At 41.8% G+C, this 444,351-nt stretch overlaps 34 protein-coding genes and 1 long non-coding RNA gene across 65 annotated transcripts; 15 read left to right on the top strand and 20 right to left on the bottom strand.

The window, feature by feature from the left end:
* The first annotated feature begins 8,419 nt into the window (after window positions 1–8,419).
* pitpnc1b (phosphatidylinositol transfer protein cytoplasmic 1b) lies at window positions 8,420–28,794 on the top strand. The gene is made up of 10 exons (XM_075465695.1): window positions 8,420–9,034; window positions 12,938–13,086; window positions 15,520–15,608; window positions 15,857–15,864; window positions 16,012–16,083; window positions 23,270–23,362; window positions 24,942–25,097; window positions 25,804–25,867; window positions 26,022–26,108; window positions 27,543–28,794. The coding sequence occupies exons 1-10, from the start codon at window positions 8,987–8,989 to the stop codon at window positions 27,695–27,697; spliced, it is 921 nt and encodes a 306-aa protein (XP_075321810.1). The 5' UTR covers window positions 8,420–8,986; the 3' UTR covers window positions 27,698–28,794.
* A 26,425-nt stretch (window positions 28,795–55,219) lies between these two features.
* On the bottom strand, window positions 55,220–68,291 carry LOC142380131 (uncharacterized). 3 transcript variants are annotated; one of them, XM_075465691.1, is made up of 16 exons: window positions 67,994–68,291; window positions 66,914–67,074; window positions 63,562–63,615; window positions 62,614–62,669; window positions 62,197–62,263; window positions 61,340–61,465; window positions 61,035–61,222; window positions 60,773–60,913; window positions 60,159–60,324; window positions 59,884–60,055; window positions 59,602–59,746; window positions 58,889–59,488; window positions 58,668–58,766; window positions 58,373–58,510; window positions 58,232–58,286; window positions 55,220–58,142 (listed from the first exon to the last, which is right to left on the bottom strand). In XM_075465691.1, exons 2-16 carry the CDS (start codon window positions 66,966–66,968, stop codon window positions 57,715–57,717), a joined length of 2,490 nt encoding a protein of 829 aa, XP_075321806.1. In that variant the 5' UTR covers window positions 66,969–67,074; window positions 67,994–68,291; the 3' UTR covers window positions 55,220–57,714. The 3 variants fall into 3 exon arrangements, with proteins under 3 accessions (XP_075321806.1, XP_075321809.1, XP_075321808.1); XM_075465694.1 differs by having other exon boundaries at window positions 58,668–58,730; XM_075465693.1 differs by having other exon boundaries at window positions 61,035–61,201.
* A 5,834-nt stretch (window positions 68,292–74,125) lies between these two features.
* Window positions 74,126–80,814, bottom strand: LOC142380129 (uncharacterized). Of its 4 annotated transcripts, none has more exons than XM_075465688.1 (3): window positions 80,764–80,814; window positions 77,332–79,818; window positions 74,126–75,115 (listed from the first exon to the last, which is right to left on the bottom strand). In XM_075465688.1, exons 2-3 carry the CDS (start codon window positions 79,795–79,797, stop codon window positions 74,771–74,773), a joined length of 2,811 nt encoding a protein of 936 aa, XP_075321803.1. In that variant the 5' UTR covers window positions 79,798–79,818; window positions 80,764–80,814; the 3' UTR covers window positions 74,126–74,770. The 4 variants fall into 4 exon arrangements, with proteins under 4 accessions (XP_075321803.1, XP_075321802.1, XP_075321804.1 ...); XM_075465687.1 differs by lacking the exon at window positions 80,764–80,814 and adding an exon at window positions 80,509–80,729; XM_075465689.1 differs by lacking the exon at window positions 80,764–80,814 and adding an exon at window positions 80,513–80,729.
* Window positions 80,815–80,996: 182 nt separating this feature from the next.
* Window positions 80,997–89,132, bottom strand: ntd5 (ntl-dependent gene 5). Its single transcript, XM_075465686.1, has 8 exons — window positions 89,054–89,132; window positions 87,717–87,851; window positions 87,131–87,322; window positions 83,451–83,574; window positions 82,942–83,018; window positions 82,105–82,287; window positions 81,676–81,873; window positions 80,997–81,587 (listed from the first exon to the last, which is right to left on the bottom strand). Exons 1-8 carry the CDS (start codon window positions 89,118–89,120, stop codon window positions 81,505–81,507), a joined length of 1,059 nt encoding a protein of 352 aa, XP_075321801.1. The 5' UTR covers window positions 89,121–89,132; the 3' UTR covers window positions 80,997–81,504.
* Window positions 86,802–89,127, top strand: LOC142380128 (uncharacterized). Its single transcript, XR_012769814.1, has 3 exons — window positions 86,802–87,384; window positions 87,999–88,056; window positions 89,014–89,127. It is a non-coding gene; the product is annotated as an uncharacterized LOC142380128 (long non-coding RNA).
* Window positions 89,133–89,868: 736 nt separating the features above from the next.
* Window positions 89,869–98,511, bottom strand: dbpb (D site albumin promoter binding protein b). The gene is made up of 5 exons (XM_075465685.1): window positions 97,839–98,511; window positions 97,333–97,621; window positions 96,174–96,635; window positions 93,174–93,421; window positions 89,869–92,189 (listed from the first exon to the last, which is right to left on the bottom strand). The coding sequence occupies exons 2-5, from the start codon at window positions 97,520–97,522 to the stop codon at window positions 91,974–91,976; spliced, it is 1,116 nt and encodes a 371-aa protein (XP_075321800.1). The 5' UTR covers window positions 97,523–97,621; window positions 97,839–98,511; the 3' UTR covers window positions 89,869–91,973.
* A 1,525-nt stretch (window positions 98,512–100,036) lies between these two features.
* On the bottom strand, window positions 100,037–109,556 carry LOC142380125 (uncharacterized). 5 transcript variants are annotated; one of them, XM_075465683.1, is made up of 4 exons: window positions 109,137–109,552; window positions 108,624–108,751; window positions 103,968–106,428; window positions 100,037–103,679 (listed from the first exon to the last, which is right to left on the bottom strand). In XM_075465683.1, exons 3-4 carry the CDS (start codon window positions 105,994–105,996, stop codon window positions 101,314–101,316), a joined length of 4,395 nt encoding a protein of 1,464 aa, XP_075321798.1. In that variant the 5' UTR covers window positions 105,997–106,428; window positions 108,624–108,751; window positions 109,137–109,552; the 3' UTR covers window positions 100,037–101,313. The 5 variants fall into 5 exon arrangements, with proteins under 5 accessions (XP_075321798.1, XP_075321799.1, XP_075321795.1 ...); XM_075465684.1 differs by having other exon boundaries at window positions 105,780–106,428; window positions 109,137–109,550; XM_075465680.1 differs by having other exon boundaries at window positions 100,037–106,428; window positions 109,137–109,556.
* Window positions 109,557–114,877: 5,321 nt separating this feature from the next.
* Window positions 114,878–126,297, bottom strand: shisa7a (shisa family member 7a). 3 transcript variants are annotated; one of them, XM_075465678.1, is made up of 7 exons: window positions 125,399–126,297; window positions 124,648–124,682; window positions 121,100–123,406; window positions 120,337–120,491; window positions 119,791–119,856; window positions 119,320–119,505; window positions 114,878–119,125 (listed from the first exon to the last, which is right to left on the bottom strand). In XM_075465678.1, the coding sequence occupies exons 3-7, from the start codon at window positions 121,864–121,866 to the stop codon at window positions 118,125–118,127; spliced, it is 2,175 nt and encodes a 724-aa protein (XP_075321793.1). In that variant the 5' UTR covers window positions 121,867–123,406; window positions 124,648–124,682; window positions 125,399–126,297; the 3' UTR covers window positions 114,878–118,124. The 3 variants fall into 3 exon arrangements, with proteins under 3 accessions (XP_075321793.1, XP_075321791.1, XP_075321792.1); XM_075465676.1 differs by lacking the exon at window positions 124,648–124,682 and having other exon boundaries at window positions 121,100–123,409; XM_075465677.1 differs by lacking the exon at window positions 124,648–124,682.
* Window positions 126,298–127,278: 981 nt separating this feature from the next.
* On the bottom strand, window positions 127,279–132,111 carry ube2s (ubiquitin-conjugating enzyme E2S). Its single transcript, XM_075466691.1, has 4 exons — window positions 131,920–132,111; window positions 130,127–130,274; window positions 128,944–129,134; window positions 127,279–128,848 (listed from the first exon to the last, which is right to left on the bottom strand). The coding sequence occupies exons 1-4, from the start codon at window positions 131,920–131,922 to the stop codon at window positions 128,483–128,485; spliced, it is 708 nt and encodes a 235-aa protein (XP_075322806.1). The 5' UTR covers window positions 131,923–132,111; the 3' UTR covers window positions 127,279–128,482.
* Window positions 132,112–133,922: 1,811 nt separating this feature from the next.
* josd2 (Josephin domain containing 2) lies at window positions 133,923–139,879 on the top strand. Its single transcript, XM_075465675.1, has 5 exons — window positions 133,923–134,210; window positions 134,439–134,567; window positions 135,919–136,044; window positions 137,044–137,238; window positions 137,509–139,879. Exons 2-5 carry the CDS (start codon window positions 134,446–134,448, stop codon window positions 137,618–137,620), a joined length of 555 nt encoding a protein of 184 aa, XP_075321790.1. The 5' UTR covers window positions 133,923–134,210; window positions 134,439–134,445; the 3' UTR covers window positions 137,621–139,879.
* Window positions 139,880–139,961: 82 nt separating this feature from the next.
* Window positions 139,962–166,179, bottom strand: ttyh1 (tweety family member 1). Of its 3 annotated transcripts, none has more exons than XM_075465672.1 (15): window positions 165,562–166,178; window positions 161,377–161,541; window positions 159,735–159,964; window positions 155,197–155,308; window positions 152,991–153,328; window positions 149,763–149,858; window positions 149,583–149,655; window positions 148,169–148,244; window positions 147,933–147,988; window positions 147,585–147,677; window positions 147,392–147,484; window positions 147,156–147,295; window positions 143,343–143,501; window positions 141,735–141,813; window positions 139,962–141,050 (listed from the first exon to the last, which is right to left on the bottom strand). In XM_075465672.1, exons 2-15 carry the CDS (start codon window positions 161,509–161,511, stop codon window positions 140,967–140,969), a joined length of 1,764 nt encoding a protein of 587 aa, XP_075321787.1. In that variant the 5' UTR covers window positions 161,512–161,541; window positions 165,562–166,178; the 3' UTR covers window positions 139,962–140,966. The 3 variants fall into 3 exon arrangements, with proteins under 3 accessions (XP_075321787.1, XP_075321788.1, XP_075321789.1); XM_075465674.1 differs by having other exon boundaries at window positions 140,967–141,050; window positions 143,441–143,501; window positions 165,562–166,176; XM_075465673.1 differs by lacking the exon at window positions 141,735–141,813 and having other exon boundaries at window positions 143,441–143,501; window positions 165,562–166,179.
* An 869-nt stretch (window positions 166,180–167,048) lies between these two features.
* leng9 (leukocyte receptor cluster (LRC) member 9) lies at window positions 167,049–174,385 on the bottom strand. 2 transcript variants are annotated; one of them, XM_075465667.1, is made up of 8 exons: window positions 174,347–174,385; window positions 173,894–174,113; window positions 171,047–171,140; window positions 170,478–170,614; window positions 170,023–170,349; window positions 169,679–169,931; window positions 169,160–169,283; window positions 167,049–169,054 (listed from the first exon to the last, which is right to left on the bottom strand). In XM_075465667.1, the coding sequence occupies exons 1-8, from the start codon at window positions 174,383–174,385 to the stop codon at window positions 168,413–168,415; spliced, it is 1,836 nt and encodes a 611-aa protein (XP_075321782.1). In that variant the 3' UTR covers window positions 167,049–168,412. The 2 variants fall into 2 exon arrangements, with proteins under 2 accessions (XP_075321782.1, XP_075321783.1); XM_075465668.1 differs by having other exon boundaries at window positions 169,679–169,928.
* Window positions 174,386–174,579: 194 nt separating this feature from the next.
* Window positions 174,580–182,119, top strand: flcn (folliculin). 2 transcript variants are annotated; one of them, XM_075465671.1, is made up of 12 exons: window positions 174,580–174,832; window positions 174,999–175,211; window positions 175,312–175,458; window positions 175,549–175,770; window positions 175,895–176,061; window positions 176,174–176,265; window positions 179,284–179,447; window positions 179,669–179,782; window positions 180,077–180,200; window positions 180,311–180,436; window positions 181,261–181,363; window positions 181,468–182,119. In XM_075465671.1, the coding sequence occupies exons 2-12, from the start codon at window positions 174,999–175,001 to the stop codon at window positions 181,673–181,675; spliced, it is 1,680 nt and encodes a 559-aa protein (XP_075321786.1). In that variant the 5' UTR covers window positions 174,580–174,832; the 3' UTR covers window positions 181,676–182,119. The 2 variants fall into 2 exon arrangements, with proteins under 2 accessions (XP_075321786.1, XP_075321784.1); XM_075465669.1 differs by having other exon boundaries at window positions 174,584–174,832; window positions 179,281–179,447.
* A 1,525-nt stretch (window positions 182,120–183,644) lies between these two features.
* Window positions 183,645–187,343, top strand: LOC142380784 (uncharacterized). The gene is made up of 5 exons (XM_075466690.1): window positions 183,645–184,173; window positions 184,557–184,663; window positions 185,070–185,141; window positions 185,437–185,583; window positions 185,770–187,343. Exons 1-5 carry the CDS (start codon window positions 184,161–184,163, stop codon window positions 186,121–186,123), a joined length of 693 nt encoding a protein of 230 aa, XP_075322805.1. The 5' UTR covers window positions 183,645–184,160; the 3' UTR covers window positions 186,124–187,343.
* A 556-nt stretch (window positions 187,344–187,899) lies between these two features.
* On the top strand, window positions 187,900–194,572 carry grwd1 (glutamate-rich WD repeat containing 1). Its single transcript, XM_075465665.1, has 7 exons — window positions 187,900–188,155; window positions 188,249–188,366; window positions 191,542–191,710; window positions 191,800–192,010; window positions 192,579–192,724; window positions 193,393–193,584; window positions 194,032–194,572. Exons 1-7 carry the CDS (start codon window positions 187,936–187,938, stop codon window positions 194,338–194,340), a joined length of 1,365 nt encoding a protein of 454 aa, XP_075321780.1. The 5' UTR covers window positions 187,900–187,935; the 3' UTR covers window positions 194,341–194,572.
* Window positions 194,354–197,781, bottom strand: cdc42ep5 (CDC42 effector protein (Rho GTPase binding) 5). The gene is made up of 2 exons (XM_075465666.1): window positions 197,631–197,781; window positions 194,354–196,901 (listed from the first exon to the last, which is right to left on the bottom strand). Exon 2 carries the CDS (start codon window positions 196,886–196,888, stop codon window positions 195,947–195,949), a length of 942 nt encoding a protein of 313 aa, XP_075321781.1. The 5' UTR covers window positions 196,889–196,901; window positions 197,631–197,781; the 3' UTR covers window positions 194,354–195,946.
* A 5,750-nt stretch (window positions 197,782–203,531) lies between these two features.
* Window positions 203,532–213,426, top strand: leng8 (leukocyte receptor cluster (LRC) member 8). 2 transcript variants are annotated; one of them, XM_075465661.1, is made up of 15 exons: window positions 203,533–203,890; window positions 204,540–204,672; window positions 205,235–205,366; window positions 205,857–205,934; window positions 206,093–206,519; window positions 206,739–206,904; window positions 206,987–207,157; window positions 207,264–207,512; window positions 207,595–207,753; window positions 207,891–208,185; window positions 208,456–208,557; window positions 208,661–208,729; window positions 208,821–208,950; window positions 209,038–209,245; window positions 209,329–213,426. In XM_075465661.1, the coding sequence occupies exons 1-15, from the start codon at window positions 203,850–203,852 to the stop codon at window positions 209,489–209,491; spliced, it is 2,523 nt and encodes an 840-aa protein (XP_075321776.1). In that variant the 5' UTR covers window positions 203,533–203,849; the 3' UTR covers window positions 209,492–213,426. The 2 variants fall into 2 exon arrangements, with proteins under 2 accessions (XP_075321777.1, XP_075321776.1); XM_075465662.1 differs by lacking the exon at window positions 205,857–205,934 and having other exon boundaries at window positions 203,532–203,890.
* Window positions 213,427–214,962: 1,536 nt separating this feature from the next.
* On the bottom strand, window positions 214,963–229,291 carry rbfox1l (RNA binding fox-1 homolog 1, like). The gene is made up of 12 exons (XM_075465663.1): window positions 228,551–229,291; window positions 222,983–223,219; window positions 219,351–219,524; window positions 219,216–219,269; window positions 219,026–219,118; window positions 218,869–218,938; window positions 218,725–218,784; window positions 218,489–218,627; window positions 217,409–217,448; window positions 217,247–217,314; window positions 216,035–216,116; window positions 214,963–215,955 (listed from the first exon to the last, which is right to left on the bottom strand). The coding sequence occupies exons 1-12, from the start codon at window positions 228,635–228,637 to the stop codon at window positions 215,911–215,913; spliced, it is 1,149 nt and encodes a 382-aa protein (XP_075321778.1). The 5' UTR covers window positions 228,638–229,291; the 3' UTR covers window positions 214,963–215,910.
* Window positions 229,292–229,365: 74 nt separating this feature from the next.
* On the top strand, window positions 229,366–231,840 carry rps9 (ribosomal protein S9). Its single transcript, XM_075465664.1, has 5 exons — window positions 229,366–229,465; window positions 230,375–230,486; window positions 230,592–230,714; window positions 230,898–231,084; window positions 231,583–231,840. Exons 2-5 carry the CDS (start codon window positions 230,390–230,392, stop codon window positions 231,758–231,760), a joined length of 585 nt encoding a protein of 194 aa, XP_075321779.1. The 5' UTR covers window positions 229,366–229,465; window positions 230,375–230,389; the 3' UTR covers window positions 231,761–231,840.
* Window positions 231,841–232,084: 244 nt separating this feature from the next.
* Window positions 232,085–239,836, top strand: mboat7 (membrane bound O-acyltransferase domain containing 7). Its single transcript, XM_075465660.1, has 9 exons — window positions 232,085–232,211; window positions 234,122–234,232; window positions 234,632–234,761; window positions 235,149–235,275; window positions 235,353–235,509; window positions 235,926–236,121; window positions 236,320–236,472; window positions 236,618–236,794; window positions 237,891–239,836. Exons 2-9 carry the CDS (start codon window positions 234,157–234,159, stop codon window positions 238,300–238,302), a joined length of 1,428 nt encoding a protein of 475 aa, XP_075321775.1. The 5' UTR covers window positions 232,085–232,211; window positions 234,122–234,156; the 3' UTR covers window positions 238,303–239,836.
* Window positions 239,837–240,486: 650 nt separating this feature from the next.
* On the top strand, window positions 240,487–247,142 carry tmc4 (transmembrane channel-like 4). The gene is made up of 16 exons (XM_075465659.1): window positions 240,487–240,535; window positions 240,690–240,885; window positions 241,326–241,474; window positions 241,630–241,802; window positions 242,477–242,551; window positions 242,764–242,903; window positions 243,084–243,231; window positions 243,348–243,506; window positions 243,591–243,748; window positions 244,960–245,086; window positions 245,507–245,604; window positions 245,729–245,912; window positions 246,016–246,146; window positions 246,335–246,490; window positions 246,639–246,717; window positions 246,845–247,142. Exons 1-16 carry the CDS (start codon window positions 240,487–240,489, stop codon window positions 246,932–246,934), a joined length of 2,112 nt encoding a protein of 703 aa, XP_075321774.1. The 3' UTR covers window positions 246,935–247,142.
* A 603-nt stretch (window positions 247,143–247,745) lies between these two features.
* Window positions 247,746–252,209, top strand: leng1 (leukocyte receptor cluster (LRC) member 1). 2 transcript variants are annotated; one of them, XM_075466688.1, is made up of 5 exons: window positions 247,746–247,811; window positions 248,134–248,329; window positions 249,885–250,079; window positions 250,605–250,894; window positions 251,061–252,209. In XM_075466688.1, the coding sequence occupies exons 2-5, from the start codon at window positions 248,198–248,200 to the stop codon at window positions 251,278–251,280; spliced, it is 837 nt and encodes a 278-aa protein (XP_075322803.1). In that variant the 5' UTR covers window positions 247,746–247,811; window positions 248,134–248,197; the 3' UTR covers window positions 251,281–252,209. The 2 variants fall into 2 exon arrangements, with proteins under 2 accessions (XP_075322803.1, XP_075322804.1); XM_075466689.1 differs by lacking the exon at window positions 247,746–247,811 and having other exon boundaries at window positions 247,818–248,329; window positions 251,061–251,321; window positions 251,437–252,209.
* Window positions 252,210–252,616: 407 nt separating this feature from the next.
* Window positions 252,617–271,849, top strand: lmtk3 (lemur tyrosine kinase 3). Its single transcript, XM_075465657.1, has 16 exons — window positions 252,617–253,106; window positions 255,399–255,547; window positions 255,929–256,076; window positions 256,957–257,030; window positions 257,245–257,363; window positions 258,102–258,189; window positions 258,957–259,105; window positions 259,219–259,303; window positions 259,396–259,517; window positions 260,019–260,168; window positions 260,280–266,529; window positions 266,616–266,779; window positions 267,865–267,998; window positions 268,980–269,308; window positions 269,393–269,477; window positions 270,428–271,849. Exons 1-16 carry the CDS (start codon window positions 253,016–253,018, stop codon window positions 270,556–270,558), a joined length of 8,268 nt encoding a protein of 2,755 aa, XP_075321772.1. The 5' UTR covers window positions 252,617–253,015; the 3' UTR covers window positions 270,559–271,849.
* Window positions 271,850–272,028: 179 nt separating this feature from the next.
* Window positions 272,029–277,480, top strand: prpf31 (PRP31 pre-mRNA processing factor 31 homolog (yeast)). Its single transcript, XM_075465653.1, has 14 exons — window positions 272,029–272,206; window positions 273,339–273,554; window positions 273,654–273,714; window positions 273,870–273,953; window positions 274,054–274,151; window positions 274,460–274,566; window positions 274,751–274,920; window positions 275,008–275,165; window positions 275,253–275,342; window positions 275,533–275,660; window positions 275,997–276,069; window positions 276,813–276,941; window positions 277,032–277,130; window positions 277,220–277,480. The coding sequence occupies exons 2-14, from the start codon at window positions 273,339–273,341 to the stop codon at window positions 277,328–277,330; spliced, it is 1,524 nt and encodes a 507-aa protein (XP_075321768.1). The 5' UTR covers window positions 272,029–272,206; the 3' UTR covers window positions 277,331–277,480.
* A 706-nt stretch (window positions 277,481–278,186) lies between these two features.
* On the bottom strand, window positions 278,187–286,983 carry cnot3a (CCR4-NOT transcription complex, subunit 3a). Of its 7 annotated transcripts, none has more exons than XM_075465648.1 (18): window positions 286,647–286,983; window positions 285,948–286,018; window positions 285,695–285,762; window positions 285,524–285,598; window positions 285,331–285,420; window positions 284,614–284,742; window positions 284,321–284,416; window positions 283,986–284,205; window positions 283,756–283,889; window positions 283,496–283,552; window positions 282,442–283,363; window positions 282,246–282,351; window positions 281,999–282,140; window positions 280,965–281,130; window positions 280,450–280,651; window positions 279,574–279,706; window positions 279,372–279,497; window positions 278,187–279,260 (listed from the first exon to the last, which is right to left on the bottom strand). In XM_075465648.1, exons 2-18 carry the CDS (start codon window positions 285,970–285,972, stop codon window positions 279,162–279,164), a joined length of 2,790 nt encoding a protein of 929 aa, XP_075321763.1. In that variant the 5' UTR covers window positions 285,973–286,018; window positions 286,647–286,983; the 3' UTR covers window positions 278,187–279,161. The 7 variants fall into 7 exon arrangements, with proteins under 7 accessions (XP_075321763.1, XP_075321764.1, XP_075321765.1 ...); XM_075465649.1 differs by having other exon boundaries at window positions 280,450–280,648; XM_075465650.1 differs by having other exon boundaries at window positions 280,974–281,130.
* A 388-nt stretch (window positions 286,984–287,371) lies between these two features.
* Window positions 287,372–292,486, bottom strand: tfpt (TCF3 (E2A) fusion partner). Of its 2 annotated transcripts, none has more exons than XM_075465655.1 (7): window positions 292,273–292,486; window positions 291,965–292,084; window positions 290,140–290,262; window positions 289,768–289,838; window positions 289,601–289,670; window positions 287,768–287,920; window positions 287,372–287,668 (listed from the first exon to the last, which is right to left on the bottom strand). In XM_075465655.1, exons 2-7 carry the CDS (start codon window positions 292,064–292,066, stop codon window positions 287,594–287,596), a joined length of 594 nt encoding a protein of 197 aa, XP_075321770.1. In that variant the 5' UTR covers window positions 292,067–292,084; window positions 292,273–292,486; the 3' UTR covers window positions 287,372–287,593. The 2 variants fall into 2 exon arrangements, with proteins under 2 accessions (XP_075321770.1, XP_075321769.1); XM_075465654.1 differs by having other exon boundaries at window positions 291,965–292,066.
* ndufa3 (NADH:ubiquinone oxidoreductase subunit A3) lies at window positions 292,480–294,837 on the top strand. The gene is made up of 4 exons (XM_075465656.1): window positions 292,480–292,557; window positions 292,831–292,905; window positions 294,438–294,515; window positions 294,640–294,837. Exons 1-4 carry the CDS (start codon window positions 292,515–292,517, stop codon window positions 294,729–294,731), a joined length of 288 nt encoding a protein of 95 aa, XP_075321771.1. The 5' UTR covers window positions 292,480–292,514; the 3' UTR covers window positions 294,732–294,837.
* Window positions 294,838–295,888: 1,051 nt separating this feature from the next.
* On the bottom strand, window positions 295,889–308,046 carry LOC142380105 (BAR/IMD domain-containing adapter protein 2). Its single transcript, XM_075465644.1, has 15 exons — window positions 307,871–308,046; window positions 306,286–306,430; window positions 306,127–306,202; window positions 305,965–306,051; window positions 305,280–305,341; window positions 304,972–305,043; window positions 304,028–304,165; window positions 303,359–303,511; window positions 301,763–301,939; window positions 300,741–301,389; window positions 299,953–300,160; window positions 299,775–299,837; window positions 299,190–299,358; window positions 299,002–299,042; window positions 295,889–298,140 (listed from the first exon to the last, which is right to left on the bottom strand). The coding sequence occupies exons 2-15, from the start codon at window positions 306,331–306,333 to the stop codon at window positions 298,068–298,070; spliced, it is 2,016 nt and encodes a 671-aa protein (XP_075321759.1). The 5' UTR covers window positions 306,334–306,430; window positions 307,871–308,046; the 3' UTR covers window positions 295,889–298,067.
* Window positions 308,047–312,365: 4,319 nt separating this feature from the next.
* LOC142380782 (neuronal pentraxin-2) lies at window positions 312,366–320,360 on the top strand. The gene is made up of 6 exons (XM_075466687.1): window positions 312,366–312,552; window positions 314,916–315,871; window positions 316,724–317,216; window positions 317,499–317,752; window positions 318,834–319,013; window positions 319,267–320,360. The coding sequence occupies exons 2-6, from the start codon at window positions 315,182–315,184 to the stop codon at window positions 319,474–319,476; spliced, it is 1,827 nt and encodes a 608-aa protein (XP_075322802.1). The 5' UTR covers window positions 312,366–312,552; window positions 314,916–315,181; the 3' UTR covers window positions 319,477–320,360.
* Window positions 320,361–321,169: 809 nt separating this feature from the next.
* Window positions 321,170–332,341, bottom strand: cyth2 (cytohesin 2). 2 transcript variants are annotated; one of them, XM_075465643.1, is made up of 12 exons: window positions 332,156–332,341; window positions 329,692–329,842; window positions 328,767–328,833; window positions 328,566–328,684; window positions 328,406–328,486; window positions 328,056–328,168; window positions 327,067–327,215; window positions 326,869–326,980; window positions 326,126–326,202; window positions 324,928–324,999; window positions 324,658–324,812; window positions 321,170–323,860 (listed from the first exon to the last, which is right to left on the bottom strand). In XM_075465643.1, exons 1-12 carry the CDS (start codon window positions 332,220–332,222, stop codon window positions 323,773–323,775), a joined length of 1,251 nt encoding a protein of 416 aa, XP_075321758.1. In that variant the 5' UTR covers window positions 332,223–332,341; the 3' UTR covers window positions 321,170–323,772. The 2 variants fall into 2 exon arrangements, 1 of the variants encoding a protein (XP_075321758.1); XR_012769813.1 differs by lacking the exons at window positions 321,170–323,860; window positions 324,658–324,812; window positions 324,928–324,999 and adding an exon at window positions 326,355–326,756 and having other exon boundaries at window positions 326,120–326,202.
* A 2,583-nt stretch (window positions 332,342–334,924) lies between these two features.
* sphk2 (sphingosine kinase 2) lies at window positions 334,925–346,947 on the bottom strand. 2 transcript variants are annotated; one of them, XM_075465642.1, is made up of 8 exons: window positions 346,809–346,947; window positions 343,654–345,161; window positions 340,848–340,997; window positions 340,660–340,754; window positions 340,435–340,550; window positions 339,111–339,314; window positions 337,431–339,030; window positions 334,925–337,255 (listed from the first exon to the last, which is right to left on the bottom strand). In XM_075465642.1, exons 2-8 carry the CDS (start codon window positions 344,108–344,110, stop codon window positions 337,193–337,195), a joined length of 2,685 nt encoding a protein of 894 aa, XP_075321757.1. In that variant the 5' UTR covers window positions 344,111–345,161; window positions 346,809–346,947; the 3' UTR covers window positions 334,925–337,192. The 2 variants fall into 2 exon arrangements, with proteins under 2 accessions (XP_075321757.1, XP_075321756.1); XM_075465641.1 differs by having other exon boundaries at window positions 343,654–345,135.
* A 33,507-nt stretch (window positions 346,948–380,454) lies between these two features.
* rpl18 (ribosomal protein L18) lies at window positions 380,455–385,365 on the bottom strand. Its single transcript, XM_075465639.1, has 7 exons — window positions 385,288–385,365; window positions 384,563–384,649; window positions 384,291–384,398; window positions 382,918–383,016; window positions 382,705–382,828; window positions 381,857–381,926; window positions 380,455–380,586 (listed from the first exon to the last, which is right to left on the bottom strand). Exons 1-7 carry the CDS (start codon window positions 385,288–385,290, stop codon window positions 380,511–380,513), a joined length of 567 nt encoding a protein of 188 aa, XP_075321754.1. The 5' UTR covers window positions 385,291–385,365; the 3' UTR covers window positions 380,455–380,510.
* Window positions 385,366–386,499: 1,134 nt separating this feature from the next.
* On the bottom strand, window positions 386,500–388,369 carry LOC142380781 (mpv17-like protein). Its single transcript, XM_075466686.1, has 4 exons — window positions 388,036–388,369; window positions 387,085–387,155; window positions 386,922–386,951; window positions 386,500–386,826 (listed from the first exon to the last, which is right to left on the bottom strand). Exons 1-4 carry the CDS (start codon window positions 388,367–388,369, stop codon window positions 386,707–386,709), a joined length of 555 nt encoding a protein of 184 aa, XP_075322801.1. The 3' UTR covers window positions 386,500–386,706.
* A 6,287-nt stretch (window positions 388,370–394,656) lies between these two features.
* Window positions 394,657–423,161, bottom strand: myh14 (myosin, heavy chain 14, non-muscle). 5 transcript variants are annotated; one of them, XM_075465634.1, is made up of 46 exons: window positions 422,921–423,161; window positions 419,834–420,020; window positions 418,089–418,295; window positions 416,654–416,810; window positions 415,650–415,677; window positions 414,535–414,649; window positions 413,655–413,702; window positions 413,333–413,344; window positions 412,248–412,340; window positions 412,067–412,130; window positions 411,710–411,808; window positions 411,481–411,624; window positions 411,167–411,381; window positions 410,914–411,066; window positions 410,494–410,667; window positions 410,159–410,332; window positions 409,911–410,025; window positions 409,520–409,588; window positions 408,025–408,230; window positions 407,811–407,932; window positions 407,586–407,655; window positions 407,332–407,492; window positions 406,365–406,473; window positions 406,001–406,132; window positions 405,690–405,896; window positions 405,441–405,578; window positions 405,155–405,278; window positions 404,414–404,585; window positions 404,101–404,313; window positions 403,838–403,982; window positions 403,554–403,760; window positions 403,289–403,393; window positions 402,978–403,130; window positions 402,522–402,770; window positions 402,317–402,430; window positions 402,137–402,235; window positions 401,840–402,052; window positions 401,588–401,749; window positions 401,372–401,500; window positions 401,163–401,251; window positions 400,952–401,075; window positions 400,653–400,861; window positions 400,058–400,166; window positions 399,441–399,613; window positions 399,196–399,219; window positions 394,657–398,296 (listed from the first exon to the last, which is right to left on the bottom strand). In XM_075465634.1, exons 2-46 carry the CDS (start codon window positions 420,005–420,007, stop codon window positions 398,107–398,109), a joined length of 6,189 nt encoding a protein of 2,062 aa, XP_075321749.1. In that variant the 5' UTR covers window positions 420,008–420,020; window positions 422,921–423,161; the 3' UTR covers window positions 394,657–398,106. The 5 variants fall into 5 exon arrangements, with proteins under 5 accessions (XP_075321749.1, XP_075321751.1, XP_075321750.1 ...); XM_075465636.1 differs by lacking the exon at window positions 399,196–399,219; XM_075465635.1 differs by lacking the exon at window positions 413,333–413,344.
* A 1,445-nt stretch (window positions 423,162–424,606) lies between these two features.
* Window positions 424,607–441,693, bottom strand: kcnj14 (potassium inwardly rectifying channel subfamily J member 14). Its single transcript, XM_075465633.1, has 5 exons — window positions 441,560–441,693; window positions 431,950–432,067; window positions 428,598–431,812; window positions 427,312–427,629; window positions 424,607–427,127 (listed from the first exon to the last, which is right to left on the bottom strand). Exons 3-5 carry the CDS (start codon window positions 429,657–429,659, stop codon window positions 426,897–426,899), a joined length of 1,611 nt encoding a protein of 536 aa, XP_075321748.1. The 5' UTR covers window positions 429,660–431,812; window positions 431,950–432,067; window positions 441,560–441,693; the 3' UTR covers window positions 424,607–426,896.
* Between the last annotated feature and the right edge of the window lie 2,658 nt (window positions 441,694–444,351).

The raw sequence follows: 444,351 nt of genomic DNA, 5'->3' as shown, positions 1-444,351 counted from the left end.
CTAGTAGCTACTTAACTGATTACTTTTTAATGACAATAATCCTGTAATCTTTTTAGTTACCAATCAAAGGAACATTATTGGATATCAAAAATATCTAATGCCAAAGAATAGTGTTGACTAGATCTTGGGACCAAATCTTGTTACTTCATTGGTTCCTCAGACTCATAGTAAAACCTCCATTATTTTGTGTGATTTTGTCTAGTTTATCCTTATGTTCAGCTCATTTAAAGAGATTTTAGTCGTACATTTGGACATATTAGGTTTCCACTCAACAGCTATGATATGTGAAAGTATTGTCAGCTGAATGTAATTAAAGTATCATAGGACAGCAGAAGAAACTCTCGCACAGTGTTTTGACTTGGAAAAAATGTCAACATTTTGATACGAGACCTTTATGAGGCAAAAATATTCTTAAATCAGAGGAATGCATCAGAAGCTATTTTAAATAGATAGTGGCTGTAAATATCCAACCAAACCGAAAGACATAAATGTTACACATTATTCAAAGGTGTTGCAAATACCTAAATGACTTTGGGCAAAAAAGAAAAATCCTAAACCGTGACTATTTTATATTAAGGATGAGCCAATAGCAGTGATTATAAGTCTAGTTATAAATCTGGATTATCTAGATTTGTCTAGTTTTTCTGAAGGGAAGACTATATTAACTTCCACTTCACAAAACCCTGTTAAAAACAATCCCTTTGAAATTAGAGCTGTCACTATATCATATTTTTACTACACAGCTATACAGGTTCACATCTTCCCAATATCCAGAAATCTAAAATAAAAAAAAAGCTTTTTAAATTCATTTTTAACTTATTGCGTGTTGATTAATAAAATACAAAATGCAAAAAAGTGGAGTGAGAATCTGTAACCATAATGGTGCGAAAAGAACAATTATACTTAGTGGAAAGTGAAAGGGCAACTAAATGAACTGTTAAAAGATCCACAAGGCCTAACATCTGGCATCGATACAAAGTAAGCTGAAATGAAAAGAATCCCAATAATAATTATCAATAATAATGCAAAGCTATTTGTTTTTTCTTTTTTTGTTTTTTCTTTAAATTATCATACTCTTTCTGATAAAAGATGTACAATGTTGCTTTGCATTGTAAGTAGTTGTTGAGAAATAGCTATTTCTCCTGCAGGACCCTCCACCATTAAGCCGGGCTTTCAACCATCTCAAGAGACGTTGTGCATCTGCATTTGCAGAACAGCCAAAAAGAATACGCTCTCACCACAGCTAGATTTTCTGAAAAAGAGCCAAGAATAGGTGGAGATGTCTAGTTCCTATTTAACCACTTGAACATATTTCTCCACCCCAGCTATAAAGACATAATAGTTCACATTAAAGGGTTAGTCGATTAATTAAGTGTTTCCTGCCAACTATCTTTGCTATTTATTCTGTCTTTTTTAGGGTGTGTTCCAGACTTTACGAACTGAAGATTAGCTGCAGATAAAAAATATTTTTTTTATATTTTTGAGGTGATTTTCTTGTTTGTTGTTTTTTTCAGACACTGTATCATATGTAGTTTTTGATTTTCAGCATTTTCACAGCAGAACTTACTGTGATGTATTCTTACTGTGCGGCACTGATGCTTTTACTCACATATAAGTAGGACTTCTTTGCATTTGTTTTCTCCTTGGAAGAGCCAACATTTTGGCTTGTAATTTAGGTGCTTAACAATTTTGTTTTCATTTAAATGAAAACTTTCATCAACAAAACAAATTGCAGCCAAATTAGCCGACAGAATAAGTTTGACAAAGTCTGCTACCTCAACCGAAACAAATATACCTGAAGGCAGGGAGTAGCACATGGGTGTGGCAAAAAATAACTGTCGCTCAAAGTCTCGTGCTTCGAAAATCATAATACAAGTTTTACAGTACAACTGTACATTTACAGTATATTAAAGGTCATTTGCACATATTACATTAGAAAAACTGCATTTGAGAACCTTAACAACACAGCCTCATTACTGAACTGCTTAAAAAAAAAAAATCAAAGTCCAGTTTTTTATTGATCATAGTTAATAGATCAACACTGAGAACAACAGATCCTTGATAAGTTTCATTTTAGCAAAGTCCAGATGGTTCGTGAGTGCTTTTGTCATGTCCCACTCACTAAAGCCCCGTACACACACGTCGCTGCTATTTACTCGCTCAGCGAGTGAAGTCAATAGAATGTCTATGTGTTCACGCGAGGCGAGTAGGCGAGGAGAGTACAAGCGATGCGATGTGGGCGGATTCCAAGATGAACATATTTCAACTTCGAGCGACGCGAGTAAAGCGAATAAAAGCGAGTAGCCAATTAAAATGCAGAATACAGATTATTGACAGGTGACATTCCCCCAGTGTTCTCCAAACAGTGGCCACCCAACTTCTACACACCAAGTCAGCAAAAGCACCCAAGCGAGTGGCGAGTAGGCGAGTGAGCGAGTAGCGAGTAAATAGCAGCGACGTGTGTGTATGGGGCTTAAGAGCAAAGACACATACAAGGTGTGAGAGAAAGCTTGTAAAAAGAAATCTGGAGTCTCAGAGGAGTGGTGTTTGACTGGCTGTAAACCTGAAACTAAACTCGGCATGTTTTCACATGCCAAGTGGAAGTTCTTACTGCTGCACGAAGGCTGGTCCACTGTACAGATATGAAAATATTTCACACGTTGTTTATTTATTCTTTTCTTCTTCTTTTTTTTTTTTACATTTCTAGTTCTGCCTTTTTCAATCACTGCGATTGTCAAGATTTTCCATCTGGCATGGATGTCAATAAACAAACAGATCTAGGGCCTCAAGGAATTTCTACACAAATCTATATTCAACAACCATTTGAGAACCCACTAAATCGTATTTATTTTGTATAGTGTGGGCTTACAATTTTGATTACTTTCTGAGCCTGGCTGGACCATGTGGTATTAACAGGAAAGACATGCAGTTTTGACATGGAGCAATGGGGATGTATGTAGTGGAAGGCTGGTTAGATGAGACGCAGACAGAGAGTTGATAGGGTTTGGTGAAGGAGTGTGACGGGGCCACAGTCACCTGATGTGCCAGATGGTTTGTTACGCGGAACCATCTGGGAAACTGAATTTGGAAACTGTTTGTAAAAGGGCAGGTGCTTTCAAAAATATTTGGCAAGTGATTGGATGAACCATCTGTCAGTCACAATCTATCACTGACTAGCTTTAACCCAACAGATCAACAGAGTGGAACCAGTTTGGAAAATCAAACTTTTTCTGAAACCAGTTTGGAAAATCTTTCCCACTGAGAAAAACCTTCGGTGTTTTTTGTTCTTCTTTCAAAGAAGAAAAATGATCCAGTTGTGGTATTACTGATGTAATATCAGCATCTATGCAAGCCTTTTTAAAAGGAGCTATTTTTGACTAGCATTACACCTAAATGTTTGGGATGTTTATTGGTTGTTACCGCTGGCTGGCAAGTTAGATTCTCTTTTGAGTTTGACCTTGCAAATCTCACAGTAAGGGCATCACAGTACCGACAGGTCTTTAAAGGAGCTAAAGGTGACTCTTAAAGTTCCTGTAAATTCTTCAGCCATGCATTTACTTTGCATTTAGTCACTGAGTCTGTCTCTTTCTATTCGTCTCCCGCCCTCACATGCATTACAAAAGTGATAGAGAGTGGCAATTGCATTTTCTTTCAGTGTGTTATGTGGAATGTGAAAAACGTGCAGGCCCACACTGAAAACAGTCTTAATCCATTCCTCTGCCCTTCCCCTATCCATAGACTTGTCTCCAATACCCCCCCTCCACTCCATTCCTGGAATAAATTATTACATTTCTTTTCAGTCCGCAGATTTTTTTTTATTCGTCTCTGTAGTGCAACTCAACCTCTGTCCCTGTGGAGTGCCTTGATGAATATGTTGGGCTCACAGTCTCTGATCATCCCAACTCTGAACGCCTTCAGATACACACTAGCCTCTGGCTGCTTTCAGGGCTCATGAGAACTTTCTCTCCTCCTCTCACCCTCAGACTCACAAATACACAAAGGAATAATGCAAACTACGGAATAGATCTAGATATTTTATCCTTTTCTTTGCACACACAAACTCTTCAGAGGCAAAAACACATTTATACTCTCCTCTGTGGAAATGAGCTGGAAAAGTTGCGACTTGTTCAGATTAATGATGACATTTAAGAACACTGAACAGTTTCAAACAACATCTATAATTCATCCGGGAACATAAATTCGACAATGGATGTAATGTGTGGAATTCATTCTATACTGCTTAACTCATGAATATGGCGAAAAGCTGGAAATAAATTATTCTTTTTTATAATTGGAATCTCAGGAGATGACATATGTGATGACATATGTTCATATGGGTGCAGTATCTATGTGTGTGTGTCCTTGGAGGAATTAATGATGGCAGTTGTAGCATCTCTTGTGCAAAGTTATGAAATAGGGGGCTGTGTTGATTGGCATGTCCTGGAACGCTGTCTGGAGCCCCTAACGATGTTGGATAAGCCCTCATTCCTCTCACTGGTGTGCACGTGTATTTCAAGATTGGGATTCGATAAAGATAAGTGAACGCTCTGTTTCATCCAGGTCATAAGGGGATTCACTTCGAGCTTCTAACACTGCAGAAAGCGCACATACACACAAAATCCACATCCCCCTGGCAGGCGGTCCTCCAGTGGTATCAATTAAGGAGTTGGGCCAATCAATGTCTTAGCACTAGCCTGATACTCAACTACAAGGAGATTAAAACTAAGCTTACATCTTAACACATTGGAGCCAACAACACAAACATAGAAAGACCCCCCACTTAAAGGTCATAAAACACACATTACACATCACAACACAGAGAGATGTTAGTACAGCAACAAGCCAGTTCTTTTTTCTGCTGTGCAGTTGCATCTGATGGCATTTGTGCTTTGAGACACTTTCTGAACAAAGGACAATAATGGCATGTGTACTTTCTCTCACTGTTATTTGGCTCCTTTTATCTGCGAGGCCAAAGTCTGACCTAAATACTTTAGGTTTTTGATGATTGGACCAAAACGGAGATCAGAGGCATCCAGCAGGCTTGTTGTGATAGTGGAGAGAAAAGGAGGGAGGCAGAGGATCCGGACCAACTCACAAAGAGATTTTGGTACTTACCACACTTCCTAAATGTACAACATGGGGCTCATAAACCAGTCCAACTTTATCCTCCCAGACTGCTGAATTCCTCATCTTAAATCTTACTCTACAGCTTCAGTGCCTCAGCACTGTGCCTTCCACCTAACCATTGCTTATCCAGGGCTGGGCTGAAGGAGCCATCATTCACACTCTCGGTTGGGGGTGGGACACCAAAGAACCTTAGACCATGTCTTTAAACCACACCTTTAGACTGAGGTGCTGTTTACACATACCCGGGTATTTTGATAAACGAAGACCTTTCCCTTCGTTTGTGCCTTTCGTTTATACACAAACGGAGTTTTTTCCTCCGAAAACGAGGCATAAAAAAAACTCCGGCAAAAGTGGAGATTTTTTAAAAACTCCGTTTAGCGTTTGTGTGTAAACTGGTTGAAAGAGACAAAAACGGAGTTTTGGGCAATTGAGAATGAGGAGTTGTCGTCATAGTACAGAGCCCCGCCCCTATCCGCCATGTTGGCAGGATGCTAGCGTGAAAACGCCATTCTCTCGTTTACAGTGTACGCGTGTGTTTTTAAATCAGTAAGTTTAAACAGTCCGGAATTGCAAGAACATGCCTGGAAATCACTGCTGTGTGAAGAACTGTTCCAGTACCTCACATAATACGTTTGGGAAACATAGGAACAACGAAATACATTTTTTCGAAGTTCTTCCTGTCAGCGGTTCTCTATTAGGCTTCTGATTGGCTTGTGTGGAATTCTCATTGTTCTAACACTGCCACCGTCAGGCTTGGCGTAATTTAACAGCTCTTGATAGCGTATTTATGCTGATCAATGTAGACGTGTTTTTTTTTTTAAACGGGGCTGTGTGCACCTAGTTATTTTTGCAAACGAAGGTTAGAAAATATGCGTTTATCAAAATAGAAAAAGGTATGTGTAAACAGCACCTGAGTAGCCAGTAATGCAGCTGTGGCAGCCAGACCACCAGTTAATGATCTGTTTGTTCCTTTTTTTCTGCTTAAAACAGGACTGCTTACCACTGCTGTTGCACTAAAATATGGCCACACACACATAGAAACACAATAAGAGCAGGAGACATAGAGGTCAAAGAACACCTCAACTGGTTTTAAGAGTCCCATCTATTTTTCATTGAATGATCTAAGGGGATGTGAAAGGTATAATCCCCATGATGAAGTCCTCTCCAGATTAATCAGCACCTGCGCCCTCATCCTGAAGGACAGGAAATAAAGACTGTGGGAGAAGGATGTCATGACATTCTCATGACTTCTGGCCTAGTTACATCCTGGGCCTTGTTGACTGGTTCATATGAATATTGTTGATAGTTAGAATGAGCGTGTTTATGATAAACGGCGAAAGCTAGGCGCCTCCAGAGAGGGCCACGTACACTTGTTATGATAAAACGGTATAAAAGGGTGTCACAAGATGAGCTCGTCGGACATTTTGTACATTCTGTATGCACATTTGCTGTGACAGTTTGTTCAATAAACTCCCCAATGAACGGCTGACCAACGTGGGATTCGACTCTAATTTCTCCACAACAAGACAAGCAACTCTGACCAAAGGAACAGCTTTAAGATGTCTCACTCAGTTTTACTCATCAACTCATTAAAGAGTTCCACTCAAATAAAACAGATTATGCAGTCACATAATACAACCCTGATTCCAAATAAGTTGGGAAATAAGAATCTCGTAGAAAATACCCAAATAAAACAATATCTTATTCACACTAGAACAAAGAAACATATCAAATGTTAAAAGAGAGGCATTTTACTTTTTCATCAAAAATATTAGCTTATCTTGAACTTGATGGCAGCAACATGCCTCAGAGGGCAGAGTTGGGGAACCCCAGTGGCCTGAGAGTTCAACTAAAAAAAAAGGAGAAATTTCTGGAGGATCATTGACAGTAGCAGTGTCCTAAATTTTCATCCATCTGGGCTTATTTTACGCAATTTTCAACAAGCATTAGCATGGCATTAACACAGCTTGGAGTTGATCGCTAAATGAGATGAACTCCAAGCTACACCACATGGTGGTGAAATGGAGCATCTTCAGATCAGTCAGGTGTACACGATCCTTACTGTGACCGTGTTATTCAGCCAAGTTGAAAAATCCCGGAGCCTTTTCTTCACGCTCAAGCTGTCAGTCTGATCTCATTTGAAATGAGCACAATATTGTCAGATCTCCACCGGTCTCCACCTTTGTAACTTCCTCAAACTGTGATTGTTGTTTTTCAAAGAAATCAAAAGAGAAAAGTTTAGTCTACAGTAAAGATCTATTTTCATTGACTCATTCCTCACCATGTCCCCCCATCATTCAATAACTGCAACTAAATAATCAAAGCAATCAATGATTTGATCAAATGCTGAATCCACATCCAAGTCGTCACCAATCATCCTTAATGTGTGTTGCGCGTGTGCTGTCAGAGCCCCGTGAGTCTGGGGAAAATCGAGACAGAGACAAGCAAAGCACACCTCAGCTCTCTGAAGTGTCTTCCCTTCTCCAAACACTGATCTGATAAGACAGGAGCAAACCCCACCAGGAATTAGTTTTCACTGCTTTTTCAGTGCAGAGCTGATAACAGCAAAGACACGTGAAGAGACCTACTTTGGTCCTGTCTCCAGACGCACTAAGAAAAGCAAACAAAATCCGCCAGAGGAAGAGTCCAGGACCCGTTGTTGGTCGTGGTTACCATGGCACTAACCCAGAAACTTCACTCAAACATCTGCTTAACATATTTGATCAAGAGGCAAAAACATAAAGTTGGCAGTGGCTGAGTGGCCTATGACACAAGGATGGACAAAAGCAAGATATTATGACCGCTTCGATTCCACTACTCATTGACTGAAGGTGGATTTAATTAAACCCAGCTGAAGGTCATGAGTTAAGACAAAGTGAGTGAGTCTGGAGCTGTGTTTCATGGAAGCTCTTCTGGTTCTGGTAATATTTAATCCAGTTGCCAACTCTGACTACTCTTGTGAGACGGCCATTCATACACTTGGAGTGGAGTGGAGTGGAGTGAGCTGAGGAAAGGAGGGGCCTGTTTTAAGGAATCCGCTTAAAAATCTGAACATCATCGTAAGGAATCTGCATGACTTTCATGTCGCCAGACACGAGACGACAAGCATTTTTGTTGACAGTAGTCTGTTTGACTGAGAGGCAAGAACAGATACAGATCTGAGAGGGAGGAGTGGGAGGGGGTGACACAGGTGGAGAGGCAGTTCAGTACAGTGGGCGGAGAGTTTGTGTAGGAGGGTGAGAAATAAGAGAAAAGGAGGGAACCAGCAAAGGAATTTGTGAGGAACTGAAAACAGTGGATGATGATTTAGGAGAATGGGAGGAGCACTGAGTAGAAAGCAAGGTTTCATATGAGGAGGACTTAAATAAGAGAGGGGCAGAAGGAAAGAAGGAGCAGGTAGAGTAGGTTAGAGGTAGGTTTTATTTTTGCCTCAGCCAGTTTCCTCACGCAGTTGAGAGAAAGCAAACAGAAAGCAAGAGAGGAAAAACAGCGAACAGAAAGCGCAGTTGAAGGCAGGAGCAGAAAAAGAAGAAGCAGCAAGAGAAGTAGGAAGGGAGCAGTTAAAACGTGGTAGAGATTAATTGAGGAACAGAAACAAAAAGCAGAGCAGGGACAAGGCTTTGAGGAGTGAGAGAAATAAGAAAACAGCAAACACTCATTGACAGAAAGAACTGGACCTAACTCCACGGACCACTGACATCAGCAAAACAAGGGGAAGAGCGTCAGAAAAGAGGTCATTGTGGTCAGTGTGGTGCGTGCCTGAGCAAGTCTACTATGCAAGTGAGACAGCTGAGATAAACAGACTCAAGCCCAGTTTCACCGTTCACTTTCAAAAGACGGCTCTCCCTGTTGCAGCAGCATGTTGATGAAAGAGTACCGCATATGTATGCCACTGACTATGGAAGAGGTAAGTGAGTCTGTCTTTCCCACACTCACACACACACACACTACCCTGCTTCAACTTTAAATTGACGGACAAAAGAAAGGGTTTATTTGAAACGTGAGTACGTCTTTTCAGCTTGCATTCTTGGAAGTTTTAATATGCTTACAAGAAAAGCGCCAACAGAGCACACACAGCTCCTGCAGCTGCTCTGTGGGAGCGTTGGCACATTGGGTAGTGAGGTTTCTGAGGTTTCCTCGGCAGCGATGAACTCAGGCATTCTGACAGAGCCAGCACACAACACCTGGCCAGCAGCCTCACACAGTATGCTATTTTGTGTATAGTATGTCTGTGTGTCTGCTTCTCTGCCTCTCTCATTTGTGCAGGACACAAACTAGTCAGACTTGTTACAACCTGAGCTCAAACAAAGGAATTCAGCCTGCAGCGTTATACACAAACAGATTCCACTAAGAGAGAAGGGGAGTTATTCCCTGAAGTGTCCTTCAAAAGGAATGTCCTCATCCCTTCCTGTACACACCTCCCTACCCCCCTCACCTCTACCTGTTACCACAACAATAACAGGGACAAATTGCAGTCCAGAATGGGATTTACAGTATCAGTACAGGGTGCACAGAAACTTGAGCTTGCAGCAAATCCTTTGGCTAGAATGTAATGTAAGTGCAGATGCAGCTTACTTGAGGAGGTATCAAATCGAGATGGCTATCTCATTCAAAGCCATTTACAACATCCCAAGCCATGCTCCACTTTTAAGGTGAATTGTGTTTATTCTCAAGTGTAAAATATATCCAGTAACACTTCTGTAACACAATACAGCACTAGTGTTTGGATAGATATTTCTTATAGTATTCTGCTCTGAGAAAAGCTGACAGTAGCTGAGGTGACAGACTGCGTCAGCAGGGTTGATGGTTCATTTTCCTTCTCCTCCTGGCTTTGGCTGAACATGTCCCAGAGCAAGACTCTGATCCGCAGATACTGTGTCTGTTAGAGGAGGACAGATGTAGATCACTCTGGACAGATACAGCTGTGCTTAACTTATCTACCAACCTGTATATCACAATAATGTCCACTGCCTTTAAATGTACTCAACCCCTCTGTGAGATTTAATGATTTATGGTTTTATAAAGGTGACTCTCCCTGTGTACATACTGTCTTTCAAAAGCTCTTTTTTTTTTAATCAGGGTCTTCACAGTATATTTGTTTCAGAATCCCTGTTCCATGGTATAATTGTTACAATCATTGTTCTTATTAGTTAAAGGAATGACCATGACTGGTTATTGTGATTAAGCAAAAGCTTTAATATAGATTAAACTTCTCTAATGGAAGTGTGCAAGAATAAAAGTTATGAGACAGATTTAAGTCAGCCAAGAGCAGAGCTGGCTCAAACTCTAAGTGGCCATTAAATTAGAATTACTTTAATTCAACATTGCAGGATAAAAACTATGAAAACATGGGTGTTTTCATTACTTCAATTACTTGTTGTGGCCTCTGTGTATCGTCACTCTACAAGGAATTATATTAAAATGTCTGATCCGAGGTGGTTATTTAGTGAAATGGGTACTGTGAATTCAAATTAAGTACATTATCAAACACGAACATTTAATCTGTTTTTTAATCATAAATCATTTCGATAATGAACTTATCTTTTTTTTTTTGCAGTCACACTGACTCTATCAGCAGAGTCTCCATGATACAATGAGCTATATTTACACATCTCCACAATTTATGACGAACATATTGTTGTAAACCGATCCTTAAAAAAACTGTAGGAGGAAATACGTGCCAAAAGGTGTCAATTTATGACTCACAACAGCCCTTCAGAGAGCAAGATAATGATTTAAGGACAGAAAGGTATTTTGAAGTGCCAGCTAAGATCAATTTCATAAAGCAAAACAGATTCACAAGCCGGTGTCTGTTAGTCTTACGACGGCATAAAAGCACACGACACTATGATTAATTAAGTCCCATAAATACACAATAAGTAAATATTGAATGTTGACATTCCACAGTAATTGCAACAAGAAGGAGGAGTGTCACATGATGTCATCAGTGAAGGATGGCCTACGGCTGTCTGCCCTATTTCTTTCGTTCTCTTTCTTTCTTTCTTTCTCTCTCTTTCTTTCTTTCTCTTTCATTCATTATTTCTTTCTCCCCACCTTTCCCTGTTTCTGCTTTTAACTGAAATTATACTTTGATAACTCATACATACAGGGCAGCAAAATTCATTGCATTAGAATGGAATAGCATAGCACTTTATATTTTGTTGTATAATTCAACAGTTAACTTTAAGAATAAAGTTAAACAACTGATTTATACTCAGAGCAAACATAAAACTGAACCCATAACAAGATTAGAGAGGACCAAATGAGAACTAAAGCAAAGATGAAGGGTTTTTGTATGAAGTACGTAGCTTGCTTAGAATGCAGCACTGATGCTGTCAGACTGAGCTCCAGATGCCCAAAGGCCTTGTCCTCTTTAGACCCACTAAAAGAAAATACTCCCGTCTCAGCATCAGGCACAAACTGGGGCTACAACAGAGATCAAAATCCCATCATCCTCATTAAGACACCACGCATTCACCCTCACTGACCAAATTATATTTTCCCAAATTCTGAAATGGTCACGTCAGGGAAATCATTATACACAGCATGTGACTATTTGAAAAATAAAGAGCAAAAGCGTATGCCCAAGCAGCCCTGACCAAATGTCTATAAAGTCAAATAAAACTCAACAACTATGGTTAAACCTCCTGCCAGGCGTTTTTTGTGTTTTGTTTTTCCCTTCTGACAGACTTACTTTGCTGGTTACTTCCTGAAATTGGCTGACAGTCATTACTGTTTTCTCAATTCCTCATTATTTTTTCTTTCTGTCTTATCATCCAAAAATCACAAAAAAAATGCCTCAAGGGGCTTTACAGTCAGCGCAGCATGTTAGTTTATTTACCTTTATGAATAAGGAAACTCTGTCCTGACAAGTCACTAAATGATCAAATGTGCTTTAGTAGCACAAGTTGAACAGTTCTGACAGCATGGGGCCTATAGGGATGTCCAGCTGTGTCTGGTCAATGGCAGCAGACCCTTGGGGTCGTGTTGATTACAAGACAGGGGTGTCTGTAGACCAGTGCTTTTCCTGATGTTGGATCAGACTGGGATCAGAAAAGTTTGTGGGGTTGCGATGTGAAAGGGCAAAGTGTCCTGCTGGTTGAGGCGGCTGCTGTCAGAGAGGGCTTTTACTATGGGAAGCAGGGTGTGCTTGCTCAGCAACAAAGCTTAGATGGGTGATAAGTGTCAAAGTAACATCTACATGAATGTCAGGACCCAAGATTTCCAAGCACAACAATGCATTGTAATGAGATGACAAGTCATTCCGTTCACCTTGATGTGAAGCAAATGCAGATACTTATCTGCAACGAAACTGTAATAACAAAAGCTGCCAAACAAAGTCAAGTATAAAGTATTTGTGGGAGGTTAAATTTACCCACAAAACTGCATCCCTGCTGCAAAACTTTAAAGGATATTTAATAGAGCAACAGATCCTTTCAGTGGCGTTTTATTTGAACTTATTTCTATGATTATTATAAGACTTTATTCCATGATAACATTTGTATTTCCATTTTCATTAATCTTTCCGAAAAACATATAATTTCTTCCAAAAAGTTTGTTTTAGATACCAGCAATAAAGATGCTCAGTTGAAATTTTGTTCCTTTATATATGACCAGCACCAACACAGACCTAAGACAGTAAAGTCCTCAGAATGTATCACTGGGATTGGATCAGACTGAATCACATCTCGTGGATTAGGACAAAGATTTTTTGCTTTCTGCATCATGTTTCCTTACCAGTTTTTCTCTCTCCCTATCTCTTCACATCATTCCCGCCCTCACCACCATAAACATCATCCCCGGGCTCCAGTACAGGATTGGGCAGCTCTACATGATCAGTAAGCACAGCTGCGAGCAGAGTGGTGGGGGAGAAGGGGTGGAGGTGATTAGGAATGAGGCAGAAACTCACCCTCAGCACGGCCGCGGACAGCTGACCGAGAAGCGAATCTACCTCAGCAGGTATGGGTTCAGCATCTCAAGGACCGTTTTACTGTACCAATAACCCTGATTATTTACAACCCCAGTCTTATCCTTAGGTTGTCAGTTCTGTCATTACGGTAACTGATGCTGTTCGATCTTCAGTCTCTTGCCTCACAGTAAAAGTTAACGTCATGTAAACCCAAGCCACTTACAAGCAATAAATCATCGTTTCAGCACAGTAAACCCACAGTGCAGTGTAACATGTCTACATTCGAAGTCCAAGAACCCTTTGTCTGAAACATGCTGAGGCTTTTACTGTGAGGTTACAGCGGAAGATCTTATTGTTCTATCAGCTCATTATCCAGTAAACCTTTAAGTGTTCTAATTGTGTAAGTGCAGGCCTCCAGCTGGGAGAATGCGTCCACGTCATCCTGCTGGTGGTAATTGCAGGATGTGTGGGAGGTTTTAGCCTCTCATTATTTTCCTTTGCACTGTTGAAAATGTATCTATCAGCAGTCAAAGGCTATATAAACCTTGTATACAAAACAGAGAAATGATCAAAAACAGTTATTAACATTAACTTGAAACATTCAAATAATGGAAACTTTTTACTTTACCTCCCGATTTATGAACATATAAACTCTCGTTGACGGTTTTACTACAACAAACTGCAGTATAATGCAGCTGCAAGCGAAAGTAAGACCACATTGAAAGATTTACTCAAGGAATGGTTTTGTGAAATAAACTTTCATTCAGTTTTAATCTTCAGATCATGTTGTATTTTCTTTGTCAATAAAAAAGAGATTTAAAAACACACGTAAACACAGCACCTTGTTTTGGCAGTGTTTCATGAGCAGCTGCCATAAAGAAAGCAAAAGTAAGTCCATGACATAATCAACAATGAAACAACTGTTTTTAATAGTTTTAATTTTAGTTTAACAATGAGCTTTAAAAATGGTGGTAGGGGAAGTTTATCATTCCCCAGTCTCTGAAGTCAGAATGTATTCTGAGACAGACCTTTTTTAGATTGGATCAGTAGGCGAGGTGCAAGAGGGAGGCTCTGCTCTGCTGTGATTGGTTGTTTCAGTTGAGGACTGTAATTAGCTGTTTCACTGTCAGGCAAGTGATAACAGTCAAGACACCTCTACACAAATAACAATAAATTTGCAGCTACATAAGCTAGGTAAACTTTGCTGAAGCGATTGGGTTGTTCATTGCTTGTTTCCTAAAGAGCTACCAAGTAACATCATGAAATATTTACAATCAGGGTGAGAGATGGTTATGGATGGGCTTAATGGACACCAAAGCGGGCGTGGGGTGTGCATTTATCACAATGAGCTTCCTCATTTTAGTCAAACAGCCTAAATGTTTAGAGTAGAAAGTCAAAGGCATTGCTCAGGTTGTCACAGTCATGGCTTCATACATCGTGCATTAGTTTGTTAGTCTTGACATCAGAATATTCTTCTCACTGATCCAATGCAGCATGAACCTTCACCTATCCTATCCTCAAATCATGTTTCCATTTCAGTCTTAAAGCACATGTACAGCTGATTCCCTCATAGCACAATGACAAAGACACCATCTGATGATGACATGTAATCATTGAGCCTCCAATGGGACCTTCATGAATAGAGAAAGTATGACCTACATGTAAGCATGATAGTGGCTTTAAAGATGCCGTGGGCTCTTATACAATTACTGGCCACATAATAAATAAGCACATTTCCTAAAGTATTAAACAGTTCTATGTATCTAAACTAAATCTATTCTTATGATTTATCAACTATGTGTGCTACATTTTGCTTTGGCTTGCAACTGCAGTATATTGTAGCATGTTAAAAATCAGTCAGTGTTTTATACACTGCTTACCATACCCAACATGGGGAAATTTGAATGAACCCACTGAAGGGATTTTTTTTCAATTTGCTACAGTCTGTACTCGTAAATGAACTGTGAATATATTAAAAGAGCAGTTTAAAAAACAACTAGCATTTTCTTCTTTAATTTCCTAACCCTGTAATAATGCCACTCATTACCCTAACAAATCACAGGTCTTATTCCAATCACCACTATAAACCCAAGGTCTAATCCTTGAATAAACTGTTAAAGAGGTAAAGACACTGCTCTCACTGAGGAGGATTCTTCTAATCTCTGTGTACTTGTGGGGCATTTGGTCCTCATTAATAAAAGTATGCAGGAAGACACGCACACAGGTAAAGTGACACAATGTATTCAACCTCAATCATATTCTGACTCAGACGCTACAGTAACAATTCATATTCACAGGTGTAATTGAGAATGAGTCATACAAATGAACACTGTGGTGAAAGTAGCCTACAGGTATCCCAGCTATAAATGGCAGAAAACACACACACTTAGGATCTCTTTGTCTCCTTCCATAATCTCTCTGCTGCTCCTCCACACCGTCACTCTGTGACTGTGATTCTTATTTTTTTTCTCTTTTGCTCTCAGTAAACTGCCGTCTTGGGCAAAAGCTTTTGTCCCTCGATTCTTCTACGTGACAGAAAAGGCCTGGAACTTCTATCCATACACCATTACAGGTGGGTGCACTTTTTTTTTCTTCCTCTGTTTGTGCAAAGCATAAGCTTACTTACGCTTCATTGCATATACAAAGCTTTTTCACTTGCAACAGCTGGTTTTTCAAGTGCCATCAAATATTTATCACTGTGTACATATGTATCACACTGGTGGTAAAGTGAATGTGTGTGTGGCTTTGATTTCATGCTCATGCATATGAGTAACTAATGATGTTTCCCTCTATCCATATTGAATGTCCCTGGTGCTGCAGAGTACTCAGTAAGTATTCTCACACATCATTTACTGTACAAGAACGCAACAGAGCTCGTCTCTTTCCAGTGTCAGTGAATCTAATCTGCAGCCTGCTTTCGCTCTCTGTACTTCTGCCCTTTTTTTTCTCTGTTTTTACCCCTTGTCACCCTGTAGGTATCATTCCTCCCCAAGTTCAGCATCCGTATTGACACAAGATTCGAGAACAACAATGGCCTTAACAACAATGTAAGTATGGGCCTGACTGAGAAGAAGCATGAGGTGAGAAAGATGGAATGGTTAGAAGGAGGAGGAGGAGAAGGACAGGGGAAAGACAGGAATTGCAATTTTCTCCGTAGCACCATGAAAGCGTTCATCAAGTTGATGTGCCCATTACAAGGAAAACAAGCAAAGCACAAAATGCACTATTGGCAGATCTATTAACCAGACGTGCAGCGTGCTTATCATGGCTGCCATGCAGCATAATGTCCAAAGCCAAAACACGTAAACCCACTCAGACAGAGACTCACAAACAGGAGCAACTCTGTGCGTCTACACTGTGTAAGGAGGGAAGTCAAGAAACAAGACCCAACATGTCAGAATTCTGGAAGCGCTGCTTGTTGAGAGAAACACTATGAATCTTGTTTCATGTCAGAAAGTTACAAGTTATGTAAATTTATTTCAGACTATTGTGAACACAGCAGTGACTATGTTCACATGCACAGCAATATTCCAATATCCATCCAATTAAGACCATACTCTGAATAAAACTTTGCCTTTTAAACAGCATTGTCTAATAACATTAAACAGAATAAGGTCATAACCAGAGTAAGCAATAATATAATCAGGCTAAATAGATTATCCTGATCCTTGTCACAATGAGTGAACACCTGAAACATCCCACTGGAGTTTTCAATTCATTTTTCCAGTTTTCATCTGGCGACACTCTGTTTACAACGCAAAACCAGGTCGAGCTATTATGAGCGATCTGGGGGGTATTACTAGAAGCTGGCTTAGCGGAAAGCCTGGCTTATTTCGCTACTTGTGGCTAAAGTTAGCGAGAGTTCCGTTCCATAAAGGTGGCTTATTTGAACTCCCGCTGAGTAACCATGGTAGTTTATGCTGCTGAACTGAGTAGCCCCTGACTGCAGACCGCAGATCGGGGCGGAGATCAACGTTGAGGGGGCGGAACGTTGAGGGGGCGGAGCTCAACGTTGAGGGGGCGGAGCTCAATGACTCCTTTGCGGGTGCCATCTGGTGGCGGTGCTCAACGTTGATGCTCAACATAGAACAACACATTGAACCGCAGAAGAAGACTGTGTGGAGGAGAATAAGTAGATTTGTTTTTTAATGTGCTATTTTGCAATATTTGTGACAGACAAGGAAGAAAGTAACATTTTTTTCATTTTAAAATATGCTATGCTCTCTGTGACGATACACTGTGTTCTTAGTTATTAGCTTAGTTATTATCTTACACCACGGAGACGACTTAGAAACTCAGCGCTAACTTTCAACAGCATGTGGTAACTTCTGGTTTTCAAAAATAAACGAGAACTGTCAATTTTTTATTTAAAAAAAGAGAGATGTGTGTCTCATAAAATAATTCATAGTACTATGCCCCTACACTCGTTTTTTTAAAAATAAACAACACCAAAGCTTTGAAGCATGCTTCAAACTCACTGGAAAAATTGTCTAAAAAAAAAAAAAGAAACCATTTGAGCCCTTCTACTGTGCAAAAACTATTTTTCTTGAATAAAAACACGTGAAGCAACACAAGCACCCTCTTTATTACACCAAGCACACTCCCAAAGAAAATATGAATGACAAACCAAAATTTTTCACATTGTTTTTAAATTATTGTGTTATTATATACAGAAGAGATGTATCATATTTGCTTTATTTGGTGCAACAATCGCTACTGCCAGTATATGTAACCCAAGGGAATTGAATGAAGCTTCGGGTAGTGAACCACTTTGAGACAATGGTTCAAAATGATTCAATTTCCATCACCAGCTGCAGGTTTTTGTCCCAAACAGGCAACAGTAGGACAGTCTTGACTCAGATAATCAGCTGATCTCAGTCTGCAGATAGTTGATTGGTCAAACTCTGTGCTTATATATATATAATTATCTATCTAATATATATAATTGTTTCATATATATAATTATATATCTAATATGTATTATTATAATTGTTTTATATACAGTTATAATTCATTCCTTATTTTAGGCAACTCGGTGCTGCTTGCTGTTTGTGAATGTGCTGCATGGTCTCCGCCACCAGATGGCACCCGCAAAGGAGTCATTGAGCTCCGCCCCCTCAACGTTGAGCCCCGCCCCCTCAACGTTGATCTCCGCCCCGATCTGCGGTCTGCAGTCAGGGGTACTTGGAGTTGAACTAGCCTGGTCGCGGGCAGGCTAAAGTTGAAGCTTAGCTTAGCTGCAACTCAAAAAATGTCCGACCGGCTGAAACAGACTCCGGAAAGAAATGTTCACCAAGAATTCTGCGCTCCCGCAACTCATGTCTTGTCTAAAAAACGAAGCAAAAACTGTGGTTATCATATCACCACTTTCACTGTCTCGAAAAATCAATCAGTCGGTGCCAGTGCAACTAAAGAAACGCAACTATACACACGTATTGAGCATGAAATTAAATGAGAGAACATGGTATTCATTAAAACTGATCAATACCTAACAAACACCCGATCTACACCCACGTAGGACCAGACTCAGAAAAATGGGGGACAGGTAATAATGTTAATGATACAAATTATTGTATCTTATATTGTATCTTATTATACAATTAAGCTCCTTTCAAAACAGTCAAGGACTGTACAAACAAGATATTAGATAAAAAACACAGGAAGCAATCACTGTAGGTAAGCAAAGTTAAACGGATGGGTTTTGAGTTTAGACTTGAACAGAGGGTGAGTGTTTGTAGAGCACAATTCGTACAAAAGGCATTTCAAAGTGCTTTACAGCTACATAAAATCACAAGATGGCAATAAAATCATTAATTAATTAATTTAAAAGTGAAGAGTGCAGATAAAAAACTTTCAGGTGTCATATAAATAGAACCGTTTTCAGTCTGGATTTAAACATTGTCACATTGTCCAGGCCCCTGCTGGACCCGTGGAGGCTGACTATGTAAACCGAACATTTTTCCATATCCTAAATGTACAGGTACACTTGGGGATAATTGTCCATAGACTCTGAACTGGATTTCTCATTTTGAAAAATAACATATCAACCCTTTTGAGTAATGCTGAGCAATGTTACATTTATGCCCTGTGAAACCTCATCATTGACTCCTATCCTCCGTGCATACAGATGATCTGTGATGGAGGTCATTTCATTTCCAACATTGAGGCTAAATGGCCAGGATCAGTTCATGATTCTAGGATCTTACGAGCATCCTCACTGGCACAGAGGTTTGCACAAGGCGCAAGAATTTTACTTACCCGAAGGAGTGTACTTTTGAAGTAAGGTGTAGCATAGGCAGAATTTTGGTAATCTAATGAGAGGTCAGGTGTAGAGGTCATCTTAAGGAATTTAAAGTGCTCGTCATACTTTATTATAGATAGCCATATAAGGCACATATTGCATCCAATTGCCAAGTCTTAACACATGTATATCCATCCAACATTTATCTTATTCTGAAGGAGAGTTCAACGGTGTCCTGCTTGGGGACAGAGGCTATGCATGCTGGCCGTACCTCCTCACGCCATATCCTGATCCAGGAACAAGGACATGCACATGCACATGCTAAAACAAGGGCACGGATAGAAATGACCTTTGGCCAAATTAAATACAGGTTCATTGCTTAAACTTCTCAGGCACCATGGCTGACTTCTGACAGAGCCATCTTAAATTAATAGTATACTTCATATTTTATACATTTTGTCTTGTGGACAACTTTTCAGGCTGAAGTCTTTTCTTCGTTGAGTCCCCCAAAAGGAGCATTAAACATCTGCAGCTCATCCAGAACGCTGCTGCTGGAGTTTTAACCCGGACTAAGAGATCTGAACACATCACAGCAGCTTTAAAATCTTTACTCTGGCTTCCAGTCAGTCACAGAATAGATTTTAAAAGCCTGCTGATGGTTTACAATCTGTGACATGTTCAGAGAATATAAACCCAGCAGAGCTCTCAGATCCAAGGACTCAGGTCAGCTGGTCCAGTCCAGAGTCCAGACTAAACATGGAGAAGCAGCATTTAGCTGTTATGCTGCAAACAAGTGGAACAAACTGCCAGTGGAGATTAAACTTTCACCAAATGGAGACATTTTTAAATCCAGGTTAAAAACATTTCTGTTCTCATGTGTCTATGCATGAAATCTGCACGCTATCTTTTAATTTATCTAGACTGTTGCTTGTTTTTAAATTAATTTAAATGATTTTATTTGTTTCTCTTTAATGCTCGCTAAATGGACAGAGATGATTTATAACTTTCCACACGTTAGGTCATGGCACCCCACTGTGAATATAAATGTAAAAAACACATTTCTAACACGTCGCATGAACCGTACAATAATGACAAGTTTGAGTTCAAGTTGAGTTGAATTGTTTAATTATTATTACATGTTTCTCAAGCTGTGGAGAGAAAACAGAATAAAATACAGTTCACAACACCAAATTCTCCTTTATCTGAATTTATACCAACATCCCTCTCCAGTTTCATGATCTCTGGCTTGATCTTTTTTATTTTCAGTTTCTTCCATATCTCTCTTTATTGGACAAACACATTTCTTCAAAGGCTACTTACCACTCTGAAATATTTTCCTGTACTTTACCTTCACTTGCTGACAGGTACGCTTTTGGCTGTTAAGATTGATCCTGTTGAGATGTAACAGTGAAAAATGAATATGTGGGTCTCACAAGATATTATAGTCACAAAGTATGATGATGCGTGTCGATTATTGGGTTATTAATAAAGTGAGCAGGGCCAGTATATTTGTGCTGTACATCACATACAGAGACAATTCAGCAACTTTATGTAAACAAATTATAACACAAAGAGGAGAGCATAAATACATGAGGACAGTAAAATAAATGTCTAACAATTGACAATGGTATGAAACTTTCATAATCATAACTTACGCATTTAGTCTGTCTGCAGTTGTTTGCCATGACGTTTCTTCGCTTTATTGATCGCAGCTGTATTACCATTTCTGGTGATGACACTTTTAAAATCCTCATACAGCTCCATAAGCATTATTTGTTCAGCTGCCGAAAAAATAACAGCGCTTCTCGCTCTCATTTTCACACAGATCTCGGTTTTTCCACCATCCACTCGTCCGGGCTTCTTACGTTGCTCGTGCACTCGCACTAAGCTAGGCTATCGCTTGGATTAGCTTCAACGAGATGCAGCTGGAATGGCTTCGGGGAACGACTATAGGCTTAATTGGGAGATGGCGCTAGTTCAAGCGACGCTTACCGGCTATAGCCTGGCTTACTTTAGCTACTTTCTAGGAATACCCCCCTGGGCATGTTTTTTAAGAGCACAGCAGATTGTTTTGGGCTTGTTTTTGTAGATCGGATTGTTTGTTTATCACACGATCTGGCAAAACTAGTTCTGGTGGATTTCAGGGCAGAATAGGAGGGCTGTGGTAAAAGAAAGATGCACTTGAGAGATTTTTTTAAGGGATATGGATATATTTAAGAATTTGGATGATCACAAACTTTATAAATGTTTAGGGGGCATTAATGTAGGCTTGTGTTATTAATCGGACTAGGCTCTATAAAATGTAAACGGTGATATGAATGGAATATCCTACCCGCAGCTAATGTAACCATAATTGGAATTTTGTCTTATTTCCATTCGGTCAGAAGTCAGAATATTGCTGTGCAAGTACACATACCTGTCAACATTACCATTATTTATTTACACATTCAGGAGCTACAGAGAACACTGGTGTTCAGTTAGAGTAAGGTTTCTGGCTGCCTGAAAAATGGAAGTAAATTATTTCCATTTATCAGGCATTTTATCTTTGATTCCATCTCCTGTGTGTAATATCTCGTTTTTAGTCGTCATAGCTGAATTTCCACCAGAGGAACCATATTCAGGGAATTGGGACCTTTAAGTACTGGATTTCCTGAAATAAAGGCAACAGCCGTTTTTTTACTTCAATGGCATAAGGTACCAGGCCTATAGAGAGGCAGGTCTTAATTTCATATTCTTATTGGCATAAGTCTAACTCCGATAATTTTCTACAGTGCAGTATTTCAAAGGCCTCAAAACAAAATCTGGAACTGTGCACATACTATAAACACTTGCACCTCGTATCCACAAGTCTGTATGTTCATATGGGAGTAAAACCCCATTAAAGTCCATCATCCCTGTGAGAATCTCTAATCTCAGATGTGTGTGTCAAACTCCATCACTGATTACTTTCCCATCTAGAACCTGATGAGAGTTCAGGAATTTTGGGCGTGAAGCTTACAGCAGAGATTTCTCATTGTTTTGCGTACTATTTGTTTAATTATTGTGTTCATTCTGAATGAGATTGCTTTCTCATTATCCAGTGTTGACTGATTGACCCATTTCGTAAACCAGTAAATCCTGATCACAAGCAGCACAGCTCGAGTTCTTTTCCGCACTCGCTATTCATAGTCGCCTGTGTTTTCACTGATATGGCTGAATTGTTGTACGGTTTGCTTCGTAGTGGAGCAGTCATGCACAAATATGACCAGTAAAAAAAGCAACCATCACTTTGTCATTGGTCACATTTACATTTTGTTTGTTTTACTTAAATACAAATTTTCAAAGCCATGATGACAACAAAGTATTTTTACAGTGAAAACACACAGAGAGAATGCAGAAGAGACCGTGAGAGTGTCATGCTCTGAGCGCAGCGTTAAAGGCAACACAATATCCTCAGCCAAAGCAACACATTCCATAAAGGGGAGCAGGGCCTGGGGTAGACACAGACCAACATCCGCACCGCGGGAGCTTATCAGGCTATTATCTTACCCCAGGATTTTCTTATTTGTTAGTTTTGAACTGTGAAATGATCAACATCAGCGGGGCTTTAGAACAAATTCGGTACAAGGCCAGGTGAAAGTGCAATCTCTTCTCTCGCTTTCCCTAGGTTCACTCTATCCTCTCCCAAGGAAGAATGAATTCTGCTTTCATAGCACCTCTTTTTCTTTGTCTTTTAATATCCCCGATATGTCCTTGTTTTTTCCGTCATCCCCTACCCTGCTTACTATCTATCTGTTCTCTCGTCTGTTTGCTCCAGAGTGATTTCCTTCAAGGGCCTCAGGGTGGAATATAGCGTGGGGTGCTATGGTGTGTGACCTCCGTTTTCTACACAGTTACTTATCTACTCTTATCCTGCTCTCCGCTGAGTGAGCAATGTATGTGTGTAAGAGTATGAGTGAGAGTGTGTATGTGCATCATTATACTGTATGACCTCCCCATCTGTTTGGATGTAGGTGTTTGGAGACACACCAACTCCAGAAGGGAATGTGAGTTTCCTGGATATCCTGAGTGACCCCATACCTGAAAAACACTACAAAGAATCAGAGGTACGTTCTGCACTCTTTAAAACAGACAAAATAAACAAATGAATAGATAAATAAATGAATGAATGAAGAAATAAATAAATAAAGATGAAGGAAAAACTATGTTATTAGAGTAAAGGAATACTAGAGAGTGTGCTTATGACTTGTTTGGAAGTATGCTGACCTACATTATGCACATTCACTGACCCGAAACTGCCCTGGAGCGCCTGGGAGCTGAGATACTACACCTCAGAACCCACCTTGTGGGCTTTGGATGTCGTCTTTATGGCCTCTTCTGCGTGACAACAAAATAATGTGTATGGCTGTACATGTGCAGGGCTCACACGGAGATTTGTTTTTATGACAGTCGTGTTACATCCCTCAACTGTAGGGGAAGCCAAAGAGAAAAACATTTTGGAAAAAAATTCTCTTGTGTTATTTTAAAGGAACTTTTCAGCGTTTTGGGAAATGTGATTGAAATTTCTGTGACATGCTTCAGTCAATACACCATGAATATACGCTACAACAACCCATGCCCTCACATCTGTGCACAAAGCAGTGTGTTTTAAGGGGCGCAGTGAGTCACTAAATTTTGCTCCGCCCCATATTTCTATGGGTTATCCCTTATTTGAGATCAGTAGTATAGCTCTGTGCAACCATACAAACATAAATTTAGGCACACATTACGCTCAATAGCCCTCTAAGAAAGTTCTTACCATCTGAAGAGCACACAATACGTAGCCTGAGAACTCACAGAAGCACACATCAATCTGATAGACTAGTTTTGAGTTGGTAGTCACTTCAGAGACCTACATATTTGGGCTATAATGCTTGCTACCACTTACACTTACACAAATTGTCTTTTAATTCAGCTACATACATAGGATTAACATTGCAAGTTCTGGTTTTATGAGGAGTTTTTGTCAACAAATATGGCACAGTAACGGTTACAGCTTTTACTTTGCTATAAAAGCACCTAAACTATATCCACTACTTCCTGTCTTTATGCTAAGCTAGGCTAATAGGTCCATACTGAGCACACAGACATTAAACACTTACACTGAGTATTTCCCGAAAAATCAGACTATTCCTTGACAGATAAGGTCTTGTAATGCACATATGTGAACCCTGAGATGATGAAGAGGGTTAGGGTTGAAAAAAGACATTGTTGCATGCCTCCCATCACAGATTTCACCCTTCTTTACTGCCTGCATGTCCTCAACAACAAAGATCAATTTACAGACCGTTGTACACATAAGCAAGTCAAGAACAACTCAGCACAGACTGTACAAGCATACATGCATGCACATACACACAAAACAATCTCAAATGTACCGGTGGTTTCTATAAAGTGACAAGATGAGGACATAAAATCACAAACATGAGCTTCCTTTGGTCTCAGATGCATAATGTGTGTTATCACACTTTCCTCTTAAGGACTGTGTTGAGCAAAAACCTGCTTACACCTCCACACAAACATCGTGACACTCTCACATATACACATGCTTGTAGCACACTTACAGACACCCATAGGTTTTTTTCTGGAAGCACCTCCCAGGGTCACAGTCTGCTTCTAACCCCCACCCCCCTTTGCTCTGTGCAGGATCTGAGTCGCTGGCGATCAAGTAAAACAGACCGTGGGCCTCTGCAGAAAGACTGGAGAGACCAACACAAGCCCATTATGTGCTCCTATAAGAGGGTGAAGTGCAGCTTTGAGGTGTACGGCTTCCAGACCAGGACTGAGGAGTTCATACACCGAGTGAGATGTGGCTTTCTTTCCCTTTGTGGGTTTTTTGTGTTGAACTGGGCTGAGAGAAAGTGACAATCCTCCTCATTCATGATTGTTGTTTTTGTTTGTTTGTTTGTTTTCTTTTTTTCATTTGAGTCTGCCATGTGAGGAATATTGACACGAATAAATCACCACAACAATTTCCTGATTTTAGCATAATTACCAAAAGCATCGCCATGAGGGCTGTCAGTCTCAAATGACCTCTGCACGGCGTTTCGTGTAATTCAACATTAGCTCTGATTTATTAGTGAAATTGCTGTGTTGCTTTGTACCATAACAGTGAGAGGGCATCTACTGCTCCAGTTCTAACACAGCATAATTTCTCACAATGGAGGTTGGTGGAACAAGCTAAACTCTTTCAACACATTCATCCTCCACAGTGAGCCAAGCTAATGGAGCATGAACAAAACCCCAAAGTTTCTGTTTGTTCTTGTTCATGGGCGTTTGGTTTGTGGCTCTCATTTTGACAAAGCCTCACACACGTCATACCGCTGAGAGAAGTTCCCACACATCCCATGATCTTAGATTAATTAAACAAATGATTGCCATGATTTTGACACTGATGCGCTACATAATAAAGCTAAATCTTACATTTCACACATGGCTACACACAACAGCTGTGTCATTTTAATTACATTTTCTTGATGGCATGTTCTTGTTTCCTTTATCATTTCAGAACATCAGAGACATTCTTCTTGTTGGCCACAGACAGGCAGTAGCCTGGATTGACGAGTGGCACGGTGGGTCAAAAATACAGAGACAATGCCGCATCTCAGCATTCACGGGATAAAATACTTTTAGAACTATGGCTTTACTTTCTGTGAAATTAAATCCATATTTTTGTCCCTGTTTTAATGCAGTGTGCACGTGTACGTGCCTGTGCTTTCCCCACAGGGCTGAATTTGGAAGAGGTGAGGGAGTATGAGCATACAATGCAAGAGAAGACCAACAGCAAAGTCAAATCCAGCCAGAGCAACACAGGTGAGGTTGCAGCTCGTGACCTGCACTGTACTGAAATGCCACAGAGAATTGGAGAGAAGGGAGGGAAAGCACAGCTGCATGTGAGAGCAGTGGAGGCAGGGAGAGAAAGACATAGAAACCAATGATTGTAACAAGGAGTAGATGGAAAAAAGCTGTAGGTCTGAAATGTATATTTGTGCTCTGAGGTAATTATCCTTACATCTCAGTTCACCATAATGAGCAAGAGAAGAAGGCAGAGAGGAAAAAGTACACAATTCAAATTCAGTGCACACAATTTTTGAACCATGAGGAATTTAGAAGAAACAGGTATTTTGTGTTTACGTTATGTTGCCTGGCCCTGTCAGTACACTACAAAAGAGCATGAATTAATAGCTGTGTAATTCTGACATGCCTGAAGAGAGCAGCTTGCTCCACTAGTGCTTTCGCTGTGCCCTACAAGTACCCAGATGGCTGGAGTACATCTGTGGGAGAAAAAATGGAGAGGAAAGAGCAGTCGGGAGGCATTTCACAACACAAGGAGCAGCGAGGAGGGAGAGACAGAGGGTGTATGCCCAGAAAAGATGACAGAAAAACAGATGTACTGTGTCTTCGTGTGTGTGTGTGTGTGTGTGTGAGATGGAGGGGTAGGATGGTTCATGAAGTGATAATGCCACTGCGTCGCTCTGATAAACAGTGTAATGCAGCCACCTGCTGCACTCTCCCCATCATGAGCCCTCTAAACATAAATAACCAGCCATTGCAGCACTTAGCTGTAAATGTTAGTACTGGTGGGGGTATGTGTTTGGGCATATATGTGATGTGCATGTGGTTTTGTGTCTATTGTGTGTGCGTGTGTGGTCACCCTGCCCCCTGCTGGTTTGTGTGGTGAACCTCAGCAGGATGTGAACGATATCAAAGGTAGAATTCCCAGTACGGGCTGTACCATCTTGTGCCTGTGCTCTCTCTCTTTCTCTCCTTCTGTGTGTGATGATGAGAGACATCAAGCTGCAACAAATCTGCAGTCATTGCTCAACCTGCTGCAGCTCACTCCACTGCCTTGACCCCCTACAGGCCAAAAAATGCTACAGCGTTCAGCTCTGCACTGCACAGACGGAGCAATACCGTGGTTTTCATTTTGTTCATCTGCTTTAATAAAAGTAAATGGATGTCATTTACTCGAGAGAATCTAATAAGAAGTAGGGTGCGTGCGCTGAATACGAATAGGGGATTAAACTAATGGGAGTTGAAGTGTTTGACACAGTTCTTAAGTATACTTAATACATTGGAAACTCAAACAGGACTCTCCCTTTTTTCTTTCTTTCTTTGTTGAAGTTCTTTTTTTCTTTAGATTAAAAAGTTTGATCATTTGCTCACTTTGAGTTTGCTTTATAGGCAGGGCATGAAATATACTTGTTTTGCCAAAGCATAAAGAAAATATCTGCCTGTCCATCACAGGTCCACCAGGTGCCTCCCGCCCTGCGTTCTCTCGCTCCATCTCTGTGACAGATGAGCGCTCCCTGAAGAAGATGGGAGTGACTAACGCCATGTCTGACACCCCAGACGCATCTTTGCCACACGTTCCTGTTCGCCTCAACTCAAACCCTGAGTGATGCCTCACACACTTTGTACAATGCAAACACAAAACCCGAACACAGTGTCAAAAACCATCTGAGTCATGTGATGTTTTTTTTGGAAAATATGAACACACACACGTGTGCAAATAGCAATTTGGTTGTAGAAGGCAAAGTTTGACATTTTGGGGGACAAAAATCCTTTTGCTCTCAGACCCAGTTAGATAAGAAGATTTATGCCTATCAAAGAAAGACTTAATCCACTTAAAAACACAGTAAAAGTATAAAAAAAACGACAATATGCCATTTTTAGGGGTATCGTATAGGGACTACTCTGGCAGGGACTTCACCAGGTAAATCACTGAGGAAAAATGTTGTGAGCTTGGTAGATGAATCCATTTGAACAATTGTAGAGAACCAAACTAGCCGCTTCCCTTATTTTCTGTCTTTGTATGAGGGCAAACTATCTGGCTGCTGGCTACAGCTTGTGTTCACTGTACAGAGAGTGGCATTGATGCCTTCATCCAAATGTGCCAGAGAACCCAAAATGTTGAGCTATCCCTTTAATCCCATCAAAACCTTGCAGTGTCTTCAACAGCCTCCAAACATGGTGCATGTCAGCACATTCTCTCAGTTCTTCAGCCTGAGTGGAGCACACCAACCACCAGCAGGGCTCTATGATTGTTTCCAAGCCCCCAACCTGCAGTCTACAGACAGATGCATAAGGAGTTTAATAGAGTAGATCTAATGAGAGCGCAGGGGAGAAGGGGGGAGGCGGCCCATGCAATGGATCGGCTCCCCTCTCCAACTCAGCCAATAGGTCAGACCAGGTGTATTGACAGAGGGCACTGAGGCGTTGTATTGGCTCCTTGAGCGCTTAGCTGAGAACTGTGAGCAGGTCAAACCAAGGCTAAACTTCAATTATGTGCCAATGATGCCACTATTTATAACACTGTTGGCTTGATTCTTTTATAGACTGGGTTGTCATCATCAGGGGTCACTAATGGCAATGATGAAAACTTGTTTAATGTATATAATTGGGAAATCTTACTGTTGCTTTTTTTGGAATCACATTTACACTGTATAGTCTTTTATAGTGGATTTGTATCAATAAATAGACCTTTTTACAATGAGAATTCACTTGTGCTATGATTTCTGCCCAGAAAAGCAAAAAAAAAAATTGACTGGTTGCTCACATTATCAGCTATGTTGGATCTGTATTGACCTGTAAAGACAGACCAGCTGCTGGCAACACAGCACTCACACATAATCTGCTCAGCAATTTCACACTTGTGTGCCATGTGGAACCTGCTCCAGCAGCAGAGGACGTGATTGTTTGTCGCATTTTTTCACTATAAGACAACAGAGAATTAGGAATGTTTAACAGATGCGGGGTTGGGAGTTGGGCGTTTGAGCATGTCTATCATTGCGATGTCACTTGATTGTTAAAGACTTCAAGACAAAAGCCCTGGCTTGTCACAAAGATACTTGAAAGTTCCTCTGATTGAGAGACATGACAGCCTGCTTTGAATGGCACCCTAAATGGCTCACATTATGGGGCTCATTATGACGTCTTTTATCCATAGAAATCAAGAGCCGGCATGACAGTTTGTTTTCTAGCTTCTCAGCAAAGGGCTGCAGACACGCACACATAAACATGCACAAAAACATAACTACATAGACGCCAAAGTCTTTCTTTTAATGTTTCATTTTAAAGTGGCAGCAGGAGGCTGATATGAAAGAGTGCTCACCACAGCCATAGGGGTTCACAAGTGCTGCAGAAGGAGCACCAACCACTGGCTGCACCACATTAACCTTACCTCTTTCCATCTTACTCCTTTGTTTCTCCCATTAAATTATCCCTCTCATTATTGCCACCTCCACCACTCTCCTCCAAACCCTCTCATGTCTCTCTTTCCTCCTCCATTATTCTCCCACTCTCATTCTGGAAATCTTCCTTGATCTCCTTTTCTTCCGTTCATCTGTATCTGTGTGTCCTCATCTGCGTTCCCCAAGAGGGCCTCTAAAGAAGATGTACTGTGTTCATTATATGGAAATGTTCCCAAAGGTACATTATCATAGATCTTGACCCTGTAGAGTTGAATCACCCTGCTATTCCCACGTCGCCAATCAGACCCCACAAATAGCATGACAGAGGAAAGACGGGACGTTCTCCAGAGCTCCAGCCAACTACACTTTACTGTACACTCGCTTTCAGGCCAAACTCAAGCTGGACATCAATGGGCACACAAAGGAGAAGGAGGACAATGAAGAGATTAAGGAAAAGGGTAGATTAAGGGATAAAAGCAAAAAACCAGCAATGCATTTATTTCAGGTAGTGAAACAAGTTCCACAAGCTGGAGTCTGAAAAAAAACACAAAGTGTGTGCGTGTGTGTGTGTCTGTACATAATTTCTCATCCACCTTAATGGTATTTTGCTTAACCACACTGATGAATGAGCTTCTTTTCCAGATCAATACTTGCTCTCCATTCACTAGACAGACAGTAATGCAACTGCCTCATTTGTTTGACAATGTGGTGTGTTTGTGTGTGTGTTTTTCAAACTGGTCCCCATTTCCTGGCTGTGCAGTAACTTACTCTGCCATTAAATGAGAGGGACCATTAAGCCATGAGGTTCAGCATGTCACAAACTTAATCTCTCCGTCCTGATGCCAACATTGATTTGATAAAGGTTGACTGCGGTTGTATGCAAGCAAGGGTTGTTAAGCAAATTAAAGGGCGACTTAGTCAACATAAATGTGATAATGTTATAGGAATATGTACCTGACATTGTGAGAGTATCTGTATTTGAAATGGTATGTTTGTGTTTGTGTTTCTGTGTGTGAATTCCCACGGGCATAAGTCTCACATAAGACTAAACGGTGAGGCCAAGATGCTTGTGTTCACTCATTACAGTGTCAGCAATACAGTTTTTAGCCCACTCAACCACATAAACGACTTCAAATCCTCTGTGTATTAATCCTCACCACTGGGAACCCAATTTGTAACCTCTGCCCAGTAATACGTTAACTGGACTTTATCTGGGGACAGGCAGAGTGTAAAATTCATACAGTATCTGAGAGAACTAATTGAACCAATTAAGAAAGTGAATATGGATTACTGTGGGACTGTGAACACACACATTCCCTCATGAATAGAGTTGGAGGCCGCTGCTTTCATGCGATAATGATTGTCATTGCAAATGGATGGCGGTGCAGGGTCTCAGTGTGCCGCTCAACACCACTCCCAGAGTCGGCCGGCTTTGCATTTACGCTGATGCGTTTTCATGTCTTTTTCAACTGATCCCAGGGCTGCAGTTCCGGGCAGTAATTAATAGCAACCGGGTAAAGGAAAAGTCAAGGATAAGTGTTAAAACTGTTCCTCGCCTTGTACATACTCTCACAATGCACACAAACACAAAGGCGGCACTCATTTTTCACACAAACACACATTTGCTTGGGGAAACAAAGAACAAACAAGTACAAACAGGAAGATATGCAAAAACTTGCACAAAAATAAGAGCCTCAGGTACTTCATGCTTTAAATATCTTAATCAGCAAGCCCAAATAATAATTGCTCCACCATGACTATTAATTACATAACAGCCATTGCAGTCAGCATGCCCATATGTTTGCTAATGAGCGAGGATGGATTAGAATAGTGAGTAGAATACATTAGAATACAACGTTTTTTATTGATCTACAAAGGTAGAAATACGTTCCCCTCCAGGACGTACAAACACGCAACAGCGTATTTTCCTGTGAGCTCCAAAGAACGACAATGATTAAATGGAAGGAGACAGTTAATATTCTGTAAGCACGATGGAAAATCTTATAGTAAAGAGGCTTCATTAGACAAGATTACTGTAAAGCAGAAGAAACTTCAGAGTCTGCAAGGCCGAAGCAACAAATTACTGTGAAACAAAAGATGCCCCATAGGCCGTAGGTGCTGTCTCTGGGACATATTCTGTGGAAAATGCATGGTTGAGGCATTAGTAACATTAGTGACAATAGTAAGCAGAGTTTTTGTGTAAATATACTGCTTGTACCATATTTCTGAGCATTTCTGGCACCTGCATCAGAAACTTTTTCGTTGGTTATCGACACTCATTGCAGTTCATATTGTATTTCAAACAATGGGTAAAGAGTAAGTGAATAACATATGTTTACCGTTCCTAACCTGCAAGCCCGGTCTTATAAAAAGGCTTATTTGTTCCACGCCAGGTTATTTCACACTATTTACTGCGAGAGGATGACACTCCTCCCTGTACTTTCACCCAAACCATTTGATGACACACTAAAATCTTAAAATGCAGATGGGAAACATGTCCAATGTGTCCTGCTTTTTATACGCATTGACATGAGATCATCTTCAACCTGGAGTTTCCAGTTATTTCTTTTGTTTGTTCGTTTGTTTGTTTGTTTTTAGCTTTGGGAATACATTAGCTATCAGATGCTATTTTTCAAAAATAAGATTAAGATCTGATTTATTGGTCATACACACGAAATTTGTCCTCCCATCCAAGTTGGCACCTGTTGACACACACATGCACAGGGTCACACACTTAGAGACAGATGCCAACTTGGAGCAGTGGGCAGCCAGGACAGCGCCCAGGGTGCATGGGCCTTGCTCAAGGGCACCGTACAAGGGCGTGGACTGACACCCCTCCAACTGTCAGTTCCACCAATATTATTTGAGTGGTGTGAGTGGGAATTGAACCCGCCAACTACTGAGCCACGGCCGCCCGTCACTGGAGATACCCGGGACCTCATACATGCAAAGCATGCGCTCTACCACTGAGCTACATCCCCTAACTTAATCTTTAACCTTGAATATTTAAGTGTAAAGCACTTTGGCTTACCCAACGTTTGAGACATGCTATTCAAATAAAGTTGAGATGATAATTGTGATTCCAACATCAGGCAACATCCAGCAAAAATCCTCACTTTAACAAATCAGTAGTTTTTCCTCAGACCATGCATTTTAACTGAATATAACCAAGTTCTTTTAAATGCCTCAAATAAATCAAGTGTTTACAGTTCCAATGAGTCATTTTGTTTGGGTGACTTGCTGATAAATGAAAAAAAGGCAAATTGCACATCATTGACATGATGGTGCTCACAGATGGGCCATAGAGGTTCAAATTATAGGAGGCACCAAGTTTAATACTCAGTGACCCTACAAAGGCAATTCAACACAAAGAAGAAAAAGCACAAAGTATCGGCAAATAAATTCCCCCCAATTCATTTCATAGCTGGCTCATTTTAAGGTTTTATTCTACTTTATTTTGCATTGAGAATTAGATGAAATAGGTTTACAACCAGCCAATGAGCATGCTTTATCATTTAGCAAGTTGCTCCTGATTGGCAGTGCTCTGGGAAACTGACAGAAGCATGGCAGCAGATGACAGTACAGTGATGTAGCGGGCAATAAGCAAGTTGAAGCAGAAGTATCCTTTCAATTTCCCATGCCCTCCTGTCCTCCTTGTCCCTATTAGTACCAGATTTAGCCTACTAGTGTTGCACTTTTGCAGGGTGAGTCTAAATTTGTTGTTTACTGTACACTCTGGCTTGTGAACTGAGATTTCTTCGCATTGAGGGTGAAGCTTTATCACCTGTTCTTGGCCTGTAGGGCTAAGGGGCACACTGGCGGTTTTGTTTCTCTTTAAAAGGATAGCCAGGCATTTCTCTCAAAGACTGTTCATACACTACGTTTGAATTACTCAATATCTATTTTATCCCTCCTTCCCCCTGCTGTTTTGTTTTGATTGTCAGGAATTGTATGTCTTTATGTATTATTTGAAGGAGTAATTGGAGTAAAAAACTCCAAACCTCAAAAAAGTTAAAAAGTCTTCGACAATATGGTAATAACCACCAAAGTCTTAATTTCACATAAATTCCTACGTGCTTTTTATTCTCCTGCTGCTCACATAAGATCTATTACAACTTTCTATAGCTCTAGGCCAAGTTTTTCTCTTCTCTCCCTCCATCTTTATCTCATTCTCATTTCCAGCTTTTACCACCTCAACCCCTGAGTTGCTCTGTGTTTTATTTCCAAATCAAAGTAATAAAATGGATCATCACTGGGGTAATTTTGTGGCAAGTGAACAGGAAGCTGTCATTACCGTGTCATGCAGAGGGGATGATGACCAAAATGAAAAACGTGAGGAGGAGGAGAGCAGAGAGGCAAATAAAAGTGACTCGACTGCCTGGTTTTCCTTTGTTTCAGGATCCAGCAAAATCCACAGCTACTGCCGCAAGGAAAAACCTGCTATTGAGTACTCTTACACCAATCTGTGTTCTGTGGATTTCAGCAGTTCATTTGTCATGGAGTGTTGACATTTTTGCTCTATATTGCATTTTTCCCTGTTTGACTGTGCAACAGTGCTGCAGAATTTTTACATCTACCAAAAAGCTCCCATTTTTACATTTTGGGGTGATGTTGCTAAACCCAACTCTGATTTTTATCAGACTCAAAAATAACTCCCTAGGATAAAATGCGTCTATACTTTTTGTTGAATAATCAAAAAGACGACTGTTGCGGCACATTTAGGAAGTGACAAAGTCCACATTTGGAGGTCAGGGGAAGGGGAGATATAAACCCGATTATCATGTTTAACTCCCATCATGAGTGAAATGTTCATTTATGACTTGTTCACTGTTTCCTTGTGCTTTCCGTAGCTGTTTCACACTTCACAAACTACTTTGCATTACAAAATGACAGGTTAAGGTAGGTTAGGCATACAACATACACACATCAATACAAGTACAACCAACAAGCAATTCTGTTGTTTGGGTTGGATCAACAGCATCTACTGGAGCTGATTTAACTTGTTTACCAGGACTGGGTTGAACTAATTTTACATTAGTTGTTGAACTAACCAGTGATGGGTTTACTCATACCCGTCTTTTTGTTTTAATTAGATCTGTTTGCATTCATTCCACAAGACTGACATAAGTAAGATAACAAGATTCTACAGTATTTTGTTTCAGTGAAGATTTTGTTGACTGAAGACACATGAAATGAAACCATCAAACTGTGTGGAAATGTGTTCAGTTTTTTTTTAATGTTCATTCAAGAAGTGTTCTTTTATTTGTTGGTGTCCGTACATTACTTATAAAGTTGTGAATAAATTTAATATTTTTTTTTCTGTGAGTTATTTCACATATAATTAGACATAAACTCAAGTTATGATCAAAGGAAAATACAGAGGATAAAAAGATGTTATATGAGGAAAATGAGTCAGAGTCAGGGTTCCTGTTATGGATAATACTGTGCCAATCCATGCATGTTGTTGTGTAAATATTTGTCACAGAAAGTGCAACCCATTACCTCAGGTTGTTGAAGAAAATTCAGATAACTTCAAGAGAAAATTGCATTCATCCTCAAGAGACTACAAATGTCATGACCATCTAGCCAGTTTATCCAATAGTTGCTGAAATATCTTGGCAGGTGCTTTGCAGACCAAATCATTCTGTGGACACCCTGAGGGCAACAACCCACTGGAGAACCCATGTACGGCTACACTTTTTCAGGAGCTTTTTTCTTTTTTTGCTGTTTGCACTACCAATGGGATCACAGACACATGACATATAAAGTGACATGTTAGTCAGCACACGCGAGCAGTGTCACATCTGTTCGACAAACGACAAAACAAGATGGAAGAAGCAGTGATGAAGAAGTCCAGGCTAAATAAACCCTGGATCTCTGTGTTTTATTCCATTTCAAAAGTTTCTATGAAACGTTCTTTACTCTAATAACATATTACTGATGAATACAGAGTTCTTTTTTAAATTGTAGCTGCTGGTGCTGCATTAAAGGAAAATGTCGGAAAATTTCAATTTTCCTATTTTCCCTGACACCTGTCCCCCAAAATCGATTTCTCACACTGTTTGACATTATTCAACCCATAACCTTGCGCTCCCATATTTTTTCACTTCTGGCCATGGGCGCAGCCATGTTCAGCCACATCCGGGCATATTTTACGTCAGAAATCCAATTCTACTTGTGCAGCGGAAATAAAATTCTACTTGTGTCGCGGGAGTGTGCTCTAACAAAGTGTAGAGTGTAACTTGGAGATACACAATGATTGAATACTACCTGTATATAGTAGAATTAGAAATTATTTTTATTTCAACATGTATGTTCACATATATCTGTAGTGATAGTCTACAACTGCCTCGTCGGCGTGAAGGAAACCCTTGTAGGTCCCGTCTTCATATTTATCCCTGATCGCCCACACCGCACAGGAGGGAATCACTCTTCGGAAGCGCTTCCCAAGTCTCCCATGGAGAAAGTAGGTCACCTGCCGGTAGGCCTGGAAACGGTACACAAGGTTGGGTATGGGGTCCGGAAACGCCTCACGGCTCGTGGATACAACCGGTGAGTCGTTAGCATTTGGCGGCGGTGTCGCGGCTGCTGCGACAGCCACTTGTCCGTCCTTATTTTTAGCCTTATCCGACCATCTCGGCTGATGGCTATAAGCTAACATAACTTGGATCGAGAGGCTGATCATGATCTGACTCGGACTCAGGCGAAACTTCGCATTCTATCTCCGGGTCCGAGTCAGACCAAGACAGTTCGTAAGTGTCTTCCATTGCTGTAGAAAAAATGTTTGCATTTCTGACGTCATGTTGAGTGAACATGGCGGCGCTAGGGAGGGAGAGCCAGAGCGGTATAACTTGAATTTCAAACATTCGCGAATGTTACTCTCTCGGGCTGACAAATGTAAACAAGGTGAGAAATCGATTTTGGGGAACATGTACCAGGGAAAATAGTAAATTTGAAACTTTCCGGCGTTTTCCTTTAATGTGTTTAACTCATCTTAATGAGCTATCATATTACTCATGGTTTCTCTTGTGCTGGTGGAATATCAACCCTGAAGAAGGGGCTAAAAAAGACCCTAAAAAGTTCTAAGACCTACATTTGTCCGCAGTTCCTGAAATGTCAGTTGGAAACAGGATGTACTTCATCCAACACCAAGACCAAAAAATAAGCTAATTTAAGTACATTAAATGTAATTAAAATGTATGCGCTTTGTTCAAAGTACGTTTTAATTCTTTGGCCAAGCTACTTGCTTAATTATGAAATTATGCTATAAGTTCAATAGTTTTGTGAATGAAATATACTTGTTTTCTGCCTCAAAGAAAAGTGTTCAAATTGAAACATTTTCCCAAAAATATATTTAACATTCAAGCATATCATTCATACATAATATGAACTAATCTTTTCGTGTGATACAGTAATAGTAAATTCATTATATTAATGTAGTACGTACTAGAATTTACCTCAGTGTGTTTGATTGTATTTAAAATAATTAATCTTTTTAGCATATTTTCATCACAATTTGTGTTTATTAAATTAAAATACACTCACTCACTCAACACAACTTGTAAAGCAATTAAAGATATGCTTCTTGCAAGAATATCATGTAATACTACAAACTAAATATCAATGTATTTTTTAAACTACATGGAAAAGCATACTGTAAATAACCATAACTATCTCCTATCATTCATTAATGCTTTCATTGTTTCGTTTTTAGTGCAATACTTATTCATTTAAAGGTCCAACTGAATACTTACCACTCGTCTTCCTTTTAAAGGAAATACAATGGTGGCCATGATAGGCTGCTATGTCCCCTCTTGGTTGCTGTAGTAACATGGCAGTGCAACATGTTGGAGAACTAGAAGATGGACTAGTGGTGTCTGTGGATATCAGTGGCATTTTCTAATGAAAACACAGGTTTCTAATTTATGTACTCAACTAATTCAAACTTACAAATATCGCTGAATTTCTGCCTGAAGATCCCCATAAATGTTACACTCCAGAGCTTTAACACTGTTTTTACAAATATCATCATCACATGTAAATTGCAGGTAAGAAACTTTTTTTTTTTTGCTATCTGAAAGTGTACGGTAGTTGACAATCAAATGACAATTTCTACAACCATACTGACAAAATGAGCTCTCAGAAATGCATTTTGCAACCATCAAAGCAGCACAAGAGCGTTACTTTGGTATGTTTTTTATTTTTTAAGTGAAATATTTTAAGAATCTCATGTTAAGATGAACTAATTGTGCTTTCTATTGGATTAACTGATATTACCCACTGATATTTGTGGATTCCTCGAAGTCATCAGGCTGGAATGAAGCCTGAGTGCACCTGTGGGCTTCTGTTACTGTGGGTCGCTGCATTGTGCTGCCGTGTCTACCTGCATCAGAGGCCTATTATAGAGACATCAGAGGAGTAACAGAGGCCGACAGAGACAAACAGGTCACCCTTACCTGGGCTGCTGGATAAACGATTCCCCCCTCACTACTCTACCTAGTTTATTTTCTCTTCACTCCACCTCCACTTGCCCCACCATCAACCCCCCTCCTCTCTTTTCTACTTGTCTGCCATCTGACTTTCTAAGTCGTTCCACCCTATGCTCTCTGTCTCCCACACCCTCCATCATCTCAACCTCATCTCTGACACCCTCCGTCCTACCCCCTCTACACTACAGAATTAATATAAAAAGGGCTGCTGTAGGTGTGTGTGTGGATAGTAGTTGGATGAGAGGAGGACTGCGTTACGATGACCTTACTCGCAAATCATTGCCTCGTGTACAGCAAGTATGTCCTTGTTGCAACACCATAATAGCTCTGAGCCCCAGACCTCAACGCAGCATAAACAAACACACAAACCTCCACCGACTGTTTTTTCTTTCACTCTCTCTATTCTTTATATTAATTCTGTATGCTTGGCTTTTACCTGGAAATAAAACTGATATTTCATTCTTGTAATAAAGTGTTTCAGCTGATTATATATGATTATGTGATTGTGGCTTTTTTGTATCTGACACCTTGAGTCAGGTGAACTAAGGAGGAACAATGTGCCTGTAGCCTGTTCCTCTTTAACTGTCATAGAAAGGGACAAATGATGTCAGACTCTGTTGCCACAGCTTCAAAGATGCACATGTCCTTTACAAAAGCCCTCGAGCTTTGGCATTTACCTTTAACATGAGACAGGTGCTGTCATGCATTCAGCCGTGTCACCAGCAAGTCCTTGCATACTTATGCATGTAATCTCGTCCGCTGATGTACGATCACATGCATGCAGTGTGCGTGAATGCATAGGTGTTTGCATGTTTGAGAGTGTGTGGGTCTGCGCTACAGCGGTATAAATCACTGGGGCTGAGGAGGGGGCTGGTGGTGTTCTCTCCATCTGTCTCTGTCTGCAGGGGTGAGGAATTTTACACTGATGATAGGGAGAATGGAGGGAGGTGGGGAAAAGTGAGCCATGCTTGGGTTGTGTGGGATGGACAGAAAAATAAATGCTGTGGTATTGAAGGGCAGTGTGTGCATCGTGTGAGCATGTGGGGAGACTTTGGGGAAGAGGATGCGTCAAAGCCCTCCGTTCACATAATCCACATTTCTGCAGGGCCTGTTCCTCCCTACTGAAGATCTGCTTTTGTAGAACAGACTCTCACTCAGATATCTAGTACTAAGAAATAATGCTCAATGAATGATGCCTCTGCATGCAGTCATTCGACTCCTGCAGGTTGAGTACTCAATAACTACTCATTAATGCAGCTGTCAGTTAAAATCTTGACATTTCTTTGCTTTTAAATTCCATCATCAATATGTATACATCAGCCTCATTGCTGGAGTAAATTCCTTGTTCCATCAACATGCAACAAAATCCTTAAGCTGAGGAATTGGCTGTCCACTGGCTACCCTTCACCATCAATCCTGCTCACCTCCTCTGAACAAGATGAACCCCGGCAGAACAACTCTGAACAAATGTATCCCCTATTTTCTAATCAGACTGACACAGTGTGGAGGGAAATTTCCTTGTGGAGGGATTCAAGATACGATATCATTGAGTTTGATTCCCTCAACCTGTAAAGTGTCCAGTCTAGTTGTGCAGCTATAATACCAGCAGAAATAATAACCTTGCGTTGTTGAACAGCTTCTCCAACACAAGGAACTGAGAGCTTAGTGGAAAAACAATTCAAGAGTTGGGGCAGGTTCTGAGCCCCATTTTATGACTGCTGTTGCATCCCTCATCCGTCCTATAAATGTGGATTACAGAGTTTAGAGAAAACTGAATGGCAGAGACGGGAGAGACTGTTGGCTTATGTGGAGGTCCCATTGAGGGAGAGGGGGCCACGCTTGGTTGATTTGGTTGTTGAGGTAGAAGGAGCAGAATCTCTCCTGACAGGCAACCAGTCGCTTGCCACTTTCAAGATTTGGTTCTGGGTTTTGAGATTAGCTCAAGCATGGAAATCTCTCCTTGGAAGCATTCTGGGGGGCTTAAAGAGGCAGCCACGGAGCAGGAACTGTGGAACGGACAGAGCAATGCCAGGATGTTTCCTACACAAAATCAGATTTGGCAGCTGAATAGTTCATAGCGACACATTCACATGACTGTTGTGGCACACTATGTAACCTTGTGCTTTGAAAGAGTGGCATAATCAAAACATTACGTAATCAATGTCATTCACGAGGATGCCAGCTCACTTAACTTTGCAGGAAAAGCGTTAATAGCAGGGAATAGTTGCCCAGGCGTTGTTTAAATAAAGAAAAATCCGCCAACAGAGATCCACATATCTTGCTAAAGTTCAGTTTGTTTAATTTGAACAAAAGATTCAAGTTAAAAAACAAGAATTTCTCTCAATCCATCAATTTAATCAAGTGAAGTCATTCTTTAGGCATTGTGATATGAATACCAATGTGCTGCCTGAAAAACAGTCGAAGGAGAACAAACAACTTGCCATCAGCATCGAGGGCAGAATGAATGCCCTTGTCAAGCTGTGCTCCTCGACAGGGATATTTAAAGTAACTGCCTTGGTGGCTAATAAAACAACAAACAGAGGAACATGATGAGCTGTTTAAACTTTGCACGGCGCCCCTCCAAAAAAACTAAACAGGCCCGTTGACAAGGCTACACGTGTATGCATCTGAGTTCCCATGAAAAGGTTAACAAAAGGCTATTTTCATCTGCACATTTAGAGATTTCTGGTAACAGTAAAGAAGCTGACAGGGCCAATCACTCTGCATCAGCTCTGTTAAAATTCAAAGTTTGAAAAAAGCATTTCCTGGGTTCCAAATTAGTATCCGCCCCTGAGGGCAGGACAAGTTGTCAACACTTTTAAACATTTTACATTATTTTCAAAGAAACCGCAAATCTCTAAAATATAATGTGTAGCCTATAGGTGATATATTGTACAAGACAGAATATATAGAAACATTTAAACATTCCATTTGGTTTCATGAGGATGGCTCATTGGGTTTTTTTGTCACTTTTCAGGGATCATCATCATGGAAACTGATTATAGTAGAGGCAATGGCAGACTGAAGCAAGAAACACATTTTAATACACTGACAATTCTGTGTGATATCAGGCAACTGCCTGGCAGTTATCAGGAAGTAATCCAGCACAATATCCCGTGCTAAACTACAACATGAATTTTTCACACTTTGTTTTTGTGGAGAGATTTTACCTTCCGAGAAAGCCAAGTTAGCTGTTCCTAGTTTTCATGCAGCTGACTTATAGTCAATACACAAACATACTAGTGTCTAACAAAATCTTTGCAAGAAAGCAAATGTAGGTATTCCACAAAATGTGAAACTATAGTATTTGAATTGTAGAAGAAAACAGCCTCACAGCTGCGGCTGACAGTAACATGCTCTTAACATCTAAATTTAACAGCTATCTGAAAGGTGTGATGCTCATTAGTGTCAAATCTTTATTATTTATCTGTTACGTCAGATAAAGTAGCAGATACACAACTGCTGATTATTAGAGCATCTCAAGTACATGTGTTATAAGGTACAACATGTTTGATCAGATAGAAACCCCATGTGTTTCAAGGTTACGCTAATCTGTAAGTGTCCATCATTGTATCAAGAGCATATGGAATAAGGATGCAGGGGGTAGCTAATCCCTACAGCGTATGACCTTGAGGAATGGGAGCCTTTGTGTCCTCATTAATATGGATGAAGGGTGGCCATAGGCTGAACACACCTACAAACTCCCCCAGAGTCTCAACAAACTAACAGAGGTAACATGCCTGCACAGGCACACATGCAACATTCAACCACTCTAGAGCAAGTAACCAGACATGCACAAACCTCCAGCATCTATTTTTCATTATTACAATGCTATCAGCTGGAGGCAAGGTTGTGTTGCACTGCAGCTGCACAGAGGCTGCGTGTGTGAGGTGGGCTGTCATTGACACTTGGCCTCAAACATGAGTATTTGCTAAAGCACACCGGAAAGACCCAGCGGGGAGCAGGAGTGGAGCGCTGAATGTTGCAGTCTAGTAAACGTCTTGCGCTGGAACTCAGCTGTGTCCTTTTGAGGTACAAACACACACTGGCTAAGACACACAAGACTGCTTGTGGCGAAGGCTTTATTTTATCTGTTTCGACTGAAATCTTGCTTCAACAAGATAACAACTCTCAGGAGGATAAATCTACAGTTCGGGTGCAGGTAGCTGGATCAGTGTATGTCAGTTCTGCCTTTTGTAATTACATATCTTGCTCTGTGAAAAAAAAAGGTATTAGTAATTTGCTGGTGTGACATATTCAGGAATGTTTATTTTAGGTCCGGCCATGTAGATAAGATGTCAAGTTTTAATTAAAGAATTAAAAAAAAGAAATAGGTGTGATTTACCATAACAGTTTGAAGTGTTGCATACGCACTAAACGCACATTAATGCTTCATACATCCTTCATGATGTCGGATGCCTTTATAGTTTTAGCTTTGATAAATGGCTCAGAGTTTGCTTGTTTGATAAATTCACACACAGATGTGACACGTCAACGCTGTCAAAACAATAGCTGCAGCCCCTGTTGGTGCATGACATTTAACAAACAGGACAACACAGTAAATTAAAGAGGACAAGACACTAAACAATCTAATCCTCAGTCAAAATACAGTAGGACCAATTCCTGGAAACTTACAGCAAAAATAGCACCAGCATCACCGTCTTAAAACATTATTTTACATCAGTTTCTAATGAGCAGCTGGAGGAGATACTGAGAAATGAGGGGAGCTGCGTTACTTGTTAAGTGTCACACCTTTTCAGATTTACAGCGTCAAGCACGCACACACACGCACACACACTAACACACACGTTTGTGGAAAAAACTGCCTCTGAATGCTCTCTGAAGTGATTTTTGATTTGACTTATCAGAGACGTCTGATGATTGTTTCATCATAGAGATGAAAAACAGCGTTATCAATATTTGATTACAATTTGGACCAAGCTGACACTTGTGACCACATTTCTAAATTTAACATCTTTGTTATGCAGAGTAATGTGACAAGAGGAACCTTAACAATGAAATGATGGTAAAATCACTTTTGAAGAACTAGAGCAGATAAAAGTGATCATTTGTGTAGGAATCAGTTTAATATTTCTACCTGTCAGAGTTTCTAAAATAATACAAAAATGTCCCAACTGTTTGTTTCTTGGGAAACAAAACTCACCTTCTGTTTGCTCTGTTTACGTCAAACTTGCTTTGTATCTGTTCATTAAAGAAAGAGGTCATTAACCGATAAGGTATGTCGGCCGAGTCTTACTCCAGAACACATCATAGCTATGTTTGTCCACAGCACTAAAACAAAGTAATGTCAAAATGAGAAAAATGTGAGATCTTATTTTGTCTATTGTTTTGTGTAAAGCGGAGATCATGTGAAAGCCTTTTTAAATCTGACGTTTTTTTTTCTTTTTTACCTAAACCTAATAAATATTCAGAATGGGCACAAACTGAGGTCTGTTGTGTGACACCACCGGCCACCTCCTCCTCTCATTTAAATAGTTTTGGAAGTTGTTTAAAGTGGCAAATGTGAATTTAATGGCGTGAATGACTGTTTGAAATAATGTAAAAGCAAAGGTATATTACATATTGCAAAGGAAAATGTAGGTATGTAACGATTTTGGGGCCTTAAAACTGCAGCCATTTTATAATTTTTGAGCCTATATTCTGAAACTCCTAGGTTTTGCATCATTACTATATATAGTTACTGTGCATCATTGCTGTATTCCATCTTCTGGAGTGAGACTGCATTGGTTGTATTTATTTGTGACCCAGTTTGTCTCTAAGGGTTTGCATAAATAAAAATCGTATCAGCTCACAGCTGTATGGTATGTGTCAACATTTTCACAAGATTTTACAGGCATTCGAATACTTCATTTAGTAAATGATAATGGTCAACATTCATATAGCAGCTTTTGTCCTTGTTTTTACTAATTTACTCGTTTTCATTAACACATACAACTCTTCTCTTTATGTACAGTATACATATATTATGGCTGGGCGAGTTAACTCATTATTATCGCATTAACTCGTTGATTATTCAACGCCGATAAATATTTTATCGCACATTAACGCAGGTTTTTGTGCCTTTTAATGGATAGGAAAGTTCAGAGAGACAGGAAGTATGGGGCAGAGAGAGGGGGAACAACGCGCAACACAGGGCCGTCCGATGTGGGACTCAAACCGGGGCCAGCTACAGCGAGGACTATAGCCTCTTGTACATGGGGTGCCTGCTCAAACCACTACGCCATTTATTTTATTGTTGTAAAAGTCTGTTGCTCACAGGCTTTTATTTTGTAAAAGTATGTTGCTGTCTGCTGCGGAACCGGAAAAGAAAGTAATTTGCGGATCCACCAAACATGGAGAAGGGTATGGAACTTTTACTCGGCTATTTTCATTTTAAAGTTCTTCCAGACGGCGGAGTCGACAGAACCAAAGTCATCTGTAAACACTGCCAAGTTGAATTGTCTTATCACCGTAGTAGTTCCAGTCTAAAATATCACTTAAAGGCAAAACACACAACTGATACCAACAAGTCATTCAACGAAACAGACAGGGCTTCTACATAAAAACTACATTAAAATGCTGATGTTTAAAGTGTGTTTGCACAACAAATGTCATGGCACTTTCATTTATATGGCAGCACATTTAAAATAAAACTAAATGCTAAAAGCTATGCACTACTTTTGAATTAATTTTTGGATTTTGCATACAAATGCGATTAATCGTGATTAATCAGGGAAATTATGTGATTAATTAGATTAAAAATTTTAATTGTTGCCCAGCCCTATTATATATATATGTATATATATATATAAACATACATATATGTGTGGGGGGATTTTTCTCTACAATCACTCACACAGGGAGCTTATCAGAAGCAAAGTTGGACTCAGTGTCTTGTTTAAGGATACTCAAACTTCTGCTTGGAGGACAACCACTCTACCCACTGAGCTACAGCCATGTTCACAACAGAGCAAGTTTTTGCCAAAAATTGCCTTGTTAGATCTTTTTGGTCCAGTAGGCTGTGAAGCAGGGCCTCCGTAAATTCAGCTTGCAGCAGCGAATTCCACGGTTGCTCAAACAGACTGAAATCTGAGGAGTTTGGTGGCTGGGTCAATATCTTGTTTCTGTGTGCCATTGGCAATGGCCTCAGAATATTTGCAATGATAGTTAAAATGGTTTCCCCTCTTCCCTGACCAGCCATCGCATTGATATGATTCATTATCCGTTAAATCCCACCACTGGGCAGCGATTGCCTAGTTGTAGCTAAGCAACAGGTCTGTGAAGCTTTGTCTCTCCACGCGTGAGTGAGGGCCTTCAATAGGAGCATTAACACATCATTTTTCAAAAACAAATATACAATAAATGAAGTAAAAGTAATTAATACTAGCAAGTGTGAACATTTTTTGGATGTCTGCAGTTGTAGCCTCACAGTTAAAGGAGAATGTCATTGACTGCACAACTACTGCTTCAAAAAATCTGGGATCCCGATCAAAGTGAATACAACACATCAAACTGTGAATTGTTATGCCTTAAAAGAGCTGTGACAGGACCAGCAAGAAGTGGGGAAAGTTGTGTAATGCTGAAAAAAAAACAAAGAAAAAAACAAACAATTAATATTTTAAAAAACTAATCAGGTTAATTGGCAACTTTCTTATCAAAGAAAATGGCGTCCATCACCACAAGCACATTTTATGGAAAGAAGAAAAGTACGTTAAAAAGAATGCATTAAGAATGTTGTTTTTTTTTGTCTTATATGTGCCTCTTATGAAGACTTTAAATCATTTTTTAAATAATTTAACAATATTTTACAGCAATCTATCATTGTTTAAAAATGTCCTGCATTTGTGGTTATATCCTCCATTTTGTTCTGTATTTCTTTTCTAAATAAGATGGAAAGGATTCACTGACAGAGAGAATTTTGCTGCAAATTATTGATGGAAACTCAGATATTGAGTTGCAATGTTTGAGGCTCAGGGCTCAGAGAGCTGTGAGGATGAAATTCAGGCAGGGCAAGCAGAGGCTGAAGAGTCAGATAAAGCAGAACCATCAACATCCAGTTGCCATCCATTGTGAAGCAAAACTACAATATAAATATTGACTTTTTACACATATAGATTATTACTGACATAGTATGTGTCACATTATTAATTTAATTATTCATGTCACTAAAAATAATTGGTTCTGAAATCATGGTAAAAAATTGTATCACAAAAACTTTTTTCTCAAATGACAATGAAGCAAATTAACTTTATTCATCTATTGCATTTTTTAAGATTCAATCCTCAGCTGGGTGATCCTCCCATTATTCAGAACAATGATGCCATTAAAAGCCAAAATTGGACCTCAATGAATTAATCCAAACAGCACTTCGATGACTCTGTGTTCGTAGAAACGGATCTGTGCACAAATCAACATGAAGTCCTTTGTCTGGAGCAACTCTAAACACCACACCTGAAGAGTTGAGGGCATTTTCTGGGAATTCTATTTACATGGCTTCTGCTACATGAGGTTATCTAGGTTGGGTTATGTCCAGGTTATCCAAACATTCAGACGTACTGGGCCTCGAACACCAGAGTTCAAATTGTGGCAGAATCCATGACCAAAAATTGGTTCTACAAAGTAAGAAATTCCACTTAGTTTGTCAATGACCTTGATGTGTCAGATGAGGACAAAAGCAAAGATCTCCTGTGGATCGTCAGGCTGCTTCCTAGGCAAAGTGAGGCAACGATGTCTAAGTCTGCCTAGAACCGGAAAATTGTCCATTGACGAGCAAATGGTTCCATTTACTGGTTGCCACCCTGTTCACCAGTGTGTAAAGGGCAAACCACACCCGACTGGACCGAAGGTGTTTGTCTTGGCCACACCAATTGGTATGGTCTTAGATTTTATGGTCCACCAAGGCAAGACCACCTTCAGAGTCACAGAGGGACGGGGCATTGGAGAACAAGCTGTCCTTTATTTGGCCAAATCCGTTCCCAGCTGAACCCACCTGTTCTTTACAGTTTTTTTACGACTGTCAACCTCCTGGACACCCTGATGGCAAAGGGACTGACAGGAACTCGAACCCTCATAAACAACAGAATTCTAAAGGAGTCTGTCTCTCACTAGAGATTGGTGTATTTCAAAGAAGGGGAATTGCTTTCTGAAATATCATACTCCATAAATGTGATGGCACACCCCGGTCCCAAGTGAGCTGGCTGTCACACCTGAGGTTCAGAATGAGTCTCATCTCACCTCATCTCTGGCACCTGTGTAGGATGCTACTTAAAGCATTCTGTTCACCGAGTATGTGACTGTATGAGTCACCCAAGACTGCACTGTGCATAGCCCTGGTGACCCCTTTTATTTCAGTTATATGCCCTGTTGGAGCCATGTCCCCCTTTTGTGTTGTTTTAAGTTTTTATATCCTTTTTTGTTATAGTCAAAAAAGACATAGTTCTTATGTTGACATAGATATTTTCTTTGGGATATCTAAACCACCATGACAATTTACTGATTGTCATGGTGGTTTAGTTTCACATGTATGGCATTCTGATGTCCACTGACGCATGAAATCTTTTAAATAATTTTTTTTTTCTCTGGTAGTAATTATATGACTATTTCAATCCACATTTTGCACGTATTTGAAAAGATGAACTCCATAGTTAAAGAATCACAGTTCAGACGTGTCAGGCCCCAAACTGTTGAGCAACTAAAATCATATCGAGCAAGAATGACAAAAGATTTTACTTTTAAAAGAACAGCAGCTGTTCTCCTCACTTCCCAAACACTTTTGCAGTGTCACTGAAAATAAAGGTGATGTCACACAAATGTAAACAACCGAACCCCTGTCCCAACTTTTTTGAAAAATGTTGCTCGTATAACTTGAGCGTTTATATTTCAAGTTGTTTGACATTCTTTGTCTATGTCCAATTCTCTAATAAAAATAAAGTTTGAAAAATTATTTACCATCCACTTTCCTATGTTTTACAGATTTTTTAATTGGGTTGTGTTTGCGGTTAAACATTATACTTGAAAACAGTAACTTCGAACATCCACTGTGTGGGAGTCTCAACAAATGTCAGAACATTGAATAACGACAGATGATAACAATTAAATGGGTCCTCACAGTATTTCACATGCAGATAATTGTTGGGAGTTTTCTTTAATTAGAATATCGGCATTTTGTGACATAAACTACTTGTGTAAATTGACACGTTAGATTTTGAATAACGCGCCAGTCATACTGGTTCTTTTTTGCCTTATTTGTTTATTATTGAGATCTTGTAAATGGAAATGTGTTAAACAAGAGTTTTTATTTTTCAGATGAGATGTCAAAATATTCACACGAAAATGCATGCAATGTATCAGTCTGTGTTCAGTCCAAGATAACAGGCAATGCACACTACTAAGATTTAAAAGATATTTTTAAGATAGAAATACTTGAGAAGCCTCTAAGTTACTTTTTTGTGTGCTGGTAATAGGCGATGCTTGAGCTGCACAGAGGAGCCATCTCAAGCTGATAATGTGAAAAACTGCAGCAGCAAATGATGCAAATGAGGCACACAATCTTCAGAGGTTCTTAGTGTTCCTCATCAGATCCTAAGCGGAGTTGGGAAAAACGCAGACTTTTTGGGAGTAACCCTCCACTGTGTATTGAAATTAAAGAGCGCTCATTGTAGACTTAACTTTTTTTGGATCTATATTTATGAGCAACATAGTTTTTATGAAGCTTTTATGAGGTCTCAAGGTGTTGGAACAGCAGCTACAAACTTCAAACATTTTGTAAGGTAACACTGAGCCCAAATAGCTCACATAGGAAAAGTATAAAGTTGGATAAGCTTTCATCCCACAGGGTATAGAGAGGCTGCGCTCAGGCCTGCCAAGAAAATCTCTTGCTGTTACTGAGGTTTCTGGTTTTGTGGTGAGAGTTAGTTTAAGCACCAGTACATCAAAAACATATCTAGCCACCTGTGTTGTGACTGCACACAGCCTAATAATGCCACATTGAGTTAGGCTTGAAAATGAGACTTTTCTCCCTGCATCTTTTTCTTTTTCAACTAAAAAGAGGCTAAATATCTGTGGTATAGAAAGACTGCTCAGTCAAGCCTTGTTTTGGTGCTAATTAGTCCAATTAGCCTTCCCCTTCTCACACAGCTCTAAACAAAGGCGAGCAGCAGCTCTGCTCAGCTTAACCAGCCATGCAGTTTGATGTGTGGTAGTGCTGAAAAGCTGGCGAAGCCTCTAGTTACAGACACAGACGCAGGCTACTTTAAACAGTTTCAGGGCATCCTTCCTTCAGAGGATAAAGCTGCATGCTGCCTTGTCTTTTGAAACATTTTGTGTATGTCCCTTTAGCAAGACTGTGACACAGAAACATGGTTTTATGCATTAAGTGTCAGATTGCAGTGTGGAAGTAAGATTCCCACAGCCATGGTTTCATAATAAGCATTGCTTCAGGACATGTTCCATATTGGTCCCTGCATTGTGTGATAACAGATTTTGCAAATAGGTGTAAGTGAACTAGTTAGATACAGCTGAGCAGAGAACTGCAAGGAAATTGGTTTTTGGGAGCATATAGTTGATTCTTCAACAACAGACTCTTTACAGCAGTGGGTTATCATCAGGAAACTTCTCACAGTCTGTCCTCTTTTATGAATAATACAATACATTAGCATTTACAAACATTTTGAATATGCAGAGATATTGATACCTTACTGCGGACACACCAGAACTGTATACTAATGGTAGACTGAACAAAACATTTCAATTTTATAAATATTTCTACCTCAGGGTTGGGCAACTGTAATAATTCACCAGTTTTTTCAACAGAAAACCAGATTTCTGTGGTGGTGTCATCAAATCCTCATGTTTTGTGTCCGATGAGGGAATGGTTAATGCCGCTCTTCTTATTTTTTTCTCTAGATTTGTAAAAGCTGAGACTAAACAAGACATGAAACATAGTATTACAATCTCTATACCAGCTGCTAAGATGAAGGTGGTAAAACCTGCATCCAAGAACCCTTTGCTGTTTATTGTTTTGTTCCGTCTTAATCATTGGAACATTGAGTTTGAATATGGTAATATCCCCATTTTCTGCATAATGCCTTTTTTTTATGTATTCTTCCCATCTGCAGCTGTTCCCAGAAACGCTGTTCGTTGAAAACAGAGCAGGCAGCAGAGCCTACTGGTTGTTGTCTCAATAGAGTTTTGCTTGCTATGGCCAGGCCGACTGCTTGCTAACTTCAATTCATGCTTTTTATTTAGCAAATGCCCTGCTTGTCTCAATGAAATCTGCAACAGACAATTTGGCCAAAAGCTACAAGATAGTGAGTGAATCTACATTATGGACAGAAATGTGGATCCAATTAAATGAACATACGTAAATGAACATCAAAATAAATTAACAACATCACCAATGTCTATCAACCCGCATGGAGTAAACAGAAAGGAGAGAAATACAGGGTATTTGGGGCCATCAGCTTTTGTTAGAAAAAAAGAGTAAAAATCATCAACTGTAATAAGAAGGGGACATAGCCTCTGTGACATCCACTGCTGTTTGTGGACAGCCATCTGAAGAAAGGGAGGAAGCAAGTGCTAGCTTGCCAGTCTTTTTTACAAGGCCATGTATGGTCATTGTTTCCCCTTCACTGATCAAAGCACCAAGAAAATAAATTTATCAACTTTTCATATTCAATCTAAATGTTCTACTTAATGTTAAAATCAAGTGAATTAAAGTTAAACTACTGTCAAGAAAATAAAAATGTACTTACGAATAAAAGACTTGATATCAGAGTCCCTGGAGGGTCCCTTAACTGAGCCCAAGTAGCTGAAGAACAACCTATAAATAAAGTGAACTGAGCATGCAAACGAACAGCAAAGCATTGCCAACATTACGGACAAATAAGACAAAGAAACCATCATGAATCAAAACAATGCAACTCTTGTTCTTTGGTGAATTATCCCGGCCTGTCGACCTCTAGTGGTTTGACAGTCACTCCCAGAGAAAAAGAGGACAGTAAACTTTTTTCAAAGCAAACTTTTAAATGTGGCATAGCTAGAAAAGTACAAGTGTACTGCTGGCACAAAATTAGGTGCTGTTTGCATGCTGATTTAATGTTGTAGTTTACTGGGACACAAGAGAGAACTGAGCTCCCTTTAATTAGTTAATTCATGAACCAATTCCAGCAGTTTTTCTGCTGTGGCAAGTCATAAACATGGCAATGTTTGAAATCACTCACTACTCACTATATACAGGGCTGCATTGTGAGTTTGCCATTTTATAGAGCTGTCCGAATGTATAGTGAGACTTTATACAACATATAGTGTACTCTAATCAAGCAAATGTAAACCATAATGCAATGTGCCAAAAGACAAAAGCTGATGACCAAGCAGACCTGCAGCAGCTCATATGAAGGGGAGTCATTTTTTGTTTATATTTTGAAGATGTTTCATGATTTTTATTGTTATTTGATGTTAGGGTTGTTAGTTTCTTTATATTGATATTTATTAATATTTCTATGATATACTACAGAAAAACACATATTAAGTGACGTGAAAATAATGCATTTGATTCAATTAGATGAATATGAACAGAGCAGAAAATCCCAACACTAACAGCTCAAGGCATTTAGCATTGATCTACTGGAAGGTGGTGCACAGAGTACATCATACAAATACATACCAGCATTGACAGGGAGCAGGGGGTGTTGCAACAAGATCAGTATATCATTGCTGAAAAATGACTCAATTGTTGTCCAAAAACATTGTTATTATGACGATAAGACCACTCTATATTACTTTACACCTAACTCCTTAAACATGTAGAACAATAAGTGGGTGAGTGTTACTGAAGTCAGCTGATGTCTGCTATGAAAAAGGTCTTCTGAGGCCCACCCTCTCTGGAGGGGGAAACCAGTTATCACTCTCCACTAACTTTGTCTTGAGAGAGTCTTCTGTCCGGGCAAAGAGTAAAGCTCTTCCTCCAGCATAGCTATGCCGTTGCCACAAAACCCATGAAGGGTTTCTCTCCTGTCCTTTAGAACTGATTTATAAAACACAAATTGGATTTTCCTGCAGTCGTAATTTAGCCTATGAAACTTTGAAGCATCTTTTACTTTACTTCTTTGGTTCACCTAACTAAAGACAAAACTAAAAATAAGTGGTACTATCTGTATTTTAACCAGCTAAGCCTTCAGAGCATTTTGTAGATGAAAAGCATTTGACTATTAGACCAGTGTTCACAAGAAACATGAGCCTAATCTAAGTGAGTAATTGATGGTGTACAGTATGATGCTATGGACAGAGATCAGGGCTTTAGGCTCTTGCAGGTCCCATATAAGTCTTTATGAGCACATAGCACTCATGGTTCGGTTATTCAGATTATTTGTGTGATTTCATACCTTACATATTGATCGATGTGGTAGCACATGCTTGCTTTCCACCTCATACTGTACACAGGATCCCTTCTCACTGATGGCTAACCAACACACAGACTAAAGTAGCTATGGAGAAATTAAAATCCCCTACCTTCTCTCACATAGTTTATAATTGCAGAGCTAACCTCTCAGAGGAGCGCCACAGAAATCGAACCATAGCGACCCTCTGCCAGTGATCAAAGCCTACCCAACCCCGACCCTAGAGACGAGAGAAATGAGAGAGGGAGAGGGAAAGAGAGAATCCACACATACCATATCACATCTCAGCCAGAGCTACCTGCTTTACATATGAAGCACACCCTTTAATTCCCATGAAATCATGGAGGAAGCAGTTATTGCAGCAAAGAGAAGAGGAGGAAGTGATGTGGAACGGCTTGAGGGGCCATGACAGAGAATCCTTCATTACGTACTGGTCACAGCTTTAGCATATTACCTCTGTGAAAACACACACTCTCACCCCTGGGTGTAAAAGTCAACGAGAGAAGATTGTCTCATCTTATGTCTTCTCTTTGTGCCTTTTCTGTAGACAAACATGGTGTTGTCAGACTTATCAACATATGCAGCTTCAGCTTGTTGTACAGACCAAAGTCAGTTGGGTAAAGATCTTTCTGGGAAGTTAAAGGGGACATTATGATACTCATTCCAGCTCTGTATTATTAATCTATGACTCAGTTATAGAAGTTGCATGATTCACAGTTAACAAAAAAAAAAGGACTTATTTATCTTTTATTGGCCCTTTACATACGAGCTCAATTTATCCAATATTGAAACATGCCGTTTTACTCCCTGTTTCCTCAAGAGCCCCTCCCTAAAAGCACACCTTCTTCTGATTGGCTGGCTTTGAGGAAGCCTTTGCTTCAAGCCTAAATCTGACCAGGAATATGAGAATAGGCAGCATGAAACATCCACTAAAACAAAGATTTCTGTAGGAACTCTCTGTTTAGTAAATATTGCACTCTTTACCTGCTCATTTTATAACATCACAGTGAATTTAGTCCTTTATTCACAAAGCATTTTTTGTCCATTTGTCCCCTGTGATACGCAAGTCAGTATTTTTTAAGATCTGCACATCTGTGTACTATATTTTCAAGAAAAAGCGCAAAAGAGTGACGGACAGAGGGAAAGTGATGGTATAAGATAATATTTTAAGAAGTTTGACTATTTCTTTCTGTGCTTTGTTAGTTTTGGACTCAACCTGTCCAATATCTGTAATATTTCCCACTAACCTGGCCCAAATCTACTCAACCCTTTGTTGTATGTTACACCTGTTGGGGTAAAAAGATGACTCAGGACATCACATCTTGGTCTTTGATCAGTGAATCAATTAATGAACTCACCTGCTTTTATAGAGGTAGCTCACTTAAAGCATCATGATCTTAACCACTGAAGAGTATTATCAGGCTATTAAGTCTGACGAGTGGAAAGAAAAGGCTCTCTTAAGATGTCTTCTTCCACAGAAGGGCAATGTGTTGTTTGGCAAGACATCACAGGAGAAGCATCCTGACTCATCTATCAGATCCATGTAAATCCATTCGCTTCTCTATTCATTTGTAGATGCAATTCACAGAACAGTTTGCAGGAATAGAAGCAAAAATATTACAGAAAATATCTGCATCACAAGAACAGCCACCATAATCAGTTATTACATATTCAAATAATTTTATTATCATGCGCCTTCTTCTCAAGAAGCATGTGCTATTTCTATAAGTGGATTAATCCAACACGTTAGTACAAAGCAAGTATCCATGGATGCATTGTCTTTAAATCTTAGACATACACAAAGCTACTTACTTTGCATCGCCACCAGGTTGGTACATCTGCTTCATCTGCTTATTTTGAACTGGTTGGAGTGTGAAGGAGGACCCTCATTGTTTTGGATTTTTTTTCCTCTCCCTTCACTGTGTTATGGACCTTTTTAGTGTGTGTAAAAGGGCTGCAAATCTACTAAGCTCAAAATCCAAACCAAAGGAAGTCATTGTTTCTGAAATGCCTTGTTGGCAGTTCAGGTTAATTTTCTTGTTGTACTTGTCCTGCACCAATCAATTGACATGTGAGAGTCCCTTTGGAAGGGCAGAAGCCTTGAAGAGACAGGAGTTACGTATTGCTGCGCATTATCTGAATAAGAAACACTAAAATATAGAGGTCTTTGTAAGGAGACCCCCAAATACAATTATGAATATGCTCTTTTTTTATGAATATATAAATAAATATCAAATTTACAATCAAATACACGCAGAACTAGCATCATTCCAAATTAATCTAGTTTGCATGTTCGGTTGCTAAACTAAGATTGTTACAATGCAAAAATACTTGATTTCTGCTCAAATATGGAATCATCAGGTCTATTAAAAAGAGTATATTAGGGGGGTTTTTTGTATCTTTATAATACATGATCTCATTTGCCCTCTAGGTCAACAAACCTAAACTAACTTCCCATTTCCAAAAATAGTTCTTTCATTATTGGTATGTCAAGGGTTTTTGTCTTTCTACATAACATAATTAGAATTAAACTGATTGTTGCCAGGCAGATTGCCCACTGATGGTCAGTTTTATCTATAGCCAAATCAGTGCTCCCATTGATCTATAGTACTCTCTCTCGTGTTTGTGTGGTTTTCATGGATATTTAAAAAGCACATTGGTACCAATGAATATTTATCTTACTTTGTGATCATCCATATTTGATAAGACATAATTTGGGACAGTTGAAATAAATAAGTGATCAGTAGCTCCTTTCTTGTTCATTTGTTAAACCTCTCAGCAAACCAGATCATAGCAAAGAGCTGTTTGCTCACATCACACAGATAGAATGAACAGTGGAAACACACTGAAAATCTATTAAGACTTTAATTTTCTTGTTGCTTTTAGATGCATTTTGGACAAAAAAAATTGTGTCTTTTGCATGAATAAGTTACATAATAAATAAAAGCAAACACATTTTATTTTGTCTCATTTTTCACCATGAGGCATTGATAGCAGCAAGTGGCCAACTGAATCATAGTTACCTTAAACACTCCAGTGACTGAAGTTGTCGTTTCACGCTCAGTTTAAAACATAAGTGTTCAACCAGTTAAACTGTCTCAGGGGTGTTCAGGAAACTCTGCTCCAGTATTTGGAAATTAAATAAGGAACAATAAAAACACAAGTATCAGCCCTAAAGCAGTGGAAGTCACAGGAGGTAGCATCTTACTCTCCTGCCTATACATTTAATTTTTTTTTTTCTTGTAGCAAGCGATGCTTATTGATTGCTATGATTATCATAGCCATCCATCCACATTTACCTGCATATTTTTTTAAGTGTTTATCACAAAGCTGTAGTTCTGTGCTGGATGTTTTTCCAATTCACAGATGATCTTCATTATTTGTTATTAGTTTATCCTAAGGAGAGGAAACAAAACTTCTGAAACACTGTAATGTCTGCATATAAACAACTTGACATGGACATAAGTAGTACAATGTTAGATCTTAGATTTTTGTGGCCTTTACACAATCACATCTAACAAAACACTTCTCAGTCACTGAAAAGGGCCAAATTGATGGCGTGGTACAAATTTACAGTTGGTTCCAATATCATATCTATATATCTTATATATATAATATGTTATACAAATGTTCAAAATATTATGTGGGTCAATCAGAGCTCTCCAAAATAATTGATAAGAAATGCAGCCAATTAAGGTCTGAGTATAACTTTGTGTAGATAGGATCTTCTATCTGAATTACATTTATGAGGTTAATGGCAGCTGTCCTTTACCAGATTTTGATAAATTAATATAATTTCGTTCAGTGGGGCTGAGAATGGGCATAAGTCACTAAAAGCATTTTATACAAACAAATAATATATACATTTCTGCATGACCAACAAATCATGCAGAATATAAAAAGGATTATCACTGTCACCGTTAACTGACTGACAGACACTAGTCACACGACATGTTTCATTCATTCTATTATTCTGTGCTAATTCTACAATGCTCTCACGCTGGACATTATTGGTCTTTTTGTACTCTGAAAAGTCTAATGACAAATTTGTGGAATTAATTCACACTAAGTGAACAGGTGTGGCCTTGGTGTTGGGTTATAAATTGTGTTAAAACTGGCTGCGGTAGAAGCAGGATAAGCAACCCAGCACGGGCCAGACACTGCTGGGGGTTAATCAGGGAACAAAATGACCACCTGTTTATGCAAAGTGATGAGGAAACTCTCACTCGGCTGATTGGTGCATTTACGTAGGAACTATTTTTGGTTGCGGTTTCCTGATTGCTCTCCTGGAAAATGGGGACTTGAGCTAGGTAATATGGTTGTTTTGATGATTATACTTAGTAACTTCACCACAGTTACTGCCTGCTGGCAGTGAAAGGACGATTGAATGTCTGCTCTGAAATCTGGACACAGAAATCCAATGTCGTTTTTCTCTGTCTGCCATACATATCCGCTCACAGATCAACCTTGCAAACAGGCACCTTTAACTGTAAGCAAACAAATAATTACAAGTGCATTTGGCATTAATGCTGCTGAATATACATGGAAGCATTTGTGTGTTGACACATACAGATAAAAGCAGACTTGTGTGCCCAGTCACACATCAGACATACTGAAAGCACACATACATACATACATAAGCACATTCACACAGGCACATACACACTTTTTGTTTGTGGCTTCTGCCAGCTTTCTCCCTCTGCATGCCGACTGTGTGTCTGGCACTGGGGTGAAGGTCTGGAGCCACACACAAGCTGTGTGCTCTCTATGGCTTTTACACACTCTGAATGGGCTTTATGAATGGCTGGGGCTCAATGACTGAGTCAATATCAGGGGCCACACTCAACCCAATCCGACAACAGGATTTTGGAGATAAGTCAGAAACAACATGCTCCCAGTGTAGCCAGGAAGCATGTTTCACTTAACATGTCACCAGGTTTTCTCTTGTTTTTCACTGCAAACATTGCGCTGGGGAGTGTGTCAATCCATAGATGTGTTGCTTGTTTGCCATTTCTGGCTGGCCAAAGTACTTTTAAACAGCACTCTGCCGGCTGTATGTAAACAAAGAATGCATGGTTGCGTGTGTGTTTACTCTCATTTTCCCATCAAACTGTATATGACCTGATGGCTGCAACAGATCCAGCTCTCGACATTGCGTAGAGCCAGTGACTGACAGCCTATCAGTGACGGAGGATGGAGTCCTCTGTGCATAACCTTGTGCCCTCAGCAGAATGTACACAGCTTGCCCTATTCATGACCATCAAAAATAAAAAAAACAATGCTCAGCTACTGTACATACAATAAGGTTACAAACATGAATGAACAGACCTCTCCTAACTCCTCACCACTTCTCTATCAATAGATCCAGCACTCGATTCACATTCAGATCTGAATCCAGGCTGAAATCTGGCTCAACAAAGGGAGCTTTTGGAGGGGTAAGAGGGCGGAGGCCAGACGAAAGGGTTTCAAGCCAGTCGGCGGCATCAAACAGCGTTGGAGCCCGTCGTTTCCGTGACTTCCCATTGGATGGCAGAGGCGACGTACAGATGGGAGGAGGGGGAGGAGGAGGAACAGGGATGACCTGGCTTGGGTTTATTACAGCAGGAGATGGAGGAAGCTCCAGTAAGAGAGAAGAGCAAAGAGGCGAAGGCAGGAAGTTGTCATACTTGTTGTGCTGCTGGGAAGGCTGGGATTGTTCAGTTTGAGGCGAAGGAGAAGGATCGGGGGATGAGTGGGCAGGGGATTTATGATCAAAGACATTAACAGAGCCTGGAAGAAGGGCAGTAAAAGGGATTAGACACAGGAAGAAATACGAGTGTCATTTAAGTTTTATTCTTCATTAATTGTGGGAAACGCACCATCACAATTAATAGGCTCATCTAGAATGTCATCAATGGACTGTCGAGGGTCCATCTGTTGCCAAGAGAGAGAAAAAAAACTTCATTCTTACTGAGAAAAACAACCTCTCGGTGATCTCCTGTTTATCTACAGACTCCAACCTGTGCTCTCTGGATAGCTTCCTGTAGTTCTTCCTCCAAGCTGCGAACGCAAGGCAGGGTTTGAACAGGACTTGCTGTAATCTGCACTGGCAGCTCAACGTCATGGCAAATTACATCACATGGCTGGCAGCAAAACACCTGATTAGAAAGCAGAGGTAAATTAGTTGACAGGTGGCAATGAAAGCATGCTCACATACATGAGAAATTATCTGTAACAGAGGGCACTTGAGTGTGCCTCAGAAAAGAACGATGTATATGCATTTAAAGGTGTGTGTATTCTGGTGTGCATGTTTACCTGAGTAAACAGCACCTCTGTTTGTGCATTGGTTTCTGGCTTCCCTCTAGAGCATCCAGGATCCTGTTGCAGGAACGGATGAAGGGATCCGTCACAAGACTGGTTGATATGAAGTTGGTAGAAGCTCATTAATGAGGGTAAATCTACATAGCAGTCACCCCAAGAAATTAACTGTTTTCTAAGTCTTATGAGACCAAAAACTTAAGCCTGTCTGTCCTCACCTCTTTGCCTGTGTGCATGGAGCGTTCCCTTGGCCTGCTCCTTATCCTCTCCCTCATCTCTAGCTCCACACTCAGCTCTCGCTGTTGTTGCTGCTGCTGCTGACTCTCAGTTCTCCAGGGAGTCTCACACTGCAAGGGTGAGGAGGACGACATGGGAAGACTTGGACTTGGAGTTCCTGAGGCAGTGTTGGCAGGAGCCAAGAAGACTGTGCTGGTGAGACCACACTGTTCACCTGCCAAACTGACTGACACAGGATTTGTAAATCCATTAGGAACAGCGTTCAGAGTTCCAGTTGGAACTCTGTTTGGAGTGTCACAGAGAATCTCTTTAGGAATCCCCCCATCTTGGACGTACAGCTGTTGGTTCGGGCTGCTGCTGGGTGAATCTGGTCCAGAGCTGGGGCTTGAGCCAGGGCTCTGGCTGGGTGGCATGGGGGGGCAGGGAGTGAGGGGCTCCACACTCGTGCCCAGCTGGCAGAGGGGAGCAGGGGTGAGGCACGCATGGGGGAGCTGGAAGGGGCGAAGACGCTGCAACAAAGCAGGCTTGGTGCCAGAGACGGGGAGGCCACGTTTACGCAACTGCTGCCTCAACTCCGACACCTGACGGAGGAAAAATGGTGGGGACAGAGAGCATCATCATTTTTTTGTAATAATCAATCAATTTTCAAACATTGTCAGAGTAACTCTTGTCTGATGGGCATGTTTTGTCTTACTGTTAAATCAACAAGGTTTGCAGGGAGAATCTCAGGTTTGGATGCAGGGTTTGTGTCAGTGGGAGTGTGGTTTGTTGTGGCAGGAACAGGCTGGAGATTCAGTGGCATGGCTCCAGAAGACTTTATAAGATCATTGTGATCTCCACTAAAGGAGAGACGGGAACATTTGCTCAGCCGAAACATCAGAGGATTTTTTATTTTTTTTATTAAAACAAAGCTCTGCGTAGGTTTGATCCAACTGACTAAGCTGACACTTGGTCAGCACTGTATCTGCGTGCATACCTGGGTACAACAGTGAGCTGCTGTTGTGTTTGTAGTTGTTGTTGTTGCTGCTGTTGTTGTTGTTGTTGGTTCTGCAGGATTTGAAGCTGGAGAAAAACCTGCTGCTGTTTCAGTAGATGAGAATAGGCTGGGTCCAAAGACTGGCAAGGGCTCTTCTGTTTGGCTCCTCCCACTGGATGTAGATATGTTTTCACATGAGACAATGCACCACAGGAGAATACTTTGATTTCTTACGTTTCCTTTTTAGATAGAAAGCTAGAGCTGCATATCAGTACCTCCAGTCCCAGACCCTCCCCTTTGGTCTGGAGGAATGTACTGGTGATACTTGAGTTTCCTCATTTTGGGTTTGGTATCCCGCGGTTTCCGTGGGCGAGAAAGATGGTTGAAGTGTAGAGAAGGGGGCATAGATGAGGAGCAGGTGGGGCTGGGAGGCCGAGCTGTCTGTAAACACACATATTGCCTATACTTTCTTAAACTGCCAAGGCATTTCACATTGACAGTGTTTGCCTCATGTTAAGGTTACATATTTAAAAGAAAATGTAAATGCTCCACAAATCCCCCAATGACAGAGTGCACTGTCTGGTACTGACATGTACCCGTGCAGCTTGTGTAAGAATAATTTAACCTACATGGCAAATACTGAGCTCCCCTAGATGTACATTTGACAGTAATGAATGCAGAGCAGCTTACAGCAGAGCCGTGTTATTGAAAAAAAAAAACAGGTGTGATCGTCCTGTTAGATTAAAGACCTCTACAAGGCTTTTTTTATGCCTTACGTGGTATACCTCCTGAGACTGCCACCAAAGCAAGCACATTCACTCAGTTTGTAATTTTTGATTTTATCTTAAGGAGCAAAAAAAAAAGACCAAAAAAAAATCCCTCTAGTTACCTTTGGCAGTAGGGGAGTGGTCTGAGAAGTCAGAATCATCCCATTTGGTCTCCCAGTTGTTGCCATGGAGTTTGACTCACCCAGCGTTACACTTACAGGCTGTCTTATGCCTGCGGTTGCTGGGAGCAACGTTAACCCAGACTGAAAGCAGAATATCAGAATATCAGACTGACACATGAAGCTACTTCTAAACTTATATTCAGTTAATACTGTTTTTACCAGATCATATTTGTTCAAAGTAATATGTTCAACTTTTTCTCACCTGTGAATGACTGGGACTACAATTAAGTGCCGGACCCACGGTTAAGCAGTCACTCAGTGACTGGTCACCTGGGAGTCCTGGCAAAGAGGAAATGGCTGGTGTCTGGTAAGCGCCATGTTGCTCAATGGTTGAGGAAGAGGAGGAGGAGATGTCATCTTCGAAGACATCTGCAGGGAAAGAGGCTAGACCTGAGAAAATGAATGGTTAAAGAAGGCTAGATTAAAAGACGAACAAATGAGAGTGGGTGGAGAAATAATAAATTGCGTGCAGCTCTGTCAATGTGTGTCAGCTGCATGTTGACTCACAGCTCTCGAGGGGCAACGCATGTTCATGCTGTTGCTCTTCAGGTGCAGGTGGACGATGGATCCTCTCAGTGAGGTCCTGTGCCTGCCGAGCCTTCCTCTGCCTCTGGGCTCCACACACAGTCCTCTCTACGGGTGGAAGACAAAGGGAGGGATGGTGCAGATGAAAGGAGGGGACAGATGGGAAAACAGCAGAGAGAGATGAGATCGGAGAAAGAGAAGCAACAGGATTTCAGAGCATATGTGATGTGAGCGTGCACAGCAGTTTTGCCACCGGCGATCAGTCCCAACTCAAGCCAGAAGAGGCATCAGAAAATAGTAAACACTTCTGCCCACAGGGGAATGTATTCCCTAGGATATGTACACACACGCACGGACAACATTTTAAAATGTCAGAAAATTAGCTATTTTGAAAACCCAGTTGAAAAACATCACTTTAGAATTAAAAGGATAGTTAGAGCATGTGAGAAGGAGGAAGATGAGAGATAAAGAGAGAAAAAGACATAAGAGATAGTCAGATGTCAGTATTGGCAGAAAATTATGACTGATCCCTGGATTGGTGGGTTTATCATGTGCTGTCAGTCACTGATATGGTTGCTGTCTGCTCATAATGCAGCGTTGGAGTGTGCAACAAGGTCACATTTTGATTTAACTGACAGCCAATGAAACACAGAGTCCTTGTTGCAAAATGTACACAGTTAATTTCTTTGCACAGTTACTGTACAGCAGGGTAGTACAGATATGATATACCACAGACAGAGAATGCAAGAGGACGGGAAGAGCATTATTGTGCAGTATGCTGGGAGCAAACAGGGTAAAGCAAGAAGGAGACAGCAACATCACTGTCAGCGTGGTATCACCTTGTGCAGTTTCAGTGTTCAGACCACCAGGGGGCAACTTCTGAGCGGCACCATCGTCAGTTAGACGCTGAATCAGGAAACAGCAGGTCAAACCAATACTCAGGTCCCAATGATAACAGTGCAGTTAATTGAGTTAAATGTTTGCATAAAGTCCAACTTTGTTGTTGCAAAATTCAGGTTAATTCCCCCATGGAATCATGGCATTGTCTTTGAAGAAGCTATCAAATGCTGTACTACAAAAAGTCTGGATTGAAACTACTGTAAATTATGTATTTTTTAAATAATTTCTCAAAACTGATCTTACAAACTTTTGTAATTCGGTCTTAATTTGTTCTCACAAATGCAATCCAAAACAAAAATGTATGTAGATACGAATACATGTCATTGGGTATTATTGACTGATAGTGTGCCACTCACCTGGGCTTCACCCTGCTCTTTCTCTGTTTTTTGAGAGGGACAGATAGATTTCAACCCTATGTAGACACACAGATTTCACAGATTTCACATCAAAGTACATCAAAGGAGGGATTGTTTTTAGAGAAAAGTAACTTATGCATCAACTAAAAAATACTTCCAGCTTTCAACTTTTCCCTACAAATTTTCTGCATGAAGCATCACAGGGATGTTTTAGTGCAGGTTTTCCAAATGTCTGAAGGCCTGAAGTCCACCATATAGCAGACGGAGACTGGTGTTTGTATTTCTAAGCACTGAAAAAGAAATGTCAGTGAATTTCATGCATTTACAGATCTTCAGAAAATGGATGTTGTGGAAACTTTAAAGATGTTCCAGAAAAAAAGTGTTTTTATCTGTATCTTTAACAAGTTTTTTTTCTTTTTATTCTTGTTTGTATCTTTAAATTCAGACTAAACTCAAGTAAACTAAGTCAATAAATAAACACAGAATACAAGTTTGCAACGCTACAGTTACAGATACAAATGTTAATGCAGAAATTTACAAAGTTATGATTACATAGGAAAACCTTTTCAACTATATTCCAGAAAACTGTTGCCTCTTTATAATTTTCCTTGTTAATTAAATGCATGAGAATCTAATTTCTTTTAGTGGTGCATATCTAGATCTGACCACTGCTGCACATGCACGCTTGTGCAGATGTATTATTTTGCACAGGAAGCATCATTTACCAAAATTTCCACCATTCTATTCTATCATTTCTAGTTTTATTCATGTTATAAACTTAATTACAGCAGGTCAATGTATTAAAATATACTAAAACACTTAGCAATCAATAATCCATCATCTTCCAGTAAAAAAAAAAAGTAACTTGAGAATCTTTAATATGAAATACAACATGCAGCCATAGTGTAAATGGATCAATCATAAGGTTAATGATAAACAAAAACTAACCTGAGTCTGCATTGATTTCACTCAGCCTTCGGTTCTGAATCCTCAACTGAAGCACTGAAAGTCAAAACAACATGTATGAGCTGTGTATCCAAATGAAGAAGAAGGTGAAGAAAACGAATAAGAAGAGGAAACAGAGGATGAAGTAAAAGAAATTGAGAACATTGCTGATCCCGCAATGATTTGGACTGATTTCACTGAATGAAAAAGAACAGAAAAATATGTGGAGACAGATATTAAGCTGAACTGAAAAAAGGTAGACTTCAAGTAATGTTAGACGGCACACTTACTGTTAAATGATATGGCCTTGAAACTCATATTACCCAGCACTTTGCATAGCTTGTAGATTATATATCTCTTTGAACGCATGCCCTCATCTACACACCACATAAATTCACATACACATTAGGATTCAGTACACACATAAACAGGTGAAGCAGGGTTGGGCCCGTGATACATTTCGGTTAGTACTGAGACCTGAGAGACCTGAGGAGGGGAGGGGAGGGCAGGACTGCAAGAGGGGTTGAGGGCAGTAACTATTTATCTCTCAGTATGTCTATTTCTGTTGGTCCCATCCCCCCTTTCAGCTGTCCCGCTCTCTCCAGAAGCCTCTCATACATCCTCTCGTGCTCACGTCATGCTCATTTATGCTGCTAACTGCGCTCTTCCTGCTTTCCTGCCTCTCTGACAACTCAGAACAAAAGTTTACAAATCGGGGCTTAAAGCTGATTTTCCCACTGAGCTGTGGCAGTGATTGTCCGCCAGGTTTCAGCCATGTATTCTGTATTTACACTTGAGGTCCCACATAAAACTTGAACTCCACTTTTGAACTAATTAGTTTTCACATAGTCACATATTATTGTTGCTCAAGGACCGTGTTATACATAACAGTAAAAAAAATATATTTTTAAAAAAAAAGCAGTTTAGTTGTAGTTTAGTTTAATTTCTTAGGCTTAAAATACTCTTTGGGGGGGAGGTTCCAGTGGAGCAACTCACAACTTGTGATGGTGGTCCATCAAACATGTTCTTTTAAGGGATTATAATACGAGCTGTGATTTTACCATTTGCATTACATATTCACACTTATATTAAAGCATTTGCAATGTAAACAGCTCATGCTTAAGGTCAACAAATGATGGCTCTAGCTCAGCCCATGATGTCAAACAGAGCAGCTGCCTAAAGAATCACGTTTTCCAGCAGCTGCTTGTATACCAAGGGAACTGTCTGTGTGTCATTTCCTCGCCTTTCTATTTTGCAGTCGTTTACGACAGCTGCCTGGGAATTCAGCAGCCGCTACAACTTGTAGGGAAACTAGCATTACATTATGCAGTGACAGAAAGGTTGTTGTTCGTCACAGTGCTGGATGTGTTCGGAGTATTAGTACAATGTCGTGGCAGACTGGGTTTTAGAATCTAATCACATCTGTGAGAGGTTAACATCAGACCTATTATTGATTATATTTAGGTGCAATTTTAGTTTTCAGTCATACATTTGCCACTTTAAAGGACCCATACTTTGTTTTCTACTACAGAGAGTCAGCACATTTACATGCGCAGGTAAGTCAAGCGACAGTTATGGTTTGACCCGGCCACCGTCCTTGTCCCAGTAAAGGTGCACTGGAGGGCAATCGAGTTATCGACTTCAGTATGTCAAATGCTCCGACACCGTGGACTATGTGAGAAATTTTCAAGATATCCTGCTGCGTTTAAATTTCCCTGTGGGACATCATTGTACCTACAAGTATAAGAGAACCCACTGCTCAGATGTACAAATATACAGTTAAGCTTTACTGTCTTTACAAAAAGATGCATAAAGATGGAACTTGTGAGCATGTGAGTGTAGGTGAGGACATACAATGAAGTGTTTTGATGCCCATTCATGTTATCTGTGTGCGTCAGTCAGCTTTTGAAAGTTTGATTTTGCTCACTTTCAGTCGGACTAACATGTCTACATGCTTTTTAAAAGTCCAGTTTTTGTCAGGCTGGCACAATGACTGATTTCTCCTTGTGTCACGTGAACCAGCTTAGTATCACCTCAACAGGGGTGAGATTGGGTTATCATCACAGCGCCATATGAAGTAGACCAGGCCGTAAACCTCCCTGTGTGTATAAAGGCTGTCGGTTTATTGTTAGACTGAGAAGTGTTTGACATCTTTTCAAAGTGAGTCTGACAACTGTGCTCTACAGAGCTCGCCCCAGTCAGCTGAGGAAAAGAAAAAGAAAAAGAACATGCTTGCTGTTGGTTTATAAACTACACTGATTCAGGTGGGACATCCATGTGTTTTTGCAGTCCCAAAGTTTTTCAATCTGTGTGCATATTTGCAAATTAGGAATAATTTTTTCCTCATGGAACAAGGTCGACATGTTGCTTTACACCCGCAGGTAAAGACTCTCTTTGACCAATCAGTGGTCTGCAGTGTTTTCATGACACCCATCCAAGTGAGCTGAGCCAAAACTGTTTAGCATTGGCTCAGCTCATTTGGAACACATCTGAGGTAGTATTTAGTGTTGAGTCGAGTCATGGAAAAAGCAACATTTAATAATGCTTGCCTTTGAGCGAGCTTGGGGCACATCAAATAGAGATGCTTAAAGAAACAAGAGCTACAACAGCGCGATTCAGGAAGAAGTTTTTAATTCCAAAGAATGAAAGCCTGCTATTAGAGACTCCCAAAATAAAGCTAAGCCTGTACATTAGCATTCATTTCAATAGCCATTTAAAAAATAATCTGGCAATCACCTATCACTTCTTTAGCGCTAAGACTGATAGGATCCTATGTAACGCCCTATTTCTTACAAAAACACTCCGGCTTATTTTACATCTGTGTACCACTGTACCTGTTGAACAACTTAGTGGCAATTGTTGGGTTATTTTCGTATGCTGCCAGGCCAAAGTAATTCTGAAATGTGATCAAGGCAGTTCAACTGCTTGTTTTTCATCTTTTTTTTTTTTTTTTAAATACAACTTTTATTCCAGTGGTTTGACTGTTTCTCATGAATATTTGATGTTCTAAAACCATATTTTTGCGTCCTTTGAATGAAAAAGAAATTTCCTTCCGTCAAAAATTTCTACACGCACAACTAACAAACTCTTGTCTTGGTTGAACAAGTTTTAGATAGTAACAAGCAGTAATCTTCATTCTCAGGGTCAGCTGTCTTTACAACTTTTCAAGACATCTTTGCCTGCCTAAATCCTTTCTCTGCTGATCGCATGGCAGACAGTATGACTGGCCTCCAGATAATAACCTTGACAAACACACCTTCGCATAATGTTGCAAACCATCCCTGAGATATAAAGCCACTGTGTATAATTTCTTTGGTGCTTTAACTGGCATGATTGATGTCTGCTTGATCCTCACCTGAGCGGAACTTGTTCCGGATGAAAAGTGACCTCTCAGAGGCCAGCAGAGTCATGGTGGAGAGGAGGCTTCGGCGGAGAGAGGAAGTGGAGCAGAGAGAAAGAGGAAATTCCTGGCGTTGCCCTACCAGGAGGAATGGACCCCTCTCCTTCTGTCTCTCGCTGTTGGGAATGCATTAGAGAAGTGGAAGCAGGGGAGACAGAGAGACAGATGCTTGTTAATCCACTGATAGACAAAAACCTATATTGATAGAGACGCACACAGCACCGCAGAGATAGACTGTGGGGGAAATAGAGACGTCTCAGACCTAAAGGCAGACCAAACTCTATAGTGAGCAGCTCTGGCAACAGAAGGCCTCTCTGTGGACAGCCTGTCATAATCACACAGAGTCACAGAGGCCCACCCACAGACAGAGACCGAGCTAACCACACAGAATTAAACAGACAAGAGACCAAGCAAGGAGTCAGAGGAAGGAGAGGGGAGTCGAGGTTGCGTGAGTGACGGAGGCAGAAACTCCAGCAGATAACTCAGGCGTCAGGGCTAGAGGACACTGATTGTGATGGACAAACATGAACTCGCAACAACTATAGCATCGCACAACACATTTACACAGTGACAGCAGGACCAAAAATGCGTTGAGCGTTAAAAGAAGAGGGGCTGACTCTCAAATAGAGAGAGCTGGGAATCTACATAAGCTGCATTAGTGCACACACACAACCTATTTACAATATTGATCTGAAGTGGCCAGCAGCAGAACACCCAGAGGAAGACTGTTTGAGGCGAATGCACAAACACACACACGAACAAAACTACACGCGTGCCTTGGAAAATCTGAGGTTATGCATACTAATTCATCAAAGTGTTCTTCCTATTCCCAATTTGATGAACACCCACTTGACTTGTTTATTACATAAAGAGTCCAAAATGAGGCCATTCATTCATTAGTGCAATCAAATAACAAGAAGTTGATTGAGATTTCATGTCTGACACTGGTATTGTTTAACTACAGGGCACTGAGGCACAAGAAGACACTGAAAAAACTGAGAGAATAAAAGCAGGAGAATGAAAGAGAATACTTACAGGAAAAGGGAGAATTGAGTCCCTCGGGGGAAATTGGAGTGGATTTAAGATTAAATTGAGAGAGATGCGAGAGTGAGGAAGAGAGGGAAAGAGAAAACTTCGTAATGTGTTTAATGACGATTTCTTTCTTTCATGTTCTCATGTCCTTTTTTTTTCCTTTCCCCACTTTTTCACACTTCTCCGTTTCTCAGATTTGTGTCCTAAAGGTTTCAGCGCATGGAGGAAAAGGATCTGTGGTTCCTTCGTCCCCTTCCGATAGAAACCTCTCTCTGCCTCTGCCTTGCCCCCTCTGCCCCTCTCCCTGTCCGCCCCAAAGCATCCTGGATCCTTGGTGCCAACTGTGAGGAACTGTCAAACTTCACCCCTCCCCCTCGTTGTGAACTACTCTTCCACCCCCCTCCCCTCTCTCATAGCCAGCCACCCTCCCTGACACCTGCTGGCTGGTTGACTGGGACGAGACAGTAAGCGTTCATGTGTCTCTTTGTACTTGACTTTCACAAAAGTGGAACCTCTGATGAAGTCAGCGCGGTTCCTTAATGTGAGGAGCTGAACTGACACATAATGTGACGGATAGAGAAGTGAAAGCAGAATAAGGAGACAGTTTATTGCACAGCCATGAGAGAAGCCCAGGAGTGTTTTGGACTCACATCAAATCATGTACTGCAGCAGGACTGCAGGCTCATATGATCCTGTCAAGTTACCTTTGGGTCACCCTCTTAAAGTGATTTAGTAGTGCGTGTACGTGTGTGTGCAACACCACAAAAAGTCACAGGTCAGTAAGTCACTGTCGGTCAGCATACTTTACAGTGTGTATCAGCACCAAGCAAAATCACCACTTTTTCCTGGCTGTTCAAGCTCACCTGAGCAAACATGTAGGGGAGTGTTTGCCCGCTCTTTGCACGTGGGGACGAGTGGCTTTGGGCTGCCGAGGGGGGAACGTGGGGGAAGTGAGGTTGTAACTGGAGCACCTGTTCTGTTGGTTTGACAGACAGGCCGGCGTGTGCTGGTTCAGCAGGTCATAGAGAAGAGAGGGGAGGTGGAGAGGGTGATGCAGGGAAGACAGAGAAAAGTTGGAGAGGAGGGGAGGACAGGAAGAGAACTGATAGGGACAGACAGAAAGAAGGAGGTTGCAGCCATTTTATCTGATGTGGAAAGAATGACGCTGTCGTAGGGATCCACTAATCAGGGCACATGGGGCAGAGATAGCACTGCATGGACCAATTAAGGTTGCCATGGAACAAAATGGATCAACTAATGGGCCACAAAATGAATGGGAACCTAAATTTAATAGATGGTCATAGACAGACTGCTTTTTCAGGTACCTTCCACCAACTCTGTCTGTGTGGTTATAAAACCTCCCCTTTGACAGCCTTTCCTCTCATTCACTGTAAGTGCATTTCTCACACACAAAACACACATAAGCCCTGACTGCACTGACAGCATGGCACATTATTGTTGGAAAGGTGATGTAATTGCTTTTTCCTCCGGTTACCCACCACAGCAACAACCTCTCCCCTGCAGCCGGGACTCCCTTTCTGATTAACACCTGTTACCCTCCTTCTGACTCTGCCTCCCTCCTCATATTTCAAACACACACTAATGCACATACAGACTCCGTAGCGATAATCCTGCACTGAGTCTGATGAGACAGGAGACTTGCACATGGTTAACCTTTCTCATCTGAAATGTCTTATTTTTTTCGTGTGATTCTTGACTCAGTCATCTTTTCATACAGTTTATGGATGGACCTTGTAAATACAGTCATTTAATTCAGTCTTTCAGTTCTAAGCTTTTAGTATTAATACATAAAAAATCTGGTCTTATCAGGTCTTGAATTAGGTGAATAAAACCTCAGATGACAAACAACACATGATAAGTTGACACCGTGTCATTAGATATTTAACAAAAAGGAAATGCAGAAGCAGTTTGTAAAATTACACCATATGATTCATCATGTTTTCCTAGGAGGGTAAGTAGCAGCCAGGTGCTGCTGGTCAGATCCATTTAATCCATTTAGCACCTCAGTAAAAGCAGCAGATGTGTCAGTTTGCTGGTCAAAGGCATTCAGGTGTGTGTTAACATAAAGCCAAGGAGGAAAGACATCAGCAAGGATCTTAGAGAAAAAAATGTTGCTGCCCATCAATCTGGAAAGAGGTTATAAGGCCATTTGCAAATTTGTAGTCTATCATTCTACAGAGAGAAAGATTATTTACAAATAGAAAATATTCAAGACAGTTGTCAATCTTTCCAGGAGCAGAACGTCCACACAAGTTCACTCCAAGCTCAGCACCTGCAATGCTCTTAAAAAGCCCTAGAGCTACATCTCAGACTCTACAGGCCTCAGTTAGCATGTTAAATGTTAAAGTTCATGACAGTACAATTAGAAAGACTAAACAAGTATGGTTTGTTTGGAAGGTTTGGAGGAGAAAGCCTCTTCTCTCTTAAAAGAACAGGCTGCAGTAAAGTTACATCTGAACAAAGCCAGCCCAAAGTGGAGATGTTTGGTCATCACAGTAGCACATTGGGAGAGAACCAAACACAGCATATCAGCACAAACACCTCATACCAATTTATGACCAACTGGTGGTGGAGGGCTGATGATTTGGGCTTATTCACAATGCAGTTACTGAGTCCACCATGAAATCTTCTGATCTTCTTCCAATGTGAGGCCATCTGTACGACAGCTAAAACTCAGCTTAGACTGGATCATGGAACAGGACAATGATCCTAAACACAGCAGCAGATCTACAGCATAATGTCTAAAAAAGAAAGTTCTCGAGGTGTTGCACTGGTCCAGTCAAAGTCCAGAAAACAACTCAACTGAAATGCTGTGGTGGGACCTTCCGAGAGCTGTGCATAAACCAATGCCGCAAACATCAATGAAATAAAGTAATGATGTAAAGAAGAGAGGGCCAGAATTACTCCACAATGATGTGGGAGACTGATAACGTCATACTGGAAACAATTAATTCAAGTTATTCCAGCTATAAGTGGTTCTACAAGCTGTTAGATAATTGTGTGTACTTTGTGGTTCATATACTGCTTCTACATTTTGTCTTAGTTTTGTTGAATAAATATGTAATTTATTGTTGTTCATCTGAGGTTGTATTTTTAAACCTCGTAAGAACCTTTTTGGCAATGACTATTTCCTGATACATCAAGCCTTAATATTAAAAGAGGGTATATTTTCTATTTCACTTTGAGGATGAATATATGAATTCATATTCATGAAAAAGCCTCCTTCTGTCTTCATTGTATCTGCAGAGTTGGAGTGCAGAGCCAGCTCTTCAAAGGCTCTCTGTCTTCTGCTTTTCGCCCTGGTGTAAGTATCCTTCCACCATTTGAGAGAGCTGAGACAGCATAGAGAATGAGCCAAACACATGCAGCTCATCGTAAGTATGAGCCTGCCCTCACATGGCTGAACTGTGCAATAACAGCCAGGTATATTAGACAAAAAAAAAAAACATTCATGGTTCGTTTAGCCATCCATCATGTTGGCTCTCAATAGTAATAATGGGACTTCTGATATAACAGAGTTCATATATAACAAACATTTCAAAGGCCCAAATGTATCAAAGAGAATAAACAGCTGAAACATACAAGTCGAACACCCTTCCTTACATCTGCTGCCTCTTTCTGGTCATTCATCATTGGATCTATTCTCGTCCCCCTCTCCACCCTCCTCTACCTTTATCACTTCAATCACTTGGCAGTGTGCCTTGTGCCACTCAGAAGGCCCACTACCCGTTCCACTTCATGCAACACAAGCACAGTCTTACACACATACACAGACAAATTTCAAACACACACCCCACGGACTTCTGTCCGCGTTCTGTCCATCATCCATCTGTCCGTCAGTAACTGCACTTTGAAGCTCCGTGCTATCTGGATAGTTACCAACCTGCACAGACAAGGAGGCATACGTACTGCACTACACATCCCCAGCTGGACTGCTGATCTCGCACACTCAGTCAGCTGAATATTCATCATCATCATGCACTGAGGACCTTGTAGGATCAGCGAAGCAGCAGTGGTGTCAATTAAGGGGGTGAAATCGGTTTTGTGTTGGTTTGTTCTCTTTCTTCCTGACAGAACAGGACTGATTTAATAGCTGAACCCTCAGAGTGACCTAAGCAGTATGGACGCAGCACTTCAATGAGCATCCGCAACAAGAAAGTCAGAAACTGTTACGAAGAGGCCTCACCACCAGCATGGTTTGAAAACCAGTTCCTGCATTTACTTTGAGTACAAAGACAACATGACAAATGTTCAAATTTGAAAATGTACTTTTTTTCATTTTATTTCAAGAAATGCATTCTGATTTTTAATTTGATGCCAGTAAAATACAAACTACAAACGAGGAGTTAGAAATAATAATGATACTACAATGATAAAAACACCCGGTGAAGCATGTCACTTGGGTATAAAAAGAGCATTGCTGGAAGTTTGAGTCTTTGAGAAGTAAATGTGGAAACAGGTTTTCAACTCTGAATCATTTTGTGTGCGGAGAGTTCAACAGTTTAAGTATGTTAAATTGTATGTATCCATGTAATCGCAAAGAATTTTAGGGGATTTCATCTTCTTTGGTACAATAAATCACTCAACAACCTCGAGCACTCAAAGGACTAGGCTGTATATATGATCAAGCAGCCATGGCCTTTGGGCCCTCGGGCTCCACCATCATAAACAGAATATGAACACAGTTCATCACTGCTTCCACAAATGCAAGTTAAAACTTAAAATGCAAAGAAAAATAAAATAATAATAATAATATCCAGAGTTGACACTAGTTGCTCATTTATGATGAAGGTGAAGTGGAAAACTGTTCTTCCCTAAAAAGAAGAGGCACCATCCAGCTTGTTATCAGGTAAAAAGCAGCGTCCATGGTGGTATGGGGGTGCATCAGTTCACATGGACATGATTAAATGTTTAAGTTTCCAGTAAAACTGGACAATATTTACAGGTTTTAGGGCAGCACATAGTGCTGAGGTGCCCGCCTGCCTGCGGAAAACAGTGGCCCCTTTGTCAAATGTGTCATATTGTTGAGCCACTGAAAACATATATATTTTTCTGCTTTTAAAACCAAAGAATTTGGTTTCCTTATTTTCAAATGTTTACAGAGTGCTTTTAAAAGTATTGTAAAAAAAAAAAATATAGAATAAATGTTGCAACACATAAAAGTGTTACGTAATTATCCTTATTATCAATGAATCCATATGCATTGTTTACTTTGCCCTTTGCTCCATAAAGACTGTATGTGAACTGGATCACATTCATGCACATAGCACCAGCGACTTTATACAAGTACAACTGCTCTTGCTCTTTTGCAATATTAACAAATCCTTGTATAAAATTGCATAATTTACTACAGTCATATTTTACTGTTTGTTGTTGTGCGTGCTGAATAGTAACAATTGCTTTTCCGGTTTCATAGCAGCAAATACTGCATTCTCCCCAACACCATCTTCATCCTCAGACAAACTGCTCGGTAAACCTTTGTTCCTCACACTGTACGCCTCTGTCTCCTTTCACTGTGAGTTTACCAAACTAAAACACAGTGGAGCTCAGCAGGCCAGAGCTTCTTTATTTGTGCACTGGTCGGTGAAGGAATACGGAGAAGGATATTAAAGATGACCCAGGCAGGTCTATTGAGCAATAAAGTATTTAAAAACTTATCTTGAGCTTAGCTCTGTTAGGCTCTGTGGGTTAAATGGAGCAGAAAATTGAAAGAGTGCAAAAAAACAGAGGGCTGCATTACTAACTCAATTACTCCCTGGAGGCAGTCCAAGTGGCCAGCTTGCACACCCAACCAGTTACACTTATCTTAATCTTCTTGATCACGAAGAGTCGTGTAAAGTCTTCCTTTGGTGATTAATCTAGAGGAGAAAATTGAGTCTTAGGATCAGCTTGAATAAAGAGAAATATGGACCCTCGCTGCAATGTTCATTACCAAAAAGAATTGTACGTGATTGCAATCTTTTTAAGAGTAAGTCATGTTAAATGAATACTTATATCTTTAAAGCAGCTTTATGAAAAAGACATCAAAGCGGAAGAAAAATCATATAGACAATCGGACAACGATTGAAGTGTAGCTGTCAAATTTTTATTCCAATAAGTTAACATAATTCACCCTTAAAAAAAACTCGGAATATAGTGTTTATGTTGGAATAACTCAAAAACATTTGGTCAAACTCTTACAAGATACGAATTAAATACATAAAATCAACAGCTGCAGCTAAATTAAAAGAAAGCATCTTCAATCACAATGTAAAAAAACTGAATTTTGAATTCAAATAAAATAAGTGCAAATGCCTCACAGTGTCTCTGACGATAGGAAAGATTCAATCTTTCATAAGTGATAGTGCAGAAGTGCAGCTCTTACAAATAGTACTCTTTATATATACAATAAGAGCTGTGATTTGTTTAGACTAAATAAGCTTCATTCTTTTCGGAGCACTTAAGTGTTTAATCACAGATTGCATGTGAACGCAACCACTCAGGGGCAGGTTAACATTTTAATTAACATTTTGAACTCGCCTGAGCTTTCCCTTCAGTCTATGCATCTTTTTTTTCATCGAATTCAAAATTTTATCTGACTTTGGAACCTTCCTTTTGTCCCATTAAATGGAATTTATATACATTCATATCAATACTTTGCCATTAAAAACTGGAATAAATATTGCAAGTGCTCCCTTCTTTGAATGTTAATTAAAGTTATAGCCTAGCTAGAGTTAGATATGATCAGCCTGCCCACACTCCTTCCTTTAGTTTAGAGTGTCAAGCCTCCATCTCGGACTCGGAGTTATCCAAAGTTGACACGGTGGAGCTGTACCATTCGGCGCTCTCTTCTTCCTCCTTCACTCCTGCTCCTTCAGCACCTCCCCCTCTGTCTCTTCTCTCGTTAAGCATTTCCATGGCCACCTGGTGATAGGGGTGTTTGCGTTTGGTGTGTCGGCGCAGAGTGTTGCGCTCGGCAAAGCGCGTGTGGCAAAGTTGGCACTGGTAGGGCTTCTCTCCGGTGTGCACCCTTTGATGGCGCTGGAGCTCACCCGCCTCCCTGAAGCGCTTGGCGCATATGGGGCACACAAAGTTCCTCTGGCCTGTGTGGATGTGCTTGTGTCTCTGTTGAAATAAATCATAAACATTCATTTCAAAATGGCTTTCAGGTAATATTCTTCTGTGACTTTTTGTAAATATGTAAAACGGGTTGCCGTCACTGTTCCTTAGTCAGCATTAGGCTACCCAGCTTTTCTGTTTGCCTCCACTACAAGAAGTTTTGTTGCGTTTAGCAAAAAAGCTCAAACAGCCCACTGTCAACCATCTGCCCAACACCAAGCAGGGTCAATACTTGGCTTCATTGTCAAGTGGCCAGAAAAATAACTCCATGTGTAAATAAGCAACAGGTTGCTAACAAGCTTTTTATTTAGCTGTTAATTAAATAATATTTTGACTGTAATGCCATGTTAGACCCACTGAAAATCATAGAAAATCATCTAATCTCGTTAAAAAGTTATAAAACAGTCAGCTATAAACAGTCAGAGTATAACAGTTCAATTAAAAGCCAAAATTCCAAGAAAAAGTTCAGAGGAAAACTTCCGCGTATTGTGGACAAAAACTGTGGACCTAATCAAAATATACTTCGCAATCAGATTTAGCAAAACGGCGCGTTTCTGATTTTTGCACGCAATCACGTCTTATCAGAAGCATCGTGACCTCGAAGAGACACAACTGTGACTGGAGAAGAAAATAGCTTGAATTGGAAGAGGGGAGGACTGTTGTATATCAGGTAAAACAACTCATTGCCCAGATGCAAGTTACATCTATTTAAAATGGTATTAGTGGTAAAACCTACAACAACAGATCATGTTGTAGTTCCTCCTCAATAACACGAGCAGCGTCTGTTTGTGCTGTGATGAGATTCGTCTCACCTGCCGGGAAACATCTGCTTTGTTTTATTCCCTCATCAGTCTGTGACTTTAATCTCAGAAACGTTGAGTTATCACTTGCAAACTTGTGGCTATATCATCTCAGAAAATGTTTTTTTCATAAATCTGAGTTGTTCTTTATGGGAATTTTTCCCACTTAGTTTCATAGACTAGAATCGATTAACAGATCAACTTTATTGTCTCTATTTGTACCACAAAGAATGAAATTAGTCTTTTTCATGCAGCAACATCTGCCAGATCTCACAGAAAAATACGAAGTCACGAAACAGAGAACTTTGCATTTTTTCCAATTAACACAAATTCTGTATTTTTGTGTCTTTTCTTTTTTTGTGCCACCCAGCGTTGCGTTTGAAGCGATGTACTTTGGTGGAAAGTCTGTTTGTTACACTTTTTGAGTGTTTAGCCAAATAAAAGGGGTGGGACTGAGCAGCCAGTAATCCGGTTTCAACACAAACTGGGATGCTTTCCTAAGCTTGAAAAAAAACAAAAAACATTTGCATTTCACTTTAATGGTCGACTTGTCTGACCTTCTTCAATATTTTCGCTAAATATCCTAAACTAACCGTGTCATTTTGATAGGTAGAAATGCAACGAAACAGCGGCTGAATCCTAAAATGGTTGTTCTCCGAAAGTAAATTAACATTTCTTTTAAAACTTCAGTGGCTGGGATGGGTTTCGCCATGTAAGAGTCATTTTGTGGCACTTCCTGAAATATGGGAAATCATGTCTGTGGACACACATTCTGTTTTCTAGTCAATCGGTTCTCAGAGAACTTTTTATGACTATTGAGAGTGAGTTGGCAACACAAAAGTGTGTAAAAGTATTCATTAACGCACATAAAGAAGCCGTCAAAGATAAAAACATGTCTTGAAAATTTCAAGAGAAAATAGTAAATCCATCTCAAGTAAAAAGAGTGAAAGAATAAATAAGTGCTAAGAACTAGAAACAAGCAGATTCGATCAACCATGTTCATCACTTCAGCTGATTTATAGCAAACCGGATGAATGAGTGGTCCTGAATAAACTTCAGTAGAGTTGACAGAAAACTGTTAACTTTAGTAATTCTTCAAGAAAACCAAATAAATCGTTTTAGCTTTCAGGTTCTGAGTCTGGCTTGTAAATGGAAATGTGAAGATTTCAGTTCTGAAATTGATTTCCTGTTTTCTGGATTGATGATCAAACTAATCGTGAACAACATCGGCACACTAATCGACGATGAAAACGATCCTGAGCTGCATGTCTCGCTCAGAGCTTATTTCTGCTGCTCCAAGTAGCCAAAGCCAATCATTTACTGGCACTGTTATAGCACTTTACGCCATCTGCATTAGCGGCTCCTGTTAATGCTTTTGTAGATCTACTAATGAAACAACGGCCACAATGAGCATGCGCTCACCTGCAGATGGCTGGAGCGTTTGAAGGCTTTGCCGCACTGCTGGCAGACATGAGGCTTCTTCTGTGAATGAGTGATGGCATGGCGCTCAAGGTCAGAGAGGTAAAAGAAGATCCGCGGGCACAGCTGGCAGCACAGCACCCTGCGGGCGCCCAGAGCCGTAGGAGACTCTGCAGGTGACAGAGGGTCCAGGGGGTCAAGGGAGTCAAGTTTGCCTGAGGGGAGGATGGGTCCCATGGGAGGGGAGGGTGGAGCAGCCATGCTGGAGAAGTAAAGATGGTCATCTAGAGGTAAATGTTCAGAGTGGAGGTCTGAGGAGTCACATTTAGTGTCTGAAGCTGGTGACTGCGCCTCTGCCTCTGAAGTGGGCTGAGCTAAAGGGTCATATGCCGCAGACTGGGGTTGCGGAGAGGATGCTGCAAAAGTTAATGGCTTGTTGTTTTCACTTGAGGCTTCTTCAGCAGATATGGCTTCACTTCCAGGGTTTGATTCAGAGTAGCTGATCTGAGTTTGAATAAGGGGAGCCGTGCTGCGGTGGTCATCCTGCGGAGCAATGGTGGACGAAGGGACAGCGAGAGAGGTGAGAACGGGGCCAGAGGTCATGTTATTCACGCCTGACAGGATGACAGGAGGGTTGTTGGGGCTCAGTCTGATGACAGGGTGAGACAGCATGGGGAGAGTTGATCCCAAAGCGCTGACCTGACCAGAAGATAAAGAAAGGGAGACTGGAGCTGAGGCTGCTGTAATCTGGGACAACTGACCCGTCGAGGGGTCGAGGAAAGCGATAGGGGTGGAGGTAGAAGTGGAATCACCGGGTGAAGTGGGTACAGAAGAGAGGAGGAGAAACATAGGAGTGGAAGCACCGGGTGAAGAAAGGGGAAGCGAGAGGCCAACTGGAGCTGAGGAGAGTTGAGAGGAAGAGGAAGGAGACAGGAGGAGAAGGGGAGCATTGGCTGTAGGACTTGCAAGGATCTGAAGGGGTTGGGTTTGAAGTGACATCCCAGAGGAAGAGGACAAAACTGTATCAGCCTCCTCAACAGCTCGAGCGTTCGACTCTGCTGCTCCTGAAGAATCTGAGTTTGTCATCAAACTTGTAAAGATTTCTGGAGCTTTTGTCTCATCAATGCCTTGCGATGACAAATCAGTGGCATGGGCTGTTGAGGGGTAAAGATAATCAGAAGGTGCTTTTAGTGCATTATCTAAACTTAGGCTGAGGCTAACATCTGCCAGTGTGGCCAAATGTGCTGACCCCGTGTCTTCTATCTCCGCTGCATTGGCCTGATCTGAGAGTCCACCCTGTGACGTGGAAGCATTGACTTGTGGCACTTTGAGTCCATCTGGACTGAGGGTGTACGGGATTCCCTGGTCGTCAATGAGAAGAAGGTTTTCAGTGTCACAGTCAACTGAGGAAAGGGATGTGAGGACGGAGGTAGAAAAGAAAGAGGGAGACAGGAGAGATTCCTCAGGCAAATTTGTACCACTTAGATATAGCTGAGAGTCCTCGTCGTCGTCCTCTTCTACCATGTCCCTGTCTCCGTCTCCCTCATATTCGTCCACCTCCATGATCAGCGGGCCCTCACAGCCAAAATCATCCAATAGCCGTCCACACCTCCTCTCTCGACTTTCTCTTTTCTTTGGCAAACTCAGGTCCAGCGGCTCTGTCTGCTCCTCCATTTCCCCCTCATCAAATGTTTCGAAAGACTTCAATTTTATTTCTTGCAAAATTAAAGGAACATCCTGCTCAATTTCTCTCTCTGTAGATTCCTCTTTAATCCCCCGATGGCTCAGTACTTTAACTGAGTTTGTGCTGGAGATGAAACTCGTCTCTGACCCATCCATGTGAAGGATTTTAACATCCAAAACTTCCCTGTCTTTGCTCCTTTGTTCCCCCTTCTCTGATTCTGTCTCATGGAATGATTCTGCTTTAGTTTCTTCAGTCTTTTTACATGTGACTTCCATGATCTGTCCTTCATTTTTAACGGCTGATATATGGATTTGACTTCTGTTTCTTTCTGTGATCACTGCTCCTGCAGAGACTAAAACAGGTCCTTTAAAACGTGAGCGAACACAGTCTTTGGTCAGGCTGATGGCAGAGTTTGTGATTGGCCTCTTGCACCGTGGGGGAACAACAATTTTGATTCTTATTGGCTGCCTGCGCAGACCAGGCACTCCAGTCTTTACTGTAATTGGCTGTCTGAACCCACCAATCTTACTTGTTTCCTGAGAGGCTGGCTTAGAAGTCCCGCCCTCCTCTGGCTTTTTCCCATTGATTGATTGAGCATCTTGCCTGATGGTCACTACTGCTTTGACAGGGCAGGACTTGAGGCTACCTGGTTTAGTGCTGGATGAAATTTTATCCTTTGGGTCCAAAAACTCCTCTGTCACTGGCCCTGATCCCTCTCCACACTGGCTGCCATTTTGAACTTCCAGGCTGCCACTGGTCAGGACTGAGGCCAACTGAGAATCCATTTTGGGGCATACCTGTTTTTACTTCCATTAATAGAAATAAAGATAAAATAATAGATTAGAAAATCAGAGTAGCCTAATTATATTAAAAGAGAATACAATTAGATATATGAAGACTGATTAGTTATGAAGGGAATTAAATAAATACTAGCTTGGTTGGGGAAACTAAATGGTTATAATTGGGGTCAAGCCAATACTCCTCAGATATTGAGATCAACAGTCTTTCAATTAGCAAACCGTTCACCCTCGGGTCGCAATGGTGGGCGACATAATCTCCCTTCCTCAGCATCAGATCGCCCTGATAATTCTGCTGCTTATCTTGCGTTATCCTGAATTATAGCTCAGTGAATTCCTAACCGAGCCGATCATTCACAGACACGCGCCGGATCACTGAAGGGGTCCGAGTGATGCGCGAGAAATAACATTTTCCGCGTCCTTCTTCTACTATACGTGTGCAACACATATACTGAAACCTCTCCTTTTAAATTCGCACCATAATATCCCTCACACTCCTTTTGGTTCACAAGAGCAAACCTTTTCTAAAATATCTCTGGGAATAAATGGAGGAGAGCTGTCTGTGGAGGACGCCATTACGCACAGTTCTAGGTCCGAGATGCCAGTAATATTATGATGCGTGTGCGCCCTGACAGCTCTCGGACCTGGGACAACGTCGTCACTAACGTTCAGTAGGAACAGAGAAATATGTATATTTACACACGGTCGCGGCTTGCAGCGGATCCTTCCCTCAGCAGCGGAGCTTCCTCGGACCTACAGCCAGCCATTTTAGAGCTGAGGGTCCGAGACGCCGAGAGCGCAGCTTCAATACAAACTTTCCCGGCGCGCCGTCGTTTTATCTCAGAGCTGCTGTCAGAGCCGGCTCAAGACGCACCGGACACGCTTTCGATACATTTAAAACTGTATTTTAAACTATACTCCACCCATACACTCGCTGCATTGGGACTGGCTTACCAGAGCAGAGGATATTTCCGGAGGACCAAATATGACTGTGCAGTGTACAGGGTGATGCTGCGAATGCTGAGGGAGGGAGGGGTCAAAGGGAGTTGCTATGGTGTCGCAGCCTACCGGGTCCGACCAGTAGCCATGTTCAGCCTATGAGTACAGTTGAACCTGCAGCCTGCAAAGGGAGGCTGTGGAATCACACAGGAGGATCTCTTGTGCCATTAAAGAGCCAGGGAAAAAAATCGTTTTCACATTATTTTATTTCAAATCACTCACATTGTAAAACTTACAAGCCTCAGGACTTGATGCGTCAAGCTCAGCAGTGGAAAGAAAAGATCACACACTGAAATATCACAGGGTGAAGTCAAGAATTAGGCTCCATCACAGACATAATGGGTATAGCACATACTAAAGCATGGTACATACATCATCATGAAGGCCTACAGTATGCATTGCCTCTAGAGTATGCACTGGCTGAAGTTGGAGGGGTTGGCATATTATAATTCTGTCTGGGTGCTGACAGTATGCAGGATAAAGAGACAAAAGCCAAAAGCAGAGTTTAAATCCACAACCCAGACAGCTTAGGATGCTGATTCACAAGAGCTGTGAAAATACATCAGAGTCTAACAGACCATAATCATAGCATAGATGGATATGGCGAAGCCTCAAAGCGGTCATAGTGGTGAAGTGTTCACATCGTGACACAGTGTCATGAGTGTTGTGGTGGCTTGAGGTCAGACGTGCAGGTCATCACTCCACATCTCCAGGCTCACACACATCAATTTCTGAGACCAGCCGATGAGGGAAGAGTTTAAACTGCAACCATGTGGGCTCTGAAAACACAAGGAGATGCTGCGTCAATATTAAACAGGTATAACAGAGGTGAGAAACACATGGCCTGAATGGGCTGTTCAGGTTTACCAAGGTAGCAGGCTGGTGTCTGCAGCTTTCCATCAAAGCAGTTCTGAGCTGCGGTGAAGCTGCATTGCTTCCGAGGATGTTTGCAGAAGAATGTCACATTTTCCCCGTGGGGGACCATGGCATCTGTAACATCAAACGGCCAGCGCTTCACTCCACCAATCACCACACGGCTTCGCTCAGCAGGGATGACACAGCGAGCTGCCAGAATGTTCAGCAAGGTATGAAATATTAGCAAAAACAGCAAAAAACAAATTCCTATAATGATTCATAGTGCTGCACATGCATAAATACAGGTGTAAAAGACTAATACTGTATATCAGCATTTTTGCTTAGGACTGAAATGAGAAGTTTCTTTGTATTAAATGAAATCCTCCAGTTCATCCAGTCCTTCTTTTTTTTTCCTTTGAGACCATTTGAGTCGTTCTTCACCTCTACAATTTGGCGGCAATGCGCTCCAGTTGCCAGTTGACAGACAGGTGATCATCTGAGGTCCATCCATCAGAAAGTTCTTTTTGCATAGATAGTGGATGTCAAAGCCAACTTCATACTCAGACTTCTGAACGGCAACCACATAGCCCTGCTCCACCTCTTTAGGAGGCTGGCAGAACACTTCTGAATGAGGGAGAGGAGGAGATTATCAGTCAACTTATTTTTACTTGACCTCTGACGTTTAAAATCTACAAGAGTAGTTGATGCCAAAAAGGATGGAGGCACTCTGCTGCTCAGTTATTAAGACATTCATTGTGTACTGACAACCTGACCAGAACATGTTTTTAAAGCTTGAAACTGCAGCAATGCGTGCGGTTTTAAAAAATACCTATTTTTCTTTTCTTGAATATATATTTTGTCTTTTTATTTTATAGAAAAATGCAACCTCAGTCGTATTCCCGCTAGAAAGATTTGAGAAGCATCCTAACTGTTTCCCAATTCTAATGAACAGGCCATGTAATTCCAGATTTAACCACAGGAGGGCAGAAAAGCACCGCAAAACAGAGCAGCCGCTTTCGAAAGCTACGCATTTAAAGGGGGTTCGTGTGTTTCTGTCTGTCTCATCTGCAAACAAGAATTCATGCCGATGGGAAAACAGACCATGTCCAGACCAACACTTATTTGCAGTCTCTCACTTCACTTACTCACATATGATTCACTATTCAATCTTTTCCTGCTAACCTTCAAAAATGTGTCAACTCTTGCTGAGAGTGAAGAGGATGTAACACATGCTTGTTCGCACACTTAGCGGTCAGTGCAAGATACGTGTGCACTTACTTTTACAAATGGGGTGCGGATACTGCCATGTCTGATTATCCTGACAGAAATTTTCACTGCTCCCAACAATATCAGCTCTGCAGAAGAAAAGGGAAAAGTGATGGACACAGATGGTGACATGTGCAGTAGCCTACTGGCAACCAAGAAGCGTGATGGAGGGGAGGTGGGGTGATTTTAAAAAAAATGTGTAAACTACTCCTTTTGTGTAAACTCCTCCTGTCTCTCTTTCAGAGAGCTTGTGTTCGCGTCCCTGGCTGACATATCCACTCAGGCTCATCTTTTCCTGTGAGATGAGTCAGTGTGTAAAGGGGAGTCAATACGAGATTAGACTGTAATGACCTAGTTAGATCAGTGGAGGGATCACCAACTGCAGATCAAAATGAATTCCCTGCCATTCATCACCCATCTCACCAGCCTTCCCTTCACTCATTTCCCCTTCTTTGCACTCCACCTCTCACCTCCTCCATTTCTTTTTCTGTAGCATTTCAGCTTCTCAGAGCCCCACTCACCCAGACAGGCAGCTGTAGCGGATTGACGTCCCTACGGAAGCGTCACCGTGGATGGTGAAGGTGTTGATCACCTCCTCTGGCAGAGGACAAGTTGTGGCAGCAGTGCTTTCAGGTGGCTGAGTCGCTGAGGGTCAAGGAAGAGCAGAAGCAGTCAAAAGATTTTAAACTGATGTGGAGGAGCCTTTATTCAAGCAAAAGAAGCAACACCATGTGATAAAAGAGGGAATGTAGTGGGATAAAAAGTATGCCGTTCCCTTCTGAATTGCTGTGTATTAACCAGCATGAAATGAACCTTCTCAGCTTAAGTATCTCAAATGGAGAGGTACCCATCCCTTTTTCAGAAATGAGCATCTCGTGATTGCATTTATTATTTAAAAAAACTTGTTTTTAATTGCCAGTATTCAAAAGCCAGCATTTAAACAGCCATTCTCTGACTACATTGTAGCCTAATCTTGTTGCAGCACTGGGAGTTACATTTACACCAGTATTTTAATTTGGAATTACCCATTTTTAATTTAATTTCTTGAAAATATCATACATTGTCATAGATTAACCTACCCAACGGTACTGTACACAACATTTAAAACTACAATCTAGCTTTCAAGCTTTATAAGATGCTACTTTAATTGGAATGCATCAGGATTAAAAATCTTTTTGTAAAACGACATGTGACTACACTGCTGAATCTGAGGGACGTATTGAATACTTTTCTCTATTTGAAGTAGATTTTGCTCATGATTGTTGTGTATACTTTACTTTGGACATACTTTCTGTGTCAAAATGGAGTATTTTCACATGACAATTGTGCTAATTTTAGTAAAATATCTAAACAACCAGTTTATCTCATAAAACCTTATGCACAATAAAACACCCAAAGCAGGAACATGCTTACCGCAGACAAATGCAACAATAGTAATTACTGCAACAACAGCAGCTAAATCTAAAACACTGGACACAGTTTGACTTCCTGTATCATCTTCAGATTGTGTGTTCAGTTTTACTACGAGAGGAGTACTTTCAAATATTCTATTCTTCTATGTTGATAAAGGATATGAATGCATCCTTTACAACAGCCCTGTATTTATGCTATTGTGGGAGTTGTGTCTTCCTGGAGAATTGCATCTCATACAATCAGTCAGTTTGTGTGTTATGGCCATTGTGATCCCACAGCTGTAAATGCCTAAAATATACCTGTAATAATCCTAATTACACAGAGGACCCAGAAAACACATTAAATCCAGCTTGCTTTGATGTGATTACAGGTAATGTCTGCAATCAAGTGACTAAAAAGGAAGAATGGAGAATAGTGAGCGGACATGAAAGCAGTGAAACATGAGGGAAAAAGACGTGTCCATCATGTTACCTTGTTTGCCTTGTTTAAACCAGGGTTTCTGTGACTCTCAGAGGCATTTCACCTGATGTCTTGTTCTATTTCAGTAGAAATATCCCTTCTTAGGTAATAAATCAAAGTTCGACCAGCAGGTGAAACACCGCCTCACACCTCTCCGAGCTCACAGTTATAACCGCGATTGTATAACACCTGGCACTGTTCATTCCTGGGACTTTGAGTGCCTCACGCTTGTGGAAATATAAATATCGAGAGTGGTGCTTGGAGAGAGGCTAGAGTGACCCGAGCTGCATCAAGCGCATGGTTTCGAAGCTGAGCATGGCTTTGAAAAGTAGAGACAGCGCTTGCCTGAGGACTATCTTAGGTATCTGAAACCGAGAAACATTAATATAAGAATGTAAAGGCACCTATGGGAGAGCTATGAGTCTGGCTGCAGATGAGAGCCTGATGCGAGTTCTGTTTTTACAAACCGCCCCTCTTCTGCCTTGTACTGCTGCCACCCACACAGTCGTTGGCACCATACTGCAATAAAGCAGGTGTATCAAATTCATCTCTTAAAAACTACAAAACAGTGAATATGAAAGAACAACAGCGCTGAAAACACACCAATCTGACTAAGACTAAAGACGTAAAGGTCCACGTGGCTCCATGAAACACTGTTTTTTTTTCTGTTTTTCTCACAGAAACGTTTCCACACAACTCAAACTAAACACCCTAAAGCTGCACGCTTGTCCTTGGCTCCCATTGCAGAGAGAGACCTTATCAGAGGCCTTAGATGGAGAAGGATGAGAGGAAAAGAGGATGAGAAGAGAGAGCAGAGGAGAGGAGAACAGGGAGCAGAAAGGCCTGGAGCAACATGAGCAAGAGAGCTCTCTGACTCTCCTGACTGTGATCTGTCGCCCACACACTCACACAAACACACACACATACACACTCAAACTGTGTGACACATGTGCAATCCACCCCCCAACACATATACATCCAATCTATCTATCTATCTATAAAAAAATTCTCCACCTTTTGGTAAACACATACAGTGCACATGTCGCTCAATGCCACTCTGACAGGGATCTGCTGCCCACAGCCTCAACAGGCATGAACCAGCTCGACTCACACGCTCACACACATGCAAAAGACGCGCAATACAAACGCTCTCACACATTCAAAACCCACCTACCTTCTGCCTGTCTCTCAGAGGGAGGATACTCTCAGAGAGCTGAGAATTGTATCCTTATGTCACATCTTTGAATAGAAAAAAAAAAATTCTGAGACGGAGACCAGCTGGGTTGAGGATTTCTAAGAGTATGTTAAGGTGTGTGATTAATGCTGCAGGCCTCAGACACTAAAAGCTGAATTAAGTAATCCGTAGGTAGCGCACATTTTCAGGTGCTGCGTGTCAATAAGAAAAATCTATGTTCTAAAAAGTGTGAATCTCGGGGATCACTGAAATACTTTGCTTACAAAATCTACATCAATCAATGGCTTGTAAACTGGCATTCTTTAAGAATTGATCTCAGCTTGTAATGCATTTGCTCAAATGTGTTAATGGCAGCATATTCATTTGTGTGGGGTGTTCACACATGTGTTACAGATCACTTAACCATTCAGACCTGATGCAGCATCTGTCTTCCTATGGTTATCGGGCACCTCTGGTCTTAATGGGTGAAGAAAATACAGTCGCCTCGTGCGGTTACATGTATTCAGCTTGATTTGACTTTTCGTCTGTAATCAGTCTTTCTGTTTCATTGTATGGCTTTTGAAGTGTGCGGTAGGTCTATTCTGACCACCCAGAAACAGCAAAGCAAAAACAGCCTTCATTCAAATTTTGTGCACTGGAGGGTGGCACACAGTGCCAACACCACAGAACACAGCTGAACGCATGCACATGATGTTAGAAACACAGCGGGGATGCATTTAGTTTGCATGCATTCAATCTATGAGCACACACATGTGTACTTAGACTTCAATGCCTGTTTAAACTTATCAACAGTTCAGCAGCAAATTCTTCAGACGGCCATTCTGAACTCTCTGGTTGCCATGGTGATGGGGAGAATAGGTTGCAGTTGTGCAACGTCCAAGTCAACGCAATTACTAGGAGTTTCATTCCTGTATATCTCTCTCTGCCCCTCTGAGTCTTGCTCATGCTCGGCCCTTGGCCAGGATTGAGCTACGCACGTACTTTAAACACTGTCCACCTCTGCTGTGTAAGACAAACAGCTTGGACTTAAAGAAACACACCCCATTTTATTCCCTCATGTGTAATCTACCTGTGGTGTGAATCTCTTCCCATAAAGCAACCTGACATAAAAAGACAGAGAATACTGAAGCCCACCTGTGCAGATGGGATCATCCCCACTCCATTGCCGGTCACCCTGACAACGACGAACAGTGGCATCCAAGCCATTGGGGAATGCGAAGCCTGGCTTGCAGCGTACTTCAAGCAGGGCAGAAAAGGAATGAGTGGGAGAAAGGAGGCGAGCTTCTGAGTTATCGCTGAGGGGAAGAGGCCAGGGACAAGTACGACCTGAGGAGAAAAGAGATGATCCAGAGGGAGGAGACGGAACAGAAAACAAGACTGCGTTGTGTGTGAGTGTTCCCTGTGTAAGACAAATGAAATGGTTACTACTAAACCACTTTAAAAGAGCACTAATGAGGTTGTAGAAGTCGATTGTTTGCAATCACGGTGCCCCATTTTACAGATATCAAACATAATGAAAAGCTTGTGCTCAACAGTGAAATTGCATTTTGAGGACAGATTTAGTGAGTTCAGGGTTTTTATTTTATTTTCCAAGAGAAGACTCACATGTGCAGATCTGTGTTGGCACAGCTGCAGATATGCACACACACACTTTTAATGACTGAGCCCACATTGCCTTTCACAGTGACAACTGAGGGCACACAGAAGTACAAATAATTACCTGGAGCCACACAGCTGAGACCACACTGGCCGTCACACAGACACTGCCGTTTGCTGCCACAGTCGCTGTCAGATTTGCACGGCCGAGGACACATCTTCCTCGTCTCCTCTCCAAGAAGTCTCTCCGGACATGACCCTGTTGTGATACCCACACACCGTCACATCCCCACAGTAATTGTTTGTTTACCTCGATTCTATCTACGGCCCCTTGTAAAGATTCCGCAAACTCTAAGGGTCATAAAAAAATTCAGTTTGCCAATTCTGCTTTGTTTTCTGTTTCAAGGAAGGCAAATTCAGCGTGGGTGGCCGGGCAAACATTTGCCACCCAGGTTGCCAGATGAGTAAGTATTTGGATGGCTGGCTTTGTTATTCTTTGCTATTCAGCTATCAATCTTGCTTTATTTTTTCTTAGAAAAGTGGGACTATCTATTAACCGTTTTCTCAGCAGAAAAAACTTGATCTAAACTATGATTTGTGTTTGAGCTGACTCAGTCTGCAGGAGTTCTCTGATAGTGCCCAACCTCATTACCCTCTTTTTATCCGTACGTATTCCATCACGTATCATTGAAACAAATCCTCCAATTGCTGGGCGCATGCTAACATCAGCCCACCCTCAATGTCCAAAACATTTGAGAAGAAGAGGGAAGGAAAGGGGGTGAGGGGGGACGAGTACGTCTCCCTCTTTTCAAAAACTGTTCGGCGCACGTGTGACCACAAACATACATGTGATACTTGAACACACATAATTACCCCAATACAATTTGGAGACATAGTGTACAGTACATACAGGCAGCACCTGCGATGTTAAATAATCACTGATCAATATAAACCACGGACCGGTATAATGGAAAACCTTTGGCTTAAAGGTAAATGATGATATTACACCAATATTCCATTTACAAAGTATACTAAAGGCCTATATACATGGATGAAATGTGAGCTTTTGATGTAAAGCACTTTAGTAATAGTAGCAATAAACTTACAAAGAAATTATTCACTTTTTTGACATCCTGACATTTGCACAGAGTACAGGCAATCATGGTATTTATTAATCCAGCATTAAGATCAAAAACTAAGGTAGACAATAATGCATATCCCCAGCCTGAGATTCTGGTAATGATCAAGTCAAACTAAATGCAAATATCCAAACGCAAGATGCTTCATGACTTTTATGTCCAAGAACAACAAAGCATGCAGAGGAAAGTCCAGCCAGTCTAACTGCGTATTGCACTAGGACATTGTTCATTATTTATTCCTACGATGCAGTGACAGTCGAGCAATGTTTATTTTGCATACAGGGGTCAATGCTGTCCCAGCTGTGAGTGACGGAGGGCTTACCTGAAGGCTGCGGGGACACCGTTCCAGTCAGAGCCCACAGGGACAGCAGCAGCAGTGCACAGTCCATCCTAGAAGCCAGGCCTGAGACGGTATGAGTGAGGGACACGCGGAAACAGCATTTTTAAGGAGGGGGGAACAAAGGGTGGGAGAGGGGAGAGATCCAGGGAGGGGGAGACATTCAGAGAGGGTACAGCCCAGGAGCACACATCTGGTTCGTATTGAGAATTGAGTAAAATTCCTCTCAGAAGGACCTTTCACCCATTTCTGTTGAGACAGAGGATAAAGGGGATGACATTAGATGACTGTTGCAGCAGCTCACAATAAAACACACAGGAAATGCTATTCAAGGAGGAAATTGATGGATTTTACCTGACATGTTGAATGGAAGTCTTGTTTTCCTTCAGCCTGGTCTGGCTTGTTACTTCGACTGAAGAATGGGGCCAGAATGCAGCATTTTTAATCTCTCAACTCAACTCACAACTACATTCAACTACTATCTGTTTGTAATCATATTAGTGAGCACATCAGCCCATTGTGTAAAATACTCCTTAAATGGCCGCGCAGAGCATCTTTGGGTTTGTTGGGCAAGAATGCATATTTGAACCAAAAGCTTTGGAATGTGTACAATGTGAACAAACATGGAGAAAATCAAAACAAGTCGCCCTGGAACACCCCACTGCATTTCAGAGCCTGATTATCAAGCTGAAATTTGACCCCTGTGGCTCATTGTCCCCCTCAATATTGGCTTTAATTCAAGATCAAGCTTAAGCGGAATATGCGAAGTTGTGATGAAACAGGCGAGGAAAACAGAGCAGTAGTGAATGAAAACAATCTTTTATTGGTGTTTCTGGGAAATTTCAACTACATCCAAATAACCAGCACTGACTGGCAGGCTGGGCACCGTGGACACTATTGATGCAGCAGGGCAGTTGATCAGTTTAGAGTCACTACAAGATTTATCAACCACATCTGTGAAGTTATCAGAGACTAAGTCCTGTTGGGAGAGCAAACAATCACTGAATGATGTGATAAAGGCTGAAAGAAATCAACAAGGAGTATATCAGCGGTGTGCAGAGTCCACACACACAGCCGGGGAATTCAGGAGGTCGTCGTGAAAGGTAAAATAAGTCTGCATGAAGATCATGTTCAAGTTACCGAGCCACGTTTGTGAAATCCACGGATAAAGATGGTGCAAGTAGTATCCAAAGCAGAAGTGAGTGATGCTGGACGTCTGTGGGTGAGGGTTTCTTTTTTCCATTTGAATAGTCTTTCTGAGGAACACGGAAGATGTTTCAAGGTGCAACAAATCATGTTCATCCAAAGAAAGAAAAACATTCAATAATATAGAACACCAACAATAAGAGGGATAATCATCATAATCATAACAATAACAATAGCTGTAATGGTAACTATTCATCATGGTCATTAAAGGGATTAAAACCACACTCTATTACTAGCCTTCCCTCCCCTAGGAACATTACATAGTGTACCATGCCCCTGTGTAGATGTTGTGGGTACACAGAGAAATTTATAGATACTGTAAAAAGTAGGTAAACCGTGAGGAAGGAGCAGTGTGGAAAAAAAGCACTGAATAGCAACAAGCTTTGAGTATAAGCATAGGAAATTTTGGCTTTTATTTCTCCCAGAAATCTGAGAAATTGACACCATTCCACTCAATGGGGGTACTCGACCCATCTCCTGAAATACATCAAATACATAAAACAGTACAGGCCTGTCCAATATACACAACATATCTCCCCCAATCGTAATGCTAATTAAACTGTGTTCATTTAATACAGTCAAGAAACAATGTGCGTCTTACTGAGAGGATAGATTACTATGTCAGAGTATGTTACAACACTGCGATTTAAATCGATCTACCCTTGAGGTACATGAGAGGACAAAATGTTATGGGAAGAGCACAAAACTGTGATGTAACTCGCAGCAAGTGGGAGCAGACAGAAATGGAGACATGGGTATAGGAACACAGCAGCAATTCAAAGGGGGGGCAAAGGAGCACAACTCGGGGCTCCACTAAAGGCATTCACGTGCACAAAACACCAGAGTAGACTGAAAGCCCTCCACTGGGGCAGAGAAAAGCCGATCCGTGCACGGACAGAAAGATTTACCTGTCGATTGGAGGTTAAACCCGAGCTACAATGAGCAAATATTGTTGGGAAACTAAAGACAATAAAAGGGATGAAGTTTTTCTGTTAAAAGAAGAACAAGACCTGGCCAAGGAAAACGTTGGACAGTGCTGAACTGTGTACATGGTGTCTCCTCATGTCTCTCATTCTGTCTCTCTTGAGCATACCCAGTGACAGATACATGACAGGAAAAAAAGTAAGTGCTCGAGTAAAATCCAAAAAAAATGTTGAACAATACGATTTTAAGATAATTTTGCTCTCTATATTACATTTGTTACATGCATCCTCAACCCTGCTGTTGCATCGTGACAATGCCCGTCAGTGGCGGACATCCTCCGAGACGTCTCCCGACTCATCTAAAATAAAAGGATATTTACCATAGCTTGTCCCCAAATCTGTTTCCCAAACATGTAGAAAATATACAAAATTATTCTCCAGATTTGCTCTCCCTCTAAATTTTTCTGAAGTATTATAAAAATATACAATTCTCCAATAACAAAACTCTTAAAAGTCACATCTTTCTTCTGTTAAATTATTCTCTCCATCGATCACTTTTAAGAGCTGACACCTTGACAAAACAAGACACCTGAGCTTCAATACACAAACCTTCTCCTTGTCTTATACATTCATCATCATAATCACCACCTTCCTCCTCCTCCTCATCATCATCATCTCGACCCCATTCTGTCCATCAAGCCACCCCAGAAAATCAAGAGTCTTAAATTGAATCCAGCTTATATTTCTCCTCTTCCTGATTTTCCTCCACGCTGTCATCACTGGTCTCCGAGGCGGTTCTCGTATTTACTAAGGATGTTGCGACACCGCCCCAGTTCCTTCCGCATCTCGGCCACTTCCTGACGGAGGGCGGCATTTTCTCTCTCCAGGTAGGCGGCACGCACAGTTATTTGGTTCTCCTTGAGACGGCGAGCGTCTCGGGAACGCTTTGCTGCCTCGTTATTTTTATGCCTCCTGGTCCAGTACTTCTCATCCTGTAAGGGCACAAACCAAAGCAGCATAGTTTGATTATTTCAACATCTGCTTGTGGGCCATGCATTTTTTATCGGACACAACTGAAATAAAGTGAATACTTGAGGAAAAGAATCAATGAATGCTCAGAAGAGTGTGGTACTGTTATGCAGCCAAACTCCCACCCCGTTACTGGGAATGTGGGTGTTTGGCTGTGAATGAGCGTAGGACATGTTTCTTTTTTTCTATCTTTTCTTTATTCTATTTATTCTTTTTTTTGCTTGTTTGTTTGTTTGTTTTTTACGTCCCTGGTGCTCAGAGTTTGGTCAGGACTGAGTTACTGTGTGAGAGCAAAGAAAGTTTGCAAACAAGTTGCCTGTACAACATCCCACTGTTGGTAAAAATCAAATCAAGCTCAGAGGTCTTACTTTTTATTCCCTCCCACGAACTACCAATCCACATCGCGCAAACTTAATACTCTTAAATCATTTAATTCAGCTGAAATTAACTCTCAATACTCTTCTTTTGTAGCTGTTGGTTTTGTTGATACCCTCCTTGCTTCATATATGGCTTGATTTTTGTTGTGGATACTGCAGTGTTGTTGTGTTTTGTCTCCAAACTCAAGAATAGAATAGAAGTAGAGAGCTCTGTGTGAGCCTATTTCTGATTAACTGGTTTTCATGGTCAGTTATTTCTGCTCTGCGTTACACATTTGTTCTCTCTTTAGTTTGCTTTTACTCGTTTGAAATCAGTTTATTTGTCTCTTAACAACCTAAAATGTGCTGAAAATGTGTGGTATTTTTTATTTCAACGTCCATAATCAAATACATGTGTCTTTTAGTTTGTTGATCAGACACTAATTTGAGCTAAAAAAAAAAATGTGATTGCCATTTTTTTCAGGACAAATCATTCAGTGAACTGATAATGACCTACGTATTTGCATAGTTCTCAGTTAATAAAAAGCAAGAAGTTACAAGAACTTTTTTAATTTTCCTCATTTGCCTCACCTTCAAGTCATCGGGCACCAGGATCTTGCGGGCCTTCTTGATCATTGGCTGCGGCTTCAGCTCCTCTTCACTAAAGGAGTGCCTTCTGGGGTCAAAGCTCTGCTGGTTTGAGGCCATATCTGAGGAATCCATATCAAACATTCCAACTGCATCTGGTCCGCTGCCCGTCGGCGTCAGTAGAGGCGGACAGGAGGACGAAGAAGACGAACAGGGGGACTCACAGGAGTCGTTCATACTCGTCTGACTCCCTGGAATTTAAGGAGAGAAACATGCTGTTAACTACAATACAATAAGGCTGAAGTTATCATTGTTGTCAAATGTAGAGAGATGAAAACAATCCAGAGGGACATAAGAAATGCAGTATCTCATGTTGGCCACCAGATGGAAGCAAAGAGCTACTCTCTTACTGCAAGAAACACCTGAAGCTGATTTCAAAGAATAAGGGACATGTTTTTAGTCTGCTTTCATGGACATGGCCAAGTTTTCATGGCAAGCCTAATGATTAAAGAATACTCCATCAACAAATACATTATTATGTGATTATATTAGAAAAATGTTTTCAGCATTTATGTTTACATAAAAAAAGAGTTGTTGCATTAGTGAATAATCAAATTCTCAAAGCACATCTGAGTTGTTGTTTTTTTACATTAAATACTGAATAAAAGATTAAATCAGTGACATATAACCTATATGCACCTGATGTTAAATAAAACCATAACCATAGTTTTGGTGTGACTGGAAACCTCCTCCATAAGCCAGCTGTGCGAACCAGAACCAGAACACCAACCCCACATCGATCTGCTCAATCAATAAATGACACATGCAACTTCTTATCAAATAAACTACTCAGAAATCCTCGTGGATCAAAGCCAAAATCCAGAACGAATGTCACGAGAAAAATCTAAACGTGGGAATGTTATGTAACATTTCCCCCCTCCCCTCAAAACCAGTTTCTTTACATGGGGCCACTAAAAGGCTATACATCACACCGCCCCCTTTAAGGCCCAATGCACCTTAATTAACTGACTCGTGATTCTTTTGAGAGCTCAGACGTACCCCGTGGCTTCACTATCACCATTCACATTCAGCTTGTTAAAAATATGGGCAGAAATTAAATTAATTACAAAATTAGAAGTAATGTGACCGTATGAACCTGAACCTGAAGCTCCTCTCTATTCATATATGAATGTAAATACATCAACACAGACTAAAATATATATGTAAATGGTAAGTTGCACTGAGCTGGTATTTTATGCAAACTTGCAACACAATAAAAAGTTAAATATTGGGATTTAATAGATAGAAACCCAACAATTAGGTTATTATAGATCTATTCCCACCGTCTAACCTTGTTATACGTGGACCACTGATATATAAGAAGCTGCATATAATCACTGGGTAGGCGATATTTTCATGGTAGGTGCACAGTGCAGACCCTTGATGTTCCCGTTTTATAATCCCAGCGCCTTCATACGGCAGTAAAACAATCATAACATTGCGCAATCAGCAGGTCTAAACATCCCTGAACCCTCGTGTTTTTACTGAAGGCAAGCATGTGTCATGCTGCCATGCCATACAAAACAGCAGGAACTAGTTAGTGCAACCACCTGGTTCAGAGTTCTGTTGGAATGCAAACCTGGACAGTGTTTTCCAGCTTTTTGCGAAGCTTTGGAACAGACGTTTCATTCACGTGTCCTGACATTTAAATAAGAGGGGGCTTTTACTGTTGAAGACACCGTTCAATATGTGGCCACGCGCTTCTCCAGAATTGTACAACAGCATTCCACGAAGGCCTGAGGCTGTTGCAAAGGTCTGTTCAAAATTCATGAAGCAGCTGCTTGTCGGGCACCTTCATGACACTGCAAATGAGGATGCAGCCACTCCAGTTTCAAGCTTTGGGAGGGATTATGTGAAATATTCACACAACTTCTTCTAAGACACAGAGGTTAGGGTTAGGTCCATAGACTCTTTATCAATTTTTAGAAACGTCTTAAGAGAGGTTTTGTGCATTTTCATTAAAAAGTCTTGAGTTAATACCTCATAAAGCTTGTAACTCTGCTCCTGATAACCAGTTTAATAAATGGTAGTCATTAGTAATCAAACTTTCAGTTTGAAGTCCAGCAGCACTGGGGGGGAAACTCTTCCTGTTGCTGTCCGTCCCTCCCCTGTGAGCTCCTCCTACATGTCTACTGGCCCTGCCCCTAGTTCTCTCACTCCAGTGCTCCCAGCCTCTGCACGTGTAGCGACGCGTGCACATGGCTGTGGCGTGTGAAGTGGGGAGAGATTTAAAGACACGCAACCGCAAACACTCCACACACTGCTCTCCCTGTGTCTTTCTCTCTCTTCGTAGTGTTTTGACCCTGCTGCCCACAAATCATTGGCTGGGAGTGAATGCTGATTGTACTGTACACTGCAGTACATAGATCACATGCCAAGCGAAAACAAACCTCCTCGTCACTGCTATAAAGTTGACTCATCAGAAAGCTGTGGACTTTTTTTTTTTGTTTACTGCTCCTCAACCTTTCATGTCCTCCCCAATCCAACTTTTTACCCAGCACCATGCTACAAGAAATGGAAAAAGGGCTTTTCATGGTTAGGAAGCCAACTTTAAACTCTGTGTTGTGTTGATTTTCTCTTTGAAGCCATGTGACTCTATCTCATGCCTTTAGTTTGACCTTAGACCACAGGTTTGTGCTTTGTCATCGTGGCATTTGTTTTAAACTTAAAGGAGAGTTGAAGTGCTGAATCAAAGGGCCATGGGAACATTACAGACGCACCACATAACCTTGATCTCATCGCAACCATTATTGAATAGTCTCATATCAGAGGCAGGGGACATCATGTCTCTTTCAGCCAGTCAACTCTGCAAAGCTTGCAGAACCCTCTTCCATGACTGGACAAACTTTAAGGACAAACTTTAACAATGAACTGTGTTTGTACATTTTCTCTCTCTGGCACACTTGACCACCTATTCCCTCACAAACATGTCTCCTAACTCACCATGCAGACAGTCGCTTCCTCCTGCGAGACTCTGCGGCTGAGCCACCTCTAGACCGATGAGAGATGGCGAAGAGGAGGACGAGGGTGACGAGGACGCAGATCCAGGTGGAGATGAGGGCGGTAGACACTGGGAACTCTGGTTGGGCACAGCTGACTGGGAGCTTTGTGAGGGGATCTGGGCCGAACTGGAGCTATTGTTGTTGTGCATGCTGCCCATTCCATTTTCGGTCAGAAACTCCTCCAAGTCCATGTACTGAAGCTGGAAGAGCCCCCCATCTGCAGGCACGGTGCGATCCCACAAAAGAGGCCCCAGGAACTGGTTGTAGCTTCCTCCTCCATTTCCACCTCCTCCTCCTCCTCCACCTCCTCCTCCTCCACAGCCATTACTGTTATTATTGCTGACTCCATTCCTCATGGGGCACACTCCCAAAGAGTCCTCATCAAGGTCCAGCCTGTCTTTGTCTACCAGACAAAAGAAAGTACATGATGACGGTGAACAACACTGTTTTTTGGACTTTAGCAGCTGTCAACACACATGACAGTTCTACCAGCAAAAGGTTTTTCTTGAGATGTCTCAGCCTGGCTTTGCAAACTTGTGCCAAAACTACATGGAGGGGAAGGATGATCCCTAGGATGCACTCCTGCAAAATCTCCCTCTCTTTCTCTCCCTTTCAGAATGACAAATACACCCTCACAGATGGACCAGATGGTAGCTGAATTGCAGCATTAGGCAAGCACCAAAACACAAGTGGATGTGATAACATAAAGCCCCTGAACAAATCTCACAGCAGAGGTATGGAGCTGTGTTTGGAAGAGAAAGCAACCAGGAATGCATGTCTGCATTTAGCAGTTAAACCAAAACACGTTCACACTCACTGTAATCTGGATCCTAATTTGAATTTGCAGCAGGGATTATAATCCAATAGAGTAGTCATCAGGGTCACGGTGGAGTCATCTTAAGCATGTGTGGCAGCACATAAGACTTTGGTGCAAGGTTTGGGGCCTCATAATGTGTCAAATTGCATGTTTATAACATTACAGCTACTCATTAGAATACCTAGAGATTTCTTTAAGTTTATCCAGTTTCTCATTTTCACTTGACAGCATTTAAACAACACTTTTACAAGGCATTCATTCTTCAAATGAGATGGTTTTTCACCTTTTGTGTCGCATGGGTTTTTCAAACGATGGTCTCCTTTCATGGGGTGCTGCAGGAGGGACTTCAGACCAGCCATGGCGTTAATGTGCCCCCCTGTGAGGGAGCCTGCAGGCTGAGTACAACTTCCAAACTGTGGACTTGCACCGGCTGGGAGGTCTGGGTTCGGAAGCTGGGAGAGCTGTCTGGACATCCTGGACCAGATGGGGTCGCACAGACGCACCTGGAGCACTTTTAGGGGGTGAGGCAATCCAACCGGAGTACCTACCAATAGGACAAGTATGCTGGGTGACTGTGTGTGTGTGTGTGTGTGTGTGTGTGTGTGTGTGTGTGTGTGTGTGTGTGTGTGTGTGTGTGTGTGTGTTTGTGGGTGCAGGAGGGATGGGGGTGAGGGGCAGAAAGAAATAGGTTGTTTTGAGATGTATCCATGCAGAATAAAGCAACTTTTGTATTGTAATAACACAAATAATTATTACATGAGCTAATAAAATAACACGTCCAACTCTTACCTCTCACTTGTAGTTATGTGGAGATTCTTATTTATTTGCAGAAATATTTTCCTCGAAGTATTCCATTGCGATTGAATATTGTTGAAAACTGTTCGGCAGATCAAGCTGTTATTCTCGGCGCACGAGTGTGGGAGGGACAGTTAGACCATATGAGCAGGAGTACTGTCCATAATAAAAATGCAAAGGCGAGAAAAACACAACGGAAGCCGCGCACTGCACGCACTTGTAAATGTCACAACTTGAACTTGCAGAGAAGTATCCCGAGTTAGCCGTACGGGGCTCAAAAACAAGGTCCCAGAAATGCTTTCTTCGTAAAAACAAAACAACCGTGGAGAAACAGTGTGTTCCGAAAAACAACGATAGCAGTGGCTGGGTTGGTCAGATGACAAGTTGTATTGCTGCTTCTCTCCTCAGCCGTCGCGCTCTGCTGTCCGTCAGGAGGGGGAGGAGGGCTCGTTTCCTCTTTCTGTCTGTACTTTTTTTTGCATCCGGTGGATGCAGTCACGGGCGCACGGGCTTGGATCTGTGTATGGGCCGCGCGACGTCCACGTCCTACCGTTCTCTCCCTCTCGCGCTCAGCTGGAACGGACACGGGCAGTTCACGTGACGTCACACCTCTCAGAACAGGCGAGCTGGGCGGAGCCGGCTTTGGCAGATCTCTCAATCCTCGCTCATTATTAATGAGGTACACCTACCCTCGTGCACACCTCGAGGATAGCAGGCTGTTTGTTTTGTATGACAGGTACAGTTGCTGTGACTTTGTTTTATTTGTCTATACCGCAGCAAAACACAGGTAAATCACCATCAACTTCAGTGTGGCGAAAGAAGCAAAGGTGTGTTTTACAGACCGTGACCAATCTTCATTTATTACAAATAAACAGCCTTATTATTCTGGGGATTAATTACTCAAAACTTTGATTATCTCCATTAGAGTTAATGTTTTGGCCGACTATAGAGATCAGCCACTGCTTCACAACTTTTCCAGCTTCCTTTTAATCCAGGGAAAACGTGAGTCTGTCGTTTTTTCAGGCGAGGGGAACGCTTGAGCACGTTGCCTCCCGGCGTACAATAGCTGTTCCAGCTCACGTGGAGGAGGCACGCGGAGACCAGGCCCCGTCCGCTCGCGGCTCTGGCGCTGATTGGCTGTAGAAAATAGTTACTCCGCCCACGACGGGCAAGTATTGGGCAGAAATAGGTCGAGCAAATCCGCCCGCTCGGATTCCCCCCGTGCATGCCACTGCCGCGTGAGACTAGTTCGAAATGCAAAAAAGCGCGAGGGCTGTCCTGTCTACTGTACAGTTTTGTGCAAAGCACAAGCAAAACAAAGCGTGCCGTAGGAATTCACCTCTGTTCGTCTCCCGAGTTGGACTGACAGATGTTGACTTCCACAGATCACAGACGAGTGATCACACAAAAGCACAAGTGAGCGATATGAACTGAAAGTGATTACTCACAGCTGTATTCATTTAGCACTGTACAATTTGAATTAAAGCTGTTAAAACTACAGCATTCCCAACAATATGACCTCTTGTTACTCCAATTTAAGCAGCTGTCTCTGAATCATTGTAATGTCTGAAAGCCAGAATGATACTTGCATTCAATTAAATAATAACTTAATTTCACCACTCGCGTCTTTTTTCTTTTTTTTGCAGACAATTCGAGAAAAAAAAAGTAATGAAAAGACGCATATCTTTGTTCTTCAAATGAGGGGTCATTCAACTATCATGATTAATGTGCGATGCTCAATGATGTTGTTTACTTCGAGGCTTTAATCCTGTAGTAAACAGCAGACAGCCACATGTCAGTCATCCAGCACTTGGCCTCATCAGTCCACACGCTACCACAGTTGAATCCATGTGACTGCCACACACGTCCCCACCAGGCCAAGAACACTATAATGAGTTTCTTACTGCCATCTAGTGGAGCTAGAAGTGAGACAGTGACGATACTATAAAAAAACACTGATCATTGAAAATCATCAACTCTCCTGGAGTTATCAGGCCAATCTAACCTGTAATTTATTATAAGTATATGAACTACATCCTGATATCTATATGGCTAAATAAAACTGTAAAACTTCAATGCTGACTTTGGTAATAGTTATGGGTCACTCACTGGTGGTGGGAAAACTGCCAGTTTTGTACACTTTTATAAATGTTGCTGCCGGTCAACTGAATCAGAAACGAAAGGAAAGCCAATTATTACACTTAAGGTTTATTCATTACTGAAATATAATCAACTACTGACTTCTCAGTAAATAATGTAATAGAAATCTACTAAAACTATAATTTTCTTTAGAAGAAAAAAAAACAAAGAAAAACAACAAGGCTTGACAGGGGTATGAACATTTCATGTGTGACTAAAGTGACAGGATGTACTTTAAACGTGTTTTCTTTAGAAGAAAAAAAAAACAAAAACAAGGCGTGACAGTAAGAATATGATTGCAACTCAGCAAAAAGTTAAACGTATAAGGGGTAAGTGTAAGATTGGCATGAAGACTGATTGGGTTACACACATAAATACATGGAATATTACATTTGTTTCTATCATGATAGGTCCTTGTCTTTAACACACTGTGAAGTACTGTAGAAATAATCACTGCTAAAAAGAGCATACAAATAACGTGAGATAAACATGTTACAGTCAACTCGTTTAACCTGTTTTCAATCTCTTGGTATAAAAGCTAGGAATATCTCAAATAATTGGAAGTAAAGTGAACATCATTAGCAAGGCTTCTTGTAAGATTCTTCATTTTGGCAGGAGAGGGATCCTTGTTATGTTAATTACCAACAACTTTGACATATCTATGAGTGATTAAATCACGAGGGATTATAGAGCCATTTTCAAATCAAGTTTACACTACAAACTTCTGGGGATATACTGAATAAACCATCACATACTGTAGGAGTGATTTCACAACCTCAGCAAAAAACTTGACCAGAGAACATACATGCACTGACGACAAAAGGTCTTTGTCCCCATGTCCCTACTCCTAGTAAATGCACTTTACATAAAAAAAGAAAAGAAAAAATCCTCGGAGCCTCTAAGTGAACAACATCAAGACAAAATACACAGCAGAGACATTTATCATACAGCAAGAGGTGTAGCAGGGATTTTAGTTATGGGGAAAAGAGATACATTAGCAGGTCATTTCACCTAAACTTGTCTAGTTAACTGCACAGTGTCAGCCAAGCATATAGTGTCAATGCACTTAAGGGGTTAATTAATGATCCTATGGAAACAGTCAAGTCTTTGAAAACACCTTCCAATATAATCTGGAAGAATCTCAGGTGATATCTTATAGGTTGTTCTACAGTAGTTGGTAACACACTCGTTCTAATAGTCAGCAGAGTAGATGCAACAGAGACATGAGGCAGATGCCTTTTCAAGTCCTTTTTCCTCTCACTTTCCTATTTTAGAACTGAAAAAAAAAAAAATCCCTCTTGTATGCCACTCTTCTCAGACAGCAGGATGCTCAGTATCTGTATGGTCCCTGTAGGAATGGCATCTCCTCATGACCCTCGTGGGTCTGTCTGTCTGCCGGTCTGTTCGAAAGCCTCAGCCTCTTGGCATCTCCTCTCTGCAGTCCTTTAGCCCTGCGGCGGCAGGACACTTTGTGCCTGTGAAGAAGTGTAGCATTCCAAAAGCGAGAGGAGCAGTGTCGGCAGGAGAAAGTCCCTCTGGCGCGATGGGAGGCCCGATGGATGAAGGCTGCCAAAGCCCTGTGAGACTGCTTCCCACACACACTGCACCTTAGTCGCTCCTGAGTGCTCAAGGCGGTTCGTGGGTGTTTTACTGCCATGTGGATCAGCAGTCCCGCTTTACGGGAAAACACAGAATTAGGGCATATGGGACATCCAAAACGTTTCACAGGAACTTTGAGAGATGACAGGATCTGCACCTTCATTCCGCCAGTGTTGACAAGCTTATACCCACCACCACCTGATCCTCCTCCTCGCCTAATTGTCAAACGGAGAGAGCCTTGTTTTTTATTCAACTGCCCTCTTACTGTACACCTTATCTTTTTCTTCCTTCTCACTCCATCAAATCTGACTAAATCTTGGGATTCCCATTTATTTTCCCTCCAATCTCTCCTGTCGGACTTTTTTTTTTTCTTCTTCTGTCGTCTCATGTCATCGTGGGACAACTGGGTGTTGCAGTCAAGGTGTTGCTGGGACTGGGTGTCAGACTGATGATGAGGATGATGGTGGGAGTGATGATGATGGTGATGCAGATGGTGATGTTCAGTGGAGGGCAGTTCGGTGAGGGGCTGGAACGGGGCTGTGGTGTGAAGCGTGCGGCTACGGGATCCTGCTGGATAAATATGCTCTCCTTTCACCCCGGCGGGGGAATGCGGGTGGTGCGGGGGCATGATTGTAGAGTTGGGAGGCAGAGGCTGAGAGTAAGATGGAGCACCGGAGGCAGAAGATTGGGCTGCTGCAGCATCATAAAAGAGTGGGGAGTAGCCAGCTGGTGGTTGCGGGGGTGCCTGTTGGTGGCTATGCGTGACAACACTAAGACCCTGCCCTCCATGGGCTTCAGTGGAAGGAGCCATCTGAAGCAGGGCATTGGTGGCAGCCTCGCTCTCGGATGCTGACTGATTAACATCACTCCCACCTCTGTTGTCTCCAGACCCACTGCTGCCCTCTTGCGGGTTAGATGGTTCAGCGCGGGTAATCCCGTGCTGAGACTGCCTGTGTCGAGTGAGGCTATTAGAGTAAGCAAATGCTTTCCCGCATACCTCACAGGAGAGCTTTTCTCCTCCGCTTTCATGCACCGTTTGGTGATGGGCAGTCAGGTGAAAGTGATGACGGAAGGACTTCCAACATATAGCACAGGTGTAGAGTCGAGGCGGTGGTGGGGGTTGGGGTTGGGGTGGAGGCTGTGGCTGAGGGTTGGTGTCTTGAGGCTTGATGTCTTGAGAGTAGGGGTAGTAAGAAGAGGTGCTTGGTGCTTGGTTCTGGTTCCTGTCTTGCGGCACGCTACATTGAGGATTTGTGTTAAAGCTGTTAAGGTTCTCTGAAGCTGGTGTTGTGGGCACCTCTTCGAGCTCGCCTTTCTGGTGGAGTTTGCTGTGTCTCCTGAGACTTTGGGAGTAGCCAAACTCTTTTCCACAGATGGTGCATTTGTAATTCTTTGCTCCAGAGTGGACTGTTTGATGCTTGCTGAGGTGAAAAGCCTCTCTAAAATACTTTCCGCAAATTGTGCAGTGATGGGGCTTTTCTCCAGTGTGGATGCGGTCGTGCCTGCGTAGGGTCTCGCGGCGTGCAAATCCCTTACCACAGACACTGCAAAGGTGGGTGCGTGGTAACCCGCTGGGACCCATTCTGGGGGTGTATTGCCGACGCTTTGGGGGCTGTCCACAAGCTGAAGGATCTTTCTTAGCTCTTGGTTTGCGAGGACGTTTTGGTTTGGAAGTAGGATTCTGTGGGTTGCTGCTCAAAGCCTCCTGGCTCCCACCACCTCTGAAATTCTTATCCAAACCAGACGTGGATGAAGGTGAGCCCAGAGGTCCTAAACCAAGACCACCTAGCAGGCCTCCTATGATGTCTCCCCTATCATCCCCTCTATTTCCACTGTTACTAGCTGCTGTTATAGCAGAGATTGCATTATTGACAGAGCTAGTGACATCATCCTCTGAGTCATCCAGTAGAGAAGAGAGGGGCAGGTGGGGCTGTTGCTGCGGATGATGGTGCTGGTTGTGGCTCTGTGAGTGTGGATGCAGTGTTGGGGCCAAGGGTGCCTTTCTCAGAGCTGGGCCCGCCATCCCACTTCCACAGGGGGAGGCACCAGAGTAGCATGGAGATGGATTACCTTGAGAACGGTGGTCATCATGGTAGCCTGTGTAACGATTCCGAGAGTAGTCAGTGGGGTATTTACCATCTGTTCTGTCCCTGTCATTTGAATTCCCTCCCCTTCCAGACTGAAACAGACCATCACATCCTAAACCTGATTTTGGTTCTCCTTCCCCCACAATGATTACACCATCCTCTTCCTCAGTTTTCCCATAAATAACCCCTCTATTGCTCTGATAAGTTCCCCCTCCTCCATTACCTCCTCCACCCCCTCCCCCGACTCTGTCCTCACCATCAGTTCCTGTTTTGCTGCCCCGTTGTTTAGGTCCCCTACCTGGCTTGCCGCAGGTGCCTGAGGCAGCATGGTTGAGAAGAGAGGTGCTCTCACGGAAGGCACGACCACAGGCGGGACATCGAAATGGCTTTTCCTCATGTATCTTCTCATGGCGTGTCAGTGACTCTCTACGATTAAAAGCCCGAGAGCAGGTGGAGCAGCCATATGGGCGGGCTGACGAGTGTATAACACCATGTTGCAGGAGGTGCCCTTTTTTCTTAAAGCCTTTGCCACAATCGGGGCAGTGAAAAATTTTGTCTGGGCTAGGACAAGAATTGGATGTGGGTTGAGGAGTTTCTTGGGTCGAATGGGGGAGGCTTGGGTCGGTCTCTGCTTTAATGTGAATAGGGTTTGGGCCTGTGGTAGCACTATTGCTAGTACCTGCTGTGGTTGGCTCATGCATGCGCAAATGCCTGCGAAGGCTTGAAAGTTGAGGGAAGCTTTTGCGACACTCTCCACAGCTATAAAGGGGCTCTGTATCAGACTCTGCGGCATTGGGTTGCATTGAGTTCTGGTTATCAGATTTAGAAAGCTGAGAATCATTAGTAACCAGTACTGAGGCAGCAGTGGAAGAGGGAGCAGAGGAGGAGGAGGAAGAAACTACTGATGAGGATGAAGATGATGAAGCAAGAAGGGATGACGGGTCTCCGCCCATATTTGATAAACCAACCCCACTGCCAATTAAAGCCGGGGGATGACCATGACTAAGCCCTCCATTACTACTGGTGTTAGGATTACCACTGTGGCTATTGTGGCCATGGCTGCTACTGCTATTACTACTGTTCTCAGATTTTCTTTGTGGCAAATAGCCTGCCATGGCTTTCTTCCTCCTACTACTACTGCTACTACTACTACTACTACCACCACCACTGTTTTCCCCCTTACCATCTTCCTTAGATAGGGATAAATGCAGTGGTAAGGGGAGGGGCAAACCTGCTTCTTGCTGCATCAGAGAAGCTATTTGATTTGATGAGAGTACAGGGATGCCCTGGAAGTCAAACCCACCCAGTGATGAGGGCTGGGAGCCTGGGTGGAGAGGGTGATGAGGATGGGAATGAGAGTGAGGATGGGAAAGGGAGTGAGGTGGGAGCTGTTGCTGCTGGGGAGGTTGCTGTGAAGTCTGCTGTGGTTGGGGAGTGGAGTGGCCATGTGAGTGAGAAGAATGCAAAGCAGGAGGCGGTGCAAGGCTAGTACTAGGCTCCCCACCTGTTTGACTTAAACCAATCCCTAAGTGGTTATGGGTTCCCTGTTGAACAAGGAACTGTTCTAAACTAGCGTTAGCAGGCACCCCGGAAAGAAAATATTGATTAGCGGCTAACATGCAACTAAACTGTTGGTGAAGGCTCCGTGCATCAGGCTGGGCCCCAACCAACTGGTGTCCCAATGAGCTGACTGCACTGCTAGAAGGATTGTTAGAGGTGGACACAGAGGTTGAAGGGGAAGGAGAGGAAGAGGAGGGGCCAGGTGATGCCTGAGGAACAGAGAGGCCGGGATGCAGAGGAGGAGGGGGTGGAGGTGCTGATGTTACTAATCCTCCTAATCCCCCAGCACTCCCACTACTGCTACTTCCCCCAGCAAAGTGCTCAAAGCGGCCTACACCTGGGTGTAACTGCTCCTGTGCTAGTGCTGCCTCAGACGGGTGGAAAGAGCGCAGGAACTGTGGGTAGCCGGAAGAATGGCTTGAGCTGCTGCTGCTCATCTTGCTGGACTTTGAACGAGAGCTCTGAGATGAGGAAGGCTGTTGTTGTAAAGGTGGGGGAGGAGGGGCACTCATCTTGGCAAAAATGGAGGCAGAATCAGAAAAGGCGTTACCTCTTGACCCCTGCAGGGGTCCCAAGCCAAGTCCAGACAGAAGAGCTCCAGATGACTCAGCCTGCTGCTGCTGCTGCTGCTGGAGTTGATGCTGGTGAAGTTGCACTTGCTGCTGATGTTGTAGCTGTCGATCTAAGCCAAGGCCTTTGAACTGGTGGGCCTGGTGCCCACTTAACATCTCTATAATGTCCAGATTGTATTTTCCAAATTGGAACATTTCCCACTCACTTGCACATGGGGGTGCAGGTGCCAAACCTCCAGCGCTAGGAGCGGCAATAATGATCCCACCACTCACTGGTGAAAGACAAACTTTACCCTAAGGGTGAGGCTATGCTACTACTTTCTTACTTAAAAGACAGCTTAAAGTTCATGTCTCCAGACTGTTTATCTCTGATGCTGCCACTCCCTGTGGATCATCCACTCCCCACACTCTACTTCCAAAATGAGTGGGGTAGCTGAGGTGATAAAACTGATGATCAATAGGTAAAACTGTCTTTTTAGCAGGTAGATTTCAAAATTGCTTAAAATAGGTTCTACTGAGAAGCTGTTCAAATGACGACTTCTTGTCTCCTTTGAGAATTACTGCGTTGACATTTTCCTTCACCTAAGAAAGATTCCTCATCCGTGTTCAGCCAAGAAGTACCTACAGCTGAAAACACAAAATTAAAAAAAGGAGGAAAGTCATAGAAGTTCTCTATAGACTACAATTTAGCATTAAAATAAAAATCCCTGTCCTAAGTCCCTAACTAATCAGCCATCAATCTATGCCAAGATGTCCAATTGAGGCTAATCTGTGAAACCTAAACCTGTGTAAGAAAATACAGAATTTTTTCAACAGATGATAGCATCATAGATAGATCGCTCCAAACTGTACACAGCAACAATACCACAATACCGTACACAATACTAATTTTGTACCGTAAACATGTGCATGTGAGCTGGTATGACAATAAAGAATCCTTGAACTATTATATCATACAAGTCAACAATGAGATTTGGTTCAATTTAGTGGCCTTTTCCCTCAGCATATTTAGAATATTCATTTAATACCTCTGATTATATCAAACTTATTACTGTCAGTTAGCCTTTTAGTTTTAGTGAGAAATTCGATCAATATACAATAAAAACTTCCAGTTACAATTTAGAGAAGGTGAAAGATATTCAGTCAACAATTTGCAGATGTTTACATTATTTCCCAGCCACTGCAATAGACAAAGAAAACATTTAGCATTTTACCTTTTGTAATGACTTACCATGACGCAGCACTGCTGGGGAGCAGAAATACTAGAATTGCTGCATAAATGCCAATTGGTTTTTTTTGTTTGTTTGTTTTGTTTTTTTTTTTTTAAATCAGACTCGCATCTACTACAGAGGACTTTTTTTTTTCTATGCATTTAATGCAACTTGTAGGCGTCTGTGTGAAGAGGCAGATTTTGCATATTCAACAAAGCTTTGGAGATAGTGACCCATTTTATTACCTAACTGTATACTAAACTACCACAATCCTTTGATGCTTTAATAATGTATGTGTTCTGTGATGTATCTTACACTGTATAAACATTTATTATATACAGTATGGCTGCTATTGATGGCTGATACAAAGGTGAGGGGCAGTTTCATGTTTAAAAAAGAAACAGCATATGTCTGTAACTAATAATTTGGATTTCAGCCACACTACTTTAGACTGGTTGATTTATTGCTACATTTCCAAAATAAACTTGATAGATCAAGATGGATTTTGATGCGAGTGAAGCTTTTGTCCTTTTTACAGATATTCCAGTTGTTTTTAGGATTTTCACTGACAAAACTTTGGATATAATAAACCTTTCTGGTGACTGAAGACCAATGCTGATAAATAGTCATTCCATCAGATCATCTTAACCTCATTTAAAGATATTAATCAATATTTTTAACCATTTAAAGTCCTTTTTATTCTAACTCTATATTCAAGATATATTCCTTTTGAAATTGAAACTTTGTACTAGTTCTTAATGTTGAGTAACACAGAGAACAGTTATAACTGTTGTCAAATACAAGTTAAACAGCATTAATGCTCATTTTCACTTTAATTCAAGCACATTTTCAGAAGCAAGCGCACTACAACTACACTTACCCTTTACATTTATGTTTTAGACCAAAGTCCAATTCCTCCCTTTGGCTCTAGCCCTCTGTTTTGCAGAGATAAGGTGCCTCTTTTCTTTCAGGGATCAGGGAGTGGTGGTCATCTAGCGATCCAAATGGCTACCGATGCCAGGGTTGAAGGGCTAGATGACCACCACTCCCTGATCCCCAAAATAAAAGCAGCACCTTATCCCTGCAACATGGAGGGACAAGGATGAGTGGCGGAGCCAAGGGGAGGAATAGGGATTGGGCCTTAGTGTGTTTATAATGACATAGCTCAAATGGCAGTTTCATGTTTAGTTTGAATTTCAGTCCATATAAATGTACACATGTAGGAAGTGTTTTTAGTTAGATAGTCCAAATTATAGTTTATTTTGTATAATAATACCTTTTCCCATTTCTGTTAATCTCATCTAAATTTCACTTTCATATGTTTTTTACACTGTCTGCTCAGATAGAAAGCTGATTTTCTTTGAACTGTAACTATCCAGATAAAAGGTCAGTCAACTTGATCTGTATTTGGTTCAACACAACGACCGAAACGACGGGGATGATCTATTATTACCCATTAAATACATTTGCATACATTTTAAAAAAAAAAATGAATAACCAATGTTGATGTTCAAACATTTCCCTCGATTGAAAATGAAAATTACGTCACTTTTGAAGAGGTTACAAGTGCATTGCATGTGGTAAACTTACTTTAAATGTCGTTATGCTCACCTTTTAATATCTTACCGTTTCCTCTAATTGATGCAATGAATCGTTAAGGCAGAGAGCTCCCCTGGCAGATGAGGAAGATAATCTATCGCACATTTGACTGCCTCTCATTATCATGTAAACCTGCAAACCTGTAAAGAATGGCAGAAATGCTAAACATTAACACAAGCATCACACTGGCCGCACAATGTAAACATTAGCTGTACTTTTCAGGCACTAGTAATAACGGATGCACTTAAGGTGGCATCCTCTAACAGTATTGGCTAACATTTGGAGAAAAAAAAGAAAAAACATTGGACGCGGTTGCATACAAAACTTCACGGTTTAGCATCTTATTTTACACTGGCTCGGCGTGTTTGGCTATTTGGTGCCACACGCAATTGAGAAAAGCCACAATGTTGCTAACGTTAGCCTTCCTTTCTCACCACAATGTTAAAAGCACGCCGACTAACGTTAACATTATGATGCTAACGCTAGCATATACATCTGCGTAACCTATATTCGGCAAATGTTTACCTACGCATCCAGTTGCAGAGCACAGTTGCAGATGGATGAGGCCTGTCACGCCTTCTTCTAACTGACTAGCTAGCTATCGTCCGCTTCCATTTCTGCGTGCCGTTTTCCAGTCGTTAGCCAGAGCCATTTTCACTGATGCTGAGCTGGGTGAGCGCGTACACAGTTCCCTCGTGAAATATACGCCAGCGGACTCCGCAGCAGCCTCCTTGACATTTGATTGCGACCGGTTGCACCGACCTGGAGCTTTAACTTAATATTTCGACGGCCGAGAAAAATTTGGACGGTCGGTGGTAATATTTTTGGGTAAAAGTGAGTGACGTGTGCTCCCCTAACATTGGTCCTTTCCGGCCCTTGTAATATTTCCGGGTAGCAGCAGCAGCGGGGCTCACGGTCGGCTGTTTAGGGCTCACAGTGGATTCACTGGTTTCACGCTGCGGAGAGCCGCTTTTCCTAATGTTAATATGCAGGTAATTTGTGTCGACTCCACCACCACACCCTAAAGTTAAGCAGTGCATTGCGCCTTTATGATTATCGCACATGTTATCAGTCTTGGTTTAAAAACTTAACCCCGGGCTATATGTAATGCGTGCTGCCTTGAAGGCCTGTAAAAACAAGATGTATAATTGATCAGTGTCATCGATGTCTGCATGGATTACCACCATTATAGTTTATATTTTGTGTTATATATCAATCCTACATGCTCGGAGAGACAACCCCGGTCATGATGCACATACCTCAGATGTTAATGGTTTTAAAGAAGTCATTTGGAGTTAATACATGCCAATAAAACATTAATAAAAGATTTGCTGTCTGTATAAACATCCAGTTTGTGGATATTTTATAAGCGCTATCATCCGACGTCCAACAGAGTAAGAGCTTTTTAAAAACTGATCGTGATGCAAATCTTTTATTAAATCCCATATTAACTGAAAATAGTACAAAAACAAAATGTTTGGATGTTGAAATTTAATACATGTTTTTTTTTTTTTTTTTAATGGATGCTTATTTTGAATTAGATGCCAGCACGTTTATCACTGTGCTGCATCAAATCTTCTTTTAGCAACACCCAGTGTTACAGTTTATCAGAGCATTGCACAGTCTGACCTTGGGGGTGAACTTGCTGGAAAGTATAAGCTTAAAATTTTCCACTTGGGAATAATATTTTTCTATGTAAAAACGATGTACTCCAAATAGTTTGGAAATGATATTTTAACCCTTCCCAAATTGATGGGCAGCTACAATTGCTTCTCTAAGATCATTGCTGACCTCTTTCCCCCTTTTTGTTGTGTTCACACACAGCTGAATGCTCCGGATCAGCAAACTGCCAAAACGTCTGCTTTTACGAAGGTGCTCACACTTTCTGATGATCAGTTAATCAAGTGGATCTATTTAGCAGTACCTACCTATTGCTTACCCTCTTTGTTCCTGTGGAAGCAGTAATTACTGATCATTATTATGATTAGATATGTAAAACCATAGATGTGACAAAGGGTGTTTTTTCTGTTTCACATGACAACATTTATGAAGCCAAATAAATACTTAACAAATACATTTCAAGGTAGAGTTGTTTTTATTTTCTTCCGCATCACCTCTTTCCTACAATCCCAACAACAAATATACCAAACTGAACAGTTTAAAGCCCCAATATCACTACTTAATCAAGGGCATTAAAGTTTTAATAGTGTTTAGTGACTGTAAGTTGTGTTGTGCGAAAGTAGAAAGACACTCAGGAGCTCAACATCAGACTAAATATTCAAGATGTGAATATCTGTAGGCCCAACCCTCTCTTATTTGTAATAATGCTCAAATAGATCATGAACCATACTGTGAAAGAACAAAAAAAGGACATTACCAACAACCATCTATAGCCGCTTTCGGACTGTAGGAACCTTTGGCAGTTCTAATAACCTTTTAATCCGCGGGGCCGTTTTCTCCCGTGTTCGGACATACAGGAACTCGGGGCTTTCTCCCTTAGTTCCTATAACTATTTAGCTCCTTCTCCGAGGTCGGGTCTTTTCATAGTTCTATAGAACTAATCTTATGGAGGTGTTTGGTGGTCGGTAGCTACGCCCCATGTCATGCTATCACGGCTGAAATGTTTCCTCATAGATGCAGACACAACCGGCGGGTGTTTAATAAGTTAAACTTACACTGGTCTCATTTGTCTGCAGCGCTCTGCTCTCCTTTCTTCCTTCATGAAATGAAAAAGTATCTCCTGACTCTCTCTGTGAGCTTTTCCAGCCTCGATATTAGACGCCTGATGTGATTGTCCATGATTAATATCACCATCATGCAGACCATAAACACGGTGGCCTCCCCGCTCTCCATATTAGCTTCTTGGTGGTGTTTTTTCTACTCTCCTTACTTTTACCGTTTTGTTTTGTGTTTGAATGTAGCACTAAACGGCTAACGGCTAACACGTCACTGAAGCAGACGGCTGCGCGCGGCGCATCAGTCCCTATCAGGTCCCGACTCATGTGCGAATGTAGACTGAAACAGTTCCGCTGGGGAAGGATAGTTATCAGAACGAAATTCGAGGAAGGTAGTTCTGATAACTACTTTCTTAGAACGGTCTGTCTCTTGTGACAAGAGTCCACATTAATGCTTATAAGAATTCGACTAGCAGAAACATCTCAAACATCCACTGTTCGGTGGAATAAGTCTTTTTGATTGAACTGCTGCTGCAAAAAAAAAACCCTACAAGGAGAATAAAACCGCTCAAGTTTAAAAAGCTGTTATCAACATAAATGGCTTATTTAACAGTTCTTCTCCATAGAAAACAGCAAAGAAAAAGGAAAATAAGTTCTTAGACTAGAGTTAAGTGATCCCCAGTTTTGACACATGTTGAACATCACTGACGATGATCTCTGTAGTTCACTCAGCCAGTCAGCAGTCACAGCTTTAAGTTCTTTGTAATTCTGAACAAAGCCTGAGTGCTCAGTTCATCTTGGAATCACTGAACCTCCTGGTGGCGAAATGTACAAACTGCAGCGACTCCAATGTCTGAGCAGCAGGTAGTGCCTAAACCAAACATAATATTTTCTGTGTCCTTTGTGTACCTCCTCTAAAAATATTTCCTGTATCAGCCCGATGGCCGCCGGCTCCTGCTCTTTCATTTCAGCCTTCATGCGTCTCAGTGCAATAAATGTATTCACGGGAGGTTTTAAATATGAGCTACACAACTCTAACCTCACTGCAGGGATCCTGTATGCCTGTGATATAACTCTATGTTCAGATGATCGAGAGTGGATTTCATTTAAAAGCACCACTGTCCACTCCCAGTAGCACTCTATAGCCTTACTGCAGCTTATACAATATCTCACAGCCCAGAGATATGGGATTTTTGTACAGACTCACTTTGTGTGTGTTTTTAACCTACTGAAGACTAAAGAGCTTTTTGTTAATATAGCTGCAGTTTATGGTCTGACCTCTTATACAATGTTAATTTGCCTCTTAGTTGATTCTTAATAGAACTAATTGTTTGTGACCAAACCTCTTGTCTCAGAGCTGTCGTTGTCTGCATATGTGAGACATTTGTCAGTCTCAGTCTGAGTCTTGGCCTAAATATAGAGCATAATCGCCCCGCGTCAGGCCATGTCTTGGCTGTAAAGTGTTTTACATCTTTTTTTTTCTCCACACATTTGGTACTAGATTTTACTTTTACTCTCCCAGATTTATCTGAGCCATATGCAACGTTGCAGATTAAGATTTTTCACATGAAACACTTGATGAAATTTTAGTAAAATGGTTACCTGTGAATGTATCTCTAATGATAATCCAATTAATCTATGTGATATATAATATAATAGAAAGTATTTATGACACGAAACCTCTAGTGTGTGGTATTAAAAGCACTTGTTAATTTATTAAGTTGTCTTGTTAACAATGAAATACTTTCAATTTTCACCGGCAGACTAACTTGTAATGAATAAATTCTACTCATCGGTTTAGAATCAGAACACTTTTACGACTGTCTTGTTGTCTTTTTTAGTTCAAAAGGAGTCTAAATTTAAATAGATTACATAGCAAAATGGTTTAACTAAATAAATGTCAGTATATGTTCTGAGCCTCTAATATGCACTGAAGTCAGTCAGAGGTTATAAATATATTGTATCAGGGATACAGGGATATTTATCAGGGACTTGAAGGGGTTTACTGGTATTATTATATCATATTGTACTGGGTTAGATAAATAATTATTTTTGGTATAATTGTAAGGTAGTTCAGTTGCTGCATTACCACTTTTGAAGGGTAATGTGATTGTTGCTAATGGCTTACATTTGCCAAACTGCAACTTTAGGCAAAAAAAAGCAGTGATTCTTACGTTTACTTGACTTGTATTTTATAGCAGATGTAGCAGAAATCAAATATATTTCATGCTATGTCTTGACAGCTTCGTTTCATTTGTTGATATTCATCCATTGTTGAATTTCAGACCTGCTGTGTACTTTGAAAATAGTTGATCAGGTAAAGCTTTTACACTTTGTAATGTCTCCATTCCTTCTTACAACATCTAAAAGACATTCTGGCATCGAGAATACCAAAAGATTAAGTGTTCGGTTGTATTCTTCCTTACCGACGCATCTTAACCTGTGCAACAGTACAGGGTCAGTGCTGCATTTTTTGGTTCAATATTTCTCCTCAGTTCTCCACACATTTTCTTTCGGGGACGGGTCAGGACTGCAGGGAGGCCAGTCCAGTACCTGTACCCTCTTCTTCCTCAACCACATTTTAAAGTGTGTAAAATGCGGTTTCATCTTGTCAGAAAATACATGGACATCCCTAGAAAAGAAGGCCTTGAAGGCAGTACATGTGGCTCTAAATTATCTGTGTACTTTTCTGGATGAATGCTGCCATCACATAAGTGGGAATGAGCTTTACCAAGAGCACTGATACAACCACACAACATCACAGAGCCTGGGTTTTGGACCTGGACTGATCACGGTCGGGATGGTACTTTTCAACTTTGGTCCAAATCCAAAGGTGTCCATTACTTCGGAAATGAACATAGTAAATACTGATTTGTCTGACCACAGTACGTGTTTCTGCTGTATGATAATCCATCCCAGATGCCTCCTAACCCAGAGAAGTCGATGCTGTTTCTGTGTAAGGTTAAGATGAGGCCTAATTTTTGCACAGTAAAGTTTTGTGTTGTATTTGTGAATGTAACTCCACCAAGACTTTTGTACCAAATCATGATGAAAATCACCTGTTTGAAATAACATTTGTTGTTGCTGTTTTATCTCGTTACTCATTAGTGTGTTGCAGCTTTTTTCAGAATGAGCTGCAGGCCTGAAATGAAAAATGAATTATTTAAGTAATCATAATTAATTACAAAATAAATTAAGTAAAAAAAGAGAAAAATATCTATATCTATCCATATCTAAACAGTCTACAGTGAAATAATAATCAAAATAAATGTAATAATGCATCTTTTTGTGTGTTTTTCATTAGCATTTGCTGTACTGTCCCAACCTTTTGAGTGTTAAGATGAATGGGAACTCAGTTTTGAGAAAATATGACTGAATGACCAAAACCGTCCTTTAGTTAGAAATAATCATTGTGGCAAATATTTCAACTTTCAAGGTTGTGGGTGTCCAAACAAATTAGAAAATACTGCCCGTCAGAAAGAAGAAACTCATTGATTAAAGTCCTAATTTTTACCTAAAATGTGATGAAAGTAAAAAGTAAAAGTCCATATGTTACAAAACTCACACACGCCAATAATAAATGACAAAACATTTTTCCCACCAACTTTATTATACAAATGTTTGTAATTCACTGCCGTATCCAAGGGGATCAATGCATTAAACAATAACAAAAGGGTTGTATTGAAATTTTCAGGCATGAAAATAAATCCATTAATTGTCATTAATGGACATGGTCCCTATCCATTTAAGGTGGCCATTAAGCATCCTCCCTCTAAATGAATTCATAATGGTAAAAACACACACCATATTCATTCATTTCCCTCTGAAAAAAAAAAGCTTTTCAGCTTTCACCTTCCTTGTGTATTAGTTTTCCATTGTGAAAAAAAAAAAAAGAAAAAGAAAAGCTGTAGCCATCTAGGAGGTTATGGCAATAAAAAGACAACAAAATGTTATGAATTTGGCACTGTACAATTCATTAATTACTAACACATAATTTTTTTAATCTTCAAATTAATGTCGAAGAGATCACTCAAAATATTCTGATTGTACTAGCTATACAAAATACAATACTTGCACAAATTAGATTAACCATTTATAAAATTGTGATAATGAGTTTCGATGGATATGGCTTGTGAGTTATTACAGACTTTGCTACAGACCTTTTGTGGCTCTATTAAAAAAATCTAGTACAACTGTATGTCATCTGTCCTATTTCCCTGAAAAAGACACTTCACTCAAAGCTTTCGGGTTTCCACTAGACCTCAGTTTTTCTCCCACCTGTGTAACAAACATTCATCCGAACATACATACATTATGGCATCATGGGTTTAGCGTGTAGAACCCATGACAAGTTAGTAGGTCAGGCTGCTGCAGAAGAGACAAAAGACTGTCTGTAGCCCATCCCAAACTCACCCATCCCTCACCGGCTGTCGACACATACATTTTGAAGGCTGCAGATTTTTTCAATACATGTTTTTTGTACCAGAGCGAAAACCTAAGTAATCATTTGAGATCGAGATGTCATAAGGCTGATGTCTAGGCACACTACATACAGCTGGAAACTTGGCCATATAAGCATGGATGACCTTAAGATCCAGGCATGCTGTCAATGCCTCTCAATGAAATGGAGCTGGCATGCATTAAGATTTGGAATGTTTTAAAAACTTTATGACCAGATGTATGAAAAACAAACTAGTCATGAGAATGCTAGTAATCTAAAAACAATAAACACTTAAATCCCACCAAGTAAAAGAACATCACATCATAAGATAATTGTTAATAATAACCATAACAGTTATAATAATCATTAATAATAACACTCCATCATATTTATAACAACTACATTTAGTACTGTGTATAGGAAGATTGTCCAAATGTAATCTGTGTCTCTGTTCTTCAGCTTTTCATCTCTGTAATCCTCCAACACACGACTGAACAAAAACCAAACAGTTCCTTCCTTGATCTGTGTAAATATCTCTGATTTTCACTTGATAGAAAAAAAATGAAAAAACAAAAGAACAAAAAAAAAACAAATCCTCTCTCAATGCAATACCCTCCATTGATCAGTCACACTTTCAGATCGTACAGAATGTAAACCTTGAGGACACGACACATAAGCATGTCCGCATCTGGTGCAAATATCAGGGGCTTGATTTGTGCAAAGTTTTGTCTCTGTGTTTCTCTTTGAACTGTGCTTAAATTGCTCTTGTTTTTTGTACACATTAATACTTAATACGTCATGACAATATCAACACAAAATCAATAGAAAGAGATAGAATTTTATATGGACCACAGATATCACATACTACAGTATATAGGATAGGATAGCCCTTAGTATTGATAAGCGTCGTTATTGATGAAGATTTTTTGTTTATATTTTGAATGCTTTTTTAAATTTTTTTTATTTATTTATACTGGCTGAAGTGCGTTATGTTACAGCAAAGTCTTTGTCCTGAAGATGGGAAGGGCTTCCTCACCATCAGAGTCTCTTGCGGCATCCGGAGCCGCGCAGGGGAAGGCCTCATGTCGCCCTCGCTCCTGAGGTTTTTGGCTTGTTCTGAAGCCAATCCTTTGACTGTACAAATCACTGACTTGTATAATTTGCCACCTGGTGATAATAATTAAGTGGTGATTGTCAGACCAGCTTCCTCTGTGGTGTTTTCTTTGTATCTCCATAAATGGCTTTGAAAGTACAGTTGTGTAAGTGCAACCTCTGCGTCATGCTCCATTCCTTTGTGCTCTGTAGAGAAACCTTTGCTCTTCATATACAACCTCTTTCTAGGTAAACTGAACACATCCTCTTCTTCCATCTTTTGATTTTGTAAGTTTGTGTCAACATTTTTGACTAATATCGCATCTGATGGCTCTAAAATATTTGATAGCCCACAATTTTTACAGCGAGGCCCTGATTTGTAAATGGGAACCTTTGGGAAATCTCACCCCTAACGTGGTCTAATATCAGTTTACACTCCTGTAGTGTAACAGTGATCAAAGTGTGAGGTCCTCAGGTGAATTTAATCTAAGGTCACATGGAAAACTAGGCAACCCAGGCATCAGATTGTTAATGTGGGTACGTCCGCAGTTTAAATCAGGCGTGGAGTCCTGCCAACAGTGTCAGGCTGCAGCGTCTCAGTCTGAAAAAAAATCCCAGCTCGTCCACTCAGTTACAGAGAAAGCAACAAGCGGGGCTCAGTCTCCCTGTGTCAGAACGAGGTTTTTTTTCAGCAGAATGTAAGATCTCAGAAATCCTTAAACACAGGCACACAGGTCTTTGAGACTCATCGTGTCCATGGGGCTTTTCATCCATCCAATCCAGCCTAATAGATTACTGCCAGCGAGAGCTGGGCAGATCGACTGTCCAGGTAGTTGCTCATTTTCCTGGACTTCTGTGATGAAATATTCCACATGGTCCTCCGCTTCGTCAAGCCTTTTTTATATTGTCTGGTTTCCTATCTAATATGGCTCCTGAGTACTTTTTGAAAAACACATATAAAACTAACTCATGAACAACTGCTCTGTGGGTTTTCTTTTCATGTGTCCAGTCAGTCTTTCGAGTAATGGCACTGTTGTATATGGCAATATGGCAAATTCTGTTACAAAATATGGCTGATGTAGGCTATCTCAAAAGTGGAAGAGTTGTTCCCCACATAGATTTTTACTTTTATAAGTAGTTATATTCAAGCTAATTTGATTACAAGAGAACACCAATTTGAATAGCCTAAACACATTATACTGTTACTATACTTCTAGTTTTATATTTTGTTATTATATCTAATAGATAAATGCAAAAAGGCGATCTATTCCCATACATCTGATGACCATACTCTAGGCACAAACCTCACACTGTCACCTCATTTTTACTCCCTGTCCTGATCCCCTGACTGCCTCCTGCACTTCCCCCTGACCCCCCACCGCCACCTCCTGGTATGAAATGTAGTTGCTCAATGGTGTTCTGCCTTTTTGCCGCAAAAGCCATCCTCCTCGCGCTGTGACCCCCTAGTGTTCCCGTTCCCATGACTACCCCCGCCCCAGGCATCTCCCCAGCCCAACCCATACCCCCACTCATGTGCCCCGTCATGGTCGGGTTTCTCTCTTGCTCTCGTCCAGATGTGGGATGAGAGTTCATCTTGATCATGTGATGCCGGTCAAGGGAGGGTGTAGCGCAGACGTTCTGCTGGGATTGGGCCTTCTGCTGGCGAGGCAGCGTGGGGACACCCCCTCCTGTGTGGGCATATGGATCTACGACACCCATCCCTCCAACCCCCATCCTGTCCTCCAAATGGTCCGGGGACATGAGCAGCCGTTCCTGCCTGTCCTGTCTCTCCTGCCTGTCCTGCCTGTCCTGCCTGTCCTGCCTGTCCTGTCTCTCCTGCCTGTCCTGCCTGTCCTGCCTGTCCTGCCTGTCCTGTGTCTTCCTGGTGAGGGTTTGCGTGTTGGAATTCTTGTTGGAGGCAGCCATGGCTTTGTAGTACTGGTGTTGTTGGTTCTTGGACAGCCGTGACAGTGTCCCAGTGTTGGCCGGGAGGTCACCCATGTTCAGCAGCTGATCAGTGGACTTAACCTTTCTCGGCGGCTTGGACAGAGTGTCATAGTTGGGATTATACTGCAGCTCCGGGGGATCCAGAGGGTAAGGATTGGGAGTGGGAGAGGCAGGCATGCCAGAGGGTGGAGGCGGGATCCAAGAACGGACTGCGTGCCTGGGAAGGGTTCCTCTCCCACTGAGGGTGTAGTCTCCACCCCAGTGGAGATGATGCTGAGAGGACTGGAGTGCCGGCTGGGCTGTGTGAGGTCGGCGTTTGGTGGTGCAGTAACCAGACGAGTACTCATCAAGACCTTTCTCTGGAAGCCAAACAATATTTCTCTGAATTGTTTATCACCACAATAAAAAAAAACATGAGCACATAATAATGCATTCTGCGTTTTGTGGCAAAGCGTCAAGAGTGTCACCATGCTTACGAAACAGCGGCAGAAACTGCACTGGAAGAGGAGTGAGAAGGTGTTTCTTTTTTTTTTTTTTAAATCGCAGCACTTACCGAGGCGTTTGAGTGAGGAGTATCTGTTGAGCTCAGGCTTGGTGGCGCTCTCATAGGAGGGTGGCAGCTGGGCCAGGTTGTGTAAGGAGTGGTGGAAGGCGGGCTGGGATTTGGTGTTGTTGTGCTTACTGGAGAGCAGGGTGCCTCCAGCTGCCAGCTGAGCATTGTTCATGCGAGGGGTGCGTTCTACAGAGACCACAGGAGGAAAACGACTGTGTGTTAAATGAGATTTGCTCCTCTGGATATATCGCACCGCACGTGGCAGGGTGTGAATCTGCTAACATTCAAAGAGGCAGGATTCAACTTGCTTTTCAACACTAACACAAGCAACCGGAGCTATGATAATCATCATCATTGTTGACATGAATAAGTCTCCTTTTTAGCTCAAAATATAAGTGAATGAAGTAAATGAAGAATTACAGCGATTACATGTAATTTACATGGAAGCTCTGATTTCAGCAGCTGCCTTACCGATGGTTGCGGTGTGTTTCGGGCTGGAGCCTGATGAGTGGATGAAATTGTGTTGCAGATTGCCCACTGTAAGTCAAAGGAAAATAAGGTAATCAGCTCACAAAATGGATGTCAGGCAGTTTGAAGCTGAATGATGTTCTAACAAAAAAAGACTGAGGCATGCACATGTATATACCATCTTTAATTTATCTCAACGTAATTATCTGCAAATTCATGTGCATTTTACTACTTTTTGATAAAAGTGGCAAATTAATATTAACACACAGGGAAGTCAGACAAATCTTTTTTTGGTGATCAGAGCCAATAAAGAAGAATAACAGAGTCTAATTTTTTAGCCCACCACCACTGGGGATTTTTTTTATCTTATTCAGTACTGCATGTAGTCTCAAAGATATTTCAGTGGTGAAACCGGAAAAAAAAAACTTGTATACATAGGCATACATATATAGATGTGACAAGCACAATGGGCGTCTGCATACAAAAGATGCTATTACTAAAGCTCTGATCGTGCTATTCACTAACACTGAATAGACCATAGAGTCTCACATCTGTTGTCCTTGCTGGGCAGTCCTGGAGCGTAAAGATTTTTGGGAGCCCTCCCTAGTGTTCCCTGTCCATCCCCTACGGCCAGAGCCACGCTGTTGTTTCTCTCATCCTGCTGGACTGGGCTCGACTGGTGCCGCAGCATGTCAACCAGGGCTCTAATTTTGCAACAGTCACAAGCAAAAAGGAAACATGGGGTGAAATTGACAATAAGCCATTAGCTGAACATCATGAACTCCACATCATAATACCACATCAAATTCATCCTGAGGGAACTCTAAACCCAAACCGTGGGGAACATTTTTAGTCATTTTGATATAATTCATGTGTTATCTGAATATATGAGAATGCCAGTTTTATGGAAAAAAATCAAGTTTTGCACTCTCTTTTATGATCACCTTTCAATGCACGCATATTAGTATGTGCACAATAGACTGACCAACATTTAATATGGATCTACAGCTATCATCCTCCTCTACAAAGATAGAAAAGTGTAACCTGCATAACCAAAGCGCATATTCTAATTGCAGAGATTGTGGGCCATAAGAGATAAGAAGGCACTGAGGGAATTAACGCAACCATGAATCCTGCAGCAGCCACTTAATGAAGATCAAATATGTTTCAGCTGATGACTAATAACACTATTCTAAGCCCAGAAATAAGTCCTGAAAATACGTCCTGATTACACTATTCATACGCAGAATCATGCAACAAATCCAGCAGACAGAAGTGATGAAAGAAAAAAAAAGCAGGGGGTGAGCCTCACCTGGGCATATTCAGATCCCTTTGGTTAGCTTCCTGCTGCACCTTGTTGAAGACCACCTTGATGCCCACAGCAACAGCTACCATGAAAACAATCACACCACCGATGACAAAGCCTGTGTTATGGCTCTGCTGCTTCAGTGGATCAAAGTCTGGGTCAGGGCCTAACTCCTCTGATATGATCATGGCTTCTGTCTGTGGCTTGGCCCAGTCTGGAGAGTCATAGTTTTTACAGCTCTCCTGATCCAGTTGCCTTCTACGCTCTGGACAGCAGAAGCGGTAGTGGCAGGTTCCACAGCAGAAGACAAAGGTGTCCTTGGAGCAGTTGAAAGCGCTGTCAAAGTGTCCCATTACGTCATAATAACCCCGACATACATCCATCCACACGTCCATCATGCGCGGTGGAATGGGCGCTACCTGGGCTGCACCTAGAGGCGGTGCGAGGGCCTCTGATGAGGTTACATTCTTGGGGAACATTACCTGGGGCAGCGGTCTCGGAGGGGTCTCAAGAACTCCCTCTGAGGTTTCTGGAAGCTCCTCTGGGGTTTTGGGTCTGCCTTGGAGAGCAGCTGGCCTGACATTGGCCTTGATGGCAAGGAGCAGGAGAGAGGGGCTGGAGTCAGTTTCAGGCTGCTCAGTAAACGGTCTCCCTGAGCGGTCAGTGAGCTGAGAAGGGAGGGGTGGATAGGTCTCCACAGCAGTGGTAACTGGGATAGTGAGGAGGGAGAGCAGGGAGACAGCGAGGACTCGGAGATTGGTGGTGGGCGTCATTTTTACATGACTAAGACATCTATTTTCTGTTGTTGAGTCAATGCCGTTACAACGCTGTATCCGCTTTTGCAGTTTAACCTACTAAAATGCCGTGTGAAGGACTCATGTAGCATGTACGACCTACTGGATACTGATGATGTATCAGTTGTTTCAGTCAGTGATACTTTAGTATCGTGTGATAATGATAGAGAGGACGGGAAGAATAAAAGACGGACCAAATTATCAAAATATTTGTGTGTGTCTCAATAATTGGTGATAACAGTATTAAAACGGTTTCAGTAGCTTTTTTAAAAAGGAACTTTGGAAACAGAACGGTTTCATCTAATGGCCTTGGATTAAATGAGAAGTAACGCTTAAAGGTACAACAAAGGAACAGATATCAAATGCAGTTCTGGATTAAATTACTTTTTGTATCCACAAAGTCCAATAAAATTTAGTAGCTAGTTTGTTCAGTAAAATATGGCCTTCCTGTGCATTCCTGTGTTGATCGTGGCACTTCACGTTTTAGTATACTTTCTGTCGGGTTGACTACTTCAGTCTGGCTTTGCGTACATTCAGAATGGGCACTTATTTATCCTGAAACCAATTGTTCTCTGGAGAAATCTTCAATTTATATATATCAGTATATCAATTTGGTGCTTTTTTGTCTTTCAAATAATCAGTTGGAATTGAGTGATTCCACCACTGGTCAGTACAGTCCATTCATGCTAATTTCCTTTGAATAGGCCATAATCTTTATCACTGCTCTAGGCACTGATTACATATATTGATACATTATTCATCTAAATGTTTTCCATGTCTGGATTATTTTGTTGCAGTACTCGCCTGGCATGGGCCGTTCCTGTGACTGGGCTGTGAGTGATAATGAGGCAGGCTCTGCTTATGTGCTAGAAGGCTGTAACAACAGAAAATTAGGGGTAAGCATGAACCAGAAAAATGACTCCCAGCCTGTAAAATGTACTGCAAAACGTGGCAAATGCCATGGTTTTTAGTCAGCTTTTAGGCACAAAATATTGCCCATGTCACTCATCTGTATCCCTAATTAGATATAAGATGAATGGCACATTGCTTCTGCATGTGACATGTCTCTTTTAGTAAAAATTATTCCTGATTCGTCTCCGGGGTTCAAAGAATATCAGTTTTGTTGAGAAATATGTAAATGTGTGAAGTTATTGTGTTGGAGGTGTTGGCAATAATAGACACAGGCAGATCCGTCTCCCACAGAAATTATAATTATATGTAATTATCAAAACGTCCCTATCTGTAGCAGAGAATGTAGGCACAGATGGGGGAGACAGAATGCTGAAATCACCAAGGGTTCCACTTGTTTCAGTTACATGCTCCTCTAACCTTCTGAGGAGAGTTCATTGGAGGAAAAATGAGAAACACAAAGCCGCAGTTCTTCTGCTGACTACTATTCCAGAAGAGATCTCCAACAGAATTTCTCTTCTTGTCTTCTGTAAGAGTTTGTGGTCGATTTCCAGAACCGTCTTCGGGTTTATGTGTCGGCAATCGAATCTGGAATGCGTCGGCCAAATGTCTGCTGAAACACAAACCACAGACATTAGATTAGATGAAACTGTGCAACCTTTTCTCCTCATTCATTGACCGTTGTGTGTGCTCTTTTTGGGTGCACATGTGGACATCAATTGCACTATGTGCACAGTGGGAAGCCAAGTTTGTGTTTGTGTGCTTCTTTGCAGAATGAACACTCTACTGAAAAGCCAATGATAGAGAGAAAGAGAGCAGCGGGATAAATGCAGGGTAGGGATTTAAATGAGCAAAGAGACTGTGGCGAGCGGGAAGAGCCAGAGGTATAGATGCAGAGACGACCGTGAGTGGGAGGGCGGTGTGTGGGTGGCACAGAATCAAGTACATTTCTCCCAGCACTTACCAATACAACACAGCACATCACACAAACAGCACCACCAAACAGATCTGCAAATGCAGTCCATGCCACACACAAGATGAGAGGGGTGCTAATCAAGACTGTATATCAGCTGCAGTTAGAAGCGTTAAAAGAAGAGCGCATGAAAGTCTAGAAAAGGCTTTGTGTGAGCGTGTGCATGTGACAGACTACAGTCGGCATTCGGTAAACCTCCTTGTAGCAACTCTGCCTCTTTCCTTTAGTCCTCCAGCTCCCTCCTTCTCCTTTTTTCTCCCTCGTTCTGCTTTTCTCTCTTTCTCAGATTCTGTGCGTGGGTTGAGGCAGCTAACTCTCTCAGAATAGCACTGCAGCTCTGTCTGTGTGTGAGTGAAAGAGGCAGTGAAAGAGAAGGGAGGCAGAATCCAATCTACACCCATTAGCCAAACCAGATTTCAAAGTCACATCTGCACATCTCCTGCTCAACAAGATGACACTGATGCCTTGCTCAATCATCTGCCAACGCTGTTAAATTCCATTATCATGTCAACTGCACTATGACTCCTTTTACCTGTCCAAATATTCAAAGAATTGTGCATTTGAAGCCTAACAATAGAGATTTCAAACCTAAAATGGCCATTCAAATGATATAAGACCAGCTCTTCTGTTGCCAAAAGCCTCGGGTCTTGCAATGTGCTATTTTCCAGCGAAGGGACACAACATACAATAGCCTTCTTCTGTGGTTTTGAAGCAATGCAGTTGTTGAGCCTGGATGGGAACCAAGTGATAAAGGGCGCAGATTCACAACTGTGAAGATGCAGCTCAGGGTTGTATGGCCACGGGGGGGGGGGGGGGGGCACATACCAATTTCAATATGTTCCAGTGATCGTATGAAAGCAAAGGAACCAGTGACTTACATTGCAGCATGCATGGTGCCAAGCCGTGTGCACGCCTGGGCAAGCAAAAAAAATAAATCAACAGGTGTTTGTAGGAAATGGAACAAAATGGCCACTTTTTCTTCATACATTCGCTGTTTGAACACAAAATGCGGTGTGAATCTATGGTGAATCTTGAATGGGTTCACAGTGGATGTAAATGACAGTTAATTACAGCGGAAGGCGCGGAGCAGCGGCTGCTCCAGTCTTATCAGTGAATAAATGCTGCGCAATGCCTTTGCATCAGCCGAATGATGTGGACACCCTCTCCTCAGACTACACTCCATCCCTCTTTAGGTTAATAAGTTGCAACTTGCGACGAACAGGCGTGCGGGTTACGGACATGGCTTGCATGTATCAGTAGGCTAAAAGTGCGTGGGTGTATCCGTGCCAGTGTGTGTGCGTGTGCGTGTAGTCCGACTGGATGTGTCGGTGTGTGTGTGTCTTTTATCAGTGGTTTTAATGTGTTCAGAATGTCGCATTGTGTCGGCAATTATCGATTAAAGTGACGGAAAACACATCTGCCCAGAATAAAGCCCGAGTGTGTGGAGATTACTGTGGCGCATCTCTCATCCAAATGTTTTGTTTGAACAGCTGATGCGTTTTCACGGATGCCAAACTCAAATTTTCATGCATACAGAAACACGCCGATAAAGTATCCATCGGTATCAATCTGCTTGTAATTCGGTAAGTGATGTTGCATTAATAAAAGGTGCATTTTGTCGTGTCTTACCTGTGCGTTGATGGGGTCTGATGCTGGAGAGCCTGCGCACTGTGTATCTCAGCGGCTCTCAGATGGTAGCCTGTTATTGTAGCAGATGATGATGAGGACAGATTGAACTCTTGCTGGATCTGCCACCTGTTTTAAATGTCCGTGTTTTTCAGAAGTGACGCTGATCTCGGTCCCTCTTGTTCCATCTCCATCAGGCTTCTGATAATCCAACAGCAGGGGACAAAAAAAAAAAAGTGGAAAAAAACGCAAGCGGGAGTCAAAAGAGGGATGGTGAACAACGAGATGTTCTGAGATTTTCTGATACATGTGTCAATTCATCTATAAACTGCATCGGAATCTCTCCGTCTGGTGCACAAGCACAAGTTAGTGTTAGGCTACTATCCCAGAAAGGACGCAAGATGCGCAAAAATGTCAGACGTGATGTCCCAAAATTTAACTTCCTCAATCTAGAGCTCACTGAAGCTGTTTCTCTTAATCATTTCCAAGCTATATAGGTTTCACCGCCTAACTGCGACTGGCCTCACGGAGTTCCGCCAGCGGGGGAGCGATGTGATTGGTCCGTCAGACTGGTGCCGAGCTTAACTCCGGTCCTCTCTGTGCTGCAGGTCATTAGGCCCATTCAACTGGTGGCGTTCGTCCTCACTCCTCCATTAAACCACCCTTTTTAATTGAGTGACCCCAAATATATATATTTCACGGGAGCTGATAAAATAATTTCTTAAAAAGTCCGTAAGGGATTATCTCACTGTTCTTTAAAATATATAGGCCTATATTTTTTTAAAAAAGCCGAGTGGGACAATGACTATACAAAAACGCGAGAAAAGTTGCAAAATTCAATCGGCTGGTGTTCAGCGGAAGACCTCCGAGATCCAAAGAGTGTGTGCGTTATTTTTCTTTGTGTGCGCGCGCGAGGGAGAGAAAGAGAGACGGAGAGACACGGTTGCCACAGCAACTGTGTCATTATGTTGGTGGCAATTATGAAAGCGATGAAAACGGGGAAGGGGAGAGGACTGGCGCAAAAGCTTTAACACTGGAGCGTGAACGAAACTGTCAATTAGACTCAGACCTACACTGACAATTCAGATCTCTTTTAGTGTAGGACGAGAAGGGGGCAGCGGGAAAGACACGAAACCCTAAGGAAAGACTGGCTGAGAGCTGATGCGAGATTTGTGAGATGAAGTTGGCGCTCGTTTCTGGCTTCATTCCACCCGTCACTACCTCGTCACGATCCCCGGATCAACAGCACATAAATTAACCTGGGTTTTGGTTCGGCATTGCATTTGAATGAACTGGGCTCCTATTAATTGGGGTCACTGGTTACACATCGGACCAACAGGATGAATCACGTGACACAGAAAGAAAAACCCTGCCAACAGAACCGCAATAGATGTTCAAATAATCCCAGAAAAACCCGAGTCAAAGGACGGGCTTTTAGCATTGATGGGGCTGTTTGTAGAGGAGGTGGATACCAGGTGGAGAAGGAGGCAAGCACTTCCAAAATGGAGCTTGGGGAAGTTGTGCAGGGTTATGTTGAGCCCCAGGTGTCTAGGAAGGGCCTGATAATTACCTGCATGGCAGGCTGCTATTTCTACACAGGTGGGTGGGATGCTGCATGTCTGCAGCAGAGGCCAGTGGAGCCCTTCATTAGATGGTCCAATGACGCTCTGCCGGGTGCACTTTCACTCACTGGTTTGCTGGGGTGGATGCAATTAGTCCTCTCCTCATAATGGTTATTCCATCAGAACAGGAGACCACTATAAACAAAGTGAAGTGCTATCTTATATCACCCTCACATACATCCCAAGCATTACGGTGTGTGATCATACAAGCAAGCAACATCAGACAAAGCAGCGAATAGGACTCGTTTTTTCATTTCACTTCTTGTATCTCAATGTTTTATTAATTTAAATAATTAAAAACGACACAAAATATCCAGTCTGCACTGTAACAGGAGTTTCAGACGCACCCTTTCCATCCAAATTGAAACAGCGTTTCCATGGGAAATGTGGGCCCCCTCCCTCCCCTCTGCATCGAGCATAAAGAGAAAAACCTGCCCAATAAACCCCAATAGTGCAGAGACGGCTCTATCAAACATGGATGCCTTCTCCAGTGCCCACATAGCTGAGCGGGGAGCCGGGTATCTGAGCACATACTGCTGTGTAGGGAGACAGGTGTAGAGGAAGTGGCTCACGCCACAGTTTGTGGAATATAGAGAACAGACGATCGATTTGGTTTTTTTTCTCCGTTTGTTTTGTTTTTACAAAAGTTGTCTGACAACCTACCCTGTTCCCTCACAGCTGCTGTTCTAAGTCTTCACACACAACCACAAGACAGCTGAATACAGACATTTCAATCAAAAGCCTTTGAAAATACTAGACAGTGAAACCATTGTAGAAAAAGAAAAAAAGAAAAATAACACTTTTTCTATACTCCTTTGCTAACCTTTTCCATACCGTCATTGCTTTTGGGTCATAATATGAAAAATACAGTTTACAAAAGGTTTTACTGCTGCAGAATAGTAGCAATATTTATCTCCAAATCACGACCCCAAGCATGCTTAATCTTCTTCAAGAATTTCATTTTAGCTCAATTTGAAAACCTGATTTTCTTATTAACGTCCTTGTTCAAACTCATGGACAAGGCAGGCTGTGCAGTACACGGTACCATCACAGCAGCATTTACCAAGAAGCACTTTTTAAAAAGAACTAATATCAAGTCTGAGACAACAGGACTTGTAGAGGCTATATTTTTGCACAGTGAAAGCCATCGTCTGTTATTTCAGAATAGGCCAAAAGGAAAAATACAAGTCATGGCATGATATTTGCAGGAAAACTGTATTCTTTTCTTGTCAAAGAGGAGCGGATCTTTGCCACCGTGTCTTCAGGTATGGAAATAATTAACAAACCTGTAATGCAAACAGGATGAGCCAAAGCGGTGGCAAAACAAAGGGTACCAAATGGACAATCTGGACTCGAGAGTAGAAAGAGTCAGAAAAAGGGAACAAAAATTCAATATTCATATTTACACTCACACGGACAGACAGACGCACACACTCGCACACTCACTGAGAATTTTGTTGAGGCATTAAAGTCGCCTCAATGCCCGCTTTTTATCTGCTTTCTTTTTCCCTGCTACATTATTAATGTTACTACTGTTACTATTGCTGCTAGTGGTACTGGCTCCATTGGCTCCGTTACCCAGAGCTGCCGGTACAATTGCTGCGCTGGGTCCCGCTCTCTTTGTAGGGTCGCCTGCGTGCTTCTTTGGCTGTGGGCCGTCGTTAGGGTCCTGAGGTACCCCGGAGGTACCACCAGGCCCACCCATAGCGTGTATTTCTGTTAGAAGACGGGCACGTGACTCATATTCAGCATAGTCCTCCAACAGTAGGCGCCCGGCCTCTTCATTCAGAGCCGATTCTGGATTTGGATGGATGAGAAGACACTTGATGGTCTGTCGGGCGGAAAAGAAAAAAGTGAAAGATTAGAAACTTAATAATGGAGAAACTAATCATTGTAGTCAGAACAAAAATCAAGAGTCAATCTTACAAGTAAGACGTGTCTGAGGCCGAGTTCTGCCTTCCAGTCCCTCTTCAACACGTTGACACAGATCTCTCCCTTGTGACTCACGTTGGGGTGAAAAATCTTGGTCAGGAAATACCCCTTGGGTGGAACAGCAGGGAAGTCCTTCCCGAGGACCAGACGCATTCGGAAAATGCCACCAGCAAATGGAGTTCCCTCTGTCAAAGTATAAAGAATTCATCACATGAACAGTGCTGTGGGGGTTGAGCTGCAGCTGAGTCAACTCAGAAAAACAAAAAATAATATTACACCCGGGTCAGCGACAGAGCGTTTGCACACAGGCTCAAACCTAAACACAACAACATACTTAAACATAATGACTGCATTATGGGCTTTTATATGGAAACTAGGTGCAATGTGAAGGAGTTAAAAACATGGACAAGTCTCTGGCTCTTCAAAGCCTACTTAAAGCTAAAAAGGTCTGAGGCAACGAGCGCACGGTGACAAAATAACATGGATACCACTGACTGTGGTTAAAGTGGGTTTATGTGCGTAACATGACGCAGTAAATCCATAAATAAAGCCAACAAACAACTGTATACATTTTAAGTGGCACAGGAAAATATATTTTCTACTTTGTATAACTTTTAATCTAAAACTAGTCCGAAAGAGCTGTTGTCCTCATGAGTGAACGATGCAAAACATGGATCAGCTGGTGTCACATTTTAACATCTAAGCTTGGACAATTAACAACCAACTACCTAAACACGGGGAGCTTAGACAGCACAATGGAGAGAATTACAAGTAAGAGCTGCAATTATCTTGAGCTGGGAAAAGCTTGGTCATAAAATGGAATTTCTATCCACTGTCAATTATTACATCATCAAGTAATTTCACTAAATTAGCAGCTGTGAGACAGCTGCTGTAGTTCCAACTGTGATGCAGAGGCATCACTAACAGCTTTTAATAGAATACACACCAAACAATAAGCTGCAGGTTAGATACACTGTCTAAAGTTAGTCTGGCTTTATATTTCTAAAAAAAAAAAAAAAAAAAAATAGAGCCGGAGTGTAACAAATCAGAGAATCTGTCCGATATCAGGAAAGTGCTGCATGAGATTCCAAACAATTAAATGAATAATTTATGTTGAGGTGACAAGCCTCATCATAGCCAGTGTCATCTTGACATGACGCCACACTACAATCCTTACCTGGTCCTTCAATGGATGTGTGAAGTTCAGTTATGTCTTCCTCACTTGGATAAATCTTAATACCCTCAGGTGGGTCTGCGGCCAAAGCTGAAACCTCTTTGTAGACCAAGCGAAGAACATGAGGGGGCAAATTCTCCACATTGGAGTTCTATAGAGACAAAACAGTGGTTCAGTACTATGTTAGTTATCTACAAGCACAGGCCCACTACACTACTGTTCCTGATGGCAATAATTTATTGACAAATAACAGTCTTTGTTCAAGTGTAATGCTCTTGTGATGAAAAGTACCGTAATTGCAGACAGCTACATGTAGAGCAATATTCTAATATTTTGATTGTTTTTTTAAAACTAATTGGCAGCAGAATCGGCTGAGTTCTGGCAGAAGGTCACCCAAAGTGAGCTGACTCTGGCTTGTTGAAGGATGCTGGCTTATGGTGTTTAGATTCTAGCCAGTTTGGCCAAGAACTGGCAAATATAGGTCCATAAATACTGTTAAAGGAACATATGTACCTGAAATTAGGGAACAACTACTCAAAACTAATTTAATTAGCCTTTTCATTCATATTTTCTACTTGCACTTACTTGATGTCCCTGATCATGTGCTATTAACATTAATTTGGATTTCAAATGTAGTTTGCTTCAAGTGACTTAGCTGTGTGTTCATGACTGTGCTTGTATGTATGCCTCAATACATCTTTAAAAAAAAAAAAAGTTATAAAGACACTTTTGTTATCATTGTTAATATCACCATCATCATTATTATTTTCATTATCATTTATTATTGGCACAGCATACAGCCTCAGGACATTTCTGGTGCATCCTTAATACTGTACCTTGGCTGAATTTCCTCATGGCATGTCAGATTTTGCCCATCACGGAGACATATCTGGGACCTGACCATTGCTATTCCGAGAGAATATCAGCTAATGCCAAGACAGTAAAGTATCCACTTTATAAAAACAATGCTTTGATCTTTCGTTAGCCATATACATGACTTTAATGCTTAAGGTATTGTGAAAACGGAAAGCTTCCCCTTATACATCTCAATTCTAAATTGTCCTAAAATAGAAGCCAACCGTGTGCTTGTTCTTCGTGATGTCGCACTGTTTGACACGATAGCGTTTCTAATAATGAAAAACAGACATTAAATCAGTCTACATCTAGGCTTGAAGAAAAACTGCCATGAGCATCTTTCAGACTTCTCTCTTGCTGATGCACCATCTCACACAAACACAAGGGTTTTGTATGCTTGGCCGTGGTATCAGTTATTGCTCCTCATTATTATCGTACTAATATAACTACTATGAATTAATTGGGCTGTTTTGGGTTAACTACAAAGTTTTACCTATAATGCCGCAGTCCTTAAAATATTTCAAGTATCCTGGTAGGAGAAAATAAACTTTTACTGGGACTATTCAAGGCAAGGCTAGGCATGAAAGTCCGACAATACTCCTTTGAAACCATCTATAAGGTCCGTAAATGACCATCAAACCGATAGATAATGTTAACTTTACGTTACGATTAGCATTACAAACCTAGCTTCAATTAGTTAATGTCAAAGCTGCTTGGTGGTTTTGAAAAAATGTGCTATAGTGTTAATGATAACTGAATTATTGAAATACAGATTGTGACTTTTAACGAACACCAAAAACTCCACTAAAGAGAAACAACCTTGATTTTTTTTTTTAAAGAAGAAAAGAAAAAAACTCGGCAGCTTTCGACGGCTAAACATCGGGTCGAGCTAGCAGCTACTCTCGTTAGCTGTTAGCAATAAGCTCGGTCATCTGTCTTACCATCTTCGGAATGGAGATCTGCTAGGGCGACGGGTATCTGGCAGGTGTCAGATATAAGAAGCCTCTTCTGTTAATGCTTGAAAAAATGATCATATATGAGAACTTAACCCGGTCTCAGTGGTTACTGCTCTTTTCTTCTTTACATTGACACAGGAACAAAAATACGATCCTCAGTTTAACCTAGTATCACAGACCAATGGGAATCTTAGTGACATGATACGTCACAAGGTTTTAACCAATCACCATACAGCCTTTTCATTGCGTCACAGTCAGAGGCCCTACCGGCCACACACAATCAAATATTTGACTGATACTAATCAGCCATTGGTCCGTTTAAAAAACTCACATCCCAAATCAATACTGAAAGGATACATCCGTTGTATGAAACATAGTTAAGAAGCACAAGCAAAACTTCAAAGGATTTTTTTTACCTATATAGAGAAGAAAAGTAGAAAAACTGATTGAATTGTTGAGGGTGAATGATACATAGAAAACTCGACTAAAATTGCGTTGTTCTAATGGAAATGATCAGAAGTAGACTGCTCAAAACAGGAAAATGCAGGAACAAAAATGGAAAACAAAACCATGCTTCACCCAGACAAAGACAACGTTTCACATAAAATTGAAACAGTCTGTCTATCCAGAGGTTTTCTTAACAAAATGGCTTGTGTATGGGGTGTTGAATATTCTTGAATTTAATTGAATAATACTTTGATCATCCTAAAAAGAGGGTTACCACTTTGCCCCAAATAAATTCATATATTGTTACTGAATATCATATAACATAAAGAACTCCCTTCTTGAGCCTCGGCTGCACCAGCGTCACAGTTTAACTGGCTGGCTTCATGACCTGGACTCGCGCTTTTCTTTATTTGATTTAGTTTAACATGGTGTTCCTCTGTTTGCATTTCGAGAAGGAGTGAAGAACAGCAAATGTCACAGCTATAAATCAGTAAGATTTATTTAAACGTGCTTTGTTAATCTTGTAAACAACAAGTTTTGTCACGACTAAACACTTTAGACCCAATCCAACCAAGCTACAAGTGCTCGTTCAGAAGAGTATTTCAGTGCACAAAAATCAAATAATCACAAGATTATTACCTCTTGTAATAGGTTACCTCATCCACGGGTATGTGGTGTGAACATTTCTGTCTCCAGATCTGAATTCTAAAGTGTGAAGGTTACAGTTTGTGTCTGACATCTATTCAAAAACTCCTAAAATGCAAAATCCACTAAAAGGAGGCACCAAACAATCAAAAAGAAATACAGAATGATATGCATAACAACTAAAGCGGAGACACAAAGCAAAGAGATGCCAGGCACATACTTTTAAGATGTGCATGTTTTGACTGATCCTGCCTATCTCTGCATTTTTTGACTTGGGATATTTGTCTTGTAATTTTATGATTCATCAGTGCATTCTCATTTCATAATTACACTTGCGGAAACTGCTAAGTATTTGTGTGTTGTACTCTGATGATGCTGCTGCCGGGATGCTTTTGCAACAACAAAAAAATCTTTGATCTCAATTGTATTTTTTTTGCTAGTTAAATAATGGTTTAAAAACATAGAAATTCCAAATAACCATGAAATGCATGAATTTTAAATGACTGATGACTCAAAAAATAATCTGCAAGATACATAGTTTGAGACACAAATCGTATCTTATTGGTTTATACTTGTTTTGTGTCTCTCTCAGAACTAGTGCGTGTGCGTGCATGTGTGGGAGAGGGATGGGGGGGGGGGTCATTTGTTTCATAATGTACCAATAAATACACCAGTCGACCATTAAATCTCTCTGTCATGAAACGTGAAAGCATATGGGAGCATGATGTGATACAGCAGCATCACAGCTGTTATAACAAAAGCTGACTTTTTGACAATTTATGAGGGTGTAATTTGACAAGCCGCTTGAATGAGTCAATTTCGGTTAGGTTAGGATCAACTAATGTGTGCCAATATTATTGTTAATACCCGGACTCAGCGTTAGGGGGCGCTGCAACACTGCCTCATGGTTACATTGGAAACGTTTGAGCTCTTCGCGTGAAACCCAGAAGATAAGTTGCCGTAACGTGTATTTTCTACCGTTTTTTATTCGGGACCTTCCAGCACAGCTGATAAAAGTGAAGGCTCTTTTGTACTGTTGTGGGTGAATGCATAAAACAATACGGGGGCGTGCCGGCCGCTCAAGAACAACAACATCACAACAAAAACAACGGCTCTGCTTCCGGTTTCTGGATGTAGCTGTCAGACTCCAGCATCATTTTATCTGGGAATTGCTTTATCAGCAGGTCAGTGGCTTCACGTCGATATTGAGGATCAATAATAGGTCGCTTTGCCGCTGTTTTCCAAGCCGTCCTCGGTCAGATAATACAGAGTATAATCAGTAGGTTGTCAGTTACCCTCCGTTACGGGTAAGCAGATGCTAACTAGCATCGATGGACAGCAGGCTGCCAGTTAGCTGGAGCGTGGCCGGGGTTTGTTAACGTTACTTTTGCTTTGTATTTGTGTGTTTAAAGTGTTATTATGAGCGAAGGAGAGGTGTTTCATGAGAAGCAACGGTTGGAGCTGTGCGCCATTCATGCTCTCAACAACGTGCTCCAGGAGCGGGTGTTTACCAAGGAGACGGCCGATGACATCTGTAAACGGTAGGGTAACGTCTAAGTGTGTGTGTGTGTGTGTGTGTGTGTGTGTGTGTGTGTGTGTGTGTGTGTGTGTGTGTGTGTGTGCTCACAGAAACAGAGAGGTTTAATGCTCTAATATCAAACAGCAGCCAACCCAGTGTTTCCACAGCCTGTAAACTGGCGCCCAAAGAAAAAAAACAAAGCAGAGGTTTGTGGAAGTATTGGGTTGAAATGTTTATTTAGTCCTGACAAACATACAGGCCATGGTTAAAAAGTTTGTTTTGGTTCATTACATCTATCTCCATGTTTGTCATGAAGTGATCTATGCTTTTAGTAGTGTACAGTACATCTGATAGATGTGACACCCTCAATCTGATGAAGGCTTTGGTTGGGTACACACACATTAAGCCTGATTTGCTTTGGTTCAGAGACGTGTTGCAGATTATATCCTTCGCTCTCTGCCTGTGTTTCCTGCTGGAATTTTTGTTGTGAACCATTGACTGAAGTCCAAATGCCAAAGAATGATCATAACAGGGCGTACGGACCATTATAAGACTTAGCGACAGTGAGTGAAACAAAGAAGGAACTGGAAAGAAAAAGTACTTTCCTAACATAAATATAAATAGGTTGTGATGTTTTTTTGTAGAAAGAGTGTGCAAGTAATTTGTGGAGAAATGCATGCCAGTGCAAAGACTTGTTGAAACCAAAGCGTAGCGACACGTTTCTCTGAAGTAGGACGGAAAGACCCTTTACTGCACACAAAAGGTGCGCTCTGGATGTAACAAAGCAAGGTCATCATCATAGAAAGGGATGTGCTATAGCTAAATAACGGTTTTTATCTTGTTTTCTGAGTGCAGCAGGTAATCGGCACTTACCCAACTGGAGACCCTGAAGGCTCCTGTAATCAGTTTTGGGTGAAGGCAAATTGATCTGAAGCATGGAGAAAAATCGTCTGTCACAGATGATGTGTGAAAGAAATGCTAAAACTGCCCACTCAACTCTTTCACATGCAGTGCTAAAAGCCTTTCAGACACGTAAGCCTCACCTTAAAAGAAAACAGCAGTAGGGCTGTTTTGGTACAGATAAAGCCACTGTTTACATTGTCAGCCATTAACCTCACTGAAAAGGAGGGAAGATGAGTCATAACTTGGTTTATTTAGAGGGGCAGTGATGACCAGAAAGCCTGATCAAATCACCAGGGTTGTGGGTGTTTATGCCCAAATTGCGGAGATATTTATATCCATGAGAGAAAAGTAGAGATGACCATTCTAAACATCTCTGGAATGAAGACGCCTTCACATCACTGGTAACATTAAAAACTGAGCTGTGCTGAATGTGTAGCAGACTCCATTTCAAATACTTTGTCTCTTTGCAGGCTGGCTCCGCAGTGTGTGGTGAACCCCCATCGGTCAATGTTAGGCACAGGAAACTATGATGTTAATGTCATAATGGCGGCATTACAGAGCAGGGAGCTCGCTGCAGTGTGGTGGGACAAACGGAGGTGAGTAGACACACTGAACCCTGTGTAATGAGACACTCTTAGGCCAGGAATATAATTGCTTTTTAATCACATATTCACTTAAGCCACTTTCTCTGCTGTTGGCATAATTGTTCAAATACTTTCCTGAATACTACACCTGTTACCTGAAGGTTCCACTAGGGGGCACATCAGATGACTGAGACTGGATGAAAAACACCCCATCTGCACCATCCTCAATCTGTTTCCCCAACATTTTCCATCCGTGCACAGACGTTTTCAAAATGATACTGATCTCCTGCCAGCTGTTCTGAAAGGCACATTTGTCACTGTGCAGCGACAAAGACACATCGTCACGGTGCGGGTTATTGCAGACTTTTTCGACAACTTTCCTATCTGGTCAGATTTGACGCTGCGCTGCCCTTACTGATCACTCGCATATTGCAGCTTGTGAGTGTGAAGCGTGCATTTTTGAGAATGTGCACAATCAACACTCCATGAGGCCATGAGCCATGATTAACAGGCATATCTGTAATAAAAAGCAAGTATATTCCTGGCTTTATTCCAGGAAATTCAAGCCTCTCTGCACAAACTTCTGTTAATGACATGTGAAGGTTTATTTTTTTGGTTAAAGGTGTGCATTTCTCCTTTCGTCGTGTGAAAAAAGATATGTTCGTTTTGAGATTGATGATTAAAGCTGCAGCAGCACAAAGACAAGAAATCCTGTGAAACTCTTAGGGAGACCTGTTTCTGCACAAGCAATAGTCCATTACATAGACCATCATGCAGGGCAAACCCAAAGTATGTTGTAAATGAGAGATGTTTCTTTTCCAACCACTCCTACCATCTCCAGCTACATGTTTATGAATGTGAGGATTTTAGCTTGGTTTATGAAGCACAAGCTGCTTTGCTGGGTGGGGGTCACTCTTCAGGAAAAGTCTTCTGAAATGTACTGAACTAAGAATATCCGAAGAGATGGAGGCTTTCGTTAACAATGTCTTTCTGCCCTCTTTAAAACTACAGGACAGTTCAGAGCCTTTGCATGTCAAAGGTCCAGGGCTTTATTCTTAATGTCCCATCACGAGTGTCTTTGGGAATCGTGTCCCTCCCACTTCGCCGGCGGCACTGGCTGGCAGTTCGGCAAGTTAACGGACAGTACTACAACCTGGACTCCAAACTGAAGAGTCCCGCCTGCATCGGGGGAGAGGCAGAGCTACGGTGAGACTGTGCAGCTGCACAGGGATCCCAGGCTTTTTGGAGCAGACATGTAATCCCCATGTGTGGGCCTGCTCTGAATCAGATCAAATCTTGGCACTAGTGTGCCGCTTGAACTCTGGCTCAATGCAGTGAGTGAGTCATCCCCATATGAGCGGTCACATGGGGGTTACTTCACTCGCTTGTTTGTGTTTGGACACAGCAGTCTAGTAACATGCCCACTGTCTGAGTGTGTGTTCTTTTTTTAATCGTCCGTCTTTGTTTCTCTCGCAGCGCGTTTCTCAGTGAACAGCTTTCTCAGGACGTGGCAGAGATGCTCCTGGTTGTCCAACGGGAAGTGGAGGAGGACGGCTCGTGGCTGAGCTCTGAAAACCCCAACAAGTGATATCTTTGCGTAGCAGGGAGACAAAAAAACAAAACCAACAACCCTCCGCTGGGAAAACTACAGACATTTTTTTTTAAACACCTCGTTAAAGAAATTTCTTCAGGGAATGCACTAAAAATACATTTAATATCTACACAGACACACAAAGGAAATTCCAAAGAGAAGCAGAGGCAGAAGTTTACTCCTGAAATGAAGAACTTTTTGATTGTAACAGTTGTTAAAGCTTTCGCTCCGGTATGACCTCTGCAACTGCTCTGTCCACCCTTCTCTTGGTACTTTTGTTTTAACACTGCGAAGGAGCATTTATGCAGACAAAAGTTTTGAGTTTATGGCAGATGTAAGCTAGTATAAGGACACTTAAGTCGTGACGAATGGCAGAACAGTTCAAAATTATTCACAGAAAGTGGTTGTACATGAAAGAACAGCCACTTTATCAGTGAATTTGTCGCTTAAGACGCCATAGTCTCAGCCTTTGGATCATGTACTGTATGTACAATGGTAATATCGAGGTGTGTGGGTTAAGCAGCTTCCCCCTCTTCGTCTTTGTTGTTAACCTTCTATGCACTGCAGAGTGAGATCTGGAAGCACTAATTGTCTTTGTGTGTGCTCATACAGACACAGATACCATAATGCCATCACCTGGGGTCTGTACTGCAAAGCAGGATTTGCGAGGCAACTTTTTGTCACAAATGTGGTTAATTTCCGACTAAAATACATCGCTATGGTAACCAATGTTGGAGAGCTAACCTGCTCCAGAGCGGATTTTGTTATCAGTGAGGTCAACGCGTGTTTCATCACCACCTAAAGTCCAGTGAATTCTCTTAGAAAATGAAGGAAAAACTCGTTGGTGCGAGTGACTGAGCCCCTTTTCTCTCCAGACTGAACCCTTTGGGTTTTCCCAACAAATATCGATACAACATTAGAAATGCACGGCTCTCTCGGCCCTATCAAACCCCAGAACCGCCTCTCTCGCTCAGCCTTGCATTTAATGTCTTCTCCACCTAACCTGTGCTAGCTTCTCTTTTGTTTGGCTCCTCACGGGAGGACAGGCAAAAAAAGCCTGTCTGACCTCGCCGTTCTGAATCTGTGGGCGAGGCTGTGCAGGCTGAAAGCAGAAATCCTCAGTCATAGGATGAGGACGATTTTTGGTGGAGGGAGACTTTGAAATATGATGTTGACATTAAATCGGTTAAATAAAAATCAGGTGCTCGTTGAAAGATTTTCGTTGCAGTTTGTTGAACTTGAGCAGCAGTTTCACTCCCTCTCCACCAAATAGCTTCACGATATGTCCGTACGGGTTGTTAAACCTTTGAAAGTTTTGAGTCAAAACACTAAATGGTTTCCTATACATATTTTCTATTTAGATTTTCTTGACTTTATGTTTTTTACAGTTAACTTTTGCTACTTTGAATGTTTTTTTTCCTCCCTGGATTACGCTCGAAAGATCGAGGCTACTATTACAAGCCAGGATATCGAATATATTTCTTGTTAAGGATTGTGGTTTGTTGTTCTTGTGGGAAATTTGCAGTTTTACATCCATGTTATGGATTAGTCACCTGGTGCCAACGCCGCCCCTCTTACTGTACACAAACATGCGCGTATCCTGAGTCAGAAACCCCGGGTGGACGGGGTTGATGACCAGCACTGCGACACTTCTTGCAGTGATCTCGGATGTTTGCGTTTGTGAAGCCAGATAACCAAAATATATTTTAAACCTGCTTCTGAGTACAGGCCCCAGCTGAGTCAACAAACTCTACACCATGTTTTCGTCCATTTATTTGATTTTTACTTGACAAACATTGAAATGTGTTTTTTTACCGTTCGGTTACTTTTGAACTCTGTAGTACATCACAATGAACATCCTGCGTCTTTTCATAATTTGTTCTTGAGTGATGTAGTTTTAGCAGGAATTAAGCTGTCAGAAACCAACGGTCATTGTGATGGAGTACCCAGTGAATCCAGGTTTCAGGGCTGTTGTTTATGACAGTGGCTGCATCAAAGCCACAAAGACCATTTTCACGTAAAAGGAAAATCTGCAGGAATGTACTCGGTCCTTGACACAATGCAAAAACACTGGTTCTGTGACTGTATGCAGTCTTAATGTTTGTATCTTTGTCTCGCCTGTTTAAACTATGCATATCGAGAAGATTAGGAGCACCGTCTCTGATCCGCACTAGTGACTGACTTACACCCGAAGCTGTAGCTCAGAGGTTCATGTTGATGCTTTTATTTATATTAAACATTGACCTTTTGTTTTAAGTATGAACTTTTTTTGCTTTCATTGCTTTCTGTGTGTGTTATATTGACATCAAACAGACGTGCAGAAACAACGAAGCCCAGTGTGAGGTTACTGAAGTTATTTTTATTTATATTAGACTCTCGAGTGTAAAAGGATGCCATTCAAAAGGAGCATTGATAACCATACAAACTCAATTCAAGGGTTAACAAGGTCAGTCGGCGAGGAAGGGGGATTCAATGAAATCTCAAATCGTACTATATATACACAAAACACCTTGGATAGATCTCAGAAACCCAATGCTATACATAGTTTTTATTGCTTGTTACGGTAGAGCTACTGCAGCACCAGTAGCAAGGATCATATTGCTATGTACCTGCTGTCATTGCATGGGAATTGTGGTTCTCCACTCTCAAGACTCGAGTGGCAGTTGTAGTTCTCCATTCACTCATTGAAACAGGGTCTTGGTGGCCCTCCGGTATTTCTTTTTAAGAGCAAAGGTTCATGATTATTGAGATATTATAGACAGTGAGATATACAGAGTACCATAAGGTCATACAAGGAAAATACAGAATTGCCACCTATAAAAAGTAATAAAAAAAAATATATATACCAAGTGAAGGAACTGCATAACCACAGAAAAGAATGTGCCATGTTGCTACGTGCCAGTGTTTTTTGTTTTTCTTTCCTACACAATATTCATATAAAAACTTGAAAATAAACCAGTGGTACAGATACATGTAAGAATATAAAACTACAACGTAGTATAGCGTCAATACCATTCTGACTTGCCTCACCACTGTTCACAGTTTACACAGAGATTTGGACAAACGAGGGGAAAGAAATAAGACCAACACTTGGTTCATAGCTTTGCACCAACAACCAGCAATATCACAGCTGGTCGTATTAACAGTCCACTCAGGACTGTTTCTTTTAAGTGCTTTTAATAATAATATTCAGTGGTACTGACGTTACACACTTTGAATTCACACCTAGCATTCATTTTTATTTAGATTAGTTTCTTTTTCATCTCATTAAAGTGTCCATTCATATGAAAACTAAACATTTTTTTTTCTATACATTTTCTAACAAAAGAAAAAAAACAAAAAATCAACGTGAATACAGGTTCCTCGAATGGGGGGGGTTGGGGTGTGATTGACTTCCCCCATAACCAGTCAGCATGCTGGGAGAGTACTGTACTTCCATAAAAACACGAAGGGATTCAACAGGAGACGGGACAAGATGGTCCGAAGTTGTAGAGAGAGAGAAGAAAGAGAAGAAGAACATTAGTTAATTGAGCTTGTGGAGATAAACGCATCAGAAGTAGTTGTTGCATATTTATTTTCGCCATCCAACCGATGGGCATTGACACGATTATTCACACTTTAAACATTCGAACAACTGGTAAAGTAATTGTATTGTAATATTAGTCCTTTATTCCTCCCTCAGAAGCAACTGCATTTAGTCCGTGTAAATGCATTTCTCTAGCTGTCATTTTAAGTGATAATATGAGCAATCGCAAAACCATATACCAATATGTAAACAATGCAGGTGTGAGTCGTACAAAGCAATAACAAACAAAATTTGTTTTTGAGTTACGGTGCAATCCCTGTTCCCCAAAAAGTTGGGATAGAATGCAATCATTTACAGTTATTTACAAATACCTTAAATTTAAGAGAGAGATTAGACACCCCACCCCCCCCAACAAGCAACACATCTTGTGTGAAGTGCTGGAACAAAGATGAACAAAAGGCCAAGCCACAGCGAGGTTGAGGGCTCGCCACCACGTTAGTCGGTTAATCGAAGCGAGCGTGAGCACTAACGGCAGTGACAGAACGGCCCAGATCGCGATGGTGTCACAAGTACAGAGGAACTCACAGAGGGGGGTGGGGACTGCCTGTCAGTCAAGGGTAGGCTCTCATAGCCAGGGTTGCCATTGGAGGAAACGTTTGGAGTCCTGTATAGAGATAGAAACACAGAAGAGACAGGGAGAGGAGGAGCAGAGGATTAGGAAGAGAGGGAAACAGGGGTGAGACACATTGAAAAAGACAAAAGGAACAGGGGCCGTGGGGTGACAGGACCCAAAGACGGGTAAAAAGGGAAGAAGGAGAAAGAGCGATTAGAAATAAGTGCGGAAAACCACAGCGCTCAGAAGAACTAGAAGATATTAATACTACTGGTACTCAAGCAAGGCTCCATGAGCACCAGCAGCAGACACACAGTCCACTCCTGACTGATGCCTGACTGGATTGATAAAATAATGTGCATAATGCAATTATATGCATTTAGGACTGATTCACCAGTCGCATTTTATCTTTAATGTTGTTTCCCTAATGAACTTGTTTATCAGCTTTGTAAAACCCAGAAAGCTTTTAAAACAGATTCAATCTCGAGTGGACTGTATTTTTCAGTGTGAACTGACTTTCTGAGACTTGTCAAGATCCTTGTATTTCTGTGTTAGTATTATCTATGGGAGCAGCCAACGTGAGCATCTTGCATTAGCATAGGAAGTGAAATAGTCCACATTAGGCAGCAGAAACTATGGGTGGATTCTTCAGAGGGGAGAAGAGTGAAAGAGGGGGAACCAAACGGGAAGCAGGAAGGATCATGAAGAGACAAGCAGCAGGACAGCTCCAGAGAGATAACCTGAGAGATTTGGACACCACGGTGAGGAGACAGATGAGCGGGATGCAGGACAGGAGGGGTGCATGTCTGGAGGAGGGGGGGGGGTTACCTATTGTCAACCTGAGCCTCACATCGCCGGAGTTTTTACGAGCGCAGCCTGGTCAATGACAACCTCCCCCCAGCACAGCAGTAGCATACTGCTGTTTAGGAGACAGGACGCCATTTGAGACCAGATCTGTGAAACGTCCGAGCGGCCTACATCGTCTGTCCTGAAACACCCGACAGACGGATAGACAGACACACAGACAGACAGACAGACCTCTGGAGTTGTGTCTGTTTCTCTGCCTACACTATAGTCCATATTGACCTGTCTGTGTGTCTGTCTGTAATGCATGTGCTTAACCTGGCAGCTCTGTTGATGTGGACTCATCCTATGTGCGTATATATGTGGAGAAAAGTGCGTAAAGCTATCACTCAAACTACCTACTCTGCCACCTCTCGTGTAATAATGGGTGCGCACTTCATCCAACATCTCATTGTATGTGTCATCAGTATAACTGTGTGATAGTTTTGTGGTTTAAAGGGACAACATGTGATTTCAAACTGCATGTTTACAGCAAAATCATCTCACCAGCGTTCAGTCTGTCTCTGTGTTCTGTATTCTGTGCTGTCGTGTTATTTTCTGGGAACTAATCTGAGAGGTTAAGCCTAATGCTGCCTATGGGTCCAAATATAGACACAGAAACACAAGCTTGATGGTAATAAAACTATATCTCAGAGCAACTTCCTCCTCTTGAAACATCTGGGATGTTCTGTCTGTCTGTCTGTCTGTCTGTGTGTCTGAGTGTCTGTGTTACTCACGGGAGGGGCGGCGCGCTAGAAAAGGGGGGTGTCCACCCGGCCCCCGGGTAATTATAGAAGGGTCCTCGCTGAGACCCCGAGGACGCCTGTCTACGTGCCTGATGGGAGGTGAAGGGGTCCTCACTCTCGCTGTCCGAGTCGTCGTACTCCTCTGAGTCACTGTCGCCGTCCATGAAAGAGACAAAAAAAGGGACACATTTTATTTATCATTATGGTTGCATATTAAATACAATACCGCAGAAAAGTCTAGGGCCACCCTTCATTTCTTTATTTTTTCATTTCAAGGAGCCAGACTGTCTCGTAATCTTCTAAAGTCATGTTGAGCAGTAGTTCTCCAGATTTTCTGATAGTGTGTCAAAGATTTTCATTTAACATTGGCTTATTTTCAATCCAGTCGTTCCTGACTATTTTCAAATGTATTTTTTTGTTTGTTAAGCCAATCAATTCTAACCCAAGAATCATTCAAGCATAAAAAAAGCACCTAACTCAAGAGCTGAACCAGAATTGTGTCTACAGATAACAAACAACTTAGCAAATGAACTAATTAAAATTGTATCTTTAGGCACTTTGTTACTAGCAGCCTGTAACAAGCCTGTTATTTGTCCCATTTATTTAGTTGCCTCTATAAAAAATGTCAGCAATAACATGGTTTCACAGACAGAAAATAGAATTTTTGCAACAACAAATCGATTCCCAAAGAGCTATTAGCTGAAAACTTGGCATATCTCAGCATGGTGTGCAGTGTGTCCTTAAAAAATCTGAGGAAACTGGACGAAAGAAGTGTCAGGCCTAAAAATCTGTCTTCCGCAGATGTACAGAACAGTATCTGAATGTAAAAAAAATCCAGCAAAGATCTGAAACAGAACCTGAGAGATGCATCTGGACCTTCAGTGGATCCATCTACTGTTCACTGAAGCCTCATTAGAAATGGTCTCCATGGAAGGGTGGCTGTCAGGAAACCATTTTTACAGAAGGGAAACAGGGAGAAAAGGCACAAGAAGTGGACTGAAAATCAGTGGCAACAGGTCTTATGGAGGGATGAATCCTCCAGAGCCCAGACCTCAACATTATTGAAGCAGTGTGGAATTATCTTGATGGAGAACGGAACAAAAGGCAGCCAACATCCAAAGAAGAGCTTTGGGATGTGCTTCAAGAAGCCTGGAGAACTATTCCTGAAGACTGCTTAAAGAAATGAGAAGAAAGCTTGTCTAAGAGGGTCCAAGCTGTGTTTCAGTGTCGTTAGATTGTACAAACTGTGTTTCTGCCTTTTATACTGTATTTACATGAATGTATTTGCTTGTTTCAATGTATCGCTGCCGCTATGTCCCGTTTGTCTGGCAATGTATAAAGAAATAAGGCGCTGCTCAAAACTTTTGCACGGAACTGTAGTTCATGTATTTTTCTTATGATCAGACATCTTACAAGCATGAATAGATAATGAAACAACAGGCAACAGGGCACGGGCATGTATATCCCTCTGGCTATGTGTGCGCGCACAGCAAATACTGACCTCAAGCTAAATAAGACAAGGATGCGATTATGACCTTTTAATTGAGTTGTATAATAGGATATCATATTCCTTTTTACACGTTACAAGACACAGTCTGATTGATGACTGACGGCGACATTACGGCCTCTGTGCCACTGAAAATGTCTGCATGAGGAATGTTCATAAAACCCAAGCCAAAAAGCCAATCGTAATAAACTGACCTGGAAACTGGAAAGTATGCGAGGCATTTGTTGTAAACAGCACTTTGTGTCACAAGATGCTGTGAAAACCTCCAAAAGGATGTAATGGTGTGATAAATGTGCATACACATCAACATAAAGTGACTAAGAATACTCATAGCTTAATTTGACTGTTGCTTATTCTGAATACTAATTTATTTGGGTAAAGGTGATCAGAAAATGCTGTTTAGATGGCAGGGTCTTAGAGTAAAGTCTTGGCTAATGACACAAAAATAACATGTAGATAGTCTGTAGTCTGCTCCTTTTCTGTAACATTTATTATTTTGTCTCATTTGTATTGTTTTGCATCAATGTGTTATCATTCTTGGCCTTCTCTGTGTTATTTGGAGTATCTTTGTGGTCATTTGGAATCGCTTAATGGTTGCTTTTGTCTAACTAAGTCAATCTTTGTATCTTTAAGGCTCTTTTGTGTCTTATTTTGGTCATTTCAAGTCTCAATTTGACTGTTTTGGACGTTTCTTTGGGATTGTTTTCTTCCACATTTTTTGTCTCATGGTGTTTCTGTTGACATGTCATAATTTGCATGCTTACGTCTCCTTGCGGTTATTAACATTAAGTTTTGGTCATTTTGTTTCTGGGTGCAGCCTTTCTGTCTATCAGGATATGCATTTTACTTAACATGTGATAAGATGCCGCTCTCCTAGGGCTCTTGGGTAAATTCAGTTACTTATCGCATATGTCTTGGTCACCATTTATAGCCGCTTTCGGACAGACCGTTCTAAGAAAGTAGTTATCAGAACTACCCTCCTCGAATTTCGTTCTGATAACTATCCTTCCCCAGCGGAACTGTTTCAGTCTGCATTCGCACACGAGTCGGGACCTGATAGGAACTGATGCGCCGCGCGCAGCAGTCTGCTTCAGTGACGTGTTAGCCGTTAGCCGTTTAGCGCTACATTCAAACACAAAACAAAACGGTAAAAGTAAGGAGAGTAGAAAAAACACCACCAAGAAGCTAATATGGAGAGCGGGGAGGCCACTGTGTTTATGGTCTGCATGATGGTGATATTAATAATGGACAATTACATCAGGCGTCTAATATCGAGGCTGGAAAAGCTCACAGAGAGAGTCAGGAGACTATTCTTTTTCATTTCATGAAGGAAGAAAGGAGAGCAGAGCGCTGCAGACAAATGAGACCAGTGTAAGTTTAACTTATTAAACACCCACCGGTTGTGTCTGTGTCTGAGGAAACATTTCAGCCGTGGGGCGTAGCTACCGACCACCACACACCTCCGTTAGATTCGTTCTATAAGAACTATGAAAAGACCCGACCTCGGAGAAGGAGCTAAATAGTTATAGGAACTCAGGGAGAAAGCCCCGAGTTCTTGTATGTCCGAACACGGGAGAAAACGGCCCCGCGGATTAAAAGGTTATTAGAACTGCCAAAGGTTCCTACAGTCCGAAAGCGGCTATGATGATTTGGACACAAAGTTCAAAGATATTATGCACAGCCGCCAAAGGCCACCACTTACAACAACTCAAATACAGGACCGTATCTTACAGTCGGCTGATAACACCTTGAATAAGCCTCTTTGAAGTTGTTTTGAATATGAAGCTACTATTTCCCTTCATCTATCATAACTTTGCTTCTATATAAAAGAATACTGAAACTCCCAAGATAAATCCATCTGAAGTGCCATAAAGAGAGCCAAACCTCAAGCTTTTATTGGAGGCACGGCTCCCTGGAAAACACTCCAGCTTTCATTGGGCAATAAATGCCTGCTAGCATTGTATTGCATATTGAAAGGCCTGCATGTATAAATCATAATGTGCTGGGAGGGGGCAGCTGCACATTCTTTGTGAATGGTGAAACAGAGACATAAACATCTCTCCAAATACTGGAGACATGTATTACCCTCAATCAAAGATCAGACTACACTGCATGCCAGAATTTCTACTTTGACAGTGTTTATGGATAGGAAATATTACGGCCTTTGTTCTACTTTCCCTATAAATTATTTATTGCAGCAGAGAGAGCAAAACCTTCACCACGCACATTTCTTTTGTGTACATCTCTGGGGTGCAACAGAGGCATCTGAATGCACACACAGGCCCACTGTTTCTCACCTGGGGAAGCTCCTCCAGGCACCAGGCAGGGAGCAGAGAATAGCAGTGAAGGCCAAAGCAGAGAGGAAAGAGTAAAGGGAGAGGTAGAGCAATCCCTCCATCCCATCATAACACAAGCCTTTTATGGAGTCAATGTAGTCCTAAAACAAAATGACAGAAAAACAAAGACATGAATCTACAGGAAAGTATCGACGCATTGGCTTTAGAATGAGTTTTTACTCCTCATTCATAGTTGCCTTGTTGAGGCCCCGGCAGTTGAGCAGTGCCACCAGCTGATGAAAGTTGCCCTCTGTGGAGTTGAGTATCTGTTGAACCTCCCTGAGTGATTTCTGCAAGCAACACAAAACTGCCAAATGTGAGAAAATCCCTGACAAGACGGTTCACTTGTAGCATAAAGTGTTATTTCTTGTGCACAAATTATTCACATACCTCAGCTTTGGGGAACTGCGGGATGGCATTTCTATCCAGACTGGAAAGGTGTGTGTGAATATTTGAGAGGGCCCTCTGCGACTGGGTCATCAGCTAAATCCAACAAGTCAGCGGAATCAGTGGAATCGAGAGTTGTTATTTTGCATTGCTGCTCAAACATACCATTTTTATCATTCTGAATGTTCAGCTGTTTGTGTGTTTGAACGTGAGGAGAACTGTGCATCCCATCCTTCCTGCCCTTCAGAAAGTCTGACATTTGACCCTTTCACAAGAGCTAAGTGTGTGAGCTACATGCCTTCAGTCTAGTGTGCTGATGTGTGAGCTTGTGACTGACAGAGATCACATTACCTGCTGGAATGGACTGTTCATGCGCCTGCTGCAGGTCAGATAATAGTCCAGCACATCTGAATGACGGGCAAAACAGCAGTACACAAAAGATCAGTGCACAATAGAAAAAAAACATTCATCTGTCATTCTGTATCAGATTCTGCAAACAAAAGCGCATTTGGGTAAATCAAGTGCACGGTAGACATGGAAAACAACTAGCTCTTCCAGAAATTGCTGCTTGGACATTGATGCGCTACCTGAGCTGGTCCCCGTGTTGAACTGGGTGGAGTTGAGGACGAATGTGTTTGGATCAGAGCAGAAGTCGCTGAGAGCCTGGCAACGCAGCAAGAGTGACAGGGAGGGAAATAGAGGGAGAGACAGACGGATGGGGCCAGAAAGGGAGGGAAAGAGAAAATGATCACAGGGGAAAATGCTAGTAGACTCGCTGACCGACTGACACACTTACTTTGCAGATATCTGACTGCAGTGTAAAATATGGTGGCGGGTATCGATCTGCCTGCATCACATGCTGTTCTGGAACTGATTTTCCGTTAGATCATCAACTCTTTTAACAACTCTTTGCTCATCATGTCTGTATAAAACTGTGCCCAGTGGCCTACTTTTAAAGAGGATGCAATTCAGTTCAGAGATGGAGCACCCTTGATCGCTCAGCTGGAAATTGCCCCACCAGAAGAGGGAGCGAGAGCCACACAGAGAGCCTGGCGACTTGATTGGGAAAGCAATGACCCATGGCAGGATGGAGTGGGCCAGCCCACAGCTGGCCCATTGTTTCCCTGTCAATGACCAGGGACAGAGCAGCTCTGTGTGGACCCACATGCTTTGGGACATCTCCCGCCAGCCCCACATAACACAGAGACTCTTAAACTTATCAGAAGCCCCTTCTCACACAGATCAAAGCCTCCTTCCCCTCAGAGAGAATGACTTCACTTCATAACTAAATATATTGTCTTCTGTTGGTGATATAAACGTTGCCTTTATCCCCGATAAATGTCACAGTGTTAAAGGTTTCTCGATTGGGTTGCCAATTAGGAATGACGCACTGATGTCTTGTCATAGCGTTGCATAGCAATGTCAAAGCCCACCTGGACCTAAGCTCAACATTACACTCACACCTCTTTGCATGTTTTGTGTAAATGCAAAAGTGGCCGAGGCACAGCACTGCTTCGAGCCTGCTCTGTTGACAGCAAGCTGATTGTGTGCCCACTCTTTCAGTCTCTCCTTCTCTAAAAGTGATCTCAAGATGCACTCTCCCGCTCTTCCTCTCCCCTCCTCACTCTTGCTGAAAGGCATTCTCTTCTCTGTCTTTACTTTTCAAACGCCCACAAACTTGCGAGCACACTTGCGTGTGAAACACGCACTCCAGCGCACAAACACGCTTTGTTCACAAACATGCACACGCTCATTGAATCTTTAATCTCTGCCCCATTTTCCTGCCTATTTGATCTTCTGCCATAACCGCAGAGTTCCCTAGGAGGCAGGTCTTTTCACGGTTTAGCACAATGGGAACAGAAATCCCGCACTAACATGCACAGACTTCACACAGGCCTGCCATCAGGGGTCGGCCTTCTAAAGCCGTCTTCTCTCCCATTCACTTCCTATTCCTGGAGCCCTGGCACTGCTCACCACAGCGGTTTCTCTGGTTCTACTCACCACCACAGAGGCTGTCTCCAAGCCCAGGGAGCCCCAGCTCAAGAAGAGAGCCAGCCATGCCAGCATGGTCATCCTGTAGGGGGGGAGGACAGCACAAACTGCTCAGCCAAGAGGACACTCTGACCATCAGTCCAGTGTTGTGTGGTTTGTGTCTGGAGATACGAGAGTGTGTTTACTCACAGGATGAGCAGCCAGCGGGCTTGCTTAGCCAGTCCCAGCAGGATGAACAGACACACTATAAGGTCAAGCAGCAGCAGCAACACATACGAGAGCCACCTGTAAAACACAAATGCACCACATAAAGCGGATGCAGGGAAATTCTTGACCAAAAATTGAAAATAAAAACCTCTCTTTTTTTTGGTTTACTCATATGGTTTTGCACGAACACACACAAAGACAATTATATAAGCCATTTTCACACATGGTATTCAGTGTCAAACAAGCAACCACTGTGAGGCTGCCCCGATGGTTTTCAGTTAGAGCGATCGCTAATGCTGCCGAGTTTTTGTTGGGATTTTCTGTACAAGGCACTTAGAAAGGAAGGCTTCACCAGTCTGTATGTGATAGGACTAACTGAATTTGAATGTTTAGTTGATGAAATAACGAATCAACTAACCCTTCCAGATTTTTTTTTTTATTTCCCTGCCTTGAAATCCCCATTTAGGAAGAATCTGTTGGCATTGTCAGAAAGGTGGAGGTTGTTTTTTAATGAAGGTGGGGGTGTGCGTATGTTATTGGTGTGGATTTTCAGAATGAACATAAAATAGAATTAAAATGAAAAAATACACGCTCCATAATAGTGCAAATTATGGCTGATATGTTGTGTTGGAATGCATTCATTTTCACAGGTGTGCCTGATAAAGAGGCCGGTGTGTAGAGACCACACAGAGATGAAAAACTTTGATGTAGAAATACCTATTTAATGAGGTCAATGAATTCATGAAAACACATTAACATATTTCAATATCTTATGTAATGAAGTGACATCTCCACATGTGGATGTGGTTGAGAGACGTCTCTGCACATGCTACATCGAAGGGTGTCAGTGTCCAACCGAGTAACTTCAAGGAGAAGCAGTTATTGGAGACTGTAAATCTGTTATAAAACAACAGTTGGGCAATCCCGTTTCTAATGTAAAAGCCCACAATTATGGAACATGAATGAAAACAACAAGAAACTCTTACACAAATTTAGCTTGGTTTGGACAAACACTGAGATATTCTGCTGCTGTATAAACGGCACACAATCAGGTGTTGGTTTATACTTTTTTCTCACATTTCGTTTGTTTGTCTTTCACTGTTGTTGCTGCCTCTTTCATAATGCTGCTCTGTGTACGGCTTTACCATTGTTTGATTTTGTTTATCCTCTCCTTCTTTTGTTTTCCTTAGAAGCCTAACCAAGGACAAGGTCTTGTTGTTGTCCTGTTGTTCATGTAAAACAAACTATGAATCAAATCAAAATGTAATCATTTGTTTGACTGTAGTCACCTGAGCCTCTGAGCAACTAAGTGAAAAAAGCTTCAGAAAGTCATTCCCTCCATTTCACCGTATCATTACCCAACAGCTTACCCTTGTGCAAGACGTGAACAAACCACTGAACGCACCATCTATCTGTGCGGGCACAAACAGCTGCATCTGGGTGTCTTTTTCAGACATAAGAATAAAGGCATTTCAACTGTAAAAGTGCTTTGGTTTTGCAAATTTCTTTTGTCTTTTTGTCCCCTCAATTAAAGCAATTATTCTTGGGAAAATATACACTTGAGAAATGTCAAACTGTGGGTTTCTACTTATTGTGAAAACAGTAATCAGTAATCTTTAGGGGTTTAGATTTCAAACCACTGGAAATGACTCATTGGTGAGACTTAGAAAGTATTGCATTTAGCACATTTAGCACATTTAGCTCCAATGACCAAACTTAAAAAAAAAAAAAAAAAAGACATTTAAAATTGCTCCTAGGAAAGTATTTGGTTTAGAGTTTGAATCTGCAACGTGTCATAAACTGAAAAGAAGTTTTTGAATGAATTATTTGGTCTGAGCTGGACATGAGTTAAAAGCTGCAGGAGCAAAGAAGGACTCTTTTTCATTTAAATTATCTTAGATGCACAGAGAGGCAAAGTAAGTAGGGTTTTCACCAGAAAGCTATTAAATCTGAAAGCCAAATCCATAAAATAATTCAGAAGAACTGTCTCTATCTTTGTTAAGTACATGTGTGCAGATTATACCTCCTTTCTTTGTAGATTCTTCCACTTCATCCGGGATTAAATTACTTATTATGCGAAGTTCCCTGATATAAAACTGCTGAGACGTGTAAAAAGATTATTAGGATTCTGCAGATGTGAGATATTTGTATCTTATTTATAAGCTAATATAGACACAGTAGGACTCAGGAGGAGCTTCAACCTTATTCAGCCTCATGCAGTTAAAAGACAAGGATGATGTCCGTTTACGAGAACACTGTTATTACTTAATGGACAGTATTTATCATTACAAGTATATGCTTGTGGTATTTATTCATCAATTATAACGAGTCCATTGTGGAACGCACAACATAAAAGTATACCATGAACCTACTAAGAGGGAAATCATCTTATAATCAAAGAAATATATACTTCAACAAGCTCATCTTAATAAACGTGCAACATTTATGAGAGGCTTGCCAGGATATTTGTCTCTGCCTCTCTTACAGCAATACGAGACCAGGGTGCGCAAATGTGAGGATCTACAAAACAACCAAAAGGGTTTTGTCAACTCAGCTCTTATTCATTTGAGAAAAAGTCTGTAGATAGATGAAGCGGCACAAAATATTCAGACATTACTAGCACCTGTTTTTGACAAAGCCTAATTCCGTATCATGAAAAAGAGATTTCTAAGAGAGAGTTTTATAAGCAACGCTAATAAAAGTCAAACTGAAAGCAATTAAAGAACACAAACAGCTTCCGACAATGTTTACACAAACTGAGAGGAAGCTGCCAGTGTTGACTTTTATTGGTGAAGCAGCAGACTGAAGTTTGAGGAGCATTTATTCTTGTAAACTGAATCATTAAACTCTGTCAAATCTGATATTAATCAGGGTGATATCATCGTAGTAGATTATTCTAGATTTTCGGGAAAGGACTACATAGTTTAGTAGCAGTGATGTGGACAGTTGGAATTAGCTTGAAATACCTGCTCTAGAGCAACTCTAGAAAATGTTGCGTCAATAATGAATTATTCATTTAAAACTGGAAACTGTATTATTCATGTAGGCTGTTTTGAATTGTGTGCTGCTGGTAGACTGAGTTGACATTTCTGCATCCTCAGCTACAACACTGTCAGTCCTCTTTCTAATAAGCATCAATTCCATCCTTCTTTTTAATTATTTTTGGGAGACTACTCAGAGACAAGCCCGTATTTGAATGTTCCGCGTTACCTGTAGTCCTCGTTGACCATCAGCGTGTTGGCAGCCCAGCCAGGTGAGAATGGGTTGGGCAATAAGCTGCTGGAAGGCACCACTGTAGGAGCCACGGAGGGCGGAACAGGTGTTAGAGGAGTGATGGATGCCCCACTGACACTGCTGTCATTCCCCAGCCCTGCGTCTGCGCTGGACCGAGCCATGGAGATGGAGGAGAGAAGGTTTATGACGTTCTCAGATAACCTCCGGCAGTTGCGTGTCGACACCAGGAAAGGTTTACTGCCGGAAAACAGCTCCTCCATAGAGGTTAGAGGGCCGGAGACGGAGAGCTGCAGTCCAGTAATTGTGTCTGAAATCTGGAGGGGGAGGAAGGGAGAACGTGAGGGGAGTTAAGTGGGACAAAAACCACAAAACAGACTCAATGACGCTCAGAACGCTTTTAAAATCACAGCTGGCCAGAGTGGTTGAGATGTGGAGATATAGAGTGGATGCTAATGCTTGGTCCGCGTAATCTATAACACAGCCAAGAGGTCAGTGATCATATCCTGCATGTAACAAACTTAGAAAACTGGAAGTCTGCACTTAGAAGACAGTTCAAATTACTTAAAATGACAAATTACAGGAAATAAAAAATCAAGATAGTGATTTTAGTGGGACGCTGGGCTGCCAGAAGAGGCCTGGAAGCCTTCAGAAGGGATGAAAACACCATTTTTCAAAAAGATATTCCTTGATTTGGTGTTTAGATGTTGGCAGTGGGAGTCTCTTTCTAAAATGTCAGAAAGTTATTTATGTCATTTTGATAACAATCAAAAACCATTTGGTGACCCATCGCACCGTATGGATGGAGGACATTGTCCATTCTGAAAGAGACCTCACCGAACAGAACAGAAATGTGATCATCCGAAACAGCTTTGTATGGATATGCAGTCGGACTTTCCCCTAACAGATCTATCGAATCCCCTCACTGTTGGTGCAAAGGTCTCTTTTATCATTTCTGTAACGTCTGTGTCATGAGTCACTAGTTAATCTGATACAATAAGTCAAAGTCAGAAAAGTAAGTTTTAAGCTTTAATGTCCATCCAGTTTCAGCTTATTATTCAGGACAGTTGTGCAATGATATTAAATACCTGTTTAGATTAATTCAAAGATTATATATGTAACATTCAATTTAATTTCAATTTATCCTTGTATCTTACATGAGTGCAAATACACAGGACTAGATACATGCACAATATTTAACATCATTTTTATCCGTATTCATACATACTCAAGTAAAGTAGAACGAAATTTAGGTCTTGCTCATTTAGTGATTTCAATTTGATTTAAATTAATGTCAGTTAGATGGAAATAACATAGAGATTTCACATTTGAATGAGGATATTATTAAAAACTGATTCATTCTACTTTTTAAAAAGCACAAAATGTCAACTGTATGGTAAAATCTTAATGTAACATAAACAAACCTTTGGATAATTATTACTGAATAATAGTGCAACTCAATTTCCTGTCCCACTTGGCAACAGTGACAAAAACGCAATAAAATCCTATTGCTGGTTGTTTTGTTTTCATTTAAATATCTTGTGTTTTATATTTCTGTTTGTACAATATTAAAAAAACTGACCAAAAGTATATATATATATCCCTAGAGGCTAATTACACATCTACTGAAAGTGATCATATGCTCAGCATAAAATTGACAGATACTTTACTGTTAAAGCAATATTCACATTCATAAGTTCACTTTCATCAAAACAAACGTAAACTTTAATGTTACTTGTAACTTTATAAATACGGGCCGCGATTTTTCAGCAAAATGTCTGTGTATCTAATTTACCGGCACAGTTTAATGAGATCCGGATTAAAAATCGTTCTTGAATTTAAGTTATTAAGACGCGAACTTCTGCAATGGGATTTAAACAGAGCTGAAGGGGTTTACTTGTTACTCCGCTGTCACTCATAAGTGTCATTCACACAGTTTTCCTGACCTGCATCCTCAGCAGAACAGAGAGGAGGGCGGACATTTATCTGTCTGACACATAAACCACCGCTCAACCACAGGGAAATCAATAAAGCAGAAGTTGGCATCTGATTTTCTTCCTCTCTGGGTAAACCACATGTACGTGCGAACACATCCTCCCTCTCTGTAACTCCCACACGCATATGAACAGCATGAATCAGGGCAGATCCTCTGCATGACATTTTACTTGCAGAGAGCAGCACTCACCAGCAGATCGATGGAAGCTAGCGTATAATTGGCTGTGAGAAGAGACGAGGTCAACTGATACATCCCATCATTAGCCTCGCTGTTGCCATAGAAACCGATGCCAATGGCAACACTGCAAAGGGGGGGGGGGGGGGGGGGGAGAAGCATGAGAACATTGTGAGGGCGAACATTTGACAGCAGGAGAGAAAAAGAGGGATAGAAGAACAGATAACAGAGGCATAAATGTAATGTTTAATTCAGTGTGTATGTACATTTTAAATGAATGTGACAGAAGGAGATAGAGCAGGCCAGGATGTGATGTGTGTGCCCTGGGTGAGCATACCAACAGCGGACCGCAGGAGAAGGAATCAAGAGATGATAGGGAAAAAGAATCTTAGCGTACGAGTTAAGCTCCAGGGAGAAAAATATTCGAAACCTTAAACATCGCGACACGTTCGCACACTTTTCTGTTATTCAAATATTCAGATTAAGGCACAGGCCAGATGTTCATCAAATCCCCTCAAACCAAAGAGGAATGGTATGACCCAATCTCCCACAAAGTATGTGACCCAGATTAGAAAGCAGGGGGGAAAGGAGGAATGTGTGCCTGTGTCTGTATGTGCTTTGCATTTAAAACTGACAAATGTGAACGTCGAAAGGCAGCTGGGTTTAAAAATGATCCACATATGATCGAAGGCTCAGATTAAACATTTTCAAGAGGTTAACTGCAACGTAATTTTCTTATTCACAGAGCTCTCAGATACTGAGACTAAAAAAAGAAGACAACCCTGACTAACATTACATTGCAGTCCATGAGGGGGAGACACGAACCACTTCATCAACCTTCACTCTGTATGTGATTACATCATTATAAGAACTGAAATCAAATCTGCAGTACATTATGCTCAATGTAAGCGCAATACGGTTTCAGTGCATATAAAAGTGCAGGAAATAGACAGGAGCATAATAATAAGAAACACAGCTGAAGCAGTAAAGTGCACTTTAAATTTCCTAATAGCACACAGCTGACTGTAGCTTTAGATGGAAAACATCTGATGGGCAGCAGAGCATCAGACAGACATCAAGCAGCGTTTTTGTGTGATGCACAGCGACCACAATGTGTGGACTTCACTAAATAATCACCATTGCTGCGGGGAACACCGGTGTGTAAATGACTACTGTACTGATGATCCCCCTCGCACACACACACACTGATGTGGAGGCATTAAAATCCACTCACACCACCCTGCTGTTAGCTGCGGTTGGGAAACAGCAACACAACCTGACTAAAGGGGAGGCAAAAAGCCACATGATGAGGATGGAGGTGATGGAGTTGACAGCTTATGATTCACAGCATCGCTGCTGTTTGTACTTTTACAACTAAGTTCCTTTTGAAGCTCTCAGAGAGGATACATGACGCTTTTAAGATTTTTAACTATGCTTCAGTCGTTTATTTAGCTTGTTGTTCAAGTATAAGATTTGTAAAATTACCAAACCTGAAGTTCATGTCAAAGGGAGGGGAAAAGAAGACACTTAATTTTATGACGCTCCTTTCTCACCTCATCATGTTACACAGCTGCATAGTACCTACCTAGTCACTAGCAAAGCACACACTCAAACTAAACTAAGTGGACTGAGGAGCTTCCTTGCTGTCCACCATAATTTCCTCACTAGAGCTGCATTTTCTAAAACTAAAATTTCTTAGTCATAAGCAAAGCTAGCTTGATGTTCTGTCCTGATGCACACCTGCCATCTGACAGACTTGATGACCTCATTATAGCTCATTATGTCTGTGAAAATCTCCACACAGCAACAGGACAGTGTTTACAGCCTATGATCTACTTGATGATGGAATTATTTGTAAGAAGAACCCCGGGATACTGATCAGAAGGAGCTGATTTAGCTAATGGCTCAATAATGACTCACTGACTTGATATTTCAAGAGACAGTTTGACGCTTTATGAATTAAAGCCTATCGGAGCCAGCTCCTGGCTCCCATCAGTGTTGATACACTTTGAGGCACTTCCACACACACTTTTCAAAAAGTGCGGCAGCATCCATCTTTTATATGCAAACTATGTGCTAACTTCAGCTTTGATCTGTATGTAGCCAGAGTTATGTTAAAATGCTGAGAAACAATCAGCAATTGTGAAAAACCAATAAGAGAGTTGAAGCTAATACACAAAGTGTGATTTACTGTGTCTTCATGTCACTCCTTTGCGTAAGTGCAACATCTGCTCAGTTGGCTGTTAGCTGTTAGCATTGCATTGCAGCACATATGTGGAAAATACACAGATGTATTGTATCTGGACCAGATCTGCTGTCTGACTCAGCCTATCAACACCACCCATCAGAGCAGTGCATGCTCTCTTTGACTCTTTCTGGCAGATCCAGTTCAGCACTGGACTTATAACGGGGGTAACCTACGTAACCATAGACCGTATGTAACTGAATGGACGACTCTTCTTTCTGCATCCAGCCAAAATTGCCACAGATGTTGGCCTAACTGGAGACAGAAAGAACCATAACAGGACAGGTGGACATGCAAAGTGATTCTTGAAAGATGATTGGACTGAAGTGTGTTTTCTTTGAAGAACATCAACTCTTTCTTTTAAACTTTGAAACTGCTGTCAGGAGAACCACACTGTCAGAGAAAGGGAATTTAGCTAATTAGACAGTCAGCAGGGTTACATGCAAAGTTCCAGTTCCTGTCCATGTGAGAAAATGTGCAAGACATTTTGCTGCTTCAAACTTTCTCTGTGGGAGATCATTGTTCATTTACTACAGAGACGTTGTCTTTAAGTTACTTGGATGGTGATTTTGTTTGCAGTTATAAAAATCAGGAATTTATTGGAGCAAAGCGGCCGTCTGTAAATAATTTAAGCAACCGTGAGTTCATTTTCCACGTTCATTTTCTTCTAGTGCCATGGAGATGTTCTTAGTCACTTTGTAGTAGTAAGTCAGAGCCTTGAGGACATTGGTGGTATTATCGCATTTCTACTGCGATGACTTCACGTCAGAAGCCAGATGGCTTCAACCATCATTAATGCTATCCACGTTTGTAACCAACGATGCCTTATTTTAGCTGGGCCACTTGACCCATCTGATCAGACTTGGGTTTTCAGGAGCGGGCCTTGAAGAGGTCAAAGGTGAAGTGTTTCAGATAGGGATGTGGGACGTGTTGCAGTGTACAGTATTAGAAAAACTAAAACAAAATAATACATTAATAAAACCTTTTCATAGTAGACTCGCAGACTAGCTCTTTAATTTGAGTGATCATAGCTTATGCTTCTTCATATTGGTACTCCACTACATTTCAGAGGGAATTATCAGACTTTTCTCAGCTTTTGTTTGACAGTTATAGCTACCATTTACCTTTCAGTTTAAGATTTCTGCAAAAGGTACAAGATGGAAGTTTGAAAAATCATGTATTTTAAGATTAAGCCTTTTTAGGGGATGTTAACAGTGACAGGTAAATTGTGTCTAGTTAGGTAACACTTCATGTGTGTTTGTGGGCTGTTAGCATTTTCTATAAAAAAAATTATTTCTCCTCTAAACTTCACTCATGATGCTTTCATGTGAACGTGTGAAGTAACAAAGATTGAAAATTCTCAAGGACAAGTACCCCATAATTCAATGTCTTTCAGCACATAGAACTAAAGTTAATGTACTCGATTACTTCAAACCACTGAACTGTATATAACCAAACTATATGTAAATTCCTCTTCCTCCAGTGGTGCATAAATATAGATGGTTTAATGTGTGTTGTTACATGTGGTGGAAGAAGTGAGGACACTTTTTTTTTACTTATGTAAAGAGACAAAATGTAAAAACATACTAATAAAAGTAGAGGTTTTGCATCTACATTTTACCTCAGTGAAGTACCCAATCGTTAATATCCATATTTACTAAGATATGATTAAAACATAGGCCTGTGAAAGCATTAGAATAAAACTGATGCATCTGTAGTGTTTTACCTTTGTAGCTGGTTAACATGGTAACCAATCTGAGGGTAGGGCCCCTCCAACAATAAACAATAATTCTGCCAGAGGAATGAAAAAGACGTTATGTAATGTAACGTACGATTGATGTTTTTTCATCAAATCTTTGCTTTATGCTAAACATTAACAAGGGACCCAAACCAGACAGCTGATTTGGAGATGTGATGCCAAACAGTTAAAATCAGGCAGGTTTAATATCTAATGAATGTATCCCTTACTGTTCATATGGTGATCATGCTTCATATGTAAATTTATAATCTGAGCACTGAATAGAAACGTGAGGAAGTGGAGTAAGAAGTACATTTCCCTCTGAAATGGATTGGGTGAAGAAGTAAAAATAGATGGACAAATGGAGAATTTTAGTACAAAGTCACAGGGGCCATATTATATTTAGGCTTTATGTTACACTGATGATCATTCAGGACTTAAACTCAGGACTTTTACTTGCAAAATATAATTTTTCCTTAAGCCTATCATCTAAACACTTCTTCCACCACTGCTAAGAAAACAACACGTTTATGTTGCCATTGAATATAATGATGTTCAATTCCTCCTCACCAGCAAAGCGTGACAGCGGCAACTGCCACCCATGTGACGCAGCAGATCCCCCGCCCCTTCTTCCCACTGTAACCGTGACCCGTGCTGCCATCTTCATCCTCCTCATCCTCCTCTGATCCCTCGCTCCGGTCACCACGGTGACAGCAGCAGTAGTGTATGAGGAAGGAAAGAACCACCAAGAGGGAGAGAACAAGAGCGATGGCTGATACACTGGACAAAACCAGCAGAGTCTGAAAAGGGAAGAGGGAGAAGAAATCAGCAGATGAGTCAGTCAGTGTACGAAATGGCACTTTAATTCCATTTTTACAAGCAAAGAGGAGCAACTTCAGCTGGTGAAATGCCAAGTAATCCTGTTAAATTCCATAGACTGTCCCGCCCCCATTAACACCAGGGGATGGTGATTATAAGAGTGTGAACATGTAAATTCTGCCTTTCAAAGAAAAAAAAAATACTGATACATATTGCATGCACATGCTTTGTGAAAATAAAAATAACCGAAGACGAAAAGGGACTAAATCTAAGTTGGTTGACTTGATGTTAGTCTTAATCATCCATAACATCACAGGTTTTGACCCATGAAACCGTGATGTTTGACACTAAGCCGTATCTGACATTGCTTTTGATCAGGCTCCGTATCATAGAGTCAACATTGCTGAAATGCATTTTTCTCAGACACATTTCCACAGTATTATCCTACGTCCATCTGCCCGTCTGTCACTCCCCACTCCTCCACCTTCCCACTATCTCACCTCCTGTTCTCTGAATCCCCTCCCCATCGCTCCACTCTACCCTTCCCCGTTTCCCCACGTTCTCCCACTCTCTTTCTATCCCCCACTCTCCCATCTCTTTCTTTCTATCCACACCACTGAATCTCTATTAATAATCTGTGACCTACTTAAATACATTCACTGCCACTCTCTCCGGCTCCCGCTCTCACTCGGTTCGCCTTCCCTCTCTCTGCCCAGTTTTCTGTTCAGCAACCTCTTCGCATTACTCATTGCCTCTCTCATTCCCTCTCTCCATGCACTTTCGTTCTCTTTTTTCTTTCTGTTCTGCAGGATAATTTGCGCTCTCCCGCCCCACCTCCTCTTTGTACCGCAGAGAAGTCACAAACACTGTGAGACATGGTTAGCTGGAGCGTTTGTACGAAAGCTTGTTGGAAAAGAGGGTTGAAACGTTGCCTCTTACTGCAGAAACAGCCCCATGCAGACAAAAGCAACTGTGGAAACCTGCATTCTCATTCCAAAATGTCAAAAATAGCTTCACTTTCCACTGTTAAGAGGAACAGTACAGCATGTAAGGCAAGGTCAAGAAATTAAAAACAACTACAAAAGAGCTGAGAGGTAGTTGCAGGGGTCTAGTGAAATCTTCCTACCAATAACTATAGCAATAAATAGGCATGAGAAAGTGTTTTAAAGGCCTGTCAATGCAATTGTCATGGCTCTGCGGGTTCCTGTTATATTAATGGATTTAAGGAGGAGTTTATAGAATTATGTGGCCCATCACATTACTTAACTGTAGAAAACTATACCTGTACATATGCGGAGCAAAAGCACCATAGTTATTATGCAGCGTGGCACCTCAGGCTGTTTAGCGGCAGTATGTCAGTGTGGTGTGAGGGCTGGTGGCAGGAGTCCGTTACCTGCTGGTACTCCCAGCTGTCCGGGACAAAGATGTTGTCCCTCATCTGCATGCTGAGGTCCAGCCGGGGCAGGGCGTGACACACTCTCACCCATATTGAAGGGGTATAGCTGGGTACCGTTGTCATGGCAGCCATTTTCTACTGCCAGTGGTCCCCTCCTCCACCCTGTGGGAGGAAAGACAGTGAGAGGTCAGAGGAACCAGGATGTGAAGTAAGAACATGGGGAGAAGAAAAGGGGCACGAAGGGGTGAAGGTTTTCCTGAGCACATGGCTGAGCCGAAAAGACAGCGAGGTCACCGACTTCGCAGACTACATGTTCGATCAGCGATCAAGGGTTGGGAATCGAAACTCAGCTCTAAATAAGAATAATAAATAAATAACCCATTGAAAAAGAAAGAGTTTTGATTCTTCTTATCAATTCCTGAGTGCACCCATAGGCAGGCTGTAAAAAAAAATTATCACGGTTCTTGATACCCACACATGATAAGCTGGCATTTTACAAATGAAGGACAGCTCTCTGTCAAGGCCTGTGTACATAATTAACTTTATGTGTGAGGACCATAACGGACATTGTGAGTTTGAATGTACTGTCGCCTTTCCGGAAAGGTTCTTTCCGGGTACTGTGGCTTCCTCCCACCATCCAAAGACATGCATGTTAGGCTGGTTGGTGATTCTAAATTGACACAGTGTGAGTGTGCATGGTTGTTTGTCTCTGTGTTGGTCTTGTGATTGACTGGAAATCTGTTCAGAGTGTACACTGCCTCTCGCCCAGTGGTATCTGGGAGGGCTCCAACCCCCTGTGACACTGAACTGGGTAAAGTGGATTTATAAAATGGATAAATGTTCAGTAGAAAGATATCTTTCTTTTTCTAAACATTAAACTTCTTTCTTTTTACCATTCTGAAATTAAAACTAGAAATCAACCAAAATCGGAATTGAAATTATTGAAATGATTCCCAGGCCTAATGATCACTTGTGCCAAGTAGTTATAGAGGTCTAATGAGGAGTGTGAGTCAGAGCAGACATCTAAGGCACAGTGGAGGCCCGAATCTGATGATGAGTTTTATTGCAGTTAAATAAACTATGGAGTTTGCCAACATCGTGGCAGCAGAATTAACACGGACTGGATGAACAACAGCAACGCGTCACAAATGTCAAATACAAAAGAAGAATACCCACTCGTGGTGTCATGTGATGTGTTTGGGTAAGCTGATTTATCAGCTATCAGCAAAAATATCCATTCCATAGTAAGTTAAGGCTTTCAGACATTATCATTATCAGATTTTCTTTGCTTCATATCATATTGCCTTCAGTAAATTCAGTGGTTTTGATGCTTTTAAATCGGTAAAAAAAAAAAAAAAAGAATTGAAGATTAAAGCACTGTTGGTATTTGTTGAGAGCTGCAGAGTTAAACACACAGAGATTACATTACAACAAATCAATGCCTCTCTCTTCACCTTACAAAGATAAATATATGAATGAGAGGATCGTAAAGTGGACACGCAGCACGGGGTCTTTGAAGGGTCCTCCTGGGAGGCTGCATACAGAAGATGTGTGTACAAGGTGTTATAAAAGATAAAAGGGTTGACTGTCATCATTCGCTGTTCATCATTCGGCGTGTCTTAGAAAAGCCAGTCGGGGGAAAGAAAGTCGGGTAAATACAGAAGGCAAATCCCGTTTGCCAAAAAACACACTGGAAGCCTCATTACCCACACAAAGTAGAAGCCGGACAGAGAGCAAGACAGAGGCTGGTAGGCTTCTGATACCGGCTGCACAGATTAAGAAACCATCAGAGCTTTACTGTTCAGAGGGAAGCATATTAAGACAGCTCAAAAGAGGAGAGAACAGATACAACCATTCACAGCAACATGAAATATAAAGGGTTTTAGAGCTCAGCTCAGTGCTGATATCACAGACAGATACAGCTCTGCAAACATAATTCACACATTCTGAATTAAGGGTCTGTGTTGGATTTTAAGGTCTTTAAAGGCAACAGTGATTCATTCAATAAATGAAACTTCCAAACAGCCCAGTGTTCTACTTTAGAGATGCTTGCTTCTGTCACTATTGATTCCTCGCACCGTTCAATACCATGCGTGATAAAAGTTTTGATTTTGCCACATGTCATATTCAATGGCAAACAATCTCACCATTCAGATTTAGGGTCGGTTGTGGTCGAGAATAAGTCATCAGCTCAGCCCACAGGCCAGACAGGGCCGCTCTAAGCCCATTACAATAAGCCTGTTCACCTTAATGGTTCCAACAGCCCAACTGTCACAAATCAAATCACTGCCAATGCTCCATTTCCCTCATTAAAACTGCACTGGACATGGTGTTTTCCACACTGTGAGAGCAACATTCATCCACCACACCTCAGCAGTGTAAACAACATGTGAGTTCTCTGATGTTCTTTTAGCTGACGGTCATTTATCTTGAATGGATTCGTTGGACGAGATCTTTCAGGGGAGCTGTGAAGCAGGTCTATGAGGGACATTTATCACATTTGGAGGGTAAAAGCTTTTCAAAAGGCGTCATAAACAATTAAGAGAATAAGTCTGCAATCAAAGGAGAATCGCTCTACTTGTTGAGGTTAAACCCACCAGTAAAGTGGGTCAGCAAAGAAAAGCATGTCCCGTAATGGATGACAGCGCAGTGCTTTTTCAGTGAGGGGTAAACTAGATGTGACCGAAGCAGAATACTCTGCATAAAATCCATTTTCAAAATAATTGATAGGAAATCATGAAAAATATTGATCCTTCTCGTGGGAGCAACGTCTTACTCTGGCGTCACTTCTTGCACAACATCAGTGCGGTGAAGATATGAAACCTAAGAAATGCCCAGTGATGACAGTTGTGGGGTCAAAGTTCAGGTAAGATTCTCCTCCAACCCAGAAAGTGGAGGCAACCTAATGAGGTGGTGGTGGAAATGAGGTGTGGGGGGGTTGGCAATCCTGGAGCAGCAGTTACTCAGCAGTTGTCACAGATAGGAAGCCTCAAGGTGACGTGATATGTCCTGCCAGCCTCTTTTTATGCCTGCTGCCATTGCATAACTGTAGGCAAATAAATGTGATTCTGAGATGAGTCGGTGCAGAGAAGAGAAAAAGAAAAAGAAGAGAGACGAGGAGATGGAACGAGCCCGAACCAACTCTCACCTAAGCATAATCTCAGAGAATGTAAATCTGCCATGTTATGTGTGCATGAAGCTCACACACAGCTGAGGATGAAACCACTTGCACGATATGAGACTCCATGATGTCTGGATGTAAAGAAAAGAGCCATTTTGTGAGGCAGCTAATGGGAACAAGGCTGAAGCATATTCTGTCAGCAGGATTTAGGATCATCTGTAGCGCATGAAAATCATCTCCACCTTTTCATTTTATGAGACGACAGCTCTGAATCACACTATATAAATAATCTAGTGCATTTGCTGCTGAAGTGATGCACGTTTCCAGTTTGCCTCATAAAATCTGTAATGATTACTGCCCGAGTTGTTGTCCAGCAGCTTAACAACAACCTCCTTATTGACCATAATTTATGTGACAGCATTACATCTTCACGGCATCAGTCAGGAGAAATAAATCAGCATCTTTGTAAAGCAGGACAAGTTTTCTTTGTCTACCATGTAAAAGCATTGTAAATCAAAGGGTTCTTCTCATTTAAAATTCAGTTTTCCCCTTGCATTCATCTGCAAAATGAATACACCGCTCCAGTCAAGTGCGCGCAGCTGACCGGAGGTAAGAGCTCATAGACAAGTGCTCAGCATGACATGAAGTTGAGGGGCAAAGAATGCGTCCACACTGACCGACCCAAGCTGAATGACCTGAATGAAACATTCAATCGTCTTTCAGATTAAACAATCATTTTGAAAACTGTAGATGGTGGGAAAAATAATCTCTGGATATAGTCAAACCATTACAGCATCAGCTGATTATATGCATCTTCTAAAAATGTTCACTGGAGTCGACTTCCATTAGGAGCGATGATTGAAAAGATAACTATGACTCCGTTTTGGCAGCACAGTATAATGATTCCATTAAGTACATAAACAGATAAAATAAATGGAATCAAATCAAGATGCACAATGGATTTGTGAAATTCACATTTATCGTGCATCATATTTCACTCAACTGACAATCAGAGCCACATCCGCTATTAAGTCCTAACAAGATAGGGATCAGTCTCTTACCTCTGTCGGCTGTGTTGGGAGAATTCTCTCTCCTTCCGTCTCTTCTCTTTGCCGGTGTCCGTGAAATATTTGCCCGCTCAGATAGGTATACTGCCAGCCGTCAGCACTTGATGCTTTTGAAAAATCATCCTGCAAAGAAGGCTCTGATGCATGCCAAAAATATGTCGAAATAAGGAGGAAAATGTAAGCCGGCAACTCTAGTAGTTAGTGAAATATTAAATGGTCAATAATTGTGTGGTTGTCTGGTGACAGTGGAGAGGTGCTTGTGTTGATGGATGGGAGCGGAGCTCTCAGCGAGCGCGAGTTGGTGAGAGAGAGAGGGAGGGATTAAGATTGAGGAGAAACCCCTGAGGGATTCTTTATCGTTGCATTGTAGCCCTCCGTAGCTTAACGCCCAAGCGACTTCACAACCCGGCAGTGACACGATATTGCCCAAAGATAATTAATCTGTTAACGCGGATTAGCAGGGTCTAACCCGTGGCTAAATTGATTCCAGAGGCACACTTCTGCCGCCGATCTCCCCACAAACATCTACGTGCGCCCATCAACCCAACCCATCTCTGCCCAGACTACCAGGCGGAACCCTGACCAGATTACTAAGGCAAAGAGTGAAAATGCAGAAGTGCCCCCCAAACTAAGTGCACTTAACGATCAGGAGGAGAGATTTTAAAAATCCACTCACATGTTGGATGCAAAACAGGGAACTCCTGCCAATAAGAGAGTTGAGAGGTGGAGATGCACTGAAAACTAAGTAAGAGAGGCAAAAAAGCGTACAGACATGAATTTGGGGAGGGGGAGATGCAGAGAAAGGCAACATGAAATACTGAGGAGGGGGGAAAATGGGTTCCCAGGGAGTGATGCTGAGAGAAAGAGTAGGGAGGGAGAGAGATGGAGTGAACAATGAATAGAAAGGGGCAAAACAGCGCGCAGCGGGTTTATGGGCAAAAGCAGTTTTCAGTGGAAGCCACAGGACAGCATCAACACTGATTCAGTGGCATGAAGGTGGCGAGAAACATGCAACAACGTGACAGAAGTGACGACTGCACCATGATGGAGATGCTTTCTGAGTGACTGGACCGAGAAACGCAAATTGGGGACATAGTGGAGAAACAAAGCAAGGAAGAGTAAAAAGAGTACAGTGTTTGTCTTTCTATTGGAGAAAGGGGGGCAGAGGCAAGCGAGAAGAGAGGGAGGGGGCGGCGTAGGTTTTTCTGTGTCACTGAAAGAGAGTGGGGGAAGGGAGATAATGCGAGCGAGGGAGCACACAGTGGAGAACCAGGGAGCATACTCACTGACTCATATAGGCTGCGCTTAGAGTATATGTGTGTATGTATCTGGGAGGAAAATGGGGAAGAAGACAGAAAATCACATTATGCATGCAAGGGTTCAGCTCAGGGAGCGTTTATACAGCCTCCGTGTGTCTCTGTTCGAGCACAGCAACAGCAGCATCCATCACGGCACTGATAAAATATCACCACTCACAAGACTTAAAATACGCAATTCAATATTTAATCTCCAAGGCAAACCAGTGGTTCTAATCATTTGGAGAAGAAAAACCAAGTGATAATTCATGTGGAGCATACAATATTCATATAAAACAGATTGTATGAATCGCGGAGCCACAAGCTACAGAGAGCTACGGCTTTACAGCAAAGACGAATCAAAACAAAACAAGCGAACAAAACAAAAGCGTTTGCCCTCATCAACAATTCATGTATCCCAAGTCTTTGTAGCATGTGTATATGGAGCATCTGTGTTGTGGTAAAAGAGCAAAAGGTAAAAATGCCAGCACACTGAAGTTGACCCAAATCATCTGGATTGGTTCATCAAATGCAGAGACAGCAGAGGAAAAGACAAACATGTATTCTGACTTAAGACAGGCTCTGCATGTAAAATGAGCTTCGTGACTCAAAAGGGATCAAAAAGACAAGTTACATCATTCTTTGAGGTACATGTGACAATTACAGACAGGCAAGTGCGATACTGCAGCAGGCGATGTTTATTTGGTTTTGTTTTTGGCCAAAAAAAACGTGTTAAATTTCATAAAGAACAGTCACTTAATTCAGCTGTTAAATGATATGAAAGTAGTGAAGATTCGTGTTCTCATTTAAAAAAATGTGAACCTCTGTGTGTTAAAGACGTTACACGTCTCGCCACGAAAGTCTTCCTCCATTCTAAGTGGCTGCTGTGCATTTCCTAATCACTAATCTATTGTGGAGTCATTAACATTTTGAGAGTTGCTGCGGTTGCACGTGTGTCACTGACCCACCCGATCAAGCCTGCCATGACCTGGGCGACTGAGAATCAACATGGACACTGAAAAATGTCAACCGACCACTCATTTCAGCTCTAATTCTAATGCTTGTTTCAAGTGTTTTCATGAAACAACGACATGAAGATACTGAAGTAAAGTTGTGTTGAAAACATACGGACTTTAATGACGCCTCTGTTGCATCAGCTGTCTTTGTTATTACGTGTGGGCTATGTGCATTACATCTTGAAATATCTATACAAATGTACTGTAGGTCCTTAAATATATCAGTCAAGGAATACACAATAACAATCATATCATCAGTAATAAGGGACAATTAAAAGTATTCGGTATAATTGAAAAGCTGCCCTGAATTAAGTCTCATTTGAAACATTTTCCTCTAAAAACCTCATATCAGAGTAACTTGATAATCAAATAAATTAAAAACACAGGCCTCGAATTTACAAGATAACCATACAGCCGATTGCACCCAAAAATATGCTGTATACACACAGTACTATACATGTTTTGTAAATACTGTATATACTAACACGCACGTACGGTAGAGCGTAGCGTTTACGTGTCACGTGACCAGCTTCATCATCGAAGAGTCACTGTGCGCAGGGTCTCATAAAAGCCATCTACTCTTGAGCCGCCCATGGCACAAAGGTGCAAAGTATTAACTGGCAGACGGCCAAAATTCAACCCTTTCCCCACTTTCAGGTCCCCCACCCCTTCAAAAATCCTTCCCCCGTCTGCGCCCTCTACCTTGGCCAGAGTGAGGTGGTACCGTGGGTTGTAGGAGTGCCTGTGGAGCCAGCCCTCTTTCCTGTAGGCCTCTTGCAGGCCGCTGTTGAGCTGCTGGAGGCGAAGCTGAGGCTGGGGGTGCAGGTACAGCACTTTCCCACTGAAATGCTTCAGCTTCACAGGAAAGGACAGGGCCACGGGCGGGTTGCGATCCAAATGGGCGAACTGGCAGAGGATCTCTCCAGCGGCCGCCACGTCAGCTGGGCTGCGCAGCACCAGGAGGCACAGGGTGACGTGAAGCTTGGAAGAAGTCTCCCAGTGAGGCGCGGAGGAGGGTAGAAGGGCGGTGAGCTCCTCCTGCAGCTGCTGGAAACAGGAGAGGATAGCAGGAGTGTTGGCCCTGAAGGTGATGAAGTGCGTTGGGTTTCTCTTAGGGGGGCGTCCACCACACTTCTCTTCCATCTGCTCCAGAGGTTCTGATGGATTCTGGCTCATCTGTAAAGCCCCGACATAACTCTGTGCATGAACGTCGGAATAACTGTGGAAAACATGTACTGTAACAGCAAGCACATATATCAGGGTGATGTGTGTCATACACACCTGAGGGTCTTGGTTTCCGTCCCAGCTCTGTTCCGATTCAGCCGAGGCGTCCTGCTCACCTTCCTCCTTTACAGACAGTTCCTCTTCTTGATGTGACGACCTTTGCTCTGTTGAAGCCTGAGGTCTGAAGTAGAAACAGGCAAGTATAATTTATAAGGACTGAAAACCAAGTTGTCCCAATGGAAAAAAAGAAGATGATCAACTTCTCGTTACATGCGTGATGTGTCACAAAAATTGTCTTTTTATACTTAATATTATTTTTTGGCGGGGTTGTGTGACTCAAAACCATATTTGACCATTATAGGAGCAGGCCGGGAGCCTTTATTCCTTTCTTTCTCATTGTGATTCTGCTGTCCTCGAGACACTAAAACAGCCTCTGTGTTAAATCACTACAACCCCTCTACATGTTCTGCCACAGCTCAAGACCCTCAGACTTCTCTCTATCATTTTTTTATCGGAATTTTTCACATATTAAGCTTGGTGCAAGTTAAAGATCAAAGATGAACATAAACACCAGACCCATCTGCAGCCTCCTCTGCAACACGTGCTCCCGGAGACTTCTGAGAAGCCTTTCCTCCGCACTCTGGAGCTGAATTTGCGGAGTCACAGCTGGGAGTCGTCTCATTCAGCTTGTCTTCCTCCAGATGTGTGTTCTCGCTGTGAGCACAGTGCTCTGTTTCACACACATCCTCCCCACCAACAGCAGCTGGCCGCTCTTCTGCTGTTTTAACGTGGTCTGGCTGCTGCTCTTGGTTTTGTGTGTTTATTTCTTCTAAAAGAAACGGTTACATTCACTCAATGCGATTCCGTACAAATATATTACATGGACAGCGCAGTGAGTCAGAAATGAAGTCTTCTCTTACCCTTTACTTCCTCCTCCCTTCCAAAGGGGGGAGCCAGAGATTGACCGGTGGAGCCAAAAACCCTGTCAGTCCTGCTGTGGCGGTCCCAGACGCGGTGTCCTCTGTAGCAGAAGTACTGGATCCTGTGTCTGGGCAGGGCCAACTCAACTGAGTAATCACAGTCACGAGGGTTGATTTCCCAGTTGAAGTCACAGAAGGGGCGCTCCAGCACACCAAGGAAGCGATCCACATAGCCCACGACAAATTCTGATGCATCAACTGATGAGTCCCACAGGATGCGAGAGATCACGTCATCCGCCGTGCGCATACGAGGCTTTTTGTTCACCTCTGCCGGGGGAAAAGAGCTTAAACATTCTGATGCTAGGGATCAAAATTTAAAAACAAAGTTTCTTGGTCTCTTAAGATAATTTTGTCATTATTCGATGGTATCATAAGCTAAATGAGTGAGGAATCACCTCTTTCTTCATCATATTTTGGCTTTGCCGCTTTGTTTGCACTGCCTTTTTTCTTCTTGTGCTTTTCCATCTTCCCTCCTTCCTGTTTGTCATCCGTCTCAGAAGGTACAGCCCCTGAATCATCCAGTGATGGGTCACTGAGAAATGAGAGCAGTGGAAAAAAATCATGCACATAAAACATGACTAATGAGATTAAACTGTTGAGTCTAATAACCCGGACATATTTGACGTAGCTAAATCTTTATGTAGTGGTGGGATATGAATCGGATTTAGTCAAAAACTAAATATCAACCTGACTGTGTGGCAACACGAGCAGAGAAAGACATTACAAATTAAGAGAAATATACATTGACTTAAGTATGTACAATATTTGTTCCAAAATCTGAACAGAAAACATTTCTAAGGGATTATTTGAATCCTTAATGCAGCTTAGAAACACTGATTAAACAGTGGTTTGCGACCCCTTTTCAGGCGGAGCTAAACAACAAGGAGGTCATTTTAGGGTTATCTAAGTTGACCGTGAGTATCTTTCTGGTGACTGTGGTGAAAAAAAAGTGGGGTTAGCAAACCTGTGAGATAAACGACATCTGTGGCCAAAGTGACACTTTGACATCATAAAAAACTGGCACACTTTGGCTCTGTCCTCGTTCAGCTTTTCAGACTCTGCGAATAACAGAACGACAGCAAGTGACACAGGGCAGGATGCGTTATAAACAGACTGAACAAACTGATCAGGAAAGCAGGGTCTGTTGTTGGCTCTAAGCGTGTCACCCTGGAGGAGGTGGTGGAAGACAGGATGCTCTAAGGAACGATACAGGAGATCGTTCCTCCCAACCGCAATCAGACTTTACGACTCATCTACCTCTGTCAGAGCCACTATTAGAGAACTGGACTAAATCTACCCGTCTCCTTTTGCACTCTGTATATCAACACTCCACTCCTAATACTGGAACATTTACTTCATATCATATGTGATATGTGTTAATATAAACCATATTGATACCATATTTATACAATATTCTAATCTTTTGCACATTCTACTCACAGTATATCACTTGTCCCATTCTGTATTTTTATTTTTTCTACCTCTATATTTTATTCTAATGTATTTTATTGTATTCAAATATACCGGACTGCTTTGAAGACCTAATTTCCCTTCTGGGATGAATAAAGTCATCTATCTATCTATCTAAAAGCCCAATGAAAGTTTGTAAAGAAAGTCATGCCACCCGTTAATAAGGGCATTCAAATTGTCAGGCAGTCTGTGCAATGAACTGAGTTACAGCTGTTCACTCTGACTAACAGCAGCTTCATCACTCAACAGCTGATGAAATGTGTTGTGTCCGTCTCTCACAAACATGCTGCAATTAGTCCACACCATCTCTTCAGTCTGATAATAGCTCTGAGACAGAGAGAGAACGTAACTAAAGGGAAGTGTGCCAAAAGTACACATGTGTCAGGAGGTATGATTCCTAGTCAGCTGCCCTTATCAAACTTTTCCCTGTTTGCCTTCTCTTTAAGTATTAGAAAGTTAATCTGGGACGCATTTCCACAGAGTATGAGCCACATAACAGGTGGCAGTGACTCAACACAGGAGACTCAAATGTAGGGAAGAGGTTAGGGTGTGGTTGCCAAGACGCTCACAGACACTCACTCACCACGCATTAAGAAACAGGGAGACTAAATGTAACTCATGGCCCAATAACTTAAATTATTAGCTGTAATGTCGGTCTATCGCAGTGAGATCACAAGTTCTGGGGGAAAACTGGAAAAATTTGTGTTCTTTGGAAAGTTTTCTTCTCAATTAGAATCCAGTGATACAAGTGGGAGTAGAAGCAGACAGTAAATCTGTTTCTTCTCAGTTGGCCAGTTTTAACTCTTGACTCATTTAGTAAATAATCCAAACCCTGCTCTGGAAGAGAATTCCAGCAGGATGTGAAGAAATGTGGCTACCGTCCATTACATCCCTCATTCCACTCCGCTTTGCAATGTAAGGGACTCGAGCCCCGTGATTTACCAGAGCTCATAGTTAGAATAGGACTAATAAGTCTTTAACATCTGGCTGTGTTCCAGCTGCTTTTAAACATGCTGTAGTGCAGCATGTCACTGAAAAAAAATATATATGTTCTCTCTAACTATAAGCTAATTTCAAAATGACCAGTTCTGTCTGAAAGAAAGTCTTTTTTTTTTTAAATCAACTTCAGATATTCTTAGGTAGCCACAGCATCTGTGAAAAGTTCCACTTTTGATCTAAATCTTGTGCCAGTACGGAAGCAGCTCTTCTTCTTTTAATGATCTTTGAACTACTGATTGAGGAAACACTGCTGTTTTAGTGCTTTTGGACCTGTCTCCAGCCTTTGATACAGCAGATCATAATATTCTGCTATCAAGATTTGGACAGAGTGTCGGTATCAAAGACTCAGCTGTTGACTTGGCACAAATCAAACCTGACTGAGAGGAATTTTTCTGTTCATTGTTCTTCTTCTAGTGGCCCCTCTCTTCTGTGGAGTATCCCAAGGGTCCCTTTTGGGTCCAATACTTTTCAGTTTGTATACATTTCCAGTGGGATCTATCTTCCACGAGTCAGTCTGCCGTAAACATGATTTTTTTTTAACAATTCTTTAAAGTTCGATAAGCCGATCAGTGCTGTTGTTAATGTAAATGTAAATGTAAATGTATTTTATTTATACAGCCCTTTACAGACAATCGTTACGATGTACCAAAGTGCTTTACAGCAGGTAATATAAGTAAAAACAAATAAAAGCAATAAAAGAACAGTGAAAGCAATAAAAAACAGCTTTTTCCAGTGCCAAGGTGAACCCTAACCTCTCGCTCTGAAACCTGGTTTCATGCTTATGTCACCTGTCGATTTGACTATTCCACTGTGCATTGGTCATCACAGCTCAGTCTTCTCTGTGTGGTTTACAGATTGTTCAGAAAACAGCAGCTCGTCTTTAAAGTGGTTTGAAAAAGCACAAACACATATCTCTGGTCTTGGCACCCCTTGACTGGCTCACTGCTTGTTTTTGGATTGATTTTAAGATTTTATTGCTCACTTTTAAAGTTTTAAACGGTGGGTTTACACCACCGTATTTAACAGTTACTGTTGACAGGCCAGTTTCTCTTAGATGTTGTATTTTATTGTGCTTACGTCTCCTTTAAATTGCTATCTATTGAGCTTTTATTGTCTTTATAGTTTATTGTCTCTTACCAGCACTTTGGTCAACTTTTGTTGTTTTTGAATGTGCTATATAAATAAACTTCACCTGACTTGATATGCAGACTGAAGTCCATTACTCAGAAAGCAAACTGATTTCATTGATGCAACTCACCACAGTATATACTTACATATCTGTTTCCAATTAACTTTGACGCCTATATAAGTCCCAGTAAGGGTAATACTGAGAGTGATTTACCTCCTGAGGCTTTCAACGTGTCTTTACCAGAGCTGGAGTCAGTTGGAGCCCCTGCATGTGGATCCATTGTGTCAGGCAGGCTGGTGGGTGTCAAGAGGGTCCCATCTCCATCTCTCTGGTCCTCTGCTGAGCTTAAGGGAGCTCCTGGTCCGTCTGAAGCCATGCTCAGATCTGGAAGGCACTTTGTGTCACCGTAGTGTTTTATTTGAATTGGTTTGACCTGTCAGGATGAGAGATGATCATTTAAAAATCTCTGGAAAACCCAGGTCTGTAACACGGAAATAGCTAGTTAGCGATCCACAATGTTATAAACCGGTCGTAATTCGAGTCTCTAAGGGATAACACTGGTCATGTTATGGTATCATCTAAAAAAAAATACCCACATACTTTAAAGTCAACGGAAACCTATTCTAAAGCAATCTAAATTCTTAAAGATAAGGAAAAATAACGCACCCAACTTTCTAGAACCTTTGAACTCTTGCTTGTTATCATGAAATGGATTGTGGGTAGTGTAGTTGGGAATAGTGTTTCGTCGAGATATGCCCTTGGAAAGCCCGATATTAGCAAGAGGAAGAAAAAATTCAGAACATGTTTATTTGCTGAAATTTTCATTGGTTTAAAACCCGATATATTTTTGACTAAAAGGTTAAAATTTTAAGAAAATAATCACGGCTGTCCGCGGTGCGTCATTTGCGCTCCAGCGCGTGACTCTACGTCATGTGACACTTCTGTTATTGTTAGCTAGCAGCTGCTTAGCAAGGAAGGACAAGGTGTTGAAACCCTTTACTTACTCATTTAGAAAGATGTTTTTTTGTTAAACGGAAAATTGGGTTTAGCTTTACACCACTTTGCTTGTTATGTTTTTAATCTCTACGAGTGATGAATGTCCTGTGAAGTAGCATTGAGCCCCAGTCATCTGAACTTGGCTTTGCGCTGAAGGTAAGACTCACTGACTCTGCCAGATGTAATGGCCATGTCTAAAGCGTATGTAAGCTTGTAATGCCACACGTTGGTCGGAAACAAAAGTGACCCACTGATTCTTATTTATATCTAAATCACTCACAACCAGTGTGATTTACATGTGAAAATGTGTTATCTTTCTTAGATGAATGCCCTTGTTGCTCTCTGTCACTTCTGCGAACTCCATGGCCCTCGTACACTATTCTGCACGGAGGCGGTGCACCCTCCATCCCCAGACCCTTCATCCCAGGCAGGGGCCCCGGTGCCGGGGGACCGGGACAGAGACGGTGACCGGGAAGGCGAGGGACTGACCATGAGGGCCAACAGCTCGGCTACACAGAGAGGAGAGATGTGCGAGGTGAGTGGACAAGTTGAGGAGCAAATATCACGCGATCATGCTGTCAGCGTTTCTTTTTGCAGATAATGTCATATTGTCATCCATCTCAATATGTTCACAGGGATGCCGGTCTCTTCCTGCGTCCCATCCGGGCTTCGTGAGCATCGATGATGAAACGGGCATTCGCTTCCTGAGCCATCAGCACCCCAGGCAGTCCCAGCTTTTCAGTGTGGTCCGCCAGGCTTGTGTACGCAGTCTCAGCTGTGAGGTAAACAGCGGCATATACAGAGGGCCTGTGTGTCAGTCAGATGTCTCAACCTCTAAGTGAGGTGTACTGTTTTCCCTCTTTTGGTTTCAGGTGTGTCCTGGGCGTGAAGGGCCCATTTTTTTCGGGGATGAGCAACATGGGTTTGTGTTCTCACATACCTTCTTTATCAAAGACAGCCTGGCTAGAGGGTTCCAGCGCTGGTACAGTATTGTTATCGTAGCCATGGACAGGATCTACCTCATCAACTCCTGGCCTTTCCTTTTACGTCACCTTAAGCTTACTATACATTGCCTGCAGAGCACAGCCCTAAAGGTAGAGTATAAACATGGACATCACACGGCTTTACTCAGTTTGATCAAATATATGAATAAATCCATTTCCCCCTGCCCACGTGTATTCATGAGGGATCCTAATGTCTCTGTGTGTTCTTCATCAGGTGTTTGACATTGAGCAAGGAGTTTGTCCCCAGCGAGCTATGAGGATAAACAGTGTGTTTTCACCAGCGGTTTTTCCACACCAGCGGAGTGGCAACGCGGCCCGGTCGCTAACTTCTCTTACCCAACATCCCAACCTATGGGCCAGCTTGCACTCCTCCTTCAGCTGGTGAGTTGATTGACACTCTGTCCCATGATGTCGGATAATCTGTTTTCTCCATGTAGCTGATTTGTAATTGCGCACCTGCTCACTGAGATCTGTGTTTTGACTTAATTTCCAGGTTGCTGAAGGCTTGTGGTAGTCGTCTGACAGAGAAGCTCCTTGAAGGGGCCCCCACAGAGGACACCCTGGTACTCATCGAGAGACAAACAGGTAAACATGTTGCCCTAAATTAAACATGAGGATTTTCTGCACTATCCTGTGACACAAATATTCACTTTTGCCATTCTAACGTCACCCTGTAAGTGGGAGAAAGGTGAAGACATAACATCGACTGGTTACGTAAAGTCAGAGAACGATAAAATATGATGATTTTTCTGGGTAATGGGTCAGACTTAATTTCCATTTCGGGAACGTTTGGCTTGTTGATGATAGATAATATGAGCAGGTGTTTGCACAATGTGAAATAGTTTCATCAGAGTGAGTCTGAAACATTTCCTGAATCTGAATCACCGGGTCAGTCTGTACAGTGTCGCCCCAACCAGAAAAACAGGAATCATTTAATGATTATACTCGGAATATATTGCCCTTCCTGAGAGAGTTTACACAATTTTAGTCGAGATTTAGTGATTAAAAGATTTGCGGATAAAATTCCAGGTCCTGCACAGCGCTCAGGTTTGGAATTTTAATACCCTGTTTCCAAATATAAATAGTTTGAGTAAATGTAATTCTATAGCATTTAGTATCACAAATGGTTATACATGCTAAACAAATAAGATTTAAACTCAAGATAATAACAAGTCATCATTTGGATTAAGAAAGCCAATTGTGTTTTACCAAGAATTAATCAACTGGTCTGACCCGTGAGCTTTTACTTCTAGGTTAATACATGAGTACTTGCCACTACGTTAAAAGTCTCCGTGTGTGAACACACACACACACACACACACACAAACTCCACGTACCAAAACAAAGCATCATCCCACTTCCCAGCAGAGCCGATGCTTTGGCTGCTGGTTTGGTTCAAAAGCATTTTAGCAAAGTTGGAAACAGATTGATCGGCATACAAAATCTTTTTTTAATGATTTTATTCAATGTGATGTTTAAAGCAGAAAGGATGTGTCACAGACTTCTGATAAATAGTCAAAATGATGTCCTCAAAGTGTATTAGAAATAAGTTATATTAAAAAATATTCATAGAAAAATAAAAACACGTACACAAGGTATTTAAAGAACAATCACATAAACACATCATACACTCCATTCTTTTTTTTTAGCCTTGTCCCTTGAGTACAGAGATGTGTTTATATTGTATTATATTATATAATATTGTATTATATTATATTATATATACTCAGAGAAATGTCATAATTCAATTACAAATATGGCTTTTTTGTAGACATCGCAATTAAGGCCTTTAAAGGTAGCCGGAGTATATAAATCCTGTGGGGGGCCAAAGTTTATCCCTCCTTCTTTGTTAGGAGGCTTTAATATGTCTTTTTAAATATTTATTAGCAGTATTGCAATTACATGAAAAACAAACACAAAATAACAAATTCAGTGAAGTATTTTATCCCTAAATGAGGCCGTTTGCATGTGAAAAGGGAGTCGTTGGCAAGGATATCCGGAGGGGGACAGGGGTAAGGAAATGTGAGGGTGCTGGGGAACGAGGAGCCTGCTCTCACAAGCAAAGCAGTCTTTAAAAGTCTGATCTGAAGTTTGACTCAGTATCAGGGACATACAAAAACATCTTTGACTTCCCTCTCTCTGGCTTTTGATTAGCGGTAAATACTGAACAGTTCAAACAGCTCTGTGTTCTGTCTTTTTTTGGGAGGATTTCTTGCTGCACCGCAAGGAAGGTCAGTTGTGATGGAATGGAAAAAAATGATGAGGCATGATTCAACAGTGCCTTATCAAACTTAATTTTAGCTGCTGATCTGTCCAATTCAATTAAACTGTCTGGGAGATGCTGGATAATAGTCAATATGGTCAAATTCATCATCAGAAGGAATTAATCTGCCTGTAACCTCAAGGTATGAGTCTGTTTTAAGGCTGCTGTTTTCTTCATTTACTGGTATTTCAGCATCTGGACCTGTCAAGATAAAGAAAAGAATATCTACAGTACTCTCTCTCCTCCTCCAGTTTGGGATGTGCTGCATGGATGAACATGTTATTGAGAGTTTTTTTTTTTTTTTTTTTTTACTCAAAAAGAAACGTATAAGCGGGCGAAGCTTGGAGACATTTTTGACCCACTGGTCACTACTGAGTCAAAAAGAAAAAGTTGTGACACTGAAGAGAGAAATCAGTGGTGAAAACTCCATTAATGATTATTAGGTACCCATCAAAGGGTGTGTGTGTGTGTGTGTGTGTGTGTGTGTGTGTGTGTGTGTGTGTGTGTGTGTGTGTGTGTGTGTGTGTGTGGCAGAATTTGTTGGTACGAATAGCAGTTCCTTTAACTTCTTTTATTGACCTGAAGACTGAAAATAAATAAGAGAATCTCTGGTATGTGATCGTTGTTCTGTAATCAGAAGTTGCCAAAAAAACTAGTCCAAAACAGCTGAAATGATCTCCTGCTAACGATCCAATAACAATCATAAAAGAGGACGTATCTGGGTCGTACTACATGGGGAAGTTTGATTGTTGCCCAGTGTTCTTTCACACATCGTGTTGGTGAGTCGCTGCTTTACTTCCAAAGCATACGAATCTCAAGCTAGGATGACATTTCCACTCTGCTCATCAGCTCTATCACCGGTGATTTACTGTGCTTTAACATGTTTCTGGAGATACATTTCTGAACGTTAAAGTTTGGTCTCGGAGGTTTTGTTTGCCACTGGGGTGAAGGGTTCGTATTTTAAGACTCCTCTGAGTTTATATGTCAAGGTGTAAAGGAGAGAAGGTACAAACACACATTCTCACAAGGTGAAAACTACACTAGCTAAGTTTAAACTGTTTGTTAGACTCAGCTGATTCATTATGAGGAAGCTGCTCCATCATGTGCTGTGTTGTATGACAGGCAGCTGATAGATATAGGTATTGAAGTAAGTCAAGAGATGAGATGATGTTTATTTTGGAAATGAAGAGTGGCATCATGTGCACATCACATCAGGCTCTAGATATGGAGTGTGATGTAGAAACGTCGCCCTCTGATCATTAAACCAAAGTCACGAGTGTATGCAAGAAAACATTATTCTTTATGCTTTTTTCTTTACTGTCATTCTTTGTCTTCAGAAGAGCAAGAAGAGGAGATGAGCTGCTGGGAGGGAGCAGAAGGAGGCGGGTTAAAGTCGCAGCGGCACCAGACGGAGAACAAGCTGGGCCACGACTTCCTGTGCAACGATTCAAAATTAGACGAATTACCCGGTCCGAAGTTTAGGTCATTAAGGCATTTGAGACAGGTAAACTTGATACCCTTGAACAGTGGAAAGAGGGAACGGAAAACTGGAAAGACTAGAAAAACATCTAGTTCGAGTGCAAGAGTTATAGTTTACTGTGTTCATCTGTTACGTATGAGTTAAAAAAAAGTTGATTCATAAAAAGTTGATTCATAAAAAGTTGATTCATATATGTTTTAGTCGGGTTCCATTCCATTTCTGTGAGTTGTTTGTTTATGTTGCAGGTCCTCGGGGCGACTGACTTTCGGCAGCTAGCGTGGCACGTGCTCATGGGAAATCAGGTCATATGGAGAGGCGCATACCCCGGGCTAATCCAGTCAGCCTTTACAGTGCTCAAGGTGATCTGCTGTCCTGGAAACCCCTTTCTACTCCGAGACAGTTTTATCTTGTTTTGGGTAAACATGAATCACGACAGGGCCCAGGCCAGTTAAGCTACGAGAATGTTTTCCATTCGTTTAATCTCATTTGGGGAACATAGTCAATATAAAAGGCCTAAACACATCTGTTTCATGTTGCCCCATGATTACTGGTGAAAGGGATCTATGGGGGGCCTTTTAGGATTGTAAAATAAATGATCATTACATTCTTTCTTAACTATTGTTTATATAGTCTTTGTTTTGTGTTGCTGTCAGTCTTTGCTCCCAGTAGGCTGTGTGCGCTCAGTGCCGTACAGTTCTCAGTACGAGGAGGCCTACAAATGCAACTTTCTGGGTCTCAGCCCCGATGTACCTGTCCCAGCCCACGTCAGCTCCTCGGGTACAAGACCGTCTCCAGATCTTAGTGTGAAACTTCAATGTGACACATGTGTTTGCGAAATTGGGATAATTAAAAAAACATTTTTTTCCTTTTGTTGGTTTGACACGTAGAGTTTTCAGTGCTGGTGGATGTCACCTCAGAGAGAAGCTGTCAGATCTCAGCTGCAGGTGAAGACGATATCTGCGCCCTGCATCAGTTCACCCTCAGCAGTGCCAACACGCAGCCTACAGACAGGGGTGAGTGCACTTTGTTTACTGTGACTGCCGCACCGACTGGAACTAACTTTCATTTAGAGACGACATATCATGCATATTTGCTTTGCTTGTGAAATGTGTGCTGAGTATCGGAGCCCGAAGTCCACACCCGAGCTGTGAAATATCTCGTTTGTAGAGAGGTGAAGTCACTTTAATTTATAGCGTTGAACAAAGTGCTGGACAGAACATCTGTTTTGTGTGATTTACCCCCCCCCCCCCCCCCTCATCTCCTCAGTCCTCTGTCCTCCTGCTTGTGACCCTGAAATCGTTCTCAGCTAAATAATTTAGAAGATGTCTCAATTCATACAATAAACCCTTTTATAAAACAAGTTTCTAAAGTTAATTAAAAAGAGATGAGAGCTAAAATGGAGCATTCCTGACAGACGCTGGCAGGAGATGCGTTTTTAAAACATTAAAAGCTGCAAATCAGTTCTCCTCCACTCTCAAAACAGATTATGAGCCTGTACATTAACTTATACAGGCCTAATATTTTGAAATTTGAATCTGAACCCATATCAGAGAACACATGTAGAGTCCAGGACAGATTTATGTGTCCTCATTGATGTGTGTGTGTGTGTGTGTGGGGGGGGGGGGGCGGGGGGACTAAATCAGTAGTTATTGTGAAAGTTATGAAAATTTATTTTTAATCTTAAACAACAAATCCCTGGGTCTTTATCCACATCAGAAACTCATCATTTGGTTGTTGCCTTTTCTGCCAGCTTTAGTTCAAACCTGTTCTGTCAGCAAGTTTTTCATACAGCACATGTTGAGGCCTGAACTATGAAGCCTTTGTCCGTCTCTCACAGGTCCAGCTTTACTGAACAAGCTCGAGGTGGCTCTGTCTAATGAGAACCTGTCTGTGGACGTCGTGTCTCACTGCCTGCTGTGTTTGAAGGAGGAATGGATGAAGTGAGTAAAGCTTGCTTCATTGTTGGTAAAGTCAGCTGAGGTTTAAGCAAGATTTTGCCGTGTTCATCCGGAAGCCTTCTCATTCTAAATTTCCCTCCTTTCAGTAAAGTGAAAGTGCTGTTCAAATTCTCTAAAGTGGACGGTCGCGGGAGGGAGGACACCCAGAAGGTTCTGGCCCTCCTCGGTGCCACGGGTCCCGGCGAGGAAGACAATGTCAGGCTGCTCAAGTACTGGATGACTGGACTCAGTAAAACCTATAAGAGTCATTTAATGACGGCGGTCCGAGGAGGGGAGAGGAGCCCCAGCCAGTGACAAAGGGAGGAGGAGGAGAAGGGGTAAAGAAAAGGGAGCTGAAAAGAGGGGCTTTCTGAAGAAAGGAAAGTGAAAGCAAGAATATCTAAATGTTAAACGAAGCAAGCAGGAGTCCTTTCATGGGTATTTTTGTTAACTCTCTGGGACTTTGAGCTGAATAAAAAAGGACTCTGAATGGATGACAGGAATGATTTTGCTCATCCATTATTGTCTTTCTAAATAATGAGAAATCTATTGTGTACCTGACTCTGATGATTATCCTGCACAGATTAACACATAGAGTAATTTTGGATAATGCACGGGGGATTTTGTTTTTGTCAAAGGGTATTCTTGTATAAGAGTTTTTCATACTAATATGTAAAGTATAACTTATTACAAAAAGGCTTTGCACTTTGTTTACTCGTGCTCGTGTTTTAAAATTGAATAAATGAATATCATCTGTCATCTTTTTTTTTTATTCTACAATTGGCTCCATCTTGTGGTGAAAGGGAAGAACAAAAGTGAGTGAAAGCGAAGTAGAGGAGGAGGAAGAGATTAGTATTTCTCAACCAGCTCCCACTCACTTGTTCAAGCGGCTGTCAGCCAGCAAGCCCCAAGTGGTGTAAGACAACACTTTTCAGGTTTTTCTTGTGTCCTGTAATATACAAAATGGTTGCATAACGAGACCCCGCTCCAATACGACCGGCCACATCAGCAGGATTTTGGCTTCTTAATGAGCCAGCCGCAGACCGATCCACTGTTTTTTTTTTTCCACACCAGATATTTGAGCCTTTTGCTTTGCTGAAGTTTGCAGACTTAAGTCAATAAAATTTAACAACATACGGCTTTGTTTAAATCTGTCCGGTTTTTTTTCCCCCTTGACTCGAAACTATGCGATGAATTTGCAAAAAACAAGGTCAGACTTATGCTCAAGTCCAAGGAGTTGGAGGGAAAATTAAGTTTGTAAATATTGGGTTGACTACAGCTTTCCTTTTGGAAGGAATATGGTGACTAGTAGTTTTGTTCCTTATGCTTCTCCGCACGTTAACTCAAATCTGGATTTCATTTGGCAAGTTGCACCGATAAATTCACAAATAAAATTTGTGGCAGTTTGACAAATGAGTTACATATTTTCGCTAGTTGCACGAAACAGGAAGACGGCACAGTGACTGGATATTTATATCCATCATTACAATGCATGGTACAGGTCAGGAGGTTTTGAGTTGATGAAGCCTTGGGGAGTGTTGCAGCTTTGTACGCAGCGGGGCTGCTCTCCATTTTCCATTTCCCCTCGTCAGAGATGGTACTTTGGGAAGATTGTCCATTGTTCTTTGGCTTGTGTCCAGAAATAACTTGCAGAGGAACAGTTTGTCTTTAACACAACTTTCTTCTTCCTTCCTTTCTTTAGTATTAACCCATCTTGACACCTAAATGAAAACCAAAGCGACACAATGCTTCACATAACCCGAGGGGACAGACTGACACATTACAGACAGGCTGATGGCAGCTGCGCACAACACTGACCATCACTATCATCTGCGAGGCTGTTTTCAGCAGTAATGACTAAAGAGAGCTGTCACACACAGAATGACTTGCAAGTTCTGGCAAATGTAATGTTGCAATCCCCCGTTGGTGAGTTTAACAAGGAATGGGATTCTTGACTGATTTAAAAACAACAACTCATGTGATGATTAAACAGGATGATTCTGACTCTGAGGGGATAAAGACCAGGGATCGACAGGCACAGAGGTGTGGGGGAAGAGTCCAAATGAAAAACATACGCTCCAACTGCATGACTAAGCCTTGTCGGCCCAGGTTTGGAAGGGGGGAAGGATTTTTTTTTGGGGGGGGGGGGGTTGTTGAGGGTGTCAGGGAATGTGGGTAGCAGGGGGAGGGGGCTGGGTCAGTCAATAGTGAGGTAAAACGTGTGGCAGTGGGAGGGGCCGAGACTTAAAGGGAGCAGACATGCACTTCCAACACTTTCACTTTGAGCGAGTGAGGATACACGGAGTGACCAGAGGGAGACATACAGAGGAGGAGGGGGCCAGCGTCTCCGCCGCTTTATCCATTAACCAGTTTCAAGGAACAGAGGAGTGGTTCAAATTGAGGAAAATTCTAGGTCAGTAGTGAGAGGAAGAAAGAGAAAGGGGGGGGGGATAAAAAAGAAAGGAGATAAAAGCTTTGAAAGGAAAGGGCTGCAGCAGCTCAGGCATTAGTGGGAAAATCCAAAGTGAGAGCATGATGGCGTGAGATGACAAATGAGGCATATTTTGGAAAGTACCAAAGGAAACCAAAAGGACCGAACACACATGGGATGTGAGCGAGAAGACTAGACGTCAAGCAGTGAAGAAGAAGAAGAGGCAGAAGTGTGCTCTGTCAGAGACCTCAAGAAACCACAGGAGGAGCAAACTTTGCCTTTCACAGACTGCCGCAGAAACCCATCAGCAGAGTGATTGCTGTCAACAACAGAAATGGAGAAGTGTCCATTCTTAGAAAGATAAAAAGGATGTCACCGCCAGGTAAGAAATAAGAAATAACCATGTGTAATATCTTCCCTCTCACTTTCTTTTTAAAACCTGTGGGCGAATATTGAACTTGTACAACTAGTTGTTACACAAGCAGGCTTAACAGGGCTGTTGCTGCAGGTTGTTTTGGGATTTTTTTTCTCTCCCTTTGTATTGTTGCAACTGCATTTCTGATATTCTCCATTTAATTTGACATGTTGCAGCTGTAGCTCTGTAAGTGCCATGTTGTTTCTCTGCAGAAATGGCCAATTGACACAGGAAATGATGTAATATTTCTTACTAGGTATGCCGTTTGAACAAGCTACAAACCACAGAAAGTTTCCAGCAATTATCTGACTGTGCTCTGCTGCTTTCTCTCTTACTTATGTCTCAAATAGTTTTACTGTTACTATTACTTTTGATTGTCCAATGCGGTGGATGTGACTTTGACCAGAGGGGTGTGGAAAACATAAAGGCGACCATCGACTCTAATCCAACTGGATTTGTAAGTTTTTTTAATCTTTTTGTTTGTCTTTTATTGATTTCGGCAGTCATTCTGGTGTTGTTCTCGAAGTGAAAAGCCTCAGCTTTTTATTAACTTAATAAGTTTGCCATTCAAAGTAACTTATATTGTTTTTGCGGGCCTGAAGAGTTGGTCAAAGGTAAAGACCAAATGTGTAGTAGGAAGAGTTATCAGTTCTCTTATCTCATGAAAACCTGCAAAGCTATCAGATGTCAAACAAGAATCCAGGAGATCAAACACTGTCGCTTCACATGTTCTTGATTTTGTTAGTGCTGAGGTGGATAATTGCTATTGTTTATTATAATTGAAATTACAGTGTTATTGCAAATCAGTTTCATAATCTGAAGATTGATTCTCATCTCTTTCTTCCCTCTCTTTTCTACTTTAGCGGGCGGTATTTCCTAAAGATTACTATGTAGTGCACCATTACACCAAAAACATGCTCTGTGAAACTGATCCGGTGAGTGATTTATCAGGTAAAACAGGGAAGTGGTGTCTCACGTGCTATAAATGGCTTGTTTATTTAATGATCTTGCATTTTTTAAAAATGAAAATCAACATTCTCAAGATTCTTTACCAGAAATTTCTCGTCTCCAGATGTTAAAAGTGAAAAACTTAGTTTGGTAGGAGGTTAATGAAGCAAGTAAACCTGACTTATAACTGGACAAGTTATTTGTTATTCTTGTGGCGTTTTTTTGTTATGTTTTGTGCATAATAACTTTGGGGTTGTTGTGTTTTTCTGCCACTCCCTGCAGTGCTGCATATTCCCTGCTGCAGTGGTTCTCCAGGACTCGTGGCACGTGCTTCTTAGAAATCTCTGGGACGAGCATGTAAATCACTCCCTAATCCTCGATCTAAAGCAGACACTGGATAAAATTATTAGGAAAAACAAAAATACAGAGGTAGGCTTTTCACTTTGTATTCTTTAGTGGTAAAGAAAGCCAATAGTCTAACAGACATACCTTAAATGTAAAAGGTTTATGGTTACTTGACATGATTGATAACTGCAGAGTTGTTGTCAGAGTTGTTCTCCTGAAGATTCTCCTCATGTGTTTTTTACGTCTAATTGCCTGTTTTCCTGATTGCAGAGGTTCCAGGAGGAGACTGATCTTACCCAGTTCTCCACTTTAACTTCCTCTCCAGAGGAACTCCTAAAACTAACGTCAGAACTTCTCACTCGATGGCTGGAGGTTGGGTGCTCACCTTCGATTGAAAGTTGCCCACTGCCTACATTGCCCCCCACTGTTGAAAGGAAGGACTATCTTCCATCAAGGGCCAGACTCTTGACCACCAGAGCCATCAGCAATGTGGTGGAAGGACAGCCTGACAAGATTATAGACAGTACACAGCCTTTGTCCAGCGGAGGACCTCCGTCCCGATGTTATTCTGCTTCTGCCTGGAGCCCATTGCTATTCAGACTCTACTGGTGGTTGCTGCCATAGTAACTAAAACATTTTTAGAAGATGCACATAAAATGCAAGATATTTTCTGGCACTGATTGATTGTTCTCTTTGTGTTTTGACGCAGTAAGCTTTGTTAATATGAAGTGATATGCACAGGTTGCATTTAATGTCCAAAGTTCACTGTCCAACAGTGGTCTGTAATATCACATATATAGATATATATAAATATATATCTATATATATATATATATATATGAAATTATAGCCATTCTCTGTTGAGCAAGCCACAAGCTACAGCTAGTTGTGCTTTTCATGCTAACAAGAGATACATGCTGAGCTAGCCAATGCACATAAGCCATCATCTTTGTGGATTTTATCACTGTTTACAATGAATGTTGTGTAAATGTAAATAGTTACAGTCTATGGGTGTTTACTTTTGTACATAAATGTAAATTAAAGACAATTAGAATTATGAGTTTTAGTAGTTGGTTCTACTCACCAGATGTATCCAGAGAAAGCTATATTTATTGTAGTCTTTGTTGTTTGTCATCAGAGATGAAAAAGTGCATTTTGCAAAGTGAATGAAATATGAAATATTGTACCTTCTCTTCACAATACTTATCTGAGAGTAAATGGTTACCTTACAGATATCACGCAAATAGGATGCATTGTTATATACTAGAACTGTAAGCGGCATGCACATTAAACAAAGCAAACACAGGGAGAATTGTTTTGCATGGAGTACTTTTGCTTTTGATACATTTTACTAACAGCACATGCATACATTAATTTGTAACTTGACAGAATATGGTACTTGCACTTTGTATTCCTTCCACAACTCTTTATCAGCAAGAGCTCTGCTTTAGGGGGGTTGTTTGTGATCTTGCATTCCAGCAGCAAGAGTCTGAATTCATGTCAGCTCAGCCTCGACAGCTACTTCAAAAAGTCATTTCTTGTAAACGAATCCTTTACAGCTGCGACTTATCAGATAAAGTCAGGTTGCAGATGAGGGGGTGGATTCTGGGATCTGAGGTTGGTTGACTGTCTGAAACAACATGAGGAATAAAAGCGCGCCCTTTACCATGCATCATATGTTTGCACTTGCCTTTGCTTGTACACACCAAGACATGCATTGTGCACCACTGTCCTCACAAGGCCCTCTTTTGTACTTTCATAACCCTTACAGATGTATTTCTGCAGCGGTCACTGTAGAGACAGACTTATCTTGTGTCCTAAATCTGGTCAGAATTTGAAGGGATGAATTTGGAAACGCACAACAGCAGTGACAGCTGAGAAGCATGGGATGAGACAAAATCATTCTTCAGAGTTGTGAATAACACTTTTTTATGGACAGTGCCAAATTTTCAGAATGCATGTCTATATTGAGTCACTGTCTATACTAGCAGTGAGTCAAATCCAGGTTTCCTGACTGTAATACAGCAGGGGCTCCGCTGTCAGTACCAGGCCGTGCCTTGTAAATGCTTGCAACGGCCTGATGACTCTCATTGCATGCATATAACCCCAAATATGATCACGATCATTCATATTTCTTAATAAAGAATATTTTCCAGGGATGGTAAGATGACACCGAGCATCCACTCGTCGTTACTTTTTTGGCATCGTAGTTTTGGCGATTCTCAAGACAAATATTTGCAGGCTTGATCTTTCCTGGCAGCGGGGAGCCAAGCGCCAAAAGGGCGAGCTGAATTCCCGTAAATGGGGTGGGAGAGACAGGGAAAGAAGGGGAGTGCAATACAAGAGAGGAGGAAGAGGAGGAGGAGGAGGAGGAGGGGGAGGACGACGACAAACAAACCACGTGGTGGCTCAATAAACCGGAAGTAAGCGACCAAGATGTCTGCGCCCGATGAACACACGTTTGCTGAAGAAGGAGGCGAACAGGAGATGGACGAAGCAGGGAGCGACGAAGATGAGGGAGAAGAAATGGAAGACGAAGGAGCGAACGGAGAGGGAGAGAGGAAAGTGTACGTCCCCGGGATTCAGCCTTTGCAACCCGGAGAGGAGCTGGAAATGGACCGCTCCGCGTACCGCATGTACCACGAGTGCCAGACAGGCAAGTAGAAAGTCCTGCCGAAGTCAGCCAAAATTGACATTACTTCTGACCTGTAGATTTAAATCGTGTTGTGGCTTTATTGTGTGTGTTCAGGGGCTCCGTGTCTGAGCTTCGACGTCCTGAAAGATGAAGAGGGTGAAAGCAGGTCTCTGTTTCCTCTGTCCATGCTGCTCTGTGCGGGAACACAGGCTGAAACTGCTCTAAAGAACAGGTACAAGCCTCCACACACGCACGCCCAAGACTGTCATTGTCTCCAATTTATTTATCTCCACAATAAAGCACTCTATTTGTGTTCGTTTGTTAGGTTGCAAATACAGCACAGCTTTACAGAGGAAGTTGTCATCCTCGTATCCAGGCAACGGTTGCTGGTTAGAAACTTCAACATTCATGTTAGAAACGCATCAGATAATGTCGGTGCTAAAGCACAGATGTTTTATCACAGTTTTACAGACATCCCAAGTTCCAAAAACTCATTTCAGGGAGATGCTTATCGACCCCCCCCTGTAGCTGGCTAGTTAGATATAGGCCTACATAATTTAGTAACTAAATGTGTATTGATACTTTAAATAAGTCTTTGATACGTTTTGCTTTATTTTATAACAGCATTTAACCTACAGAAATAAAATGCAGATTATGGCGCGTTCAACTTACCCTACCTCCACATGTTTTTACAGTCATTAAATCCGCCGTGGGCAATACTGAAGTCACTATTGCATACAATGCACCTCGCCACGGTGTCATCATTCTTCACCTTCACTAGACATGGGTATACTTTAGTATATTCTGCTGTAAAATGAGTCTTATATTTTCGTTTTTTACTCGAGGATTCACCCTCTGCCATTTGGCAGATTGCAGTTTTGAGTGGTAACTTAGGTGACTGTCAGAGAGTAAATCGAAGCCCTCCCACACCGAACGTCATTGGCTTATTTTGCTGACTAAACCAATCAGCACACCTTCTGACCAGCAGTCGCCTTGAACGCTCGTTGAACAGAGCATCGCTTTGGACAGATACGCACAGGTTTCACACCCCTCTCTCTCTTGTGCCTGCGTAGTCGAAACGTTCATGATGGGGCACGAGTTATTGTATTGCTTGCACGCTATCACTCGCATTGAAAAAAAAAAAAAAAAAACACTCCCTCCTATAGTCTAAAATCCGGGATATTTTATCCGACTCGCGGGCATCCGTGATTAACTATCAATATCAGGGAGGCTCCCGGAACTTCCGGGAGACTTGGGATGTCTGGTTTTAGGGTTGTTCAGTACTTTTAATTGAGTTGAGTTGACTTGCATAGCATCAGTTCAAAACAAAAGTCAATCCAGGATGCTCTGCAGAGAGATGAGATGAGCTCAGGTCCCAGACCGAAATAAATACAGCCCAGTTTAGTTCAATTTCAATCCAACTCCGTTTCCCACCGGAGCATGCTTAAAGTAAAGTGGAAAAAGTCCTTTTTAACAGGAAGAGACCTTCAGTAGACGCTGACTCAGGGAGTGAACAGACTAGAGAGCGATTATCTGGGAAATTCTAGACTGACACTGACATAGATGTAAAAAAAAAAGATCATTAGATGGCTGATATGGATTGTTTTGTCATGTTTTTTTTTTTTACCTCAACAGTTCGATGAATTGAAAGAGATGTTTCCCAAACCCCTCCTATTAAAAGAAAAACATTACTGTTTTAAATTTTTGAAGCCATTAACAGACTCAGGGACTTTTCAGTGCTTACCTGGCCCGACCATTTTATTGTCATTTTTGTGACCAACATAATTAAACGTACATAAATCTTTGTCATTTTCAGGGAAATGTGCATGTAACTCAGCAGGATACACCAGATATCAATATCAGTCCCTTCCATCAGCTCATATTATCCTATAGTTGTTGATAGGCCAGTGGCAGTCAGAAAGCTGAAATGTCAGCGTTAATAACATGCATATATAGAGAGAGTTCGGTGCATCATCCCCCTGCAGCCTTTAGGCTTCTAGCTGCATAAGTAAAGAGATGGCTCAGAGTTACCTGAGCTGGTCCAAGCTGAAGAGGTAGTCTGCCTCCCAAACCTTAATATTCATACTGGCCGGTTAATTTTCTCCAGCTGGAACAGGGCTTTCATGTTCTTTTTTTTTGTTTGTTTTTTTTAAATAAGGAGAAGAAGAGAAAGACAAACTTTGTTCAATGTTAAGAGGTCTTTCATCCCACTTTTAGGCATTTGATTTTTATTCATGTGCTGAATATGCGTAAAGGCTCCACCATAGGTACACAGGAGCTTTATGTGCTCCTCAGAAATGTAACTACATGTGTCATTAACGCGGATCAGTAGCTTCCCAGCAGTGGTCAGCTCAGTGTGCCGTCCTCACAGAGCTGAACGATTAATGCACATATGCTGTTTCTGTAAGACCGTAAAATGTTGGTATACGAATAAACCTTTCAGATGAGAAGAAAAACATCTACAACACCCAAGACAGGAAGTCCGTTTGTCTTCTCTTCAGGCACTTGAGGGATCTGTAAAATCTAAAAGGCTGTTGGTTTTTTTTTTCTGGACTACTCAAAATAAATGAAAGTCAGAATTGTTCTTCAACAGCTTTTTGCTGTTTTCTTGTTTACAAATATTTGCCAGTCCCCATAAAGAGCCATTTAGTTCAGTGATGAATGGAGTGGAGGGTAATGGAGACGCCAATATGTTGGTATAAATACTCAGGTCCTGAGTTTTACAGAAAGCAAATGTTTACAGGAAGATAGCAGAACTGGTTGCAGTTTTAGTTTATTCGCACAGAATTCATGGCAAGTTTGTTCATACTTGCAAGACAGTTGTGTACAGTGGATGAACTTAAACATCTGGAATCTGAAAGGTACTTAAATCTCGGCAACAGTCGGTCTGTCTTTGTTAAATCAGCCAGCTGTCTCGCACTACATCCCAACTATGCGTAGACCATCACTGTGTTGGGTCTGAGTTTGAAACGTTTGGAACGTCACGCCCAATTTCACCTCTATTTTCTTTTTAATCCTGTTGTGTTTGTAAAGCAAATAACAGATGAATAATGCGTTTAAAATCCTCACATTCAGTAGCAGTATGCTCAGGCATTCATTACTTATCCCACTTATTATTACGTGAATGATTCAAGACAGCTTTTGGATTACAAGGACTAGAAAACGAGGGGGGGTGGTGGTTGTTGGTTTTCCTCTTGTGGTGAGCAGTTCTGTTTTGTTCTGATGTCAACCAAATGTTTGCCCACTGTTAATGTTCCCTTCAGTGGAAAATGAAAATGTGGGCTGAATGTTGATGGAAACTTAGTCAGAAGTTGACTACAGATCACAGAGTAAGTTTGAGCCTGCTTGAGTAGTTTGGCCTCCACCTGCACACATACGCAATATTAAATGCATCAGTTGTCTTGCAGACTACTGGTCATGCGCATGCATAACCTCCATGGAACAGAGAAGGAAAAAGAGGAGGAGGAGGAGGAAAGCGCCGATGAAGAAAGCGATGAAGATGAAGAGGACCAAGATAAGAAACCACAGATGGAACTGGCCATGATGCCTCACTATGGGGGGATTAACCGAGTTAGAGTATGTTGTTCTTGCTTTATTTAAAAAAAAAAAAGTGCAATCAACACATTTTTCCACCTGATGACATATTTTGTCTTCCTAATTTCCAGGTGACCCAGTGCGGACAGCTGTCATTGGCTGCCGTGTGGTCAGAGAAGGGACAGGTAGAAATATTTGATCTTCAACCTCAGCTGGAGGCCGTCCATAGTTCTGCTGCCATGGCTGCTTTCATGCAACAGCAGAAGGAGGCCAACGCACTCTTCAGTTTCTCGGGACACATGAGTGAAGGATTTGCTCTTGACTGGTCACCTAAGGTACCCGGTAAGTGCGTCTTACGCCTACAGCTCAAATACAGAGAAGGGAAGAAAAGACAAACTGCTGACTCTTGGTCTAAAGCTCAACTTCAGAAACGTACGACAAAGTTTTAGTCAAAAATGAAGCCATCCGTATAGGTCTAAAGTATGATTTTCTTTCTTTGGTTCTTTATTTTCTCTGTAAATTCCTAATCAGCAGGAAAAGATCAGAAATGAGTCCTCAAAAGTTGAGTTGGCAAAACCTTAGTGTATGCTTTAGAAAAATGCTTGGCAATGATAAAATATGCAGCCATTCAAAATGTTCTGGTTGTTGCAGTTAAAAATGCAAAAATCTCCACAACCTGCAAGCCTGTAGAGGAAAGACACTGGAACAAAATGCCACAACTGAATGCGGGTTTTCAGAGAGAAACGTCCCGTTTTAATGACCAAATATGCCACAGAAAAAGATATGCTAATGCAACATATTTAAATTGAGGTGTTTCAAATTTGAAATGGCTTCTGAAAATTCTGCTTAAAGGAGGCGGGCGTGTCCCTAAACGGAAATGTTAATTCTCCTGGCTGTATTTTCTCAACAGGTCGACTCGTCAGCGGGGACTGCAAAAAGAACATTCATGTGTGGGAGCCGCGAGAGGGAGGGACTTCCTGGCAGATCGACCAACGACCTTTCAGCTCCCACAGCAAGTCCGTGGAGGATCTGCAGTGGTCGCCCACTGAAGCTTCGGTACGTAGAACAATGGTGACACTGTGGTCGGCACTGTCAGCTCTGCCTTGGCTCCGGCTCCATTAGAGCTGAGTGAAACTGGATGAATATTAGACACGTATGCTGCTGCGATTGAGCATTTCTGTCCTCGTTGCCATGACCACAGCGTAGGTATTCCCTGCAGTGGCCAAATGAAAAGCTGAGGGTTAATTTCTGAGAATTTCTCATATCAAACTGACCGTACCAGCTCACCTGCACTTGACAGGTGTTCGGTTTGGTAAGCAAGGGTGTGGTGTGAGAAATGACTAACTGGAATGTATGAAATGATGTTGATTTTAAAGGCAACTTGAGGCTTCGCTGCAGCTGTGTTACCGCAGAGCTGTAATTAAGATGTCAGACTGAAGTGGCTGCCTTCATGCTGCCGCTCGTCATTTAACCTGTTTTTGGTATGTGAATGTGCGTCCTCAAGACTGATGCCTTCTGTTAGCTGTCTGCTTTTACAAATCGTTCCATATTTTTCGCCGCATTCTTGGAACGGGTTGACCTAATTGGTGTTGTTGTAGTTTTGATACAAAAGGACTGCACAAAAAAACACGGGGGGGGGGTACGACAACTTATTTTGGAAGAAATGCAGCAGAGTTCCTTGTTCAGTTCGATGTTGTGTTTTTAATGTTCAAGGTTTTTTGCAGGTTTTTGCATCTTGTTCTGTGGACCAGTCCATTCGAATCTGGGATGTCCGTGCCCCGCCAAATTCAATGCTCTCAGCTAATGAAGCCCACTCCTCAGACATCAACGTAATCAGCTGGAACAGGAGCGAACCATTCCTCCTGTCAGGGGGCGACGATGGGCTTCTGAAAGTGTGGGACCTGCGACAGTTTACGGTAAGAGCCAACGGCAATTGATCTAAAATCAACACTGAACACAAGCAGGATAATTCCATCTATGGTTTTACAATTATGGGTTATTATCTGCGTGTGTTATTGCAAAACAACCTGCTATTATTGCTACAAGGAAAACAGTGTTTAGAGCCTCTTGTATTACAACATCAGATAATCTACCACCTCTTAGTTTTCCTGCCCCATCTAACCACAGGCATTTGTTCCATCTTAATTAGTTACCTTCCACCGTACATAGGAATCAGTTTTTAAATTACATGGAACTTTAAGAAAGAAAGAAAAAAGGATACACTTTTTTGTATAAGATGATGATGTACAAATGTTACAATCTTCCACAACTTTGTCAATGAGTTACTTTCGGGTTGCCTATGCTCTTGAAGCCAGATGTCGTATGGTCATCTTTCTCACCTCACCGCTCTCTTCTACCTGCAGACGGGTCGTCCTGTGGCGAACTTCAAGCAGCACAGCGCTCCCATCACGTCGGTGGAGTGGAGCCCCGTGGACTCCAGTGTGTTCGCTGCCTCGGGAGCGGACGACGTCGTCAGCCAGTGGGATCTGTCCGTGGAGTCGTGCGACGTGGGTGCCAGGGTGGAGGGGGTGAAGGACCTGCCCCCTCAGCTGCTGTTCCTGCACCAGGGTCAGTCTGAGATCAAGGAGATCCACTGGCATCCGCAAATGCCCGGAGTCATGATCTCAACGGCCCTGTCAGGGTTCAACGTTTTCAGGACGATATCTGTATGAGTGTGTGTGTGTGTGTGAGATGATTTTGCATCTAGTATTACAGTGTGTAATGAGGAGTCAAGAGTTTGTAATAATGTACATAACTTAGCTATGCAAGTAGTAACCCTACTTCTTCGACATTTATTTGCCACGTGTCGCTCCAGTGGAACTTTCTGTCTGTATGTTTTACAGATGTGCAAACTATTTTAGGCATTCCCTGTTGCACGCTTAAAATAAAATCTTTAAAATGCCAGCTGCTGTTACGTCTTACTGCTAGAGGAGCGCATATAATCATCTCATTTCATGAGAATATTTCATAAAAGTCTGTCACTTCCTGTATACTGTAATAAAAGACAAGTGGTTGTACACACACGTTCATTATAAGCCTGCATGACCAGGAACTGGTGTAGTGTCGTATAGCTGAAAAATTGACGAGCTCGGTTCAGGTGCCACGGACCGAACCTTTTGTACCTGTGTGGGAATAAGGGCATCTGGTGGGCAACTTTCACCTGTAACTAAAATGTTAGATGGCTACTAAAGTCCAGTGCATACCCTAATAAATGCCAGAGAGACTTTCAACAGATAAAGTCATCCGAGGCTGGTTGTTATAAAATCCCAATAATTACTTTATTGTTTTCCTGTAATCCTCAACAAATCACAGGCTAACAACTGTGTTTAAAACCAGCATTTCCAACAGATGAATGGTATCTCCCTTTTGGAGCTTGCAAAACCAAATATTAAAAAGAAAAAAAAAAAAGCATTATGCAAGCAAAATGGATTTACAAAAATACACTGCTAGTCCTGATTTATAATTGACCTTTAAATCCCACGATTGTCTTTTCTGTCTAGTATAAACCCAACCTGACAGCCCGGAGGATAGCTTTGGTAAGTTAAGGAAAAAAAAACGTAAAGATACGGTTTGGTCTGAACCAGAAAGCCTCGCATTGGAAGATATGGAATGTGACAAATTCACAGTAAATCATTATCAACGCTGTCTATGAGAACTCTGGAAAGCTTTTTTTAAAAGTACGAAACCGAAGACATGGAAGCTGTTTCTAAACATGCAATGCAAGAAGTGAATATAAAGACGATGATACAGCACAGGGTAAAATAATGTAAGCATACAGCTCCCTTTAAGGCACTAAAAGGAATTTTTAAACACAGCACCAACTGTGTACAGATTATATGTCATATATAAGACATAGGAGAAATTAACAACGCGAACCTCATTCATTTAGCTTGATCAAATTTTCCAGAGCTTCAATGTGACAGCAAAGCTTCCAGCTGAATGAAGTGAAAGTGCTACAAACTTCACTGTCATAACCCAAATGACACAATGTTCATTTTCTGTTCAAAAAGTCTTTTGCAAGTCTGTCACCCTTGTGGATGAAACAAAAAATGTGTTTTCCAGTTGAGCAACGTCGTCGTAGCGGTACACCCCTCACTGATTTTTTTTTTTTTGTAATTTTTTTTTTCAAAAGGTCCAGTTTGCTTTCAGAAATGTTCTGCTTGAACCTCCGATTCCGATGAAAGTAAGATGATGAGTTCATGAAGCCTACAGGGCACAGTATGCTTTGTTGACTTGCCAGCATAGATGTGTTTTTACTTGAAAACAATACTTGTCCCCCTATAAACCAATTTCATCATCGAACTCGTCTTCGAATGTGTAGCCCCGTCCTGCTTCTTCCTCTTCCTCCTCCTCCTCCTCCTCCTCCTCCTCTTCCTCCTCTGAATCAGTCTCTGAGTGGCCGCTGTCAGCCCTCCTCCTGTCCAATGGAGTGACTCCTTCATACTCCGAGCTGTGTGATGAAGCAGGACTGGGTGGCAAATCCACTTTATGATTGGTGAACTCGGTTTCACCGACCAGGCTCTTTCCCCTCTCGCTCTCACCTCTCGTTGGACTGTGACACGGCAGCTGATTCTCATCCTGGAATTCAAAGGCTTGACCCTCTTCCTCCTCAGATGCCTGGCGAATGATCTCCTCTCGCTTGTCACTGAATCGCACTTTTGGTCGCAACCCCTTGGGTTTGATTCCGTTCCCATCCGGTATCCTGCCGTCTCCCACCTGGTTGTCATCCAGGTTCTTGCCATTCAGCTTGTTTTGCATGCTCACAGACATCTCCACGGGTCCTTTGCCCTGTTTCACTTCAACCACTGAGGTGCCGGTTTGGGGACTGAACATATCCTCCTCATTGGAGTCAAGCGCCAGACCATCCATGACGCCTAATACATCCCCAAGCATAGACGGACCCAGGTCCAGTTCCAGGTCCAGATCCAGGTCCAGGGTGAATGAGGACACCGAGTCGGAGTGGTGAAGCTGATTGTTCTGCGGGCTTCCCAGAGCATCTGTGTGATCGCTGTGGTTGACCTCGGGGTCATCAGCTGGGATGGTCCCTGAACTATTCTCCTCAGGAGTGGATGAGCTTGGGCCTAAAGTGGACAGGAAAGAGGTGTCCCCAAAAGTATCCCCTCCTCTGCCGATGTGCATGGTGTGGCGAAAGTCACCCAAAGGGGCTGAGATCATTGTAGGGTCCAGGCGAGGGGCCCGAGTTGATTTGTGGAGAGGCATGACTGCAAAGAAGCTGGGGAAAGGAGAGAGGAAAGCCAAACATGGAGGGTGAAATTTTATGTCTGTAAGACAGCGCAGTCAGAATGAAAGACTGGGCAACGCAATACTGGAGGCCTGGTTGAACCTCCTGATAAGAGCGTGAAAATCCACCATGTTGTGTAATATTGTGGGAAAGCAATGAGCTTTTTGGCACTGGTGCGGCTGTGAAGGCCATGCTGAGACTTGTACTTGAAGCACACTGTGCAGCGTTAGCACATACTTTTCTCTACCCTCAGGGGTATATGAAGACAAAAACAAGACTGTAACCTTCTCTGAAAAAGATTCATCTATCATCCCAAAGCTCCTTGTGGGGGAAAAATATTCCCAGTCGAGGCCAACAATACAACATTGTTGACTAATGCTCAATAAAGCTGGTTGAGGCTTTTTTACAACCCATGTGTTGGATATTCTAACATTTAATATACTGTAAACCTCAGGCGGACACCAGTGTCTAATGGACGGATGTGAATGAGTGAGTTAATTTAACAGGGGAGGCGGATTAAAGGCCCATCCCTCTGAGACTTTCTAGTAATGATTAAAGTGCGTAAAAGTTACACACGTCGTTTAATAACTTTATCTAGTAGCCAATAGCGAAAGCTACGGGTATTAAGCAATGAGAGGAGCGTCTGGATCAATTCAAAACTCTGCTTATCAACTGAGCTAAATGAGGGTGACCAAAACATTCAAAGGAGTGAAAACTTACTTTAAAGCGTATCCTCTTGACTTTTACGGGCTCCCACTGCTGTATCTAGCCTTTTCATCTGGCTTTTCGCTTTCGCCTCCCTCTCAACTTTTCCCTCGCTCTTTTCTCGCCGTCGTTTGCCTGTGTGAGTTTTTTTTTTTTTTTTCTTCTCTCTCTTTCCAAAGGGATGGGCACAGGCTGAGGAAGTGACGCGACAGTGGTGAGCGGCCGAGAGGCACAGCTGGATCAGACGCTGTTAAACACAAACAAGACGCCGAGCACACCTTAACCTGTTGTTGTGAGGTATAGTGAGGGTCTTCTATGATGAGGCCTCAGCAGGTTGGCTCTCTGGAGGTTTGTGTGAGCAAGGCTTACGTGAAGGCTTTAATGTGCACTTAGAAAACATCCAATTGTACCTGCAATTAGGTTAATTTGATGTTACTCTATGCTCGGTGCGTTTGTAAGCAGGTTGGTGCCAAAACTACACAAGCAAATTACATTAAACTTGGTGGACAGGTGGGAACATTATATATTTATATGAATCCAGATTTGATTTTTTTTTTAAAGCAGCTAAACAGGACATTTTCATGGAGGAATACTGGGGAAACCTGTTGTATTTTACCATCATTCTTGTTATTTTCCTGCACATTTCTATGACAAACTGCAACACCATATTTTTGATTGTTCTTCACAACAATCCCACCACTCGTTGTTGCAAACTTTGGCAATATTTGTTGTACAAACGTGGTTCAGACACCCAAACGACTGGCTCCCTCGGGCAACTTTTGCCTTGACTTTTCTCAGACATACACTGTACCTTTTCCCAAGTGGTCGACAGTTGATCGCACTGAAAAATTCCACGGTCAAAAAGTGTGTAGCTGACATTCAACAGAGCGGTTGAAGACGAGAAAAACATCCACGGTGTCCACAGTTTTCACAGCAGCTGCATCATTTTTCATCGAATCATAGAAACGTGTGTATTCTCTCTCACCATGTAACTCTCCAAGCCAACAGACCTGCACTTTTTTTTTGAGTCGATTAAGAAATACCACCAAGTGCTCCACAGACTCCAACAGAAAATGAGAATAGGATTGTCAGTGAAAACCAGAAATGGCTCAACTCTTCAGTCTTTGTCTACGTCCACATTTTGAACACCAGAATGGCAGGAACAGCAGGTTTGAGATCAAATTTAGGCGAATTTTCAGTCTATTGAGTCAGATGGAACTAAACATCACCATGGCGACCTGGGCTGCCACTTTGAACTCCCAGCTGATGGGCACTTGATAATCAGCAAGTTCTCTCATCTTTTATCTTTTTAAGGGTCAGACAGGACGCAGGTAGTTAATTGCACATATATAAATATATAAATGTCAATTCTTTATTTTGTTTACTTAAATGGTAACATGATTTTAGTCTTTGACAAAAGTATCCCAAAAAGAGGAAATAATTCGTTTGTTATGGATCCCTTTATTAACAAACATTCACGTCCGGCATTTCCAGCATCCTGTGTGATCCTTTTATAAATTGGCAGAGATCTGTGTGTCAGTTCATGCCTGGCATTACAATAATTCTCCACATGTTTGACATATTGCGATGACATCTTACTTCCTGTATGAAAATAAACAAATGGTATTTCCTTTTGCAAGGACCGAATCTCATACTTTGACAGTTTTACGAGAACCTACTCACGTATTTTCACATAACTCTGGGTCCAAATGGACCCAATAACCACTATAATCAACCAGACTTGCTAACGCCTTTGAATTCTTCCCATAAGCCAACTACACAGCAGAAAGCTTGTTGTTCTGAGCAGGACGGTCTGCCGATGTGAGCCAGGACATATTTGTGCTTTGTTCTCTTAAAAGAAGGAGACCCAGATGGCCACAGAAAATTGTCAAAGTGACTGTGCCCTGCAGGACTCACACCTGTCATGATTGGATCAACAAAGATACATGTGAATTCCAGCTGCGAACAGGGTGTTATGTATACAGTGACAGCCGCACGTTATGTACAAACTCAAAATAAGCTGCCTTGTGGAGGTTGAGGTATAAGTCATTGGCTGTGCATTGATTTCTTAGCTAGATCAATCAATCTTTTTTAATCTTCTCTGTTAATCATTTAAAGGAACATATAATGAATATAATGACTGGGGTTATTCTTTGCATTATATTATAAATAATCTTTAACGGAACAGATCTTGCAAGGCAATTCCAATGAAAATCAAAGACCAACCGTAAAACTAAGTGAGCTGTCTTTATTTTCCCTACATTTACTACTAACACACAGCTTTCCTGGGGAAGTATATGAAGTAGTTAAAAGCAGCCACCATAGCAAATGTCAAATACTTTGTCTAAGAACAGCTCTCAGTACGTAAATCTGTATCATTAGAATATAATCTCATGGGAGTTTGCTAAAATACTAAGATTTTTTTTTTTTTTTTAAAGGCTACAATTAGGCTACACCACTACAGCAAACATGTCAAATTACTCTGTGGAATATGTTTTAAAGGAAGACTAGAATTTAAAATAGAATGCAACTATGTTGTCTTTTTTTTTTTTTTTTTTTGGGAAAGCAGTCGATGAAGTCAAACCACTTATATGGCCCCACCTAGTTGACAAGATCATATTTTTAAAGGGAGGCTGCTGCATAATTGCCTCACATACTCAACCGCAACCCTTACCCATGAAATTAGTCAGTAATCTTCTTGAGAGATCCTGGGCAAAACTGGAAATGGACCAACGATGGAAGATGCTTTTTAGGATTCCAAAGTAACCAGCTTCCTTCCATGGGTTAGAAAAACAACAGAAATCCCGGGCATTCAAAAAATGGTTCTAGGTGGTGAGTCATTGTTTGTGAGATCATGCAACAACTGCTCAACATATTTTAGTGATGATGTAGCCGATAAGACAACAATGTGAGTGAGTTATTCATGCCGCAGGCACATGCTGTCATTCACTGTGAGAAATGGGCTGGAAATTACGCAAAATGCTCTATTTCATTTATTTAAAAGCTGCGCTCTTAAAATCAGACACAATAATACACACGAGACATTTTACATTATTTATGTAAACTCGAGAGGACATTGAGCCCTCCATTTATAGTAACAGAGTTTACTTTATGTGTCAACATTAAAGATTTATACGGAGCTCAACTTCCAAAACAACAAAATAATGAAGTCAAGACAGAAAACACATGAGGGTTTAATGATGGGGTGTCCACAAGATGACCTCCTGCTTTAAAAGGCATTATGAACCTGAATAGACAGCTTTTTGGATTACATTACACATGTTTTAACACCACACCAGTTCCAGTTAACATTTGTACTTCTGCAAGACGTCCAAAGGACTTTGGGGGGTTTAGTGTGGGAGACTCTCAGACAGGAAATGACTCCCTTCCATGTGATGCACGCGCACACACTTTTACACACACATATCCTGCAGCTGTGCATGCTTCACAGGAAGGCAAAGAGGAAAAATGGGTCTGCGTAAGATCTATGGACGTTGAGAACAATGGAAAGTGCACCTTCATGGGGTGAAGTAAGAGCCCACAAATATGGGTCGTCCTAAGCCATTTTCACACATGCACTGCAGTCCTGGTTTTTATAGATATGTTCCAGAAGGGGCCCCATGTGAGAGCGCAAATGTCTGCAACTGTCACTCAAGACATTTTCCCATCATACCATCAGATCCATTGTTATAACTCCAGAAAGTGATCTATGAGCCCATGAGTGAACATTGTAGCGGGTGGTAATCATGTAAAGCACATACATTATGCTTGTGTCCCTGATATTAAGTGCTGCTGTTCAAGGTTTTATTTTGCCAGCCAGTATCTTGCATTCCACTTGCTTATCTGCAATACTGCAGATACATCCAAATCCAAAGAGCGTAATTTGCTATCTATGAGGTGGTACATAAAAAAAATATATTTCTGCTGTACTGACTGAACTGACCTCATGCTTGTCTGACCAACAGCAGAGAAAGTTCTGACCCAATTTGTTGTCCATTTCCAGACATTCCCTGGTGTTCATGTACAATAAAAGCTTTAGAGGGCATCACCTTTCAGGACCATACTGTCGACTGACATGTAAAGATGATGAAACGGGCCAACAAGCCCCAGACAAAGAGTTGAATGGCTCCCTGGTCCTTAGAGCTTGTTTGGCTTGAGTAGTAAAATTTGAAACAACCACAAAGAGGGACAAAACAACAACGCTAAAAGGCAAAATGCCTTAAAACAACCACATAGAGGCTGAGATGGTGCTGCTAAGCACAAAGAGACTCATGGTGCAAAACAAAGCTGAAGATTAAGCCTACAAAAAATAATAAACTTAAAATTTCTGAATATACCTTCTAAGAGGCTCAAAATAATTCAAATCAGTTAAAGAAATGACACAATATGATTCAAATCTACAAAGAAACTTACTCAAAACAAAGACAAAGACTGAAAACAGCTACTGAGAGTATAAAAAAAAGCCACCTTGGATAAAGCCGTCAAAACTGAACTGCTCTAACTGTCTGTGATGTTAACATGTGTCTTGAGTGATCAAGTACCATATCCCCACTGTATGTACAAGTAAACGTGCAATGAACAGGTCATCAGTTGTAAGTCTAGGCTTGTAAGGCTTGTTGAAAAAGAAGCTAAATGAGTTTGAAAAGAAAAAAATTCAAACATTACAAAGTTGTGTCAGTACATCTTTGCTGAATTAACGAAAACACACTGAGATTTGGTGTGTTTTTGGTGTGAAACCCTGTTGCTTGCATGGAGCCATGTGAGGTGAGTTAGTGATCTTTCAGTGTGGCCAAAGACACCTTTGTATTTACACATTTCAAACAATGAGGTTCATTTGGGTTCTGCTGCATCTTCACTGACTTTTCACCTCTACCCCAAGCTGCCCACCTGTCATCAGATCATCCACGACTCATATACATACCTCGTGTACATGGGGCCATGGATACAGGAATACCAATGATCATCACTTTAGTTTTAATGTGTACCTATGCTGTGGGCGTCTGTTTTACGCATTATTAAGAAGAACAGCTGTATTTAAGTAGTGTTAAGATGCTCAGCAGCTGGTTCCCCCTACCCCACTAGTGATCTCTATATAGAGAACTAGTGGGGAATTAAAAAACAGCCTCTTTCCATCAAGATGGTTTTTTTCGCTATTTTTCGGGGGCGTGGGGAGCGTTTCACAACACTTTGCCATGGGTACCTTTTGCTTCTAATCTGTCCATGGTTATTGGTGATCTGTGGTGGAGTGCAATCTGCTTTGCAGCCATCGGGGCAGAAGCATCGGAGCCAGTGACTCAAAGAACCGCAACAAACTGATAAAATATATATATATATATATATATATATATATATATATATATATATATATATATATATATATATATATATATATACTGGCTCTGTACTAGGGACATAGTATACATAATGGACAATACTGCTCAACCTCTGCATTGTGAAACAATGTGTGTTCTGGAAGAGGCTTTTTCAGCTATGCTGCAATACAGAACAATTCATTACAGCCAGCAGCAATAACCATACACAATGACAGCTTTTAATTATTACTGAGGGGAAAAATAATAATAATTGCGAAGTATCAATTGCCATTTTGGAAAAGTGTTTTCGTTTTCTGTTCGCCACCCAATTTGAGACATGTGGATAACTGTATACTATGTGACGATAAATTTTGCCCTGCGCTTAGCTTCAAGGCATTACAATCCCGCCCCATTCTGCATGATAGACAGACCAGCAGGTGAATGGGGCTCTCTGCTAAAGTCACAGTTAAATGTGACTGGCTGAGCCGTTAGGGAGCGGAACAGAAGGTGCCAGCAATATCTACATCACCTATGCCTGAAAAACAATACGCTGGGAAATCGAAAATAAAGGCCAATGTCACTTGATTTGGCCAGTCTCGCTTATCTGCCATTTTGTATCTATGTAGTTCGGTCAGACGGAGCCGATCGCGAAACAAGAAGGAACAAACATACTATTTTCCTCATAATTTCTTTCTTGTATTTTTCATTACCATCTGTATCTAATCGCATTAAAGTTGTTTTTTCTCTAAGTGATGTCTTTGCGGTCGACTGACTGTTTCCGTCCAAACTACACAGTTTGAAACCAGTTTTGACTTCGTCTTGTTTACCTTTTTGCGGTTGAGGAGCTAACGCAGTTAGCCAGCTAGCTTTGCTAGCGAACAACTGCCGTGGTGTTAGCATTCGAACGTTCATCTGTGGTGAAATGGCGGCCAACACAGCACAAGCAACCCCTTCAACAAACTGGTAGGTTACGCTGTATATCCAGATGGGGATTGTAATAGAAGTAGAGATTTAATTTTCGACGTTTGGTATATCAGTATCGTGTATTTAGAACTAACTTTTAAGTCGATGTTAATGAGATTTTCTTATATGGGTGTAGACAAGTATTAGCATATCTAAAATTAGCTAGCTCTATGTGCAGGCCGTTGGTGTGGCTAACAGAGAGCTAATTCGTTAGCTGCTGTTTTGTTTTTTTGTTTTTTTACTAACGTCTCTTGATCGAATTTTTCGACCTAGTTGACTTTTTTTTTTACGGCTCCACCGATCAATAAGTACTTGTATACCGGCATATTGGTATCCTGTATGAACATCAATTATCTGTTTTAATATAAGCTTTTTTTAAAAGGCTGGCTACATTATACAAGTTAGATTACATCTCGTTGACATGTATTTATGCCACAATTCTTATTTTGTTTCTAGCTTGGTGAAAAGCTTTAATAAATCCATAGTTTTTAAAAATGCTAGGTGGCTGCCAGGAAGAAAGTAAAAAAAAATTGTTAGCCTGTTGTAAACAATTTTTTTAAATTATTTTACTTGAACGCTTGTTATTTTTGTAAATACCAAGTTAATTCTCGAAACACGCCTGACGAGTTTTGTTCTACCTTGATTGCAGGTCTTATGTCCCTTCTGGAGATGGCCAGGCCCATGAAAATCCAGAATGGGAGAAAGCAAGGCAAGCACTTGCATCCATCAACAAGAGTCAGACCGCTGCTAAATCTACACAAGAAACCCGGGGCACAGCAGAGGTTGAGTGTTCATCTTATCGGATATGTCTTTCCTTCGCAGAGATGGGGTGCTTAGCAGTAATGATTTATCAATTTACCAGTCGTTCAGTGGCTGCGTTACTTTTTTGCTCCTCACACATTCAGTGAGACCTACCGGTGATAATCACTGAGAGGCTACAAAGACTTTGGCACCCAGTCCAACTATGTACATTCGGCGGAAACTAAGAACTTGTCATAAACCAAATTGAATTAGACGCCCACTGTGCACGCCTGTTAACACTGCACACTGAGAGTGACCGGATGCAAATCTGCCTTTAGCCATGTTGTGATTAACAGACTGTTGTTATAAGATCTGATAAGATGGCCATTACAGCTGGTCCTGAGAAGTGACCGGGGTGCTCATTCATATATGAAGTCAAAATGTTTAATAGATTAATGGAAAGGTAAACATGGCATATCAGTTTTATAATTGTGCATATTTATATGTTCTAACATTTTCAGTCCTGTTTCCAGCAGGTGACTTTGTCTCTATAATGAATTGCTCTGTAATATCAAGGCTATTTGTGTATCTTGCTTATTTCAGGCGGGCCAGTTTCAGCCAGCAGTAACCGACGCCGCTGCCATTCAGCAACAGTACTATCCATGGTACCAGCAAACTCAGCAACATTACCCTGGATACACATATCCTTACAACTACTACTACCCCATGGGACCAGTGAGTACAGAAAGGACCTTTGTATCTTTCTTTTAATACAAACACAGATCATTGCGTTAAAAATGTGTAGCTACCTCTTCATCAATGTAGGGCAGGAGGATATTGGGCTAAAAAAAAAATCTGTTTTTTGATATGCCTATGTGTGAATAAATTAATATTTAGATTTTGCAGTGCATGCAAATGCAGCATGTACCTCACCAAGAGAAAATTTTGTTTTGTTGATGACGTTTTAAATAGAAAAGAGAGAGTTTATGTATCCAAGAACCCTCAAAACTGAATAAAGTTTGACAGATGAACTTCCCTTATAGATTAGTCATGGAAAATGAGAACCGTTCAGGCTTATGGGCTTAGATCTGATTCTCTGTAGGTGGGAGAAGGTTTTGCAAATACTTGGATTGAAAACAGTAAGGGAATTTAGAAGTGACCACAACCCCCATCCAAAAAAAAAAGGACAAAAAAAACGACAGCCTTGTTTTCTCTTAATTTCCAGTACGGAGCTCCGTATCCACCAAATCAATATGGTGTACCTCCAGGATCATACTCAGGAACTCCAACTTCTAATGGCCAAGTACATAATATTAATGTGTCTCAGTAATGTATCATTTATGTCAATGATGGCAGCACCTCATAAATTCTGAATAATTGGATGTGATCGGTGACTATTAAATCTTAAACACGGATGTTGATTTTGTTGTGGTGCTTAAAAACTTCTCTTTCTCTTTATAGCCCCCCCCTGTGCCTGGAATGGAAGACCAGTCCCCCAGCTACCCATCCCAACCACAACCTCCTCCCCCTGCTGCGCCCCAGCCACCCCAGAGCCCAACCACCTCAGAGAAACCTCCCCCTCCCCCACCCTCACCCATTCCTCCCCCTCCCAATTCCCAGTATCCGCCTCCACCTTCACAAAACACTTACAGTGCCAACAACACCATGCCATACCCACCCAGTGACCCCAACCAAATGCAAGTCTACAATCATTCCCAGGGAAGGCCGAACTACGGCCAAAGTTTCCAGGCACAGAACTCCTATCAGCCCTCTCAGAATAACTCCCAGCAGCAACAACAGCTTCAGAATCAGTACGTTTCTGGACTCGGCAGAGGGGAGACCAACAAAAACCATAAACAAGGACAACAACTTTGGCACCGCATGAAACGTAAGATTTACTGTTTCTCCAAAGTTAGCTGACACGTTGAATATTAATGAAACTCGAACACCACAGACACTCATTATGATGTCTGCTTTTGTCTGATGTAAACATGTTGTTTAGTTTTTGCTGTTGCTGTTTTGGCAAATAAATGCACAGGTCTCACACATGTTGAAACATAACCTGAAAAAACGGCAAATGATTCTATGTCACTTCCTGCTCTCATAGAGGCACCAGGGACAGCTTCTGTGAAATTCAATATTTCTAAGAGGCCCTATCAGGTTCAATGTCCCCCAGTCCCTAATCAGGCTTTCCAGCCCAATGATCTGGCCTCGGGATTAAATCAAGGACCTTCCTCTCCAAATAGTGGAGCACCCGGAGGTGCTCAGACAAGGTGAGTGCTGCTCTGTCTCCACCAATTAGGTTTCTTTCATAATCTGCAAACAATTAATTTGTTTTAAATACTTTCTTCTCAGACCCCAGGATTGGCCCCAAGCCATGAAGGAGTATGTGCAGCGCTGTTTCACAGCATGTGAGACAGAGGAAGACAAGGATCGCACAGAGAAGGTGCTAAAGGAGGTCCTGCAGGAGCGGTTAAAGGATGGCTCCGCCTACACCATTGATTGGACTCGTGAGCCATTACCAGAGTGAGTTCAGTTGTGGGGTTTTCTTTGAAAATGTTGGAATCGTTTTCTGTGAATTTAACGAAAGCGTCGTCTGAGATCTGGGTGTTGAAATCTGGTATTTCTGCAGGTTGAAGGTGAAGCAGTCTCGCTGGGAAGCTGTTTCGTCGCAGAGATCATCGGATAGTTCAGTTAGCCGTACCGGCAGTACAGTGGCAGGTGTTTCACGAGGCAGGGGAGTTGGGCACAGACTCGGCCACTACAGGAATATTTTTTCTCAAAGGAGCCCATCTTCTAGTTCATCCCGATCCTCCTCACGCTCACCATCGCCCTCACACAACCGACACAGAGACCGTAGCAACCAAAGGCACAGGCGGAGGTATGCGACGGTTTGCTTTTCTCTGGTTCCTCGGGGCGTCCCTTGTACTCGGGCCTAATGTCTTCTGCATCTGTGATCCTAGTGATTCTGGCTCACAGTCGGACAGCAGCATCTCCAGTGACCTACGGCCTCAGCTGTCGAGACGAGGCCAGAAAGGAGCACGTGGCCGTGGCAATGATAGGGAACGAGGACGTGGCGAGAGAGGACGGGGAAGAGGAGGAAAAGCCAACAGAGGACGGCGGTAAATTCTAAAATATTTGAAATGTTTTCATTTCCCACTGTTTTTGAGGAATGGAGTTTTTTTTTCTTTTTCTTTTTTTTGCCTTATTACTTTTCTATACTCTCTGAATTTATTGAGTAAACTTATTTTTCTATCAGGAACATGGATGGTTCAAATTCAACTCCTGGGAAGAAGAGGAAAGGCGGCAATGCTGGTTTAGATTTCCACGACCCAGACAGAGAAGCTAAGAAGCAAAGCAGAGCAGCCCGTTTCCACAAGCAGCTGCGCTCAGAGCCGCTGGTTCTGTCCATCAATACCCTGGAGCTGCCTGATGGCACCCAGGAATGCCTTAGCTGGGAGGACTGCCCCATCGTGGGATCGTGTCAGGACATCACCAAGCCCTACCTGAGGCTCACCTGTGCCCCCGACCCTTCGACTGTGCGCCCTGTGCAGGTGAGTTCTCTCGTGGAAGCGTTGTCTGAGACGGTGGTCATGAATGTTTGTTATTCCGTACATTTACACACAGTTCATTTTCACTCTCTTAAGGAAGCACCTAATTTGTATAATTTTTTTTTGTAATTGAGATTTTTCATTCAATGCGAAAGAAAACAGTAGCAAGGCTGGATAAGGAGGTGTGGAATCTATGTAACGGATGTATGAGTTACTCAAAAAGAAACGTAAAGTTCTCCGCTTTAATCTGTTTCTTATCTCGTGTTCTCCCAGGTGCTGAGAAAATCTCTGCAGACTGTCAAAGCCCACTGGAAAACCAACGTGGACTACGCCTACGCCTGTGAGCAGATGAAATCCATACGACAGGACCTCACGGTTGGTTATCTTCATGTGTTTCTGTCCTTTCACGGTTTTTCCCTCTGACTGTGTAAGTTTCGTATTAATTTGTTTAATGAATTTGCCCGTTTACCTGCGATAGGTCCAAGGAGTTCGTACGGACTTCACAGTGGAAGTGTACGAGTGTCATGCACGCATTGCCCTTGAGAAGGTAAGCCTTTGTTTGGTGTCGCTGTTGCTGCACTTAGCTGCACAAACTGCTCAGTGTTTTTTGAGTCCAACTCAGTGCTGGTTGTCTTTAGGGAGACCATGAGGAGTTCAACCAGTGCCAGACCCAGCTGAAGGCCCTGTACAAGGAAAATCCCTCCGAAAACATTGGAGAGTTTACAGCTTATAGATTGTTGTACTACATCTTTACTAGAAACTCTGGAGGTGAGCTCATATCTTACAGAAAACTTAATTTTGTTTTGTCGGTCATGATGACACAGAAAGATTTAATGCTGGTTATTCCTCCTCCAGATCTGACCACTGAGTTGGTTTACTTAACCCCGGCGCTGCGGGCAGATGTGTGTGTGGCTCATGCTCTTGCACTCCGAGCTGCCTGGGCGTTGGGGAACTATCGCCGATTCTTTAAACTTTACCTGGAAGCCCCGCGTATGGCTTCATATCTCATTGACAAGTTTGTAGAGAGAGAAAGAAAGATCGCGCTTCGGGCTATAGTTAAAACGTAAGTTAGACTCCAAAGACATTTATTCCGCTAATTTTAGGTTCTTGGATGCTGACTCGTGTCTTTGTTTCCTCTGTCCGCAGGTTCAGACCTGACCTGCCAGTGCAGTATGTGCAGACTAATCTGGGCTTCCCATGTTTAGACTCCTGTATGGCCTTTTTAAGCACTCTAGGTGTCGCCTTCACCCCTTCTGATTCCCAAAAGATAGACTGCAAAACCAGCTCAGTCTCCTTGGCTGCTTCCTGAGGGGGTGGAGTTGGGGGGGTGGGGGGGGGGATAGCTCAGCGAAGGAATACACTTAGGGTTTCATTATGGATCCTGATATATTCAATGCACTGTACTTCTCTCAGTTAGTCCAGATAGAGTAGAGGCAGGCAACAACAATAAAACACATAGAAAGGTACTCTCTGTTATCAGGCCTCAAATGCAGATAGAATTTTCTGACTCATGAGAGATGACACCTTTTTTAGAACGAGGGAGAACATGTCAGAACATACTATCAACAACGATATTGCAAAATAGCCCAACATCTCCTCATCCTACTCTGCTAGAAAGAGAAGTTGTTTAGATTTGGGATCATGTTCTCTCAACACTTAAGATACCACAAAGTCCCAGAACAGGGAGATGCTCACCCTCATGGTTCCCTTTCCCTTCTCCTATCAGATTACAGCGCTAACAGTGTTCTGTTATGTTTTTTCCTTCCTCAAGTCAACAGCTCAAAGACCCGAAGATTCCAGTCATGTCAGTCAGAAGGGTAACGCAAACAGCTGCTCGTCAAAGCATTCTGCCAACGCTTTGCTGTTGGGATTCAAGCCTCCAGAACCAAGTCAACCTGGCTTTGCTTAAAGACTGTGAGAAGAGGTGGCGGTTTGTATGTCCTTACTGCGTCCCATTTTCTCAAGGTGTCTGCATCCTTTCCTTGGCCCAGGATAGAAACGGACTGAGGTCTGAAGTGCTGTTCCTGATGTGACAGTATTAATCCACTGCTCACAGTTATCAAATGTTTTGCCAGCGTGGGCAAGAAGTCTCGACCTGATGGGCATTGACTTTACAATAAGGCGTTCATCAAGGTTAAATCCACATTCCTTCATACCCTGGAAGTGGCGCAGGAGCCCGCTCACAGCAGGCTTTGGTTCCCGTCGGCGCACGAGAGAAGTTCCTGACACCAGCTGGGATTCCAGCCAAAGCAAGACGTCCATCTTCCATCCATCTTCGGCCTCAACAGCTGCTGTTTGTAAGAAACGGGCTGCGACTTCTGCGTGGCGGCGCATCAGAAGGAAGCCTTACAGCTTCACCAAAAGGGAGTAACAAGTGGTTTGTATGCGACTTCTGGCTCTGATGTCTCCGAGGCGGGTAAGAGAGGGACTTCTGGAAGGAGGTGGATGACGGCACAGCAGATGTCACCTCGCATGTCCTCTGTGTTAATTGTTGTACGTCTTGTGTTTTTTTGTTTAGTTTTTTTTTCCTCCTCTTGTTTTTGGGTATTTTTCTTGGTACCAGTATTGGCTTTTCTCTTAACAAAATGGAAAAACAATTATGGAACTGCAATCAGGGTTTAAGGAAATTTTACAGATTGACGTTTGGACAGATGAAGTTTCTTAGCAAATTTGGGCAATATCCTAAAAATGGCACAACCGAAGTCGGTAAGATCCTCAAATTTTTTTCCTTCTTACTGCGCAGACGCACGCTGCTGTCTGAAAGTCGTACAACAAAAGTATTTCAATCAAAACATGAGTTTTAAACCGGCGGAGACAGTAATTTAATAAAGACAAATGTATAAACTGACTGCAGATTAGTGCTTTTAAATCTTTTTTTTTTTTTTGATGATGATGATATAAAATTTGTAAAATGAAAGCAGCAATTGGAGCCTCATTTATTTAGAAACTAGAAACCCTAAATGGAAAAATAGAGCCGTCTGGACTGAGTTCTCTCTGGTGTTAGCGGTCCTTTTACCCTCAGGTCGTTTGTACTTTTTAGGGCCCAGAGTGATGCTGGTTAATACTGGTTGAGGTTTACATGGTCATTGATGGTTGCGACGAGCTTTATCGGACGTTAAAATGGTGACGAAAGAGCTGATAAATGTCAGGGAACGTAACGCCGCACCAACAGCTGTTGTGTCACCACATCCTGGAAATGAGATCTTTACATTGAATGTTTGTAAATCCGCAGATTGACTTTTTTTTTTTTTTTTAATTGAATGGTGTTAATTTCCACTGCAGAGACTTTGAGCTTGAGGTATTACAGACTGCTGTTTTTGGTTGGAGGAAGAGTCGATGCAGGCTTGCTGTACAATCTACATGTTAATTATTTACTTATTAACAGAGTATATTACTGTAAATGTTGTATCATATTGTGATTTCCCTTTAATTAGTGTATAGTGTAGGTCTTTTGTTTTTGTTTCTCACACGTGGGTAAGTGTGAGGGGGATTGTTTTGTTTGTTTTGTTTTTTTTTCCTTTGGTTTCATAAAAGTGATGATAAATGTGAACATGTGAACTCTTAATGCGGACGTGTCTGGATTGGACTGTTTAGTCTGCCAACAGTGGCTGTAGTTGTGGAAAAATCTGAGCACAGCCTGGAAACATTATCAGGGGCTGTCGAATCAAATTGTAGTGAAACCAGACTTTGTGTCCCCACAGGCAGTCTGTCACTTTGGACCGTCGTTGCACGTTACATGAAACGTACAACGAGTCCAGAGATGATTCTTGTATTCCCAGATGAGTAATTTGTGAGGTTGTTGACCATTGTTTCAGCAGACATTTTGTATTGACAGTGATCTCAACATGTGTCCTTTCTTTCCCCCTTCATCTGCCCCTCCCTCTGTCCTCCTCCCCCCTCCCCCCCTCGCTCCCTGAACCTTCCTCCCACACACCGCCACACCTATCGTTCTTCAGCTTGTAGCACTGCTGCATTGCAGGAGCACACGGAGTGAAAAGCGGGCAGACAACCTCCAGGCGCCCGACGGGGAGAGTCAGTTGAGGGCAAGTCTTGGTTTGACCCACTCACGTTGAAGCCACGCAGCTGGTTAAATAAATACGTGGGAGCCTCCTCATGAAATGTGGAAAGTTGATCTGCTGCTGATGTGATTTGCTGCTAACCCAAATATTTAAGATGTGTGCAACATGGTATGGTTTAGTTTGAAAGACTTAAAGATTGACCCTGTACTGCTGGTTTCTGTTTGTCCAGGTGCATTTGCACTTTACGAGTAATTTGCCTCCAGTTGTTTTGTAGAGTTATTATTTAGGTCTTTTTTTTTTTTCTTTGCTTTTTTTTTTTAATTTAAAACTTTTGTTTGGCTAATCAGGAATCACTTGCTTTTTGTTTGATCGACAGACTTAGAGAGCTTAGAAAGATTTATCCCTCAATGTCAAAATGTGTCTGGACATGCAGAACTTACTGTTTTCCCCAAATCATCTACATTTAGGGACTGTTTAAAGTACACAGTCTTTAGATCCTTCTGTTTCTGTATTGCTTTGACTTTGACATTTGATGAGCTTGACCTCTATAAGATCTTTACACAGGGTAGAATTGTGTACGTGTGATGCCTCAGGACTGATGAACCACAGGATGTTTGTTACTTTTTTTCATAGGGAATTATTCACCTTTTTAAATGACTAACAATACACATTTTCATTTAGTTATCTTTTTTCCTCTGGTGTCAGTCATGTTTCCTGTATTCTTTTTGTTTTATTTGCTCCCATGTTGCTGTATGCCTTCATTAGTCTTTGTATCTCCCTTCTTGATACTTGACTCTGGAAGTTCTCCTCTCTCCCTTCACCCGTGTTCATTTCCTCCCATTTCTATTTAACTGGTCTGTTTGAATTTGTCTTTTCTCTTCTCACTTTCTCTTACCCCCCCGACCCCGTCCCCTGCATGATGCTCTCGTCCACAAACCTCTAACAAGTATTTTTCTTCTCATTCTTTTCACGTCAAATATGTTTGTGACCATGTGCTGTGTGCAGCTAGGCGCACTCACTAGTAAGTATTGTATTACTTCTGCAGTGCTTTGATAGTTTGTGTTGCAGCTCACTAACAACCAAAGCTGAAGGTTTATCTGAAATGCCCTCTCCCCGTCCCCCGCTCCCTCCCCAATACAGATCTGATATGAAAAACTGCCATTTTGTAAATATTGTGTAAATACTTTTTGAATTAATAAAATTCAAGAATAAAGAGCAAAAAGCTTTTTTTGTTTGTTTTTCTTTATCTTCATGAGTCTGGTTACATGTGAACAGTTCAGGTGTGTTAAAGCCACCTGTGACACTCTGGAAGTTACAGATCCGTTGGATTACTTGGCACAAAAAGGACATTTTCTTCTGAGACTCATCAGTGAACAAAGCTGCTGGAAAAATGCAGATTATACTCTCGCAAGATGGGAGGAAGAGCAAAAGGTTACGAAATTCAGCAGAAATGGAAGAACGGGATAAGAAGGAAAACACGAGTCAGAAAATAAGGATAGAGAATGTGTGGGTTATAAGGTTTTAAATAAGAGGAAAAGGAAACAACAGGAAAAAAGCCTCAGAAAGCAAACTACTGCTAAAATAAAACCTGGTAACATGTTGAAATGCTGCAACAGTTTGTTGAACTATGTCTTCACTGAGTTACATAAGGGGACATCAGGCAGAACTCAGCTTTGTGCTGTGGACAGATTCAGAGGCCTGGACTCGCTTTAAATCGAGACAGGAAACTATAAAAGCATTTTTAATAGCTGAGCACTTAATGTGTTTGGTCATTGTTATACAAAAACACACCTTATGATGAATCATTTCTAAATAGACTTCTCTGAATATTTGTTTCAAGTTTAAAAATCTGGTCGCTGAAGAAAAACAAGATGACAAAAAGGAAACTATAAAGCTCAAACTCAGAGGTTAAAGAAGTTCAGTTTACATAAGATTTCAAACCAGAGACGATGGAGGAAAAAACAAAGCTGGCAATCAGAGCAAATCACATAGAAGATGACAGGCCGATATAATACAGAAAAGAGGAGAATATCATAAGAAAGGTTTACAGGCGCCAAGAGTTTATCCACAGATAAGGGAGTGGTAGGAAAATAAAGATTAATCAGAGGACTACAGCTGCTCATACGTCTAAAAAGGAAGGACAGAAAGTGTTTAGAAGACAGGCTGAGGCAAGTGCCAGGCGTGATAAAAACAGCAGTCCAGAAAAGGAGAGGAGGAAAAAAAGCTGGAGTAACATTAAAAATAAAGCAGTGAGGCAGAAAGTAGTGAAATCACAGTAAGCTGCAGACAGAATAAACAGAAAAATGAGGGTCGTTTCAGTTTCAATATGAGGCCTGACGGGAATGAGCCATGCGAGTCATTGGATCGAATTAGATTAAATGGATCAACTGATAATAACAATGATGAATTAACCATTCATTGCAGGCTTCTACTTCTAAACAATGTTACAAACTTCTTCCCAAAAACAAAGACTTAAGGTCATGAGTCTACATAAAAACAACAAGTTATAAAAATATCTCATCAGAATTTTCTGAAGGCTTCCACAAAGAAGCCCCTGACGGGGATAAATATCTTCATCCTTCCCATTAACTCAGATGAACGTCATTAACAGTAAAGCATAAAGTAAGGTGGAGTGATGCATGGCGGGTTATAAGACTCCTCATTCACCAGATGACACATTTTAGAAACCCAAAACAACCCAGAGCCACAGGGAGTGATCAGGAAAGAGGAAGGTGAGGAGAATCAAAACAGAAGAGGAGAAGAGAGGAAAAACAGTTTTATTTAGAGGTAAACATCAAACAAAGCAGGAAAAAGAGTGCAACAGCAAATAATACAGGCGCGAGAAGAATTCATGGATACGAGAGGTCAGTTCTGAAGGAGCGAAGAGGCAGAGAGTACAGGAAGAGGTGACAGTAAAAGGTAACAGCTGCAGGAAACGACGAGAAGATGGTCAGAAGATTGATGTTGCCCTGATGTGACGCCCTCCAGCGAGGCCTTTGTGAAACAGGTGAATGCGTGTAACAGTCAAGCATCAGGCACAGATGCTGAGTCGAGACTACGTGTGGACGAGGAGTTGGAAAAAGAAATCACAAATACTGCAACCAAACAGCTGTGTGGAAATCTAAAAATGTATGAGAGGTAGATTGTTAGAACGAGAAAAATAACGAGCTAAAGTCCAACCAAGTCCAGACAAACAGCAGCTCTGAGGTTGTGATAGTGATACCGGTGTCACAGCTGTCTCTCACTCGATGAACCATGTAACCTCACGCACTCACACACACACACACACACACAAACACTCACACACTCGCAAACAGATTTCGTAAATAACTGCCATCAAAAAAAAAACAAGTCGTTTAGCAGTGTACGAAATGGGTTATTTTTCGCACACTTTGACCCCCTGAAACTTTCAGATATCGGACACAAAAATCATTCTCACAGTATTTTTCACCAGCTCACTGTGTAGCATCGATACTCTTTATATTCACAAAACAACACTCAAAGTTTCAAGCAACTGTCTATAAATTACAGGACTTCGTCTTCAGTGTGCTTCAGCAGAATGGACGGTTAACGGGTCCTGCAGGGTTCATAACTTCAGTCTGTCTGCGAGGAGGAGAGGTCGTGATGGAGAGGTTTAAGATCTCATAACCTGTCAGCCCCAGAGTTCATGAGAGACGCCGCCCCCCCTCTTCCTCTTCTGTTGGACGGGTCAGTACGGGGTGAAGCGGTTGTATCCTCCTCTGTACAAACTGGCCTGTTGACAGAAGCAGTGTGCCAGGTGTGAGCAGGGCCTGCTGCAGATATTCACTGGAAGCTGCGCATGTTTGACTCACCATGGTACCAACTCCATATGTCGTCGTTGGTCCGACCGAGTGGTGATAGGGATCTGCGGCGGTGGTGTAAACTCGTCCGTATCTGGCCACAAAGATGAGAAGCAGAAGTCAAAGTCACACAAACTAATTGACATTTTTGTTCCTCCATTAGGTTTGATTGAAGTTCGAAGATAAGAACAGTTGGGTTTAAACATGCTGAGTATTAGAAAAATATCCAAATCAACCTTCACAGTCCTGTGAAAACTAGAATAGCATCAGCATAGTGTGGTCAATGGTAGCTTCTGCCTTGGACAGCACATTTACTGTTATTTTACTGGTGGGAGAAAAGTTTTGTACGTTCATTTATGTTTTTTCTCAAAACGACAAACTCCCACTACTTAAAATTTACTCTTTGCAGTCAAAGTAACTGATGCTGGTAAATGTTTCAAAGGAAAATCTCACGACGGCGCGTTTCCAATGTTCCAAGTGACTTTAGTGTTTGTTTTCAGGTGAAATATTTGAGATTTTAAAACGTCAGATGATAATATTACTCCGTAAATCACCCTCTTATATATTTGTGCTTGAAAAATGCTTTTTGGCTCATAATGACCTGGAGCAACATAAGCCATGTTTTATCTTCCAAGCCCCCGCTGAAGCACACCAACATTTTTAAGGTCAAAGTCAGTCAGACTCTCAAGATGGTTTCATTTCATGTTTTGTAGTTTCTTCAGAGGCTGGGAAATAAAAAGCGATTGTGGATCATTTTAAATTTACCCCAAAAACCCTCAGGCTGTTTTAAACTAAACCTTCAGTCTGAGTGGGTTAAATAAAGCTGAGTTGAGTAATGTCACAGCCTTTGTTTTTATTTGTAGTTATATATTTGCTTTCCTTATGTGTTATGCTTTGTTTATATTCCTATCTGTCTTGTCATTAGTTAATCAGTCCCTCGTGTATTAGTTTGAACCCTGTTCTTTCTGCTAAAGCTATTGCTCATCTGTTTTCTTCGTCCTGAATTCTAAGTTTAAATCTAATTAGATTTTTGTTTTTGCACTTTTGCCCTCACTGTCTGATAAGTTCCTGCTGTAGAATCTTACTTCCTGGACTTTTTGTTAAGCCTTTCACTTAAACTTGCTTTTTGTGTTTTCAACTCGACTCCTTTTTTCCTGCATTTGGACACCCAAAACTAAAGTGACTTTTTCTGACAATCAAACATTTGTTTTTGCGTTTGCCTACCCATCACTGTAGGTTGCCGTGGCAGCAGATGCTGACTGAGCCACTCTGTAAGCTGCGGGGTAGCTGCCCTGCGAGGGGAGAAAGAAATAACATAAATGTAGCAGCATGAAGTGGTTTAGAAATTTAAAAATGCAAATGTGTGAGAAATGTGCAGCCGCTTACATAAACCTCTGTTCCATACAGTCCATCCTGATATACGACCCTGAAACAATTAATAGAATTGGCATGTTCATCTGGGAATTAAATCAAAATAAAGCGGGCACAAAAGAGGGTGGGGCTGAACAGGAAAAAGAAATGAACTCCTTTGTGTTTCCCTTGAATGCTTTTCCTTGAGCTTGTGACATTGAGCTGAAGGAAAGATGGGAAAGGGAATTCTTGAGCACTGAATTAAAGAGAATCTGTCTGCTTTAACACGTGGTTTTAATGTAGGTTTGCTGTGGAGGAACTAAAACCACTTTAAACACTGTACCTCATACATGTTTACATATTGACGGCCCAGCAAAAATATTACACCATGAACAAGGCTGGTACCACCAAAAAGCAAATAAAAAGTCCCAATAGTTCAACGTTTTTTTTCACTATGCTGAGAATGATCACACTCATCCTCCAGTTCCTATATTCATTTACACAAATTACTGTGATTGTCTGATGAATCTAAAAGAAGAACTGAGGCGTTCTGCAGTGGTGGAATGTAACAGAGTATTTTTACTTCGTTACTGTACTTAAGTAAATTTTTCCGTATTTGTAATTTACTTAAGTAAAAATAATAATGCATACTTTCGACTTTTACTCCATTACATTTTGCAGCTATTATCTATACTTTCTACTCCACTACATTTCTACAGTATGTGTTATTACTTGTTACATTTTATAAATGCAGTTTCGCCATAACGTTGCCTACACAAAAATATGTTTAAACCAATCAGGTGGCTCTGTCAGCTTCAATGTTGCTTATAGTTTTTACTAACATTGACTTCTGTAGAGGCTTAAGTATTACCAGTAGCTATACCTCATCAAAATGGCCTAGACATTGAAAGACAACCAATAGCGCGAGTACTTTTACTTTTAATACTTAAAGTAAATTTAAAAGTCAGTACTTATGACTTTTACTTAAGCATATATTTTGCTGGGTATTTATACTTTTACTTAAGTACTACACTTCAGTACTTCCTCCACCACTGGCGATCTGACTAAATCCTATCCTAAAGAAGACTGATTGTTCCACCGGACCCAGGAGCTTACCCAGGGTAGGCGGGCATAGCAGTGGGTGTGGCTGCAGCAGCAGAGCGAATGGTGTTGTAGACGGCTCGGCCTCGGCCGCGCAGCGCAGAGCCCCGGTAGGCCAAGGTGGGAGTCGCTACAGGATACGGAAAACTGGCAACTAAAAAAGTTCAAAGACAGAAAAGAAAGCAAAAGTCGAGAACAGTCAGATGTACAACGCTTGTAGTCTCTAAGCAACAAAATCAACTTTAACCCACCTGTGTAGAGTTCAGGTGCGTACATGGCACCCATGACAGGGTTGATCTTCCACCCAGAAGCTGCGGAAAAAAGTGAACGTTAGACGCCTTTAAAACAGAACCTCAGACCCCAGAATGTAATGAGCAAAAACTTATATTTCTTACTTGATATTTCACCATTCACAAGAGGCGCTTGAGGCTTCTTCGTAACTACTCTTGCAGTAGCGTTGTTAACCTGCAATGAAAAAAGAAGCCTTGATAAAGATTATCTGTGTTAAATGTTGGCGTTGAAAACTACAAACTGTGAGAAATCCTCCTTCACCTCGATCTTTCTCCCCTCTACGATCGTCCCGTTCAGCTTTTCTCGTGCTCGGTCGGCCTCGGTGGCGCTCTCAAAAGTTACAAATCCAAACCCCTAAATGGTTTGGATGCACATTTCATTAATTTCTTTAATTCATTGAATATCTTTCCCATATTGGTCAAAGCTCTGATAACATTAATGTGTGGCTCACCTTTGACCCCCGCTCATTGAAGATGATTTCTACATCAAGGATCTTTCCAAATTGCTGCCAAAGTGTCAGAATCTGTTAGTAGACGCCGTTTAAAGTGCGAACAGGTGTAATTTAGTAACATTTAGTTCAGCATACCCCAAACATCTGGCGGAGGTCTGGGTCTCTGAAACGGAATGGGATGTTGGAGACGTGGAGGCGTTTCGGTTGGGCCTTACCTGACCCCTCCTCGTCACTTCCACTTCCTGCTCCGCCCCCCGATGACACGGTGAGAGACTGGGGGTCAGACGTCACGGGGGCCAAAACGTCCTCCTGACAGCGAGACAGTATGAAAGCGAGCACACGGATAGACGGAGAGTGGACGAGAAAAAAGGGGACGTGAAGGAACAGACGAAAACAGAAAGATGGAAACAAAAGATGGAGAGGGTATGAATGAGATGAGACAGGTGTGAGGGAAAAACGGAGAGAGGGCATCAGTAGAAAAGCAAAGACAGAAAGGAAGTGAGGTCAATTCAACAAGTTTTACATCGTTCAGAGACTTTGTATAAAGACTCAGTTGCGTAAGCATCACATGGCATTAAGCAAAGATCATTTCCATGAGATCAAGTGATCCAAACCAAGTTCAACCAGCATTCAGCAACCAGTGATCCTTCTCAGGCAAATGTAAGGAGGCGTGGAAAAGGCTCCATTTTAGTCGGGTGTCTTGGAACACATGCCTGTAGGAAAGTATAAATACTGATGCCCAGCACACTAACGCCAAGATTATGATATTAAAAGAAAACGACATGTGCTCACTCCAGCTGTGGTAAAGAGTGAAAAACAGTTTGAAGCTCCGCTGGAAAACTCTAATGAAGACTAGCCTAAGCAGATGTAATTACATTAAATGATGTATACAACAGAAGTGAATACATACCTGTGTGATATCACTCATCAGATGGTTCAAAACTGTTCCACCTTGAAATGAATTGGATCATTTCTAAGTTGAAGAGGCAGATATTTGCTCTTATGTAAACAGCAGTCAATTAATCTTTCATTACTTAGACATTACTTAGATTCAAATCAGGTTCTTTTTTCAATTCTTGGCATGTCCTGCTTTAGTTTGGACAAAATCCTCCTCGGCAGAGGAATATAAGAGCTGCATTTGTTTTTAAATGTTCCCCAAGTGGGTTGTTTGTTCCGTCAGTGTATTTTGCCAACAGATCTCATGGCATAATGCGAAATGGGAGCGTTGTTGAATAATTAGTACTTTTTCCATTCTTTGTTTTCTACACAGATGCATCTTTTCAACGATCTTCATACGTTTTCTTACATGAAGTCCGCTTTCCAAGTCTTTGCGAGAGTTAATTTGGCCACAAACAGTGGAAGAAGGAGGTGGTGGAACGTGTTAATCCACGAACCCTCATGCAAAAGATTCCCTTGCATTTATGATTTCTTTGCTCCCACTACAGGGATTGGAAATTTAGAGCTCATTGTTAGGGTTAGAATGAATGTACATGTGCATTTTGCACAGGTACAATAATGTACATGCTTACATCTTACACACGTTACTATTCAGGACTTGCGATTCCTGCCATGTCACGAGAACTCTGCCCAACAGAAAAAACCTCAGCCTGGAGATATGTTACCATCTCACAGTTTATATATTTATACCTCATTGACTGGTGTAACTGGGCTCTATTTTGCTAGGCCATAGTTTTTACCAGGTTAATGTGGCTAATTAGAAGTATTACACTTTGATCTAACCTGATTACTGGTGACACAGACAGTTCTGTCATTTTCAGGTCTTTTTGTAAACAACACCTGCACTATGTTTTGTTTTGGAAATCAGATTGTGTGTCCAAAAAAAGGGCATATTCATTTATTTATCTGTATTTTGATCTTAGTTCCTCTAAGCTGTCTATTTTGATTGCTCACAAGAGGAAATGCTTATTGACAGCTGGTAGAAATTTGAATCATTTGATTTTTCAAAGTGATGTTACACAAAAATATCCTCATTTCCGTTGTATACTGCACATCAAACCTATGCTTTGTGATCTGTATGTAGAAACTGCCCCATGCACAACAATCCAAGGACTAATGTGCCAAAACCAAAACATTCACTATCCCACAATGCACCACGATGCTAGTGTGTGCGCTCGTGTGTGCGTGTGTGCGTTGCTCAACCAACAGCGTCAACGGTTAAAAGGAAAATGTTAAAGAAATAAAACAATGTATTTAAGATAAATGATGGGAGAGGAATCAAGAACGTGAGAATGAGAATATCTGCAGGAAAGGCAAGAAACAACAGTGAGCTTCAGCAGCGAGAGAAAGAGCAGAGAGCATAGGAAAGAAAAAATATTACAAAAGCACCTAAAAATATTATCGGAAAAATGTGCGACTCTAATGGAACATAAGGATTGCTGTGTCAAGACTTGAGTATTAGCATTGTAGTACCAAGAGGCAGATAAACAGTGAAAAGGCCTCAGTGCAGCAGTGAAAGATCACATTAAACCAGAGTAAACAAGGCAAAAACGGTGCGCAAGAAGCTTGAAAGGAAGAGAGTGATGAGGGAGGGCAAAGGGGATCAAAACTGAAATGTCAGTCTGGGGTCACGGTGCTGCTTTTCTGCCAAAGGTTAAAGGTAAATTGACAAGGGGCATAATTATTAAGGTGGGGATAGAGAAAAGGAAGAGAGACACATTCACCCGAGGAGGCATTTTACAGACGAATAAACGCACACAGGGCACAGGCGCACGCTACACTGGCTAGCTGTGACTAACTACTGTAGACAGCAGTCACATCCACCTACACACACACCACACACACAGGCCAGAGTAGAGGGAAGGGGGGTTGAGTTGGGTGGTGGTGTCATGTCACGATGCAGATTTGTGTTCTGGACCTGAGCGATATTTCAGAGGGGGAAAGGGGGTCATCTGGTCAGCCTCGCCCTTTGACCCCCTCCCTCCGTGGCGACGTCTCAACTTTCCCCACGAAAATCAGCACGGACCCAAGTATGTCAGGGGCTCTAGTAATAAAATATATAGACGGGGCCACAAAACACCATTTATGAGAGCAGGAAGAGAGATTTGTGGCAGAGGCAGGAGACAGATCCGACCTGCCACACAGATCAGACCAAATAACTCTCAAGTCTTTATCAGGGAGGTTGCTTTCATGCCTTAGAGAGACGCTGCTGTGACTGAACTGCACTGCAAAAGGACGGCAACCCTAACTCGTATAAAAAAAATGAAGATTTATTTTTAAACAGTTCTTGGAAATTATTGTATGTATTGGAGACAGGTTGAAATAAGATGATTGCAACAGCAGATTTTTTCATTTGTTTCATGAAAATAAGAATTCGGGAGAAAAAAATTAACAAACTGAATTTTATTTCATAATTTACACCGTAAATGAGAAATTTGAACGCTTCCTTGGATGAAAGATTTAGAAAGGAAGCATGCACTCAATACTCTCACTGCACTGTAAATAACAAAAGAAAATGCTGTAATCCTGAAAGGAGATCTCTTTTTTACAACCAGCGAAACAAGACACAGGGGAGAAGGAAATGCAGGGATTTATTTTCAACAACAAATCACCTCTCAGCTGTCCTCAGCAATTCCGTACAAGGACATAACATTGGAAGAGGGGCTCTAAATATAGAAGGAAACTCTATCTGGCCATGTTGCTCTGGCAGGACATTTGAAAGGACTACCTACTTGTCACATCTTGCTGTGGATCATGTTTTATTGGGACATGACTTTAATTCCATCAACATCGTCACAAACAGCTCTTACCGTGTTACCGGACGTCAGAGTGTCGGCCCCTTCCAGCTGAGGGCCCTGATAGACTCTGAGCTGGGGGTGTTCTGGATACTCTGAGTTGGGATGCGCAGAGCTGAAGTCAAGGGTGGGAAGTCTGCCCACAGATGTTGGAGGACCTTGACCAGGTGGTGGGTAAGAGGGGGGCGGAGCATAGACCTGTGGCAGGGCAGGGTCTCCGCTGCCGGGGCCGGCCTCCTGAGTGGGGCCCCCCTGAGGAACAAAGAAGAGGAAGGACGGAATCAGCATTTAATTCCATCAAATATGTACGCAAACTAACCACCAGACGTTCTTCTTCTGCTTTTACTAAACAGCTGATGTGAGACTGATGATCATCATTGTTGATGTACAATCAGCAGAGACAGATTACACCATAATAGCAAAGAGAGGCGCATGAATGTAACAATAAAGGAGCATTTCACCAAATTCAGGCATGAAGATATCTTCCCATTGCAGAATGTCATTGAAAAAAATGAAGATATATAAGATATATATATATATATATATATATATATATATATATAAATGAGGTTACATACTAATGGTATTAAAATACTGTGTGTTGGTATTTTTCAGGCTGGGTGGTCTAGAGAAAGAAAGAAAGACTGCACAGTTGCCCCGTTTAAATCACCATCACAATTCTCTCATAGGTTGTTCTTCCACTTTTAACAAAAGTCATGGACAAGTAGTGTAGTACTTTAAAAAGCTGCAGAGTGCACTTCTAACCTCTAAAGAGCTAATGTTTCTTCTGATTAAGGTCTTTTTTCAGTGACTCATTAAAACAAGAAATGACTTCACACATTCATATTAATCTTTTTAAGCTGCCTTGAATCATGTCGTTTTTCCACTTGAGACATTTTTAAATCTCTTTCGGTGTTTTAAATCACAATGAAGAGACAAGCAAATGTCACGTTTCTTGAAACTAGCACGTAAATTTAGCCACCACAAAATCTAAGTAGAATTAAAACTACTTAAAAATTTGTTTTGGCAAAAACTTGTGTGGGTCTATAATAATAGCGATTAGTTGTCAGAAATGTCAGTTAAAGATGATAAAACCTCTTCTGACTTTGTTTCATTTCACCTGTAACTGTAAAAGAGGTTGAATACCTTACTCAGACAAAGACACTTGACAGGATTATTTGTTCTTCATACAATTCAACCACAGTGAAATAAAAATGTTCTGACTCTTTTGAATTTCTTCTGCGTCTGCGAGGAAACAGAACTACACGTCATCGATGCTCCCGTTGAGCCTTGACACAAGTAAACCCCCCAGAGAAAGAAGAAAAAGCATTGTCTTACCCCTTTACTCTGTTCCTCTGTTTCTGATGCATTGTTCAACAACTGCAGCATGTTTTAATGCCAGAGGACCACCGCCCACCACACCAGAAGTCCTACTCATCCACCAATCACATCAAACAAGTGCCAAAGCAGAGGAACCAGGGAGCCACACCAGCTGTTGACATCTGTAACTGTCAATTACCTTGTTACCCCCCACCCTGCCACCACGGACTGCAGACACACCGCAGACGGAGTTCTTCCCCCAAGATGAAGTATTTAAGGTCTTTGCTCCTTCAGCTGCGAGAAGTCGTCTTAAAAGAGTCTAAGTGTCATTCTTTGAAAATATCACGTTTGAGAGGCCAGAGTGGTTTTGTTACTTTCAGAGAAATTTATTTTTCAAATCTGTCCACAGCCACGTTATGAATGACATCTTTTGAATTATTAGGGAAGTAAATTAACTCGGGTTTGCATCACTCATAAGACTGAGCGTATTTCTGACTTCATGTACATTTATTCAAATGGTAAATGGACCCCATTCATACCGGGCTTTTCTGGTCTTGCTGACCACTACAAGCCACATTCACCCATTCATACACAACGTATTTGTGTATAGGGTTCTTTAAGCCTATGTAGTGTTATCATACACACACTTACTCACCCATCAATGCATCAGAGGCAGTGTGGTGTTCAGTGTGTCATGCCCAAGAACACTTTGACATGAAGACTGGGGAAGCCGGGGATCGAGCCTACATCCTGAGCAACAGCCGCCCAGCTGTCGTTATAGAAAGAATTAGATGCCTAAATGATTCATCAAAGAAAGAAAGGTTTTATTCTATCTGAAGAGAACTATCAAATCCAGCACTCTGTGGCTAAAATACGACGCTTGGAGTTTGAAATACCCACAAATATGTGGTTTAAATGGAAACGTTTCTGTTACAGGGCTGATGTTTTCACTTTATCAAGAGATTAGAGCAGTTTCTCAGTTTCACTTCTCTGTATCCCAACCATGTGTTGCCTTTAAAGGGACTTATCACAAGAGAGTCAGCCTGCTTCAGGATTTAGAATAATCTATCATGATTAGAAGTATCTCCATTATCATAATGTCTCAAGTATCCCGCTGTCAGCTGCTGCATTTGAGAAGTGTGATATTTTTGTACATGCTGGTTCAAATCGAAAGGGTATAGTGAATGAAACACAATTCTGATTATGAGTTAAACTCCTGTGGCAACATTAACTGTGTTCTCCTTGACTCATATTGTTGTTTCTTTGGTTAATAAATGTAGAAAAGAAAAATTAATGAGAGAAGAAAAAGGCCTGAGAGTAATTTTGCCACATCAGAGCTCCCAGTGAGTCAATAGTAATATTACACCAGGAATCAGATGTAGCATACTCAGCAGCAGTTATTTTAGTATGCACGTACCTTGTAAAGCAACCTGAACAGATTGATTGTGTCTACATCTTTACTACCTGATGAACATCATGAATGTATTGTGGGATACAGAATGTAAATTAATGGTTTGAGTGGTAAAATTAGAGGCAAACTAGCATAAAGACGATATTTAAAGACTGGCTGTAAATCGAAAGCTTAACTGAGGCTGGTCGGTATGTCGTACGTATTTTGTTATGACCCAAAGTGCTTTGTCAAAATCTTGACATGAAAGGGACAGTTGATAAGAAGTCAGAGGCTTGTTTATCATATCAATGCATCCTCGTGGGGGACAAAATGACATTTGAAAAATGTCACAACCATTCATTCAATAAAAGCTGAGATATTTTGGTCAAAACTCAGTCGGTCAAAGATCGAGATCACTGGCCACGAAACATCAGCAGGGTTCATTAGCTGGATGACTTACATATTTCAACGCTTTTCAACGCTTTTCAACCAGCGTTTGCTCAATAGAATCTTTTAACCTGGCGACGCTGTGTGCACCTCTCAGAAATACATTTCAGATAGATTTTGTGCCTCCACTCTTGTAACTTGGGAAAAAATTAAGCTTTCCAATACGTCAAAGATATGAAGCGGTCCATGCCAAGTCGTGATGTTAAACCTAAACCTAACCGAGTAGTTTTGGTGCGTAAACCTGACCAAACAGTTCAGCAACCAAAGTTCCTTGCTGGATGCAAAACACTCCACCCAGCATGGACGTCTGGCTTCTCTCACAATAGTGTCGCTTGGAGAACCACATTCCATATGTGCACAGTGGATCGGCATCAGCAGAAAAATCCAGTTTGAGGATAAGTTTGTCTCCACAACAAACCCGCAGGTAAACGGTCATCTGCAGAGAGCCTTGCAACACAACCTCTGATGACAACTTTAATGCCGGCCCGGGTCTCAGACTCCACCAGCAAGTGAAAATGGGGGTGATGTGTAAAAATAAAGTAAATCAGGGGTACTGTTCCACCATCAACCAAACAAAACAAACATTGAAACAAAAAGGAAAAAGTAGTTTCCCCTTAAGAAGCAACAACAGAGGGGACTTTTTGATGCATTACAAATCGTGCTTTGCAAACTAAGCAGGTCAACAGACCACATTTCTGTTCAGCCGTTCAACTGCTAACCTCAACAATCGTGCTGGAACACGTCTCTAAACTTGTCAACAACATCTATTTATCTGTAGAAACAAACAACGAGTGGCTGCATCGACCCTCCTCCCTGATAAAAAAAGTGACAGATGAGTGAAGATAACGTCCTCTGTTAAATATCACAGTCAACCATCGTCTGCTTCTTTGTTTTCCCACAGACTTTAACTACCAGCCACTGAGCCTCATTCAGTATCACAGTGTCAGCAAGTGTAGAGACACAGGCTTTTTTTGATTGCCATTTGTTCGCTCTCTCTCTCGTCTCCTTCCTCAGCTGTCGGTTTGCGGTCAGAGGTCGACATCTCAGCGCCAGGTGCCCGCTGTGACAGCTGCCGCAGGATTTACTCAACAAGACGACGCTAACTGCAGATGTTCTGGTCAAGTACAAGTCTTTGTACAAGTACAAGTGGTGGCTTATTAAGTGAAACTCAATAGTGTTTTTTTTTCCATTTTCCACCCAGTCATCCACCACATCCTGCTTTTGGTATGAAAACCTATAATGGGTTGTTGTTCGGTAATGGTGAAGAGAAACGGTAAAGGAAGAGGAAAGACAGAAGACAAACACTGACATGTGACAAAGATCCCGAGGTAGTTTTCAAATCACAGCTGCTGCAACTTGAGATTCGGTGGATACCCTGTCAAAACTCATGCTGCAGACATTTAAGACTTAGAACAATATAATGTTTCAGGTTGCTGCAAGAAGGAGAATCATAATCTCCAAGGCTTGATTATCAGCTGCAGTCACCTCTACACAACACCTTATTCTGTATGTGTTCAAGTTTTAAATCTTAAAATCAGATGTGATACAAAGTGCTCGGCGTTTAAATGCTCAACAGGCAGGTTTTACACCTATTTTAAAAACAGTTGACTGCATAGAACAAGATAGGTGACAGAACCTCCTCCGGTGATTATCGGCTCAGGAGAGGAGGACTAAAAATACAGCTGGTGTGAAGCACAGTGACAAGGTAGAGAGATACCAGATGCGTTGTGGCATTAATGGCATGTCAGGGACACTTGCTGCTAGTCTCACTCAGACCAGCGGACTAAAGATAACCCCTAAGGTGTCGTTACTATTCAACAAATAAGATGTTTCACAATCAGTGTACTTCACACAGCTCCAATTGGGCCTTACTGGTTGTCTCTAATATGTCCTGTGCTGAAATATCAAGTAATAATTCACTAAATAAAGTGATGTGAAATAACTTTTTAGCTCAAAAGAACCAGTGCCTCTTGGTGCTTTCTACTGAAAGAAAATTACTTTCCTCACTGGGAATATTTTGACTTTAGGGCTTTTCAAACTTATTAGTGGAAAAATTATACATGTGTTTTAGGCTTCTGCATCAGCGTAACTGCTTATAATTAATGCAAGCATTACTTTTGGGTTCCAATCTTTTGGTTGAATAAAACTGAAAATTTGCATCTTTCTGACATTTTATTGATCATCTGATGTTTCCCAAAAACTATCCTCAGACCAAAAGAACATTAGTGGGTATTGCAGCTTTAAAATCCTCCTGTCTGTTGACTGTTTTCACTCATACAGATACAAATCTCATTCCTTATTTGTGGCTTCTAAATCCATTACCACTTTGGATATATGCTTGTTCAGGATGCCTTTTAGGGCTCATGGAGAATCTTGACAAAAATCAATGTGATATATTGTAATTACAGAACAAATGAAGAGTTTACCTGAACTATGCTGGGGTAGCATGTGGTTGTCTGTGGGTAGACGGGCAGTCCATAAGGCTGGAGGATCACAGTTGGTGACGAGAGCATAGCCCAAAAACCACACACAAGAAGACAGGGAACAGAGGACGACGGGGGGAGGAAGGAAAAAGGAGAGCTGGGGAAAAGGAAAGTTTGACACGCACAGTGAAAAAAAAGGCAATTGGGACGGAAAAAAAACGTGTAAAAATCCCAACCAGAGGAAAGAGAAGATCCAAGAGGGTGAGGAGAAAGAGGGTTACGACTGTGTCTACCACACAGGTGAGAAAAAAACACAAAGAAACTCCACAAAAGAACTAAATCTCTGCCTGAAAAAGACAGAATATGGGGCAGTGAAAGAGAAAACAAGTGAGCTTCTGTGTGTCCATCAGTTGATCATGCAGCCTGACAGACGGAAACACATGCTCAGGGTCCCATTTCAGAGTTATATAAATAGTCGCCCATGTCCTTCTCACTGAGTTTACCACCTTATCTCCCCTGCTCTCACACACAATGTAAAGCGAGATTTGTCACTACTTTCTGTTCCCACATCTATTTTACAACAAAAGACTCCACTTTATTGGAGGGTCCAATGTAGTGAAACAACTTAAGCATAAATGAACAAAAGTTATATATATTCCACCTTCCACGTGAGCGGGTCAGGCATAAAGCATAATTATGAAACAGATCGGTAGGAGTAAAATTATTTACTGGTGAAGCTTAATTGCCTGTGTTCGCAGCTATGTTATCATCGACCAATAGAGGGCGACAACCTCAGAAGCTTACTTCCGTTTCAGGTGATAAGAGGCATGATGGGAAATGTAGTATGTGCTGAAGACGTATAAAGCAATGTGAACGGCTTTTGACTTCCTCTTTACAACGCGAGCCTGATCGAGACAGGTATGAGCCGCGACTTCACTCTTCTCACAACACAAGCTCGCTCTCTTTTGACACGGTACAACGACAGAAAGTACTATTAAGTAATGTGAACACAAAGTAATATGTTGGATAGCCCAAGTATTACTTTGTTGTGGATTTTAAAAAGCGAAATGATGTTCAGCTAAGCTAACGCTAGCCTGTCCTAGCAAACAACGTGGTGCGGGGCGGCTGCGGCCCAGTCGTATGGCTCCATTAGCTGTAATTTAACGCATTTTTGCATCCTATTCCCCATGTAAAACACACTTCACTCATCCTTTTCTGAGGTGTAGGTGGTTATTGGAATTTCATACACATTACATTGGTTATACATGGCATCACAGAGCAAAGTTGGTGCGTTTAATTTTTATACTAAGCTGAATTTAGCAGTAAAATTAAGTTGGAATTGGTGCACTTTAATTAATATAAAAATTGCAGAGGGAATCATTTCACTGTAGAGTTGTAGAAATAGTTCCTAAATAGGTAATAAGTTCTGGGATTGCAAGCTTGTCTATCCCATTAAGTATGAGTGCAGTTGGCACACATCTAGTGTACTAAAGTATTGACCAACTTTAAGGTTGTCTTACATTTGGATAGTTTTTACTTAATTGTTCCATGTGACATCCCTCTGAAGAATTAAAATCTTGTCCAAGCTCCCAGACTTCTGACTAAACCCCAGATTATACTTACTAGAGTAGTTTCTGGTCTGTTTACTTGTGTTGTGATTTGGACTAAAACCTTAAATTTTGAGGAAGCATAGGAAAACCAAGTCAAATGTCAGGATTAAAACACCATTTTGCAGCTTTGAAATGGAGGAAAACGGGTGCATTTCTGATGTGACTGGGGAAAAAAAAGGATACAGAGATTTCAATTGTCCCTGTCTTGACTCTTCAGGCACAATAAGCCACCATGCCCGTTGCCAGGACTTGGGTTTGTAGTAAGACCTACGTCACCCCCCGACGTCCCTTCGAGAAGTCCCGTCTCGACCAGGAGTTGAAACTCATTGGTATGCTTTTAATTTAACACCATCGCTGTACTTCAGCAATGTATCATTTCTATTGTCGTTGTTGTACCTTTACATTGCATAATAAAATGCCTATTTTCTTTAAAGGCGAGTATGGACTGAGGAACAAGCGTGAGGTGTGGAGGGTCAAGTTTACTCTGGCCAAGATCCGTAAAGCTGCCAGAGAGCTGCTCACTCTGGATGAGAAGGACCCCAGGCGTCTGTTTGAAGGTACGCTGAACAGGTTAAATTGGTTATGGCCGATGATTTAAATGCAACATCGTCAGACTTCACTGTGGTGTCAAGAATTCCTCGTCAATGAGGCCATTATTGTCGCTTGATTCAAATTCAATCTTATGTGCTGCGTGTGCTCCAGAGTTTGGTCGTGTAAATCGCTCTTCTGTGGCTGTCCAGGTAATGCTTTGCTCAGGCGTCTGGTGAGGATCGGTGTGCTGGATGAGGGTAAGATGAAGCTCGATTACATCCTGGGTCTGAAGGTCGAAGATTTCTTGGAGAGGAGGCTGCAGACGCAGGTCTTCAAGCTCGGACTTGCCAAGAGCATCCACCACGCCCGTGTCCTTATCCGCCAGAGGCACATCCGGTAAGCTTCAAGACCTCAGGGGAAACGTCAAGTAATGAAGGGTCTGAAAGTCTTGAGGGACTCATGAGAAACTGTCATTGCTTCCTCTTCCATCAGAGGACCGCCTACCTGTAGCACTCTTCGTTGATCAGTTAAACATTTCAGCAAGGTCAATTCGGTGTCAAAGCCGTATACCTTGTCAGTTGATATTGCCCTGAGCCAATCCCGCTGCGGTGCGCTCGGACTGTGCCACTGTGCTGTTGTGGTCGTTAGGTAAGGTATGGGGCATTGCACCTCGGGCAATTGTAGTATTCACTGCATCTCATGGGTTTTGATGTATCAAATACTCAGGCTGATGATTTAAGATATATATATTCAGATTTTAAGTGGTGTCAAGAATTCCTCGTGAATGAAGCCTGCAGTAAATTTTAAAAACTGGCCTATATCAGAGTTTAAAGTATCACGTGGGAGCCATTTAGCTGCGTTTTCTGAAATCCTTCTCGTTTTCTGTCTTGGCAGTGTGCGTAAGCAGGTGGTGAACATCCCCTCCTTTGTGGTTCGTCTGGACAGCCAGAAGCACATCGACTTCTCTCTGAGGTCTCCGTATGGAGGTGGACGCCCAGGCCGCGTCAAGAGAAAGAACGCCAAGAAGGGCCAGGCTGGAGCTGGAGGAGCTGACGATGAGGAGGAGGATTAAGAAGGATGTTGGCCAGGGAGCATCTTCATACTTCCTGATCTGTCAAAATTCTTAATAAAAATATTTGGTTTGACCAAAGATCTGAGCTGTGTCCTTGCTTTTGTTAAATTTATTTATTCTTAAAGCCTTTTTCTTAGTACAATAAAGATCCAAGTGTATTTCTGCAGCTAAATGTAATTGAAAATAATGAAATATAATTATATTTATATTGAAATAAATGAATTGTTGTATAATGAAGCTTGGCCTACAAATTAGGCTCTTGAAAGTTATGAAGCGAAATGAGCATGCGTGGCTGTAGAATGGTGCAGTCCGTCTGTACGTGCTGACGTCACATTTGATCAACCAGGAAGTGGAGACTGAGGTGTGAATGGGAGCTTGCAGGGATAATTTTGTCTGCAGTGGGTACTGGGGACAAGGCTTGTTTAAACCTGGGTATTAACGTTTTCTAAATGTAAGTAAACTCATGTTAAGTGTACGTTACACTGTGTAACTTAACTGATATTGTTGAAGCTGCTTTTGGTCGATAGTTCCCGGGTGTTAACGGCTTCTAACTCCCGTCTGAAATCGACAATTTGTCTAATACCATTTAATTTTAACCTCTGTTCTGTATCGGATTTTAAAAAAAGTATTAATTTAGTCTCAATACTCCAATTTGTTTTAGTTGATGTTCGCTAATGTTACAACACAAATAGCTTTTTGAGGGAAGGTGTGATGGTAACTGTCAGTGTCCACGTTTTGCTCCGGTTTGACCTGATTTTTTATTTTTTTTTAGCGATAAAAGCGTCAAACAGTCTACATTAACACCCTTAAGATTCATCAGTTTTGTGGCACAAAGTATTCACACCTAGGCATCACGGAAATGTGCATAATCGGAGACGTTTGCATTCAACACGGGTGATATTGTGAAATACACTGAGGGGGTTGGTTGTGGTGGTGGAGGAGGAGGAGGAAGTGCTTTTAGTTGAATAAAAGCTTCAGTAAAATGTGTGTTGTTCTAAGATTAACCAATATGAGAATAATAAGAAAGATGTTGTAGAGAAATTGCCCCTGTGACAGTCATTAGCTTATGATCACTCATACGTTAATATATAAGCTGTAAAGTTAAAGTTCAGAGTGTTTTAATAGCGGATATGAAACAAATGGTGTTGATTGTGAATTCACTGGTAAAGGTTGGGTTTTCTGATAAAAATCAGAAAAAATGACATAATAGAAGTAAAATCTTAGGACGGCTTGTTATGTTTGTTGTTTCTAGCTTTTTATTTCTTCTTGTTTTTTATTGTTAAAACCCATTTTTGCAGTCGGAGTGACTCAGGGTTACATTTCACTGCATGTTATACATGGATAAACTCTCTTTATGTGCAGGAAATCCAAGCCTCAAAATGACTGAGTTAATATTATTCAATAGATTAGAATGAAATGTTTGTATATTCACGATAGATATTTTCTGTCACTTGATCATTTTATTGATATTCTATTGATTGATCCACTCCCTAACAGCTCTTTTTTCTCAGTTGTGTTAATGTACTTCTCCATTTCCCCAAAAAGTTGGTGCAAAGTTTGATATATATGGGTATCACAAGGTTGGAAAAGTAAGTGGTACTAAAAATAAACATGTTGCAGCTAATTAGGTTAACTGGCAACAGGTCAGTAACATATATAAAGAGCACCTCAGGGAGGCAGAGTCTCAGAAGTAAAGATAATTAGAGGTTCAGCTATTTGCAAAAGAAGAAAAATCCATCTACAAATTGTGGAGACATTAAGGTTCCTCCACATAAAAAAAAACCTTTAAATACTCCATTATCTACAGTACATAATTTTATCAAAAGATTTAGCATTCAGCACTGCATTGGAAACACATTGGATTTTGTCATGGAAATCGCTGCACGAACTCTGGAACACTGTGTGGAAATCGTTGTATGTGAACATAGTTACAGATGCAGGTTACAGCTCTATCATGGAAAGAAGAACCCAGATAGAAGAGGAACCATCTGTCATGCACCTCTGATGACATGTCTGTACACACTTCTGAATTGGTTTAGTGTTGATAACCACTTAAGTCTCAAGGGTGTAATTCACCATATGGTAAATGCTTATAAGATTAAACCATACTTAGCCTGTAAGTTAATAAAATTGCATCAATCTCACAAAATCACGTACACCTGCATTAAAAGACATCTCTAAAGTGCTGCAGGGCTTAATCAGTACAGTTGTAATGCATCCTTAATAAAAACATATATAAAAAGCTTCCTCCAAAGCAGTATTTTTGCAAGATGTTCGACCATTTATTTATGCTTTATATGCAAAATAGTAAATCATTGTCATTGATGTTTCCTGTGTGTCTCGTTTTTTTACCTTAAAAAGTTTGGAGGTGATCTGTGGTCGCTGTCAGCAGAACGATGTCTCCCGATGAGCTGGTGTATTTGGGAGTTCTTGCTGCCACCATCCCCGTTGGGTTCCTCTTCCGTTACCTCAGTGAGTATTTGCAAAGGTCCGAGCACAGGTTAGGGACATCAGATGTTTTGTTGCTGCTTGCTATACGTGGTCAAAGCCGATATTTTTTCTGCCGCTGTTTGTATCTCAAGTTTATTTTCAGAGTGGAAATTGTCAAAATTCTGGATTGATTTTTGCTCACATACCGATGTTGGGCTCAGCTACAAAACCAGCAACCTCTTCAAAGTGTTTCACTCATTAGATGCTGCTTTCTTCCCGTCCGTTCTGAAAATAGACGATGCAAATAAATGACGTCCATACTGTCTTCGTGAGAAGCCGTGTCACCTGTTTTGAATTTGTCAGGTGCTCTTTTCTCCCCCCACTGAGCTCCCTGTTAAACGGCTGTAAGTGGCATAACGGTGTAACTCTCTCTCACTTCAGGTCCACCTGTGAAGCAGGGGGCAGCTCTGCTTCTGGGCCTCCTCATCACCGTCGCCTCCTGTCACATCCACACGCTCCACTCCCTGGTCACAGTGATCGGAACGTGGATTATCATCAAGAGCAGCTGGCGGTGAGGGGTTAACATCGGCACTTTTTCAAACTTATGTCACATTATGACCCGGGCTGCTCGCACAAAGGTCAGAATGATTGATCTGCACCTGGAGATGAGGGATCTTTTTCTTTTTTATTTGATTAATATGTGAAATGTTGCTTCACAGATCCTGAGATTTAAAAAAAATCTAAAGATAATAACACTTTGCATCACCAACGTGTTAGTGGCTTTTTGTTAGACAAATGCTGTGAATGTGGCTTTTGGCGCAAAGCTCTTTGAGTGACAGATACACTAAAAACCCTGCATCAGTGCAGTCCTTTTATAGATGACGATCGTCATCGTGTAAACCCTGCCTGTAGATGCTGTGCAGGCAGGACCCTCACAGAAGTCGTCTCTTTCTGTTAGGCATGCTCCAGCACTGAGTCTGAGCTGGACCTTTCTCTACCTCCTCTTTTTCCGATCGGTCACTTGGTTCGATCTGCCAAAGCCAACACCTTTTGCCAACGCCGTCCAGCTGCTTCTCACTCTCAAGGTGGGGAAACCTAGAAACATGAAATGAAATATGTGCTGCAGAGGGAGGGAGAGCGTTGACTTTTTGCTTTACCTCAGATGGTGAGTCTCGCCAACGAGGTGCACAGCTTCCACGTGGAAAAGAAAAAGGATGTGAGCTCTTTCGCCAAGTCTCCCGTGATTGGTGGTCTGTCTCAGGAGCCTTCCCTCTACGACATTCTGTCCTATAGTTACTGTTATGTTGGCATAATGACCGGTAAGTCATCGGGTGGTCGCCTCTGTTCTGACATTCGCGAGAACGTTAAAGCAGAGCCACGTTTGTTTTGCTTGTATAAGCTGTTAATGTCCACGTGTTGTTGTTGCAACTGACCTGTTTGCTTTTGCATGAATTTTAACTGATGTCTCTCTTTGTCTCACTTTCTGCCACTTGTCCAACATTGTGAGTCCACGTTGTTTTTTAGTATTATTTCTCTATACTTTTCATGTAGCTCTGCTCTCTTTTTGCTCTCTCACCCCCTTGTCCTCTTCAACAACACATTGTTTTCTTTTGTACCTCACTGTCCTCCACTGTAACCTTTCGTGTCTTGCAATATCACGATTGCCCATTTCGTCTATCCCTCACGTCTTACCGCTGCATCTTGTCCTCTGTGCCATCACTCCATCTCCTTAAAGGCCCGTTCTTTCGCTTCCAAACATACGTTGACTGGTTGAGGCAGCCAAACCCGCTGGCCCTGCCTGGCAGGGTGCCATGTCTGCAGCGCCTGAAGCTGGTCCCGGTCTACGGCGCTCTGTTCCTGGCAGTCAACTCTGTCTTTCCGCTGGCCTACGTTCGCACAGAAGAGTTCTTGGATGAAAACATTTTCTTCAGGTATTTTTTTGCAATACATCACTTCTCTGATGCTCATTTGTCAATCAGTGGCATCATAGATTGTCAGGACAAAGGTGATTTATTTTGTGTGAAGTACAAGCTGTGGTGGGAGTAATCAGGGTTGAACATCTCTGTTGTTTGTGCGATAGATAATTAACTTCCTTTTTTTCCCCAATATCTGTTTCCATCCATCTCCAGGCTGTTCTACATGGTGGCCGTGTTTTTTGTGTTTCGGATGCGTTTCTATGCAGCGTGGTGTGGAGCTGAGGCGGGCTGCATCAGCGCAGGCCTGGGCTGCTACCCAGAGGAGGCACTTTCCAAACCTGGAGGAGGACCCACTGTTAACTACAGGTACACGATCACAGGAATATGAGAAAAGTTTGAGGAGTATTTGCATTTCAAAAAGGTCTGAAATTGTATCAAGTCTACATTTTTGTTGGTGAGATATTGTATTTATGGCTGTTTTTTTTTTTTCTTTGTTTCCCCTTGTGGACAGTCCTGATTCCACAACCGAAGAGAAATACGACTTCAAAACCATCCAGAACATTGATTGTTACAACACTGACTTCTGTGTGAAGGTCCGACACGGCATGCGTTACTGGAACATGACTGTGCAGTGGTGGCTGCATCACTACATCTACCCCAATGCTCCGTTCAAATCCTACACACTCAGGTATGCACAGCACATGCAGATTTTTTTTTTTTTTTTACAATATTATATCGCTGTGTGGTTTATAAGGCTGTTTATTTTAACAGTTTGCGTCTGTGCTGTAGTGACAAGCATCTCATGTTCTTCAACCATGTTTTTTCTACTCATTCCCCTATTATTTCCAAAAATGTGGAACAGACATTATTTTATCAGTTCAGATACCAATGATGCTCCTGATCTTCCACACCAGTATTATATGTCAATATTTGGGAAAATTGAAAGATTATTGTTATATATATATATACATATGCATAAATATATATATATATATATAATATATATATATATATATATATATATATATATATATATATAACAATAATAAAATCATATATACATATATGATTTTTTTTAGTAGTCTACATCCTAAAATTGACAAATATAACCAAAAAAAGTCGTCCCGTTGGCCACGCTCTCATTTATAAGTCTGTCATTTCCACGGGAAGACTTGAATCTTTAAAAGCATTTCCCTCTTGTACAATTTTCCAAGACTGCCGCACACTTTAGTTTATTGCAAACTTTGCCCACATTCAGTTAAATCGGGTATTTTTTGGGGACTGCTTTGAACTTAGGATGCGGTGCTCACGTGAGAGTTTGCAGCAGTAGGCGGTTGTGAGGGAGATCGTATGAAAATAAACCCGCACTTCCTGGTACAAAGTATACACGGTTCATAGTAATGCCACCCAGTGCAAAACTTTTTTTTGACAGCAGTGGAAATTTCAGGCACAAAGAATACTTTGTATCACGGAATGACTGAAAAAAACATGCCTGTATTGGACATCAGTAATGTTTTATTGTGATAATCCATGTCCAACCACAGATTTCAAGTATGTTTATGTTTATGCATTTGGCAGACGCTTTTATCTAAAGCGACAACACTCATATGTCAGGTAGGCAGGTAGCGTAAGTGGAGGTAGTACCTCTCATGTGGGGGGGGTCAGGATTCGAACTCCGGTCACACATATGAAAGACGGCATCAATCCCATAACAGAAGACAGAGACCTTGATGTGACGCGTCTGTTAGACTTCAGCCTCTCTCCTGTCTGTCTGTGTCTCACAGGGCTGGCTGGACCATGTTCATCAGCGCCTACTGGCATGGATTACATGTTGGCTACTACCTCTCCTTCCTCACCATCCCCCTGTGCATCGCAGCAGAGTCTGCCATGGAGGCCTCTGTCAGAGCGAAGCTGGGTCCTCGTGGACAAAACATCTTCGATTGGGTTCACTGGTTCCTGAAGATGAGGGCTTACGACTACATGTGCATGGGCTTCGTGCTGCTGAGTGCCTCTGACACCATCAACTACTGGATGTCCATCTACTTTACAATGCACGTCATCGCTGTCAGCTGTATAATAGTGGGTAGGGCTCTGAAGGGAGGGAAAAGAGAGGGGAGGAGGGGAGATAAGGAGCAGAAAAAGGAGGGAGAGTTGACAGAGAATGTGAAAAAGGAAACCGGAGAGAAAACAGACTAAATACAGGTACAGAAAAGGACTGATCGGAGCCTTTTTTTGGGACACGAGGAAGAGTCACTTTAGAGTTTAAGACACAAATACTCAACAAACATCACACAGTCAAAGATGATTCCTTTTGAGAAAAGTCCATTCCATTAAAAAATACGAATAAAAAGTTTGACTTGTAGCACGCCGTTAAAAATCACCACTGGAGAGGCTTTTGTCTATATACGTGTACATAAAAGTACTGTGAGTAATGGGAGAGGAATGTTCTTGAACGTTGCTTTTGTAGTGCGTTTGGAAACTGGGATGTAAACAGCTCACTCATCTCAGCTGTGTATTCTAAATATGTGTCAAGAGAGCAAATCCAGAGAAGAGCGATAGGGACTTTATCTGAATACCAAAAGTTGTCACGATCAACAAAGCATTCCAACAGCTGGTGATGTTACAGACTTTATTAGATTAAAGAATGAGTGAATGTTGAGGAAATGACTTTCCTGGATTGTATGAAATAAGTCGTGAAATTTAAACTGGGTTAAGTTTGACAAAGCAGCTCGAGGTCCAGATTCCGTTTATATTTTTGCCGAATTACATTAGGACCTGTAAGTGTTTAAATAACGTGCTGTAGTACTCCTTATTTTATGGGGACATTTTTGTGCTCTGGCTTCCTCCCACGATCCTGTTAATCCAAAAGGTTTCTATGTTTGGGTTTTGTCCTTCACGTTTCCGCCTGTTATTAAACGCTCTTCAGATCAAATCAGGAACTTGCGCGCTGACATCTCTGCAGTAGCGCTCTTTAAGATGAGCGTGTGCCACATGAGCTACAGCAACAGTCTGTTCACTGCCAAGTGTCTGTACTGCCATCACGGATCATTCAGGGTCGGGACCAAACATTTACATTCTACAACCTGCCAGCTGGACGATTTGCTCTAAATAATTTTAGTATGTGCCACAATGTCTGAGTTACAGACTTATTTCTTAAATTTGTGAATTGCTTTTCAAAGCTTTTACCTGTTCCAACATGAATTATTTCTGTGATGTTAAACCTTTTTTGTTGCTTTTAGCAGCAATAATTTGACGTCAGAAATTGCTATGATGATAATTTCTACTTGTATAAAAAAGTTCGAACAATATGAAGCCGAACTATATCCAAGCCCTAAACTGCTGTTTATATGAGGATGACTGAGAGCGCTGTTGGTCTTATCTTCCCATTTGTTTTTGTTCTGTCCTGCTTAGACCTGAGATAATTTGAATATGAATATTACAAATATATATTGTTTTGTGCCACTTTACCCTCTCTGTGCCAACACCCTTGGAGAATTTGTTCCCTTTGTTATAGCACAGTGATATTACTGCACCGTGGTGACATGAACACTGTCTCTTCTGTTGACAGCTCACCTCTGATCTACTTAGTTTTTTTGCCTTTTTGTCTTTTTTTTGTTTGTTTGCTTTCATCTTTTGCTGCACTTTCTGCTCCAACTGTAACTGTTCCTGCTTTGTAACATACGTGTTACAGGTTACAATACATACCATAAACATTTCTTCACTTTTCCGACGCACTTGTCTTTTCATTTGTAAAGTCCACTTATGTAATAATTTGTGAGTGTCTTCTTTATGATTATTTATAGGTGTGTTTTGTGAAGCATTTGGATCTGTTGGTAGAGAAACACACAGCTGTCAGACAGGAAAATCATTAACCGTTCAGCATTAGTGAACACAAACACACCTGCCAGGTCAGCCACTTGAACAGTGTCCTGTTTCAGCCAAGAACCAATTAGTGAAGTTAGCAACAGCCATAGAAGCGCATTACCTTTAACATGTGCACATGAAGTATGTAATGTCTTCCCATAACTGTTCAGAATCAGTATTTCTCAAAAATGAACACATAATGTGTTTAACGTGTTATTTAACAGGTCAGTTTTCTTCTTCTGGTTTGTTATGAGTCTGGTTTGCGAATTAGAATAATCATTGGCAACGACTGTATCGCCATGGAAACAATGGGTTAAAAGTTACAAGGAAGTACCTGTACGATAATTTATCAAGGGAGTAAAGTCCATCGGAGGAGGAAACGGAAATGCTCCATGATAAAGTTGTGTTTTCTCATCAGGGACTGCTTCACTCCTTTGTTTTCTTCTGAATTTGTTGCTGGTGAAGTATTGGATGTAATTAAAGAGGACAGCCGGTTGTGTCTAAACTATCGGAAGAATGGACCGTGAACTACAGAGACAAAGCAAAGTGTACAACTATACTAAAGGTTTGTTTTCATGGCTTTACATGGCTGTACATTTTTCAAATTATTTTAAAACACACAAAACCTGGAAAGTGTTACTATGTTATAAGGTATGTAATCGTCTTATCTTGACTCGTACCGCTCAGTGATTTCCTGATGGTTTTACCCTGAATTCAAGCATTCACTGGAAATGGTTATCCTGATGGCCAGCAGTCACTCAGGTCACGTCAGGTTTCATCTCAAGCGTCCAATCAGGCCTACCCTCAGTACAACTGGAGCTCGACCCCCGCAGAGGAGGGTGAAAGAGACAACAATGGGCCTCCCCAGGAGATCAGGAGCTTTCCGTATCCCATGAAACTGAAAAGAGCTGTGTGGTAAAAAAAAAAGCGCTTTTTTTTCTGGTGAATCTTCTTGATTTATTTGTTGACTCCATTAAGCGTTCAATTTGTTTTAATATGGATCTTCAATTTTCTAATAATATCCACAACTACATCCTGAAAAGAAATCTAATTTTCAAGTTTTTTTATTAGTAACTGAAGCAGTAATTATTGTTCTTCTTCTTATTCTCCATATATGTTAAACTGTATGTTCTGCTGAGCTGCTGTGCACCAATTAAATGATTGTTTAAGTCATACTGGTAATCTGATTTATAAGAGATGTACCAATTGAACCAAGTGTCTCTTTCTCGTCTCTAATTCAACTGAAATTACAGGAAATGAAGGACTTTCTAAAATCATGTGCTGGTAGTGTACTACTATCAAGCAGTAGATGTACCATATTTATTAAGGTGTTTTAGAAACCTTGTCCACTCCAGGCAGGTGCAGAAGATGAAGGTGCCGGTCCTCTCCAGCGCTGAGTCCTGGAAACGGAACAAAACCAAATCTCTGCAAAAACTGAAAAACAACATCGGAGAATTTCTTTCCTTTTTCACGCTGTGGGGCAAGACCTTACAAACGATTGGAGGTGCATACTCAGTTTGTTGCTATAAGTGGATGTTAAGGGAAGCGGCTCAGGCCTTCATACGACACAAACTGTAGACTATATCATAACTGTATTATAATGTTCTTATCATAACATTTTGCATTGTAAACCAAACTAAAGTTAGTTTTTTCCCATAGGGAACTTTGGAGGCGGTGTCCAGTCTTACTTCCATTTCCTACGGTTCCTGGTGGTTCTCAATTTTGTTTCCTTCTTACTGATTGGTGGATTTGTCATCATCCCCAGCATTGTCTTCAGACCTGTGGGGAGCAGCTCTGTGACCGGCACCAATAACAGTTCGTCAGCTCACAACATTTCAGTTAGCTCTGATGTACAAGTTGCACTGGCAACTTTTCTCTTTTCTCATATAAGCCAAATTTCCTCTGCTCTCATCTTTGGTGCAATTCTTTCCAATAATAACAGGAAACCTCATCACAGCTTGATGAGACGGTCTCCAGGCAACAGCCCATCCACGAAGGCTGGGCAGTTTGCAGGCGTAAATGTAGAGACAGCGGTGCCAGACATGGTATCCCTTTCAGAAATAAGATAAAGAAATCCTCACAGAAGATGTATCACCAAATGATACCTGAGGAGAAACAGAATTACCTGAGATTCCTCTATATGTGTCAGATATAGAAGATGTGTTTTAACATTTAATGCAACCAAGAATACAAGATACTTACCTGACCTCCTCGGTTGGCTTAAGAAGCATTAATAAAGATGTGGGACTTTATATACTGCATATTACGTGATAAATACTGTCTTCTTTTGCTATCATCTAAGCCTCATTTCTGCTTTTAGTCTCAATTGCATCTTCCTTTTATGTGTCTTTCTGTTACTTTTATTGGTTGAGAAATGTCATGAATCACTGAGGCAACCTTTATAATCAGAGAGGAGTAGGAAAACTTATTGCAATATTGTACCCACTGACATTATAGTGTGAGATCTTTAAGCTTCTGCTTGCTGTGTTTTCCAGGTCAATATGACTGCACGGAGTATGACCCTAATCCTCAAGGCTTGGTGGTGTTCTATGATTTACTCCTTCACGTACTTTCGGGAACGGTGAGAAACTATCACAGTAACCAGCATTAGAGTATGAGACTTGCAGAACGTAAAGCTCTGCTCATGCAATGTACGATAGCTAAAAAAGTATTCTGGGATTACACAAAGACAGAGGACATTGATACAGACTGAAATCTTACGCGAGGATGTGAATTACACTTCAACTTCGTTGATCTGACTTGCTAAGTGACCATCCTCTTGTTCATGTTCAGGGTTTTATGGAGTATTCATTCATGTTTTATGGCTACTACGACAACACAATGGACACCAACTTCTCCTACAACATCCCCATTGCGTACCTCTTTACAGCCGTCTTCTACTTTGCCTTCTGTCTCATTTGCATCATCATACGGTCAGTCCAGCAACCAACATTACCAGATTCAGTATCAAAGATAAAGATCCTGCCTATGTGCACGTTTATGTCTGAGTTTATTAAGATAAATTAAAACTAGCATTTTAAAGCCTGAATTCAGAGTTAATTCACATTGATCTGCATCTGTATCCTCCTCTCTGACTGGCCGCCTGCACACAGCATGGGGACTACAGCTCGAGTTGCTGTGGCAACAGGAGGCAGCACTGTGGTTAACTACAGCATGATCCTGTTCACCGGATGGGACCACGGTTGCCTGGGAGACCAAGCTACCAAACTGAAGCAGAAAAACATCCTTTACCGGCTGCAGGTCAGGGAGGGGTCTATCCCACATGAGATTATTATGAAAGGAAGAGAAGTGGGGTGTACACTCTCTCTTAAAAAACACTTTTATATAATCACTCCTCTCTTCTCTTTCCTGACCAGTTGGATCTGGAGGAGGAGCGCAGGAAGAAAATGAAAGCTTCTCTCACAACATGTCAAAAAGTAGTTTTATACTTGTTGCGTGTTTTAATGGTTTTTTTTGCACTCGGGCTCAATGGAGCGGCCCTCTATGGCCTCTTTCAGGCCACCAACTTCAGCCAGGCAAGTGATGTAAAAGCAGTGTGATGACACCGACGTGGCTTTAATGTGTTGGATGACCATTTGTTTCCCATTTCCGCCAAACAGGCAAGGAGTGAGGATCAAGGGATCCTGGGATTGATTTTTGAGTATCTGCCGTCCATCGTCATCACTGCTGGAAACTTTGTGGTGCCTCTGCTGTGTGACCAGATCGCATTAATAGAACGATATACCCCCAGCACCACTGTCATAGTTGCGCTATTGAGGTTTGCACTGTTTTTTTCTGAGAGCGATGATGTCATGCCATCCACATTTAACGAATAAGACTCTTTGAATTTTGAAAAAATTAAAAATAAAGAGAAATATGATACAAAACCTGCAGCAAAATTGTAAAGTTGGTAGGAAATATGATCAACTTAAAAACAGTCTCTAAACAATAATTTCATGTGAGTACCACAGCCTTAGCACTGAGACAGATGCCATGAAACCTTTCTAATAACCAGCAGGGGAAGGCTCCTCTATTTACAAAAAGAACTTGGGTTGTGTGGAGAATGCAAAGTCAACGTCACACGTTGGTTTATTTGGGCGCCATATTGTTTTTCTCGCTAGCTCTGAGGCTCTGAGGTCTCTTTTATGTACAGAATCTGAATTCTAACCTCAGAATAGTGTTTCTTTAATTAAACTGTAGTTCCAGCCTCTTACATACAAGTCCTTAAACCAAAGAGGCACAGCACAATGGCTATTTCCATCTTGTATACGTTCCTTGGTGAGAACACTGATGTCTCTGACTCTGGTGAAATTTGATAAGTTGTGCGTTTACGTTCTGTGAAGCATTTAATCAAAATGAAACTCCTTTGATTGGTCAGAAGTGGGCCTGCCTGCTAATCTGCAGAAAATATATAAAAAGAAGAAGAACAAATTTTGTTTCCCAATGTTATTGATCTAATTCGATTCATTCAGTAGAAGAAAACCAGCAAAACATATAGAAGACGTATAATACCCTGCAAACGATTCTTTCATTGCTGCCGACTTTACTCTGTTTTCTACAAACAGATGGAGAGTAAAAGTGGACAGTTACCGAACCCCAACTTGTTTTGTTCCAAATTTCTACTCCTTTTAAACTGATCTTGTCTCTTGTGAAGAAAGAACAGACTTACTCCATCCAGAGAGTAACAGTTTCCTGTTGATCAGATTCTTAAAAAGTTCACACCACCACTCTTGATCTGATTATAACTTCTTTTTGATTGACTGGACCGGATCGTTCTGATCTGAAGTGTTCACATGAGGCATTTTTATTCTGACTGAACCATCAATCTGACTGAGAAAGGGTCCATGTAAACATAGCTAGTGACTTACAACCTGGTATAAAGTGGTCCTTCCCACGATTCTTAACTAAATAATCCCTAATCTGTGATCAGTTATTAAGATTAGTTGTTGCCTCAGGAATAGTAATGAACCGTTTGTTCTCCATGTCCAGGGCAGTGTTCCTGCGTCTGGTGAGTCTGGGTGTCCTCCTCTACACCCTGTGGAGTCAGATCACCTGCAATGGGAAGGTGACAACTGGCGATTGTGAAGATTGCCAATACAACCACAAGAACTACCCGGTAATTATACCATTTCTGTGCGTCTCCAGTTGCAGTGGCCTTTAATCTTAGAGCGTGATGCACAAACAGGACAGAGGTAGTCTCTGCTCATTGTGTTGCACAAGAAAGAACCTCTTTTCTTCACGTTTACCCTCCTTGTTGTGGCTTTGTTTACACGAGCAAAGTCTTCTGTTTTCAATTTGTTTTTCTGAAACGACACAATCCCAGAATAAAAGCGGAATTCTTTCTTTCTTTTGAAATGTACTATAATATAATATGTACTATAACAGCAGCTCAAAGCCTGCTGGTATGGAGAAGTATCAATAGATAATAATGTGACTAACTTGAGTGACATGGTCTTAACGTTTTTTTTTGTTTATTAGTTTAATTTATTCTGTGTGTGAGACAGTTCTATCTTTTCTTGTTTGTCCCATAATGTAGTGCTGGGAAACCCGTGTGGGACAGGAAATGTACAAGCTGACGCTGTTTGACCTCCTCATCACCATCGCTATGCTCGTGCTGGTCGAATTTCCGCGCAGGTACATACTGTTGCATAATGATACGAATCAGACAGAGATTGTTTACAGTTGGTTGGGATATTGGTGAGTCCGTCGACCATGTTGAAGGTAGGATGTTCACGTATGTGACTTTATTGTTTGTCAGGATGGTGGTGGACAACTGGTCCTGTAAGCTGTCCCAGTGGGTCGGCCGGCAGGAGTTTGTGCTTCCGACCAATGTGCTCGGACTGGTTTATGGTCAGACTGTGGTCTGGACAGGAGCTCTTTTTTGCCCTCTGCTGCCACTTATTAACGCCTTCAAGTTTGTCATCCTCTTCTACTGCAAGAAGGTGAAGCTGCATCTTTGATAGACTCAAAATTTTAACCTGTGCTTGTTGGGTTTCCCCCTAATCCTGTTTTATGCCCCACCCCCCACGCCACTTTCCTCTGCAGATCACACTCTTCTACAATTGTCGGCCAGCCCTGAGGACATTTCGTTCCACCACCTCCACCTTCTTTTTCCTGGTGGTGCTCGTGTTTGGCTGGATCTTGGCCTCGGTTGTCATGATTTATGGCGTTGCTGTGTAAGTGTTGAGTGCTGCATCCTTGTCTTAATCAGTCATAACAGAACTGCTGTCAGAAAGTGAAGCATTGGCAGGATTATTTGGGGAAAAAATCAGCTCAATAACGACTTTGCTAAAATCTTTGTGTCCAGATGTTTTCATGTTACATTAGATTGTTGGGTTTGAGTGTTTAACCTTTGTCCAAACAGGATCCGGCCTTCAATGGGTTGCGGGCCTTTCCGTTTCTTCCCCAAAATGTGGTCGATTGTTCCAACCTCTTTCTACAAGCTCCCTGAAACTACACGGGAGTTCCTCTTCTTCGTTGGCTCACAGGCCTTTTCCATCCCTCTTTTTGTATTATCATGGTGAGTGACCTTGAGCTTTCTATGCATCCATTATGCTGGTATAAACTGTGCAATTCTGTAAGCTAAACAATGAAACGCTTCCTATACTTAACCGGCATATTACATGGTTCTGGTCAGTTTTTAACTGCACCTTTCCCCCCATTGATAGCGTGGCGATGTGCTACTTTGTAGCTTTATCCTCTGTCTATGGGAAAACTGTTGCACTGCTAAGGGCTCAGCTTAAATCGGTACGTTTTTGGTATTTACAGTAAAGCATTGAGTAATAAGTTGACTTTTGACCAAATGTACCTTAGCAACATGGTTCCTAATATTCTCAGGCAACCAGTTTGACTAAATTGGGTCTTTGGTTTACAGGCGAGCCAGGACAGGCAGTTCTTGGTCAAACAGATTGAGTTGAGTCGGCAACTTCAGACGGCAAAACACAATGCAGGTGTACTTGACTGAACTCTACCTGCGGACCATGTCTGGCCTCTGCAACCTTCTAAACATGAATTAACACGATGAAGCAACTGAAAAGACCTATTTATATCATGTATCTAATTTAATCCAGCCTGGGTATGACCAGCCAATCCTGCAGCAAGATTATTGAAGGATGTTGTATCTATTGAAAGATCTAAACCAAGTTCATTCTTTAATGTTTATTAATTATTAATGTTAGCCATTATAAGTTGGAGGTAAAGGCTTAAATCCGTTTAGTATAACTGCAAAGTTTTAACCCATTTGTCTGTCAGTAACAACAGATGTGTATAATGTAACCTTTGGTGCAAACCAGTTTTGAAATGTTGTGTTTTCTGAATGATGTCACAAGGCACAACATTAAAGAAAACTGAACGCAAAAACAATAAATAAAACAGAAAATATGACACAATTTTAAGAACCAATAAACATTTTTGAAACCACGACAAATAAATGACAGTAGATGGATACAAAAGTTCACACATTATTTGGTTTTTTTTTGTCTGGTCACAAAAAGAAATGCTGTTTAGTTATTGCTGATGTTTAAAATAAAATGCCTTTGTGTTTTTTAAATATTACTTTATTTTAATCTCAATTAGTGTTGTAATTTTTGCTGCTGTTGTATTTTCCTAAACGTTCCGTTTTTCTTTTCTTTTCTTGTGTTTGTTTTTGTATTTATGATTTACAAAATGGAAACACCTTATTTGTGTCTCTTTTTGTTCACCCTTTACATTATGAGTAGCATTATAGCGCCCCTTGGTGTCAGAGTTGTGTAATAGCTTGTGCTAGGTTATTGTTTACTTCCTGTTTGGGTGTACTGTTTCCTGTGGACTGCGAACCATAAGTGCAACTCACTCCCTAACAAGTCAGTGGCTGTATTATCATTATTATTTCTGTCAAGTTTTAACCTTAAAGGTCGAAGACATTAGTTTGTTAGGAGGGAGCACGTTCAACGTTCCTTGTTGCTGTGTCGTCAACGTAAAATTAACGGTGGCAAGTAGCAAAGTTCGACTAACGCTAGCTTAAATTTAAAAGGAAAAACAGCTCCACCCATCAAAACGTTGGCTTTTTTGTTTCTTCCCTGTTTTGTTTTTGTGTTTTATCGTTCTACTTTTTCACCTGCTTCCTTTCACTACAGAAGGCTGACTATATTAAACAAATTTGAGCATTTTTTTTTCTCACGCCAGTTGTAGCTCGCTTTGTCAGTTAGCTGGCTGCTAACCAGTCGTATCAACAGTCACCAAGGCAACAATGAACATCCTTCCGAAGAAAAGCTGGCATGTGCGCAACAAAGACAACATCGAGCGCGTGCGGAAGGACGAAGCCCAGGCAGCAGAGGAGGAGCGCGAGGCCAAGCGTCGCGTGGACCGTGCAGAGCAAGAGGTGACACCGTTGTGACTGAAATTTCCAGGATTATTATGATGTTGATGTTGGAACAGTAATCCGTAGCAGTTAGACACTTTGTAGACCTGATGTGTCTTAGAGTTTACTCAGTGCTTGACAGTCTGAGTACCTAATAGAAGGGTGGAAGATAAGGATAAGTGTCCCATCACTTATAACACTCCATCACTTATAACACTAAAAAATGACGGTAGTGGGTATTGCTGTCAGATAAAGTTTCAGGTAGGTCACTGAGAAAGCTTAACAAATTGATTAAAAAATACTTACGATCAATCAACGTTTTTCTTTGGGGTTAAGGCATTTATATTTCATGATCTCTATTGTCATTCCGACCCCTTTTTGTGCTTTGACATGGACTGAACAGTCGTTAAAGTGAGACTTGATACGGCACCGATAGCAGTGAGAATTTCAGGGCTGGCTCCGATCAAACAGGGACCATCATGATTTTAATAGATAGACCAAACAGCAACTAAAACAATTTAAGCCAATAAATGCTTTTAAATACGTGAATGAGTCATAAAACAGGTGATCTAATTGGCACACTACAGAATGAGAGAAAGAAAATACTATCTTCAATAAAGATTTGGGTTTTATAAATACTACTTCTATAATCTATAATGATATGACTGGTATCTATAATTGTTATTGTTGTCGTAGAACCCCAAGAAAACATCAGAGCTCAGAGTCCCCTCTGTCAACAAAGTATAAACTACACTTATTTCTTTGAACTTTTCTCTCTGCCGTCACCTCAAAAAGCGTCGACTGTTTATAATAAAGAGGAGACGCCCCAGGTTACCGTCACCATCAAACTCTTAACACAAAAGACACAAAGTTAGTTTGCATTTTGCACCACTTCGCTATCTACAGCAGGACAGTTCAATGCCAAACAACTATATTATTTTAGCTCTTTTAGCACGGCAGGGTCAATCGCTGCTTCCCCCACTCTGTCTCATGTAGCCCACATGTAATACTGGCGTTTTCTTGTTTTGTTTCCTTTATCGTCACTGATCAGGCTCGGTCTTATCTGGTATTCTTTGCAGTCCGGGATGGTGTAATGGTCACAAATTGCAGCTATCCAGTGATGTTTAATGTTACTATAAACATTTAGATTTTCATCTCCAATCAGGTTGCTTTGTGTCAGGTTGAAATGCTGCTCACTTATTCACAATAAAGGCATGAAATTACATTTTTGTTAGCAGACTATATATAAAATAAACATTTTAGGTGTTACACTGCTAATTTCAGTGGAAATCTGTCTTCACTACTGCTGTCATCTGACACCGTTGGATTTTTAATCAATAATGATAAATCAGTGATAAGTTTGTGTTAATTTGTTATGGTCGGTTACGAATTACTTTGCAGATTTACACATAATTATGTTGTTCACATATCACTGAGGTGAAATTCCACAAGTAGAAATGATTGAAGTCCTCGCAGTTAAAAATTTAGAGTAAAACCTTTCAAATAAAGCTGTGCAGTGAAGCTTTAATTGTTCCTCATACATTTGGTTTGTAATAGCAACTATTCGTCTCCACAGGCTCGCACAGAATATCTGAGAAGGAAAGCCCGAGCTGCTCTCCCGTCAGCAGGAGGGGGGAGAGATGGTGGTGATGATGATGTTGATGATAAACGAACTGGAGGAATTCTGGAGCATCTCAATCTTTTTCCTCTGGAGGAGTCTTCAGATAAGAAGGGAAATGAGGAGTATCTCAGAGAAAAGAAAGAAGAAAAGGTGAGCGTGCTCTGCTTCCGGCAGCCTTTCCTGTGATGTTTGCTTTTCCACGCTTTCGACTTCATTTGCAAATCCTTTTCGTGAATTATTGAACAGCAAAAAAATAAGAATTCACGAGTCCGATGGAGACCTCTCTCTGTTTACCGTGTTTATATGCTAAGATTTTTTCACGGTCCGGTGCAGTTTATGTTTCATTTACACAGTAAACTGCATAATTCTCTTTAGGTGCCTGTTTAATTATCATTTGAAATGAGCAAGTTGAAATTAGCATTTTTACTCCTGTGTGTATAGATTGCTTTTAAGCTCTGATGCAAAGACCTTTGAATTACAAAGCACCGTAGAAACTGATTTATTAAACTAGTGCATTTTGAAATGTTGCACTTTTATAACCGCTCAAAATCACCACAAGGTAAAAGCAATCCCATAGAGGGGATTCAGGACTCCAAAAGTGTCCCACAGAAGAGTCAATTCAAATGACCACCAATATATATATCACTGTTGTTTTGTTTTTTTTCTGTCTGTCAGGAGAAGCAGGAACGAGCCATCGGCTTACTCGTGTCTTTAGGACCCCAGCCAGGGTCCGAGGTGACCCCATGGTACCTGAAGAGCGGCGCAGAGAAAGAAGAGAAGAAAGACACAGAAAAGAGGAAGGGCATAAGTGAAGAGGAGAGGGAGAAGAAGGATCGCAGACTGAAGGATAGTTTGGATCCTTTAAAAGATATGAGGAAAGCTCTCGGTGTGAATGGCAGAAAGGAGCACAAGAGCAAGAGAAAGGAAAGAAGGGACAAAGAAGAAAAGATGAGCAGTGGAGAGAGGTGAGACGGTCTGTATTGAATGTGTAGGTACAGCATCTATTATTCAGAATCTGTAGATGTATGTGATTTAACCCTGTTGTGACTGCTTTCTCTAGGTTTACCATCTGTATTGGTCTTCCTTGAAGGTGATGATTTGATACCAGAATTGTTCTCCTTTCTTTTCCAGCTCGATTGAAAGGTTGCGCGCTGAACGTTTACAGAGGGAGGCGGAAGAAAGGCGGAGAGCGCAGGCTCTTCTCGACCAGAAGAGTGGCAAAAGGAAGGAGCCGGGGAGGGAAGTGGATGAGAGGGAGAGGCCTTACAACAACGCCTACTTCCCAGAACTTGCCCGAAAGCGACAAAGGCGCGATCGGGAGAGCTGGAGAGATGAGATTCTGAAATCTTGAGCAGTTCCTGAGGACCGCAATCTGCAGTGGATGATGAAAGAGTATGTTTATGCATGAAGCTGAATTAAGTCATTCTGAACGTTTTGTTGTCAGAACGTGGACGATTCGTCACCCCGATCATCCAGTCTTGTTTGTTTTTGTTGTTCCCCTGAAAAGGGAAACCCTTGCAGGGACGTTAGGTGTCGCGTTCGGCTGCAGCTTCCTCTGCCCCTGCAGCGTTTCGCTCATGAGTGCATCAGCAGGGCAGATGGTTGCCATCACAGGGGGCTTCAGGCTCAGGCTGTCAACAAGAAAACACTGTGAACAACTGTCAGCTTGGCTTATATAAGAAGTTTATTTACCATTGACGGATAATCAGTTGATTGAAGTGTGTGAAAATGACTGTTATGTTTGTGTCAAATATGAATGAATGTCTTTTGATTTTGGACTGTTGTTTGAATAAAACTATATAAGAAATGATGATAAGTATTTTCACTTTTTCTTTGGGCGTTATAAAGACATAGTGCTCTAAATGGTGCTGTAAAGAATTGAAAATTACATTTAATGCTGTAAACTGAACGTCTGTGCTGTTGTTTGTCTTTGTATTACAAGCCTTTATCCAGCAGACATTTCAGCGTGTGTTCGTAAGAAAAATGCACACGTATGGAGGGGAAAGAAAAAGAATATTCCATCTGTCTGCTTCAGTTTCTGGGTGCTGGTATTGTGCATGCTGACTCACTGTCACACCTCATCCTGAATGCTTGGATAGATCAGAGTCATTGTTTATGCTCTATTACCATGACACCTCCATATATCTGCAGTGATAACAGCCTTTTAAAATATGCAGAATTATTCATGACCAGCAGAAAAGGGCCGACATTTACCTCGTTTTTTTTATTATTGTGGTTTATTTTGAAAATGTACCATGTGAAAATACACACACTCTGTGATTAAAAAAAAGAACACCTTTATGAGTGATGTCACTGTAGTCTGGTGTCCTTTATGACTAAAAACTAGTCATAAAGGTATTGTTTGATTTAAATATTAAACAGGAGGGGTTGTCGTAAGAGAATCCCTTTATTTAGAACAATATCTGTTTGTATATAATCCTAGGACGCCATTGCACCCAGAGGTCTTCATATGGATACTTAATTAATGCTCTTTGGAATTTAAAATCCAATGTCAGATCAATATAAACACACCGCTGAGTGCCAGCTACACACAAACAATTGGCTCCCTGTGGGAATATTATCACAGCTTTTCTTTTGTAGATACCATTATGATGATCCAACTGGACCATGACAATGCGCGCCGTGTGTGTCTGACGTAGGCAGGCGGAGGAGAAAACATAGGCAACCTCCAACACTGCGAGATACATGCGGGGGGAGGATGTATTTTTGAATACAACGGGAGAAATAGCTTTGGTTGTTTTAAGCAGAAACGGAGGCAGAGCAGGGACGTTTGTGCACGGAGCGGCGGACAGGACGCACAAAAGAGCATCTCGCTCACCGTGTTTAATTGCGGATTAGAGGAGGAGGAGACGAGGGAGGAGGCGTGGAGGGTGAGGGGGGAGCACAACAAGGAAGGAGAGGAGACGCTCTTTATTATCAGGAGGAAAAGCGGAGGGGGTAGACGGAGACAGTGTGCGCCCAGAGACGGTACAGACCGTGGCGGGGGGGACGGGAGCGAGGAAGACACCGACACCGACAGTCGGCGGCGTCGCTCGGATGCTGTTGTTGCTCCGGACGCGGCGACGATGCGGCCACACTGCTGGGTGGTGGTAGCGCTGGCGGGGATCATGTCATACCTCAGCCCGGAGAGAGCCCTCGGAGCACCGCAGAGGGAAGGTGAGCGGAGTCGGAGGAGAGGAGAGGAGACGGAGGAGAAGGGGGAGGAGGGGGCGGGGGGCGTTGAAAACATGTCAGTGATGCTGGGAAAAGGAGACGAGAGGGGGATGTAGTCATTAATGAAAAGGCCTCTCCACATTGGGGGGGATACTGTAATGTCAGCCAGTTTGTCTGGAACATATTGCAAATTATTATTGCAGTGCGTCGCTGACTTAATGAAAACAGGAGCAGTGCTGGTGGGAATTGCATGCAGCGATGAAAATATTAAGGCAGCGTTGCGATCTCGGGGCCTTACATCGATGGCATTTAAAAACAACACGATCTGTATGAACAGCAGGCTAAAATCGTGGGTCATTTGGAAATATTTAGTTTAAAAATAACACCCGCTTGACACCAGAGATCATTTAACCCATTAACCACTTCTGGCGTCTTTATTTTTCTCAGTCTGAATATGTCCTCTGCCTCCGAGAGCTGGCAAAGTGTTGTGTTTGTGTAATGTGTGTAGTCATTGTATGGTGGTGTATTGTTTTGATGAGAGCTGCTGGCACAGAGGCTGGTGGAAAAGGCCCCGTCTTACGTTCCTATTTATATGCAGTGTCTGTCTGGACATCTGTCTGGGGAAAGATGAAAGAATAGCACTGCTCGGGAATTGTGCGTCAAGATTGGATCCACCAGTTATGTTGGCGGTGCATGTTTAGGGGGGCCGCACAGTGACAGAGGCGCATTTGAGATTTCAGGTTTTGCCCTTGCTTTGAAGGTGTCACGAGCAGCAAATATGCTCAGCGGTTATTTCTCCCAGTTTTTGTGTGCTGGGTCAAATTTTTTGGATTGATTTATTGTAATCCGGTGGGCTAGTTTGAAGCACCAGACTGAGCCATTTCACCAGCACAAGCACCAGCTTTTGTATTCCGGGCACATCTGAAGTTACCTTTTCCCTGGCTGCCTTTCCATGTGTTTGTGGTGGCTTCAAAAACAAACAAACAAACAAAAAAAAAAAGCCAAAGAAAAAGAGTGGTGGGAATCTTCTGAAAAAGAAGTTTAAGTTGCTAAATTATTAAATATAGGCTAGTTTAAAATTGATGTATGCAGTGTTTATGGTATCATGACCTTGTGAAAGAAAGTATTGTTTAATTTTAATGAGCGACTCTGACAGTGAAACCAGGATATGTTAAGACAGACTTGGTAAAACAATGATAGCTCATTGTCAGGTGTATCAGGTATAAATCTGTGTTTATCTAACCCTTTTTTGGATTAGATGTAAATGTAAATGTACTTTATTTATACAGCCCTTTACAGACAATCCTTACGGTGTTCCAAAGTGCTTTACAGCAAGTAAATAAAGAGAAGAATAAATAAAAATATCATATCATATATTTTTCAGTCTATTATGAGAGTTGCTGTATGTGATATGTCTCTTTTTTCCCCCACTATTAACGAACCAGCTCATGTTGACTTTTTTTTTTCTGCCAAATGTGGTTTGAAATTGATGTTTGTGTTTAATATACAAGTTGCTCACCATGTTCAGCGTGACTTGGCCTCCGTCTGAGTGGTTCAAGGTGTCACTGTTCCTCTATCTTGTCATCTGCTATACATTCTGGCTAGAGAATTTAAATGAAATCTACCAAGAATACCTGATAGGTATTTAACCACACTGCCCTGCCCCTTTTCTTTTCTACAGATGGTTCACTTCCCACAAACGACTGCGTTGAGGTACAAATATCAAATGTCCCGATTCCTTCCCTTTCACCTGACTAGTAAACCTTCCTGATTTGAATAATTCTTTTCCAGTTTCCGATCCCTTCCCATTTAGCGTTCCTTCTTTACCTAAAGTACGACTCCAGCCACCCTCCCCCTGCTTCTTAACTGTGTTTCATGAGTGGAATGCCATATCTGATACTTCCCCCTTTCCCCCTGCTTATTCTCCTTGCTGGAATGATATATCTTCCCAGTTTCAAACTTTAATTCTAGTCTCTATTTTCTGTTACTGATTCAGACTATGCTTTTTATTATCTTAAAATTAGTTTTTTTCCTGCCTTTTTTCCCCCCAAATCCCTGATACAAACTGTCCATTGGGGTTCTCCGCTATGTCCCAAACCTGTAGCTAAGAAAACGCTCCAATGGTTTACCTCTAAACACAACAACTGTGTAACAAGATTTTACACTTCTGTGATTCAGTGAAATCTCTGTTTTCCTCTTCACTGACTCAAGTGCCCTTGTTGAAGCACAGAAACCCTGAATTTTTCCAATTAAATCTTTCCTTCCCTTGTACTTTTGTTCTTCTTCTCCCCCCAGTTTCTCAGACCAGGGCTGCATCTCTCTCTCCTCCACCCTACGTCGTCATCATCATATCTTGCTCGGGGCTTGTCTCCTTTGTTCTGCTGCTCCTCACCTGCCTGTGCTGTAAGAAAGGAGGAGTGGGGTTCAATGTAAGTCTTCCACATGTAAGAGATTTATTCACCTCTCTCTGCTTTCTTTGTTATGTTACACATTTTGTGCATGCCACTGTATTTTCTTTTCATATATATAAGCCTGACTTGACAGACTGCACAAGGTTTTGCTCCGAGAATGTCCACAGGAGTCTATAATTCCAACTTTCATGAGTAGGAAATGGTCAATAATCCTTTCCTTCTAATCCCAGCAAAGCCTTCATCTTTTGATCTGACTGTGTCTTTGTTGACGTAGCAGACATAACATCTTTCATTCAGAACGCTTTCTCAATATCTGTGCTTACAAGTTCCTGCTAAATCCATTGTTTAGTGAACGTTTATATTTGTGATTATACCGATATTGTGATTTTTCTGTCCTGTTGTGGCTCCAAGCAGGAGTTTGACAATGCAGATGGGGAGGAGTGCTCTGCAGGCTCCAGTCCCATTCAGGAGGACAGCCTGTCATCATGTCCCTCCCTCCCTGAGGTTTACACCTTGCCAGTCAGTAACCGGCCCAACTGCCCCGCCCTGCAGGATGGAGCAGGTAAAGCAGCTCTTATGTTGTCCTACTCTTACTTGAGCAAAAGCCCCTAAAACAAAGATTTGGCACTGTCCTGCATGCACTGAACTCCCTCACGCTCTCTTGCCTGAATCACTGATGTGGATCCATAAAAGGTCTCAAACTGAGTGCTAAACCAGTGGCACTGGGCACCCAACTCCACCTCAGTGAAGTGGAAGCTATGTGTGAGCAGGCCAAGCCCACAAGGGTGAAATACATGTCTCTGAATTGTCAACTGTCTCTTGATTTGGATGTTTTGCTCTCTAACATGCAGGATGATAATAATTATTAAAGTAACATCAGTTAAAATGGACATAAAATGTTGAACTTCCATAGGTGAGATGTGGTGACAGGGCTGCAGCTAACAATTACTTTCATCACAGAATAATACAACATGAAAACATCCACAGTTTCCTTTAAGCCAATGTAACACCAACATTATTTAATTATGTCTGATCAACAGTCCCAAACCCCAATAACATTCACGTAAGTCCATCAAAAGCGGCGCGGTTCTACATCACAGATGGAGAGAATTTTTGACAGTACCTGAAATATCAGCTTGAATAATCAATCAATTCACACAAATTTATAAATCATTATAGTTTCACGTGGCACATTCAGAGCAAGAGAAGTCAAACAGAGTTGGAATTTGGATAAAGTACACAGATGATGGATTTTTCAGTGGCGTAGGAGACTTCCTTTTCAGTTGCTAACTTTTAATCTGACCTAATTTTTTTTCTTGTCCGTGACTGTTAGCTTTTCAGTTTTCAAAGCAAATCTTTGTTCGTGCTAAGAAATATAATGGTTACGAATGTCAGCTGACGTCTTTGTGACCCTGACCTTTTTTTATTTCTCTTTTCTACAGAGTCCAAATCGAAGAACTTCAAAAGACACACTTTGAACTACCTTCAGGAGATAGGGAATGGCTGGTTTGGAAAGGTAAGACACTCACTTTTATGTGTCGTAGTTATTGTGTTTTAATTTCAAACATGACAAACATCGTGTTTTTGGTTTTTCTTCTCGTAACATGCTCTGCTCATGTATGTTTACTGCTGGCCACTGATCGGATCACAAATCCTCAAAACAGTTATTTTACTGCAAGTCTCCCTCTCCTGGGCATTCTTTCAAGTTTTTGTCCATCGGTCTCTTCTAGGTGATCCTGGCTGAGGTGCTGTGCGACTCCAGCTCCTATCAGGCTGTGGTTAAGGAGCTGCGTGTCAGCGCCAGCCCCCTGGAGCAAAGGAAGTTCCTGGCTGAATCTGAGCCATACAGGTGTGAGAAACTTCTGAAGCTCCAGCTGCCATTTTAAGGCCTTAAAGTAACTTTTGTCGAACAGCAACCGTGATATATGGAATCTTGATAAATGTAGCACAAGTACAGAAGAGGATTCAAGGGACTGACTCAAGGCTTACCCACAATAGCCCACTGTTTAATTTGTAAAAAAGTGGATAAACAGTTCAGAAAAAGTTTCTTAACACACTATAATATGGTTGGAGAGGTTATTGGCATGCAGAACAGATATCTTTAAAGCAAAAACAGAATAAAAATGTCATTCATGAATTTCTCTTTAGATTTTTGGGAGAAATTTGCATCATCTTTTCTTTAAAAATGGTCGTACCGTCACTCTAATGATTGATCATATCAGCCAAAATTAAGCAGTTATAAATATTAAATCTGTTTGCTGTCACAGCAGCATTCAGATTGGTGATGTCACTCCCAGTAGATGGTAATAAAACTAGTTCTTATTGACAGTGAAAGCCAAACAAAGTGTATAGTAGGCTGCGAATTTGAGTAGCATTTTGCCCATCTTCCTCTGTCTTTAATGCGCACACACACACACACACACACACACACACACACACACACTGTATCCTGATACATCCAAGGACATGGCTGTCTGTTCTTGATCTCTGCTCTTGTCTCTGGATGAAAAGAAAAGTACCACCGCTATCACCAGTCCAACTGTATCTGGGTAACTTTGTTATGTCTGGTCTTTGGTTCTTTGTCCAGGAGCCTTAAGCATCCCAACATCCTTCAGTGTTTGGGGAAATGCAGTGAGAACATCCCGTTCCTCCTGGTTATGGAGTTCTGTCAACTGGTGAGTATGATTTTCGACCTTGGATAAAGCCAGATAGTCCAGATAGTTAATTATAATAAAATGATAAAGAACTATAATAAAAGGAGCCTCATAGTTGACTGAAATACCATGAAAGTCTTTTGTTTTTAGTTCTGTAGTCACGCAACTCTTAAAATTCTCATATGAATGATCAGAGTCCTTATATTACTGAGAGAGTCTGTTTATTGCCATGCATCAATACACAATCTTTTGATACAATTTGATGAGAGAAGTTCTGCATTATTCACTGGAATTATAGATGTTTTGGTCAGTGTATTCTCCTTCTCTCAGCTGGTGCAATCTATGAATGATTAAGAAAGCTATGGGAGTTGACTCTCGAGCCAAACAAAGGCACAAGCAGATCAATTTGAGCAGCACAGCGAGAGAAGCCAGACAACAGCTTCTGCCCTGTCTGATAAAGTCTCACATTGTCCTTTCCTTGCTCATGTTTTCCATCTTTTCATCCAGTCCTCATTTTATTATCTCGTCCTTCCCGCTACACAAATATCTAAGACAACAGCTGCCAGCTCATTTCCAATTTCCAATTCTGATGCTCTGTGATGGAAAACACCTACAAACGGATGTATCTACTGTAGAAGTCATAAATATACTCTGCTTATGCTGATTGTGCTTTGAGCTCTGTTTTAGGAGAAGGGCATAAAACATTCTGAACACATTCTGAAATGAGCTCATCCTCTGCTTGTGCACAGAGTTAACTTTTTGCTTTATTGTTGTTATGAACAACTTAGGGTGACCTGAAGAGGTATCTGCGAGCCCAGCGTAAGTTAGATGGGATGACTCCCGACCTGCCAACCAGGGACCTCTTGACTCTTCAGAGAATGGCTTTTGAGATCACCTCGGGTCTTCTGCATCTACATGAAAGCAACTACATCCACAGGTCGGTCACCAGTTTCACTTCTCCTGTTGTCAGTCAGATCTTCAAACAAGCCTCTTATTTTCTCATAAATCTGAGGATATCTGATAGAGGTTTTTTCTGTGTTTTCTCCGCAGTGATCTGGCTTTAAGAAACTGTCTTCTGACCTCAGACCTCACTGTCAGGATAGGTGACTATGGTCTCTCACACAACCATTACAAGGTGCGTTGAACTAGGCTCGCATTCCTCTGAAAAATTAAACCTAACCCTAAATTATATCTAGTCCACAACGACTGTTGTATGTCTTTATGAAGGAGGACTATTACCTAACTCCAGACAAGCTTTGGATCCCACTGCGCTGGATTGCTCCTGAGCTGCTGGAGGAGTACAGAGGATCTCTGATTGTTACTGACCAAACCAAGACCAGCAACGTGTGGTATGTTTTAAAGCTATTGCTGCAGTGGGGATGTTGCAATATGGTGAACTGTTTTCACAGGCAATGAATTCTGAAGTGTTCCCGAATCCATGCAGTGATTTCTGCTACATTTCCTTTTTAATGCAGTTCTGCCTGAGGGCCCCAAGGATTCTCTTGAACTTTTTATACCGTTATGTTATGTGCTAACATGTTAGTCATTTAATCATCATCTTTGTTTCTGACAGACTCAGGGGACAGTCTCATTGCTGAAATGTTGACAATATATCTAATTTATTGTGAGGTGTTCACTGGGGGTTTATTTTTTAAATATTGTTGTCATCAAATTAAAATGAATGCCTACTTTTTTGTATACAGCATCCCAAGTCTAGGAAATGGGATTAAACAACTCTTAGCTCATTTCCACTAATTATGTCAGACTCTGTTTACACAGGATATCTCTTTGAAATCATTACAGAAGCGTGTGGAGGTTGTTCTCCCATAATATTCACTCTTTTTTTTCAGGTCCTTGGGGGTGGTGATATGGGAGCTGTTTGAATTTGGTTCTCAGCCCCACAGACACCTGAGTGATGAAGAGGTGCTGACCTTTGTCATTAGGGAGCGACAGATCACGCTGGCCCAGCCCAGACTCAAACTCTCCCATGCAGATTACTGGTCAGTACTCAACTACTAACTGACCTGTTGAGAAATTCTAATTATTTTGGATGAAAAGTAATAAAAAACTGTCTCTCTAGACTTATGTCCTTTTTTTTTCCTTGTCTGCAGGTATGAGATCATGCAGTCCTGTTGGCTACCACCATCGCAGCGCCCCTCTGTAGCTGAAATATTCCTCCTTCTCTCCTCTCTCCTGGCTGCTGAGCGAGGGATGGCAAGGGGAAGTGTTGGTGAAGAAGATGAGGAGGATGAAGAGTATGAGGAGGGCAGAGGAAGGAGAGGGGAGAGCGAAGAGTCCTTTGAACGACGCTGGGACCTACTCCGTCCACCTGCCTTTCAGGCTGCAGCAAACGAGCGGCATAGGGACAGAGAGTACGGCAGGGAAGGCAGAGACCACTCCTACCCCCTACTGGACCCAGTGGGGAACTGTATCACTCCATCCTCATCTGAACTGGATGACATCCTGACAGTTACGGAAACTAGCAAAGGCTTGAACTTTGAGTATTTCTGGGAGAAGGCCCATGCCAGACGAGGGTACAAACCTCTTCCTCCTCCTCAGCCAATCCCAACTGTAAATAATAACCACAGACAGTCTTTGGACACCCCCACTGTGGTGCCTGTGATAAGCGCCCGCAGCCCCTCACTTGCCAGCGAGTACTACATCAGACTAGAGGAGCACACACCCCAAGACCATTCGCCAACTCTTAAAGCAAAGTCACATTTCACTTCCCGCTCTAACTCAGTTTGCCCCGGAGACGTGGAGCTTGTGGAGTTTCGCAGTGGATTGCTGGGAAAAGAGCGAGTCCCCTATTGTTCTTCTGATAAGACCCTCCAGACGGTCCGATCAAGCGAGGTTCAACTCCAGGTGCCCAACACGGGCGTGGCTGAGTTCAGAGACACTTCAAGCAGAGTGACTGACTTTTCAGTGGTGGATTTAGGTGACGACGATGAAGTAGAGAAGAAAAGGAGCAGTGAGGCAGATAAAAAATCTTCTCAGGCTCCACTCCTCCCTCCAAAGCCTCGCTCTATGTCCATGTCTTCAGCTAACCACCTTCACTCGCGCCCCCTCCCTGCCCCTCCACTCGGATATAGGGGACTGCCTCACTACACCCTTGGTGGAAAAATTGAGACAGACCCCCATCACCTGAGCTCCTGCCCATCTTCTACTTTCGACCATCTGGCTCTCCATCGGCCCCGACAGACTCTGCCCCCCTCTCCATCCCTGTCCCCCTCCATTCCCCCATCAAGACATCCAATTTATCCTCAACATCCTCCCCCTCTCCCTCCCCATTCTAAACCACAGCGAAGTATCCCCAGCTATAACACAGCTGATGCTTACTCGAGATATAGTAAACCACAGATTCAGAGATCCAACAGAGACCAGCTATCCTGTGACATGTCTGACAGACAGAGTGACACCAGGATTGCGGCGTCACTGCACAGCTCCAAGGAGACCTCTCATTCCCGTGCAAAAGACTTTGATTCTCCTATTCGTAGAGAAAACCCTTTGCGCCCTATTTATCGAAATTTACCCCGCCCTCAGCCCACAGACCCCCAGTTTGACAGGCAGTCATCATCTAGTCCCACGTACTCTGACGAGGACGACTCTCCTTTCATGTCTCCTGAGATACACAGCAGCAGGGTGACTGTCACTCACTCCAGCCTATCTGAGGACGCCGACCCAGCCACTGCAGAGCTCTTCTCCAGGGGAATGAAAAGGACTCAGTCACGCCTCGACACTATTCTGCCCGCCATTTGGAAGGAAGATGCTGAACTTCACGCAGAATGTGTTGTTGCAGCCAAGAAATCCCCTATGCATCTGTTTCTGACAGAGATATCAAGTGTGACAGAGTCAACTGAAGCAAAGTCAGAGGCTTCGTGGGACAGGGAAAAGGAGAAGAACAAAGATGGAGAGAGATGGGGGAACTTTGTGCTCCCTAGGAAAGGGATGCGCCGTTCCCAGTCGCTGATCACAGAGCTGGGCTCAGCAGGACACTCATGGGGACAAGAGAAACACATCAGGACAGGAGCTGAGGAGGACAGTACAGTCGATAAGGAGTCATTCCAGGGGGATCTTTTTCTCACAGAGATCGACACAGCGAGGATGGACTCGGATATGGAGGGCGGGTCAGAAAGCGATCCTGTAAAATACCTCTATCCTGCAGGATCTAGGTTGCGGCCCTACGGCGCTCCTGGTCTTCCCTCATACACAGAGGCTGAGGAAGCCTACACAAAAGGTATACGGAGATCCCGCTCTCTGGTGTCTGAGATCACCGCCGAAAAGCGAGAATCTGAAACACATTTGACTGAGAATGAGCCACGGAAGACTGAAATGACCAGAGAGGAGTTCCTGAAGGAGATCCAATCCGCAGAGACCTTTCTGACTGAAATCATGTCAAGACAAAATGCTGCCGCAAACAAGAAGGAACCAGATCCATCTAACTCCCCTACTCCTCTGTCCCCTGAATATGAGTCCATATGCATTGATCCAAATTCCACCCAGACCATCAGATTCCAGTCAGAGAGCTCCATACGAGCATCCAGCAAAGGCAAAGAGGACACACAAACCGAAGCAATCTATGCCCAAGTTACCAAGCGAGCTAAGAAAAGTGAGATTAAGGTTTCCATCAGGCCTGAGATCCCAATTCTTCACATAGGATCAAATAAACAACCGCTTAAACCAGACAGCACAGAAAACAATGCTTCTCACTGCCAATCTGGTGAGTTTGTGTTTTCAGAAATCATGCCCAAAAATGGTTTACTACACAACCAAACTCTCGAGTCTCAGAAAGAAGAAGAGTATTCAGATGGCCCTGCCTTACCTGCCAGAGGAGAGCAAACTGAATTGTCAGAGCTCTCAACCTCTGAATCCACTGAGAGTGGTACAGAGTCCAACACTGTGATACTGCGTGAGAACAAATCACTCATTACAAACGAATCTGAGAAGGCCGCTGTTATAGGGAATGGTGAAATAATGAAAGACCTACAGGCCTGTAGCCCCGAGAGAGGAGTTCAAGTAGAGGGAAACTCCAATAAGACGGCGTATTACCCTGAGAAAACAGATGATTTGAAGGGCTCTCAAAATGGGAGCTCTCGCGCTGATAAAAGCTTTGCAGACACAAATGGAGAAAATTCCTCTCAACCCATCGACAGTAATCAAGAAAAACACTGTCACACCACCCGAGATGAACCCATTCCTGCAGCAACTCCGACCACTCCAGAGTGGGACCCATCTTCTGATGCGTCACTCGTCACTCCTACTGACTCAGTCCTGTCACCTATGACTTCCAGCTCAGCCGACTGCCTCACACCTAGTGACTCATGGGCAGGAGGAGGAGGAGTGGGAAGCAGCGGGTGGCGGGCTCTGGGAAATGAAACGCCGCACCGAGACTCTGCCTATTTCTCAGACAGCGACTGGGAGGGCGACGGGTTGAGCAGGAGGAGTAGCGAAGGACTTATTGCCTCAAGGCCGAGTAGCAGCCGAGGGGGTGAACGGGGGATACTGACCGGGATAGAGGAGAAAACCGAAGAAGAGGGAGAGACAGGAGAAAAGAGCCCATTAAGAAATAGTTTCTATGTGTCAGATAACAAAACAGAAACTGGAGAAGAGAGGACTATTGAAATTTGTGAAAAGAAGGATGTAATGAATGAAAATACTCCTGAAAATGACATCTCTCATTTAGGCAATGACAAAGATATTCTAAACAAAGGGCTGAATTCTGTACAGCGAGAGGATTCGGGTATTTTTCACAACGAGAGTAAAAGTTCAGTACTGCTGTACAGCGATCAAGAAGTTAAGGGCTGTGTTGACTTAATTGATAAGTTGTTTTCCAAATTAGATGATGAGCCACTGAAAGGGCTCTCACACAACAGTGGGTATGTGATAGACAGACACTACACAGATGGCATCATTTCTAAGATAACTGATAGCAAATACCAAGACTCTGAAGTCTTAAATATCCATTCCAAGAGCTCTGCTGAGACAGGTAGTTTGATCAAGTCCTTATCTGACAGCCAGTCAAAGGATTACATGTTTAGACCAAGTGGTGAAGATTATACAAACGTTAAAGACACAGATAACGATCTCACTCCCCTGAGGTCCCCGAAATACGGAACTGAAACAGAGGAATATGTTACACCATCTCAAAGTGACAACGTAGAGTCCAGATTATCCGAAATATGTGACATTCGAGACGGTGACGGCTCCCATAGAGATGAAACCCGGCCAAAAGCTGATGGGGAGGGTTTTGATGACAAAGTGAGCGGTGTGACATGTCCGTGGAACGAGAAGGAAGCTGAGGAGCCTGAGAAATGTGAAGAGAGGGCCGGTCTAGACCAGAATGAGCTGGGCCTGAGAAACCTTCACTGTTCAGACAGCAGGGAGGATGAGGGGGTCAAGATGGAGGCTGAGACGCATCAGCCTCCAGCAGAGCTGAGAAACGCCCCGAAAGAAAAGTCTCTCCTGAGCGGAGCAGCAAGTACAAACGACTCTGCTAAAAACATGGATGACGACTCTTGTGAGAGGCTGGATGTGATGACTGAAGACTTATTGAACGCTCTGGAGGAAGATGAGGAAAGGCCGCGGTCCGGTGTGGTTATGGGTGAGCTTGACTGTCACCGCTTGTCTCTGTCAAGTGACTTGCGCTTGTGGCCTGACGAAAATGACCAGTGGGCCTCTCCAGAGAAGAGGAGCCAAGAAGCCGAGCTGAGATGTGAATTTTTCTCCGGGTTCGGTAATAAGGGGTGGGAGGTGGGGGAGAGACTTGTTGTGGGTCAGGAGTACTGGGAGACTGAGGAAAACGATGAACTTGCAGGAAGTGAACCTCACCCTGCTGTCTTGGAGGGCTGTGAAGAAACCTGGACCAATGAAACACAGGGACGAGGTGACAATCTTCCTGTGAGGGAAATGTGGGACTCTAAAGTTGATGATAACCAGCAGACAGCAGAAGAAATACAACAAGAGGAAAATATTGAAAACCTGGATGAAATGAACAGTTTTAAGAATGATGCACAGAGAGAAGCCTTGGATATTGAAGTAGAGAATATAGAAATCCCAGAGGAAGAGATTTCCCCTTGCAGAGAGGCAGCCGTGGACAGAGAGGGTCCCACAGAGACGGAGGAGAATCAAAATTTTAACAGATGGCCTCAGAATCCAAGCTGCAACATCCACAGAGAGGGGGAAACACCAGCTGTATGTGCTGACAAAGATGTAGACTCTACTTTTGAGAGTCACTTTAGCCACACATTAATGAATGAAAGCTCACATATATCTATCTGTATCACTGGAACTCCTCCTGTTAACTTCTCAGAGCAGGAAAATGATGAATCAGGCTTCAGTTCAGAAGCTGAGACGAGACCGTGGCTCCCTAAGCAATACATAGATGAAAGAATAAGCATTGCAAAAGTTGGAGAGGATTACAGTGAGGTGCCCCTTCCATCCGATCACAGTGACTTTAAAGCACAGGAGGACATAGATCAGTCATACGCTGAAGTAGACAATTTCAGCTCAGTAGATTTTCCAAGTCCTCCACCAAGCATAGACCTTGATGTGCAAGATGATAAACTGGAGAGTTTAGATGACTCTTTTCCAAGTCCACCACCATCTGTTTTAGAAGCAGAGGATTTTATTAGTCACATTAATCTCGAAGACTTTATTGCCGAGAGCACCGAGACAGAGTCGTATATTTACCCAAACAACAACGCAGATGTCTCAGAGCCACCTCTGCAAGAATTACCACCTACTACAACTCAGAATAAGGGGATCTCAGCCAATTTGAACCTACCCTCTGTACAAATAACATTAGCCGATGAGTGCAACCTTATATCCATCACAGAAAGTCAGAATGATCACGAGAACTTTTCTCTGAAAACATCAGCTACGGTGCGCTCTGCACCTCAAGAAGCCCTGAACAACATCCCTGAATTGTTGATTTCTGAATGGAAAGATTTGGACGAGGAGCCGCTGGAGGATTTTGAAAAACTGGAACAACTGTGCTGCATCTCTGGGGATGAGGAGGAAACTCTGGGGGAGCTTTTCATGGGGAACTTAGAGCTGTTGGAGTCCTTGAAGAAAACACCTGATCAGAGGGGTAGCAGCACGGATGGAGGTGATGCAGGTGACAACATACGTGACTCCTCGACTCCTGAGGGTAGCAAGATGGATTTGAAGGACGACGGGATCTCTGATAACTCTGATAAGTTGGTGGAATCTGAAAAAACCATGATCGTGGAATCCAAAGACATATCGTCACCATCAGAGCAGAGGAGAAGTGACGGGCAGAGACAAGAAGGCCAAACGTCTGATGTCAAGGAGCAAGGCTCTCTCTCCAAGATGACGACTAAAAATGGCCTCATGATGCAGGTGAGCGTGTGCTGAAGGTGTTGTAGTGCTTCCTATGTGGTCCGAGTTTGTTCACCTGCTTAATTGGTTTGCTCTGTTGTTTTCAGGTGTGTGAGGAGAGGCTGCAGTTCTCTCTCAGTGAAAATGTGAGAACAAATGTGCTCTGGGGGACAGCTGTTAAAGACACTGTTACGCTCCGGCCGTGGGGGGAACAAGCCACGGAGAGCAGCTGTGAGCTGGTTCCCGCGAACGACCTAAGAGAGGACGAGAGGTATGTAGGCTGAACAAAGGAGTGCCCCTCTGATGCTGAATAAGCAGTCATTCAGTTTTAAACTGTGTAGCATCATTGGATATTCATTTGTAGTGCTCAGATCAATGAAAAATGAGAAAAGTGTTGCAGAAGATTTGGATTTTTTCCAATTGGTTCATAAAAAAAAAAAACTTCAGCGTGGAGTTTGCATGTTCCCAACGTCCAAAAGAACATGCATGTTGGGTTAACTGGTGATTCTGAATTGACTGTTGGAGCATGTGGGAGCATGCATGGTTGTTTCTCTCTGTGATGGACCGCTTTTGTTGCCCCCCCTCCAAAAAAAATTTAAGAAAAGATGTGTAATTTACATACAACACATAAACAAAAGTATTTCAAAATATATAGAGAGCACAGTCACAGAAAGAAAAGAGCATTGAATAAATGAGAAAATAAACCAGAACCCGGCTGATGTCATTACTTCCCCCCATAGTCTGACTCATGGGATCACTGGGATCAACCGGCCTGCTGCTTGGCTGCTCATTTCAAGCTGCGTTCTTCTCCTCTGACGCTATCTGCATGTTACCGTCGTAACAATCTTTTCTGTGCAAAGCAGCAATATCTTAGCAGCAATCCACATTTTGATTGTGTAATAAGTCAGTCCAGGCTTCTTTTTTTCTTTTTTTGGCTGAATGTCTGTAAAGATCTACAAATAGGTTCACAGCATTTGCTGTTTAAAAAACACACACGCATTTCCATCCATCCATCCCGCCTAACACCATTTTATAGGGACACCATTGTTTCAATACTGGACTTATGGTCACCCAAGACAATGGGGAGCGGTTTAAAGAAATTAAAACCAACCAGTGTGTTTATTCACCTGTACCATGATGTTAATGTGTTGTGGCCACATATGATTATATTGCATTAGCAGCACAGTTCTCTGCAATTAACATCACAAAACCTGGACAAATAAAACCAAAACTGTCTGCAAAGCTGCCTTGAAACCACAAAGTGGAAGTACTGTAATGAAATACATTGTTTTGTTATTTTGGTGAATTGATCCTTTGATGTGTTTGTTTTTGAAGATTTTTTCCCCCTCTTTTCAGTCAAGAGGAGCAGGAAGCTGCCCCGAGCAACCAGACGCTCACAGAGTCGGATAAAACTGAATCTGAGCCCCTCACTGTGATTGAACAACCTGAGATCACAGCATCTCAACCTAAAACAAACCAAGCAATGAAAGGTAACAACCCCAACCCAACGCCACCGTGTTTTCTTTTAGTCAGTTACTGTTTTTAATTTGTTTCTCCTTTAACTAGAAACTGACTCCAAGCTAAATGACAGTCTCGGGTTAGCCCTAAACATGGTAGTTCTGTGGGTAACAGCAGGAGACTGAGATCAAAGCATTAAGGACAAAGTGAAAAATATGTGAACCTTTGGTCTGTCAACATTAGACAAATCATAACACATAACTTGAAAAATGTGTAAGTTTTGTCTTAATTTAATTTCATAGATGATCATTTTTAGTTTACTGCTTCAGCCTTGGATTATGATACATTGTTATCATAAATTAAGATAAATTATTCTGTGTTTTTTACTTGTGGTTAGATATCATGAATGCATTAAGGGGAGTGTACAGCGAGCCATGAAACAGCTGTGAAACCACATGATATTTCACCTCTTAACTATAAATAGTAATAATGACTTTATTTCCCTTTGTTTTTATTTTCTTCTTTAATCCATCCTAGTGTTGGCAACCTAAGTAGACTCTGTAGTGCGCTATTTTTACTTTATGCTTTTTACTTCATTTCTACATTCTGACAGCTTCAGTTTTATTAGTGTCTTTGCAGCAGGTTAGGACTTTGAATGAATTAATGACATAAAATTCATATAGCATGCTGCTCACCTGTTGATGCATCAGTATAATTCATCCAATGGTATAATGTATAAAGACTGAAAATAGCAGCGCATGTAGCTGATAATGTTTATAAGGTGAGGTTTGGAATGTGGGGAGATTGTGAGTCAGGGTATTTTTACCTTCAGTCTTCCTCCATCTTTACCTTGCAATCAAAACATATAGATTTTATAACATAGAATTTAACTTGCTTTCCCGTAATAAAACATGTTTGTCCTGATTCTAATGCATGCTTTCCTACCGTTTTAACCCAGGTTGTAATTTGCTACCAGTTGTCATCTCTCCTCTGCTCTCATTTGTTTCTTTTAGCCAAGCTAGCTCGCCTGTCTCTGGCCCTCCCTCCTCTTGCTCTGACCCTTCCTCTCACCCCAAGCAAAGGAGGATTTGGGGACGGGGCCATCGGAAATCGTATCGGAAGACGGAGAGGTCTGTCTCCAGGGAGCGATCAAGACGAGGACGAGGACGAGCAGGAGGATGAAAGCTCCCGCAGGGTGATTGTTGTCACGGAGACAGACGTGGACAAACGCGTTGGACTGAGGAGTCTGCTGAAATCACCCAAGGAGTCGCTGGACAGGGAGAGGGACAGAGGGAGAAATGTGTCCTTTTTTGATGACATCACAATCTATCTTTTTGATCAGGTATCTCCCATTTGTTGCACAACTGAAGTGTAGAAGAGAGTGTTGGATTTAAAAGGAGGCCTGACTTTCTCTTTCTTTGAACAGGAAACTCCAACTAAAGAGTTGAGCTCTTCAGCTCCAACCAGTCCAGCCTCTGTGTCTGTCAAAAGCAGCAAGTTGGACTTGCATGGTGAGTTCATAAATATCTTACGTTCATGACAAAAATCTAGAATATTGAATGTAATTTGTAGCCACGTTAGTGTCATGACTCAGGATGTGACAACATCCCCAGGCTTCATTTTGTGCTGAAGTTCGTTGTTCCTGGAAACTTCAGAGAACCACCGTCAACAAACTGTGAAGTTGTGTGAGTGCCAGTCTGCAACGTGTTTCTTTATGGAATCAGTTAGGTCCCACTTTGAGGTGACTGATGGCGTAATAGTCTAACCCATTAAATCCCACCAAAATGGAAAACCTTTATTTTAACCATCCCCTCTCCAAATGTGCAGCCAGAATGAATCTCCTATAATCATTCCCCTCGACACTGTGACACGTGGAGCTGAGCAGGGACATTAATCCTGCTCTCACCAATGCAAGCCCTAAGCTGTGTTTCCCAACACATTTTCTGCTGCTCGCTTGACTTCTACATCTTCTACACTCATCACCTCATTTCACTCCATCATGAAAATTGATGCTTAGAATTTCTTTTTACACACACACACACACACACACACAGTTGCCAAAATTAGACACTTCCATGATCTTTTGTTCTCCTTTGAGTTGAAATTTCAAAGCTTTATGTTGGGCGCTGTGTTCCCTTTGTGTTATTTTTAACTAAAATGGTCTTGTTCCAATGTGAGCTTGATAATTGATGCAGATCCTCAGTATGATTTCTGCACAAATGTATCACTGTGTATGTCAGCGATATTGAAGCTCCTGCCACAATGTAGCCATTAACAGCTGCTGGCACATGTGTGTCCTGTAGTAGTGATCTAATACACTGAGTTTCATGACATAGTGGTCACCTCTTAGTCTTTTGTCGAGCGAATCGGGGTTTAGTGATCCATCCATGTTTCTCATGTTGAGGTTATGACTGATAGAAGAGTTGTGACTTTGCTTTTTTGTTGTTTTTTTCTCTGTCAGGGCCAAACAAAAACAAAGAATCAAAAAGGAAAGAGGATTTATCAATCAAACCAAGGTCACCTGTGGGAGCCAGTGCAGTGTCTTCATCGCGCTTCACTGTCAGCCCTGCCGACGACCCCCACTTGGTGTGATGTTATTCGCCATCATGGGAACCTTTAGAGCTGAAGCCTCTTGGACTGGCCTGTGAATTTACCCAACAACCAGCCATTAACCCAGAGGATATTTTTTTACTGAAAAGGCAACTGAAAGAAAAAGACTCCGGTTCTTAAAGCTGGACACATTCCAGGTTTTACCAGGGACGGGATTTTGTACGAAAGGGTTGCTGAGCTCCTGCCTGCCACTGTTTACAGAGTTTATTCGTAGCCTTTGGCTGCAAAAGTCCTTGGAAAAGGCAGCATTTGCTGGAGGAAGAGGAACCTGGAGCTTTGTAAAATTTGAGACAGATTTGACAGCTATGCAGTGGGAGTCTTGCTGTGTACCAGCTAACCTTCGTTTTTTCTGCTTCATTCTGTTGTATTGTTCCCCCGGGTGTGTGGGGAATGCACTTTCTTTAGTCATACATCTGTCTATGTAAACGCTTGGATTTCAGTCCAGTCTTTATTAAAGAAGTTTTTCATTGCAGTCAGTCAGTTGTTCTTGTAGGCAGAAGTTTGAAACGGAAATTTCTTGACTCCTGTATTTGAGAATATTCCTTAGCATTTGTACAAATATCATAATACAAGTGTATACAATATCATTTTAGAGCTTTTACTTTTAGATGTATTCTTAGACTGCACGAAAAGTTAAGCAAACTCTTTCTTTATACACTTTTAGTTCAGAATTTCTTTTAATTTCTATTGATTTCTGTACCCTATTATTCTATTTACTTACATAAAGTCACTATTTATTTATTTATTTGCTTCAATGCAATTAGCATATATGAACTTAGCTATAATTTGTTTGGGACAGAATGCATCTAAGTTAAGTTACTTTCTGTAAGATCTTCATAACAAATAAATCAAAATATTTTCCCGAACGTCTTAATTGCTAAAAATGTATTTTGTATAATTTTACTTGTTAATATATGCCAATCTGTACTGTATTAAACTATGTCCTGTAATGTTTATTTTCTTTCTTTTTTTTTTTTTACTATGTCTGAATTTTCAGCAGTCTTGTCATTCTTTTATCTTGTTTAATGACAGTTAACGTAGCTTAGCATGACAAATTGAAGCCTTTCATGAGTAAATAACTCCATTTGTTTGTGTATCTGTTAATTTATCAATTTTTTTTTTACAAATAACAGTTGAACATGCAGCTTAAGTCCAACTAGTTCATTCGTTTAGTATGTTTAAATGTTGGTTTAAACTTGCATTGTTTAAATAATGGTTTTCAAAGGGGGTGATGTATAAAAAAAAAGGGGAAATAAAAACTACAAAATGTGAACCTCTTATGTGAGCTGTTTCATGACAATAAATCTCATTATTTGTAATCCAAAAAAAAATAATAATCTTCATTCTTAATTAAGAAAACAAGCCTGTCCCCTTTCATCCCTCTTTAAAGGGCATCTCAGTCTGTGCCATGCATTGACGCCATTTCCCATCAAGCCTTGCGAAGCTCATTACGTATTTAACCTGCGACCCAGGGATACAGCTTTGGAACACAAACTCAAGCTGTACGCAGATGAAGTAAACACCGCAGGAAGATTAATTGTGTCCGCACGAAGAAGATTTTTTTTTTTTTTAGCTTTCTAAGGAGGCTTTTGGTTATTCTCATTTGTTAGCTGGAATTTGAACCACTGAGGTAAGCTAACGTTTCTAATAAAGTGTCGAGTGACGTTCAATAAACGTTTGCTTAAGCTAGTCGGCTAACAACGTTGCAGCCGCTGATACATGTCTCAGTCAGAAATAGCAATTCAGTATTATGTCGGTGTTCAAATTTGTTTTAGTTTTTTTCTGTGACCATGTTTTCTGTGGGACTTTCTACCTACTACAAAGGGGATCTGCATGTTTCATGTGATTGAAAATGTGTTTCTTTTTTCTCCTGTGACCCTGTTGTGTGTCTTTTGCCCCTTAACCACGTTTGGGAAGTATATTGATACTATGATGATAATAAACATGATCATTTTTGGAAGGGGAATCTTTTATTTATGTTTTTAATATGTGCAAGAAAAATTAATTAAAGGTTTTCTTTTAAAAGATTTTCAGGTTCGGAAGTCGTTTCAACCTCCTTTTGTTTAGCCGTTTTTATTGTTTAAACTGTATTTCCAGAGAGATGTACTATGAAGCAAGTTCAACACAGCCAGGCAAACTTTGTCTTGGCTAGCTCGACCAAATAAAATCTAAATCTCCACTCAGAGATAATGGGTACACCTGACTCTCATTCTTAACAAGAGCTACAGTTATACATGTCTGCTGTTGTCATGACGGCTGCACATAAAGCTCTGACCCTTTTAGCTTGAAAAGAAGTACATTTTTATCTCTGACACTGTCCCGTAATAATGTGTTGAATGAGGCGAAGTCATTCACTAAATGGAAGTGAAATTCTATTGATTATGTCTGATATATTGACTGAGACTAATTTATTTTCTTGTGTGTCAGATATATCAGCAGTAGATTATAGAATTGATTTGTTGACAGATTTTGCAATTTTTATTTATTTGTTTTAAAGATCTGCGAAGACATCAACTTTCAGTATGTCTCCCTGACCACATCTAAATAAGTTTGCAATCTGGGATATCGTCAGAAGAATAAACTGCTCCAGAGCAGGTTATGAGTTCAATCTATGTTGCCATAATGATCTAATCGGGTTAAGAGAGCCACTGATCTCGCTTTGTACTTCACCTGTTGTATGTCTGTGTTTCATGAAGTCAGCGTGAACAACGGGGATCTTTGTGTATAACAGTTGTGTGTTGGATGGCTGTCTCTACTTGCAGATGTCTCTGGCAGATGAGCTCTTGGCTGACCTTGAGGAGGCTGGAGATGAGGGGGAGGACGGGCTGTATCCAGAGGGAGAGGAGGGGGAGAGTGATGGAGAGGGGATCCAGGGAAGGACGGACGTAGGGCTGGAAGACATTCCAGAGGAGATGGAGATGGATTACAGTAAAGCTGAGAGTGTTGCGTCCATTGCCAAGCTCCGCAATAGCAAACAGGTGATTGATTTATTTTTTAGAATCATAATCGATAATATTCGCAATAATAATACCATTCTGGTCTATAACCCTGTTTTGTGTGTGTGTGTGTGTGTACAGTTTTCAGAGATCATAGACAAAATTTCAGATTACATAGGAAAGCAGCGCAAGAACTCAGACGGTGAGTGTCATCCTTTGGAGATTCTTCTTTGTCGCATTTCATCATTCCTTCAGTTATATATTTTTTTTTTACATACTTTACAAAGAGGTTTTAAAGATTTTCCCATTAAAGGATCTTAATGAATTTGGTGCGACTCCTTTCTCTTTCCTTTTCAGTCTCGGGCCCTGTGGAGTCCGACCCAGAGTACAGACTGATCGTAGCGGCCAATAACCTCACAGTGGAGATCGACAATGAGCTCAGTGAGTTGGCCGTTTCTTTGTGGTGAAACCTAATCGGAAGTAATTTTGCTCTATTCTGCACGAGCCTGAGTTTTCTCACGTGTCTCTGCTCTGTTTTCAGACATCATTCACAAGTTCACAAGGGACAAATACTCCAAGAGGTTTCCAGAGCTCGAGTCTTTGGTGCCGGATTCTTTAGATTACATGCGCACGGTCAAAGTGAGTTGAGATATTTTGATTCATGAACCCATTTTACAAGCATATTAGTTGCTACTTTTGCAAGACTATAAACTATTTTTAATCTTTAGCTTGATTTAAGAGGTCAGTTTGAAGATTTCTAAGTAATTTCCTACTGCTTTGTAAGCCTTTTGGCTCCATGTGAAAGCCACCTGCAACACAGGAAGAGTTCTGAAGCATGACTTTTATTTTACCCAATGCAGGTTTTTTTTTTGTTGTTTTTTTTTTATAAAGTTTTGCATTTGGTTTAAACATCATGTATTCTCTTTATTTTCGTGGTCCCTTCTAAGGAACTGGGCAACAATCTGGAGAAATGTAAGAACAATGAAACGCTGCAGCAAATCCTGACCAACGCCACTATTATGGTCGTAAGTGTCACTGCGTCAACCACACAGGGGTGAGTCTCTGTCATAATCCGTTGTAACTTGTTAATAAAGCAGTATCATTGGCAGGTCGACACCCTCACTGTTTTTTGTGAGAGTTGAAGCTTCTGGTCCGTCCAACTCTTTTGTCATTGCCAAGTCTGCACTAAAACTTGATTTTCTTTTCTTTCTCTTTTTTTTTTCCACCATTCTTAATAGGTCATTGCTAAATGAGGATGAATTAAAGCAGCTGGAGGAGGCTTGTGACATGTCTCTGGAGCTGAACCAGTCTAAACACAGGATATATGAATATGTAGAATCCAGAATGTCATTTATTGCCCCGAACCTGTCCGTCATTGTCGGAGCATCAACTGCTGCAAAGATCATGGGTGAGAGGAAAAATCGTGGCCGTACACACATTTTATTTGATGCTCATCTTCCTTATTTTACGCCTCTGTTTTCCTCTCTGGCTGTAGGCATCGCTGGCGGCCTCACTAACCTCTCAAAGATGCCGGCCTGTAACCTGATGCTGCTGGGAGCTCAGAGGAGAACCCTGTCTGGCTTCAGCAGCACCTCCCTGCTTCCCCACACCGGCTTCATCTACCACTGTGATGTTGTGCAGACGCTGCCACCTGTCAGTGAACACATGTGCATAAACGACATGAAAGCGGTTTCTTAGAAGGCTTGTTGGCTAATGGCTTTTTCTTAAAACTCTCCTCAGGATCTCAGGAGGAAGGCGGCTCGTCTGGTTTCTGCTAAATGCACTCTGGCTGCCCGAGTGGACAGTTTCCACGAGAGTTCAGATGGAAAGGTGACCATCTCAAAGTAACACATTAATGCTCATTAAATTCAGATGCAGAAGTACACCTCTTTGCCCTGATGAGGAATATTTATCACTGAACAAATGGCTGCATCAAAGCAGAGTATATTTAGTCTGCGTCTTTGGGGATATTTGAAGGGTGCCAAACCTTTAAGTGTAAACCTTTCTGTCATATCTGCAGGTTGGCTATGATCTAAAAGAAGAGATAGAGAGGAAGTTTGATAAATGGCAGGAGCCTCCACCAGTGAAGCAGGTGAAACCACTGCCAGCCCCTCTGGACGGACAGAGGAAGAAGAGAGGAGGAAGGAGGTAAACGATGCGTCGCTCACCTAATTGGCGTCCTGCCCAGCAGGGCTGCATTTAACCCATTCAGACCCAGGTTTTCACCGGCCAATAAAATGTTGTTTTTTTTTTTCTCAACCTCTCTTTGTTAAACATTAAACTCTTGTTGTAAACGATCAGCTCTGCCTTCGTGTTCATCGATATTTGTTCATTTGAAATGATAAAGTTTCATGACGCATCTGAAACGGCTCATACCTGCGGCTGTTTAATCTGAATGTGGTGAGAGAAACAAAATGTGATGAGTTGATATAAATTGATGTTTTTATTTGATGTAACAAAACGCTGCTCTCGCTTTTCCTGTAGGTATCGAAAGATGAAGGAGCGTCTCGGGCTGACGGAGATCAGGAAACATGCCAACAGAATGACCTTTGCAGAGGTTTGTGGACGTTTTCTCTGCTCTGCTTTTTTCTTTTTATAAATGTATGTTTCATGCAGAGGAGTCCTGCACTACGTGAGTTTTTGTTTAGTTGGTTTTGTTATTTGACTCTCGTCTTTGCCTCACTTCTTGTACGTTGGTTATTTAAAAGCTACAAATACTGTAAACATGCAGTGACTATGACACCGGAAAGCTTCTCTTTCAGGGCATGAAGCCAAAGTCTTTGATTGGGGGAAATTAAATCTCCTTTTTTGTACTTTTTTAAAAACGTAACTTTATTGAACAAAGCCCATGACAAAGAAAGTATAAATCTATCATTTCATTACTTGTAGATGAGTCTGTGTTTTACAACAGTGTCTTTTTGAATTTGTTTTTTTACAACAAGATGAGCTCCTCTGTTTTTAAAGCTGCTCCAGTAATAATTTGGGAATTTTATCCCTGCCACTTAAAATACATTACAGTAGGAATATCTTTAGGACTTAAGAATATTTAAAAAGTACTGATGCACTTGGTTCCTTCAAAGTCCTTTGAAGGTATTAAAGTATAAATTCAGATTAATTTACAATGTAGGTTACAACATTTTCTTTGCCTGGTAAGTACATAGTAAGCTCTTTGACCCATAATGGACGAGTGTCAATTGTAGCAAACTCCTAAAGTACACACTTAGGAGTCCAGGTTTGGATGTATTAACAAATGGCTTCTACAGCTGAGACTTCGTGCTGATTTCTGACGTGGTTTTGCAGATTGAAGATGATGCCTATCAGGAGGATCTGGGCTTCAGTCTGGGTCAGCTGGGAAAGAGCGGCAGCGGCAGAGTCCGGCAGGCTCAGGTCAACGAGGCCACCAAGGCCAGGATCTCCAAATCGCTGCAGGTAAACTCATAACCGAATCCTTTTCTCTCTACCTCATTTTATATTCTTCATCTGCAATCTTTGCACAATGCTTTCTTTCGTCTGCGACAGAGGACGTTGCAGAAGCAGAGCATGACATACGGAGGAAAGTCCACCGTCCGAGATCGTTCCTCAGGAATCAGCTCCAGTGTGGCCTTCACCCCTCTCCAGGTAAGGAGGAGAAGTTCAGGCTGAGTGTTTTACCTCTGAGCGCTGCACCGGCTGGTTTCAGCCAACGGTAATCCTGCTTTCGTCTGCAGGGGCTGGAGATCGTGAACCCACAGGCTGCAGAGAAGAAGGTGGCTGAAGCCAACCAGAAATATTTCTCCAACATGGCGGAGTTCGTCAAAGTGAAGAAGGAAACCAAGTGAACACACACACATTCGGTCATCCTGCACACGGACAATTGCACTCAATGTTGGAGAGAGATGGTATATTTGAAATTTGTCTCCTTATGTGCTTCACCCTGTGTTTGATTGTCATTTTTATTTGAGTCATTTTAATAAAAAGTATAGACTTCAGAGTGTGCAGCCCCTCCTTATTAGTTCACTTGAATCCTTCTTCCTCGTGGGAACGACAGGACTTGACACCACACACTGTGTCATTTCTTAAAAGTATTTATTGAAATTGTACAATCCTTTTTATAACCCCATTTCATGACATCTCCCATGCAGAACTGTGATGATAAATGTTTTGAAATTCACATTTAGCAATTTCTTAACTTGACCTTCCTTTTTCTGAAATCCTTAAAAGCCCCAAAAATAGAATCTATAAAAGGCAGATCTCAGAACTTTGCTGCGTTTTCCCTTCTCGTAACGCCTCCCACCCCCACAAAAATAAAAGTAACAGCCAGAAAACTAATCACACACAATGTAAACTGCAGCACAGAAGTTTTCATGGTTGCTTAAATAAAAAAACAAAACTGATTCAGTTCAACACCGCCCATTCAGACTGCCAAACTCTTCTGAATAACAAGATATTTCCTACTTGCCCCTCCAGTTAAATCTACCACCAGAATTTGAGTGTTTCTGTTTAATCTCTACATGTAAACAGTTGGATCAGTGCACACTCGCTGTGTAGGGGCTTCACTTAAATATCAGGTGGTAAACTGAACACAGTGGATTTCAGGATAAAGTAACAGAGGGAAAAAGGTGGGAAAGTTGACCCATCCAAACTCAGATTTATTATGCAATGCTCGTGTGTATTTTGCATCGAGTTAAGAGGTGACTTGGGTGTAATTACATTCACTTCACACTGCGTGGACTTTTTTTTTTTTTTTTTTGCTTCAAGGATGACGAGAATCCCTTAAAAGGTGGAAGAGTCAAACAGAGTAGATAAAATGTCTCAAACCCTAATATTAAATTTATTTTACAAGTTTATTAAGTAGTCACAAACATGAAGGCGCCATAATATCTTTGACAGGTTAACTTAAAAACATTTTATTTGTAAAGAGAGGGAGTCAGAGACCAGTTCAATTGCATAGCAATTTAATCCATGTCCAATAAGGACTCTTTCCCTGTCACAGGGAGAGGCCCTGTGGTCACTCTCAATCACGTTTTTAATCGACCAAGACAATATCAATAAAACTATTGATAACTGCTCACTATCTTCAATAGTGACCATATTCAACGGGCATCGTAGGGTCTTAAAAGAAGCCATTCCTACACACCATGACTAAATGTCCACTGTACGTCCCCATTCTAAACCACCAAAATTACAGTTAATACAAGATGGGCAGCTTAACAACCAAATCCAAGGTTTGTTTTCGTGTCAAGTCAAAGGCTTCCAGGTTCATGTTGGGTAGGTGGTACATAGAATCAAGTTGAAACGTAAAAAGAAAACAAAATATGAGAAACATGCATGGGGTAGGCTTTCCTAATGCCACATACTGAGTGTGCACACAGACAGGCACAAACGCAGATCTCCAACGAGAGTCCTCCCAGCTCGTGCAGCGCGGTGCGCTTGACCGAACCCACGGGGCGCTTCTTTTTTTTTCGTTGTGTTTTTTTCGTCAAAAGCAAAGCACTACACGAGAAACGAGGGCTCCACATTGAGATGCAGCCTATACAGACACCAGTCTCCATTACAGGAGAGGGTTTCTACTACACATCACAATCTCTATCCACAGTTTGGAGTTCAGTCTCGGAATGTCAACAGCAGCACGTTTTTGTCTTTCTCTGTCCTTTTGCGTCCCTCTGTGCGTCACTGCAGGTCTCGGTCTTCGAGGTACCTGTACTCGAAGGTGAACCCCTCCTTCTTCCTCTGGCCCCATTTTTCATAGTCAAAGTAAATGTAAGTGCCCTGGGGGGACAGCGGGGCACAAATGACCGTTAATAAAGAGCAAGCAACAAACCACACGTCAGTGAGGGAGTCTAAATGTTTCGGTGTGCTGTGAATGTGCGGAAGCTGCACCTGTTCAAACTCATCAGTGATAGTCTTGGGCTCCTCGTGCCTCTGGAACCACATCATGTACTTGGTGTGAAACCTCCATGACTGTTTCTTCAGAGCCTTGGCAGATAGATACTGAGCTTTGGTGCCCTGAGAGAGGGAATAAAAGACGAAACATGAGAAAAAACAAAGAAACGGGGAGCTAATTGATGGGGTGCAGAGTTACCTCCAGGTAGTAGAAGATGAAGAAGAGAGTTTCTGTTGACAGTCTCTGGTAGAACTCTATGGAGTCAGAGTGGTGTGGCGGTACCTGATGGTGGTAGGGCAAAGTGGGGCATGGATTCCTCATCAGGTATTGTCTTAAAGACAGAAAGACAAACAGACACCCATAGGTGAAGAGAACTCATCAAAGCTCCTTTACATCATTTACTTCCAGCATTGGATGCACTTGTAAAGAATGAAAAAATTAACTAGCTTCTCTTGAGCCAAACCAGCAAGATCCACCTGAGAATACAAACCACAGTTAAACCTCTGACTCAAGGATACTGTTTGAGTGTCATCTCCCTGCATCGAGACTGGCATCGCTCTGCGTTTTTGTTATTGTTGACAAATGTCACAAAAAGACCAAAACCAGCCACTGTTGGTCCACATCAGTAAGATGTCACTTCGGCTTCTCTGTGGGAATCAAAGCCCAGTCGTTCCTGCTGGGGTGCATCTTTGAAAATGGGTCACAAATACGTTCATTTGTAAACTGCCTCATCTAAAAAAAACAGCCACGGGGTAAATGGTTCAAAACAGATATAAAGGTTGTGAACGTTGGGGACCCCGGTAAACTGACGACCTTTTATGACACATTTGTTGAAGTAAACCGATTATGAAACTTCCAAAAACATTTGGCCGTGTTGTCATTTTATAATGTGATTGGCACTTGCAGCATCAGCAAAAGTGGGATCCAAACTACACGGCATGTTCCCTGAATGGTCCAAATTTAACAGTGTGACATCAACACAACATTCTCGATTGGGCTTTTGTCCTTCGGAGGGGGGGGTTTGAGTCATAAAGGGTTCATCACTGCTGACTGGGACAAATGTGATGCCCTCACCTGATCCTCTCAGAGTCAGAGGGGTGTGGCATGTGTGTCCATGCAGACTCTTGCATGGCCTGCTGGTAGAGCTGGTCTTTTGGGAGAGGAGTTGGGCCCAGCGGACAGACGCCGAGCGAGGGGGGAATGCTGACCTCCGACACGGACGGCTGAGGGGCGGCGGGTGTACCAGGCGCTGCCGACGAACTAGAGAAGATATCTACTGGATGACGTAAAAGAAAAATATTTTGACAGTTAGATGTTAAGTCATCACCTCAGGTCGAATGCCACCTTTTTAATCTTGATTCCTTTACTTTCCACTTCTCTTCTAAACAATTCTTTGTCTCATTAAAAAGAAGAAACCTACGTATACATCACAGTTAACGGGAACAAAGGCAATGCCTTAAACGTTGTAGCAAAAACACAAACCAACCCCACAGCCAGCTGGGAACAGCTGAGGTTTACTAAACATGAAATCATGTATTCTAAATCTAATGGTTAAATTGTTCTTCAGAGGTTTGAAAATAATGCCTGACCGTTCCGACCTCTGTCGGTTAGATGCAGGTTGGCTATCTCCCCATCCAGGCCTGATCCCAGCGCTGCTCTCTCAGCCATCGCCTTCAGAGAACTGAGGGGCTCTGGAGCCTGAGGAGGGAACAAGAAGGGAGTGGATGTGAACGCACTGTGGTTTAGGAAGTCAACCTGAAATGGGAAGACAAATAAACTTAGTTATCAGCGTTTTGAGTGTTGAAAGACAACCAACTATCAGTCAAAATAACACGTGTCTGTCACAGCTGCACGGTCAACCTTCAACAACTTTAAGTTCAAAGACAGAAGGATCTCTTAAAAATTTTCAAACAAAGCCAGCCACAGATATTAATGACCCTCCAAATGGACAAAAATCAGCTCATTTGAATTGTTTCCTTGCTGGTTAACGTAGGTTAGCAAAATTTCTATCTTTACTCCATCCATGACTGCTCCTTCTATTTGACTGCCTGTGTTGTGTTTAGCTCAAAAACATCTTGCAATGACACGATGTGTGTTTTAATATACTGTTTCACCTTTTAACAGGGAAGGCACAGGTGTAATTCACATATTTGAAAATGACTGCATTCAATTTAGATGGGCAAGTCAAAGGATCAACACATTACGGAGTCTTGCTGACAGTCATGGCTTACTGGGACACTTAAGGGGAGTGAGCCTTCGTTAACTACATTAGTCCCACCTGTGATTTTCCGGCTGGGACAAGTCAAAATGTTTACTGTGGGAAAAGTCTATTGTTTGAGCTCAGTCACCCCTGAAAATCATTAAATGACCTAAAGCAATGACAGACACTTTCATATTCTCATTATATCTAAGTACTGAGTACTGCCAGAGAGGCAACAAGAAAAGCTAGAACTTTTTTATTGTATAATTAGTTGACAAAGCCTCTTATTCACCATCTCTAGCAGTTTTGTCTCATCTCATATTTAAATCTACGCTCAGATTTAAGGAGGCTGCTGCAACACCGGGCAAAAATCTGACCGGTTAACATGGCGGCAACTTTTATCAACCATGTGGCTTGGCTCACCTTGAGGCCCTCGGAAGCTTGCGTGTAGGAGTGGGGTCCGTTGAGAAGACTCCCTCCGCCGGGTGTGCTGTCTGAGAAAGAGGGGGACGGAGAGCTGGGGGGCAGGGTGATGGAGCTGATTAAGCTGGGACCATTGTCCATCCTGTGCCACAGGGTGGGAGCAGCAGAGAGACAAAACTCAGAACAAGCATGAACAACTAGACACTGAGTTTCAGGGCTCAGAGGAAGTGGAGAACAAACGACTTACGGCTGACTGGTTGAGGAGCTGAGAGACGAGGGTTGGCTGCTTTGTGACTGGCTCGGTGTGCTTAGAGCTGATTCTGTGGAGCTCTCTGCCACTACAGCACTGTAACCTGAGGGCAGGTGAGGGAGAGGTTGGAGGGATCCTTTACAGAGAAAACTCGAAGTAAACGGCTACACAAAGACGAGACACGTTAACCTACTTGTGCTTCCATTTTGCTTCAGTCCACTTGGCGGTCTTGCAGGAGCAGCATTCACTCCTACTGCTCCAACCACACCGACGCTTCCTCCATTGCCTCCCATCAAGCCAACTACTCCGGGGGTAGTGCTTGCAGAACTTGGAGGCACCTGAGATGTACCAGGGGCCACACTCTGCCCAGGGACCAGACCCAAAATACTGCCACTCAGTGAGCTGTGGGCCGGGCTGGATCCTAACAAGCCAAGCCCAGTCCCTGCCCCATTGGTGGTGACTCCACTGGAGCCAGAGGTGGGGATGGAAGTGCTGCTCTCCACTGAAATGCTGGCCTGAGTGATGCTGCTCAGACCCAAGCCTCCTGATGCTGCTGCCTGAGCATAAGGGGCAGGTGTGGACACTGAAATTAGGCTTGCCATCGTATTTAAAGGAGTGGGGTGGCCACCGAGGCCTAAACTTGGCATTTGGTTGGCAGTGCTGGTCCCCGTCATGCTGCCTTTTCTTAAATCCAGCCCCATGCCGAGTCCCAAACTGGATACCGAGGGCCCAGATGTGAGCTGAGACTGAGAGTTGGGAGCTGATGAACTGGGTGTGCTGGGTGTAGGGAGAGATGGGACAGTGGATGTTGGCAGAAGAGGGTTGCTGGGCGGGCTGGGGGTGTTGTTTGAAGGGACAGAAGGTTTTGCCTGAGGAGGCTGCTGCTGTTGCGACTGGTTTGATGTTTGAGATTGTTGCTGCAGCTGTGCAGACTGATGCTGATGTTGCTGCACTGCATTGCTGAAACTTCCTATAAGACTGCTGCTCGTAGGAACCGAGGGAATGCCTCCGACAACACTCGCCATGGACACGAGGGAGGAGGATGAAGAGGACCCGGAAGTGGTGGAAGAAGAGAAGGAGGAGAGCAAGGATGGGGTGCCGTTCTTCACAGGCGACTGAAAACAAAAGTATGAGAGAGAAGCATCTCAATTAAAGCTGTTCAAAGGAAAACTACCAAGGTAGTTACTTTGATCTATGGAGGCCCAAATATGCAGGAAATGGTACGAGCTAAATAAGGAGCCTCTCACCTGACTAACTTCACTGTCTGTCGACCGTCCCCTCTTCTTATCGTCTTCTGAGTTCTCCTATAGGAAGAGATACCTTGATGTGACAATCCATCTTTGAAATAGCCAGTTGATTATAACACAGTGGGACTTGTAAAGGGGAGAAACTAAATACACACTTAAGAAAGGGAAATGTGTAATATTGTGTCAGAAGAACTTTTCATGCCCAGCATCCCTTTAACACCCAATCAGAAGTTGCAACGACATAACGACACGAAACTTACGGCAGTACAAGTGGCCGGGGAAGGAGGGATAGGTGAAGAAGAGGTGGTGGAGGTGGGAGTGCTGCTAGAGTGGAGATACATGTCATCTTCAATGTTGCCTTGACCCGATGGAGAAGTTGCAACTAATGCTGCAGCTGCAGGAGACACACAAAAAGACAGACAGAATGACGTCGCCAACATGTCGGGTATCTGAACAAACACAACCCTCCTCCTAACGCGTCTGTACTCACGGATGTCTTCCAGGTCTAAGTCATCATACAGGAACTCATTCTCCTCAAAGTCCGGATCTTGGGAGGAATCAATGTAGTACTCTACATCATCCTTGATCTTTTGAATTGAATCCACTGCTATAGAGTCATTATCCAGCATTCGTAAAATGGTCTCCAACATGCGAATGTGATATCGATGTCTCTCAATCAACCGCTTCAGCTCCTCGATACGATCTTGCTTCTACATGACAAAAAAGAATACAGGTGTGTGGTATGATCAAATGTTTGTGAGACTGTATTAGGGATAAACAGCAGCGTCTGACTGCAGAAGAAAAGAAAGAGACAGAGAGACTTACCTCCTTATCGCCCTTTTTCTTTCGCGTCTGAACTGAAAGAGATTCCACTTCACTCTCAAACTGATCCACCTGCATATTTAGAGTGTCTATCGTACTCTGTAGATGGAGAAGAAGGAGGGAGGAGGAGAGAGCGATAAGAGATGGAAAAGTACAGATGTTAAGGAAACTGAATCTTTTTTTTTTTTTACTTACTCTTACGTTTTGCTTTGTTTTTGTTTCTTTGCTTTTAAATGAAACCAAAAAAAAAATCGAATCTGACTGAAAAAGCAAAGAGAGAACCGTAGCCGTTTTACCGTTAGCCACTGTCCCGTTTCCTCCTTTTCCCTCTGAGCTGGATCCACCTTCTGAGCGAGCCCCAAGCCTTCTTTAGAATAGGCTTTTGTTTTAGTTTCACGTTCCACCACTTTGAACCGCTCCATTTGCTAAGGAAAAATCATCCCACGGGCCTCGTTTTCACTCAAATTTAGCAAAGATAATGTCTACAAAGCTGAGTGTCCGTATAGCATTTTCACAAAAAAGTGTCCTTTTTCAATCATTCAAAACTAGAGCAGAGCATGTGCGGCTGCCTGAGTAAGAAGAGCGGCACTCTGTATCTTTTTCAGCGTGCTCCGCCCCCTTTTGGTGAGGGGGCGAGGAGCACTTCTAACTGAAAATCTCACAACTTGTCAGAAGAGCACTATCATTTATTAATTTATTTTTTTAAATTTGTACCTTCTCAGGTAACCATTCACACGGGCAGAACTTGTCACACTCGTAACCAAGAAAATACAAAGCCATGTCACTATTCAAAGCCAGAACTGTGTGATATGTTGGACGGAAGTGATCAGAAAATCGACAAAAAGCACTTGTTGGAGCAGATCAATACTGCATTCTACGTTTGTCGTCAACCCTCACGTGTGTAAGAACATTTTATATAAGGCTTTGTCAAGGATACTGCCAGAGAAAACTGCTATATGGACACACATGACCACAAAACTTTTTTTAAAAAGTGAAACACAAAAGGGCCGTACCGTCTCTATAAGTTTGCGGTTGTCAACTAGCTGCCTTTTGTCTTTGATCTCGTTTGAAGCCACCCATGTTTTTATCTGATCTCTCAATCGCTGAAAGAACACAGAAGGTGAACATTAAAACAACAAACGAATATCAACATTTTATGAGGAGTCTTTTGATAAGGGAAAATGCTTCCTTGTGAACTTGTCTCACCTGTAGTTTCTTTATCTCTTTCTTGAGGTCAGCCTCGTATTTTTCCTTCTGGTTTGCATTGGCTGCGTTGTGGAGCTGAAATGTACACAAATGAGCGATACACAGAATAATTTACTGCTTCAGTTACCACAACAGGGAACATCATAAAAGCTTGATGAAACAATCTCTTACCTTTTGCCAAATATCTTCAAACTGTTCCACACCTTCCGCTACTTTTTTCAAACATCTATCGATCTCACCTGCAGAGATGTGGCAAAATAGCATCTCACATAAATTCATGCAACACCAAGAAAATCCCTCACAACTCTGGAAAAAAAAAACAATGATCACACAGGTAGGCGAAATTTGGGGCTAAGTGCACAATGGCAAGCTGGGCAGCGTGACTGATCCTGTACAGCATGAACAGCTTCACCAGCAGTGTTACCTTGAAGTTTTCTCTTGTCAGCCATGGCTCTGACTACGACGATGTCCACATTCCGTCTGTCACACAGTTGGCTATGTAGGCAAAACAAACATGTATCGATTCATTTTTTTAAACAAAACAAAATCCCTCCAACAGGAGAATCAGTATATCCGTTTGCAGCGAGTGAAACTGACGTTAACTCCATCAAGCTGGCCGGTTGACATTAGCAGCACAAATAACCCAGCCGCTGCATATTTTTAGGCACTTTCATCCAAACCTTGAACAGAATCATCAGTCTGTCGTCATATTTCATGTACTTAAATCAACTCTATAACATTACCAATATGACAGATATGGTTGTCAGCTAAAATTAGCCAGCTAACGAGCTAACGTTAATACTAGCCTGCTGCCTAGCTCGAACACTTCGCTCGGTTACTCACTCGCCCGTTTCAAAACAAGCGCCCGAGATCATGTTGATGTATTTCGTATTCATGCATCATTACTCTGGGGTCCGGTATATAATTGATAGTGTGTGTTTGCGTTATGAAAGGCGCAATATAACAGAATCCGTTCTAATCGTCAATATGCTAGCTAACAGGGCTAACTGCCTGGCTAGCTAATGCATAAAATGCTAGCTAGCAGCTTAGCTAGCCAATTTTAGGAAAAAGGGAAACTGGGTCAACACAACCATTTAGATTTATACTTGGGTACGACATTTACCTAGGGTATGGGGTTTCGTTTGTCTTTTTTTCAAATACAGCCAAAACTTATTCCAGAAAGTCTTCTTCACTTCCAAAATATGTTTTCTTTTCGACAAGCTCGCTCACTGTAGCGTAGCTGAAGATGGACGGTAGCTAAAATCCCACCTCCGCTTTTAGGCCCCGCCCTAAACCTATTCTAACAGATTTGATTGGACAGAAGTCACGCCTGTCAATGCAAGACATCCGCTGTACTAAGGATCAACCATTGGCTCAGCAGTCAGATGAATTATGACCGACACAAAGCCACAACTGCCGCTAACGTTTCTATGATAGTAGTCCTCCCACTTTTCAGAATATTTTTCCCAAATCGTAACATGTCATTTTACATTCGTCTGTAGATAGACACCCTTCGGTACACTTGTGGAACCATATTGTCATGACAACTGACCACATAAAGGCTCCAGAATTTTATTATCATGAAACAATGTATATTTATTTACCTACTGTAGCTCAATAAATAGCTCAACAAAGGAACACACCATCTGGAATTAAGTTTGTAATGTTTAAGCAGATGTTTTTAAAGTAAAAAACATCAACCCAAAAAGCTGTGTGTATAATACCAATATGCAAACTGAATTATACCAATTGATGTTTCCCCATCTACTATTATTGTTCACAATACTGTACACTAGTCATAATCGTATGTTGTAATCAAGTATCACTTCAAAATATCTAAACACAAAATAATATATACAAAACAAATGTATGTGTATTGACTGAACGTGAATTACTTTACATGAATTCAATCTGTTTACACTCTTTATGTTAAAATACAAACAGTGCAAAGCCTGGCTGAGAAAAGGTGGCAGTGTTGTCTATTGAACAGCTGAAGAACCCCAGCCTTCCTCTCAACATCTCAACATCACATCATCATCATCATCATCATCATCATCTCTAGGGCACTGATCAGTGAGACAGAGAGGTTGGGCTGGGCATTTCTCCAAACTGCGTCTCTGCCAACACCGACATGTCTTGTTCAATCTGAGAAGAGGAGGAAATTAAGATAACAGAAAATCAGCTATTCTTCACAATCAGATGTGTAAATGCTTATTGATTCTGTACCGTAAACCGACCACCAACCTGTTGATCTTTCTCCTTTTCTTGCCGAGGAATTCGGTGCCTCTTCTTCTTTGGTCCAGCTGCGTGATGGAGCGCCGCAGACGAACCAGACACGCCATTGAGTCTCTCATCCTCGACCCCAGTGGCAGGATCTAAGTGGGCTCCGTGTTCCTCCTGAAACAAATGTCAGGGATCGTTTTTTTTAATTCAACGGCATCTAGCGAGCTTAATAACATTTGATCACTCGCGAACATCACACATTCAAAATAAGCTTCAAAGCCCCCTGTCAGTGCTTTGAAAGTTCGCCATCCTTAGCAAGTCATCATGTTCGTCTGTCGGTGCACAACGCAGTGCTGCTGATTCTATAGATTATACATCCAACTCTTCTTTAATATCTTGCAATATCATAAAGACCTTTGACATGGACTGAACGGGGTAAGACAAAACAAATGGTATTCTACGGGGCCAGAGACATAAGCTACAACAATCTTGACATTTCCATCTGAAATGGACTTCAAATCCACCGAGTCACAAACAGATTTCTATGGAAAATCTCCATTCAATTCACGCCTAAACACTTGCGTGCTGAGTCGGGTAAAAGATTGGATTCTTCAATAGATATAAAATCACTTTGGTGGGGAAATGTGTCCCTCTTAGATCACAGTGATGGGATTTGTAAACATGAATCCTGCTCCGCTTTTTCACAGTCGCATCAGGACAGGGGTGGATCGGTCTCACTGCGCTGACAAGCTTTCACTTCACGTTCCACAAGTTCGAAAAACTGATTTTAATTCTAGTGCAACAGACTCCTGGAACAAAATACTGCATCTCCTCAAAATCAGTACAGTCACGCCTTTTGAACATTTTAGAAATTTGAATTCTTTCATTCAACAAATCATCCCCCCTGAACAGTAAATTTAATAATTTTTGTGTCATTTCATTGCGTTAATGTCCTTTCACCACTTGGTTGTTTGTCTCATTGTTTTTCATCTTGCCTTTGTTAATGACTTGATATCAATGTGAGTGAAGCTCACATCTCAAGTACAAATAAAGTTTGAGAAAAAGAGTACCAGCTAGGGAAAGCAGGCTTAAAAACTGTTGCTTAGATGTTTTATGGTGACCAAACTGGAATATGGGCAAGTAAATTATGTTGGGGGTATTTTCCCCTTTCCACACAAAATGAATTATTAAAGTAAAGTTGTTTGTTTTCCAGCCAATATGGACTTCCTTTTTCCTCCAGAACCACCACACCAGTTAATATGGTCACACCTAAATGCATTGGTAAAATGGATTGATGTAGTTTTATGTGGCCTGGACTCTAGTGGAGTTTATATTAGACTGAAGGGGTTGGGTCATTAAAGTTACGCAACTATCAGGATGGTCTGGTTATAAACACTGGATAATTCTATTGAAAATGTGCAGATTGTCTACGTGCAACGAGCAGAAACTAATCAGAGTGTAGATTTCACATTTAGCTCACTTAAAACAAAAAAAAGGAGGAAGAAAAAAAAAAGATTTTGACCTGGTTCAGTTTGGTCTTGCTCTCCTGTTGGTGGGGCAGTTGAGAGGTGGACAAGACATCGGATACGTTTTCCACTGGACAAATTTTGTACCAATCCGACCACAAATATATCAAAACTATTTGAACTCCACAGCTGATCTTCATTTTCAACAACTGAGCTCACATTGTATACTGTATATACTGTATATTGTTTTAAATATCTTAACATTTCTGTTATAATTCATTCTTCTTTTTTTCTCTTTATGGTTCTACATTTATTGATTAATTACTAAAAATAATTTTTAGTCTTTATATTTCCTTTACAATAAGATTAATGGTCCAACGGTGGTTACCTCAAGCAGTATAGTGAGCTGGGCGTTTCTGTAATCATCCCCATGGGAATCCAAAGTCTTCATGAGGAACCTGTGAGGATCAGCAGAGGCTTCAGATGAGTTGTGGAAAGTGGAAAAGCTCTCCAGAAATGGACAAAAACATTAGTTTTTCAGATGAGGATCTGTACCGTCTTTCTTTCTTCAGGCGTCGTGTAATTCTTTGCACTTGGTGAAGGCGACCCAGGATCTTCTGGTTTACCTGAACACAACACGCGCGTCTGATTACAGGCTGGTGAAGGTGCAAATGATCATAGATGTATTGATCTATCACAAAGAGCCACAGAATCATCACGTTTGTGGGTTTTTTTAGGACGCATCAAACGGATATAAAGTAAAAAATGTAAGAAATGGCTTTTTTTTAAAAACTCCACACCAAGAAATTGTGTCAGAAGTCATGTATGTAAATGTTACCATATCTGTTATATCGTATTACACAGGAAACACATCCAGGAAGTGTGAGCAAAATGACCCACATGCAGAATACACGGGCTGACACACACCTGTTCAATTTCTTTACATCTCCTGCTCAGCGCGAGATATTTCCTTTTGTCGAGAGCTCTTCTCTCTTCATCTTCTTGCGCCGTGCTCTCGAGCAGTTCGTTGCCTCCCGGGTCGAGCTCCACCTGAAGGGACGAAAACAAACAAACAAACAAACTCACCATTCGGCGCTCTGTGTGTATGTTTCCAAATGAGTAGAATACACCTGATCCAGGCTGAATTTAAGTGGAATAAAAGTTTTCCACCTGGTCATCCATGTCACCTCCATGCCCACCAGTTTGACAACTGCTGCATTTGTGACTTCAGCAGATGACCTTTCCCACAATACTATAACTTTATACATGTACTTTACATTTTATTCTTTTAAGTCAAGAGCTTTGTTAAAACTGTCTTGGTATGAGAGGAGCACAACGTCAGATTTCCATAACATGATTTTCATTGTCAAAATAACTGAGGATATTATTTAGATAGACAGATACAAACACACAAAAACAAACGAATAAGTAAACCAAAACAGTCAAAGAAACATTTCAGTTTGTTTGTGGCGTATTTTCTCTCTTCTTTGACATGATAATTACACTCAAAATACTACTTAAGGAAGCCAGAACAAATATAACAATTACTGTCACTGCATAGTGAAAAGACAACCACATGAACCAAGAAATAAAATATCCACAAAGTTACTCACGATCGGCATCCACAGCGGCTGTAAGAAGGCCGCTGCCGGGAGTGAACGTTAGCAAAGCTTCAGGGCCTGACAACCGCCTTGTTTTGCTCCTGACATCTCTGACATGTCACTACCACAGGTGAGTATGACCCCTGTGGTCCTGTCCCTCATTCTGATAAAACGCTCTGACGAAACTGGCTCTTCAGCTCATCAACAACATGCCTGCCAGCACGGAGAATAACCACCCCTCCATCAGAATACAGTTAGTTGATCTCAGATCAGCACTCAGTACTATCTTTCCTCTGTAACAAAATGACAAACTCATCAATCTCTGTGTGACGTGGATATTGGACTTCCTCACAAACCGAACTCAAACCGTTGGGACTCCTCCATTCTTGGCCACCTCCTGTTCACACTGTACACCCATAACCAAGACACAAAGATAACTCTATTGTGAACCTCGCCAACAGCACCACTTTTATCCAACAGGACTACAAACAATCAGTAGACTTTGTGTATGGGGAGGAAATCATTAGTCTCGCACTGTGATGCACAGAAAACAACCTGCTGTTTAACCTCAACAAAACAAAAGAGCTGTTAAAGGAAGCTCAAGAAGGCTAAACTCTTAGGGATCTTCTTGTAAACTTCTACAGAGCAACAGAGGACATCTCAACTGGAAACATCCCAGACTAATATGGGGTGTGCATGGCTATACACAGGAAAGAGAAACAGAAGTATCTGCTGATGTACCACCTCATTGAGCAGCAGTTTCTTTCGGAGGGTTATGAGAAATCTGACTCTTTCCTCTACTCTCCACCACAACAGACGTTTTAATTTTCCAACCTGATCATTTAAATTCTTGTTTTATTGTAAAAAGCAAGTAGTAGCAGAACCGCATAATGCTTATGAACCTTGAATGCCAACTGGGGAAATAAATTTTCCATGATATCATCAAGTCTGAATTATCAACATAAGATAATACATATTAAATTAATGCTGCGGTAATATCTAATAACAGTGTATTGCATCAGATCTAACTTGGTATAATGAGGACTAAGACAGGTACATACATTTATTTTCGTGACTTTGTGCAGCAATGAGGCCTAATTAGGTGCGGTCACTCACATCAACATTACTGTTACCATCAACAACATTATTACCTCTCCTGGTCCCAGCTCCACACCACCAGGCTCCAGCTCTGCCTCCAGGATGTGTCCTCCAAACAGAGGGGGCAGAGCCAAGCCAGAGAAATCCTCCATCATCTACAGGGAAACAAAATTCTGCGTCACAGTAAAACAATTTTAATATTTAATGCTTAAAATATATATATTTTTAATTTTTAAGCATTTTTAGTGCGCATATAGTCACACCTTGAAAGCAAACGTATTTTTTAACGTAAATAATTTCTCATTACAGTCAGCGGGGATATCATATTGTTGCACCGTATTGCCATCATAACAGTACTTACATTCCTGAGTTATCAGCCAAAAAAATGTCTGCTGAGCTGTCGCGGCTTTAAAGCTCCACTGAAAACTGTTTCATAATCTACAGACTGTATATGACTCTGCTATTTACACTGTAGGATGAGTTAAGAAGGTTTGCTACCATAATACCTGTCTAGCTACGAGGTTAGCTTCAGGAAGCTCACGCTTGTGTTTACGTCCAACTGGCGCAGAAATTAGACGTCCGTTAAACTTTACTACACTTCCCATGAGCACCCGCTCGGCTGAAACTACAACCAACAATATGGCAGGTACGTGTATATTTTGTGTCTTTTGGACCTCTTATCAAATAAGTTAACTTACCTGTGACGTCCCGGTAGTGCAGATACATACATTGAGTGTTAGGAAACACGCAAACTGTGTTTTATAATTACTTTTATACAACGATATCTGTTCGAAATAAAACGAAAAACGTGACCTTGGATGTGTTGCTAATGTTAGCTGTTAGCTAACCAAGTGTCGCTCATAAGATGTGGCGGCTTTTAACTTGCCTGTGTTTTTTTTTTTTTTTTTTTTTCCTGCAGGTTTCGGAGCTTTCCTGAAAAATGCGTGGAATAAGGAGCCTGTTATCGTGGCCTCCTGTGGGATCGGGCTAGTCGGTAAGAAAGCAGACTCCTGGATGTAGCTCAGTTGTATGAAGGTGTGCAGTGGCAGTAGAGGACCGCTGGCGAAACAACAGCAAATATGAGAGACAAGATTACTGTTAGAATATCATCACATGTACGTGAAGTGATTATATTATAAATCCTTTGATTTTTATTGGCACCTTTTTGCACTGCAGTTTTTGGGCCTGTAGCCACCAGATGGTGCTCAGCAGCCAGTGGTGGAATGTAATAGAGTATTTTTACTTCGTTACTGTACTTAAGTAAATTTTTCCGTATTTGTACTTTACTTAAGTAAAAATAATAATGCATACTTTCGACTTTTACTCCATTACATTTTGCAGCTATTATCTATACTTTCTACTCCACTACATTTCTACAATATGTGTTGTTACTCGTTACATTTTATAAATGCAGTTTCGCCATAACGTTGCCTACACAAAAATATGTTTAAACCAATCAGGTGGCTCTGTCAGCTTCAATGTTGCTTATAGTTTTTACTAACAGTGACTTCTGTAGAGGCTTAAGTATTACCAGTAGCTATACCTGCATTCTTCATCAAAATGGCCTAGACATTGAAAGACAACCAATAGCGCGAGTACTTTTACTTTTAATACTTAAAGTAAATTTAAAAGTCAGTACTTATGACTTTTACTTAAGTAGGTTTTTTTGAAGCAGTACTTCTACTTTTACTTAAGTATATATTTTGCAGGGTATCTTTACTTTTACTTAAGTACTACATTTCAGTACTTCCTCCACCACTGTCAGCAGTACAGATATGAGGAAAATGAAACAGTACAGTCAGCTCCCGCTGTCTTACCCCTTTTTTCATCTGCCTGGCTGAACTGGATCCTCACACATTCAGGATCCTTCAACAAAATATCAACTTTCACATATTCTGCTGTTGCTGCATCTTCTCTCGGAGATGAGGAAGATTTCTTCGAGTGTTGTGTTTTAAACGGCAACTGGAAATTGTAGCACAGTATACCTTTTGGAAATGAGCATATTTTCCTACAAAAAAAACAGTGAAGTCTCTTAGTATTAGCACTTGATGTGCTGTATTTGCTTGTTTTCATTTTGATATTTGGTTGTACAGTAAAAGTTTAAACATTTCTAATCATGACATAAAATTTTGGTCAAACTTACTCATCCAAAAGCATGAGACACTGCTTGAGTATTTGCACAATATATTTACAACAGAAAGTGCAGCTAGTCTTCGTAAATATGACAAGGTTCAGTCATTAAGGAGAGTGCTATAAGAAGTTTATGTTTTTAGGTGTTTATCCAAGCTAATTGCCACCTCATATGATCTTTTTATGTCTGAAAGCTAATGCAAGTGCATAAGATCACTTTAGAATCCCAGCATTTGTCTAGAACTTATAGGATGTAGGTAATAATTATCATTTGGTGAGTTATTTCTTCTTGGTTGTTTGCGCTGTATGAGATCTTGTTCGGTGAATCTTTGTTAACCGACTGTGCTATGCAGTGACCTGTCCTGAGAGTGTAATTAATGTGCTTTATGTCCTTAGGTATAATTCTACCATTCATCAGCCCTTTTACAAAATATACAGCAATGCTGAATGCGGCAGTGCCGTACTGCTACCCAGGTAAACGTCAGTGTTATTTCAAAGCAGGCTGTGGTTAAACTGTCATTGCTTGCATGTGTTAAACAACCCGTGGATACCTCAACATCTGCCATTAAAGCTTCTCCTCTTTATTTTCCCGTTATAGTTCCCGTGCGAGATGACGGAAACATGCCCGACGTTCCAACCCATCCACGTGATCCAAAGGGAAACAACTTAGAATGGCTTAAAAAACTATAACTTTCTCTTCTCACAATCAGTGCTCGTGTTCCTCCTCTTGTTCATATCTGCCTGCATAATTGCCCAATTTGTCATTGTCTCCCAGTAAAGATTCTATTTAATTCTACATTTGTGCCGCATGGATTTATTTATAAAGACCACGTTACACAGTTGCAGACATACGTCAGAACGTGTGTAACTGCCTTGCTGAACAAGGCTCAGCATGACAAGATGTCGTCTCACTGTATTTTTTTGATTATTGAATTAATTAACTTACATTTTCATACCTCAGCGACAGTCACAGCCAAAGAAATAGTCCGTCTTTCAGTTTTTCGTTGTCATGAAGGGGACATCATACGCATGAGATTTGGATTTTGGCAAACGTGTTAACTCGATATCAAGAGAGAACTGATAAGAATGAAGCATTTAACTGTGGATTCATGCAACAGGTTTTTGTCCATAGTTAAAAAATTAACATCCTAATTATGACAACATTTAACGCAAGTGTTTTGTGGGATAAATTCATGACATTTTATATAGATCAGCTTCACAGGGAAAAAGTGTTCTGGAAAAACAGCTTTCCGGCCATTATTCGACTCTGTAACTCGATAACAGAGAGAGAGAAGGTGGCCGTGTTTATGATTTGGTCAGATATTGAATGGGTGTCAAATTTCCTTTGATAATGTGGGAAATGTGCAGATCTTTTGGGCCGATGGGTTCAAGATGTGCGTGAAGAATCCACCTACTGGAATACGTAGCCTCTTAGCAGTATATCCACCTAATATTTCTTTAAGAAAAACATAATCAGTTTTAAAACTAAGCTTCTCCACAGTTCTGATCCTTCACTGGAGGCTTAGTTTGGAAAGGCTGTAATCAGATTAAGGCTGTTGGAAACAAATTCCTTTTTGTACACCCAACATATTTCTACTTGGCTAAGTGAGAAAGGTAGCAGAACGACGACATGACGCTGCACAAAGTTATCACAGCTAAAAGAACATGGACTTTCTGAATAGGCTGCTTAAAAGCTGCACCACCTACATGTATTTATATGTTAGAGACTTTGCCTGCACTGTGTGCTTCACCCCCATGAATACTTTCTGGACATACGATTATTCTGTAGATGTGTATTTAAAACGTGCAGAAACGTCGCCTTCTTGAATCAAACAAACTCGTGACGATTCCTTCATCGAACCTTTATTCCACAACAAGTGAATATTCAGTACTCCAGTGTTGCTCAGCAGTGCTCATCATCATATTATTGGATCTTCATATTAATAATACAAGAGCCTCAGTTTGTTCACGTCGCTCCGTTTTGTTCATGCACAGGACTTATGCATGAAGTGGTGTCTACTGTTTAAACAATATTTCACTTCAGTGGAAGAGTCGGAAGTCGTGGACGGCGAACAGCTAATCAGCAGTGATTAAAATTGTAGAATAAATTCTGCAAATTTTCAGAAACATCTGTCAATATATTATTATGCAACATGCACTCCTCAGAAACGCCACGCCACTCCATTTTTTCTTATCTCACTCGTGTTACCACATTAATAAGTCAATATGAGGTTCATCATCTGATTTCAGTGCTCATTAATTACAGCTCACAGCTTATTTCCATCATTAATTCATGTAATAACAGTTTGATCTTCTGTTTACTGTGTCAGCTGTATCACCTGAGAGTTGGAAACGACATCTCTGTATCGAATGTTTCCTCTGCATCATCACAAAGTCAAAATGTTCCACCAAAGTGAAATATCATTTTAGCAGCAGTCACGTTTTCAGTACTATTTACAAGCATTAGGTTGCCTTTATTAATCATACTACACAAATGAATATATAGGATTTGCAGTTAGAAACGATTCTCTAAAACCTTTATCGGTGATATCTCAGATCTTCAAGGTGCTGAAAGATCACAGCAGTTGAAGGTAGTTAGAACAGAAACATAAAGCATTTCAGTTTGCACAGAGACAATATTTCATTTTTATACTTCACTTTTTGCTACAAAATATTACTTCAGATGTCTCTAGTTTACCACAAACACTTGCTCAGACATTGGCCAACTTCCCGTTTGCTTTCTTCATCACTTTCACGGATACATTTCCCCCAGAAGACGTAATCGTATCACCCGTCTTGGCTTTCGCATCGCTCTAAGATTCACACAACTACAATCAACTAGCCAAGATGGTGAACAGCTTTAGATTTGGGACTGAAAGGGAATCACAAAGACATCAAATCCAAAGACTAAGCATAGAAACCTCTCATTTATAAGACTCTCATTTGAACCTTCAACAGCATGCTACTCTCTAAAAAATATAATTCTTTCCATAAAACCACTATCCAAACATTCAGCTATTAACTTTCACAGTGTGGTAAGTTTCTGAACTTCTGTTGGAGTCTATCCTCCCCTCCCCCCATGATTCCACTGAGAAAATGTCATTTGAACGATAGAAAGATGAGTTTTGCTTTACATGTTGAGTCCAGGAAAAAAAGGTTAAAACTATACAATAATCTATACCTACAAATATTCAACTTTGCAGCAGCAGAATGAGATTTATCTGACAGGGACTTGTGCACTCAAACACTTTCCACGTACAGTAAATAAAATACAAGTGACACAAAATCAACTAAGTGTGTCAGCTCAGTTAAAACACGTCAAGTATCTCATCTAAACAATCAAATTTAAAATAAGAAGAGACACTTTTAAGACATTTTAAAGGTTTTCCTTCACTGAAACCGTGAAAACGAACCAGTCCGGCAGCTTCTTTTGAAAAATATAATACTGCTGTAGAGAAGGAGCCCGTCCTCTTCCCATAAAATGGCATAACTGTCAAAGTTAACAACCTGTTATTATAGGATCCAGTCCCAGAATCAACTGGAAAAAAAGGAACAATTCTGTGGATATGGCACAAAAAAGAAACAAAGTAAAAGAATAAAGAGGAACAGGTCAAGATTAATTAGGAAATGTTAGTTAAGTAAGACACAGTATGATGGTCTCAAACAAAAGAAGAAAAAAAACCCTCACCTTTATTCTATCTTAATGCCCACCTTTATGGTGAATCCTCAGGTGTTAGTGGTTTCTTTCTTTATTTCTAACGACCTCAAAATTAAATAGGCATAAATCATATTCATATCATTAATAATTCTTACATAAAAATACTCTGCCTCTGCACACGAAACACATACTCTATGTGATTAGATGGAAAAATAGAACATCCAAAGTAAAATCACTACTCAAAAACACATGTCAGTGTTTCTCCAAGACTCAACCTGAGGCTTGATGGACTGACGGCCCACAGAGAGCAGGGCTGCTGCTGCGGCGGCGGCGGCGGCTGCTGCTGCTGCTGCTGCTGCTGCTGCTGCTCACTCCATGATGGGAGCCGACCGATCGTTGGTGACTGTTTTTCTGAGTCGAATGTGGGCAAACGGATTAGACCTGTGAGGAGGAAGGAGCAAATATGCAATCTCAGTTTGTTAAATGAATTATTTTTTATATTTTTCTTTTTATTTGTTATAAAGGACCTTCTTGGGTCAAGTGATGCAAATTAGCGTCTTATCTACGTATTTGGGATCTGTAGCTATTGAATAAACTTTTAAATAGAAAATCAAATAAGCAAACAAGCTTGAGCCCTTTTAGAAATTTAGAGAAACAAAATTATTTTGACTGTGGGTGTTTAAGCTTTTGCACACCCCTGTGGATCAAAGGCCAAACTCTAGAAAAGCACATTTTCATTTCATGACCCTTTTTTTGCCAGGTAGAGGCTTGTGTTGGCTCCACAGTTCATTCGCAGTGGTTTATGTGGTCTCACGCCTTTTCTGAAGTCAAATTCAAGCACTTTCCAGGGTGAATTTTCAAGCTTTTTAACTTCTTCGTTGTGGTGATACACTACATGTACACATACATACTGTCTGGGCTAAGGTGTCAGTCGACAAATGACTCAAAGCTTTGATTTTTGTATTAAAACTGGAAAATATGAGAGCCTTTTTGAATGAAATTTACACAACTCCACAATATATCTGCACGCTCAGACTAAGAGGGACACTGAAAAGTTGGGGAGTCATCTTCATTAAAGGCAAAACAAACAAGTTCTTTTCTATTCTTTGTATCGAAAAAGTGAACTATTATATATACTCATTATGAAGGCAATGCAATTACAGTTTGAAGCAGTTTTAAACACTTTTCTAACCTCGGAACCAAGGATTTCTAGGGCCTGTGCAAGCCCTGAATAGACTGTGGGATATAAAATTGGTGGATTGGCCCTTTAAGTAGAACCCCCGTGACTTGCTAGAAAATTACCTTGTCGGTGAAAGTGGTGGAGAGGCCAAATCTGATGTGATCTGAAAAACAGAAGAGAGGGGGGTGGGAGTCACAATCTATATTAAAATCATTATTGCAAAGCACCTGAATCTCTTCCACAACGGCGAGCTGTGAGGACACACTGGCCCTGACCCTTGACCTCGTCCCACAGGTTTTGAGCTTCTGACCTTGTTGCTGTCGGCCATGCTGTAGGGGCGCGGGCGGAAGGTGCTGACCCTCTGGGGAGGAAGGGATCGCTCCTCCTCTGACTCGGGGGTGAGGGCTGGGAGACCCGGAGACACTAGTTTGTCGAGTTGTCCGGTACTGGTGCTGTTAGCCTTAGATAAGAAGAGAGAGCTACAAGGAAGGTCACAGACCGAGAGGAAAGAATAAACAGGGGGAAAAAAAGTTTGAGGAAGCACGATGAGAGCAGAGAAGTGTTGATCACGAGTGACTTTGACTGTTTTCCTGGACTCAACAACACTGTTGCTGTTGGAAAGTGAAGTTGGGAAAGGGTTGTGGAAAACTTCATGGCCAACAGTATGATTGTCTGCACTTTTGGCTTGAAAGTTGTGTTGATTTATGGCCAAGGAGATGGAAAAAGGAAAAGATTTACTGTGAAGAGGACCCCCACTTAAGTTTTATGTGAATTCATCTTTGCCGATAAAAAAAGTTTTAAAAACAACTAAAGGCAAATGTGGGAAGCTTGCTATCCTTATTAATTAGTGCTGTTTAACAACGTTATAAAAAACGTTTGGTCTTTGTTTGCTTACCCCTCACGGAGATCCTTCTTGCTATGTTGTGGCTGAGTGTAGGAGAAAGGGAACCAGCCTTTCCTGCGAGGGGAAATTTCACTACATGTGAAAACAACTTCAAACGTTCAAGCAGCAAATCGAGCCAAAGAGAGTGCAATGGAGACTATTCAGCATTTTTCCAATCTGTAAATCATACCTTCCAGTACGCTCATTTTGACCATAATGCCACCCGTCTCTGGGCTCAGAGATGAGCAAGGTGATGTTGTCACCAGGCTGGAAGTGTAGTAAGCAAGCCCCGCGCCCCATGTGACTGCCACCGCCTTCCAAAGCTCCAGGTGTGTGAGCGAACATGGCCTCCACACGCGTAAGTCCAGATAAAGGCAACACCCTGGGGAGACTGGAGCCTATATCAAATCAAATCAAATTTATTTGTACAGCACATTTCATGTACAAAACAATTCAAAGTGCTTCACATAAAATAAAAGCATTGCAGCAGGGAGTGGAAGAAGGATTAAAAAATACATAAAAGAATATAAAGAGAAACAAATCAAATAATTTAAATGAATTTAAAAACAAGCAACAGTCCAGATAAATTAAAAGATACCGTGCAGATTTCATGCACAAACACATGAGAAAAGAGATGTTTTTAACCTGGATTTAAAAATGTCTCCATTTGGTGAAAGTTTAATCTCCACTGGCAGTTTGTTCCACTTGTATATTATATCACTTATATTCTCTGAACATATCACGGATGTATTTTGGGCCTAAACCGTTCTGGGATTTGTAAACCATCAGCAGGCTTTTAAAATCTATTCTGTGACTGACTGGAAGCCAGTGTAAAGATTTTAAAACTGGTGTGATGTGTTCAGATCTCTTAGTCCGGGTTAAAACTCTACATCGAGACAAGAAAATGAGAAAATGCGAGGAGACGGTTGGCAATAAGGACAAGCATCAAACAAACGAGTGCGCTGGAGCACGTCATACCCTGAAAGCCGCCCAGCCTCATTTCGCTGACAGGCCTCCTCGGCAGAGGAAGAGTTGCAGTGGAGCACATGTCTGCAGCCTTCAGCAGCCAGGGGTTATGTGACGGAGACAAAGTGTTGCTCCCTCCTGGTCCCACCTGCTGGTGCAGCAGCTGCACAGGAGTCATGGCCCTGGAGAGGGGAGCGCTGTGGGACAGCGGAGGACTGTGAGGAGCGCTGTGAGGGATGGGGAGGGTCATGCCCTGCAAGGAGCTGCTGGCCGGCGAGATCTGGCTGAGCGACATCACTGTGGAGGGAATGAGGCACGGGGAAAGGTTGGAGGTGTTAGACGCCAGGCCGAGAGAGCCCTGCTGGGCAGAGCAGCTGGAGGTGGTGGGTGTGGACGCAGCCGGGCTGGCGCTGTCGCTGCCGCTGCCGTCAGGGAGGGGGCTGTCTGACGCACTCAGGGGTGAGCAGGTGTGCTGAGGAGATGCTCCACTGGAAGAACCTCCAGCAGCTCCTCCGGCGGAGGACGCAGAGCGAAAAGTCTGAGGAGAGCCCTGAGGAAGACCAGTGTCGCTCTGGGAGGAAGAGGATGGAAGCGAGCGCTGCTGCTGCGAGCGGCTGGAGTCTCCGTTCAACAGAGGAGGGACTTCTTGAACAGAGAGCCTCTGAAAAACAAGAATGAAGCGCGATAACTAGCAGCCAAGAAAACTCTAGTATTGGAGGGATTTTTTTTAAAGTTGCTGAATGTCCAGAAGCAAAAGAGTCACATGACACAAGGCTTGAGCCCAAATTGAGCCATAACTATAGTGACTCTAAAGAAATCTAAAGGTTTCAGCCTGTGACGCGATTTGTTAGCTGTCGGTCTTGACTTGGGACAGATAATAACTCTTTTTTTTATTTCAATAGGATTTCGGGTTTATCAACCTGAAAGGTGCAAACCTTCAGTGAAATCATCCACATTATGGATAAAACTATGGGGTGTTAAAAATGCAGCACACAGCAGCCATCGGGGCCACCGTGAACACAACAGAACCTGACCTGCTCTGGCGGCGCTGAGCCGAGCTTGGTGTGACGGAGGACCTCGGCTATCCCAGCAGCCCCTGGGCCGGGTGGAGCAGTGTGACGCAGCAGATTGAGAGCGCGCTCCGGGAGCTTCGTTGGCTGGGAACACGACTGCTGCCAAGATGACAGTTTCTGTGACAGAAGTTCTCTCACCTGGATTATATTCAAAAGCAGAGAAACAATGATAATTAAGCAAAACGCCGTTAAAGGCAAAAATCGATGTGACCTCGTATTTTCTTGCTGTATTTGTTTGTCAGCAGAGTAGTTTAATAATAAGAATATTTTCTTTCATTTTAAGTAAACGTTGCATGTGAGGGATAACAATATCGTTGGCTGGAGACTATTTTCAGCTGGTGACCGACACATAATCTTAGATACGTTTGAAATCATTTCAGATATATAGTTCTATATTTGCAGCACCATAATTACAGCATGATTCAGCTAATTAATCTTGTTTCGGCACAGGAGAATCAGCTCTATCAGAATTCAATTACATATCCTCAATTCTAATGTTAAATCGGGACATGGTGAAAAAAATCATCTGGTCCTTCAAATTTGGTAAATGCAACCTTAGATGAACAACACATGACATAATATACGCTACTGTCATTATTCAAAGTTAAGCCAAAATGCAGAATCAGTGTGTGATAAACGAATGGTTCAACAGCTGGTCGAAACACCTTTAGCAGCAACAACGTGAAGTAATAATTGTCTAAATCAGTCTCTCACATTGTTATGGAGGACTTTGGACCACTTTTCTTTCCTCTCAACTTTTCAGTTCATTTATGTTTGCAGCACTGGTTTATGCACAGCTCTCTGAAGGTCCCACCAAAGCATTTCAGTGGAGATGTTTTCTGGACTTTGACTGAAACATTGCAGCTTGATTCTTTTCTTCTTCAGTCATTCTGCTGTGTTTGGGGATCATTAAGCCTAGTTTCAGCTGTTCTTCAGCTGTCAGACAGATGGCCTCAGATTTAACTCTACAATGCTTTAGTATACAGAGGACTGCATGGTGACTGCAAGGTGTGTAGGTCCAGTGTCTGCAGAACAAACCCACATCATCAGCCCTCCACCACAGTTCTTGAAGGTTGGCATGAGGTGTTTGGGCTGATGTGCTGCGTTTGTTTTTTCTCCAAACGTGTTGCTGTGCATTATGACCAAACATCTCCACTTTGGTCTCGTCTGTCCAAAGAACTTTATTCCAAAAGTCTTGTGTTTTGTTCAGATGTAACTTTGCAAACCTAAGCTGTGCTGCCGTGTTCTTCTTAGAGAGAAGAGGCTTTCTCCTGCAACCCTTCACAACAAGCCAGAATTGTTATGATCTTTAACATTTAACATGCTCACTGATGTTAGAGTCTAAGATGTAGCTCTTGGGGTATTTTAATTAATCAATTAATCTCATTTTAAGATCTAGTAGGTAGCAGATGATTTTTTTGAATACGTCCTGATATGTAACACCTCTGACTGTTTGTGCTTGTTAGAAGTAGATGAGTAGTTAGTTTTGAAGTTTCCACTAATTTGCTGACAGAAAGGGGAACACAGAACATTTTTTAAAAATTGCAAGTACATCACCTTGGAGTGGTAGTTTATGAGCAGTTTGGTGACACAGCACTGTCTGTCCACCAGGAAGCAGTACCGCCTCCTCTCCTCAGTCAGCGCAGACTTGTAACCTGTGGCCACCAGTGCGTCCAGTTCGCCTTGGCGACGACTCATCAGCTCCACAAACTGAAGGAAAAGCCATGAACTTTACTTCAAAAGAGGCATTTAAAATCACTTGCACAGTACTCCAAGATAACACGACCTTTAACGTTATTAATATGGAGGCAGGAAGGGATATGTGACATCATTTCCTGCCTGTTGCCCTGTGATAACAAAATCAGAATCATAAATGCTGTGCTTTGGCCTGATGGCCAAATGTATCCCTTTCTCTTCATACGTCAAGAGGGCAAATCCTCTCATCCTCTTATATCATTCATTTTTCTTCCGGTGTAAGGTTTTGCAGTAAGTTTCTTGTTTCTTGACAAATCAGCTGAAGCAGATTGTTTTTTTAATCTTATTCACACTGGCCTATTTCTCACATAAAACGCTCACACAACGCTGCTCTTTAATCTGCCGTAATGCCCAGTGAGATGTTTCGGATCCACGTATTTGAAGGATTTGTCAAACGAAACGTCATCGTTTTGCAGCTTTTGAATCACATGCATCTCATCTGACTCAGGTAGGGCTCTAAGCTTAAGTCACCTGCATCTCTCTGTCGCCATATTTGTGTGGGTGACGGCTGCCCTGGCTCTTCCTGCGGAGCTTCTTAAGCTGGGACTGACAGCGCTCGATTGACTCAGACTGAGACCTTCGCTCGCTCTGATACTTCTTCAGGGTGGCCTGAGAGGAAAGCAGATGTGAAAGTAAAATACAAGATTGGATGAAATTGATATTTAAGAGTTACATTTGCATTCATGGTTAGGTTTGCGGGTGTGCCTGAGTCTGATGTACGTCAGTCAGAAAATCAATGCAAACTAATCAAAGTTGTAGAATCATATAATCGTATAAAATATCCAAAAGTTGTTGATCAAAAACACTAATAACTGAAAAAGAACAGAAACATTTGATAAAGTAAAATATAGTGTTTTCACACTCATCCTCCTGTCTTCATATTTATCCACACCAATCACAGTTTGTACGACTGAATGAAAATAATCGAGTGTCGCTATAAAACTAGCGGAAAGGAATTATCTCCGTTCTCTAATAAATGATGGGCCGGTGTTTTCTATGCTAAAGGAGATCATTTCGGAAGCATTGGAGATCCTTTCCTAAGCACCTAGAGAATTCAGGCAGCTCTTATCTTGGCTTCTACTTAAGATACTTCCGGGTCATTTAACTCAGGAAGGTTCCTTCTTCTGGCTACAGCCTGGAAGTGTTTTAGCATCTTTATGTCCGAGAATCTTCTTGTTAACGTTGCAAACTGTTGTAAACTCAAATCTTTGGTGGTCGTCTTTTCTCCTTTGAAACTCCCTTTTCTTTCCCCCCTTTTTTCAGATAAAATAATTTCCGGTGCAGTCAGACAGCTCCATTGTTTGGTGCCACCGATTGAAAAAAAGTTGTAAATAAAAACTTCCTTTGCAGTAAAGTCATCATTCATTGGGGAATTTTTCTACTTTCATAATATTAATGTCAACATGTGAACTCACTGTGAGGTATTTGATGTCCAGCTCCAGCTTCTGTTCCAACTGAGCGAGCATCTCAGAGTGAAACAACTTCAACTGTTGACGAAATGAGTCACATAAACCATTAAAAAATAAAGCCTGATAACGGGTTAACCTCTATATTGAAGCCTGGCCAAAATCATACTCCCAAACATACCATTTCCTGAGTCTAAACCAGTAAATCCTCATTTTCACCATTTAAACATCATATAATACCACTGAATATTTGCCAATCGCTGTGTACAGTGCATGACAATGGCCACAGAAATGAGCATGCACGTGCCCGTTCTTACCACGTCTTCCAGCTGCACCTGAATCTGCCTGTGCACCTCGGCCATCTGAAACAGTGTGTCCCCTGTAAGGAGCAGCAGGGAGGTCATCAGCGTCACGTGATTTGGACCCAGAATTAATTGGCTGCTTTTTTCCACTCTTTTTTCGTTAAATTGCAACGTTAACCTGTGAAGTCCGAAGTGTGGGACCTACAAGCTGCTATCAAGATAAAATGTGTGCAGTAATAAAGGCTTCTCAGTATCGGCGTGAGTGAATCTGCACCAAACACACACAACAAACCAATGAACTGTTATAGAACTTGTTGCTTTGACACAGTTTTTGATTTACAAAGTGGTGGTCCCTCCCTCGGTCACACAGCGCTGTAGTATGTGGTGGCTGGCATCTCGCCCTCCGACACTCCTGCCTGCCTCCCCCGCCGTTTTCAGCATTACAATGAGATCATGTGGTGTTGTTAATCTCCCAACAATGGCCCTACTCTCTCCGTTTCCCTCTGTTCTCTGCCTCTACATTTCCTCATCCCCTCTTGTCTTCATCTCCTCGCTCACAAACACATGCAGCACCCTCACAGACTATTTTCCACTTCACACCAGCTGTCACGTTCACTCTATAAACTTCAGAAGGTCTAAAAGGCAATTTGCGTTTATTTCCAACTGGGCTCTGTCCCTTCTCCAGCAGCCGCCCACTCACCCAGCTCCTTGGAGCCTTGGCTGTCGCTCGCCAGCTCTCCAAGTTTCACCAGGGCATCAAAGTAGCCTTTAGCAGCCACCGTCACTCCTGCAGAAGAGAGTGAAGTTTAGCGAGAACTGAAAATAAATTTAGTCCGCTCACATCTCAGTCAGCCTCACTGACCTGTCAGGGCTTTCTCATAGTGTTTCCCCATGGTCACAAAATTCTTCAGGCTGGGGTTAAACTGGTCCAGAATCCCCTGTTGGAAGTGATACACACAAATGAGTGTTTCCACGTCTCTACTACCTGCACGCAGAGAGATAAGAGGCACTGCAGATTTACCTTGTAGACATTTTCCGTCATCTTGTTGACCTCTTCGGTTCGAGACATTTCTCTTTCCTCACAAATCTACCGCCACTGCGTACGCTTGTGTCGTCCTCTCCTTCGGCTGCTCACCTCTCTAAACTTTGCAGAGGTCAGAGATCGCCTAAAAAGAACAGGTGAAGACGGACTTTAAGAAAAATACACAGATCAAAGGGGAGGATTGATGTCACTTTCTTTGTCATAAATGACCCTAAACTGAGGATATCGACAATCCCAACTAATCAGAAGAGTCTCCCTTGCACGTGCAAGCACGTAGTTTCCAAATCATCATTCTGCACTTGTCTTCGCCGTGATGTTTTTCCACAAAGGTTTGAAAGGAAGCGATTTAACTGGGAGGGCTTTTAAGGCCACTGTCTAAATCATCACAACATGTGACGAGGACCATCTTGGGTTTTGTCTGAGGGCAGCCGCAGTGTTATTTTCACATGGGTCCAATCACTAGTTTCTGCACTATCGCTTCACAACATTACAGCAACCCAAATATTTCTCCAAGATTCGTGTGCCAGACGAGTTGCACCATTTCAGATAAGCACAATGGACTCCTCCAGCCTAAGTCACAGGTGTCAGAGCACTGAATAAACACGCGACATCACTGTTTCCTCGGCAAAGGGGTTAGAGGATTTCCAAACTGGATTTAATGGCAAAAGACTCGGGTTTTCCCTGCGCAGCCCTCCTTTGTTATCACAGCGAGATTACAGAGAAAACGTTGACCCAGATCAACTAATGCTATCTGACACAAAGAAAACATTTCCAGACTCTTGCTCATTAAGGCCACCCTGGTGAAGTCTGTAATTTGTCAGGAGGAGAAAGGAAGACAGCCAAGTGGGAGCTTTGTTCTAACTTTGTCCCTCTTATGTAGTTTCCACGGCTTCATCGACGTGTGCGCTCCTCTGGTGCAGTGAAATGGTGAAGACGGATAGATAGATGAAGCCTGAATATTCAAGCATAGTTAGGGTTAATTCTGAGAAATAAAGTGCTGTTTGTCTCAGGATGCAACAGGAAAGGTCTGCAGGTGGTTTGGAACTGATACAGAAGATGCATTCATGTGGTTTTGCCTCTTAAATTTCTTCCCAAAAGCAAAAAAAAGAAAAAAGAAATTGTTTTCACATATGCATCTTTAAAAAAAACACACCAAAAACTAAATATGATGTATAGAATTCATTCAAGATTAGTAAGTAATTGTGCATTTTGGAGGTACGTGTGAAATGCATTCATTTAACTCTTGAATCTCTTTAAACATCAGTTAATATCGTTTCTTCCCCATTATCTCTCAATTTAACATTTTCATCAAAGGCTGCATGAGTGAAACACAATTAAAGTGTGATAGAAATGGTGCAGAGAAACCTGTTTTTAAGTAGAACTATTCACAAAATCAGTTATTTGCACAGTGGAGCTTTCTCCTGAGTGATAAAAGCTGCACACTGTCATTTGGCTTCAGAGTACTTCAGAGTATCAACTACCTGTTGATCTCCAACTCTCAGCCCAACTTGTGTAACGTTAACTGGTAGTTAAGCTACATAAAAAAAAAGAAGAAGTTACATACCTTGTTCTGGGCTCATTGTCGGAAAACGATGCAGGCTTCCTGCGCGTCTTTCAGCGTTAATGAACGGTATAACACCCCCTCTTTACTTCCTATAAGGCAACTTTCCCTCTCCGTTAGGTAGTGGGGGGTTGTTTCATCCAACAGAGCACTAAATCTCACCTCCCCTCCACCCCCTTTTTCACATGGCCCTCTCTTTTTCTCCCCCTCCCTCCCTCCCTCTGCCTCTCTTCACTCCCAGGAATCGGGGTCAGATATTCGGTGCCGTTCAGTACCTTTCCTCATTACTGAGCCGATTACCGACGTGCCTTCATGCCCGCAAACACCGGCCAGAAAAAAGAAAAAAAAAACGCCACCACCACCTCCACCAGTGCACCCAGCTCCCTGCCGTTGGAAACCACAGTCAGCCTCCCATTCTCTGAGTCCCTTTCTCACTCGGGCAGAATAACAATGAGCCAACAGGACTTGGTCTGAATAGCAGCAGGAGGAGAATAATGACTTGAACTTTTTAAGCCAAAGACCAAGCGGCACAGGCAGGCCCATCACTGGCCTACATACACCCGGCCCGTCGCACATTCCTGCTCCCCATTCTCACAGGAGGAGGAGGCGGTGAGGAGGCCCTGCACAGACACAGCCAGGCCTTTCATTTGCTGCAATAAACCGGAGCGAGAGATTAAAGACTAACGTAGGAAATGCAGGGGGCAGTTTAAAGTGCTGCTAAAAGTTTGCAGAGAGTTTAGGGCGACATGAAACTGAGAGGGTTTACAGATGTGCTGCATATGCAGGAGTTTTTAAAAAGTATTCTACTCGGGAGTCACAAGTCTACAGTTAACCCGCCGGTCAGAGAAGACTTGAAAGTGGCCTTCATTGCTAAGATCTGGTCATTTTGTTGTAGTATAACATTTATTCGTAAATTTACATTTCATTATCAAACATTAAAGTCTAACTGAGGTGCAATGCCGAAACATTTGCTTATTCATCATTTCTGTTTGACTAAAAATAGGCCTTTTAAACATGTTAGGTGAACACAGAGGGAGACTGGATCCGGGCCAGAAAATATGCAATAAAGGATATGAGCTTCAGTTTTTATAGCTGAAACCCCAATTTAATGAATAACTAAACACATCAATGAACAGAAAGGCCTGACGCTACTATTTGCATTTCATACAATGTCAGAAAAAACATTGTATAACAACTACTTTTTCATTTTGTAACAGTTGTTGCTCTACATATTCACACAGAGGGATATCTAAATAGAGGATATGCAACATGGTAAACGATCAGTGGTGAAAGAAACTTTTAGTTTACTCCAAATAGCAAAATAATAAAGTACAGAAGTCATACAAGCAAAAGTCCTGCCTTTATGATCCTCTTTAAGCAACAACACAGCGAGTATTTACGACCAAATACACAAAAGGGCTAAAAGTAGAAATAGCTACTGATGCTTCCCAGTAACTAAACCTAGTTACTTGTTAAAACCAGAAACTAAAACAATGTAGGATAGTGCAAAGTGCAACATTTACATAACATAGTGGAGTAAAAAAAAGAAAGAGGAATAACACAGTATGTTAGTACAAAGCAAATATACATCAAAATTATAATTACAGTTGGTACATTGTATGAATTAATCATATAAGTTGCATTTTACCATGTAAAAAAACCCAGCTTGTTTTTCACCATGTTTAAATACATGAAAATATGTTTACATTCTGATAACAGTACATTCATTTATGAACCACAGTAGAACTGAGGGCCCCACTCGCGCAGTTAAAGGTTTCTCCCAGGAGGTGGCGATGCTGTGACATCACCTCCTGAATCCCTTCACAAACCTGAACCAGCGGCACATGGGGTGTAACCAGAGCTATAGAGTAACACAGAGTTGCAACAGTGTCGTAACTCTGTATTACTCTGTAGCTCTGGGTGTAACAATGCAGACTGTAATGTTTCACAGAGACTTTACACCTGTGTGGGAGGGGTACACTAAAACAAGCCGGTACACTAAGAAGTTCAGCACTGCAGCTTTCTGCCTCTCTGCACAATCTAAAACTCTATTTTAAAACATTATTTTGAAGAACAAAATAAAAAGCTAGTTTAACGTGTCTTTTTTTTCCCCCTCAGGAGTGAGCTGTCCGGAAAAGACGGCTCTGTCTAAAAGCGTGACCTCCTGCCCCGGCAGACCGACGTGCTCTGTGGAGTTCCAGGTCACTTGGTCGAGTGTCCTGGGGAACACGACAACATCTGTGGTCTCGTATCCTTGGATCTGAGCTGTAAAGCTGTTTGTGTGTGCTCACTTCCACAGGGCCTTATCTACACACGCTAAGGAGATTGAGAGGCAGAGAACCCGCCACGCACTGACCTATTAAACAATAATAAAAACATGAGTCACCCTCAGCTCTTAGTAGCCCATTCATGTCATCATAAAGTGCTTCTGTGAACTCTCCGAGACCAGTGAGGGGTTTTAGGTGATCTAAATGGTTATTGTTCAGCAGCCGATCTTTAATGCAAGTTGGACGACGTCCAAATGTGTTGCACGTGCAAGGTTACTCGTTGATGGATTTAAAAGCCATCAGTGACATGCAGAGATGCTTGAACCTTTTGGAGTCATGTTCCTGCTTAAATGGTACTGAAAACATAAGACTCTGTAGAACATTGAGAAACAATTAAAATGATTAAACAAAAATATTTTGTCATTTGTTTATGTTTATGTCATTCAGTTCAGATATCAAAGTGTCACTTTGACATGTGTCCAAAATATTATTTCATTTAACCACTCTTTGGCTGAATGACCTGTCCTGGTACAATTCAGAATTCATTGTTCCATTAATGACGGCTTGCTGTCCCAACCTAGATTCAGCAAAAAATGACCCAAACCCTGATACTACCACCACCGTATTTTATAGACGGGACGAGGTTCTTATGCTGGAAAATTAGTGATGTCCTTTGTCCAGACAAAGCACTTGTTTCATCTATTGACAAAACAGTTTCCCAGCAGTTCTCTGTCTTCTCCATATGATCTTTATCAAACTGCAGACAGGGAGCAACGCTCCTTTTTGGAGATCTGCGGCTCTCTCCTTGCCCCTCGCACCATGTTGTTCAGTGTTCTCCTGTCGGACTCTTGAACTCTGATATCAGTCAGAGAGGCCTTCAGTTGCTTCAAAGCTACTCTGCTTTTCTGTAGGACGCTGTAGACTGTTGGACATCTCTTGGAGTGATCTTTAGAGATGGTTTCGTAACCTCTTCCAACCTTTTCCTTTCTGATGAGCGTTGACATTTATTTTCTGAGGTACTTGGAAATGTGTTGCGAAGACCAGACTTTGGGAAATCTCTCGTTTTGTTCCACTCACACCTGTTTGTCATCTCATTGAGTAAAAACTCTTGATTCGAATTTCACCATCAAACCACTGATCCTAGAGGTTCACATACACACAAATAAAGTATTCCTACCTACATGGATTAATAGCCCAAGGATGATACTTTTACCTCTTTTATTTAACTAGCTCCTGACAATGAACCTCTGACAATCTTATGCAGAAAATTCTTTGAGGTTCACAGACATTTAATACTTAAATGTCTGTGAATTAAATCCCCCCCCCCCCCCGTGACCCTGAGCTGGATTAAGTGGGTATAGAAAATGGATGGATGGATGTTTACAAAGCCTTGTTCACTTGTAGAATAAACTGTAGGTATCTTTCGATAACCTGTTCAGACACTGAAATCCCAGTCCGCCTAATTAAGACGTGACGAGGCAGACAGAGCAGGTGTGACAGAGTCATGGCATGTCTTATTTACTGCAGAAAATCACCTATTTAATCCACGAACAGCTGTTACATTAATGGTAGTTTTATCTTTATGCTTCACCTGTCTGCCGTGATCTGTGGACGAATGGAATACAAACTCCATCTTCATTGTCTGTCTTGTTTGACGCTTGCATGAAATGCAGCCGTTTTTGAATTTATGAAGAACTGGAAATCAAAAGCAAGCGAAAAATAACAAATTATTTAGCATTTTAAGTTGATAAGACGAATCAACATAGACAAGTGTTTTTTATTTCAACCATGGTTTTAAAGCAATGTCTGTCCACGCTTGTGAACTCTGCTGAAAAGAGAATCTCAGAGACACAACCTTACACCTGCTGTTCTGTCTGAACCTGTTATCTATAGAGTATTTGTGTCTTTCCTGTAATCAACATGATGTCTTTATTGTTAGTCTTTGACCCTGAAGCAGCCATCTGCTGTCCTACCGCTGCCTGGCTGACCATCAGTCACACGAGGAATTAATCAGGCCAATTACTATCGCGCTGAGATGTAGGTGAGCTGTGTGACGTGCGCCGGAGGAGCCGGGGCCAATGTTTATGTGCCGTTTGATAGGATTTCTAATCTGCAAATCAAATTAAAAAACTTTGTTTGAATAGCTTATCAGAGCGGTGAGTTTGATTTAGTGCTCGTGTCTGAGATTTGTAGCAGTGATGGTGAAGAAGTGCGGATGCCAAAAAGTCTGAGCGGAAATGGGGTGTGGCCTTCCAAGAAAAATAAATCAACCAAAGAAGAAGGGAGGAGAGGTGGAGAGACAATAAAGGAGGGAGAGAACAAGTTGAGCACTACTCTGGAGTAAATCTCTCAATCTGATCAGCGGGTGAGGAGGTGGACTTACAACCTAACTCGCAGTGTGGAAACTCAAGCTCCGAGGTAAGCACTCCAGTCTTCATAAACTGTATATCTGCTTATATGTATCATATTGTAGGAATAATAACAGAGAGGTGTGACAAAGTTTGAATAATGTTGTAGCTCTGGGGTTAGAGAGAGGAGAACCTACTATGGTGGAAATATGGTTACTCCGTTGATACCTTTGACTACAGACACAGAGGTAAATTCAGGCTTTTAATCATCCTGATTTAAAAAAAAAAAAAAGTTCAGTGATCATTTTAAATATTTTATTAAATAAACTTTGTACAAACTGTTCCATGTTTTTTCTTCGGCCTGTGTATGTTGGATATTTTCTGCTCACTCCAACTGTATTAGGCTTTCCTGAAAACTTTTACAATTGAAAAGATGTATAGTTCAGGGCAACATGAGGCTCATGGAAATGCATTTTTCCTCCATCACTGACAGCCACATGTCCACAGAACAACAGTCAAACAAGCAATGTTTTCTGTGAGTGATTAAGAAATTTGTAGAAATGCGTTCACTGAAGAACTTTGCTTGAGGATTTGCTGCAGGTTAGATTAGAGCCCCATTTGAAGGAATAGGGATTATTCAGAAAAATGCATCTGCTTACTTATTGTCCTTAGGGGGGCGTGATCAAAGAATACCTGAGTGACATTCTCGGTTTGTCAAGGAAAAAAACTAAGCTAATCGAATTTGAAACTTGGCATCAAATCTTTCCCTTACAAGTGAATATGGTGGCATTTAAATGCATTAAAAACTATGTCTCGCTTTACTTTTACAGCAAATGTTGTGTACTAATCTTATTACTTATCTTATGCTGGTTACTTATAAATATCAAAGTTACTCAAACTATGTGGCTCTTACATGAGAATACCGTAATCTCTTCTGTTTAACTACCACATTCTTCTTCTAAAACTTCTCAACCGGAGTGAGAAGTCCACACCAGGCAAAATTATACTGACACTGATTTTAACGCCACCTGTTGTCTGTCTACAATGAACCTGTCAATGTGAAACATTGCCAACATCGACTGACTTTTAATCACATCACTAACTGCACTTGTCAGTTTTTAACTTGAGACTAATCACACTGCTTAAATATCCACCTCGGCCATATGTTGCTGGGATGAAGCGGGACCCCGCTGCTCGCTGTGGATTAACACTCGCATACAGAGGAGTGTGTGCAAGCCCACTTATCTCTGACTAAGATGGCGCAACAACTGTTCGTAATTAGGTTAATTGGGAGACTCGTGGTTGGTAATAAACTTCGGGCTAAACGATGGAGATTGGGTGAGACACGATTCTGTGCCTCGGCCATCTGTCCCTCCTCTAAGCCCCGCAAATCACAACGGAAACAGCAGAGACAGAACATGTCTCATACAAAGGTCAAGTCCCCTCGAGACTGTGAGGAGGCATGCTGCAAAGGCGTTTCTCAAATTAAAATCTGAAATGATTCGTGTCCACTTTCAGCGGCTCAAAAGTACTTTGAGCCAAAACACTAATCAGCGTTTGTGGAAGTTTAAATGAAGATGGACTTGCGGTTTGTCACGTCACAGACTATTTGCATGTCTTCCTTTCTGATTCATTATTGATAAAAACGCTTTGAATCATGTATGAACTGTCAACAAAAACACACACTGCAACACACACGCTTATCGGAGAGGCTGGTCACTCAGAGCAACAGGTGGTCAGTGAGGTTTAGCTGCCACGTCACGTGTGTGCCATTTCAAAATGCCGACCCTGTATAATGAAGGACATGACAGAGAGGTCAGCTCCCCTGCTTCATACAGAAACATGGAAACATAACATGGACTCAGTGATTAGTTATCCTTTGCTTTTAGAGATGCAGCCGTGCTTCAGAAAAACAATGGCTCAGAATTGTTATTGGCATCAGGATCTCTGGCGTTCAGGCCTTCAATCCAGGTAACTCACAGCAAAAAATCCCATTGGCTGATACAGTCAGGATGTCTCACCTCTAAATGACTAATCCTGGTCTGGAAGGACTCTGGTTGTTTTCCAATCTTCAAGGAGACAGGTCAGACGCACTGGCGCTGACTCTGGACAGAGACGTCATGCCGAGGCTTCCGACATTCATCACATCCTGCTGAAGATCTTTAAACAGCTTTCCTCGCTTATTTTCTAAAACTGACACCAGAAAAGCAAAGAGAATAAATGTGGCGCTTTGGTCTAATGACTCTCAGAAAGACCTGACGATATTTTACAACCTAACGGAAGGAAAACAACATTAAATTCAGTTTCAGAGCTTTCTTTTACGGTTGCAACATGAAACTCTGCATCATACTGCAGGCACGTCAGTGTTCAATCAATACTGTGTCCAAGCTTTACTGGAGGCTTTGTCTAATATCCAATATTTTTCTTTCACAGGTTTCTTTCATTCTTCAGTGAGGAGGAGAAAGGCAACTGGAAAATCTTTGTTCAAGAAATTCTCTCACAGAAAAGAGAACATTTATTTTTTTGGATGAGTTTTTCACTGATGAGTGGATATTTTGGAAGATGGAAGAGTTGATCCCTGATGCCTCCTTTACACCAACAAATAATTCTGCATAACCTTTGCTTCAACTGACATCAGACATACTAAAGTAAAGTTAATAACTTTAAGTTAATAATAAAGTTAAAGTTAATAACTGTTGATGGAGATCATGACGAACTCTTTGCCTCTCCGGCTGCACCTTCTCCTGACACTGTTTTCTTTAGGTAACCCCGTTTACGCAACTTCAGGGTCTGACTTTGGAGCCCACCCACGCTTTATGTGCACCCCGATTCCTGTGGACACAGACCCTTCCTGCTTCCCTGCAGGTCCAGGTTCAGGTCCAGGTGTCGGGTCGGCGGGGCCTGGCGGACCGAGCCATCAAAATGTGCCTCCTAACAGCTGGTGGGGGGCAAGCGAAGAGGCCAAAGCCACCGTCCTGCACCTCAGGGAGAGCCTCGTTCAACAGAAAGAGATCATCCTGGACCAGAGGGAGACCATTAGAGAGCTGACAGCAAAGCTCACCCTGTGTGAAGGCTTTGGACGAGGCGTGTCGCCTCATGACGAGCGCCACGGCCCGGCCTCGCGCTCGCATCATGCAGGCACGGCCAATCTTCACACGTACACTGACAATGGGCACTATGGCAACCTCCATGGTCACCATGGAAACCGCAACCTCATACCGGACTCACCGCACTATCCCTCCTCTGTGGGGGGGCAACGATCTGATGGAGGGTACGGCAGCAGCAACCAGGGGAAGGATAAACATGTGACTCCGGGGGACAGCACGTCGTCAATGGAGCAGATGGAGAGGATGCTGCAGGCGCTGAAGGAGAGACTGGACAACCTTCAGGTGAGCAGCAAGAGCTGGGGACAACTTTATCAACTTCAGACCAAACTACAGAAAGACAGACGGGGTGTATTTCTAAAGAAGTGTGTTAAAGTAAACCGTTAGTACTAGTCAGCGGATGAATGAGAGAGATTTGGATTTAGGAAGAGGGAGTTGTGTGACGCTCCCATGTGTGTCTTCTTCTTATTTTGACACATTAATGCTTTTGTCACGAGGCTGTTTGTCGAAGTCCCAGAGTGGTATGTCTACTGAGCACTTAAGACAAGAGGACAATGAATTACTTAAGCTCATAAAGCCATTCTCTCCTTTGCCAAGAGAGCCACTCTGGTGTCTCTCTGTGGGCACCTGAGAGCGGCAACAGGCTCAAAGGTGAATGTCACAGACTTAAGGTGCTTCTGTGATGTTTTACATTGACTGCAGGTGCTGCTGGACATTTGGATGCTTTAAAGTCTGTTTTCAGGTTTATTTTATCCACCCTTTTATGCTGTTTGTCTTCCCTGAATTGGGATCCCAGACATATGTCAGGAGCTACGGAGTATATGTGAGGAGGAGTAAGGAGGGGGTGTCTAAAATCAGCAGTAATTATCGTGATCTCCCTTGACAGACTTGTAATCAGGGCGCGCACCAGGGCAAAGCCTGGATTACCTGAGAGGAAGAGAAGCAGAGACGGACACGGGAAGAGACAATGAAAATGAGAGCTGAAGCTCAAACAGCTGCTACATTTCAGGAAACAAAGCAGACCAGCACATGCCACCTTAGACCAGTTTGTGCCTCTATCTGTGTGTCACAGCAGCTTTAACTGTCAATGATATTGTTTAAGACTTCACCTCTGTGTTTCCACCCCCCCCCCAACAGAAGAGGAACACATCCTCCACATACTCCAGCTCTCTGAAGGAGCTGCTGCAGAGGAAGATCAGCACCCTGGAGGAGCAGCTGCACCATCACACCGTCGCCCTCGGCAGCCCCGACCATCACGACGACGACTCCAGTCACAGAGACGACGGCGCTCATCACGACGACAACCACCACAATGACAACCACCACAATGACAACCACCACAATGACAACCACCACGACAACCACAGAGACGACCACAACGACGAGCATCACGACGATCATGGCGGCAATGACAACCACACAGACCATCACGATGACAACCACAGTGATGACCATCATGATGCAGATGGTGACCACGACAACAGCCATCACGATGATGATGGTGATCACCACAGTAATGAAGCAGACAGTCACAGTTACCTTCCACAGACAGGATACAGGGCGCCGGGGCCTCGGACTGGTTTCAACTCCAATAAACTGGAAACAATGCTCAATCAGCTGCATCTCGCAGGTACACAACTTTATAACCTTCATACACGAATACATGTATGCAGCGAGGGGAAACTAAACCAAGGGACGGCAACCCTCCTTTTTTTTCCAAACATAAGCTGCCAAAATGTTACGAATGAACAAGAACTCCTTTAAATCTGCTCCAAAAATGTAAAACCTGAGCATGCACATCACAACCGTGTGACACTTTTGGAGAATTTATATGATACAGGGATCATTTTCAGACCAGAACAGCAACCAAAAAGGCCTTGAAGTCAGACTCTAATCATGTCTTTTTTAACAGGATCTGGCAGGAAGAAAATCAAGGGCCTTGATGCCTTCCAGATCAGCTTCCCCATGAGGACCAACTATATGTACGGGCGGATGAAGAGGACTCTGCTGCAGGAGATCTTCGCTCTGACTTTGTGTCTTTGGATGAAGGCGGGCATGGGGCCTGGACTGGGAACGCCTTTTTCTTACTCTGCCCCTGGACAGGCCAATGAACTGGTGCTTATCGAGTGGGGGAACAACCCCGTAGAGCTGCTGATCGACGACAAGGTGAGACAAAACTGACACAAACCCCACTGTTGTCAACATGTGATGTCACATTGTTAGATGAACCAATCGGCATCTGTTTATCTGATATTTATGTCTGAAATGAGTCCAAGTAGCTAAAATTAATACGTGAAATGATAATACTGACAATAAATTCACCAACATCACAATCTTTTTGTACAGTTCAACACATCTTAGCTGATTTTTGATCAATTTGAAATTCATATACTTTAGGATTTGGACAATGATTTGAACACTTTCAATCACATCTAATCAAATCAGTGCACAAATCAAATCTAATAACTTTGGTGTTAAACTTAATTTTATACTCACAATAAGAAAATAACAGCGACACATTTCAACTGTGAGTGTTTCTTATTTAGTCATTTATATTCAAGGATTTAGATAAATACTTTAAGAGGAGCATAAATGTGCAACACTCAATCAAAAACCACAAACTTGAAGATGAACCTAAAAAAAGAGGTTGCTTTGGGTTGTTCAGGTTTATAACTTCTTAGAATCCCATGTGTTACTTATGCACCCGTGATCTATAAAACTTCAGTTTTAGCTGAAATTGATGACGTCTTTCTTTGCATTTTCCCCTCAAATTAATGGCATGAATGTCAGGAACAGCCACATTTGCTTCTTTCCAGTTTGACTATTTACAGAACATCACACACATTTCCCACACCTTAAATCGGTAATCCCCGTCACAGTGTTCCCGAAGTTCATAAAAAGTTCAACACAGTCTTGGACGCAGTCGGCACCACACATTCATTCTTGTTCTTGTTAAAACTTGCTCTCGCTGACCTCGCAGTGGTCTGACCTCATTTTGCTGAATTAATGTGACGGTGTACTGAAGACATTACGCCGACCTCTGCAGCAAATCACGCCTCTGACTACTTTAAATTGAAAAGAGGACAGAGAAGCTCGACTTTTTAACTTGGACTTATTTCTGAAAGGTTTGCATCTACATTTTACTTTTGAAAAGACCGACAGAGGTGTCTGTTAAGAACAACATGTGAATGGAGAAAGATTTAATCCCAGGCAATAATCATGGAAGTTTTCACCCTCTGATCTTCAGGCCGTGACGCTGCCCCTGTCTCTGACTGATGGGAAGTGGCACCACGTGTGTGTGACGTGGTCAACAAGGGAAGGACAGTGGGAGGCCTACCAGGATGGCGTGCAGAGGGGATCTGGGATAAATCTCTCACCCTGGCATGCCATCAGACCCGGAGGGGTTTTCATCCTGGGACAGGAGCAGGTAAAGAAAAAGCAGAGAAATTGTTTTCAGTCTCAGAACAGTCATGCTGGAGAATATGCTGAAAAAAAAAACCCCACAATCAGATTCAGTGTTTGACTTCTGTGAGCTCTGATTGTTGTTATTTACTGTGGATTTTATGTCTAAAATTCTCTCCCTTTTAGTGTGTCCATTTTCTGTCTTGATCCATGTGAGAAAAGCACCCACTGAGGTCCAAAAGTGATGTATATTTACCATTGTTCCATCTCTTTTTCAGGACACTTTGGGAGGCCGTTTTGATGCCACTCAGTCATATGTGGGCGAGATGTCAGACCTGCACATGTGGTCACATGTCCTGAGTCCCAGTGACATCTACGGTCTGGCCTCCTGTGGCAACCACCTCCAAGGAGACCTCATCACCTGGTCCGACACAGAGGTGGAGCTTCACGGTGGCGTTGCCAGATACCCATTTGATCCCTGTCACTGAAGGTTGTCACATTAAAGAAGAAGAACTTGAAGATATCCAGAGACTGAAGACGCAGCAAAATAGAACAAAAATTCCTTGAACTTGAAAAGAAATCAGTGTATGCCTTCCTTAAAAAAGTGACTTTTCTAAATGATATAAAAGAAGAAAAAACTGATAGTGTGTCGAATCTGTGCTTACAGATCATGTGTTGGGTCTTAGTGGTCACGAGCCACATCATCTACTGTAACCATAAGTTTGTGTTTTATTTTAAACAGAGAAGTGCTGAGTGTGACATATTGTCATATTGTTAATAAGACTGTCAGGTCTGAGCTTATATTATCAGACCTTACATGGGTTCAGTTGTGGTGAAGTAACAAACAGTATGTTGTTAGTTTGAATGAACATTGTTTTCTACTCTGGATTCTCTTTCTAAAGGTTTCCATGAAACATACAGCTAACTTACCAAAGAAACTGTAGGATTAAGTTATATTTGTGATGCTTTTTTGTAATTTTATGAATCTACATATCAGTTAGATGTTATACGAGGAATGCTGAAGATCCTATCAGACATAAAATAGAGTTTCTGATGGTTTTATGTACTATATGGACTCATACCTCAGTTTTGTACTTAAAGGGGTTCCTTTAAACATTTAGAAAATGTTACTTAATTGTTTTTTTCCCCCAAACTTTTATATACTCTCAATGTGGATAATTTGTTCATTGAACAGAGCTCTGATGTTTCTCAATTTTTCATTGAATTAGCTTGTGAATTCTGAGTGACATTGTGATTTTTGTGAATCTGGCCTTGATTGTATATTTCTTATTGCACAGTATGTCATAGAATAACATTTTAGCAAGGTTCAAACTTGATCATCGTGTGTGTCTTTGAACGTGTGTAAATAAAAGCGTGAAAATATAAGCGGCTCGTTTTTTCTTTCGTCCATCACGTAGGGCTGCTGGAGCGTCTTCCAGAGATTGGAAAAAAAAGCTAGCACACAGAAAGGCTACCAATCTGTTATAGGGCCACACAAGCAACTCCCTTCTAAGGTTAACCTAACATTTGTGTTTTTGGAATGTAGAAAGAAGATGAATAACCTGGGGGAAACCGAGCAGGTACATACAGACTGTAGGATTTGAACCAGGAACCTTCTTGCTGTGAGGGAGTGGTGTTAATCACCACAACACTACACCCTTCTTAAGAATCCACCATAAATGGCTCAAAAGAACTATTAAGAGCCATATGGACTCTCTTAAAGATCTCTTCAACAGTTGCCGTTGTTACTTAAATGCTCATCCATTACAGCCTTCTCTGCTGAGGTGGAACTGAGGAAGTTGAGCACAGCAGAGAGGGACCCGTAACTTATACTTATGTGAAAGTCATGTTTTTTACCATGGTCATGTCTCTAAGCACTCCTACCTATGGACCCTATAGGAAGGCTGCAGCTCTGAAATATTATGGCACTGGAAAACCGTAACTTTCTGGTGGCTAGCCAGTCTTTTCATGTTAATTTCTAATTAGTGTGGAATTTATTTTCCCGTCAATAATAAGTTATGGCGTTAATCACTTCAGTCCACAAGTTACCTTACTATACAAATACATGAATTTAATAACTATCAGACTATCGAGTCCATTACTGAAAGAGTTGCTGCAGCAGCAACTTTACAAAAAATAAAAAATAAAAACAAGAGGAAAAAATGCACACATTGAAGAGGCCTTTGTCTCCGTTTACCTTTTTATTGTTACACAGTAGTTTACTGGCACCAACGTATGGTAGTTTTCCTCTTGCTACATGTACATAATTGATGTGTCCATCTTCACCTAACAGTAAACAAAAATAAATACAAAATAAACATGTTCTGAAAAGAGGCGACTCTGCAGTGAAGCGAAGATGAAACCGTGAACCGCTTTCATTTCAGCATTCATTCTTGCTTTTACGTGGAAATAATTATTTAGTCATGTTTTGGCAACTTTGCACTTCGAAAATTCATAGAAAGTGACGGCATATAGACAGTCCCCGTGTACAGAAACAAACAGAGGCTTACAGTTAGGCCTCTGACAGTCTCCTGGAGGCAAAGGGCAGGTTGTCTGTCCGTCACTTTTCTGTGGCTTTAGTGTTTAGGTCAGAGAAGACTCTGCTAAGCTTAATGAGACATGATCATTACCTGGTGAATAATCAATGAACGATAAATCCAGTACATGCTGATTAGTACCTGTTACTTCTATAACTGTAAGGGACCAGATGATGTTGCTGAGTATTCTTACACAAATTCATCCTTCAGTTAACAGAGACTTGTGTGAATACCAGCAGAGGGTGCCATGGAGTCAGAGTAACAGCATTTTCTCCAAAATGCTAGATAAAGTGCAGTAGACAACTATTTTCCCTACAATCTAAAATGCCAATTCATTAAACCAACAGCTAATGAACTGGAAGTCAAGCAAATCTATCACTGGACAGAAATCTAAACGCATTACCGATTCATTACTTTTTACAATTTTATATTGAATCAAAGATTTATTAGTGTTCCTCGTTTAGCCATCTCTTTAATCGTATCACTGTGCTATAGAGGAAAGTCGCGGCTCACACTGCGGCTGGACAGCGGGCAGCCGAGTGTGAGGACCGATCTCAGCTTGTGCTTTAATGAGTCCGATTTTCCCGACAGAAACAACACAAACAAAGAAGACAAGAGTGGCCAAGTTAAGAGTTAAATCAGTTAAATCAGACCGCTAAACACGCCGCATTTTCAAAAGTCTGTGCCGGGATCATTCACTTATTCATAAAACAACTTCGATATTAAACGCAATCTTTCCAGGTCAACAGGGAACACTAACACTTCTCAAATCAGTGCACTAGCATGGGCAGCGAGGCATCAGAGCTTGCGACCGAAGCCCCCGTCTATCAACATGCAGTAATACAGTAGCTCGTACAAAAATTGGCTCTTAACAAAAGATAAAGAATAAATTAAATCATTTCTATGTGTTTTGTAAACAAATATGCTAACATCTATTTACAAAAAGTGTACATTGTAATGAGCTGCCTTGTGATGTCGTGAAACTCGCGCTGTCATTTCCGACTCGGTCAGTTATTACTGGTGAGAGATGTTGGCGTTTGTCTTGTAGCGCTGATCAAGGAGGACGTGATGCGTGGCATGCTGTGATGGTACATCTGAGAGGACATGGTGGTAACTGCTCAGTAGAGATAAAAGGATTTGTTCACAAGCCTCCGGACTACAATGTTCTGCTCTGCTATTGCTCAAACATGTTGAATAACACGCTAAAGGAAAATATGCAGCGTCTCAGAGAGCTCAAACACGCAGCTAATTGCACTAAAAGACGCTCTTAACCTCGAGACTCCACTGTAAATAGTGTAAATATACAATACGGCCTGATAATGCTTCAGTACTTAGGTGTGGATGTGGATTTAAAGCCATCAAGGGTACTATAGGAAGCCTTGAGCACATCTCAGTCCCAAATCTGTTTGCATTTCCTCAACAACAGCTGAATACAAAATTATTATTAGTGTTTGAATTCACATTTTGTCTCGGGTATGCACAATCAATCAAAGGCCATTTCTCAAAAAGGCGGCATTCATAAATGTAACGGAGGACTTCGTGAAGCGGAAGCTGCTTGCTACCCTGAATGAGCCCATGTTCACACGAATGCAGATAAATCTCAGAGGGCCGTTTTGTCTCATGTTTTTTTGATCCACGCCAATTTTTCAGAAAGTCTCGTAAAAGTACACGATACAAGCTAAACAGCCAATAGAACATTATATGTCTCTAACTGGACATGCACAAGACACTATAACATACATTTCTGCTTCCTGGTGTTTTTTTTTTTTTTAGGTTTTGAAGCAGGAAGTTCACCAGCAAGTTGAGATTCTCAAAAATAAATCGGGACACAGCCGCCTGAAATAGCTTTTTTTTTTTTTTTTTTTTACATCGTTTTGGGTCAGTAAGTGTGGATGAAACGGCAACAGAAGTGCTTTGAAAGTTATCAGCACCCGTGTGAATACGGCCTAAAACACGCTTCACTGTCTACGAACATGAGAGTGAAGGTGAGAAGACGGGACAGATTTTGTGCTCTGGGTGTAGTGTGTCGGGTTGAGTGCATTAGCAGCAGTGTAAGTGGGCGCCACGGAGGGTGAGCTCTGCACTCCGATTGTGGCTTTACAAAAGTCTGGCGGACAAGATAGCAAGAAGTCCTCGGAACAGGAAGAGAAGGCATTTGGGGAAGAGGAGGGTGGGTTAACAAAAGTTAAGAACAGGTAACAGGGAGCAGGGATGAAGGAAAAGAGAGGAGGGACTGAAGGAAGCCATCTACGGCTGCTCTTCTTTCTTCTTCAGTGATATGCGTTTCTTCCTGGCAGCGAGCATTTCATAGAAGGGGTCCACGCTAACAGCAGATCTGAAATGATGACAGAGAAAAAAACGGAGTTTACTGGGTTAAAAAATACTCGATTAGGAGAAAGACTGAAGCCCTTCCAAACACAAGATATAGAACAGTAATGGCATTATCGCTCTGTTACAGCGCTGGCACCGACTCATTCACAGACCTTCATTCAGACATGCCAGTGAAAGTAAAGACCCGTGTTGTTTGTGGTTGTGCTATAATGTAATAGTCCCTCAGTTTTCTGAGAACATGTCCTGTTGCTTCAACAATTCATAGTAGCGTACCAAATGGTGGTGAATGGAAGAAGCTGAAAATATCACTTCTCTACATATTTAAACCTGCTGAACAGTCAGTGTTACACCGTGAGGGTTCGACTGCACGACTGTAATCGCATCGTGAACTCAAGATTAACGTGATCTTTATTGTACTGAGGACGCCGCCTCTAATGTCATTTATTTCAGATGCTGAGTGAAGAAAATGACCCTGTATTGCAGCTATATTAATGTACATAAAATCATAGCAAAGAGAAGTTTGAACGTTTTGACTTGTCGGTTTCCTCTAAAAGCTGATCACATGTCAAATCAAACCATGCTGCGGTGCACATCTGTCCGTTAATGTGGACGCAGCAGTTCACACAGCTGGGCTGTGCTGGTAACTCACACATGAAGTATGAAAGGGGCTTGAGACAATAATTAGCAAGAGGAAACTAAGAACGAGTCCAAACTGGGAGTGTGGTGTGTGAGGAAGATGAGAGCATCCACACCAACTACAGCACATCTGTGAACCGAGTTTGGCAGGTACAATTTACATACTTGATGCTGTGGATCCACTCATCCTTCTCCTCTGGTGTGGGCGCAGAGATACGGTACACATTGTGGTTTCCTTCCACCACCCTCCCATCAGCCTCTGTCTTACATGCTTTGATCAGCTGGCCTCGGTTGTTGGGGATGTACAGCTCAAAGCAGTTCTGTTTGACAAAGGTAAACAACTTTGAACTCTGAGTAAACTCTCAGAGCATACATTCAATCATGGAATATGAAAATATAACAATAACAGCTCATCACACCGTTCAGCAAACTTACAGGCTTCCGTGGGTCCTCGACTTCACGGATGCTGAGGTTTTCCAAGGGAATGATACCTCGTGGCTCCTTATCCTGTTGGTGAAAAACAGGATTTATCTACCTGTATTTAACATCAACACAAAACTAGACTAAACACACTTGATGGAGTTGTTGGCAGAGCCAGAATATTCCACATATCCTCGACAGCTTGTTAATCCCACCCACGATGCTGTCTGACCAAAGACTTCTCATTCTTCAGCGCACACACAACTTTTGTTGTCGTTTTTGAGAAGTGGATGGAAATAAAGCTCGAAACCCAGCAGAGCTTTCATTTAGACACGAGTTTGGAGGCACAACTTCAACCATTTTCTACAAAAAATATGATACCAAATTAAAGCTGAAAGATCATTTTTAACACACAAAAAAAGAATGAATGCAGCAAACAGCATTAAAGTAACTCAACCAGTACGCTTATTCTTTATAAACACACTGCTTTAGCAAACTATTAACTGAAAAAAATCTGGTTAAATGTCTTTAACTGACACAGTCAAACCTGCATTTCCAGCTCCAATAAATACATGAAAAAGGTTTTAAAAGGGTACAAAAAGTGGATTAAAAGTTCAGAAACACAATGATCCATGGCCTTGAGCTGGGATTTTTCCAAAGATCGCATAAAATAGGTGGATGCATCAGTCTTGTTTTCACTCACTGGATTCTGGACTTGTGTTTTAGACTTCATGTCTGGACTGCAGAGATTCGACCATCACCATTTTGTTTTCTTTTTAAACTGAGCAAAGAAATGTACTGAGCAATGCAGACAATCTATGCATCCCAGCAGGGCCAATTCTTTATCTGTAACCTGTTTTATTGCCTTTTATATTTTAAACAGAACCACAATTTATATCATTAAGGCCATAATCTCACAAAGAAAATGTTTACTGAGGTGACAAATCAAGTGGTCATCTTTCCACAGACTTCTATACGAATGGAGTTTTTGTGCAGCCAGAGGAGTCTCCCCCTGCTGGTAATTAGATAGAATGCACCTTTAATGGAGTTCCACATCATGTCATTTTCATTCATTTTACAAAAAAAGTACAAGTAAACAATGAGGTGTAAAGCAAACCATGAATTTGGAGAATGTGTGAATCCCCTTCTTATAAAACTAAAAATCATCAGAAAATGTTCTGGGTAGAACAAAAGACTTTTAGTGAAGACTTACTGTGGTGTATTCAAAGTAATAAAGGCAGTTGTCTGTGAGAATAAACCATCGACGTTTCCAGGTTTTCACCCTTCCCCCTGGAAATAAAAATAAAAGACACATTATGAGTTACAGCAGAGCAAAGGAAGTAGGGTTGTACATTCACTGAATACTACTCTATAGTCTTTATTCTATCAGCAAACTAAATACCCAATTGTTTTCTACAACTTTTTAAACACTCAGTACATACCTCCTGAGAAAACAAGCAGCGGCAGTAGAGGTTGAAATCGCAGGGAAGAAGCAGAGACAAAGAGAACCAGAGGATTTAAAGGGAGGCAGATGACAAACAGAGACAAGGAGGAGGAAGAGAAGATCGTATTAGTGACACACTAATCACAGGTCCCGCCATGCAAAAGAAAACAATCGGATCTGAAGGCTGCCATAACACAAGGAAGTGAGTCTGTCTGTCAGTGCCAGTGTTTCAGTGCCACAACGACGTGAGCCGATAACTCAGGTGGAGGCAAAGAGGTTGAAAACCTCACAGACAGAAGGACAGTTTCATCATAGCACGAAGCCTCGAAGGTGAGCAGAACACAGCAGAAGACAGAAGGAATCACTTTCTTATCGCAGTGGCAATGAACACTCCCGACATCTGTAACACATACTGCATTTTGTCAGTAAAAGATTGAACGCGATCAGTGTTAAAGGCGACACACAAAATGCAGCAAAGCGCAGCACAAAAGGCCTCGCTAGCATCATCTCACCGAGTTTAAGAAGCCAACCCTCCCTGTCGGGGTTGAAGAAGGTGTGCGTCAGGTCGTTGCCGTCGTCCTCTGGTATCTTGAAGGGTTCATTTTTAATGCTTTCATAGAGGTTCTGGAAAAAAAAACAAAACAGACATCATTAATTCACCAGAAATCTCTCCACATCTACAAAGGGAAACGGCGTGGGTTGGATCGTACTCTGAGCAGCTCCTCTGGCAGGTCGCCCCCCTCGTTGATGCCTCTGTTCATGGAGATGAAACGGTCCAGTCCGGGTTTGTCCCTCACGTTGGGATTATGTAGGCTTGTGTTCAGCATAATTATGGCAAATGACAGCACATAACACGTGTCTGAGCAGGAGAGACAAACAAGAACACACAGAATGACTGAGCACAATGCTACACTGGACCGTAGGAGACAGAAATCCTCCACTTTTTTCTCTCTGAACTAAGGACTTTCTTGGAAAGGGGCAAACGTTGCGACTAGTTCTTCTCCAAATGAATGAAAATACTGTGAACCCTGTGCATCGTGGATAAATTGTGATTTCTATCAAGCAGAAGAGGAGAAAACAAACTTTAACTTTTAGGTGAACAGCTGGCCTGTTGATGTACAGTTGTTTCCCATTAACCAGGTACAGCGTCTACACTCAATATTCATATTCAATATTCAATTCATCTACAGCTCACATCTGCCACACTGAGCAGACATTCTGGTGTCGTGAAGACAACAAAAGAGAAAGCAACTTAATTTTCTCACTTCAGTTTCAGAAAGCTTATCTCACGGTATCACAAAACTAATAGCGTGCCTCCTTATCTTACTACTTGCACAACCAACCAGAAGCGAACATACTGTTACCGTGATGCGGCGCACTGTTACTAACAGGTTTTACCACAACAGGTACAAACACAAAAAGCACAGATTACACCTGATACTGGTATCGGTGCATCATTACTGGTTAACAACTGGACTGATAGGAGAAAAACTATCCCATCCTGCTGCTATCGTTCAATCTCAAAACAAAAAGTGTGCATCACACACTGTGTGCCACACTTGAAAAGATACTAGTGCTTAAACTAAAGAAAACTGAATGAATGCACCTCACATTAAAACTACTCAAAGCATGAGAACTGCAGGGAAAACAAGTCTTGATTGAAATGTATCATGATTATGTGCGTTTCTGTTTAGTTTACCGGTGCTCTGGAAGACTCCGGGGTTGCAGTGGCAGTATCTCTGAGCAAAGGCCTCCATCATTCTGTCAATCTTCTGCGCTTCACCAGGCAAACGGAAACTCCACAGGAACTGTCTGCAGAGAACAAGTCAAGGTTTAGGGCAAATCTGAGTGAGCACGCTCTGCAATTGAGGCAGAGTTGCACAGTCACTGTTGCCCTCTAACAGAAAGCCTTCCCTCAACAACTTGAGGAGCCAACGGGACTTTCCGTTGTTGGGAAATGTTAGCTCGCTGAGGAATGCCTGGACGCCGTTCAATAGATTTTTTTTTGTATTTCGATTGAGACAGAAATGACACAAAAGTGGAGTTTACCTGAGAGCCTGGACGAGGTTGAGATCAGTGAACTCATGGAGGTCAACAAAAGCCTGGAGGACTTTTATGTTGAAGTCATCCCTGCGGAACAGAAGCCTCACAGTTACAAATGGCTGACACAAAACCACAACAGGAGCAGAGACATTTCAGCATCTTGCACCTCTCGCCCAGGTAATCTCCTATGGCGGTCTTGTTGAGGCCTTCTCCTTTGTACAAGAACTGAGCGATGTCCTCTGATGTGTGTCTGAGCAGCTCGTTCTCCACCAGGAACACGATGCCCTGCGGAGAGCACAGAGTCGGAATGAAGCCCAAAATAACAAGCGAAACTAACAGCATCCACACAACTATGAGTCTGCGGTACCTTTTTTGGGTCCATGTTGAATTTTTTCCTCCCCATTGCCACATGCCGACTTTTCTGTAGAGTTTTACTGCAGATCGGACGAAGGGCCAAATATCAGCACGATATTAGAAAATGTTTCACTTATCAACTCCGATGTTACATTCTGTATCACATCAACAAGAGCAATTTCACAACATAGCTAAATAATAATCCAAGCTTTTTTCGACACCTCAGGTAGAAAAAAACAAAAAAAGTCTTATGTTGATCATTTGATGGGCGATATAAAGATAATAACACTTATAAAACAATATTAACTCCCACTGCAACATAAGCATGACTTTGGGATCTTGTAGCAAAGTCTACATGATCTTATTTTTCATCCATCATTTTCAAAACAGACAAATAACATTTTTATTTAACGATTTATTGAAACATATCGATTACCATGAAGGACAAAGTCAGTAAATTACAATAAAAAAACTGAAGTTTAAACTTCTCAGATATTTTGAATGACTTATTATGAAGCTGAGAAATAAATATTTTCGTGGAAAGTCCCAATTCGGTCAATATCCCGCCCCCAGAAAACCCGGTTTAAGTAGCTGAATTATAACAATGCTGTGCTTTCAGAAAGGGTCTGAAAGTGTTACATATGTGTACAACAAAACAAGGCATTGCTGCTTTCACATGTTGCTCTAACTCAGCAACAACTCTCATTATTTTATTCAAACATTTAAAAAGGAGAAAAGAGGACAATGATGAAACCAGTTTTCTGGATTGAACCGAATAGTTTTGAGCGCTGGCTCAATAAAAAGGACAGCTTGTGGCATGACCAAATGCTGGCAACACCACGCCACCAGAGGAGTAATGAAGCTGTGGTGAGAGGAAAAAGGTGCTTCAAGAGAAGAGATGTAAAAATGCAAACAGCTTTTTTCTTCTTTTTTTTTACCTGCCCTCTGTACTGGTCTCCAGTCCTTCGACTTCTAAAATCGCCTCTCTTAACTCCTCCCTGAGCCTCTGGATCTCCTGCAGCAGGACGCCCTTCCTCCTGCGGATGTCCTCCAGCTCAGAGCGCTCCTCTGGGCTCAGGTCTACTGGGACTGCAGGGGAAGACAAGAAGAATGAGTGCACTACTGCTGCAGCTGTAGATCTAACAAGTGGTAACAGTGTCCACACAATCTAGGTTAAAAGCTATTCTCTATTGGTGGCATAAAAATGTGGGGGGGTAAAAAAAGATCATTGTTATTAAAACTCCTATCTTACAATGGAAAGTGGTAAAAAATAAAGGGAGAGAGTAGTGGTAAAACAAATTGAACAAGGAATAAGAAAAAGAGCTGGGCAGTGATGGACTGTAAATACAGAGACTATTGAATTTAAAACCACATTATTCTACACATCTGAATGTTTTGCGTTAATCTACTCTTGTCCACCCTTTCCTTATTCAGAAATAATGACGGTTAAAACCCACTTTTGTAAAGTCACATTCCCACATTCACCTTTTAGATGACTCTACAACAATCTTACCACAATAAATGATAATGTGGCTCAGAAACTGCTGAGGTTTTGCTCTAAATGCCAGTTTCAGTTCATTAATTTCCCCCATACCCACTTCATCCCGTTTAGGGCCGCGGGGTTGGAGTCTATCCAAGCTGCCATCAGGAGAAAAGCAGGGTGAAGGTCGCCAGTCCATAACAGAGCCAACAAAGGCACAAGCAACCGTGCACGCTCACTTTGGTTTAAAATCATGCAAGCTTTTGGGCTTTGGAAGACGGCTGGAGTACACGGAGAAGAACCCACACGTGCACGGGGAGAACATGCAACCTCCACAGTTTCAGTTCATCACTGGGAAATGTGTCAAAGGGACAAATGGTTTGTTCAACCACAAAATTATATTTCCCGATCAACCCAAGTACCAAGTAATTTTCTCTCTCCTGAGATTCAATCAGCAACTACAGAATCAATTAATCTGTGCCACTTGTGGTGAACCAGTACCAGTCTCCATCTATGCTCCGTCTTTAAAGAATAAAATAAATTTAAGGGACACAGCTTGAGAAGGTATTAAAATTCCCTTTCCTATTTATTCATTTACAATCTATTAGCCTGGCAGCTGCTCTGGATTTTCTGCTGTGGCGAAACCAAACCTGGTACAGCCAACAAATCTCTCTGAAGCCATTTTCAAAACTTCGAGCCTACCCGCTTGGGCGACCTATCAAATGACTTAACAAAACAAAAATATGAGCGCCTACCATACATGTTGTATAAATGCATCGGCAATTATTTAAAGCAACCTTTAATTGCCAGATTAACAGTCACACCAGCCAAAAAAATTCAAATGTTTGATGTTTGACCGCTTTAGGAGGCAATGTCAGATATCCTTCACAATCCAAATGATAACGAATAACACAAACACACAAATAACCATCAGATTATCATGTCATCTCTGTTAAAACAGAGTCAAGTGAAACTAAAAAACATAACCTTCATCGGGGTAGCATTAAAAGCAGAGCTGTTGAACTCATAATACACATAGTTACGGTAAAGTGAGCGGGGTTCATTCATTTTAGGGGGTTAAAGTCTGTGCTGCTACGGCTATTTATTAAATTTCTGAGAGATGTAAGTGTCTTGTCTATCTTCAATGACACACGTGATGTAGTAAATGTTTAAAAATGACAATTGCCAGTGCAAGGCAACAAAATTCAACAGCACCACCAGCTGGATCGACACATCTCTGAACAGCAACAAACAACTGAACATTGCGTGTTTGATAGAGATTGTGCTGCAAACATTAATATGTTCATTTATCTAAAAAAAAAAAAAAAAAAATTAAGGGTCTAATTTTTGTCCAAAACACGCAGGTCTGATGCTCAAAGCAGCAACTTGTGATCAGCAGTGGTTGGCAAAACCTCCCAGAATACCGAGTTGACTCTGCAATACAAACAGCTGCTTTACACCACCACCAACCACGCCCACAGTCTGGATCGACTGTGGTGTTTCGTTCACTAAACTGCAGCCTGCACATTAATTACAGCCGGCAAGTGAAAGGCTTGGTGGAAATACGTTTTTGTTTTGTTTTTTTAAATAAAAGACATTGTATAACTTGACGACACGTTGGGATGGTAAATGTCCGCCGACGTTTTCTGTAAAGTTAGCTTCGAGCACACAGCGACACAATCAATATCTAGTTGGCTAAGCTAACACGATCCTGTGCTTTATTTTCACCCAGATATGCTTTGTCGTAAATACACTTCTAGGAAAATAGAGAAAATGGTCTATGCAAAATCATTTTCATTCATAAGTTCAGTGGGACTCACATTGTGTCCAACCTGGGCTAATAAACTGGGGCACAAGCTACACTACTAGCCACGGCTAGCTACAATAGCCAATACAAACAGCGACTTAGTGCGGCCACTTACTGTAGTCCAGTTCATCCATTTTTGGAGCTTTACTTTTAGGCATAAATAGGTCAGAGTCGACTGTCATTAAAGGTTAGAAAATTAGGGATATATATGTAAATATATCCTCAAAACTAAAGGGAAAAAAAAGACAACCCCTGGTGTCGAAATGTTGGGCCGGAGACAAAGAAGGTGGCGACACCGGAAGCGGTCTCTGACTTTGGCGAAGCCGTCTACTTCCGGTCAGTGGTTTTTCAAAATACAATCCCTTTTGGGTGACGTTTGAAGGGCTCAAGATGTTAAGGCTTGATTTCAAACAGTACAAAGGACAGAGAGGGAGAAACCAATTGTATATAACTTCAGTCAGATAATTTAAGTGCTATGCTATTCACTCCCCCACCTTCTTAGCTATGATAATGGGATTTTAATAAAATACCTGGTACCAAAGCTACACTCTTAAGGGACACTAAGAAGCAGAGGTGGAAAGAGTACTGAAAATTTGTACTTAAGTACAAGTACTGTTACATTGCTTAAATTGTAATCAATTACAAGTAAAGGTACTAGTGTTACAAAAATATTTAAGTAAAAGTACAAAGTACTCTTCTCAAAAACTACTCAGAGTATTAATTACTTTTTAACCGATAGATGTGTTATTGCATCATCAATAGCAGACATTAACATCTTTTTGTTCTGGATGAAGATTCTTTGCTCTAGTGTGGCACCAAGCTGTTAATTTGACCTTAATGATCTGTTTTCAGCTGTTTCAACAACTAAATGAACAGACAGTCCACAAACTCCTGCTTCATAAAACCAGTTTTATGTGTATAAATCTCCATGTTTTTCTGTAAGTCTGAGTAACATGCTGAAACAGGGCAGACCATCTGCCTACACATGGTCAAAAGCTTAATTACTCTTTACATCTGTTGCTAGTTTGGTGCAAATTTCCTGTTACATTGTCATATTTCCAATTTTCATTTGCAAATACAATAAAACAAGTCATGAAATATTGATGCTTGTCAAATAAAAGCAACTCTAGTTGATCTTAAATTCAAATATATATTTTTTCTCTTCTCTGGCCTCAGTTTGGCTCTTTCACCACATAAATGCTGAACAACACCACTCCCGGTTTGGCTGTTGAACTTGACTCTATTATAGCCTAAAGGCCTCTGAACTGCTTGAAAGTCAAATTTCTCGCCATCATTTGTTTCACAAATTTATACAATAGACCGAATTACAGAAGGTTAAAATCACTGGACGTTATCCAACAAAAAGAATGTCACAGTGACTGATCTTGTAAGAGGTTTCATTTTCTTTTATACACCAGCTTGCCTCTTGGATATTATCCAGATACATCTCCAGCAGAAAAAAATGGTTGTATATGCAACTCAAGTTGCCAACTTTGCTGATACACCATGTTTCAAACCTGCAGGCCATTTGAAGTGCTTGACATAAGGCATTAAGAGAAAAGAGCCTAAAGCTTTCCAATGGCAGCAAAATGATGAAAGCCATCATATAACCCAATAAAAAGAATATCTCCCTCCTTCTCTGGAAGCACAGTAACAGATCTAACATGTATTTTATTACATTCATGTGTGATATGCAGCTTTGACTGATCAAAGCAGAGCAGTGGGGGAATGTGGTGGCCTCTGCAGGGAGAGTCTAGGGAATCAGAGCTGAAGCACAGTGGAAAGGGAGCAGTAAGAACCTACAAGTTGTATTTGCTCAAATTTTCAAGCAAAGACAACTTTCTCCTTATGGTTACAGAGTTCTGCTTTAATGTTACAATGGGTTAAGTTTAGTGTCATGATACCAGACTCCAGGGCCCAAAAGCCAACTAGTTTGAAGATGATTTATCAACTGATTTTTTTTCCACGGTTCAGTAAACAAGGAAAGCAAGATTTAAGTAAGGCCTGTAGTTATTGATTTCTACATGAAAGCACAGATAATTGAAGCTCAAAACACAAAATGGCCTAAATGTTACCCTACTGGTTAGTGCAATGGTCCACAGAGCGATGGTGGCCAGTGAAGGTATGTGAATAAAAACAGGGAATTTATGCTTTATTTAAAAGTAAAAATGAAAAAAAAACCAACATATTTTGTAGTGTTTGTATAAAGAGAACAAATGAATCACTGATATTCAAACACCACAAAAGGAAAGTTAGAGGCAGACCAACACTGAGGATAAAAGTGTTTAAAATAAAATCCATCTTTCTTATGAAGCATCTAACTACATCAGCAGTCTCTGCTGCTGGCACTTTTGATTTTTATTAGGCGCTCATCATCAGATCAGAGTTAATATGTAAAGCCAAATATTAATAATACATGTATCCTAATATATTCACTTTCATTTTCTATAACAGCTTCATCCTGTTCTGGGTTGCAGGATCCTATAATGCTGCTAATTGTTTTTCCATACTGGACTAAAATCACTGGCCATACAGTGGACTAGTGCTTGTCTGCATTTATTGTACCCTTAAAACTTTTGTGTTTATTTTTAGGGGCTGGTTGGTGGTCTTTTTTAAGGTCATCTTCAGTGCCTTACAGCGCTGGGGTCAGAGATCTGAAACTCTCTGGGACAACAGAACCTCAAAGATATATTCACACTCAGGAACATGTAAAAAAAAAAAAAAAAAAATAGCTATGTCCAAATAGCACAAATATATTTAAGAGAAAATTACTCTCCTGATACGGTCTGTCAGTTACCTATCTTATCGTTAGTGTGATTAAGAGTGACGCAGATGAATGACCTCTTACATAAAATGCTGATTAAAGCAAGAGCTCACACCTGTTATAAAAATGCTGAGACACATCAGATAAAAAAGCATCCATTTGCTCCAAACTGCTGAAGTTACATTTATTTGAAACCACATATAGCTATTAACTGTACATTACGTGTATTTTCATTGATTTAGTAATAATTACAATGTCATTACAGGCAGTCCTCTATAGACATCTTAATGGCATTATCAACTCAGGAGTTACACCCCGACACTGTCATATCAAAATAGTCTATGACACCATGGTCCCAGCTACGGCCGTAGACAACAGCAGGTTCAGGAAAGTAAACTGGCATGACTAGGCTCCGAAACATCAAGACTAAACAATTTGGCAAAATGTGTATATCCTGTTTGGTAATATTACGAGCCAGGACTCAAAATGCTGTACTCACATTCTGTAGCTGTGCGAGAACAGTGTAATTGTGGTAAACTAGCTGCACGGGGCTCTCAAAGGGGGAAAAACAAGGCAAAGCAGAAAAAAAAAAATACATCCTGGTAGGTACAACATTTTACTCCATTTTCTGCAGTTGGGTTCAAAAGTTCATGACCAGCAGCCAGAATTTACAGGCTTATTATACAAAGGCATTGATTTGTCTCAGCGTGACCGAGTCATACAGTATGTTGATGACGATGATGCGAGGAGTTGGCACGTGATCTGACACTGATGACGGTTTTTCTCTGCGAGTCAAATTCATTTCTAAAAAGGACTCAGGCTCCACGCTGTGCTGTAAGGCTTTACTTATCATTTGGAAGTTTGTTTTCAGCACGTTTTATTTAAAAAAAAAAACAACAACAACAATTTTTAACAGTGCAAAAAAAGGTTTTTCTTCCATCTGATCTGACGATGCAGCACTGCTTTACTTAGTGTGGCTTCCTTGTCAGTCTTTTTCTGTCCTTTCAGTCCAACTTTTCCTCCGCTCTGAGTGTTCAAATAGCAGTCAGTGAAATTAATGTGATCCATTCTTATTACCTGGACGGGGCTGCTAATGCCAACCGATCCATTTTTCTGAAACAAACGACATCGGACTATGTTACTCTGAGGTTAGTATGGAAATGTAACTGTGCAACTGCCGAAAACAGCTCAAGTTTGTGCAAAATAAATGCACTGCTTCCTATTTAACTGAGGCACGTGGTGTCCTCTGATCACACTATCAAACATGATAACTGATGTTTCAGACAGGGAATAATGCTGAATATGATTCCTTTTTTTGTTTTGTTTTTTGTCACTGGGGAAAAGCATCGACAAAGAAGCTTGCTTTGTTCATTTTTTTTTTTTTTAAGACTAATATCACCGACACGTCCAGCATCCACTGGTGAAGGGAAACAGGCAGAATCCAGGTATGTTAAAACTGGTTCAACGGTTCCACTTCTCCGACTCATTTAATGATTCTAAAAAGTTTGTTCTTGCTGCTCGGCGGCGCAGACTCGGAGCCACATTTTTCCCCTGTTCAACAGCGGTTGGGTGGCACGCTCAAAGATAACAGTTTGTAGTTGGTACAAAGAATCATTCTAAATATACAATAATAGCTTTGCTTTTTATGTAGCTGATTTAATCTCACAGGTCGACGTCAGATCGATAAGATTTAGGTTCCTCGTATAAGAAAGAACAGGCAAAGGTACAGCTGAACTGTGTCAGATAAGGCATTCCTTTAAGGGACTGAAGTGTTTATACTTTTGGACATTTGGACACTGATGGAGGTGAGGCTGAAGATAAGGGAGAAGGATTGTTTATCATGTTGGGCTGGCCCATGTGAATCTCAGTGTGTATATATATATATATATATCTTCTTTTTTTTTTTTTTAAATAACTTTCCACATTTGAAAAACAACTTTTTTGGGGGAAAATAATCTGATTTATCACTGTCTCAGTGTAAGGCAAAAATCAGGTAGTGCTTCTTTGCATGCATACTAACATGTACACATCCAACACATGCACCATCAGCACAGAAACACCCAAAACATTCGATTGTTCTTCCCTCTTATTATCCAGAGCTGTGCAGTTTTCATGCTTCTCGGGGTACGCTGAGCGCGATCCAACATCTGTGCAACGAAGCACATTTTTCATCCATTCTCAAATTTAATATTAATCCCTGCAGTCGTTCTCCAATGATGCGTGGCTCGGGGAGTTTTCCCTTTCGTTAATCCCTACAAAAGCAGTTCCTGCAATCCAGGCTAATTTAGGTGTCTCGGATACTACCCCTTCTCTCAGAGTAGTGATGGCAACAGAGATGAAATAAATCAGTAGAGTGCCGATATGTCATTCTACTCAAAGAATCCCTGATTAAAATCTAGTAATCTGCACTCCAGTATCTCCAACAATGAGACGAGCGATGGAAGGATGGACCTGTGAAACAGTGAGAGATCAAGAAAAAACGTCATTAATATCTAATGAACACAATACCACAGCATTAATACTTGGTGCAAAGCACATCCTATGTGATCACATAGTTACTACACAGATTTTCAGCATTCCATGACAATTATATTGAGTACAAAGCACGATTTTTGTTCCCTCTGACCTGCGCTTGGAGCGGCCCGTAGGGCACGAGTTCTCCGTCCACAGTGAGCGTTCCTCGTGTAGACAGAGGCTGCAGCCTGAAGGCCCTGCAGGTAATGTGGCTCACGTACGGTGAGCTGACGGAGTGGTGGTTTCCCCTCTCCATGGCAAAGAACAGTCTGAGTAGCGTGGCTCTGGAGATCCCTGCCCGCACAAAGGTCAAGTGGATCAGCCCATCGTCAAACTTGGCCTGGGGTGCAGCATGGAGGTCAGCCCCGAGGTGGGTCTGATAAAGGGCCAAGACCAAAACAAAGTCCCCTTCAATGGTGACCCAGTCTCTAGTGGGAATGGGTTGGTCAAGAGGGGGTAACAAGTCATCTCTTGGTAGATCGAAAGGCAGCGAGACAAATGGACGGTTCTTGAAGGGTCCTGCTGGTTCAGCAATGTCAAAGTTAAAGGATGAGGACGGTGTGCGTAAGGAAGGAGACGGCGAGGTGGAATTTGGGGTGTTTGGACGGGGGACGAGGTAGGATGACGAGTGCGGGGAGGCGCAAGAAGGGGAAGAGGGCGGTGTAGGGGACAGAGAGAGGGAAGGGAACTTAGGGGGGAGGGTGTTTGAGTGGGAGTGCTGAAGGAGTGAGAGGGGCCTCGGACGGGAGGCGTTTTGGTTTTGGTCCAGCGCCTTCTTCTTGTAAGAGAAGGGAGAGTGACGAAAAGGAGAGGAGATGGTGAGGGATCGCTCACGAGCCACATCCAGTGGGTAAGACTCTTTCTGGAAGTAGGTTCCATTCAGGTCCATGTCTTCCACCCCATATGAGGAGCCAGAATCTGTGCTGGCCTCCTGACCGAGAGGCTGGCTGAACAGAGCGTCGGCTATCTGACTGGACGGAGCTGAATTCTTTCTTACCATCTTTCTGGCTTCCTGAAGGTCGTCCTGGTGATTGATGCAACGCTCGGCCTCTTCATCTGCCTCTCGCCCCATGTCTACCCCGTAGCTCTCGCCCAGCTCTCTTGCATGCAGCACTCCCTCCACCTCTACTGATCCACCACTGCTTTCCCCATCCTTCCCCCTATCCTCCTCCATCTCGCCAGAGTATTGATCCTCCGTTCCTTCATCTTCCCTTTCATCATCGATCCTCGTCAACCTTTCTTCCCTTCCCATATTGTCATTTGATTCAGAACTCGTCCCGGACCTCTCCGAACATGTCCCAGACTTCTCCTCTTCTGCTTCCATTTCCATCTCCATCTGCCCCTCCCTCTCTCTGTCTTCTGCCAGACTGCTTGCCCTCACAACACCGGTTCCTCCTCCTCTGGCCCTCTCCCTTCTTCTCTCCCTCTCTCTCTGCCTCTCCTCCTTTTCCCTCTCTCCTTCACCCTTCCGCAGGCTCCTCTGCTCGCTGATGCCTATATCAGAGCAGGTGCGATGTATAGGCGTCCGACAGAAGCCATCCAGGCCTTCTGTGATACTGCGGGAGAGTGGTCTTCTTGGCGGAGGTGTGCCATCTGAGTAAGTGGTGACGACAGAGGGAGGCAGGAAAGACAGACGACCCTTGTAGGATCGAAGCGAGGCAATGCGCACTAAGGTGCCGAGGGTGAAGCGCGCTGAGCCCAAGCCACGATACCTGTAAAATTAACATTTAAAGTTAAGTCACGTTTACTGCGTTTTTGAACAAAGTGATGCCGCATAAGTAGTGACACCCACCTCTCACTCTCAATGTCCACATCGGACACAAAGCCCCAGGCAACGGAAAGGAAGGAAAACAGCCTCCTGGGAGCAGCAGCACGGCTGTTGTTGGATGGAGCAGGGCTTGTCGTCACGGAGACCAGGTCCATGGGTCGGACACCGCCTCGACAGAGCAAAAAGCAGCAGTTCAACAGAAGGGGCTCTCGAAGGCACATGTCATACCTTGGAGAGGTGTGCAGGGAAAAAAAGAAAAGGAAACAAAAAAATAAATTTTTCAGCACTAGATTTAACCAAACCTAACAGGGAATGTGAAGGTACGACCCGCCTGGGTTACGTGTTGGGACGAGAGCGCCTTTTTGTGGGGTACACTCTCCTGTTACTGTGCCTGCTGCAGTTGCGAGGTTAGCTTTGATTTAGTTTGGCTAAAACGGCGCTCAAAAGGGTCAAATTTGATGGAGAAGAAGAAAGATGGAGACGAAAAAGGGACAAAAACTGACCTTAAAAGGTAAAACCTAATTACATTGCCAAGATGCAAATTAAACTACATAGATCCACACGCTGTACATATATTACTGGCCCTTGTGCACTAAAGCACCTCCACTCAGTTCTGTGCATAAGGAAAACTACATTGTAGGAGTGAGTGGATGCACTTTATGTGAATTTAAAAGTTAGTGATTCAAGCTTGCAAAAAGTTTTGCAGCAAATCTACGTAGCATTTGCTAATAAAAATGATATTTCTTGCAATACCTGACCAACTTTTTGTCCAATTTATTAAACTAAGGCAGTTATAGCACTCTACATAGATCCAGCGAAGTGTTAATTTTATGGAGTTGTAATCAGTGGGTGTAATAAGCTGCTGTTTGTTAAAAAGAATTTGCTATTATCTTGGAATGTGTTAATCAATGCTTTTTTTAAAAATGCAGAGGACATGTATGTTTCTTACTGTTTAATGTGGACTAGAAATGCACTGAAACATTTCTGCTATTGTTGTGGTATTTGCATAAAGACTTGATCCTACAGGTCAGTAATCAGGGTCCCTCCATATCAAATAACGGCCGCAGTGCGAGCAGATCCAGCCTGTAATTCAGTGTGGCGGGAGGCCAACTTCTCACTCTCGAGTAAATCAACGTGTCCACGATTTTTACAAAATCTGTGTTCCTTCTGCAGCGATTTAGTTAGGTACAAAAGACTGCTTTGAAAGATAGCTCTATATGCTCTTGTGTTGACAGTGCAGACAGAGATGTGTTCTTTGGCCCCGTCGCACACCTAAAGCGGAGCTGTAAGGCATTTCCCAATCACAGATGGCACATGATTTACTGATATAAATGAGAGACATGCTCACCCTGCGTGGTGGTTGATGGAACCAGCCAGTGCATTCCCAGAGCCGCAGGGCAGAATGCCGACGGGTGTTTTTATTGCTTGTTCCCAGTCTGGGCGCTCCATCAGCCCATTAATTACCTGCAGAAATATAACACAGGAATGTTGAGACAATCACATCGACGGACACATAAATACACGTGTCCAAAAAAAACTATAACATATCTGTAGAGACTGTCTCAGCCCTCACCTCGTGCAGCAAGCCATCCCCAGAAACTATGATGATGCCGTCCCACTCTGAGAGCGGTATCTCTCTGATGAGCTCTCTTGCGTGGTTCTGACGTTCTGAGATGAGATCAAATATTGCCCGTTATACGCACATGTCTCACGTACATGTCTACCACCTGTAACACGGGGCTGTTTTTGGCTTTGCGTTACCTGTCTGTATGAGGTTGAAGCTGATGTTGGCCTCTCTGATCATCGGCAGGATGTAGGTCTGACACCACTGCACTGCCTGGCCCCTTCCACTGAACGGATTGACCAATAACAGTAGTCGCCTGGGACGAGGTAGGAGACTTCTTGAAAATTCTGCGTGACAAAAAAGAAAAAAAAACACAACTGGGACATGAGCTAAGCTCTTATTACAGCGTTGCCCAACCCTGGACTTTGAGTGCATTTAACTAATTGAGCCTCTTTTATTTCACGTCACACAATCTACTTCACCCTGCACAGCACTGCCATTTGATTCACTTCTGTTAATCATTTAAGTTCAGAAACATGGTAAGAAAACACTTCTAAACTTGTTGTGTCGGTCCCCGATTTAGTTTTGGGATCAAAACAGTCTGCTGAAGCAGTAGAGCAAAGGTACCTCCCTCCTTTTTTTTTCCGGGAGGAAAAGCAATAGTTAAACCTACAAATCGTGCTAAGATAAAGTGTGGTAATGATGCCAACGGATGAAGGGAAGGAGTTGAAATGGCTGTGCTAAAGCTGGATTACGCAACAAATTAGACCAAAGCAAAGCAGAAACCAACGAACCACGGCTGTCACGCCAATCGGCGTTAGAATGGAGACAGTGATTCTATAATAGTGCTGAGCGACGTGAATTTTTGACAGATTATGACTGAAGCGTGACAAGAGAAGGCACGAAGAGGACGAGCGAGAGTCAAAATCAAATCATGGCTTCATTTCCCTTTTTTCAAAGTTGTGGGAAGGAGGGTGAGAGACAGGTTGTGACTAAGGACAGCCGAAGATGAAGACGAGAAGGGACGAAAGGACGAAGAAAAGATGGAGAAGCTGGGAAAGTGAAGCGATGCACAGACAAAAGTTTTGAAAAAAAAAAAAAGACATAAAAACCAGCCAGGGAAAGTAAACAAAAAGCAGTTATCTGGTTGATAACTGATCCTGGTGAATATGGCAAGAAGAAGGGCTGGCAAGCTTCAGCGACCCCACCCTCTGCATCTTTACATTTGACACGGTATGATACAGGCCGTGTGTGCAGTACAGATAAGGGAGGGAATAATGGAGTATAGTTATAGATAAATAAGCTCAGGGGGTTGTCACTTGAAACAAACTAAATAAACAGCTGCCCGGATATGAATGCCTATCTGGGTGTATTCGTCTTAATCTAAGTTAAAAACCATTGTTTTTGTTTTCTGTTCTTTTCTTTTTTTTCCCTGCATGGCTAACAAATTTTTGGCCAATTTGTTCTCTCAGTGTGTGCGCTGTACATACAGGAAAGTCTTGGAACACTGTGACATTAAGCTAAACTTAGCAAGCAATTACAAAGGAGGTGTAAATCAAAGCAGAATGAGGCAGCATTGTGTGGAGTTCAAGACTTAGTCATGGAGACAATCATGAAGGTCAGAGCAAGCAAGTCCCACAAAAATGTGTGACCAGTAAGCTGTCACTATTGAAAACAAATGAAGCCATTTAACTCAACAAAGTATCAACGATCAACATCCTTAAACAGAAACAGAGTAACCTCTGTGGTTTGAGTTGCTGGAACTTTGGACACAAAATTAGAAATCCTGTCATTTTCCACCTAAACAATCAAATTAATTTTGGTTTTATGTTGATGAAGCCGAGTTTCTTTGGATTTATGACTCAAAAGACATTTCATCATGCTGTGTCTCAGGAGATCACCGTGGTTATTTTTTTACTATTTAGAAAAGGGTATTACAGATGAAAACAACCCAAGAAAAGAACAAAGACAACCTTGCTTTTGAAATTCTGCTTTCGTAACGCATCTTCTCGCAGACCAGCGGACAGGACGCAACTAAAACATCCATACAGGTGTTTACCACCGTTTCCCTGGCGACCTTTAGGAAAATCCTTGTAGGTTTAAAGGATAAGACCGGTTTTTTGACATCGGGCCCTTGATTTCACATTATAACATGATGTTCTACTCACCCCTGCTTGTTGTTGAACATTTGGAGCTGTTCCGAAGATATTCGCGAGGCGTCTGGCTGCTCTCTTGAGATATTCGGCCATGAAACGGTTTCCTATGGGCAAGCTTATACAGGCACAAACTATGCTGTTTATAATTTATTAATTACTGTACACTAGCACTGATAACGTGGAGGTGCGTCGCTTACTTAAAAAAATCCGGGTTACTAATTTTGAATTTTAGCCGAATGAATAAATAGGCAGCAGGTCTGTGGGCTGTCTGTGGCAGTAGCACGACGAGGACGTCAGTAACACCCACTTTAAGACAAAAAAATCAAAATTACAATAACCCGGATTTTTTTAAGTAAGCGACGCACCTCCACGTTATCAGTGCTAATGTACAGTAATTAATAAATTATAAACAGCATATTTTGTGCCTGTATAAGCTTGCCCATAGGAAACCGTTTCATGGCCGAATATCTCAAGAGAGCAGCCAGACGCCTCTCGAATATCTTCGGAACAGCTCCAAATGTTCAACAACAAGCAGGGGTGAGTAGAACATCATGTTATAATGTGAAATCAAGGGCCCAATGTCAAAAAACCGGTCTTATCCTTTAAATAGACGATACCCAATTTGCATATTTCAAAGAATTTCATATCAACCTTCATACAGAAACGTGTTTGCTTAATGGCGACGGCAGTAAAAACTACAGCTTATTCACCTGAGGGTAATAATTTGTGATGCGTCTTTAAGAAAAATCTTACGACCCTGCAAGTACATTATCCTGACATGCTGATGTCAAAACTGCCTGAAACCTCGAGCATCACATGGAGCCAACGAGGTGAAACGCCCACTCACCTGTGTCAGCAGTGACGGTCACACCTCTGAGTAGACACTGCACAGCGGCCGACCACCTCTCAGCTTCGGGCCTGCTTTCTGCTAGGTAGGCCCTCACCTGCCTGCGTCGCGACACCCCCTTCCGTCGTTTCCCCGGAGGGTACCAGTACAGCACCAGCAGGGGCGGTGCAGGGGCACGAGGGCAGCTGCACCCCACCAGCTCTGATAAAGGGAGCAGGAGACGGGCCTCCTTTCCTGAACGTGGTGACAGCCGCTGAATGTGTAGGTGGGTGTGGGTGAGGGTCAAGGCATAATTGGACGCCAGAGTTGGGGAGGCAGCGGGGGAGAGCCCTCCTGGACTTCCAGGGCTGTTGGGGCAGCTGTTATTGTTGCCGTTACTGCCAGATCCCCAGCTGGCAAACTGGCCATGAAGGAGGGCTTCTGCTGGAGAAGGTGAAGAAGGTTCCGGGGATCGCATCCTCGCTGTTCGAGTGGACAAAGTTCACCAGTCTTAAAACAGTGGATCTTTATGTGGTTAGAAGCCTGAAGAGTGGCAGCTCCTCAAGGTCTAATGGGAAAATCTGAGAACTTTATCCCTGAAACCACTTCAAAATCATTCTTCGAGCAACGTCCCTTCGGTTCCTGTGTGTCCGTGTCAGATTAGGGCTTCATTTAAAAAAAAAAAACTTTGTCCAGTTAAAGGTGTCGTTTGTTTAGAGTGATCATCCAGTGAAGATGGGAACTGCTAAAACAAGTATTTATGTCACAGTTTGATCTGTCAGCTTACACCGATCCCTGTCAGTTGAAAACTTAGACGGGCAATACTTCAATACAACAGGACTTAACAATGTAAAATCAGACTTTTTTAAACAAGTGTTCTTCACGTAAAATTTGCATATGTATAAAAACAGTTTCACATAACAACTTAAAGCCACCTCTTTTGATAGCAATGCAAGGCAGCGGAGCAGCAACTTTACATCAACAAGAAATCTTTAAATAATTACACAAATGGACAAAACTGAACCTCTAAAATTCATTAACAAATCGATCAAATGAAGTCTTAAGACAAAGCGAACACACCTTGCTCACACAAGGAGGCTAAAACAATTCAATTAAGTGAATGCACAAGATTTATGTAAATTATGTTGCATGGTAAGTGCAAACTGAAGTGTAATTAATGCCACAAAGATATGATAAGTGCAGGTTGTTCGACCTTTGATACCTCTATTGCTATCTTAAAACTCAGTGATATACAGGAGGCAGACAAGAGGAGTGACAAGGCCAGTCTCCCAGACAGTAGTGTGATACGTTAAAGTTTTATCCGAGAAAATTCTCCTCCACAAACAACAACAAAAAGAAAAAAAAAACAACAAAAGACAAAACAGAAAAGAGAAACAAAAAAACAAAAGACAAACAAGAAGACAGTTCCAGGCAAGTCCTTAGTTTATGTCATCTTAATGTCCTTTAACAAAGCCTCACGTTCCCTCCCAAAGACCTCTGTTCCTGTATGGGGGAGCAGGAGGGGACAACTGTAAATGTAAGAAGTGGAGAACAAACAAAACTGCAGTGTGATCATTCTGGAAGTATCTCTAAAGCAGGTAGACCAAATTAATTTGTACCCTGAATGTTGCTGAGCAAAGGAAAATGATTCCTTATCACGTTTTCTTAACATTTGGAGTGCGGCGAGTACAGAAGAGAGCTGTGATAAGAGGCAGAGATTGTGCTAACAGGGTGAAGCAATACAAGATCCATCGTGCTCCTTGACCTTAGGTGCATCTACTGACTCACAGTCACACATCCTCAATGGCCTTTGCTGAGACATCACATTAGTTTTGTCTGGAGGATGAAATGACCACACTTTGCTGGTATTTTTCTTCTACTCAGAGCTCTTGGCTAACGGGATTTGGGGACAAAGTGCCTCTTTCACAAACTGAATCTTGGAACGCTGACCTAAATGGTACAGGATTTTAGAGCGTTAGCAATGCGCATTAGAAATTTCATCATAGAACAAAGAAATTAATTAATTAGGAGTCAGATTAAGAATTAACAGTGACTACAAGTGGGGGGAAATGGCAGAACAAACTCGTAAATTTAACCTTATACATTAGTGGCCGCATTAATTCTGACAGCAGTGAATTGATCTTCTACAAGAGGTTTATTGTTGAAGCTCCAAGTAAGCTGGGTCCTAACCATGCGTCTGAATATAATGATTACTGCTGTGGGACTTCAGTATACCATAAATTAATAACCTGGTCACATCTTCCAAGTTCTGTAACAGTCAGGAAACATTGAGCAAGCTGTAATGGAGACAAAATCAATACATGGCGGATGTCCTGTCCTGACAAAACACGCAGAAAAGCACCTCACTGATGCCTATTGTTGCACCTTACGTCCTTGAAGCGCAGGGCGGGTACACCCAGAAATAATAACACAAGCAGGCTAAATTTGTCACCCACACAATGAGGCTGCTGTTGAATATGTTGGTCAAGCTGCGGTGGGGTTACGCCTTGGGCACGGGAGCATTCATCCACCCAGGATAATGTTCACACTCAGTAGTCGCGTTAAAAGCTTGTTTAGCAGTCTGATGATATTTAGTAAATGCCAATGCGCCGGTAAACTTTGCTCGATGTTGTCAGCCTGCGCCAGCTAGCTGCCTGACCGGCCAGCTAACTTACAAACTGCATTTCAACAATTGCTGTACAGTCAAGCCGAAGAACCATTTTCACTAACGTTTAAGGATTGAGGAAATTAAGAGGAGTTTAAAGTTGTAAGGAACCACGAAGTATCTAATAACGGTGCTAGCAAATGTGATGGGCTCGAGCTTAACTGCTGTAAACTGCTGCCTGTCACAGCGTTGTCAGTTAGCACTGGCTAGCAGTTAGCCATTCACGCGCAGCTTTGGTTTAAGCCAGTTTACAGCTATTACAAACTATTTCCTCGTAATTAGACAGGTCGTACATCAGGCATACCAAAACGCACTAATTGAAGTTTCAAGTTTCTTATCTTATTTCCATTTAAGAGGGCAGACACGTCAGAGCGTTGGCTAACGGGGCGTTTTGTGTATCAATAATACACGATAAATCGTCCTTTTTTTTTTTAGCTCAATATTATGGAAGCCCGGGATAGAAAACGAGTCCAGCTGGACCAAACACAAAGATAACAAAGCCGAAGATTACCTCATTTTGTCTACCCCTTCACGACGAGTTAGTCGCGGGCTGTGGAAACTGTGGCTCGGTGCAGGAAGTGTCTGGAGACGAAGCAGCAGCAGCAGCACCTCTGAGCGGCGGAGAGGAAATCCAATGACGATAAGGAAACATCGCAACACCCACCGACATTCTCCAATCATTGACTGGCCACCACTTCCGGTCTTGTACGAAATTCTGTTCCCCCGTGAGAATCTGTTCCCCCTGTGTCGGGAGCGCGCTTTGCAGCCAGAGAGGCGGATCCGAACATGTTTGCGGCGCTTCTCATCGATTTCTCAGTTAAACGACTCTCGTATCATGTTGTAACTTTCAGTTTAATCGACAGTTTCTGTAAAAAAGAAAAACAAACCTGTAAAATAAACTACAAATAAACCTACTTGTGTGTGAGTTCTTCTGACACGTTTTTTTAATCGCAAAGAGAATCAGTCTTTCCATCTTTTGTCATGTTCACTTTAGCCTGACAAATATCAGTTAGCCAGCAAACGCTGTCTTCCAACACATTGTGGTATTTATCATTTTTATTGATGATATAAAAGGATGGAAGCTAGCTGTTAGCAGGACACGAAAAATTAGATAATAAGCTCTAGCATAATATTAAAATATTTCTCAATTATTCTGTAATGTATGCTTTTAGAAACATCAAATACAATGTTTCAGCCTGAAGCTCATACCTTGTAATGTTTTGTTACCTCATGGGCAGGGATTAATTAATCATCTGGAGATTTAGGTCGTTCAATTATACCATCATACACAACTATCCTTGAGAATTTGAAAACATTGGCACTTTATTTGCCAAAGTTACCAGGGGGGAACCAAATATTTCAGGTCCCTGAAATAATCTGTTCCCCCTACATAACACGGTAACAAATTAATTTACCAGGAAGTCTGTGTTTGTTCCTCTCATCATGGACAACAAATCCTGTGAATTTTAAAACATTTGCTCTTTATTTGCCAAAGTTACCAGGGGGAACCAAATATTTCAGGTCCCTGAAATAACCTGTTCCCCTACATAATATGGTAACAAATTAATTTACCAGGAAGTCCTTAACTGTGTTTGTTCTTCTCATCATGGACAACAAATCCTGTGAATTTGAAAACATTTGCTCTTTATTTGCCAATTTTACCTCGGAGAAAATAATAATATTGTCAAACCAAAAATTGTAAAAAAAAAATAAATAAATAAAAAGACTTTTGCGTTTGTTGATTTTTCTGAAATAAATCTCCTGTTTAAATGTTGACATGTTAATTTACAAATATTTTCACAGAAATTAAATGTAACATAGTAGGGTAGGAGATCCTGGATTTTGAGTCCAGCGAAGCTGCATTTTGAAAATACACAGGTAAAAAGTCCCAACCCTTTTCTTCACTTTCCCCCCGAAGGCACGCCTCTAGAGTACATGAACGTGCACGAGCACGAAGGTGCAGCAAGCATCGATCGTTGCCGTATTTAGTATTTAGTATTTAGCATATGCTAACTATACTTTACGTTTAAAGCTGCAGTCTGCAACTCTTTTTCAAGCATAATGCCTGGAACTGTCCGGGGATTCTGAAAGTAGTACATTAAATACCCCAATACAAAAAAAAAAACGAGTTCTCTAGGTCCCCTATATGTCCCGCTAGGTCCCTCCAAAGCCAGCAGGTTTGTTTACAAAATTGCAGACCGGACCGGTAAAAGGTAACCAATCAGGTTACGAGCTGGGCTCTGCTGCCTGTCAATCACCGATTGTGCACGCGCGATACAAGGTAGGCTCGTACCCACGCTTATTTATCTGGACTATTGAATTTCATTTCGGGCTAGTCTACTTACTGTGTCTTCCATGATCGCAAATGACAGGTGAGTTGATGAATGAGGAGTCGTGTAGGCGCATCTGGCGTGCACGTCTACGTGCACGAGTTCTCATGTGTTTTGAAGGGGCGGGACAGGAAGTTGAATAACTTTTTATTTTTCGGTTAAAAAATAAGCATTTCTTGCATTTTGCGACTACGGAGGTCACCGTTTTCAACTTCAAGCGTTCTGATAGATCATGTAAACTCTTAAAATGCCAAAAAGTAGGACTTTACATATGACAACAACAAATCTTGCAGACTGCAGCTTTAATAATGCTAGATGCTAGCCAAGCTGGCTCTAGTTAGCTTCCTGCCAAGCATCTGGACGCGCTCACGGAGCAGGGTACGCGCACAGGGGGAAGGAGGGTGAGGGGGAGGGGGAGGGGGGGGAGGGAGGAGCAGATTGCAGTTTGATAGACGGCGTTTTTCCTAGATTGTACGTTCTAGAGGCCACTAAAACTTTTCATATTTGTGTCAAAACTTTTAATTAATTGGTTGCAATGGGGGTGTGAAGAGTATTTCAAGCAATATGTAAAAAAAATGTTCCAGAAAAAGATCCCCTACGACATATATACTGTTGTCCGGAAAGTCAAAAAACCACGTGACGTTATTCCTTCAATCAATTATGCAAATAAGTAAGTCCGCTAAGTTTAGGTCATAACTTGCTGTTGTGTCCCACGGATAGTCTTTTATCAAGTCGACACCTTTCAGAAATATGGACAGTGTGGAATATGACACGCTCCTTAACTATAAATTCAAAGGCGAATATCCACAGCATTCAACAAAACAACAAAAATATGTCATTCGAAGAAAAGCGTCTTCATACGACATTGAAGGTAAGCATCTTTAGCTTTCAGATACCCATTAGTTTAAGATATACCTAATAGGGCTCGGGCACACGCGTTGCATTCTGGGATATGGTCGCCATATTGGAGGCTCAATCTCGTAAACAAACCCTGAGGCAAGACGGAGATCAAGGACCAAACAGTGAGAGAAAAGTGAGAGAAAAGCATGTTAAAATCGAAGAAAGGATGTGGGATATACCGGGATACATTACAGAAGGAAGCCAGAGATCGGTACATACAGAAGATTGGCGTTATAAACGGACTGGACCCTTATGAAATACCGAGCAAGGAATGGATTGTCGACGAAGATTTACTGCCTAAGTTCACCCTTTCGGACATAATTGCGTATTATAGTATGTGGTGTCAGTGCTTATACTTTGCAACAGTTTCAATTCTAATGACACTTTACACTTTTGTCATGTTACTCTACTTGTAAATAAATAATGAAACACACACACTTGGCTGTATCTCAAAGCATATTTATTTCAGACAACTTCAACTTTGCACAACACTCCTGCTCATGGTGGTCAGAGTACAACATACAGACGCAATCTTGTCAAAGAATGTTTTCTCTTCACCTTCGCATGGCAGAACTATGTTGATAGGTACTTTTGCTGACAAAAAGGTGTATTGTTTCTGACAGTTCCAATCGCCCTTTCCATGTGAATTTGGAGATGGGCAATTTTCCTTGTATTTTCCACATTAAATTAAGATTAAGATCAGATTTATTGTCATGTAGACATACATACACACGAAATTTGTCCTCCGCTTTTAACCCATTGAGACATCCCTTGCTTCCAACTGACAGTGTCCTCTTGTGAAGGCGGGGATCTTTACCTCAGCACACAAAAGTCTGTAACTTACCAGAATGAAAATGCAGAGAACACACTCTCATCGACACCGGGATTGAGTGGAAAGTTATGCTTGGTCGTCTTACAGCAGCGATCCATGCTAGTCGACGACGCTTTGTTATCTCGGACACTTGGTCTCCGTGGGTGCGCCTCCAAGCAGGAAACCGGTAAAAAGATAAACCATTTACGATTTCCCCCCCATTCCTGTCACAGCTTACGCAATTGCACCCCACGACACAGCAACGTGCGACCATAGTGGCAAAGACAATAAGTAAAATAGATAAACCAACGAAGAAAGTTCCGAGACCAGGCGGGAGTACGTCTGCGCGCAGTGGAAAACAATGTAAACAAAACAGTTCTGAGCCTCCAGTATGGCCGCCGCTCACGTAGTGACGTCACGTGCCCGAGCCCTATACATAGTGAAATGCATAAATTGTGTAAACACAGTTAGGTAAAATGTAGTCATTATAGTATTACTGTATTAAATTTCGATTAATATGCTTGCTCACACGAACGTTAAGGCTGAGTTATACTTCTTTTAACTGCCCTTGCACTTGTGTCGTGCGCTTCTGTTAATGGCTCGAGACGTTTAAGGCTGATTCATACTCGGCGCAAACGCGCAACTGTTCTGGCTCGAGAACCATTAATGACGTCATCGAAAGCGCCAGCCCCTTCACAGTTCCTTCAGCTCATAAGCGCAGTTTGCGCCGAGAATGCGTCACATTTGCAGTTCTCTCCAGACCAGCGAGCGTCACTGTTGAGGAAACAAGCTGAAAAGCATACGAAGAAAGCATACACAATGCCACCTGTGGTGTCACGTCAGCAGAGGCTGGCACATCTGATGAGGAATGAATTTACTCTGGGTGTAGAACTGTGTATCTCAGAGCTAAGCGGCTGCGGCAAAAACAGAAGAGAAGGTGGAATGTTTGTCCTTTGCAACAAGACGAACTTTGTCAAACGTTGTCCCAGTGTAACTTCATAGACGTGTCGTACAGATGTTTGTAGAGGCGCACCGTCTCGGTCACCGCGGTCTCTGCAGTGTTAATTTTTTCTTTTTCTTGGTCAGCTGTTTCCAGTTGAGCGCGCGTGAAGTCAGAAAAAAAGTTGTGTGCGCGCCCTTGCGCCGCGAGGATTTTCTAGCTTGCGACGGGGGGCGTGGCGGAATTTTGGGACACGTGACCGTTTGCGCCATTTGCGACCAGCTAGTATGAGCGAGGTCGCGCCGAGTAAGAATCAGCCTTTAGGGTAGGCGTCCACTAAATCCGGCAGCTGAGTGAAGCTGACACCCCACCCACGTGAAAAATTCAAGCAAATAGATTGATCGGTTAGTGCTCCGTTTGTGCTGGTTTGTGCCGTTAAAATTTTCATTTGTGCTGCTTTGGTTTCTGAGATATTAAAGATTATTTTTTAGGTCATCCAAAGGTCACCATCCCCCCATCTTGCTCCAAAACAAACCAGAGTGGTCTACTTTTTTAGTGCTCCGTTTGTGCAGGTTTGTGCCGTTAAAACTGGCGTTTGTGCTGCTTTCGTCTCTGAGATATTATGAATTATAATTTCGGCCGATGACGTCATCATCCCCCTATCTTGCTCCAAAACAAACCAGAGTGGTCTACTTTTTTAGTGCTCCATTTGTGCTGGTTTGTGCCGTTAAAACTGGCGTTTGTGCTGCTTTCGTCTCCGAGTTACGTTTTACTTTCAGTTGATCACATGACTTCACTATATTGATCAGGAGGCAATGAATTTCATCTGCTGCAGGTTGTAGTCATTCTGTTTTGTTCCAGTAAGTTCCTTTCGCCAATTTAGTCAGTGGGAAGTTGTCGGATTTTGCTAAGGCAGGAGATGCTCGCAAAGCATGCTGGGATTCCGGCACGGCGAGCGGCGGACCTGCGGCACGTCAAAAAGTTGGGCTCGGCCGGACTTTATGCAAATTTGCCACGGCAGACAGAGTGCGTTATCCAATGAAAGTAGATCATGTGATCTCCTGTGTCGCAGCAGCAGCACACCAGCTCTCCTCGCTCGCAGATCCACAGCCATGGTGAAATACGAAATAATGTTCCATTGCTGACGATTTATACACATTCATTTCCCTCCAAAACTCAAATTTTTAGAGGGAGAAACTTCGGTTGGTTAAAATCACAAGTTATTTACTTTCCCCCGGAGCCCGTATGTTCCATCTACAACTTCGTATACAAGCCCCTCTGTACACGCCCACTGCAGTAGCAACACGGCGAGACTAGGCATCCAATCCGGCGAGTTAAGTTGACGTGCCGGAATAGTGGACGGCTACCCTAAAGGCTGATTCATACTCGGCGCAAATGCGCAACTGTTCTGGCTCGAGAACCATTAATGACGTCATCGAAAGCGCCAGCCCCTTAACAGTTCCTTCAGCTCATTAGCGCAGTTTGCGCCGAGAATGCGTCACATTTGCAGTTCTCTCCAGACCAGCGAACGTCACTGTTGAGGAAACAAGCTGAAAAGCATACGAAGAAAGCATACACAATGCCACCTGTGGTGTCACGTCAGCAGAGGCTGGCACATCTGATGCGGAATGAATTTACTCTGGGTGTAGAACTGTATATGTATCTCAGAGCTAAGCGGCTGCGGCAAAAACAGAAGAGAAGGTGGAATGTTCGTCCTTTGCAACAAGACGAACTTTGTCAAACGTTGTCCCAGTGTAACTTCATAGACGTGTCGTACAGATGTTTGTAGAGGCGCACCCTCTCGGTCACCGCGGTCTCTGCAGTGTTCATGTTTTCTTTTTCTTGGTCAGCTGTTTCCGGTTGAGCGCGCGCGAAGTCAGAAAAAAAGTTGTGTGCGCGCCCATGCGCCGCGCGAGGATTTTCTAGCTTGCGACGGGGGGGCGTGGCGGAATTTTGGGTCGCGTGACCGTTTGCGCCATTTGCGACCAGCTAGTAAGAGCGAGGTTGCGCCGAGTATGAATCAGCCTTAATGCTTCATTTTTTTGGCGGTTGCGTGTGCTGCGTGGCGATTCACCACCAGGACAGTAGGTGGAGTAGCGGGTTTTTTCAATGACATGCCTACTACGATGAAAGGAAATTCATCATTATAGTTATAATGCTGAAGTGACGCACAATGTTCTCTACCTCCATTTTTACCTCCGCCAAGGAGGTTATGTGATCGCCCGAGTTTGTCTGTTGCTTTGTCTGGATGTTCGTCTGTTCGTGCTGCAATCTTGCGACCTGCCACAAGGTGGCGCGACCTCCACAAGGTGGCGCGACCTCAAGGTGCCAAAGCCAAACAGAGCCAAAGCCAGACAGAATGCATATTGCGCGGATTTGCTGTAATTAGCACAACAAAAGATTGCAACGGCAAGCCAGTGTGCATAACTGCATATAGCGTAATAATAACGGCGAACACTGCTTCCCGACAAAACAATATAATAATATTAATTATAATTAATAACGGCGAACACTGCTGTTCAATAATGAATAGGGAGAAGGGAATGCCTCTTCTGCTGACAGCGCCAAAGAACAAGTAGCCCACATCAGGAACGTATGCCCATACATGGCTCGCTATCCACAGGTAGGTTGGCGGTTGACGGAGGTCTGCACTCTGTGAGTGCATTTCTAGTTCTTCATGGGAAATAGAGTTATATTTAATTTTTTCTTTTAAATTGTGTTTGATTGTGTTGAAGAAAATTTCTGTACAGCTACATTAATCTATATCAGAAACAACATCCAGAAGAGTGCACAATTTTGAAGCAAAATTCTTACCTAAAACCAGTTAAAAGGCTTTACTCCTTCAAATAAGCACTATTTGGTTCTCCAAAAGTAAAGTTTTGAAATGAATATGCAATTATGTCTTTCAGTATGTTTATTTTTTTTGCATGCTTATTATTTCAACTGGTGTACTACTCAAGTCGTCATACAGTACACATTTGTATATTTTTGGAAAATGTAAATGAATTTTAAACATAGATTTGTATGTTTCAATCAAATTTTAAATGTTGTCCTTTACCTTTTCCAAGGAAATGACCTCTTCTATGTAAGACACAGAGGCAGTGTTACATCAGTAAAGGTCAAAGTTGTGAAAGGTGCTGAGGCAGCAGAAAAAATATTTGTGGACTTCCATGCCAGCCCGACTGGGGCACATTGTGGCCAGATCAAAACAATAGATACCATCTCAAGGAGGTTTTATTGGCCTGGAATGTCTGTTGACATCAAGAAATGGGTATGTTAAATAAGCCATGAACAAAATAAACAATTTTCTTGACTGCTACCTACTAAAAGTTTAAAATTTTAGGAAAATAAATGAGTAAGCCTTATTTGTATTGCCAATATGAAAATATAGTTGTCCAATAATATCTACTTTACACGTGTTAAAATCTATTTGATTTTTGTCTTCAAATAACTCTTCAGGTCTCTGATTGCTCATCCTGTCAGGCCAGTGCCCAAGTCCTGAAACAACCATCAGAGTACACTCCCATAAAGGTAAACTAATTGAAAGTAAAAAGAAGCACTTTTAGTGAGACTACATGGTAGTGTGTTGGTAAGCACAGTAGCCTCAACATACAAGGATGTTTGGTATTAAGGTATTTTCTGTGTGGGGTTTGCATGTCCTACCTATGGGTCTACTCATGATAGGTTTGGTTAAGTCTTGACTCTAAGGGCGTATTCAGACCAGGAAAGTCCGATAGTTCACTTGCTTTGGTCCGAACCTTTTTTTTTTTCATTTTGGTGCGGTTCGCTTTCAGACTGTACATTTCAGTAAACGGACCAAAATATGTCATCAAAGCCACGCGCCCTGAAGTCGTTCGGCTATTGGTCAGAATCGACACGCGCAACACAAAGTGCTAAGTTCAAAAGTGAATGTAGTCATGGACGCTTTCCGTGCCGTTATTGCTTTTAATATAATCAAAACTATATGTTTATGAGTGCGCTCCAACGTATATGATATGTGGGCATCTGCCCAAACGTCCACAAGAGCACGGGTCTCCTCTTCGGCCCACGTTTGTCCCCTACTCATTTTCGGTCTAGAAATATTATTTTCGGTCTTTCGTTAGCTTTACCACAGCCGGTCTAGTAATTAGAAGAACGCCGCTCTGTTCTGTTACCTAGCAGCAGACAAACGACGGATGCTCCCGAGGTACAAAAAAGCAAAAAGTCTGGGATTAGGTCCGGTCTGCTTTCACACCTCCAAAAGATCCGCACCAGGGTTCGTCTGATCCGGACCGAGTCCGACCTTTCAGCTCGGTCTCGGTCCGCTTGTTTGGTCCGGACCAGAGTTCGGTGGTTTGTATTCAGACCATCCCAAAAGGTCCGAACTAACGAAAATCTGGTCCGTTTGGTCGTTTGGTCCGGAACTAACGAGGTAGGTGTGAATACGCCCTAAATTGCCCCTCTCAACGAGTATCAGTTGTTGGTTGTCCAGTTTTCTCTGTGTGTTCTCATTAGGGGTATGGATCTAGAACGAGTTGATGTAGAAAATGGATGAATGGATTTTTACATATTCAAAAAATTCACTGTGTCGAAAAGCTATCAATTTTGATAACAGTACGTGTTCCTATTTTATTTTTTATTTATTAATTAATCAATGTATTAATTCTTTTGTTTAAGGTTTCCCATCCTTTTGAACTGGTTGGAATGGACCTCATTGGAAAACTGGCTGAAACAAAATCTGGACACCAGTACATCTGTGTCATGATTGATTGCTTTACAAAGTGGCCACAGGCTTACCCACTGAAGACAAACTCCGCCTCAGAAGTTACTGAGTGCATACTAAAGTTTGTGCATCAGTTTGAAGCCCCAAAAATGATTTTGACTGACGAAGGCAGAGAATTTGTGAATTGAAATTATGTCCATCTGTGACATATTATACCTTTCTTGTATTTCAGAGCTCTGAGTAAAGTTGTGGATGGCCATCCAAATACCTGGGATGAGTACCTGGATGCTGTCATGTTTGGGCTTCGCACTAAGAAGCAAATAACTAAGCACTATTCTCCCTATTATTTGATGTTTGGAAGAGAGGCACGGTATCCTTCCGAAGTTCCTGAAGACTACTTGGTATGGTTATGGTCAATCTTTACATTTCATGTTATTGTATTTATGTCAAGAATTCAAAGTTTCCATTACCACTTCTTTACATAGGTACCGTTAGTGTTTATCTAAATTTTTTTTGTTTTGTTTTGTTCTCTTGCCTTGTGAGGAATATTTGGTATTTGCTTTAACTGTGATCATAAAGGTCATGTAAAGAATCTACTTTCAGTGTATCCTTCACAAATGTGACATTGACTTTATTTTGAGAGGGGTTTCAGAATATTTCTTAAGTTTGAAAATTAGATGAACCCTTTAAAGAGACATTGTCAGTTCTCATTCACAAAATATGTTTTGATATCTGTCTATGGTATGGCATTAATATGATTATGGTATATGATATATGGTATACTCTCTAATTGACAAATTTGTACTGACACTTGAAATATTAATTTTGTCTTGAAAGATTGACAATGCCGTGGAGGACATTGTTGCAGTGGAAGAGTTGTCAGAGGACATCAAAATTCAAGAAAGCCTTAGGAACATTGTTAGAGACAATGTTAAAAAAAAACAGGATAAAATGAAGGGCAGAACAAAGCAAACTAACATTGTGCTTAAAGTCGGTGACAAAGTGTGGAGACAAAACATCCGGAGTCAGCAGCGAAAAGGTGGAAAGCTAGATGCAGGTTTTCTTGGGCCTTTCACGATCATCGCTATCCAAGGGAAAAGTGCAGATCTTAAAGATGATAATGGAGTAATGTTTCGCAAAATAAGCACAGATCATCTTAAACTCTGTATAAGCGAAAGTCCCCGAGTGCCACATCGTCTAAAAAAACAAGAAAACCAAACATTTTCTGCTCAACCTGTGGCTGCTCCAGCATCACCTCACTCTGCTCCAGCTCCAGCATCACCTCACTCTGCTCCAGCTCCTGCATCACCTCACTCTGCTCCAGCATCACCTCACTCTGCTCCAGCATCACCTCACTCTGCTCCAGCATCACCTCACTCTGCTCCAGCTCCAGCATCACCTCACTCTGCTCCAGCTCCTGCATCACCTCACTCTGCTCCAGCATCACCTCACTCTGCTCCAGCTCCAGCATCACCTCACTCTGCTCCAGCTCCTGCATCACCTCACTCTGCTCCAGCATCACCTCACTCTGCTCCAGCATCACCTCACTCTGCTCCAGCATCACCTCACTCTGCTCCAGCTCCAGCATCACCTCACTCTGCTCCAGCATCACCTCACTCTGCTCCAGCATCACCTCACTCTGCTCCAGCATCACCTCACTCTGCTCCAGCATCACCTCACTCTGCTCCAGCATCACCTCACTCTGCTCCAGCATCACTTCACTTTGCTCCAGCTCCTGCATCACCTCACTCTGCTCCAGCATCACTTCACTTTGCTCCAGCTCCTGCATCACCTCACTCTGCTCCAGCATCACCTCACTCTGCTCCAGCTCCAGCATCACCTCACTCTGCTCCAGCTCCAGCATCACCTCACTCTGCTCCAGCTCCAGCATCACCTCACTCTGCTCCAGCTCCAGCATCACCTCACTCTGCTCCAGCTCCAGCATCACCTCACTCTGCTCCAGCATCACCTCACTCTGCTCCAGCATCACCTCACTCTGCTCCAGCATCACCTCACTCTGCTCCAGCTCCAGCATCACCTCACTCTGCTCCAGCATCACCTCACTCTGCTCCAGCATCACCTCACTCTGCTCCAGCTCCAGCATCACCTCACTCTGCTCCAGCATCACCTCACTCTGCTCCAGCTCCAGCATCACCTCACTCTGCTCCAGCATCACCTCACTCTGCTCCAGCATCACCTCACTCTGCTCCAGCTCCAGCATCACCTCACTCTGCTCCAGCTCCAGCATCACCTCACTCTGCTCCAGCTCCAGCATCACCTCACTCTGCTCCAGCTCCTGCATCACCTCACTCTGCTCCAGCTCCTGCATCACCTCACTCTGCTCCAGCTCCAGCATCACCTCACTCTGCTCCAGCTCCTGCATCACCTCACTCTGCTCCAGCTCCAGCATCACCTCACTCTGCTCCAGCATCACCTCACTCTGCTCCAGCTCCTGCATCACCTCACTCTGCTCCAGCTCCTGCATCACCTCACTCTGCTCCAGCTCCTGCATCACCTCACTCTGCTCCAGCTCCAGCATCACCTCACTCTGCTCCAGCTCCAGCATCACCTCACTCTGCTCCAGCATCACCTCACTCTGCTCCACCTACAACTACTCTTCAGTCTGATATTCAACAAAGAAAAACTGCAGCGGAGAAAAGTAAGTTTTATATTTTTATTTTTATGAATGTATATCAATCTACATAGCTTAAATATGTAACTTTTCTTTAGCATCTCATAAAGACCCTGTTTTAATCTAAAGAAAAATGACAGTCAAACAATACAATTAATACTGCAAACTTTATTATTTAAAAGACTTTATTATTAAAAGACAGCTATCACTGATTCTTCACTGATGAAGAATAGCTGTCTTCATCAGTGAACGTACTACTTTATCATACTCCAATCATCTTATTTGCCTAATGGTGGATAACATATATATTACTTTTTAAAATTACAGGAAATGGGTGTTATAATAATGAAACTCATCATTAATTTTCGTTTTGTCTTCCACTACCTTATCCTCATCATCAGATGTCCAAGATACTTTTATGGGAAAAGACGTCCATGTCCTTCTGTCAAGAGTGAATGCTTACAAGTTATTTTACTCTGACATAAATAAAATCGGTCCCGATATGGAGCTGGAGAGTGAGGTACAATGACTACATTGTTTTCAAATTTCAAAGCTGTTACATTTTGCTAATCTTTGATTTTTTTTTTTTTTTTTTTTTAATACATTTGCAGTCTATTAATGCATTTCTGGCTGTCATCGTGAAAGATTACAACATCCAGAATACAGGACAGGCGGCTTTTATTGATTCATTTGCAATGACAGCAATGTGGCAGGGAAAAAGTCCTAGATTAAAGGTAACTTTTCTACTATCAATGATAAGATAGTTTGTTGATGGTTATGATATTATAGCATTATAATGATTGTGGTTATGCTATTATTGTTCAATATATATATTAGCAGATGTTTCTGCATCACTTAGACCAAATTCTAATCTTAGTTCATTGTTAGTATTACTAAACATACATTTTTGGTTCTTAACATCAAAATATTTACAGATTTTATTTATTTTTTTAAACACAGATGAACCCAATGCTTAATGATATCATTCTGGGAATCAATAACAGTCACCACCACTGGACATTAGTGGTAAGAAATTTCTTTTATATTTTAAAAATGTCTTATATCATAGCTATGTCATGGCAAAAACCACATGAAAACTGTTGATTGCACATTTTTTAGGTGATCTACCCACAAGACAAAAGGTCTTTGCTCTTGGATCCACTGGGGGAATCAAAGCAAGACATTCAGCAATGTTTGCAAATCACAAGGTATGGGTAAATATTAAACATTAAATTCAAGTGATGTTCTTCTTATAAATATACATATATTTACAGGGCCTTTATGAGCAAGAAGGGGTGCAATGTGTCAAGGTGGACATGTGATACTGTCAAACATCCCAAACAACATGACAGTACATCCTGTGGAGTATTTGCATTGAAGGTGCATACATATTTTCACAAAATGTAGCGATTTTATTATTATGACATATATTTTGAAACATATGAACTTTTTTACTTTCTTAAATTTATAACCATTAAATGAAGCTTTACATGTCAGTTTGCAGAAAGACTCCTTGCAAAAGAGGCTGTGGACTTCCCTGTTTCCACAGAGGCGGTCAACAGCCTCAGGTTGGACATTGCTGTGAGACTTCTCCTTAGCAGTGGTGAGAAATCTAATATTGTTCACCCTAAATTTTCTTATTTTTTAGTTTGCCACAATTGTTATCACAATGACAATTGTTTGTAGCTGTTGCTACAAGGACAGGAGTACTTAGCCAAAACTTAATACATTAACAGGGACTCCAAGAAAATTTAAAAAAATTATGTCTTTGTCCCAAAATAAATAAATACAACCATTTTATTTTCTGTAGTTATTAAAGTTTATAGTGCTACTTTTATCACTAATTATGTTAACATCACACACAAATATGTTTAGCTGAGTTTGATACCAGTATGTGTGTGAATGTTTCAATGAGAATGACTTGTCCAGACAAAACTGCTTGTCCTTTGCACATCCTTCAAGGCTATTGCGGTATTTGTAGGGACACTTTATTTCTACCACCCCTTTGCCACAGCAGGTACATCTCACTATCCCATCTGGCGATGATCCAAGGTGTGGCTCAGAAGGATGCACTACTAAGCCACATGAGTTGACGTTGAAATCTGGATGGCTTTGGGACATAAATGCAGTGTAGTGTTGTTTTGCCGTTTCCTCCATGTTTTTACCCCAGAGCACAGATGGGACATTTAACTGTGTTTTGTACTGCATTATATCATGCAAGTATGTGTGGCTGATTATTACTTGAATGCACTATGGCAATAGAAAACTTTTCTAGGCTCTGTCAACTATTACATGCCTCTGTGTGTGTGATACTATTCTTCCTAGTAGATGTTGAAGCTGCTGGAAGCTGCCTGCCTAGCCTCTTTGGTTTGTGGAAGCTGATGGAGCTGGTTTGACTTCTTTCCTGCTGATGTCTTTCCACATGCACTCTCCTGAAGTTACCGCAGCTTTCTCTGTCCTTCCCATCCTAACATAGAGCTCAACTTTGAATAATATTGCAGCTGTATGGCTGCAGCATGACCCAAGCCTGAAATTGAACAAAAACATAATAAACTTACTGGCTGATCCATAATGTTATGACCGAGGCTTGAAAGTAACATTTGCTCTCGCCATATTTCGGCACTAGCTATTAAGTATATAAACATCTGACTTACTAGACGTGTGAGCATCCGACCTAAGCTAAGGTTTTGAATGTAGCCTAACTGAATTATATTGGCTGCAGACATTTTGAACCCTGTTGCCACTCTGTGTAGTTCATGAAAATGTTAGTTTCAAACCCTGGTTGTGAGAAAGTTAGATGCTAGGAATACGATTTTTACGAAGGAGTAATAGGCTCAGTTAAACTTGAAAGGACAAAGGTGATGATACACACAACATTGCCAAAAAGTTGCCCCGTGGACCATCACACAGAAGCATAATTAATCTTTGCATAGCTACGTATATCATAGAGCTCTGCTGCACTATATTATCTTAAACCCACAACAGCTAGCATAATAGGCTACTTACCCCGCCATACAGGTGCAATTCGCTGTGACCTGCACCAGATTGTAGCTTAGAAGCTAATTTCCATGTGCAGTCCCATCTGCATGTCACAGACAGCGCCTGTCCATCTGTCTCCACGTCACTGTCGTCCAGAATCTCAACGCTGATAGGCTGTCTGGCGCGAATATTTCGCCAAAGTTGGATTTTTTTGAACTCGCGCGAATCGCATATTTTCACTCGCGCGGCGGCCACCGCATCACCGCACCGCCTCACCGCTCCTCACCACGCCTCACCGCGCCGCCCCACCGCGCCTCACCGCGCCGCCCCACCGTGCCTCATCGCGCCGCCGGCTCGAATCCGCGTCTAATCGCGTCTTTGCATTGACTTTGTATGTAATCGCGTCGCCCGACCGCGTCTGGTGTGAACGCACCGTTAGACAGGGGCGCCGACTTATGTTTATGCCGGTGGGTGCTCGTGGTTCCCAACTGGGGGTCGCGACCCACAGAAAGACCCGTTTGCATAAAACCTTGTTTTCCAATAATATAACCGTTTCATGAGTTGGTCACTTTATTTGTATATGTAATAAATGTATCCTATTTATTTTCCCTGCGGATGTCACATCAATATTTTACAATAAAATAGCCTATATTTGAATTGAAATTGATTGATTGAATGGAATTAGGCCTATGTTACAGTTGGCAAACGCTTTTCTACAAAGCGACTTAAAGGAACAGTTCACTATTTAAGACCTTGAGTCCCAGTTCCAGCTTGTTTATCAAGAATAAGAAATGAGGAGACCATTTTCACAACAATAGCTCATTTCTATCCATTTTGGCAGTTTTCGCTGGTCCATCCTGCTGCTACAGACAGGGTTCCATTGGGCACTCTGTTCAATGTCCTTAAAACAATACTAATGTTAATTTTAAAGAAAAGGTCAACTCACCGGGTGGTTAGTGGTATTAAAAAAAAAAATGTCGGTGCATTTTATGGTTTTCCATCCGTGTAATCCGTGTTCTTTGCTGTTCAGGAACTATTTTTCATGCTAAATCACGACGCACGTAAACATCCGCTCTATATTTGAGTCTGAGGCTCTAGCCCACTCCCGGCCACCAGATGGGAGTTTCACCCTGGCGCAGTGATCTGACAGTGAAAGTGAAAGTGAAAAGTCTTCCAAACGGAATACAATTGGATTACAAAATGCTAAATAAAGCAAGAAATAACTTTTATTTCGCAACGCAATTTTTTTTTGGGACACACAGGAACATCCACGAACCACCCGGTGAGTTGACCTTTTCTTTAAAATTAACATTAGTATTGTTTTAAGGACATTGAACAGAGTGCCCAATGGAACCCTGTCTGTAGCAGCAGGATGGACCAGCGAAAACAGCCAAAATGGATAGAAATGAGCTATTGTTGTGAAAATGGTCTCCTCATTTCTTATTCTTGATAAACAAACTGGAACTGGGACTCAAGGTCTTAAATAGTGAACTGTTCCTTTAAAAACCGATGACATAATCACAACATGCACTGAATTGAACTGAAAATATATTTATACAAACTGAAACTAGTACTGAAACTTATACTCACGACTCGGAGACCGCATCCACTCAGATTCTTATACTTCTTTATTGGTCATACATAGTACGTCTTCTTAAAATGCACGCGTGCTGGAGCAGGAGCCCCGGACGCAGTATGTGCATTGCACCGCACATTTGCTGAATTTAATGGTACATTACGTCGCCCAAAGCATCCCTGCATGTAGAAACTTCATGTCCCTCATCCGCGAGTTGATCACACTGATCAGAAATTCACCAAAACGACTCGCTTGGTTCAAGGACGCACCATCGCTGAGACCACCCCACTCGCTGGACTGTGAAGGCGGCCTCTTTACAATCCATTGCTGCAAACTACAGTGCTTTGATGGACTTTCTAGAGGACTTCAGTGCAAAAGAAAAAGGTGATGCAGGGGGGAAAGCCAGTGGCCTGCTCGTGCACTTGCAGAAGTTTGGAACTTTTTTTTCTTTGCAGCTCATGCTCACTTTCTTCTCTCGCGTGGAGGCGGTCAACGCCGCTCTCCAAAAGCGCCAGCTACACACACAGAGCGCGAGAGAAATGATTGACACACTGAGAGGCGATCTGAAGGCTATTCGGGAAGGATTCGGTGAATTTTGGGAAAACACTACAGCAGCAGATGACATGGCTTTGGAAAGCCCGGTTTTGCCCCGACCAAGAAAAATTCCCCGCCGGTTGGAAAACGCAATTGCGCCGGCGCGCAGCTTCCAGACACCTGACGAGCTATACTATATAATGGTTGATTGTGTCACTTAAGTGCTCGGATTTTTCCGTGGGTGCTCATTAATCCCCGTGGGTGCCCGGGCTCCGAACCACCCACGCAGACTGCACATATGGCCTAAGATAAACATAATTTCTTCTGGTGTCTAAATTAGAGAGAATAATAACGTAACAGAAGCACATTACAGTAATCTGACAAATCAGATTGTTATATCTGCTGTAAATAAAATAGCATGAGAAACAGGAGTTTTAACTTTAACTAACTTCACTCCCTTCAGTCAGGGTGATGTATGGGTGATAGAGTGTAAAGTACCAACCTTGTACATGCGCAGCATTTAGACAAATCACCCGTTTTAAATCAGTCAGTCCGGTAAGATTTCGGCTTTCACGTAAGCCATGGCTTCTCCCGGGCTTTGAAACCGTTTCTCAGTTCCGTTATATGTGATCCGGAGTCGCGCTGGGTAAAGGAGACCGTATTTAACACCGTCTCGACCACGAAGCAGTCGTCGCACCTCGTTGAAGGCAGATCTGGCCTGTACGATGCTCGGGGGATAGTCCGGGAAAATTAAAACATCTGTCCCGTTGAATCGGAGCGGTCCGGACTCCCTGGCGCGGCGGAGGATGTCCGCGCAATCCTGGTAGTAATGAACTTTCGCCACGATGACCCCGGAGTTTTCCGTCTTGGCTTCTCGGCTGCAGACCTCTGTGAGACCGGTCGATCAGGATGTCTTTATCCAGTTTCAGCGCTTCTCTTAGCAGTTTGGAGACAGCCGTTGGTGAGCTTGAGCCTGGGGTTTCTGGGACGTTTAATATTCGGATGTTGGAGCGTCTCATTCTTCCTTCCATGTCAAGACACTTCTCCCGCAAACTGCCGACCTCCGTCTCAAGTTTCCCCACTTTCTTTAGCAACGAGGTAACGTCGTCTGAACAGGATGACAGCCCCTGCTCCATGTGCAACACCGTTGTTTTCATCACCTCCACTTCGGAGCGGATCGCGGCGGTGTTGTTAGCCAGCTCCGACTTTACTGCCTGTAGCTCGGATTTGATGTTTTCAAAATCTTCAGATAGAGCGGCTTTAAGCTCCGACCTGAGCAGCATGGCTATTTCTGATTTCAACGCCGCGAGGATTTCGGTCTTCAGGTCCGCCAAGTCCATTTGGTCAGCAGGCTGAGGTGTACTACACTTGGGTGGCGGCTCACTCGAGGTTTTTGGCCCAGTTGCAGAGGCTCCTCCGGTGAACTCGAATTTCCGCAAATTGTAGGCCATGTATCACACAAAAAATAATGTATAATGATAAAAAAATAGTGACTGAGGCGATGTGTCACAGGTTCCTATTGAATACTGTGCCTAGAAAAGAAATTTAAAACGAAATTCAGCAGAGCATGTCACTTGTGCTGCCTACTCCATCGCCTGCTCGCTAGCGCCCTCTAATAACACAATTTCTAAACCTTTCAGTTTACAACGCTCAACCAGGCAAGGCTGCCCATTGTCTCCTTTGCTTTTCACTTTAGCAATAGAACCTCTCGCGATAGCAGTAAGGACACGTAGGAATATATCCGGCATCAGGATTTGGGACGTAGAGCATCATATAGCATTATATGCTGATGACATCATTTTTTTCTTAACAAACCTGAGGAACAGTATTCCAAATTTGATTACTTTACTCGAAAACTTTGGCGAGTTTTCTGGATACAGAATAAACAATTCTAAGTCAGTATTGTTATTCCTAAATGAAGAAGAAAGACGCAATCCCAAAATAAATACACCATTTACGGCCACTTAAGATGGATTTAAATATCTGGGTATTAAGATTGCCCCGAAACTTGGCGACATTGTCCCCATAAACTATAACCCTCTGGTAGACGAAGTGACAGAAAAGTTGGACCGGTGGTCTAAATTGCCGATATCAATGATTGGTCGTATAAATCTTATTAAAATGTCTATTATACCCAAATTTATATATCTTTTCCAAGCACTCCCGCTTCCATTACCAAGTGACTTCTATAAAAAAAACTAATAGTATATTTAGCCAGTTCATTTGGAACAATAGAAAGGGTAGAATCCGGCTCAAGTTATTATTTTACCCTATGAAAGGGGAGGACTTCGGGTCCCTAACCTGAAGTGGTATTATTGGGCTACCCAATTAAGTTCTGCAATGTACTATTTTTCTTCATCCACACCACCTGCTTGGGTAAATATTGAACAAAAATCAGTGTCAGATCTGCCCATAAAGCAGTATTTATATTCCTCAGACATCAAGACACTGGAAAAACAGACAAGAAACCCTTTTGTTAAAAATACAATATCAGTGTGGTATGCAGCACATAACTTTGTTGATGAAACATTAACTTTATCACAATTTACTCCTATCTGGGGCAACAGACAATTCAAACCTGGTAGATTGGATGGGGGTTTCAAATTATGGGCAGAGAAAGGAGTTGGGACCGTTTCGGACCTTTATTTTGAAGGTACCCTTCTCAGATTTGATCAACTTTGTCATAAATACGGAGTTCCTCAAAAACACTTTTTCAAATATTTGCAATTAAGAAGTTTTATAGCATCAAAATACGAGACATTCATGGCCACACCCCCGCTATCGATTATTGAGGAAACGGTGAAAAACACATATCTAGATTCTATAACCTTTTAGCGGATTACTCAACAGAATCAGCATCGGATAAATTAAATGTGTGGAGAACAGATACACAAGAAAAATTAGTGAAGAAGATTGGGGAAGAGCATGTTTAAAAGCACAAAATAATTCAATTAACACAAGATTAAAATTGATTCAGTATAAGTGGTTAATGAGGGTTTATATAACTGCAAAACTTCACCATATCTCCCCTAACATCCCTGATGTTTGTGTTAAATGTCTGACTGAAAAGGGAACTTTGATTCACTGCCTATGGGAATGCTCTAAGATTTTGGTATTTTGGGGAAATGTAGTTAAACGTTTATCACGGATGGTTAAGTGTAACATTCCTTTGACGTCAACAATCTGCATACTTGGAATATACCCCAAGGATTTCATCAGAACAACAAAGCAATCGAAAATGATTGACTTTGGACTTCTCCATGCAAGGAGAGCGATTGCACTATATTGGAAAAATGTAGAGCCACCATCACTGGCAATGTGGAAGAAGGAGTTGATGACTTGTCTTGGACTGGAGAGATTGACATACATTGTTAAAGGTAAACAGGAGGAGTTTGCTTGTATTTGGGAATCATTTATGTCATTCCTGACCAATGAAACAGATAACACTGACTGAATAACAGGTTATGAAACGATTCTGCCCTGATTTTATTTTATTTTTTATTTATTTTCTTTGTCTGTGTGAATGAGTGGCTGTTCGAGGGGATATAAATGAAAATGAAAAAGTTTACATTCAACATAAAGTTTGATATGCACTTGAAACTTCAATAAAAAATATTGTTAAAAAAAAAAAATATATAACAATATAACTCATATAACAATACCAAAGGTATTGTTGCTAGTATGCCACCTATGTCCGGGGCGTGCATACTACATCGGCAAACTGCGAGTTTTATGAGTTTTATACGTTTTCCCTGTTCCCATGGATAGACAGATATCCACCCCCAAGACGCTCGTGAGAACGCAGATAAATTGTGGAGGACAAAAACGGACATATGCGTTTATGCTTCAGAGCGTTGTTGTGGGCACGTAGCCAAAAGAGACTCCATTTATCTGAGTATAATTATTGCTGTAGCCTGTGTTTGACAAGTGTTGCAGTGGGTTTTATAGGTGGTTTTGCCTGTGAAATGAATTTGTTTAGTACATAACATGCCCCTTTCTTGATTTTAACCCAGTTATTGTTGTTTTCTGTCACAGGTATAGCCATCGGCCTAGTTCTCAAGGTCTATGTGCATTTGTCTGATATTGAGCAAATCTACATCGCCTTTCCAGGAGAGCTACTCATGCATATGCTTCAGATGGTTGGCCTTCCTCTGATTGTGACAAGTGTGATATCAGGTAAGCTCCCTGCTCCAAAATACTTGATGCTGATAATGCAGACCACATTTAGGACCTGACACTCAGGTGAACGTTAGCAGACTTTAGCTCATGTTGTGGTTTTATTTTATCAGGTGTCAGCCGTCTCAGTGTTAAAGCCTCCAGGGAAGTTGCAGCACGTACAATTCTGTACATCTTCTTATCTAACCTTATGGCTGTGGTTTTAGGTGAGACAGTTATCTTTGTTTCATCTTAAAACTTGTCACTGACCAGCAGTACATCTCAACACAATATTAAAACAGCTGCAGCATGAATTCAGTTGTTGCTTCTTACATTTGGCCTCGCATTGTGTGTTGTAGGACTGGTATTGGCGCTGATAATCAAGCCGGGATCTGCTTATAGTGAAAATGCTGAGGAACAAGGACAGGAGTCCCTTTTTCACTGCGGATACCTTGATGGATCTTGCTAGGTGAGAAGAAAATGTTCGTGTTGGGGCAGATTAAAATCATTTCTGATCATTTTGAGTCCGGACCGTCTTTGCTTTTGTTAAGTGGTAATAAGATACTTTGTTTGTTAGACCACGAGGTCATCGTCCGGCATGTTTTGTGACTTGTGTCAACATTAACAAGCTGAGTTTTAGTATGACTTTCCTTTACTGCACATAGGAACATGGCTCCAAGAAGCCTTTTTGTGGCTTGCTACCAACAGGTATGTTTTTGATTCAGGTCTAATGGTCATTTTCAGACTTTCCATACTATGTTTGTGAAGTAAACACTTGTTTCTCTCATAGTACAAGACTGAGAGAGTGTATTTTCCAAGAGAGGAGGATGACCAATTTACTAATCTGACATCAGTAAATCTCACATCGGTAAATAAGTTTGTTACTATTTCTGTGTAAAGTTTATAATCTGGGTACATAGTGTTTCTTTCAGTCGCTTATTGTTTGTGGTCTTGTTACAGGGCGATCTAGATGGACTGGTGGACACTTACATTCCAGGGACCAACGTGCTGGGGTTGATCGTTTGGTCATTCATAATAGGCGTTCTGTTTGTAATGATAGGTGAAAAAGCCAAATCGCCATCAACGAGGCCGCAAAAGTGGTGGTGACCTGGATCCTGTGGTAAAATGACACTTTCTGTCCACATCTGAAGATCTCAAGTGTTAAAATAGTGTTTTCAACCGTTTTGTGAAATGTTTGTGATAATACTGTTACTATTCGCATTTACTATTTTAGCACTGTTGCCAAAATGACACCGCTGGTCCTCCTGTAGCAGCATTCATCAACATCAGCAGTAGTTTCAACCTGTTCAGAGGATCTTAATGTGCGATTCTCACGAATTAGAGGCCACAAATCTGACAGAAAAAATATGTCGGCGTTAGTCACTGACTGATTCTTTGATTTTACATCTCTAAAAATGAGAAAAATCAGAACGTTCTTTTTCTGACTTTCAATTTCTAGATGAATAATAAATGAATGAACACAGCCTGACTGATAATGTCAGGTTTTTCACTGCTGTTGTGGGAGCAACAACACATGAAACAGACCTACAGTATGTCTAACCAGATGATATTAGTGTTTTCACAAAGCACTGCTTGCCTGAAAACAGAATTCACTTAGTGAATTGGATTATTTTATGAATAATTATGATTACAATGAATTGAATTCCAATTGGCTTGAATTTGACTTGATTATTTAAGTGCCTTGAGATGACATTTGTTGTATATGGCGCTAAAAATGAATTGAATTGAACTTAGTGCACTTTGGTCATCTTTCAGAAATACTACGTAATCTTAAAAAGCCTTTTAGAGCAATAAAAAGTGTGTTCTGTGAGACCGGTGCCTTTAAAGCAAGGCCGTGTAGACACATGGGCCTAAATGATTCCTCTTTTAAAAAGTTTAAAAAGTTAATGTAGTCATTAAAACCCTGAACTTGTTTTCTTCATTGCTGTACTAACACCCTGCCATGGGCTACTTTAAATGCATCGTTACGGAGGCTTCTTTAAAAACATGCTTCTTCTGTTCAGGGATAAAGCAGAACACTTCAAAGGGGACATCTTGAAGTCTTGTGGTCTTTCTTTAAGCCACCCAGTGAGGAACTCCGTCTACAAAGCCAGTGTTGATTGTTTGTTGATTGTTCTTTTCAGAGTAACATGTCATGCACTTATCGTTCTCCCACTGATGTACTTCCTGTGTGTGAGACGAAACCCCTATTCTGTCATCGGGGGGGTTTGTCCTGCGTTACTGACTGCATTGCTCATCTCGTCGAGGTAAGATGGCATCGCTGAGTCGCTCGCACGTGTTCATGAGCACGGCTTATCGTCAGAGAAAAACGGCATTCACCTTTTTCTTGTCTGTCAAAGCTCTGCCACGCTGCCACAAACATTACAGTGTTGTGAGAACAGACTGAAGGTCGACAAGAGAATCACCCGTTTCATGCTGCCCATCGCGACCAACATCAACATGAATGGAACTGCCCTTTATGAAGTGGTCGCAGCTGTTTTCATAGCACAACTAAGCAACATTGAACTTTCGGTCAGCCAGATGATTACACTCTGGTGAGTCGCTTCCTCTTCTTTAGCAAATCAAAGTGTTTCTGTGATGTAGTCATGTGATGGGGCTATTAAGTAGAAATGGAATATACAGTTTCATAATAAGGTCCTGAAATGACAGTTGACAGAGTGTGTGTGCGTGATTTGCAGCTTGACCGCAGCCATCTCCAGCATAGGAGCAGCAGGGATCCTGGGAACTGGAGCTGTGACCATTCTCTGATGTGTTGAGTGCGGTCGGTCTGCCAGCAAAGGATGCGTCTCTTCTGGTGGTCGTGGAGTGGATCCTGTAAGTTTAACCCTTTATTCATGGCCTGATATGGCAAAAAAAAAATGTAAATACAGTATATCAGACCGAAACAGAGTTTGTACAATTTTAATGAGCTTTAAAGTGAATATCTGGTCTGAGCTCCTTTATTCTCCAACTGAGCCTGAACCCTCTCAGACAAGCTTTCTGTCACTTCTTTAAGGAGTCTTCAGGAATAGTTCTCCAGGCTTCTTGAAGGACATCCCAAAGCTCTTCTCTCTGGGGAGGATTCATCCCTCCATCAGACCTGCTGCCACTGATTTTCAGTCCACTTCTTGTGTCATTTGGCACAGCTCAGCCTTTTCTCCCGGTTTCCCTTCTTTAAGAACGGCTTCCTGACAGCCACCCTTCCATGGACACCATTTCACAATTCTGGTGCCAAAATACTTTTCTCGGTCCAACTGTGTTATCTTTGGTATTTTTGATAGATACAACTAAATAAATGGGACGGAGTGACAGGCTGCTAGTAACAAAGTGCCTAAAGTTACAATTCAAAATTGGTTCTTTGCTAAATTGTCTGTGTGTGGACACAACACTGGTTCATGCCTTCGGGGCCTTTTGTATGCTTGAACGAGTCATAGGTCAGAGTTAAGTGGCCCAGAAGACCGTATTTCCATGACTATTTGATGTAAAAAAAAAAAAAAGAACGAGTCCTATTTTAGCAAGGCAGCCCTCATGTTGTGGATGTTTTAATTTAGCAGTGCATAAAACAGGTGCTGAAGAGTTGGGCGAGACAAAGTCCCAGTTCATGGTATTACACACGTTGTTTGTTTTGTGTTCCTCAGAGACCGCAGCAACACTGTGGTTAATGTCCTGGGAGACTGCTTTGGAGCCTCACTCATCCACCATCTGTCAGGAGAGGAACTGGACGATCAGGGAGTGGAGACCGCAAGGTAAAGCCTCAGATCCCATCTGAGGAAAGTTGTTTAAGACCCTCTGGAAGGTTTTTCAGAAATAATTTTGTGTGACTTGATAGTTTTGTTTTCACACGTGCATGTTTCAGGCTTCCAGGGTCTCGTTCATCCTCGGTTACTTTGATTGAGGTGACGCCTTACAATACTGAACAATGTTTGTGGTGTAAGCCGCAAACAGTCAAACTTTTGCATGCGATAGCAGATGCACCGTCTAATCAAATCGCTGGAGTAATTGCGTCTGATGATTGTGGCCACGGCTCCAACCATCAGGCGCATCGTGTACGTGGGAATCCAGCCTGATAGCGTTCACATTTAGCCTGATCTGCGTGTTATGCTGCAGACTGGTTGGAGCCACAGTGCCCCCAATGTCCCCTCAACAAGACACAATTAACCGAGCCAGACGACCCAGTTGAGAATCTGTGTCCTAACACAGTTGCTTTGTGTGACATAAATTGTTTGTATCGAACCATTAATGACGACCTTGTGCTTTTTTCTGACAAGGATCCGGGAAAGTGACGCGGCTTGTTGCCTCGATGAAATCACTATCCACACCATCAGCTAGAGTCCTGCACTGGAGCTCTAGGCCCGAGGGGCCCGACGGCACGACAGCCCGAGGGCCTGGCTTCGGGCCGACGACCGTATAATTACCTCGGACACGGGCCGGGCTCGGGCACTTTTATTTTTCAATTTAATTATAAAAAAAATAAAATAAAAAAATTCAATTGAATTATTAAAAAAACAAAAAACCTGCTAATTAAAGAACTGTGTTGTGTTTAAATGAAAACATGAACCTACAGTTGAAGAGTCTGCAGCTGTAGAGGCAGAAGCCCTGCCTGACAATTCTGCACCAGAGACCACCTCAGAAACACAGATTGATGTTTCAAAAAATGCACCAAATGAGTCCTCAGCACCTGGTGTAGTTTCAGTGTCTGTTGAACCTGCAGCACCAGCTCAACCCTCAGTTCTCGAAGATGCTGTAGAGCCTGTAATAGACACTGCTATGGCTGCAGCATCTGTTCCAGAGATACCTCCGTTATCTCCTGTTACAGTATCTGCCCAGGCTGACCCTCATCCTGCCACTGAGGTGGCAACAGAGGCCCCTACAGGCCCTGCTGAGACTACCCTACCAGCAGAGGTCACACCTGCCCTGGCTATAGAAGCGGAATCAGCTGCTGAACTGATCCAGAATGCAGAAGTTCCAGCACCTGCACCAAGTGTTTCAGAAACTCAGACAGAAGAAGTACCAGAGGCTCCATCAGGAAGTGTGACATCAGAGCCTGCTGCAGACAGTGCACTTCCATTAGAAGCTCCTGCACAAGTGAGAGTTTACACACTTTAATATTGCAAGGTCACATTTCCTTCACAATAAAACAGAGCAGGAGGATAACAACAGCATAATTTTAGTGTTTGATTGGTGCCGCTGTGTCGGAGTCTTAAGTAAGTTCATGACAGATTTTCTTGCTCAGTTGTCAAATAAACAATTAGACACAGAATTGTTTATTTGACAAACTTGTCATGCCAACTTAAACAAGAGATGCTTATTCAGAGACAGTTTTTGGGTGGAGGTCATGTACAGCAGCATCGCCACTGGCTAAAATAGTCAGGCTTAATCTGTGAGAGCACATGTTTGAAGCTAAGCATGTACAAACAGGCAAAGAAAGGTGAGCGGGGAGAACCAGGTGAGGAAAGGCAGGCCCATTAATGTGCAACAAATCCTGCTGACATTCAGATAAGCAATGCATGCTCCTATGCATGTCCAAACCATCCATCAATATTGGAAGTAACACCACCAGTATCATTTCTTGACGACGTGCGGCTAGCTGCTACTGAACAGAACTGGGCAATTCCGTGGGAATTTCGTGCCGCGTTTGCCGACTCCTGGTGTTTGCTGGATTTCGTGTGAGACTCCAGTGCCTTGATGCCCAGGGTCCCGACTTTAAGCGTTCTTTTGCAGAACGTGCAATATGCCTCACTACTGTCAGCGGGGACACGTTTTAGCCAGTCTGCAAACTCTTCCCTTGAGAGCCAATTCTCGTTGAATTTACACTTCCCCATCTCCTGCCATTCGGAGCCTACTTCATAACGATTCCCGCCTTGCTTGCACACAGAATCAAAATGCTTGCTGCTGCATCCTGTGATGGCAGTACATTTTCTGTAGTTTTATTATTGTACGTTCCACTAACAGCAACGCGTCATGTAGAACTACACGGACCATAACTGCCACCATAACAGAAAAAAAACAGCGTGGAAAAGGACGAAAAAAAAAACAAAAAACATTAATCCTTTGTCGATATTTTGCATTGAAACGTAGGTCTTAAATTACTCAAACTCAATTTTAGACTTACAGTGCAAAATATCTCTATATTTTAGACCTTTTTAGGCCTTAAATTGAAAATGTGTAATTTAAGACTATTTTAGACTTTTTAAGACCCCGCGGACACCCTGCCCGTAATTTTTAGCTAAACTTGTAAAGTACTAGCCATAGATTAGAGCACATTATATAGACTATACAGTGCTTAGGTTTGCTTGGGTAAAATTATAAGTGCAGACCAATGGGGGTGGGGAGGGTGGATGGGGTTTCTTTTCTTTTGTTCTTGTTTTGTGTGTGTATGAAAAAGAAATGGATATTGTAATTCTTTCTCCTGTGACACTGATTTTGGGTTTACTGATAATGTCCTAATAAACAAATTAAATTTAAAATATATATATATAAATGTCTCTTCCTGATAGCTTCTTGATTTCTTTAAAGTTCTACATTGATGTTGCATCTTAACAACAGCAAAATCATTTTTTAAATCCTAGCACTAGTAAGAACATATGCAGCCGTTCTCTTGACATGACATTTAATTAGCATACCACTATTTAATTTCTGCACGTTTTAAGCTTTTTATCCTCTTACATTATTAACACTATATGTAAAATCTCGAGTTTAGGGTCAAAGAACAAGAAATGGTACCATCCCTGAACAGGATGACACACAGTTACGCACACGAAACAAGAGATGCCGAGTTGTAATGTGTTACTTCACTTGTCGTATCATAGCTATGCTATAATATATATTATATTTTTTTATATTTTTATTTTATTCAGTCACACAATAATAACAATACAATCATAATAACCTCAAACATCATAAAGTGACTGAAAAGGCACAGGCTGAAGCATAATGCTTATATTAAAGCCTGTCCTATTTAACAAATTAATAAATTAATCTGCCCATCAACGTACAGTATATATATATATACATACATACATACACACATACATATACACACATATACGTATATATGTATACAAACACATATACATAGATATACAAATACACATAATAATAACGATAACGTAACAGAGTCAAAGTAGAAAAATTATAAAACAAAATACAACAAAATCATAAATAAGTACAACATCCTTCACAAATTATAAACACTTGTAGCCCTCAAAAATCGCCTTACAAACCATTTTTTTGAAAACCAAAAAAGGACAACAATTTCTTACTTTTATATTGGCATTGTTCCACAGTGCAACCCCAACAACAGATATACATCTCCTTTTAATCTCTTTTTTGGCCATGGGCACGGCAAGTCTGCCAGGAGTTGCTTCTGGATGACGGCCGCCTCCAGCGGCACACCAGGCCCACCAGGACCCAGCCCGACGACCCGCTCGGGAGGACCGGAGCCGCGATCTCTCGGCAGGACACCATGCCACAGGCGCCCCGCAGCTGAACGGAGCCGCGGCCCAGCTGCGGAGCGCCTGCAGCCGGCGTCCCGCCGAGAGATCACAGCACCGATCCTCCCGTGGCGGCCGCTTCCAGCGGTGTTTCGGGCTCGCCGGGACCCAGTTTGGTGGCCTGCTCGGAGGCGGCCGTCATCCAGACGGAACTACTGGAGAAGGCGGTGATTTAATTTTTTTTATTTTATTTAGTCAGGGACCATGTGCAAAGTACATTAATAACAAAGTAAATAGATGACCTGCACCAGATTGTAGCTTAGAAGCTAATTTCCATCTGCAGTCCCATCTGCATGTCACAGACAGCGCCTGTCCATCTGTCTCCACGTCACTGTTGTCCAGAATCTCAACGCTGATAGGCTGTCTGGCGCGAATATTTCGCCAAAGTTGGATTTTTTGAACTCGCGCGAATCGCATATTTTCACTCGCGCGGCGGTCACCGCTCCTCACCGCGCCGCCCGACCGCTCCTCATCGCGCCACCGGCTCGAATCCGCGTCTAATCGCGTCTTTGCATTGACTTTGTATGTAATCGCGTCGCCCGACCGCGTCTGGTGTGAACGCACCATAACGGTGTTAAAATTATTTTTCTAGCTGGTCAACTTTTGTCACAGGATGTCATAGTATGGGGTCTTGCGTTTCAGCTTTCGCCCGGCGCAGGACCTCTGTGTGTGTGTGTCATCTCTCCGTATGTTGTGTGTGTTCAAACTGCTTCGATTTAAATATAGTTGACTCCACAGATGTAAAACTACTTTGCTAAGTTCCTCTAAGCCTTCTGCTTCTAACGGTGTTCAAATTATTTTTCTAGCTGGTCAACTTTTGTCACAGGACGTGTTAGAAGACAGTCTGCGCCTCAGATTTGTCCCGCGGCTGCCGCGGTTTCACTCTGTGTCTGTCAGTGTAGTCTTTAAATAGGTTATGCACTTCCAGTTTAACAGAACAAAATGGCCTAATGGTAAAACTAACGCCTGCTATCATTTTTGGTGTTTTTAACTTTTACGCTTTTTAAGATATTCAACTTTTATTCAAATTTTCCCGTCATTCAAATGAATGGAAACTGCTTTCAGCTCCTCCAAATCATCTTCCTCTTTCCAACCAAACTATTTCTGCATGCTTTCAGCTAGAGACACCATTCAAACTTTAAACGGGTCACAGGACATTCAGCTATTACTAATTGTTTCAGCTTTTTCAAATCTTCAGCCAATTTTGAAATATGACAGTTTAAAAAACATGAACATTTTGCTCCTTCTTGATTTTTTATGAATGAGCACACAGTTGAGTGTGTGCTGATAAGTTTCAAATTTTTCAAACAAATTCCTCTAACTTTCATACAGTTTAACTTAGAGAAAAAAATTATACTTTAAAATGTAGAAACATTTGTCCTCTTTCAGCCAAAGTAACTACTAAAGTGCTCACACTTACAGAATTTCAGCTATGAGCCTTGAACCGAGATCAACCTCTCAAATTCTCTGACTAACTCCAATGTTAAGTTTGGTAGTACACAAAAATCACAAAATTCCTTCAACCAATACCTTAGCAACAGTTTTTACTGCTAAAATTGAACTATTGTCAGCTTTTTTAGCATGGTCAGCTATCCCCATTCAGCTCATAAGCACTCTCACTGCTGTTTCACAGGAACAGCTCTACCTAGTTACCTGTGGATTTTCAAAACGCATACACTTAATCATGTGCATTGATACTTCCTTTAACAGTGTACTTTTAAGTGCCATTTCAGATGAGAACAGTAAAAAAAAAAAAAATCGAGTTAAATGAGAATTCTTCCTCACAGATTACAAACTGGGATGAACTCAAGCAAACGGCGTCTGTTTAAAGCACAGGTGTCAAAGTGATCCGGTAAAGGGTCGGTGTGGCTGCAGGTTTTTGTTCCAACCCTGCAGCAGCACAGCTGATTTGTTTCATTCAATCAACTGAACTGTCTGCACTGAAGGTCTTAACCAGTTCAGTTGATGAGTCAGAAAAATGCTGACAGGAACGTGCTTCCTAACAGTCAGATAACAGCTCATCTCAACTGCAACAAGAGATGGAATGAAAGACAAAAGAAACTCTTTGTTGATGCGTGCAAACGCAGATTCTTTGAGTTCCTTCTGTGTTCGCGTTGCTGCTGAAACAATGAGCCGAGGAAAGCAGCTACAAGGGTCAGGACATGGGCGGGTTGCATCACAGCGGCAGACAAAAAGACGAGCCGTTCTCACCTGGATACGCCGTCACGTTGCCATCTTTCGTCTGATGTTCGGCGGTCTTGCATGCGATGCTGTCATCAGCCACAGTCTGGATCTCACAGGGCAGAGCTGAAAGATAAAGCTCGAATGTCACGAACACATGACTGAGCAGCAACAATAGCTTTGAATCGAACGCATTCCAAAGGAAAAATCATCCTTTAACCGTCCCGCATTAATACAACAACTGAATATCACATCTTTAATCTACAGATATGCACTTCATTTATCTATTTAGGACTTATATTATAATTTTATATATAATATAAATATATACCGGTTTGGCGACCTCAGAATCGGGTCTCTGCTCTTTGCGGACGATGCGGTTCTGTTGGCGTCGTCAGGCCGTGACCTCCAGCTATCACTGGAGCGGTTCGCAGCCGAGTGTGAAGCGGCTGGGATGACCATCAGCACCTCCAAGTCTGAGACCATGGTCTTCGGCCGGAAATTGGTGGAATGCTCTCTCCGGGTCGGGAATGAGATCCTTCCCCAAGTGGAAGAGTTCAAGTATCTCGGGGTCTTGTTCACGAGTGAGGGACGAATGGAGCAGGAGATTGACAGACGGATCGGTGCGGCGTCTGCAGTGATGCGGGCTCTGCACCGGCCTGTCGTGGTGAAGAAGGAGCTGAGCCAGAAGGCGAAGCTCTCGATTTACCGGTAAATCTATGTTCCTACCCTCACCTATGGTCACGAGCTGTGGGTAGTGACCGAAAGAACGAGATCGCGAATACAAGCGGCCGAAATGAGTTTCCTCCGCAGGGTGTCTGGGCTCTCCCTTAGAGATGGGGTGAGAAGCTCGGTCATCCGGGAGGGGCTCGGAGTAGAACCGCTGCTCCTCCGCATCGAGAGGAGTCAGATGAGGTGGCTCGGGCATCTGGTGAGAATGCCTCCTGGACGCCTCCCTGGTGAGGTGTTCCGGGCCCGTCCCACTGGGAGGAGGCCCCGGGGAAGACCCAGGACACGTTGGAGAGACTATGTCTCTCGGCTGGCCTGGGAACGCCTCGGGGTCCCCCAAGAAGAGCTGGAGGAAGTGGCCGGGGACAGGGACGTCTGGGTCTCTTTGCTTAAGCTGCTGCCCCCGCGACCCGATCCCCGGACCAGCGGAAGATAATGGATGGATGGATGGATAAATATATATTGTTATATATATATATATATATATATATATATTTTTTTTTAAATGATTATTTTATATATTCTATATTATATTATATATATATTGCTTTCTATTCCAACTTTAAAGCTCTAAAGCATTTAACAGAACAAACCAAGACAGCTGTAATGCATCTGATATTTTGGAGTTATGTTGTATAATTTAAAATGTATAAACTGAACACTGAGTGGATTTACAGATGTTTTCTGGTGCCAAAAAACCATTGACTTTCAGCCGGAGTTCAGTCTGGTGTCTACGGTGCTTCCATATCAGCTCTGATCGCCATAGTAACGCTGCTGATGAGGGTAGATGATTTGCAGGTGCGAAGGAAAACACACCTGGAGAGCCTGTGGCCCAACCCTGCTCCTTGGCGCCATCTAGAGGAAAAACTGAGGAACTGACGGAACTGATGCAAACAGATCCCAACAGGAAAATGAAAGAAATATTAAAATATTTCAGATCCCAAAGATTTGATTAAAAACTTGAATAAAGTCTTCAATCCAGACTTCAAGTGTATATTTCTTTGAAGAAAACAGAGACTCTTTAAGCAAAATATCAGGCTATCATTCAATCAATCTTGAATTTAGAGATCAGTCATCACGGTATAAAGTTTGATCAGAAAACAGACATACAGCACTGAGAACATAAATAGTCTCTACAGTAAAAAAAGAACTGAGGTGTGACTTTTGTCAGTCACATTCTCAGTTCAAAGGGACTGTGATTTTTTATGAACCCGACCAACAGATGCTCAGAGCCTTTCCCTTCGGTCACATACACCCTCCTGCTTTCTTGTGTTTACTCCACCTATTTGCAGCCAATGCTGCCATATTTTTCCCTGCCTGTTGCATGTCTCCTTGCTAATCTCATCATTATTTTCCCCATGAAGCTGCTTCACAGCACACACTAGATCAATCATGGGATGATGCCTGAGGCCACAGAGCTCAGATAACCTGCTCCACAAACTCCAAAGCGGAAGTTTTCGATATGTCAGCACATCATAAATTGTTGTCATGCTGCCTGCAAAACTTATCGATCACAAACCGCACATTAAATGTTCCTACACTCCTGATGTGTGCGCAGATACATTGGACTGCTATGTGCATGGACGTGCACGTTTTTGTCATTTGAATTTAAAAGTTTTTACAAGTCGTGGTGTTTGTGTCCAAGAGATTTTATCAAGTAAAGCTGTGATGATTCCTGAAGTGATGCTGAGGCCCAGGAGCTTAGATTTCTTACTCTGGAAACTTCAAACAGAAATTGGACGTGTTGGCAGAGCCAGAAAACATGGAAGTAAAAGTCAGCAACGATTCCTGCAGTTAATGTCTGAGTAAAAATGAGGCCTTTCAAAGCTTTTGTGAAGCTTCAAATTTGATTTAAAGAGAAATGGAACAAACAACACTTAGTAGGCTAGTAATGAACTTTTCATATAATGGCATTTGAATTGCATATACTATGTATATAATTGTATGTTGTGAGCATATAGAATAGAAAAATACTTTATTAAATCACCCAATGGGGGGAATTCAAATTAGTCAAGTAGCTCAACATTTTTTTTAAAATATTTACAAAGATTAGTAACAATAAAGACCCAGGGCGTACTGTATGTGAGGGAGATACCCCTCTCCTGCTGTTAATCGGCTTGTTTTTGTCTGCTTTGAGCGAGCTGTCCTGTGTTAACAACACATGTATGAGCTGTTCAATGAAACACAGAAGATGATCGGTTTTGTACAGCCAATCTTTTATTCGTGTCAGAATGCATGGAAAACAAACAGACTAGTTCTTGAAGCCACAGCTGGCTCTGCGACCACGGGCTCTCTCGAACTTCCTGCCCTTGGAGCGGACATAGGGCCTGATGAGGAGAAAAATAAGAAATAAGTTAGATTTACCACCATAGCAACACACCCGCCTACATAAATGAAAAGCTTTAATCGTCCTCGTCGCCCTAATATGGTAGCTTTCTTATCTGAACCTCTTTGGTTTGATTGAACTATAAACCCGAAAAACCACAGACACTATGTCACAAAGTATTTAAATAAAACAATTACCATAAAATATATTTCTATCACCTGCAAACAACTGACAACTGGCTGAATTCTAATGGTACATTTTAGCAAAAGGATCATTTTCTAAATTTAGAGACCACGGGAGGCACACATGTTTAAATCAGATCTCCTCTGCAGTTTAAAGGCAGTCCTACATACACATGAACAAGGCACAGCTACTCTGAACATACAGACAAACTTAAGCAAAGTTAGCCACCTGCTTTCTTCTACTAAAGCATCAAAACTGGATTCTACAAAAAAAACTCTATAAAAATAACATAAGCCACATTTTTTGCAGAGGTAATGTCAAAATATTTCATTACGACTCATTCAATGGGCATTGCAGTGAAAATTAACCGGACCTGAATACATAACTACCTAATTAACAAACCATCTTACTTACACACCTAAAACCTTCAAGATAAAAACATCAAGATCAAACACTGATCATATTGAGGTAAGCAGATGATATAGTAACTTTTAAATGTGCAACTGGTTTGACAAAGATGCTTAATAAATGTATAAGAAACCATTTGGTTTCCATGATTGTCATATTCTAAATAAATATACTCTGCGTGGTGAGACAGACTTCATGAAACCATACATGATCCACCTCACATTTTTGCTCTTTTTAATCATTTAACATAGCATCATGCTGCCCGTCTGCCGCTCACTGAACAGACTGTGGTCGAGCAATCAGCCGCCACATTTAAATCTGTATTTTTATCTGTAATGCGGCGATGGGAGCAGCATTACAAACACAGTCCTGCACAGACAGTAAAGGTTTGTGTAAAAGGTTGCCACATTTTCTGTAGAAATAGTAAAAATAGAGGCTGAAAGGTTCAGAAAGTCGATCTAAAAACGGCTACACCGTGATCAGGTTTGGGGTTAATGTACCGTCAATCAATTATAAAGTTTTTTCTTTAAAAAGACGTTAAACAATTCTGTTCAAATTAACTCAAGGGGAGTGAAATAAATCTGCACGAGGACAAAAAGGTATGGAAACACACACAAAGTGAGGCGAGTCCCCTCAGCTCAATGTGTCTTAGTTTAATATCTTGTTCTGTGTGCACATACTTGGTGTGGCTGTGAGGAGTTCCAGGGGCTTTTCCAAAGTGCCTGTACACCTCTCTGCCTTTACGGGGTCCTGGAGAGCAAACAAATGATCGGGATCAGAAGCAGACACAAATATTACACAACATCTCAAAACAGTTATCAGTTTCATCTCCCAGACTTAACCGTGGCAGAAACTTTAGCAACATAAGATCCTCGTATGTATGCGTTTATTTTTTGCTCAAGGTTTTCTTCTTCTTCAAAGATCTCATGAGATGATGCTTCAGTTAATGTCCATTACAGTTCTGATGGGACATCTAGAAAACCTTAACACGATGTCTAATTATTCGAACATCTACGCTTGATTATTATCTAAAAGGGATTCTTTTGGGAGTCTTTGGGGAAGAAAGTTTTTCCAGATGATGACACACAAAGATAAAGCTTTGACGGCAGCATGCCTCCCTCTGTTTGCAAAGATCAGTACAAACAGTACAAACTGAAACACGCACATTATGATAGCTCCCAGCTCACCAACACGCCTTTATTTACGCCCACGTGTAAAAAGGAATGAAGAGTAACACATAAACAGTCATTTTTCACGTGGTATCAAAACACTAGCTCCCACACAAGAGATAAAGACGACACTTTGGATATTTGGTCTTCAGTGCTCTCAGACTCAAAGTATTTATAATTAATATAAAGCTCCCTGCAGTACCGTCACACCAGGTGCTTATACAGAAAAGTATAGTGGATTTCCTCCACTTTCTGACCCACGTGAAGAGTTTTTATGAATAAATTTCAATTTCCTTCATTATTCAAGATTGCGCCAACTACCCGGGTTGACTGGTGGGATCATTTAAAAGTCGAGTTACCTGACAGCAGCACTGTGCCAAGTCCTTTGGGAGAGGCCAAAGCCAGCTGGTCAAAGGTCATCACCTGACCTCCTGCTTTAAGGATCCTGCGGCGGGCGCCATCGGTTACCTTGAGAGCGCAGATCTGTGCCACAACAAACAGTGAAATTGGGTCAGTGAAATGACATCTTAATGTAAAAACCGTGACAGCAAATTCAACGTTAGAAGACTTGCCTTGAGCTTGGGGATATCCTGAATCCTGACATCATCAGTGACTGTTCCCACGACAACAGCGGTTCTGTTTTCGCGGCCGGGCAGCCTCATCTTACGGATCTAGTTTGTAGAAAAAGATAAAAACAGATAAGTCAGGTTTTTTTGACTAAAAACAGACAACAAGGAGCAGTAATATTTTCCCCTCACTGGACTTGAGACTAAAATGAAAGATAATACAGTGGAAACCGCTTATAGTGGTCACGGATATAGTAATCAACCGCTTATATAGATCGAAAGGTTTGGGACAGAATCATTTCTATACAAATGCTGTTTAAATAATTTGTTTATAGTAATCAAGAAATCCGCTTATAATGTTCATTTTTGGCCATTTTATGAATGTAAACGTGCAAAAATTATTTTAAAACTTCGAGTAGCTATTTTATTTTTTACTCCCTTGATTCCTTTCTGGACGTCTGCTTCTGCCTCGCTAGCTAACGTAACGAGTTGACACCGGGCAGCAAGCGCGCGAATCATGGCTGGAAAAAGGAAGTCATGGAGGAGCATGTGTCCGAGGATGGGTGCTGGAGAGCGGATTGAATGCGCGTGTGACCGCTGGAAGCTCCAGGCTGGTTCTTGTAAGATGGGAGGCCGGTGTTCATTCAATTTCTCCTACTTGTCGACAATTGCTACTTTGTGGTTTTTAGCATGCGCCGAGCCGATTTTCGTTTTCACGCCAAGTAGCACAAATCAACAGAACACCGGCATAGATCCGAGCTGGGGTGCTGAAAGTCGGATTGAATTCAAACTTTATTTTCAGACTTGCACTGGCGGCCCAGCAGAGAATAAGTTACGTACTGTACTTGAGTTAGCCTACAGTATGTCTGCGCAGTACTGTAATTAAACTTGCATGATAATAAAATTCAGTAAATGCTGAAGCTATCCGTTTCATTTCATTTTTCTCATTGAAAAACGATACAAATGGCATTTAGATGATATTCTGCATAAAAAAATAAGTGAAATACCTGTACTGTAATACAAATTTTGTTTTAGCAATCAACCGCTTATAGTGTTCAAATTGGCTCTGGACCAACGTGATCACTATAAGCGGTTTCCACTGTACTGAGTATTACCGGCTGTAATAAACATGTTAAAATGAACTGATTTCAAATCAAATTAGTTAGATACAAAGACATTCTTCACGTAATCGGCATTAAAAGCTCATTTAACCAAACCCCAAACGTCTTGAACATTAAACCTACACAAACCAGGGATCAAGTCAAACAGCAGCATCTGAGGACATCCAATAACTTACTTTTTCCCCTTCTTTAGTTTCTATTCAAAAGAAAAAGGGAGATCTTTTCAATGGTGTTAAATGTGAGGGGAGGAGGACTTACCAGGCGGGAGACGGAGATGGGAGGCCTGTTGCTCCTGCTCATGAACAGCCTCCTCAGGACCACCTTGTTGAAGGGAGCATTGGAGCGACGAGCCAGGAACCTGTACAACTGTAAGAAACCCACAGAAGGGTCAGAGAACGGCCGGGAATGACTGCGATCGTACACGCAAGAAGTCGAAAGACACCAACTCAAAATGTAATTCATGAATGACGACAAACTGGTAAGTTACTGGTAACATTGAACTAAAGAGCTGAATAGGGAGAATCACTGACCTTAACCAGGAGCCTCAGATAGATATCTTGGCTCTTAGGCTCTTTCCTGTGCACCTTACGGTCCTTGTTGTGCCTGATGTCGACTCCCTGAAGAAGTAAACGGAAACATTAATAATTTATATTAAATATCAACTGAGAGCAGCTGTACTCATTTTAAACATACACGACACCTTTTTTACATTAACGTTTCACTGACAGTTGTAAAGTGATCATTAAAGCCCAAAACTGTCAAACCACAATGAACGGGACACGCAAACCTAATCTTGAAGTCAAATATAACATCTTAAAACTGAACTCAGGAGCTACTGAACCGGCAGAGGCCAGTACACACGTTGAAGTTACAGCTAGCTACCATCATCTAGCGGCCACGAAAACAGTCCGACGGTGCTCATTTTGATTAAAGTTGACATTAAGAACATACGTCAATTTATCCAAAAGTCAAGCTGCGATTTAAAATAACACTCCGAGTTCTGAACAGCTTTCAAGGCGGATTTCTATTCAACCTGAAGATTTGAAGCGGCAGCCCGTTCAGCATAACGTTGTACCAAAGAGGGTAAGCTAATATGAATTACTTGGACAAATAACACAAAATCACAGCAGGACTGCGATACGGATTATATTCAGAATGTGTTCGTGTTTCCATCGAGGAGATAAGATGATTTAATTAACTGGATGACTTTGGATACTCAAGCAATCGTGTTTTCAAAATTTCTACTTGTACCTACCATCTTGGACTCAGAGCGAAAAGGGAGAAGGAAGAACCGAAGTCTCGCGATAACACAGTGCCATGAAATCCTGAGCCTCTGATTGGTCACAGAACACGAGGTCCTGCCAGTGGAAGTAAAAAACAGCTGTGGTGATTTAGGATGGTGCCCCCAGTGGTAGAAACACCGAGAGAAGCTACCACTCTTAAATTATTATCGGACTATTTAGATTTAATTTGTGCCAAGTGGGTCATTGACTTATAAAATAAATTAACCTCATTCAATCATTATCTTTGTTCTCATTGTAATTGTTAAGAAAGGTTAATTCAACAGTAAATGTAGACAATAGTATTCTCTAATGTAAAGAACATTGGCAGCATTTTTTCCCTTGTAAATTTTGAAAGTTTACTTTCCCCTCCTCTGTAATTTTGGATGGATTAAAGAATTAGATCTGGGGAAAATGTTTAATACCTTTCTTATCTCCGTGGGTGCATTTTTTTTTGCCAATGTTTGGATGTATTAAATTCTTAGATTACTACCTTCTGTTAATTTATCTCAATGAAGAAATCAATGTCACAGTACTGTGGGTAATTTATGTCACATTTTATGAATTAGCCGTTGCGTAAATTTTTATTTCCATATTTTTGTAGCATTTTACTGTGTTTCCCTTTTAGCAGTTGCACCATTTATGTATTTTCCAAACTATTTTGTGTATTTATTTTGGATTTGGGCAGGTGAAATCTTACCTGACTCCCGCCCACTGGTATTCGCATTTGTGTGAGGAAAGGGAACGCCCCCCGCGTGTAGTTGGTGAACGCAGCCAGATGACGTGAGTCAGGTTAGGTGAAATCCAACACAGTAAAGAAATATAAAACACATTTTTATCCAATAACTAAAGGGGAAACAAAACGGTTAGGGACATAATTTGTATTCCTCACTTTGCACAATTCTTGGAGAAAGTGATTAATATTATCTACAATAAAAATATTTATTTAATAGTACTACTTTAGTACTAACAGTTGTTTACAAGATTGTTTTTTCTTTTAAATCAAATGCTATAAAGCATGAGCTAGTAACAGTTTGTTCAGTCAGTAGTATTTAAAGATGTTTACTCTCAGAATAATTGTGAAAAATAAGGTTTGATTTTATTCAGATAAGAAAACAGTAAAATTAGAGAAACAAATGAAATAGGTAGATGACATTGACTTAATGTAATTCTATGGTGCAGGCAGACAAATACTCCCACAAAACAAACAATGTAATTAAAAAGAACAACACGAGCGGCGTTGTAATTAAAGTCAGACTCTGCTTCATCATTCTAGCTCACGTCATCCATGATGTGATTTCACTGATGTGCTCGGCACGTCTGAGCGGCCTTTAAATGAGCTTCAGCCCTGTGTCATTATTTTACGAGAACTTGAATCACGAAGGTTCTCGGGCTCATTGAGGCTTGGAGTCGCGCTGTTGTCTCAGGTGACACAGGAAGACGGTGAAAGTCAGTGCGATTCCTCCCAGGAACACCGTCCGTGCCACGGGGGGAACAAATGCAAAGTTCACAGCCTGAGACGGAGCAAGAGAAGAAAACGAGGAAAAGCCACGATGAATCGTTGCAACTCTCTTCATTTGTGTGTGCAGCAAAAACAAATGTATCTCACCTGCATCGTTGACCAATACACCACTCCAGTCTGGATGGATGGATGGATAGATAGATGGATAGATAGATAGATAGATAGATAGATAGATAGATAGATAGACTTAGTGCATGATATAAATCAAGGGTTATCATGTAGTAAAGACAAACATCGACTGTATATGTACCTTGTAAGATGTCCAGAATTTTTGTCGCCAGTCTTCAAGTGGGTCATCTTTGTTTTCTAGTAAACTTAAACCTAAAGGACAAAGAAGGGTATCAACTTGCTTACAGGTTTAACCTCTTTAAGGCTGGTCATTTAAACCTCCATCAAACCCTCCAAATCTTAACCTACATCCCAGAGTTGGTATGTTCAGAGTATCAACAGAGTAAAAACGTGGCAAAGCTTCACTTTACTTGTCTGCAAATGTCCATTAATTGCAGTTCATTGCTCTGGTGGGATCAGGAAACCTACTGCCCAATGTTCAGTGAATAAAAGAGACAGACATAATACTCCTAACCGTTTTAACCATAATTTAAGACTCCTCTTTATCTTATTAAGGATAATGACATAAAGGGGAGTTTGACATATTATATGTACAAGTGTGACATTTTGTTTAAAGTGGTTGTTTAAGCATTTTCTTATTTTTGGAGTTTCGAGAGTGAAATTAAACAAATGGAAAACAGTTTGGTTGGCATATGTGGAGATAGAATATTTCCAAAATCCAAGCTGTAGCTGTGCATTGTTGCAGTTAGGGGCACCTACTGACCAGTGGCTCTGAAGAAAGAAAGGAAAGAAAGAAAGAAAGAAAGAAAGAAAGAAAGAAAGAAAGAAGAGGTAAACCTAATTAAGGAATTGTTTAAATGAATCAAGAATAAAAGCGCTGCCACATCACAAATCTGTGTGATCTGAACCCTAATCAGTCTCAGATTTAAAAGATGTTGCCAGATCAGTGTTAGGATGTTACAGACCCACAAAGTAAAAGTGGTACCAGAATGTTTTTATCCAACTTTGAGTCCACACGTGGAAGAAGCACAACAGCCATCATCTCCCATTTAGAATATGAAGCCCAAACAGAGCCGTGCCGTAAAAAAAGAATCTCAACAAAGGAGTTAATGACTCTTTGGGACACACTTACCAATATAAAAAGCGCTGATAGTGAGAGGAGCCGCAATCAGCTGATCAACCACAACTTTCCCTGTCACCGCCCTCACTCCACCTCCTGGCAGCATCCTCTCCAGCCCTCTGAGCCAGTGATAGTTGAAGTTGGCATGGAAACAGAAACCGACGGTGGCCACCCGAGCCGTCTGACGCCAGTCGATGCCGGCCGGAGCCTCTGATGCAGACCCCGCTGCACGTTTCCCACCCAGCACTTTCTGCTGTATGAGGTCAGCTGAGGCAAACAGGGCTGTGTATCCGAGGACGTTACCGATGTACGGGTGTGCCTTGAACACAGCCCAAGCCCGGTTCATGGTGTAAAATCTGATCAGAGAAGGGAAATGTTGCTGTGAGGGGAGCTTTTTGATTAGATGTTGAAAATACAATGATGCCAAAGAAACTCAGTTAAAAAATAGTGTTATAAATGACAACACAAACCAGTGACTTATGGAATTTCTAACTAAATTCTATAAATATTAACTGCTTTGTCTTAGGCCTCTCTAAGTTATGTAATTTATCCAAATAACGATCAAACCTACCTCTCAGTGTGTCTCTTCTCACCCTTTTCTTCGATTTTTTTAAAACCAAAGGAACACAGTCTTTTTTCTGATTGGTTCTGCTGGACACGGAGGAGGGGCGGGGGCAAAGCTACAAGTGACAGAGGTCTTCTCGTGGGTCAAAGTTCTGCTAGTGTTGCAGGGAATGCGTGATAAAAAAACCCTTTATCAGCCCTCTGAGAGGAATCTGGGAGAGCACCACCTGTGAAGAAGGATTTAGAAGTGACAGACTGAGCAATAATCTGCAGCTCACAAGAGAGGCCGTAACAAACTGATCGAAAAGCCATTCAAATGAATTTATGTACAAGCAGACTGATTTGATTAAACACATTGTTGAAACGTCTTATTACTTTCTTAAACGCCTGTGGCAAACTGCAGACAAACTCACCATTCGGTGAAGTGTTGAGGCTTGAGACCACACCAGCGAGCTGTGCAGCCCTCTGGTCAGGAGCACATGTGGTGTCACTATAAATAGACGTCACTCCTGCAGCAGTGGTTTGTTCTTCGGAGCAAAGTGTCATAAGATTTACTAAATCTTCAGTTCATGAGAGTAAAGAAAAGAGACAAGTTAAGTCGTTGAACTGAGACAGGGACACTGATCACCCTGGAGCAATATGCTGCTGAAGAAAACACTTGATGTATTACAGAAATGATAGAAAAAGGACTCTTTATTGCCTTCTTGTGATTTTTTGTAGCTGTGAAGCACTTTGAATTGCCCTGTGTATGAATTATGCTCTATAAATAAAATTGCCTTGCCTTGCCTTTCTAAATTAAAAGGTGCCCAATAACTCGTTTTTTTTTTTACATTTTAAATCGTGTTGTGTTTGTGCCACTGTGACCTGTTGCTTTCAGGCTTTACAGTAAAACAAACACGCACAGTGATGAGGAAAATAATTCATCCAACTATCCATTTTCTACACCCGGTTAATAAATTTTAGGGTCACAGGGGAGCTGGAGCCTATCCCAGCTGTCATTGGGCAAGAGGCACGGTGCACCCTGGACGGGTCGCCAGTCCATCACAGGGCCACAACCATGCACGCTCACACTCCCTCCTAGGGACAATTTAGAGCAACAATTAGCCTGACATGCATGTTTTTAGACGGTGGGAGGAAGCCAGAGTACCTAGAGAGAACCCACACACAGGGAAAACATGCAAACTCCACACAGTAAGGCCCCAGCTGGGAATTGAACCTGGAATCCTCTTGCTGTGAGGCGACGGTGCTCACCACCACAACACTGTGCAGCCCAAAATAATCAATCTGATCTGAAAGTTTTATTCAGAAAGTTGTCAGATTTAAAATGTGAAAAGAAAATTAAAAAAAATAAAAACATGTATGATTGTATTTAGTTGTTCTCCCCTCAGTGTTTCTTATCTGTGTAAAAAAAAAGACAGCCAATTCACCCAGCTGCTGCCATAGATATGTAAAATTCAGCACTCGGAAGGTCTGCTATTGAAATGTAAAGGTCAATTAAAGCCACTAGCAACCATCTTAGCTCTTCCCTCTGAGAATGTGATAATTGGGGCCACAGTTTAAGCTTACCAATTAGGGGCTCGTTAGCTGCCTCAACTGGTGCGTTTGTGTCTCCCAATATTTAACAAGCTGCTTTAAGCGTGGCCCACAATGGAGACGTGTGCCCACACTTCCACAAGCGGTTGACTCCTCAGATAATTGCTGCTTTCTTTTCAGGGCCTCTCATCGTGTCTCACTTCCTCCGTCAATTTGTCGATCAGGATTCCATTCATACTGCTGGAGGGAAAAAAAGAGACTTCGTGCATTAGCAATGAGCACTGGTGTCTCTTCACTCAACCTGAGCGCACAGGACCACAATAAGTGCGCACACACATCAACAGTTTACTCGCCACACCTCTCGGTGAAGCAGCAAGCCTCCTCAGTCTACGGTGCAGCTTGTGGAGAGATAACGAAGACACGCCGCAGCCTGAAGGCAAAAAGGTAAGACGCTTTTTATAATAATTTTTATGTGTTTAAGAATAAAATCTGTGTAGTTAAACTGTGTTTCCATGTTAACGGTCATTAGATGTAACAGTAATTATAAGTAGTTCACAGTATTTCATGTGTTGCTCCTCTGACAGCAAGCTCGGCATCTAATACAAACTTTTCTTTAATATATTTACGAGTTTTAACCTTTATAAATAGGTTTATAGATGAACATTTCTAAATACTTTGAAACAGATCCCATTAGGTAATATATACGCATTGAATTTTTATTTTCTCCCAGTTAATGTCCATTCACATTCCTATTTCTATTCTGTTTTCTTTAAACTGATTGTTCATCTCCCACATTTTAATTTCATATGACAAATGATCTTGAGCACTGTTTCCAAGTGCAATTTAGAGGTATTTTAGAATCCTCGTCTTACTTTATCCTTATATTCTACACAAGATTTTAAAATACAAACATTTCATCCCAAAAGTAAAATAGAAATATTAGTACATGTTATCAGCATTTTGGAAATAAGTTTAAAATTTTGATAAGGAGAATGCAAAAAGCTGTACAACTTGCACTTACAGCATGTGCAAAAATTCTTTGTTGTCAATGTTGTTGAAATCAATTGTTTTAACAGCAGGAAATTTCTACGTTTCATCTCACAAACACAAAATGTCCCCTAAAAATACATAAATGTACAATTTAAGTTCACAAGAGGACAAAAATGAGTAAATCTATCAAAAACAAGTATGAAAACCTGACTTGTACAATATTTCATAACATAAATACACTTGAAATAAACTTGAAATTGAACCAAACTGCTTGAAAATGTGTTCGGGTTAGTTGTAGACACAGACACTCATGTGATAGAGTCTTGGCTGCTTTGTACAAACTAGAAGATACTGAAGCAAGCAAAATGGGGTTTAAATGAACAACATATCATGTTATGTAGAGGAAACTTTTAGAAACATGATTTGGTTTACGTTAATCTTGTCCGCTGGCAGATTTTCAGAGAGGCACTCCAACAGCATTGCGTCTCCAAACACTGTGAGGCAAAGGAAGGGAATCTTACTTTTACTCTATTTTCATCTATATTTAGCTCAGATAGTTTCTGAATGAGCTTTACTGGTTAGGTTTGTTAGGAAACACTGGGAAATTAGCTTTAAATTAGCTCCCTGCCGCATTTTTCAGAACGTGTGTGAGTACACGTGTCTTCTTCCATTTCACAGCCATGCGACCTTCCATTTCTGTGAGTCTCGAGCCTGGGCTGGAGCGAGGCATGCCATGGGGTCGTGACCTCTACACCTTTGTGACTTCGGCAGCAGGTCACATGATGAGGACCCTGCAGAAACCTCGCAAGAACCGTCCGTCCAAACGGCAGGTCAACCACCGCCGCTTCCTGCACAACATGATCCAGAGGTGTGTTGGGCCAACAGCAAAACACAACACAAGAAAATGCCATATGGCTGATTTCTTGCCCTGGTTCCCAAACTGTCAAAATCTCCCAAACTGTTGTCTAATGCTAAGGAAAATCTAAGAAGTTCCAAGTAATAAGATGGATAAAAAGAAAAAAAAAGATAAAACAATGCTATCACATGAGCCTGTGTAATTAAAGTTTCAGGTTTTGTTTATGTGTGTAAGACTGATAGCTTTTTAGGCCTCTAAAATCATACAAAACAAACAATCAGAGGACGAGGAATTGAAATTATAAGGGCTTAGGTGAACGCTTCAGCTGGTTTATTTTAAAGATGTGCTATCTCGCTCTCTTTTAGAAGTAAACATAAGAAGTCTGATCCCTGTTGGGGACAAAGGTGCAGCCTGATGTTTCAGGCTAGCAGCCAGTTAGCTTAGCATAAAGTTTGTCGTGCTATGAAGTTGCCGAAGTCCTACATTTGAAACTTTAGTTTCACATATAATCTATTCAATGTGCGTATGTGTGTAATGTTTTTACAGTCAGTAGTATGTTTTGTTCAGACAGAGCTTGCCACACACATGATGGAGGGTAAGTGAATAGAGCATTTTTTCACAAAAGAGGCTGCAAAGTATTCATTAGATAATAGTCAAGTGAAAAAGGTTGGGAAGCTCTGTCATAAAGCATTTTTCCTTAGCATGTCATCCTTTCTTTAATCTGTTTCAATCAACAGAAAATTTGCAGACATTGAAGCTGCAAACCACCGACTAGCATCTGCTCTTTGTATCAAGGAGGGAGAAAAAGACACATCCTCTCTTTTGTCACACCTGCCAGAGAGACCTGACCCATCAGGTAGTGACTCTCTACAGCATCCTGATGAATGCAGCGTTCAAACAGACACAGATGGCGCCTCAAAGTCGAGAAGCAGCACCTCTATTGACCTATATGAGGTGGAGGACACTGAAAAGAAGCAGCCAGATTCAGGACATCTTCGGAAATGCCCCACAAAGTCACAGTCCTCCAACTGCAATGCCAACAACCAGATCAAAAGAAGGCAGAAAAAGAGAAGTCACAAACTGTCTGAACTCTCATTTATGAGCTCCCCAAAGAATAAAGACTTCTGTCACGAGGCAGAGCTCCTTCATCCTGAGTATTGCCATCATGAAAGTCAACTTAAGTCATTCAACAATCCCTCAGAAGACATTCAAACACCTCTAAATGACTTCAGTCTCACTGATTTTCCCCAGAATGAGGACATCTCTCCTTCCTTCTCCCCGGAGCTCTCTCCCTTGTCTCTTGACTCTTGTGATTTCTCCGTTCAGATGTTCACAGACCTCTCAGCCTGTGCACAGGCTCAGAAAGGCAACGCTGAGGGTCAGCTGACTGACATAATGGACCTCTTCACTGCTGCCAATAAGGACTCAGATGGCTGCGTGGATGTTGAAAAAGACGTAGAGGGCTACTTTGAAAATATTTGTGCGTGCCAAGGTGAAGCTGGGCTCGAGGTCAATGCTGCTGATGATGTTACATTTGCAGACCTGTCACATAACTTCACTGGGGTGGACGATCTGCACTCTAAGGGAGATGAGTACAGGTGTGGATATGGATACGGTTGTCACGGGGATCAGGTACTGACTACAGATTACTTACAGAGTAACCAGAGGAGCTCACAGACACTAAGACTAAGTGAATACACAGCAGGGAAGCAATTCCACCTTTTAAAACCATCTCAAAGTGCAAACATAGCCCAGAACCAGCTCCCCACCTCTAGCAGCTACAACTACAATGTCACGCAGCTTCAGACACACCAGCGTCCTCAGGAAGGGAGCCCATGTATGCTGGTAAACAGTGCAAATCACCTGAATTTCACACCATTTGAAGGAGTTGCTCAGTCATTCTTCGCCCCTCATTATGATCCCGTCTACCGTCCCATACCAACACCACCCAATGAGGATGACTGGCTCTTCACTGATATCCTGAAGGACAGAAAGTCGCCTGATTATTAGGAAAACAAGTCTCATGTTTATGTAGGGCAAATAGTTTTCTACCTATTGTATTAAATACTCAACAGGCCGTTGAGCCAAGAATGAGCCGATGTTTCAAGAAAAAAGGATCTCATTATCATTATCAGGGGTTTCTTTTTTTTGCTTTGACTTCAGAACGAGTCAAAGGTACACAGATTTAAGACTCACAGACTGCTTATACTAGAACTTCTTATTAGTATTTGAATTGATTTCATTTAAGATTTCACTTTTTTTCCCCCTTCAAGGTCTCCTTTAATGTCGATAACTATAAACTTTTATAAAAATAAAAAAATAAAAATCAAACCAATATTGCTACAATAACCATCTGTGATATGAAAAAATTATGTAAATATCTTTTTGGACATAGCAAGTGGTTGATTTATGCGGGGAGAATTCTGTAAAACTACTGATGATTTGGAGAGAAAAAACTACATTTGAACAAAATAGCCACAATGTGTTAGATTACATGAGGGCGTGTGTCTGTGTTTTTATGACAGTGTGTTACTGCAGTGGGAAACAGCAACTAGGTGACTGAAAAACATAAAAACCCTGTGTGACGGTGAAAATAACTCCTGTTTTCTGTGAGGTCTGTGTGGGCCTTTAATGCAGCTTGTGTGTGTGGACACCAGACTTGTATAATAAAACACACAAACACACAAAGATCAAAACCAACGACATATATTAAAGTTAACCCCAGTCAGATGTTTTATAATTACAGCATCATTAACAAAACGGAAGAAAAAAAAAGAAGAGAAAAAAAAAAGAGGCTTAAACAATAAAACACAGTTCCAAAATGTTTCAAGTTCCACAGAAGCCATGAACAAACACAGAGAATGAGAACACCTCAGAGAAGCACCGGCCTCGTTTCTTTGCTACAGGTTAACAGAAACTCGTCTCTCTTCGTTCCTCGTGTCAGTTCCAACAAAGTCGTCACGTTTCAGATGCCGATGTGACATTTTGAGATTATAACATGGGAGGGAATATTTTAAAGAAATAAACTGTATCAGGATTACAGGCGAGCTCATTTGGCTTAATGCTTTTTCGGCCTTTTTAAGAGATAACAGCCTGACGGAGCAGACGCGACATGCTGACAATGCCTGGCTGTTCCTTTATCTCAGTTGGTAGTGTGTAAAGTGCAGCGTTTACACAATTAAAACAGACTTTGCATATTGCTAAAATAAAGACTTACACAGAGTAAATAAAATCAAAACCCTTCAGGGTGTAAATATATGTCGTCAGTAGTCTTTCTTCACCCGTCGCTGTACATCATTGTGAACCTGGCCTGGCACAGATATGGGATGACTGTCGTGTACTGCACACATGTTTCGTCAGTACAACATTCATCTGTTACCTTAAACCAAAGTAAGAAGGGAAAGCAGAGATGAAAACCCTGATTACCGTAAAAACTACTGCCGTGGCCATGTGTGTCATCAATGACAACATAAATCCTTCTCCATAAGTAACAGATATATATCCAGAGTAAAAAAAAAACAAACATTCGTAACAACTCCGGAAACATCTTTTGTGATTTCAGCAACACAATCTTTAGTGTTTTAACCATTTTCCAATTTAAAGCTAAAGTGTCAGTGACATTCTTTATAACTGGGAAATCAGCTACTTGCCAAGAGTTGGATGGGAGGATCAGTGCCACTCAAGAGTCTTTGAGTTTGATTCTAAACTACAGCAAGCAGCACATTAGCTTAGCTTAGCTTGGCAAGAAGACAGGAAACAACTACCCTTTCATTCAGATGCATGTTCAAAAAACAAAAACCTCACCCCCAGTTTACAAGTTAATGAGTTCTGTTTGTTTGATATGTACAAAAAGTGTAAGAGCAACACATAATAAATTAAGATAAGTTATGTCCAAGATTCTTTCTTAGATGTAGGCAACAACTTCTCAGAGTCTCTGCTAAATGTGTCAAGCCAAGGTCTAGTTTGGCACATAACCTGTTTTTTAAACCTCCACTTTTTGCTTTTTGACTTTTTGTTTAGATTAATGATGGATATAAATGTAAAATATAAATGCCAAATTTTAAAAGAGCCACGTCAGCTGTTTACCCATTTCCATTTGTCCATGGAAAGCTAATCGAACTAGCTGCTTATAATCAGAGTAGTGACATTGGACTGGTATCCACCTTCACGTCTAACTCTTAGCAAAACAGCCAGTGAGCATATTTCCCAAAAGATAAAATTATCCCAAAAAGTGGTATCGGCCACTTTGTTAAAACAACTCATTTTGGAGTCTCCTGGACAGGCTGAAAGTTTTCACAGGCATACGAATGGAGTCGAAGGTCACAAACAAACAAACAAACAAACAAAAAGACATTCATCATAAAAATAAAAAAGGGAAACATCTTTAAAACCAGGTTTCACAGCAGGGTCATCAAAGTGCCTGTGTTTGGTTGATGCCACACAGATGATGTCATCGTGAGCTCATAGAGAAGATAAAAAAAAAAAAAAACGTTTGTTCTACTCGTCGTTAGCATCATAAAAATTCTTTCGTCAGTGCCGTCATTCTCCCCATCTTTTACCTAACGCTACTAGAATATGAAAATGCTTGGTTCAGTTATTCTACAGTTTTCTACAAAGCTGTGAGCAGAGGCTACGTTTGTTCTACTCGGGTCATCCAGCAGATTCTCTGGATGAGAATAGAAAAAACCCACCCAGCCTCTACTCGCGTCATCTACCTTTGTTCTACAGCTACTCTACGTTTACTACAAATTTAAGTCCCTTTTTCTCATCCATACGCCCACCATTTGGTTAAACACAAAAGCTTTGATCGATCAATAATTTACACGGATAATCAGTGAAATCAAAAGTACAGTGTTCCAGATGTTCGTCAAAGTCAAATGTGACGTGTTCGTTGTTTTGCTTTGGATGAAAAGATAAATCGGTCCGTTTCTCTGTGGGTAGTTTCTTGTTGTGTTGCTCGCACAGAGTTTCCATAAATGTTCACTTCTTTAATCATCATCTTTTTTTTTTTTTTTTTGTCTTTACACCAGCAATGACGTTTAACCCAACAAAGCTTCCATGCAAAATCCCCCTGAAGGACCTGATGCTTTGACAGAAACAAGTCTGAGCTGTTCGTGAATGCAACCCAGCAGAAATCACCTGACTCGCATGCTTCCCCCACAAGACTGAGTCACACACAAAAAACAAGCAGCGATCAATAACTTAAGATCATATTCGATATAAATTATACAAATTTTTGAAGCAATGTGTTAAGACTTAAGTTGAAGAAACTATCTAAGACTACCTGCTGCGTTGTCTACCAACATACTGTTTCTAATCTATAAAAGGATTTATCATTTAATGCAGCCTTAATGCTGAGAGGTTCTGCAGGTCGGCTGCTTTCTCAGCTGTGATCGGCGATATGAAAATTAGAATTGCAACGCATCCCAGTTCCTTATGGATAACTTCATCACAGGCTCGACTGAATATTGGTCACTAACTGCTATTTATGTAATGCTAACTTAGAAAATGTGCAGCACTGTGTATAATCTCTTTACAGTTTTCTTATCAATTTCCCAGATTATTCCAAGTTTCTTGTGTGATTAAAAAAGTTAATAGACACACGTTTTTTGTCCACTGTTGCTGGCTAATTCATGTGTCATGAATATTTATCAGATTGTCATAACACCTTCCAGAGGTATTTTCATACCACACAGCAGCCCTTTGTGAAATCAGTCTCATATATTCAATCAATACCAAAGGGTTACACATGGCTTAATTTGGAAATACCTCCCAATGTAAAAGACACGACCGCCTTAATTTTTGTCCTGCTCTCCGTGTACTGTACAGCATCATGAAATCGACGAATAAGAATTCACTTTAAACCGTAGTTTAGAGTCTCACACTGCATTAGAGAGGTGTAATGTAGAAATTTCCAGTCTTTGTTTTTATATTACAAAATAAAAATCAATTCAGGTGTCTTTGTAAAATCAGTTTTCAGATGTTTTCTGTACTTGTTGAGAAAAATGAGGCAAAAATCTTCAACACATCATGAAGCTGCTTCGTAGTTATAGCGCCTATATGACTTTGTTTAATTTAAAACTAGTGTTGTTACGTGAATGTCCCTCCTTCACCCCTGAGTGGTCGAGGCTGCGCATGCGTCACTCGGTGTTGTTGACGCTGAAGGGCTGCGGAGGGTCCAGATTTTGTTCCGAGGAAGGAGTCGGGGTCCCTGGGAGTCCAGAGGAGGGGGTGGGGGAGCCGGGGGGCTCCTCAGAGTCGGAGTTCTCCAGCGAGAGGTCATCAACCAATGCCCTGCGTCCCCGCATCGCTAGGGGCAACGGAGCGCGCCTGGACAAGATGGGCGAAGAGAGTTACAGCACGTTCTGATGTGAGGGGCAACTGAGGGGCAGGGATTTCTATACACTTCTATATCATTACGTTACATAAAGTTGTTACTTATAATCCACTAATTATCATTTCCTTCGTATTCTTTAGTTACTTAAATAGTTGCTTTAAAATTATGGAATATAGTGGAGAAATAAAAGCTCAAAATGACTTTTTTCTGCTTGAAAACAGATAGATTCTGTCCAAAAGATTGGAAAAAAAAAAAAAAAAGTACTGGGTGCTTTTACATCTTTTTGTTTGTTTTTAGTTTGATATGTTCAGATTATCACTGAATGAGGCCAGGCTATGTTTCCACCTCATTTCCAAGCTGTCCGCTAAGCTAAACTAACTGGCTTCTGGATGTGGCTACAGCTGGACAATATGACAAGCAGTAAAAATGTCAGCAAAATATCCAATATATCCATACACATTGAATAAGTGTCAAAAATTAGCTTAAAGGAGCAGTGTGTAGGATTTAGTGACATCTGGTGTTGACGTTTTAAATTGCAACCAACTGAACGTGCCCCACTTCTCCCTCTTTTCTCAATCATGTCGGAGAAAGAGCCAGCGGTTAATTGGTCCATTCTGGACTACTGTAGAAACATGGCTGAGACAGAGGAACCAGCAGCATCTGTAGGTATACATGAGTTGTTCCATGCCAAAGGGAACACAATGATTAATATCTTCACATGAGTCTCACTTTTAAAAACCCAGATGGATGTCATACAGAGCTACTGTCGTTTCTGACAGCGGAGCTGCCTGAATCCTACACACTGCGGCTTTATAGCCTCGAGCTTTCCATACACAGAAACAGTAACATGACAAACAAAATGAAAATGTATCACACACACACAGAAACCTACTTCTCTGGCCTCCAGTCTGGGATGCTGAGTGTTGGTTTGACGGAGACAGAGGTGTAATGTGTCAGTGTTAGATGGACGGAAATGGGTACAACAACAAAAAAAAGAAAAAGGGGGCAAAGCAAAACAAATCATGTCAAGTTAGTGGGATGTTAAAAACATACAAATCAACAAGAAATGATGATAATACAAGCCACAGAAAATACACGCAGAACCACACGCACATCAACAGTCGCACTGCTGCTTACCTGAGCTGACTACGGAGGGAGGCGATATCCCGCATCATGCTCTGACTGCTGTCGTTGAGCTCCTCCAGCTCTCTCTGCAGCTTCCTCTTCTGAGCGTTGGAGCGAGAGTTCTCCTCCTCTACCTCCTCCAGCTGCTTCTTCAGCTGCCTCAGTCGGACCATTGATTTATCCAGCTGTAGCAGAGAGGAGGAAAAGGGGGGAGAGGGGAGACACGGGATCGGGAGAAAGAGGTGAAGAAGACAATAGAGAGGGGACAGATATTTAAAAAGCGAGATTAGTCTGGGAACGGGAGGACCGATAAGGATCAGGAGTCAGATTAAACCGGGCAGATTATTGCTCATGATGTTTTGGGAGGAGAGTCAGTGTCTCTGTTGTGGGAGGGGGAGTTGATCTAACTTCCCCTTAAACACACAGATGCTAGGACAGGATTAGGATTAGTATGGACTGAGCCGGATAATTCCTTCATTTTAGGATGATTTGCCAACATTCTCTTTGTGCTGTCTGCACAACTAGAGCAGCAAGCTTAGCTGACCCGATCCCCGTTAAATAATCATTTAATGCTCCATTTATTGTGGCTGACGAGGCCGGTGCGGTCATAGTGACGTTGAGTTTCTTACCTGCTCTCTGTACTGGTCCGCATGTCTCCTCTCGTCCTCGGCCTGTATCATAACCTCCTTCAGTTTCTTCTCTGTCTTCCGCACCAGTTTGCTGGCCATGGCTCGTTCTCTGTGGGACAGGACAGGTTGTTATGTTACCCGTCACACCGAGCGATGTAAGATTATCTGTACCGACCAACGTAAAAACCTAACATGCTATTCAGGTTTATTTTGACCTTCTGTAGTTTCTTTTTGTGTCAGATTTATTGATTAAAAATGGCAGATGGGAAGACTGATGACAGCTTGGGTTAACTTCTCAATTTGAATTTTTTTTTTTAAATCATCAGCAATTCACTTTAAAGTGATGATTTAGTGATTAAAAAGTTCCCCACTGAGACCCCCGATAAGGTATGTCCTGATATTTGAGATGATTAAGAGATGATTCAGTATGAGATGAAACAATGAAATCTACTTGGACAACTGGAAGAGTAACTCAAATTCTCATAAAGAAATGATCTGTTTGAATCATTTTACATTTTCCAGTTTCTCTATTGAAACAATTCTCAATCTAAAAAGATAGGGAACATTTGAACTACTGGCTGTGTGTTTCCCTCACTGTCTCTCCTGTTCCAGCTGCTCCTCCATCGAATCAATCTTAGTCTCCAGGGTGGCGACGCTCTGCCTGTGTTTGCCCCTCACTGCTCCCTCCAGCTCCCCGAGCCGAGCCTTCAGATCCTTGTTCTGCTTTTCAAGCTGCTCTCGACTCATCTCCGCCTTCTGGGCCAGAGTCTTCTCTCCCTGCAGCTGCACAGTCAGAGTCTCCACCTGCAGCACACGCAGAGCAGCGGTGAGGGTGGGTGCATACATAAAGGTGTGTGAAACTTGTGCATGTGTGTGTGTGTGCGTCTATCACACCTGCAGAACTGTCTTCCTTTGTCTCTCTGCCAGCAGTTCGGCGTTACTCTGCTCTTCTTCCAGCTCCTCTTCCAGCTGACTCACTCGTCCTTCCAGCCTCCTCTTCTCTTCAAACAGCGCGTTCCTGGACAAACACATTCATCTTAGTGGTACCAACACAACTGCACCAGCAACAAAACTCTAATCAATGTTAAATACAAGAAGTACAAACTTTCCAGAGCTGCTGTTGACCATCTCATCTTCCAACTCATCCCTCTGCTGCTGAGCCTGTCTCCTCTGCCGCTCTGACACAGCCATCTCCTGAACAGAGAAACAGATGCAGACATTGAAGTCACATAAACGCCTACAAGCATAAAAATAGGCAGCACAGTATCTTAATATTTATAGAGGATTGCTTTCAGAACAATTAAAGCCACATACTTCAGTGAGGTGCAGAACCTCTGCTTCCAGTGTTTGTATTTTCTTCTCGCTGTCTTTCGACTGTACGATCACCTCCTCTCGAGCTATTTTGGTCTCATCTAGCTCACGCAGCACTTCCTTCATTTGACCCTGTGACAAATTAAAAATACATTTCAAACTTGTGTACGCTGATGTGCACAGAAAACGAATGCGTGTGGAGGTGGATTTCCGTTTCACCTGCAGCCTCCGTAGCTGCTTCACAGCCTCCTCTTTGCCACGGCTGGCTGTCTCCACTTGGGCTTCGGATTCTTGCAGCTCTGCCTCCAGCTGCTTCTTAGCCAGTACAGCCTGAGATCTCTGAGTTCTCTCCTCCTCCAAATGGATTTCCAACTCCTTCGCCTGGAATAGAAACATAAATGAAAAATATGAGTGACTTGCACAGAAAGTAAAAGCCATGCCAGTGCTCTCCTCTGTCTTCTTCCTCTCCACCTGCTTGCTGAGGGCCCTCCTCTTCTCCTCTCCTTTCTCCTCGCTGGTGCTGATCTCCCTCTCGAACTGAGCCTTCAGCGCCTGAAGGTTGACCTCCAGCCTCAGCCTTGAGTTCTCCGCCTCCGTCAGCTCCTCCTCCAGCTCCTGCGTCTGAACTCGCAAGTTCTGAACTTCTGTGTCCAAGTTCCTCCGGGTCCGCTCCAGCTCATGGACCTAATGCAAAGGAAGACACAACGCCATGACTCACAGAGGACTGACACTGAAAAATAACAAAAACTACAAAAAGCAAATGCATACATTTTTGCCGACATCGTCCTTCTGGTTTACAAGCTGCTCCATTTCCAGACGGAGCTGCTTGTTGGCCCGCTCTAGCTCATCTCTTTGGTCTTGAACCTCCTACAAACGGCATCGCAGAGGTTAGGCAACAAAATCCCAGATACATGAACAACATAAGGATCCTCACTCAAAAAAAGTTACCTGGAGGGATCGGGACTGCGCCAGATATCTTGTTTCCTTCTCTCTGTTGTCTGCTTCTGCTCTGTCTCTCTCCTCTGCCAGGCGAGCGCTCACAGCCTTCTCCTCTGCCAGACACTGAAGGGGTGACGGAGACAAAGTTATAGACGTGGGGCGATGTTTCAGGAATATTAGCCGTGTTTGCAAAGAGGAAACTACGGTGTCACACCTGGTCAAATTTCTTCTGCCGCTTTTCCAGGGCCGTGCAGTTTTGCCTCTCTCTCTGCAGGGCTATTGTCATGTCCTCTATTTCTTCTCTCAGTCGCTCCCTCTGCCTCTCCACTCTTTCCTTCTCCTCCTCCCTCTGTCGCTCTCTTTGCATGGCGCCGTCCAGCTCTCTCTGGAGCTTCCTGCGTGTCTCCTCTCCAGCTTCCACCGCTGTGCTCACCTCCTCGGACTGCTTCCGAAGCTCTGCAAGCTGCGGAAGTCGAGCAGATGTGGAATTCACAAACATCACCATTAAATGTGTTGGAACCTTCACAAGGCAATTACCATCAAAACTACATCTTCAGACTTTAGTCTGTTAGATAAGGATTTATGGACCCCCTGTCAATATTTTGGGTTAAAATGAATGAGCAGCTAAAATGCAGCACTCAAACAAAGCCCGAGAGGGCTTCAGATTTACCTGCTGAGTGTGTGTTTGGATCTGCCGGGTCAGCTCTTTGGCTCGTTCCTCCTCCTCCTCGAGTCTTTCCATCAGTCCGTTCTTCTCATCCTCCAGACCTCGCGCCCTTGAGGCCAAAGCCACCTTCTGACGAGTTTCATCCTGCAGCAGTTCCTAAAACAGAAGAAAGGACAAAGGCCTGGTGACAGACAGTTCATGTGTGGGTGTTTTTTTTTAAGCAGGACAGGAGGAGATGCTTTCAGTGCCTGCAATCCAACAACAAAAGCTGAATGTTCTATTTAAATCAATACTAGTGTCTGTGTGTTTGTTACCTTTGCATCATGCAGCTGACTCTCCAGGCTGCTGACTTCTTTAGTGAGCCGAAGAGATTTGTGGTCAGAGGTGGACAAATTGCTGGAGAGAGACTCAATCTCAGACTGAAAGAAACAGAGTTGGTTAATTGAGAATTCATCTCCAGAAAAAGACCAAAGACTATCTTTACTTTTATACATTTCAAAACATAAAAAGCAACATCTAATTAAACCGACACGAAGCATAGATTGAAGGTTTAATATCAGCAAACGTGTGCGTGTGCACCTGCAGCTTCTGCAGTCGCTCCTCTCTGTCCTCCCTCTCTCTGTCGGCCTGAGCCAGGCGGGCGCTGAGCTCCTGCAGCTGACTCTCTGCCCTCTTACGACCTCTTTCCGTCTCTGTGCGGCTCGTTTGGAGGCTCTTGAGCTCAGAAGTCAAATTCTGTCTCTCCTCTTCCAGCACAACTTTGGCCTTCTCAAGGGACTGACGTGCCTGAAACAGAGACAGCGAGTGATGTTGCATGTTCACATCCGCTTGTGTGTTTGAATGTGTGTGCATATCTCTCTTACTCTCTTGCTGTTGTCCAGCTGCTCCTGGAGGCTGTCTATGGCAGCGCTGTGTTTGACTCGGAGCTCTGATAGCTGAACCTCGTGGCGGCGGGTCTCCTCTTCAACACATCTCTGGAGATCACTTAACTCTGCCTCACGACGAGACCTGGGCAGATGTGGGTGGGGTGGAAACGCTCAATGATAAAGTTTTTTAGTCCTGATCTGACCAAACAGTCAATATTTAACATTTCCATTTCAAATCCTGAATTTCTAACCATGTTTACCTTAGCTCCTGCTGTGCAGCTGTGCTGTCCAGAGTGTCCTCCAGCTCAGTTCTCAGAGCTTCCAACTCCTCCCCCAGGTCTCTTCTCTGTTTCTCTGCTCTTTCCCTCATCCCTCGTTCATTTTCCACTTCCTCTTTCAGCTCGGAGACTTGGGACAAGGCCTCCCTCAGAGCCCTCTGAGCCTCAGCACGACGCACACCTTCTTCCTCCAACCTGACGGATGGAAAAAAACAAACACAGAAGAATGACAAAAAGAACCATCAACAATCCATCACAGTCTCTTGTTTGCATCATACTTTCTGGTAAGTCTCACCGGCCCTGCAGGGTGGTGATTTCCTTCTCCTTTTGAGCCAGAGTGCCCCTCAGCTCAGCAGACAGCATGCCCAGGTCTGAGAGCTGCTCCTGAGCCTCCAGCGACTCATTCTCCATCCTCCTCTTCCACTTCTCTTGTTCCAAGCGGCCCTGCTCCTCACGTTTTAGACGCTCTGCAAACGGTGATATCCACTTATCAATCACAAGGTAGCCATGCCTGTATACTCTGATCTATTCACTATTTTTGTCTAAATGGGACTGCAATTTACCAAAAAAGATTAATGTTGTGTTGTATAGACTTGAAACTAGCGGCTAAGACCATAAACTCATTCAGGAGAAATATTTACTGGCATACTAAATTTGAATTATATACTCATAGGATTCAAAGGTTTAAAGGTATTTCTGCAGTGACTTCATAATGATGCATGAATGTACACACATTCATGCAATTAATTACTTTAATTAAAAGTAATTAAAAGTGAAAACTGAACAATCTGAACATTTCTTTTCTCATGTGTCTATGCATGAAATCTGCACGATATCTTTTAATTTATCTGGACTGTTGCTTGTTTTTAAATTCATTTAGATTATTATTTTTTTTCTCTTTATATTCTTTTATGTATTTTTAATGCTTCTTCCACTCCCTGCTGCAATGCTTTTATTGTATGTGAAGCACTTTGAATTGTTTTGTACATGAAATGTGCTATACAAATAAATTTGATTTGATTTAATTTAGACTCACCCTCTAGGTCAGCAATGACGGCCTCCTGCTTGTTCTTGAGTTTGTTGAGACTTTTTGTCTTCTCTTCCTCCTCAGTGAGTTGGTCAGTCACCTCACTCAGATGCTCCTCCAGTAGTTTCTTCTCCTGCTCAGACATAAAAGCACATATACAATAGAGCACAAAACCATGACTACCTATAAATGTGTAGGCAGTGCTGAAAGGGTGTTTTATTTAAAGCCGTTTGATGGGACAGAAAATACAGACACACATTTAGACAACGTCAAAATTTTTGAATGCGATATCCACCTTGCCCAGTCTGTCTCTCTGCTCCACTGCAGTTAGCAGGTCGGTTTCAAAGCTCTTCACTTTGGTCTCCAAGGTAACCTTCTCCAGCAGGAGGCGCTGTCTGGCACTTTCCTCCTCCTCTAGCTGCTCCTCCAGGTCCTGACAAAAACACAGGAGACAAGATAAGTCACATTACAGGCAGTAAAATTTACATGGAGGCCCAATTCTAACTCAGCGTCACAAACCATAAAAGGGTGAATTCCTCCTAACCTGTATGTTCTGCTGCATTTTCTTCTTCTCATTGGTTATCTGCACACCCCTCTCCTCCTCCTCCTCCAGTCGACTCTCCAGCTCACCCAGAACTTCCTCCAGCTCCTGCTTCCGACTGGCCAACCTGGCCCTCATCTCCTCCGCCTCCGCAAACAGCTCTGCCTCCGCCTGCAGCTGGTCAGCCAGCACTGCTTTTTCCTCCATCAGCTAGAACGTGACAGAGGGAGTCAGAGAAGAGGAGTGATGAGCGAGGCGCTGATTCGCAGCAACAGGGGCAGACAGGCAACAAAACGGGGATGAGGTTTGTTTACCTGAGCGTGCTTCTTGTCCAGCTCGGTGTAGTCCTGCTCCGCACGGGTCAGCTTGTCCTTGGCCTTCTGGAGGTCGGATTCCCTGGCCTGGATCTCCTCATCCTGCCGGGTCACCTGCAGCAAGGGCTTCACCTGGATAGCACACAACAAAAGCCTTATCTTAAGTCATGGTTTGGATTTTAACTAGGCCTACTGCTACTTACATTCTGTCAATATTTTTACTGTCTGATCGCAGCACAAAATTATTACTGTTATTTTTTCTTGCAAGTAGAATTAATTCCATTTAAAAAGGTTATACTTTCATAGATTCCAAATCAAAGCATGTGCCTGCAGTCAGTCAGTGTTTTGATGTAGCTGTGAGCACCTTAGTAAACAGTCGCCACCACTGCCAGTTCCTGAGTTTGAGGTAAGCAGCACAGTTCCTCTGCATCACCCTCAGAGCACTCAGCTGCTGCTGCTTCTTCAAAAAGGCTCTGAGACAAAATAAAACAATCAATCATCAAACAACTTGCTAAATTAATATTTGACCTGTGCTCCACCACAACTTCCTGCAAATATTTACTTTGCCGTCACCAGGTACCGCTAACATGTGTTGTTAGGCAAGAAAAGCACAGGAAACTGTGCCTTTACTGGTGCAAATTGAATGAAAATTTACCTCTTGATGTTTCTAAAGGATTATGTGAAATGTCTGTGTATTAAATGAGCTACACAAATTAATCTGCTTTGCCTGATACTACATTAATCAAATAATCAATCAATGAGAACTCCTTTTATTTGCAATAACCTCTTTAAATTGATTGTGATTCAGTGGTTTCCATGAGCCTTGCCAAATACCTTTCAATGAGTCTGCAGTTCTAATAGGAGCTGACAAAAGATGAAATATTAATGCTCCTTGAGGAGTGAAATACAAAACTCCCACTTATACAGCAGCGAGCCAGCGCTTCCTACAGAGAAACCCTACATGTGCTGCATGTTTGCTCTCTTGTGTTCCTGCACCTAAGTTTGAAAAAAAGTGGCCGTTTACTGGCTGTTGACTCTACTTAAGCCCAGTTAATGTACTATAAATAAAACAGACCGTGAAAAGCAACAATGTGTCACAACATATGAAGAATAGCACTGTGTTATCAGAGGGGTAGAGTGGTTGATGGCTGAAATTCAGTGACAATATCATGTTGTTAGGGTTTTAAATGACATACAAGTTTAATGACAACTGAGACAAATAATTACTGAACATTAATCTATCATCATCATGTTTGCATAGCTTCTGATCATTCCATCTCTTCTTGTAACTGTAACTCTCTGCTAAGGTTTACTCTTTGGCAAAGTCTTACTTGCGTGCGAGGAAGCCTCTGGAGGCGCTCTGGAAGCGTATGATGGTATCTGTGATCTTCAGGTCTCTCTCCTCCTCCAGGTGAGCCAGGACTCCAGCTCTGAAGAAGACTTTACTCTGGCCCACCCTGAACAAGTTGTGATCCAGCTCCAGAGCACTGATCTGATCAGGGAGTGTTAATATGAGCCGGTCAATCCAACATCTGCATGACTTCACATCATAATGTGAGTGTATAGCTGCTAAAACGTCACTTACCATGAGCTCCGAGGCCTGTTTGCCATCCATGAAGGTGCGAGGAATAGCATTAGGAGTGAGGATCTCATATCTGAAAGACAAATGTGAGAATACAAGTGTGACTGACTGAGGGATAAGATGCTGAGGATGTGCAAAAAGAGGCTTTAAATGGAGCAACAGAATGTTTGTAAGGGTGCATGAGGTGTGTGAGGAGAAGCAGAGAAAGACACAATCACAAACACACACCTCTGTCTGAACTCCTGGAACGGGATGCGGTTAGGGAAGCCTTGTCTGCAGATGCGAATCCCCTCCAAAACACCATTACACCTTAGCTGGTCCAGAACCAGGTGAGGTGCAAGCTTACCAGCCTGGTAAAAAGATAAAAAAAACAGATAAAGAATTTAAGTCAGATATTTTGTCAGCTTGCCTCAATGTTTCTTTTGGGTTCACCTTAACTCACCCTCTTTTCGTGGTTGGGGATAATGCAGCGCAGGAAGTTGGGGTTGGTGTTCCTCAGTGTGGCCATCAGCTTTGTGAGAGACTCTTTGTAGAGCTGACCGACCGTCCGAAACATTCCCTTCTTTGTCTTCAGTCCTGCGGCTCCAAAAGTGACCGGCCCGCTGTTTTCTCCTGACGACACCTGGTCCATACCCACGATCCTGTCCACTGGATGAGAGCAGAAACCTGGTCTCAGTTTCATCGGCAATTATCAATAAGTCGGGGGTGCCAGATGTGTTTGCCAGGCATGATGAGAAATTTAATGTCTGAGTGAATGCCATGACCTAATGACTTCACACTGGTTGGCATATAAGCCATCAGGGCTGATGTGACAGCATCGACAAAGAGTGGTAGCTGATGGACTTTGTAACTCGAACCATTTAAAAGCTGTTACTAATAGCATATATTTGTGCAGCCAGTAAAATACAGACATAGGCTTCATTGTTAGTAAAGCCTTTCAAGCTTAACCTGTTTGCGTTGGACGTGCTCAGGCAGGCATAACAACACGTTTTCCTGAAAAAGCCACAGTGATTTATTTGTTCTTCACCTGGCTGTGTTGAGTGCACTACATGCTACGATATGGAAAAGCATGTAATGAGAACTCTAAATGATTTGTTTATTGTGGCCATTACTTAAACATTATTCAGTAATTTACAGGAGCAGGACAGAAAAACCTAAAGCTAAATATCACAATTCTTCTCTTGGTTTTAAGTGGTGTCACGACATTGCCGGTACGCCCTGCAACATCAGATGCAATTTCAGAATAATAATTGCTTCAGAAAGTTCCTTCTTACTTTCACTTACTGTTTAAAATGACTGCAATTTCACAAGCATCTGAATATGTATAATTAAGCTATCAGACCAAAGCTAAGGTGTTTATTCAAAGCGACACACATTTATGCACCTTAACACAACACGATATGTCTCTAGAGCTGATTCAGGATCACATTTCTGGCTGCTTGGTTTGTTTTGTTGGCATTTTTTCCAGAGATAATGCTACGTTAGCTGAAATGTGCCTGCAAGCCAGTTGTTAAATTAGCTTGAATAAAGCCTCCAGTTGTGGTCATTTGTGGCTCTGCTGCATGCAAAGCTCTTATGTGATCCTGAATGTGGCTTTTGTGACTAACTGAGAGCATGCTGCTACCTTGACAGAATCCTATTTCAACAGAATGAAAGACGAGTTACACTTCTACACGAATGAAAGAAGCATCATCACACCAGTCACATCACTGTTACTAAAAGACAAATCATGTTGAAAGAGCAAGTAGAGACCAAAAGAGCGACACATAGTGCAAAAATGATGACACTACAAGACAAATGTCAACTAAAACCGGAGAAAAACTGAAAAAAAAAAGCCACACCACAATCACAAACTGGGCAGCCAGAAAACAAACAAACAAAAAAAGGAAGCTGAGCCAGGAATGAAGAATGCGTGTGAGATGAGGTGAAAAACCTACTGTCAGAGCCATTAGTCTGTAGTGTGGCATAGGAGTCAAAGAAGTAAACACGAGGAAGAGTTTGAATATCTGATGCAGAAGGCAGCAGAGCACAGGGAGGGGAAGAAGGAGACCAAGAGGGCACCAAATCAGTGCAGGAGCCGAGGAAGAGAAGGGCAGAGGAGGAAATGGGAAAAGGTAGAAGGAGGAAGAACAGAGGACAGTGATAGACAGCAGAAAGTTAAAGAGAACAGCATAATAGAGAGGGAGAAGGGAGAAAAATGCAGCAGAGTTAATACATTTACACCACAGTTTTTTTTTCTGTTTAAGGTGTTTTAAAATCTACTTTTCCCAAAGTTCAAAAGCCTCACGTAGACAGCAGTGATTGAAAGTCTGAGAGAATCAGTCTCACCCTCCTTCCACAGCTCGGACACAAAATGATCAGACGACTGGTGGAGAAGAGACGCCACATTGTCGTTCAGAGGATCCATGTTCTTCACTAACCAATCAAAGGCCTTATAGTCCACCTGGGGAGGGGGGGGGTGGGGGGGGTTGCATGGTGGAGACAAAAGGTGAGCTGCTACTTTACTGAAGATGTTTGCGTGTGCATGCTTTTTTTTTTTTTTTTTTTTTTTTTTTTTTTTAATACGGCAAAGATACCTTCCCAGCATAGTGAATAATGGAGAAATCAGCTTCCCCGCGTGGCTGCTTTGGTTTGAAGAATTTTGGATGGCTGCCTTGCTCAGCAGACAGCTTCTCCACAAACGAGCGGTCTGTAGCCCGAGGGAACCAGCACTCTTCATCCAGCAGGGCCAGGACGCCGGGTGGGTGAGCCTGAGAAGGAGAGCAAAGAAATGACTGTGAAACATGGATTTTACCAGTCAAAATGACAGGGAATTGAAACGTTTAACCCCCGACGTGAACTTAAATGTAGGTTTTTAAAAAAGTACAGTACAACGGACAGGTAAGATTGTTATTAAGCTGATGGTACATACTGGTCTCTCGATGAGATCAATGCAGGGCTGCAGGTCCAGGCCAAAGTCAATGAAGTTCCACTCAATGCCCTCCCTCTGGTACTCCTCCTGCTCCAGGATGAACATGGTGTGGTTGAAGAGCTGCTGCAGCTTCTCGTTGGTGTAGTTAATGCACAGCTGCTCAAAGGAGTTTAACTGCGGGGGGGGGGGTTAGGAAAGAAAACACTCAATAATTCATGTGATGTCATCTCTGGAAGAATGTGTACGCTCTCGTATTTCCATAGATTACTGTCCACACCACCACGTGCGGATAATGCTTCTCTGAACCTAAAATTAAGTGAAACTCAACTGCAAAAATAGGAAAAACACTGGGCCGAGCCAAAGTCCTTCACCAGCACCTATGATATATTTGACAGACAAACCATCATCACATCAACTCACCTGGAAAATCTCAAATCCAGCAATATCAAGGATGCCTATGAAAGACGCCCCCTGTCTCTGTCTGCGGTCAAGAGCTCTGTTGATTCTGTGGACCAGCCACCTGAACAGACGCTCATACGTTGACTTCGCCAAGGCTTCGATGGCAAAATCAGCCTATTTGAAAAGAGATTAACACGCTGAGTTTCACTGCAAAAGGTTCAGAGGCAAGTTTATCTGTATGGGCACAAATGTTTTTTCAAAACAAACATCTTACTTGTTCTTTTGTCTGGGCCTTCTGCACATACTCTCGACCCACTTTGATCCTCGGTGTGAGGATGGCGCGGGTGAACTCCATCACGTTGATACCCAGCAGATGACAGACTTTCTGAGCAGCTGTGTTATCGGGCATGGAGGCCTGGTCATGGTTCTTCTCCTTCATGAAGGATATGTTTCCAAACTGCAGCACGGAGGAGATCACCTTCAGCATGGCTGAGGAGAGGAAAGGCAGGATGAGCAGAAGTGAATCAAAGCAAGAATCAAACCCACAAATTGCCTTTGTTCTTTCTCTCCTCTTTCATCCTCGCTTACACACTGACTCCTCGGGGGTGAAGCCCATTATAACCATGGAGTCCATAGTCTGGATGAAATTCTCTGAATCGCTCTGACCGGGAACAGGGATGGAGCCTCCGCTGAGGAAACGATACTCATCAGCACTTCCAAGGAGCAAGTCCGCTGTACAAGATCAAACAGAGAGATTTAAATAGGAAGGACATTCATTTCATTTACACATACTCTGTAGTAATGCACTACTTCTCACCTCGAGTTTCTTCTGAAGCTCCACATAACAACTGGTAAAAGATATGAAAGGTTCGCTCATCCTTGGCCTGACGAGTGGCCCGGGACTTTTCAAGGAGGTCTGGATTTTTTAACGATCATGGACAAGAACAGCTGATAATAACGATCCTTTTGCAAAGGAGACTAATATACTTTAATCTTGATTTAGATTTTAGTCATTTACTAATTACTCACTTAAATGGGCCTGCAACAATGAAAAGGCTGTGACATCCTACATGCAAGTTTTTAATAAAAATTCAGGTTTAGACAATCAAATCAATGTCAATCAACAAACAACCATAGAAGCTGTAAATGGTAAATACAGAACACAAAAGGATACAGGTCTCAATGTTGGCACCAACAATGTATCCCGCCACATCAAAGTTAATGCGGATGAATTTACCCTGGCAAAAGAAAAAAAGAGAAGAGGTTCAAATTTCAGGCCATTTAGAGTGTAAACTCATGACAGATGGACTCATTAGGAGACAAACATGACTCATTTGTCCAATAATAGTTCATACAAATCTAGAGGAGTTGTCGTTCTTGACTGTCTTTGCGTTGCCGAAGGCCTCCAGGATGGGGTTGGCCTGCAGCAGCTGTCTCTCCAGCTCACCCTGAGACGCAGAAGAAATAACTGATCAGCGTCACAGCACCACAGAGATGAAGTTTACAAGAAAACCATCATCGGCCTTATCAGCTAAAATGCACCGCTGAAACAGATATTGATCGGTTATGTAAAACACAAGAATTGTATGACTCATCACCGATACAATCCGATGCATTTTCAAGCCCAAATTATCACTCACAGCAATCACATCATTCTCAGTGGGAGAAACAAATGATTCTCAACATAAATAAGCCTTAAAGGTCTCATTGGAATCAAATATACGGTCATAGATAATGTTACATAAATCATGGTTCCATATTCCATCATTTACTTCATATATCTTTTATTAAATTTGAATTCTTCTGTTAAATCAAAAGGCAGCTTTGAAGACTTGGTTGAGAACCACTGTTAAGCTACAGCTTGGCTACACAAGCTACATATTGGCTGATTCTAGCAAGCTGCAATGCATGACTGCAGTTGTCGCATTGCCAGTGCAGCAGCCGTCGATGCAGCAGCGGCAGCCAGTGATGGACATCTAAGGAACTGGCTACAGGAGATGCTTAAACTGTAAAAACTGTGAAGATGTGCCGGCCAGTCAACACTGAAGACGGACACACACACAAAGCCGAGATGTCAGCAATTTCATAGCAAGAAAACACAGAGCAAACAATGTCTGCATAGCCCACACTGACACAGCCAAATAGTGAAGTGTATGCATTTCATCCACACCCACTCACACTTTACATTTATTAAAACCGCCTCCTCCTCGGCACAAAACCTCCCAGTTCAACATACATCTGTAACTCTCAAAAGAGACAAACTACAGACCCAGAAAACCAGGAGCTTTCAGATAGAAATCAGAAAGATTATGATATATTTACAGAGGGTATGATTGTCAATGTGTTTAAAGTGAATCGTGTCAGGTAAAGATTCAACAGGAGGAAAAGTGTTAATTCCCCACGAGCAAACCCCAAGTTTTCTAAATGTTTTCATACTCACATATTGCATACTCTGGCGAATTGTGGGAAAAAATGAAGTTTTAGGGAAGGAGAATATTTGGTGGATGGGTGAACATATGGATGGAATGAAAAAAACAAAAGAGGACAAATAAGACAACAATCACAACAACCAAAAAAAGAATACAAACATGTAAAATCAAATATACAGAGCGACTATTAACGAGGAACGACATCTGTAGAGACAGTCGAAATGTTTTGGGTTACTCTGCTGAGTTAGTCCGAATCACTGCGGGGTCCATACAGCAGAAAATAACACAGGAAGCAGAGGTGAAGGACAGGGCAGCAGGACAGAGTTAACTCACCCTGTTCGCCAGAGAGCTGCCTCTTGTTAAGGACCTAGAGCCATCCATCTGAGCATGTGGAAAGAAGAGAATGAAAGGAAACAAGTGCAGGAAGTAAGGACGGTAAGAAATAATGCAGAGGAAATGTAGAAAAGAAGGAGTGTGTGGCAGAGAAACCCCACTCTGGAGGTGTATCATAGGTCACTATGAACTAAACTGGAAACTAGATACCATGGATTTTAGAAAACCATGAAATAATTAAGGACAACCTTTGGAGTTTTCCATCTTTAGTAGCACTTAAGAGCTGTATTCTTATGAGTAAGGTCGCATGTGTTGTGCATGTACACTCAAATGTGACTGCTCCACTTTAGTCCAGCTAACCTCTCCACATGCGGTGGCAGTGATGCACCAAGACGTGCAGGAAAACAGCAGCAAAGACAGAGGAGAAGACGTCCAGCTTGTAAACATTTCAGGAAGAATTTCAAGAGGAAGGAAATGGACCCGACATGACTATCAGACCTAAAGGATGTGTGCAATGCAGCTTGGTGGGAAACCCTGAATATAAACATTACTGTTCTTTGTGGAACTCGTTTGTGTGCCGATAACACAGTTTTAACACTGAAACTGGGTCACAGTCAGAGAAAGGTTTTCTTTTGTTGTTGTTTTTTTTTACGAGGAACTGCAAGTTGAAACAGTTGTGACACGGTTGAGTCAAACTGTAAACTGAGTGAGGTGGCGTAACGCCGTTTAGCATTCAGTCAAGTGTGAAACGGTTTAGAGGAGTTCTACCATAGATTTCTTCTATTTCGCCTTCTTCCTAAACGTTCCTCCTCTTGTACGCTGTTTTTTCGAGCTGCTGCTCTTTCGTTCGTACTTCTGGGATGCTCCAACAGTAACGTACCTGTGCAGCTTCTTTGTTTCTACCCAAAGTGCCACCTTTATGGGAGGAGGCGACGTGGGCCAAATACTGGATGACTTTCTTTGTGTTTTCCGTTTTCCCGGCTCCAGACTCGCCTCTGGAACACACACAGAAAAAATATGTAAGGGACACGCAGGTACGCGGTATAAAACCGTTGTTGGCCTAAATGGTCAGTCTTAAGACATATGGTCTCAATTATGAATAGTGTATATAGTTTTAAAGGGAACGAGAGACCAAACACGCATTCGACACAACAATAAACACAGAGCCCGTGCGGTGCATGCAAAGCCACAGATCTAAACAGACAGCAGGTGTGGAGGACACAGTCTGTGTCCCCATTGTTGTTTTTGGAGAGTAATGAGGGAGAAAGGATCAAAAATAGCAGCCGTAAAAGATCTAAAAGAAGCAGGATCCTTGTTCCAAATACAAATCCCAGACTGATGCAAAACTGATCTGAAGTGGGATCCTTGACAATGACAGGAAGATTACGGCAGGGAGACATGAATGGCGGGCCCACAGACAAATGTGAAGGCAGACGAATGATGGGCGCAGACAGTTGGCAGGTTACGGTCATATTACAGGCCTCAACGTCAACCTCTGACTTTTTCCTTCATGTTTGATCAAACACTGGTGTGAAGACAACTGTCTTGGGCTTTTATGTGCACATTTACAGTTATATAATACAAGACGTCCTTATACAGCATGTAAAAAACTATTAAAAGTAAAAACTATGGCAGCGCTCGGCACAAATAAATTCTACACAGCTGAGTTTGGACTTTACTGACTTTGCAACATATATGAAAATGCCTCAAAAAATAAATAAATAGAAACAAAAATAATCCTTCCAGTAAAAAAAAAAAAAAAAGTTGCTCTGTGCAACATGGGTCTGAAATATTTTGAACTCGGGCCCAGATTTAACTGGGAATCTGAATAAATAAACGCGCACGGGCCTGAGTGGATACCAGTGAAAACAGATGAAAGTGAATGACACACTTAACTCTCCGACACAGATAGTGTGACCCTACTGAAGTGCTCCTCGTGGCAGTGACAAGGCCTTCACACACAGACACACAAGACTGACCCTTTACGTTACTCACGTGCAGAGGATAGCTTGATCTTCTCTGTCTGTGGAGGAGAAAAACATCACGAGATTATACTGACAACAAGACATTATGTAGGTCTCTGGCACAAAGTTACAGACAGATCAACAAAGATCCGCACTTAAATGTCTAAGCATTTTGCTGACGTATGATTACTTGAAATAACACACAGTAGGATGCTGTACGGCTGGGTCTTTTATTGGCTCACATTGTACTTAACCTCCACCTCTACTGGGTGGGCATGACGGTTCCAGCAAACCCTCACAGGGACCCGCACCTTAAATTTTGAGGGGTAATACATAATATACAAGTAAACAGATGGATTCACAGATGTCCACCACCCCTGTGTTACCATCTCTGACGACTGTCAGGCTTCAACTGATTAGTACTGTAAGACAGAGGCTGGTCACCAGCTGAACTGGTCTCTGCAGGCTGTCAAACCACACAACGCTGGTGGCTGATGGGTGGACACTGTTTGCAATGCTGTTGGTATTTGCTTTTCCTATTCCCACACGTTGAGAAGAATTGAAGAATTTGTACTCGTTCTACAGGTTGATTCACTGTGGTAACACACCTACAATCTACCCCGAGGAGGATCGAGAGTGGCAGCGACTACTGCAGACGCAGAGCCTGATCTGTCCTGTCCTATTCTTTCAGGTAGACAAGGAAAGGCAGAAATGTTGCACAATCAGCTCTTAAAACTGTTGCTGGGAAATCTCTGACTCATTTCATGAAGTCATCACAGGCACGGCATAAAAGAAGGCATTTACAAGTATGAGACCCGCTGCATCACTGTAACCAAGGTTCGTTGCACTTTCAAATCTCAGTTGTGAAAAATACTATCTTGCCTGTTTGTTTTCACTCTTACATCTTTTGACTAGACTACACCTTCAAAAAGCATTCAGGGTGGGGCTGGAGGATCAAAGATCACAGAGGATCCTGAATACCAGACTGAGCTACAGGGTCAGAGTTAGTCACGGGTCACCGATGGCGTTGATTACCTTGTAGCATGCTGCGATAGGCCGCTTCGGATATGGCGTAGATGTGCGGTGGCATCTCGTGGCGTTTTTTGCCGCGGTACATCTCAACGATGGACTCTGTGTAGATTGGCAAGTTCTTGTAAGGGTTCACCACCACACAGAACAGCCCTGAATATGTCTGGAAAACGACACAGGACAGAGGCGTTCAACACGGGACTTTTAGGTAGGATATCACTTCCCACAGAATACCACCGTCTCGTTTGCCTCTATCATTAAAATAATGCTTATTTGCAACAATAGTGCACGTTTGTGAGGATGTCCTCTCTTTCTGCCTCATTTCAATAGCAATAAATAAATAAATAAAAAATAAAAAATAAATCCCATTTATCTGTTGCTTCAGTGGTGTGATGGAAATTCTTGTGAAGCCAGGACACTTAGGAAATACTCAGGGGACAAAATGGTGACAAAAATATTAACTGGAGTGCTCGGCCGAGGAGAAACAGTACAGTATAGAAAGCAGCTAAAAATATTTCTGAGAGATCACACGTCTGCAGGCCATTTATGCAAAGAAATAAATGTAATGATCTGTCCTTGCATGTTCTAATGTAAAAAAAGACCAGGATGATACATTTAGAAGCCTTCGCTTCGCTATTGCAGGCCTCTTGAGTTTAATCTCTCCTCCACAAATACATTACAGATCATGACTCGTTACATAAATTAGCATTATTTTGCCCGATTATACTCCCTTTCAAAATATTAAGGAAAAAGCTTTTTTTAATAGGAGAAATTATTTCAGTGAAGAAAATAATTCATATTTTGAAAGACACCCAAAGTTAATGCAGCTGGTGATCACACTTTCCACTTAGTGCCCGTCAATACCATTAATGCTCTCATGGTGCTTTCTGACTGTAGTGAAAGTCATGAATGATAATAATATTACATGCACACAACACTGTCTTACTTCATAATGTATCATGCCTATCTAAACTATGCCAATAAGCTATCTCTGCTCCTCAGTGGTATCTCTTAACCATCCCCCCGTCAGCGTTCTCTCATTATTCAACCCATTAGTAGGAAGTTCAATGTTTAATATCCTTTACATTATTCTACTGTAACTGCACGTGCTGCTGGGTTAGTCACTTATCAATAGCTTCCATTTCCATCTGCTGCTTGTTGAATCTCTTTCATGTCTATTCTTTACACTTTAGTACTCTTTTTTTTTGCAACAGAAACTGGAGATGTTCCCACCCCCCTGCCCCACACATTCGAACCCCTTTGTAAACCGAGTCCTCCCGTCTCTTACCACTGCATATTAGTTACACAGGAGATGCCATACGCATGTGCTACAGATAACAACATCGCAGCCTCAGACACGTGAGCTCCTTTCGGACTTGTTACCAGTTCTATGCTGCGAACGCACTCATCCTCTCGTGTCCTCGTGGTTTCATGCACTCACATAGATCAGGCCGGAGTAGTATCTCTCTCTCAGGTTGTGCAGCACCGAGGCCTCGTTGAGGCAGGTGAGGTCGGCCATGTCCTCAACTTTGCTGAAGCGCGGGGGGTTCATTCGCTGCACCTCCTCCCTGGACAGCGTCAACTTCCGCTGGCTGTCCGTGAGCTCCACTTCCACCTCATCGCCACGCTCCTCCCGAATGCCGGCCGACTGAGAAATCCAGATTAAACAGAGAAAAAGTTGGAAACTACGGAAGCGGGGAGTTTTATCTACATCTCTGATACCCAAACAACTGCTTAAGATTCTCTACATTAACCATTGTGTTCTGCCTTTTTGCAGCCGACAACCTGTGGCTAAATGCGGTGCATGGGATCACAACAATCTGTGCGATTAACAACTTCTTGCATTCAAAACTATGCTGTGTGGCAGGCTCAGATCGTAACAGAGGAGCTCTCCAGAAAGCCATGGCTTCTGATAAAAGCTAAAGATAAAACATACCAGAATGTGAAAGAGCTACCAGTTGTCAAGCAAGTTCCAAGATTGTGTGAATTTGTAAAATAGCTCAGAATTTTACAAATTCTTTGCTCACTTTTAGCTCAGAAAAGTATGTCAGAATTATTTAACACACAGCAATCGTAACAGTCTGATCCAGCTTGGGCCTCTACACTAAACCAGCAGACAAACATTGTGAATGTTTTTGTACATGAGTCTGCTAGAATCTCTCCAGGCTTCAGGGTTTGAGTGTCATTGCTTTTGACAGCAGACAAGAATAGATGGTGACAGAGAAGAGGGGAGAGGACCTCTTATTGTTGTCGGTCTTGTTGCACAGGAAGTAGTGAACTACGGATCTGACCGTGTCACAGGACCCTGCTCTACTACAACTCGTTCCCTCTGCTACTTAACATGCACAACAAGCAATATAAATGTGTGTGTGTGTGTGTCGGTGCTTGCGAGTGTGTGGGTGTGTATTAGTCACAGAAAGAAGTACATGCTCAGAATATGAAACTGCATGGTGATATATGTGTGTGTGTGTGTGTGTGTGTGTGTGTGTGTGTGTGTGTGTGTGTTTGTCCAACAGTGAAATTCTCAGAACATGAGTTTAAAATGAAGTCAGTGTCTCTGCAACGGCCTCCTTAACATTGGGAGGCTGAAGGAGCGTATTGTTCTATTCATAGAGCTCTTTATGAAACCAGTCCAGCAGAGAAAGGAACACTCAGAGACAGGACATCGAATTCATGTGTCACATCCTTAAAAAATGCATACTGAAAACTTCTTCTGAGCATTATTCAAAGTACTTAGACCGGGTTGAACAAATTGAAATTATAACAAGGGCCTTTGGCTAGCCACGAGGTCTTAATGTGCCAGTAAAGCAAAGAAAATTGTGCACCGTCATAGGGATAAAAACTAGATAACGTGAAAACACAAAGACGTACGCACACCCTATGCTGCTTTATTTCACCTGCCTGACACGCCTGGCGCTGAAGTGTCACGCTAGGGGCTAATAATTTACAACGGGGTTAATTCTCTGACAGTGAAAGCAGGAATGTAAAAGGACAAATTGTAAAAAAATAATTCCTTTAAATTCTTGAAAGGTGTTTATTCTCACAGCCTTCTATACGTCTCCACCCATTAAGACCTGGTGTGGCGTATGAGAGATGAAGTGCGGTGGTTAGAAAGATGCTAATGGACCAAGTTCACTGCTTGTGGTAAACAATCTGAAAAATTAACCACTTCTCTTAACAGCTCACCTCGAAGCCATGCTTCTCTGACGGCACCCACACCAGCCTCTTAGCTGCCCAGTCGGCCTGGCTTGCGGCGGAGAACACAGGGGAGCTGGAGTTTGGAGACCCCGGCCCCGGCCCCGCACCTGATGACAGGAAGCGGGTGACATCGTTGGCACCGCCCCCTGTTGGTCTGGACATGGTCCTACTGGCACTGGGTGAGGAGAGAATAAGAGCAGAAGCAATAAGTGAGCCGGCGCTGGAACCATTTCTCTGTGAATCATCTATACGACTGGTGGACGGTGGCACTGATGTGATTCTGTGTCAAGACATCTCACACTTCATGCACACCCACCCACGCATTTAGGGAGAGCTGTAGTAGCACGCGAGTAGCGTGTAGGCCGTATCGAGCAGAGGCTGGGCCAGGGATGGCCTAATTGAGAGACGCAGCAAATCAAGAGGAAGACAGGAATGGAGGACAGACAGAGAGATTTCTAGGTGGAGGGGTGGAGGCACAGTGAGACACATCAATCGACTCAGAAAACTGACATGACAGTGAGAGGGGGGAGGGACAGTGAGGAGCAGGGGAAATCAGTAAGAGGAGAGGTTCAAAATGAACTGAAAGGTTTACAGTTAGCTGAACGAAAATGAAGCGTGCTTCTCCTGCAGGACACCGAACTCAGCAGAGACAAATCCCCAGAGAGGTGGTCACTGAGGATGAGCGGACACAGTGGGGCCAAAATGCTGATTCACCTTAGGGCCTGGTGATAGCTGCTAAAAGTGGCCACTGCGCCGACACATGAAGGCAAAGTAGAGTCAGACTAACTGCAGCTAACCACAACAGGATGTTTCTATATCTGCTCCGTCATCTAAGAATAGTGTTCAGAAGTGATTCTGAGAAAGATTCATGTGGTGGTATATGGTGGTCTTCTTTCATGGTAAACCGAGTAAATTTGAGCTTAATTGAGTGGGACAAAAAGGGACACTATAAGATGACATCACACTCTACTGGAACCTCTACTTTCTGACTTCTAACAGACCAAACAATGTTTCAAATAAACAACACAATGATGAATGTACAATACAAATATTGATCATAACGATAGGCATTAGTTGCAGCCCTGAGGTGTCATCTTCCAGGGCTTATTATTAATACGGTCTTTACACATACTAGATATCAATTAACTTCAGCATCTTGAAATATTCGAAGAGATCGGAGAAGCGGTTCATCTAAATCTCTGGTCTGAATGAGGTATAGAGTGGTAAAGCGTTATTATAATTTATCGAAAGTCATCTCAGAGGGAGACGCAAACCTTAACTTTGATCCGACAAGCGGCCTATTGTGCAATGAGCGTGGTTTCTATGAGGCATCTCAGAGGGCATGTCATCAGGTCTGACTCTTGCTATGCATCTCAGTCTCAGTCTTATCAGCTCTGTCTGTCTGATTGTTCCCAAACCTGTCGTCAGCATACCTGTAACTCCAACACAACTTTGGGTGTGGAGAAAACATGTTGACAAAAGGCCTGCCAACACCCAGCCAGTCAGTATGGAAACTATGCAATCCTACAGTGGCATTAAAAAAGGTGTGCATCTATTTTTATAGGTATTTATAACCTGTCCTGTTAAGTTATAGATCATAAAAGGTAGATCCCAAACATCCAGCTTTTTCTAGGAGCTTTGGTTTTTAAGAAGCAGCACAAAAGGAAAGAGCTCATTTGTCCGGAGCCATTTTCATCGAAGTCCTTTGGTGTTGCAGCGACTACTAACCTCAACCTGAGAGTACCTGATGATTAAATGACAAAAAAATAAATACTAAAATTGCCACACGTATTGTTTGTAGAAGAAATACATGCCATGAGAATAACAGTTCCATTGGTGAAAAGGTAAATTACATCCGTTACAGACTACCAGCGCCCAATGGGACAAAATCCAGTTTGATAAGGAGCAATAAGCCTTCATCGTTATTGCTACATGTTGTCAGCAGATACGACTGTTATCTTTTTATACACCTTTCGAGCTGTGTGTGCTGCCTTCCCTGGTTGAAGTCTTTAAAAATTAGATGTACCACTCCACACTCTGTCAGCTTTATCGCCACTTTATCTAATGTGCAGATGCAGTGTGTGATGCTGCTGAGCCCCATCAATGCCAGCGATCCCCCTGGAGCATCAGTCTCTTTCACACACACACACACACACACACACACACACACACACACACACACACACAGAGAGACCTCAGGTTGTCGCAGTACAGCGTGGACCAACCGGCAAACTCCTCCTGCAGCAGCTGGAGTTGCCAAAATCTGACTGCTCCCCTCCATAGCAACACCCTGAACACCAAGCAGCGGCCCACAGGCAATACCTTCAGAGCCTGAACCGAGGTCACTCACTGCGGGGGTCCTGTGCTCCTTCTCTGCGTGGAATTAATGTGTGGGTGCCAGCGTGCGTGACTGTGCGTGTATTTTGCAGGGTGGGGTGCGAGCTGGAAACGCCTTTTCCTCAGCTTTGATGCGAAGTGGCGGTGCAATAGGAAGGGGGGGATGATTTTGAGGCATCTGCGCACTTAAAGCGGACAGTGAGGAAAGGTGACATTTATCAAGCCACCGGCTGTGATAATTACAGCGCAGCTGCAGAGCCGTACAGATGCGGCGTGACCCCTATAAATAACCAGCACATTTAAAGTGGAGCTCCAGCTCCCAACCTGACGAAGACAACCACACCTTGAAGGGAATATGTGAGCCACAGCCTTTAATTGACTCTGTGAGCCGCGTGTATGGGGCAGCCACCAAACCGGCCATTTTTAGACCATCATTATCATCACTTTACTGTTGTTAAAAATCAGAAAAGGCAACAGTGCGGCTGCAGCGTATCATCATGACCAAGGTTGAAATAAATCACAATGAAAACGGACACTGGTCCCTTCGGTGTAAGACCCCCATCGAGGGCATTTACAGATAATGTGTTTTAGTCCTCCCAATGTTTAGGCGTTAAGCAACCGAATTTAGACCAACCAAGCGAGCGAGGTTAGCCAGCTCCACTGAAATATGATACGTTAAAGGATATTACACTGGCTATTTACGAGTTGGATTAGGGTAAAGGCAATTAAATGTCTCACCTTCAGGCTCCGCTCTGTATAGTGGATAAGGCTGTGTTGTGAGGAGAACCAGGACGAGACTGTTTCTCGGTTATTTTCTTGCCCAGAGAGGTGTGTAGCCTTACCGCATATGCGGCTTTTATCATTGCATTGCTGTCTCAGTGAAGCCGCACACACTTCTCGGTGAGAATAAAGTAGGGAGCACTGTGGGCGAGACGACGGCTTCAGCGCCCAGAGACAGCTTCCTGCTAGCGGACCAACCAGGTGCGAGAAGACGGGCTTTAGTCGAACCTTAGAGAGAAATGACTCCAATCAAACCCTGAAACCGAGCCGCAGACCCGCCTCATGAATACCACGGCAGCTTTCCGCCCTAAAGCGGGCACGAAACGGCTGCGGTGACGAATCGCGTTGAGGACAGAGCAGACATGTCCGCCATTAACCAATGTTAACGGCTGAGGGGCGGGGCTTAGTGTGAGTGACGTGTCAGGCAGCCAACCGGAGGGCTGCAGCAGGTGCCGTGCTGCACTCTCGCGCAAGAGCAGGGAGATTTGCGCGCTCTTTGTTTACCACTGTGTAGCGGCGAGTGTCCGCAGACACCGATCCTGGATCTGATTTGTTTGATTCCACTCACAAACGGTACAGGTTTGGTTGGAATTATCTGATCCCAGACGCGTGATTCAGATCAACCTGGAAAAATCCGAATGAATCCGAATATCTGCGGTACCAGGGTTCTGGTGCTACTGGTAATACAACGATGTAGATATGTTTGGAGCCATTGCTGGAAATGAATGAACTGTTAATGTTATGATATATAACAATCCATTTAGAATATATCTATTGCATTTAAAACGTACACAGAGAAACTGTGGGAATTGTGGTGTGAAAAGCGTCATAACGAAGAAGACCCTGAGGTCGAAAGACCCCCCACCCTTAAAGGCTGTAAAGTTCATGGGAGGTTTATTGGCTAAAATTTTTAGGAATGTTGCCATGGAAATGGATAGTTTTCTCTTTTTTTCTTCTTCTTTCTATGGACTCATTTCAAAATTAGCCTTAAAAAAAGCTCAAAAAAGCTTGTAAGTTTCCTTTATCCTTTTTATAATTGGCAAAAAGCTTAATTTATGTCAGATAATATAAGTATTAATCTAATCTACTAATATAGGTATTTAATCAGTGTAATAAAATAATTAGAAATGAAAGAAAAAACAATTCCAGAAGTGCCCCTTGAGGAACAAGGAAATAAGGGTATTTCGCTTCAATGGTAGGAATTATGTTACTTCTTATAACATGTAAGCTGTAAAGCCATTTGGGCCACACTGGGTGTTTGTTCTTTTTATGAATTAGCAGTGGAGGCATTTTGCACAAGAAGACTTTCTGACAACATAATGAAAAATATAAGAAACATTCACCTTTAGTTTATTCCTTTAACTAGTCTTATATATGTGTTATATAAGTGTTTCCCCTTTCCTATGACTATAATTGTTTGTGTGACCGACAGGGGCTTTTGTAAAAACCTACACATGATCTTTAACAAATACATTTCTTATATAAAGTTTCAGCAATAAACATGAAACTGTGAACGTGAACACAAAAATGTATCTTGACCGAAGTAAAAAAATCTGTCAAATATTTAAAGAAATGGTCCTGTTGGATTTGATGTGAACAGCAAGGAGTGTTACAAGGAAAAATGAATAAAGAAACAACCAGCAGTTGTAGTTGGATCCCCATGTTTTATTTGCTCTACAACACAGTTGTGTTTCATTTGGAAGTGTCCTGTGCCTGAGGCAGCTCTGAAATTACACGATGAAACCGAGAGCTTTCACTTCATCTCCAGAAAAATAACAGGAAAAGTAGCTGAAGTGCAGTGTCACAGTACACTGTGTAGTTTACATTATCTAGAAAAAGTACTGTAGCGTACTGCGAGCAGCGAATCCTAAGCGTACAGTAACATGACCAAACAATCCGTTTCTTTTAGGGGTTTTTAAAAAGCGCAATTAAAGCGATTGTGCTTTGGGCTCAAGTTACATTTCACGGAGGTGGAGGCAGAGTGAATGACAAGACCCACCTATAAATAGCACATGGTAGCCTTGAAGGAGCAGTGCGAGGAGACACACAAACATACAACAGTGTTAACATTAATTGCATGAGACAATATGTTACCAATTAATACCTCAGCTCTGTCTCAGGTTAAAAGTGTGTATCCTTTCAGTGATGATGTTCTGTAAATGATTACAGGATTGAAATAGACAAAAATATTCCCATGTGATTTTTAATATGACTACAAAGTGCACCTAATAAATCGTGTACAGTATAATACAGCTAAAAGCTTCTCTATGTCATTAGTGAGTGCTCATACTGTGACTACTCAGTTACTGAATGGATTCACAGTAATTATTTGTGTATTAAGAACATTTTGTAAATGTTAAAGTGATCAAAAGCAGCAGTCTTGCCTAAAATATGAACAATGAAAATACACTTTAAGCACATCTTAAACATAAACTGAAATGCTGCTGACGTAGAGCCAGTCGCAAAATCTGTGGTCGATCATGAAGGCACCACCTACTACACTGCTTTTACATTTCCAGAAAGAAACCAATCTGAAATCTATGCAAATCAGAGAGGAATTACATGATTTATTTCACATGAAAATATAGAATATTTTTCTGTGACTGCGGGGTCATTTCCAGTTCAGTTTTCCCCCACTTGTGCAGATGGAAGACAATAGTTTTACAGATTCAGATACAGCAAGCCAACCCAACATTAACTAGATCAGACAGTCTCTCCCGCACAGTTCTCCTGATTCAATGAGTCGTGATGGTGGAGATGACTGTAGGTTTCTGGTGCTTTTACAGAGTCAACAAGAGGATCTCCTTCAGCCTCAGATTCAGTCTGCACCATCAAGGGTCATCCAAGTGCCAAGACTCTTCTATAATTATCATGTCATGGTTCAGTTAGTGCAAGGATCCAAACGTTACAGAGCTAAAGAATAACACGGTGGCTTTTCGTGACATCAAACATGACAGGATAATGTAGATATTAGTGCAAGAAAGTTGCACAATGATTAACAGATTATCTGCACACTGCTGGGTCACCACTGAGGTTTGAAACCATACAAAGCATCCTCTGAAAACATGGAGGTCATCTCAACACAAAATGTTACATTAAATAAAGCAAATTTTTACAATCCATGAACACATTTTTTTTTTAAACCAAGCCAAAAAAACACAAACCTAAATTATGTTACATGAGAAGAAACTGCTCAAAACCGCTGCTAGTTTTCAGCTGTTTCCCCATGTTACGTTTGCTCTGCTTTGGCTCGAACAGGTCGCCTTATTTAATATTCAAGTACATTCACAACAGTCCACCAGCATCACAGAGAGTGCGCTATTCATACTTACCATACGGAAATTAAACATTAAAGTGATAAGTCAGCATCATAGTGGAAATTCATGCCTGAGTAACAACGTTTCTGTTCAATCAACTGAGAAGCCACATCAAAGTGAGGTCAAAAATGTCTCCCATGTCATGGAAAGTATTGTGGTAGTTACAGTTTGTAGCCACCTTGGGGCGCTGCTGCACATCTGGTCAGTCAGGAAGAAGAGCCAGATGAGTGTGCTGTGGTAGTGATGGGCCAGATGTAAGACTTAGCAGACACGTTTTCAATGATTCTGAAAGACTGCCAGGACCAATCAGACAACGGGATCAAAGTAGTGACCCCACTCCCCTACTTTTTCTCTATCTGTCTGTTTCCTCCCCTGGCTACCTGGCTAAATCTGCCAAATTAAGTATGCTCCCGTACTGGATTTTTCTTTCTCTCTTATCATTCCAATCAGTGTCTTTTCCTATCAATTACTTCACTCTGGCAAATTCTCATCTCCGTCTTCTTTTAACTCTCGTTGTCTGTGTGTAACATCCTGTCTAACCGTCTATGTCTCCTGTTTGCCCTCTAAGGCTCTCCATAATCTCCCTGTCTCCCTTTAAAGCCTCCTTCTCTTCGAGTTCAGTTATAGTGAAGATGTTCTGCCAGAGAGGGCCTTCGAGTCGGTGGGGAGGGACACTCTGGGTCTTGATCTGGTCCCTGGTCTGGGGAAACAAGTTGCAGGGCCACTTCGTTTTCATAACAGAATGACGAGTGTGAGCCTTCGATGTACGTCTGCTCGGCAAGCTCCTTAGCACTGCATGATGGGGTGTTTGGGACTTCATATGTTCGATGGAAAAAAGAGTAGTCCACCTGGAAAAAGGGCAGAACGAGAACTTTTTAGCTTACATGGTCAAAATGACTGTGGTATCTCTAGCCCTAACCCCTAAAGCTAAACAGACCAAATTCATCACTACGGCTGTAATGAATTCCATTTTATATGAGAATGATTCATGCAGATATTCAGAGGAATAACTACTAATCCCTCCTGCCTGACCTGGTAGCATTCTTTCCTCTCGAAGAGCACTGGTTCAAAACGGTATCCCCAGAGGATTTCAGAGGCCAGATAGGAGCTACGGCACTGTGTGGTCATTGCTGTGGCCTCCACCATACCCTCGAGTATGACCACCACCTCCAACTCAGAGTCAGTCTCCAGGGACTTTTGGTCCATCTCGAAGAAAGGTGACTCTTCATTGATTTCATGGACAATTGTCACAGGAGAGACCAAAAAGATGCGGTCGATGCCAGTGTCAAAACCCACGTTGATGTCTGCGTTATCCAATGGGAGATACTCTCCTTCTGGTGTCACCCTTGGCTGAGAGCAAGTTAGGAAGAGAGATAGAATAAAGTCGCTGTCATAAAACTCCCTCTGTATGTTGTCGCAAATAAAGAAAAGAAAATATTCCCTAAGTCATCGTACAAAAGCCATGACATGATAAAAAAAAAAAAACAACAGAGAAAACAAATTTTAAAAAGGACATTGTGATACTGGATATAAAACACCTTGGTACAGAAAAGTTTACAAAAGTCACTTTTTTGGGGGGAAAAGAATTGTAAATTGAATTTCATATCCTGACCTAAAAGCTTAGCATTGGGTTTTTGTGTTGAGCTAAATTTGACATGCAAGTCTTTAGTCACACAGCCAATAGATAGGCTTATCATTCACCCACCCTTCGCTATGGAACAATATCCAGCCCAGGCTTTTAGAATTGTATTTCTTTGATCCTTCTAAACTTAATCCCATCTGCCCTGTTTGGACTTTGATATGGTCATGCTATTAAGAGAGATCACATCATCTACGCTGTAGAGCTAAAATGCTAAAGAGACTTTGTCCCTCTGGGATACCTACAGGGTACACACGCGAAGCAATGATGATGACAAAATGCTGACAAAAATAAATGGATAAATAGAAAAGGAACATTTCTAAACTTAGCTCAAACAGAAAGGTATATAATCATACAATCATTTAACCCACATAGACACAGTCTACAAGGGGAAATGAGATGAGGAAGGACAACTGTTCTCAGTTAAAGAATTCTAGGCAAGTTAATCCATGGTAAATCTTCCAAACCCCTGAGGGAAAATAAAACAAGCTCTCATTAACTACGGTCCACAGAATAGGGGCCAGATGGTCTCAGCGCTCTCTCTTTCTCTCTGTCTACTGCAATTATTTTTCTCCCTCTACCCATTTTTCACAGTGGCAACTTTTTTCATATGGTACAGCATACTTTCTGACCTCTTTATTTTTTCACGATGCTAATTAATTAAATTTCTTCCACTTACCTTGAGTAGTTGTGCTCTGACATGTGCCTCTACCAGGTGGCTCTTGCGTAGGTTTCCGACCCTCCACATCATGCAGAGTTTCCCATCTCTCAGCGCCACCACAGCTGTGTCGGAGAACACCAGTGTCTCGTTGCGCTTCTTGGGCTTGGCAATCTTTGCCATGACTGCCCCGATGATGAAGGCGTCAATAATGCAGCCCACAATGCACTGCAAAACGACCGCCAACACCGCCAGGGGACATTCTTCGGTCACGCTTCTGAATCCATAACCGATGGATGTTTGTGTCTCCAAGGAGAACAAGAAGGCTGCCATGAAGCTGTTCACCTGGAGGAAGCACGGCTCCTCAACCACTGCCTCTCTATCAGACTCTCCTCCAGAGCCGGCCTCTCCTGATCCTGGAGAGGAACCTGAGCTGGGGGTAAGTCGAATGGAGAAGTCCCCATGCGCACAGGCAATGAGCCAGAAGGCAAAGCCAAAGAGCAGCCAGGAGAGAAGGAAGGAGAGGGTGAAGATGACCAGCATCCAGCGCCAGCGGATGTCCACACAGGTGGTGAAGAGGTCGCTGAGGTACCGCTGGCCCCTCTCGCTCATGTTGACGAAGGTGACGTTGCAGCGTCCGTCCTTGCCCACAAAGCGTTGTCGGGGCCGGTGGTTTGAGCGCCTGCTGCGTGGGCGGCTGGTAGTGGAGGGGGAAGAGAGTGAATCCTGGTCTGATGAATAACGGCTTTCCTCTCTCCCTCCTACACTACTGCCTTTTGAATGTCTTGGCCCTTGGTATTTTCTTCCTGCTCTCACTCCACCTTCTCCTCCTGCATCTTCCCCAGCTAACTCTCCAATGGCACTCTGCCTCCGTGCATTGTTGGTGTTGCTCTGAAGAGATAGAGCTTTGCCGTTGAGAGCATGGGTCGGCAAGGGGCTGGCTGGGGTCCCTGACCCCGTTGGGCTCCCTCCTACCCAAGCAGTATCTGCAGCACTCTGTGCCAGCCTCATGACCTCCTCCTCCTCCACTGGCCCATCCACCACAGCACTGAAGCGGCGTTTAACACGTGCAGCTCCCATCATCAGCGATTAAATCTCTGTGTTTCTCAGTGGGGCTTGATGGTAAATAAATACCTTGACACAGTTAGTGAAGTTATGCGTAGTATTACCAACACAGTCCTTCCAATCTGTCCTAATAAGACGATGATTCTGGGTCCAACCAGAAGAACAAACCCTTTAAGGCCGTTGGTCAGTCACTTGATTCAGTGTCCACAACTTGTACTTCTGTTCCCCAGTACAGTGCTTTGTTTAGTTATACATCCCAAGAAAACAAAGTAGGCTTTCTTGTAGGTTTAGATGCATTGATAAACAATTATGTGCTTAAATCCAACTTACTGAAGAAAGTAAAATGAAGTTAATTGAAAAGAAGAGTCAAAAGCAGCCCCAAGATTTGATTTTGCGATTCCTCTCATGGGAGAATTCATTCGAGGAGTGGTGGGACCGAACAGACCTCAACACACGTCACAGGAACATGCAGGACTGGTTGTGTTCAGTTCAAAACAACAAAGGGAAAGTCTTATGGTCTTGAGCTCGAGCAGGCATTATTTGATGACTGCTATAAACTAATTATGCACAGGAGTAGGAGAATGGAGATGGAAGCATTTCAAGGATATCCAGCTCATTACAGCATACCTTTTATAATAATGTAATAAGGTGCAAAATGACTGTACAAGACAGACAGGGCCAAGTTAACTTCAAATTGGACAATATGATAAAGTAATTTCCAACATGCGGTCAAAAAATAAAAAACAAAATAGGCAAGAAAAAACATGCGCAATCTTACGATCAAAGTTCTTCACAGTTTCACAACCTCTTGGTTATGAGCATAAAGAGACAAAGAACACAGTCAAATCAAATGCCTGTTTCTATAAACAATTCAAAATTCAGAGCAAATATGTCTTACTACAGAATCAAATACAATTACATAAAAGTCAGTGAGTGGTTGCACAAAAGGTATGTGTTTCAGCCGACTTTAACTGTTTGTGTCATTTGATGTTATCTCTCCAAGTCAATGAAAGGTCACTTCTACCCTGTAAGAGGGGCCCAACTGAAACAACCATACTTTGTTTGCCGCTTCCTGTTTCATCATGTCACTGCTTTAACAATTTCACATTTCCTTTCCAAGTGTCTGCATATCTGTTTGGTGGTCATTGTGAACTTGTTTTGTGTGCTGACCGCTCTATAGAAAGTATTTACCTGAACAACGCTACTTTAGCAATTACCCGCAACGATTAGCAGGGCAGACGTACTTCATTACAGCTCAGCGTTACCGCTGAGAGTTCACTCATACCTGACAAAAGACAATGACAGGGGAAAGATTACTATTACTATTACAAATGCTTTAAACTTTAGCAACAGGATTTATACGGAAGGAAAAGGTAAGTGCACAGGTCACCTGAGGAAGGTTTCTGTATTTTTAGGTCAGGTGCCAAAGCTTATAAATCAGCACGCAACAGAAGAGCCAAGGTGTGACTACCTTTTTGGATTTAAGTCTCTTAATCAGCATCCCTGTATGGATCAAATCACAAACGTATACTTGAGCAGCATATAAATGATCCTAAAATAGAAAATTATAAAATGCATAAGAAATGTGGAAATAACAACAAACATACAAGTCTTTCATGTGAAGCATAAAGTACTATCTAACAAACAAATCTCTTTAAAAAAAAAAAAGAAAATAAAGCAAGCAAAAGGTATGCCTGTCCTGTCAGCATTTACCTTGCCAAACCCCTTCCAGATCATCATACAACTGAATCCTGACAAAGTATAAAGAGTATGCAACATCAAATCTTTTAGAAACCGGAGGACAGACACTATCCGTCAACCGTAATGCTGCATTACTGCAAGTACAAAGAGAACAGCAAAACAACGGACGGCAGCAGCAGCTCTAACTTTGCAAATGCAGAAAAAGACACTTCAACCAGTAATAAAGGGAAGAGACAAAGATCTACAACAAATAAAAATGGGGGAAGAGATCCCTCCGGAAGTGAGAAGTGTCATAAGGGTTCATCTTCACTTGTGTGTTAACCTTCCTTTTTGACACATGTTCAGTAAAATCATTGAGGGAAGAATCACTGGAGAGGAAAATGAAAGTCTGCTGCTTGTCCAGTCGCCTTTACTCAGGTGTCGGTGTCTGTTTTGTGTCCCTTTGCTTTAGGATCTTCATACCAAGTCTCCTGCCAATTTTGAAAGCAAACAAAAAGGGAGGAAAAATGTGAGAAAGTATCAGTAAAGATGTTGCAAAACTACTCAAACCAAAGCAGCGTTACAAACACTGTCATGTTTCTGGGGTTAATGTTTATCAGAAACCTACCAGTGGTGAGCTGCCTGTTTGTGACACGCAGTAGTTGGATCGTTTTCCTGTGGTCAGTCTTCACCTGAATAATCAACAACTCTCATTTCATCCAGATGCACCGGTGCAGTCATTGATACTGTGAAGACAAACGGAGAGGAATATTGTAAACTCTGTACAGATGAATCTGCAGAAAATCATTTCTGTGGATTTAGAATGGAACCACAAATCAGTCGTTGATCTGAGCCTTTATCTGGAGGGCAACTAACATTCATCTATCCAATAGGATATAGCTTCTGAACATTTTGCTGTCTATAAACAAAGCATTCATTAAAGTTTAGAGAAAGCGACAGGGTTGCCAAACAAATCGTGCTACAATGAAGACACCGCTGATGAATTCTAGTTCTACAAGGCAGGATGCCCTTTTTGGGCAAGATACCAAGTGGTACATGATGATTAATATTTGATCCATGGAGGATTAAAGACAATAGACAGGATGAGAAGGGAGGTGGAGTTCCTGGTCAAGTGCTGAGACTGAGATAGTGGCCCAGACAAAGGACTGGGATAAACCGCAACTCTAGGTTGGTTAGAGGTGAATAAGCAGTATGTCTTGCTGTGACTGAGGTGAAATGCTGTGGATTAAAGCTGCACCCGTGACTCCGGTAATCTTTGCTAATCCTTAAAGGACTTGCGTAACTACTATTAAAGAAGGAAACAAACCCAGTTATGGTATATTATGGCAGGCGCACAGTTTAGGGTATCTTTGGGGAAAAATGTAGGATAGTAAGTTATGGAATCTACCAAATGCCCCCACAAAGAAAATTAGCACTGATCAATACCGATCAACAACGATGAACAAATTAGTAAAAGCGCATCTTTTAGGTCAGTGCATTTTTGACAATGCAAATGTCAATATGATCTAAGTACATTCAAAACATCAAGAGTTGAACCGAAGTGCCTTATGGGAAGAAAAAAAAACACACTAAGGGGAATAAAGTAAAATTCCATAAAAACACAACAACACTCAATGATAAGGTGTCAAACTTTATTCAAATTGAATGTCATTGAAAAGAAGCGGGTTTTCAATACCTTCTTGAAAATTTCAGCTTTTCTTATATGATCGGGCAAGTTTTTCCACAGGTTAAGTGCAGGATCGCCTCTATTTTTGAGTCTCAACCTTAGAACATCTGAGCAAAATCAGTAGCATGTTATAAGTCACCCTTGCTGAGTATATTGATGTATAACTTCCTCTAGAAAGGGTGAACCCAGACCATCTAAAGTCTTAAAACCTAAACCAAAGCAAAAAAAATCTTAAAATCAACCCTGTAACACACAGGAAGCGGACAGAGGGCCACCAATGGAGGACACAGACAAACATCTGCATTTTGTCCCAGCTGTAGGCGATGAAGACACGGCTGCTCTATACCCACACACAAGGAGTCATATTAATCTAGCCAAGCTTAAATAAAGGCATGCATCCTTTTTTCAAATCTCAGGGAGAAGTAGGACTTTACCTTGGCTAAAGGTAAGAGAAAACTTTCAAAACATGCATAAAAGTTGCTAACTGGTGAAGTAAATGAATGACTTCATGCTAAAAACTACTCAATAACTTTCTACAAACTATTGGCCCCAGATAATCTTTTATTCCATGACTACTGTATCGCAGAACTAAGCAAATACAAAAAATCCTGAAAGAACCAGTCAACAATCGGATAGATTCAACAAGCATGTAGGCTTTTGTATAAACAGTGTAAACTACTAACTATGTTAAAGTAACTCTAATAGAATTTGGCACATTATTTGCTCTTTGGCTCCCCCTACAGCTGTGGGATGTAACACCCCTGTCATGAAAACAAATCTCAGTGTAAGTCCTGGAGATGTACAGCCATAGACACAAATTTCTTGCCATGGTGAAGAGACAACAAAGACGCAGTCAAAAGCCCAGAAAAATGTCAAAGCAAAGCAAAACAGTGTGGTTCGGGGCAGGAAACCAAAGCTCTGAACTGCAGTATTTCAGTCCAGGGCAGTTTCAGGCTTGAGAAAGTGCACAACAAAGGTCAATACACCAACAGCGCATAGTTTTAAGGTTTATAAACTTCTCTAGCCTTGCATTCAAGTGGTGAATATATGAAACATTAAGATAACTATTTTGAGGTCTTGATAAACACATAAACTGTAAAGAGTGTTTATAAGATGTTTGTGTTGTTTGTGTCAGTTCAGGAACAAATGTGTGAGGAGGCAGGCATGACCTTGGCGCCTGCCAACACACGACCGACTGAACAAGCTCTCAGGTCTGCTTTCTGTTACTCGTCTGACCTCTTGCTGGACAAGTGACAAGAGTAGCTGGAGAAGGTGATGAGGGAAGATTATGTGTGTTTGTGTATGCATGTAGAGACAACGTAAGAGTGTGTGAGTTTGTTCTGTTACCACAACTTATCGTGTTGAGGTGGCAAATATCTCAAATGGCCCTTCATAAAAGAACATTCATGGAAGCGGACGTGGGAAACTCCTTCATGTTAAGTCTTGCCTTATATGAGGAAGGCTGGGAGAGAGATAGGCTGACGCTATTATTGTAAGTGGGTACTGAGAGACTGAATATTGGATTACATAGAGGGAAATCAAACCGGGTTGGGTTCAGAGAGCTAAATAGAGTTACCCTAAAGTTTATGCTTCATGTGTGTAATCAGTTTTAGATGCATAATACTTTTGTTGCATTGTTGTTCATAGCAGAACTAATATTTTGTCAATTAAAAAAATTTGTAGAAAAATTATTGACAAATACCACTGGGAATACGGAAAACTGCAGTGGATATTTTTCAGCTTTCTTTATGCACCTACATTACATTGTTCAAATAACTGGTTGATTCATTTATCCTGCCAAGAATGATTAGCTGCATCCCCGAACCACTCCATTACACATTTCCTGCTGGCTTTTTTATGAATGGGGCTCATCCTAATTTAGAAGTTAAACCATCTTCATTCAAGCCTCTCAAATAATGGAACATTCGAGCACAATGTGAGCACTCCCCTTATGTGGAGTGCAACTGCAAAAAATTGACATGGAAATATTGGAAGAAATTAGGGCATTTTTATAACCGGTTATTTAAAGAGAGTAAATTCTAAATCTTTGGGAAGCTGCTGGTGTTTTTGCTATAAGCCAATAAAGTGTGTGTTTTCTCTTCAATCAGTGTCAACCTTTTAGTGGCTCAATAGTGATAGAATCATATATATATATATATATATATATATATATTCTTTGTTTTTTTTGTTATATAAAAAAAAACCTTTTTCAACATACTACAGGCCAACAGCACATTATAAAGATAAGTTGTGGCAGGATGTTTGCCACAGAAAGGAAATGTTTCACATTATTATTTGATATCAGATGGTGTGATCTCATTGGGGCGTCCACTGTTATACTTTTTGTTTATATGGTGGGTGACAGATCTGGACTAGATGAGGGCCAGTCTGATGCTTTTATCACTGATGTAATACATGTACATGTGTGGTTTGGCATCGTCTTTGCTGAAATGAGCACAACCTTCCAAGAAAACCATTTCACCTTTAATGTTGTCTTAAGAGATGTACAAGTCACTCATGAAATGGTAATAATGGGTCCACATTCTTTCTGATACAAGCTGGATGATCCCTGTCCTCTTTATCCCAGAGGATGAAGCGTCAGTGATTTACAAAGATTCCCACATTTCTTATTTATCAGACTGCAGTCATCCTCTTCACCCCAGTCCATCTTCAATAAGCTCTGGAGCTTAGTTATGACTGATTTTGTCTTTGCATGATGAAGATTATACTTGTATTTGTAGATGCAGCAAGAAATTGTGTTCACGGACAATGATTTGCTGAAGTGTTCCTGAGCCCGCTCAATTATTTCAACAACAGAGAAGTTCTTTTTTTCCAATACAAAATCATTTATCAGTTTTCAGACTCGCATGCTGATACTCTGTTTCAGATAAAAACATTTTACTCAGTCGCCAAAATCTTTTTGAACCATGGTTGTGTTTTTTTAAGAATATTCTTCACCCTTTCTGAGTGAGAGCAAAGTACAAAAGGGGAAGGACAGTAGAAAACTTTGAGCGGGATGGGTCTTAAATTTGGGTGTGGCACGGTTGTCAGTGCCCCCCGTCCGCCGTCTTCAACGTCATTATCGGCACGTGCGACCAAATCAACAGTATCAAACCTTTCCACCGCTTTGTTGCAACCGATGAAATCTTTTGAAATGTGTTGCTGCCATGGAAATAAAATAATAATTATTATTCATTTCAGACTGCATCGCAACTTTTTTGTAAACTGGGTTTCAGCTGGTGATTATTTAAACATAGTCATAGAATTAAACTAGGAACAAGCGGTTGCAAGCGACTACACAGAGTCGAAGTCACTCTAACTGTAAACAACTCGCACTCTCTTACATAAACCCAATAACTTGGTATTGCAATACTTTTGCTTTATTGATTGCATTCATAATTCTCCACCTCAACACGAATCCCTCTCAACTCCGTTTCACGGGTGTCTCACTGTGTATTCTCTCCCCCTGTGGCACCTCTCTTGTACTCACTCTACCCAGATTATCTGACCATATTAAGGTGTTATATGGAGAGATTAGAGTTGCAGGGAATATGATTTGAGAGTAATTGAAAACAGCACTGCTAAGCTTCATTCTGCACTGTCACCCTTCTTGCTCCTTATGTCACACGAGGGATCTGTCACATTTCTTGTTGTTATGGTAAATGGACCGTACTTGTATAGCACTTTACAAGTCCAGTTAACCACAGAAAGTGCTTTTACAAGCCACATTCGCCCATTCGCACACACATTCGTACAGCACGTCTTAGTCTGTACATGTTATAGGCTACACAGTGCTTTTTTCTCTATCACACACAGATGGACACGTTGATGGGCAACTTCAGTGTCTTGCCCTGGACGCTTAGACATGTGGTCCGGGGAGCCAGGTGTCGAAAATCGCTGACCTTCTGATTGGCAAACAACAAATTAAGTAGATATTTCACAGCCTCGTTTGCTCTGTGAAGTGTTTCATAAAGGTTGATGAATGAGGAGTTTTACCAACAGTGCACGACCAACACGCACGACACAGAACACTGAAGCCACAATGCAAACACGGGTACATCAATACCTCATATTGATCGGTTGAGGTCAGAAACCAGGGCACATATTGGGTCTCTGCCTCTCAGCGTCACATGGCTCACAGTCAAAGCCATTTCTCTCCATCTCTTTTATTTTAAGCTTGGTTAATCTATTCAACTTCTTTTCACCGGGCAGATATTAATCATGTTTTATGTGCACAAAGGGGCTTTCGCAGAGGCTCCAAAAGCAAAGTCCAAAAATATCAAATAAATTCACAAACGTAACATCACTGCAGCAACCTTTTCTTAATCTTATCAAGAGAGTTCATATGTCGCAGTAGCTGTGGTTGGTCTACAGTCAAACAGAGTAGGAGGTGATGTAATGATCGAGTATAGCATTGTTGGACTCAGAATGCTTGGCTGATCAAAGACTCAAAATCGATGCTGCAGTGTTGTTCAGTGTTGTTGTTTTTATTCCAAACAGTTACCTCATGTCAAAACCTACAAAGTACAGTACTGTGCAAAAAGTCTTGAGCCATCCTTCTTTTCTTTGTATATGGCCAGCGAAACAGGAAACATCCATCCATTTACCCGCTTCATCTGATTCAGGGTCACGGGGAGCGACAATCAGCCATGCATGCTCACACCCACTCCAAGGGCCAGTTTAGAATCACCAGTCAACTTGACTTGCATGTTTTTGGATTGTGGGAGGAAGCCAGAGGAAGCCAGGGTGCCTGGAGAGAACATGCAAACTCCACAGAGAAAAGTCCCAGCTGAGATTTGAAACGGGAAGCTTCTTGCTTCAAACAACCATACCACCATGCAGCCCAAAACAATGTGCAGACATGAATACGGTATACACTGGAAAAACAGAGTTTGTTCAATTCTAACAAGCTTGCAAGTCAATATTTGGCCTGAGTACCTTTATTCTTCAACACAACCTGAACCCTCTTAGACAAGCTTCCTTTTCATTTCTTTAAGTAGTCTTCAGGAATAGTTATCCAGGCTTCTTGAAGACATTTCAAAGCTCTTCTTTGGATGTTGGCTGTCAGACCTTTCTTTGATTTTTTTCCTAGTTCTCAAGGACATCACTTTCAGATCCTGTACATCTGCTGTAGATAGTTTTTTTTAGGCCTGCTGCTTTTCCTTTTGCCCTCCAATTGTCCAGTTTCCTCAGATGTTTTAAGGACACACTGCACACCAGGCTGAAAGATGCCAAATTAACGGTGTGTGTGTGTGTGTGCCTTTGCAACAGGTTAACAAACTGTCCAGAGATACAAATTAAAATTGTCTGTTATGTGGTGACCCAACATTGGTTCACCCCTTGAGTTAGGGGCCTTTTCATGCCTGATGGATTCATTGCCCAGTGTTTCCTTTGAAAATGATCAGATAAAAGAACTGGACTAAAAATGGTTGAAAAAGCAGCCATTGTTCAAATAAAAACTTTAAAACACCATAAAAAATGATGGAGAACTTTAAAAGATTACAAAAAAGGTCTGACTGCTTAAGCAATATATATATACAGAAATGATTGGTGACCCAAGTATTGTACATTACCAGCAATGCAGCTCGGCAGCCACTAGTTTGGGTGGAGATCCTGAGGTGTTACGTTCACACTTGCTACAGTAATCTGGAGCTAATATATTCATCTTAAGAAGCTCATCAGAATTGATACATCTTCATCCAGCACCACAGATCAATGGAGATCCCACTGAACATCACAACAACGCGCTGCACTATCTTTTATAAGTTCTTATCTCAACAATTTCTAAATATTATTTTTTAAATGAATGTCAATGGATAAAAACCTTTTACAAGCCCTTCGAGACAAGGAACTTGGTTATTTCCTGATGAAAAACAAACAAGCAACGACTCTTATGACAACATACGACAGTAAGAGTGGAAGCATCTTGGCACCAGGCCTTATTCTGTCTAATCAAAACTGCTTCTGCTGCTGCGCCTCGCTGTGCTGTGTGCAGAGATAGAGGTCATGGTGTGATGACAACTGAATGTTAATCTGGAGAGTTAAGATTGTGCAGGTTGCAATGCGCTGGTTAACATTCTACATGACCCTTTTCTAATTAAGACAAATCTCAGAGCTCTGAAAAGCCAAACAGTGGGAACTGAAAGTGTTAGTCTAAGCATCAAATTACTTCTACTGGGTTGTACTCCCCCAAGGAATTACACCACAGATTGTTTCTGCAAGCTGCTACTACTTTGTTTCTATAGTATTTGTGTGGCAAGCTGTCATTACTGTCACCTCCTGTTGAAACTGGGCAAACTGTTCAGTTTCTGTGCCTAAACCTAAGCAAACAACAAGGAAAAACTAGAGTTATACATTGGTTGGTCAATATTACCAGCTGATATTGGCTCATCACAAATAAACTGAACCATGTTTGCTTGACAGTAACTTTTATCACAGAACGTATGGCAGAAAATGCTGTATGGAATTGTTAGTCTTAGAGTTTTGCTTTACCATTTTTAGCTCTCTAAACCTAAACAGCTCGGATAAGTTGAGACAAACATCCCGGTTTGGGTTAAAAATACTCTTTCAAAGGTCGCCTTGGATGATGTAATCAGTATTCTCATTTAGGTTAGAGGACTTGTTACATATTCTCTGCTAAAAATACATTTACTTATTCTTATTCTTACTTACAAATACAGATTATGTCTGTGGAGCTCACTCTTCAACAATTTCCTGATATAAAAGTATATTTTATACAAAAATAAAGTATTTTTTTGTGCTTGGCTATCCATTACAACAAAATATGGCTTAAAGCAGATAGCAGATATTTTCAGACAGTATCCCAGATGCTGTGTTGGATCACACCAGAATATAAAATATTTAAATGTGCATAGAAATCTAAACACACTACTGCAAAAGTTCACATCCAAACCATGACCAAATCAGCTGCTTTCGCCCAATCTATTCAAAACAATACAGCAAAACTAAAAACTGGTCAACTACAACTTAACTTGTGATCATCACACACGCATAAATATAAATAGCATCAATAAAATAATGATTGATGATTTGTAATAAAGACAAATGGGCTTTGGGAGAATGAAACGTCTTTGTCAGGACCTGAATATCTGCAAAAAAACCAAAGCAGTAAAGGTAAAAGACACAACTTTTTTGCAGATGGAGCGTCAGTATTGTGTTACAACATGACATATTTATTCCACCACCTCTGATAATCCTAAATGAAAGAAAGGATTCAATGGCAAAATAAATAAGCAGGTCTTTTCACCAGGCAGTGGCTTCAAAGATTAAATATGGAATTTAGAGATTACAGGAAAAATGGGGCATGAATTTAAGCTTTATTTAGTTACTGAGGCGCCCAACCTTTAATACGAAAGGTGATGATATGAAATTGTTGTGTGTCTTTGAATTGGTCAATAGTTTTCATAGTATACAGTTATAGCAATAGTTTTAAAGTCTCAATTTAAACCCATTTTTATTCCTTGGCTTCCGTAGTAGCTATTAATTCTGTTTTTATGGCTTCATTGCTTTTTCTTATGCATTATTTTTTTAATATATGTGGGCTGCTTTATTTGCCATTCTTCATGTAAAGCTTTACGCTCAGCAACAGTGGTTTTAAATGTGCTTTGTAAATAAATTTCACCTGCCGAAGCTATGAAAAAGCATTGAACAAAAAGTAGCCTGTTAAGAGTCGACTTGTTATTCAAATCAAGCCTTACAAAAAAAATACAATAAGCAAACTTATACTAAAATCAGACGGGGAAAAAAACTGCTGGCATCTTACGATCCTTCTTTTCCGGCCTTTTTACTCCACGTGTCTTCCTGCAAAATCCTGAGCCATGCCTTGATTTATAGTTACTTTGCCCATCAGTGCTGACAGCAGCAATAAACGCACCCAAATGAACGTGCATACCAATGAAACTGCTAAAGGACGTTCAAAATCACAACATACCGTTCGTCTCATTGTTGCGAAGCATCGCATCATTCTAAAGTCCATCTCAAAACACATCTGTGTTTTCTAATAGGCCACAAGAACTCACAAAAACAAAAGAGGATTAAATTCTAAGCACGCCAATCTTTCTGGCCACCTCATCTGTTCAGTGCTCTGTCACATCGCTTCATTGCTCACTGTTTCTCCACCGGTGACATCTATTCACTTTTGTCTTCATCCTCCAGTCCTGCACGAGGAAGGAAAGATTTGCCACACTGTATTTCAGGGAATAAAATCGTGCAGATATGGCTGTAAAACATCTAAAAACAATAGTTTGAACATGCCTTTAGTAAAGGAGAGTGAATGTAACCGTGAATAAACTGCTTCCAAATCCTGGTCCAAAGTCCCACATGGAGCCAACAGCAATTCAGGAGCAAGCAGTGTTTCATCCCGAATTTTAGATGGGTTTGTTAAATAGTTTTGCTGCTATTCAGTTTTACTTCAAGTTCAAAAGCTGGTTACAGACAATGAAACTTAATGACATTATCAATAATAACAGTAATACTGTAATAATAATAATAAAAGTAAACGAGGTGCGGTGAAATGCAGCAGCCTACTTACCTTCAGTTGAGATGTTCTCTCCTATAAATCAGGCCGACGTCAGTTTGTTTCATTTTTCTTGTTCATTCAAAATTTTTTAGGCTGTCAAGATGAAACGCGCTGCGCGAGATACTCTGTGGACTGTCCGCGAGCCCTCAGGTCGTGGCTAGGCGCGCTCACGCTGCTGTGCTATATGTCCTCACTGAGAGGCTGGCACGCGCCCCTGCGGAATGCCAGCCTCTGAGTCAATGACATTAAAACAAACAAAAAAAGAAGCTGTTTATAAGTCTATGGAAAAGTAAACCCTCATTATTTTTTGTTTCCATTTTTATTTCTAGAGGAGCAAAGTTTACATTCACTCTTTGACCATATCTTAAAAATGAGTTTCGGTTCATTCAACTGTTCATTCAATAAAATCTATGTTGGGCTAAATCAGTCTGTAAATGACTGTTAAGTAAGTCCTGGGTCTGATCATTATCATATTAGTGTCACCTGCATTCATCAGTACTGATGTTGATGTTCTTCACAGAACATTTACCTACACACTAAGCAAATACAAGTCAAGACAATACTGTCAGTTATAGCCACATCAATAAAGCTATTTTGAATGAGTCTGAGTTTGTGGGATGGACAGAGAGCAAGAGACAAAGACCGAATGTTTTTTGACAAACACAAATACACTCAAGGAGGCCAGGATGTTACGAGCTCAGTCATTCTAAACACAGCTGTGATTGTAATTGACTTGTGGAAAACTGTCTGGGTGGAGGGGGCGGAGAGTGACGTGGGAGAGCCTGATGATGTCAGACAAAGATCCGACAGACAAGAGGTTCAGAAAGAACAAGCTGAATGTTGATAAAGAAGATTACATTTATAAAAACTAAATACCAAAAAAACTAAACTAAACCCATATATCTTATCAATAGCCCTTTAATCCCATCTATTTAAGCTGTTTACGATTACAAGTTTACAATCATGCTTTACTTCGGTCCACTGTGGAGTCAGGTTGGGATGATGTACTGAGAATCAGCAGATTGGATAACAGATCACTCAGTAAACAGGTGCTTCTTGTGACTCTTTCTTTGCTTAATTGCTCTGTAGGTAGTTCAGTCTCATAAGAATGTCCAAAACCTGGTAGTTTCACAATAAATGAGCAGATAATGTCTTTCAGTGGCAATTATTTTGTATAAGGACGTTTTCTGGTGACGTGATGAAAACCCATTGCCATGTAAATATTAATTTTCTAAGCCTAACTATGCATCATTTAGTGCCTCACACTAACCAGACCTTTTCTTCAATACATTCTAATTAGCTCCTTTCAACCTTTGATAGTTGTACACGAACACATTTGTGACAGCTCTGCTTAATGCAAAAACATAAGCACATTACAATTTTCAAAGAACAACGTAGGCTCATAGAGTTTTCGGAGTCTTGAAAATTTATTTTTACAGTTTTCTTAGGGTGTGTGAAAGCTTCATGTCATGCAAAACGCAGGCACGTTCAATTTTGAAAGCATATAATAACTTTAATGTCCAGAAAGTTTTAGACCTGTAATTGTGGAACCTGTTACTATCCTGCTGAGGAGCAAGGTACTGTATCTGTTGTGCCCTCTGGTGTGAGGCCGCATAGGTTTAAATGTGCAGGTCTGAAGAATATGAATTTCTGATTTGAACCTGATTTTAATGCAGCTGCACAACTTTTTTACAAGTTCTTTCCAATCTCAAATTCAAATGATCAGCCGTTGATATCGGTGCCATATCTGAGAGACATAAAAACGCCTGAAGATACTTCAGAAAAACAGCAGAAACAACGCATCTCTGATTTGCTGCTGGCAATTTTTTCCATCTTAAAATAAACAATGAAAAATATGAATTTGGGACAAAACTACCCAAGTCCGAGAGGGAAAGAAAGCTCAAAACACAGTAACCAAATGTATCACAGAATATAGTAGTTGGGGAGGGGGGGGGGGGGGGCACGATCATCCCAGGGAGCCCTAATTATGAGCTTGGTCAAGTAGGCAGGTTTTAAGTCCCCCCTAAGAGAAGAGAGGGTGGCAGTGAGGCTTCATCGTTGAAGACTCCTGGAAACTCTTGGAACGCCAACATGCAATCCCGGTGTGCTGTTGGGATTATATGGGACTAATACAACCTTAAGATATGATGCAGCCGGTTAATGAGAGCTTTGTAAGTGAGGAGAATCATTCTTATTCTGAGGACATGCAGAATTATTCCACTGATATTATCATTGGATGAAAATAAACGTGACATGGGGTTGCAATACTGATTCAAAGCCACCAGTGGGCAGATTAAAACTATTTATGCACCCAGTGGAGAGCCTGCAGCTGAAAGGACTTGGATGTTTTTCATTCTAAACCGGGGGTTAACTAATGAGACTGGATGGCTGCAAATTGACCAGGGGCTGCACACCTGGTTTCTGGGGGCATAATTACAAGCCAGGATGTCAAATCAGCAGCTGTGCAGACAGTAAAAGGATAAATACTTCACACCATAGGTGTTTTATGACTTGACAGAGACAATGAGAACAGAAACAGTTCAAGACAGTGCCTGCTTACACATCTGGTTTTCAACTGGTTAGATAACACAGTTTTTGTTCATTTAAAAAAAAAAAAAGTACAGTCACATGCAGATTATCAGTGATACGTTTCTATTGTACTCATCTTTTTTTTTTTACCCTTAGATTTGTGTGCCTGTTCACAGCAAATCATGTGAACGGCATTAAAACTGCTCAGTAAGCAGGAGTCCAGCTCCCTGCCGGACGCTCAGACGCTGGCTGCCGTGCTAACGTTCCACATGGGC

The sequence above is a fragment of the Odontesthes bonariensis genome, chromosome 5, assembly GCF_027942865.1.
Source record: "Odontesthes bonariensis isolate fOdoBon6 chromosome 5, fOdoBon6.hap1, whole genome shotgun sequence".
In the NCBI taxonomy this organism is placed as follows: domain Eukaryota; kingdom Metazoa; phylum Chordata; class Actinopteri; order Atheriniformes; family Atherinopsidae; genus Odontesthes; species Odontesthes bonariensis.
The sequence above is the reverse complement of the archived record's forward strand: the minus strand, read 5'-3'. Positions and strand labels throughout refer to the sequence as shown.

What these genes read in the sequence shown, in the direction of transcription:
- pitpnc1b (XM_075465695.1), top strand. Translation starts at nt 8,987, where the DNA reads ATGTTGATGAAAGAGTACCGCATATGTATGCCACTGACTATGGAAGAG. An exon ending in CTGGATTGACGAGTGGCACG is followed by an intron (nt 25,868 to 26,021) that starts GTGGGTCAAAAA and finishes CTTTCCCCACAG; the next exon opens with GGCTGAATTTGGAAGAGGTG. An exon ending in ATCCAGCCAGAGCAACACAG is followed by an intron (nt 26,109 to 27,542) that starts GTGAGGTTGCAG and finishes TGTCCATCACAG; the next exon opens with GTCCACCAGGTGCCTCCCGC.
- LOC142380131 (XM_075465691.1), bottom strand. Translation starts at nt 66,968, where the DNA reads ATGACTCTGCTGGCCTCTGAGAGGTCACTTTTCATCCGGAACAAGTTC. An exon ending in GGGAGGGTCTGGGACTGGAG is followed by an intron (nt 60,056 to 60,158) that starts GTACTGATATGC and finishes ATCTACATCCAG; the next exon opens with TGGGAGGAGCCAAACAGAAG. An exon ending in CAAACCTTGTTGATTTAACA is followed by an intron (nt 59,489 to 59,601) that starts GTAAGACAAAAC and finishes TTCCTCCGTCAG; the next exon opens with GTGTCGGAGTTGAGGCAGCA.
- LOC142380129 (XM_075465688.1), bottom strand. Translation starts at nt 79,797, where the DNA reads ATGGATTCTCAGTTGGCCTCAGTCCTGACCAGTGGCAGCCTGGAAGTT. An exon ending in AACGCTCCAGCCATCTGCAG is followed by an intron (nt 75,116 to 77,331) that starts GTGAGCGCATGC and finishes TTATTTCAACAG; the next exon opens with AGACACAAGCACATCCACAC.
- ntd5 (XM_075465686.1), bottom strand. Translation starts at nt 89,120, where the DNA reads ATGGACTGTGCACTGCTGCTGCTGTCCCTGTGGGCTCTGACTGGAACG. An exon ending in GGTGTCCCCGCAGCCTTCAG is followed by an intron (nt 87,852 to 89,053) that starts GTAAGCCCTCCG and finishes GTATCACAACAG; the next exon opens with GGTCATGTCCGGAGAGACTT. An exon ending in ATTGCCGCCAAATTGTAGAG is followed by an intron (nt 81,874 to 82,104) that starts GTGAAGAACGAC and finishes ACATTCTGGCAG; the next exon opens with CTCGCTGTGTCATCCCTGCT.
- dbpb (XM_075465685.1), bottom strand. Translation starts at nt 97,522, where the DNA reads ATGTCCAGACAGCTCTCCCAGCTTCCGAACCCAGACCTCCCAGCCGGT. An exon ending in AAACCCATGCGACACAAAAG is followed by an intron (nt 96,636 to 97,332) that starts GTGAAAAACCAT and finishes TTTGTCTGGTAG; the next exon opens with ACAAAGACAGGCTGGACCTT. An exon ending in TGGTGCCCGATGACTTGAAG is followed by an intron (nt 92,190 to 93,173) that starts GTGAGGCAAATG and finishes GTGCCCTTACAG; the next exon opens with GATGAGAAGTACTGGACCAG.
- LOC142380125 (XM_075465680.1), bottom strand. Translation starts at nt 105,996, where the DNA reads ATGTTCCAATTTGGAAAATACAATCTGGACATTATAGAGATGTTAAGT.
- shisa7a (XM_075465678.1), bottom strand. Translation starts at nt 121,866, where the DNA reads ATGACGCCCACCACCAATCTCCGAGTCCTCGCTGTCTCCCTGCTCTCC. An exon ending in AGGGATCTGAATATGCCCAG is followed by an intron (nt 120,492 to 121,099) that starts GTGAGGCTCACC and finishes TTGCAAAATTAG; the next exon opens with AGCCCTGGTTGACATGCTGC. An exon ending in GAAACACACCGCAACCATCG is followed by an intron (nt 119,506 to 119,790) that starts GTAAGGCAGCTG and finishes TGGTCTCTGTAG; the next exon opens with AACGCACCCCTCGCATGAAC.
- ube2s (XM_075466691.1), bottom strand. An exon ending in CACATCCATTGAAGGACCAG is followed by an intron (nt 129,135 to 130,126) that starts GTAAGGATTGTA and finishes ATACTTTGACAG; the next exon opens with AGGGAACTCCATTTGCTGGT. An exon ending in GCCTCAGACACGTCTTACTT is followed by an intron (nt 128,849 to 128,943) that starts GTAAGATTGACT and finishes TCCGCCCGACAG; the next exon opens with ACCATCAAGTGTCTTCTCAT.
- josd2 (XM_075465675.1), top strand. Translation starts at nt 134,446, where the DNA reads ATGAGCGAAGGAGAGGTGTTTCATGAGAAGCAACGGTTGGAGCTGTGC. An exon ending in GCCGATGACATCTGTAAACG is followed by an intron (nt 134,568 to 135,918) that starts GTAGGGTAACGT and finishes GTCTCTTTGCAG; the next exon opens with GCTGGCTCCGCAGTGTGTGG. An exon ending in GTGTGGTGGGACAAACGGAG is followed by an intron (nt 136,045 to 137,043) that starts GTGAGTAGACAC and finishes TTAAAACTACAG; the next exon opens with GACAGTTCAGAGCCTTTGCA.
- ttyh1 (XM_075465672.1), bottom strand. Translation starts at nt 161,511, where the DNA reads ATGGCTGCCATGACAACGGTACCCAGCTATACCCCTTCAATATGGGTG. An exon ending in GCCTGGAGGAGCTTCCCCAG is followed by an intron (nt 143,502 to 147,155) that starts GTGAGAAACAGT and finishes GGACGGCGACAG; the next exon opens with TGACTCAGAGGAGTACGACG. An exon ending in GGCAGTCCCCACCCCCCTCT is followed by an intron (nt 141,051 to 141,734) that starts GTGAGTTCCTCT and finishes ATGGAAGTACAG; the next exon opens with TACTCTCCCAGCATGCTGAC.
- leng9 (XM_075465667.1), bottom strand. Translation starts at nt 174,385, where the DNA reads ATGATAACAAGCAAGAGTTCAAAGGTTCTAGAAAGTTGG. An exon ending in CACGTTGAAAGCCTCAGGAG is followed by an intron (nt 171,141 to 173,893) that starts GTAAATCACTCT and finishes TGTTATTCGCAG; the next exon opens with AGTCTGAAAAGCTGAACGAG. An exon ending in AGATGTCGTTTATCTCACAG is followed by an intron (nt 170,615 to 171,046) that starts GTTTGCTAACCC and finishes CTCATTTCTCAG; the next exon opens with TGACCCATCACTGGATGATT.
- flcn (XM_075465669.1), top strand. Translation starts at nt 174,999, where the DNA reads ATGAATGCCCTTGTTGCTCTCTGTCACTTCTGCGAACTCCATGGCCCT. An exon ending in TTGCACTCCTCCTTCAGCTG is followed by an intron (nt 176,062 to 176,173) that starts GTGAGTTGATTG and finishes CTTAATTTCCAG; the next exon opens with GTTGCTGAAGGCTTGTGGTA. An exon ending in TTGAAGGAGGAATGGATGAA is followed by an intron (nt 181,364 to 181,467) that starts GTGAGTAAAGCT and finishes CCCTCCTTTCAG; the next exon opens with TAAAGTGAAAGTGCTGTTCA.
- LOC142380784 (XM_075466690.1), top strand. An exon ending in ACTCTAATCCAACTGGATTT is followed by an intron (nt 184,664 to 185,069) that starts GTAAGTTTTTTT and finishes TTTCTACTTTAG; the next exon opens with CGGGCGGTATTTCCTAAAGA. An exon ending in TGCTCTGTGAAACTGATCCG is followed by an intron (nt 185,142 to 185,436) that starts GTGAGTGATTTA and finishes CACTCCCTGCAG; the next exon opens with TGCTGCATATTCCCTGCTGC.
- grwd1 (XM_075465665.1), top strand. Translation starts at nt 187,936, where the DNA reads ATGTCTGCGCCCGATGAACACACGTTTGCTGAAGAAGGAGGCGAACAG. An exon ending in GTACCACGAGTGCCAGACAG is followed by an intron (nt 188,156 to 188,248) that starts GCAAGTAGAAAG and finishes GTGTGTGTTCAG; the next exon opens with GGGCTCCGTGTCTGAGCTTC. An exon ending in CTGGTCACCTAAGGTACCCG is followed by an intron (nt 192,011 to 192,578) that starts GTAAGTGCGTCT and finishes TTTTCTCAACAG; the next exon opens with GTCGACTCGTCAGCGGGGAC.
- cdc42ep5 (XM_075465666.1), bottom strand. Translation starts at nt 196,888, where the DNA reads ATGCCTCTCCACAAATCAACTCGGGCCCCTCGCCTGGACCCTACAATG.
- leng8 (XM_075465661.1), top strand. Translation starts at nt 203,850, where the DNA reads ATGGCGGCCAACACAGCACAAGCAACCCCTTCAACAAACTG. An exon ending in ACTACTACCCCATGGGACCA is followed by an intron (nt 205,367 to 205,856) that starts GTGAGTACAGAA and finishes CTTAATTTCCAG; the next exon opens with TACGGAGCTCCGTATCCACC. An exon ending in AACCAAAGGCACAGGCGGAG is followed by an intron (nt 207,513 to 207,594) that starts GTATGCGACGGT and finishes CTGTGATCCTAG; the next exon opens with TGATTCTGGCTCACAGTCGG.
- rbfox1l (XM_075465663.1), bottom strand. Translation starts at nt 228,637, where the DNA reads ATGCTCTCGTCACCAACTGTGATCCTCCAGCCTTATGGACTGCCCGTC. An exon ending in TAGAGGGGAGAAAGATCGAG is followed by an intron (nt 218,939 to 219,025) that starts GTGAAGGAGGAT and finishes TTTTCATTGCAG; the next exon opens with GTTAACAACGCTACTGCAAG. An exon ending in CGCACCTGAACTCTACACAG is followed by an intron (nt 218,628 to 218,724) that starts GTGGGTTAAAGT and finishes GAACTTTTTTAG; the next exon opens with TTGCCAGTTTTCCGTATCCT.
- rps9 (XM_075465664.1), top strand. Translation starts at nt 230,390, where the DNA reads ATGCCCGTTGCCAGGACTTGGGTTTGTAGTAAGACCTACGTCACCCCC. An exon ending in CCAGGAGTTGAAACTCATTG is followed by an intron (nt 230,487 to 230,591) that starts GTATGCTTTTAA and finishes TTTTCTTTAAAG; the next exon opens with GCGAGTATGGACTGAGGAAC. An exon ending in CCCCAGGCGTCTGTTTGAAG is followed by an intron (nt 230,715 to 230,897) that starts GTACGCTGAACA and finishes GTGGCTGTCCAG; the next exon opens with GTAATGCTTTGCTCAGGCGT.
- mboat7 (XM_075465660.1), top strand. Translation starts at nt 234,157, where the DNA reads ATGTCTCCCGATGAGCTGGTGTATTTGGGAGTTCTTGCTGCCACCATC. An exon ending in ATCATCAAGAGCAGCTGGCG is followed by an intron (nt 234,762 to 235,148) that starts GTGAGGGGTTAA and finishes TCTTTCTGTTAG; the next exon opens with GCATGCTCCAGCACTGAGTC. An exon ending in GATGAAAACATTTTCTTCAG is followed by an intron (nt 236,122 to 236,319) that starts GTATTTTTTTGC and finishes ATCCATCTCCAG; the next exon opens with GCTGTTCTACATGGTGGCCG.
- tmc4 (XM_075465659.1), top strand. Translation starts at nt 240,487, where the DNA reads ATGGACCGTGAACTACAGAGACAAAGCAAAGTGTACAACTATACTAAA. An exon ending in CTGGTCGAATTTCCGCGCAG is followed by an intron (nt 245,605 to 245,728) that starts GTACATACTGTT and finishes ATTGTTTGTCAG; the next exon opens with GATGGTGGTGGACAACTGGT. An exon ending in TAAGGGCTCAGCTTAAATCG is followed by an intron (nt 246,718 to 246,844) that starts GTACGTTTTTGG and finishes TTTGGTTTACAG; the next exon opens with GCGAGCCAGGACAGGCAGTT.
- leng1 (XM_075466688.1), top strand. Translation starts at nt 248,198, where the DNA reads ATGAACATCCTTCCGAAGAAAAGCTGGCATGTGCGCAACAAAGACAAC. An exon ending in TGGACCGTGCAGAGCAAGAG is followed by an intron (nt 248,330 to 249,884) that starts GTGACACCGTTG and finishes TCGTCTCCACAG; the next exon opens with GCTCGCACAGAATATCTGAG. An exon ending in AAGATGAGCAGTGGAGAGAG is followed by an intron (nt 250,895 to 251,060) that starts GTGAGACGGTCT and finishes TTTCTTTTCCAG; the next exon opens with CTCGATTGAAAGGTTGCGCG.
- lmtk3 (XM_075465657.1), top strand. Translation starts at nt 253,016, where the DNA reads ATGCGGCCACACTGCTGGGTGGTGGTAGCGCTGGCGGGGATCATGTCA. An exon ending in CTCTCCCATGCAGATTACTG is followed by an intron (nt 260,169 to 260,279) that starts GTCAGTACTCAA and finishes CCTTGTCTGCAG; the next exon opens with GTATGAGATCATGCAGTCCT. An exon ending in AACAAACCAAGCAATGAAAG is followed by an intron (nt 267,999 to 268,979) that starts GTAACAACCCCA and finishes TGTTTCTTTTAG; the next exon opens with CCAAGCTAGCTCGCCTGTCT.
- prpf31 (XM_075465653.1), top strand. Translation starts at nt 273,339, where the DNA reads ATGTCTCTGGCAGATGAGCTCTTGGCTGACCTTGAGGAGGCTGGAGAT. An exon ending in AACTGCTGCAAAGATCATGG is followed by an intron (nt 274,921 to 275,007) that starts GTGAGAGGAAAA and finishes CTCTGGCTGTAG; the next exon opens with GCATCGCTGGCGGCCTCACT. An exon ending in GGATCTCCAAATCGCTGCAG is followed by an intron (nt 276,942 to 277,031) that starts GTAAACTCATAA and finishes CGTCTGCGACAG; the next exon opens with AGGACGTTGCAGAAGCAGAG.
- cnot3a (XM_075465646.1), bottom strand. Translation starts at nt 285,972, where the DNA reads ATGGCTGACAAGAGAAAACTTCAAG. An exon ending in TGACAAGAGAAAACTTCAAG is followed by an intron (nt 285,763 to 285,947) that starts GTAACACTGCTG and finishes ACATCTCTGCAG; the next exon opens with GTGAGATCGATAGATGTTTG. An exon ending in CCCCGGCCACTTGTACTGCC is followed by an intron (nt 283,553 to 283,755) that starts GTAAGTTTCGTG and finishes CTCTTCCTATAG; the next exon opens with GAGAACTCAGAAGACGATAA.
- tfpt (XM_075465655.1), bottom strand. Translation starts at nt 292,066, where the DNA reads ATGATGGAGGATTTCTCTGGCTTGGCTCTGCCCCCTCTGTTTGGAGGA. An exon ending in CGCCTGAAGAAAGAAAGACG is followed by an intron (nt 289,671 to 289,767) that starts GTACAGATCCTC and finishes TGATCCTCACAG; the next exon opens with GTTCCTCATGAAGACTTTGG. An exon ending in AGCTCACTATACTGCTTGAG is followed by an intron (nt 287,921 to 289,600) that starts GTAACCACCGTT and finishes CATTTGTTTCAG; the next exon opens with GAGGAACACGGAGCCCACTT.
- ndufa3 (XM_075465656.1), top strand. Translation starts at nt 292,515, where the DNA reads ATGAGCACCCGCTCGGCTGAAACTACAACCAACAATATGGCAG. An exon ending in CTGTGGGATCGGGCTAGTCG is followed by an intron (nt 292,906 to 294,437) that starts GTAAGAAAGCAG and finishes TTATGTCCTTAG; the next exon opens with GTATAATTCTACCATTCATC. An exon ending in AGTGCCGTACTGCTACCCAG is followed by an intron (nt 294,516 to 294,639) that starts GTAAACGTCAGT and finishes TTCCCGTTATAG; the next exon opens with TTCCCGTGCGAGATGACGGA.
- LOC142380105 (XM_075465644.1), bottom strand. Translation starts at nt 306,333, where the DNA reads ATGTCTCGAACCGAAGAGGTCAACAAGATGACGGAAAATGTCTACAAG. An exon ending in TCATAAACTACCACTCCAAG is followed by an intron (nt 301,940 to 303,358) that starts GTGATGTACTTG and finishes AATATAATCCAG; the next exon opens with GTGAGAGAACTTCTGTCACA. An exon ending in AAGAAGGATCTCCGTGAGGG is followed by an intron (nt 299,359 to 299,774) that starts GTAAGCAAACAA and finishes CCTTCCTTGTAG; the next exon opens with CTCTCTCTTCTTATCTAAGG.
- LOC142380782 (XM_075466687.1), top strand. Translation starts at nt 315,182, where the DNA reads ATGGAGATCATGACGAACTCTTTGCCTCTCCGGCTGCACCTTCTCCTG. An exon ending in CAATCAGCTGCATCTCGCAG is followed by an intron (nt 317,217 to 317,498) that starts GTACACAACTTT and finishes CTTTTTTAACAG; the next exon opens with GATCTGGCAGGAAGAAAATC. An exon ending in TCATCCTGGGACAGGAGCAG is followed by an intron (nt 319,014 to 319,266) that starts GTAAAGAAAAAG and finishes TCTCTTTTTCAG; the next exon opens with GACACTTTGGGAGGCCGTTT.
- cyth2 (XM_075465643.1), bottom strand. Translation starts at nt 332,222, where the DNA reads ATGACAGTCGACTCTGACCTATTTATGCCTAAAAGTAAAGCTCCAAAA. An exon ending in AATGGATGAACTGGACTACA is followed by an intron (nt 329,843 to 332,155) that starts GTAAGTGGCCGC and finishes CTTCCCCTGCAG; the next exon opens with TCCCAGTAGACCTGAGCCCA. An exon ending in GGAGATTACCTGGGCGAGAG is followed by an intron (nt 328,487 to 328,565) that starts GTGCAAGATGCT and finishes TCTGTTCCGCAG; the next exon opens with GGATGACTTCAACATAAAAG.
- sphk2 (XM_075465642.1), bottom strand. Translation starts at nt 344,110, where the DNA reads ATGCGATCCCCGGAACCTTCTTCACCTTCTCCAGCAGAAGCCCTCCTT. An exon ending in CTTCAACCTCATACAGACAG is followed by an intron (nt 340,755 to 340,847) that starts GTAACGCAAAGC and finishes ATCTCATCTCAG; the next exon opens with AACGTCAGAACCACGCAAGA. An exon ending in TCCATCAACCACCACGCAGG is followed by an intron (nt 339,315 to 340,434) that starts GTGAGCATGTCT and finishes CACCTCTCCAAG; the next exon opens with GTATGACATGTGCCTTCGAG.
- rpl18 (XM_075465639.1), bottom strand. An exon ending in CCATCTCCGTCTCCCGCCTG is followed by an intron (nt 383,017 to 384,290) that starts GTAAGTCCTCCT and finishes TCTACAAACTAG; the next exon opens with ATCCGTAAGATGAGGCTGCC. An exon ending in AGGATATCCCCAAGCTCAAG is followed by an intron (nt 382,829 to 382,917) that starts GCAAGTCTTCTA and finishes GTTGTGGCACAG; the next exon opens with ATCTGCGCTCTCAAGGTAAC.
- LOC142380781 (XM_075466686.1), bottom strand. Translation starts at nt 388,369, where the DNA reads ATGAACCGGGCTTGGGCTGTGTTCAAGGCACACCCGTACATCGGTAAC. An exon ending in TATCAGCGCTTTTTATATTG is followed by an intron (nt 387,156 to 388,035) that starts GTAAGTGTGTCC and finishes TTTGTCCTTTAG; the next exon opens with GTTTAAGTTTACTAGAAAAC. An exon ending in TGTATTGGTCAACGATGCAG is followed by an intron (nt 386,827 to 386,921) that starts GTGAGATACATT and finishes GCTCCGTCTCAG; the next exon opens with GCTGTGAACTTTGCATTTGT.
- myh14 (XM_075465634.1), bottom strand. Translation starts at nt 420,007, where the DNA reads ATGTCCAGACCAACAGGGGGCGGTGCCAACGATGTCACCCGCTTCCTG. An exon ending in AGGCCCAGACAAAAGAACAA is followed by an intron (nt 411,067 to 411,166) that starts GTAAGATGTTTG and finishes CTTTTCAAATAG; the next exon opens with GCTGATTTTGCCATCGAAGC. An exon ending in CTGGATTTGAGATTTTCCAG is followed by an intron (nt 410,668 to 410,913) that starts GTGAGTTGATGT and finishes CCCCCCCCGCAG; the next exon opens with TTAAACTCCTTTGAGCAGCT.
- kcnj14 (XM_075465633.1), bottom strand. Translation starts at nt 429,659, where the DNA reads ATGATGGGAGCTGCACGTGTTAAACGCCGCTTCAGTGCTGTGGTGGAT. An exon ending in TCAGAGCACAACTACTCAAG is followed by an intron (nt 427,630 to 428,597) that starts GTAAGTGGAAGA and finishes ACTTGCTCTCAG; the next exon opens with CCAAGGGTGACACCAGAAGG. An exon ending in AGAGGAAAGAATGCTACCAG is followed by an intron (nt 427,128 to 427,311) that starts GTCAGGCAGGAG and finishes CCCTTTTTCCAG; the next exon opens with GTGGACTACTCTTTTTTCCA.